Below are 576,716 nucleotides of genomic sequence, written 5' to 3' on the forward strand. Positions count from 1 at the left end.
TCTCCTTTTGCCTATCTAATCATTCCTTCTTAGTCTCCTTTGTTGAATCTGTATCAAGGTCACACCCTCTAACCCTGGGTGTCCAGCTCTGCTTGTCCTACTCTCCCTCCACTTCTCCCTCTATACTAGTTCTTGGTAATCTTGGTAATCTCAACAATTTGTTAATCTCATCAACTCCCATGGATTCAGTTTTCAATCTCTGTGTTAAGGAGGGTTTATGGAAAACTAGCACCTCTGGTGTGAGGGCCTGCCAAGGTATTTTCATGGCTACTCATCTACCTTCAATTTCCCCTGCCACCCAATTCTTACCTGTGGTTCCAAGAAGTTGTAGCATGTCCAGCAGACACATCTTGGTAAATTAAACAGCTAAACCAGATTTAGCAAGTAGAGTAAATCTAATTTAGCAGACAGGCTGAACCAGTTTGAGAATAATCCACAGGCTTCAAACTGACTGGTTTGAATTAGAGGGACGTCAACCCCAAGCACGTGAAGACTTCCCCCAACAGAATGGGCAGAGGAGAAAATTTTATTCTAACAGCCACAAAGGTGGCTGAAGCAAGTTCTGTGGAGTGAATAAAGCTTGGTCAAAAATCGAAGATGCCAAGGATATCCAGTGAATCTCATACCATCATCAACTGTCCTGACTTTTGTCTTGCCACTAGACTTTGATGACTCTGGGAAAAAAAGGATGACTTTGTATAACTCTGCCTCACTTAAATCCAATTCACAAATCAAGACATCATTCTGTGATATCATTGGTCTTCTTCAAAAACAAAGGATAAACAACAACATTTATAATGATTATAATGATTCTCAAATCTATTTATTCAATCTCCCAATTTCTCTGTTAACCTCCAGGATCACACTTCTTTTTTCTAATTTTTTTATTCTCATTTCGTACAAATGTTTTTTTTTACAAATATGCTTGTTTACAAGTAAACAAAATACCCCTCCCCCCATGAATATAGATAGACTTGCTTGGGCGAAAAAGTAAAGGGAAGAGAAAAAAAATTAAAATTAAAACAAAATAACAGTAATAATTGTAGGTATGGCCAGGTGGCTCAATGGACGAAGCACCAGCTCTGGAGCCATGAGCACCTGAGTCCATATCCAGCCTCGTAAACCCAATAATCACCCAGCCATGTGACATGCAAGCCACCCGATCCCCACTGCCCTGCAAAAACCAAAAAGAAGGAAAAAAAAAGACCCAAAATAAAATAAAATAGTAATAATAGTAGGGGTGGCTGGGTGGCAGACAGAGCTTTGGCCCTTGAGCCAGGAGCACCTGGGTCCGAATCCGGCCTCAGACACCCAAAGATCATTCTGCTACGTGGCTCCAGGCAGGCCACCCAGCCCCACTTGCCCTGCACCCTCCCCCAAATAATAATAACAAAAAATGTGCTTCAGTCTTTGTTCCAACACCATCAACTCTGTCGTGAGTGGATCACATTCTTTATGATAAGTCCATCACAAAAGTTACTTCCATATTTTTCCAATGTTGCCATTGCTGATTGCAACTCCCTCCTTTCTTATTTCTCCACTACCATGTACTATATTTTCTCTCTCCTTTCACTCTGACTCTGCTGTAGGGTCACTGAGTGGCACAGCAGACAGATCCCTGGTCCTGGGGCCAAGAAGCCCTGAGCCCCCATACCACCCCTTAAGCCCAGAATCCACCTGGCCCTATGGTCCTGGGCAGGCCTTCCATTCCCAGCCCCTTGCAAGAAGTAAAAAAGAAAATTTGTTATATCTGAACACTGTCCCCCCATGGTACATCCTCTCCTCCTTTATTCACATCCCCACCCTTTCCCCCTGCTCCCCCCCCCTCCTTCTTACTACAGATGTCTATACCCCATTGAGTATATTTGCTGTTTCCTCTCCCAGCCATCTCTGATGAGAGCAAAGGTTCCCTCATTCCCCCTTGGCTCCCCCCTTCCATATCATTGCAATACCTCATTGTAATAAAAAAAAAGTCTTATTATGTGAAATATCTTGGACTATTCCCCCTCTCCTTTTTCTTTCTCCCTTTCCATTTCCCTTTTTTTCCTTATTGACTCCATTTTTACACCATATTTTATCTTCAAATTCAGCTTTCTCCTGTGCTTCAACTATAAAAGCTCCCTCTACCTGCTCTATTAACTGAGATGGTTCATATGAATATTATCAGTATCATTTTTCTATACATGCAGTTCATCCTCATTAAGTCCCTCATATTTCCCCCCTCTCCTCCAATCTCCATGCTTCACCTGAGTCCTGTATCTGAAGATCAAACCTTCTGTTCAGCTCTGGCCATTCCAAAAGGAACCTTTGAAATTCCCCTGGTTCATTGAAAGTCCATCTTTTTCCCTGGAAGAGGACATTCAGCCTTGCTGGGTAGTTCATTCTTGGCTGCATTCTAAGCTCTTTTGCCTTCTGGTATTAGGTATATTGTATTCCAAGCCCTACGAGCTTCCAATGTAGATGCTGCTAAGTCCTGAGTGATCCTGACTGCAGCTCCATATTTGAACTGTGTCCTTCTGGCTGCTTGTAATATTTTCTCTTTGACTTGGGAGTTCTGGAATTTGGCTATAATATTCCTAGGGGTTGGTTTTTTTGGATCTCTTTCTCTGGGGGATCGGTGGATTCTCTCCATTTCTATTTTGCCCTCTGCTTCTAGAATATCAGGGCAATTTTCCTGTAGTAATTCTTTGAAAATGATGTCAAGGCTCTTTTCCTGATCATGACTTTCAGGTATTCCAATAATTTTCAAATTATCTTTCCTAAGTCTGTTTTCCATATCAGTTGTTTTTTCAATGAGATATTTCACATTTTCTTCTAATTTTTCATTTTTTTGGTTTTGAAGTATTGATTCCTGATTTCTGTTAAATTCATCCATCTCCCTGAATTCTATTCTTTGTCTGAAGGATTTGTTCTCCTCAGAGAGTTTTCTTATCTCTTTTTCCATCTGGCCAATTTTGCTTTTTAAAGCATTCTTCCCCTCAATAACTTTTTGAACTGTTTTATCCATTTGACCTAAGCTGGATTTTAGCATGCTATTTTCTTCAGCATTTTTTTGGATTTCCTTGACTAAGCTGCTGACTTCATTTTCATGTTTTTCCTGCATCTCTCTCCTTTCTTTTCCCAGTTTTTATTCCAACTCCCTCATTTGATTTTCAAAGTCTTTTTTGAGTTCTATCATAGCCTGAGCCCAATTTCTGTTTTTCTTGGAGTCTTTAGATGTAGGAGCTTGTGCTTCCACATCTTCAGACTGAGTATTTTGATCCTTCTTGGGTTCATTTGAAAAATATTTCTCAATGGTCTTCCTCTTATTTCTTTGCTTATTCATTTTCCCAGCCCAAGCCTGTTTTTTGGGGGTGTTTTCTGAGCTTTTGGGGCACTCCCACAAGGGTCTCAGTGTGTGAGGTTCTGTCCTCCCTCCTGGTCTGTGAATGAACATAAGCACCCCACTCTGCCACAGGGCCAAGGTGGGGGGGCCCTGTTGTTCTATGGGGGGGCCCTGTTGTTCTATGGGGGGGCCTAGACTGGGATCAGGATCTGAATGTGGTCAGACCCCAGAGTCCTGTTCCAGAGGCAGAGAACAGAGCTTGGCAGTCTCTCTCTCTCTCTTCACTCCCCTCCCTCAGCTCAATGGGCTCATGCCCTGGGGGCTCCTGCTTACTGGCTCCACCTGCTTCTGTTTCCTGGATTTGGGCTGGGGAAAGACCAAGCTGCTGGCAGTGTGCCCTGAGGGCTGGGTTCCACGTGCTTCCTCTGGCAGAGGTCCCCTGCTATTCCCCCACTTTGTGCCGGTGCTCCCCGGGGTGCAGCTCAGGAGACTCCCCGCTGCTGTGAGCCACAGCTCCTAGCGCCCTGGGGCTGCCTCCGGGAGGCTGAGGTTCTTTGGCTCTGGCAGGCCGCCCCTCTGGTGGGCCACCCCTCCGACCCCGGGGAGCAGAGCCTTTCTGCTCTTTTCCAGGTTACCTTGAGTAGGAGAACTGCCTCACTGGGTCCCTTTGTAGGTTCTGTCTCTCGAAAATTTAGTTAGAGTCCTTAGTTTATGAGTTTTTATCAGAGAGCTCCTAAGACTCAATGCCTTCATGTCGCCATCTTGGCTCCGCCCCAGGATCACACTTTTAATTGTCTTTTGGACATTTTAAACCAGACATCTAATAGACATCTTAAACTTAACATGCCCAAAGGTAAACTCATTATCTTCCTTGCCCCTAACCCTCCATTTTTCCTAACTTCCCTATTATTTTCAAAAGTACCAACATCATACAACCACCCAGTTTTGTAACTTAGGTGTCAACCTTGACTTCTCACTCTCTTTCAGTCCTCATTTTAAATTTGTTTCTAAATCCTATCAATTTTACATTGGTTAACATGGGCCAGCTTTTCTCTTCTGAATTGCCACTTTCCTGGGCCAGGTATTTATCACCTCACACCCAGATTATCACAATAGCTTTTGGTTGGACTCCTTGCTTCAAGTCTCCCCCTACTCCCAGTCTATCCTCCACTTAGCTGTAAAAAAGAACATCTTAAAGAGCAGGTCTGATCATGTCATTCCTCTACCCAATAAACTACAGTGGTTCCCTTTCACCTGAAAGATTAGAAACAAAATTTTTGTTTGGCTTTTAAAGCCTTTCATAACCAGCCTCCCTTTCAGTTTACAATTCCCCAAAGCACATATTCAATTCAGTGACATTGGCCTCCTTCCTGTCCTTCAAACAAGACTCTTCATCTCTCGAGTCCAAACATTTTTATTGACTCTTTCTGAGGCCTGGAATGCTATCCCTCCTTGATCTTCACCTCCTGGTATCCATGAAGGCAGTTAAAATCCAAACTACTACAGCATTCCTTTATTGGTTCCCTTTAAATCTAGTTTCTTCCCTTTTTTGATTATTTCAGATTCATCCTATATTTATATAGTTGGTTTCTACATAGTTGCTTTCATACTGTCTCACCCATGACATCCTTTAAAACATGGACTGTCTTGCGTCTGTCTTTGTATCTCTAGTGTTTAGAACAGTGCTGGCATATAGCAGGTGCTTAATAAATATTGATTGACAGACTGAGCTATTATTTTTTATTATTATAGTTTGTTGAGTTTCAGAGGTATATTGCAGCCAATCTGAACCACAAGATTTTGTTCATTTGCCCATAGGGCATACCCTTTGATCTAGGCCTTTAAACCAAAAAGATTTTTAAAATCTTTAAAAAAGGACCTATTTGTGCAAAAATGTTTGAGGCAGGTAAGAACTGAAAATCAAGGGGATGCCCATCAGCTGAACAAACTACGGTATATGATTGTGATGTTTTAAGAAATGACAAGAAAGGTAAATTCAGAAAAACCTAGAAAGATTTACATGAACTGATGCAAAGTTAAATGAGCAGAGTCAGGAGAACATTATACACAGTAACAGAAATACTATGTATTGAAGAACTGTGAATGACAACTCTTCTTAGCAAAAATATGATCTAAGACAATCCCCAAGGACTCATGATGAAGCATACTATCTGCTTTCAGAGAAAGAACTGTTATTGACTGAATGAAGACTCCCACAAAGAGATGAAAGTTTGGAGAAGACAGTTTGAGTTAAAAGATTCATTTTGCTTCTTGCTCTAGACCTTATTTCTTGGTGAGACTTTACTCATCTCAGTACTTTGGATTTAGATAACTTTGAGATGTTCTGGCCTGAATTTTAGCTAATGATTGCTTCTCTTCCCTATTCTAACCTGCACCATTAAACTGAGGATTTCCCTTTTCGTGAGTTTGCTTAATCAACTGCAAATATTGACTGTATCTCAGGCAGGATCTAATAGCCTAGAAATAGTGAGGAAATATGGAAAGGACAGTCAGACTTCTAATGTCCAATGTCTTATTATCTTTTCACTTCTTTAGCTTCTTCCTTTACTGCTACCTCCTTGGGGTCCATTGAAACTGATGACTAAGTTTCATACAAAAACACAATGATATTGATTGGTTGTCCAATTCAATCCTTTTTGCAGGAAGTCTTATCTATTTAAATCTTTAACATTATTGTTAAAAATAGATGAAGGGATATGGGTGGAGAAAGGTTTTACAATTATAATATGCTGCATGCAATTTTAGATGAGATCACTGTATTAGGAGACCTCTCATGAAGTTGAGTTAATTTATAAGTGTGTGTAATATAAAAAATCAATAAAATTTAAAAATTAAAGTATATATAGAATAGATAAATTATATTACTAATTTACAGAAATCTTTTTTAAGATTTACATATTTGTAACAAAGTAAATTTTCCTTATTGTGCTTGGAAATCCTGTCTAAATAGCTCTCGCTCCCTCATCAAGTGAAATGATGCATGTTAAATGAAGTCAAAGTAGTCTAGAATTCTATAAGCAATTAGCTTAAAAGAGTCTTAGAAATTCTAAGCTGGAAGGGAAGTCAAATGAGGCCTGAAATCCCAACCAAGAACAGTGAAAATCTGATGAAAAATTGAAGTATCCAATTTTTAAAAGATTAGAGTGTTGCTAACAGTTATGGAGTGTGAGATAGAAGTTAACTGGTTTATCCAAAGTCTCTCTGGGGCATTGTATTATCAGGAATAAAATCTAACCTCACCCACATTTGGTACCTGATAATTGTTCTGTGTGCATGTATGTGCATATGTAAACACAACTGCATCCATTTAAACTTTGTGTGTTATATGTAAGCCTCATTTTAAAGTATATAATAATTTAATCTTTCCCCAATTCCCTTCCCCCATCTCTGATAAGGCAAGCAATCATATCTAGGTTGTGATGAAGCATGTGAATCATGTGAAGCACTTCTATATTAAGTCATTTCATACATGAATTCTTGAATAAAAAAAGAATGAAAGAAAGAAAATGGAAAATAGTATGTTTCAGTCTGTATTCAAACAATATTAGCTCTTTCTCTGGAGGAGGCAGTAGGCTTTATCATGAATTCTTTGGGATTGTCTTCAACCATTGTATTACTGAGAATAGTTAAGTTATTCACAATCCTTTATCATACAGTATTTCTGTTACTGTGTACAATGTTCTCCTGGCTCTGCTCAATTCATTTTGAATCAGTTCGTGTAAGTCTTTAGTGTTTTTCTGAAATAACCCTGCTTGTAATTTATTAGCATTCTGCTTGCCATTTCTTATGCCTCATTTTTTTAAAAGATCCTATTTCTAATATACTTGAAAGATCTGACTATTTAATATAGAAAACTTCTATAATCTTTAAAATAGCAAAATTCACTGTCTTTATAACTTCAAAAATAACAACAAAGTGACCCTCGAGGAGAAGAATTATAATAATAGGGGGCAGCTAAGTGGCACAGTGCACCACCACAGAGCACTGGCCCTGGAGTTAGGAGGACCTGAGTTTGAATTCTCAAAGCCTCAGACAACTTAATACTTACTTAGCTGTGTGACTTTCAGCAAGTCACTTAACCCCATTGTCTTGCAAAAATAATTTAATAATAAACACAAGGGGAATTAAAATATAAACATAAGATTTTTGCTACCCATCCCTTAGACTAGGGAACTTCCTTTAACCCTGATCTCAGTGTATAGCAATAGGATAATAGATTTAGAACAAAGAGAAACTAGACAGATGGATAGATAAATTGATAGATAGATGTTAAATAGATAAACATTGATTTCTACCTTCAAAGAGTTTACATTCTAAAGGGGGAAGGGGGCGAATCAATCATTACTATTCACTTAGTATTGTGTCACTCACTGTGCTGAGGGTTGGGGATGCAAACAAATCAAAAGACAAACCCTACTCTAAAGGAGTTCATAATCTGATGAGAGGTAAAACATGAAAAAAATATGCAAACATATATCAAGAAACTGCATAATAGATGAAAGGCACTAGTATTAAGGGGCAACAACAAAAAAGACTTCTTGCAAAAGAAAAGTTTAGCAGGGTCTTTAAGGAAGCCAGGGATGTCAAGAGGTGGAAATAAGAAGGGAGAGTATTCTAAGCAGAGGAAACAACCACATAAAATGCCCAGAGCTGAGAGATAGAATACCTTGCTTATAGAGCAGCCAAACCATAGATCAAAAGTACTGATTAAGATATAAGAAGACTGGAAAGGTAGAAGATGGGCTGTTTCATGAACAATTTCGAGTGCCAAATAGAGAATTTTATATCGATGCTGGATATGATAGGTGGAGCTGATTCAAGGGGAGTAAAGGGGTGACATGGCCAGACCTGCTCTTTAGGAAGATCACTTTGACTGCCGAGTGGTGGATAGACTGGATATGAGAGATGCATGAGGCAGATTGATCAATTGACAAGCTATTGCAATTGTCCAGATAAGAGGTAATGATACCTACACCAAGATAATAACAATATCAAAGGAGAGAAAAGGGACATACACAGGAAATATTTGAAGGCAAAATCAATAAGCCTGGACAACCGATTTGAAATGGAGTATTGAGAGAAAGTGAGGAGACAAAAGAAGAGGAAGAGCTAGAAGCAAACAAAATAAGATCCTTTCATAGCCAAGAGTAGTTTCAGGGACAGTGTCCAATGTTTTAGACAGGCAGGAGTCAAAGCGATATATCTAGTCTAATCTTCACATTTGACAGATGAAGAACTGAAATCGAGATAGGCTGGTAACTTATCCAAGGTCATGTAAAATCAAGCACTCTTTCCACTATATCAATATCTATGACAATTTATATGTCATAGAGAGATTTCTGAGGCATACTGAATGATGTTAGTTAGATGACTTGTCCATAGTCACATAGCTTGATCAATGCATACCATGGGAACGATGTAAAAACTAACAAACTGCCTTCTGCGGGGGTGGGGGGGAGGGAAGCAAGATGGAGGAAAACTTATAAAACTCAAAATAAATAAGCCTTTCTAAAATTAAAAAAAAGAAATGAGTCACAGTCTAGAATCTGAATACAAATCTTCATGATTGCAAATATATCTTCTAGTCTCACTCACACAACTCTTCATGATTGCAAATGTATCTTCTAGTCTCATTCACTCACTGTACAGCATTTACAAATATAGAAAGCAATGATTTATTGTAGAATATTCAGAATTGATTGTTCTACCTCTCATATATATATATATATATATATATATATATATATATAGCCTCTATATAGATGTATATAGACTCTATGTCCATTATTCAGAATTGACCATGCAACCTTGTGCATATGTATATTATAAACAGATAATCACACACTCTAGGGAAAATGTAAATACTATACCTTGTTTAAAGCCTTAGTCCCTTAAAAGTAGAGCTTTCTCTTGTTACTCATTTTAAATTTCTGGGACAAAATGATAAAGAATAAGTATTTTTATTGTAAGATGCCTCACAATTTCCTTTGAAATACTGAGAAGGTAGTTTGTGGTCTCAGGTTAAGCACTGAGAAGATCCAAAGACCTCAGGGTGACTAACAGAGCTATATAGTTGAATTTATCACCAAAAACTTAACACACACACACACACACACAGACACACACACACACACAGACACACAGACACACACACAAACACACACACACACACACACACACACACACACACACACACAAACACACACACACCCTGCACTAAAAACAACCATTATGCTTCTAATAAGATGCCTCAGCTTGGAAAGTGTTTTTATTTTTCCTTCTCCCATATCGAATTGTTTTTCTCTTCTGTCTTTGGCATTAATTCATAGTATGATCAACATTTGCTGCCACAAGATACTAATGACACACTAGCTGACAGAGGATCCCATAGCAGGCAGAAGAATGAGGAAATGGTCTGCCATTTTCTCAACCCCTGCACACACTTGCGAATACAATCAGCTATTTTTAACTAGACTGTAAGCAAAGACTCTCCTGTGATTAATTTGACAGTTAAATATGCAGTCAGGATTTAGAGGAAAAATTTTTCCCACCCTTCTTAAACTAAACTAAAAGATCTGAAAACATATTTATAAATAGAAGAATAAATAGATACATATTGGAAGGATGAATATACAAGACATTTTGATACAGTAGAAAGAATGAAAAAATTGGGGAATGAAAAAAACTGGGTTCAAATATTGACTCTGCTGCATGTGATCATGCACAAGCTCTGGATTTCACTTTCCTTGGGAGAAAATGAGTAGTTTGCCCTAAACAATCTTTGAGTCCATGATTCTATAATAACATAATGTTGCTGAGTCATTGTTGTTACGTCCACTTGGTGTAACCCATCTTGGGATTTTCTTGGCAAAGATACTGGAGTAGTTTGTCATTTTTCTCTCCAGTTCATTTTACAGATAAAGAAGTGAGACGAATAGGGTTAAGTGACTTATCCAGGGTCACACAACTAACGTCTGAGACCAGATTTGAACTTAAGAAAATGAGTTTTCCTTCTTCCAAATTCAGCACCATCTAAGCTGCTACCATAGAGAAATCTTCAATCACTTGATTCTAAAATTATCCTTCCATCTAAACCCATTTTTAACTTGTACCTGTGATTTTATTGGTTTAAGGAGATCCAGGTGAGAAACTTTGTCTACTTAAACAGGGCAGCACTTTTAGATCATTTTTAAGACTGAATAATTATCCAACTAAACAAATTACTTCTTAAAGGAGACAACCATCTGACTATTTCTCTAACTAGTAATTATTGGATGATTTTAAAAATGTGTTTCAATTGCATTTTTATCCCTGTAACTTAGATGTTTCTCCCCTAATGCATATGTCTTTTGCCTCATCATGATATGGAAGTTGTTGTGTTAGTGGAACACAAGATCTAAAAAGTACCACTCAGCTGGAACCACTTTGTGGATGAATTAGGTTGTGGACTCTATGCCCATTATTCAAAAATTAAAATGGAAATCTTTAATCTTACCCACAAATCTACTTCTCTTTCCAACTTGCCTATTCTTGTTGAGGGTACCAACATCTTCTCAGTCCACCAGGTTCATAACTTTTGTGTCATTTCTTGACTTCTCCCTGGCACAGACCCCACAAATATAATGTGCTGCCAGATTTATGTTTGCAGTATCTCTCCTCGCTTCTCCCACACTGCCACCCTCCTGGTCCAGGTCCTTATCACCTCCAACCTGAACTGCAGTGGTCTTGTGATTGGTCTGCCTGCTACAAGTCTTTCCTCATTCCATTTCACGCTCCACTCAGCTATCTAAGTGCCCTTTCCTAAAGCATAGGTCTGATCCCCTACTCAAACACCAATAGTTTCCAATATTTTCTGGGATAAAATAGATAATCCTCTGTTTGACACTGAAAATCTTCACAATTGGGTCTCTTCCTATATTTCTAGTCTTAGGCTATACTCTCTTCTCATGGACTCCAAAATTCAGACTTATGATTCCTCATCCAATTCCTGATTCTGTCTTTTCACTGACTTTCCCTCATGCTTGGAATGCTTTTCAGCCTCTCCTCTACCTTGTGACTTCTCTGACCACCTTCAAGACAGCTGAAATCCCATCTTCTATAAGGAGCCATTCCTGATCATCTCAGTTGTTGCTGCCTTTCATTTGAGCTTAGTTTTCATTTATACTGTAGTATATCTTTTATGTACATAGTTACTTACACAATGTTTCTTCCATCAAAATTTAAGTTTTTAGAGGGCAGAGACCTAATTTTTGCCTTTCTTTGTGTCTCAGCAAATGACACAGAAATATGTAATAAGCTAAATTTCCTTACTTCCACACAGACAACAAAGAAAACAACTTACAGAGAAATCAAATATGGTCCTGTTGAAGTGACTGTTGAGTTCATTGAAAAAAAATCCTTTCATGAATTTGACCTGCAAAATGAAATTCTCTTGATCCACAGTCCTAGCTGTCCAGTCCCCTACTTCAACCCCACAGTAAATTTAAGCATAAAACCCCAATGAGGATGGGCTAAGGCCATGTAACAAAGCAAGGCAAGGCCATTAGGGGAGAAAACCAGGGCTCCAATGAGACCAGCCACATTGAAGAAAAATCCAGTCACCCTTCTGAAAACTAAAAAGTTACTTTTTCCCTTTTACTAACTGATTAAATTGTGACTCAACAATTAGATGTGACTAAGCCTGCATCCTCATTTCTAATGAGACTGGAGAGCGGAGGCCAGATGCCTGGTGTAATTCAGACACAAAGCTTTTTAAAAAAAAATTGCTCTTAGCTATTTTGGGTGAGTAAAATGGGAAACACACTGAATTGTAACCCATAGTGAAGGAACCCAGAAAGCACACAAAGGGCATTAATCACTGCAAACACTCCCCACGCAGGAAGAGACAGTGGTGAGAATGATTCAGAGCTACTAGCATCTCCTTCCACCACCACCCCTACGCCCCTCTAATCCACTCGAATGGAGGCAGAAGGGAGGAGAGAAGGAAAAGTACATTAGATGAACCACCTCTCTGCAGGCAAGCAGAGGGTGGGGGAGCTCTGAGTGGGCTGTATCAAACAGAGAGAAGAAAATACTTGCTGTACCATTCTGATATCAGCACATGATGCTGTGTCAGGGTGACACTGTCTTTTTGCATACACATTTCAATGTCAGAGTGCACCTTGGCATTACCCAGTCAGCTTCCTGCACTTGCCCGTCCAAGCTCCAGCTCTGCCTGTCCTCTTTCTGGCATCTAAACCACAGACAAGCTACACAGACATGCTTACTGCATCCCCATTTTGGTGTTATCTCTTGTTGACTTTTTTTAGGTAGGGAAATAGGCAGTCAATAATCACTTATTAAGTTCTTACTAAACACTGGACATCAAAGGAAAGGCAAAAGACAGACCCTGCCCTGTAGGAGCTCAAAGTTCAATGGAAGTGACAGCATGTGAATAACTATGTACAAATAAGCTATCTACAGAGAAACTGGAAATAGTCCACAGAGGGAAGAAACTTGAATTAAAGGGGATTGGGAAAGGCTTCCCATAGAAGATACAATGCTATCAGTGATATGAAAGAAGCCAGCAAAACCAGGGGACACAGTAATGGGGGAGGACCTGTGAAAATGCCCAGAGCTAAGAAATGGGGTGTCTTCTTTGAAGATACAGGAGGCCAGTGTCAGTAAATCACAGATACAGTTCATGTATAGATGAGTAGAGTGTAAGAAGTTAAGAAGACTGAAAAGTTTGGGAAGGACTAAATTTTGAAGGGGTTTTAACTTCAAATATAATTATGATTGTAGGAAGGCAATGGGACAATGGAGAGAAATTGGTCTCATCATCATCAGAAAGGCCTGGGTTTCAGATCTTCCTCTGACACATACTAGCTATGGGACCTTGAATGAATCATTTAACAATTCAGTTGCCTTAGGCAACTCTCTAAAATTAAATAAATTGTGGAGATTAACATCTGTAATATAGTAAAGGGAATTTTCTAGATTACAAGGATATTTCCCCCCAAATAGTTGAATTGGATACAGCGCTAAGGTCTAAAAATCATTTTCACATATATTACCTCATGCCATCCTCACAATTCCATGATATAATACTATCATTTTTTCTCATTTTACAAAAGAGGAAACAGGGGTATTGAACAATATTTGCTCATTGACCACATGACTATGCTGAGTGGAATGCTGAAAACTTTGCAATATTTTTTTAATGTGAAAAATGGAACTGAATATTAGGTACATTTTATCTAAATGGGACAGAAGAGGAAGGAAGAAAGGGAAGAGGGGTGGTGGTGGAGAATAGAAAGCAAACAATGAATCAGCAGTATCACTCTTCAAGGAAAAGATCAAGAGGACTATAGGATGGGATCTTCTTCCTGGATAGTCAAGGTATAACAGGAATGCAAGCCTGGGCAACTTGGGAGAGCAAGACCTGGAGAAGGTTGAGTTGGGACTTAATAATGATGATGCTTCCTCTAGAGTCCAGTGTCAGCTATTTTTTATTTTCTCCAAGGAGAAATAAAGAGAAAAGAAAATTCACATTTATATAAACTCTTGTGCAAAGTATTTTGCTAAAAGCATTAAAAATTATCATCTCAACTGATCATCACAACAACTCTATGAGATAAGTTCTATTATTCCTATTTTACAGTTGAGAGAGACTGATTTCAAAGAGAAGTTAAGTGACTTGCTTAGAGTCAATCACATAGTCAGTAAATGTCTGAGGACAGGCAATAATTTGAACTCAGGAAATAATAAATTATATCTAACATACCTAGCATTTACTAGGTGAGAGGCACTGTGCTAAGAAGTTTAGGATTATTTCATTTGATTCTCATAATAATCCTGAGAGATAAATGTTATTATTATCATCACCATTCTCAGATAAGGAAATAGGCAAACAACAGTTAAGAGACTTGCCCAGGGTCACTTCTCTAGTCAGTCTGAGGTTGGATTTGAATTTAGCCCTTCTTGATGCTAGGTTCAATGCTCTATCTGCTGTGCCACCACTACCTCCACAAAGAGAATTGAATCTGCAGTATGATAAATTAAGCCAAATGTTAGTTTCTTAGCAAGTCACTTACAGATACTGTGAAATTCTTATGTCTTGAAAGTTTTAAAAACCAAATATATTCTCATCCATCTGGGATTATTTAGGCATAAACCTAAAGCCAGAGGGACAATATTTTAAGAATCTTCCTGGATTAACTATGCTTTGGATACATCATAATATTGTCCTAAAAGAATATAGCAGTTGGAGGTCAGGGGGACATGAGTTTTGATTCTAAGCAAGTAATTTAACTTTTGTCTCACCTTCCTTATCAATGAGTATTGTAGTATTTGTTCTACCCACCTCATAAGGGTGTTAAGAACTTTAGAAACCCTTAAGAACTACAGATGCTATGTAAATTTGTAAAACACATAAGAACACATACCTATGTATGGCAGTAAATGTATTAAAAACTGACACTAAAAATGTGTATACAACACATTTTAAGTCTAATCTGCATTAGACTTAAGTCTTAATGTCTTAAATCTATGCATGAAAAAATTGATAAATCAAGCTCTGATTTGGTCGTCTGTCAGTTTCTAGGGTTTAAATGCTCACACTGAAAAATCAAACAATAGGTTCTGATAAGCCAATGCGATTGATTCAAGCAGCCTCTTCATGTACATATGTATGTGTGTATAATATTTTATATATGTAAAAACCCAAGCTTTAAATGTTACCCACTAGAAGGCATTCAAATGCATACACGTATATGTGCATGATATATATATATATATGTACATATATATATATAATTTTTAAAGAATTTGAAATTTTTTCATGATGAAAACTTAAAATTCTCTTCAATTTTTTATACATAGGCAAAACTATTACTAGGTAGGACTATGCCTGGAACTTCATACAAAACAACAAAACATATGTTCACTTAAGATATTCACTCATGTAACATACAAAAAATATTCTTGAGAGTCTAAACAAAATGTCCTCCAGATGTTCCCATTCCCAAATGTTGTTACACTTGCAGCCACTCCCAGAATAAAATAAAATTTCCTCTATGAAATTTACAGCAATATAAAAAAGGACTGATCTAACCATTAACACTGAAAAAACAAAGTAGATAAATCATGCAAATTCTCTAGACTACACAAGGGGATGGTTAATCCAACTCTGTCTGTGGTATGTGTGTGCCTGTGTGCATATGTGTGAGTGTGACTGTATGTGTGCATGTTTACAGTGGGCAGACACAAAAGATGGTCAAGGACCTGAGACCAGAATAATTAAGGAGATTTTTAAGTTTCTGTGCCTGCTGAAACATATATATATATAAATGCTTATTGATTGATCAGTAAATTGAATTATAGAATGTCTCAATCTTGAAAGAATAAAAATTACAGGTAGATCCAAAGGTGATGAAAAGATGAATACTGGGCACACAGGTGCTCAAGGTGCAATGTGTTACCAATAATTGTGCGTGAAAAGTAGGATAATAGACTCCATCAAAGAAATTTATGTCTCCAAAAGAAAGTGTACAGATCACGAAATGAAGAGATTTCTATGATGCTTCATAAATCTATGAGTACAACTTTCTGTCATATATAATTATATAATTTTAACCAAGCATAAACTTAGCATTTTCCTATTTATTTACTTCAAAGAAGATTTGGAATTCACACCTCTAGATAAAGCCCATAATTTGGATATTCTCCATTTATACATATTGATAATATTGAAATCTGAGTAGTTACATATTTTCCTAATACATATTCTCTAGAAATTTTGAAGTCAGGAATCCATGAAGCAATTTCCCCAAAGATACATTTGGAAGACAAAAAATAATCTAAGTTATGGAAGGCTTGCAAATTTATTAATGGCTTTTGCAGTAACTTCTTTTTAAAAGCGCTGGGTCAACACTAACAACAAATTAATTAAAGCTCTTTTTTTACACAAATATTTTTTATTACAAATTTTAATTCTTAAGAAATACACATTTTTTAAAGAAATGGCCTTAGTATTTAAAAAAATTCTTTGTAATCTCCTGGAGAAATAGTGTTTTAGACAGAAAGGTCCATTCTGCTTCCTTGTAAATACAAACCCAGGGCCTCCTTTGGTCAGTGAGAACCACTTTTACAATAGTTCATGAATAACAGAGCAGAATGTGGTCCAAATGTAAAAATGAAGCCATAGGGATTTGATGTAGTTGTTTTCCATATCAGTCTAGAGAATGAGAAATACTCATAAGGTTAAGGCCTTTTATAAGTTTTTTAAATCAAGTCATTCAGTGTGTGATTAGTGTTTAAAACCCTGAAAATATTAAATACAGAATAAAAACAGCAAGCTCAAAGTACATGTTTTACTATATTAAACACAATAGCCATGAACCTGGATTTATCTTTGGCACCATACAATTTTGGTATTTAAGTGAATAATGAAATAAAATTGATGTTTCACATTAAATATTCTACTATTTCATAGCTCAACAAATCTTAAAGGACAATAAATCTGAAAAGAAGAAAACTTATATAAGCTTCATTTTAATAGTGGAACTAGAACCCCAAACCTGATTTGCCTAATTGCTGTCATCTATATAAATTACTAAATATATCTATCTATCTATCTATCTATCTATCTATCTATCTATCTATTTCTGACCACATTTGGACCATTTTTATTCCACAGGAAAGTTGTGTTTTGTTTTTATTTTTTATGTTTTTTTCTGCAAAAGCAGGTGCATAGTACCACACAGAGCAGAGAGATATAAATTTACGCATTTGGTTTTGAAGATATGGCTATTTACTCCTTAATCATATTTGGTAATCCCATAACTTTTTTTACATTACTATTATTTGTACAGGAACAATAAGTACATATCAAAGGACCTACCGTTTTGGAAAAAGCTAGACAGTGGTATAAACAACATTTATATCTGGGAGGGGGCAAAAATGAATCTAAATATAATAAAAAAAAACATGTCAAGGGGGGGTCAAACAGTATTGTCACTGCATACCTCCTAGCACCTCTTGATTTTTCTGACTGAGTTCTGGCTTTACACTCAGTACATTATAGCACATAGATTTGTTCTTTTGTTTTTTCTTAAATAAAAAGTGCCATTTGGTATGTCAAGATTTGAAGCTTATTGTTGTCTTTTTTTCTTCTTCAGCAAGTAGAGGACCAATAAAGCAAGGCGTGTTAGTTATGCAAATTCCTATAAGGCACTTTACTGTTTTCTTATTCGACAACAGTGAGGTACACAGGATATATTTCTAGGGTTCATTGCTGTTAAAAAATGAATAGCACCATATTGTGACGTTAGCTGAGACTGGGAGTCATTATGTTCTTCTCATACAGACTTGGCAGCGGCTAACGTGTGTGCGCAATTCTCCTGCTTTCAAAGTCGATGGAGTAGGCCTCCTGTAATCAAGAAAACAAATAGCCCTCAGAAGTCACTTAACTATCAGGGATTTCAAACACTGGTGAGAATTTAAATTTCTTTAAAACTATAAGGAATTTGGCAACTAGAGTCAGAAAGACTCATCTTCCTGAATTTACACATTTGTAAAACAAGCACTCTAGTAACTTTGTCTAGAAAATCCTAATGGGGTAAATGGGATCACAAAGTGTTGGGATGTAGCACAAGGTACAGTGGTTAGTGCATCAGACCTGGAGTCAGGAAGACATGAGTTCAAATCCAATCTCAGACATTTAGTAGCTCTATGACCCTGAACAAGTCTCTTAACCATAATTGCCTCAAGAAAAGAAAAGGTAAAAGAGTTACACAAAGAGTTAGAAATAACTAAAACTACTGAGAAACAACAAAGTAGTAAGGAATGCAAAATAGATTGTGGTATTGAATGTGAAGTTGGTTGGGTCAAATCCTACTCCAAAGTCTTACTAGCTTCATGACTCTAGCTTAAGAAATTAACCTGTAGAGACCTATCTTCTCATCTGTAAACTAAGGGAGATTGGACTTGATGGGCTCTAAATCCTTTCCAATTTGGCATGGAAATAGCCACTCTTATTTCACGAGACTTGGGTTTAAAATTTTGTTGTTGTTGTTCAGTGTTTCAGTCATATCTGACACTGTGTGATGTCATCAACCATGTTATGCCAATTTCTTGGCAAAGATAGTGAAACAATTGGCCATTTCCCTCTCCAGTTTAAAAACACTCACCCCTTTCAGTCTGGCATTCAAGGAAATCCATAATCTGGCCCAAACCTGCCTTTCCAACTTTACCTCCTACTATTCACCAAAGTTAATTTTCTCTTCTGGCTGTTCTCCTTACAGTCCCTCAGTTCTTCCCCAATATTGACCCTGCTTTTTATATATACATTCTTGGACTACTTCCTAGTTTCCTCTTCACACATCCAAATCATCCTTTGGTCACAGTTCAATCATCTCCATGATGACTTCTCTGAACAACAAGAAATTTTGTTGGTTCTACAATACTTTGAACACTTTTTATTTATTCATAGGGTATCTGGAATGATAAATTGCTTGGCATCATTTCCCTTTTCATAATTATATGACATGTCTCCCCAACTAGACTGAAAGGTAAACTACTTTGGGAGAGGTCTCAATATTATATAATTTTTAGGTAATTTAGGGTTCTACATATTTAGCAAAGAATTAGGAAATGTCTGAATGAAGTAAAAAATAGAAACTCTGAAAATGATTTTGCCTAGACATTTTTAAGTGGTTTAAAGTTTACATGGTTAGTACCATGTGCATCATTCTTGAAATTTCTTTCCCATTTTCATGGCTGAAATTATTTCATACTGGAAACCTGGAAATGGGTTGGGTCAAATTTCATCAAAACAAAAACCTTTATGTAAGTAAAGTGTGGAGTCCTGGAACTTTGATCACCTTGATTCAAGTAATTATTGAGATGGACATGTCATGACATGTGTCGATAGAATCTAAACAATCTGTTGAAGCTCATTGTAATGGGACTTCTCACAAGAAGGATTTTCAATTGAGTTATTGTTTCAAGATTGAAATATCCTAAGTATTTAGTATTTTGTGATTGGAGGTATTCCTTTTCATGATATAAAGCAAAACTCTACTAAAATCTCACTCCAATATATCATCATAGTACAGAAATGAACTTGGCATGGAAATGACTCTCTACCAAAATATGAATCTTCTACTGCTTCATTATGGCATGCAAAGTGGACCCTTCAAGCTTATGCAAGTGCTGCACAAGTTTTGGCAGTTCCTACCAAGATGTAGAAGCTTTGAGTATAAGTCTGAGAGATTTCTTTTGTTGCTGTTATTTGCTGTTGAAGGGTCAGTCTACCTAAATTTGGGGAACCTCATCACCTCATTGCACATGGGGTAATGGATTTTTTTAATCATAACAATTTTCAAAATCAGTTGTTTTAATCTAAAAATTCATATTTTCTGGATCACAAAAAAACGCCTAATTAACATCATAATATGAAATCTTAGCATTGGGGACCCATCAACACGTTTATTGATTTCATAGGATTCTGGCAAATTTCCATCTCAAATTAAGTTGTGCCATTTTTCAAAGTTAAGGCTTTGATATTCCAAAAAAAAAATGCCTCTGGAGACTAAGAATTAGGTCTGGGTGTCAGTAGTTTGTTTCCTGAAGCAGAGTCAGCAGAGTATACTTTACCTTTATGTAAATTCTCTCTGCTCTAAAATGGAAGAAGGCAGAAACATTGCAGATTTCCATAAGGCCTTTATCCCAAAAGCTTTACTTTTGGTAAAGGCAGAAAGACTTGTCTCCAGGGGTGAGAAGTATTTATTTCAGGAATGAACAGTAAGTAATTGTTCAATCTCCCTCAGCCTTCTGCCCCTGCTTCAGCATAGACTGCAGCTGGTGCTAAATTAAGGATAGAGGGTTCATTATATGCTACTGTCCATTAGTGACTGGGCTGTGCTCCAAATTAATTTCAGTGAGGTTATCAGTCACTAGGGAGAGTTGTTGTAGAAGTAAAAATTTTTGGTACTGAAAATAAAAGTTTTTATCTCTGACAAAATGTGGTATATTTGCCCAGAAATTATTTTTATGGTCATGATTTACAAATATTTCTTGCCAAGTCACTCAGATGACACAAAAGAAAAATCAACAAGTTACCCAGGTAATGTAAACCTCCATCAAACATTTTTTGAAATGTGTGTTAGGTTTGACTTCATTTTAAAATCCACAGTATTAGAATATGTTCAAATATTCTAGATCATTCTTAATAGGTTCAACTAGATTAGAGAAATGACATCCTTCTAATTGTAATACCGGAACATTGCTAAGGTAAGTCTACCCAGCTCAGGTCTGTTATAGGATGTGGCTCTGTGAGCTGTTTAAGGAAATGATATCCCACATGATAAAAGAAGCAGCACCCATTTTCATCATTTTACAACTAACTACATTGTTGTGTTGATGTGTTGTATGTGTTGATGATGATGATGTTTGTCTATGCTTGAATAAGACCATGTCATCAGGGACGTGATGTTAAGACAAGCAAGTAAATTGAAATCGAATGAGGTTGACTGTGCTAAGTCACTAGCCTCACTTTCTCCTCCAGAGTCATCTGGGTCCAGTGGCCAGATATGAATTAGAACAGCTGGAGGTGATCTTGGGTGTGAGGAAATCAGGGTCATACAGTTAGTTAGGGTCAAGTGTCTGAGGAAGGATTTGAACTCAGGTCTTCCTCTATCCACTGTGCAACCCAGCTATCCTGTGTCAATAGATCTTTGATGATTAATGGAGAAAGAAATAAAAGGGGAAGTTCAGAATCAAGAAAAGTTCATTTCTACTTACTTGAACATCTCATTTCTTTCTATAGTAGCAAGCCAGAAGCTATAAGCATTTGCATAATAATTGCAAGTCCCACGACCATGGCATTCAATGAAAGGTGCACTTCTAAATTCTTCCAGACAGGAACCGGGAGATGCTAGGGCCTGGCCAGAACCTTCAGCACCAGCACTGGTATGCTGGAAGATAAATTAGAATCATACATCAGAGGATTCCTTCCTAAATGAATATGAGTAATACTATAGTTTAGGAAAGGGGACAGGACAGTTACATCAGGAAATTGGTGACTCTCCTTGTCTCATGTGTTGACTTTCAGACATAAGCTAAGCACGAACATCAAAACAAAGATTTCACAGACTGCCACCTTGGTTTGTCTCCAAGGCTCCAAAGCTGCAAAGTTCAGTATATAAGGAATCTGGGTATACCTTTCTTCGCATAATAAATGCATATGCAAAATTTATGTGAGAATCAGATTTCTATAAATAGAATCACCTCTTCAATACAAAAAAAATTAATAATTTCTTCTCTAGAACAAAAAGTAATCATCTTTTAAAGTTATCTGCTTATTATGTTTGTATTTTTATCTACTTGGCAAAGAAACCAAAATACTAAAAGATAGAAGAGCTGTTTATTTTATTTAAGACAATGTTCTTTGTTCCTTACTCTATCCCATACTTCTTTTCCCCCTCATTTCTTTCATAGAATTTTAGAGCCACAAGAGAACCAAGAGACCATCTAAAATAAACCACTCATCTAACAGGTGATGAATTCAAGTCCCAGAGCTATTAAGTGGATTTGGACTTGAGCTGAGGTCTCTTCACTTACAGTCTAATTCTATAATTCTATTTCCATTACACCCCACTGCACAGGTAAGGTATAGAAATAAAGAAGAATTGGACAATTCATGTCAAAACTACCTTCTAACTCCAAGTTTCCAAGTTCTTAAGACCAGATTCCTGGCTAGGTATGGTATGCTATCATATTTAGTTATCCTTAGGTTTGAAGCAATTTAAGATTAATAGCCACAGAAGTCTGGCATCTGAATGGCATAATACCCTTCCTCACAGCATTGTAAGTGTCTCTTGCAGACTAAGTCATCATTCTGAAATGGGACATTACTAGAGAATGGGTGAAGATGACACTGCCATTATAAATCATGTAGGGTTTTATGGACTAATATTGTGAAATGGTTAGCTCAGAAGGGTAATTTGACTCCCTAGGCAGACTTAGACTTTTGTTCTGTGAGACAAAGACTAGTCAGCCCACACCATTTTGGAATGACTTAGCACAAGGCAAGAGGCTAAGGCTGTCACACTGAGCAGTAATTGCCTGTCATATGGAATGATCTTACAAGGAGTTTATCTCTTCTCTAAATCATTTGTGACTTATTGAGGTCATGCTAGAGATAGCTTCTTTGGCTCAAGGGAACCAATTGCAAAGTTTTCAGTATGTTCATGTTTACCTCATAAATCAGCATATGTTGCAAATCAAATCTTATTTTATTGTTTGGTTGATAAAAAAATGGAGAAGAGGTGGCTAATCCAAATTCAACTTAAAAGTATATCATGAATTCTTGAAGAGCTGCTTGTTAAATATTTACCAGCATACCCCTGCTTAAGATCTGTAAGTCAAAGTTCAAGAGGTGGATCTAATGGAAGTAGTTAAATTGCAAAGTAACAGTTAAATATGAAAATTTTTTCACATCAAGAGAATTATACAAGTATGATGCTTGTCTACAAAACGTACCACAATGCAACTCACTATCAAAAACAGAATGTTGGATTAGATAGATCATGGATCTGGCCCAATATGGCATTTTTAATTTTTTCAATATGTCAGAACAGGAAATTTTTCAGTTTATTATTTTTTGAATTCATTTTATCTCCACAGGATAAATTAAGTTTACCAGAAGAAGTCAGGGTTAGGTTGAATAAGAAAGTATAACATGGTTTTTATTTTTAGTTTATATGACATCTATCATGACAATCAGGAGAATTATATATATATATATATATATATATATATATATATATATAATAAGATTTATATAATATAAGGGGGGGCAGTTAGGTGTTGCAATAGATAGAGTATTGAGCCTTGAGTTAGGAAGATTTATTGTCCTGAGTTCAAATAGGTGTGACCCCAGGCAAGTCACTTAAACTGATTTTTTTTTCAGTTTCCTCATCTATTAAAAGAAAGTTTTCAATATCTTTGTCAAGAAACACCAAATAGGATCACAAACAATAGGATAAGATTGAAAAAAACTGAACAGCACGTGCCATACAGTAGTAAGCATTTTATATATTTTGACTTAATTAATCCTCACAACAATCCTGTGAGGTGTTATTACTATCCTGGTGAGGAAAATGAGGCAAAAAGGTTAAGGGACATGCTCAGGGTCATACAGCTAGTGATTATCAGAGGCTGGACTTGATCTTCTGACTCCAGCACAGAACTCTACCACCATACTTGACAGCCCTTATGTAGAAAACATAGTTTTTAAATTGTCACTTCCAAGATTAGTCTCTTTAGGGTATCCTCCTGATCACATGGTGGATAAGGAGCCATATTATGAACTTTTCTACACAAAGTTAGATGACCACAGAGAGTAACCAGAAGAAATTACAATTGTTCAGATCAGGTAATATTAAAAGCCTACATAAGACCTGGGGAGTTTCAGAGTCCATTATTTTTAATCCTGAAAAAATCAGTGTTTCATTATCATAAATTGCAATTGGTTATATCCCCCTTTGAAAACCCCTACTTGATGACAGCCTAAAGAAAGAATCCTACTTCTCTTTTAAAAAGTGATCTGACCTTGCTTTGAATCCTTTGGACATCCTCTCAGTGGAAGATCATTCTTGTATTTGAGTAATGTGAATATTCTTCACAAACTCCTCATCTACCTTCTAACTGTGACATGTTGAAGTTATTTCACTTTTCAAACCAACTTCATATTCCATACATTGAAAAAGAAATATCTAATGCTTGGCTCTTACTTTTTTGAAGATGACACTAGAGGTAGACACCATTATGCCAACTAAACCTGCAGGCTGGCACACTTCATAGAAATGGTTACTGCTGGTCTGTAACTGTGGTTAAGTCTGTAATAAGGTAAATTGCTGACAGAAATATAGGCTTACTCTGATCTCCTGAACATCATTATCTCTATATGCTTTTGATTTTGGCAATCATGTTTGAAGCCTTTGTGTGAATGGCAAAAGGACAGGGGAGACTAAAATAAATCCTTTTCTGCAATTCTTTGAACCTCACCTCTGCTCACTGAGCTTAATTTTTTTTTTTACATCGACAGATTCCAGTTATTGTAAAACCAAAGTGAAAATTCCAATATTTCATTCAAATGAAAAATTATACTTTTATTTCTTTTTTAGCATCAGAATTCCTCCACAGTCTCTTTTGGAACCTTTAGTTTTCCTCCTTGCCAAAGTTAAGCATTAACATTTTTGAATAAAGAAATATATACTATATTTTTGGCAAGGGTATATTAACCATTATTAAATTAAATCAATTTTAAATTAAATCCCAAGCAATTATATCCTTTAAAAATTCTGATTCTACTATAGTCAAGACATTGAACTCTACTGTTTTCTACCTGGAACAAAAGGCAAAGAGAATTTTTATATTTAATTATTTAGACAACTTCTAAAAAATACTGACAAGGAAAAATAATTAGCATTGAGTTATTTCCTCTTTCAATCTAACAAACACCTGATAAAAGATCTGGGTTCTGTATGGTAATATAATTTCCACAATCTACAAAATGTCACCATAACAGATATGGCAGGAAGAGTTGATTACAAAGGACTCAAGTTAGGAAAGGTATTTGTATGGAAAGTAAATTGTTCATCCCAGCCTTTCAGGAGGAGGTCAGCAAATATCAAAGTAAACGTGGCCTGAAGAATTCAGGTATTTTATAGATTGAGATAAATGTGTTTTGAATTGAAAGTAAAAGAGACTGAAAATAGGAACAACAAAATAAGTGGCACCACAATAAAAAATATTCTCCAATTAGGTTTTTTTAGAAAACAAAAACCAAAAAAGAACTGAAAACAAAATAAAACAGCAACCAAAAATAAACAAGTTAAAACTTAGATGATTCTTAAGAGTACGCCCAAAGAAGGTGGAGTTTCTTGGGGAAAAGATAGTTCCAACTTTCTCTTTGCCTGGTTTGTACCTTACATGAGGCTTGTTAAATGAGTCTGGTAATTTTGTTATTTAAATAGTTAAGGAGAAAAGTCTGTAAGTGATTCCTCATAGTTATAAAATAACAATCAAGGAGAAACTGCACCCACAATAAACCTCAACTGGATGAGCTAAAATTATTTAAAAGTATTTTAGGAGGGTTTTTTCCCTTCTCAGACTTTAAATTAGTAAGTGCTTGAATATTATATTAATCATTATATATCTCTGCATATTCCTTTATCCTCTTTCCCCATGAAAAAAACAAACAGGTTTTTAGGAAAGCTTGTCAAGTTACTTGCACTGGAAACAATTCAAATGAACATCTGAGGACTACAACTGGAAGGTATATAAATGGTCCCTCCATTTTAAAGAAGAGTGTAAAACCTGCCTACTCCAGCCCTGAATCTCCACATGGAAAAGGTAAGTCTTAAGCTCAGTGGCTTCATTATTCTAGCAAACTGATGCCCAAATACAGGGTGAGTAAAAGCCTTCAATGCCCCTGGGAAATATAACTTGCAATGAGGGAAATGAGGAGTGGGTGATTCATTTGTATTTGATTCATTTGTATTCATTTGTGTATCTAGAGACTTCAGTGTCTAAAATCTCACAACAATGAAATCAAAATTGTCATTTTTTTTGTGTATGGATAGTGGGCAAATATATTGGACCCAAAGGAAAGATATGGTTCTTTATACCACTTACCATAACAAAAGAATAGCCAATCCAGAGTGATGACCATCCATTAGGACACGGTGGTATTTGAATTGTCTGACTATGGACTGCCATCACCATGGCAGGAGCCTCACATACAGCACACCTGTGGAAATGAGGCACAAAAAAATTTAGTATAGCTGAGATGAATAGACTCCTGTCTGAAGAATTCCTCACTTATTCTATAACTCAATGGAATTCCACAACTCATCTAGCCCCAAACCTACCCAAAGCTTGAATGATGTCTACAAAATGCAAAAAGTGATTATATTCATTTGAATAATGCAACTACTTTAGAAGAATTCATTACTGGCACTAATTGGGACCTAGCTGTACTAACTAAAGGTCATCTATCCTCCATTTGTAAACCTCTAGAGATGGACATTTCATTATCTCCCATTACTGGAAGCCTTTACTTTTTGCATATTAAATCAAGTTATATCCATCACCGAGTATGCTATGATTATTTTTACAAATACATGTCACTTATTTTTCAAAAATGAAATGAATTTTATTCAGGCAATTTATTACAAATATATGTTTTACACCAGACCCTGATAGTTTGTACAATGTTTCTTCAAGATAGCTAAACCTGAACACCCTCCTGTGATAGAAAAAAAATACCCTAACACCAGGACTCAGGAGGAATATCGTAGCTGAATTAATGTTATAAAGACATGGCCAAAAAGGACAGTGATGGGAAGGGATTAGAGACCAGCTTTTCAAAGCACTGAGAGACTTTAAAAATTTCCAATTTCTTAAACTATACACAGAAATAACTAAAAAGCATATGTGACCCTTGGGTTTGCTCAAATTCACAATACTGTATTTATCCTAAAATATTCTCATTTGGGGAAGTGAAGTACATTTTTAAAGGTGGGCTTTTTAAACATGTTGTTTTTGAAATAAAATTAAATTCCTACAGTAAAGTAATTGCATTCAAGTCACAAATTGAACAAAATGTTAACAAAGCCGATAAATGAATATAAATGCTGTTAATAATTATACCTAGTTGTGCTAGAACATTTGCATGAAAATACATGAAGAGTAGGTGGAAAACTTAAATTAATCATTTGATTTTCAGTGGACTTTTGTGTCTATGTGCCATTTTCCATTTTATTCACAGAAATACAGATGAATTAAAAGGTTTCATGAAATTGGCTTTATACAGCTGCTGCCATCTGCTTGCCAAACAGAAAACAAGAATACTGCAAGGTAGGAATAGTGCCTATATAATATGCCTCCTTCAGTAATAAAGAAGTTGTTAGGGGACCAGTTTTATCAATCCACTGAAACCATAAATCGACCACATTCTAAAAGGTGTCAATCCATGATGCTCCTATGTCAACTAGAAATGCTATTCGATGCTGCCCCTTTTCACTCTGAGTAAAGAACTTTCAATGAACCACTGATACAACACTATAATTTTTCTCAAGAAGCTAATTATCACTTAGAAATGTTTTTTAAAAGGTTGATCATTTTTCCTTTCCTTCAATACCCCTTTACTGACATACTTTTATTTCATTGATATGAAAAAAAAAAAACACAAGTTATTTATGTGTTGTTTGTCCAAACTGATTTATAGGTTTACTGTGAACTCTTACTGGTGCTGAGGTGACATTTAATTTGAAGAAAGGAAAGATGAAAAGATAGTAGGGCTCTGTCTCAGATCCTTTTAATGCAGAATTTCAAATCTGGGAAACTATCACAGATTCTGAAACATATTGCCAAATACCATACTGTGCAATCCTTAAAAGAAAGAACTGAATAGGATATCCTTGTGGAGATTTTTTTTTGAAGATAATTCACTTATGAGAATATGACCTATCAGGCTGAAATAGGTAGTACTCAAGCAATATTCTTTTACTAGATGAAAGAATTAAAAGGAAGCTCTAGAAGGAGAGTTCCAGACAAGAACTTTGTATCAAATTTATCTTCAGAATTTGACTTATGCTGAACAGAAAGATAAGGAGAGAGTAACTCCCAGATAAGGAAATTCCTTCAATCAAGTAAGCTGGTACCTTCTATGAAACTTAAAGCCCAAAAGGATTGCATGAAGCAATAGAAGGTTAAGTGATTTAGCCATGGTCACACAGTTAGTATGTGTCAAAGAAAAGGCTTTTATCTGTAAGTCTCATTCTGCATTCAATATGCTACCATTGCCTCTGTTCTATATTTTATTTATTAAAGATTAAATAGATAAATAAAGAGGTTTGTGGCCAAATAACATGAGTCAACTTTCACACAATGAAATTTTCATAACCAAAAATCTAACACTAAGTAAATCCTGACATATTTGGAAAAACCACAAAGAATTAAGCCCTTTACCAAAGAAAAACGTCTTTTCTGCACCAAGGCAGAGATAAATCTGTGCCTTCATTATTTTCAAACTGAATCAAATATTCTACCCACCTACTAATAAATGACCTAATATTTTCACCAAAAATGGGTGCCATAGACATGGGCATGGGCTCAGGAGTAGACAACCAATAGGAGTAGTCATTTCTTGATGCAAAGTTGCAAACGTTGTTAATATTGCAGAAAAGGAATGGCATAGTACTGAATTTTCGTAGACAGCTTCCAGCCGTACCTAGATGGTCAGGGAAAAACAACATATATTTTTAAAAAAGACATGAAAGAAATGATTAGGCTTGTTTATTTTAAGCTCCTCAGTGAAAAGACTTATATAGATAATGATATGGACCTCTTGTTCTAATGACTAATTCTTAGTGAAAACAGCAAGTTTCTTTTTCTTTCTTTCTTATTTTTTCCCTGTTGTTGGCTTCTGCAAAGACCATATTTTTTATTTTATATTTTTGAGTAAAATACTTAGAAAACTGTAATGCACTTTTACAAAAGCTAATTTCTTATAATGAAGGAAAATAGTTTTTAATTTTTTCAATAATTATTCTATTACTGATATATAACACAGCAAGATAATTATAGTACCCCAGTGTTGCAAAGTTATCTTATGAAAGTACTATGCAAATCTATGTAAATATCAATTATTATTACGATGATGATCATTATTTATCATAGGGTCATCAATTCAGAGCAAGAAGGGAACTTAAATCCTGTGTGATTAAGTTCAATCCCCCTCATTTTATATTTATTTATAGATGAGAAAATTGAAGCTGTGAGAGGTGGAGTGACTTGCCCAGGGTCATGCAGCAAGTCAACAACTGAAGCAAAATTCAAACTCTGGTCTTCCTGCCTCCATATCCAACAATCTATCCAACATATAGCCTAGAGGCCCCTAATCATGTTAGTCATTAAATAGGCAGGAGTCACATTTATGCTGACATGTTGAATTAGTTATCAATCTTTTATGGAGAATCTCTGTTTTTTTTTAATTTGTTTTTCCAGGAACTTTTCTAATATACATAATTTTTAGCTCACATTAAGCTTTAGTATTTCAGGCTTATATCAAACATAGATGAGATAACCTTCTGTCTGTCTGTCTGTCTATCTATCTATCCATCCATCTGTGCCTATAAAACTTTTGCAGGATCAATAGCCAATAAAGAATTCTTTAATAATGAGTGGTGTCTTTTCAACAGCAGTCCAGCTATACCCTCCCTAAACATTTGAAGCAAACTTTTTCAATACATTTACAAATCCATACTCAAAAGGAATTCTGGAACTAGGAAAATAATTGTAAAAATTTATCAATATTAAATTGCTTTTTATTTTTTGGGATATTTTAAATTCTTTGTAAGTATCTTACCCAAATCCTGTCCATGTGCTCGTTCATTCCCCTGTACATAGAGCAAGGAATAACCATTGTAGATTATTTTGGTCCCAGGGGGACACTGTGGATCATCTGTAGTTTGACTATGCCTAGTAACAAGGAATCCATGATCTACAGAAGGGGTACCCGGTGGACCCATTGAACCTGGCAGCCCATCTGGACCTGGTGGACCAGGAAGTCCTTTTGGACCTATAGGAAAGAAACGAACAAAAATATCATTCAATTTTCCTTTTCCTGGCCTTGGGCCAGGAAATATTAGTCCTATTAATCATCAAACATGTCTCTAACACTTAGTCTCTGCTATTATGTACATTGTAAAGAGCAATCTATAAACTTCATTTAATCCTCCTCCCCATAGTATTTTATTTTTCCTTTTAAAATATTCTCCTTAAGTTATTTTTAATAGACTACCCGATATTCCAGTCACCATTCTCTACAAAAACAAATTCTTGTATTTCATCCAAGGGGATCTTGATACCAAGTACCAAAAGTGTCTCTTTTTGGCCAAGGCAAAAAGAGAAAGTGTTGTAGCAGAATGAGTCCTAGACATGGATATTTATGTCCCAACTCTGCCACTTAGTAATCATAAAAGATACTCATATGGCTTTGCCTCTGTAAAGTGTAATTAATAATACCTGAACTCACTACTACCCCCCCCCCAGCATAATCATTTTAAGGAAAATGTTTTGTAAACTATTAAATGATGTAAGAAAATAAGGAGCCTTAGAGCATTAGAGCACAAAGATTACCATTGTCAGTTCTGCTATATAATGGGCAAATCATTTAACTGCACAGAGGCTGCCTCAGTTTTTGGAAGTAACAATATTTGCCATATTTAGTTCCCAAAATGGCTAGTCATATGGAAAGCACTATATAAGTTAGGTTATTAACTGTTATTATTAACTGTTATTAAATGTTATTATTTAGAAAAATTTGCCTAGTACTTCCTGCTCTCATTCCCTCCAGAAATTTGTTCCATAAATTACTCTTTCTCTTTCTTTAAATATTATTGAATCTCCCTATACAGAATTTTTCTTCCTGGCTAAAAGCATCATTTAAAAAAAAACCTTTCATTTCTATGATTTCTTAAACTACTATCCTTTCTCCTTCTATTTCATAGTTCCCAAACACTCTTTAAATTCTTGCAACTGGGTGTATATCCTCTCCAAGTTATTGTGACCATTCTCAAAACCTCTTACTCAGAAATAGACAAAAAACTCTTTTCAGTCTTTATTTTCCATAGTGATTAGTGCTTTAAAATTCTATTTTTTCTTTCATGAAATTGTAAAATCCTAGTCCCCTCCTATCTCTCTTTCCTTCTATCTGTCCCTTTACCAACTACTTTATGTCATTTCTAAATCTAGACATAGCCTAAGAATGTTCTCTACATACTTTCCTGAGATATCATGTTGGTAAAACAAAAGACTCCATTTACCACTTCTACATAAATAACGCCTAAATTCATCCCTCTGCCTGAGTCCTTTCATTCAAGTTTTAGTCCTATACTAACTCCTGGTTATCAAAATCTGGTTTCATTGGCACTTCAAATATAATTTGAACAAAACTCAATTCAATTTCCACCCAACCATTTCCTCCTCAATACTTCCTTATGGCTGCTAATGGTAACATAATTCTCCCTGTAATGGAAGCTTTATTTGTAAAATCAATTATTTGTGAAAGACCTATAATTTATACATTCAACAACTCTCATATTGATTTTCATTCCATTCCTATTGCTGCTATCAAAATCTAGGATTTAATTATCTCTCAACAAGATCAGCCCAAATAGTCCAACACCCTATTCCTAGCCTTCCCCACTCTAATTCATTTTATATAGCAATGAGATATTAAACTAAAACTTCCTAGAGTAGGGATTTGATTTTTTCACTCATTATTCAACAGTCTGCAATGGTTCTTCATTGCTTACAGAAGAAAGACCAGAATCTTCAGCCTAGCTTCCAAAGCCTCCCAAAATATCCCTCATTCAAACTATAATTCTAAGCTTATCACCAACAACCCCATTTAACATAACCTACATTCTAGCCAAACTGAAGCATTCTTATTCTCTGTCCAACCTGGGCTTTGGGGCGGGGGGAAGGCTGGGCTTTTTGTTGTTATTTTTTGTTTTTTGAAAATGCTATTCCCTAATCCTGGGATTCTCTTCCCTCACAATCCTTCTCAAAATCCTACCCACTTTTTAAGAACTCAGATGCTTGCCACAAAGTATGATCTCATTCTCTTCTGAACAACAACAGTCAATTATTTGTATCTCTCTCTCTCATAACACTTAACCATATTCTGATTTGTATTTTAATTTTGTGTACTTTTCTTAAGGATCCTCTTAAACTGTAATATCCATGAGGATTGAACCCAGGTACTCCTGACCCCAGGGCCGGTGCACTATCTCATTCATCTTTATAGCCAGAAACCACCAGTAGACTAAATACTCAATAAAGTTTTTGAATTGAATATTTTCTATCTAGCACAGTCCAATTTGAAGACATGGTAACAGGACAACTGTTATTATCACCTTTGAACGGTAGTCAAATTTTTTGACAGAAGTCTGCCAGATATTACCATCAAAATTAATTTTATTTTTGTTCTATATCTAATTTAAGATCAATATGTATTAAGGTCTCTTTCTTTGTATTTGCACCAGCACGGTATAATTCAGTGTTATTTCTGTTTCCTAAAGAATTCAGATCATGCTTCTAAAATGATTTGAAATGACATTTCAGCTAATTATGACATTAATATTCCTGTTCTCTGTTTTTTTCCCCTTTCTATAATTGAAACAGACTTTTTTTTTAAATAAGGAAAATTTACTGAGAATGCAGAACTCTAGGCATGCTTTTACCTTACAGGGGTTTTGTACTGGGTCATAACACTTTAGCTCTTGCTACTGCTTCCTCTCCCTCAAATATCAACAACTTATGCATTTGAAAAACTTCACAGAAACTAAGAATACTTTTCAAAGGACTTCTAATTTTAAAGACTATATATATCACACAAACACATAGACACAATCACATATGCAAATTTTCTAAAGACACTTTTTTGAATTGTCCATTTCAGTTTTTGTTTCAACTAAGTTTATTTTGTGAGTTTTGGCATATACTGAAATAGATATAACACTGAAATAAAATGTATTAGTGGGAATACAAACAAAGGGATCTTAAGGTTTATTGATCTTAAATAAGAAAAACTAACTCAAAATTGGTTATGAACCTTTCTAGATTCTATAACCAGATTCCTTCTCCCTCTCTCTTAGTCTGCTGCCTTGGAATGACATCTACTCTAAAGCCCTCCTCTCCTAATTGGTGACTCTCCTCCTAGTACCAGAATTTTGGGAAGGACCCCAAATATGTTTCACTTCATTGAACATGTATTTTCTTTCTATATTCCTTCTCCCTACCACTCTGGAAAAACCTCTGCTCTGAGGTCCTACTCACTGATTGGTGGTTCCTTTTCCAAGATGCTCTATATTTTCTTCTCCTTCTAGCCTTCCCTTCAGATTTCCTTTATATATGATCTTCTCCTACTAAAATTTAAGCTCCATCAGAGTAGGGATTATCTTGCTTACTATTCTTTGTATCTTCAGGAGATAGCACCTAATAAGCACATAGTAAACAGTTTTAAATGTTCTATCTATTGTTCTATCAAACTATCAACTACTACGCTATCACCCATATAAATAAACTTTATATTGTAATACATTAGTGCACCTACCAGGAGGACCAAAGGGTCCTGGTTCTCCTTTTTGTCCAGGTGCACCATCAAATCCTGGCTCACCCGGTGCTCCTGGAACACCCATAGATCCTGTGACACCTAAATCAAAGGAGGAAAATATAAGCCCATGACTAAGTCATATACATCTTTCCTTGTCCCAAGTAGTATAGATTATCATTTCATTTCACCCCAGAACTTTCCCTTTTCAGAGTGTTATGCATAAGGTCAAAATTGATTTGAATGTCTATCTTCCAATGTTCCTTTCTGGACAGATTATTTGCTCCAACCAGAGAAGCATAACACCTGATATCCATAAGAGTAACAATAATAATAGCTAGCATTTAAAGTTTATAAAGCACTTAATACATTTTATCCCATTTGATCCACAATACTTCTACACAGAATGATTGGTTCATTCTGAGCTAGCAGAATAACTAAAAGTAAAGGTTTGAAGGAAAGATTTCTAGAGATAGTTAACCTTCCATTTAGGTAGTCCTTAGAAAAATGTCATCATGAAGGTTTGACTTCTCTTGCCTTGGTGTTCAAGAAGAAGGGATGGAAGCAGTCAAGGGACTTTGTTGACTGGGAATGACCCCTCTATTAGCAGAAATTAATAATTCTCTCCCCAAGATTCCTTAAGTTTTCCTTCCTCCCACTTTTGTTTTCTAATTCCTCTATAAATGTCTTTTCTCATGAGAATGTAAATTCCTTGAGGGCAAGGATTGTCTTCTTTGTTCTAGTTCTATTCACAGTGCTCAAAAAGTGCCAGGCACTTAGTGAACACTTAATAAATGTTAAATCATTCTTCCTTTCTCCCTCCCTCCCTCCTTTCCTTCTTTCCTTCCTTCCTTCCTTCCTTCCTTCCTTCCTTCCTTCCTTCCTTCCTTCCTTCCTTCCTTCCCTTTCCTTTTACTTAGCTTGAAATATTATTAGTATACAAAATATACCTTTGAAATGAAATTGAGGAAAGGGTGGCATAAATTCTCTGGGTATAGAATGATGAGGAGCCAGACTCAGATATTGGCATCAAGTCAATATGGCTTCTACATAATATCTTAGGAACACTAATTCCACCTTTGAATAATTTAGTGTATAGTAAAAGAACTCTTGTCTTCTCTCTCTTTTTTTCCTGATCAGAAGGTGGTCAATCTATTCTGGCTTCCCTTTTCCTACTGTTTGCTTAGTCTTGATAGAAATTTTGACTAGAAAAGAAAAGCCCTAACCAACTCATCATTTTGATAGTAAAATAGTTTTCATTTTATAGGAGGAATTTTATTTGGGGAAAGATAAACAAATGTAGACACATATACCACCCCCCCCCGGACAATTCCTCACGCAAACAAAAATTTAGTACCTTGTTGTCCTTTTGGGCCTGGAAGACCTGGAAGACCTTTAAGCCCTGCTGGGCCCTCAGGGCCAGGAACACCTGCTTCTCCTTTGATTAGGGTGTAAGGACCTGGGGGACCAGGTGGTCCTGGAGCACCTGGAAGAATTAATAGTAAAGTGAGAAATGCTTAACTGCAGAGTATAATTACAGAAAGCTAAATATGGACCCTCTTAAACTGTAATATACATGTAAATGGCAAACAACTTCAGTATCTTCACCAAGCTAAATATAGCCCAAATTAATTATTTTTTCAAAACAAAAAAAAATTCTCTTAGGCCTTTGATATTAAGCCTATACTTCCTTCTTCCCTCTAATCTCTATTTTTTGAGCTTGAAATCAAACAGAATTTGGAGAGAATTTTAAAACTAGTCCAAGTTCCCAAAAATAAAAGAACCTCTCCTATAATATCCTTAAAAAGTGGTCATCTTCCTTTTAAGCACTGACAATAGTGAAAAGAAAATTTAAAAGGTAACCCATTCCATGTCTGCACAGACCTAATTTTTACAAAACTCTTCACTGCTATTAAGTTGAAGGTGCTTATTCTCTTACCCTCTTCTAGGTACATATGTTTTCTTTCATTTGACACCAAAATAATTAAAGACACCTATTAGATATCTTCTCAAGTCTTTTTTTCTTTAGGCTAAACATTCCAAATTCCTTCATCTATCCCTCATGAAAACCTTCTAGATTTTTCACTATTCTAATTACCTTTCTCTAAATAGCTCTAATTTGCCAATGCCCTTTTTAACAATGTCACACTCAAAATTGAGCACAATGCTCCAAATGCAAGGGGACTATTATCTATCTTGATTTGGATATGACATTTCTTCTTAATTCAGCCTAAGTTTCAAGTTTGGCTTCTTTTGGTTGCTATGTCATATTGTTGACTTGAAGTCAACTAAAATTAGGTCACTCATGAAATTTTCATATACTTGTGGAGATGATTTTCTAAATTTAAGCATAGAATTTTACATATATTACTATCTAGTTTTATCCTGGTAGTTTGGACTAGGATCCTAGTCTTATCAACATTTTAACCTTCACTTTTTCATTTTATACTAGCCAATCTTCACAACTTTTTGTCAGTTGCAAATTTAACAAATATTTCTTCCGTGTCTCTTTCAAATTATTTATAAAATTGCTGAACGGCACAGATCCAGAAATAGAATCCTACCACATACCACATGGAGATCTGCTGATCAAGTCTTTATAACAGCTTTGTAACTGTTGTTCTCAAGTAATTGCCTTCATTTTTTATTTTATTTTGCTACTCAAATACAAATTCCCTAATAGGAAATGCCTATATCTTCAGTTTCCTTTGTAGACCCACACAATACCCAAAACAGACTCTTATTAAATGTTGAACTCATGACAAATGTCCCTACCTTTTGAACCTGGGAGTCCCTGATCCCCTTGATCTCCTTTGAGCCCCTGAATGCCAGGAGAACCTTTGGTACCTAGAAAACAAATGGAAAATATTAAAGTACAAATGAAAGTCTTTTCTTTCCAACTTTCCAACATGAAAAGGTAATCCTTTCTTCCCTAATACCTTCATGGCATGGCAGGGACTTTGGGGCATCAAAGGAAGGCACAAGCTCTAGTAGGTTTAGGGACCTTAGTGGTCATTGATTTCTACTTAGTTATATTTTAGATGAGGAAACTGAGGCCAAGAACCTTTTAAGGTTTAACCAAGGGTCACATAACTAATCTATGAAAGGAAGAATTAAGATAATGAACTCAGGTCATTTAACCCTAAATCCATTATTCTTTACATTTTACCTTTAGGCTAGCTATTAGGTTAGGATGACTTCTATGATTGGAGATAACAGCGCTATGAACAGCAAAAATAAATAATAAATAATACTATTTGTGCTTTAGGGCATCTAGGTGCCATTAAGAGTTGAACCTGAAGTGAAGAAGACTCATCTTCCTGAGTACAAATCTAGTCTCTGACACTTGCTAGCTCCGAGACTCAGGGTAAATCACTTAACCATGTTTGCCTTGGTTCCTCATCTATAAAAATAACTGGAGAAAAATGGCAAACAACTTCAGTATCTTCAAGAAAATCTTAGATGGGGGCAGAAGAGTCAGATATGATAAACTAACAACATTGTACCCTGAATTTCTAAAAATGAATTTCTGAATTTTATCTTATTTAATATATGAGTTAACTTTATGAAACACTGGAAATTCATTTTTGAGCATGTGCAGAATGAGCATAGTTGAAAATTCTGTTTGATTTTTAAGATGAAAGAAAATTCATTGAACATATTTTTAAAGAAATTACTTTTTAATCTTCACAAACAAAGGAAAATATTATGAATTCTTTGACTTCCATAAAAAAACATTCTTAATTAGACTCAGAAAGTATAATTTTGAAAAGAATTATAATGATTCTAAAATGTTTCTGTCTAATGCAAATATCTTAAACCACACTGAGTTTAAAAAGGTATCGCACTGATTACAAGCAAAGAAATATGATAAATTTTGGCTATCATAACACTTTATCAAGTGAAATAAAACTATTAATGAAATTGTGTGACAAGTTACTTAGTTCTTATACTATAAAGCTGCAGACTTCCTAATTTTACTATAATTAGTAAAATCTGTACAAATTGAAACAGAACATTCTTATTTACCTTGAAATCCTGGAACACCTGGAGGTCCCATATCACCCTTAGAACCAGTGATTCCTGGTGAACCACCAATGCCCTTAGGGAGAATGAAATGGAAGGCTTCATTAGAAGGAATTACTTATCAGAGTTGCAATAGTTTACAGTAGGTTACTTTGACAAATAGAATCAGAAAACTAGGAAACAACTAGTTATATCATTAATTAGTTTTGTCACATTAAAACCATAAATAGAAGCCGAAATGGAAGACAAAAGACAGGGACACCTGAGTTTCCCCAAAACTCCTCCAGAGACTATTTACAAATGCTCTAAAAAATTCTAGAGTGACAGAACCCACAAAAAAGGCAAAATAAAACCATTTTCCAGCCCTAGACAACGTACAAGATTAATAGAAAGGTCTGTCATATGGGATGAAAATAGAATGCAGTCCAATGCAGGGCACACCCGCACAGACCTGGCCCCAGAAAACAAGAAAAGGTCTTGGGAGTGACTGAATCAATAAAAGTAGGGACTGCTTCTAGAGATCTCAGTTCCCAGATAGTAACTTGTCAGAAGATTACAGGGATCTCTGATGGCACAAAATAGGGCAGATCTCTACTGCTTTACTCATACTTGGATCCAGAACATAGTCCTGGGTGGGAATCCTAGGGTCTTGGGAGTGCTAATACACTAGAGCTTGTGGCCACAGCAGAAAAGTGTATTTATGGTCATTCATGGACAAGAGCACAGGCTAGGAGAGTAGTAAAGAAAGCTCTCCTTGGATGATACCACTTTGGAAGATGAAAGCATATAGGTCCCTAGAATCATACCTGAAAACAACTGTACAAAACTCCTGATATTTTGGACAATTATGGGCTCTATCCTAGAAGCAGAGCCCCACCTTAACATAGAATTGAAATTCAAGAATTGATTCAAAGTTCAAAAATATTTTTAATCAAGCAAAAAAGGAAGAGGAAAAACTGGGAGAATAAATGAATGATGCAAGAAAATCATGAAAAAAAGATTAAACAAGGTAGTAAAGGAGGCAAACAAAAAATTTACTGAAAAGCATAACACCTTAAAAACAGAATAGGAAAAGAATTTCTTTAGAAAGTCTTTAAAAAATTGACTAAATGGAAAAGGTGGTACAAAACAGAAAAATAATTCTTTAAAAATTAGAACTGAGCAAGTGGAAGTGAATAGCTCCTTGAGACATCAAGAATCAATAAAACAGGGAGCTAGGTGGCACAGTGGATAGAGCACCAGCCCTGCAGTCAGGAGTACCTGAGTTCAAATCTGACCTCAGACAATTAATAATTACCTAGTTGTGTGCCGTTGGGCAAGCCACTTAACTCCTTTGCCTTGCAAAAACTAAAAATTAAAAAAAATCAATAAAACAAAATTTAAAAAAAAAGAAGACAATGTGAATTATCTCACAAGAAAAGCAAATAACATAGAAAATAGATTTTTAAAAAGTTAATTAAAAATAATTGAACTTCCTGAAAGCCATGATTAAAAGAAATATGTAGACATAAGAAATTATCAAGAAAAAACTGCCCTCTAAGGGTGACTAGGTGTTACAGTGGATAAAGCACCAACCCTGGAGTCAGGGGTACCTGGGTTCAAATCCGGTCTCAGACACTTAATAATTACTTAGCTGTGTGGCCTTGGGCAAGCCACTTAACCCCATCTGCCTTGCAAAAAAAACCCCTAAAAACAAAAACTGCCCCCATTTTCTCAAACCAAAGGGAAAAATGGAACTCAAAATAATCTACCTATTACCTCCTGAAAGATATCCCAATAAAACATCCCAAAAAATATTATAACCAAATTCCAGAGCTTCCAGACCAAGGAGAAAATATTGTTAAGTAGCCAGAAAAAAACAATTCAAATATTTTGGAGCCACAGTCAGTATTATAAAATATTTGGCAGTTTCTATATTAAAAGATCAGAGGGCTTAAAATATGATATTCCAGAGGGCAAGGAAGCTAGGAATATGACAGAAGCAAGAATCACCTACCCAGCAAAACTGAATATCATCCTTCAGTGGGAAAAAAAAAGCATATTCAATGAAATAGAGGACTAGCAAGCATTAAGACCAGAGCTGAACTGAAAATGTGCCTTCCAAATATAAGTCTCAAGAGAAAAATAAAAAGGTAAAAAGAAAAGAGAAATCATAAGGGACTTTAAGGTTAAACTGTCTACATTCTATATGGGAAGATGATACTTGTAATTCTAGAATTTTCTCATCATTAGAGCCATTAAAAGAAGTAATATAGACAGTGGGCACAAATGTGAATAGAATATGATAGAAAGATTATCTTAAAAATAACATTAAAGGGTGAGAAAAAGGAATGCAGAAGAATAGAAAAGAGAGAGATAGAATGGAGTAAATTATGTCATAAAAATAGATAAGAAAGTTTTCACATTGGTGGGGGGAAAAGGGGAGGTGAGAGGGAGTGAGTGAATGTTACTTTCACAAGAATTTAATCAGAGGTAATAATATGCACACTCAATTGTTATAAAAATCCATCTTACACTAAAGTAGATAGGGAAGGGAAAAAGAAAATGGTGATGCTCCTAGAAGGTAGGGTGGATTGGGGAAGCAAATTGTCAGAAGCAAAGTACTTCTGAGGAGGGGCAGGGTAAAATGAGAAAGAATAGAATAGATAGGGGAAATAGGATGGAGAGAAATACACTTAGCAATCATTACTATGACAAAAATTTTGAAGCAAGTTTCTCTGATAAAGACCTCATCTCTCAACTACACACACACACACACACACACACATACACAGAGAGAGAGAGAGAGAGAAAAGGAAATGAGTCAAATTGATCAAAATAAAAGCCATTTCTCAATTGAGAAGTAGTCAAAAGATATGAAGTTTTCAGATGAAGTAATCAAAGGTATCTATAACTATATGAAAAAATATTCTAAACCACTTCTGATTGAAAAAAATAACTTAAAAACATTATAAGTTACTACCTCAAAACTTTTAGAATAGCTAACAGGATAGAAAAGGAAAATGACAAATGATGGATGTGATATGGGAAAATTTAGATACTAATACACTGTTGAGAATTGTGAACTGATTAAACTATCATATAGAATAATTTGGAATTATGCTCAAATATTTATAGCAGCTTTTTTCTGGTGGCAAAGAATTAGAAATTGAGAGAATTTTCATCAACTGGGGAATAAATAGATAATTTGTAGTATATGATTATGCTAGAGTACTATTGTGGTTTAAAAAATAATGAGCTAGATGCTCCCTGAAAAACTGATGCAAACTGAAATGAGTAGAACTAGGAGAACATTCTATACAATAACAGAAAGATGTGAAGTAAGATAATCAACTATGAATGACTGTTCTTAACAATAAAATGATCTGAGACAACTCTGAAGGACTTTAATACTTTCTTTTTTATTTGTTTATTTTTTTTTCACAAGGAATGGGGTTAAGTGACTTGCCCAAGATCACAGAACACAGTATTAAGTGTCTGAGGCTGGATTTGAACTCAGCTCTTCCTGACTCTAGGGTCAGTGCTCTATTCCACCACACCACCTAGCTGCTCCTCTGAAGGGCTTACACAACAAGCTTCTTTTTTTTTACTTCCTTTATTTTTATTTTTATTTTTATTTTTTATTTTTTTGGTTTTTTTGCAAGGCAATGGAGTTAAGTGGCTTTCCCAAGGCCACACAGCTAGGTAATTATTAATTGTCTGAGGCCGGATTTGAACTTAAGTACTCCTGACTCCAAGGCCTGTGCTCTCTCCACTGCACCACCTAGCTGCCCTTTACTTCCTTTATTTTGAGGATGCGTTTATTCTGGTGTATGTTTTCTTTTACAATATGACTAATGTGGGAAAATATTTTGCATGACTACACCTGTATAAACTATCTCAATTTGCTTTTCTTCTCAATGAGGGGTATAAAGGAGAAAAGTTGGAACTCAACATAAAAAACAAATATTGAAAATTGTATTTGTATGTAACTGGAGAAAAATAAAATATTAAATTAAAAAACATTAATCTAGAACTATAAGGGATCTCAATTTATCTAGTTCTGTGGTACCAAATACAAACAGATTTTTACAGCCAATTCTGACTAAGAAAACCATAAATTAACATTATCTTCTTTATGTTCAACTCTTTTGACACTATTTGTGTTTTTGGTTTTTTGGGGGGGGGCAAAGATAAGTAGATTAGTTTGTTATTTCCTTTTCCAGCTCATTTTTATGGCTGAAGAAACTGAGGCAAACAGGGTTAAACTGATTTGTCCAGGATCACAAAGATAATAAGTTCCTGAGGTCAGATTTAAACATATCTTCCTGACTCTAAGGACAGTACTCTGTCCTCTGTACCACCTAGCTGTTGATTAGCATCATTACATTATAATATATATATATATATATATATATATATATATATGTTTTTTATTTTGTTAAACATTCCCCAATTCCCTAATTCATACACAATTAAGTACCATGAATTTTTTTACAACTCTGAAGTAGAAATGTTTTCACTTTACAGATGAGAAAACTGATAAATATCAAGGCCCAGGAATATAATTGTCCAAGGTTTCACAATTAGTAAGCATTAGAGGCAGAATTTGAGACCAAGTCTTCGGACTCCAGAGCAGTTATTTCAACCATGACACTTTTATTGAGTCTAATTTACTTCACTTTAAAATGGAGATAGCATTATGTACTTTAGAGAAGACTACTGCAGAGACCAAATAAGATAATAGAACTGTATTATTACTTTTATGTCATTTTCTTGAATGATATGAGAAAGATGATGACTATATATGCAAAAATTAGAATTTAAACGTATGGATGGTTTTTTATCTTCCTTTTAAATGGAAATTTCCTTCAAAACAGGGACTGATTTATATATTTACATATATATCCACACAGCACACACACAAACATATGTTTATAGTACTTAACACAAGGCTAAATATCAACAAAGTCTTGTGATGAGGATGATGATCATGAAAATATATATGATAGTAGTGTCATAATATTTTTTTAGGTTTTTTTTTTTTGCCAGGCAAATGGGGTTAAGTGGCTTGCCCAAAGCCACACAGCTAGGTAATTATTAAGTGTCTGAGGTAGGATTTGAACTCAGGTACTCCTGACTCTAGGGCTGGTGCTCTATTCCACTGTGCCACCTAGCTGCTCCCATAATATTTCTTAGGAAAGTTTTCTCCAAAATTCAAATTGAGAATTACCTCTAAGACTGAGTTTCAGATATTATTTGAAAAAAAAATGGTGTTTTAGATGAGATGAAGAAAAGAGGATGATATAAAAAAGAGAGTGTCTTTTTAAATGAATATCATGAATTTTAAAATATTGTCTCACTTTCTAGCTACTTTAATATATATTCTATTTCCAGGTCATGGATAATAATGGATGAAAAAATTTATAGCTTCTTACACAGATTTGTTTCTCTACTTTGCCATTATAGAAAATGCCGTAACAAAAATAATATGCAGAAAGATTCCTTAATATCTGTTGTCAGGCTCTACAGGATGGTAATTATATTCACATGTTACAGATAGAAGAAAAGTGGGAATATATGAATAAATGACAAACTGCACACACTTACATCACTGGACAACTGTAATACAACAATAACCAGCCTGAAAATATATTCACACATATTGCAATCTCATAATGCATAATCAACATATAGTGAAAAATATATAAACTTTATGATTAAATGAATGTATTTAAAGTGATTATTGCAATTGCAGAGACCTAGAGCTTCTGAAATGCCCAAATTATTCATAAGACTTTTATATGGTACTAATTCATATCGGGTACTAATTCATTGAGAAAAGGTCAGCATTTTTTGAGTGGGCAGTATATAATGATTAGGAATTATTAATCAATAATTTAACATCTGGCCTCAAAAGATATCTTAATTACATAGGACCTCAAATTTGCTATTGACAAACTAGGTCTAATTATACTTTGTATTTCTTTAATAAATTGAATTGTGTTTATTGTTTAGTATAGCTGGATAGAAGTCTTACTCCAAAATAACTAATTATGGTGTGAAGAAGAACCTGGAATCTTGAAAGTTATGCTATCAAGAAGCAAAAAAAAGTTCAAAGAAGCTGTAAAGATGGTGATTTCAAGCCTGTGTTTTCAGTACAAATAACAACATAAGTATGAAAAAGTTCATTACCTATAGACTGGTCAATAAATATTAAATTCTTTGTTCATAGCAACTTATGAAGCAGATGCAAACTTAAATGAACCTAAATGAAACAAATTTCCCTTTTGACCTCTCTAATATTTACATGTAACCATGTGGATGTGTGTTAATATATATATGTGCCTATTATCTGTAAGCCAATAGTAATAAGATGATCCAGTAAGCCATAGAGTTGAATATACTATCAAAATACATTTCCCATAACCTTCAATTTAAGCAAATGTGATTTTCCAAGGTGTCTGAAAACCATAAATGCTGCCTCTTTCTCTTGAAATGTAGTCTGTCATTATAACAGCCCAAGCAAAGTGTGTAAGATTTAGTGATTTGTGTACTAGTGAATACAAAAATCCTACCACTAGGTACATATTGCCCCTGAGGCATTTCCTTAGAAAGTGTTGTTCAAGTCAGATTTTTGTCTTTTATCCTCTCTCCTATATACCAAACCTTAAAGGAGCTAAATAGAAAATATAAGCTTTATAAAATTAGCTTATATATCTTGTATGTTTTAAATTATATACATGCCATCTCCCTCATTAAAATTTGAGCAAAGGCTGAGTTTTTAACCTTGCTTTGCATTCCAAGTGCTTAGTTAGCACAGTGCCCAGCAATCTAGTTAGAATGTTTGCAAACTAGATGACTGACTTTATAAAGTTAAAAATTATTCTATGGTTGGTTTAATCCACTGAATATGCCAATTGATTCTGTGGTTTTCTTTTTTCCCAGGCATAAAAGAAAATCTTACAGAAATTTAATTTCTATTTTTGCTCCCTCTTAAGAATTACATAGAATCAAATATCAAAATATTTTTTTAAGATTTATCTACTATTTTGTCATAAGTGTGTAGAGAAGTTAAGCAACATAAGAAATATTTTTGCCCAGTAGATAGCATATTAATGAGAGAGAAAGATGCATGAAGAAATCAGAAGAAGAAAAGGAGGATGGTCTAGCCCCAATGTTAATAGGGAGAACCTGTGGAAGATTGAGAAGGAAACCAGTGAAATTTATACTACTGAACTATAAATGGTAAATTAAAAAACTCACAGGCATGCCCTGAAATCCTGGGTCTCCCTTAACTCCTGGAGCACCTGGGGATCCTGGCCAACCTGGATTTCCTTTTTCTCCTTTTGCTCCATCAAGTCCTGGGAGGCCTGGAGGGCCCATGGGTCCAGGAACACCTAAAAAAGGTAAAAAAGCATGTAATCCTCTATAAATTTTATTCAATTTAGTGATGTCAGCAACTGATACATGTATATGATTCCTTTAATGTCATTTCTAATTTCATTCCTGGTTTCACAATGTCTGACCATATCAAAAAAAGTATCACCAAAAATTAGAGTAATAATTGGGCTACGATGGTCTCAGGAAAAACAAAAAAGTCAACTCACAAAATTGCTAATATAAATCTACCACTGTCAAACTGATCTTTCTAAAGAACAGATCTGACCATGTCATCTCCCTAGTCAACAAACTCTTGCTGCTTCCTATTACCTCCAGGATCAAATATAAAATGGATTTTGATCCTTTCCTGGTTTTATAGTCATCTTCTGTCTTACTGCTCTCCAAGTACTCTACAATCCAATTGTTCCTCTCATAAGTAATTACATTTATGGATTTGGTGTTTTTTCATTGGCTGTTCCCCATTTGTGGAATGAACTATCTACTTATCTTGGTTCTTCTGGCTTCCTTCAAGAACTATGTAATTCTCATCTACTAAAAGCCTTTCCCTATCTCCCTTAATGCTAACGCCTTCCTTCTGACATAATCTTAATTAATCCTCTTCTTTGTACAGAGTTGATTGCATATCATCTTCCCACATAGATTATTGGCTCCTTGAGAAAAGGGAAAATTATTATTTTCCTTTCTTTGTATCCTAACATTTTCAATGCCCATAGTTCCAAAATGAACAAAATGTGGTTCCACATCAACTTACCAGGTATGCCAGGTTGACCTTGTGGTCCCCTATCTCCTTTAGGACCTTCCACTGCTCGGCCAGGTAATCCAGGTATTCCCTGTTGCCCAGGGGGCCCTGGAGGACCCATAAATCCTGGTTCTCCTTTGAGTCCAGGAATTCCTGGACTCCCAGCTAATCCTGGGAAGCCCAACTCTCCCTTGGAACCTAAATAATAACAAATATTGTTTATTATTATTTGTTATTTAGTTTATTATTATTATTATTATTATCAGTTATTTATTTTATTATTAAGGATATAATCCAGTACATGAATATTGTCGGGTTCAATTTATTAAATTCTTCATGTATGCTGCCCATGGATGAGCTCAGTGAAGTACCCCACTAAGTAAGCAGATTTTCCCTTTATTTTACATCAAACATTCTAATTTTGTCCCATAATCACCTCTAGAAAACTAACATAGAATAAAAAGAAGTTAGGTATATTCATTTTTATAGTTACATTTCTATCACAAAATTATATATATATATATATGTATATATATATGTATATATATATATATAATTGCATGGATAGATCAATAAAAGTAATACTTCTAGAAGGGAAAACCCTTCAGTGTTTATTTATGAATGCTAATTCCAAGTCTGCCTGCTAAAATTTTGAAATTATTTCAAGTACCTTAGATATTATTTAAAAGCAAAGGAATGAAATACAGAAATTACTTTCAAGCCAAGCCTATTATTTGATCTCTAATCTCAATTAAAGGTAATGAAGGAAAAACATAATACACTATATAGACAATCTATTACAATGTACTGTAATCAGTTGGATTTGTCTTCTGTGTAGCTCTTAGTTCTACCAAAACAATAGCAGGGTGCCTCATTCTTTGCCCTTTCCTGCAATTATTCAATACTTCAATAGCCCTAAGAGGTACCTTCTCCAATGTGGAGTGGACTTGACAATGTGGAGTGGGAAGACAGAGTAATGGACTAAGCCCAAACCCAGGACAGTCTGTCATCCATGGTCTAGAGAATTCACAGGAACAAAATCAATTAGAGTCCCAGACAAAAGGTTTGAACTCATTCTAGTGAGAGTTCACAGAACCAGTTGAGAGTAAATGTTCTCTGGTTCTTGCAACGCTCTTCTTCAAAATGTTACTTAGTTCTCACCTCCATCATGAATATTTCTATATTCATCTATTCTGGTACCAGGCATTTTAATAAATATAGTACTTCATGAAAGGACCCTAGAAAAGTCATCCCACCTCATTGAGCCTCAGTTTTCTCATCTATAAAATGGGGATAACACATGCAGTGCCTTCCTCATTATATGATAGTGAAGCAAGTACCCTATAAGTCAAAGAACATTATATAAATGTGAGTTGTCACTATTACACGAACCCTCCCTCCAGCTCCACAGTTATTTAAAAATCTGTTATTTCACAATTATATCCCTGTATTCAATAGGTGAACATGCTGATCTCTGTGTGTTTTGTCATTTTTTTTTGGCATCTATGAAAATGGTCCTATGGAAAATTTTTTTCCTAACTTTTTCATGTTCAGTTACTTGCACAAAGGAGATCTCGATAAATGTTACTTGTGTAGTAGTGGACTCTCATTTTAAGTTTTGTTTTAACCTGTTTATGATTTAGAATGTTTCTTATATATCGAAATATGCATATAATTCAAAATTCTACATTCATATACTCTGCATTTTATAGAGTTTAGCAGAACCCTAAACCAATAACTTACGATGTTCCAATCTATAAATAAACAACACATGCTTTGAGGGACCTTGAACACTAAGAAAGTATGTATCACTCATGTCCAAGATGCTGCCAATGGAACATAGAAGTACTGGTTGAGTCTTACAGATTTCTTACCTCCAACTTTGCTTTGTTGTTTGTTTGCAGTGGCAATTAGTATAAAAGCAAGAACACATTCTAAAGGGGTTCACATTTAACCACTATTACCTTTTTCTCCTTTGGAACCTGGAAATCCTGGGAGTCCTCTTCCTGGAAGACCTATAAGATAAATATTAAAAAAAGTGAAAATCACAGTTTTATTTTCATTTTTTAAAAAATAATCAATCTGTCCTTACAATAAAGACTGATGAAAATATACAAGCTGAACTCACATGTCACTCATCAATAAACTAATTATAAAGATTTTATTTATTTTGAGTTTTACAATTTTCCCCCTAATCTTACTTCCCTCTCCCCATCCCCCACAATAGGCAATTTGCCAATCTTTATAACATCATTTAACTAATTGCATCTGATGGATAAAATTCCTGATTCTACAACTTATTACAATCTCTTTGATTGTATTTGAAATTAAATAATATTAAATTATTCACAATGTGGAGGGCATGTATGACTAAAAAAGGAGTTGGATCAGTCATGTAGTGAGAAGAGAAATAGCAGAGGGACAGCCTGGCTCCCATAGCCCAGGGCATATCCAGAGAATAAGAAAATCTTCAGTATAATGAATGGAACTTTTAAGGAGAAGTTATGGCCAAGAATAATATAGGATAAAAAAGGAGAGTTTGAGACTATAACTGTAAAAGAATTATCTACCCCAATGTGTGATTAAAATGCCTATGGAATTTGGAACTTTATATTCTTTCATAGGTAATCATCTAACAATATAAAGACCTTTATTATGAATAGCATCAAATCCAACTAAGCTTCACTTATCAAATCAAGAGGTAGCTTAATTTATACGAAAATTGGTGGAGGAGAGAAAGGAAGAACTTTCAGTATAAAAACAGGTCATAGGGAAGAAAAATAGAAATAATAATAGAAAAAATATTGCAATCTAAACCACTATGCCATTTCTTTTGCTTTTGAATTTCCTCCTGAAACCCTGTAAATGTGTATTAAGATTTTAATTTGTGGTCTGGAAATATGTCTCCCTTGAAGTCAGCCAGACTGAGGGCAATAGATTGAATGAACTCAAAAGTAATTCTGGTACTTGAGAGAATACTGGGCAACTATACGTGTCAGAATATATCTCTCAAATAATCACAAAGGAAAAAAAATCAATGAGCTAGGGAACATACCTGGTTCACCCTTCTCACCAGATGATCCTGGAATTCCATCACCACCTGGTTCACCTTTTGGGCCAACTGGACCTGATGGTCCTGGAAGGCCAGGCTGACCTATAAAAGGAAAAGAACTATTTAATAACTCACTCTGAAGTTATAAGATTCTTGGGTAAATATGAGATATTGGGTATATCAGATTCTTTGTGACCTTAGTCTCAAAATAAATTATTTGCCCCAAATCTTAAAAAGGTACAATTCATATTTCTCTTTTGTTATGACTGCATAAAAGGTGTCAAAGTATGTTGCATGATGTCCCCTAAAAATGGAAATATTGACAATATTGTTCCTCCCCCCACTCTTTCTTTATATCACTAAAGTGCAGTATGGAAGGAAGTCTGACAAAATGGATAGAGATTGGGCTTGGAGACTTAAAAATCTGCCATTGGAACATATTAGTTGTGTGATTCTGGGTAAGTCACTTAACCTTTCATTATCTTCATACAACTTCTCTAAGAGTTATGTAAATACTAGAAATCCATAGACTATAGACAAAGTACTGATCTTTATCACTGACAAATATTTCACATCTAGAAGTCTCTCACATCAATGAAATGGTAAGGCAAGACTGAGTGCATCTTTAAAAACATATGAAAACTTTCAAGAATTATGATGCTTCAGAATCCCAACACAAAAGGCATAGAAAAATCAAGAATTGAATAAACAAAGCTGGTAGGCAATATGAGAAAAAGAGAGTAATGTAATTTAGATTTGATCACCAAGAAGTTATGAAATTGATTGTTTCCCCTCTCTTTGCCTCAGTTTCCCTCCTATAAAAGGAGGGAGTTGAATTAGGTGAATCTGAAGTCCTTTCAGATTTTCATTTTTCATGTTCTTTGTGGCTCATTGGATAGAGCACATGCAACATATCAGGAAAACTTTGACTTCAAAACCAGCTTTAGAAACTTACTAGTTCTGGGGCCCTGGATAAATCATTTAATAAATATCTGTTTCATTTTGTTCAACTATAAAATGGAGATAATGATAACACTTTCCTCTCAGATTTGTTGTGAGGATAAAATGAAATTATATTTATAAAGCTCAGAGAAGTGCTTAGCATTCAGTAGGGGCTTATTAAATGTTTGTTTCCTTCCTTCTTTGATTCTAAGTTATTCTTCTGGGAATATGAAGGTGACTAATACAAACCACTGGAAAGCTAACAGAGACATTTATTAATATTGTCAATATTAACTGTATCCCATTTTAGGGGGCATTCTTTCCAAATTTGTCTTTTTTTAAAGTGATTCTCTACCTGCATCTCCTTTAACTCCAGGAACACCATCCAGACCAGGAAGTCCTTTGTCACCCTTATCTCCAGGTATTCCAGGGCTCCCTAAGGAAAATAAGAAGTTCCTTCAGTTTTGTTGACTTCTTGGTCATTTTAATCTCCAGATTCAGAAGAAAGTCCCTCTTCCACTTGCCTGGATAGCCTATATCTCCAGGTGATCCTCCAGGACCTGGAGGACCAGGCATCCCTGGAATCCCAGGGCTTCCTTTTTCTCCCTTCTCTCCAGGTCTTCCTGGAAAGCCTGACGGCCCAGGATCTCCCTGTAAGTAAAAAAAATGCACATAAGTAAATTCACCTTTGAGACTAGGAGCTCCCATGCCAGCATTTGTTTGACCTTTTGTTGAAGATACAACTACAAGACCATAAAGTCTACAAAAACAGATATTGTTGTGAATTTTTCTGAGGTAGTAAACTAGTTTAGTCAATAGAGTGATAGACTTAGGAATATCTAATTCAAATCTTGTCTTAGGAATATATTAGCTGTGTAAGGCCAAGCAAGGTTCATCAAGTTTCATTTTTCTTATCTGTAAAAACCAGAATGAAAAAGCACCTATCTCATGTGGTTTTGAGAATCAAATGAGATGATATATGTGAAATTCTCTACAAACAAGAAAGCAATATAAATATTCTATGTCATTATTCATTACTTTTATTTCTCACATCATTCTATAAATTCTAGATTCTTTTTATTTATTTCTTTTTTTGTAGGGCAATGGGGTCAAGTGACTTGCCCAAATGTCACTTAGCTAGGAGGTCTGAGGTTACATTTGAACTCAGGTCCTCCTGACCCCAGGGCTGGTGCTATAAGAACTATACTAACTAGCTGACCCCATATTCTAGATTCTGAATAAATATTTTTTATTGTCATTGACATCTTAGAGCCTTCTATCCTGAGGATGCTACCTACACTACCCTAGTGCTAGGATCAAATGGGATAAGGTGTCTCAAACATTTAGTGTTACAAAAGTATTCTAAAAATGGCAAATATTGCTGCTTTTATTCTGTATTGGAAAGAGACTAGATTTGGAGTCAGGAGATCTAGGTTCAAATCTTGACTTTGTTACCAGCTGTGTGACCACAAGCAAGTCATTATATATCACTCAGCCCCATCTGTCAAATAGGAAATTGTATTATACTGCCTATCTCAAAGTGGTAGTAAAATGCTTTGTGGGGAAAATGTTTTGTGATTAAGGACTATTATTATCATTATTAAAATCTTCATTATATAATTTTATTTTTAAATGAAAAATCTTCTTGTGATTATGCAAGAGATGCATGTAGTGCCTTATGGAAAAATGACTGAATTCTTCCTACTTTATCTGGCACCTACTCTCTATAGTTTCATTTTACATGATATGTAATTATTTCTTCTGTCTCTAATCAATTATTCTCTACCTAGTCATTAGCTTACTATCAAAACTTCCAAAACTTTTACATGTGGATGAGGGGAAAGTACTATACATTAGAATTAATTTAATATAAGTAAAGGCTAGATATTATACAAAAATTATACCTCATATTACTCTCTGCTCTAGGGAAAAAATAAGTCAAAAGTATCTTTTTGGTATCAATTCTCCCAGTAATTCTAGGTGTCTGTGCCGTCATAGAACACTGTGTTCAAGGGTTTGGATAAAATCTAGAATTATGATTTTACTGATATAGGTAATGATAAGGAATATACATAAAGGATATGATAAGGATATAGAACCCAGATAAAGAAGCTCCCTTTATCAATACATGCTAGCACTTTCTTTGCATCTTAAATTCTTAGAGAGTTTTAGTTATATATGATAATAGAAGAATCAAAATGAAAAGTAATTACTGAAAAACTAATGGTTTCTATGCATAATGGATATAAGTAAGCCATGGCACCAGTTATGATTTACATACATATGATTAGCATAATAAACATTACCAAGAATATATATGAACCAAAAAAAGAGGGAGGTTAGTCATGTAGTAAGATTAAGAGATCGATAGACAGCTTGAGTGCCATACTAGTATCCATGAAGAGCATGATAATGACTTGTACTACACTATTAAATTTAAAGATAGATATGGACAAGTAGGGAAAACATGGAGGGGTATAAATCTACATCAGTAAAGTAAATGTCACTACTAATTTTAAAAAAGTGTTTATCTACCTAAATATCAAAACTAGTATATTAGAATGAGGGATGTGATAGAAGGGAGTGAGCCCTTAAATATAAAATGGCATATACCTTTTCACCAGGAAGTCCAGGAGTCCCAATACCTGGGCGACCAGCTTCTCCTTTCACTCCTTTTTCTCCTTTTAATCCAGGGAAGCCTGGGATACCTTGAGAGCCTGGGATTCCTTGGACTCCTTTTTCTCCAGGTAACCCTAAAAATACAAGCCACCAGATCTTCAATCACTAGTGAACTAGTCCAAGTGTAATTTTTTTAATAAAAAAACAATTTTGCTGTTGAAAATGAAGTAGCAAGATGGTTACATTAATTTCTATTTAGGCTCATTGAAACAAAATAAGATGAGAAATACAGATAAGAAAACTGATCTCAGAGAAGTCAAGGGGCTTCTGAAAAATCACACAGGTATGACAAACCAAAATCAGGTCACTAGGATAAAGTAACAAGACAGAAAGTGTTAAAGATATTCAAGGTCTATATGTCCAAATGGAGTTTTACAGATGTTTATCTATCAACAAGGTTAAGACTCAGAAATTCTATAATTAGAAATATGGTAAACTGAGAGTCTATAAAACAAGTATGGAAAACCAGGAGGCAGTAAAACACCTGAGAAATTTGTTTGTTCTTTGAAATTCAGTCTTTCTAAGGTTTTTCACTTCAGGTATCCTTGCTCAGATTAGAAAATGCTTAGGTTAGAAGTTCAGACAGACACAGAAAACTGAACAATTTTCCTAATACTGTGTCATAGATGAAAGACCTCACCATCCAGACTAGCTACTCTGGACAACTGCTTCTCTCACTAACATCTTTTCAGAGTTCATATCACTGAAGCAACTGATCAATAAAGAAGGACCAATGGCTGATTCTAGGTTGGTTCTGAAGTCTCCATCTGGGTCAAAGATCTATTAGGACTCAAGTGAGAAAGTCAGAAGAGAATGCATTTTTAATGGAAGAGATTACCAGAAAATCTAATACAAGGGGTAATCAATAATCGACAGCTATAAAATAACCAGTTTAATCCTATTTTCCCAGAAAACAATTTTATATGTGACTTATGTTTTATGTCCAATTGTTTTGTTGTCATTGAATTTTCAGAAATTTAGAAATAGAAAAACAGTCTATCACTATACATCAATATATTGTATTGTGAAAAATTCAATTCAATTCCTGAGTGATAGTAGGTACTTAATAAATGTTTGGGGATCAATTATTAAGCATCTACCATGTAAGAAGAATTATGGGTATAAGAGACAAAGAGTCACTCTTGGAGTCAGGAGAAGTTGAGTTTTCAGCCTTGCCTCTACCACAATACAGAAGTGTGACCATCAGCAAGTTAAATCCCCTTCCAGTTCCCAACTATTGAAAACATAAAGTAACATGGCATAATGATATAAAAATGGATTTGTCAGAAAGACATGTACCAGTTTTAGAAAATTAGCTGTGTGATCCTAAGCAAATCATTTCTCCTTGTAATAGCTCACTCAATTCTCTAAATTCTGCAAAATGCACAGACAAGAAAGCATGGCATAGTAGATAGAGCACTGGATTTGTCACTATAATAATCGTAAAAATGTTTTGTATGCACATCAAAGACAGAAAATGCTAGAGAATAATCATGGAGTGTTGAGAATTGAGTGAAATAGTGGCTAACATGATATGAAGGAAAACAATATTAAAAGGCATTAAGTTTAAATTGATTGCGAACTCTTTTCAAAAAATTTTTCTTTTCAACAATTTCTTTGAAAACTTCATTATCCCGTTTAATTTTCTGGTTTCAAGAAACAAAACCCAATGAATTGAGCTATGTTTAAAGTCAAAATGAATGATTGTTGACTTTGTAAACAGGTTGAAATAAATTTATTAATGAAAATACTATATATTTGTGATTGTGTGATCTCTTCCTGCCCAGAATATGCTATATGATGTCCTTTGGCAAGCTGGTCCTGTCACTATTAATTGTGCTGTCATGAACCACAAAGAAGATTCTTTCACAAAGACCCAATTTACCTGGTTTGCCTATTTCACCAGCAGAACCTTTTGGTCCTGGTAGACCTGGAGAGCCTGGAGATCCACCAAGACCTGGATCACCTTTAGGACCTTTAAGAAAAAAGAGGGAGACAAAACAATATCAAATATTTTGTCCAAAGTATTTTTTAGCCACCTTTATATACTACTTTGTCATTAAACTCCAAATACTCATTGGAGCACCATACCTGGATGACCAGGAGTCCCTGCTTGTCCATCCTTTCCAGGTACTCCTGGAGTGCCAGGATCTCCTCTGGCTCCTTTATCTCCAATTGGTCCAATTTGTCCTAAGAATCACAAGTAGTTAAAAAAAGACAGAAATGTAAAAACAGGGACATAGAGTCCAAAACAGAATTTAATATGTATTATCTACCATTTGTAAAGTACTATACAAAGGAAAAAAATAAAACACTAATAATTTAACTAATCTTCTCTAGGCAAGGTTTAAAGACTCTAGGGCAGTGATCTGCATTGATGGGGGTGGTGGGGGGGGGAGGTTTCCTTACCTTAGAGACCCTTCCAAATGAAATTACAGGTCTAGTCCTTCTTTATGATAATTAATTATAAAACTTTTCATTTTGTGATTTTAATTCATTTATTTCAAAATAAAATAAAAGGAGCAAAAGTGGCAAAAACTATATCTTAGCTGTGTTTGCTTTTACTCCAGGTGAAGTATAAATTCTGTTCCAGCTCCTTGCCTTTACTTACTGCTTATAAACTATATATTACTTACTGCTTGTAAACTATATATTATAGGATCCTGTTTTTAATCTGCTGTACTATCTGTTTCTGTTTTAAGGGTAAATTCATTCCATTTACATTCATAGTTATAATTATAGTGTATTTCCTTCCATTTTATTTTCCCATTTATTCTCTCTCTCTCTCTCTCTCTCTCTCTCTCTCTCTCTCTCTCTCTCTCTCTCTCTCTCTCTCTCTCTCTCTCTTGTTTCAACTTGTCTCTACTCACAAATGTTTTGATTCTGACCACTACTTCCCCTACTCTGTCCTCCCTGTTATTACTCTCCCACATTCTTCTTATCCCTTTCCCCTCCTATTTCCCTATTGAGTAGGATAGATTTCTGTACCCAAATGAGTGTATATTCCTTCTTTGAACCAATTCCAGTTGAGAAAAAGATTCAAGTATTCCCTGCCACCATCATTCCCCCATTGTAATAGCTCTTTCAAGCTCCTTTATGTAAGATAGTTTACCCAATTCTAATTCTTCCTTCCCCCTTCTCCTACTACAATCCTCTTTATCACCCATGAATTTTGATTTTTTGTGTATCATCTCAATATTGTCAACTTATACCCATGCCCTTTGTCTTTCTATATTCCTTCTAACTGCCATAAAAGTAACAAAATTCTTGAGTCTTCCTATGTAGGAATGTAAATAGTTTAACCTTATGAATCTCATAAGTTTTCTCTTTCCTGTTTTCTTCTTGAATCTTATATTTTAAATTATAACATCAATTTTTCATTTTAAAAAATAAATAACATTATTCCACATAGTCCTAATTTTCTCAGGTTAAAATTTGAAATATTGAATTTTCTGATATAATAACAGAATTTAAAGAAAATCATTCAATTGAGAAAACATAGTTTGTAGTACTGTTAGAGGAGAAAAATTACATTTGTGCATTCATGTGTTTTGAAGACTTAAATAAAATGAAAATTGATAGCAACATTAGCTAGTTAGGGGAGAAGAGAACCCTAATCTGTATCTTGCAAAGACTGTAGAGAATGGTAAACAATCCTAAAATATCCAGAAACATTTTGTGCTTCTTTGGGATAAAAGCTACTCCTTAACCATACTTTTTTCCAACTCAAAAGGAAAGAAATATTACCTTTTTCTCCTTGATCTCCCTTTTGGCCCTTCATACTGTCCATGTCCACTTTATCCATTGATCCTGGCTGTCCAGGGAGACCAGCATCACCTTTATCACCTTTGAAACCTGGATCACCCCTGGGTCCTGTTGTACCTGGGAAACCTTGGTCACCTACAGAGAAAGAAAAGAACACGGGAGTTAGGCAAAGGATGGCTCTAGTGTTGGAAAGACTCATCTGCAAATGAGTGATGAAATAAGTTTGCATCATGCAACATTTAATTACCAACTGCTGTGTCTATTTCTGATACATTCTTTATAATTCCATTCTTTTCATATTTGCTGATGGCATAGTGATTACCTCACATTCTTAGTTTTAATCAGTGTGTACAAGATTTGGCAAGTCAATATAAATGTTGTCTAAAGACTACCTAAATTCAGAGGGCCTTCTAATCAGAATATTAGCCTTGAATGTTCTGGCTGAAGTAATTCGTAAAGATTGTACAATAAATATATGAGGATGACTGCAACATATATCTGTGGATTAAATTAATATACTGATGAAACTTTGGATTGAATGCGATAACTAAAAAATAACCAGGTTCTATAGTAGAAATTGATCCAATAGAATTTTTTGTTAAATTTAACATTCCACTCATTTATGTAACTTTCCTGAAATATAAGGCATTGATAGAAATAAATTAGTTTATTCTATGCTTTTCTTTCCTTTCCTAAAATATTCATATCATTCATTTCTTCATTGACCTTCTTAAAATTTACTAAATAAAATTTAGGGATCTATTGAAAGAGTATTTTCTGCTACATAAAATATTATTTTCTACTGCCAAAACTACTTTTTTTGGTAATCTTGAAAAACACCTTTCCACTTAAAACTAAATCTCTATTAAGAGACTAAGAAAAATAAAAAATTTTGCTTAAAATTTTTTTTTCAAGAGGCAGGGGGGGAAATCAACTACAAACTTCATAGAAAGCCACAAAATTCCAAGAATTCCTTTCTCACAATTATCAGAATGATCAGAGAACAGAATTGTACATAAATACTCCCAAAAAAACCTTTCTTCTCTTAGAACTGCATGAAAGACTTCAGTTGTTTCTTGTATACTCAGTTTCCATACAAAACTCATAATTGGATTATAAATTATCCCAGACAATTGTTGTGCTTCTTAAATTGTCCCCTTACAACAATTACACACACACACACACACACACACACACACACACACACAAACAAACACACAATTTGCCTCTTGAAATGAAATATTCCTCTTCAGCAAGATATTGTACATAAGATTCTTGTGCTGGGCAGAGGCGTCAGACTTGGGAATCCCCAGTGTCCCTTCAGATTCTGTTACTCTATGAGACTGCAGTTATCATTTCATATTATGGGGGTGAGGGGCATAGTATTCCCTTGACCTGGAAAATCTTTCTAAAGTTTTTTGAACCTCCCTTGTAACCAGAGAAGGAATCTGAATTTTTTTTTCTTTTATGGGGTATTTATAATATCTTACTGTAAAATTTGGGGTTATATTATATTAATATCATTCAATATATTTTATGCATTTTTGAGCTTTTAAACTTTTTCTGTGTCATCTACAATTTTTCCAACCCCCCCATTCCCATATAAGTTATTATACCAGTATCAAAATCACAATTTGGAAAGTTGCAATAGGGAGATAATTGGATATGTTTCAAATTAAAATTTTAATAATTATATACTATTTTTGAAAGTCATTAAGAAACCAAAATTCATTATGATAAAAAATGCTATCCATCCCCAGAGAATTAGCTGATGGTGTCTGAATACAGATTAAACTATACCTTTTTTAACTTTATTTTCCTTGAAGTTTCTTTTGGGGCATGTCTGTTTTCTTTCATAACATGACTATTACATAAATGTTTGGCATGGCTGCACATGTATAACCTATATCAAATTGCTTGCTTTCTCAACAAGGGGGGATGTGGCAGGAGGAGGGGAGAGAATTTGGAACTTAAAGTTTTAAAAATTAATGACAATAACTGTTTTATGTATAACTGGGGAAAATAAAATATTAAATAAATAAATTTCAAAAGAAAAAGAATGATTTGGAATCACAGGTGGGATGCAAAATTCAAAAAGAAGAAATCAAAATCCAGAGCACTGGCAATTTTTATAGCTGTCATTAAGCCTTACCTTTTATCCCTTGGAATCCTGGAGAACCCACTGGTCCAGGAGGGCCTGGCTGACCAGGGGTTCCCATTACTCCCATTTCTCCCTTGCTACCTATGAGTGAAGGAAAAGAAGATCTCATATTAAAAAAGAAAATATTCATGTAAAAATTGCATATAGCAACAGTTCTTCCCTTGATCCCAAACTCTCAAATAAAGTGGCATCATTCCACTTAGTAATTCTTGGGAGGAAGAATAGTTCACAAATATGACTTACCTGGAAAACCAGGAAGTCCAGGAGTCCCTTGTATGCCAGGAGGCCCAGGTAAACCTATTTGGCCTGTTAAGCCAGGAAGACCTGAACTTCCCTTATCTCCTTTAGGTCCTGGCATATCTGATCCTGGGAATCCAGGGTAACCCTTTTCTCCTTTGATTCCAGGAGGACCTGAAATAAGCCAAAATAGCAAATAATCAGCTTGCATAATCAGAAAACAGTCTACCAGACATTTCATTTTTAATTGATGAACTCTATAAGAAAACATATGTGTCCCTATCAAGTATAATTAACTTAAAGTCTACCTCAACTCCAGCAGAGGGAGCTGAGCCAAAACTAATTATCAATAAACAATTATTCATGGATTCCCACCATCCTGCCCCTCTTTGTTGCAAGATTATTGAAGGAGCTAGAAGTTGCTTTTGTTCATGTCATCCCCACTAATTAACATCACCACTAAGGAAAAAATAAAGAGAAATAAATTTCATTTGGTTTCAAAAATATTAAAGATATAATAAATATTTTAGTCATTCTCCTGATGACTTGTATCACAAGCACATGGGAAGGAAGATTAACTTAGATAACCAATCAAACTATTTCTACAAATTGAAATTATTGTCTTAATACATTTTTGGTGAAGCTGAGAAATGATCCAGTCATTCTGGAAAGCAATTAAGAACTATACTCAGAGAGTAACCAAACTTCATAGTCTCTGATTCAACGAAATCACTATCAAGCCTATACCTCAAAGAACTGAAAGAAAGAAGAAAAAGTCCATATGTGACTATAATGATACACTATTGTGCCATATGAAATGATGAAATGGACAATGATAGAGGAGTCCAGAAAGACCTTCATGAACTGAACCAAAGCAAAGGGAGAAGAACCAGGAAAAAATGTATACAATATATTGTTATAAAGAAAAAACTTTGAAAGACTAATAATTCTGATAAAGATAATAATAAACTGCAAAACTAAAAGGTTGAATATGAATCATGCAACTCACCACTTGACAGACAAGTAATATGCTTTAAAATGCAAAGAGACATAGCATTTTTCAACATGTGCCAGACTATGTAGCTGTAGCTATGCATTGAAAGATGTTTTTCTTTTATGTATATATATATATATGTATATTTATATATGTGCATATACATTTTTATTTTTTAATAAAATTAGCAATAAAAATAAGTTTAAAAATTATTTGTTTTCAGGGTTTTTTAAATTTGTTCAATAATATGTGTGGATGTTAAATAAAAATACTTGTTACTTGAAAAATAAAATTTATTTAAAGATTAAAAACAAACTATTTTCAACTCCTATCCCACCAAATATATTAAGTTTATGCCTGTTTCTATTTTAGTGACATTACAGCATCTTTTCCCAACTATTGACAGCACAAGGAACTCCAAATTACCTGCCAATCCTGGTGGCCCCTGCCCTCCAGGAGGTCCCATAACTCCGGGAGGGCCTATTCCTGGAGCACCAGGTGCACCTTTGGGGCCTTGGATTCCTTGGAGCCCTGGGTCCCCTAAAGAGAACAAACAAAAACCATAAATCAATTACCTTGCATTAGGAACCTCCAGCTTCCTACTCATAGGCAATTTGAGGAAAAGAATTAATTTTGATCAACTATTTTCTCTTTGAAAACATTACCTCTGACTCCTTGAAGCCCAGGTGGCCCTACATGTCCATGTTCTCCTGGAATGCCTGGTTCACCAATGTTCCCCTTTTCACCAGGAAGGCCTGGAATCCCTGGAAGACCTGCTGATCCTTTAGGTCCTGGTAGACCCACTCCCGGCTCACCCTTGATATTAAAAAGGAAAAAAAAAAGAATGAAAAGACAAGATCAGTTTATATAATAAATGTAATCAGGTATTCACTCTTCCTAAGATCAGGGAAAAGTTTTGAAAACTGAATATATTCCTGGTAATTTTTGTCCCAAGACTCCTATTTTTCTTCTCTAACTTGATTGTGTCCCAATAAGCTTTTCTGATCTCAGAACTCCTAAAATCTTTACCTTGAACCCAAATAACTGAAAAAATATACAATATCTGCTTTCTGGTTAGTGAACTGATGCTTTTTTAAATTTTGATTTATTTTTTCAATTATGTTTAAAGATAGTTTTCAATATTCATTTTTTGAATAGTTTTCTCCCTCCCACCCTTCTCTCCATTAGCAAGTAATCTGATATAGGCTATATATATATATATATATATATATATATATATATATATATATGCACAATTGTGCTATATGTATTTCCATTTTAGTCATGCTGTTATAGAAGAATGAGATAAATGGGGGGAAATCATAAAAAGGAAAAAAAAGCAAACAAAACATTTTAAAAGGTGAAAATAATATGCTTTGATGTGCATTCCGATTCCATAGTTCCTTTTCTGGATATAGATGGCATTAACCATCACAAGTCTTTTAGAATTGTCTTTGATCACTGTTTCACTGAGAGGAATTGAATCAATCATAGTAGACCATCAAATAATTTTGCTGTTAAAGTGTATAATGTTCTGGTCATTTCACTTAGTAGAACTGATGCCTTCTTAATAAAGGGATATGGTCCAGGATCAAAATAGGATTTCATGCCTAATTAATGTTTTTTTCAGTGTTAATCAGTGCTTAAAAATCATTGTTTAAAAAATTTTTAATTAAAATTTAATATCCAAAGGCATTTAATAAATAATGACAATGAAAAATAAATAAATGAAATCTATAGGAGAAAAAGAAAAATATAATTTGACCTCAAATTATGTATTAGATAGGTACTTGATAAGTTGTATATAAAGCAAAAAAAAGTATTTTGAGTAAGGTACAATAGATTACTGTTCGAAGATCCAAGATTAATTTCCATGGTTTTTACACCCAACACGTACTTTTAAAAATGTCAAAAATAATACCAATCCCTTCAAAGAACAGGTTTCCTGTTTGTACAATCCTGTCCAATTAGGGTCTAAAACATAAGGATAAAAAATAACAGCCCCCATACTCTAGAAACAATTATATTGTAAGAAGAGTCTTCCTTTATAGGAAAGGAATCAGGATGCCTTCTAGTTGAAGCTGTGGAATAAAAATCCAATATTATATGATGATTTATCCCAGATCAATAATGATAATAACAGATAATAGCACTTATATAGGAACATGAGGTTTGCAAAGAGCATTACACATTATCTCAATTGATCTTCACAATAGCCATGGGAGATGGTGGCTATAATTTTTTACACTTAAGGAAACTGAGACAGACAGAAGTTAAATGACTTACCCATGGTCACACAGTTAATCAGTATCTGAGACAGAATTTGAATGCCAGGTTTCTTGTCTTCAAGACCAGTACTCTACCAACTATGCCTTTTAACTTGCTTAAAAGTAAACATAGAAGAAACCAAGGAAAACTAGCAAAATTTATTGTCTTCAGTCACTAATTTTTTCTTCTTGCACCTTATCTGTTGATGTATTGACTGAGCCTTCCCACTCCAGTGGGATACCTCTACCAGGTATCAGCAAACTGATGAAGGGATCCTTCAATCATACATTAAATGTCTGACCTAACACTCAAACATCATGAAATCAAGAGAGGAAAGAAACAAGCATTTATTAAGCACCTACTATTTATGAAACATAGTGCTAAGCTCTTTACAAATATCTCATTTGTTCTTTACAACAATTGTGGGAGGTAGGTGCTACTATTTAACACAACCCTGTTTTACAATTAAGAAAACTGAAGCAAGGGGCAGAGTCAAAATGGCAACAGGAGAAGCCTCTCTTAGGTGTTCTCACCATAACATTTTCCAAAACCATAAAATTATGACTCTAACTAAAATTTTTGAGAGACAGAACCCACAGAGGGTTCCAGACAAAAGAAACCTGGAAAATAAAGGAAAGGCTCCCTTCCACGGGGTTAGAGGGGCGGCCTGCCAAAGTGCAGGAACTTCAGCCTCCAAGAGGCAGCCCCAGGGTGTCTGGGAGCCAGAGCTCACAGCAGCAGGGACAAGTTTCCTGGGGGAGAGTGGTCAGATAAAGCGCATTTTCTTTTTACTTCTTGCAAAGGGCTGGGAGTGGATGACCTGTCCAGGACCACAGGGCCCGGTGGTTGCTGGGTCTAAGTGGTGGTATGTGGACTCAGGGCCTTTTGGCCCCAGGGCCAGTGATCAGTCTGCTGTGGCACTCAGCAATCCTACAACTCATTTAAGAAGTGGGACAGAGTGAAAGGAGAGAGAGAAAATATAGTATATGGTAGTGGGGAGGTATGAATGGAGGGAGTTGTGATCAGCAATGGCAACAGTGGAAAAATATGGAAGTAGGTTTTGTGATGGATATGATCCACCCGCAAAAGAGCTGGTGGTATTGGTATAGACTTAAGCACATTATTTTCTATTTTTATTTTTTTTCTCTTTCCTTTACTTTATTGCTCATGAAAGTCTATTTTTTGGGGGGGAGGGGTATTATGTTTACTCTTAAACAAGAATATTCTAGTAATGTATAAAAAATAATTTGTACAAAAATAAATATATATATATATACATTTTTTAAAAATTAAAAAAGAAAACAGAAGCAGACAGAATTTCTGTTAAAATGACTTGCCCAAGGTCACACATCTGGTAAGTATGTGATTTGATCTCAAAAATTTTTTTTATTTCATGTTCAGTATTCTATTCATTAGCTACCTAAGAAATCAAGGTATTTGAGAATCAGAAGGATAATCTTATACCTAAGTAAGACTAACTTTAGCTGTTTCCTTTAGGGAACCATCAAAAAAAGAGAAAGAAAAAATCATAGACCCTACAGCCAGAAGGGAACTAGGAGATCATCTAGTTCATATCCCAATTTTTTTTATCAGGAAACTGAGGTCTACAGAGATATAGTGAGTTGCCTAAAGTCACAAACATGGCACTTGGCTGGCACTTGAATTCAGGTCCTCTGAAACCAAATCCATTGTTCTTCCACTTGCCCTAAAGTTAATCCTTGGCTACCTGGGATTGCTTTGGAGGTTCCCATTCTGAGCCTGAGCATAATTACCTAACCTAATCCTTCAATGAATTTCTTCTGTTCTCAGACTTTCTGATATCAATTTCATGTTTTTCTTACACATAATATTATTCCAGTATATATATATATATATATATATATATATATATATATATATATATAATATATTTTCCTGTAAGATATGTACTTTTTTTTGAAGTTCTAATGAAACAGCATAGAACTCTAACTTTGGAATAATACAACCTAGATTTGAATCCAATATCTGTCCATTAGTAGCTAAATAACCTTGAGCATGACTTTACCACTCACTTTCTTTATCTGTAAGATGAAGGAATAGGACAAAGTGAACTTCCAGGCTCCTTCTAGTTCTAAAATCCTAGAATCTACTCCAATTTTAATTCTATCCCCTGGTTCTGCAATTTCTAAGGAAATGTATCAGGGATTATGTAATTAAACAATCAAGCTTACAAGTAGTTTCACAAATGAGGAAATTGAAATCAAGAAAGGTTAAATGGGCCAAGGTCATTCAGAAAATTGCTACAAAGATGGAACTATAGGTCAGATTTCCTATCTCTTCAATCAAGTTCATTCATAAGGACACATTCTCTTTCTTAAGAAGAGGAAGTTAAGTGGCTGTTGTTTACAAAATCAAAATATATTTGGGCAATCTGATCCAAAAGTGACTGGCTAGAGTATACTCCTCAATGAAGGAATTAATTCAGAATCACGAAGGTGTTGTTTTTCTTTCTAGTTAAAAAAAAAATGCATGTAGATAAGTCGGCCAGATGGAGAAACTACACTTAAATTGACTGGAAACAAAACAATGAAACTTTAACAAATGAAAAGGTACAAAGTGAAATTGTAGTTACATTATCACTGGCACTTTTCTGTTCTCATGAACACTTTTAAAAACAATAAAAGAAAAAATAATATTACTTACCTTTTGACCTGGAACACCTGGATTTCCTGGTAAACCATCAAATCCTGGACGACCTGGATTTCCAGGCTGACCTATAGCTCCAGGTAAGCCATCAACACCTATGAAATAAAGCAGCTCATTAACAGTGCAATAGCTTTGTGGTCTACAGAACTGAGCCTCAACTTCTCTGAAAGATTAAGCAAAGATCCCATTCTTTGAAAGCAACAAGCATAGATAATTTTTCAGTTGGTTTTACCAAGAGTCAACTTTGTCACCATTATGAGTCCTTTACAACCTATTTCCCAAATCTATCCAATTTTTTTCATTCTTTTCTCTCTCTCTCTCTTTTAGTATGCCCCTTATTTCTACTCTTTTCCCCCAAACCCCATTTTCTTCTACTTTTAACTTAAGCCTGACAGAAGAATGGACAGTAAGATATCAGTTAACTAGTACTACTATGTAATAATGTACCAGTCATTGAGCTGAATATAATTAGTCATAATTCAGCTTCTCTGGTAATACTCAAAGCAAAAACGTTTATCATCCCCTGCTTTAAGAATCTATTAATAATATCACAGGATAGTTTGTAGGTAAAAAGTGGAGTGAAGGAGGGAGGCATTATTTTTTTCCCCTTGATCTAATGGCTAGGAAACCAGGGCAGAGCCTGGTCAAATGATATTCTATTTGTGGGGAGGGAAGGGGTAGTGGAACTGGAACTGGAATTACATTGTTGTTGATAATTTTCCAAGGACAAAATTCTTTCTACTAATGCTGGTCTTGAATGGAACTGATTCATACATATGTAGCCAGGGTTGTGTTTACTAAACAAGTAACTTTAATTACCAAAGAAGACTGACTTTATCCTAAATAGTTACAATTTGAATATAGCAGAAGTTCTCAAAAATAAATAAGGGCCAATCAATGGGAACAAGGCAATAGATAGCTCTCCAGCAGACTAGGAATCTTTTCTCCATAAATAGGTTTCCTAACCCTATATCTATTTGAATCCCCTTTTCTGGTCTCCCCAAAAGATTTTCCTGTAGATTCATAGAATTGCTACCCTGAATCTCTGTATGTTACAGTGGAGAAAGGGTTTTTGTTTGTTGTTTGTTTAGGACAATAGGGAATGTCAAGTTAATAGTGCTTACTTTACTACTTTACATTACATTTCATTTCTTTTCCCAACCCCAAATTCCTCCCTAAACAAAATTATTCTGATGATCAGTAAATATTACTTAAAAAACCATCAACAAAACAACAAAAAAGAAGTTACATTGCCTAAATGTTTGTAACTCATTTTTCTTAAAACCACTAACATCCTACTTTGTAAAGAGTCATCTCATAAGATAACTTCATCTATTTATAAAGAATTTTTGCTAGGTTACAAAGTTATTGCACACTATTTTATTTCTACAGTATCTTCCTGTGGCAAATATTAATTAATTCATTTTACATTCCCAGAATTTTTTTTAGGTTTTTTGCAAGGCAAATGGGGTTGAATGACTTGCCCAATGCCACACCAAGGCCACACACCTAGGTGATTATTGTCTGAGGCTGGATTTGAACTCAGGTACTCCTGACTCCAGGGCCAGTGCTCTATCCACTGCACCACCTAGATGCCCCAACATTCCAAGAAATTGAAAAACATATATAAGATTTCTCAGTTAATAGAATAGCCAATAAAAGAATTCCCTGTCCAATGTTCTTAATTTTAACTAAGCCTTTTTACCATTTAAAACTTTTACCTTTTGGCCCCGGAGGTCCTGGAAACCCTATTCCTGGTTGACCAACAGCACCTTTTTCTCCTGGAGGTCCTTGTCTTCCTGGGCTGCCAGGAAAACCTCTGTCACCTTTAATGAGAATGACCAATGGTCAATCCAAGTTATGTTTGGAAGTTTGTCAAGTTTCAACTTTAAAAGTAATACAAAGTTTTAAAAATACCTTGAGGTCCTGGGAAACCTGGGGCTCCTGGAGCTCCTTCTGCCCCTGGGGGACCAGGTAGAGGAACAACCTTTCCTGCTTCACCCTTAGGACCTGAGAAAAATGAATAAAAACAGAAATAATTGAAAGAGTCTGTATGACAATAATAATGTCTTTGCATCACCTAAAATTTAATTTGATTTATAAAAATTGTAGTGAAGCCTAGTTTGTATTTTCTCCATTTCCTCTGATTAGTTTTCTTAAATCTTTCAGAGAAAGCAGTTTACTTGAAATATACATCCAAAATACATCAAAAACCTCAAAGGTTATAATCAAACTTATTTTATGATTCTGGTTTGTCATAAGAATTCCTAAAAATAAAAAATCACCAAGAAACAAATTCAAGCCTTACTGCCTTACTAGTCCAAATAAATAACCCAGTCAGATATAACTTCTTATTCAAGTAGCTCATATTAGGAAGTTTTGAACACAATTTCAATGGGCTATGTATAGTGTATTGGATAAAGAATTGGCCAGATATTCAGCAAGATATTATATATACATATATATATACCAAACTAGAGATCATATGCCTCTAGACAAATCATCTAAATTCTCAGTGTGTTCTAGGCAATTTTTTAAAACTATCAAAGTTACAGAGAAGTATAAGAAGTTTCCTCAACCAGGAAAATCACAAGTAGATTCCCTATTCCTTAAGTCACCTTACTCAACAATATCATATATCTTTTTTGCTGCATCAGACTGAAAGCTACTTAAGATGAGGGTCTGTATTACATCTATCGCTAGAACCTGGCAAAATAGCTTTCATACAATCAGCATCTCCTAAATGTGTTGCTGAAAGGTAATAAATAGGATGATTATGATGATGATTTATTGTTATTATTCAGTCATTTTAGTCACATTTGACTCTTCATGACCCCATTTTGAGATTTTCTGCAGTGCCTTGCCATTTCTTTCTCCATCTCATTTTACATCTGAGGACCTGAGGCAAAGAGGATTTAAATCACTTGTCTTAGACCAGATTTGAACTCATGAAGATGAGTCTTCCTGATTCCAGGTCCAGCACTCTCTCCACTATACCACCTAATTAACCTAATAATGGAAATAATAATAATAACAATAATAATAAATATATCCCTTGGAATCCTGCTGTGGACTATCTATCGAGTCATAGCTTGGTAATTATTTTAAATTCAATCTTATCTATTCATTTAAGAAATATCAGGGGCTAATGGGATGGCAAATTCCAGGAATGTAATCTTTATGCTTTGACAGTTCATTTTCTTTCTTTCTAACAATGTTTTCTCTTGAATTAATTAAAAACTGCCTATTCTAATTCTTTCAATTTCTTCTCTTATTGCTAAACTTAACGTTTCTATCAAATTCTATCAAATATAGTAGTGATCATGTCTTGTACAAAAACAATAATGGTGATGAATGGGCATCCTTGCTTCACTTGCGACTTATTGGGAAAGCTTCTAGCTTATCCTCACTTCAGATAATGCTTGCTAATGGTTTTCATTAGACAGTTTATTATTTTAAGGAAAGCTCCTTTTATTCCTATGTTTTATAATATTTTTAGGAGGAATGATATTGCATTTTCTCAAAAGCTCTTTCTATTTCTATAGAGATAATCATTTTTTTTTGTTGGTTTTGCTATTGATCTGGTCAATTTTGCTGATAGTCTTCCTTATATTGAACCAGTTCTGAATTTCTGATATAAATCCTATCTGGTAATTGCATATGATCTTAATGATATATTGCTGTAGTATCCTTGTATTTTTTTAGTTTTTTGCATCAAAATTCAGTAGAGAAATTGGTCTACAGTTTTCTTTCTCTGGTTTTGCTTTTCCTGGTTTACCTATCAGCACTATATTTGTGGCACAAAAGGAATTTGGTAGGATTAGTTTGCTTATTTTACTAAATAGTTTACATAGTATTAGAATTGATTGTTTTTACATGTTTCATAGAATTCACCTGTGAATTTGTCTGATGCTGGGAATTTTTTCTTAGGGAGTTGATTGTTGGTTTCTTCAAATTCTGTTTCAAGATAGGGTTATTTAAATATTCTTTTTCCTCTCCTGTTAATCTGGGCAATTTGCAGTTTTGTAAATATTCGTCCATTTCCTTAGATTGAAAAATTTATTGGCATCTGATTGGGCAAAACAGCTACTAATAATTGCTTTAATTTCATCCTCATTGGTGGTGAATTCACCTTTTTCATTAATTTTTGATCTGGTAATTTGGTTTTCTTCTACTTTTTAATCAAATTAACTAATAGTGTATGTATTTTATTGGGGTTTTTTTCATAAAATCAATTTCAAGTTTTATTAGTTTTCCTTTGATTTTTTTTCAGGATTTCTAATTTAGTATTTAACTAGACACTATAAATTGTTCATTTTTCTAATTTTGTTTTAATTACATGCCTAATTGGTTGATCTATTCCTTTTATTGAAGTATTTTAAGTAGATACAGATATAAATTTCCCCTAAGTACTACTTTGGCTGCATAAATTTTTGATATGTTGTCTCATTTTTGTCATTATCTTAAATGAAATTGTTTATTGTTTATGTAATTTGTTCTTTGTCCTACTCATTCTTTAGGATTAGATTATTTAGTTTACAATTAATTTTTAACCTACCTTTCCAAGGTCCTTTAATGAATCCAATTTTATTGCATTATAATTTGAAAATGAAGTATTTAATATATATGTTTTCCTGCAATTTACCGATGTTTTTAATGTTTTAATACAAGGTCCCTTTTTTTATAGGTGCTCAGAGCTGCTGAGGAAAAGAAAGGTACATTCCTTTCTATTCCCATTCAATTTTCTCCAGAAATATACATTATTACACTTTTCTAAAATTCTATTTATGTCCTTAATTTCTTTCCTGTTTACTTTTTGTTACATTTATCTAGATTTGAAGGGGGAAATGTGCGATGCACCACTTGAATAGTTTTACTATTTCATCCTAGAGCTTGTTTAACTTTATCTTTAAGAATTTGGATGCTTGGCTATTTGGCACACACACACACACACACACACACACACACACACACACAGAAGGAGAAGTATATTTCTTTACTGTGAGGATGTCAAAATACTAGTATAGTATAGATTTATATATTTAGTATTGATAAGACCTCATTATCATGGTACCTTTTTACAAAATGTAGTTTCTTTGCTTATTTCTTATAATTAAATCTATTTTTGCTTTTGTTTTGTCTGAGATCCTGTTATTCCCTTATTTAACCTTCTCTCTTTCTTTTCACGCTGATCCTTCTTAGAAGTAATGTTGTATGAGAGTATTTTACACACAATAAAACTTCTTACAGAAATAGTCAATCCTCTAATTGCCACTACTTTGTTGACTGAGTCTGTGATATTCTTTAATATTGTTATGTCTCAGGAAATTGAGAGGTCCAAGGAGAGGGAGAGAAATGAAGGAACAGCTGACTGATGGAGTAATCAGAATACACACATTTATCAATTAAGTTCACCATCTTATGTTGACCCAAAACAATTGCAATAGTAACATCAAAGATCACCACAGCAGATAAGAATAATGAAAAATTTTGAAATATTGGGAGAATTGTAAAAAATGTGACAAAGACTCATGATGTGAGTATATGCTTTTGTAAAAATGGTACTGCAAGTCTTGCTTAACTCAGGAATATCCAAAACTTTCAATTTAAAAATAACATTTTCTATAAATACACATAAATACTTATAGTATTATATATAATATACATATATGGAGGAATTTAAAGAGTTTAATCTTATTGAATTCTTTATGAATTATTTCCTGTTTAACCTTTTTATGCTTCTCTTGAATCTTGTTTTTTGAAAGAATATTTTCTATAATGTTTTCATCAGAAATATTTGAAAGTCCTCTATTTAATTATATATTATTTTTTCCCTAGAACGATTACACAGTTTTGTTGGATAAGGAATTCTTGGATGTAATTCTAATTCCTCTGCCCTCTAGAATATCATAATATAAGACCTCCACTTCTTTAATCTAGAAATTCTTGTATTATACTTTCTGTGGTTTCATGATATTCAAATTGTTTCTTTCTAGCTATTTGCCATACTTTCCCCTTGACCTAGAATCTCTATAATTAGGCTGTAAAATTCCTGGGAGTTTACTTTGGGGTCTTTTTTCTGGAAGGCATCAGTAAATTCTTTCAGTTTCTATTTTTTTCCCTTCATAATGTCTTGAAATGCAATGTCTAAGATCTTTAATTGATCATGGCTTTCAGGTAGTCTAATAATTTTTAAATGATCTTTTCTGGATCTAATTTCCAAGTCAGTTTGGAGCATCAACCATTTCTCTGTTCCCAAGCAAGCCATTCTCAGTTCATTATTTAGAAATTAGAGCAGTTTTTGTCTGTAACATTTCACCTGAAAACCATTTCTTTATCCTTTAATTTTATCAGTTTTCCGTTCCTTTTCACAACCCCATAACTCATAAATTTAAAAAGACAATTCCTTACAGACATACCACACCCCTGAAATAAAGGAACACATGTATAATAGTGAGAGGGAATGTGTTGTTTTTGATTCACTGCTGTAATCATAAAAAGTAAAGTACAAATAACAGTGGTAATGGTGTATTAATATGTTAACAAAATGTAATTTCTCTGATTGAATTGGAAGTACAGGTTGGAGTTAGTTGGCAAAATAATGGTCATGTTCCAGGTGGCTTTCAAAAACCTAAGGCCACCAATTCTCAAGACAGATCAAGGTAGTCAAGAAATTCAAAAAAAGTCTTATAGAGAGACATTGGAGATATAATTCAAGTCAGGGACGGGAACAAAGACACTCACATTTACTAGATATACACTGATAGAGAGGGAACATATTCAAACATCCTGAAAGACAATGACCCTGATTGCAGAGAACATAGTCAACCATGGATTCAAGGGTTTATTAGTCTTGGCATTGGGGACTACATTATAGAGTAGCCTATCCAGGGATTCCAGCTGAGCATCCTTCCCAGTAGAGTAGATGTACTCTGGAGTAGTAAAAAATGGATACTAAAAGAAGAGAAAGTAAACCAGGCTCTATAGTACCAGAAGAGTGACCTGCTTAGGCATATTTGTTTACTGTGAGGATGTCAAAATACTAGTATAGTATGGATTTGTACCCACTGTTCCTATAAAAATTGTGTATATTTGTGGGAGAGTACATCCTAGGTTTTTGGGAATTTTATATTACAGCCACTTTCTTACTATGCCATCTTGGTAAAAGACCTTGTTCTGAGTTAATTGTATCCATTGGCTATTAAAATTCAAAAATATATAGTTTTAAAAGACAGATCCAGAAGGCTTGCCATGTGTACACAAAATAGCAAGTGTTCCTTCTGGAAGGCCCAACCTATGGTTTCTAGTGGTAGAGGGTAGCTTTCTTCAGCTACATAAAGAAAAAAGATTCATAAATTAGAGCTAAAAATGATGTCAAAGATAATTTACTCCTATTCACTAATGTTACAGAGAAGGAAACTGAGAGTTGAAAGTAATCTGTCAAAGTCCTAACAGAAACAGAATTACAAGTACATCCATGTTATAATTCATTGCTCATTTTACTATTCTACTACTCATGTAATTTTGTCTCTTCATCATATTTTCCAACTATTTACCTGTGAGGCCTGGTGACCCAGGGCTTCCTGGAAAACCTGCTTGCCCTTTGTCACCAATTGGACCAGGTAGACCAAATCCTGGTGGGCCAGGGGGACCAATGTCACCACGACTCCCAGGAAATCCAACTCCTCCAGGTGGACCACGGTCTCCTTTTGCTCCTACTGAACCCTTTAATAAAAAAAAATATCCATCATACATATTTACTTCATAATCTTTAGGAGTTTTGGTAAATAAGTATCCTGCATTTATCAGCCTATTTTTTTTCCCTCTGAACCAACACCCTTTACTATTAAGTTTAACTGAGATTAATTTTCTAGGCTACAAGAACTTTTCCTAATTCCAATGAGAAAATGTCCCTAAATGTCTCCAAAAACAATATATCAGTACCTGAAATTTACTAAACTAGTCTAATGCCTCAAAATCCTTCCTGCTCCCCTAAATCATAATTTTTTTGGGACCTCAGCATGTAAGCATCATCAATATCACCATTTTTTCCTTCACAACTGTTATAGATGACACTAACTTTAGCAGGTTTGACACTAACTTTATTCCTGAATACTAAACAAATTATATGCTAAAAATGTATAATTATTCAAATTATAAATCTTTTTATTCATCCTTGCTCTGAATTAAAGTACATAGACTGAAGTATGGAAATAAATATACCGGGGAGCCTTTGGGACCCTGAAGCCCAGGATGGCCATCTCTTCCAGGTGTTCCTGCCCTTCCTGGAGAACCTGGCTGTCCAGGAAAACCTGGCTCTCCCTTGTCACCTTTGAGTTGTGCATCAACATAAATCTCTCCAGGCTCTCCCTTTGCTCCTGGTTCACCCCTCAGTCCTGGCAAGCCTGGAGGCCCCTGTAGTAATAAAACATGAGCATATTACTAAATGCAGCCATTTCTCTAATATCAACTCACCCAGTAATGCTTTTTGTAATGAAATAAGAAATTCTCTCTGAGTAGTAGTTTGGGGAAAAAATCTTCTATGTTACTATGCAACAAAGCCCAGATATTTCTTTTTATTATTTCTCCAAGTATTCCATTTTGTTCCACTGGATATTTCAAAAATAGACAAAAGAAAAAGAGCATGAAATTTTGCACACAGTTCCATGCAGGATATCTTTTCCTTTTCCCTTTCATGTCATAAACAGTCATACTATTTGAATGTGCATTGGCATAGGAGAAGATATCTAGGAAGTCTTTTTTTTTGTGTGTGGTGCCAAATATTTTGGGGAGGGGGCTTTTAGATCCACCATGCAAGAATGCCTGTTTCCCATTTTCAATTGTTATTGGAAACCAGGTATGATCAGACATGTTTTGTTGTTTTTTGTTTTTTTTTTTTTGCTCAGGCTAGTCATTACTGAAACTGTAACGGTTTCCTTTTATGTTTGCACCCTTTGTTGTAGTAGATAAGGACTTCCAGGACTATGTGTGGAAACTGGAAAGCCAACATCCAGCCAGCTCTATAATTAGTCTCTTATAAGCAGTCAGGAGAATAGAATTTACTTTCCCAAGAGACACATATTAGAATACATTTTTCAATTCCTGGAAAGTCACATTTGCTCTGAATGTGCACACCCACAGATGTTTTCTCATCCAGAAGCTTTCAGAACTCATGGTTCTCAAGGAAATCGCAAGTATTTCAAATGACCGAAATAAATCCAAATTACTTGCTCTTTTAGCACTGAGAAACAGCTTCTGCTTTCTAGTTGATTTAGTTTAATTTTGTTAAGTTTAATCTCCGAGGATATTCTAGTACAATATCCAGCTTTAATTCTTCCCCACTCCCACTTCCTTTCCCCAAGGGCCCTCTCTTTGGATATATGGACTTTTCAATGGAAGCATTTGTTTTACAGTGAGCTAGGGCTGTTGTCCTTCCCATGCTAAATGTCTAATTGCTACTTTCCAAGATATATTGATGCTAACAGTCAATTAGTTAGGACATAATTACTAACATGACTCAACTCATTTCCAGGGTCCTGGGAAATATGTAAGCAGCTTCTTCCTTGTTGGGATTGACCCACTAATGTACTGTATTAATGTACTAGAATGTGGGGGTCCAGCAGCTTAGACACCCTGGCTCCCAACACTAGAAGAACACATATGTTTAAAAAATGAACAGTAAGTAGAACTATATAAAACAAAGTGAATGTTCAGGGATGCTGGGAGTAAGTACAAAACAATTCTCTTGGCCAGTTTGTAACAATGTTATCCTAAATTCTTTTTATAAGGATAAGATTCTTATAGGATCTTAGATTTCCTTTTAAAAATTAATATTCATAGAACAACTTATAGAATTCTGCTCATCTGGTACTGAAATATATATATATATAATATATATGTATATATATTATGGTATGCATAATTATCTATCTATAGAACTATAGACATACATATCTAAATAGGAAATATATAATCCATAGAACTACATATTTATAATTAAATAGAACTAGAAATAAAGTTTTCACATTTTAGGATTAAATCAAATTAGTTACTAATTGAAAAGGATTTACAGGGATAATGAGGTGGCACAGTGAATAGATCAACTTGAAGTCAGGAGACCTAAGTTCAAATATGGACTGAGACACTTACTAGCCTTGTGACCCTGAACAAGTGACTCAATATTGATTAATTCCAAAGAACCAAACCAACAAAAGGAGGCTTAGAACAGTATGTATCTAGCACATAAAAAATGCTAGAAAATGTTAATTATTATTATTATTGGTATTTTTCACATAAGCTCCTTTAACCATTATTAGAAGTGGAAATCCCCCAATTCATTAAAGGAAAAAAGAATCTATATTTTTCTGGTCATTATCCTCTTTGACTATTTGGTCACCTTCACCGAATATCATCAGGAAACACTGCTTTTTTTCCCAAAGCAAAATATCTGAGAAAGCTTACTTAGGCATTTAATGAAATCTTAGAATACATATATATATATATATATATATATATATATATATATATATATATATATATATATACATACTAATTTGTAACTTTAAAGCATTACCCAATAGATTTTACTGATCACTTGGTGGTTGTTGTAGTTGCACAAAGACATAGGAGATAATGTTTGTAAAGTTTAACACATAGTAGGCCATAGAAATACTAGCTATTATTACAACTATTGTCATTAACTTCATTATTTCACCAGAATATACAATAATAAAAAAGTAATCATAATCCTTTAGTAGCTAGATAGGTGAATCATGATTTTTCATTAAAGAAGTTTTAAAAATATTGTTTTTTAAATTTTTTGACTATAAGAGCATCAGTCAGACATAAACTCTAATTATAACTTAAAATAGGTCATAATAGAGGAAGTAATAGGAATTGTCTTCAACAATATGTTCCTTGATAATTTGTTTAAGGTTCATTGTCTGACTTTCAGGTAGATTTCTTCTTCCCTCCTTTACCCTTTCCTCTCCTGTTTTTTTCTTTATCCTGTCCTCTCAACCCAAAAGATTCTCTCATTCTCTCACTGTCTCTGTCTCTGTCTCTGTTTCTCCCTTCTCTCCCACCCTTTTCCTCTCCTTCCCCACCTCTATATCTCTCTGTCTCTCTCTCTCTTTCCTCCCTCCCTCCCTCTCTCCCCCTTTCTCTCCCTTTTTCTGTCTCTCCTTGACTCTCTCCCTTTCCTTTCCCCTTTTTACTTTTCTGCTTCTTAAATCAGTTTTTCAAGGGCATCAGGACTGATTTAAAGCCAAATTTTAGGCAGGGAATGTACCACCTGCCTCAGAAGAAAAACAGATAAAAGGAGATGAATTGAGAGTAAAAATCATCCTTTTCACATTCCCTCAAAGTTCCTTTGTCTTTGATATTCACCACAGATTGAACTTCCCAAATTCAGCTGAACTTTTAATTTATTTAGAAACTCTTTAAACAATTGCAACCCCTAGTTTAGCTCCCCAGGCTACAGGATGGTTCTAAAAAGCCAAGAGGAAAAGATTTAACTTCAAAAGGAAACAAATGATTGTTAGCCTCTAGCCTTTTCACTTTCACTAGAGCTGCCCCCCTGCTTTCACCCAAATACACAGAGAAGCTTCCAGCAATCTAAGAAAACACCTGCCCAGTTTACATTCCTTTGGGAAATGCTACTACATCAGAAGAGACTAATGAAAGCGATTTCATTTTTTTCCAAATTAAAGGCAATACAATAAAGAATTACAGATAATAGCTAATGCTTAAACTGAATAGAAGGATCAGCTAAATTGGGAAAACAATATTAAATTTCATTTCATTAGAAAAATAGTACTGATTTTAAGAATAAAATAATCTCTAATACTTTTCCCGTTTCTTGTAAAACACCAGAGACAGAATTGGTCTTGTATTTATCATACAATGATAATTACAGCAAGCAACTCCTGAATAGTAAGTGCGATGGCAAAATTGGCTAGAATATGCTACAACTAACCATAAGGATTTTCCAAAGTACCACAAGATTTTCACAAAGCAACCCAAGTTGATGCAGCATATAATGAAAAAATGAAAACAAAACTATAATAACTCCTTGGAAAAACTACACAGGTTTCCCAGATTTGTACCAAGAAATTATATCACTATATTTACTAGTATATTTTTGGGTTTTCCACTACAATGGTACTGGTTTTGAGAAGGCAAAAGCAATTTGAAAAACCCAAATGACTATTATTGTAATTGCTTAGGAAGGCCACAGGAGGGAACCAGGCTGCACTTTGTTTGCTTTGGGAAAAAAGGTTAAAATTGCAGCAGAAGGTTTCCACCAGAAGATGGTGCAGCAGCCCTCAAATCTATGAACATATAGAAACACCAAGACCAATTCTGTGAAAATGTAAAAAGCAAAGTGACATACCTAGTTCGGTTTCAACAAAGTTGACTTCTCAATTTTGACTGAAATTGAGTGGATCAATATAAGGTAAAATTGATGTGAATGGATCACTCAGAAATACAGCATTTCTCTAATCCAATATGAAGCAAAAGAGCAATAAAAATGCAAACATACAATTTGTCTTAAGAAAGGAAGAAGCATTTATTAGGTACTGACTATGTTCTAGCTACTAGCTAAGTACTTTATAAATAATAATTTCATTTGACGATCATTAACTCATTTGACATCTTCTATGACAGATTCAAGTTGAAAATGGTAAACTTACAGGCATCCCTTCAAGACCATTATGTCCAGGGAATCCTCTGTCTCCCTTAGCACCTGGCTGTCCTGGAAAACCTAAACAAAACGATGGTGGGGGGAACAAAATTAATACATCAAATGACTCAAACATAATATCACATTCTTCCTTCTTTAAAATTCCTAATTCAATGTTTAAAAAAGTTCAAAAGCAGGAACAACTTTATGCAAAGTATATGCTCTGAGAAAAATTTTATAAGAGAAGTCCTTATTGAAAACTAAGAATCTAAGATCATGTAAAATGATTTGGGTGTCAGCTTTTGTAACTTCTTTTTCTGATCAGATATCTTCCTGAGGAAAATTTAATTCATTTTTTTTTGTAAAAACTATTAAAGACTGTCTCTCTCTAAATCACTTTTTTGAGCTAGTTAGATATTAGGACATTCTTTGCTCTAATGAAGTGACAGGATATAATATTATTTTATGTTGTGTGTGGGAAAATCATATCAAAAATTTCTTTTTTTGTTGTTAACTTAAATTATAATAAGCCACAAGTCTGAGAAGTCATAATGGTGATTATTGATCTCTCTGACAAAGGGTGATGCTCCATGAGATGTTATTTCCTATGTCTAAGATATGTCTAAACAAATCACAAAGTTAGTTATCTTACCTATTTCCCCTGGTGGTCCTTGTGGACCTGGAAGTCCAGGTACTCCATCTATATCACAAGTTAGGCAACCTTGACCTTTATCACCTTAAAAATAAAATGTACATATAACATGAGTAGATTATATGTCAAAAATCCTTAGTACACTCTACTAAGAAGATAGAATAAAAGTAAATGTAAATTTTACTATCAAACATATCTAAAATTAGAGTTTCCAAATGATCTTTTTTGTTGTATCAGTTTTCTAATAAGGTATAGAATTGGCACATCTCACTGTATAAGCCTCAATTTTTCTTCTGTAGACAATTAAGATACGTTTTACCCATACTTCTATTCTCTTCTGAATATAATACAAAGTATTTTTGCTTCTAGAAATTCTAAACAAAAGCAACACAAATAAGGAACATCCAAACTCCCAAAACTTAAATAGTATACCTTTATATGATCTATTGTTTGTTTTTCTTGGACTTTTGGGGAGTGGGGATAAACTATTTTATTCCTCACAATTGATACCTGCTGTTAAAAAAACACCTCTAATTTCTTTTTTCTTTGGCTTATTTTGTATATATGAGCTGTATTATGGCAGAGTAATCCAATCATAATAGTTGATCAACAAAATGAAAAAGAACTAGTAGGCCATTATGAAATTAAGGGTTAGTGGAGAAAACAAAATATACCACAACATAGTGATGATAAGAAAACATTTTTTCCCTCTCTGTTCAGAAGTGTTATTCAATCTAAGAAAATGACATTTGATAATTTATATGTACTAATACATGCAATTTTAGATTTTAAGACTGAAATCTTCAATTACCTTGTTTCTAAGCAAAGCGTGGGCATGATGGGGGAAAAGCATACAGAAATAAATTAATAGTGAAGTGTGGAAATGAGGGTTTATTGTTATCCCATTTCATTTATTGGACATTTTTCCCAATCACTTGTTTCATGAAACCTTCCCATTCTCTCCCTAGCCTCCTTATCCCCAGTCCTTTCCTACAGGGTCATTAGTCTTAGTGTACTGTCTTAGTATACTGTAAGCATTCCTTTGAAACTATGAACTAAAAACTGAGGTTTTAGTTAATAGCATCTGACACAATATGGGATCAAAATAATGGAGCAATTACCTCCTCATAGTTTGTTAATAACCATATATGAGTATATTTGAAGGTAGAATTGTTCATAGTTCTCCACATGTGCATATCTAAGGTTACAAAAAGGTCATAAAATCCCCCCCAACTGTTATTCCACCGAATTTAGATGCTACAAGATTAATAGCAAAAATGAGGTTTAGATTTCAAGATTTTTCGTATTGGTTTTTGTAAATTCTTAAAAATTTGGTGAAACACTGGCATTCTTCAGGACATTTTTTTTCTTGAAATTTTAAGTATAAAAGTATGTTGATCTTTCCATTTTGTCCTAAAGTTTGGTCTGATGTGTTTGTCTACATTGAGGGCTACTCACTTAAAATTTTATGGCAATGACAGGGAAACAAGAACAAAAATAATGACCCTGAGAGATGAAGACCTATAACATTTCCCTTTCTGAATGGCATTCTCAATTCAAAAGTCAAAAAGAGACAATATCAAATGAAGCAGCAAAAGACAATTATTCAAGGAATACATCTTGAGAGCATCCCACATACCTATGGTTTATAAATTTAGCATCTTTTGAGAAAATTGAGTTTTAAAAAATCCTCAACTCTTAAAATAAATTACCTTTCTCTCCCATCTCTCCCGTCAATCCTGGTAGACCAGTTCTTCCAGGCAGACCTTGATCACCAGGTGGTCCAGGCTGGCATTCCACTCTTCCATCTAGAAGTTGGGGGGAAAAAAAGGAAAAATTTTGGTTTTGTAAAATCCAGAGTTCCTAGGAGATAACAGTCTACACTCTTCAGTGCTTCACTCTAAACTGCTTCACACTCTACTGGGTAGAACCAATGTACCATGACAAAAAGTGTTTTTATTAAAATTTTAAAGGAACCAAGTACAATGAATTGAAAAATATGACCATACATGTTATTTTAGTTTTTTTTTTTTTTTCTTGCAAGGCAAACGGGGTTAAGTGGTTTGCCCAAAGCCACACAGTTAAGTAATTATTAAGTGTCTGAGACCGGATTTGAACCCAGGTACTCCTGCCTCCAGGGCCGGTGCTTTATCCACTGTGCCACCTAGCCGCCCCATATATATATGCTATTTAAAAATCCATGAAAGGCATATCTTAATTCCTTTGTATTTCTTCAGCGCAAACTTAAAAGTCACTCTTAACCTAAAAGCATCATGACATACAATATCATGACAACATGCTTAACAATTATTGATGTTTAATTTCAAGGATCTTTTATGCAAGATCAGAAGATAAACTACAGCCATATAAACAACATTGGGTAGTATTTGTCAAAGTAGGTGCTAGTTGAGAAGAATAACATTCTATCTGTAGCTAAGCAATGTTTTTTTTCCTTCTCTTTATAAAATAGAACATTTATTCTTCCACTCATTAAAGGAAAAGTGAAAGAACCAATCATTACAGACAATTTTGCTCTTGCTGCTTAGCACATATATCACTTCTGCATCCCAAACATACAATAGAATAACAAAAGATTAACAGCTCATCATGTCCACTTCTTTCTTTAGTCTGTAAAATCTGTATTTGTGATGTTGTAAACAGGACAAAGAGATCTAGATAGGGGGTGATTCTGAAGCCTGATAGGTCATGTTTATTTTGCATGTATTTCTTGGCCCAGCAGTCCTCACATCAACTTTGTTTATGGCCCCTCTGCTCTGGAGTGAAAATCACAAAGAATGCATAGTTGGGAGGCAAGAGTAGGCCAGCTAGTGAACAAATGCCTTTTCTATGGTGGCAAGCAGGCAGAGGCAGATGAGCAAATCTTCCCTTATTTCTACTGAATGCTCCAACAAAATGCCCATCTCATCCTTTCCTTTGAGTCAGAATTAGGCTGTTGAGTATACTCGCATCAAGCAGCATAAGTAACATCTGAAGTAGAAATAGCTATGATAGTTCTTGGTGATTTCTCTTCATTAAAGACCAAGAAGTCAGAAAGCCTAGAAGACAATTACTTCTTTATATTCTTTCTAATCAACCTCAGCTATTGATTTTTTGATATGTGTCTTCCATCTCTGCTAATTTGCATCCTTCTTCATTTTTGCTTTCAACGTAACTAAATGAACAGGTCCTACAGAAAGTAAAAATAAACTAGAAGGCTTCAAAAAAAATCCCAAATTACTTCACTATGAAGAGTATGGTGTTAGTAACTTATCTAATTTTAATAATTGCCTACTACCTAAACCTGATAATAATCATTGGTATGATTGATATAATTACATGTTATGATTATAATATATATGATATATTCATAAGTATAATTTATATCAGAGGTTTGCAAAACAGGGTACATATATTATCTCATCTGGTCCTCATGAGATAGCTACTACAAGTATTCTTAGACTGTCCTTAGAGATATATTGAGTTGAGTTTATAGTTAACACATTTCCCCTTCATTTCTAAGTTAGAGGAAATATTTGAACTGAGGTCTTCCTGATTCTATAACACCACACCATACTGTCATTCTTAAATCCATCTATTGGTCCTACAATGAAAGATGATAGATGGTAAAATAAAGATATTTGACTAGATATCCTCTAAGATCTTTTACAGTTCTTAACCCTACAATATTATGCTTTTGATATGAATAAAATATACATATTTTTCAGAAAACCCTTCCTTCATTCCTCACCTAAAGCGCACCCCTGTGTACTTCTAATGTGAAAGCAATGTAGGGTGAATGGATAAATCACTTATAATGATTCATAACCAAAACAACTTAAATCCCAAATCAAAATTGAAGGAAAGTCTGGCTGACAAGATATAAAAATCATTATTATGATCCATGGTAAACAGTTTCTGTCGATTAAGATTATTTGCAGGCACAGATGGCCTCGAGCTCATTGTAACCATATGGGAAATGAAGACAGTCATAGAATTCAGTAGAAAATTTGAAACAAGACTGTTTCACTTGTGCATGGTTAATGAACCATTAATGTGCCTCAAAGTGGCAATTAGCTTTAAGCTGTCTCTTTGCCTAAGTCATATTGTGTACATAAAACATTCTCATTTATAAATGATCCCTTAATACTTCATGAATTTTGTGCTTATATTTTATAGTCTATAATGGGCTATGGTAGGTTGATGGGCTAATCTAGTGCTTCCTATTCAAATAATAGGATTGAGAAGGTCACATATTTAGCAGAATCATACTTATATATGAAAAATATCATGGTGTAGTGGAGAGAGAACTGTATTTTGAGTTGGACTACATATCATTTAATACCTGTGTGACCTTGGGCAAGTCATTAACAACTTTCTGCCTCAGTCTCATATATAAAATGAGGGGACTGTATTAAATGGCCTTTCTAATGCTATATTATAACCCCATGATTTCAACATTAGAAAAACAAAAAAAATTAAGAGAAATCAATAAATGAAGTTTGTTGTTAAGAGGCAGGGAAACATTGGATCTGAAGTCTGGAAGACCTTAGTTCAAATCTTTCCTCAGTTACTTGCTAGTTTTATCCCTCTATACAAGTTACTTAACTTTTCTGGGTTTCAGTTTCTTCATCTGTAGGGTATTTATGACTTCTCTGAGGACTTTTCCAGTTTTAAATCTATGACTCTAAGACATTATCAACTAATTTAAATAGGCCGATTTTGATATGCACTTATGCATACTTTAGTACATGTAGAATAGTATTAAAGAAACATTCAGAAAGGTAATATATGTGTACTTAGGTCGAATTTTAAAGTCATTACTATTAACATTTAAACAATCATAGAGCTTGAATATATCTCCTTATTCTTTAAACAGTTATCTCTCTAATCAATAGTAATAGTAAATAGCTGTTTGAGTATTTGAGAAGACTGAGACCTTTTTGTCTTTCCCTGATAGTAACAAGTTTAATTTCAGACGAAACAAAATTAAAAGAAACTTACTTGTATGGCCCGGTAAACCAGGAGGTCCAGGAAGCCCAGGAGGTCCTTGGGCTCCTTCTCTTCCACTTGTCCCAGGCAATGATTGTCCTGGAGGACCTGGGTCACCCTTTTCTCCTCTTTCACCAGGAAAGCCAGGAGCGCCAATTGTCCCTGGTTCTGGGAAACCTGAAGTTAGAAAATAACGATTAGTATAGGACATGTTCTAATGCATTTCCTTGCAAAACAATACCAAGGAAATTAAATTACATTGTCTACCTTTTCCTCCTATCCTCAACACATTGAGGTACCTAAAATTTATATACCCCATGTATAGAAAATGACGTTGAACTGAAGAACTGATACTAAACAGATGAATAGTAAGTATATTTTTTCCCCTGGCAATAGGTACATAGGAAGAGACTACAGAGATGTAACATGTTGTACTTGAAGGTATCAAAAAGTTAGAAGATGAGAAATATAGTCTCATGTAGGGCTAAGAAGGAAAAAAATTCTGTTACCAATTGAATTTTTACCTGGAGGACCTGGTGGACCTTGAATACCTGGGTAACCTAGGAAGTAAGCAAAAAAAGGGGCATTATTAGAATCAAACATGTCAAATTTATCACTTGTTTGGTTCAAGTCTGCCATAGTTATAAATACCCATGTCAACAGGGACATGGAAATATATACCAGGAAAAAAAAAGATAAAAGGAGAAGAATTCAACATGACCTTCATGTACTCCCAAAGAATAGAAAAGTCAGTATTGTCTCCTATCTGAATAAATTCAATTTTAACAGTAAATTTAATGAGATTCAATTAAGTTACTAAAAATCACATTAAGCATTGCCCAAAAACCCCCTTCCACATACACAAATTTGAAATTAAAATATAGGCCTATAATATAAACACACATTAAATGTGCCATGTTTTATGGGAGAAGATAAAAATCTCAATCATTATTCTATTCACTATACAATTCTACAATTACATACATTTTCTATAGAAGAATGTGTCAGACTGGAAAGAAATAAAAAAAAAAAAAATAACCTTTTGGACCCGGTTCGCCTTTTAATCCTGGAGCACCTGGATATCCTCTGTCTCCTTTTTCACCCCCTGGTTGAGTGCCTATCACCTATATGAAAGTAGGGAAAAGTGTCCATAAATGTCAGGTTCTACAAATGGCATTATGGGTATGGCTACAAATTGAAGAAAATTATCCTACCTGAAAACCAAGAGATAAACTTGCTTATAGAAAGTAAAAACCATAAGTTTCCCAATAAGCTCATTAAAGCATGTAGAGTAGCTATGAATGTAGAGAACCTGAAATTTCTCAGGCTTCCTTAAAGAAATTTGCCAAGCAGCTTGGCAGATACAAAAGAGTCAATCTCTCTCCTTAAATAAAAAAAGCCCAAGGGATGTCTGAACACACACATATTTTAGCCATAACATAGATTTTGAATTAAAGCAATAGGAAATAAATGAACATTTATAAATTTTCCAAGGTTATACCATATGGGAGATGCTAATGCATTACATTCTAAACAAGACAATGAATGGTAAGGAGATACTAATCTTAAAAAAGGGTTTCTCCTTCAAGGCAGCCTTAAGAGATGGCAGCAAACAGACAGATTGGGAAATAAATTCATGAACTGTATTTATACCTAACATTCTCTAAAATACTAAATTATTGAAGTTCAAGAAAAGCTATGAAAGCAAGTATCTTCATATTAACATCAGTCAACACACACACACACACACACACACACACACACACACACACATTATTGCTGTAATTTTTATATTGTAGCAAATTGTCTTATTTTTGGTGACCTGAAGCTATATGTAAGGAAAAAGAAAGTAACAATCTAAAAAATCAAATAAATTATCCTTTTTTTAAAAGCATATTCTTTTCCCTTTAAAAAATCACATATAGTGTCTTTTTAACTATCAAAAATAAGAGCCTGACTCAAGGGCACTTTACTCATTGTCCAAAAAAGGGCAATAATTAATCATTTCTTCACCTTCAGAGAACCCAAGAGCATACTGCAGCAATATAAACTATCATGGCAACACATGAAATAGAAAAGAACCAAGGCAATGGGGCAAGTAGTACAGGAGAAATTCCTATATAATAATTGAGTCCTTGTACTTGAATTAACAGTTTTTATAGACTTTTACCCTAGAAAAGGCCTTATTCTGACTTCTCAGAAGATTATGGAGGTAATTCTGGATTCTTCAATAATGTATGCAAATTTGCACAGAAGACAGTCAAGCCAGAAAGGCTTGGAAGTTAGCCTTCTTTGAGTTTGGAGATTGTGTGTCTTTCAAGAGACTAACAATGGCTAAGGGAGAAAAGGGTCAAAATGATTGCAGAAAGATATTTTTTTTGTCACAGGGACCATCTACTCTGGTATGTTGCCAGTTAAAATCTACACATCAATCAAAGGAAGACTCCGTAATGAGAAAATAAAAGAACTTGAATCATCAAAATATGGAAATATCCATATAACACTTATTTTACTTACAGAGCCTGGTGGGCCTGGAGGTCCTGCTTGTCCTTTGTCTCCCTACAAAATAAATGAATTCCACATTTATTTTATTACTTTAAAAATATATTGGGTGATGATGCTGATTTTTTTTTATTTTTGGAAAATTGAATTAATATATTATGCATTCAAATTATTTTTAGTTTCACAATATCAAATGATATTATTAAATGAGAAGACATTTGCCTTCCTGGCACAATGCCTGGTCCACTGGTGAACACTGGATTTACTAAAGCAAACAAAATATGAAAATCTTCACAATCTCTAAATATGAACATAGGTTATTCAATTCAAGGAACCTTTCTCATTTCTATTCTTTGACTAGTAAGCCTCCATCCAAGAATAAAAAATAATATTTAATAATGGTTTATGATTTACTTCTCCAGCTCATTTTATAGATATGAAAATTGAGGCAAACAAGGGTAAGTGACTAGCCCAGGGTCACATAACTAGTGCATATCTGAGGCCAGATGTGAACTCAGGGAAGTGATTTCAGGTTTGGCATTCTATTCACAATTGCACCTGGCTGCCCGCAAAGTTTTATATTCCATGAGAAGAGTATGGCATTAATTAATGGGTTAGATTTTTTTCCTTTGGGGACTTCAGCAAACATCAAAATCACATCTCTTGGGACAGCTAGGGGTACAGTGGATAGAACACCAGTCCTGCTGTCAGGAAGACCTGAGTTCAAGTCCAGCCTCAGATATTTGATGTTTATTAGCTGTGGGATCTTGGGCAAATCATTAATCCTGTGACATGACAAAAAAAACAAACAAACAAACAAAGAATTGCATCTCTTTTGTCCTATCTTTTTTTCTCCTCACTTAATTCACTCTTCAATGATCATGATAAAACATGATATTATTTTCTTTTTTTTATCCTGATCTGTGATTTTATGAGGGCCAGGAATTTGTTCTAAAGGAAATTTGCTCTAGTAAAAGAGATTAATAACTGCTCCACAATTTACATTCTCATTTAAATTAACTTGATTCATTGAGAAGTTGTTAGTTGTCCCAAACTAGATGGTCAATATGTTCAACAGGATGGAGTTAACCAGAAGGGGCCCTGACTCAAAGGCCAGTTCTTCATCTATTACTCACAGCTTTCCCTTAAAGAGATGATGAATATTTTTTTTATAATGAGCAATATGAAGAAGTATGGTGGGCCCTGAAATAATAGACACTCTCACTTACAATGGAGAATAAATGTTACTTAACCTTTCCAAGTCTTTCTGCATTTTTAAAAAACAGGATAATTATCACCCATTTCCTACTTCACAAAGTGAGGATCACAACTTAATATGGATATATTGTCCTTGTAAATGTAAATCCCTATACTATTATAAGGTATTATTATTTTTGTCTGTGTTTCTCCTGCTACATACTGCTCTGAATTCTAATAGAGTAAAATATTTAATGTGTTAAAACAAAAAAATAAATGCATGTAAAAATTATGCAGATGATTGGCTCTCCTACTTAAAGTAAATAAAGGATCATTCTGCTTTAATTTTTTCTTACAAACACAGTTTAAGAGATTTTATGCAATGGAAGTAACTTTTAATATCCAAATATAATTTCATGCTCACCTTAGCACCATCTCGACCTGGTAGTCCTGGGACTCCCGGCTCACCTGTAAAACCCTAAAAATAGATAGATCAAACAATTGCAATGATATGTTGTAAAGGTATATGTACATACATTAAGACAAAAGATCTTTGGGAAACTACTTACTGGACTCCCCTTTTCTCCTTTTTCACCATCCTTTCCAGATTTACCCTAGAAAATAGAGAATGAATCATTAGCAAATATAAAATGATAACATGACAGTAAAACCATGATTCAAAATTGAAAAGAAAATACTCAGCCTATCAATTCAATTTATCATATTGTCATATATGTATATACATATACAGGACTTTGTGTAAAATCCCTGAGATACAAAGATGAATAATAATTTTTCTTGCTCTAGGATAATTTATAATTTAGTAATACCAGTCAGCCTTAATATGGTATTTTTAGATTTATGAAGTGTTCTTTTACAATATTGTAGGATAGACCATAAAAAATATCCACAGGTTTTTTTAAAGACAAAGTAATTGAAATTCAGTGAATTAAGAGCATCAGATAAGGTTGAGTTATGTTTTAAATCTAGATCTCTTTACTCCAACTCCAATAGACTATTTACAATAACAAGAATATAGCATACAAGTATATATGTATATATATATATATATATATATATATATATATATATATATATATATAAACAGAGACAAGAGAATGTAAAACTACAATGTCTGAGAAAGAAGAGATTAATTTCAGTTTGGGAATAGGAGATCAGCCTTGAAAAACAGAAATAAGGGTGGTGTTCATTTTAGGATTTCAGGAAGATATGACCAGATGGATGCATACAGGCCAAGATGCAAACAGGTGAGCCCAGGAAAACATCAAGTCTAGGTTGGCAGTATTATGAAGTATGTGGGGAAAATGATGGAGGATGACAAAAAATGTAGACTGGAACCAGATGCAAAGGACCCTGAATGACAGTATATAAGATTTGGTTTTCATTTGAGATATACAGGAGATTATTAAACTATTGCACATTAAGATAATCTTGACATTGCTGTGTTAGGGTACATTAGAAAAAGTGATATTGGAGTAAGAATAACATTGATATAGTCACTTATGAAATGAGCAATGCAAAAAAGTATGGTGGACCCTGAAATAATAAATAGACACTCTCACTTACAGTGGAGAATAAATGTTACAAAACCTTTCCAGGACTGCATTTTTTAAAAATGAGATAATGATTACCCATTTCCTACTTTGCAAAGTGAGGATCACAACTTAATGTCATTAAACCTTCCTTGTAAATGTAAATTTACATTGACTCTCCTACTTAAAAAAAAATAAAGGGCCACTCTGGTTTAATTTTTTTTACAAGCACAGTTCTAAGGGAGTTTATTAAATGGAAGTAACTTTTAATATCCAAATATAATAATATTAAATAGTCCATTTATGAAATAATGAAGATAGATATAGAAGAAAATTTAGGCAATGTATAGAAAAATGGTATCACTAAAAACTACTTTAATGAGCTAATGAAGGCCTAATCTAGAAAATAGAAAAAAAAAGGAAAGGTAAGAAAAAAATACTGAAGAGAAAGACTAGACAGAACTTGGAAGCCAATATGATTGATGGGGGGCTAGTGAAGAAGAGGAAATAGTCAAATGTTAAGACTGACTAGTAGATTGATAGCTTTAGGAGAAATACTGAAGAATATCATTTCTTGGAGATCATTTAAATCTTAATGGTTTTTCCTCTTTTTTTCCCAGAGGCCTTTTCTAGAGACTTTCCATGGGGCATACTAGATGACCCCTTTTAGTTCCATGTTTTGATGACTGTAAAATTCCATGGTTAGTGAAAAAATGTTTGATCTTAGGCAATGATGAAATTCATAGGTGAGTTTAATGAAAGATACTTACTCGAGGCCCTGGTTTACCAGGTTCACCTTTCTGTCCTTCACCAGGTATTCCCTTAAAAAAGAAATGGGAAAAGAATTAGATATGCTATCTTATTCAGATAATTTTTTATAATGATAGCATTTACTTAGAATAAAAATGTCTACAATGTCTATTAATTTTTCATGTAATAAAGAAAACTTGATTTTTCACAAGCAGACATGTTTTAAGAACTAATACTTACAGGTTGTCCAGGTTCTCCTTTTTGACCCTAAAGAATTAAAAACCACACAAAAATATTTTAATAATTTCATCAAATATGTAGACTTTAGAACTAATATCAGATAAAAGATAATTAAAATCACCAAGTGTTTTCTAATATACTTAAAAAAGGAAACACAATGTTTGAGTTTGATTAACTAGTAATTGTGCTATGGTTTCCACAGTGAAGGACAGAGAGTAGAAGAGGACTGTAGCCATAGATGTGGTAAAGAGTTAGTCAGGCATTAACTTCTGTAACTTAACTGCAGGCTCCTGCCAAAAAAAGGCTACTCTCTTTACCTCCATACCAATCCCCAGTTATGGTACACTTTTTATAACAACAGCAATTCAACCCAAGTAAATCTTGGAATGTAGCTGAAGAGGGTAGGGGAAGTACAACAAAAAAAACCCTTCAGGATACATAGAAAAGGGGTTACTAGAGATGAACTGGTAAGGTGAAGGGAAGCTGCTATAGTAAAACTCTGCTGACATTCTAGAATTTAGGTCATTTTATCAGATCATAGCAAATCAATAGAAGTGTCAAAGAAAGTCTTCAGACAACTAGGGATTTAGACTCTTGAGGGACACCCAAGATTAAAAAAATAGAAGATAATTTTGGAAAACAATTTTGACCTATGTTCACTGGGCTTTTTGGGTATATTTTAAAAATATGAAATTAAAATTCATAAAATTTAACATACTTACCTTCTCTCCTTGAGTAGCAAAATCTCCCTTTTTTCCTATTTGAGCTTGTCCTGGTTCACCTGGAGGGCCTCCAACACCTTGCTCACCCTATTGATAAAAAAAAAGTAGAGAGGTGATTGGAAACAGAAATAATTGTATTGAAAGGGAAAATGAGGAGATTCAATATTCTCAGCTGGTACAGTCATGTTTGCAGAAATCTGATCCTCATTTTCACTTTTAAATCATTAAATATCATAAGACATGTGTGTATGTGTGCATGCATGACAAGGCATGAGAGAGACAGAGACAGTGAGGGATTGAATATTGCATTGGTTTATTTATTTATTTGCTTACTTACTTATTTATTAAAGGAACTCCAAGATCATAAACTCCTTCTCCTAATGTAGATTTACAAATTCTTGGCAACTTATAAGCTCTGACAATTGCCTAGAGTATTAAAATTGAGTAACTTTCCTAATTATGTGTCAGAAGCAGGATTTGAATCTAAGTATTCTTGTCTTTTGACACCTCCTCTCTCTTGTGACTCATGTTTCTTTGCATGTGTATTATTATATGTTTGAATATTTTTGTTCGGTCCTTTCAATCATGTATGACTTTTTATGACACTATTTAGAGTTTTCTTGGCAAAAATCCTGTGTGTATCAACTGGATTCCTTAATAGGAATGAAAGTATAGTGGGAGTTTGGCATAAATGTTTCTAAGGTTGCTTGCCTTTCCTAGGTTGTGTATCAATAATGTTTCTTTTATGAATGTCCTGATCTACAGAAAAAAAATGGGAAAAGGGCCCACATATACAAAAATATTTTTGTGGTTGCAAACAATTGGAAATTGAGAGGAAGCCCATCAACTGGGGAATGACTGGACAAGTAGTGGTATGTGATTGCAATAGGGCATTATCGTTCTATAAGAAATGATGGGTGGATTTCAGAAAAAACTTGGAAAGACTAACATGATCTTAATGAAGCAAGCAGAACCAGGAGAATGTTGTACAAAATAACAGCAACATTGTGTGATAGACAACTATGATTGACTTAGCTATTCGTAGCAATACAATGATTAAGGACAATTCTAAAATATGTGATGGAAATGCCATCCACATACAAAGGAAGAACAACGGAGTCTGAATGCTGATTTAAGCATATTATTTTCACTTTTTTTTATTATTTTTTGTTTTTTCTTTCTTGTGGTTTCCCCCTTTTGTTCTGATTCTTCTTTCATAGCAGGAGTAATATGAAATATGTAAAACATGATTGTGTATGTATAACCTGCATCAGATTGTGTGCTGTCTTTGGGAGGGTAAATAGAAGAGATGGAGGAAGCAATTTTTACAAAAATGTATGTTGAAAACTATCTCAATATATAATTGTAAAAGAAGGATAAAATATTAAGATAAAAAGTCGATCTATTACATAAATCCTTTACTGTTATATAATTGATCATAGATTAACTCTTCAAAATAATAGTACACTATTTCAAGGAGAAGGACAATTTCTTACCTTTCTTTGTTTTTCCCCACATCATTTACATGTATTACATGGCCCTATATGATTTAATCACCTAAAACATTACTGTATATTTGACCTATTTTAATTGACCCATTTAATAGCAGAACAATATCCTGTGTATTATATTATTTTATTATACCTTAACTCTTTTAAAAGAGTTAATCTCTTAATTTTTCCTGTACCTAATAACATGGAAAGTGAGATCTTTCTGAATTTTATGGAGAAGGCACCCTAAAATATTTGAATACAATGACAATTAGATATTTATTTGTTGGAGGTTTTTTATATTTTCTTTTTTTCTTAAGAGGATGCAATTTCTTATGCCATGTTAAGGTGAGTGGTTTTTATGTGGACTAATCCCAAGGGGCTTTGAAAAGCCAATGGAATATAAAAATAGATATTTGCTTATAAAACAGTAGTGAGAAAGAAAATACACTACACAAATATACAAATATGTTGCAAACTTAAACCAAGTGATTTGTAATGGAGAGAAAACAGTTGATTAAAATGTGCAAAATCTATCACTGTAAGAAGCTAATTTTCATTCCACCCTCACACCAGTGTATTCTTGGGAAGCAATGAAAGGTCACACCAGTGTATTCTTGGGAAGCTTTCATTGCAAAGAAACCAAAAGGTATGCAGAAAATAAAAATAGATACACAGCAAAGTATGAATATAATAACAACAGTTATAATTTGTCAATTACATTTTCTTATTGTCTGTGTGCTCTCTTGCTGTATTTAGAAACTAAGGAGAAGAGTGAAAATAACTACTGTTTTTAAACATTTTTGAAATGGAAATACTCTGAAATCAAATGTAACTTACCTTGTCACCTTTGGGTCCTTGAAAACTCAAACCCATTTGACCCTGTTGGTTAAAAATTAAAACTATATAAGAGCTTCTATCTCCCAAAATTATACAAAACTCAATAGTTATAAATTACACTAAATGAACTGTATCTTCATTGTAATATTTTGACTGTCTCACAATTTTCACAAATGTCATAACTATAATATATTCATTCTGTGAAAACATTCTTAAAGTCATTAACAGAGAATTTTTTAACAATTGAAAAGTTCTTTTGAATGCTGTAGCTCTCTAACTGAACACAGGACAACTTTACAAACATTTGATGCCCACAGTATTCCAGGAATTGTCTAAGTGAAAAAAAAAACATGAACTGACCCATTCCCACAGTCAAATAATCTATGGAAAACAGATTACATGCTTACAATGTTTCTTAAAATTAAACAGGCAAAAAAGTATATTTTTGAACTATGATAAATTTCTTTATTTAAATTCCCTAAAAGGCAAAAAAAATTATAAAATCTTTACCTTTTCTCCTGGAAATCCTGGAGGACCTGGTGGACCCTATAAAAGAAGACATTTGAATTATGTAGATCTTTTAAAACACATAATAAAGATAGCTCTAAATTCTGGTGGATTTTAAGTGACTTCTCTACTTTAGTGACTATTCTTCCAAGTAGCTATTTATTCTGATCCTAAATATAATTTCATTTTGAACTATATTTTGTATAATACACACACATAGATAGATAGATAGAGAGAGAGAGAGAGAGAGAGAGAGAGAGAGAGAGAGATAAAACTAAAATGAAAACTGTAATATTAAATAAAGAGTTAGGCACTAATTCTTTTAAATAGTAAACTTTTAATCTTTAAGTTTGTGTTTCTATATACTGTCCATAGTATTAAGTAGGTAACATGACTAGATAAATATTTCTTTTAACTTCATATCTATTTAGAGCATAAAATCTTGACATCTACTAGATATTGTTTAGTACCTAGACAATCCTATGTAATTAATGAATAAATTAATTATAAATTAAGATATACACATAAAAATGCAAACACATATACACATTGAATGAGGCTTGTCCTTTGTTCTCGAAGAAGACCATGACATCAGGGAGGTGATGCCATGATAAGCACATGAATTGACTTTGAGTAAAGGGGTGTTGTGCTAAGTAACCAGATACACTTTTTCTTCTGGAGTCATCTGGGTTTAGCAACCAGATATAACTCAGGACAACAGGAGATGGTCCTGGATGCATGGTACTCAATGTCAAGTGACTTGTTCAAGGTCATGCAACTACATAAATGTCAAATGTCTGAAGCTGAATTCAAATTCAAATTCTCCTGAATCCAAGGTCAATGCTTTCTTCACTGGTCCACCTAGCTGCCCCACACATATACATATACATGTTGGGGGGATATAGAAGATTGAAATCTGGCATTGGAGTCAGGAAGACCTGGGGTAAAGTGCCATCTCTAATCTCACTGACTGTGTGACTCTGATCAAGTCATGTAACCTTCAAGTGCTCTTATCAATGTTCTAATCCTATAAACTGTAGAAAAGGGATTGACCTGCATTGGGAGAAGGAGTTTTCTCACCAGAGAGTTCTCTGTACCAGTGAAAACTAAGGTCCATTCCCCCTTTCCTCTTCCTTATAAATATTATAAAATATTATAAATATTTCCTTATAAATATAAATATTCCTTATAAATGCAAATAAATATAAATATAAATAAAATTATATTGAATTTTCTCTCTCCTACAACTGTAGGAATTTTAATTTACTAGTGGGAGAAAATTCAAAGCAAAAGCAATTAAAACATGAATATTTTATAAGAATGACAAAAATAAAAAATAATTTTAGTAACCTGTTTCCTAGTGTCTACCTAACCAAAATTAGCAGACAGTTATATTGATCTAAATACCTTGATGTGAAGTGTTTAAGGATTCTTTAATAGGACTTTATTCTACAATGGATTCTCTTCTCTCCATGTTTTTCCCAAAGAGATTTTACACATACATAGCAGAAAGAATAACTTACAGGTGGTCCCATATAGCCTGGTGGACCATCCATGCCTGGTAACCCTGGACTTCCTCTTGGACCCTGTTTATTAAAAAGAAAAGAGTTACAAAAATCAGGAAAGAAAGAGGGTGTTGTTTTTTATTCATCTTACCCATGCCTTGGAGAGAGAATTTTTATGAAACAAAGTATAGGAATTAAAGATAAAAAGACAACTTTGCATGAAATGAAAAAAAAGGGTTTTGAATAAGCAAAGTCAATGCAATTAGGATAAGAAGGAAACCTATTGATGGGGAAATATACATCAAATATTTCTGATAAAGATCTGATTCAATACATTTAGGGAATTGAAACAAATATATAAAAATAACAGCTTTTCCTAAATGGATAAATGGTGCAAGAATTAAAAACCATTAAAAACCATCTAAATCAGCATCATAAACATAAATCAAAATAACTCTGAGACTCCACTTCACATTCAAGAAATTACAAAGATGACCAAGACCTGAAACAATGTTGGAGGGGCTATGAAAAGACAGATACTGAAATGTATCTGTCCATGGTATTTCAAAATGTTCAAATCATTCTGGAATGCAATTTGAAATGGTGTTTTTTTAAAAACATGACTAAGATATTCATGTTCTTTTACCTAGGGTACCTTGAGAACATTTTCTAGGCATGTAATTCAAGGGTAGTTACAGACAGAAAGAAAAGTCCCAGACATTAAAATATTCATAGGCATACTTTCTGTGGCAACAAAGTAGTAGAAACAATGTAGATATTAATTTTGGAATAGCTGAACAAATGGATAAAATAGAATGCCACTATGTAAGAAAAATCTTCATAAATGTGAAAAGCTCAGAGATGCATAGGGGTTATAAATAAATTGATATGGGATGAAACAAAAAGAACAAGGAAAACAATATATGCAATCATTACAATAATGCAAAGGAAAACATTTAAAAAACTTAACACAGTGTAATTACAATTGCTTAACCCTGAAAAAGAGACATGAAAATGTATTCCCTATAAAAGGCAAAAAGAGAGTACTATGAGAGTGGCTAACTAAAATATTATATTTAGTTAATGATTTAATTTTTCTGAATTATTTGTACATTTTTCTTTTCTACTCATTCTTATAAAGAGTTGTCTGGGTAAAGAAAAGGAGCGAACTATAATATGAGATATTGGTGATATAGAGCATTTTTAAAAATTTAATAAAAAGAAAGAAACTAAAAAATAATGTCAATAAAATGATGCAAATACATTTAGCTAATACCTACTATTGGTCCAGTGGGTCCTGGAAATCCCCTTTCACCTTTTAATGGCATGCCTGGAATTAGACTAAGTATTTCACCTGGGTCTCCCTATAAAAAAACAACAACATATTTTAGCATGATAAGTAAACTAGAAGAAACAACTTAGAATCTATCAAGTAAGAAGGTTTTTTTTATCATAGATGACCAGCTAAAAACTATATCATGAAATAAGCTGAAGCTTAGTTGTTTCATTCATTACATCTATCTTAATGATCAATAATATTTGCCATACAAGTGAAGGCTGTTGAAATGAATGGATCCATGCCACTATTTACTGCTACATTTAGACATCACTTCTGTCTGTCCTTCATTTTTAAAGAGAAACAATGATATAATCAGATAATGAACTGACTTGCAGGTGACTTGGATTCAAGTAAGACAGTAGCACAAATTCATCAGCCTCACTCTCTATCCAGAATCATTGAAGGCCAGTGGGAAAACAAAATTCAAGGGGACATCCAAATGACTGAAATTGCAGACCCTAGTAGAAGGACACCAATACCTTGTTCAGATTACTTAGCTATAAAGGAACAAAATTACCTTTCCTCCATAAAAATAATTCATCAGTGTACATTTATACACATATGTATATATTTACATATGTGTACAGACATATATATATATATATATATATATATGTAGAGATAATAACTATACAATAAATTCAAGGTAGTTAGGAATCAATCAATAAAAATTCATTAAGTGTCTACAATGAGCCAGGTACTATATGCTGGGAATACAAAAAAGAGGCAAAAAATAGTTCCTCTCTTAAAGAAGTTTGCAATCTAATTGGGGGAAAGGCATGGCAAGCAAATAAATATGCGCAAATCAAACTATATACTGGACAAATAGAAGATAATTAGAGAGAAAATACTGGAATCAAGAGGGTTGGGGAAGGCTATCTGTAGAAGGTAGAATTTTAGTTACGACTTAAAGGATAGTCATAGCAAAAGAGGGAGATCATTCTAGGCATGGGAGACAATCAGAGAAAATGCATAGAATGCAGTGATGATGTTTCTTGTTTATATAAAGGCCAAAAGTCTAGTATCACTGGATCAAAGATTACATAACAGGAAGTAAGTTTTAACAGGACTGGGAAGGTAGGGGGGAAGTTAAGTGATAAAGGGCTTTGAATGCCAAAGAAAAGATTTTGTAATTTCATCTTGTAGGCAAGAGGGAGTCATTTGAGTTTACTGAGTAGGGGCTGACATGTTTTGAATTGTGCTTTAGACAAACCACTCTAGTGACTGAATAAAGGATGGTTTGTGGTAGGAAGAGACTTAAGGCAAACAGTCCCAGAAATAGATTATTTCAATAATCAAGGAGTGTAGGGATGAAGTTCTTTACTAAGGTGGTGGAAATGTCAGAGGACAGAAGAAAAGGAGGATATTAGTAGTTGGAGGAACAAGAGTCTTCATATAGAGTATGATACTTGAATACATCTTGAAGGAAGATAGGGTTTAGGCACGGGGATGGCCAGTGCAAAGACATGGAGATAGGAGAGGGGATGCCATGTTAGAGAAACAATGAGAAGGTCAATTTGTCTAGAATGTAGAGTGTGGAAAGGGGAATAATACATAATGCAACTGAGAAGTAGAAAAGTTCTTATTTTATCCTAGAAACTACAGTCATTAGAATTGAGAGAGTATAGGAGTGACATGGTAAAAGCTACACTTGGCAAAAATTATTTTGGAAGTTATACAGAGGGGATAGGTTTGAGAGGGGAGATACTTGAATCATGGAGACTAAATAGAAAATTGTAATATTCAGAGTGATAAGTGATGAAGGCCTTAATGAAATCAGAGTCTGTTGCATAGAAAGTGTCAGATGTAAGAAATGGTTCAGAGATTTAAAAATAGAATCAAAATTTGGCAACTGATTTGATCTGTGGGATGAGGGAAAATGAAGAGTCAAAAACAAATGAGGTTTAAAAATGGGTCAAGGAATACTGATCTATTTGCCAAGGCACTCATGTAGATATTATTCAAAAACCATAATGTAAACAGTGTTGTGTGAAGACTAAACAGCAATTACAAGTATTTATAATGCATCTTTATGAAATTGCTGAGGTAAGGACAAAAATGATTTTATTTATCCCATTTGATTTTTAAACTTTAGACAGATTATCTTTCTCTTTGATCCAACCATTACATAATTCACTCTCGTTTCCCCTTTGCTATAACATTTTTGAAAGTTTGCTAAATGTGAACACTTTGAGAGTAAAACAGTTTGAAGGATCTGTGGATGGTTGTGAAATGATTATCTGGTGCAGTTAAGCAAAAACAGTGAAAGGAAAGCAAGACAATTATTCTACTCAATCATGCTGTGAAGGATAATATCCTCCTCTCAGATAAGAAGGGGAAAATGAGATAAAATGACAGGTGGTCATATCACTTAGCAAAATGATTGTCAGCTTGGTAATGAAATGTAAAAAATATCTGGAAGAAGGCCTCAATATATTGTACATTCCCTCTGTGGAGGGACCTAGGGAAAAATCATCCAGAATGAGAAGATATGAATGCATTATGACTTGTACTGTTGATAAGTAATGTTTGGCTAGGGCAGGCACTTATTAAAGGCTTGTTGATTGGTTAATTTATTAATATATATGAGAACATGGATACTCTAATGAATTTCAGTAATAAAATGACTTAGATCCTTGAATAAAAAGTACTATGATATCAAATATTCATCATTTAATTATATAGGGCCCTGAGTAATCATTGATTCATGGCAGAACTAATCAGCATTTAAGATGAGAAATGGGAAGGATATGCTATTTAAATGATTTTATTCAGGAATATTTAGCCAATAAATGGATAATTCTAGTCCTTTAAATAGATAGCTTTTAAAAAAAAGATACAACATAATCAAATCATATAGGAAAATAACAAATTTTTAATGGATTTAATATTTACCATTTAAAAGTTTCTTGTCACTTTAATCCCTAATAAGGTATCTTGATACTTTGCAAAGCACAACAAAATATTTATTAATTGTATTTAATAAATATTGTATTATTAAAGAATTGAGCATAGATTGGCATAGTTAGAACTTCTTAAAATTAAATTAAATATCATTAAATAAAATGTTTTAATCAGTCCACCTACAATTAACAAATTAATTAACTGATATATATATATATATATATAATATACCTTCATTCCTGGTAATCCAGGGGGACCCTAGAAAAGAAATGCTTTATGTTAGTCTATTTTTAACAAAAAAAAACCATAATCAATATCAGACTATGTAGACTAATGGGGCAGAAGTAGGGAAAAGGGACAAAGACAGAAACATGCCAAGAGATGAAATATGATCAAAGAAAAAATATTTCATTTAAAAATAATATTATACTTACTGCTAGCCCAGAAAATCCAGGCAATCCAGGAGGACCCACTGGACCTCTATCACCCTAAAAATGAATAGAGAAATGTTCCTGATATCATTTATTTATAAAGGAAATGGCAGTATAAAAACTTTCTAGATTCAAGCCTAGAAGTTATAATCACTGAGAAAAACTCTACTAGAGCCTAAAATATATTATCATTTGCTTTTTACCCTTTTCTAAAGAAAGAGTGCTATTTGACAATCTTGTTCTTCTTAAGTTGGTAAGAGATAATAAAAATGAAATAAAATATATAAATGATAGTCTTATCAACACCAAGACAGGGACTACACAGCAAGCAATCTTGTATAATTTAATAAATGATTCAAGAAGTAAAACAGGTGCTTAAAAAGATACTTCAAGATGAAATTGTATGGAATGATTGAACATTTACTGGACTTGAACCAGAAGAAACTTGAGTAGTTCAACCAATAAAGCATCTAGAGAAAGGCAATTTAGGATAGCAAATAGAATTGGTCAGGCTGTATTCTCAGCTCTGTCAGTGACTTGCAAGATAATCTTGAAGAAACAATTTTATTTCTTTGTAATTCATTTTTCTTATCTGTAAAATTAGGATGTTAGAAGAGATTGTTTCTATGGAATACCCTTCCAGTACTATATTCAAGATCTGATGAGTTGAATCACAATCTGACAAAATTTCTATTAACATACTTCAATTTTTTTTATTAATAGTTAAGTTTTAACTTTCAAGAACATAATTCTTTTTGCTGTATCATTTTTTTGTCTGGAGCTGTAATTTTATGAGTACAAATCCAATCAGTACAAAAAAAAATATCTTTGCCAAGAAACATTGTCTGGGACACTCACACACATAGCTAAGGGATCAGAGATTGAATCTGAACACTGGTGTCCCCTACTCTAAGACTGATTATTCACATCATAATAGTGTCTTGCTCTCTCTCTCTCTCTCTCTCTCTCTCTCTCTCTCTCTCATTATTTAAAATTTCACAAAAAAAAGATAAACTTTGGCTCCAACTCCAAACTTACTTTTGTACCATTACATCCTGGGATACCAGGAGGACCAGGTGGACCATCTTGGCCTGGGATACCCTGCAATTAACCAAACAAAGAAGTAACCGATAATGCAATCACCTAATAATGGCATTGTCCAACAGAAATGTTTTTTTTTAATAGTTAAATAGCTTAAACATATACATACAGGAAGTCCAGGGTTTCCAGGATAACCAGATGAGCCTGGTGGCCCCTAAAGTAAGAAAAAGAGAACAGAATTAAGATAATTTGCATCAACAATATTTCCACTCCACTTTATTCAAAATGCTAATATAGTAAAGCCCTCCTGATATTTTAAATATATATTACACATATTCTCTACCTGGGCAGAATGAAACCCTGTTATCAGGGTTTTTCCAGTCCATCTTGATAGATTATCTGTGTTTGCCAGATACAAAAATTAGATTGATCTCACTGATTTTCATGAATGCATTTAGACCTCTAGACTGCTACTCTTTTGTAATTTCTAGTCGAATATGCAGGTATAATTCACACTAAAATCTATAAAGATAGCAATGATATCAATGGAAAAATTATTCAATATTTATAGAGCTCCCTTTCAAAAGCAAAAAAGAACAGTTTTATCCATACTAAATAAATTCATAATTTAGGATTGATTCCCTTACAGAGAATTGGCTCTGTATACTTCAAGAATTCTTGTTCCGAATAACTATTATTTTTATTTATTTTAATATAAATTAAACGCTATCCTAAAAATTTGTAGGTAGTTAGCATCTTATATAAGCCTGGGTTGTTTTAATTATTTTTATTGATATGTATGCATATTATATATATATATATATATATGTATACTATAGAATTGAGGCATGTAGCCATATATCTTAAATGTTTCACTATTTTTAAAAATTCCAAAAAATTGGATAATTTTGATATGATTCAAATATTAGGGAAAACATTTAGGAGTAATAGTTACTTTATTTTTGAAAATGATACTTGGGTTCAGCTAGGTGGTGCAGTAGATAGAGCACCATCCCTGGAATCAAGAGGATCTAAGTTCAAGTCCAGTCTTAGACATTTGAAATATTGCCTAACTCTCAAAGTAACTTTGGGCAAGTCACTTAACTCCATTGCCTTCAATAAATAAAAAAAATTTTAAAAACGATACTCTTAGCAATATATACTCTCACTGAATAATAAATGAGGAACTTTTAATTGACTGATATATCTCCCAAAATCAAAATCAAAATCAAGATTTGTTTATAGGAAATATTTGAGAAAGAGAAAATGGGAGACAAATGAGGATAAGTGAATATACTATATTACTAGACTAGCAACAAGGAATTTCAAAATACTCTTTACCATGGAATTAGAAGAAGGATTAGAAAGCTTTACTACCATCACCCTTGACCACCCCCAAAATAACCTTAATAACAACTCCTCAAATTTATGCCCTGTTTGAGCTTTCTGGGAAAAGGAGAAGGAAGAAGAAAAGGGACACAGGAGGAAATAATAAAAGACTTTTTTTCTGAATACTCATGCAGGAATTAAAAGAGGTACAGAGCAGTTAAAAAAAATTAAAGGAAAAAAAACAACCCTGGAATGATGCCTTCCTCTACACTTGAAGTTTTGCCCTTACCATGTGCAATACATAGTGATTAATAAAATTTAAGAAACTACTATACTCACTCTTGTTCCTTTTGTTCCTGGTAGTCCTGGTTCTCCAGCATCCCCCTGAAAGAATACAATATTTAATCATCAATGTTCTTAATTTCAAATATCTCAGAAACTAATAGTCATTCTATTTATTCTACCTTATTGCCCGGAGGTCCATGTGGACCTTCAGGCCCTTGCATTCCAGGAAATCCAATGACACCTTGTAGTCCTGGAAGACCTCGTTCACCCTGAAAAATTAAAAAAAATACAAGTCAGTCAAGCAGAATACTGATTGGAATAAGTTCTACCTTAAAACTTTTTTTTTCTTTTTTATTGAATATTCTTTAAAATAAAGTTGATGTAGAGTTTCTATTTTAAGGTTACTTTCATTTACTATACCAAATCTATTTACTTGCAAGGCAAGAAAGCACCCTCTTGATATCTCTGGTCCTCTTTGAGAAAGAAAGACCGGCAACAAAATAGTTTAATGGACCAGAAGTTCCTCTGTGGCAGTGTTCTACAGCATTTAATGCAGTTCAATCATTGATATTTAATACATCCTTATGGAACAAATGAATGAATGAAAATATCATATAATGAATGAATGATTGAAAATATATAATATTATTTATAATAACATATATATATATATGCATATACATTTACCAATTGTAAGTTAATTTGGACACATAAATAGTTTGTTGGCTGTTTTGTCCCCTAAAATGACTAATAATATAAGTAATCTGAGAGTAAACTTTGCCATCATTCAATTCTAAGATTTGGAAGAAGGCATCCTCTATGCTATCCTTGGCTTCTAATTATCATTTGACAATGTAGATAAGCATAGAAACCATAGGAAGTTAGCAAACAATTAACATTATGACTAGAAATGTGGATATTTTGTTGTTGTTACTAAAGTAGAGATTGTATATGATCCTATTAATTTTTCTTTATCTAGTGCTTATTATTTCATTGTAATATGCTAGAAAATGTGATTATATACAGACATTTAAGATATAGTCCTGCCTTAATAAGTTTACAATATAGCTCAGGAAGTGAGGTGCACATTAAAGATTTAATTGACAGGTAACATTATAAAGTTAAGACATATAGGGACAATAAACACCATATACAAGAAGGGACAGACCTCAATATAAACTGACTCAGTGAACAGTTCAGGACTTGAAGCTAGACCTTAAAATGTGTAAGAGATGTACATGTGAAAAGGAAGAAGATTGGCATTCCACTTGAGGGACACAGCATAAACAAAGAGATAGAAGTTAAAAGAAGTATGCAAGGTTTGGTACAAAATAGTATCATTTGGATAGTAGTGAGAGATAAAAAAATAGACTGCAGAGTATTATGAAGTTTATATCACTAAAGCTCATGGAACAGGTGAACTGTTGATTTAGGAAGATGAACATATTGTAAGTGGTCAATAGAAAGGCAGCATGTTATAGAGGAAAAAACTCTGAATTTTGAGGTAAAAACCACTGGCTCAAGACCTGGGTGTATTACCTATGTATTTTTTAACAAGTTCCTCAAATTCTCAGTCTTAGTTTCTTTAGTTATAAAATGAAGAGTTTGAATAAGATGGCATCTCAGATGTCTTTCAGATCTATCATTTTATACCTATAAGTTCTCAATAGAAGCATAGACACTAAGACAGCATGACAATGCAGACTTGTCCAGATAAATTATCAATATTAAAATTATGCAAAAAGATCTAACAAAAGGGCCTAGTTTTATATCCTGGCTCTGCTATTCATTAGCTATGAATAATATTATTATGTGATATTATGTTATATTGTCATATTATATCATATATAGTTACTTCATATCCTGTTATGTTATGTCATATTATGTTATATTGGTATATTATATTATATTATATTATATTTATTACTATATTACCTACATTCATTTCTAATTCAACCTTAGACAAATTGCCTAACTTCTCTGGGTTTATTTTCCTGTGTTGTAAGATGAAGACCTAAACTAAATATAAGTTCTTGAGAATGGAATCATGGCAGTTTTTTTCATTCTTTTTTGTCTATATCTCCAGGATCATAAAAGGAGCCCAGCAGTTGTTTGCTGCTTTATTGATGATTTTTTTGATACCCGTTTTAGTGAGTATGAGGCTACTGGATGGTTCAGTTTGATGGAGTCAGGAAGACTCATCTTCCTGAGTTCAAATATGACCTCAGACATTTCCTAGCTGTATGATTTAGCAAGTCAATAGCAAATAAATACCAAGTCACTTAGTGCTGTTTGCCTTAATTTTCTCAACTGTAATATGAGCCATAGAATTTAAGTGCAAACTGCTCCAGTATCTTTGTCAAGAAAACACCAAATGGAGTCATGAAGAGTTGGACATGTCTGAAAAGAACTGAACAACAGCAACCATGCCACACAGGATATAGGAAAGAATGTTAGACTGGAGAAAGAGACCTGAATCCAAATACTAGTACTTAATATTTTGGACAATTATCTGGGATTCAGTTTACTCAATGGAAATATGAGGGTGTTGGATTAGATGACTCAAAAAGTCTCTTCTATCTCTCAACATACTCTCCTATGATTTAAATCTATGGTCTTCTAAAACCTACTAAATGGCAGAATGGCAGGCAGGATTGAATATTATTATTTTTCCCAAGCTTAATTATCTACCAGTTGAAAACAACTACACACACACACACACACACACACACATATCAGAAAATAATTTTCTTCAATGTAGAACACTACCCAGTGTTTTTTAATTCATATTATGTGAATTCAAATAATAATCCATCAGTTACTGAAAACATCCACTCCATTTCCGAAAAACTTTAGCACTTGATAATGAAAAAACTGTTAAAAACCTAAACTTCTTTGATGAATGACTCTGTGGGTCTAAACTGCATCAGTAAGTGGATAGTACTGCAGATTGTTCTTCTCATTGGTTTGGAAGTTTGAAACAGAATTGTAGAAAAGCTTCTGAATAAATAAGGAAGAAATTACCTTACACTCTAGAGAATAAAACTCAATGGCAAATAGAGTAAAGAAAACTAAATTTCACACTTGGGCTTGATTTTTGCAACAGCAGTATAAGGACTTATTTAAGAAGGAACAGATGCTACCCTACTCAGAACAGGATTTTACATTAAATGTTAGATCCTTGACCTTATGACCTTGTAATATCGTAAAGAAAACCATTCATAAACTAGCATGTAATTAAGAACAGAAATGGATATTTGAGTATACAGCTTATTTCTATTCTATATTCTTCTGTTGATCACTTCTCACCTCCCACCCCTCCACCTCCACAATGAGACTAGTAGAAAACTGAAGAAACAGAGGTAGATTTAAAATTGAAATTTTATTTGTCACCAACAATAAGTAAAAATCTGTTGTTCAAGCACTAGAATATAGCCAAATATAGCCAAAATAAATATTCACACAATGAATAGGAATTTATCAAGTGTTAATCATGTGTGGGAATGAAGGAACTTTGAGCTGCCATAATTATTTTATATATGATATATGTAATTATTATAAAAAATATGCCACAATAAGACCAAGTTATATTTTATGTGAGGGAATGTTTAGCACTCGATATCAAAATAGCCTTATGACATGGATTCAGATGAAATCTTATCATTCTCATTTAAACATAAGGAATGTCTGAAGCAATGAGCAAAATTCAATGGCTTGCAAAAGTTTTACACTTAGCACTGATGCCAAGAATTTTAAAAAAAAGCCTTATCATGTCCAGTCAATGCTTTTTCTAGGTCACTAAACCACATCAATTCCCAAGGGAAGATTAAACATCATACCAATATTAATCTAGCCTGAAGAAACATCCCTTTTATGTTCATTTTATGGATAAGGAAATTAAGACTCAGAAGTCACACTGACCTGTCACTTATCCTTTCATGACCTAGTGATATTCTTGGGATTTGGGTCTAGGAATCTGAATTCCCAGTCCCCCAATTAGTTACAAGAACACATTCTTTCCCAAATGTCATTAGAAAACTTAAGAAATTTGTATGTCCCAAGAGTTTTGAAATGAAGTAGCTAAACGGAAGCGACTACTCAGACAGAATAATTTTCTACCCCTCCCTACATATTTTTTTCCTTATTTCCCAAGTCATTTGTACAGACAAAAGCCCACATGAATAATCTAATACCTAATTCCCTATCTAAATTTATCATGGGAACCAGAGTTAGGAGTAAAGACAGGATAAGCATTCATATAACTATACAATAAACTGGCAAACACTATATTTAATTACACTGTCTCAATTATTTCCCCCTAAGACTTTTATGATCTCAAGTGATGATGTACAAAGAACAAAGGGCTGGGCATATTGTGCAAAGATTATATATCTGGTAGTCACTGTATGTCCACAATATACAACTGTAAAAAAAACACAAGAAAAATAAATGAATTAGCTCCTGCTACATTTCTGCTCTATCCATAATTTAACATCAATGGTATAAAGACTTCTTTTAGCATTTTTAAAATGGAAACATAGGCTCCCAAAGAACATGTTGACCACGTACTTCACATGTTAATGAAATGTAAACAATGAACACTGATTTTCATTGATGTAATGAAAAGTGGAAAAAAGAAAAAAATGGAAAATTTCAAATGTTATACAAAATGCTGAGAACATTTTGTGCAGTGAATGCATTGCCAGGTGTCTAATAATCCAAATGGGAAGTTCATGTGTCTTTAAAACAGAAGTGACTTGGCAATATCCCACTTGAAGAAATTCAAAATATGAGTTGGGGGATAGGATTAGGGAGGGGAAAAAATACGTCATCTAGAGGGGAAACATTAAAGAATGAGGCTATAGAGAATGACCTCAGTGAAACTAGTTTTTCTAAATTAGGCATGAAATAGAGTTTCATGCTTGGTATGACTACAAACTTTTGTTCAAAAATGTAGCCAGAAGCAAGAATATATTTCCAAATGTAAATTCAGGTGAAGTGGAAAGTGAAATCTAGAAAAAAAAAGTACAATTTTTTTCTTTCTTTTACAATGACTGAAAGAATACACATTTATAAAGCACTTTCTATGTAACAATTAAACTGAGCTAAGCCTTATGATAAAAATATAAAGTAAAAGCATTGCTCTCAAAGAGATTACTTTCAATTAGAGAGGTTAGTATCTAGAAGGGATTGATGTTGAGGCAGGGGCACTTTGTTTTAGAAAGATGTAGGGGCAGTGGAAGAAATCATCCATATTCTTTCTTAGAGCAATGACAAGAGTTCATTTGATTATGGCTCTAGAATTGAAGAGTTTGGGGAAGGTATGAAGGATATAAGTAACTTCCAAGAATATGGCCAAAGAATGAAGTGAAGCATGTCTAGAGTCAATCTTAGATTTGTAGGTATCTGAGACTCAATCCATCAGGGCAGAAAGAAAACTTCAAAAGGAAGTTTTCAGGGTAGAAAGAACTCTGATATGGATTTTGGTTTATGCCACAAGATAAATATTAAGAGATGGTAGAGTAAATGAGAAAGAAATAACTTCATGAGCCAAGAAATCTTTAAGAAAATATTGAAACTTTCTTCTCTAAATCATTGATTCAAAATGAAATTTAAGTTTCTTTAATGCTATGAACGAATTTGAAGTATCTTCCAACACCATGGCTGATATAGAAACCACCCTCTTCTAACATTCTAACAATCATACCAAATATATTCAGAAGAAAACTATCATTGAAAATATGTTACTTCAGACAATTTACCATTGCATCTACAGTCAGATGATCATGAATTATTTTATAAATAGCATTGTTTTATTCTGAAGGGAAAATTATTATATATCTTCAAAGAAAATAAAAATTTAGACAACATGGTGTTAGATTCCTTTGGAATTTCATTTTATCCCTCCTCTCCTTCACAATATAAAAATAGTATACCTAATCTATATGAAAATCTATCATTTATAAAGCACCTTCCTCACAATAATCCATTAAGCAATTCCTATTTCACATATGAGAAGAACTGAGACTATTGTAGGTTAAGTGGCATCACACAATTAGCAAAGGATTTCAACCAAAATTCTCTGAAATTAAAACCAGAATTCTTGCCAGCTCCAGCTTTATATACATATGTGTATATATATATATATATATATATATATACATATATATATATACTTCTTTATATGTTTCTCTAAGTAGTGTTATAGATGAAAACACTTCTGTTCACCTTGAACAACATTGAAAATCATCTTAATTTGGGAAATAACATTGTACATATTCACATATAAAAAGTATTCAGCCATTTGATAAATGTCTAAATCTATAGGAAATTTAAGTAATTTATATGACATTGTATTTAACTTAGTGAAAGTTAAGGAAAATATATCTATTTTATTTTTCAGTATTCAGCACTACAAATTGGTGTATATAATGTGATCCAAATTTTTCAAACTTTAATAAAATCCTTAATAACCCTTCACAGATGATACCACCAATAAAACCCTACTCACTAAAGAGATATGAATATATATATATATATATATATATATATATATATATCCTACTTCATACATGATAAATTAAGGGGGTTGGAATATAAAAATGACCTCTGAGGTCCTTTGAACCTCCATGATTATTCAGTTTTGCAGTTCATATTACCTGTGGATTCCAGGGACTGTTTTTGATAAACGTTTAGGGTTATCTTTACAAAAGGGAACAGGAAGTATGAATTTTTACTTTTTAAATATATCTGTGGTCCAAATAAAAAATCACTAAGAATAAGATCTCAAATCATTTCAAGATTGGAAATTCTAAGATCTGGAACCAGAGCAAAAGAGTTATGCAGTCATGAGGAAAGTAGTTAAAATGAAGAGATGTAGTCAATGGGGTGACTGAAAACTCAGCCAAAAATTTCGCAAGTCTAATTCCATGAGTCCAATGACAGCTAACCATCTGCAAGGCCATTTCCTGACTGCTGATGTTGCTGGGAAAACTGTAGGAAGACTGATGTCACAAGTTCATGGAAAAGTTTTGTTACTGGTTCTCACTGGGAGTTGTCTTCATGCCATTCTCTTTGACATTATAACAGAAATATTGACATTACCCAAGAGAATATTAGAAATACAACTGACCATTATTATGGAATGTGACAGAACATTCCAATTTTTCCTATCTTTTTTAAGGACTAACTAAATTACTTTCTTTTGTTGCCTCTCTTTTAAATACTTGAATTTGTATTGTTGTCCAGAGAATGTAGACAACTGGATTAATTTTTATGACATGTTTAGTAAATTAAGTTTAATGACAATGGTTTTATCAGATATGTATTGCATAGTATCATTTTTGTCATTTTCCTAGTATTCACAATTTTTAAGAGATTAATTAAAAAAGAGAATGGAAGGTTATAAACTCAGAAAGCACCATCACAGATCCTCATTTAATCATTGTGTCTTTTTTTTCCATTTTTCTACTGACTAATATTTAACCATGGATACAAATATTGAGAGGTACTTTCTTTTAAAACAAAAAAATCCAAGTATGTTCGAACCCAGGATTGAGCTAATCTTTTGATAAGATCATTTTGGCTTCTGGATTTGTGAAAGTACCTACAATTGAAGATACCTTGTCGAGAAGTCTTTCCTATTAACTGGCCATTCTTTATTCCCACATTGATGTATCCCCAACCTAAAAATCTCTGTAGGAAGAGTTTCTACAAAATTTTCAACAAATGCCTAAGGTGTTGAATAATATTAGAGAATACAATAATGTTAGGTAAATATTTCAAAAATCATACTGTATTATGTCAAAATAAAATTTAGTCATTTATAGGAGCAAATGTTTTGTTTAGAGGTGTTGTAGTTTTATTATTTTCCTTTTTTCTTTTAATCCAAGCCTATTACTTCATTAGCACAGAGAAACTCCAAAGTAGTAAGTCTCTCTTGACACAAAGAGGCAAGTTATCTGAAACTCAGAGTTTTAAAGATCTGCTGAATGTATTAAGAGGTCAATGACTTGCCTAGTCAGTATGTCAGAAATAAGATTTGTACCCAGGTCTTTCTGTTTTCCAGGTCAGTCCTCTATCTACTAAACTGCATTACTAGATTCAAATGATACTTTATAAAAAGAATATCCGCTATTAAAAGTGAATATCACAACTAGATTAGCACTTAATATAGTGATAAATAGATATCAATATCAATATCTATATAGATGTCAATATAGATATCCATATCCATATAGATATAGGTATAGATAGATATAGATACAGGTATAAGTATAGGTATAGGTACAGGTATAGGTATAAGTATAGGTATAAGTATAGGTATAGGTATAGGTATAGGTATAAGTATAGGTATAGGTATAGGTATAGGTATAGGTATAAGTATAGGTATAAATATATAGATACAGATACAAATACAGGGATAGGGATAGGGATAGATATAGATATAGATAGATAGAGATAGAGATAGAGATAGAGATAGATGATATAGATAGATATACACATACACATATATAGAAATAGATATATATAGAGAGAGATAGGTGTTCGGGAGGGCATCAAATTTTTTGTTGACTGATTAATATAGGTGATGAAAGAAAGCAGATGAGTGTCTTCTAACCCCACAGAAGCTAACTTAACATTGTACTGATTAGGGAGAAATTAATAGAAAGAGACTGGTTTCTTCAATGCAAGTATAATTAAAAGGAACATATTCTGCTTTAACAATTTGCAAATGCTGCTCCCCACCAAATGGTCTAAAAACAAACAAAGTATCAAACTGTACTAATTCAGTAAACACTTTCTATAAATGATAAAAGTTAATGCTAACAAATTGTTGGCTGCAAAAAGCCTACAATATTTCAAGGGTCTTTGCCTTCTGTTAAAGGTCTGCATTTCCCTAATCAGATTGTTAGGGATCATATGAACTGAAAAACACCTAGTAAGGTAATAAAGGGGTTTTAGAGAAAAATATTTTGTTCCATATGTTTCCTCTGATTTTCTTTTAAAGGATACCAACACTAGCATATGATAATTCTTCAGCAATTCACATTTCATCAAGTAGCAAAATCTCCTTCAAAGATTTTTGTGGATAAATATTTAGAATGCATCCCCTGAAATAGTCAGCTGCCTCCCCACCAGCTAAATAACATGGAAAATATTATGAAAATATTATTTAGACAAGTATGCATTTCTTTATGAAGGGTTTGTATATAAGTATTGCATGGGCTGTTAATCTTTACTCTATAGCTTATTTTTGTTTTAGCATCAGTCCCCAAATAAATAGCTAACTTTGCTTTGTACTGTGGGAAATACTTTGTACTTTTGTGCTCTGCTTTCACAGATTATTAACACATTCACCTTTGAACTGCTGGGTTCAAATAGTTTATACTACATAAAACTCAAGCTAGACCATTTTCTTCCCTATAAAAAGCCCAGGAGACTTGTACTGCACCCTCACTCCCACTCCCACCCAACTTCATAACTATCCAAGATTTGGTTCACATCCTTCCTGCTTTTAATCTCCGGTCTCCCATGATAGACAAAGCATTTACATCATTCGCTTAATGTATACCAAACTTCTTTCCCATACTTGGGGGAGGGATTGTAAGGGAGGGAACATACCTAAATGTGATGGAACTATTGTTTCATTCGTGTCTAACTCTCCATGACCCCATTTTGGGTTTTACTTGGCAAAAATAATGGAGTAGTTTGCCATCTCCTTCTCAAGCTCATTTTACAGATGAGGAAACTGAGGCAAAAGGGTTAAGTGGCTTACTCATGGTCACATAGCTATTAAGAATCTGTGATTGGATTTTAACTGGTCTCTTCCTGATTCTACCATGCCACTAACCGCCCAGAATCCTAAAAAAAATTCACTAAGGCATGGGTTCTTAACTTGCAGTCTTGTGAACTTAAAACAAAATACTGATAACAGAATTTCGATAGACTTGTTTTTTTTTTATAATCCAAAGCATGATATTTTAGCATTTAAAAGATTACTCTGAGAAGAGTCTCATAGAGGCACCAGACTGCCAAAGGGGTCCATGCCACAAAACAAAGGCAAAGACTTCCATGCTAAATCTGCAAAAAGTTATATTATTGTAAGTGTTCTTTTTTTACTATAGGGCAATATCCTTTATTTGGGGTGCCCATTTGATATTTTTGTTAAAGGACACTAGACTAGAATTTAGAAGACGAGATCAAATACAACCACTTTGTGAGCCTGAAGGCATATGATAACTTGCTTTGCCTATTAACTGGCTCAGTATAATGATTAAATGAGTAAATGTATATGGAAATGTTTAAACAATTTAGTATCGTATGAATACATTCTATTATATCATTATGTGACACTGAATCTCAAGAACATTAGTATCTCTAAAGAGGTTTTCACTAGTTCTAGACTAACAGCAGGTAGGCTGCAATATATTACTCACCACGAGGAGGAAGTATGGGTCTATGTATTTTAAACGATTAAGCTAAAATTGACTACTAAGCCATTAAACCATGATTTTTTTTATGCTTAAAAGATTCAGTAACACTGTGCAAATTAAGATGGGTTGATTGGGAGTGCCTTTGAGAAATCATATGAAGCAAATTTCAAGGTACCTGCTGTGTGGTAAGAATTTTAATTAGAATAGAAAACATAACACATACAACTAAATAATCCAAATCTTGAGGCTACAACCTAGAAAAAAGTTTGAAATGACCACTTCATTTTTTATTTTGGAAGATTTCTGGCTACCTTCTCCCTAGGTAATTATTAATTTGATAATGTCTGCAATCTAAGCTTCTTGAGAACAGGATTATGCTCTTTCCCCATTTAATTCTGTCTGTTACCTCTCATTCCTGGAATTTGTTTTCTCCTAGAGCAGAGTGGATCTTAATAAATGCTTACTAATTATAGAATTGGAAAGAGGTTTCAAAATTCTTTAAAAAATAAAAACACTCAAAAAATAATAAAAAATAAAACAAAACACTCAAATGGGTAAGTATATATTTGTGTATAGATAGATAGATAAAAATTTTAAACTAATAAACAGGACTTTGTAATTTCCATATTCTCTAGTAATTTACCTTAACAAATAAAACAAAAGGCAATACATAAGGCATTTTTTAATTGAACACATTATTAGAAATAAAATATAATTGTAATTCTAAAAGGTAATACAATAAGTTGATACATGTCACTGTTTTCTGTTACAATCATATTTACCTTTCCAGGAGAAAAGATAAAGCCTTCTTGTTACCAAATTAATAACAGGTATAACATGTTGCTAAACACCTTCACTGCCAAACAAATAAATCTCCTAAAAGATGAAATGCTTCTACAATGTGATTTTGTTCACCTGATATGCAATTTTAATTCTTCTTCTTCTCAGATTTGAACTTTTGGAAGCAAATTCTCTGTCTTTTCTCTTTCCACTCTGATCTATTCTACATGTTTCTGCCAAAATAATTCTCCTTAAGAACAGAAATGTCCAAGTGACTCCTCATTCCTTCAACTCAAGTGGTTTCCTATTGCCTCTAGAGTGAAGTATACACCCCATCTTTAAAAGCCTTACACAACTTCACCCAAACCTATGCCTCCTATCTCAATGAACATTATTCCCCCTCCTGTACTCTCCTTGTTCCTCACATTTTTCCATATTATCATCATGCTTGCATACTTATCATTCCCCATTCCTCCTCTTTACCTCTGCCTCATATAATCACTCTTTCACTTGAAAGTGCTAAAATTTAACATTACCTTAACCCTTAATTATTTAAAAACATTATTCTGAGGAGTCTACAGTTTCCTCAGAATGCCAATATGGTCTATGACACACACACAAGGTAACGCTGTTCTAAGTCTATGCTTCCATGATTTAAAGTACTCAGGAAAAACCTATCACATAATGAGTTCTATTTATTTAACCCTTCTCATTTTCCGAGAAGGTCTAACTGAGGCACAGCCTTGTTACAACAAAATTCATAGAGGTCTATAAATATATAAAATAGTATTTCTCATCTTCAGATTCTAGTAAACTATGTGAAAAGTTAACTTTTTATCTATTCTACTTCATCAATTGCATTTCAGAACATCATTTATTTCTAAAAATACCACTTAAGCCTGTTTGAACAGTCAGATAGCTAAAAAGTAAGAAAAGCAGAAAACTAAAAAGCAGATACCATAGATTGTCTAAGCTTGCTTTTGTAGAGTCAACCAAATCTCCAACATAAAGAAAGAAATAAAGAACACAGCTCTATTGGGAAGGCTGAATAATTTTCAACATCAAGATAAATATCAGGCACTGCACTATGAATTATAATGAGACTGAACAAAATATTTTCAAGGGGGAAAGCATGGAGAGTGGAAGGTTGGAGAGCAACAATAACTCATAGACTAATTGTGTTTTGTGGTCATATAACTACTGAGAAATATGAGGGAGTTTTCTTTGTCTACAAAGGGTAGTCTTTTTTTATATTTTTTGCAAGACAAATGAGTTAAATGGCTTGCCCAAGGCCACACAGCTAGGTAATTATTAAGTGTCTGAGACCAGATTTGAACCCAGGTACTCCTGACTCCAGGGCCGGTGCTTTATCCACTACACCACCTAGCCACCCCAGAAACCTAGCCACCCCAAGAAAAGAACTTTTTTATTGTCTCTTTATCCCTCCCTTTTATTCTATCTCTCTTTTTTTGTCTCTTGTGTCTGTTTTTCTCTGTTTCAGTCTCTCTCCGTTTTTTTCATTTTCTCCATCTTTGTCTGTTTTGTCTCTGTCTTTCTGTCTCTCTTCTCTCTTATACATCCATCATCAGTTATAGATATGGAAAGTCATAAAAGTCAATTTATTAAGCATAATAGAGTGTGTATAGACATAAACTAGCATTGTCTTCCAAGTAGTTACCTTGAAGCTGGGCAGTAACAAAGGAGTTGAAAGAGGAAAATAAGGAAGTATGTTTATTCAAACCATGTGATCTTATATAAAACATTTTTGGAACTTTGGAGGGAAAGAGCTGGAATTTTTTTTTAAAAGAAAGTCAATGAAAGAGTAAAAGGTCCTATATGTACAAAAATATTTTATAGCAAAGCTCTTTTTCCCTAGTAGCAAGCAACTAAAAGTTAAAGGGCTGTCAATTAATTGGGAAAATAAATTATGAATTTAGTGGAATGTCATTTTTCATGAAAAATGACAAAATGGTTGATTTCAAAAGAACCTGAGACTTGTATGGACTGATGAACTGTATGAACTTGTATGAACAGTGATCAATTTAGCTATAACAAACAATAATTTGAAAGACTTAAGAACTCTGATCAATTCAGTGATCATGCACAATTCCAGAGAAAAACTGATGAAGAATGACATCCACCCCTGATACCTTGGCAGTAAGGTAATGGACTAAGTAGAATAAGACATACATTTTAGACATATCATTATAGAATTTGTTTTCCTCTACAATGTATATTTTAACAAGGATTTTGTTTTTATTCTTTTTTCCTAAGTGGGAAGGAGACAAATGCTTAGTAATTTTTTAAAATCACTCTGTAATAAGAATACCCAAAAAGGATTTTGATAAAGAAATCCCAACACTTAAAGTTCTGCTAGGAAATTCTCTGTCTAAACTTTTCCCAATTTGTATATTTAAGAAATCATGGACTTATAAATTTAGCCACTAGGTGGTGGAGTAGAGAGAGTGCTGGGTTTAGGTAGTTACTTAAAAACCCCATTTGCTTCAGTTTCTTCATCTAAAGTCAGTCAATGAACATTTATTATGTGCATACTAGGTTCAGGCACTGTGCTCAGCTTTAGATTCAGATCTAGAAAGGGACCTAGAGGTCATTTAGTCATTCATTTAAAAAAATGAAGAAATAAGACTCTGAAAGCTTTAAAAAGTTAGTCACTTAAATAGTGAGTAGTAACCTAGAATTTTGGGAATTTGGGATTATTAAACTATTTTATTATTGTTTTCAATATTTTTATGTCTAGCTCTTTATGAGAATATTTAGGGTTTTTCTGGCAAAGATAGTGGAGTGGTTTACTAGTTCCTTCTCCAGATCATTTTACAGATAAGAAAAATTAGGCAAATGGAGTTAAGTGACATGCCCAGGGTCATACAACTAATAAGTATCTGAGGCCAGATTGAAATTCAGGAAGATGAGTCTTCCTGATTCCAGGCAGGCTAGTCACTCTATCTACTGTGCTACATATTATTATATATTTAAAAATATAATATAATTAATTATATTATTAATCATTATTATTATTACCAATAATAATGAACCAGCATGAGCTAGTAAAATAACAAAGGTTCTAGATTCACTCCATCAGTTACTAATCATATAAATTCAGACACATTTAAACCTCTCTCATTTTTCCTCATTTGCTAAAATGAGAATAGTAAGAAATAATTTACCTATGTAATAGAAATGCTGGTAAGTATCAAATAGGCCAACTTAAGTGAAAACTTTTGAAAACTATTTACAGCACTATTAAATATAAGACATTGTTTTTTATTAATTGTACTCATCAGAATACTGTATTAACATCAAAATTTCCATTTAATCACATTTCTAGGTCAAATAGGCACAAAACTTTATCAAGAAAGCCTAGAATATTGGGAGAATGAAAATGCTGTGTCATCTTCTCCCATTCACACAATTCATGATATAAATTATCTCACTGGCTGCTTTTGATAGCTACGTTCAACCCCAGGAACAATTTAACAAGTCTTCTTAGGGTATTTCTAAAGTATGCAAGAATGAATGCCAGGATTCAGTGAACTTTTCCTCTTTCTTATCTTCTGCACCAGACTATTTTTTCCCATGACCCACTATGAGATTAAGTCTTTCCAAGACCAGATCATTATTTCCTTTTCTTCATGTCACTATGATTTTTGCTATGACATAACTACCACTTAAAGAGGTTCTCCTAATCTTGTTAAGGTCAAAAATATCTGATAACACACAGTGCTTCTGATTATTTATTCTCCTTTTATTAATTCTCTGATACATTTGATCACTGATATAAATCCTGTGAGGATGGAGGCTCTTTTTTTTATCTTTGTACCTTTAACACCTTGCCCAGAATGTACAGTTTATAAATACTTCTTAATACTTGAAGATAGACACAACAGTAACAGGAAATCTGACAAACAAGGAAAGAACTTTTGGTAAAAATGAAATTAACAAAATTGTAGGATAATGTGATCATGTTAACTCACTGTTCCCAATTCCCAAAGATTTGGATAGAATATGTAATATCCCAGATCAGAGGTAAGGCTATTTTTTTAATCAAAGACAAAATATGTAGACTGGTCAGAGACTCTAAAAACAAATGTGACTCAAAAGCTAGCAAATTTTAGAACAACAATGATAAGAAGTTTTTAAAAAAGAAAAAGAGACAGAAAAGAGAAAAAATAGAAAGCATCCTTAATCCCAGTGATAAGAAAACTAGATGTTCTCTAAATTGAAGGACTAATGTAGAAAAAAGGAAAAAAAAATTTGTTTGTTAGTTCATTCATTTATTTTATGCTTTGAAAAATGTTAGGGAATTTAGAATATGATTTTGCCTCCTTACTTTGTAAGTTTGTTATTGTTAATAATAGTTTTTATTATTCAATATTTAAAAACACAAAATGGATACACAAAGAATTCTCTAATGATCCTTAATAAGCACAGGCAATAGCAATTTGATCTTGGTCAGAGAACAAGGAATACTTAAATGAAAATTAGTCAAAAATTCCACAGTCTGATCTATTCTACTCCCCCTTCCCTTGATATCAAGTTGACATTGTATAAGAATTCTACTTGGATATTATTGAGAACATCATACCAACCACAAATTATCCATTTATCTCAGCAAAGTGTCTTTTATGGCTCAAGGTTAGTTACAAAGTTAGAAATGTGAAAGATTCCCTTTCCTAGATATGGTTGATGTTCTATGAGCACATTCATACTTGTTTGTAAAAATGCAGCTTCATAGGGACATCTATAAACATATTTTGTCAGGAGGGCTACTTGGTTGGAATGTGACTTTAGAATAAATTACTCATTGAAACAAACCAGAACAGTTGCTCTATGTATTTGTATTTCCAAGATTATATCCATGATCTTTTTAACTGTTCTTTTAAAATTTACTTTCAAAGTCTATCATCACATTTTTAGCTACGTCACCTTCTCCACTGAAATCTATCCTGTATTGATATAATGTAATTGCCATAAATAGGGGAAACCTATGCAAACCTATACAAAACTTTTCAAAACACGGGAAAACATACATATAAACTAGGAGCAATATATACAAGGCTGTAGTATAAATTATATCTTTAATGGATTATAAGGATCCAAAAAAGTGATAGAGGTAGCTATATATGGGATATTGTCATACAAAGATTTGGAGCTGAGGAACCTTAAAGGTCATCTGCTCCAAAAGGTTCATTTACAAATTTTGGGTCTAGAGATATTAAAGGTCTTACCCCTGGTCAGGGACTTTGCAAGGATTGAATTTGAATGTGTCTTGTGAATTTAAAATATAGCATACTTTTTACTGCATTTGTTTATAATTATAGATTGTAATTTTTAAAAAGGATCATCATATTTAAGGGTACATTTATGATATATGTTTATGCTAACTGGTGAGAAGATTAAGATTGATTATATATCTTTATTATAAACTCTACTTACAACTAATTAAATTTGTCTAATAACTGTTTAAATCATGGTTCTTTGTCTCTGAACTTAGTTCAGAATTCAGTAGGCTTATAATAGGTACAGCTAGAAATTCAGCTCTCCCATCATTGATCTGATGACATTGACATAGCACTTTACTTTTGAAAGTTGCTTTATTTAACATTTTCTCATTTTTACCCTCATAAGAACTCTACAATGTAAGTACATGCATGTGGGATATAAGTACTATAGATATTCCCATTTTACAGATGAGAAAAATTGAGGCTCAGAAAAGTTAAATAACATGTTATACAACTCCTAAGTGTCAAAGGCAGGAGTTGAACTAGTTCTTTCTCAGACAGGGGATTATAAATTTAGAACTTATTTTGGAAGTTATTAGATCAGTCTTCTTGTTTTATAGATGATGAAAATAAATCCTAGAGATATTAAGGTCACTTGTCATACAGGTAGTAAGTGGCAGAGATAAAAATTCAAATTGAGGTGATCTGACTGTAAATCCAACTTTGTTTTTATTGCAACACCCCGTCTTCCACAAGGAAGAAAAACTAGAGAGGGGAAAGGAAAGAGAGATATGGCAAAAACTGTGTTTTTTTAAAAAAATTAAATAAAGGTACTATGCTGCAAAAAGACCTATTCATTTGAAAGGAGGGGAAAAGGTAGAGAAAATAAAGGAAAATAACAGGAATGGGAGGAGGCATGAATACTTTGAGAAACAGAGAGACAATAGAGACAGAGACAGAGAGACCAGACAGAGAAAGGATGCATATGCAGCCCATGAAGTCATCATTGTATAATTGTTCTCTCTGACCCCCACTTTAAGCATTGCATTTTCAGAATCCTTCAAAATTGCCCAACCCCTCGTCATGTCAGTAGGCTACATTCCATTTTCAGATAACCTCATGCTTCTGATGTCAACAAGTCCTTGGATACAAGGTAACCCAAAAAGCTGAGCAATATGTGAGTCCAGCTCCATAATACAGATAAGTATTCTAGTATGAAAGAGAAATCAAAATCATGCCCTATTTGCTTAATCCACAAATGAAACTTTAGAATATTTAACTCATGCTATGGGAGGACTTTTTTCAAAGTCCTCTATCACTTCTACTCTGACAGGCAAGAGGACTTGATCAGATGCCTAGTCATTGTATCTTGTAGAGAACTGAGTGCACTACCTACAGAAGCAGAAGGCTAAAGCTAGGGCTGTGACCTAGTAAGACAACTGATGGGTCATAAAAGTCCAAAATGACTCCCATGCCTATCTCAGTGTGTGGTCCAGGAAAGGGATATATGGAGTTATACTCTCTTCTCTCATCCTTACCAGTTAACCCTACTTGTGAACTTAAGAGTTTCCAAAAAAACCAAATCTCATTGTGTTCAAAATTCTTTATCTGGGAAAGAGAATATGATGCTTGTCACCCATATAATAGAAACATTGTGAAGATTTATGATCAAATGCTTTTGGAGTTCTGTAAGTTTAATTGGCCAGTGCCATATGCAAAGTCTCTGTTTCAAATAAAGACATATCACTCCCACTTCCTCCTTGATTAGGAGACATACAGTCTAGAAAGAATAAAGGAAAGTGTTCACCCCACTGCCTACAACTCTTAGCAATGAAATGTTGATTCCATCAATGAGAAGAGGAAAGTTTAATAGAGTCACTGATGAGATATAAGATCCGCTCCTTTCCCTTGCCAAATAACTCTTAAATTCCCATGGAACTATGTTCTTTAGTGTTTTAATATTTATCTTATTTTTGTAGCCCAGATTGGACTGTGCCAAGAAGGAAAGGATTCTGGTATGTCTTCTGGTAGGGACTTAGCCAATACATACCACCACCAAGAATCAAAATTGACAATACAGAAACGGAAAGAGAACTTGAAAAGGTTTTCAACTATGCCTCCCAAGATATACTGAACATTCTCCTTTTCCACCTGCCTTGCTACACCTGGAGAAGAACTCACTCTGAAAACTTGCCTTCTTGATTTTCTAACAAAAAAGAATACAATTTTAGAAGGGACAAGTTAAAATCTATCTTATTCAATTTTTTACTCTCTATATTTCTCTTCACCAAGTATGGTGTTCTCTTAACCTAGCCAATCCCCTTTCACCTCCTCTTTGTGTAACTTTCCTATTAGAATTTAAGCTGTTTGGTGATAAGAATTGTCTTCCTTTATTATCACCAATACTGAGTACAATGCTCAGTAAACAGTAAGTACTTAACAAATATTCATCTATCTATCTACTTTAAGCACTTGCTTAAAAAAAAAACTTTTAGATTTCAATGTGCCCCAGTTAGCTTTGTGAGGTATATATTATAAATATTAACATCCACCACAGACTCTTCACTGGAGAGATGAACTTTAAATCAGACACAGTAAACTTAGATGAATACATAAAGCTTGATCTTGAGGCATGAAAAGTCTCAAGTCATTCAGTAAATGGAAGGAACAAACCTACCCCAAAGGGATTTTGTTAAGACTTCCTGGTTTCAATCTGGGAGGACAAATTTATAGGACTATGCTGTTAAATCTTAAACATTAAAAAGAAAGTCTTGCATGTGTTTCCATAAGGTCCTCAAAGGCATATACATACTCATTCATGACCTGATGCTAACTATGAAGATCTCTGCTTTAGGGACCTTAGGAAGGCACAATCTTACCTAATGTTTTGTGATTTAATGCAATAATTATTACGTCATCATGAAATTTTAGATGTAAATTAAAAAATAAGTTAATATTGATTCACCTTGGGACTAGAGAAATGGCATTATTTTCTACATGACTATCCTTTTTTAGGGTAACTTTTTAAAAAAATTAATGAATTTTGCCAGAGGTAAAGAATAAACAAAGGGGCACCACTTCCCTTACTGTCATCTGGTTTGCTCATTAACTCTGACTAATTCTTCCTTTGTTTAACTGTACATTGTCTTAAACCACTTCACAAGGAGGAAGGTTCTGTGAATATAATTTTTGAGGATGAAATTCTCCACCCATCCTACATATAATTATCAAGCATCATTACGTGCTGTCTGGAAACATTTTTTGAATGTTCCTTGTACTTCATCAAGAAGAGAGCAGGAAACAATGTTTACAGTTTTCATAAGTCAGGGTTTTATGTTAAGCCTTTGATCTCTAATAAAAATTATAATAAATTTTCTACTTTTTTTCCAATTAAGTTGTTTCTTGTCTGTAAGTGTTTGTCAGGATCATATTTACACAAAATAATTTCCATAAATAGCCAAGACACACAAGACTAGTCATTGTATTCTAATAATAAAGTGTTTTAGAATTTAAGAACAATGTCATGTGTATTACATTTGAGAGATTTACTTTTCTACTAGCCTTGCTAAGTAGGGATGTGGGGAAAAGGGGGCATGACAATTCATATTATATTAAGATTTTGGGCAACAACCAGATGCAATTACTTCCCTCTAGGTTTTTATAATTAAACATATTTGAGCATTCAGATCTAATCTATCCTTTTCAGAAACACAAATCAATGGGACATGCTAACCTCCCACTGGAGATAAGGATGAGGGGAGAGATAAAGTACTAGAGAGAAAAATACTGTCCTCTTGACTTTTGAGAAACACTAGCACAGAATATCGTTCAGGGATTCCCCAGGTACATATCATAGACTCTGCATAAGCAAACTGAGGGCAGGAAAAGGTGGGAAAACCATTCATGTCAATTCTCTTAATGAAGTCCATGTCAATTGATATAACTGGAATATATATATAACTGGTGAGGAGGTGGAAAATGCTGGCTATTTTTCTTTGGAATCAGGTATATAAAGACAAATCATTCTGTGCAGTGACAAGATACCAAAAAAGGTTGATTATTGGAAATAAATTATTTTCCCTTTACTTATTCTCATGAACAATGTGCTTGCTATTCTGGAATTAATCCTCAAATATATTAGAAAGACATGCAAAGAGAAATTTCTTGAAAAAGTCTAATAATTAAGTACAACTAGATAAAAAAATAGAAAGGAAATTCTGTCCATCACCTTAAATACCTTACTATTGGAACAAAATTGATTCAAGAAGCATAAGTTAAATTTATTCATGACCATAAATCTGAGCCACAAAGTTCTTTATGAAGAACAATCAGGATTAAAAAAAGAGACAGAGGGCGGCTAGGTGGAGCAGTAGATAGAGCACAGGCCTTGGAGTCAGGAGTACCTGAGTTCAAATCTGGCCTCAGACACTTAATAATTACCTAGCCATGTGGCCTTGGGCAAGCCACTTAACCCCATTTGCCTTGCAAAAATCTAAAAAATAAATAGATAAATAAATAAACAAATAAATAAATAAAAGACAGAGAGATACAATCTTGTTTTGTTATCTTGTTGAGTCATTTCTCATGAACATCTAATTCTTTTCTTGATAAAGATATTGGAGTGATTCTTGATAAAGATTGGAGTGACTATAAGTCTTCAATTTACTTCCCCAGACTTAGTCCTGGAAGTCTTAATCGATTTGGCTTTGCATCAAGTTGTCGCTTGTAAATGATTGTGATATTAAAAGAATCCTTGAATCCCAGAGTGTGAGAATTGAAAAGGATCTCAGTAACCATTTAGTTCAAGTCATACAAGAATAGAATTCTCACTATAACATGTCTAGAAATAATGGCCTCTCTGCCTGAAGACTTCTATGAAAGGGAGACCTACTACTTCCAAAGGCAGCCCACTCCACTTTTGGACTGCTCTCACATTAGAAAGGCGACATCAAGCTTAAATCTACTTCTTTGAAATTTACACCCAATGTTCTTGATTTGACCCTACAGGGTCAAAAGAACAAATCCAATCCCTCTGCCATTTAACAGTGCTTTATTGCTAGAGTTACATCAGTCTTAACCAAAGAGATATTATAGATCCTCATTTGTTAAAATAATAATACTTAGGGTACATCTTCATATCTAGAGCATTTGAAAAGTGTGTTGGGAAGGAACTTATTTACTTTTCTTTATGAATTGTAGTAGCTAACCATGATAAACATTACCAAAGAGGAATGCTGAAAGCTAAAAACCAATCTTTCTCTAATTGCTGAGATTTCACAGAGTAATTACTAATTTACCAAATTTCTATACATGGTGCTATTAAGAAAAATGGAAGCAAAAAATTGTCATTAGATAAAATTTAAAAAATCATTAAATGTTAAAGAAGGAAAATGAGGTGTTGGGCATTTGCAGTAATAGTTAATGTCATTTTTTTATGTTAGATGATTTCTATCAGAAAACAGTTTTGAGTACTTAGCAACAGGAAGAGAACATGTTGGTACAGTGGAAAATGAAGTGGTCAGTTAAGAGCCCTGAAGTTCTGTCACTAGCTAGCTATGTGAACTCATCTTGAGCCCCTTAACCCCTCTAACCCTCATTTTCAACATGATTTCATTTCTAAAGTCTATGAAACATATTTAAAGCTCTGATAAAGAATTCTCAATTCTGCTTATTCCATATGTCTTTTATTGGATTTGTAAAAGTAGGAAAAAGACTTGAAAAAAGAACTGAGATTTCATGCAGAGATGTTACACAAAACTTAATTCACATACTTTTAACTTATCAATAACCTTTGGTTAAAATGCATATTTCTTAATAACTGGATAAATAAAGAGAAGGTCACATTTAAAACATCTGAAAAATAAGCAATGAATACAGTAGTCATTCAACATATATTCTATAAATATTTCTATAAAATATGAAGAATCCAAGACAAATCCTTTGGCCTGAAAAATACCACTTAAGAATTCATTAGAGTGAAAACCAATTCTAAGTTTATATCATGTCAACAGAAATTAACATTACTTCACTTAACTAAAAAGCTCAATTAATTAAATTGACATTTCATTTAAATGAAATGCTCAAAATAATAATATTTTGAGAATATTTTAGAAATTTCCAGAAAATAAATGGGTTACAATTTTTCATTATCTCAATTTATATTCAGGCACTTAACCAAGAAGATTATAAATATCTCTGGCAATAACCTTAATAAAAAGAGAGGCAAGAATGGATGACAAACAGAATCTTAGAGTTAGAAAATCTATACCAGTCCATGTTTTACTATAAATTTTACTATAAATATCTGCTTTTAAAACTTCATGCCTCATAAATAAGCATTAACCTTTGTTGCTATTTTTTAAATACGTAAGATCAGTTCACATATCATCGATTCTATTTAAGAATGCTTATTATTTTGGGTGAGGTGACTCCTCTCTCTCTCTCTCTCTCTCTCTCTCTCTCTCTCTCTCTCTCTCTCTCTCTCTCTCTCTCTCTCTCTCTCTCTGGTAGAAAAGTGGGATTCATACTCAACTCCTGGGCAGATGACTTCTATGATGTCCTCTGGGTCAAAAGTAAAGTAGTTCTTATAATTTATTTTTAACTTGACAACTTAATCCTGAAGTCAAAATTGACACTCCAAAAGAACTAAGTCTGAGAGGTCTGCCTGTATCCACAAAGTAAAGAATGCTTTTTCCTATTCTACCAGCAGTCCTTTCATTCATTTCCATTTTAACACTATGCTTCAGAAAGGTCTGGCTTTCACTGGACTGCAGATAGCTGTCAGAGAGCTACATATGGCATCCATTCAGTTAGAACAGCTACCAACAGGGAAGCTAGGTGGCACAGTGGATAGAGCCTCGGCCCTGCGAGTCAGGAGGACCTGAGTTCAAATCCAACCTCAGACACTTAAAGAACTGTATTAGCTGTGTGACCTTGGGAAAGTCACTTAACCCCATTGTCTTACAAAAAAAAAAAAAATAGCTCCAAACACTCATACAGTGTTTTATTTGACAGCAATTATTTTAAAATCCACACCAAAGATGGACTCTTGCTATCTCATTCACAACAATGACATTCGTAAATTTGAATGAGATTCCTCTAAGTTTGTATGAATATCTATCTATCCCTAGCAAGGCAACCAGGGAAAGAGTTATGTTTAAATGAAATTCTGAAATGTTATCTTTGGAAATTCTGTAGGTAATACCTAGGAGCCGCAAGACATGTAAAGTTCCCAACTAGCTCAATAGCATTTATTATATTAAAAGAAATCAATAACTTGAATAAATTATAGTACGTAAAATTCTCCCAGATTTCTAAAGCCTAAGAGTGAATCATTTCCAGATTGACTAAGACCATTCATCTCTTATCTTTCAGATCAGAAAAGGCACATAGATTAAACAATGACAGTGATATCTTTTATCTGTAATAGCAATGGGATTGCTACTTTAATGACTATTTTATGGGTGAACTGATCTAGCACCTTCATTTAGACTGCCTCTTATCCTGAAATGTACTCTCTCATCATCTCTACTTCTCAGAATTTTTATCTTCCCTCTAGGCTTAGTTCAGATGATAACTTGTATTCCCTCATCTTCTTAGTTAAAAAGACTCTTTTCCCAAATGACCTTTTATTAACTGATCTGTGTACATATTGTATCATCCTAATCTGAAGGCAAGGAATCTCATTTATGTCTTTATTTCTCCAGGGCATTGCACAGGGGAGATGTTAATAAATTTATTTTGAATTTAATTAAATTCTAGTACATGATACAAAGCTTATAGATAGTATTTATTTACTGTGGATAATTATATTTTGACCTAAAGGATACTTTCTGTTTTCTAAAAGATATAGTGGTTTGTGTGTTTGTTTCTTAAAGAGCTATGAAATTGAGATTACTCAGAAAGGCAGTTGTGGTGGAATAAAGAGAGCATTAAAGGAGAAAAAAAGTGTTTTTAAGGGAAAAAACCCTTAAATTCTGAAAATCTAGTCCTCATACCAACTCTCTGAATTTGATAAAGTCATTCTCTATGGTCCTCATTTTTATCATTACTAAAATGAGGAACTGAACTAAATATCTAAGGTCCCATCAAGTCCTAAAATCTTATATGTCATATTTCTTCTGATTTACATACCCAGAGTATAGTGTTTAAACAGAATTGATACTTCATGAATATTTTTTGAAAATATCATTAATTGGTCAAAGGATATGTAAAGGCAATTTATAGACGGGGAAATCAAAGCTATCCATAGTCATATGAAAAACTGCTCTATATCATTACTGATTCGAGAAATGCAAATTAAAGCATTTCTGAGGTACCACCTCACACCTCTCAGATTGGCCAATATGACCAGAAAGGACAATGATCAATGTTGGAAGAGATGTGGGAAGTCTGAGACACTAATACATTGTTGGTGGAGCTGTGAAATATCCAAACTTTCTGGGGAGCAGTTTGGAATTATGCTCAAAAAGCAATAAAAATGTTCATATCTTTGATCCAGCAAAATCTCTACTGGGTCTATATCCTGAAGAGATCATGATAAAATGGATAAAAACATCCCTTGTACAAGAATATTCATAGCAGCTCTGTTTGTGGTGGCAAAGAATTGGAAATCAAGTGAATGTCCATCAATTGGGGAATGGCTGAACAAATTTTGGTATATGTATGCTGTGGAACACTATTGTTCATTAGAAACCAGGAGAGATAGGATTTCAGAGAAGGCTGGAAAGACTTGCATGAACTGAAGCTGAGTGGGATGAACAGAATCAGAAGAACACCATACACTGTAGCAGCAACATGAGGGTGATGATCAACCTTAATGGACTTGTTCATTTCATCAGTGCAATAATCTGGGACAATTTTAGCATATCTGAGATGGAGAATACCATCTGTATCCAAAGAAAGAACTGTGAAGATTAAACAAAGACCAAATACTATTATCTTCAATTTAAAAAAAAAAAAGGTTGTCTTATGTACTTAAACAAATTCGTTTATAAGATACACATGTTAAAAATCAGAATTCCAAGTACAAGAAAAAGCAAATTAAAAGTATTGCATTAAGTTCTTTTCTATTAAATGCAATCAGATCCTTAGATTTTGATGAGTATAATAGAGAAGTCCTTTGAATTTTATTTCTTTCTGCCCTATAGTTCCTTGCATTAGGAAGGCTGAGGCTGATGGATTACTTCAGAGTGGAAGATCTGAGATTCAGGGCTAGGTGATAAAGTGTCACAATAAGTATAGCACCAATACAGTGAACCGCACAGTACCCATAAAGTTGTCAACTTGTTCAGATCAGAAAAAAAGAGAGCAGTTTAAAAATTCTGCCTATCAATACCGGGATCCATCAGTGAGTGGTCACGATATTTAAACCTCAGGGAGATAAGACTCAGTCTCAAAACAAATCAAAGAAGAAAACTGTTGCTTCTTTCTGCTATTAATTTGAAATTAAAAAATCTAAATCTAAAAACTAATTTGAAAAAAGTGATCAATTTACGTTTTGAATATAGATGATGCAAATTTTCTTGGAACATAAAACCCTAAGGATTAGGTATAATTACATGAAGTCACAAAACATGTTGAGTCAATTTTGTGGCTAATTCAAAATGAAGATTTTATATCCAGGTTATTTCTAGTATAATGCTAGTAGTATGCATAAATAGTAGAAACTATTAGAAAATTCATCATTCAGTAAAATCTATTTTTAACAAGATACAAAGAGTAAATTTCCTCAAAATATACGTGTTATTTTTGAGAATGGTGTTCTCCTGGAAGTCTCAAATGGTCTTCAAAAAAATCAGGTTATCAAGAAAATGAGAGCTTAACTTTTGGCTATTGCTGAGCAGGCATGTATTCAAAACCATAATCAGTTTAAACAGATAGCATTCCCACACTGCTGCAGACTCTGAAAGAACACAAAGGCATTGTGTGTAAAGCCAAATTAATTGCTTAAAAGAAAACATCTGAAGATATAAACAGCCATCCAGGGAAGTGGTAAGTAAACAACTTACTTTATTCTAAATTGCTCAATATAGTCTTTATAAAAGCCAGTAAAAGTCTGATATGAGTAAATAGATAATATTAGTATGATGTTTCTTCTGCTTTACTTAATTGTTTGGAAGTTTTAAAAACTCAGGGAGCATTTGACATGCTGAAATTCATTTTTAAAGTTTTAGAAAAAAAATGGAAATAAGAGACTTTATCAATTACATACTTTTTACCCCTTTCTCCCAAAGATAAAATTAAATATGAGTCAGGCTAAGAGATCTTGGCACTAGAGTACAATTTATATTGGAGATATTCCAGTAGAAGAATTTCCCCTGTTAGATTCTATATATGGCCATGCAAATGGTCAATATGTTAAATTGCCTCTCTAATAAGATGCAAAAATTACCTCTTTAATAAGATGCAAATAGTGATATCACAGAATCACAAACTCTTACACTTTTATAAAGGGTATTCTCAGAGAAACTCTAATAAAAGGAATCTTAGAGTTCAGTTGTTCCAATTCTTCATTCCAAGTGTAAATCTTCAGTGTGACATCAGAGATAGGTGATTATCTAGCCTCAGTCTGAAGACTTCTAGAATGAATATCTCACTAGATTTCCGCACTATCTTCTAAGGGTCTGAGGCTGATTTTGAAGTCAGGTTCTCTTGATTTCTAGTCTAGTCCTCTATCCAGAGCAAGGCCATCTACTTCATTGATCATGGTTCTGCTCTCTGGAAAACTTTTTTAAGCAGTCACTCATGAGGGACGAAATCTCAATGAAAACTTCTGATTATATATATATATGTATATATATATATACATATATATATGTATGTATATATATAAACACTTTAGAAAATCAGTTTTATGCAATTTTATTGTGCACTTTATGGAATTTCACTTGATGTAATTTCACTTCAGGCAGGAAAGAACATATTTAAAATGGATAATAGAGGAAATGAGATTTTAAAAGAGAACAAGAAAAAGAACCTATATATATATATATATATATATATATATATGTGTGTGTGTGTGTGTGTGTGTGTGTGTGTGTGTTTAATATCTCTGTTAATAAGACATCTCCAAGGAGTCACAGAATTTTTGCATGCATAGTTCATTGAGCTCAGCCTGGTCAGAAACAAATTCCTGGTTTCCAAAATCTCAGTATTGCAAACAGGGCTGAAAACCATTGAACTCATGATTCTATAGCAATGTATTGTAGGAGAAAAATCCCTACATTTACATTCTGAAAAACTGAAAAAAATTCTGTCATCTAGCTATGTGAATTTAGGAAAAAAATACCTCTGAACTTTGATTTCTCCATTAGTAAGATGAACAGTTTGGACCAGACCATTGGCCTCACTCAGATCTCACATTTGGTTTAAGTTTTTAGCAATTATCTATTTTTAGAACCACAGTCTATTTTTTTTTCTTTTCAGAAAGACTTGTTAATTCAATTACATGTTCCTCTGAACAAAGGGATAATGAACTGGGGCCCCATGCCTTGAAAGAATTACAGACAGGAAAATACAATCATGTTAAGATTTCAAGGTTTGAGAGAATCTTGGACTTGATGATTTTCTCTTATTGCTCTAGAATGCTATAACATGAGACCCACTTGAGAGAAATTATTATTTTATCATTAAAATTATGTATAGATATGTAATGTTTTAATTTTAATGATTAATTATAAAACTAGGATCCAGGCTTTCCTCCTATTTTCTTTCAAGGTCCAGTTCCTGCAAAAGACCAGTCCATTCAAACCCAAAGTACTTATGATTAAGAATATAATCTGCCTGCAGAGAAAGAACAGATGCTGTCTGAATACTATAATCTCAATCCTTCTCAAACTCTCTCAAGCTCTCTCTCTCTCTCTCTCTCTCTCTCTCTCTCTCTCTCTCTCTCTCTCTCTCTCTCAAATCTTCTGACCAATATTAAAATATTTTACATGATTCATATGGATAGCCTTATATCAGATTACTTATCTCAGTAGGAGAGGAGAGGAGGGAGGGATACAAATTGGAACTCAAAATTGTAAAATAAGTTGAAAAATTGCTTTAACATGTAATGGGTGGTAATAATATAGTAAAAAGTTTAGTCCATCTCTGAAGGATATGACTGGTTGATGAGATTATACTTCTAGTCCTCAAGAAACATGCTTTTCAATTTTGATTGGGACCCACCCAATCTGGAGATCTAACATATGTCTGGGTGAAAAGAACTTCTTCCATTAGAGTTTAGGGTGACCCAGATCATGAAAAAAAATCAGCCAGAGAGAGATCTGTCCAGACTGCTGGAGGCTGTTGAGTCTCATGATCATGACATACTCTCATCCAAAGGAGCTGAAGGCCTCAAGTCTACCTCTTAAATGTCCACCAATCAGGGTTGATTTTCACTTGTCAGGAGCATTCCCTTTCCATAAAGGTATTTAAGGCTCTTGGGGTCTCAATAGGAGTTTTTAAACTGACCAAGAGAAACTAGTGATCATCAGTTTATTGATTATTAGTCTCCCTAATTAATAAGTGATTATTCCAGATAGGACAATATTATTAAGATTTCACAAAATTGTAGATTTAGAACTCAGTGGTACCTTAGAGAGAATTTAGTTTACCCTCCATTATTTTACAAATGAAGTTCTGGGGCCCTGAAACTTAAAATGATTTGTACAAGGTCACAAAAATAAGATGGGATTTGGAAACCAGGTCCTCTAATCTGAAATCCATTTATACTGACTCTCAATTTATCAAGTATTAAGATTTAAAACAAACAGATGCCCATGCCAGAGAATGGAAAAGGCTCAACAATGTTGCATTCAGGATGAAAATGAGTTGAATAGTGAAGAATGTGAAAAGACAAATGAGAGGTTATTAGTGTATGTTTCCCCCTGTAAAGCCCTATTCACTGATGTACTGAATATTCCCACCACTCTCTATGTCAATGCATGTGTGTGTTGAGAAGAAAGAACAGGGAAGAAATCCCTAATATGATTTGAATGAAATCCTTTTATTCATTGAAACACATGAGAAACTAAACTGTTTAAATTAACATACAATATTTCAAGATATTCAATGTAAGTGTCAGTACAGATTCTGACTAGTCTTGATCCTGAGCAAGTCACTAAGCCCTCCTAGGTCTCAATTTCCTTGGGTAAATAATATTTGTCTTACACATTTACAAAATTATTTTAAGCCTCAAATATAAAAATATTTTCAAAACTATGAAGTACTTGGGGCAGCTAGGTGGTGCAGTGGATACAGCACTGGCCCTGGAGTCAGGAGGACCTGATTTCAAATCCAACCTCAGACACTTAATAATTATCTAGCTGTGTGGCCTTGGGCAAGCCACTTAACCTCATTACCTTTCAAATAAAATAAAAAGAAAAAAGAAAAACTATCAAGTACTTGACAAATGTAAAATAACATAACTAATAATGACCTAGAATTGGAGTTCTTAACCTTGAGTCCATAAGCTTGATTGAAAAAAAAATTGATTGCTATTTCAATGTACTTGGTTTCCTATGTAATCCTATGTATTTTTATCTATACATTTAAGAACATTCTAATTTATAGGCGTTCATGGTTGCTCAGTTGTAAAATAATAAAAAGGTAATGAATCCCTGATAAAAAAAAATAAATGCATTTCCTGATATGTGACTTCCAAGGTTTTTGTTTTCCTTATTTTGAGAATATTATCAATTGGGCTAGAAGTTAATTTTTTGTGCTATAAAAGGCACTTCTTATATTTTAAAATAATCATGGAGCATGCAAATTTAATAAAGTCCCAAAATCAACAAAATTATTGAAACATAAAGATGAATTAGATTATATGTTAAATTTCTTACAGATTTCATTCATCTAGTGCTATAACAGGTAACAGCAGTAAGAGTAATCATTGATGGGCAAAAACAAACAAAAAAAGGTCTAGTACTTTAACAGCTGATAAAAACACAAAATACTTTTTTGTAAAGTAGAAGTCACTGAATTTTTAAAGGGTCAATTTATGTCTCAGTAAGAACCTTAGTGAGATCAGATCTCAAAATTTGGTTACATAAAACAAGTCAACTCACAACCTGGGCAAAACACAGTCTAATAACCTTTTTTTGTAGGGCATCACCTAGACCTTTGACAAGCATACAATATTTGATCACTAGCAATAGGGTATTGTTCCTCAATGACCCTTCATTTAAATACTTGGCGTCATAATGGAACTCACTGACATTAATTAGGAAGCAACTTTGCCTCTTTCTTGCTTAGTCTCCCATCTATAAAAACCTGAGAGAGTGTCAACTGTTTACAAATTCAATAAGATAAGAGTTGCTTTCCATTACAAAGTAATGTTATCAAAAAATAAAAGCTCCCTCGCATTCTGAAGAATTTTTTTAAAAGAAAAGAAATGATAACCTAAGTGTTGCAAATTAATATCCCCAAAATAAGTTTATAAAAGTTTCTTTCAGGAAAGCCAAATTCTTGAATAATCTTAGTAATAAAATAAATAGAATTTGAGGTGTTTAGCTTTTGGCACATTGGTTTCCTGGAAGAGGAAAAGCAAGAATTCTTTTAAGAAAAACAAATTAAAGATTTGTTTAATTGAAAGTAGTTGTTTTTGGGGGTGCTTGTTTGTCTTTAACTGGGCATGTAACTTCATCAGTATAGAAAGTTGGACATGAAGAATTCACTCTACTATTGCAGACAGTACCTCTTCAAAGTTTAAAATCTTAGAGAATTGTCCAGGAGTCTGAGAGAATCAGTGACATGGTCATACAGTCACTGTTTAAGGCATGCTTTTAAAAGGTAGTAAGGCTACATCCCAGGTTATATTCTTTTTGATTTTAGTTTTCACATTTTGCAAATAATCTATTTCTTAGATGATGAAAATTCAAAAGGAACACTATATATGCACATTTGGAATACTCACCTTTTGACCTTTCACTCCTTGGCAATCACATTTTCCACCACAGCCAGATCCAGAACAACCCTGAAAAAAATTGAAATTATTGAAACATGTTGGAAATTTGAAATTGAAAAACATTCCAATTAAATGCAGTTAATTCTTCTTTTATTTATGATGAAATAGCTAGCTATTCATTTATCATCACCATTCCCATAAGAAATGAAATTTTGCTTTCTATTGTATTGATGATATTTATTTAATTTAATAAATAATGAGAATAAGATATATTTGCTTATATGAAATATAATTTTCATTAATATTTTATATTAATTTCTTAGCCTAAACTGATTTGATCCAATAATATTTTTATGGGAATCAGTCAGGTCATTGCTTAGTTTGATAGCTAGCATCCCCATCCTTTTTATAATCTTTTAATGTCTTCTTAACCTTTAAATTATTTAATAATTTATTTAGAACGTGATTTTTACAATGATAACAGAGTATATGTAACATTTTACATTTGTGTAATATATATTTCTAAATTGTTTACATATATTATGTCATTCAGTCATCACAACAACCCTGTGAAGATAGGTGCTATTATTATTTATATTTTACCCAAAAAGACATTAAGCTGAAAGAGGTTAAGTGACTTTCCCAGGGTTAGTTAGCTATGGTATGTGTAAAGGAAACATCTGAACTCAGATCTTCTTGACTCCAAGTTCAACACTGTAGCTACTATACCACCTAACAATGACCTAGCACCCTCTATTCATAAATGTCTACCAATTTCGGCCTCACTACAAATTAGAAATAAATGAGAACAGCAGAAATTGGGAGAGAATGCTTAAGGGACATCTCTAAACCAACTACAGCTTAATCTTTGAATGCTTTGGCAGTGCCTTGTACAAAATAGGTGCATAATACAAATCTGTTGAATTAGACTGAATTTTATAATATAATGGATCTTTTTAAAATACATAAATATAAAATTAAGCCATACTTCAAAGGAAGAAATAAAAGTTTTAACATAAAGGGGGAAATCAGAAAAGAAAAATATAATTAATTAATTACAAAGCTAATTAAACTTAGACAGAATTCAGTTTTAAAATATAGTTGATAGCTACCAGAGACAGGTTATAAGTAAGTCTAATCTATAAAGTTTTATTTATCCTCAATGGGAGATGTGTTTTAATATTTAGAGAAAAAAATACCTTATTCTTGTATAGGTTTGAACCAAACATCATATTAGTTTCTTGAATGTTATAGCAATACCCTTCAAAACACTGTAGTCACAGAAAAAAAAAAATATTTCTTACAGTAAAGTCAAATATTAGCTCTATTGCCATAGCAATTTACTACTTAAAAAAGAACATCTGTAAATATTTTTTTTTAAATCTGAACAAATGCCTTTAAGACAGTAAGCTGTTCCTAATTTCATATTTTGGAAAGGGGGACAACTGACAATTGGCTAAACAAAGTCCAGAGATAACTAATATATTTCTTACACAAGCTCACGTTTTAAACTACTGAAGAATACACTTTTCTGTTCTATCATGCTAAATCAATTCATATGAAGCAATTGCCATTCATAACACAGCTTTTGATAAATAGTAAAACAACTCAAAATATTTCTACACAAAATTTTTAACCTTTGTGTCAATAACTGTTTTAGAAAAAGATTAAATTTTTCCATCCTGGTGATAAACTTGGAGTGATTAACGTATAACAAAGAACCTAAATTTGAATCTAAGCTCTGCTTAGAAGTTCCAATATAACAATGGTCAGTCAAATCATGTAACTTCTCTGCATCTCAGTTGCCTATTCTGTAAAACAAGGAGATTGGATTGAATTACATGTAGAGTATCTTCCTGATTCAGTACAGTCAACTAATTTAGAGATAATGAAGGATCTTCATCTGATTCATATGGGCTTTATTATAGTAAAAGAATAATTGGTAAAATCCAAAACTCTATAAAAGAATCAATGGATATATGCTTTATATCCATCTCTCCTATCCTAAACTTTCATCATTCCAGATACATTTAATCTTCACCAGTCCAGTCCCAAAAGAGAGTTGTGACCATGTTGCTGCTCAGTCATTTCACTTACATCTGACTCTTCATGAACACATTTTAGGGGTTTTCTTAGCAAAGAACACTATTTCCTTCTTAACTTGGGCAAATAGAATTGACTTAACCAGGGTCACTCAGCTAGTAAATGTCTGGGACCAGATTTGAACTCAGGAAGATGAGTCTTCATGATTCCAGACACAGCACTCTTATCTACAGCATCTCCTTGCTAGCATTGTACCTATTACTAGAGTTTATTTAATTAATATATCTTTTATTTTTTTTGAAACTTAATGTGATAGATGTGCTTCTATAAGAGACCACAGAGGTAGCAAGTCCAAGCCCCTCAAAGTGATTTGTACAAGGTCAGTATCTGAGATGTCCAAGTGACATATTCTCTACACTACCCAACTGCCTTACAAGAATGATCATTACCAATATCATAGTCTCTGCCTTATGTTTGGAGTGACCCAAAAGTTTTCTCAAAGTTCCCATAATAATTAAATTTAGTGCAAATAATGTCAAAATGCATTTCAATTTTCCTCCTAGATATTCAAAACCAAAAATTAAAAAAAAACAATGAAAATGAAATGAACCTTTAGGCAGTATTTTGGCATCTCTCAAATAGCCAGTTAATAACTATGTAGAGAGTTATGCTGTGAAATACCTGCCAATTGCCTAGAGTATTGCTGCTTCACCTAATAAGGAAAATAATTTGACAAGGTCCAGTAGCCGGATGCCTTAGTCACCCTGTTCACTACAGTATCAAAAGGAAATGAGGATGGAATTGTAAGGGGGGGGGGGGGCGGCAGAGAGAGAGAGAGAGAGAGAGAGAGAGAGAGAGAGAGAGAGAGAGAGTCTGTGTGTGTGTGTGTGTGTGTGTGTGTGTGAATACTATCAATTTTCTTCTTATGGTAGTAGTGTATACGAATATATATGAGATGTTTTGGTTTCTTTTAAATTGAGGATGCTTTAAGTTCTATTAACTTTGGTTCCTTAAAGTATGTAAATGTTTTTTCAATATATATTTTGTTTTCTTAGTTTTTCTACTTTTTTATTTTATATATTTATAAACATGATTCTGAGATGGAATTTATAGGCTTCACCAAATTGCTAAAGGGATCTACGGACACTCTCTTTACCCTTAATAAAGCTAGAAGTGTGGTATCTTTAATATGCAGAGTATAGATATTTTCAAGATTATGATTTTATTTTTACACTTAAATGAGACCTGACATCTCTAAATCTTGGTTGCAGAGTAGATGGAACAATTAACCTAGAACCATAAAACCTGAGTATAAATCCAGCTCTGGAAACTTACTTAGCTATGTAACCCTGGCCAAGTCATTTAACTTCTGCCTGCTTAAGTTTCCTCATCTATAAAATGGCATAAGAATAGCGCCTATCTCCCAGGAGATAATATTTAATGACTGAGCAGCATAAATGATAGCTATTGTTATTATTACTGGGGGCTAGAATTTATATGTTTTGCTAATGGCTACTATTATATAATCATTCCATTCATATTCTGGGACACAACTCCACTTTGTGGGAAGAAAAAAAATCACTATTTTAAAGTACAAGCAAAAGAATACAAGGTGACTAGACAACAGCTCATTTGGAGGTGGAGGGGAAACCACAGGGAAAGAACCAAATAAGAGGAGATAATGAATTACAAACTCCATATGAGTCAACAACGTGAAATGGTAGCCAAAACCAATCATAATAATTCTAGAATGAATTCAGTGTCCAGAACATAGTGTCCAGAACAAGGGATCTTGTAATCTGGCTATCCTCCATACTCATCTGACTACATCTGGAGTTTTGTGTTAAATTCTAGCCATCATATTTTAGAGACAACATGTACAATCTGAAGTAGTTCCAGAATAAGGTGACTCGAGTATTAAGATGTATGAACAAAATGGGGATAACTTGCCTGGAAAAGAGAATATTTAGGTGGGACCTAATAATAGTCTTTAAGTAATTGAAAGCATATTGTCATAGGAAGAGAAACAAATAAGACTTGTTTTATTTGATCATTGAGAGTAAAATGGAATAATAGGAAGAATTTGGAAAGACAAGTTTTGGATCCTTCCAAGGAAAAAAGTCCTAACAAGTAGAGACGTTAAAAATTGAACCAGGCCACTACAAGGGAGTGAGCTCTTCTATTACTGAGTGGTGGGATGATTTCTGTTGAGTACTGTCAAGGATACTCCTGATTAAATTCAAGTTATACCAGTTATCTGGCCTTTGTGGTTCCTTCCAATTCTAAGACTTTATTATTCTAGAATATAAAGTCATTGTAGGAGGCATGTGATGAGGTATATAGAATGAAAAACTTAGGGTTGGAAAGACCTGAACTTGAATCCTGTCTTAGACTAAGCAAATTATGCAACCTCTAGTATGATCTATTAGTTTCTACTGAATTTTTTTTAGATTTTTCAAGGCAATGGGGTTAAGTGGCTTTCCCAAGGCCACACGGCTAGGTAATTATTAAGTGTCTGAGGTTGGATTTGAACCAAGGTATTCCTGACTCCAAGGCCGGTGCTTTATCCACTGCGCCACCTAGCCGCCCCTGAATTTTGTCTTCCTTACAATATCTGTTGTACATCATAAACAGATTCTTAATTAATAATCCAAGAATGAATAAATAAATGCTCACAGATGACTCACATGGACTTCTTTGATAGTAGACAATGATGCCTTCTTTTTACCATCAGATTAAAAACTGAAGGAAACATTAAAAAAATGAAAATTTTCCTACTAAAATTGTTAGTCTTTAAGGGGGAGTTTTGGTAACAATTTCCTGGAATCATCCCTTCAATATTCAATAAGTTATTCTTTCATTAGTGGAACTCTAGATTCCAGGTTATGGTGCCATATTTATTCATGTTTGTGTAAGGTGTCTTTTATGCAGTCCCCCTACCTGCCCTTGTATGTCAATCACAAACTTCTGGATGAAATTTATTTTTCTCTTATCATTATTATTCATTGAGCAAGGTAACTCATATCTAATTACATTCTCTTCACCATTACTAAAGTCTGAAGGGTGGTCATCTTTAATATGCAGAGCATAGATATTTTCAGGATTGTGATTTTATTTTTACAATTAAATGTGACCTGACATCTCTAAAGGGACCTCACAAAGATATCATGATCATAATTTATCTTCTATTTTATAACTAGTATCTAGAATTTTATAACTAGTATCTAACATCTTATAACATAGAACAATATGATGTCTGTAGTAGAACAATACTGTACTACCATAAATAAATATTTTTCAGGCAAAGTTTTGTACACTCTAAATAAAACTGACTTTAAATTATTTTAACTGCATGCCTATTTCAAAATACTTGACTTTTATCTCAAGAAGATTCAGAGAATAAATATTTACACCTGAACCAGCATTTAGGGGAAAAAAGTAAAAATTTTTCAGGAAAGAATGTACAGCATGTGTACTTTTAGGTCCTTAAAAATAAATATGAAATAATGAAGAGCAAAATGAAGAAAACCAAGAGAATATTGTATAGAGTAATAGGAATATTGTTTTAAGAACAACTTTGATTGAATAAGTTACTTTCTCTATTATAAATATCCAATTTAACTATAAAGGACAATAATTAATTAAAAGTCTAATAAATTATACATGTACATATGTATGTGTGTATATGACTTATTTGTATCTAACAGTAGTCATCTCCAGGATAGGAAGGGAGAAAAAAAAAGAAATTTTAAAAATTTACATAATAATTTTATTGTATATTTGATAGGAATAGCAAATTGTGCATATTAGACTTGCAGTTTCATATACAATCATTTTATTGCATTCTTATGAAAATGCTTGTTTTATTCTATAATTAAAAAAATGAAAATTTTTCTACTAAAATTGACATAGTTAATACTGATGAATAAATATATCTAAGTTATCAAAGAAATATAAAATTTTAACTTGGTGTAAGAGAGAAATAAAAATGTGCTCTTAGGAAGGGTGCCTCATATGAATTCACAATCTATTTCCATATTTCAAAATGAAATGATAGTCAATTAGTAAGTTCCTAGGGCAGCTAGATGGCACACTGAGTAGACTGATGGTTCTAATGTCAGGAGGACCCATATGCCTGAGTTCAAATCTAGCCTCAGATACTCACTGCCTATGTGATCCTGAGCAAGCTATTTAACCCTGCTTGCCTCAGTTCCTTAAGTGTAAAATGAGCTGGAGAAGGTAATGGCAAACCACTCTAGTATCTTCACGATCTTAGACACAACTGAAAAACAAAGAAAATCATATGCTGGTGCAAGAGAGAAATAAAAACATACTCTTAGGAACAAGGAGTTGCCTCATGAATTAAAAAACTACTTCCAGAATTCCAAATGAAATAATATTCAAATATAGTAAGTGCCTTATAGAAATAAGATATCTTTCCTAGAGGCAGGCAACTTTCCCCCCACCACAGTATTTTATTTATCTCACCACCATGAATAATGGGAAAAACCCAAGACTGACTTTCTTTAACTCATCACAGGAATGTACTAAGAGAAAAAGATTATTTTAATAAAAATGATATTAGTGATTTTCACTTTTATAGGATCTTTCCTTCAAAGATCACATATATTCAAATCTGTCAGATTGAGAAACTGTCAAGGACAAAAAGGACATTTGGAGCTAGATCAGAGATTGAAATCTACAATTTATGTCCATAGGCCAGAGGGACATTTTATTATCCCTACATTTTTTTATCTTTGGTTAGAGAGAGAGAGAAAGAACATTCTTCTAGTGTTATACAAATGCTATTACACAATATTGGATAGCATCCAAGTTTGTGGCTATATTTTAGTTGTGAATGAAGTTGTTCCATTGACAAAATATATATAAATGCTCACTCTGTTCATAACTTTTCCATGAGAAAGAGACATTTTTTGAAACAGTTATGTAAAAGTAAGGACTTTAATGGATACAACTCCTAAATACTCTGTGGGATATTTAATGCACATATACCACCAAGGTGACTCCATATTCATATATTCATTGATGACCGAACATGTTATAGGCTGTGTCAAAAATTTCATGATTTCCTGAGAAATACATTTTGCATTCAGATCTTTCAGCAAAATCAAAAGATGGCTCCCTATTGGCTGCACTTCTAAGGGAGTTTACGAGAGCCATTTATTCTCACAGTCGTCTGGAATATATTGTGCCCCATCAATTCGCTCCCTATGCATCTGTTTCAGATTCTAGGATGGGAAGAACTTGTTCTCTGTGCAAAGTACTTGTACATTTTCTTCTAAACTTTGCCCTTCTCTAGAGACCCAGAATCAAGACTCTTAGCTTGAAAAAAACCCTTAGGATAGCATTTGTACTTTCTGTATTCAATGCACAAACAACAGTTAAATATGAAAGGGACTTATATACACAAATCCCTACACCATTTGGGAAATGATTGACAAAAAGAAGGTCCTGTTGATCTAAATGACAAATAACTTACAGCTCTTAATCTTCTCATAAGAAGAACAAATAACAACAACAGAATTATCCCATACTAAGAGCTAGCATTTTATATTTAGGAAAATATGGGGTGGGAAAAGAACTTCCCTAAATAAATGATTCTTTTTTTTAAACTTTTTTTTAGGCAATGGGGTTAAGTGACTAGCCTAAGGTCACACACCTAGGCAATTATTAAAATTCTGAGGCTGGATTTAAACTCGAGGACCCCTGGGCAGGGGCTTTATCCACTATACCACCTAGCTGTCTCTAAATAAATGATTCTTGAAAAGAATGCTTCTTGAAGAAATTATCATTTGTTCCCTTAAATATATAATGAATCAACCTGGAAGTCGAATGAACCTCTTAGATCTCTTCTTATTAATGCACAAGGGAATCATGTAAGATAACCTGAGATGAAAGTAGAACTATATGTTAATCGTGTCTGTACTGTGTCTTTTCAAGCCTGACAGTCATCATCTTTGCCTAGATATTGTTAACAGCAAGATTGACTTTGAGAACAAATAGAAAAACCAAATTTAGAAGAAATTTAAAATAAAAATTAAAATGTTAACCAAATCAGATTTCTTGGTCCTTCTGCAAGGTGTTTAAACTTTACGGGACACACTTGTCTTTTTAATGAAATTGATGTAGTTAAATTTTCTTTATTGCTAAAGAAGACAGAAAAAAGAAAAAGTCAGATTTGCTAACCCTTAAACATGTTTGAGGAGGGGAGGTGTAACTACTTTTATATAGAAAATGGCTGTTTCCTGTCTCTGTCACTCTGATCTAAGCAAAGATCTCTTATTGACATGGAAGTGATGTGCAATGAGATGTGCATGGAAACGAGAAAAAAGCTCACTAATTCTGGGTTAAAAAGTGCCTCTTTCACAAATTACAGAATCTCGGTGGTTAGTAGGCATTGTACATGGGCCCCTGCAGGCTGCCCATGTCTGCCATATGGCCTCACATACACTGGGGCATTTCTACTGTACTGAGGTACATTTGGAATAAGTTAAGTAGAATGACAGCCTTGATTTCCTTATTTTTTTCTCTCCCTCTCCCCTGGCTTCTGGTTGAAGTCATGCCTTTAACATCACTATATTAACACAGCTTTTATGTGTTTCACATCCCACCAAATAGGGAAATGTGGAGATCTGCCAATTCTAAGCAGCTTATCTCCCAAATTCCTCTTTCACATTCCCTTTGCTGTGCAAAATGTCAGAATCATTCCATGGTTTTATTACTATCAGAGTTGTCTTTCTGGATGTAGCCTTTCCTCAAAAAGTTACTGAAATAATTCTTTGCCCTACAAATGTATATCATAATAGAAAGGTTTATTTTAGAGATAATTGGATTAAATGAAAATGTGTGGAAAAACAAAAATTTCTCATAAAATCAGTTAAGAAAAAATTTTAGATTGAGTAATTAATAACAAGTAATAAAAACCACCTTGTATTTTCAAGCATCTTTCACTTTTCAAACTATTTTTGGATGTATCTCTCCATGGAACTGGTGCAAGGTAGCCATAAATCATGAGAAAAACTGAAAAGAAATCTCCAACTTTGCTCAGCTGAAAGTAATGAAGGGGTCAATGATAACTGAACATTTCTTGTGATTCATTTGATCATAAAAAACTGAAAACACAGAACAGAACAGACTTTTCAAAAGACCTGTCTTCAAATTAAAAAAAAATAAATAATGTGAGTTCCTTTCTGACAAAAGATTAAAACAATCTGTGATCTAAATTAACTCTGAATAAGAAGGAACAATTTGCTTTTCTACAGTATTTCTGTGGGAAATATACACATGTGAGCAACACACATTAATATGTTTCTCATTAGATGCATAGTAAAAATGGAGGAAATGAGAGTGTCTGCTTTGTTACTTTTAATATTAACATGTGATTGCTGTTTTCTCTTTTTTTTTCATCATGAAATTGTTGTTGACTCATTTTCATTCCATTTCTTCTCCTCACACTAATTGGGGGTGGATTTTAAATATTACTGTTCAGGGAACGGGATGAACTAGAGGGAATAGTAATGAAATACAGAGCCTTCTTTCACCTCTAGGTCACTGGTTTACATCCAGCTGTAAACAATGGAGACTAAAATTAGTTGCCATGTGAGAACTCTTCCTGGGATGATAGTATGTGAAATGAGTTGGTGCTCCTCATGTGTTTTCTCCTGAAGATGGAAATATTCTCTAAAAAATTAAGTTGAGAGTCATGAGTCCTGGGCCACCTTCCCAGTTTTTCCACTGACTCATCATGATTACAAGACATAGTGGACCAGGGTAAGAAAAGTCCTCCAAAGAGAAATGATTCCCTACCAAACAACCCTCATTCCCATGTTCTCCAAGTACATTTGTAATTTTCAGTCAGCCATTTAATTTTTGCAACTCTTGCCCTTATGTAAGCTTTTCAGTAGCTTCTAATTGCCTGCTGTATAGAATTTAAAATATTAACTTTAAAGTTTAAAAACTTTAAATCAAATTATCATATCCTAACTTACTATTATCCTTACTTTTGCTTGCTTGCTCTACTTTGAAATTTTTCTGCCAGTTATCTACATTTTATCTATATCTACGCTCTTTTTTCTTTTCTATCTTCTCCCTCATGTGGATATCCATCTAGTAAAATTCCTTCCTTTATTGAAGAAACAGATACCCCCCATTTCAATTCAATAATTCAATTTTCAAGATTTAAGTCCCTTGAGACAATGCCTAGGCAGTAGGAATTCAAAGACCAAAACTCAAACACAACCTATCACATAGTAAGAGCTTAATAAATTTTCATTAATTCTTTCAAAAAGTTATAGTAGTTCTGTTCTGAATAGGTAAACTAAATTGAAATTTTGTGTCAAAAATTTTGATGTTAATTTAAAATGAAATAGTAAAGAAAAAACTTATACTTTTCTCCAAAAGAAAAAAATGCAACTGGAAATATTTCATTATTATATCCTACTTTAGGTGTCTTTATGATAACATTCATGAATTATAAAGTCTCTTCAATAAGAATTACCATTATGGGGGAGCTAGGTGGCACAGTGGATAGAGCACTGGCCCTGGAGTCAGGAGAACCTGAGTTTAAATTCAGCCTTAGACACCTAATAATTGCCTAAATGTGTGACATTGAGCAAGTCACTTAACCCCATTACCTTAAATAAATGAATTTTTTTTAAAAAGACACACACACACACACACACACACACACACACACACACACACGCACACACACAAAAAGAATTTCCATTAAAACCACAACTTTTGATCAAGAAATATTAGCTCTTGGAAAAATAAAAATAAAAAACCAACCAGAAACAACATATGAACAATATAATTATTATAGATGACAATTTTCAAGTTATTCACTTGCATTCCCATCTCTTTTCACTTTCAAATGAACTTCACAGAGAAATGAAACTCATTAAGACTGAACCAGTAAGACCATGAACCAAACACATTGAGCTTGACTTCAGTTCCTCATGTTTAAATTGAAGTGGTCTCTAAGGTTCCTTCTAGCCTTAAATACTCTAATTATATAAGAGACTCCTCCCATGAACCTACTGCTGATACTGATGATACCCTGTCCATTTCTTATTATATAATTCCCTTTCTACTTTCTGATAGTGGTGCCAATCATCAGGGTAAAGGTCTGAATGAATGAAATAAAATTCCATTCATTCCATGGCTGTTAAGTGAAGCCAAAGTATTATAATGCTATTATTTTTAGCATTTTAGTATTTTTAGTACATTTAATATTTTTAGAACAATTTAGGGAACTGATCAAATAAGAATTCTGGCATGAGTAGCAGCTATAATTATTTGACCAATAGAGTCCTTAAAAAGGAAAAAAACACCATTTTAGTAATATTTTTCAATGACCAAAATTCAACTAGAAGTTACTTTTCAAAATATATTTTTTCATTCTAAATCATTCAAAGTGCCCTCAAAGTCACAATTCAAAAATAAAGTGGTAAGATTTACACTTCATTGGAAATATTCAATTTTAAAATATTACTCTCCAAACTCCCTTAATATAAAGGAATCCATTTTTATAACTTACTAGTTACTAAGGCTCATACAGTCTGATGCATAACTTCAAAACTAAGTTTGAAAAAAATACATTTTAAACAGACAATCACAAGAAATAAATTAGTGAATCCTCAAACACCTGCAAGAGATGGAGAGGGAAAACCAGCATGCTTCTGACACATAGCCAAGGATCCATCTGGATGATTTCTTAGTAACATTATTCCAGCTCACATGCACCATTTAGTAGACTTGCAAGAAAATGTTTAAATGACCTCAGCAAGCCCTTATACTCCTAAATATAGATTATAAAATTGTTGGTAGACAAGGAATGACTTTGAAAGTAAGGTATTTGGGTTAAGGAAGACCTAGCCCTCCCCTCCCCCCCCCCACATAAATAAGCAACTAAAATAAATAAATAATATGAAATGTTCATGACTAAAATTGGTATAACCACAGAAGGAAGGTTTATTTCCACTGGTTGAAAACAGTGGTTTTTCAAATGGCATTCTGTGGCTTTTAAATTATGACTCAGGATCCCAAGAGGTTATCACTTAGAGATTATATGAGAGAAAGTGTGGTCATGGTGGACATGCTGAATTTATACATCATCAATCATTTCTAAAACCCATTCCAAAACCATAGTAGGGTACCAAAGTTCTTTTTTTATGTTTTTGTGGGGAAATAGGCTTAAGTGATATGTCCAATGTCACAAAGTCAGTAAGTATCAAGCATCTGAGGTCACATTTGAACTCAGGTCCTCCTCACTCTAGAGTCGGTACTCTTATCCATTATACCACCTACCTGCCTCTTTGAGGTCTTTCAAAGACTTGGATGGTATACCCTCAAAACGTTTGAAAAGCAATGAAGAAATATATCAGTATGTGATAAGTGACTATTAGCAATTGATAAGATGAGGAGAATAAAGAATGATACAGTAGTTTTCTACTAGATTAGGACTCAAAAAAATCTAAATTCAAATCTACTGACTTTGTCACCCTTTTAGCATTATGATATTTCCTCATGCATAAAAATGGGCCTTCTAATACCTGGCTTTTGTCTTAACAGGTTATTGTTATGGTCAAATGGGAAAATTTATTAAAATGGGTTTTAACTGATAAAAGGACAGAGAAATGAAGCTGTTAATTTGTTCAGGAGAGTTTGATCAAACCTGATACCATCCAAAACCAAGATGACATGCAGTTAGTTGAATTTAAATATGTTTTTATATCTCTGAGTGCATAAATTGGTATAAATTATTCCAATATACTAATGTATATCAGTATAATATATATATACATGTATAAATTATTCCAATACACTAATTCAACTGACATTGTATTCAAATGAAAATAATATACAAGCTCATTCAGTGTCTTCCATTGATTAATTTAAAATGTCTTTACTGAATTCCATTCTCTATTCCATAAAATTTCCAAGGAGATGATGATCTGAATTGGAAGAGGGAACTTCCTCCCTTGAATGGACTTCCTTATAATGATGAAATCACAGGTTTGGTACAACCCCTCCATCCAAAGTGACTGCCTATAAAGCACTATGTAAATCTATTATTAAAAAATAATTTTAAAGGTTTACTCAAAGTACTTACAATCCACAGATTTAATTTTTTCTACTGCTAATTAAAAGCCCTAATGGAAGAGACAACGGATGTAAGGGAATGATGACCAAGCCTGGGAAGTCATAGGACTTATCAAGGGAATGACAGAATAAATAGAAAGTCCACACACAATTTTCAGGGGCAATGATGGTACTTAACAAAGCGCCTGCTCATAGTAAGTGCTGTATGGAGTGATAGTTATCATTACTATTCTTGATTTGATCATTGTTCCTAGAATATGACAAAAAAAAAGCACAAAGAGTTGCTAAGAAGATTAGCTCAGATAGGACAAATAGCAAAATGCTTGGGCAGGAATTATAGAGACCCAATATAATGCAAAGCCTCAGCTCCTTAAAAATATATCTTAACCTTTCTTTTCCTGTTTTTGATCTGAGCTTTATTTCTTTTTTTTAAGGTTTTTGCAAGGCAATGGGGTTAAGAGGCTTGCCCAAGTCCACACAGGTAGTTAATTATTAAGTGTCTGAGGCCGGATTTGAACTCAGGTACTCCTGTTTCCAGGGCCAGTGCTCTATCCACTGTGCCACCTAGCTGCCCTGAGCTTTATTTCTTAACATGTCACCTTTGTACTCACAAATTATCTTAGTGATTTAATGCTTTTAATTTCTCATGTCGTGAATTAATATTATTTAATGAAATGATATTTTACACTGAAGTTAAAAACAATAGGGCTTGTCAGATTTATAATGGAAAAAATGGAATGAAATACCATCCTATTAATCACATTTTTAATGTTTTAAGGGTCAGCTAAGTGACACACTAGGCCTGGAGTCAATAGGAATTGAGTTTAAATTTATTCTCATTGGATATGTCACTTCACCTTGTTGGCCTCAATTTCCTCATCTGTAAAAAGAGTTGCGGAAAGAAAAGCATGTATGTTTGCCAAGAAAACAAAGTGTCAGACATGAGTAAAACAAATCAACAAACATCTTTTAAAGTATCTGTTGTTTCCTTTTAAATATTTAGGTAAATGATATGTTAAAGCACTTGAAATTTCTTTATTACTTTTTTTGATGAATTCATGCAAGCTATGATAAACTAGAGCAAGGAAAATTTTTGGAATGTCCTCATTTTTGGAATATGTTTCCCTTGTAAATCTGACAAGTTCTGTTGTTTTTACCTGCAGAGTAAAATACAAGATTAATCATTTAAACTGTGCTACTTAGCGAGTAGTAAAAAGAGGCTTCTGTGTTAGTGATTGATGGCATCACATCCTTTTAGCACATTTGGGGCTCTTTAGCTTCTGTAAATATTTAAAGGAAATAGTGGTATCTTAAAGTTGCAAGAGCTAATACATAAAGACTGAAATTAAATTTGTTCTCAAGACAGATATTGCATCAAGACTAGAAATTCCTTTCCTGACCTTGCACCAAGATATCTTGAGAGAGAGAGAAAAGAATATGACATAACAATTTTCATATTTCCCTGAAAGGTCTATTAAATTATACATTCAATCTTTACAAACACAAGACCACAATTTTTACTTCCAATTCAATACATCAGAATCTTGGTAACTTTAGGTAACTTTAATATTATTTGAAACAAAGGGTCACCCTGCTGTACTGAATATCTACCAAAATAGCTCCCAAAAAAAATACGTAACTTTGGATATTGACTTATCCTAGCAGTTTATCAAGATCCTCAGATGTATTTTCTTTTAAAAGAGTATCCTGGCAGATAGTAGATGATTAATAAATTTGCATTTTATTGTCTTCCTTCAACCATGTGACTTGCTCCATATTAGGAATCAAAGTATTATTTATGATTTTGATTTGCTGTTTGGGGCTCATGCTCAAATAAATAAAAAATACTCCAAAACTATAAAAGTTGTTTTTTATCAAATATTCTAAAACCTATACTCTTACTTAGAAACCACCATTCATTATGGTGACACTGAAGTATTACAAGACTATAAGCTATCCTCTGAACCATAAAACTAAAAATATACTTTAATTATGAATTCATTTACATACTAATTATTTGAAAACTGTTAATTCATGATACACACAATTCCTTCTTATTAGTCAGAATAATTATTACTATTGACAACAATAATAATGTTGACCAACAATTTGTATAGTGCTTTAAGGTTCGCAAATTTCTTTAGATGTTATCTCATTTGATCCTCACAAAACCCCATGAGACAGGTGCTATTATTATTCCCATTTTTATATAAAGAAATGGAGACTGCAAGAAATGAGGTGACTTGCTCAGGATCACACAATAAATTCTGAGACAAGATTTGAATTCAGGAACTCTAGACTTCAAGTTCAACAGCATCTTATTTCTTGATTATCACAGCAAAGATAGATGGCTATATTATATAACTTCTTTAACCTTTAATAAAATGTGTGCATATGATTTTATAATTGTCACAGTTCTAGTTCACATTTTAGTCATTTCCTGCCTATGGCTCCCTAAAAATGGTCCCTTGGCTGACTTTGTCAGGTCACTTCAAATGTTTTTATTACTTGAATACAGTAATTATTTTCTCATCTCCCTTAATTGTAATATTCTACCCTTTGGGGTAAGATAAGTTAATTAATTAATTGATGTATATTTTATTATATATAATAATTAATAATTAATTAATACCTATTATTTCCTCATCTTTAGTACACTTTATCAATGTAAGATTTTAAAAGCTAACTGGCCCCCATTAGGTGGGTCTGTCAATAAGTGAGCACATTATTCCTTTCCTGATTCTAATGCAAGGAAAGCTATTATGTGAAATATTATAAACTGGGAACAAATTTAAAAGTCAAATATTTACAAATATTGGCTAAGATAATGATTTTTAAAAAAAAGTTTACATTCTATTCAATTAGGGTAAAGGGAAAAAAATCATAGGAAATCTTATTTTAGAAGACTATAGCTGCCAGAAGTTTAAGGAAACAAAATTGTCAATCTTCATCCCCTTCTTTCATGATTCTTTGTTGACTAGACAGGAAGTTGGCAGAATTGAACTTTCCCCTTTGAAAACCAGAGCAAATCTTTTATTAAAACAGTTCATTATGTTGGTTCAAGAGAATGTTTCCTAATTCTCTTTGAAAAAGTTACATAGTTTTCTGTTTCCAAAAATGTAAAACAAACTTAAATACATTAGAATGACCAGAAAGATTCTAAATCTATGGAGACTCAAAAGACAGGATAAAGGACGGGCACACCTATAGTTAAGCATCTTCCTTAGATATTAGAATTATGTTCTGTTTATAAGTACACATTTTTGAAGTTCCAGGAAATTCAACTGCATTCTTCATTCAAACTGAGGACAGTGGGTAGAAATGCCAAATTATAGGTTATTGCTTTTAATGTAACAATGCAGCAAAATTAATTTTGAATGTCATTTGCATTCATAAATATGTTATATGTTTATATATGTTGAAGGACAATCCAGACAAATTATAGCTACTTCAATGAGAGCATAAGCCTCTTGTGGGCAGGAATTCTGCCTTCTATTTCTTTGGAATGCAATCCCTCTCACCCACCTACCAACCACTATTCTTACAGAAAGTACACATCAAATATCTGGAACACCATCTGCTTACTTAGACAACATCAAGAGTGAAGCATTTTAAATACAAATTTAACAAACAGAAGAATGATAATCATATAGGAAGTTTATGCAAATGAAACTATTCATAGAAATCCTCTTCTTAAGCAACTGGAAAAGAAAATTTTTTGAAATACTGTCAAAAATGTACATAAGCATCTACTGAAAGTCCTATCTTTTAACAGCAGTTTCTACAGGCCTCTAACATCCTTTCCAGTTGTAAATTTTTATGATCTCAAGTACCCATTGTTCATCTTTCTTTATATATCACTAGGTATATTCTATTGAACTTACAAGTTGCAGATAAGAACTGTAAGTGGAAAAAAATCTGACTCTACATCTGTTCTTGCACATTAGGGATGTAGAAACTTGTCCCAAATTGCCTCATTCATTCAGCACTTTATGTCCTTTTACTCACATTACAAATCAGATTTCCTAAACTGGGATTTGATGGAGAAATGCTTTGCTGTAACACCAGTGATTCTCAGAAATTGCTTTTTCTTATGTCTCCTACCAAAAAAACATTTTATTTTAACCATTTTTACCTAAAAAGAGCATCTGGGTGTGGCTAGGTTGCGCAGTGGATAAAGCACCAGCCCTAGAGTCAGGAGTACCTGGGTTCAAATCCGGTCTCAAACACTTAATAATTACCTAGCCATGTGGCCTTGGGCAAGCCACTTAACCCCATTTGCCTTGCAAAAAAAACCAAAAAAAAATATTTAAAAAAAGAGCATCTGTTATAGAAATAGGCAAAGAAATGGTTATTTTTCTACTGTGACATTTCAATATAGGGCCAGATTATCCTAAATTCCACAAGTAGATTTCCTCTGTGAGTATATTATCTTTTCCCATCACCTAAGCCTCACCAAAAAAAAAGTTTAAAAAAAGTCTTCAGTACTCAAATTCTGGATATTTTGTCAGGCTATACCAAATTTAAGAGGATGATGTAGACAGGGCTTTCTAAGTTACCCTTGGACAGTAATGCTATTTCAGCATTCCAGGAAGGACCCAACAACAGATTACTTAGGAAGTTCTGATATATAATGGGGAATTGCTTCAGGGAGAATTTTAAAGAAACAGATCCGGACAACTGTTAATGAGACTCACCAATGTAAGAGCAATTTTTTATAACTAGATTGAAAAAAAACTCACTAGGTCAAAAAGGACTGTGTTATCATGTCTTATACTATTTCATAAATCAGGATGACCCAAAAAAAGGAGGCAGAGAGAAATCTGGATACTTGGCTAGACATTCCCCAGTGACAATATCCAAGAATTAGTGCTTTATGCTACAGCAGTTGGGAATATGGGAGGACATTCTAACCCTTTGCTGAATAACAACATGCTTCAAAAGCATGGATTAGAAATATTGTGATAAAGTGAAAAATGTCTAGATTTTTGAGTCTTGGGCTTAAATCTTGACTTTTTTAGTGTACTGACCAAGAGTAAGTCATTATTTCCTTGAGCCTCAGTTTCCTCATTTGTAAAATGAGTCACTTCACTTGGGCAACCACTAAGGTTCCTCTCTTTATGGAAGATAATCTACACAGTGCTTTACACACATAAAAGATACTTAATAAATGCTTGCTGAATTGAATAGGAAGGATTTCTACATGCTGAGGTGAGGAAGGGCATCTGAGAACAGGATCAGCAAAGGCCCAGAAACAGGAAAGCAAAGGGTGTGTTCAGGAAATTTTTGAATACTTCAATTTGGCCTGAAAGACAGTGATAGAAGATAAGATGAGGAAAGTACTGTCAGAATATTATAGGTCTTGAAGGTCATTATGATATACTACAATCAACAATCTTATCACTAGAGCTTTCTGGACAAAACAATGAAATGGTCAGAGCTATATTTTAGGAATATTAATGGCAAAAATGAGTGAAATAAGAAAGATAAAGGGAAAAAATTAAAGAGAATTAAAAAAGACCAAATGAAAGGTACTGGAAGTTCGATCTACACTGGTTAGGTGTAGATTAAGAAATAAAAATTGATAAACTAAAGACCCTGGTTGAAGATGGGAAGAGACAAGTAAGTAGAAATAGCTGAAGTTGACTTATAAGATTTGAGATTTGTCTAAAGTAGAGTGAAGTGGTGTCACTTCCCTAGTTCTGGGAAGTCTGGAGGAAGAAGTAGTTTGGAAAGAGAAGCTGATGAGTTCAGTTTAGGGTAGTATTGCCAGTAGGTCACCAGGTAGTTATTCCAGATGTTGAAAAGAATGATCAGAAGGTTGAGTAATAAGACCAGGATTAAATTTGAAGATGTGAGTCAACAGAATAATTGAAGGAAAGGATGAAGTCTCCAAGGAAATCTGTTTAGCAAGGGAAAATAAGGAAGGCAGAAGTTTCACAAACAGCTAATTCCTTATGTCTGGCATCAAGTGAGAGATAGTGGAAATAGAATTAAATAATACAGAAATTTTTTGTTTGTTGTTGATATATATCAACTTTTGAATATTCTCTTTTAGCATCCTTCAATTCTCTCTTCTATCATCTTCTGATCAAGGAAAAAAAATCTTTCATTCATAGGTAAGATTTGGCCCATATTTGTTTTATTTTATTTTCCTAAGTATACTAGTAGAGGAAAAAACTGACACATTCCATTGACACAAAAGGACTGGAGTTCATACAAATGGAAAGGAAAGAATAAACATTACCTTTTAAGGAAAACACATGTCTCCTGATTATGTAGACCTAATTGATTCCTATTACAGGAATTTCCAGGCCAAAGTCTTTTTTGCCAAATCTATTGTGCATTCAATTCAATGCAATTAAATTGTACCCAATAAAACTTTTGCAGCCTACCCTAATGATTTTCCTTCTGATAATGATAGATCTCTTCCTTCTCTTCTTTCTTTTATTTTTTAATTACAGTCTTTCCTAAAAGATTATATTTGCGTTCAAAATTTTACTAAAAATGTTGAAAAGTCCAAACTAACTTTTTTCCCTCTAAAGTAATAGTTCACATATAGAAAACACTTTTAAAACACAATAATCTTTTAAAGTAGCTATTATTAACATCCCCATCTTACAAATGAAGGAACTAAGACTCAAACATAGACACACACACACACACACACACACACACACACACACAAACACACAGAGCTAGTAAGTCACCCAACTAGGAATAGAATTTAGTTCTTAATAAAAATTCAATGTGCTTTCATGGACAATGAATTTTGGGAAGCATAGCTGAAAGGACAGCTAATTCCCTTCCTCCCCTCTTCCTGTAGAGCACTCCCTATAGTCACTTAAAAACTAGTGTAAGGGATGTGGGAGATCTGGGACACTAATACATTGTTGATGGAGCTGTAAACTCATCCAACCTTTCTGAAGAGCAATTTGGAAATATGCCCAAAAGGCCACAAAAATAATTCCATTACTGGGTTTATGCCCTGAAGAGGTTACGAAAAACGGTAAAAGCATCACCTGTACAAGAATGTTCATAGTAGCTCTGTTTGTGGTGGCAAAGAAATGGAAACTGAGAGAACGTCCATCAATTGGAGAATGGCTTAACAAACTGTGGTATATGTATGTGATGGCACACTATTGTTCTATTAGAAACCAGGAGGGATAGGAATTCAGGGAAGCCTGAATTTGTATGAATTTGTATGAACTGATGCTGAGTGAAATGAGCAGACCCAGAAGAACATTGTACACCCAAACAATAACATGGGGGTGATGATCAATCTTAATGGACTTGCTCATACCAACAGGGCAACAATCAGGCACAATTTTGGAATATCTGCAATGGAGAATGACATCTGTATCCTGAGAAAGATTTGTGGAGTTTGAACAAAAAGCAAAGACTATTACCTTTAATTTTATTTTTTTTTAATTTTTTGCAAGGCAATGGGGTTAAGTGGCTTGCCCAAGGCCACATAACTAGGTAATTATTAAGTGTCTGAGTCTGGATTTGAACTCACGTACCCCAGACTCCAAGGCCAGTACTCTATCCACTGTGCAACCTAACTTCCCTACCTTTAATTTTAAAATAAGTTATCATAATATTTAATTCTACTATATCTCTTACTATATGTTTCTTCCTTAAGGATATGATTTCTCTCTCATCACATTCAACTTATATCAATGCATACTATGGGAATGATATAAAGACTAACAATCAGCCTTCTGTGGGGAATGGGGCGGGAGGGAAGCAAGATTGTGGGAAAAACTGTAAAACTCAAAATAAATAAAACCTTTCTAAAATTAAAAAAAAAACTAGTGTAAGGTTTCTTCTATAACAAATCTCAATTCTAAAACTTTAATTTTTAGTCTAAGAAAACCAAACATCTCCCATCACACACCCCATCCTAAGTCTCTCTCCCAAATATACTGGCATCAAGTTAGTCATTGAACCCTCTGTAATTCTGTAAATATTTCTGGCCAACTTCTCAAAGGAGTCGTTTGGTTAAATGGAAGACTAAATATATATCACTTTCTGATACTAGTTGGTATCTTTAAGATACCAGACCAAAGATGTCAAAAATTCTTCATGAATGGTAATATAATGGCCCTAGAAATTTATTCCAGAAGATAACTTCAAGGCCTCATGCCAACACATCCCATTCCACAAATAGGCATGATCCTTTATTTTGCTGTCTTCTTTAGCATAATACTGTTGTTAATTTCTTTCAGTTCTTTGGATGCTCATGAATCTTACTTCAGTTATTAGAATGTGATTCATTTATGTTTAAGATGAACTACCTAAACAGCACAGTGTAGTATACTGAAAATAAGGTTTAGAATAATTGGAATAAAGCCAAACCACCCTGGATTTAAATCTAGATTTTTCCACTTATTTTATTAGTTATATGACCTTGGATAAGTCACATAATATCATTGTAATACTAGTTCCTAATCTATAAAACAAAGAAAAAGGAAATAAACTATACAATGCTAGATATAAAATGACTTACAATTATTATTACCATCCTGTGTGATAAACACAATAAATACCTGGAGATTAGCTTTCAACCAAATAATAGGTCAAAATGATAAGTCAAGGCTCAGAGGGAAACTGATTCAGAGTGTCCATTACAACTTATTAATGTACAGCTTCCTGAAGAAAGGAGAAAATAATCATTTCTGAATGTACGTTGGAGCTTTTTATCAGAGCCAACACATCTGTAAAAGTTATATCAAAAGGAAAAATTCAGAACATCCTCATCCTTATTTTTGTTTGGCAATATTTTAATGTACCAGCTGTATTCCCAATTTGCTCTCTAAAACTAGGCCCATGTCCTCATCAGAATGCTAATGATTGCAGCTGGGAAAAAAAATCAGGAATTAAGCATATGTAGAAAGTGAAGTACATTTTAACCCACACTTTTCATGACTATAGTTAATTATTTTCTCAGGGAAAAAAATGAAGCAGATGCTAGCTCTTTCTCATAAGCCCTAACAGATATGGTTAGACTTAAACTAAATCTAATCTTATAATAGACTAGACATAAACATGTGTGAATTCTACAAATATAAGTAAGTTCTTATCTCCTCATTGGGTCCTTCAATTTCAAAATGAAAATACCAATTATACTGCTTTTTAGAAAGTTCCTCAGATGCAACAGCATCTACTCACAATTTTTTAGAACAGGTTCTTTTCTTTCATTATCCCTCTAACCCAATTAAATACAAATAAATCTTTAAAAAGTTGCAAAAATGTTGTAAGAGATTATGTTAAGAAATATTAGAACTGTTTAGGAGTGAATCATTTCATATGACTTAATTTTTCAGATAACTTAAGCTTATTCCTATAACAACAAAAGTATTATTTATTTAATCATAGTAGATGAAAATCTACTACATAATCTAAAACAGAGACTGATTTGAGGACATAGAAGTCATCTCTGTTATTTTACTGCTGTTTAGACCTATTATAAATGATCCAGGATGACTTCGACGTTTGAGTGTAGTGTGTGTGTATGTGTGTGTGTGTGTGTATGTGTTTATGCTGTAGATTTTTTCTTTCTCTTTCCTCACAAACAGCTGCCCCTTCTTCTAACAAGAAATGTTTGCCTATAACAGCAACCAAGTCCTCATTTGATATGGACTGCAAGATTAAGTATATATACACACATATGTGTCATATATAGATTCAGATACAGATATAGACATATGTGTTTGTGTGTATTACTTAAATGTATTTATGTATGTATAAAACTGTCTGTTAAAAGGATGTCTGAGGTAGGAATAGATTAGTTCTGACATCTAAGTCTAATTTCTAAAGTAACATGCAAAAAATATATTTTGTCAGCTCAGGGATGTTTGTTGCTTCCTTTCTCTTTTCTAGGATATGTTTCAGAGGTCTTAAGAAATCTTTAGATACTTGAGGTTTAACTTTATTTCAATTTAGAAGGACTGAATGGGCAAAAAGGAAAAGAATCAAAAATAAATAAATTTGGGGAAGTATAAAGAGTGACATGGAATCTCTTTTTTTTTTAAAGAACATAATTAGGTTCACAGCCAATCTAATTTTTTTTTAATCCTAACTAAAAGTTTAGATGTAGGGTGATTTTTCAATCAGTCAATGAGCAGGAAATGCAGTTCATTCTAATTAATTTGATATTAAAATTTATCACAAATAAAAAAGGACAAAGGAATGAGCCATAATATTAAGATATGAATCTTAAGTTGATGACATGGGTAGCCCAAATTTTTATGGGTATATTCACTTTGAACAACATAGTTTACATCAAAACTGAATTCTTAGGGTGGCTAGGTGGCATAGTGGATAAAGCATCAGCCTTGGAGTCAGGAGTACCTGGGTTCAAATCCGGCCTCAGACACTTAATAATTACCTAGCTGTGTGGCCTTGGGCAAACCACTTAACCCCATTTGCCTTGCAAAAACCTAAAAAAAATCTGAATTCTTGACATCTCTTTTTCCTAAACACAGATCAGAGAAAATCATGCTCAAACAATATGTAGCAGTTTTATGACTCAGGCCACATGAAGCCTGTTTTGATAAGCAAGACATGCCATAGCCAATAGTCCTAACAAAAGATAATGTGATGGAATATTATAGGTGCTATAATAGAAGTAGGAATTCATTCTCACCTTGACTTTTAGGAAAAGATATTTCTAGAATATATTTAGTTTTAGACTAACTTATATTTATTACCATCCTATCTTAGAACAAACAGATCCTAAATGTTTTTGACTTCAAAACATTCAGTCCTACAAGACTAATTAATGCTACACATAAGGCATTGTTACGTTCCAGAATTATGAAAGCTGAAAAATTATATAGTCTCATAACCTTAATGATGCTTATTAGGGGGAAGCATTGGTATATAAAATAACTCTGAAGCAAGTAGAAAATGATAAAGCACATAGAAGAGGTCAAACATTGAAATGAGAATTTCAAGGAAGAAGATCTCACCTCAGATGTGAGGTGCATGGAGGAAACAGTATCTAGCTGGGTCTTGAAAAAATGAGAAAAAAAGGTTTATTTTTGTTGCTGTTGTGGGGTGGGGGAAGGGAAAAACTGTTTCCCTAAAAGGCAGAAACACCAATGCAAATACTGATGGGCACAGAAAGTCTTATACTGCTCCATTTTTCAGACTTGGACTAGTTTGTTCCTCATCAGATGTTCCTCAGACTGGATTATCCTCTGTTTTAAGGCTGCAACATATTGGTGCTAGTTATAATGTAGACACTTGACAAGCTTTTAGTTCCAATGTAAATCAGAACTCCCTAACTCTCAGTAAATCTATCAACCTCAATCAACATCAGTGACTACAGTGTGCACTACCATACCCAACAAGATGGACTCCAATGGATTGGGATTCCATTCCAGAATAGGGAGTGATGGATATAAGTTACAAAAATATGGGAAAAGAAGGAAAGATGATAATAGAAGTCAGTTCACCTGAAATGTATGAAGGGGTCCAGGGTGAATTAAGTTTTGAGAAGTAGATAGAGACAGATTTTGAATGATAGTTAATGTCAGACTAAAGAGCTTCTATTTTATTTAATAGATATTAGAAAGTTATTGAAGGTTTCTCTGAGCCTGTGAATAATCAGACCTCATTCAGATTACTTTAGTAATGATGAAGGACTGATTATAGAAGAGAATATGTGGATAAAACTAATCAGGAACAGTGTTACAGCAGTTGAACTCGAGGGAATAAAAGCCAGATCTAGTTTGGTGACAATGTTATTGAAAGAAGCATCTTTCTCCTATTTGAAAGGTAATTTTGTATCTGCTCTGTACATTACATATGTATGCGTGTATAGACATACAAATACATTACATATATACACACATATGCATATGCATATACATGTTTGTATAAATGTTATTTATGAATATAAAATGTGTCTATATAAATAATGTATGTATGTTGTTTTCTCTATTAGAATGCAAGTTCTTTCTTCAGTTTTTGTCTTTATATCCCTAGTGAATGACATATAGAGAGATGCATAATAAATATTTGCTGAATAATTGATTGAGCAATGAATGAGGATATTGCAAAAGTAGAATTTAGCCTCCCCTGGCAACTGATTATATGTAGAAAGTGAGGGACTAACGTTTATTTGACTTTAGCTCAGGGGACAAAAGACATAGATTTGTTAGTCAACCACATAGAGGAAATAATTAAAGCTTTGGGAGTGAATGAGTTTGCCAGTGAAGAGTATAAAGAGATAAAACTTTAGTCCCCAAAGACAGCAAATGTAGATAAGATGAGGCACAGCTATTGACCCATGAGAGGCAGAACCTAATAGGCATTGAATGAATCACCTGGCCTCAAGAAAAAAGAAAACCTCATGGTCCAAAAGATGGCAGTTGCCAGGAGAAGGTGAAGTGGCAAGACCTCCTAGATCTAGTCTTTTCATAAAAAGATCTACAACTACAAAGATAAAGAGATAGAAGAGAAACAAAAAATGACACAATTGTGAAGGACCAAACTTGTACTTTGCTCTCGAAGGAGAGTCAGCGGAAAGGGGATTGCTTCTCTAGCAATAAAAACTACATTTACATTTCAGAAAACCCAAACTCTTATGGTATAGCACTGTTAGATCTGAATAACTATACAAGAGTCTAAGAGAGAAAAGGAGTTTGCTGGAAGGAAAAGGGTTTGCTATCTGACAACCCCACATACCTATAGGGAAGTGTCAACCAAAAGCCAGTGCTAAAACCTTCACAAAGAAAGAGAGTATTCACTAACTATGAATAGGTGAGAGGAATTCTTTTTTTTATTTATTCATTTTTTATATAGGGAAATGAAGACTCTTGCACATCTAATATATACTATTAACTAGCTTTCAGGGAAACTAAAAGCCCTTCTATCCATCTATTAGTCATCTAAGCATGCATGACCTATGCATTCATATATTCCCAGAAGAAACTTCGATAGGATCAAAAACAAGTCAAAATTTGAGGTTACTAGAGGAAAAACTAAGTAGGGAAACAAGTACAGTGTGACAGAAACACTAATGAAACATTTATGATATGTTTAGCAATAATAGAGAAGCAAGTAGAAAAATTAAATAGTTCCTATACACAACAATCTTACATTCTAATGGGGAAGACAAGTACATATAAAATTATACAGAACATAAATAAATGTTAACGATATGAATCCAAAGTAGTGGTAGTTTGGGAGGTGTCCTAATAATTGGAAGAACTGGGAAAAAATCAAGGCAGAAGATGGTGTCATGTTGTTGAGTTAAGATATAAAATGCTGGTAAATAATTATAAATCATGAAACATCTAGCAAAAACAATGAATACTGACAGCAAGGTTGAAATTTGGAAGCTACCCATTTAGTCTGGTTGTCCAAAATGCATTAAGTTCCAAGAAAGATGGTGGGTCTGATCATGTTAGCTCAGAAACATTTAGGGTCCATTTTGTGCTATCAAAAATATATTTAGGTGTGACAATCAGTCCAGTTTACCTCTAAGGCATTCCTGAGGACAAGAAATCTGCAAGACCATTATTGTTATACTTCTCATTATCCTGGAAGCTCATATAGCTCAACAGTCAGCAAAGTCCCCCCAAATTATTAAGACAATCTTATATGCTTTAGTTCATGGATATATCTAGCCAATTGGCTATATTCAAGTAGAGTACAAAACAAGCACAATATTATAGACTGCTTTGAGCAGTCAGAACAGAACTATGGACTGATATCCAACCTAAAGAATGAGGTCATGTACCAGCTTGCATCAGGGAAACTAAACACACAGCAAAAGATCTTGATTAGAGATAGAGAGCTCAAAGCAGTTTCTGAAATCAGCAGCTTCAGCAGAATAGTTGGAAAATTAGCTGACATGCTGTGGCTTCCACTGACCAACAACTTGTAGGCAAAGTAGAAGCTTTGGAGACTAACTGCTAAGTACAACTTTCCTTATGATTGTGATACTTAGATCTGTTGAAATGAATTGACCAAGAAAAATCATCAGTATTGCCTATGGGTTATGATCATGAAAAAACAAAGCAAAGAGATCCCACAGTGCAACTAGTATGCCAATTTCGATAAGTTCATCTCATTTCCCCTAAGTTCAGCATGTACAAAGATGAGATAATTCCATCAGCAGGAAAAATAAATGCTAAAAACCATAGGAATATAAGATCACAGATTTAAAGCTAGAGGGGATATTTGAAGTCATTTAGTCTAAACTCCTCATTTTACAGATAAGGAAGATTGCATGATTTAAACTAACCTCACAAAGGTAGTAAACTGCAAAACCAGATTTGAATCCAGTCTTTCTAATTCCAGATTCTATGCTCTTCCTTCTATACAATGCTACCTCTGAGGAAAATAAAATTATGCAGAACAGCAGATTTCTAGGAAACACTAGCTGACCTACCAAAGATAGACTAGTCCTTTTTTGATGGAAAAACGATTAGGCACAAATAGATATTCACAATGTAGGGCCACAGCTGCTTATCAGAGGATTACACTACATAATAAACTCAGTAAATAAAGAATTTTAGGTCATTAAGCCATCCAGAATTTGAAGGATCATCAGTATCACCTGAATACTATAGGAAAAAAAATTAACCTCTCTATCTGCGAAATAAAGATCACCTCCATAAGCAAACATATATGCCAAAAAGTCAAACAAAGTTTTGAAAAGAAGCAGACTTTTCCAGTTGTTATGATTCACAATTAGGAAGAGTTACCTAGGCATCAAACTCTGAAAACCAACACAGCCCCCCCCCAAAAAAAGACAGATTTTGCTATCTTATCTTTATCCAGGATTGCTCAACCACATTTCAATAGCTTCACATAAGTGTTCCCTCAACACAGTTTCTGCAGGCATGAAAATGGAAATCTTAATAAAACTTGTTCAAGCTTCTTTAATCTATCTACTGAGTAATTTTCCTTATTCATCATGATAGCAAATTTTGGATCAATTTCTGGGGAAAAACTATACAATTTTCTGATTCCCTATTTTCATCATGTTGCAAATTACCTAAGTCTGTTTATACAATGAAAAAAATTATCTACAATTTGAGTTTAGGAAGCAATTAAAGTTTAATAGACCTGGAATGGATAAGAGGTACGATAAAATTTGTGTGTATTTTTAACTTAAAAATGTAAACAATGCCCAAGGTCATGGTAGTGTAAAATAATAGGCAGCTGTGTCTGGCACATAATGGTAAGTACTTAATAATGCTTTTTTATTCCTTTCTATTCTATTTCATGTCAAGATTTTAAACTCTTGAAAGGCAGTTGCAAAGTTCTGCCTACCAATACCCTATTTATACAATGATCAGATTTTCAACAATTTCTACCATATTGTATATCTCTAAAATAAAAACTTGTAAGCATTTTAGAAACTCACAATTGTAAAACACATCTACTGGGGCAGCTAGGTGGCGCAGTGGATAAAGCACCGGCCCTGGAGTCAGGAGTACCTGGGTTCAAATCCGATCTCAGACACTTAATAATTACCTAGCTGTGTGGCCTCAGGCAAGCCACTTAACCCCATTTGCCTTGCAAAAAAAAAAAAAAAAAAACTCAAGTAGATGTATAGTCACCATCACATAATCTAGTGATTCTTCTGTTGCATATACAATTAATATTAACAATTCAACAAAAAGTTATTTGGTTTCCTCCAATAACCTTCAGATCTTCCATGCTTATACTAAATTGCATAACAAAAAGAGAATGAAATGTTCAGAATAAATGTTCAGAATATTAGCTATAGACAGCGAGAAGATACAAAAACTGCCAGAAAATAAGAATAGCAACTATAGAACAGAAGTTGGTATGGGAACTATTATCTCCTAACCACTCAATATTTCTTGAGGGATCATCAGATAATATGACATAATTTTTTTCAGTCTATCTTAAGGGGAAAGATTCTATATTTTATTTCAGAAATATTTTTGTGAATGTTATTTTTAATAGTTTCAGTTCCTTAGAAGCTAAGCTTCAGTTACCTAGAAAATTCACATCTCCAGAACACCTCATTTCCCACATTGCAAAATAAATGAGTATTTATTTTGTATCACTCACGGTAATTAGGAGTGATGGGTATAAATAGTTTAAGGATCTACATGGCTCTCTGCTTCCATTAGAGCCAGAGAAAAATCATTCAACTCTCAGGTAGGAAAAATACCCTTGTAACGCAGCTCCAAGATTTCAAATCAAGTTGGGCTCATTGCTATTCTTGTTCTGACTTAACATCTTATATATTAGCTAGATTCTTGCATTGTTCTGGTGACCAAGTTCGAATTTAAGTCTTAGAATGCAGTTCAAATTCAAATTCAACATTGTATTGATTTAGATATGATATACTGATATTCAACTATATATTGATTATATATCTGTGATGTGCAAGCGCCATGTGCTAGGAACTGGGGATACAAAGATAAAAAAAAAATTACAAACCAAAAAAACTCAAGAAGCTTACATCTACTTAAAAATCTAATGAAAGGTTACCAGGTTATCTGTCTTATTTCCTGCCTCTATACACTCTCATGCTAGGTTCCTGGTTTGGTTCTTTGTAGTCTTTCTGGAGACTTTAATCTTATCCTTGGACCCCCTATAACAATTCTCTTTTCTTGCTGCTAGACCCACTTAATGTTGTGTTCTGTCCTGCTCCCCATTTCTCTGAAACTCCCTGTTTCCAACTATCTGATGACTTCTTTACAAAAGACCTGCTAGGAGCTTTCCCTATTACCCGCTCCATGCAAGAGGGTCTATCAAAGTCTCAGTCACCCACAGTCCTACTGTTGCCTATGCCTATATGCAAGATCATGTATTAGATTTTAAAACAACATGATTAATGAAAACAGTTCTGACAAAAAGAACTCTGAATTTGGGGTCAGATGACCAGGTTCCACCTCCACTATTTATTATCTATATAGCCTTAAGAAAGCTGGACTTAGGGGCAGCTAGGTGGCGCAATGGATAGAGCACCAGCCCTGGAGACAGGAGTACCTGAGTTCAAATTTGACCTCAGACACTTAATAATTACCTAGCTGTGTGGCCTTGGGCAAGCCACTTAACTGACCCCATTTACCTTCCAAAAATCTAAAAAAAAAAAAATAGTTAGAATTCAGTTTTCTCAACTTTTAAGTGAAAAAGATGGACTAAGTCAATCAACTATTAAATCATTTTATGTCAGACACGTACTAGAATTGGGGATTTTTTAAGAAGGCAAAATATAATTCTTGCCTTCAACGAATTCACTTTCTAATAAAGAGGACCATAAGTATTACATACATATGTGTATGTGTATGTGTGTATTTGTGTGTAAGAGAGATGGAAAGTGGGGGGGGGGGCAGCTAGGTTGTGCAGTGGATAGAGTACTGGCCTTGGAGTCAAGAGTACCTGAATTCAAATCTGCCCTCAGACACTTAATAATTACCTAGCCGTGTGGCCCTAGGCAAGCCATTTAACCCCATTGCCTTGAAAAAAACTTAAAAAAAAAGATGGAAAGTAATCTGAGAGAGAAAGCACTAGAAGGCAAGGTGGGGAGGGGGGAACTAGAAAAGTCCTTCTTCAGTAAAGGAATCAGGAGACATTAGAAGGATGCTGTGTCTGAAGAACACAGGCCAGTACCATGAGATATTATTAAATAGGAAGGGAGTAAATTTTTAAAACATTAGGAACATAGAAAGAGGCCAATTAATTATGGGTTTCAAATGACAGAAAATTTCATATTTGATCCTAGAGGTACTAGTGCTAGTCACTGGAATTTATTGAAAATGGTTAAGTAATATGGTGAGACCTACAATATAGAAAGATCATTTTAAATGGAGAATGAAAGATGGGGAAAGTTTTAAGACCAGGAGGTAAATCAAAAGGCTATTGAAATTATTCAAATAGTGTCTATGTGGGTGAAAAGAAGGAAACTTCTTCAAGAGATGACAAAGTAGAAACTAGACTATTAGGCAGTCTCTTCAGTTTAGAGCTCTTCTAGCTCCAACTCCTGTGACCACATGAATGACACATAATTAGAGATTTGAAAAAAATAGCACTATCTGGCTATATATTTATCTTACACTATTACCTTATGACAAATTCAGGTGCAACCAAGGAGGGTAAAAAACAGGCTAAAGTATTTGAACAAACTTGATCGAATCTTAACTGAGAAAAAATATCATTGAATAATATCAAATTCATCATAATTTCTGATAAAAATACATTCAAATTCAATAATATCTCAACCACAAATCACACATGGAACACACAGCAGTCCCCAGAGAAAATGTGTATTGGTTCAATTGTGGAGGGTGAAAAGGCAGATTTGAAATCTCCATGCTCAGCTCTATCTGCTGCAGCTGATGGCCTGGAGCATTTCCTAATCAGCCTCACCAGATGACAGTAACCCCGAGGGGCCATTGTGGGAGCTTCTGAAGTGATTACACCAGAAAGGTCAAATTGCATGATCCAAAAATTTCAAACAAAAGCAAAGAACAACTTGAGATTCCACTGCAGGGCAGAAGAATCCTGACAAACATCAGACTGAACTCAACTTGTTTGGCAAAGGGGCCCGTTGGATACCAGAGGCAAGAGGTAAAAGTTCTGAAGACATTAATACATCAATGCCCTGACATGTTAAATGACTATGACCCAATTTTAAGAGCTGCCAAAATAAAACCAGATCTTTTTAAGGACAAAAGTATTCTTCCCTTGCCTACTAACAAAGAGAGACACAGCTGCAATTTTCATTGTGTTTAGAAGTTCTTGACCCAGATCAAACAGATGTTTCCCTGCTTTACCCAGCAAAATTTCAAAGCAGTGACTAAGGTAGACTGAACATGTTTAGGAATAAGAATTAGAGATTGTCCTTTGGACTAAATAAATACACTGTAGAAACAGTAACAATAGACTAATGAATCTACCAGAAGCTAAGTTCTATTTATATTCAATCTGTTTCAACCATTAAGGATATATTGACATACTTCCTCTCCTTTTGATTCTTTTTCCCTCTCATATTTTTCCATAGACTTTAAAAAACAGGGAGTGAAAAAATAATTAAGAAAATTGTTCCAACTTAAAAAACAACAACAATACTAGGATAAACTTGTTTGCAAGTTAATTGGCAAGAATATCAAATAGATAATACATAGAATTTCCTAGCACTAGTCAGCATACAATGGTGGACTGGCACATTGGACAAAATTCTACTATTAGAAAATCATGTTCCAATGTGGGGACAAATCTAAATTTTAGATTCTCATATTACAACAAGTTCCAGCATTTGGGATTACCCTGGACTTGCCCCAAAAGTACTTATTCACTTGACCTGCTAAGCCTCCAGGAGGGCCCCGGAACTAACAATAGGAAATTTAACTGGATTTGCTTTTATTACAATGTAACTCTCCTTTTCCTTGTTAATAGTAATATTTCTTTTTTGTTTGTTTTTGCAAGGCAGTGAGGTTAAGTGACTTACCCAAGGCCACACAGTGAGGTGTCTGAGGCTGCATTTGAACTCAGATCCTCTTGACTTCAGGGCTGGTGCGCTATCCAATTTAACACTTAGCTGCCCCATCTTATACTGCGAATTCACCCTGTTCTCCAAATTCAAGCCTCTTTTCCTTCCTATCCATCCTCCACATGGTTGCCAAAATAATCTTTCTGAATCACATACCTGATAATGTCATTTTTCTTCTAAAAATACAACTTTCACTGGCTCTCTATTGCATACAAGGTAAAGTAAAAACTCCATATCCTGTAATTTAAGACCCTATATGCACTTGTGTTTTGGAAGGAGCTGTGGCTCTGGGTTCAAATATTGCCTCTCACTTGATGACCTTGGCCACATCATTTAAAGTTTCAGCTTTTCTCACTTCCAAAATAGAAGGTTGGACTAATTGGTCTCTGCCATTCATTTCAGCTCGAAAACATATAACCCTATAAGCCTCCAATTGGAGCCAAAGCTGTTTCTCAAACTCAATACATCATCCTCCACCTCCTGACTCCCACATGTCCTTCTCCATGCTTGAAATATCCTCTCTCCTTATACCCACCCCTCATCAACTTTATCTTCCTTCAAGACCCCCTTGATCTTCCAAATTCCTTCCTCAGTTTACAGTGTATTATATATTTTTGTATATATTTGCATATATTTTGTATATATTTGCATTGTACTTTTCACCATTGGAATATAATTTAATTGGAGGAAGAGACTGTTTCATTTGTGCTCTTTGCATTATTCCCATGGTTTTCTGTACACAATAAATATTTTAATAAATTTTGGTTGAAGACAATATCTGTGACCTATGTCATGCTCAACATCAATAAGTGGCAGAGCCTGGAAACCAAGGGCATCTGAATTCCATGTTCTTTTTCCCACTATACAACAATGTTGAGCTATCTTTGTAAATTTATCTCTCTAAAATTTTTCTCACAATTTGGTTGCTAGAAAATATGATCTATATCTGGATTATAATGACACTATTGGTAGGTTTTGTAAAATGTCAAATGAGTCTTATAGAATACAAATGTGATAGGAGTTCAGGAGGAGCTAGTCAAAAAAAAAGAAGTGGGAAATAACTTTTAAAAAAAAGACCTAGAGATTTTCAACACAAATTAAATGCTTCATCTAAAATGAATTAAACAGCCAGAATCAATTCACCAGCAGCAGGGGTATCTCTGTTGCTGGTTCTCATAGATGAACGAATTTCCTTCATGGAAAGGCTTAGCTAATGAGAATCTTGTCCAACTATATGACTCTTGTCATTAACCTCTTGTTATTTTGTATCTATGGTTTCTCTATCCCAGGTGGCCACTGCTGCTCATACTTCTAATGATGGGAACAGCTTTTCTGGGTGCATTTAGCTTTGTTTACTACCTACTAAAGACTTGAGTACATCTAATTCAGGAACATTTCCCTCGGTCACGTATCACTGACATGTAGCTTGTACTACAATAGCATTCTTTGGTAGCATAAATTGTCATGAGTATTCTGATGTTGAAAAATATTATATAAGAAATAGTACTGACAACATTTTCTTTAAATAATATTTAATACAATGAGTCATGATTTATCAAATGTTAATTTTTGTACCTCCCTATGCTATCTTGGCCTATTGGAGCTTTGCTATGCTCCATTTCCAACCTGGACCATTTCATCCCTTAATTAGTTAAGGTAGCCTACTCCTAGGAACTCACCATAGTAAAGTCAAACTTAATGCAGATACATAACCAAACTAGCTTGCCTCAGCCCAGAATTTCTAAACTTGAGGTCCACTAGCCTCAGTCTCTCAGCAGCTGGTGGCACATCAATTGTTATTCATTCTATACTTATTCAAGAGATATAGAAAATTAACACTGACTATGATCATATCAATTTTGACCTTTCTACTTTTCTATTAAATGAAAAAAAAAGGTGATCATTAAATATTTAATGTTTTCAATCTCTGATTTTTTTTATTTGTAACAAAGTTTTATTGCTGGAATTTCATTGTTACTCTATGTTGAGAAATTTTTTGAAAAGGTATTTACACAGGATACTGGAGAAGGAATAATTTGGAATAAACAGAAAAGAGAAATAGGAACTAATATGAATAACATAATCATAGCCATTAGTACCTGTGAATTGTTTTTTTTAAATTAATGAATCTTAGAAAATGAGATGTTATTAGCATTCCAACTGACCTTAAAGGCAATCTCTTTTATGCCAAAGAACTGTCACAATGCCAAAAGATACTCAGAAATTTAAAAATTATTAAATCTAACAAACATAATCAAACTATTAGTTAGGAAGGATAAAACCAACATTATTGCTCCCTTTATTTAGCAGATAACACACATACACACACACACACACACACACACACACACACACACACACACATATATCTGTGACATACATTAAAAGTGAGGAGTCATAATTTTGCTGCCTGTAAAAAAATAAATTTGGTATTGGTAGGGTCTTTGTTTTGATAAGGGAGTGGGAGAGGGTTTGTTTGTTTTAATTTTGCAGAGATTCTTTAATCAATCTAATGGGAAAGGGAAAGGTTTATATTAATCTTATACCATAATCTTGTAGTTCAAATCCATTTAATCTTCTTTTTCATATTACATTTTGTTTTAAAAATATTACAGGGATGCAGGAAGAAAGGAAGGGATACATGGACGAGAAAACTAATTAATATATTATTTTTTACTTGCTTTTTTACAATAACCATAGTAAGGCTGTTTTCTTCTCCTTGTTCTCATACTGAGAATTCTTATTATGAGATCATAGTAACTGACTCAAAAAAATGCTTTATCACTAAATTATCCTTAATTTTTTTTGTTTTCCTATTGGATTGTGTTATAGAGTATAAATAGATTAAGATTAGACCTGTAAATTTCATTAATGCAGAGGTTGCTGTTCATCCTTAATCCTTGAACTTGAAGAAGACTAATGGCATGTCTTGATTTGCTTGTTAATTGAATTGAAGTTTGGCCATTGAGGAAACTCCCTCTACAAACTTAGGTCTACATATTCCTTGCAGTTTATGGTCTCAGAGAGATGCCTAAATCACTAAAAGCTGAAGTGGTTTGCCCAGACAGAGCTACATGAACCTATATCTTCTGTTTCTGAAGCTGGTGCTCTAGCTTTCCCCATTTTCTTGTGGGAAAAATGCTTTCTCAGGAGACAGCTTCAGTGATTAAAATCATGGTAATTGATACTCAGTTCTGCTTTCTTTATTTTGTTAATGTTATCTATCCATCTTCCACCTTGTCTCCACTTAAACAATTGTTTTTTTTCTAGTTAAAGAGGATATTCTCTGCCTCATTTCTTACCTAGCCTTAATCACTGCATGGGCATGTCTCTGTCAAAATGATATTGCTAAAGACCTTATCTTAAAAAGACCCAAGTCTCCCAATGCATCCAAGGCCATTTAAAGTCATCCTAATCTATATCTGGCCACTAGACCCAGATGGCACTAGAGGAGAAAGATTGGTGACTTTGCTCAGTTCTCCTTCACTTAAATCCAATTCATTTGTGTCATGGTATCACCACCCTGATGTTATGGTCCTCTTCAAGAATGAAGGACAATCAACAACAATAACCCGTTTTTAAAAAGACTATCTTATGTTCTTTTTACTCCATAAAACTGTTTTCAGGGGATCCATCTCACACTAATCTCTCACAATGCTAATCACAGTTTTTATTTCAAAAAGAGATTTGTGGTCTTTTATAAGGTTCTGTTAAGTTCAAGGACATAAATATTGCTTAACTAATTAGACTGAGGAACTGCAGCATGGGATAGTGGACAGAGGACTGGTCTCTGAATCTACATAATGATGGTTCAAGATTCATCTCTGACATACATTGGTGTGTGAGACAGCAAGTTGCAGGACAGTTACTAATCTGAATTAAGAGGGGGAAATTTCATTTTGGAGAGCTCTGAACTCATGGAAAATCACAAGTTAGGCCAAGTCCTTCAATGATAAAGACTGAATCAAATAGACAGGCATAGGGTTATAAGTAATACTATCCTTCATCATGACTTTCAGTTTAGTGGAGACCACACATTCAACTGGAAGCTGTGTCAGGATAATCTGACCCAACAGACATTCCTTCCAAACCATGACCACTCATTTTTGTCCTAAGCATTTTGTTCTCCAGTGATTTTTATAGTATGTTGCTCAATACTTTTTAAAGATATGTATGATACCTGAAGGATTCTCATCCTTCAGGTAAGTTTCCCATAATAAACATTAAAAATAAGTAAGCCCTAGATAATTGTTCTTCAATATGCTAGAACAAGAGGTGGTCACAATCTTTTTGTCTTTCTTTTTCAGATTCCTTTAGTGCCCCAGTAACAGGGGCCTAAAAATGTATTCTATTCCAGAATGCTTTGGATGGTAGCCATAGTCTCCCACTCACTCTTCAAGAAAGAAAAGCAAATCTTTCACAGCAATCCTTTGAGTCTACACAGCCATCTGTATATAGAAGGCAGAAAAAGCATCAGACAATATTTCATTCCATGAAATAAAGGCCCTGGATTGTTGAAAGAGAAAAAAAGAGACAGAGACAGAGATATAGAAAGAGACAGAAAGAGAGAGAGAGAGACAGACAGACAGACAGACTCACAGACAGAGACAGAGACGGAGAGAAACAGAAAGTGAAGAGAGAAAAAGACAAAAGAAAAGCCAAACTACTATTCTACTATTTCCTATTGTGTTCTTGTTCTCTCTCTCTCTCTCTCTCTCTCTCTCTCTCTCTCTCTCTCTCTCTCTCTCTCTCTCTCTCTCTCTCATATTCTTTCCTGCTCTCTTCTCACTCTTGCTTTTCCTCACTTTTTCTTGTTCTTGTTCTCACTCTTTCTTATTCTCTTCCCCTCCCTCTCCTTCTCTCTTCTCTTTATTCCCTCCTCCCACTACAATTCATTGTCTTAGAGAGCTTCATAGGGGTACTGAGAGATTGAGTAGCTTGCAAAGCCTCATACAATCAGTATTTATCAGAGGTGGGACTTAAACCAATGAATTCCTATGATGCAATGATTTCTTATTTTATATGTAGGGAAATACTAACTATGGACCCATGACAGAACACTGGTAAAATATGATTTGCACTTTCTAAGTATGAATTCATTCTCTTCTTGAAAAACAATCACTCTATCACTCCATCAGCAACATTATTTGGTCAAATATTAAACTCATAAAACAACTTCTTTACTTGATTGTGGGATTTCAAAGCTAGAAGGACTTTAGAAATCATCTAATCCAACTTCCTCATTTTCCAGATGAGAAAACTCTAGAAAGACCCATTAGACCTTACAATTCAGAAGTATCACAATAACTTAAAATTTTCCATTTTAAAATTTATTATCTTTTTATTAGAAATGACCATCAATAGTTATAACATTATTGGATCATATAAAATGCAAGTATATTGTTAAGTATTTGTTAAGTATTTTATTCAAAAAGCAAGCATATTATTTTTGTATTATTGATTTTTAAACTATACATTTACTTTTTTATTTTAAAATATCATAAGATATGAACTTCCTTTATGCAAAACCATTTATTTTTTAGACTGTTACTTCTGCTTATCTAAAATTCTAAAAAAAATTTTAGTACTTTTGTATTGAGTACAAATGATAAATCATTTGAGCCCTAAATTGTGAAATAGTAGAACAGGACTCAACCCCACATCTGTGGATTTGTTTTTATTATTGACCTAAATGTTCAGTCATTTTTGTTCCAGAAAGTTGTCTCGTCCAATTACTAAAGATGTTGATGAACCCCACACAGATCCCTCAGGAATTCCTACTTTCCTCAAATCTAATTCTCACCATGGCTGCCAAACTATTGCAATTGCTCATTATTCTAACACCCACCCCCAATGTTTTTCAACAGGCTATGTGGTAGCTGTTTAGAAATCCTGGCTTTGGAAGCAAATACAAAGTCAACAATGCATTTTTCAACAATTCCAATTAGCTCACACAAGAGAAAATCAAAAGAATATAGTCAGTAAATAATCATTAAAAATATTAGAGTTGAATTTTAATTATCAACTTACAGGATTAGTGGAAACTGAAATTTAAAATCTTAATTCTACATATCCTCAGTAATTTTTAAGTTTCCATATTATCATTTATATACATATATATGTACATATATAAATTTTTTTAATTTTATTTTTTCTGAAACTTTTTACTGAAAATTTTTACTAAATTAGTTTCCATTATATTGTAATCAAATATCAAGAACAAATGCTGCAAAAAATAACCATTTACAATTTTTTTTTGGTTTTTGCAAGGCAGTAGGATTAAATGACTTGCCCAAGGTCACACAGCTAGGTTATTAAATGTCTGAGAACTCAGTTCCTCCTGATTCCAGGGCCAGGGCTCTGTCCACTGCACCACATAGCTGCCTTACAAATGTCTTAAAGAAAAAAAGAAAAAAAAGAAATTGAACAATCTTTAATGACAATGATCAATCTTGGTCCCAGAAAATAGAAGAGAAGATCAATCTTTATTTGGAGAGATGGGGAATGATTGGAGTATAACGCTTCATTTGCTGTCAGATTCAATTTTTCTGAGTTTTTATCTATTTATTTGTTTATTCTTTTTTATAAGGAACTTGTTGGATGAAAAGGCAGTGGGGAGAGATAGATTCATAAATGAAGGAGACATGAAAGCATATAAATTAAAATTAAAAAATTAATTCCTTAGTTTATACTATTTTGAATATCCACTATCAATTTACTTCAAGAAATATTTAATTAAACATGCCTTCTACTTTTCTTAGCAATTATATCATTTATTTTTCTATTTTCAATGTGTCAAATTCAACTCCCCAGAATGTAGCACAAAGCACAGTACTTAATAAATATTTTGAATATGAATGAATGAATTTCTAAAACAATTCCTACTCTGGTGGCACTGTAGTACAAGTAAAATACAAATGTTTTTGCTTCATACCTTTTTATTTTATTTTATTATGAAATTCCCTTATCATTTTGCACTCCCATAAAATTGTTTGCAACTGAGAATTCTGCATATGGTTATTGATTCATCTCTTTTTTTTCCCACATATTTGACCCCTGAGAGTTCTCACCTATTTTTACTTCATTTTCTTTAGGTCCTTCATATAACACTTTGTTTACTTACCTAAATCCATCTGCATAATATCTCTTTCCATTTGTAGCATCACCTCCTTTTATCTCTCACTTTAAAATCTTTTCAATTCTCTTTCATGTAAGCTATGCTTTTAAAAATTCCCATTATTTTTACTTTTGAAAGGCAGAGACTTTTCCTACAATTTAAAAACTTTTAATAGTTATTGTAAGAATTTCTTTTTTATTATTCAACTGATGGGAGGGAGAAGGGGAGAAAATAAAAGCTTGTCAATGTGGAAAGAGTAATACATTTTTAAAAATTTGTAATATTTTAAGTTATATTGATGTTTGGGGGTTTTATATCACAATCATTCCTGAATATATTAGCTGGTCTGCATACCTCTCTATTCTGTTTTAAACCTTCCCTTATGTAAGGGAAATAATAAGACAAAAATAATACTGGGAGAGTATTTAACATTGTGTGTGGTATTCAAGACTGTCAAAATACTGTTAAAATTTTCATAAATTTTTTTAAGAAATTCTTCATTTAAATATCCTTATATCTCCCCTTCCCCCATATCTGTTAAAATATCACAAAAACTGGATTTGTCATTCTCCATCTGCCTACACTGAAAGCAATAATTTTAATTGCTTATAAGGATCTGATCTTAAATAATAATTTATATAATACATGCTCTGATTTTAAAAAATAAATCCTTATTATTAGTTAAAATAGAAAAAATAGTAAAAATACTATATGAATTGCTTAATACAAAGTATATAAAAGTAGATAGGTAAATGGATTTAAGAACTTTTTGAAGTGGCTATTTCCCCCCAACCAATTCAAGCTCCTCATCCAATAGGAGTCTTATGCACAGATTCTCCATACAAGAGCCTATCAAAAAGCTAGCGGTTTTCCTCTGTTATTTTAATTGGAAATAGAATATAAGACATAATAAAATTTACATGATTAGATAGGCTGTAAGAATTGATATATGTATGGTTTCATTTTATATTCACCTTCCCATAGAATCTTTCTAGCTTGCTTTGTCTGGTTTGGGTAATTTCTTCTATCTCAAAGAATACCTCTAAAATTTTTATGATCCCTTTTTCCCTGCTTATTTCCTTTATGTATTTATTTTTAATTTCTTTCCTTTGCTATCCTATTCCCCAACTTTGATTTTTAATCATTCAAACTATAGATCTATTTGTCAGAAATGTGAAAGTTTTGGTATTGTACTATATCCTTGCTTCACTGTTTTACAAAAACAACTTTCAGTTTCAAAAATGTGACCAGTATTATTATTCATTAATTCATTCATATGTTGATTATATATTAGCTTATTTCAAGTAAGGGTTATGTTTCGGTTTTTTGTTCTGTCACGTGTTGCTTTGTTTTGTTTTTAATCTTCCCTGAGGAATAGGCCAGTAATATGTACCCCATTGTGCTAAACAAATGCTGCTTGGACCCCACAATGTATGCTCACCCAAATACATTTTTTTTAGTTTTTTTGCAAGGAAAATGGGGTTAAGTGGCTTGCCCAAGGCCACACAGCTAGGTAATTATTAAGTGTCTGAGACTAGATTTGAACCCAGGTACTCCTGACTCCAAGGCCGGTGCTTTATCCACTACACCACCTAGCTGCCTCCAAATACATTTTGTACTGCCTGTATATTACTCTGGTCTTATGCTCACCACACATTTTTCTTCTTAGAAGCAAATTATTATTAATGCCCAGAATAGAAATATCAATGGGAATGAATATTTCCATTATACTAATTTGACCTTTATATCCCTTAAACATCTATGCATTCATCATAGGAATGCTAGTTACATGGGTATAGATAGCATTCCTATAATATTTCTAAAACTCAAAGAGTTCCATTTATTTAAATTATCCTAATACCTTCCCTTTCCTCAAATTATAGAGTCATTATTAACTCTTATGATGGGTTAATTAATGCCTCATTAATTAACTAATTAATTAACACCTTAATATAGAGTTCCTTCCTTTGAGCCAGAATTCCCCAGTAGCACTGGTGTCTTTCTCTTACTCCTAAGGTAATTAAATAGCCTGTAATATTTCTTCATTTTTCTGAGGAATTTGGGATCTGGTATGCCTGCTCATCTTTGTGATAAATACCACATAGGTCTCTTAATGTATAGATTCAGGTGATTAGATTATTCTATTCCTCATTTTCTCCTCTTTTTCTTACACATTCTAGTTATCTAATAGAACAACCTACTGTTATTTATTCCCTTTCTGCAAGAAAACTTCTACCAAGGAGCAAGGAAATCTTCATAAAATTTAATGATTAACAAAATCATTCCAGAAATGCTTCTTTTTATTGAAAGCTTGACTGTACCTTCTGCCAGTCAGAGGATTACTTTGATCTGCCTGTGTTCTTTTTTATCTCTTGTATAGGGCTTTTAGGAGAAAATTTCATTTCCTTTACTTCTTACCTACTTTTTTTTCCCTGAATGAAGTTTTCAACAACTGTCTCATTATCTAACTTTTCTTCCAGTTTAACTCTTATTTGTCTTTTATTGTCTTCTAACCACATGTCAATTTGACCTTCTTCTGGAATGTTCTCTCTATTAGTACAGTTTTCTTTTGTGCCAAGTTTCTTTTTCCTAATAAACTGTACAAACACATTTCTTTGGTGCTTAAATCTATCGATATTTTTTTATATGGAATTCTATTTGTTAAATTGTCTTACGTACTAAAAGTCTCATCAAAATCCATGTTACCTGGAGAGAAAGGAGGTCAGATATGACTTTCTTCTACCAGAAACTTTTGGGAAACATATCCAATGCTTAATGTCCATAGCAGCTACCTTTCAATGATTGATTTTCAAGATTATCATCATTCTACCACAATTAATTGCAGGCATCCCAAAGATTCTACCCTATTCTCTCTTTTCTCTTTCTTTAGATTCACTCCTGTAGAGTTCACATGAAAATCCATCTCTATGCATCTCTCCTAAAACCAAATCTATCCCTAATCTTATTTCTAAACTCCAGTTTAATTACAAAATTAATTACAAAATTGTCTATAGTAGATTTCCATTGGGATGCCCCATACTGAGATAGGAAGGTACAGGTAGAAAGAGTATTGTATTTGGAGGTCAAGGACTTGGCTCCAAAGCTCAGCTCTATCATTTATTGCCTATATAATCTCTTGGTCCTCAGTTTCTTCATTTGTAAAATTAAGGAACTAATCTAGATAATCCTTTTAAACTCCATATTTATTGCCCTTTGGCTGTTTCTGCCTTCTATGTTACACTTTGGAGTATCCATCAAATTACTTTGGGGGGGGCACTTTTTATTTCTCTCATTATCAAATTTTGATTTTGGTCAATTGTTCAGTCATGTCCAACTCTTTTTTACCCTATTTGGGGTTTTCTTTGCAAAGATAGTTGAGCAATTTGCCTTTTTCTTCTCAGCTCATTTTACAAATAGGGAAACAGAGGGAGACAGGCCTAAGTGACTTCTGCAGAATCACACAACCATTAAGTGTCTAAGGCTAAATTTGAACACCAGAAGATGAGTCTTCCTGAATTCAGGCCTGGTATTCTATCTTCTGCATCACTAAGTATTGTTTTCTTAAGAGTATAAATCAGCTAAATGCCTACTTTATTTCCTAGAAATTATCTTTTTTTTCCCCTTTGGAGTGTACATGAGAATAAACTAGACATTGCTCACTACATAGCCATGACTAGAAAACTTTCACAAGACTATTCTAGTCTCTACAATCATTTTCTAGTTTTTATACTGTTTATTTTCATTAATTCATTACTATATACACATTTATTATTTTTAATCTTTTCCCTTCTTTTATTTCAGATCTCTTTTATTAACCAAGAAATTCCAAACTAATGACCTTCTTCCTTAAATCTTTGAACATTTAGTGATTTTTATGAGAGGCTCAAAAATAGAAATTGAATATTCTTTAATCTAAGATTAAAATTATGGAAATCAATGTGTTTATAGTTGTATGCAGTATTGTTACATGCTTATCAAATCTTTGTACGTAATGATAAATGTATAGCGCATGTAATCTACAGAAATGGCCATCTTTTAATTTCATATAAAGGTCAAAAGTAAAATAGTTTTCAAAGATCCCACAAAAATCTTAAAGCCACATTCCAAAGTTCCTAACCCTTGAATCCATCACAAAGTCACCATTTATTCTACTGAAAGTGAGGAACAAATACATGCTTGTATTACAAAGAAAAAAGTCACAAAAAAATGAATGAAATAGTAAATTCCAGACCCATAAAAGTTCCTGCTCATGCAAGATAAGTTTATTTTGACCTGGTTTTTATACAGCTTTTGTTGTTGTTTATCCTTAAGTATTATGCCTAAGTAGTAGTAGTGGAAATCAAAAGATTTCAACTCTTGAACAGATACTATAGACAGACTATCTAGCCTTCTCATCTTAAAAATGGTCCCTCTGGCACCCAGAGAGGTCAACTTATTTGTCCAGTGTCACAGAGAAAGTTCAATCTTATCCCTGTGTATGTGAAACTAAGTCTGATATGTTGATCTTAAAAGGATTTCAACTCTTAATTGGGGTTTTCTTTTTTCAGATAATTCAATTAAGCAGGAAAATCCATCATTATTTTACTTTTAAAAGATATTTGTCAAATATGTCATCACATTAGTTGGAAAATCGTTAATGAAAAATAGCAAGTAAATTCAATTATCATTGCTACTCTTTTTTACTTCCTCTTCTCCCCTCATCACAGCAGAAACTGATGGTTCTTTCTCCAAATTTTGTTTTGCACTTATAGTATTAATTTCATACTCATTTGTGTAAAAATCTTAGTTCCCCCATCCAAACATTAGATTAAACTTCTTGAGTGGAAAACCTTTGTGGATTTCTATTTTTGTATTCTTGACAGAATTGATAGTACATTGACCTTAGTGTCAGGAAAAAACCTGAGTTCAAATTCTGCCTTTGATATTTAATATTTGTGTAATTCTGGAAAAATCACTTAATTTTTCTCAATCCCAGCTTACCATCTGTAAAATAGGGACAATAGCACTGCCTCACATGTTTGTTAAGAGGAGCCCAGGATGTAATATATACATTACACTCAGCAAAACTTAAGCACCAAATAAATAGTGACAATTATTATTATGATAATTTTATCCTGTCCCATCATATTACTTTTACCAAATACTAGTGATTTAGTTTTGAATGCAGCATTCCTGATAAAATCACCAACAGCCTCATCGTCATATCTAGTATTTATGTAGTACTATAAGATTGGCAAATTACTTTACAAATATCTCTTTTTTACATTATTGATGACTGTACTTAAATGCGCATTTAGATGTTTTATATTCATCTCTATTCCAAAATGTTTAGCAATATTTGAGTAAAGGACAAATAACTGTGCTTCTAAAATCCCTGGAATTCCATGTAAGACAACAAAATTTCCCATAGACAGCCAATGTGAACCACATTATTGACATTATCACTTGTGTTATCTGGGGTAAAATCTTTCTAAAGAAATAAAAAATAAAAATCAAATGTTATTTTGTTATTTTTTTCTACTTTTTTCTCTAGGGACAACATCTGTGAAGAAGAAGCTATTATATAGTGATAATTCTCAGTCAGTCATTTGTCCTCTTGTATCTACTAAAATTTAAAATCTTATTAGGAAATAACATTAAAACAATAAAAAACTGAACATAAGAAGTATTTTCCGTTCTTGTATTAAAGTGTTCCCCCAGATCCCACACACTGAAATACTGTGTTGCAAGAAAGTTCTGTCAGGGACATTATCTCAAGGCTCTTCATTAACATTTGCTACAAAATTTCTTCCAAGCCCTTAGGAATGACAAAAAAGTATGTAACTTTGTTCCCTTACAAGATTTACAATGGTATGCAGAAAATGTGTCAGTGTTTTTAGAAACTGGAGAAGACAAAGATTTGCCTGTCTTCCAGGATACCAGTAAATAATATTGGAGGAAAATAGTTGTCAAATTTGCCATATCACTGAGTTAAATTTGAAATTTGCACTGAAACTCAAAGAAAAAACTCAATTATCTCAATATGTTTTAGCCTGAGGTAAAAGATAGTTTTCAAAAACTCAGTGTCCACCATCAGAGAGTAAAACCTACACAGCCAAACATGATATTCCTTGATATTTTTAGGTGCTCTCAAAGTAATTTCACAAAGTAGAAAAAAAATCTCTCCTCCCTTTCTAAAAAAGGTAGAAGTATGATTAACTATCTCTATCAATGAGTCCACCATTCTTTCATTCACCCAATCTCATCCATCTTTCTTTTATAGCCACTAATCCCTATTCTTGAAGAGTCTCTCATAGCTGTACCTTCTGATCCATTCCCTGTGCCAGAGACTAACGAAAAAGTATTTACATATTTGATTATAATAACAGGCTTTTGGATGGGCCTCTAGATCTTAGTCTAGCTTTTCCAATCTATCCTGCACATAAATTACTTGATAGATTCATTAAGCCACTTGATGGATTCATCTTAAAAAATTTCTGTATCACATTTATATATCATAACCTCAGCTGTGTCAAACCCAAACTTGCACAGTTTTTACATAATCTCTCCTGAACCTACTTATCCACTCCTTGAAAGAAAGGACTGTATCTATTTTGTCCTTTAAGTATTGACCATTATATAGAAAGCACTTTATAACTGCTTGTTGATTTGAATAAGCCATCCTCCACTAGCACTCTACCTTGGGTCAGACTGGTTCCTAATCATTCCTCTGCCTGGTTTATCTCTACTTTTGCCCACTTAGGTTTCCCTACTCTCTCTCTCTTCAAATATGCAAATTCTATCCATTTATTCAAAGTCTCTCGTTAAGACTCACTAAGTCTCTCACTACATCCAGGGCCATGGCTAGTCCTCAAGACCTTTGTCTTGCCTCTGGACTCAGATGACTGGAGGAGATATTGAGGGTGATGACCTTACAGAGCTTTGACTCACTTAAATTCAGTTCACTTGCAAGTCAAAAACATCACCCTTCTGATGTCATTGATCCTCTTCAAGAATGAGGTATAAACAACTGTCCTGAACTATTCTGGTTTTCATTGACCTCACACTGCTCTGAAATTACGTGTTATAAAATTTAGCATTTGAATATGTATTTATATCTCCTATTGATCGATTCTTTTATCTACTTTTTCATATAATTTAATTTTCATGCATGTTTACTTAAATCTAAATATGATTTTAATATTTTGAGAATAAGAAACATACATATGTATTTTCTGTAATATCCATAATTGCTTTCATGATGCTAGGTTGAGTGTTGAACAATCCACACTGATTAATTAATAACCACAAAAAGGCAATGTGGTGTGATGGAAAGAGTAATGAACATGTGTTATAGAGATGGCTATATGGCCTTGAATAAATCACTCATCTTCTCTGGTCTCAACTTCTTCATGAGTAAAATAACATTAAAATGAACACTAAAATCTCAGCAAGCTCTAAAATTCTAGTACTTTAAATACCAAACTGTATATTGATTAAGTCATACACTTGATTACTATAGAGTAAGAAATAACCAATGTGAACTAGGTAACTCTGAATAGGATGAGTATATATTCCATGGCCACAAAGGGCACTACAACCCTAACTGCCTCCAAAAATGTTTTACTAATCACAAAAGCCAGGAAAAATTCTACAAAGTTTTCCATAGACCATCATTTCCACTGGAAAAATCGGTACAAAGAACAAGTAATGACAATAAGTCATTATCATGTTCTTTGAAAATATAGGAAAGAACAATGTCACTGTAGAGTTGCTAACATAAGGATGCACATATACATGGATATGTGATAGGGACTAGACCTATGACTTCATCGGGTTCAGAAATTGCCAAACAGGGCAACTCCCTCTTCCAATACAAGCCAAGAATATATCTTCCACTTATGCATTGCCTCAGACAAACTGAGACCTGGGAAAGACCTTTGTTTAAAATGCCCAAGGTCTCCCACTGCCTCCAAGGCCATTGCTAATCATCTTGACCTTTGTTCTACCACTGGACTCAGATGACTGGAGGAGACATTGAAGCTGATGACTTTGCACAGCAATGCCTCACTTAAATCCAGTTCATTTGGAAGTCAAAACATCACCCTGTTGATGCTATTATTACTCTTCAAGAATGAAGGACAAACAACAGTCTTACAGAGTTGCCTTGAACACTAAGAACAAATGACATGCCTAGGATGACAGGGCAACCAATAAGTATCAGAGTACAGACTACCCAGATCTCCCAACTTATAAGTACAATTCTCTACCCACTATGTTTTACAGCTCTATGTGTATGGAAATGTAAATGAACATAAATGTGCATAAATATAAATATATGTATTACATAAAAACATGCATTATATATCAATATCAAGATGTACTCAAATGAGGATAATGTTTTTAATAATTTGCAAACATATTCTGGTTACACTTGGGCATTTTCAGTGTCTCACTGACATGGTAATATGCTAATACAAATGATGGTATCTGACATTTACATATAACTTTAAAGTTTTAAGATCAGTTTATATGCTTTCTGTCTTTTGATCCTCACAGTAACCCTGTCAGATGGGTATTATTTATTATATTGTATTTATTATTTATATTCATAAAAAAGATGCTAAGAACAAATGATTTGTCAGAAGGGCTTTGAAGCTGCTCTTCCTGTCTCAAAAATCTAGCACCCTTTTACATTATGCCACTCTGCTCTCCAATAAATGGCTAACATTGGAAGAAGGACAAAATTCTGTCTCTTCAATATTCAGGGAATCAAAAACTAGACCTCTTAACATCCCACTACTAACAACAAATTTAACCACTTAAAATTATACCCAAATTTGTGAGAACAGTCAACATTATTTGGAACCTATGGGATTTCAAACTGATTGTTTTAAACTTCTGAAAATCTAGAACTCTCATCAATGGCAATTTATCCCAGAAATGTTAGTCAGATAGGAAATTATTGCTAGCACTTTATAAAAAGATTAAAAAATATATTAACCAACAGAGAGGTTTCTGACTATTGCAAATTTAGGCAAAAAAGGTTTATAATGAGATGAGCATAAGAAATATGCCCAAAACTTACAAATTCTTAGAGTAGGCAAGTGTCATAACTGTTATACTATTCTATAACCTTATTCAAAAGGCAATAGATCAGAATACAAAATGTTACCACAAAAATTATCATCTCTGACAGTAAGTTAGAGCAAAAGTCCCTGTAACAGAAATGTTGCTCTCCTCCTCCTGCTAATGCAGAAAAGACACTTGTAATATCCCCCAATGGTAGTGCAGTAATATAAGCACTTAATAAATGCTCTTTGATGATACTGATCAAGACAAGGATCTAAAAATAATGGGCTATAATGATATTAAGTAATGCATTTCTATGTCTCCTCTACAAGTTTATCTATTTGGCAGTTTTTCTTTGCACTAGAGTCTGAATTTGAGGGGGAAGGAATTTTCCATTCATTTATCCCCTTTGGCCCCAAGGAGCACATGTTCTCTAGCTGTACAGAGAAGAACTATCTTTTATTCCAGATTCAGCTCATGTTCATCATTTCCTGAGCTAAACTTAAATTTCAATTTAAGCAGCAATAAAACTGTAGCCTCCAGCTCTAAAATTGTTTGGTATGAGGAAAATGATGACAATAAATGCCATAATGAGTTGTATGGCTTGATGACTATGCTCCTGAAGAAATAGCCACTTGGTATAAAAAAGCAGTTCTCAAGGGAAGAAATCTAAGCTATTTTTAAATGCACCAAATCACTAATAACCAGAGAAAAGTACAAGTTAAAGCAACATTTTGGTAGGACCTCAACCTGTCAGATTGGAAAAATTGACAAAAAGGAAAATGACAAATGTTGTATGGTTTATGGGAAAACAGATACACTGATGCACAGGATTGGTAGAAATTATAAATCAATATAACTCTTCAGGAAACAGTTTTGAACTATGCCCCAAAAGTTACCAGACTGATCATACCCTTTGACCCAGTGATATCATTGCTAAACCTATAAGTCATAGAGATCAAAGAAGAGGAAAAGGTCCAATAGGGACAAAAACACTTATAGCAGTTCTTTTTTTGTAGAAGCAAAGAATTAGAAATTATGAAGAATTAGAAAACCCAACAATTAAAAGGCTGACAAATCTCTTGGGTTCAGTATTAATAATGAGCCTTGGAGAATGGGAATGGAGAGTGGTTCTAGGTTTCCTAAGAAGAATGAAACCAGCCCAGGTCAGAAAGAGAGCAAGTCAAAGCTGCTGTACCAATTCATAGTAGTAACAGAGTTAGGCTGCATATCCAACCTCAGTGAGTAGGGAGACCCAGTTTAAAAAAAAAAAGTAGAGCATATTAATGAAATGAAATATTAACATAATATAAAAAATAAAATAAGAGATGATTTCAAAAAGTTCTTGGACAATTTATATGAACTCATACAGAATGGAGTGAGCAGAATTAGAAAAAAATAACATACTATAGCTTCATTCGTATAAAAAATGTATAGTTTTGAACGATTTAAAAATGCTGATTGATACAGCAATCAATCATGATTCCAGGGGACTGATGTAGAAGAGGGCACTCAACTACAAAATACAGAATAAGACACCCATTTTTTGACAAATCAAATTATGAAAATTTGTTTTGCCTATGTTATTTTTTAAAGTATTTTGGGTTTTTTATTATAGAACATTTTTAAATAGAAATATCCTCATAGTATACGAAAGAAGTAACTCTCTATGAAGAAGAAACATAGACCATTTCTTAATTGCAAGTAACATTTACACTCTTGTATCATGAATATTTTCCTTATTAATTACTTCTTCTCTGAGGGTTTTGTAACCAATTTTATATATGTTTATAAGGTTTTATAAACAGGTGATACAGTGGGTAGAGTGGCTATCTTCCTGAGTTTAAATCTGACTTCAGACACTTAAGAGCTGTATGACCCTGGACAACTCATTTGATTCTGTTTGCCTCAGTTTCCTCATCTGTAAAATGAGCTGATAAAGAAAGTGGCACACCAATCCATTCTTTGTAAAGAAGTCCCAAATGAAGTCACAAAGAATCAGACTTGACTAAGATGACAACAAAAAGTTTTTAAAAATTGAAATATGACAAATTGTATCAGTTTCTTTGTCTAGTTTACTTAATCTGCAAATTGTAGAATGATCCACCAAATAATCATTAAGCACTCACTGTATACTGAGAATTATGCTCAGGAAAGAAATCAGATTGAGAAAATACATGGTATCCTCATGAAACTTGTAATTTATATTGGGAAATCTGACATAAATACAGTATAACAGAAAACATTACATAAATACATAAAGGAGTTTCAAAACAAAATATTATGTGAAGTATGAATTGTAAAGTTATTACTAATTAGAAGGATAATGTTCCTCCAAACTGATTCTTATCATTTTTTTCCATTTCTAATGTTTTTTAGATTGACATCTTATTTAAATAATTTAGGTTGCACATGTGATAATTACAGAATCTACTCCTCATTTTTAATTTTTCTTCAGTGCTTTGGTTTGATCTTTTGCTTTTACAGATTGTTGAACTTAGCATATAGGCAGCACCTCCTAATACAATACTTATAGAAAATACTGAAGAGGCACCAGTGAACAGTATTAAGCTTTAGTCACTTTAACTTCTTGAAATCTTTTGTCTGGCAAAATATTCATAGTTCTCCCATACTGCCCATCTTCAAAATGAAGTCTCCAAATATCATGCAATTTGCTGATTTAATTATAAAGTTCTTTTTAATATCTGTCTACTTACTCATCCTTTCCTTGCCGAACCCATAAAGTTCAATAATCTTTATGGAGTGTTTTTTTTTAAATACTTATTGTACATACTTTAATGTTAGATGTTCAAAAGTCCCCTGGAAAATAGTGAAACCCCAAGAAGAACCTGAGACTTCAGCATTTGCACAACTTCTTTTCCAGTTACAATTGAGAATAATTTTCATTTCTGTAAGATTTTGCATTCCACATTTTTCTCCCTCTCCCCCTTCCCTTCCCCTTCCCCAAGATGGCAAGTAATCAGATATATTATACATGTAAAATCATGTCAAATCCCTATCTCACTGAGGTTGGATATGCAGCCTGGACCTGATACTACTACCAACTGGTACAGCACCTTTGACTTGCTCTCTTTCTTAGTCATTGTACAACTTTTTTGAAAGGACAACTCTAACACCTTTTTTTTTCAGTCATATTCTAATGGTTTCTCTTAACATGAAATTGACTTTGAGTACTCAAGGCTATGTCAGTAGAGCTATTTAGGTACATTTGTTTAATTATAATTTCTCTGTCTTTTAATATCATTTATGGCAAGAAAGTAAGCAGGAATATAGTAGTGTATCTACTTATTGGCCACTGGAAAAAAAATTACTCTTAAAAGACCAACTCTTAAATTGATGTGTGATTCTTAGCATTCTTTGCCCTCTTTCTGGAAAATCTCCCACTACATTAGTGGCTACAAGCCACATAAGACCATGGCTCCTTTTCTATTTTTATCTGTATCATGGGTCACCAGGGATTTAAAAAAAATCATTACTTTTAAGTAATGAACCTCTACATAATTAGCTCAGCTGGCTAGTCATCAGTTAATAGAGGACCATACCCTGTTGACTTGCACAAATTTAAAGCCTTTCCACCAAGATAGAAGATGCCAAAAACTGTGTTCTGATGACATAGTTTTGAGGTCCTCATGTCACTTTCATGTCACAAGAAACACTTAAACAAGGACTTTTTTCAAAAAGTGCCAGAATTATCATTTTTAAAAGATACACTCATGCTAATTTTTTGCCTTCTAAAAAACATGGTCTATTAAAAGTACCATATTTCAAGGAGTATAAAGAATAAACTAAATATATTCCTCTACTACTTAAAAAAGGAAAAAGAAACATTTATTCAATAAACTTTGAGCATAGGCAGAGAAAGAATCAATATGGAATATTTAACATTTGGGGACCTGGAAGGGAGCAAAATAAAAAGCAAAGGTAGAAACTTGTCCTAGCTACATCATTCATTGTTTGATAATAGAAAGTTACATTAACTCAATAGGCTTTTATTTTCTCAAAAACTGAAAGAGGGGATAGAACTAGATGATCTGAGATTCCAGCATCAAAGTTCTATGACTCATAAGAATTGATAGGGGGAAACCACTCAAAGAAAGGAGGGGAAACTCACAAATATGAGTTAAATTGATTTAAATAAGGTTACATCTGCAGCTAAGTGAAGAATGGAAAGAATTAAGTCCTTTATGCTTCAATTATCCACGTCATTCAGATGAAAAGTGGTTTGTGATTTTTCAAATAATTACCTCAATTTTTCACTTTACAGATATTATAATGGTCAAAGAAAAGAGAAATACAATTTTTCTACTAAGCATCATATAATGTTTACATCATAAACAAACAAGGAAAAAATAATCAAATTACTTCCCAAAGGCATAACATATATAAAATAAAAGAACAATAACTTTCCATAACTAATGAAAGTTCTTTTAGAGAAGAGCTCTGGAAGAACCACAACTCAGTACAATTCAGGAATGGTATTTGGAAAAATAAAAGATGAGGGTGGGGTTGAACTTGCTGAAATGTTAAGAGTCTGGCTTATTCCTTAGCTCTTGAGACCACCAAGGAAGAGGCTGTTGGGAATTCTGGCACTCCATAATATTGATGATATAAAAGGTCATTTTCATTCAAGGAGGAATTCACTATCACAAACTGTCTGAGGGAAATGACACTCCCATTTATTTTTATTCCATCTTTCAACAATAGTAACAGAATTCCATTAGGCTCATGTGACGTCTGCACCACTGTCCAGACAACACGTGGTACCCAACCTCAAAGGTCAAGGTCTGCCACATCTGATATCTAGTCTAAATTGTTATATGCAGCTGCAAATCTAAACATTCCCTCCAACTTCTCATCCGCAAAAGATCCAGTCCTATTAATACCTGCTTCCTTTCCAAATAACAGATTACTACTTGAGCCAGAGTCCTGTCTTTCAATCTGAATGTGAATTAAACTAATTCAAGTTTACATTTGATATTCTTATTGTATTAGGTGAACTCTGGAAAAATAATGATATGTTAGCTACATGGAAAGTGTACTTTTTAATGACACCCAGAGTAACATGACCATATCTTTCTTCTCTATATACCAAGCCATCTTATTGGCCTTGTCAAAGAAATGTTGGCTGGTGCTCAAGGACATAATTAAAACAGACAATTAAAAATATTTCTATATCAGGATACTCCAGAGTTGCTTAAAAGTAGGAAAGACTTTAATGCAGGTGTTTCCAAGGGAAATTTCCTTTAGAGAAGAGTTTGCAGTGACTACATCAATAAGTCAGGAATCTCAAGAAAATTCTAAAATTGTTAAATAAATACTGAAGCTTATGGTCCTTAAGTATTATAAAAATTGAAATTCATTTTAAATTATGTTGATATAATGCAACAACCTTTTGAAGAGAAAATCCTATTAATGATATTTTAAAGGAATCTATGAGTCAATTAGGTAAAAGTCCCCCCTAAAAATCTTTCAAATGATATAAACATCAATATTATTTCAATGAAACAAAAAAGAAAAAATCTCGTAACTGGAAGTGAATGCATAGATATCTTGTTCAACCTCATTCAACCCTTTCTAAAGTATAAATCCTTTCTACAACAACCTTATGGTAAAAGGATATGAACAGAAATTAAATCTAAAATATCACTAATATCATATGAAAGCATCATTCAAGAAGTCAAAGTTCTGTGATCCACTTCACACTTATCATATTGGCAAAGTTGATAAGAAAAGAAAAATGACAAATGGAGAGAATTGAGGAGATAATAACATTAACGAAGTTCTGATAGAACTGTGAATTAACCTAGCCATTCTAAAAGGCAATTTGGAACTATGCCCCAGAAGTTACTAAACTATATACTTTTTTGACTCAGTGATACCAGTAATTGGCTTCTGTTCCAAAGAGACCAAAGAAAGAAGAAAAGAACCCATATTTGCAAAAGTATATTAGCAGCATATTGTTTACTATCAAAGAACTAAAAATTAAGAGTGTGTTCATCATTATGGAATCACGGAGCAAGTTATACATTATGTGGATATAATGGAATGCTATTGTACCCTAATAAATAGCAAAAGAGATGGTTTCTGAGAAACTTTGAAAGACATAAATGAATTGGTATAGGCTAAAGTGAGGTGAACTAGAAGAACAATTTATACTATAACAATATTGTACAAATGAATTTTTTTTGAAAAACTTGAGAATGATGATAAATGTAATGACCAAGCAAGATTCCAGGAGATCCATGATAAAGAATATCACCTAGACAAGTCACTGAAGCTCTGTAAAAGCACCTACTTCATAAAGGTTGTCTGTAGGGTTGAATCGAAGGATTATTTATAAAGTACTTAGCACAATACCTGCAATCAGAAGATGTTACGTCAAATATTTATTCTTTTCCCTTTCCTCCCTTCCTCAGCTCTTGAAAGACAGATGATGGACTAAACATGGAAAAGCGAGATATACATTCTCTCCATCTAAGATTATAATTCTGTTATGATACTGTATAAACTGTACTATATCAACATTATAGAATATTATTACATTGTACATATGTGTCATGTTGAATAATATATAACAAATACAATATGTAATATTGTTTATGTCAAATATACAAATAATATAAAATAGAATTATTACTAAAAGAATAAGAAAATTACATTTAAATAAGAAAAATAGTAAGAAAAATATTAAATAATATGTAAAAAATAAAATAATTAGAATGGTTTACACATTGACTTTGACTATGTAAAATCCTAAGAGCATCAAAAGTTTTTAAGTAAAAACAAAAAAGGAGAAATTGAATGAGGAAGTAATGGATAAAATTTTATGATTATTATTTTGCTAAATGTTATTTTCCCTTCTATCAAAATTCAAATAGTCCTTAATTACTGGGAATTTTATTTCATTCACTTTTTATTTTGAGAGTCCATATATTTATATTGTCCTCTATAAAAACTGTGTTCATTTTTCAAACAACTTTCACCCTTAAGCACCCTGAAATCAAATTATGGTTTTATTTGGCTCAGAAGACCAAAGAGAATTAAACTGAGGGTATAGTCAAAATGATAATATCTGGAATTGAGTAAGGCTATTAGGCTTAGAAAAGGTATACTAGGCTAAATCAGAAATGCAAGATAAATGATTCAATAAGTGAACAGAGAAAGTTTAGTAACGGTCAGTATATAGGGAATACTCAGGGAGAAGTTGTACTTCATCAAAAACTGAAAAGCTATTTGATCATCTATATCTTAGGAGTAAAATCTTTTGAAACCTAAAAGAATTGGTATAGCAATCTACTCAGTGAGATTAAGTGGGTAGTAGACTTATTTGAACTGGGACCATTTATTTTTCTAGTTTTGTATTTCAACAGAAAAATGTAAATAAATCAATATTCACTGTGCTATCTATGGAAGCTTCAGTTTCTACTAAATAAGATAAATTCTCTTTGCCTTGCCAAGAGTCTTTACTATTTGTTTTACTTTCAACCAGACTGGATTGGAGGTACAGTTTTCATACTCTATCAAAGAATGGAAAAATTGGCTCCAAAGGAAAGGGCTTTCCTAATACAACCAAGTCCATAGGAACCTTCTGGAAGAGATGTGCCAAGTTTCCATAATACCTGTATTTTATTTAGAACATTACACTGAATCATTTTACAAGTTTATGCCCACTTGGCACCCCACCCATTACCTATGACTACCAAATTTCTCCCCTTAATTTATGACTCAGAGCCACTGCCTCCTCAGGGCAGAATCTCTTTCCTTAATTACCTTTTTTTTGGCACAGTCATATTTATCCAGTTTAATCCTATTCTTCCCTTCATTTGCCTTAATCTTTACCTTCTTCTGTACACTTTCTACTGTGCCCTCTGAAACATTCATTCCATTATTAACAAACTTCCATGTCTTGACCTCTATGTCCTCTGCACAATTAATGAAATCTGTCTTGCTCCTGAAGAAGCCCTTACCAATGCTATTTATACCTTCATATTGGTAACTAGGAAGTCTATAAATATATCCCATCCTATCTTATCTTTTATATTTGACTTATATGATCTGTACTCCAATCATGGAACAATTTCCTATTTACCAAATCACATCATTTCCCCAAAACATATGCATTCTTATAAGTATAGAATATTTGTGATGAAAAAAGAACCTAGAGGTTGATTCATATTTCCTCACTTTGCAAATGAGGAAATTGAAGGACAGGAACACCAAGCTATTGATTCAAAAGCATACTGCTAGACAATGAAAGAGCAAGAGTCTCAAACTTGTATCTTATAAACTATTGGTTTAATGTTACTTCTACTATGTATATATCATTTAGGATCATGATGTCTACCTTACAGAGAAGAATCCTAATACACAAAGAAAAGATACTTCATATATACCATAGTGTTGGGAAAATCTTCTATCCTTAAAAATCTAATAAGACAAACCTCTTGGAGCCAACATGGATTGAAGGCCAAAGATCTAGGTTCAAATCCTAGCATTGTCACTTGCTACCTATGTGATTACGCTTAAGTGATTTCATGCCTGTAGGTCTCAGTTTGTTCTGATGTTAAATGAGGGGATCAGACTAAAATAATATCAATGTGGCTTCTAGCTCTAATTATATGATCCTTTGAAACTAAATCAGGATGTTCAGTCAAATGTATTTTCTTGCTATTTCTCATACAGGATATTCCATTTCTTATCTCTCTCTCTCATGTCTGGAATTTATTCCTTTCTCATCTCCTCCTCTTAGAATTCTTAAGTTTCTTTAAGCCTTAGTTCAAACACCATTCTTTACATGAAGTGTTTCCTATTCCCCCTTCAACTGCTTTTGCCCTCCCACCTTGCATTTATTTGAATGCACATACATTTAAATATGTAAGTATGTATGTAAACACTCACATACATACAACTCCTCCCTTTCTTCCAAGTAAACACAATACATATACACATACATATTTACATGTTTTTCTCTTCTAATAGAATATAAGCTCTTTCATGGCAAGGACTTTTTCACTTTGATCTTAGTATCTAGAATAAAGGCAGCCTGTCTGCTAATTGACTAATCAACTGAAGAGATGCCAAGGCTCCTGTATGTTGAGAAGACTGAGGCACAACCATCAGACATGCAGCCAGCATCTGGAATGTAAGAAATAAGTCAACTAAAAGAATGCTTCCCATGCCAAGTAACTCTTGTCACCAAGATTCCAGTAGGAATTCCCTATAGCAATGCTTCATAGTTTGGTTCTGGAACCCTTTTGAGAAAATTATTGAGAGAATTCTCAATAATTTTAAGAATGAAAAGGGTCTTTAAACCAAAAGGTTTGAGAATCATTCTACTATAAAAGTACCCTCCCAAATGGAACCAGAAAGATGGTAATATGTGATGAATACATAAGCTAAATCATCACTAAGCAAAATTCTTCATAGCCTATAATGATTGGTCTGTCCTTCCTATATCATCATCCTCGTTCATTTCTTGGCATATTTTTTTTAGTCATTCCATTTCATTATCTTAAATGGATTTTACATTTTCAAACTCCTCCCTTTCCTCCAAGTAAATTCATAAGCATCAAAGATTTTCCAACACATCCTTTCATTCTTAACATGCCCCCCAATATGCACACAGAAGAAAAAAGTTCCTAAACTATCTGGTAATTCTATGGCCAGAATTATGCTTGGCACTTGACTTTAAAAATAAGTCAATTTTGAAGTGAACAATAAGTATTTCTGCTATGTTAACATTTTAATATGTCAACTATATATAAAAAGTATCCCAAAATCCCAAAATCCATTCTTCAGGAGAGCAAAGACTGGCCTTGATAGTAGCTATTCTTAATCTGGAGTCAATTTCTGGATACTAATGAACTTGAATAAGAAAAAAATATACATTTTAATTTTCATTAATCTTGAATTGAAATTTAAGTATTCAAATACTTAAAAACATTATTCTGAAGAGGGGGGCTACAAAAATTGCTAGATTGTCAAAGGGATCCATAAAACCAAAAAAAGTTAACAGTTCCTATTTTATGCAGTGCCATAATCATTGTGCTTTATACTTCTTGGTGAACAAAAATTGGAAATTCAATGCTTGGTTCAATATCAGGATTATAAATGGTCCAGATCACTCAAGGTACTTCTTTGCATGGTTCCAGAGACTTCCAAATCTCCAGGGTTCCCACATTCACCATCAGTAGTCATTTTCTCAGTCAATAACTTCTCTATCTACTTACCATCCACCATATTGATTCTCCCTCTCTTCCTTCAAGTACCATGGCTCAATAAATAATACACCAGAATTTAATATTAGCCCTGAAATTTTAGGTTTGTATTGAATAGTGGGACATATGAAACAAGAGAGCTATCTAGACTGAGCTTCTAAATAACCCCATGCATAGAATCACTTCCGTAATCTCTAAGGTAGATTCCAGTGGGAGTCATATTTTAATCAAGCAATGTTAATTAACATACAACTAAAGCTTAAAATAGATAGGATTTCAGGTGAGTAAAGATGTTAATAAAAATATGAGTAAGAGCATTTCATTTCTTTAGGCTATGAATGTTCCTTGTTCCTGAATATGTCATTTCTAAGACAGTAAGATGGGTAGAAACTACCACAAATGTACAGTTTTTACATCTTACACTGATTTTTTTAATATTATTGTTACTGATTCAAGGCAGAACTTCCAAGTAAACCCCATCTTTTAAATTTTACAATTTCAAATTCAGGGTCTATGGAATACTAAACAGAGCAGCATTAGGGACATTGAAACTATCTCTTACTTGCTTGTTTCCTATATTCTATGAGTCACAAATGGATTCTGTTCAAGATTTCTAGGCTACAGACCTTATTTAAGATTATATTCTTACACAACAGTGTTTGGAAACATCTAAAAGGCTCTCACAACATTTGATCTTGTCTCTTCCTCATATTCTTAATCCTTTCCACATCTGGAACATATGTTTTACTATATTACATGCCAGGGATCCCTTTTGAAAAAAGATAATTAATTAGAGGATCACTTCTGGGCTTTATTTTTATAAATGTTCTATAACAGTTTATTTCATCAGAAATTTACATTATATCTTTTTTTCTTATTTAGTAATAGTTTTTCAGATTTGTTAAGACAACACACTAGGTGTACTGGAAATTTCTTTGTGAGAAATTATTTGTGAAAAACATTTTGCCAAGGACTTACCTATGCTTTTATTTAGGCCCTTGTGTATTTTCAAGGAAATTAAATCTGTATATTTTGAATTCATTTATATGAATTCATTTATCACAAATTAGCTCTTTTTTGCAAATATGCTAGATGTCCAAAAATAATTGTAAGCATTGGTTATTAGAACCAAAGGCCAGTTTTGCCAGCTACCAATCAGTTTAATACTCACACAAAAAGACTCAAGTTCTACTTGTGACAAATCAGAATCAAATACATGTTAAACCTAGAAAACATTTAAATTTCCTAAACATATCACTTGATACCATAAGGGATCACATGAATAGTCCAGTCATATAGAGGGGGCAGTAATACTACATGCATCATTTGAAACTCAAGTTTCTCTAGGTAGTGTCCTAATGATAAAAGAAACATTAACCATTTACTTTTTTCTTCATTTTTCTGTTACATTTTCTTAAGGACTCTTCATTATAGCTTTCCTTGACTTAAATTCACAAATAAGCCCCCCTCAAAAGATAATTTTTGTATTACTATTGTAACACAATGCTGGAGGATGAATGACAAATGCTTTAGAAATAGGAAGAAAAACATTTTCTTCCATTTGGTATTTTCAAATACAGTGTATTCCTTTATCCATATTAACTAGTTTTTCAAATTATCTGTTTCGTAAAATTCCCTTTATGACCAAACCCAAAAGGTCAAGCCTAATCATTTCATAGCCTAATAATATTTCAACTTTTCAAAGAGCAAAGATGATATCACTCACTAATTTATTTTATTAAAGCAATCTATAAACAGAAGTACAACCCTAATTCCTTAAAAGGAAAATGATTTTCTATTTTGTTCTTTATGACACATTTGAGAAAGGTGATTATTTTAACTGTGTCATTCCCCAACCTGTTTAGAACAGCATTCCATTAAACCATTTCTAATTCAATATATTTATATAGTGAAGATACTTCATAAGAGCTATGATCTCATTGACTGGAGTACTCCATCCAAAGAAGTGGATCACAATCCATTTGCACATTCTAATACTTTGTAAGTAACTCTTAGAAATATCCTGCCATGACTTCTGGCCAAGATGGCAGAGAGAAGACAGGCACAGTTCTAAAATCTTCTGATCTTTCCCCATATATGATATGAAACAAACCTCTTGACAGAAATCAGATCCACAACACACAGAAATAAAAGCCAGCAGAAGGAACATCTACTTCAGCATTTATCTTCCACAATTGTGGTGAGTCCAGACATGGAGGGAAGACTCTGCCAGGAGCATCAACCAGGGAAAGCCTGGGAGCCTGGATTAGATGCAGATTAGCCTGATTAGTGGCAGGGCTGAAGCCTGGGAGCCTGAGGGCCCAAGAACCTGCCCAAGAAACAGACCAGCTTGATCAGCTGTGGGGCTAGAGACTGGTAGACCTTGCGGGCTTGGGTCAACTAGGGAGCAGAGGCATTGGTGTTGGCACTGACCCTCAGGAGCTTGCCAGCAGGGCTAGAAGAAGAGTTCTCGTGCCATAGAGCTGGAGACAACATCCCCAGGATCCTCTGGTCCAGAGGAACTCAGAGTCCACACCTTCATTTCAGCTGAAGCTTCCTCCCAGAACAAAAACAATTACAGACTACCTCTACTCCAGACTAAGGCTGAGTAGCAGAACCACCTTAGCTGACAATAGGGAGAGTGATCATCTCACCCCACGGTATAGCTCACTATTGATCAAAGACAAAAGTATTTAACAGCTTCAATCACTCCTTCCAGGTCAAGGGAGAGGGCCTCAACCAAGGTCACAGACACTCTAGAGAAAGCAACCAGCACCCCTTACTGGGCAGCTGGAGATATAACACTCAGTGATTAAAGCCTCTAGGGATCCCAACGCTAAACCTCTGTGAACCAGCCCCATCCCCAACACAAGGTCTTAGTAAAATGAAGAAAGGCCAGTGGCCAGGAGGCTCCATAGAAAAAATTCTTGGAAGGAAAAGACCCTAACTCAGAGAGACCTAGAACCTCTGAGGAGAATATGATCTGTTCTCCATCACAGAAAAACTTTGTTGAAGAAATAAGGAAGGGAGTTTAAAAATAATGTGGAAAATTAGGGAAAAGAAACCCAAGAGAACATTAACACCTTGCAACAAGAAAACAAATCATTGGAAAATACAATTGGACAAATACAAAATAAGAAAAATTCTCTCAGATCCTCAATTGGGCAAATGCAAAAAGAAAATAATTCTCTCAGAACTGCAATAAGTCAAATTGAAAGCTCTTTCAAAAATAGAACTGACCAATTGGAAAAGGAGTTGCAAAAGGAAAAATGAAGAAAACGATTCTCTAAAAAAAAAAAAAGAATGGAGTCTGTGGAAACTAATGACTTCATGAGACAGCAAGAGCCTGTTAAACAAAACCAAAAAAATATAAAAAATAGAAGAAAATGTAAAATACCTCATCAGCAAAACCACTGACCTTGAGAATAGATCAAGGAGGGACAATCTGAGAATTATAGGTCTTCTTGAAAACACTGAAGAGAAAAAAAAGTCTATACTTAATATTAGAGGATTTAGTGATGGAAAATTGCCCTCATAGCATGGAACCAGAGGGCAAAATAGTTATTGAAAGAATACAGTACTCCCCTCTGGAAAGAGATCCTAAATAAAAACACCAAGGAATGTTTGTGGCCAAATTCCAGAACTATCAGATAAAAGAGAAAATCCTGCAAGCAGTCAGAAAGAAACAATTTAGATGCCAAGGAGCCACAGTAAGGATTACACAGGACCTGGCTGTATCAACATTAAGGGATAAAAGGGCCTGGAATGAGATATTCTGAAGAGCAAGGCATCTTGGAATGTGGCCAAGAATCCACTATCCAGCAAAGCTGAGCCTTCTGTTTCAGGGGAAAAAAGATGGACATTTAATGAAATGCAAGACTTCCAACAATTCCTGATGAAAAAAAAAACAGAGCTAAATAGAAAATTTGGACATCCAGGAGGTTCAAGAGACACATGAAAAGGTTAAAAAAAGGGGAGGGAGTAAAGAAAAAAACAAACTGCTATCCAATAATATGAAATTGGCTATATCCCAGCATGGGGAAAAGAGTCTCATAACTCATAAGAACTCTAACTCTATCAGAGAAAATATACTTAGCCAGAAATGATGGACACTCATGACTTATCCATGAGACTGCTACCCAATGGGAGGAAACTGGCTATATCCCTACTTGGGAGGAAAAACTCTAAAAACTCTCTCAAGAATTGTAACTCTGGGAGTCAAGATGGTGGTGTAAAGGCAGCATTTCCCCAGGAACTCCTATCCCCCAACCTTCAAAAAAACAAACAAATGAGGGCTCTAGCCAAAATTTAGAAGGGCAGAACCCACAGGAAAGACTGAGTGATACATTTTCCCAGGCCAAGATAACTAAGTTCTTCAGAAAAGGTGTGTTTCACCAGGACTGGGGGTTGAGAAAAAAAGCCACAGCTGCAGCACAGTGCAACACAGCCCATCACACACCAGAGATCACTGACAACAGCTTGAAGGGGTGGTGAGAGAACTCTGCTCCACAACCCCAAAGCCTTGGAAGTGCTGTAAATTAGTCTTGGGCTGAGGAAAAGAGTAAACAACAGAAAAAGAAGAATCTGACCATGAGAATTACTTTAGTCCCATGGAAGATCAAAACACATACTCAGATGATGACAAAATTGAAGCTTCTATATCCAAAACCTCCAAGATGAATAGAAAATGGACTCAGACTATGGATGAGCTCAATAAAGACTTTGAAAATCAATTAAGGGAGGTGGAGAAAAAATTGGGAGGGGAATGAGAGAGATGCAGAAAAATCATGAAAACAAAATCAAAAGCTTGGTGAAAGATATACAAAGAATTGTAACTCTGTTAAAGAGAATATACTTAGCCAGAAGTGATGGATACTCAGAATTTTCTATGACTCAGAATGATTTAAAAACACTTCCTCCTTAAAAAGGGGGACAGGAAGGAGATGGGAGGAGGGAGGGAATTGAATGGGGTAAATCTTATTATATTAAAGAGGTACAAAATGTAATAGAGGGGAAGAAGGTCAGAGATGAGAAACACCTGAATCTTCCTCTCATCAGATGTGGCTTAAAGTTAACTTACACTCACACTCAGTTAACTTAAAAAAGTCTTACCTTTCAAGTATTAAAAGAGGGGAAAGGGAAGGGTGGGACAGAGACAGGGAGGGGGAGAACAAAGGGAACTAAAGGAAGGGAAGGAAAAAGGGGAAAAGGGAAAGGGGAAAGAAAGGAGGAGGGTAGATATAAGAGGGCAAACACACTGAAGGGGAGTGGTATTCAGAAACAAAATACTGGGAAATAGGATAAAGGGAAAAAGGTGGGAAATACAAACAGAAGTATGAAGGGCAATAAAGAGTTAGTAAGTATAACTTTGAATGTGAATGGGATGAACTCATGTAAGCAAATAGCAGAGTGGATTACGAACCAGAGTCCTACAATATGCTGCTTACAAGAAACTCATTTGAAGCAGAGAGATACATATAGAGTAAAAGTAAAAAGTTGGAGTAAAATATATTTTGCTTCAGCTGAAGTGAAAAAAGCAGGGGTAGCAATCCTTATCTTAGACAAAGCAGCTGCAAAAATAGATAGTGTTAAAAGACATAAGGAAGGAAACCATAACCTCCTAAAAGGTACCATAGATAATAAAGTGATTTCAACACTGAATATGTATGCACCCAATGGGATTGCATCCAAATTCTTAGAGGAGAAGCTGAAAGAACTACAGGAAGACATAGACAGCAAAACTCTACTTGTGGGAGACCTTAACCTCCCACTCTCAGAGTTAGATAAACCGAATCATAAAATAACCAAGAAAGAAGTTAAGGAGATAAAAATGTTGTTAGAAAACCTAGATATGATAGACATATGGAGGACACTAAATGTGGAATAGAAAGGAACATACCTTCTTTCTCTGTAGTACATAGCACTTATACAAAAATTGATCATGTACTAGGGCATAAAAAAACCTAATAATAAATTGCAGAAAGGAAGAAATAGTGAGTGGAGTGCATCTTTCTCAGATCACAATGCAATAAAAATCATATGCAATATTGGGCCAGGGAGATATAAACCCAGATCTAATTGGAAATAGAAATGCCCTCCCATGATTTCTTCATAGAGGGTACATTCAAGAAAATAATGAAGATCTAACTCTATATGCCTTGATATGGCAATAGAGCTCTCTCCAGATAGAATGTGAGCTTTTTCACAGCAAAGACTATTTCATTTCCTAGTGCCTCCCAAAGTGCCCAGGCACATAGGTGCTACTTAATAAATGCTAGTTAATCGATTGCACACAGTCTATCTGTTGGTTTTTCTTTAGTTCTTGCTCCATGACTAGCCCACCTTCTTTTCCAATCATACATTTTAATAATATAAATTGTGTAAAATATTTTCCATAATTCCATTAAAAATGACAAATAGGGACTGGCCAACAAATACTTCCACATCTATTAAGAATTTCTGTAGATCAAAATATCCATTTCATCAATTTCATCCAGTTTTTTCACATTTCATGAATGCTTATGAATTTTATCCTATTTTCTCCAGTATCTCTCTCCAGACTTTCAACCTTAGGTGAACTATAAGGTGAGTTTACCCATTAAAAGTTCATGTAGTTGAAAAATACAGTCATTTTCTATCATGGAGAATTTTGAAATCTGAGATCTTAAGGTATTGAAGGCATAGACTATCCCATATTAGATCTAACTTGTGATTCATTGTGTTGTGTGTGTGTGTCTGTGTGTGTGCGTGTGTGTGTGCATACACACACATTTAATGATCTCAATGTCATCCATTTATGGGTAACTAGATACATAAATATATTTATAATTGAAATAATAATTAAACACTTGTAGGTGAAATCTTTATTTCTAAATTATAATTCTTAAAATTAAAAAACTATAATTTTGCCTTCCTTCTGAAGGATATAATAATTTTCTAATACCCTGATATCCCATATGAAATATCCCTTTAATCTCCTTTTACTTAAGTACTACCCTAGTTCAGATCTTCAAATTTCAATAAGAAAATTATAATACTCTTTTAATTGGTCTCCCAGCCTCTCCCCTCTGAACTCAATTTTCAAGGAGTTAACAAAACAATCTTCTTAAAAGCATCATTTTACCATTTACCACTTTAAAATTATTACTAATTCCTCTGCCTAACATTTAAGGTTTTCTACAATCTATATTCAGTCTATCATTTCAGTCTTTTCCTGCCCTTTATATTTGTTCACTTTATATACCCAAAACTATACTAGTTTGTTTTTGGTTTGGGGGGGGGGGGTGTGGGGCAATAGGGCTAAATGAACTCACATTTATCTGAGTCTAAGACCAGTGCCCAATCCATCACAACACCTAGGTATCTCCCATATCATTAACTGTTAGGAGAATAATATGGCATGATGGGAAAAATGATAGATTTACTCTGATGACCTGGATTCAGATATCAACTCTGCAATTGCTATCTGGAAAAAATGCTTCAATTCAACCTCTTTAGATTTCCATTTTTGTAAAATGATAACCTTTGAATAGATCCCATTATGATTCCAGATAATGATATCATTATCTGAAACTTATATTCTATTTCCCAATGCCCTGCATGTGCACAACCTGCTCCCTATGCCTGGAATGTACTACATTTTCTACTATAATATTCATCATCTGTCAAAGATGCCATTTTCAGCTACCACCTTCCTTTTTAAAACGTATCACCACATTGGTACTCCTCTTCCTCAAATTGCCAGTTAATAAATTACCTTTGTGCATGGTGCATCCCCCAAAAGAATTTAAGTTCCCTGAAGGCAGAGATAGGTTACTTTTAGTTTTTGTATAAATAAGAGCTACTTTACATAGTGCCTTACAAAGTGATTAATATTTGCTGAATTGTATTTTAACATGATTGATTCAATTTTTTTTACTGAATTAAAGAATTCATTCAATAAGGATGAAAGTATATAAATTTTTAAATGGCTAAAAATATTATCCCCAAACCCTGCATCTTTCAGACTACAAGAGAGGTGAGTGTTCTAAATTTAAAGAAAAGAAAGACTCCCAAATGATTTATATTTTGATAGCATCTTATTAAGCTGAAATTTTATCTTTAAAATTAGATTTCAAGCTCAGTGAAGGCAGAGATCATCTTAATTTTTTATATCTCCTTCAACTTTAATAAAGTTTTGTTGAAAAGATTTTATTACAATGATAGAAAGAAATCTTTATAAGTCTGCCATAAGTCTTTCCAAATTAATGGTAAAATACCTGAGATTCTCATGTCTCTCTTCCAGAGAACAGGACATCACCATTGTTAAAATAAAGCAGTATAAAACATTTAACATTTATTTTCTTTTTCAAGTTTCTTTCTATCATAAATGAGACTCTTTTCATTTTCCATAATGAAACATTCCAAAGTCACTGAAATCAAGACTAATCAAGTTCTACATGATTTTCATATAATTTAATGCAGTGCTATGCACATAGAAACTCAATAAATATTTACCAAATTAATTTAAACTTTTAAGCACTGTGGTAATCATACTATTTATAAACCAATCATGATTTTTCCTCCTTATTAGAAATAGGGTGCATGTAAGAGAGGCAAGGAGATGTCTTTAAAAAGTCATAAGTATCATTTTCACATACTTGAGCTAACAACATCATTTCCAATAATCGAATCTTTAAAAATCATGTGCATAATGAATATGATGCTTTTAATTCCTAAGCTTCTATATACAAATTTTTGGACTAAGTGCAAAACCATCTGGGCAGAGATTCAGTCATACAAAATGCTGGCTTTCATGAGTATCCAAATATCCATTTTACTATTATTTTAGATGAATTATCTTTTACCATGTGAAAATTCTTACCAGAAGGAAAAGTTTAAGAATAACTGTACCTGCCAGAAAATTAGTGAAGATTAACTTTCTCAACAGACCCAAACTTTCTCTATTAAACATTTCATCCTTGCTGGATGTGAGTGGGAGGAACAGGTGAGTTTTTTTTTATCATAGTCTTAATCTTTAAAAAAATTAAAAAGTTGCAATTCATCCCCCCAAAAGATAATATATCTATCTATATATTAGGCTACAGTCTCCTTAAGGGAAGAAGAAATGTCTACTGTAGAGACACCCCACTTTCAAAGTTTCATCAAGAAGAAATCCCACCTGACTTACTTTAATGAACAGATAAGGATCATTTGGAAATGGACTACTGGTTAACCTCTGCTAAATTATTTAAAAACTTTAGAATGTTACCCTAAGTTATGCAAATATTTCCCTGTGATCTAATTTATAGTATTCAAATCAAAGCTATACTATCCATGACCAAGCTTAGCCCTCTGTTTAATTATCTCAAATTCCTTATTAATCAGTCAAATTATCAAATGAATCTCTCAAATGTAATTATATTAGGAATAGTACAGGCTACCTATAAGAACCTTATATCTTCTTATTTCCTGCTTCCATCACTTTCTTAGACCATCATTCATATACTTTAGACATACATTCCCCCCAAAATATATAGGTATGTATATATGTACATGTACACATACATGCCAACTGAATCCTAACAAGATTTTATATATACATTTGTATGTTTATATATAAGTATGCATGTTCATATATATATATATATATATATATATATATATATATTTCAGTTACAATTATTGACATTATAATATCACATTGCTAGAAAAAGTTATCCAAAATGGAATCTGTCCTGGATCTAGTATTAATTATCCTGTGGCAATTCTTTTATGTAAAATATCATGAGTCCATTTCCCTGTTTTTGCAGTTTTTCTCTTAAACAATAAGTACAAGATATTTCCTGAGGATTGCTGACCAAAAGGAAGAAATCACTTTAAACAATCTCCAGCTGGTCATTAGTCCTCAGGAAACATGATCCCTAGAGGTTATTATTATCTTAGCAAACAAAAAAACTAAATCAAAACCCCAAAAATTGTGATTCTAAAGTAAATAATTGGGTGATTTTTTTTAAAGTTATCAAAGATAAATGGCATTATCTTTTCTGTTATCACTTGTCATTCCAGTTTCATTGTATAGTATTGTCTTGTTCAGTGAATTCTCCCAGAACTAACCACTTTTAATGAAATCACCCCATTTAAATTAAAAAAGTTCTCTCATAAGCTGAAACATAAGCCTAAATGAAATCTCACAGATCCAAGATGTCCAAGACACCATATTCAGTGACCTCCCTTATATTCAGAAACGAGAAAACTAAGGCCCTTTGTTATAATGAGAACTAAAGATATTATCTTCCAAATTTTTCCTCAAATCATGTCTTGAAAAATCTATGCCCCTTGCTCAGATGCATCTCCATCCTCTCCCTCAATATTAAGCAAAAAATTATCAATAACACCTGATATTGGGACAGCTAGGTGGCCCAGGGGATTAGAGCACCGGCCCTGGAGTCAGGAGTACCTGAGTTCAAATGCAGCCTCACACATTTAATAATTACCTAGGCGTATGGCCTTGGGCAAGCCACTTAACTCCATTTCCTTGCAAAAATAAAAATAAAAAATAACACCAGGTCTCATAGGTTCATAGGATGTGGGGAGGTACAGCAAGAGAAGCACTTCAATTCAGAGGATCTAAACTCCAATCTTAGCTCTGCTATTTACTAACTGTACAGTCCTAGGCAAGGCACTTAATGTTTCCAGACCTGGGTTTTACACTTATTCCAATACATTGGAATCTATTAAATGCCTATATTTGACAGGTACAGGTGATAAAGCAATAGAGTACTGGGCTTGGAATAAGGAAGAACTGAGTTCAAATTCAACATCAGACACAAATTGTGTGGCCCCAGTCAAGTCACTTAACCTGTTTGCTTCAGATTTCTCATAATAAAATAAGGACTAGAACCTTCTACTATAATATACTATATTAATAGCCTTATACTATGTTAACCAGGGTTATTGTGGAATAATTGGTATAAAACACTTAGCATAGTGTCTGGCACAATGGTAGGTACTCCATAAACATAGCAATGTTATGTTTATACAAGAAGCAGATCTGGAATTAAATAGTAACTGCTTTGCATTTACTGGGTCAACCAGTTGTTGTTGACTACAATTCTAGTTGTACTCTACATAAAAACAGCATTTGTGCTGCTGTCTCCCTTTCTTGATGTCCTCAGCCCTCTCTGTTTCCTCATCTGTACAATGAAGTGGAAGTTTCCTGGCTTAGGGTTAGCCAGTCTAGCCTAATTGTCAGGCAATCTAATATAATTCATCCTTTTTTTTTCTTTAACAAAGGTATTGTTGTACCAGTGTTTTTCACAGGACTAGGACGATTTTTGCTACTTTAAACAATTCTCCTAAAAGTCTGTTAATCAAAAAGTGTTTATATGTTAGATCCTGTGAAAAAGGTTGGAGATAAAAATGACCAAAATATGATCTGCATGAGGAGATCAAGGAGTTTGCTTCTTAATCGGGGAGACAATATGTAAAATAACTACATACATACATACAAGTTATATACAAAATAGATCTAAAATAATCTTAGAGGGAAGCCATGGAGTTATGAAGGAGACCAAGGTAGAAGGTGGGATTTGAGCTTAGCTTTGAAAAAAGGAAAGAAGCTAAGAGATGGAAGTGAGGATGAGCAACTTTCAAGGCTTAGTAGAAGGATATTAATAGAAAGATATGGGGTGCAATGCATAAAGAATAACAACTAGACCAGTGTTGCTGAATGGGAAAAAATGGATGGAGGAGAATGGAGAGTAAGAAATCTGAAAAAAACAAAGGATGAAATAAGGGCTGTAAAAATGCTGTGCTGAGAATTTTATATTTTATCCTGGAGGTCAAATATGATTCAGAGTCTTCTTTAGACATCAATATGATACATGTGTAAAAAATAACTTTGCAAAACAGATGTTCTTGTGCAACATGGAAATAGTATTGTCTCTGATTTCACAAGCTTGGCATCATCTGTTCTTACTGCAAGATCACGGAGAGCAAATCATCTCATGATAAATCTCCCCCTTTGAATTACCTGATATAAATGAGGAAATAAATGACAAATCAATATATTTCTCTCATATGTATACATAGATATAGATATAGATATATCTTGTTGATATTTAGATGTTTTCTTATTATCTCCTCTATTAGACTGTAAGCTCCTTGAAGGCAAGGACTGTCTTTTACCTTTGTTTCCTCAGCACTTAACAGGGTCCCTAGCACATAGTTGTTTATTCATTCATATCTGACTCTTCGTGACCCAATTAGTCATTGCACACCAGCACTGTCCATGGGATTTTCACAGATATTGGACTGCATTGCCATTTCCTTCTCTAGTGGATTACGGCAAACAGAGGTTAAGTGACCTGCTCAGGGTCACACATTTAATAAGTATTTGAAGTCACTGAGTCGCCTAGCTGCCTCCTGACTCATCATAGGTCTAATAAGTGCTATTTAAGAGACTGGTTGATAATATTGAAACCAATATTCATATAATCAGTTTCCTGTAATCAGTGTTGTGTGGGCCAGAAAACAAGTATATATTTCTCAAGCAGCTATATACAGGGTTAAATGCCTGCATCCTATAAAGTGATAACATTTTTCTTTTCTATGAGTACATTAAAAAAATGAGCTGCCTGAAATTATATGTGGAAACAGCTTTGGAATGCTTCAAATTACAATTGGCAAATACTGATTTGTGCACTTAAACAACAAATGAATAAGCTTATTTTCTACAGCAAACCTCTGGTAATATAATTAAGTTTATTTTCATGAAATGTGCAACCACAGAAAAATTGTGTCCAAAAATCTACTTCTGAACTGGCCCATGTTCATGTAATTCAACAGAGCTTAGGAATAGAGGGGTATACAGATATCCCTTCCAAATGTTAATGCATCAGGGACTCTGGAAAAAGAGCAGCTGAAATCAATTTTCATTTTTCTCAGTTCAGAGCAAGGATTTCTGTGATCACAGGACTGAAAGGAAAATTTCCCAGGCTGCATACAAACACTGCATTAGGAATCAAACAAAATTATTCCAAAGTTGCAACTTTTCCCTTATCCACCTCCAACTACCACCACCCCCCAAAAAGATGAAAAAGACAGAATATTTCAAATTGTATTCAAATTTCTCATTTGAAAACAGCAGATATCTCTTACCTTACCACTGATCTCACAATATTTAATAAACATATTTCACATAGCACTATTATTTTATGCATTCTCAAAATTAAACCTAACAAAATTTCACCATCATATTCCCACACCAAGGAATAAACTATTTATATAAAGATTTCTGAGTTGTATATATTCCCAAGTCATGTTTAGTCTATGGTAAAATACCTATTCTAAATACTGAATTCTGGAGAGGAAATTACCTTACTTAAAATGATTACTACTAGAAACTTCTCCCCAAACAAAGTTACACAATATGATGTGGCAAAATTAACTGAGTCATAAAAACCTGTCTTCAAAGCCTCATGAAGCAACTTGAATCAATGGTAGCCAAGTAGCTTTCAGACAAGCTTCATGTAGGGGTCTGGGTAAAACCAATTCAATAAGTAATTACTGAACACTTGGCATGTAACAAAATATAAAAGAAACATAAGATTATTCTCTGCCTTCAAGAAGTTTACAATGTACCTAAAAGATAGTAATAACAAAAATGAAACAGGGAACAATGGCCAACACAAAATGTTGTCACTGTCTCTGAGTACAATACTGGATTCTGAGAAAGAAAAATGAATGTAGGCTCAAGTAGCTGACAAAGGCTTAGCAGGGCTAGTGTTCTAGCTAGGAACTAATTGATGAATAGAATTAGATGCATTAAGAAGGAGGGGAGAAAGGAAAATAACCAAGGCAAGGGAAATAGCCAGGGAGAAAGGAAGCAGCACAACATGTATGAGGACCAGGGAGTAGAGCTGTCTCACTTAATGGGAGCAATCAAAAAAACTGATTGAATAAATAAGATGGACATTGTTGTTGGGACCTGATTGAGCCTTTGAAATCAAAATGTTCAATATGGAGGATTTTTAATAAATCAGACATAATAGATAGGTTATAAGTCAGTTATTAGTCACTATAGTATAGTCTTGGGTGTGAGGATAGATTCTTAAGCTTATATAGTTAGGAAAAAGGCAAACTTATTCCTTTGTTTCCATTAGAGAGTCTTAATTATGAAGGCACAGTGGATAGAGCACTAGGCACTGTCAGGAAGATGTCTTCCTGAGAGCAAATCTAGACTCATACATCTACTTACTAGCGTTATCATCCTGGTCAAGTCACTTATCCCTGTTTGCCTCAATTCTCATATATAAAATGAGCTAGAACAGGAAATGACAAACTACTCTACTATCTTTACCAAGAAAACCTCAAAAAGGAAATCACAAAGAATTGGCCACACTAAAATCATCAGATAATAAAAATTCCTGAGGAATTCTATTAAGGAAACTTTCATCAGGTTTCTTGATAACAATAATCATGAAAATTGATTTGTACCCATCAATAGGTACCCATTCATTCCGTTCACCTTTTTTTAGAAAAAGGGAGGGAAGAGTATTTTACAAAATCTTAATAGTATGCAGAAGTGGAGAAGATCAAGGGAGCCCATGAGGCTTCTATTATAATACTCTATCCATGAGCCTAGGAAGTATGGGAGGTGGAGAAAAAAGGGAAAGAGAAATAAGAATAAGACATTTAAAAGAAATAAAGACTATACTTGCAACAATGTGGTTATGATATAGATCAGGAAAAAAAATCAAAGATTACTCCAAGGTCTACAGCTTGAGTATCTAAAGGAAGACTGGGACAACTGACAAAAATGAGTCAAGTTGCACAGGGGAACTGCTTTAGGGGATAACCTCAGTTTCGGATATGTTTGATGTGAGTTGGTGATTTATGATCTGTAATCATTTGGATGTACAGACCACAATACTGAGTAGAAATCATTAGGAAGAGAGACCTAAGAGTCTTTGGATCCCAAGGGGCTAGGTACAGCAGTGCCTAGCATCATGTCTTTCATATGGTAGACACAATAAATTCTTATTCAATTAAATCAAATTGAATTGATAGTTAAAACTATAAGAATAGATTTCCAATAAAGAGGCTACATAGAAGATTCAAGAACTAAATCTTGGGAGAATTTCTACATTTAAGTGGAATGAGCATTCTGGTAGGTAGAAGGAAAACTAAGTAATTCAGTGTCAGAGGAAAAATGGTCTGTAACTTTAAAAGTCACATTTATTATGGAAATATTCCTTATTCTACATCCCTTTAAATTATCACAGATCATCATAGAATTAGTTCTATTGTGCTATCCTGGAAATGACCATTTTAATCCCATAATATCAGGAAGAATAATGTTACTATGTCAATAACTTTTAAAAGTTTCTATTGTTGCTATGACCTTTCCTATCATCACATCAACTTAAAATCCTCAGTCCTTTGTTAGGAAACATGCATTTTAATGAAGGTATGCTTCATTTAAAGAAGTACTCAGGCATTTCTGGAAAATCTGTGAGTAGAAAAAAGCTATCAACCCAACTCTATCAACCCAAGAGTTTAGCAGTTCTATATTCATGCTATACTCACCTAAATAATGGTTTACATAAGGAAAAATGAAAGACTTCTTGCTTTAAAAGGTAACTCCTTGAGGTTTCATAAAGAAAAAGGATGGGGTAACTTGTTGGGTATACATGGCACAAGTGAGAGGAAAGGTAAGGAAGGAGATAAGGATCTATATAAGTGTCCACAGTATTCCAAATATTGTGCTAATGTACAGTCAATGAATCTGAGTTCAAATCCAGTCTTGGTCATCTGTGTAACCCTGGTCTCATTTAACATGTCTGGGGGTCTGACTTTCCTCATCCATAGATTAAAGACTACATAATCTCTTTATTGTCTCTTCCACACAAAATCTATGATCTTATTAACATTGAAGAAAAATTGCATCAACTCCTAATAGACTATTGAGAAACTGGTAAGCTTTTCTATAATGGCTAAATGACATTTCATCTGTCTTATTGTGATATTTCCAGAAAAAATGGATGCTAACATTTTTAGTATATTTTGATGTTTATTTTTTATTTTATCACTCATATTAAATTTCCTTAATGACATGATTTGAGGTTACCACTAAGAAATTATATAAACTCCATCATCATGTCCATCCTGCAAGCATAAAGAGGAGCTATTTCTTCAAGTGATTATTATTTAAAGAGTATCACTTATGAGCACAATTTGAACTCCTGCTCATCACTAGTCCTTCATTAATATCTGAACTTGTTATTACTAACATTACTAACTATGAGAAGTTTGCTGGCAGTTTTGTTAATGAATAATTTCCAATTGTGTGAATTTCCTTCATGTCCTTGACCAAGGGGGGTTAAATTTTCTAGGTCATTTTCTACATGGAGCTAGCCATCCATGAAGTAAATTTTCCCAACATTCTCTAAAATATGCCCACATGCCTACAGAGGCAATAAAAGTATGAATGTTTAAGGTCTTTACTTATAAATAAGTACTCCCAGGTGCTTGGTATCCTATAGATATATAGCACTTCCCATTGAAGTAGGTGTTATGAAAGGAACTTTTAAAAGCCACCTGATCCAATCCCCTTATCTTACAAAGGAGGAAACAGACTTGGAGAAGGTATGTGACTTGCCCATAACTACAAGAAAGGAGCAGAAGCAGAATTCTGAACCCAGGTTTTCTTGACTCTAAATCCAACATCCAACACTCAAGTCAGTATGCCATATTTATTATTATAGAAGTTTCTAGTGATCCTGGCCCAGTAGCAGATATGAAAAAAATACGATTTTTGAAGTGCAAATTCTTCATTTTTCAATGAGGCCATTTTTGGACTACTGAACAAAATTCATTCTTGCTCAGTGGAGATTAATCTGCAACAACAAAAAAAGAATCAGGGTCCTACCTTCTCAGCACAATACAAAAACATATCCTGTAGCAATTGGTACATACCTTCAGATTTCAGGAATAGAGATCTCTACTATTACTGGACAGATAAATTCAATCTGAGAAAAAAGTTATATAGCCACACCCTTTGCCCAGAGAGTATCAGTAGCAACAGTATCAGAGAATGCCTGTTCTTAGTAACAGAACTCATGGAAGAACTAGAACAAATCATTCAGATCAACATAAATTATACTGTTAAAATTTGAGATTATTGGTAGTGATAAGGCATGAAGTTTTCAGAGCACACATGCTGAGCTTCTTTCTACCATCTAGTACTGCAGGTCTTCCATTTCTAAGATAGCTTCAGAAAGAAAAGTTAGCTTAAAGTAGAAATGAAAAATATTAATGTAGGCATTTTCCCTGCAAACAAGTCTATGTCATTTGCAAAATCCATGATCCTATGAACTTCTGATTAGAATAATATATTTAATTTGATACAATACTATGAAGTAGGATTTATGATCTTCATTTTGAAAAGCAATAAAACTGAGACTGGAAAGAATGTAAATGATTAGCTATGACTAAGGCAGATCTCAAATTTTCTGTCATAGATTTAAAGTTTGTATTCTCTAGCAGTCCCCATACCCCATTGTATCTTGACACCTGACAGTTTGGTCTCTAATGAACAATAGTCAAATGTGGATTCTTAGTAATCATAATAATGATAATATTGTTATATTAATAATAAATATCAACAAGAGAGCCCATAAATAGAATCTGCATTCAGTGATCAGGCACATATTACCTCCCACTATATGCCAAGGACTGGGCTGGCCACAAAGAATACAAAGCCATGCCTTTAAATATCACATAAATTTCAAAAGATCCTGATCATCTAAAATATGTCAATTAAAATTAACTCAGGTTTACTCAGGCGAGCAATCAGAATATCAAAATAAAAATAAATTATTAGAAGTACATTTTCAATTAGAGAGCCTTCTTTGATTTGCTTTAATACTAAGGTAATCTTTAGAATGTAGGCAATCCTTGATATAGCATTCTTGAGTCAGAACTGATACCAATAGATGAGCATTATCCAAAGGAAAAAGTGTCTCTTTCTGCCTCCTTAAAAAACAAGCATTTGAGCTCCATCACTAAAAAATCATGTGGGTACCTAACTGAACCTGATATTAGACTAGAAACTAGATTGGGAAGAACAATCTAACTGTTCAGAAAATTAGTGACTTGGCATGATCATTATTGGCTTCCTTCAGAAGCCAATATGCATCTATAAGCCAGAATGCATATATGTTAGTAATTTACTTTGGGAAGTGATATTTGATAACAGCCAATGACTATAAACAGTTAAATGGTACAGCTAGAAAATGACTTTAGCTTAAAAAGGTAACAGCACCCACCACCCAAAAAACGTAGATAAATGGTATGAGGGGAAAAGATACTGGAGAAGAGGGAGGGGAGGGAGATCTGACAGCTAGTAAAAGTATTTCTAAATTATATGAGAAGAATTTTAAATGTGTTTGTCACTGCACATTCTAAAGGACTCTTTATTTGACTTAGAATACTTGCAAATGGCTAAAGCATTTATTTTCTTTGAAAAAAACCGGGAAGAGGGGAACCATCTCCATATCAGGGGCCTAGCCAGTAGAGGAAGCTTTGATTTTTGCACACTTTACAAAAAAAAAAATCTCCCAAATTCCTTCTAGCCAAGCACATAGCCAGAGGAAATGAAAACTAGGAAAACAATTTGCACATAGAACAATGAGATATGGTTTCACTTTGGTTTCAAGAATAAAAATAAAGTTGGTTCTCCAATGGGAGTGGGGGGTTTAAAAGTTGAGATTACTGTTGGGTATTTTACGATTTTAAATGAACAACTATACGTTTTACTTTTCTGTACTTGAGCGTGCTTCAGCAATAGAAAAGCCGTGGGAAAGCAAAGATACAGCTGTTTCCAGGCAAATGGCCCAGAACTGGTTCCAGCATCAACCACCAGAGTCTCCTGGATAACGAGGGAAACACACGCCCAAGGCGACTCACATGCACATGTGTGTGGGGGGCTGGCTGAGTGTGTGTGGTGTGTGAGTACACCAGGTTACAGCTTGTGAAGGATCCAGGGACTCCATACAGGTGACTAATTCTTCGATACTTTCTGCGCAAAAATGACGTCCCCGTAAAATTCATTTGGCTTCCTAGCCTCACTTTAACCCACCAGAGAAAGGGCGAAGCTACTAGTTGCTTCCTTCCCCTTGGCTCCCACCGTGAACAGATGAGTTCTCTAAACTATCTCCTGCCTAACTAAAACAAAGAACGGTCTGTAATGGATGCACTCGCAGCCTATCGAGCAAATTGGAGCCCAGACAACGGCCCAAAGAAATCCACCTTGCAGGGTGGCATGTTGGCCCAAATGAAGTTCCCGGTTGGGCGATCCGGGGGCTCCCGGCCCAAAATCAACCAAGAGAGGAAAGAGGACAAAGGGACTGGGCGGCAGGGGCCGGGGTGAGCAAGAACAGGGCTTGCGAGGCCAGATGAGGGGATTCCTGTAGAGGACTCACCTTTGCAGCTGCTTTGCTCCGCTCCTCGTTGAGCAGGAGGGCAGCCAGCAGCAGCAGCAGCAGCCAAACAAGCGGCCGTGGACTCATCCTCCTCCACCTCCCGGGCTGGAACCGGTAGCGGACTGGTCAGCTAGGACTCGGCCCCCACCCCCCGCGGGTGAGGCACTGGACCCTAGCCGGGTCTGCCGCGGGGTTCCTGGGCCTGAGGCTGGCGCGGTCACTCTCGGGAAGCCGGTGCGTGCTCACTCGACATCTTCTCAGGCGCTTCTGCTCTGCGCCAGTTCCTCTGGAGTCAGAGACTTAGAGCTGATCGCGTAGCTCCCCTAATTTGTTGGCCCTGTTCCCTCCCCTTTGAGTGCGCGGGCGGCGTTTCAAATGGGAGGACCCGACTTTTGTGCGTGTATGAGAGAGGGGGAGAGAGGAAGGGAGAGAGACGGAGAGAGAGAAAGAGAGAGAGGCTGGTAAGTAAGGAAGCCAGTGTCTATCCTTTGCAAGTTTTCAGCTTCCCTAGCCACCCCAGCGCTCCTGCCCCAGTCTCCGGGCAGAAGTCACAGAGCTGGGTGCTCTGCCTCTCCCCGCTTCTGAAGCCAGGGCTTCGCGGGTAGGGGAGGGACCTCAGGGAACCAAGAGAGGGGAGGCGGAGGAGGGGGGTGGGGAGAAGAGAGTGCACTCCCTGTGTTTGTGTATCTCCGGCTTTTGCCTGCTACTTCCACTTGGAGACTAGGTTCTGGAAAGGGAAATGCTTGCACTCCACAGCCCCAAAGTCCTGACCTGGAAAGGTGAGAGTGGCCCGGCAGAGGGGATCTGGGGTTGTTGAACTCTGGGGATGGAAGAACTAGAGAGGCTTGAGGAAACAGACTGGTGCTGCTCTCTCCGCATTTGGGCTGGGAAGGAGGGTGTAAGGGAGACGAAAGGGAGATTTCTTTGGCTCGACATGAGCCACTACTGCTTAAGAGGACAGGACTTCTCCCTCTACACTGTCGCAGTTTTCACCTAAGGAGGGAACTCCAAGGACCAGTTCCAGGAAAGCCCCTTGCAGGAGGGGATGGAGAGGCTCCCACATTCTGACCTGCCAGCATTACTTCTATTTTTGCTCAAGGGCCGGGTGGGGAAGAGAGAAAAGAAACCGTGATGTCAGCTTCTTGAATGTATATTTTTATTTCTTGGTTTCTACTTCCAGGCTAAAAGGGCTCGCCGTTGCTGAGAGCCCGGGGCTGCTCTGCTGGCCCAGGGATCGGCGTTCCGGGGCTCCCAAGGGCAGTACCTGTTGGAAAAACGGGCTGCAGAATGTACACAACTGCCGGCCTTGCCCTTTGGCGGTAAGATCCTTTCCCCCTGCTCTTTCTTCTCCTTTTGGCTATGTTCATTTTGAAAACCGATTTTCAAAAACTGTTTTTCTCCCACCTTCTCTCATGTAGGTATCCACTGCTTTTCGCGCTGATCATAGTGCTAAATGGGAGGGCACACGCTGTAAGTACTCAGGTCCTCTTTCTCTGCGTTTTAATTGTGGCGCCATAGAGTTATGAACCTCAGGTATCTTTGACAAAAGGCTGCTCAGGGTAGGAGGGGTGCATGTGCTATGTAACTAAGTCTCCCAGCGCTGGCCTAGGAAAGTTTGTTTCTAAGTCTACATTTCAACCTCTCAATTCTTCCCTGCTGGTGTTACCCTGCAACTACCTAGGAAAGAACCCGGCTTTGGCTGTTACACAATAAATAACAAGGAATTAAAAACGTAGCCAAAGGCCATCATTTCTTTTTGGAGCAGGCATGTCCCAAACACTAGCAAGGAGATCTGGGTGTGAGCCACGTGGCTGGGAGCAACAAATAATTGAAGTGAAGAAAAGAGTGCATTCACCTAAATACTTACAGGATGCAGGATAGTGGCTGCTTCCTCTTTAGTTTGCTTTTGTACCTGATTTTAAGGAAAGATTAGAGAGGAACTGAATTCTCTAAAATAAAAAAGAAAATCAAAGAAAATATGAATGCTCCCTCCCAGTTTTTACTCTTATTCTTTGAAAGCTGGTCCTCAGTTCTATTTCTTACCTTAAAAACAGTCACCCAATTTCTTGGGGCCTCAGTTTCCTGTAAGAAAGATACTTTCCATCTTCAAAACTTTGATCCTATGGCTTAGTGATAAAAACAATTTTCATCTTTTGATATTGAACTCAGCCTTAGTTTAGAAATAATTAAGGTGACTGTCTAAGGGAGTTTTTTTTTACTTGTCTGGGCATATCAAATGAAATTCAGTAGACTGAGTGTACATCATTTAAGCAAACCTAAATTATTATTAAGATCTTTTGTCCTTCTCCTCCCCACCATCTATTTTCTTTGTATTTTTTTTCAGAATCTGGTTCACATGTGATGAGTCAAAATACTGCTAGAGAAAATATTTTTTGCTCCTTCTGAATACATGTGTATACAGTGATTTGTAAGAAAACCAGTTCATTCTCATTTCAAATAGTACTAATTTTTTAAATTGGATAGTACTTATTCCTTAAATTGAAAGGAATTGTCTCTCAGTAATTTTCACTCATTGGTCACTTTAACTTCTGAAGTCGCTCAGAATGTCCAACATCTTTTTGATCTTACAGTTCTGGAGGTATTTGAAACAAGTCTCCCTTTTTTCCCTCAATTTATTCCTTTCTCTTAATCACAATGCTCCTGCCATCCAAAATGTCTTTCATGTTAAGATATCTCTTTTCTCTCTTTCCCATTAATTATTATTTTTAAATTTGTATTTATTTAAGGCAGTGGGGGGTTAAGTGACTTGTCCAAGGTCCCACAGCTAGGCAATTAATTTTTTTTTTAGGTTTTTGCAAGGGAATGGGGTTAAGTGGTTTGCCCAAGGCAACACAGCTAGGTAATTATTAAGTGTCTGAGGTAGGATTTGAACTCAGGTCCTCCTGACTCCAGGGCCATTGCACCACCTAGCTGCCCTTCTTTCCCATTAATTATAAAGATTCTCCTGATTTAAGCTTATGATTTGGACTTATTTTTGTACTCTTCCCTACTCCATCTTTGCTTTTTTAAGAAGGTCAGAATCAACTATGCAGAAGTTGAGTCATAATAGTTAGATTTATGGGGAGAGGTTTAAGTGAGAAATTAATATATTTAAGGAGAAAACCTGCATACTTGAAGGAATTTTTGAATCCATTTCTTACAAAAGAGAATGTCTCTTTAGCCTCTTGTAGTAAATATAACATCTCATGCTACTGCAAACCACTAGTTTGGGCTAATTTCTCAATATTTTTACTTCAGCTCTATTTCATATAAGTTTTGGTATCAAAACAAAAAGACAGAAAAGACATTAGAAAGAATTTGGCTAAAAAATAGTTATGGGCTTTTCAATATTGACTAAAATTTTGATGTTAAAGTTCATTCCCCTCTTTCTACTATACTTGAATCTGAGAGCAACTGATTAGTGTCAATAATGAAACCTGTGAAGTGGCTGAATTCACAACTCATATTTCTAGTGTGTTGGAACCAATTACCATATTATACATAATTATTACTTTGGGTATTATAGACCAAAATACATAAAACCATGTCTTGGGATTCATTTTTGGTCTAAACAGGGTCTATCTGTAGAAAGGAATTTGGATTTTTGGCAAACATCCATTGATGGTGCTCTTTATGCTTACATTACACAAAGAAATTGTGCCAAAGATTTATGACTCCCAAAGTAGCTTCAATGTACGATTTCTTTTGGGGTTAAGTGGCTTGCCCAAGGCCACACAGCTTGGTAATCATTAAGTGTCTGAGACTGTATTTGAACCCAGGTACTCCTGACTCCAGGGCCGGTGCTTTATCCACTGCGCCACCTAGCCGCTCCCTTTCAATGTACAATTTCAAAAGAGCTGAATGGAAAAAACAAAAGAAAGGAATTAGGAAGGTCTTTTTCAGATTTTATTTATTTATTTGTTTTTGCCTAAAAAGAAAAATGGAAGAGACTGTTTGAGGACTCTAGGGGGAAAATAGCCAAATTTAATATCATTTAATCATGACCATGAACAATCTAGTAAATTTCTTAAACTAGCTTCATCTGAAAAATGAGAATAGCACTAATTGTTGTTCAGTCATTTTTCAGGCCTTACTAGAAGCCTCATCATGAGACTAGGGTCCATAGCCCTATTTGCATTATAGTTAGTAATAAGCTAGTTCCATGGGAGGAAAGGAACAGTGACTGTAACAATGCCTATTTCATGTAGAACTTTATACTTTACATACATTTTCTCATTTGATTCTGCCAACAACCCAATAGTGAGATTACTAGGGGAATAGAGTGCTAGACTTGGAGTCAGGAAGCTCTAAATTCATCTCTTCCTTGGCATTGACTAATTCTGTGATCCTGGGCAAGTCCTTTTAACTCTGTTGGAACCATCTTTCTTTTCTATAAAGCAAAGGCATTAGATTCAATGACCTATAAGTTCATTTTAGCTCTAATTATATGATCCTATAAGTAAGTTCTGGAGAAGGAAATGGCAAACCCCTCCCAAATCTCAACCAAGAAAACACCAAATCTCACACCAAATCTATGAGGGAGATGCTTCTGTCATCCTTGTGACTATTATTGCCCAGGGTCAAACAACTAGTACATGTGTAAAGTGAGATCCTGACTTTTTAAATGAAATACTTTAACTACTCAACCATTTATCTCTGGTAAGGATTATTTACTCTGACTGAGAATGTAATACTGGTTTGAAACAGTGTAGACCATCAAAGAAAAACAGTGAGGATCTAGGGAAAAAATACAGTCCTAAGAAACAGAAGATTGGGCCATGTTGACCCAAAATATTGAGTAAGACATTTAATCACATTTTCTTTACCAGCTATAATCTAAGAAATAATGTCTTTCTTGGTTACTAGAGAGAAGGAAGCTTTTATTCATAGGGTTGTAAGGACCAGATGTGTAAGTAAAGTTAATAAATTAGAAAAGTGCTTTGGAAATTCTAAACTGCTATTGTAAACTATTATATCAGCCTCTTTTTATAACCATCTACTAGATATAGTAAGCTCATTCTATTTGTGCCCTGAAAAAATGACTAATAATATATAGTTTTACAGTTAAATAAGTTTCCTAAAAACAATCTCATGACATAAATACTACAAAATATTACTGTACACATTTTATAGAGAGGAGAATTGGAATTCAGAAAGGCCAAGTGGCTTGCCTTACATGTGGACTATGCTAAGCAATGGAATTGGAATTCAAATCTAGACCTTCTGATTGAAAGTTTAATCTGTTTAACACAGCATGGTGCTTCTTTCCCATCATTTCTCTGTTACTCTTACCTTAAAGTATGACAGTTCACACTTCTGTGGTTCTCTCACTATCTAGTTGTTAGCTGTTGGTACAGATTCCAAGAATTCAAGTTCATCTCCCAATTTAGTTCACTATTGTGTCTGTTTCCTGATCTCCGAAATGGATACATTAGCATTTTTTATATCAGATGATATTTGGAAAGTATTTTGTGATTGTTAAAGATATATCAGCATGTAATTAGATATATATTTTGTATATGTCACATTCAAAGCTAAGCCAAAGCATCTGTTTGCCCTAGAAAAAGTTTAAAAATACCACTGCCACTAGGTCCACTATTTGAGAATTGTACCATACTGTCTTAAAAGACTTTGAAACTTTGCTATAACTCAATCTGTGATTTACCACAAAAATACTTAAATGAAAATCTTATGGCACTAAAAATAGATGCAGTTATATAAAATGATATTAAAAAAGCATTCCATATGTACCCTGCATACTATATCCAAGTAAGCATCTTACCTTTCTTTCCCTAAAATAGGCTCTGGTTGCAGCTACTTACAATGGGCATTGTATCCTGTTGTATATGTTTTATGAGCATGCTCATTTTAAAGCAAGGAAAGATTTCATTCTTATCATCTACAAATGAAGTAATAATCTCTGTACTTGATATTAGCTACTTGACAGAGATGTGAGGAGCAGGTTATCAGAGACAAAATGATGTAATGAGAACATTGCCTCTTGAGTCAGAGGACCAACTAGACCACTTAGTAGATGGGTGGCCTTGGGAGGTCTCTTAACTTTTGGGTACCTTTGACTCTAAATCTGAAATACAATCTGTTAAAGCATTCAGTAAAGCTTAAAACTTTGTGAGGTATCATGTGTTGAAGGATTCTATACCTCTCCTTGCTTAATTTTCTCTCCATGCCTAAAAATACATATGTGTTTCTCATACTTCTCAGGGATTGACATTCTCTAGTATCTTATAGGAAGAGTAGTCATTCTACTTTGAACAGAGTAGCTTGCAGCTGCAGCAGATGGAAATGGACAAGCCCAGATGTGGGAGAGTAAATGTTTGGCTAACTTCAAGCTACTTTAACAGCAATTTTGTTCTATTCTGGGTCAGATGGCTAATTAAAAGTCAAAATTACAACAGAATGCCCAAAGTTTTCCTTTTGTTTATGACTTACTGCTCTTAATCATAGCAAATTTGAAATGTAGTAAAAGCCCCAACCAATGCCCAGAGTGCAATTCAGTGTTTTCATCCTAATGCCCAATTACTCAGAGTTAAAAAAGGAGAGGGGGGGGAAGGAAGAAGCAGCAGGATCTGATGCCAAAAGGGAGCAGAAATAGAAAACGAAAGGGAATTACCTATTTGGCTTGAGAAAACATGCAACTACAGTCTCTCACTTCTATTTGATCTGATTCCCTTTTCTGAATCTTAATGACCTTAGAAGGTCATTGAGTACATGGATAACATACAGAACTATATAAATGTACAGGAAGCCTACCAGTCAAAGCTACATACACTTACAGTCTCTGCTGCTAGAGGAAGTTGAGACTGAAGGTTCATTTCAAATCAGGAGTTCTGATTTGAAGAAAGACTGAAGTCTATCTACATTGTTCTAGGACAAATATGGTGAGCTCCAGAAGTGGAAGGGCCAGGTTGCTTAAAGAGTAGGGTGGCCAATTTGGAAAAATGAGAGAAAAGGAAGGAAAGAAAAGATGGATGGAAGGAAGGAAGGAAGGAAGGGAGGGAGGGAGGGAAGGAAGGAAGAAAAGGAAGAGAGGAAGGAAGGGTAAATAAAAGAACTGCAGATCTATATATCCTTTGTTGTTCAATCATTTTTCAGTTGTGTTCAACTCTTCCTGACCCTATTTGAGGTCTTTTTGACAAAGATACTAGAACCTTTTGGCATTGCCTTCCCTAGCTCATTTTATAGATGAGGAAATTGAGACAAATAGGGTTGTGACTTGCTCAGTCACACAACTAGTAATTGTCTGAGAGCAGATTTAGACTCTTTTTTTTTACAAAAGGCCTTTGCAGTTCCAACCCCCACTCCCATCCCCAACTTCACTTCATTTCCTCCCTCAAAGATTATCTTTTTCTGACACTGTGTATAACTTGCTGTATATAGTTGTGTGCATAACTAGGAATACCATAGTAATAATGTCTGCATTTGATGGTACTACTTGACTAGGATGTGAGGAACAATTTATTAGAGACAGGATGGTGTATTGGGAACAACACTGCATGTGAAGTCAGAGGACCAGCTCTTAACACTCAGTACCTGGGTGACCTTGGCAAGTCACTTACCTTTTGGGGGACCTTAGCTTTTTCATCTTTAAAATAGACTTGATACCCTTTGAAGTTCCTTTAAACTCAAAGTCTCTAATCCAATCAATGAAAGTACTTTTCAGACCCTAAAAGTCCCCCCCCCAATTAAAATGTGACTTCTTGAGAGCAGAGCCTTTTTCCCTCTTTTTTGTTTTTGGTGCCCCAAGCATTCAAAGAATAATGTCTTATACATAGTAAGGGCTTAGCAAATTTTTCTTGACTGATCAACCAACTCTAGCAGCATCATTTTAATCATTTTTACTCATTTAAGTAGGCCAGGTGGAAAACTTGAAGATCAAGAGACTCAGCTCTGCCTGATTCTGAGAGAAAGGGCATTCCAGAGAACAAAGGCATCTATAAGATCAATGTTTTAACCTGTCAAGCAGACCACCTAATAATCTCAGCTGTGGAGAAGGTGCATAGGAAGACAGGCCTAAAGAGTTTTCTAGGTTGCCATGAACCATCAGCAGGGATGGTGTATACAGCAGGAAATTGGGAATTGTAAGCTGGATTCTGAACTTGAAAGTTTCCAGATGGTCTTCCAGACCAATGATGCCATATCCTCCCCTAAATCAACAAGATTCTCTCCCTTTTATGAGACCAAACAATGAAAAAATTCAAGTCCCAAGACCTTTTTTTTTTTTTAACCTTTTCATTCTGGGTACTACAACTCCATAATTTGGAAGAGATTTGGTGGCCCCCATATATCTGTCCCACTTCATTTAAAGTCCAAAACAATTCCTCCTCAGTACTCCCCAAGAAAAAAAAAATCCATAAAACCCCACCCTTTCAACTGTTTTGTTAATTGAAAAATAAGCATATCTAACACCCTCTGGGGGAATATATTCTGGGAGGGCTTCTTGGGTGGCATTTATGCCAATGTCTCCAGTAAAATGTTAAGAATAAGCATCTGAGATCTAGTGATCTTCAGGTAGAATTAACTGGGAAAAGGGCTATCATACAACAAAGAGTTAAAAAAAAAAAACCTGGCACAATTGGTAGTTTACATTTAGAAACAGATATTTTTTCTAAAAGCAAACCTTAAAAGAAAGAAATGAACTCTAGAATAGAACAAGAGGAAATTAATAAAATAAACAAAAAATTGCTGTTGTGGACAGGAAGTTTGGGATTTAAAAAATAAAACAATAGGAAAAAGCATGGGTAAATGGAAATAGGAGACAAGCCTTCTATATTGTGTACTATTTTATGTGGTTTAAATGTTGCTACAAAGAAAATACAGTAGTTTTGGGAAGACAGGAATAATAGTTTAGTGTAACATTTTAGGATTATAAGGCACTTTGATATACATAATTACATTTGATTTTCACAACAATTCTTTGAAACAAATCATACGTATAGTACTAAAGTCTCCCCAAATTCTATAGATAGTAATACCAAGAGGGCTGGACTCTCAAACCCAAAGTTTTTAGACTAACCTTTCCAGGGTTCCTTTCATTGAACCAGATACTGGAAAGAGGAGAGAGACTTGGAACTATAATTTCTCTCCCAATTTGCTCTTTTCTGAATCTCGTCAGTAAATAATCATGTATTCAATGCTTACTACATATCACAAACTGTGCTGAGCGTGGAGGCTATGTAGGCTCAAAATTTAAGGCAGTGGGGAGGAGCAATATGGAAATAATATATGTACATAATAAAATGTGTACATGCAAATGTAATTTGGAAGTCATCTAGGAGGAAAGCAGAAAGACCTCTTAGAGAAGCTAGAGTCTGACTTGAGTCTTGAAGGAGGGAGAGTATGAGGGATAGTCACAGAAGGCAAAGATGAAGTATCCTGTGCAAAGAAAACAAAGATTCCAAAGTGAGTGGACCAAAGAGGGAGAAGACTACATGATAAGGCAGTAGAAACAAGAACAGAGTCTGAAGTGCTTTAAAAGTCAAACAGGATTTTACATTTAATTCTGGAAGTATTAGACAGTCTCTAAAGTTTGATGATTTAGGTGGGGTGACATTGTAAGACCAGAATTTTATATAGGAAGTTCTCTGGCAGTTGAGGGGATGATGACTGGACTGAGGAGGCCAAATACAGATTTTCTGTCCTTGAGCTTATTGCAGCCATAAATAATACAGTCTATTGATCGGGAGCCCTCATTGTCTCATCTGGCAAACAATGGCTTAGATGTTTGAGAGCAATAAAGTCTAATCCCATCTATGGCCCTAACCTATTATATAACCTCTAAGCAAACTTCTTAAGATACCTATACTGATTTCAATTATTTCCAAAAGATAGGTTGAAGAGTAGCTGCCTAGATAACAACCTGCAGGAGTAATACAAGCATGGAAATGTAAGTCTTGGAGCAGAAAGATAGGAATTCAGAGATGAGGTTGCATTTTCTATCCTACTCTTATGATCTGATGAAAATTAGCTAGCTAATTTTCTCTCCCTATAAAACAGAAATTGGAATGCTTGTCTAGATAGGTCTCTTAGTGTTGGCCTTTCTGTGTTAATTTAAAGAAATATCTTGACTGCCCATGATATGCTCTGTCTACAGTGATGTATCTTTTTTTCCTGAATGAATGAGTACATAAGTATTTTTTAAACACCTATATGTACAAAGGACCATGCTAAATGCTGGAGCTATAAATTGAAAAGCAAGAAAAATAGGGTCTTGTACTCAAATAGCTTATATTTTGGTAGGGGAAGATAAAGGTTTTATCAAAAAGTCAGATGGCAATGCATCTTTTTAATGCTTTTTCCACTGATAAAATCATATCCACTTCTGATCTTGAACCATTTATAATACCAGAGACTAGAATGTTGATCTTTTTGGTTCATGAGTTTGCCTCCTAAGTACATTGTCTCCTTCAAGCTTCATTCCATTTTCAGATGAACCAAGCGAAGGCATTCCATTTATGATTTCATTTCAGTGATATTTATTAATCAGAGTAATTATAAAATTTTAACAGAGATTGTGGGGACTGAGATCAAGATCTAATAATATGATCATTCTTTGTCATCCAGTTTCCTCATAGCTAAAAAAATAAACCTATCTCAAGCCCAGAGTAAAAACAGTTCTCATGCTTTACATTGTCCCCAACTTGATTTCTTTAGCTACAGTCAGTAAGTGCTACTGTTTGTCTTCTGATTACCCATAAAAGAAAGTTAGTATCTTAGAAAGACCAAGTAGATTTCTTAGATTCATACTGATATTAGGCTGGGATAAACTTTGAGAGGAAGTATAGATATTTTCCAACCTGCTTCTTCCTCCTCTAACTTGGGATAACCCTTCATATATTCTTCCTCCTCCTCTCCAGTTTCTAGGGTTGTCCTGGACAAGAGAAAGGAAAGGGAAATGTAGATATGTTCTAGACAGACTGGTGAGTGAGGCTTGAGACAGGGGGGGAAGGGAAACAAACCATTCATTACCTTAATTGCTTTTCATTGATGACCAAACCTAGCCACACACACTCATTCACACAAAGCATACAACATGCATGCACTCACTTAAGGGAGAACACATATGTTCAATCATCCTTCTCCCCACCCAAATTCTTAATTTGTCTCTATTACTTGGAACTGCTAGTGTTAGTCTCTGCCCTAGGCCTCAGAGAAAACTACTAAGGTTTTCAGTTCAGTTTAATTCAATAAACATTAATTAAGCACTTACTATGTGTAAGATACATTGGGACAATCATAAGGGGAATATATTAATGAGCAAATAATTAATACAAGTCTCTAGTTCACCATGAGCTCACAATCCATTTAGTAGCTGGAGAGAAAGGACATCAAGGGGCCAGGCAATTCTTAAATTCATAGATTTTTGAGCTCTAGGAGAAATTAGAGAACAGATAATTCACTGCATTTTAAAAATGATGAAACTGAGGTTTAAGATTATGTAATTTGCCTGTTACACATGGTAGCTCAATCTCACAGAAATGATTTGAGCTTAGTTATTTGACACTAATTATAATGATGATGTTAATAGCTAGCATTTATATAACCCTACTATGTGCAAGCTCTCCACAAATATCTCATTTGATCATTCCAACAACCCTGAGATGCAGTACTAACTCCAGATCCAGCATTGTATCATCAAGATACCTTCAAATTCAATGAAAAAATGTTCAAAAAAATAAATATAAAGCAGAGATTAATATGAAAGATATACAGAGATAACTTTAAGGAAAAAGGGATCCTTAGAGCCTAGAGTTGGGAGGAAATCTCTATTCTAATTTTTAAGCCAGAAACCTATGGAAGATATATTACTGATGTCCCAAGTTGGAATTCAGAATACTTTTCCACAGTAGAATGTTGCTATAGTCAATTATTATTAGTATGCTACATCAGATGCATTACAGTTTAATCGTGTTATAGAATTTGAATCTAAGTAATCTTGATTCCAAATTTAGCATTCTATAATCATCAAAATCCCATTCCATCATTTTACAAATGAGGAAATTCAGGTACAAAGAAGTTAAGTGGTATCTGTAGTTATACTGGTTATGACATTCACAGAACTTTAACTTTTGCCATGTATATAACATGATTTTTCCATGTGGAAAAATATATAGGCATTCTAAGCAATTCGCTTAATTATGAAACAATCTTTTTGATGTTAAATCAGACACACTATATTTTGTTTAGCTGATTGTAAGAAGAAGAAATTGTACCCAATAGAATGTTGTGGGAAATAGGTTGTTACTTTGACACATCTTATTTATTTTCCCATTCCCCTCTTTTCACTGCAGATCCCTGTATTACTAAATCAAAATGTTGATTTTTAACCTTGGTAGAGCTTAGTCACATGTCACCAAAATTAAGACTACCCAGGATTTAACTTGAAAAGAAGTCAGTACCACTGAAGAGACTCTTGAAGATGTCAGCAGTCTTCATGTTTTTCAGACAATTACTGCTTGCTTCCTAACACCCTTGAACCAAGCAAGTTCTGAAAGAATAAAGCTGACAACTGAAAACACTGAAGCACAGATCCATGAAATGGTGTATTTAAAGCAAATCTAACTGGTGAGAATGGAATGCAATCCCTTCAGATCATTCTTTTCTCTATCTAGTTAAGAAAACAAAAGTACTGTTAATTCAACCTTTGACTAGTGCTAATTTTAAAAATACAGCAGAAATGATTCCTAAATTGGATTAAAAGGATTTTTTTAGTCCCTGTTGAATTGGGTGGGGCACCATATGGATAATGGAAAGGAAAAGGTATCTTAAGGAAGTTTCCATACTGCCTTAGATCTCTCTACAGGCCCCCATTAGGACACTACAATGGACTCCCTTTTCTTGATTGGATAGGTCAAATGAGTACACTGTTATGTTTCACAGGCTTGTAGAGGAATGGTAAATTCGCATAAAAGTTTTGCTTCAAGGGAGACATTAAACATTAACATGGGGCACATGCAAGCTTAGTTAATGCTTACACTCTCTCATTGTCATTTCAAGGAACTAAATGACTTTAGGGGTAGAATGCATTCTTCTATCTTTATAGTCTACATAGAGAAGAATGGGGGTCCAGCTAGGTACAATGGTTTTGCTGCTTAGGTCCATAATTCTTTTAGCCCCTAACATCTTACATATCCTTTTTGGATGCCCAGCTCAAATGAGGTAAATGGGGCAAAGGAATAACTATTGGAGCAGTGACCTAAAACATTTTTTTGCTCTTTGCTGCCTTTCTTCCTCCATTGACACAGGCCTTAGTCAAGGAGTTGAGCACCAATGAGCTCCATAAAAAACAATTTCCAGTTAGGAAAGAAGAAAGGATGTTAAAAGCAAAACAACCTCTGGTTTGTTGTCCCTTTCTCCCCAAACACTTGTTTCTATCACCACCTAAATTGTTGACTACCAGGAGAAGTAAGCTGTTAGCACCCTCACGTAGATAGCAAATAGGAGCAAGCAGGGTCAAGTGTAACTTGACTGAATTTTTCCAGGCATAAGTTGATCAAAGATACATGCTCACTTGACTCTGGTTTATATATATAGTATACTCTCCCCCAGAAAACATTTTTGAAAAAAAAGGTTAGATTCTGTTAGTCCTCATGATTCTGAAAGTGACCTTACTCTAGAAAATGCTTTGAACTGTGAATCAGCACACTGTGACTGTGTGACCTTGGGTAAGTAATAAGACCTTTTCACCTCAAACATTATACGGACTTCTAGAAATCTCACAGGCCAGCCAAGGTTCTGACTGATACTCATAGAATTTTAAATTAAGATGAGAAGAGACTTTAGTGGTCAACCAATCACAGATCAAATATTTATTCATCTAAAACAAAATTCAGAGGTCCTCAACCCCCTCATTTTACAGAGAGGAAACTGAAACCCGTAGAGATTAAGTCATTTACCCAAGGTCACACAAATAGTAGTGTGCCTGGTCCAGAATTCAAATCCATATCCTCAATATCAAATCCTTCACTCTATAACCATTAGCTGCTAGGAGTTGAAAATTATACACATCCTGCCTTCACTGCTACTTCTGTCCCTAAAATACATACTTTCCCAATCTTAATAACTTTTCTCTTTATTCCAGAGTTTGAGATATATTGCTATTCACATTCAGAAACTGATCCCTGGTACTTTCTGAGCCCTTAAAATGACTTAACATTTGACAATGGTTGGAGGTCAGGAAATAAATTCAGTGTAAACTTTTAAAAAATATTTTATTTCCATGTGTTGATACCACCCAAGAGAATTAGCTCTGTATTATGATAAAGGGAACAGTGGTTTGCTGGGGAATAGGAGAGGAGAGAGAAGGATACACATTTTTGCTCAGGGATTGTTCCAGCCCCACCCTTAAAATTCCAATTTGTTGTTTTTAAAGTCAAGTATTCCCTACATAAGAAATTCTTTTTCTAAACTACATATAATAATTTTCAAGTACCTATGGATGAGTAATACCATTTTGAGATTTAAGTACTATTTTCCTACAGCTGTTTTTTGTGGAATGAGTCCAGAATTATGAGAACTCAGGATAAAGCCATTGCTAGTTGATTTGATCAAAGACATATACTTACAAGGATACCTCAAAGCCTCTGGTTTATCCATTAAAATGAAATGATGCTGATTAGCAGCTATTATACAATCATTGCAAGCTGGTGCTGAGAAGGAATGGTACAGTAAACATTTGTGCAACTTGGGGCTCAACCAACTAATAGCTGGTACCTATTTACTCCTTCATGCCCTTGATCTCTGTGATGTCACTGGAACCAGATTATGGGAACAAAAATGGTCCTCCCAAACCAAGTGTTAGAAACTACAAGATAAGGGGATCTGTAGCATTTCTTTAGCAATAGAATAGAATGTTACAATGTACACTGGTGAACCTCTTGGCTATGATGGGACTATTTTCTGTAGACTGATATGAATTCTACCTTTTTAGGACCTCCTAAAGATAGATCCTTCAGCTGGTCTATGTTAGCACAATCCTAGATACTTACTTGATTCTGGAATCCCTTGAGCAGACCAATGGAGTCTTAGAGTGATAAATTGAATATTTTTTCTGGGTAATTCTCAAAGAAGTTAAAGAATTGACTAGACCTCCCAAGTGTAAATGTTATCTCTTGTGCCAAGTTCTAAAGATAGATTTATTTGGAAAATAGCTCACAAATTTTCCCTAATGTAGATCTACATCCTCTGGAGACACAGTCTATTTTGATTTTCTAAACTAGTTTTGTGGTTATGCTCAGGACTGAATGAGAGATATATAGTCTCTATTCAAACACAGGATTAGCCAAATGCATATTGGAAAAAACAGTTCTTATATGTTCCTCCTAAAAGAGAAACATACAGAAATTTCAGGTTCCTGAATTCCTAAAAGAAAGCCTGAGAATCCAGAATTATCTAATAATAGTGCAGTTTATCTCTAGCTAGTAGAAATCTTATTTTTCCTAATTTACAAATAGTTATTCTGATACTCATACAGATACAAATCACTTAAATTATTTTAGTTGTATCAATCATCCATCCTCAGCTGACTTTCTTTTCCATTTGCTTTTGCTTAGGTGAAGATTATTTTATAATTTAAAATGCATATGACACTGTATAAAATATATTTGACTATATTATCCATAACTGGAACATCAAGATTTTTCTCTATGACCTTCAATTCAACAAATATTGAGCATTTTCTATGTTCAGAGAATTGTGATAGAAACTGTGGATAGGGCAAAGATAATGAGCCACTTCCTCACATAGAGTGGTATATAATCTAGTAGAGAATATATACTATTTACTCAAATTGCTAAAATAAATATTGAAAGAGAAATGCTAAAAGACTAGAAATTAGAAGAAATTCCTCTTGACTAAAAGACTCAGGGAAAGTTTAATAAAGAAGTGATATTTGTGCTTAGCAAAACTAAAAGAAACTTAAAAGGTCATCACTTTCAATCTCTTTACATACTGAGACCCTATAGCATTATAGAGCATGACTCAGGGTTCACAGTTAGTAAGAAGCAGAATTGGATTTGAACAGAAGAGCATTTTAAGCAAAGAGAGAATGGCACATGCAACAACATGAAAGCGAGAAAACATGGGAAACCCTACACCTTGGCTGAAATTCAGGATACACAAAAGGAAGCGATGGGAGATAAGATTTTCATATAGCTGCCCTGTCAGGTCCTGTTTTTTCGATGATAGGCAAAGACCAGAATTTAGATAATCATGAGGGAGGTTGTGAGTGTTCTGATATGAATGGAAAAGAAATGTGCAAAGCAACATTTTCCAGTGATTTGGGATAATCTATAAAATCATATTACACAATAATTGCATTTTCCTACATTAGTGTAAATGGTCAAAAATTACCTATTTCAAACTTAATAACACTGGCAGTTAACAAATATTTGTTCAGTCCTGAAATAGACTCAATACTATGGTAAACTTTTGGGACAATAGAGGAAAAAATAAGACAAAGCATCATAGGTTTAGAATTGTAAGGGACTAGTTTTGTGGTTATGCTCAGGACTGAATGAAAGATTCATAGTCTCTTTTCAAACACAGGGTTATCCAAATGTATATTAGAACAAACAGCTCCTCTATGTTCCTCCTAAAAGAGAAGCAAATAGAAATTCCAGGTACTTGGGGGTGGCTAGGTGGCTCAGTTGATAAGAGCACCGGCCCTGGAGTCAGGAATACCTGAGTTCAAATCCGGTCTCAGACACTTAATAATTACCTAGCTATGTGGCCTTGGGCAAGCCACTTAACCCCATTGCCTTGCAAAAAACTAAAAAAAAAAAAAGTTAAGAAATTCCAGGTACCTGAATTCCTAAAGGAAAGCCTGAGAAGACAAAATTTATCTAATAGTAGTACAATTTCATTTATTCCAGTCTCCTCATTTTGTAAATGAGAAAATTTAAGGTCAAAGAAGTGAATATAGCTGTATGTTCATAGACATACAACCGGTGAGTGTCAGAAGAAAGATTTAAATCCATTCTTTCTGACTACAAGTCCATCACTATCCACAGTGCCACACTACTTCTTTTGGTCTTTGTTGGTAATAAATTTATATTTGATTTATTGGAGAAACAACTACACTTTAAAACTGACTATATGGCAATAGTTCTAATTTGACTCTGACTCCACTTTTGTGGAAGATAGAATTTTTGCTGAGACTTTAAAGAAGCCAGAGAAGGCAAATGACAGAAGTAAGGAAGGAGAGCATTATGAGTATGAGGGGGCTACCCGAGAAAATGACCACAGATAAGAAATAGTGTCATATTTGAGGAATAGCCATCCAGTAGACTTAGAATATAGAGTACATGGAGTAAATAAAGTACAAGATTGGAAAGGTAGAAGGGAGGAACCACATAAAGCCAATTCAGGAGCCTTGTCAGTAATTATTTTGAAGCTCTCTGACTGTTTTTTGCACATGCTAGGTTTATCTTCCCAGCACGATTTAAGAGGTGGAACCATGTGTCCTATACCTTCTATGTGCTAGCCCTTGGGACACAAAGTAAAGTGTGAATAAACAGTTGATGAGTGTTCTGTAAAAGACAGCTCTTGTTCTTGGCTCCAGTTAATCCTATCTTGAAACAACTTTAGTTATATTTGTTTCCAATTCTAAGAGAGGTTCTTTGATAAATGAAAATCTATGAAGAGTATCTGGGTTTTGAATTCTGCTTCTCCCATATAGAATGGGATAGAATCTTTACCCCCACTTACCAACTGTGTAACTCTGGGCAAGTAGCTAAAACTTTCCTGGCCTTAGTTTTTTCACCTGTAAAATGAATAGATAATCTCAAATTTTCCTTATAAGTTTAAATCTGTATTTCCATTATTTAGAGTGTAGTTAAGTAGAGATAGCAAAGGAGAAAGAAATGTTTCTAACTTTAAAAACAAAAAAGGGTGTGGGGAGAGCTATATTTAAGCCGTACAAAGCTTCAAATATAAACTCATAGAAAGAAGATGGGAAAATCAAGAAAGGTAGTCTATATTAAAAATACAATATTTGACATGAAATCCTCAGTAAATTCCTAATTTGTGAGTGCCCCACAAACTACTATTTTGCTATTTACAGTTAATATAAAAAAATCTTCTTAAGGTAAAACAGATTCTTGAATTGAATCCTATCTGTACCATTCTTTCACTGCTTCCACAAATACCACTACCTTTTAAAAAGTATGTAAAGTTTACTTAAGAAGATTCTCATTGTGTTTATATTACCCTTTTCTTTAAAGATAGCAAAAACTAGCTCTTAGCTCCTGATGTGAAAAGTAAAAATTAGCCATTGGTAATCAGATATCCAAATTATAATAATATCAATGTATTTTTATAACATCATGTCAGAGGAGCAAATATATAACCATACACTGAATATGCTCCACTCTCTTGCTTGCTTGATATATCTGCACATTTGTCTAGGACCACATAGGCTGATCTTTTTTAGCTGAGACAGCTGCCTAAAGTGAATTCCACTTCCATAGAACTAGTCCTCTCCATCTCACCTACCTCCTTAAATAACAACAATATTCAATAGTACTACAGATTACTAAAATACCCTCTAAGTCTTTATTTCACAAATAGAGGAGAGGAAGGAAGGTTGTTGATCCAAAATAATAAAGTGATATGCAGAAAAACATTGATAGATATTCAAACTATAAAATATAACAAAGGGAAATGAGGCTAGGCTTATAATAATCAAATTAAATTAAACTCGCAATAATTGATAGGGCAAGGCAGCAATATCACAAAAGGTAAGAATACTCACTCAGGAAGCCATTAATGATTCCTTGGTGTTTTTCTCACAGATATGAGCTTTATTCTGAGGGTAAAATTTTATTTATCTTCACTCACAGAGGCAAGAAACCCAAAATAGACCTTAGTTTCCCCATAAGAAATTCTTTCTAGTTCTTCAATTGTTGTGTTAAAGCTGTTCCTGACCAGAAATCAAAAATTGGTTGCACAGAAATTGGACTCATGCTGCCTATGCAGAGAATTAAGTCCTAACAGCAATTTACTTTGAGCCTTTATTGCTCCAAAAGGATTGATTCCATGGTAACCTCCAGTCCCATCTAATTAACCAGTCAACAAGCATTTTAAAGTAGCAGCTCTGCACCAGGCATTATGTTTAGCACTAAGAATTCAGATTGAGATGCAAGTCACTACCCTCAAGGAACTTACATAATGTTGTGATAAACAACATTTACTCACATATGTATATAAAAAATTCAAATAAAATGCAAGGACATTTGGAGGGACATCAATAGCTGGGTGGAAGGGGAGAGGAAAGACCTCATACAGGAGGTAACACCTGAGATGAACTTTGAAGCAAGCTGGGAAATGTAACAGAAATGAGAAGAGAGTGAAATTTAAGCAGAAGGGATATCTCAGGTGAGGAACAAAATGAATCGCTAGCATTTTAAGGCTTAGCTCTCATTTTGAAGTAACAGACTATGCCTTTAGAATTTCAAGCACCAACGGGGCAAAGTCTGTAAGGGGAGACTGATGCCAGTCAGACCAACTATTTTGAGAAGTTGTAAACTTCAGGCTATCGGTTTGGATGCATCTTTGTCCTTATTCTTCCAAGGACAAGGGATTTTGAATCTTAGTTATCAAATATATGCTCTATTCCATTCTATATTGGATCTGGAATCAGGAGGACTGATTTTAATTTTAGATGATCTATCTGGGAAGCCTGAGTTTCCTCATCTATAAAATGAGATGAACAGGCTAGATATGTTTTAAGAAACCTTCCCTTCAAAATGTTACCACCTCAGTTCAGTCATCATCATGTTAGGACAATAATTTTCCATTCTGTGAGAAGGGAGGAATTGTAAAGGCTAGGCTTGGCAGTTTAGCCCACAGTAGAGTCTGGTGCTGCTATGATTTCTAAATGCTGTGTCTTTAAATTCTACCTAGACCCCCTGCAGCTTAGTTGAAATTTTACTTATATGACTAAGCTCATTGTATTCTACTTTGTAAGTGGTTTTTCTTCCTCTTATTGTAAGAGCACTTTAGTTATATTTTCCTCACCTGATTGGAATTCAGTGTCCTAGAAATAAATTACTTATTTTACTTAGGAAGGGACAAGTCACGTTCACTGTTGCTTTTAATTTATTGTCCAGAAATTCCTCAATTGGGAAAAAAAAGTTTGTCACTGGAAACAATCCTGATTTCTAGCTAGAAGTACCAGGATTAAGGACTGATCTGAATTGCACTGAAACTTTAAATAAATAGAAAATTTGATTTTCCTTGTATGAAGTTTCACCCTGGGGCTCAGCTCTGTTTTATATTAAAATAGAAAAAGCAAAGCAAAATTATCTTTCTGTTCATTCTACTCTAGGGGGGAAACAGAAAAGCAACATAATTACATAGAGAAAGAAGTAAAAAATTGCCAGTCTGAAAATTTATTTTTTCCTTCTGCTTTTTTGTTGGAAGTAATCATTTCTAATCCGTCTTTTCTTCAACTCTTTCCCCTATATGTATATGTGTTTGTAGATATGTAAATATATAGATATATCTACATATCATTGGTAATGGGAGGAAGGGGGAAGAAGACAATATACAACAATGTCCTAAGCCTGCTCCTGCTTGTATAGTAACATGTTTGTCTCTCTGTCTCTCATGTTTCTTCCCTGGTGGGTTTGATGATGACCAGTATTTCAAGGAATAAATACATTTGGCGAAGGTCTCCTATAGTCCAAATAGTTTTCCTTTCCTAAAGAACTTTGGTAATTAAAATTTCTTTAATCTTAATGCTAAGTAAAGTCACATAAATTAGGAAATTTGAGGTATGTAATACATAAATACCATAGAATTACTAATAGAGTTCAGGATTTCCAGCCACATTAAAAAAATGGGGTTTGTCCAGATTTAGACACACTTGAACACACTACACAAACATAGATTCATTCATATGTAGTCTTAATTGCAGGTCAGGTTTTTTTCTTACTTTTTAGCATGACAGGTTTGCTATATATATTGAGAAGAATAACAATTTCTACTTTTCAGTTATACCTACTGGCCTACTCTTTCCTCCTGGGCCTCCTTTTTGTTTAAAAAAATGTATTAAGGAAGAGAGGTAGGATTTGTTTTCACAGAAATGCAGCCTATGGGTTCCAAAGTAAGGAGAGTGTTTAGCTTTGCAAAAAGCACTCAGATAGGAGGTGTTCTAAACAAAGAAAGGATCTCTGCTTCCAGCATCCTTGCTGATTGAAATTATACTTAAAAGATAGTCAAATTGTGCCCTAGTAAAAATTTGTCTTTGGTGCACTAAGAATGTCAGTCTATTTTTAGATCCTTAGCACTGTCTCTTCCCTTATTTTCAGTTAGCTGACAACTAGGACCAGCTAGGTAACTCACTGAATAGAGCCCTAGAGTCAGAAGGACCTGAGTTCAAATGTGACATTAGAACACTTATTAGCTATGCAACTTTGGGCAAGTTACTTAATCATGTTTGCCTCAGTTTCATCACGTATAGAATGAGTTGTGAATGGGAATGGCAAACCACTCAAATATCTTTATGGAACAAAACTCAAAATGGGGTAACAAAAAGACAATCACAACTTAAACAACAGCTGGCAAAAACTTGAAGGGTTAACCTATATGCTATATGTTAACCTATATGTTCACATTTTAAGAAAAAACTTAAAAACCTAAAGAATGAATTTCTCCTGGTAATATTTCAAATACTTGTTACAGGAAGTTGGGAAAGATCATAGATTTGGATATGGAGGCAACCATGGAGTCCACTTAATCCAATTCTCTTGTTTTATAGAGGAGGAAACTGAGGTTTGAAGAGACTAAAAAATTTGTAGATAGTCACACAGATGGTGTCAGAGGTGTGATCTGATAAAAAAAAAAACAGTCCAGTGGTCCAGAACCAGGCTTTTTAAGAGAAAGAATAGTAGTGTGAGACATTTAAGAGATAGTATTCCAGACTTAAAGCCACAGATTGTGAATATGGAAAATGTGAACAAAAAGACCAACAGGCTGACTTTACTAGAATAAAAGAGGAAATGTAAGCATAGGAAATTAACTCCTAATAATCAACTAAGATTTGGCAATATTGTCATTAATTATTTTGGGTATTGTGAAGATTGCTATAAAAAATCAGATGCCTGATACTTATTTCATTAACTATATTAATTATGATCAAAAGGTGTTTGATCTTTATTTCATAGATACTGACCCACTTGGGGCAACTAGGTGACATAGTAGATAAAGCACTGGTCTTAAGAGTCAGGAGGACAGGAATTCAAATTTGGCCTCAGACACTTGACAAGTGACTAATTGTGTGACCTTGGGCAACTCATTTAACTCTAATCACCTTGAAAATTCAGGGCCAACTTTAGTCATCCTGGTTCATATCTGACCATTGAACCCAGTTGGCTCTTGAGGAGAAAGTGAGGTTGGTGACTTAACATAGCCCTACTCGATCAAATCCAATTCATACTTGTCATGGCATCACTTTCCTGATGTTGTGGTCTTTGAAAATGAAGGACAAATTCTTACCCACTTTAAGCTCATATGTTGAGGTGAATTGGAAAGAGATTTGGGTGACATATTAGCACAATGAAATGAATATTAGCTATGGAGTCAAACAACCTGTGATCACATCCATTTAATAACTGTGTGACTGAGCAAGTTACAACCTTTCTGGGCCTCAGTTTCCTTATCTTTAATAAAAAAGAGTAGGACTGTGAGATGATCTCTTAAGTCCCTTTCTCTATATGTGTTATGATTGGTAGTGATATTCTGTCCCAACCTTCTTTTAGATACTTAATAAAGGATGAAAAGTTCTTCATTTATATTCTAATTTATCACATATATAGTCTGTAACAGCATGATAAAAGCTCCTTGCAGATAGAGGCTGATTTTATATTTAACATAACTGAAGACAAAATGAAGAACAGATTATATTCTCAAAAAACTTGCATCCTTTTGTTACATTATATATTTGTAACTTAGTAGGCATGTAATTATGTCTTTAATTGAATAAAGAATACAGTTTCATCTTTTAAAATAAAAAAATGACAAGGTAGAATAATGTGCTTTTATGTCCACAGCTCTTTTAAGTGTTTAGTTTGGGAAAAAAATGATTCTGATATAAAAATTTGTATCTGACTGAATTTTTAAATCTTTTTCATCATGCATTCTTCACAATAACTATATACTGCAATATATTATATATTATAACAGAATTCTACAAAATTAACTTTGGAGTTAATATCTGTCTCCCATTTTGTATTTTATGTTACCTAAATACATTCTCCTAATTGACCCTTAATTTTGTTTTAGGCCTTTAAAATGTACTCAGATTTTAAAAACAAATGCAGAATTACATGACTGCAGAATTATTACTACATTTTCATAAATATGAGTATCAGTACTTTGTCAGTAGCTCCCTTTCTTTAAAAATGAGAAATGATATAATTTTCCCATACATGGTTTGTGTTATAGTAATCGGGATCAGTTTCATATAAAAATAATATACTTAATTGAAATATTCTACAGGATGTCCATTTCTCCTCTTTTTAAGACTTGAATTACGTCACAGGACAAAGGAGACTACATCCAGAAAGAAAACTTTCACTCTCTAGGATCTCACCTACAGTCTAAGGTCCTTTGATTTAAACCCTAGAACAGGGTCTCAGTGATAGTCATCTTTATAAAGAGTACTAGACTTGAAATCAGAGGACTGTGCTGAAATCCCACCTCTGACATTTAACTAGTTGTGTAAATATGTACAAATTACTCACACTCTCTGAATTTCAGTTTCCTTAACTATAAAGTGAGGTTTACTCTATGCAAGATTTTTCTTTCAGGATAATTATGAGGATGAAATGGAGTTAATATGTAAAGCATCTCACATATGTGTATTTGCACATATGTAACATCTGTCAGGTGTTCAATTTATTCTCTCCCACCTTTTTTCCATATATATATATAATTTTATATATATATATATATATATATATATATATATATATATATATATATACCTCAACTCCTAAAGTAATCATTTAGTACCCCTTCTAGGCTACTTCTTCAACTTGCATTTTCACTTCAGAGTTGGGTACCCAGAATAATAAATACTACCTCAGATGAACTCCTAATACAGGCTCACGAGCACTGATGTCCACTCTATTAACAATCAAATAATAGATTCAATTAGCTCAAAGGGGAAAAAAACATTTACTCAGATGAAATAATGACAATAGTTTTAAACATCTTCCTCATAAACATGGTGCACAATCTACCATAAATAAAGTGTCCATGGAAGAATGAACTCCATCTTAAGAGAACAATGTAATGAGGGACATATACCATCCATAAATGGCAGAAGTAACTAGCAAATTCTGATATTTCAGGACTTGGATAGCAATGCACTCTTTATGCCATTCCAGCATGGCTTCCTGTGATTAGAGCATTTTTCACTGAAGTGAGTTGCTCAGTTGGATTTCTAGGGTCTTCCCCCCATCCCCCCCAATCTGATTCTTTTCTCTGCTTGCAGGAACCAGTCTTTAAAGTTGCTTCCTCCTCCTGATGGCTGTCTCTCTCTGTATATTTCTAGAGTGACTTGATAGATTTAGTGTCTCTTAAAGATCCAGTAGCTTCCGTTCAAAACTACATAGCTAAAGTTGGGAAAGGAGATAAAGAAATTCCTTCCTCCATACCTCCCTCTTTATAAAAGTTTCCTCTACAGGAAGTTCTGGCTTGTAATCTATCCAACATAGGAATTCTTTATATTTATCTTGGACATCAATATTTAAAGCCTCCAGAAATTTGTCCAGCTTATGTGTTCTTTCCCAGACTGCTGTTTATACAAAGGAATTAGAGTATTACATACCATATAACACCATAGAAATCTCACCATATATGACTGCATTCTGCCATTAATTGCATGAGCTAGGGGTAGGCAGCATTAAATCCAGGGAGGATTCACATCCTTCCTTCCTTACTGTAAGATAATTAAAGGAAAATCCCATAGATTTCCCTCTATAAAGCCAATCAGAATTGTCCAGCCTCCTTTTTAGTGTTCTTTGACATGATTTAAATCTATATTCTTCATTTAAACTGCTTTAGATAGCAAATCATTGCCCTAAATACCTGGAGGAAAAACTCAACCTATATTGCTATCTTTATTTTCTGAAGTCTATATTGCTGAATTTAATTCAAGTTTTAGCATGTAAATTTGTCATCCTTTATAAACAAGAATTGTGTTTATCCATTATGACCCACAGATATATTTTGAGATAGTAATTAGTAATGGCAAGCTTATATTACTCTGTGTTCTCTCATGACTATTAACTACATTTGTTACATTTGTAATCATAACTAAATTTGTAAGAAAGCAAACTTGAGCTAAGCATATATACATACTGTGACTATAGTGGTTTATTTTTCTTTAGGAAACAAATCAGCCCATATTAAATTTATATTGAATTTATAATTTATTTTATTTTCTATCATGCTATAACTAAAACTGAACAAACTAGCCCAGAGGCAGAAAGGTATAATAGAAATTACACTGGACTGGGGAATGAGATTGTTTGGGTTCTCATCCTGGCTGTGATATTATCTGTAATATTGAGTGAAAAATCACTTTGGACCTGTATTTTCTTTTTTGTTATTGAGTCATTTCAGTCACATCCCACTCTTTGTGACTGTATTTGGGATTTTCTTGGCAATATTACTCTAGTAGGTCATCATTTCTTCTCCATCTCATTTTGCAGATGAGGAAACTGAGGCAAACAGGGTTAAGTAACTTGCCAAGAGTCACATAGTAAGTGTCTGAGGCCAGGTTTGAATTCAAGAAGATGAGTCTTGCTGACTTCAAATCCCACACTATCCATTGCACTACTTAGCTATCCTCTATAGCATCTGTAAAATGAGGGAATTAATTTTGATATTGTCCTCAAGAGCTGTCTTCTGTTTCTATGATTTTCTCTACTTTTCTGATATGACAAATAAACTCAATCTTCACCACTGAAGATTTTTTCTCTTTATTTTTGGGTTTAGAGCTATTCCAATTCTCAAGGGTACCAGAAACTGGATCTGCAAATAGTTTTTAGCTTTAATGGCGATGGGAAAATATACACTTGTCCAAGTAAATACTAACACTGACAAGGTATATATTTATAACTATACTGCTAAAAACAGTGATGAAAGGTACATTTGTTATTATCCTAAAATCATAGATCTAAAGAAAGAAGGGGTCTTGGAAGCCATCTGATCCAACTTTCTAATTTTTTTATTGAGGTTAGTGAGTTTAGATGACTTGCTCAAGGTCATACATGTAATCAGCATCAGAAGTATCCTGTCAAAGTGTTCATAAGAAGTAAGAGAAGGCATAAAGAGGAAATATGTATAACTGATGAATATGTATCAAAGCACTACATAAAAAGAAAAAAATAAATATAATCTCTACTTCCCTCCTGAAGACTTTAACAATTGAGGCCAAATCAGAATGCTGTTCCTACTGAAAATCATGTTTGTTTTGGCAAAAAAAATTAGAAATTAAAGGAGTGCCTATCAACAGGGAATGGTTGAAGAAGTCATGGAATCAGAATGTGATGTGATATTATCATGTTATAAAAAATAACAAAGGGGTATGGTTTCAGAGAAAGTTGGGAAGACTTATATGGATTGATGCAAAGTGAAGGGAGGAGAATCTGGAGAACAAGTTGTACAATAACAACAATATTTTAAATGCAAAAAAATAAAAAATTAGGAATTCTGATCAACACATTGACCAATCACAATTCCACAAGATACATAAAGAAAAAGCCTAAATTCCTTCAGATAGAGTGATGGTAGACTCAGAGGACAAATTGAGATTGGGGTTGAGGGGCAGGGAAGGAAATTGTTTCTGTATTCTGGAATTGCCAGTCCAAGAATTTAGGCAGCTAGATGGCACAGTGGTAGAGTGTGGGACCTGAAGTCAAGAAGATTCACCTTTCTGAAGTTCAAACCTGATCTCAGATCTTTACTATCTTTGTGATCCTGGGTAAATCACTTAACTGTTTGCTTTGTTTCCCTCATGTGTAAAATGAACTAGAGAAGGAAATAGAAACCCATTTTAGTATATTTTCCAAGAAAACCCCAAATGGGTTCACAAAGAAACAAGCACAATTGAAATGACTCAACAACAAATATGAAGTTTTAATTTGCTTGACTATACTTGCTTGTAGTGTTTTTTTATTTCTCTTGTTTTCTCAATGGGGGGGAGAATGAGAGAGAATGAGAGAGAGAGAGAGAGAGACAGAGAGAAAGAGAGAAAGAGAGAATTTAGTCCTGAAAATAAAATAAAACTAAACTTAAAAAATAGTGCCTTTGATCTAGAGATGACATGATATACAAAACTAGAGTTGAAACAAGAACAAGAGTTAAGTTTTCTGGCATCTTTTGATGATTGTGAAGCCCTTTCCTTGAAAACCCAGTGACATTCTCTAAAATGCTTTTGTTTTATCATTCCCCATAATCACTAGCAGTGATGGAGCCCAGACCCAGGCCCAGGCCCTATACTCAGATCATATGGTCATCGTAAATAGTCAGAAAATAAACAAAAAAAGGAAAATAGAGAGAAAGAAGACAGAAAGGAGAGATGAAAGAGGAGAGATAAAGGATGATAAGAAGTTTGAGTTTTCAGGTTCTAATTGTCTGTTTTTAGTCTGACATATGCAGAATATTGTCTTCACCAATCTCGATCCAGAATTCTTTCATATTCGTAACAGAAAGAAGCAAATGGAGAAAGGTATTTCTCCTGTGAAAACATGTAGCTGAACTAAGCAAGGTACAGTGTCATTCCATTGGAATTCCACTGATGGGGGTGAGGAAACACTTTTCTTGAACAACTTGTGCTCCTCCAGCTATATCTTTGGCTCAACCTTTAATGTTTATTTCCAAACATGGAATATCTTGAGCTTTACACAGGGTTTTCAAATTTCTACTCTCTAAACTTGGTGACTGGAGAGTTTTACAAGGTCCAACCACCTGTGTTGAATGATTTTTTTTGGATGAGGTCAGGAGTCAGGAGACATATAACATTATTATTTTACAAAAAATAAACTGATCATTCTGGTCACGTCATTTTAACTAATTCTAGGGGTTTTTTTCAGATTTTCTTTATGTCACTATTCTTCTAATTGATTTATGTCAGTAAGATAGAACCACCTCATCCCCCCAAAAAGAAGCATTTCTTTTTCCAGAGAAAGGTAATGGGTTAGTTTTCATAGTGTGGTCTTTAGAGATCTCCCCAAGACCTTTTCAAAGTCAAACTCTAGATCTAGAGTCTGATGTAATTTAGAGGTTGGTCACAATGATCAGTTTTTCCAACCTCATCATTTGATATATGGGTAACTTTTATCCTAAAAAGTAACTTGCATTTTCCAATGTCACCTTTGAGGTGATCGGTTTAGTTTTTACAAATAAGGCAACCCTCCAAAAAAATAAGACAACCCCTGTGGAGAGATGGTTTCTTCAAGTAGGCACAGAGGACATATTCTCTGTTCTTTCCTCTAGTACCTAGGAATCCTTGAGAAAGAGAACAGAAGACTGAGTAGGAAGAGAAACAGGATTTAATTGTATACAGAAAGGACTTTTTTTCCCCTTTATTCAAAATCAAAGTTTAAAACTATTAAAATTTTAAAAATTAAAAATATCCAACATTAATGATTCTTCTCATCAGCAAATGATGAAGTCACCCTATGAAACAGAAAGATAAGCTCTGATTATCTAAAGGACAGCTCTTTGTTTTGTCAAGGCAGCCACTTCTCATTGTGGCATTTCATGTCTATAACAGAAGTTAACTTTATGCTAAGATCATATATCTAGGACTTAAAGAAACCTCAGAAGTCAATGAGTTCAAGTCCCTCATTTTGCATAGGATGAAGGACCAAAGGAGAGGCAAAGTGATTTTCACAGGTGGTAAACATCAGAGATAGCATTTGAAACCAGCTCTTTTGATTCCAGAGCCAGTGCTTTAATCACTATACCTCCCTGCCTCTTTCTCATAGTCAGGTCTTCTCACAATCAGTTCTGTGTGCTAAATCATTGTATAGACAGGAAATATTATTATAGGATAGAGATTAACTTATTTGAGAAGTTAACCCAATAAAAAGGGTTCTGGAAAAGATGTCAGGATGGCAAATACCAATCCTTATACAACACTATCCAGCATTCTGAGGGGCCATGGATAGTCTTAACTATTATGCATTTGACTAGAATGATGGATTAGTTTGTACTTTCTGCATTTTTCTTGAGGATTTAGAGTAAGGGGAGGTTATGGACTGTTGCTTCTGGAAACTCTGTTTAATGGTCTAATAGTCATAGGAATTTTGAGTGACCCAGGCATTATCTTCACCACTGTCCTTGGTATCAGTAGGTTAACATTAATCAAACCTGCCCACAGTCACTGTTGACTACCCTCGATCACTTGGGTACTTATTATCTTGTGGTTATTGTGGTGAAAAGATGAGGTTAGAGAGGGAAAAATAAAATTAAAAGGAGAGTGAAAAGTGGATGACCCCTCAACCAGGGCCTCACATAGTGGCCATGCTTTGATGGCATCATCTGGTCTTCAGTTTCTGAAGTTGCATAAGAACTAAATTGTTTGGTCTATCAAAAAAAGTAATCAAATTGAGTGAAGAACTGATTGATGCTAACCAAACTCACAAGCCTGATTTATGAATACAGGATCCATTTATTGACTGTCAGAATATTGATGGCAGTTCAGTATGGATAGAGAACTAGCCTCACAGTAAGCAGTTCTAGGTACAAGTCTTCTTTCTTAAACATATTGGCTTAAAATTCTTTTGTAGTTGTTCAGTTGTTTCAGTCTTGTTCAACTCTTCAAGACCCCATTTAGGGTTTTCTTGGCAAAGATATGGATTGTTGTGTCACTTCCTTCCCCAGTCTTTTTTACAGATGAGGAACTGAGGCAAACAGAGTTGTGACTTGTCCTGGGTCACATAGCTAGCAAATGTCTGAGGCTAGATTTGAAGTTCTGAATTCAGGCCTGACCCTTTCCACTTCATCATCCAGCTGCCCTATAGAAAGCTCTTTAAAATTGTAAACTACAGATGTGTCAATCTGTGTTGGGAGAGGGAATTTCTTCTGTGATTGCCTTTATGAATGCAATCCCATGTCTTGTCCCAATAAAAATGAGAGTATGACTAGTAAATGCACTCTTTTCCCAGCAGAATATACTCATTTTAAAAAAAATTAAAAATCAGTTAATAATAGGTTAATAGTCTAATATAATCCATTTCTGTCATTCCTATATGGCTGCATAATGTTTGTTCTGACATATCGTTTTACAATCATATGATCAAACACTATTACAAATTTAAGAAACTGTATGTAACATCATGCAGCCAGGACAATTTTTCTTGTGGAGTTAATTACCCCTGTAATATTATTTCAGCTAATATTTTGTTTTGCCAAACCAATTAACAAAACTCAGTGTGGAAATGGGCTATGGTGGAAAGATTCCAATGCAGCTAGAAATCAGCAGGCCTGGTTTGACTTCCACCTCTCCTACTAAATGACTTTTAAAAAAATAAATAATATCTAGCTTATGTTGATTTTTAATAGCTTTGGTTTCAATGGCAATATTTTCTGATCATAATGCAAATTCCGAGTCCCTATTTGGGACTTTTAATTCTTCTAGCTCTAAGTTCAATGGTCAATGTACAAGAAGAAGCAAAAGTTCATAAAATTTTGAATGAGGCAGCTAGCAGAGGAAAGTGATGGGGTTGTGGGGGAAAAGATATTTGAAAGAATAATAATGTCTTCCTCTGAAAAAAAGTGGATTGACCAGAGAAGAGGTGTGGAACACTGAGAGTGGCTGTGTGTAGTTGGCTTCCCTGGTGGTTACAGATGCCCATCTGTTAAGTGTAACCTTGGATAAAGTCCAGAAGGGATGATTTTGGAAGACTCCTTCTTATTTATGGCTTGATCTCAGAGTTTTCTAGTGATAGATGCAAGGTATAACTGAGGCCTCCTATATATACTGTCATTGTTCTCTGATGTTAAGAAAATATTACATTATATTTATAGGAAAAAATTTTAATGTCATAGATGAAAGAAAGAATGTTTTCATCTGCTGCTTTTTAGGAGGGTTAAGGAATTTCCTTGACAAAACTTTTTATCTTTTTACATGTGGTACTAAGTGCTTTGGAGTCACATCCTGCTGGAGACAAAATCTGACCCCTAGTGCTGCAAAAATATCCCTGTTAAAAGAGTTAAGTGAACTGGGAAAAACTGATACAATGGCCTATATCATGGGAACATACTCCACTCCAACAATAGATTTCCTTAAAAGGTCTGAATTTATATAGATGACAATACCACACATATATCTTTTTATCTAAGTTTTTGGGTAAAATATATTGGCAGTGTCCTGTATTAAATGTATTTTAAGTAACTTTTCAAAATCATTTATAGAAATTACAAAGTAAAACACACACTTCATTGATAATTCACTTGAAATTTGTTCTTATTTTGAAAATAGGGTGAAGACCCAGTTCTTCCCACTAGATATTTATCTAAGTCATTAACAAAAGTAATTAATGTCTCTTGTGTCACTACACTTTATTTTCCTAATGTTATTCAGTCATGCATTTGACCTCCAGTGATTAAAAACTCTGTCAAACAAGTTTTTTTTGGAAAATTCCATGTAAAACAAGTATAAATCAGAAATATGAGATGACTTAAAGACATCTAAAACACATTGTGTTGTAATAAGAATGTCATCCAAAATTTGTGAAATAAATAAATTTAAGCAATTAATCAGATGACAAGTATAAGGCACAAAAAAACACCAAAAATTGATCTTATACTTCGTGGATTTGTGAGCTTTTTTGGTTATTGTATATCTTGATCCCTTCTTAATAGCAGCAATATCACTGTCATTAGCATTTAATTTTGAGAAACTATAATTTTGTTCAAATGTGCATTTCCATACCATGTGATTTGGGGCATGTCATAAACAGTTAATTACATAGGATGTCATCTAGTCTAACTTCTTCATTTAACAGATAAGGAAACTGAGGTCTGTTGTGGTGAAATGACATGTCCAATGTCACAGAGGTAATATGTAACTGAGCCAAGATTTTAACCCAGGTCCTCTGATGACAGATTCAGGTTCCTTCTCCTTATCATCATCACTATCACAAACATCAACGTTTAGTTTCAATTATTCAAGAATCTGTCATTTTGTTGATGCAAGCACTGCCATCACAGGTACAAAGCAAAACTCATCTGCAAATTAGCAGGTTATTACTTCAGGACAGAAAATGAAAACTAAATATTGGAAGGAAAACAGACCTATTGAACTAATTTTAAAAATAATTGACTATGGGACAGCTAGGTGGGGCAGCAAGATGGCACAGTGGATAGATCACCAGCCTAGTAATCAGGAGAATCTGAGTTCAAATGTGACCTCAGACACATGATAATTGCCTATCTATGTGATCTTGGGCAGGTCACATAAATTAAAAAAAATGATTGACTATTGGTACTTTAACCATCCTAGAGCTATTTACAGTTGAAAATGGGAATGTATATTCACAGAAATGTGCAGTTGATGAGATTTCATTGAAAAAAAAAGTGAAAATTTTCACAAATTGTGGCAGAAGTTATTTTAGTGGGAGAGGGGGGAGAGGGGAAGCCCTGGGACTCTGACCCTGGAGTTACTCCCTTAAAGCTCTTCCTGCTTTGCACAACATCTCCTTTTCCACTTCTGAACCCAGTGATTCTCTAAAAATCCAAGTGTTTCCCACGCTACTGGAAGTAGGATTTCTGGTAGAGATGGAGAAAAGAGAGGTGGGTGGCAACAGCTGTTTTTATATTTGGATTTTGAAAGTGGAAAGATTTTACTAACTCACAATCAGTAATACTTGTGTTGTGAGTTGTTTATCTAGAGGTAAATGTTTGCCCCTCCATTCCCCCTTGCATGTTCCTTCCTGTGACAGAGAAATTCGTTTTTCAAAATGCCCAAGTCCAATTAAAGGTATAGCACAAAGTTAATTGAGTCACATGAGGATTAAACAATCTATTGATTATGTCATTGATCTAGTCAAAATATGCTAAAAATTAATTTTTCCATTCTTTTCTACACTCTGCCATCATTCAGTAAAGTCAAGCAATATAGACCATGAAATTTAAAAACCACACTCTTTAACTCCTATGAAAAAAAAACACATACACACATACACAAAAAAACCTAGATAGAAAAACATTTCAGTCTTTTCTGGTTTTCCACCAAAACATCATAGAAGTTTTGTCTGTTTGGTCACATTATGAGGGCAGGCGACAGGAGTCATTTTTCTCATTTAATATAAGAAAAATAAGAGACTTTAAGGGGCCTTTTAGTTAATTTTGTTTTTTGATAGATCCACAACTAAAAATTTCCATATAGATCTAAGGAAAGTCCTCCTATTTCACTAAACATTCCCCAGTTCATCACTCCATTGGTCTCAGTCTGAAGAAATTCTGCCTTTTCTTTGACCTTGATCATTCAAGTTGCCTCCAGGTTCTATTTTTCTATTTTTTACTCAGTAAATTTGGCAAAATATTAGCAGATCATCTATATATGCATAAAATTCTAAATTTAGACAGCCAGATATTGTCTAGTTTATAAAAACAATAACATTTAGTTCATGTGCATAAAATAACACTTTTAACTGGTTAGCAACTAAATGTATAGTTAAAGATTCCATAAGTGAAATAGAGGAATACAATTATAAAATTCTTTCAATTGGTATCCTGGACCTAAATGTAGTCCATTTATTTATTGTGACCTACATTCTTGCCTGGGCTCTTCGAGGCACTCTATTTTGTGACTTTAGACAAACTATAAAGATCAAAATATTGAGAAATGTAAAAGACCTGATCCAATTCCCTTATTTTACAGATGAGGAAACTGAGATCTAGTATGGTGAGACATATAGTCACATAGGTAAAATTACCACATCAAAATTTCTAACACAACTCCAGTGCATTTTACACTGATTGTTGTCCTTATAATACACCAAAATATTCTGTAATATGGTGACAATGGCCTCTTACTGTTCTTCAGATAAGATATTCTGTTCCATCACCTGAATGAGCATTTTCACTGACTTTCATTCATGCCTGGAATGCTATTTTTCTTCATCTTTTCCTCCTTGATTTAAGTTCCTTAACTTTGCTAAACATTGATTACCCTAATGTATGAAAGAGAAATAATATCTGTCCTACCTCCCTCCTAGTATTATATATGTGAAAGTGTTTTGTAAACTTTAAAAGTTCTACATCTACATCTGTACTTACAAAATTATATGAGCATCTTTTAAGCATAGGAGTTGATTGGGAGAACATTTCAGATCAGGAAGAGATTTGGAATTTAACTCAATCTTTTTTATTTTTACAGATAAAGAAACTGAGTTAAATGTAACTCTTTTCCTTGACTTGTTTCCTTTAGTCCCATATTTACTTCAGTTTATATAGCTTACATTTAAATAATGGTAAAATGAATAAAATCAGCAGACAATGAACATTTATTGCCTGCTTAAAAGCAACTGGCAATAGTGCTAAGTGCTGAGAATAAAAAGAAAGGCAAAAAGTTAGACCCCAGTTTATTGGGGTAGGCATCATGAAAATATTATATGTTTAAGATTAATGAAGACTGGGAAAGGCTTCTTGAAAAAAGATGAGACTTTTTGCAGAGGCTTAAAGGAGTCAGGGAAGCTAGTTGGCAAAGATAAAGAGAGATTGCATTCTAAGCCAGTGAAAATGCTTAGTTAGGAGATGAACTAGAGAATCTTATTTGAGAAACAGTAAGATCATTGTCACTGTATTGCAGAATATATTCCAGAGAATAAGCTGTAAGACCAGAAACATAGGAAGGGAATAGTTTACAAAGAGTGTTAGAAGTCAACTGGAGGGTGGCTAGGTGGTCTAGTGGATAAAGCACCGGCTCTGGAGTCGGGAGTACCTGGGTTCAAATCCAGTCCCATACACTTAATAATTACCTAGCTGTGTGGCCTTGGGCAAGCCACTTAACCCTGTTTGCCTTGCAAGAAACCTAAAAAAAAAAAGTCAACTGGAGAATTTTATATTTGTTCAAGAGGAAATAGGGAGTCAATCAAATTTATTGTTTAGGTTGACATGGTAAGAACTATCTTTTAGAAACATCTTTTGACAGCTGAGCAGAAAATAAATTGGAGAAGGGCAAACTTGAAGCAAGGAGACCAAGTACCAGATTATTTATAATCTGACAAATATATTAATCTCACCAGTGAAGGGCAAAAAGAACCTGAATCAGGATGGGGTAAGTTTCAGAGATAATAGGGAATATAATATATATATATATATATATATATATATATATATATATATATATATATATATATTTATATTTATATACTTATATTTATATATATGTATATATATAAATATATATACATATATACATATATGTATATGTGTGTGTGTGTGTGAGATATTAAGAAGGTAGAAATGATCAGATCTTCCACCTATTTGGATATAGGGTGGGAGCAGGCAAGAGTGAGTAGTCAAGGGGCAGCTAGATGGCACAGTAGATAGATCACCGGCCCTGGAGTCAGGAGTACCTGAGTTCAAATCTGTCCTCAGACACTTAATAATTACCAAGTTGTGTGACCTTGGGTAAGTCACTTAACCCCGTTGCCTTGCAAAAACTAAAAAAAAAGAGTGAATAGTCACCCTTTGTTATGAATGTGAGTGATTGCAAGCACAAAGTGATTTCTTTGACAGAAATAAAGAAGTTAGTAAAAGTGGAGGGAATGGGAGAGAAAAAAAAAATATGAGTTCAGTTTTGAACATGTTAAGTTTAAAATGTCTTATGACATCCACTTCAAAATGTCCAGTAGGCACATTGTTAGGCAGACTGTCCAAATTGTATTGATCTAGTTTATTGGTAGTTTGCACCATTTACTCTTTCATTTTTTTTTCATATTGCCCACCTTGATTATTTGAAGTTTGTCCCTTAGGAGGGTGAGTGGAAAAGGAAGAGGACTTAGATTGAAAACTCACCTTACTTAATTATATTAGAAGAGGGAAAAGGGAGGAGTCATACATTGAATAAGTGAAGTTTCATTGTTATGTGTGGATGTCAGTTATTTAAGCCGTCACCAATTCTCATTTCTACTTGTCTTACCAGAGTTTACTTATTGACTTTTTGCATGAATTCCAGACCACAAAATTAGTTTAAATAATTGTTTTAGTCGAGTTTTTTTCATCCTTAAATCATCACTATTGGTCTCTTATTCTGCATTACAAAGCCTGTATATCCCAGGTATCTTCCTATTGATGCAAGTGGTACTCTAGTATATTTTTCATCACATTTTTAAAAACTTAAAATAAACTAATAATTACATTATTTACTATGTTTATTTCTATCCCAAAATAGCATTTAAATCACCATTAATACTTGATCTTTCTGTACTGGTCCATTATCTAAAAAATGTTATACTCTAAATTTACATTTGTGAATTTTTTTCTCTAAAGAAAAATAAATTCATCATTGCATTGGAATCATTCTTTTCAATAATAACTGTTGAGTTTGTAGTATATGCACTTATAATAAAAAATGCTCTTTTCCATATTCTTGGTATAATTCTAAGGTAATGCTTCTGTAGTATTATAGAATCCTTAAGTGACTCAGAAGGACTCAAACAAGAGGATGATTTTGAAAATTATAGGCTGAGTTTATTATCTTTTTCAAAAGATAAGCAATATCTACATAAAAGAATCATCATTTTATGTATAACTCTCTTATAGAATTAGAAATGTTCATTATATTTGGTGTTTGCTAAGCTTAGAATTAAAAGAATACCTTTTATGTAATTTTTTAATTTAATAATTTTAAAAGAATATTTTAAGGGGCTTTGGAGGTATACCAAGGGCAACTGAATCAGTTCTTTAGAAATAAAGGGGGGGGGCAGCTAGGTGGCACAGTAGATAGAGCACTGGCCCTGGAGTCAGGAGTACCTGGGTTCAAATCCAGCCTCAGAAACTTAATAATTACCTAGCTGTGTGGCCTTGGGCAAGCCACTTAACCCCATTTGCCTTACAAAAAACCTAAAAAACAACAAAAAAAGAAAGAAAGGAAGGAAGGAGCCTGAATAGGCATCTGAGATGAAATGAGCATCTTGTTTGAAGTTAAAAAGAAAAGGAGTTGGAGTTGGGTATTGTAAGGAACTGTTATTCAAAGGATCATAAAGGAAAACCAGATCAGAAGCTAGTTAAACCCCAGAGAGTGAGGTTGGCAACTGACAAATATGTTGAGAATATTTAAGGATTAGATTTCTCTTCCACATAATTTGACAGTTCTAGATGTTGTTTTATTTTACCATTTCCTCCAAGGTTCTAATAAAGTTCTTTGTTGAAACTCCCTAATTTCTGCCTACGGTGGTCTAAGGGTTTTTACATCCCAGTAGAGTCCAGTGTTAATTGGAGTAGCGGCAAAGGGGGGGGGGGGGCTGCTAACTACAACAACAGAATTATTAAAGAAAAGAACCAATTTAAAAAATACTTTCAAGTGAGATTGAATAAAAATCTCTTTTATGAGAACTTGTATAGATGGAGAAAAAAGGATGAAAAGGAATTGAAATATTCACAACTATTTAGCTTGAAATTTTAGGCAAAAACAGTCTTCATCATAAGTTATTTGAGGACAGATTTTGTGTCATATTTAATCTTTTTGTTCCAGGGCCTACCTTAGTGTCCAATTCCTAGAAAGCATTTGATAAATGTTTATTAAATTCAATTGAATTAAGACCAGTTTTCATCTCCTAATGAATAGATTAAGGAATAAAGTATTAGAGAGGGGGTCAGCAGGTAATTTTGTTAATGCAGTTTGGGAGGAATTTGTTCTGTGGGTTTCAATGAGGCATTTCAAGTCTTCTAAGTGACTAAGAAATTGTCTACCCCTGTCCTTGATCCACACCCATACTATTTTACTTTTCAGTACTAACTGGGACACTTTGTCCTCAGTGAAGTTTTAACCCTGGGCAAACTTCATCTTTTAAATGTCAGCTACTGTTTATGTTTCTGTGAGCAGAAACATCTTTGACATTTTTATGGACCACAGTACAAATTAAAATATATTGTCTGGTAGTGAATTAAATTATAAGTGCATGCAAATGAATTCATATATATACAGTAAAACTTCACTAATTTGAATTCCGCTAGATGAGAATTTGCCTTCTGAGCTCCCAAGGAGAAAAAAGATTTACAAAATTAATATATAACCAATGTTGTCAGTGAAATAGACCATTTAAGGGATTTGTTGATTTCTATCCATTTTAAGTATTTAAGAATTATTCATATATATATATATGTATATATATATATATATATATATACATACAGTGTGTAAATTTTTTTAAAAAATAATCTTTCTTACCTATTCTTGGGAGTAATGTCTACTTGGTAGACTTGGTAAAAGCAATAAAATTATGTGTTTTTTAACATTCTATAATTTTAATAGATCTTTTCTTAGTGGGTTCAAATTAGTAAGTCTTCATGTAGATTCACTATAAAGAGTGGCAGTAATGGTTATTTTTGAAAAATGTAATGCAGAAAGCTTTCTCAATGCTTTATATATTTGTAATTTTAAATATAGTGAATTCTTTGTTTTAATTTACTTCACTGCAGAGTTCTTGCTTTTCTTTTTTCATTTTCTTTTTTCTTTTTATTTAAATAATTACTAAATTGGTGTATTTTATAACCTATAAAGCAGCTCCATTAAAATAAAATTGAGATATTAGCATTATTACCTTCATTTTAAGAATAAGAATACTTAGACTTGGTGAAGTTAAATTATTCTCATGGGATCACGTGACTAGTAGGTGACAGAGGCACTCTTTCTACTACAGAATTATATTATGCTTGTGGTTAGTTGAATAAGGTATTTAAATAATCTCAACATTTTTGCTTGAATACTAGTAGGGCAACTATCATGATCATTGAATTAATGTTATCACCCAATGTTATTTATTGAAATATTGTGTTTATTAAATAATTTTCATAAATTTAAATAAATATTTTTAAACAAATTGCATGATAGAGAAGTTTAGCATCCAATGGGGAATGGACAAGCGAGTTAGGATACATGGAAGTACTGAAATATTGCTGGATTATAACATGAAGAATTCACAGAACTATGAGAAGTCTTTTATGTACTGATGGAAGACAGTAAGCAAAATCAGATAAGGAGTGTAGCCAATGACTACCACAATGTAAATGGAAAGAACACTTACAAAAAAGAAAAATAAAAACTTTATGGCATAAAATTACAATGTCCAATATATTTCCAAGGAAAACCCCAATTAACATGATTTTCTACCAAATTGATGCCATGTACATAATGCTTAATTTCAAATCCTCTGAAACAACATTTATCAGGCCTTCTTTCTAGTCAAAGGATAAGTCTGGGGGAAAAACACAGCCTAGAAGACTCAAGGGGTTACAAGTTGATTCATGGGCCACTACAGTTTAATGAAAAGTCACAAAAATTAGAAAGAAATAAAGAACTTGTTGAGAAAAAAATTCAGCTTCAGCTACACAAACCATGAGATCCTGAGGCTAAAGAGATCATAAGTATCTTTATCTTAACAGAAAATATTGCTTTAATAATAACAGTGCCTTAATATTTATGTAGTGCTTACTGTTTCTTCAGGCCACTTTTGGATATATTTCCTTATTTTATTCATGTAACAACTCTGTGAGGTTCTGAGGTCCATCACCCAAGAAGCAATTTATCAACTGTTCTTGTGTCTGACTCTGTATTAATTACTGGGAATTCTAAGACAACAAAATGAACAAATTTCTGACTACTTGGAGTTTACATTCTTGGAAGAAGTATAACTAATACTGATTTAATAAAACATTTATGAATAGTAGTATTTTTCCGTATGTGTCTGAATTCTCTTTTTTTTAAAAAAAAAGTGCTGGCTTTAATTCATATTTTTCCATTTTTTCAAGTAACAAAAACAAATTTCTGAGAAATAAGAACTTGGCTGAAAACTGGGGATTAAAAATAAAGTCAGGACTATGTCCTGGTCCCATTATATTGTTTTTGAAAGCTAGGTATTCTGAAGCTATGTCTTACAAACAGTTGAAAAAATAACATTGATCTAGGTTACTAGAAAACATTTTTCTTTCTGGAAAATTTGTATTGAATTGCTTTTAAAAGCACTGAAGCATTGTGATTTTATCCCTACCAACTTAGATAAATAGCAAGTGGTAGTACTGAAGACTTCCAAACTAGTTATGAACTGAACAAACTGGAAAAGTAATTTTCTTTTGCATGCCCCTTCCACACCTGATTGAATTAAACCATCTAAAGTACAAGAATTTTCAATTTTTCAGTGGCCATAAGAATAAGGAATGATCGTTGGTATGTCAAAGTATAAGATTTTCAGCTGAGCATGGCAAAGTACCATAGTTGTACATTGGTGGTTTCACCAAGGTGAAACCTCTTGAGTTATTGGCAATAGAAGGAAAAAAGCCAACAGAGAGCAGTCGGGGTTGCTATTTTTCACTGACTCTCCTCTGGTTCCCTGTTCAAGATTTCTCCTTGAAATTCCCAATACAGACTACATCCTCATGGCACTCCCTCTGAGAGTTTTTTTTTCCAATTCTGTTGAAGAAATATCTGTATGTCAAATACCAAGTTAGAAAACAAAAAATCTACCTACCCTCATGAAATTTATGCTCTAACTGAAGACAAAAATAGCGATAACTAGAATACACATAATTATATAATAATAATAATCTGTATGAAAAAGATAAAGTGTTACATGAAAATGAGGTAGGGAAAGAAAGATTGGAGAAGTTTACTGAAGGAGAAAATATTTGAATTGATTTGAAAATGGTAGATTGGGGACAGCTAGGTGACACAGTGAATAGAGCACCAGCCCTGAGTCAGGAGGATCTGAGTTCAAATCCAGCCCCAGACACTTAACAATTACCTGTGTGACCTTCGGCAAGTCTTACAAACCTAAACCCCATTTCCTTACAAAAACTAAAAAAATTGGATAGGAATTTTTTAAATTTAAAGTAAAATGAGTTTCCTTTATTTAATTCTTCAAGTTTCCAGTTGTGATTGAAGTCCTCAACTTTTAGAAATGCTTTTAATATCTGAAGAATATTACTTGATTATATTATATAGCGTCCCAGACAGAGGTAGAAAAGTTACTTAAAAGCACATCCAAGTCCAGTTGGCCCTTTCACCTCTGAATTAAAGACCTCCCACTAGATGCTGTTTCTGAGAGCAATTAGTTTCCAAAACAGCAATTAAGAATAGTTTTCCAGCAGCAACTGGCAGCAACTTTGTCTATCTTGACATATTTTGGCTAGCTGTACACTTACTAAATGACTTGGTAACTAAACTGCAGTTTGCTCTGGAATGTTCTCTGCCGAGATTTCTCTATAATATATCTGAGTTCTTTTGATTTTCTATGTCTTGTCTGCTCATAAAGATCTAATTTGGGAGATCTTAGGTTCAGTTATATGTATCCTTTTTTCTTAATATGCAATTTTTAAGAAGTTAAATTTCTTATTATTTCTTTCTTAAAGAAAATCATTTCCCAACCTTACTCTATGGATAATTTTCTTTGGAATGCCACTAACCATGACCCAAAATGGCGTATCACAGAAGTAATTGTTATTTCATTGGCATAGAGAATTTCTAGATGAGAAAATTTCTTCTGCCACTGTACATCACCTACTATTCTGGGCAATAAGAAGTTGTCACTGGATGAGGATCCCACAACTATTAAATTTAAGAAATGAGACTTGAAACCAGGTCTTCTTGACCCAAGCCCAATTCTCTAGCCAGTACATCATCTTAATTAAAATAGATTTAAAAATGCAGGCAGTTTCACTATAGCATGACATACGTGTTCCCAAAAAGCTTGAAACTATGCTAAAAAATCACACAATAAAAATGGCAGAGTTTTTTGAGAGAAGAACCTTAAAATAGTAGCACAACTTTATACATGTTACATAGTTAATAAATATATAAATGCTACCATTAAATAATGCCTACATGTGCAGCTTAGGGCTGTTACTTACTCATGGGCAGCACTTGCAAGTTGGGACAGCCACAATACTGGACTTGAGGAAACCATGGGTTGGGGATAGATTTTCCATTTACAAATCTATTTCACCAGAATTTCTGTAATAAATATGGCACTTTATCTTGATGAAGACCTGAAGTTTGCTTGTGGAAGTGAGTATTGGAAGATTTATAGATTGTAAGATATTGTGAAGTAGAAAATTCCCACAGTTTCTCATGATAAAAAAAAATCACACAGAAGCAAACTCAAAATTCTACTTATGCTCAAAATGTTCCATAATATATCAATCATATTGAAATGAATTCAAATTTTTGAATATGTACTATAGCAGAATCATTTTATAATGAGGAGTAATGGCTGTGTCTGGAGTTGGTGTCAGTTGTCACTTATGTTTTAGATATATCCTGAAAATTTTTACCAAAAAGAAAATGACTATAGAAAGAGTCTTAGTAGTTACAATGCTTACCATATGGAAAAGATCCAACTTTGTATTGCATGATTTGCTTCAGTCATTTTCAATTTTACTCAAAAATTTCTGTGATATGGAAAAGAAGGAAACAATAGCAACTTTCCTTTCCTTTGTCCATCTCAGAAATGATGAAATTATCTTAAAACAGTATCTGTATTATATGCTGTTAATCCACTCTCTAAGACTTTAAACTACAGAAAAGAAGTCAACCTGTATTGATTGAGGGACTTTCCTTATATTGATGAATTCACAAATCCAGCTCCTAACTGGTACTGGCAACCTTCTTTGATTTGGATGACATTGATAAGAGTAAATTTTATAAGTGATTCTCTTTTACAATTCACTTAACCAATAGAGCTGGGGGGGAGGGGAGGATGGGGAGAAAGGGAAAGAGTGGGTGCCCTGGGGAATACAATTACAGACCCCCACCAAGAACATATACCCATTCACAAAATTGAACAGGGCAGAGATAGAAGCATTCCTCCAAAGGTTAATTCAAAGCTTAACCACTGAAAAATTCCTGAAAATTCCATCAATCATTAAACTAAGCCTATAGGTTAAGCATTTCTGCTGTTTCCCAGTAATGGCAAGTTTTAAAATGGATTTTAGAGAACCCCTTTTTTTCTTGCCCAGAACCGTGATTTCACTGGGAGAAGAATTTCACTTATACTTCCCAAATCAGAAAATGTATAATAAACTTCCTCTATCAATACATACCATTAGTTGCTATAGTTTTTGCTTTTAAAATACATAGGACCCTAAGAAATAATGAGATGTTTTCAATGACACATAATTCATCAAGTGTCAAAGACAAAATTTGAATCCATGTCTTCCTTAATCTGAGACCAGAAAGATATCCACTATCCCTCCATATGCATAATGTTTCATACTTTTTCATAGCTGTTCTCCTTTATCAAGCTGAAGGATGAAATGGTTTTATAAACTAAAGTGAAAAGATCTAGTCTACCTTACTAAGTTGCATGTCTAAGTCAGAGTATGAGGGGAAAAGAATTAGGAATCTTACTACAGATAAATCAGAAACAAAGGTATTGTAAGAATCAAAATTGAAATTTTCATTCTTGTTCATTGGATGTGAATATAATGTAGGAAATAGTAAGTGTAATATGTAGGAAATGTCAAAAGGGTAAGCAAGTCACTGAGAAAGCAATAGACATTAAAGGAGTGATGTTTAAGTGATGTTCAACTAAGCTATGCTTGATTGACAAAAAAAGATAAAGACAATCTAAAATAAATAACATTTTCCCACATAGTTGATGCACATATGTGGATGGATTCAAAACAGTTGTAATTGTGCAGAACTTGCCATCACTTTCCCCAAAGGGGTTATATTTCACATAACGATGCCTGAAGTATAATTTATTTGAACTCCATTCTTATAACTCCTAAACCAGCCAATTTTAGGGAGCAATTCTAGATGGCAACTACTGGCTTGCTGGCCTCTCCTATCCCATCTCTCAAAGAAGGATTTCTAATTGGAAAAGAAAATAGGTAACATCTTTTAAAAAAAAAATGAATGTCTTCTATGACCAAGGCACTGGTGTTAGGTTAAAAACACAAAATGCTTACAATCTAGTGGAAGGATACAACACGCACATAAATATAAATAAAGATGACATTTTGAGGAAGGAAAGCATATTGACAACTAGGATAAGATGAGAGGAAAGTTTCATGAAAGAGAAGTCATATGGACTCAATCTTGAAGAGAAATAAAGATTCAGGAAGGGTAGAGAGAAAAGGAATTCCAAGTAGGATCTTGGGAAAGGAAGAGATGGAGATGTCTGTGAAAATTCACAGAAGCACAGGAGAAAATAGGGTTTCACATAGATGAATAGTCCAGTTTGACTTAAACATAGAGAGGTACAATAAGAGATAAGGAGGAAAAAGCCATGGATAGAGTGCTTACAGTCAGAAAGACCTGGTAAAACCTTGCCTAAGGAACTTATTGGCTGATTGGCACTGAACAAGTTATTTAACCTCTCTTTTCAACAGGAATAATTATACATATGGTTCTTATCTCAAGGTTATTGTGAGGATCAAATGATCCTCACAAAGTACTATAAAGTAGTATAGTATATAAAGTACTTTTCAAGCATTCCAGTATTGTGAAAATGCAAGTTATTATTGGTGTCAGCTTGAGGAGTACTTATTACCTGCCAATAGTACAACTAGGTAACCCAGTAGATAGAGCACTGGACTTGGAATTAGAAAATCTAATCTTCCGAATTCAAAATTAACTTCAGACAGTTACTAGCTGTGTGACCCTGAGCGAGTCACTTATATCTCTGTCTCAGTTTCTTCATCTGTTGGAGAAGGAAATTGCAAACTACGCTGGTATCTTTGAATCAGATCACAAAGAGTTGGACAAGACCAAAATGACTGAAAAACAAAAGCAATAGGAAGCCATTGAAAATGTTTGACCAGAGGAAGAACATGGTCATGCTTGCACCTTAGGAATTTTACTTAGGTAGGAGTGGAAGAGAATGAATTCTAGGTGGTTAGGAGAGTTAAAAAGGAAGCTATTACAATAATCCAAGAGTGGTACTACGGACCTGTGAGAAGTGAATGGAGATGTGAATAAAGAGAAGGGAATGGGTGCTAGAGATTTTATCAAGTTAGGATTGACTTGCATGTGGAAGGTGAGAAGAAAGAAAAGTTCTAAGTGGCTCCAATCTTAGCAAAAACTGCCCATAACAGAAATGGAAATGTTAAGAATTGAAGATGGACAGACTCAAAGGGAAAGATGATGAGTTCTGTTTTGACTTTTTGAGTTTGGGACCCAGCTAGGATATCTAAGTGGTAGAAGTCACAAAAAGTAGTTGGTAATATGAATTTGTTTATCATTAAACTTACTCTCAAAGTTAGTACCATTTGAAGTAATTAGCATAGGAGGTAATTTCACAAAAGCAGTAAAGTATGACCAGATTCTTTAGTTTTCATCATGAAGTGGCTGAAAACAACAAGTAAATGTAGAAATAGGCTCTAATGTTCCATTATTCTTTTTTCTGTGCCCTATGAATATTTCTTTAAATTAGGCAAACGATGCTTCAAATTGTTATGGCCAAATGAAAGCACACAATACTTTTTGTTGTTATCAAAGAGATGTTTTGTCCAATCTTGATAATATAATTCTAAGATATATTAAATCCATCATATTTTAGTAGTATTGAAAAGCAATTATAAAAATAATTTTAAATGTTTTTCATCTTAACATCTGTCTACTTCTCCAGAGTATTGCATTATACTGTGCAAAGTAGATAATTTTTCTTTTAATTTAGGAAAATGAATAGTATAAAGCATGTTTGTGATTTCTAAAGATCAAGTAACATTTCCTTTCAAAAAAGTGAAAATTCCATTTTTATCTTGTCTCACAGAAGAAAAACTTGCCTCAAGCTCTAAAATATGTAAACAGTTATAAAACAGAAAGATTTGTTTTTAAAGTTTTATAATTTGTGAAATTTTCTCCCAGACAAGGAGGTGCTGTTGCCTAATGGCTACTCATAGAAAGTATTAGGTATATGATTATTAATTACAAAGACGTTTATTGTTGTGGGTGTATAGAGGAAGCCCATGACTTGCAGATGTAGTACTTTTCTACACTCTACTTTTGAATTAATAGAACTTCAAACTAAAAATCTATTATTCCAAGGTATGTGGGTCTATGAATTAAATGCAGTTCTTAAAAGTTCAGTTTGTTGTGTCTACTTTTCCGGACTCTATGCCGAATTACACTCAATTCACCACAGACTGTTCACCCTTTGTTAAGTCATTCTGGAACAGAAAAAAAAAAAGCATTTCAATGGTTCACATCTCTTTAAGACAAGAAGTCTTGCCTAATGAGTAACCCAAATTCAACCTACTTCAATTTAAGCCATTTCCTCTTGACCTGTTAAAGAATGGCTGGTCCTTTTCATACTTGCTGATAAAGATCTGCTCATATACTTGAAGTGCCTCTGTAGCCTTTGCTTCTTAAATTAAGGAACACTGAACTGTGAAAACAAGAAGTCCTGCAGCTAAATCCTGAACAGGCAGCCACTCACTACAGAAATCTTTAGGGCTACTGGGGTGTGTCTATTCTGACTAGAAGATGTAAACACATTTTTCCATCCACAAAATGGGTAGCTTCCATCTTCCACTACCAATTCTTCTATCTAAAAGTCTCATTCTATTGAAATTGTAAGACGATTCCTATTTCATCACTCCTTTACATTTAAGCAAATATTATGTCAGAAAAACAAGCAAAAAGAAACCTACAATAATAAAGATCTCCATCATCATCGTTATCTTCATCAACATTTCAATGGTTGTCTGGGAAAAGAAAATATATTTTCAGAACATTCTCCTACTTAGTAGGTAAATGGAAGCAACTAGTGGCACAGTGAAAATAGCAAACAGAAGTCACGAAATCTCATCTTCCTGAGTCCAGAAACTGGCCTCATATACTTTCTAGCCATGACCCTAGGCAAGTCACTTAACCCTATTTGCCTCAATTTCCTCAGATATAAAAGGAGCTGGAGAAGGAACTGACAAACCACATCCATATCCTTGCAAAGAAAGCTCCAAATGGTGTCACAAAGAGTCAGATATGACTGAAAAACAACTAAACAATATCTACTCTCTATATGTTTTATACTTTGTTTCACATTTGTTTCCCTCATTAGAAAGTGAACTCTGAAAACATAAATTTGTTTAACCTTTCTTTGTGTCCCCAAGCACTTATCTTAGTTCTTTTCGGACTTGCTGACATAGATTCTAAGTATCAAATCTGGGTTTCCATTCCAGGACTTCAGAAACTAAGTTCCAGTGTTCCTTCCATTCATTATACCATTTTTTTAGGTTTATTTTTTTTGCAAGGCAAATGGGGTTAAGTGCCTTGCCCAAGGCCACACAGCTAGGTAATTATTAAGTGTCTGAGGTCAGATTTGAACTCAGGGCCTCCTGACTCCAGGGCCAGTGCTCTATCCACTGCACCACCTAGTTGCCCCTATACCATTCTTCTTAAAAGAAAAAAAATCACACTATGCATTGTAAAATAAAAAATGAATTACTATTTTGATGACAAGGTAGTTTTAATTATCTGTTCCACAATTTTCCATTTTAATATGGCTAATTGAATTTGGCTGTATTACATATTTTCTTATAAAATCTAGTAAGTTTTTTGGTTAGTGAGTCTGGTTTTATGAGATAACAATAAGCAAATCTTTACTGGTATCCAGGAAACTGAAATGATATAGTCCTGTAAATAATAGTATCATTCATATTTATTTATAAATAGTTATTGAACATTGAAATAAAATTGAAGACTAGCTTTTCATCTATCCAAAAAATTAAATACCTTAGCACACCTCTTTTGTTGTTGTTCAGTCATTTTTCAGTCATATCTGACTCCTATTAGGGAATTTCTTAGCAGAAATACTAGAGGGTTTGACATTTCCTTCTCCAACTCATTTTATAGATAAGGAAACTGAGGCAAACAGGGAAAGTGACTCCTTCAGGTTCACACGGCTAGTAAAGTGCTTGAAGCTGGATTTGAACTCAGGAAGACCAATCTTCCTGAATCCAGACCCAGCTGCTCCATCTGCTGCTATGCCATGTAACTGCCCATACTACTTTACATGGTGTTTACAATATTCTACTTAATAAGAGAATTAAAATGTAGTCTCTATTCAGGCACAATGCATCCTAGCTGCATCTCTATAAAAGTGCATCTCTACAAATTCCTTAAACTGATATGAACAGTAGAGAAAGGGAGTGGCACTTAGAGCTTCAAATGAAATTTGCTTGATCAGTAAAGTTTACTTCCCTCAAAAAAGGAAAATTAGCCCCTTTCTTTTCTTTCTTTTTTTAAAATTTTTTTCAAGGGAATTATGCGGGGGAATTATGGGAGGTGAGACAGAAATCTATATTGGGTGGTGTCACATTTATAAACAACTTGTCTAGAAGCTTTCCTTCCGTAGGATGTTTAAACCTATTCAGTACACAAAGCCTGAACTTTGAGTACCACATGCTTCCTGAAAACTGGGCAGGTCAAGAGCCTTGGCCAGGGCACTGAATACATGTTCTGGATAGGATAGGAAAGACAAGGGAGTGAGCCATCACAAATTAGACATGCCAGTAAATAAGGACAAGAACTGGAGTTGTCATTTCTTTGACATAGAGAACTTCAAAGTGAGCAAACTCCTACTAATCTAAGTCCATCGTCTTCTCATCTTAGAAAATTGCCAATGATTAACTCCCCATTGAATTACTTACTTTCAATTCTGATAATATGTTACTTTCAAAGTTACCATCGAAACTTTGGATGATTTTTTTAACTTACATCTAGTGGACAACAGTCAATAAAATAAGTTTTAATGATGTTATAAAAATATGTTGTTGTTCACTCATTTCAGTCATGCTGACTCTTCATGACCCCATTTGGGATTTTCTTGGAAAAGATATTGCAGGTAGTGTTCCATTTCCTTTTACAGCTCATTTTACAGATGGGGAAACTGAGGCACATAGGATTAAGTGGCATGCCTAGGATCACACAGCTAGTAAGTGTCTGAGGTCAGATTTGAACTCTGAATGATTAGTCTTCCTGACTTAAGACCCAGAACTCTATCCACTATGCCACCTTGCTGTCTAAAAAAAGCATAACAAAGGTAAAGCTAGGTGGAACAATGAATGGACCATTGGCCCTAGAGTTAGGAGAACCCAAGTTTAAATCTGACCTTGTATACTTGAAATAAGTCATTTAACGCCATTGCCTTGGGGGAAAAAATAGAAAAGAATAACATAGAACAACTTTTCATGATATTACATGTTTATATATTTATACATTAAAGTAATATCCTATTTACATATAGGGGGTTCTTGCTATTTTTAAATTTATATTCCAAATGTTTTGCATATGATAAATATTTTTATTCATTCATCCATTTGCTGTGGATATGCAAAATTTAGGAGCATAAAATGAAATAAAAGAAAAACATAAAATACACATCTATTCTCTCGTGAGCCATGCCATTAGGATTAAAAGATGCAATTCTGTGTTCTTGCTGTAGGCTTAAAATTAATTAGTATAAAAGGAAGGCAAAATAATAACAATTATTTACAATAATGAACGTAAAGCACTCTAGAATCTCAAAAGCTCCATCAAAGAAAGATTAAAAGTTGCAATATATAGTTCAATTGTATATTCTTTTATGTGTTAATTCTTTGAGAATTGATCTCTTTATATTTTGTATTCAATCAAAAATAGTTCCTAATTCTTATATGCAAAGTGCAATATATTATCTTTGATTTTTGTTGTAGTAAGAAACTTTTCCTAAAAACAAAGTTCAGAAAGTTTTCTTTCTTTATTCACCTTTCCCAATAGATTATAACTTCTTAACTTTAAAATGAGTCCTTTAATGTAGCCTGGAGTAGCCTAACACATGTGTTCTATACACTTCATTATATTTGAGGGCGTTCAGAACATTTAAAAATTATCATTCAGGGGCAGCTAGATGGTACAGTGGATAGAGCACTGGTCCTGGAGTAGGGAGGACCTGAGTTCAAATTTTATCTCAAACACATAATAATTACCTAGCTGTGTGACCTTGGGGAAGTCACTTAACCACACTATCTTTAAAAAAGAACTAAAAATATATATAATTCATAGCACTTTAAGTTTTATAACTGCTTTAAATATACCATTTCATTTGAACCTTACAACAATCCAGTAAGGTAGGTATTATTATTATCCCCATTTTATACATGGGGAAGCTGAGGTCGCAGGATCACACAACTAATATCTGAGGCAATATTTAAAAACAGATCTTCCTAACTCCAAGTCTAACACATTCCATTTTGTCCCTGTTTGCTTCTCCAGAACTTTTTAAAGAACACTCTAGAACAACATCCACTTTTCAAAATTATGAAAGATGCTAAAAATGTAATACTGACCCTTCACATTTCTGTTCTGGTTTTCCTTTCCTCTTTTCTTGATCCTATAATTAACCAGGTCAACATTTTACTATCTTCTACTTTTGAAACACAACAGCTAGGTGGCATACAGGTTTGGAGTAAGGAAGATTACTCTTTCTGAGTTCAAATCTGACCTGAGATAGTAGCTATGTGACCCTAGATAAGTCACTTAACTCTATTTGCCTCAGCTTCCTCATCTGTAAAATGATTTGAAGAAGAAAATGACAAGTCATTCTAGTATCTTTGGCGAGAAAACTCCAAATGGGGTCACAAGTTACAATTAAAAAAGAATTAAACCACAAAACTCTTGAATACCTTGCCAGCTTATATCCAGAACATGTAATTTAATGGCTTGGCCAAGGCTCATGCCTTTCCAACTTCAGATCTGGATTATTTCTATTCATTATCAGTTCTGAACAGTGCTATAGGAAGTCACTCAACCATATTAGCTGAGTCTACTACAAATGTATACTCTACTGTCATACATTTATATTTATATATAAATACACACACATGTTTATACATATACCTACACATCTTGTTAATACACATATTTGTATATGTATGAATACATGTTATTTTGTACATATATGAATTTATGTGCAAATATACAGAGAGATTGCTAGACCTGGAACATGAAGATTTAAATTGAAATTCTGCCTCAGACACTAATCGTGTGCTCCTGGCAAGTCACATAACTGCTGTCTACCTCAGTCTCCTCCTTTATAAAATAATTGTATCTCCTTCCTAGGGTTATTGTGAGAATAAAATGAATACTATTATAAAGTACCATGTAAATGCAAAGGGAAAGAGAGAGTTTCCAAAGTTATATTCTGAAATCACGTCAGATCATTCCATTCACTGCTCAATTAGCTCTAGTAACTTTATTTCTAGTATCAAATACAAACTTTACTTTTTTCATTTAAAGTACATTATAATTAGACTCCAAACTATTTTTCCAGGCATATTCCAAACTGTTTTCTTCATTTATTCCCCACTGCTATTTCATTCATATATTATTTAATCTCTGCCCTTCATGTCTTTGCCTTTACTATTTCCCCAATGCCTAGAATGCACTCCTTTATTTTGCTTCTTTGAATCCCTAATTCTATTCAAAGCTCAGCTTAAGTGATATCCCCAACATGAGGCCTTCCATTAATCTCTCCAGCTTTCAGTACCTTCTCTCAAAATTCCTTACATGCTTGCACCTTATTTTGCTTAATTAAAATATCCCTTCTGGATATACTGTTTCCTCTTTCTATCACCAACACCTTGCAGAATATTTAACAAATAGTGGATACTTAATAAATAATGATTATAGGTTCATGGACTTAGAACTAGAAGGGACATTAGAAGATGAGTTCAACACCCCAGTTTTACAGATGAGGAAACTAATTAACAGAAAGTATAAACAACTTGCCTAGGTTCCACACTTTGTAAATTGGGGTGAAGAGGTGGTAGGGGTGGCTAGAGGGAGCCATTACTCTGATCTCAGGTCTGACTCCAAGTCTAATGTTCTGTTCCCTAGATCACATTGCCAAAGGGTAAGTATGTTAAGTAAGAGAACCCAAAGACCTGAACAGTAACAGGTCAAGAATCATAACTGTGGCATTCTAGAAGCAACTGAGTGTATTTTCTCTTCCAACTGATAATCAATAGTTGAATAAGCAAGAGATTTTATTATTGGGTGAGGGTGGTGAGGGGGAGGATATTGAAGAGTATCCAAAGAAATAATATCCTTTTTCGCAGCTGGGAAAGGAATGATTTGTTTTCCAGTGCAGAGAGTCCAAGTATTGCTAGAGGAAGGATGACTGGGTTTGCAACCAATGCCCTAAAGACTTATTTGGCAGCTTCCTTCTCCCTTTCGCTTGCTTTTTGGCTCCATCAGTTAGGAAATCCTGGCTGCCTTACTGTAGCTACTAGGTCACACTGCATTCCATTTTAAAAACAAGTTCATACACACATTACATACATGCAAGCACACATAGTGAAATGGGAGGCTTTTTGTTGGTGGTGTTTTATATCCCATAAAAGGAAGAAATTGGTGATATTGGATTGAAGTCAATTATTTGTGAATATCATTTGTATGAATTTCCCTACAATCCTGTAGGTCAGCAACTTGTTGCATCATTTGTGGAGAGGGTTAAGCCATTTATTTAAAGCATTTTATCATTTTAATCCTTTGGAAAAGATTTGTTATGAGACAAATTAATTTACTGGGTCTTTAAAAGATTCGTCATTAATTGCTCTTTTCTCCAATTTTTTGCAGTAAAGAAAATGATCATAGACTAGAAATAACATGAAAGCAATCTAGTTCAGCCCAATATTACAGGGGAATGGAGGAATACACATAAAGGGTGGGGTTTGAACCCAGCTTCTTGATTCAAGTCAAAATATTCACTGCCTGTTATTCAGACATTTTCAAATATCTTCACTCTTTGTGACCCCATTTGGGATTTTCTTGGCAGAGAACTGGTTTGTCATTTCCTTCTCCAGCTTATTTTACAGATGAAGAATTAAAGCAAACAGGATTATATGACTTTCCCAAGGTCACCTAGCTAGTAAGTTTCTCAGGCCAAATTCAAATTCAGAAAGATGAACATTCCTAACTTCAGGGCTGGCACTCTATCCACTGTACCACCTAGCCACTCCTGTAAAATCATATTTAACTGACTATGAAGGCAAGAAGAAATTGAAACAGTTGAATAGTAGTACCTGAAGGTTAGGTTCACTGAAATTTATCAAGTAAAGAAAAAAAGAATCTTTCCAGGGGTGTTCTATTCTCATTTTGAAGGATTTAACCCTGAGCAAGTCACCTAATTTCCCTCCAGGCTCGGTGCCATAGCCTGGCTCCCTTTCCACAGCTCCAGGGGATTCCCAGAGAGGTGGGAAACTTGGCCAGCTACTGAGTTATAGTCTCAGCACACACACACACACACACACACACACACACACACACAAACACACACACACACCCAATGCCAGAACTCCAGGCCTAGAAAATCTTTCAGGGTTTTAAAGATCATAAGAATCTTTCACTTTACAGAAAAGGAAACTGAGGTCCATAAAGGTAAAATGACTTACCCTGTCAGGTGGGTAGTAACTGGCATGATTGGGATTCCAAACCAAGTTCATTTTTTCTCTATTTATTGTGCTATAAGAAATGATGAAAGGGATGATTTCAGAGACACTTGAGAAAACTTATATGAATTGATTCAGAGTGCTATGAACAGTCACAAGAGAATAATTTATATAATAACTACACTGTAAAATCAACACTTCTGAAAGATTTAAGAACTCTGATAAACACATTGTTCATCCATGATCTTGACGGAGCTATAGGAAAGCATGTTGTTTACTTCCTGACAAAGAGTAGTAGACTCAGGGTACAGAATGAAACTTTTTTTATATGAACAATGTAGAACTTTTATTTTGCTGAGTTTTGGATTTATCTTACAGGGATTTTTTTTTTATTCCAATGGGGAGATGAGATGAGAGAACTTCAATTTTTATCCATTGAAAAATAAAATTAAATATTTTTAATAGAAATATTGAAGTTAAAGATTTCCTGTTTCAGCACATTTCCAGGATTCTTCTGGAACTGAATCACTCAGGCAACCTTTCTAGCCAATTGATAGGAAGGAGTCCATCAAACCTAAACCAGGCTTAAATGAACCTCTCCCTAAAGTGTCCAGTGGGTATTCATATTCTGCACTCTCCAAAAGATAGTTTGTGATATAAGGACAACATTTTTAAGGGGGATAGGGATAATCTTATAAGGTATAGTGGGTCACTGATTTTCATTGACAAATGGCCCAAGTATGTTCATTGTCTGGCCTCTAACATATTGACTGGTAGCTAACTGTAGCCACATTTTTCTTATTATATTCCCTGCTAATTTACTGAAGGATAGCTCTGATTCTGACTGAATTCTAAACCCAGTCCTTTCCTAAGACCAATTAAGGGTATTTTGCTAGGAGCTACCAAGAGAAAAAGAAATATTATCTATGGAGGAAATTTTCATGAAGTAGAGGATGGAAATTCTGATCAGTTTGTGTAAATTTAAATTATAATTCTTGGTGGCATAATGCTTTGGAGTGTAGTTAATGAGGTGAAAAGTAGAATTTGAAAAACAGCATGATCAAATTTCATGTTTAATTATAGCTGGACCAATCTACATGTACCATTTTTAAATGGAAAAACAAAATTTGAGAATTATTTCAAATAGACAGACTCCCATTGTTCATGAAAACTTTCAAATTAATCTTTATTATCATATTTTACTCAATAGATTTCAGTCTGTTATCAATATTGTGCTAATAGGACAAGTTTCCTCATTTCACATTTGATTAATGTTCATTAATGTAGTTGGGAAATTTCATCTTCCATTGAGAATCTCTTAAAATTATCTTTCTCTCCATGCCCCTACTTTATTTCTGGTCATTCTAAGAAATCCCAGTTTTTAATGTTGTTCCCTCGTGCTAAATCCAATTGCCAATTAAATTACTTTGACTCATTTGTAAAATTGCGTTTATCATGTACCTATATAGCACCTAGTAATTTATCTGATTTAAGCAATACAGAAAATTTTAGGTCAACATCTCTACTCTGATTTGTCTGTCTATAGTGATTAAATTTTACTAAATAATACATTTACTTGAATGTTTTTTGATCAGAAAACAATAAATATTCTTTCTACCACCTTCTCTGTAGGATGATTATAATGCATTAAGGTGCTGGTCTTAAGTATGTTAAATTAAATTGCTACACTGAAGTTCATTTATTCATTCTAAATCTATGAGTGTCTGTACTTTGTCAGTTTCTACATGTTTCCATGTTTGTCTTATTGCCAAAGCATGAACATTTCCTGGCTTTTGTTATCCTAAGGAGCACACTCTGTTTTGAAAGGACAGGAGCATAATAAAACGGATATGAAAGAAGGGCCAGATGACATCACGTAGAATATTTGAGGAAGTCAACTATTTGGATGTTTATAATCTCAGCATGTTAGTTGTTTGTGCTGTGATAAGAGAATTTTTACTGTGTAGAGAAAGACCCTAAGCCCTGTTACTCAGAAAGTGTTTAAGTTTTTATCTTGGAATTGAAGCTAAGAACAGACAACCAAAAGTCTTAGAATCCTGAGTCAGCCTGATTCTGTAGATAACCCTAGCTCAGAAGGGCTAAGCTAGACATGCACTGAAGGTTAAATACTATTTTAATATAAGTGAAGCTAATGTCTTTAAGCTTGATAGAATGTCATATCTAAAATCAGGAAGTTGTTGTTTAGTCATATCCAAATTTCTGTGAACACATTTGGGGTTTTCTTGGCAAAGATAGTGTTTGCCGTTTTCTTTTCCAACTAATTTTATAGTTGAAGAAATGGAGGCCAACAGGGTTAAGTGACTTGCTCAGGATCACCAGCTAACAAGTATCAGACCAGATTTTTAAATCAGAGTCTTCCTGAGTTCATCCCAGTCCTCTAACCACTGTGCCACTTATTTGACCTAGAGTCAGGAATACTACAGTTGAAATCCAGTCTCAGACACTTATTAGCTGTTTTCCTGCCTATTTTCCCATCTGTAATATGATTATAACAATAGTATTATCCTTTCAGGATTGTCATAAGAGTAAATTGAAAAAATGCTGGTAAAGCACTTTGTAAACCTTAAAATTATATTTATTATTATTATGGAATTGGATGAATTATTCTGAAGATATTTAGCACTGAGATTTGGGGTACATAGAATTTATTGAAAAGCTTATACTTCAAAGTTGAGTATCATGAACTTAATAGATACTGAATAAAAGAATAATTAAATTCTAACTGATACATAGTAAGGATGAAATCAAAGGCTTCAATTAAAGACAAAACAAAAAACTCATCATAGTAATTATAAATATCCCCTTTATTCATGGAAAAACCAAAACCTTTCCCCGGGATGTATATTGTGGGACTGTAGTAGGTTAAGGGTTAAAATGATATCATTGGTAAGTAAGTTTAATCTTTGAAAAGCAATCTGAAGTCTGAAGTCACTGTGAAATTCCAGAAAGATTCTGTTTTCTCACGAACACCTAGCATTAAGTAAAATAGAAAAATAATATTATATGTAGGTAAAATAAAATATGTAGCAATACTGTTGGCAATAATAATAAATTTGTAACATTTACAAGGAACTTTACTCAAAACATTACTATTAAGTAAAAGATGTATTTTTTGCCTGTTTTAATAATAGAAAATTAAAACTCAGAGATTTGCTCCACATCCAGGAGCAAAGCTAAGATTCAAAGACCTTGATTTAACTCCAAGATCAATGTTCTTTCTGGCGCATCACAAAGTATAATGCCATGAATTTTGGTTCAGCTAAACAGAGAAAGCCTGGTTCATTGCAAACAATCAGAGGTCCTATATTCAGAGGTCTAATGCCTCTAATTGACAGCTGTATAACCTTAGTCAAATTCCTTAACCTCTTTTGTTCCAGGTGGATTCATTTGTGAACATGAGGGTATTTAACTAGATGATCTCTAAGGTTCCCTTACAATCTCTTAATATCTTATTTAAAAAATACACATATATAGGTAGCTAAGTGGCACAGTGGATAGAGCACAGGTCCTGGGGTCAGGAGTACCTGAGTTCAAATCCATCATTAGACACTTAATTAAGGGAACAGCTAGGTGGCGCAGTGGATAGAGAACAGGCCCTGGAGTCAGGAGTACCCGAGTTCAAATCTGTCTTCAGACACTTAGTAATTACCTAGTTGTGTGGTCTTGGGCAAGACACAACTCCATTTGTTGCAAAAACCTAAAAAAAGCTCAAAAAAACAAAAAACAGACAATTACCTAGCTAAAGGACCTTAGGCAAGTCACTTAACCCTGTGGGCTTATAAAAAATAAAAATAGTCACATATCCCCATATATAAAGTTCCGAAACTCCTTTGTAATGTATTTCTGCTAGAAACTATATTTTCTTAGTGATTTAACGGTATTAGGTAGGATACCATTTTATACAAAAACCTCAAAATAATATAACATTGGTTTTGGATTCTCCATCACCAAAGGAAAGCATAAAATAATTCATGTTTCCCTTTTTAAAAATTTTCCAATGAATTTGTCTACTAGTCCAATAGTAAAATTAGTCTGTGTTCTATGGACACACATCAATTTACAATAGGACCAACCCAATAACTTTCTAGGTGATGGAATGAAGTCTGGACTTTAAAATATTCTATGGATATAGATAAACAGATGGCATATAAAGCAGAAGCAATAAAATAGCTTTTCCTAATTAATTGGCCAGGATAATGGATTTCTCCTGGGGAGCACACTGCTATTGCCCTATTTCTAATCAGGGAGCCTTAGTATATTTCTAATATGTTGCTAAATACTAAAATGGGTTTCCTTCTAAAAACTGTCTGGCATAGTCGATTGTAACTCCTATACAACTTGACTTCCAGGGTTGACACAAAAGAAACTGAGGCATAGGAATAAAGAAAAACTCAACCAGGAACCAGTCAGCAAGTATCTAAACACATGGCTCTAGCCCTTGAACTGTATTTGCAGTAAAGACCCCATTCTTTCATTGGTTCTCAAATACCCACGTGGTCTCAGCCTAAAGAAATTTCTGATCTACTGTAAAGCTATCCATCTCTAAAACTGTGCTTGTCTAGACATAACCAATCTTATTTCTCACTTGCCAATATGAATGAACACTATCTTTGCCCAGACTGGTTTGAAAGGAACCAAAACCAGAAGTTTTAACTGTATTATTTAAAAGTTTGTTAATAGGTCTTCTTCCCAGGACTTTGTACACTCAACAGTTTCTCAAATTCAGAGGAGGAAAGTATAGGTTTATTTTCAACTTTTCAACTGGATCAGCTTTTCTTGTACCATTAGATATTCTTCCCCTCCCCAAAGAATCCACTTTAAAATGAATAATAATTTCTATCCCACAGTCATATGCCAACAATAATCATGAACACATTTTTATAGCCATAGGGTACCAAGAACTGACATGTAGTAGAAATAATTAAAAGTTGTATAGAAAGTATGTGAGGTAATGTGTGCATTAAATTGTCTGATATTTTTGCCAGTTAAAAGAAATTGCATAGAGGAATTAATAAACATTTGTTCTAAACATAACATATGAGATCATAGAAAATATTCTGGAAAGCTGAAAATTGGAATGGACCTTAAACAATTATAATAGCTTACATTTATTTACAGTTACAAAATATTTTATGTACATTGTCGCATTTAATACTCAGAACAGCCCTATAAGATAGAGGAAATATGATCCCCACTTTACAAAACAGAAAAATGAAGACCTACTCTATTTGTCCCAGGTCACAGAAATTACCATGGAAAAGCTAAGATCTGAATCCAGGTATTCCAATTTCTCACCACCTGACATCACTGGAATAAGCCTAAAGAAGCCTGTCCTTCACCACTACCCACACTGTTTTTTCCTTGACATACTTATTAATCCATGGCTGGTTCCCCAAAGAACACCTGTTCAGTCATTCCAACATCTGAGCAAGTAAGCTCCTACCTTCCCCACTATTGACTAAACTAAGCTGACAAAAAAAAAACCACTTAAGTCAATTGACACCAGCACCTTTCCTTTGACGTAGGAATCTATCTCTGGTTCTTGTGTAAATTGGACTGATGGACCAAAATCTCACCTCCTGGATCCATGAAAACTGAAAATTATGTGCTATTTTTTTCAAATGCATAAACATATAGCATTGTTAACATATTCCTCTTCTTCTCCCCCTCATTAAGGCCATTTTTACACAATTTTATTTGTTTACTAATATTTTATTTTTCCCAATTACATGTAAAACAATTTTTGTTTTGTTTTGTTTTGGCTAGGGAATGGGGTTAAGTGACTTGCCCAAAGTCACACAGTTAAGTAATTATTAAATGTCTGAGGCTGGATTTGAACTCAGGTCCTTCTGACTCCAGGGCCACTTCTCTATCCACTGCGCCACCTAGCTGTCCCTAAAACATTTTAATATTACTTTTTTTTAAAGTTTGAACTCCAAATTCTCTACTCTGTCCCTTTCCCTTTCTCTCTCCCTGCAACAGGAAGCAATTTCATATAGGTTATACATATGTTACTTAATGTTTCATCATACTACCCAACTTGAGATTTACAGTAGTTTTCTGTTGCCTAACTTACCAAGTCTAGATACCATATCTGACTATTGAGGTCTTAAATGATTTTCTTCCTCCCCTTCCTGCTGACTTCTTGCTCACCTTTTCATTTACATAGCTACCTTTGTCTAGCCAAATTCTGACCTACAGCTGACCATAAACTACTTGCTAGTTCTATCCTTTTTGTCTTATTTTAAATAAATCTGAAATTGAGCCTTCTTAGAAAATAACTAAATTCCTACTTTTACTTACAATCTTTTGATGAGTTTTCACCAAATTTCTCCCAGATGTTCCAATTGTTGGTCCAATTAAAAAATATTGCTTTGTAGTACTCATATATGTATATATACATATATGAGTGTGCAACATATATTCAGAAATCCCTTATATTTGCAGAATTTCTAAAAGACCTTGTGAGTTTGGGAAGCTGGGAGTATCTGTTTCTACTAGAGGTGTAGAAGTGGGAAGCTTGCCAAAGCTGGAGCCTGACCCCTTTTTCCATAGGACAGGAATACATTCTAGAGTTCATTCTCTGTCATGAAAGGCAGCAGCTTTCAAATTTGGGATAAAGGAAAATAGAACATGAAGCATTGGGCTGAAGCAACTGGATGAGCACTGTTTAACAGAACAAATTCTAATAACAGTTCTGATAAGTTACTGGGATACTTTGCAGAATTGTAAAGTAGACATAGTTCTTCCTTGAGTGGATAAAAAGCATTTCTCAAGTTCTTTGTGCTCAGCCCTGGGGATACAAATGGCAAAAGGTGGAAATCCTTTATCTTTTTCCAGCACCCAAAGACCCCATCTTACCAGCCTCTGGGGACCAAAGTTCTTCCTCTAATTGCCCTTTGTTCCAAAATTCCCCACTCAGTTTTGACAAAGATGATGATTTAATTAAAGTATTTACATTAAAGTGTGAATGACACTTCTGCCCTCTCTGGAATTTTTTTTTCATCCTGAAAAGAGAACTTATTTCTCTAAATGTATCTCCAGTTGATAGAACAAGTGTGGAAGACAGTTTTAAGGGGCCTTATATGGTACCGCTTCCTTACTCAGGTATCCTCTGTCTCCCAAACTACTTCATTAGAACTAAATTCTATCTATCCTGACCTTTACCTTTTCTGGTCATATTATACTCCCTGGAATTCAATAAAAGTAGAGTACTTTATAGGAGAAGCTATGATTGATCATAATGAATGTTGAGAGTTTGAGAGAATTCTCAGTATATGAAAGATCCCATATGTTTATGAGCACGCATATAAGAAATATTCACTAACAGTTGTGAAAAGCAGTTGTGAAAAGCAGTTTTGGCTAAGTATTCATGGTACTTGTGTTACACAGCTTTAACTCACTTTAAAGCTATTTTAGGAGAAATGGAACTAAAATAAGACTTACCCAATTACTCAGGAATTTTATGAATTATATTCTCAACCTTTTGTGGAATTCAATCAATTCTTGAAAGAAAACAAAAGATGGACAGAACCAGATTCCTCAATCTCCATTTAGATGAGGAGGGAAAGAGCAGATCTCCTGTTTCCCTTAAATGATAGGGGGAAGAAGACAGGTCAGGAGGGGTGAAGGATGATTCATGAGAAAAATGTCATCAAAGCCAGACTTTTTTTATTCATTTTCAAGCCAGTCATTAGGTCATAGGCTGCACCAGACTATACTTCAAAACCATCTGTTTCAGCCTCCTCTCTTCATTCAGGTGAATGTAATGTTGTTAACACCAAAGGCATTTTTATTAAGCAATTACTTAATAAAATTTTGGCTGTGTTACACAATGTAGAAAGAGAATTACATGGGCCAGATCTCTGTTGTCTAGGAGTATGTTATCCTTGACAGATACACTGATGTGGTCATACATATAAAAGTTATAGAGATTATGCAACTGAAATATTAACATGATTACTTGAATAAACAGTAAGAAGCAGCATTCTATCTAAATCATTTAAGTATAGCCATCAGAGTAAAAGAAAGGGTAAGTACCTGTGAGAATCCCACAGCTACTGAATAAAGTCCAAATATGATTATTTAAAGGAGTTTAAATAATGTTATCTCCCTCTATTCTCTATGCACACACTCATGTTTTAGTCAAATGATTTCTTGCTATTTATTCTTGCTATGTATTAATAAGCATGTATATTGTGACAACTCCTCCTCTCTTTTGTAGTGAAGAGACTAAAGAGACCTGGATTCAAATCCCCAGGTCTGGTATTTAGTTTAGATTTGTTAAGTGTCATTTTTCTCATATGTAAAATGGGAATAAAAATATTAGTTTAAGTTTCTTTAAAGGAAAAGTTTTTGGAGAGTGGCTAGGTTGGCACAGTGGATAGAAAGAGCACTGGCCCCAGAGTCAGGGAGTCCCTGAGTTCAAATCTGACCTAAGACACTTAATAATTACCTAGCTGTGTGGCCTTGGGCAAGTCACTTAACCCCATTGCCTTGGAAAAAAAACTTTAAAAGGGGGGGGAGGGGAGTTGTTGGGAAGAAAGTTCTTTATAAACTCTTATAGTGATATATAAACATAAGTTACTGTTTGCTCAGAGCAGGATTCTCTTCTACCAAATTCCACTTGTTAAAAATATGTGCATCATTAATGACATCTTCCTTGAGTAGTTCAGATAAAAGTGATCTCCCTGAATTAGCATCTTTTTTTATTTCTTTTGGAGTGTTTATTGCTTTCTACAATGAATTTCTAGAATTTATCATATCTCCTCTACTACATTATAAGTGTTTTGTGGACTGGAAAAGTCAACTGTTCAACTTGTTGTCCTCTATATCCTCTATATCTTCTAAATCAATGTCTTTCCTTTAGTTGTGACTTGGTTGGTTGCTTGCTTGCCCTTCATTCCCAAAGAGGAGCAAATGACAACACTTTATTAGAGTCAAGTTACAAAGTATCTGACTGTGGTTAATCAGACTAACAAAATGATCTACCATAGATTGGGCACAAATAGTCCATGTAAACATTTTGGGGAGGATTCTCTAAATTTGTGCATCTCAAGTTTTGGTGGGTTTTTTTTTTTGAGCTACTTCAATTCTGCTTTGCTTATAGAACCCCATGCTAGTATCTCCCATTCCAAAGTTAAGAGAAATCTTTAGAGTGTCCTTATATCACCTCTGACCACCACATAAGTGTTTGCCTTGTGTGGCAGTGTAATTAAAAAAAGGACCTCAATATCTACTACCTTATCCTACCAGGTAGTCTTCAAAATCTTCCTAAGACAATTCAAATGTCTTAGGAAGCTTTGTGGAGCAAGTGAATCTTTTAATTTTTCTAGTTTATTTTTTATTTTGAACTTAATCATTAAGAAGCACATATTTTCATATAAAAATAATAATTAGCATGTACAATCTGTAAAGCGCTTTACAAATGTGAGTTAATTTGATCTTCACAACAATCATTGGAAATAAGTGTTATTATTAACCTTACAGATAAGATGACTGAGATAGATTAAATGACTTTCACAGGTCACAAGCTATCTAAGGAAGGATTTATACTCAGATCTTCCTGACTGCAGGTCTAGCACTCTATCCACTGCCATAGGAACTATGAATTTTTCCACTAGATTTAGATTTTTAAGTGTATATTAAATTTAATAAATTAATGGATCTCCTTTTGAGCATTTTTCTCTTGTGTATTTTTAAAGTTTTATTGATATTCTTTTATGCATCATGATTCCTATTCATTAACTTACCCTAGAAGCTTCTCACCCTAGATCTCCAATTTAAAAAAAATATAAGCTGAGTCCAACAAAATAACATAATGGTCATCTCTGAAATTATGTCTCATTCAAGAAAGTAAAATATGAGGAGTCATTTGAATTAGAAAAGAGTAAAAAGATTTCTCCATTACTATGGTGATACATTGAAGAAGGTTCAGAGGTAGAATGTTATAACCAATGAAATAGACTTAGGAGTAGATTCTACTGAAATCCATCAATGAGTGGGTGGAATGAACTGAGATGTAAGAGAGAGAGAGAGAAACTAAAAAAAACTGAATAATAAAGTCTCTCTAGAAAAAATATCAAATTAAGATCCTGGGACTGAATCACTAAAGCAGTAATAGTCATGCCATTCAACAACAGAGTTACTGATGAAGAAATTAATTATTTGTTATAGTATGAATTGGAAGTGAACATAAGAGAGAGAGAGAGAGAAAGACTGGGGAGTGGGGTGGTGGTGGTAAGGGGATGGATCAAAGGAAGAAATGCATACAGAAAGTTCTCTCAAGAAATAAGTACCAAAATTTTGGAACCCAGTAAAAGGGAGGATCAGGACTCAATCTAAAATGGAGGAATTTTCATGCACAGCTGAATTTAAGATTTCAAAACATTTGGAAAGAAAAAGAATTAGTTCTCACTTGGGATTCACAAAGACCATGTTTTAATTCCAACTCAAGGCCTTGGGAATCCCAAGCAGGAACTAATTCAAGAACAACTTTAGGACAAAGAGAAAAACCCATTCAAAATAGAATTTGATTATCAAAATATATATTCATATAAATACATATATAACCATGTCTAGGTGAGATATAGGTTGTTTTAAATAGACATATGTATAAATATATATGCACATATACATATATATATGTATATTTATTAAACACTATCTGAGTTTGAGATGACTTGAAAGCTGGTATTCTTTTTATAATAGGCATCCAAGGAACATATGTCTAGAGCAATGCAGTAGGTGAGGAATTAGGCAAGCAGTAAGGACAGCAAGTACAAGGCACCACTATAAATGAATCCTTGAAACTTGAGGCAGCTGGCATTTCAGACAGGAAGTATGTTAAATGCTTAAAGGTTTAAAAGTTGCCACTCGTTTTTATAGTCAGCTTGTGTCTGGTGCCTAGTATCTGCCATTCTGATAAGTTGCCTAGTTTCGACCTGCCACCTGTGCACTTCCCAGTTTATCGCTTCCCAGTTTCTGACCTATTTTCTCACCTTTGGTGTAGAATTCATTATGCATAGCACTTACACAGATTGATATTTTTACTGGCAGGATGGTGTTTTTCAATTAATGAATTACCTTATTAAAAATCGGGAAATATGCCATTCATTATATGTCACATATATGTAAGTTTATATATTGGTAAATATATATTTTACATAAACATATATAAATCTATATATTCATACTTAAAATGATGATGGTTTCAATTCACCAGTTTGCCACCAACTTGCAATGATCCTGACCTCCATAAACATTTGACAAAATCTGGTTTTTTTCTTATAATGGCAGGGAAATTATTTCTTCTTTCATTAATAATAAAATAATTCTTGCAGATTGTTTTTCTATAAGAAAAGTTTTGAATTAAATATTTAAAGATAGGACCAGGACAGAGAATGTGTCTCAACTCCTTTTGGGTTTATTTACGTCTCCACAAATTGATTAGACATATGCATTGATCTTCTATCTTTGAAAGTTATAAAAGATCATTCTTAGTTCCATTGCTCCTAAACCTATAATCCAGACCTTTATCTATGTTCTGAATGTTTATTTCTGAGACTCTTTGGTTTAGATTCTTGATCGCTTGTCACTATCCTGGCTTTGTTTTCCTTTCTAGTTTTAAGTTCCTGATTTCTGTTAACTAGCTTCTCTGAAATATTGGTAAGGTTTATATAGAATCATCAATGCCTGACTGTTCCTCTATCTTCACTAAAAATTTAATTGTTCATTTGCCTAACTGACTTGCAATTTCTATCTACCTGTACACACCCTGTCTAACCAGTCTCTTTTCTACAGTTTTCCTAGACAGTTCTTTTCTGCTACAGCACAGATTCTTAGTGTGACGATTAATGTTTTTATAGAAATATGTTTTTCTTTATCAGTTTGGAATTTGGAAAGCACCACTATTCCCTGCCTCAGGTTGCCCAAAGAATTGAAGATAGTGAAGTTAACCAGCAGTTACTTGTTAAAAAAAAATTTAAATATGGAATTATAAAAATATGCATCTTATTTCTCATGACTCAAATGAGATATATGAGAACACCTCAAACATAATGCCTCCTAGTTATGTCTGTTGCTATGGTGAGCCAGGAGGAGTGTGTTTCCACAAGTATTCACCTGACTAAAATAAATTAATTCTTACAGAACACAAAATATCCTGAAAATTTTTATTTATCTCAAAGGAGTAAACACTTTTCTTCCAGGAGATGTTTTATACACTCTAATGAATATATTTATTTTAGGATCTCCTTTACAGTCATTGCTGAAATAGCCACAGATTTTATCAGGAAGAGCATATTGCTGTGTGGAATGACAAAGATATGCATTTCCTCCTATATATACTTTGTATTATTAATACCATGTTTGAATTATTTCCTTCATTTTTAAAGCTAAGTGTGAGGAAATGGCTTATATTTCCTGTTTTGATAAACTAATAGAATTCTGCTGGGTACCTTGTTCCCAGCTTGGCATTTTCTTCTATTATTTGGATTAAAGTTGATAATTCTAGAAGTTATGACTTCCCTGGACATGTAGGGAAGTCAATGGGGTGTGTGGATCTTTTTTACATTAAACAGGAAAAAATGCTCACAGTCTTTTTTTTTTAAGTTTACCTCATATATCAACTAGAATGGACTATTTAACTTTACTATTTATAGGAACTTTGGGTTAGGAAGCTATGGGGAAGTTCCTATGTCAAAATCTGTAAAACCTCTTTAGATAATTGCCTTTTGTTGGCTAGAGGTGTATTGGCATAAAAAAGACTGCCTTGGGACAAGAAGTTTCTTGGAATTAATGGAGGACAGAATATTCTTTGTTTCAGGACAGATGAGTTTTGTTCTTGTATTCTCATATAAATTTGATTATGTTACACTCATTTTTATCCATGAAATGCAGAGCTATCACTAGCCATTTTTTTCATTCACTCATTCATTAGTTAAATATGCATTTTAAACTATATCAGCATTGGCAGGAAAGTCTAACATCAATGGGTTCATTCTCCTCTGTATTATAAATGTATAATTCCAATTGACATTAATAGGAATTAGCATCCAGAAAGGAAATACATGTTAGTGTTGTTTACTGACCTGGAAACTATTACTTTGGCTTTTATTATAATTCCATAAACTTACAGGATAAGATTTGGAAGAACTTTGACAGAACATTTTTCTGTATTTTGGGATGGAAAGCAAGATGTCAGACTCTTAGAGAGTTACTCCACAGCTTTTCACAGCAGAAAAGAGTTCCAAAAGAAAAAAAATGGCATCTCTTTCTCTGTATGACAATATAGCATGGCTATACCATGGCAATATGAAACTGTGTTGGATTTATGAAAGGAATAAGGGCCAACAGCATATGTGAGGAGATACCCTCCTAGTTTTGCAGCTGCTACCACTGATCCCTACTTTGGCATGTTATGTGGTCCCACATTTAAATTAAAGTGGCATAGCAAAGCTGTTTTGCTGACAGTCATAGAGGCCATGGGACCTAGGGAAGTAATTCTCCTTTGGAATGAGTTTTATGCCAAATTCATGTGCAAATTCAAAGTGATGGTGTCAAAGGGGGCAGATGGGAAATCTTCTTCCCCAGTATACTTAGAAGAGCAGATGTGTTCTATTCTCTTAAGAATGGAAAATAAAAGAAATCATGCCAACGATCCAAATTCTAAAGTCTAAAATGACTTTAAGATCTGTGTGAAGATATGTATTTTACTCTTTTAATTTCTTATGCCAAGATTCAGTTAGAGCTCCAGGGGTAGGATTCCCACAGAGACATTCAACTAAAAAGTCCTTTGTCCAATTGATCCCAGGTTGCACCTGGGAGCAAATGGCTTCTACAAGCTAGTCAAGCAAGAAATCATCATATATTTATAGCAAATATAACTTATATAGGAAGTTGCCAGTTGGCTCTGAAGGTATCCAAGTCACATCTCATCCTTGATATATTTAAAAAGCTCAGTAACACTGGTTTACTAGCTCAAAACAGGAATAAATACTATTTAGGAGGAATAGAATGAGGAAGTGTTTAAAAGAAGCAAATATCATAGAATCATAGATTTAGAAATGGGAAGTATACCAGGAGCCAATCTAGTCTAACCCTCACCTTTTGTTGTCGTTCAGTTGTTTCAGTCATGTCTGAATCCATTTGGGGTTTCCTTAACCAAAACTACTAAAGTGGTTTGCTATTTCCCTCTCCAGCTCATTTTACATATGAAGAAACTAAGGCAAACAGAATTAAGTAATTTGTCTAGAGTCACACAACTAGTGTCTGAGGTCAGATTTGAGTTTCCTGTCTTCAGACCCAGCACTGTTATCTACTGTGCTACCTATAGCTAAACTGATGCACAAATTGACTTGTCTAAAGTCACACAGATAATAAGAGACAGAGGTACTTTCTGAACCCTGGTACTATGACTAGAAATCTAATGCTCACAGCATTGCATCATATTCCCCCTACACCATTTTCTACAATATGACTTGAAGTCTTTATTAATCATTGGAATTGATTGACAGGCTCACAGACTGCAAACGCAATAGCTTCAATTTGATGCCCCTGAACTAGTCTGAACTCACAGTAAAGAAACAACCTTCATGCAGATAGACAATTCACACACCTGAGACTCTTCAAGGACTAAACATAAAATGATGAACTTGGATTAGCCCTAGACATGTAACTCACTACACAGATATGTGAAATGTTATATTTTTACTTCTTTAAAAGGGATTATTTTTTCTCCAGACAATTTTGTCACTGGAATTAGTCCCTTCTCCACAGCAACTGCCACCAAATAATTTAATCCCCAAATAATTGAAATATTGATTACCAGAGTAGACTCCTAACTATTTTCCCCACCACTGCCTCTCAGATTATTCTTCTCAAATTACTTACCTCAATCCTTTATCATCTAAGCTTCCCCTCAGATAAAATACGTAAAACCCTGGATTACTCCTACCATCCAACTCCCCTGCTACTACACATGGGCTGCTGAATGGATCTAGAGGAAATCATAACCCTATTTAATGGAAGCGATATCAGTTCACTACAGCAAGGCAATCCTTTTATTTTTCCCCTACATTTTTACCTAACGTTGCACAATAGTTTTTCTTAATTTTATTTCATCAAGCCCAGCACTTTATCCACTTTGCCACCTAGATACTAAGTGGGTCCTAAACTTGTTTTTTAAGATGTTATCAGAAACTCTTCCCTGATTCTAATAGAAAAAATGATGGTTTATTTTCTCGTGGTTCTTCTGAAATGTATCCAGTTTTATTTGGTTATGATGAATCATAATTTTTTTCCTTGAAATGTAAATCACTTCAATTTAATTTATAAAAGTATCAGTTAAGTGTCTTCAATGTGTAAGAACTGGGTCTTGGCCAGTGTTAAATTGGCCAGGGTTTCCCACTCCAATGGAGCAATTGATCTGGAAAGATTCCAGCTGCATGCAACAAAAGGAAATACAAAAATATAGGCAGCTGGCATCAGGAATATCCAGCAATAAGCAACAGGCATCTGGTCTTGGCAAGCAGATGGATGAAAGTTGAGCACATTGTAGGGAGAATATGACAGAAGACAGTAGGCGAATATCAAGTCAACCAGACAGGGACACCTGGTAGCAAGTAGCAAGGCTCCAGCCATGAAGATTAAAGGACTGTGAGTCAAAGTTCCAAGAGGACTGATAAGGCCCTTCTCACTTTGTCTCTTGAAATTCTGCCCACCTTTTTAGAACAAATGGAAGTGCTACCTCATCAGTGAAACCTTGACTGAGCCAATGCCCTTTTACTTCATTAAGACATAAACTTTTCCATTCTTGAATGTTTAATAGTAATAGTAATTTAATATCCATTTTTGTTATGTTTAATATCACATTAAAGCAAAATGTATAGGACAAGCTCCAATGTGTAAAAGGGCTGGGAGGGGGGGTCATCTAGTAACAACCCCACTGACTTAACCATCACCCTTTAGCCTACTGTTTGATCTGTTCCCATATTTTATTTCATTGTTCCAGGTATGGTTAGCTATTTTCTAATAATTACAATGACACAATCTTTCTCAAATAATCAAGATTGTCAGAAGGCAGATCACTACAAAAATGATATAATTGTGTCCTTAAAAGATGAGGTCTTCATAATTATTCTTAAATTGATTATTATTTTTAAATTAATTAATCAATAATATTTAATTATTAATTAAGTTTTCTTTGTTGTGATTTACTCACACCTACTTTCTTTCATTTGTGGCTAAATACATTAAGATATAATAAAAAACCATCTGTGACCTATATAACTCTCAAGTGGCAAGGATTAAGAAGGAAACTTAGCAGAACCCCCAAATGATATCACCTCTTTAATCATAGAGGCAAAGGTTATGAGAACAGAGAAAAATGTTTTGTGGTAACCCTAGGCCAAATAAGAAGGCAAGACCTCAAGAATCAGATGCTATAGAGAAGAAGGAACAGGAAGTAAACTTAATATATTCTGTTTCTGAGGAGGAGGAGGAGGAAGAGGAGGAGGAGGAGGAGGATGAAATCTCCAAGGACCATTATTTCTTTACCCAACCAAGGATATTTAATTGAAACCAAATGGAAATAGGAATCCCTCTAGCAATGAAGGGAAAAGATCCCACAGGAAAAATTAGATGAATAGCTCAAGAAAAATAGTTTTGTCAGCTGTACATTCTAAAGATATAAGAAGGCTTGAGAATGTTAAATAACAACTCCTTAAGGATTCAGTATCAATATCCATAAATAAGATAGCTCTTCAAAATGAAATCTCCCCTACAAACTGGAAAAGAGGAAAATTGCATGAGAAAAAATATGGATTATTAGACAGATTGTGATTTCCCAGAAACCAATTTTTCTCTTAAGAAACTCACAAGCACAGAAATACAGATGAAAATTGCTAAAATTGATTAAAGCTTTACTTTGTGTAAATTGTCTAGAACTCAACTACTATCACAAAGTAGTTAAATTTCTATTGACCAGGAATGTCACAGTAGCTGATGGACTAAGACTTTCCAGACACACCATACTTCAAGCCTGAAATATGACCCCTCTCATTCTTTCCAACCCCCAGTGAAATCCTTCTCTTCCTTCAAGTCCCAATGCAAATGCCAACTCCTCCATAAAGCTTCTCAGGACCCAGGTCCTCAATAAAGCCTTCCCAGGACCCCTCAATTGAAAACAATATTTCCCTCTTTTAATTTAAATTCTCCTTTTCCTCGACACATTTTATGTTCTATGTAACTTAACAGGTTGTTTATTTGGGTTTTATTTTAAATCTTCATATTGTCAACTCCTATCACATAAGTATATGTTTAATAAATATATATCAATTAGATAATCAGCAAACATGTAAAAAGTTACTAAGTGCTAAATGCTGGGGATAAAATGAAGGTCAAAACTATTATGAGGACTGTAGAGATTGGGTACCCCATTGTAACTTCTAGAAACCCACTTGTAAAGGGAAAAAATACTCTGTGATGGACTGAAATACAAGCTACCCAGAAGCAGTATCACTGGCCTCCATTGTTGCCCAGAGAATACCAAAACTCATAAGTATATTTTAATTTTTTATTTTAGTTTTTCATCTGAAATCCTGACTCTAATAATACAACCCCCCCCAAAAAAAAACAAGGTAGTGCCCATGGAAATTCAAAGGGTCTAAGTATCTCAAGACTACAGTTTATCCACTTCAATGCTTCCAGCAGGTAGAAAGATTTGATTGTGGCTTGATTCTATTTCACAAATATAGATTTTCTGTCTTCTATATGTAAGACTATGACATACTCTTAAGATGAAACTTTGGAATGAATGATTAAAATAGGGATAAGCATCTCAGTAAATGAAATACATTAGCTCATATGCCATTTCCAATTAGTGAAGTGTCCTGGGAATTAATAGTCTTCCTAGCATCTCATGATTTGTACAAAAAAAAGAGAAGTCCTTTCATTCTAATCAGAGAAGCCTAAGAAACAAATTTTGGAGATTAAAGAACCATAGTGGTGAATTAACAATTTCCAAGGTGTCCCAAAAGCCTTAGTGCAATGGTATGCTATTAAAGCTCTAGAATACCCAGAAAAGCTTAACTGAATGAATGATATATTTTAGAGCAAAAACTCTTTGTAAAAGTCACACATAAGTCAGAAATTCCTTTATGATTAAAAAAATCACTGTTATTTTCTGTGTTTTCTATATACAACTGCATATATACATACTTTACATATTTAAATTCCCTTAGTATGTGCCATATTGGCATATATGATTTATTGATAATTATCATATTATCTTTGTAGTTTGTTTCTTTCACCTGTAGATCACCTTGTGCATATTTGATAACTTTTAACTAGACCACTTCATTGGTGGTGAATTTTTATAAAACATTTTAATAAACAATTTCTTATATCAGTATATTAGCTAAAAATTGCAAACCTACAACTAGTTTCTAATTAATTAACTAGTTTCTAATTAATTTATTAATAAAGTATCACTCAGAAAAATTTCATTTAAGAGGATTAGACATTTTATTCTCAAATCATAGGAGTGTTTTTTCTAGCTCTTGCAAAATAATTCCCTTGTTTTCATTGATATTTATGTAAATAATTTGCAGTTATTCATGTAGCAAGTTAGACTTTGGAAAATCATTCTCTGTCCCACTTCAGTTTCATTCTAGCCCTGTAGTTAAGTCTTAAATTTATAATTATATATTAATGTCTATCATTTGTATGTCATTTCTTATTATATTACCCTCTTCTCAGTAACTCATTTAAAACTTAATTGTAAAATATGTAAAATTTCAGGATTATTTTTTATCCTCATGACCCCTTTTTTCAATTAGGAGAACGGTATAGAACAAAAAAATGTGACTAGCCTGTTGAGGACTAGCATAACCTTGTACATACATGTGTGGCAAGTTTAACTGCTCTGTTTAAAAGAATAGAAACGTCAAGATTTGAGGGAAAATGGCAGACACATTGGATCTTTATCATGGAAAAGCAGAAATATTAGAGGGAAACTGGAAAATTAACTTAAATAATTAAAGCATAAACATAAACAAGAAGTCATGTTATTTACTTAATCAGGAAAGTCAGGAAAAATTGTTGGAAAGATGGTCAACAGTTTCTACAATCATGTTCTCTCACCACCATTCTCCAGGATACCAATTACCAACTAGGTCATAAAAGTTTGTTAAAGGAACCTCTTTACCAGTGAGTGTTTGATTAGAGATGCCATTTTCCACTGGCAGATCAGAGGAATTCTTTTACCACATGATTACTATATGTTTATTATGACAGTCATTTAGGCTGCAACCCAAGTAATGCCTACTCCTCCCAGCAGTCCATTGCTCCTTGACCATGGGTAACTTGTGTTCCCAGGAAGGGCAGAATTTTTCTGGTTGAGAATTTATTATTAAAAGTGAAAACCCAGGAACATGAGGACTTTCTCACATTTATTACTGCAAATAATTTGTTTCATATGACAAAATTATTTCCTGTGTTCATCATAAGGTATATAGAAGAAACCCAGAATTTAAATTAAACAGCTAGTGACACAATTTCCCATAGAAGTGCCTTCTGGGATATTTAAGGTAGATTAGTGGAAGATGCCATTATTATCTCATTGTAATGGCAAGATGGAGGATGCCTAGAAAACTCTGAATAAAATCAATTTGACTCTTTAATTCCTTAAAAAGTCATAGAATCATAAGATGCTGGAGCTTAAAAGGGACCATAGAGATCAGTCAATAGAATACCAGCCTATTTTCCAAGGCTGACAAGAAATCATCTGTCCTGTACTGGACAAGTTATATTTATCCACTAAAATTAGATTCAGTACAAAAGAAGACAAATCGTTCTTGTTTTTCAGAAGTAATTATTCCCACATTGGTAACAGATCTTGGAGGTTATTTAGATATATTTAGAGCCCTATTCTCTTAGTTCTCCATTTAGTGTTCATTCTGTGACAACACATATACTATTGCAGCAGAGGAAGCATTATAAGATCCTACTCTGAGTTTATTTTTTAGAGAAAAGATCAGATTTTGAAGAAGTCATAGACTTCTGGTTGGTTCACTCCTAGAGGAATGCAAAATCAAAATGTTCCAAGAATCTTTCACTATGTGGGCTTGACTTTCTAGAAGGATATGGTCTTAAGAATGATTTAAAGGCAATGAGACCATTATCAGACTGTGTGTGTGTGTGTGTGTGTGTGTGTGTGTGTGTGTGTGTGTGTGTTAGTGGTGTTGGAACTTCAGTCTAATTAGATGCATAGAGGCTAATCACCAAAAATTTGTCCAAGTAATGGAGCTATTACAATATGCAGCACTAGAGTATGCACATCAGTGAAATCACTCTTTCAAAGGTATACAAGAATAAAATAGTTTGCAATCCTACATTGTTTGTAAAATAGTGGTATTTCCTTTTTAATATCCTGTTAATGTTTTACCCTTGTGCCTGGAAAACTCATTTGTTTTTTTTAAAGACTGATAAATAACTTATTAAGTGAACTAGAGTTATTTGCCGCAGAATATGTACATAACATATTTGGAATGGTATACCTTGGGAGGTAAGAGGTTCTCCTACACCAGAGTCTTCAAGCAAAAGTCAAATGACTACTTGTATGGAAGTTTTAGAGAAGGCTTTTGATCTGGGTGGGTCTCCGACTCCTAGCTATGAGAATACCTAGACTATCTCATGTGTTGATGTGAAACAGAAACCTTAATTCAGTTTAAAGTGAAAAATCCCTATGTAGATTTACAGAAGGAAGGCATTTAGTTTACAATATATAAGATGTTTAAGGAGGGGGAAGAGGGAGCTGGGAATAAGTAAGTCTTTTGGGGAAAGATTGAATCTGTCATAAAATGACAAATATCTATAAACAATAACCAAATCAGATCACATAGCTGCATATTACTAGGTTTGTTCTACTTCTTGGAATTAAAGCCATCCTCATTTGAAAAGCCTTGGGCTTTCCAAAATTTTTCATGAGAACATTTGATATATCAGATCCTGGAGTAGATGCAGTGTTATTATAAGAAAAGGAAAATACAAAACATCCTGTGAGGTATCTAAGCAGAAAACTGTTACCAAAGGAAAGGAATCTGTCATCTCTGCAAAAATTTTGAACTATTATTTGGACCTTAGATAAACTAAGGCCATATGTTTTTGGCCAAAAGTTTATTGGCCATCAAGCTGTGATGTAGATAGAGACAATACAAAACACAAATTGTTGTGGAAACTACAGAACTCCCAGACATTCAACAGATGCCTGGGAGTAAAACTATCCTGGCATGCACGCAATCATGAAAAACAGACAGAAGATTTTAACCATGGAACCCATGAGAGGCAATATGGAGAAATGGAAGGAACCCTGAATTTGAAGTGAATAGAACTGAATTTGAGCACGTCTCAACTTCTTGAGTCTCAATTTTCTTATCTACTATAGGGGATCATAACTGTGCCTTTATACTGCTATGGGATCATAATTATACTGGGGCTATTGGGCAATATATAAAGTATCCTATAAATATGAATAATTAGTTGAATGTTGTGTCAGTGAATTTAAAAAAAAAATTACAAGGAAAAAAATCAGAATAATGAAGATTTGAATACCTGCAACCACTTCTCTAGATTCATTGTTTGAACTAATCAGGACCTTAGCTGTGATGATAACACAGAGCTCCTATGCTATAGGATGATTGTGAGGATTATGCATTTATTTATTCATAAAATAAACATGTAATATGTTAGGCATTGTGTTAAGCCTTGGGAGATATAAAAAAGTTACAAATGACTATCCCTACCCTCAAGGAGCTTACAATCTAATGGGAGGAAAGACAATAGAAATAAATATATACAAAGCAAGCTAGGTACAAGGTAAATAGAAAATAATTAAAAGAGAGAACGTACTGGAATTAAGGGTGGGGGGTTGGGAAAAGTCTTCCTGTAGAAGATGAGATTTTAGTTGAGACTTGAAGGGCAATATATATATATATATATATATATATATATATATATATATATATGTTATATTGCAAACCTTTAAGCATTATACATGTCCCCAAAGGCTTAGTTCCATTTTAAATGTTAGTAGCTAATAAGGTATTGGTACTATTGATATTATTATTATCATTATTAGTAATGTTAGTTTTAAATCTTTACGGGTCATCATATATAACTGTAAGTTATTATTAATGGTCTATTAGTTTCCTAGTCTCTCAATGTCCTCAGCTCCTATGACCACCACCTCCACAGTACCTCATTCACTCACAGGAATTAGTCATTCTTTAAACTTCAGTGTTCCCATGTTTGACCTCCTCATTCCTGAACACTGAAATCTTCCAATCTTATAACAGGCTTTGTCATTCCACCTCTCCTCATGAATCACATCTCCTAAACTGGCTCCTTGCACATCTGAAATAGCAATTACTTACAGCTACATCCTCAATAATGCCTCCAAGTTTCATAAATGGAGCTGGAGGGCACTGGGAAAACATTATATTCAAAACCCCATTTTATAAGGGAGGAAAGTGAAATTCAGGGAGTTTGGGGGGCCTTACTTACCACATCACGCACCTGAGTCACACAGCTGACAGGTGCCTCAGGCAGGATTTGAGCCAGCATCTTCCTGACTCCAAGACCCATGATAACACATCAAGGTGCTACTCATGATCCTGGCTCCTGGGCAAATTGGCCTTTGTATTTATGTATTCCTAGAGAGGACTGAATTCTTCTAGTTAAAGTCTGTGTTCATTGGTTATTAAGAGGGATAACCTAGGATTTAGGTTAGAGGATTGCCATTCTTACTACTTTATTGAAATTCTATCTCCAAGGTCACCAGGGACCATTTAATTACCAAACCTATTGGTCTTTTCTCAGTCCTTATCTGCCTTGACCTTCTAGCAGTATTTGTTGCTCAACTTCATTTTCTTGTTTTACATACTTGGCTTTTATGACCCTGGTTTGCTTAGCTAACCTCTCTTCAATCTCTTTTGCTCTGCATTCCTTAAGAATAAATATCCCAAAGGCACTAATTTGCTGTCCTCTCTTTTTTTTTCATCTTATCCCATCTCAATCTCATATCTTCCCTTAACTTCAATGGTCATCCATGTCTAGATGACTTGGAGATAAAATGGTAGAGTAAAAAAGATTGGATTCAGAGTTAGAAAGACCTGTATTTATGTCCCATATGAAATTCTTCCTATTTATATAACCTAGAATTTGTAATTCAAAACAAATCCCTTAAGCTCTTGAGGGTCTCAACTTCCTCCTCTAAAAAATGAGAGGGTGGGACCAAATGAGTTAAAAGTTCCCTTTCAGTTCTAAATCTATGATGCTATAATTCCTAACTGGGTAGGTAAATGATGCAGTGGATAAAGTGATAGTTCTGGAGAGAGGAGGATCTGAGCTAAAATTCCACTTCAAACACTTACCAGCTGTGTGGCCCTAGACAAGTTAAATGACATTCCCTGTTTGCCTCAGTTTCCTCATCTGTAAAATGAACTAGAGAAAAAAATGGCAAACCTCTCCAGTATCTGCCAAGGAAATACCAAAAAGTCAGACATGATTGAAATGACTGAAAACAACAACATAATTTCTAAGCTCACATATGTAGATCTGAGTTTTAGTGCCAGATTTCTAATCCCCTGCTAGCTATCCGCTTAGACATTAAGCTGGCCCATCAAACTCAAAATGTCCTAATTTGAACCCAAGGATCTCCTCTTGACTTCTTAATTTTTTTGGATAGCAGTCACTCAGACTTAAAACCTCAGTATCCTATTTGAATCTTCATTCTCTCTCAATCTTCTTAGACTTTGAGTTGCAAAGTCCTATTGCCTGTACCTGGTAAGAGCTTCCATATCTGTGGTTCCCCCCACCCTCACTATTCCTTCATTCTACTGCCATTGAAAGAGTTTTCCAATTGTTTTTCTTCTGTGCAATACATCTTTAATGATGTCCCCAAATAATTGCCTTGATGTTCAGGTGTTATCATGCTATTTCCTCAAAATAATGAGTAAATACCCTTCATTGGCTCTCCATATTGACTCTAGGATAAAATGTAACTTCCTTAGCCTGCCATTTAAGACCCTTTCTCAGTTCGGCTCTAAACATCTATTCAGTCTTATTTTATTCTAGCTGTTCTTTGATTTCGTTCTGTCTTCTATTGTGTAAGATTTAGGCAGGTGGTTCCCATGTCTGAAATGCATTCCCCTTACCTTCCTCTCAGGTTTAAACTTTTGAAATCCTTCTCTCATTATACTTCTATGAGTCTCAGTTTCCTCATCTATAAAGTTAAGGAGTGAAATAAATTCACTGATGCCTTAAGTCCCTTCTAACTCCAAATCTATAATTCTGTCACTTCCTCCAAGAATCTAAATGCCGATTCCTTACCAACCTTTCCTTTCTCTCCTCCAATCCCATCATTCTTTCCGTGTGCCTCTTTTTTACCTCTATATACCTTGTAGCATTTTCTTCAATGTAAATATTTTGCTTATTTGATTTTAAATTTCAAAAAGGCAGAAATAGTGTCATTTTTATTTTTATATCTCCAGTATTGAGTACAAGAGGGTAGCTTAATAAATATGTATTGAATTTAATAATTTTGCAATTTTCTGTGTTCCTGAATTGTAATAGTATCTGTTAATTATATGATTCTCAAATTCATTTTTGATGAAAGTTTTAGAAAATCATAATGAAATGGTCATACCAAGCTTTTCAAATAATAATAACAATCTATCAGAGTTTCAGAAATTTATTATTTTTATAATCTTATACTACTGTCCTGTTAAATTTTCTAAAATAAAAAATCGTCTCTAGCATTATAGTATAATAGTAATATAATACAACAAATGCAACAAACATTTATTAAATGCCTCACATATGCAGAACATTGTCTTGGGTCCTAGAGATCATATAAAGTCAATCAAATTTAGAAGGAATCAAGGTAAGCTTCATTGAAAAAGCAATTGTGTGACCTTGGTCAAATCACTTCACCTATGTGCCTCAATTTTCTCATCTAAATAAAGGGGGCAATAATAACACCTTCCTCCCAAGGTTGCTATGAGGATTAAATGAGATAATGTCTATAAAGCACTTAACACTTTCTGAGGCAGAGTAGGTACTTAAATGCTCCCCCCCCCATTCTTCTTTCATTGCTTCCTTCTTTCCTTTTGTCATTAGATGTTTACACCCTTCAAGAAAACTATTACTAAAAAAATAACTTTATAAATCACACCCCTCTCCCATTTCCAAGTAAGTTCTATATGTATAGCATAATATGTATATGGAACGAGCAAAGTATACCAAGTCCACCTATACTTGATTATTTGATGTATTTTTTCTTCATTAGACCTTTGATATTAATTATACTTATATTAATAATTGTAGTTGAAATTACTTAACTATTTTCTTTTCTTCTTTTGTTTTCTCAGGGTGTGAAAAAATATGATGTTCCCTGTGGTGGAAGAGACTGCAGTGGAGGTTGTCAATGCTACCCTGAGAAAGGAGCCCGGGTAAATATACAAATATCTTTTTTTGTTTAAAAATACAAGTTAGGAATTCATTAAAGATATCAAAAAAAGATTTTTAAAGCAAAGATTCTGTTACCTGATTGTCTCAAATTATTCCTATACTTCCTTGGAAGGTAAGTTCTTCTGAATGACTTATTCTCCACCCAAGATGTTTAAAGAAGACTTTTCCTGAATATATGAATAAACAACAATCTACTTTTCCAAATAAATTTATTTTACACCAGTTGAAAGACATTAAATTAAAACCGTGATTATGTTATCATGCATTGCTATTTGTTTCTCTTGTTTAGTATCATATATATGCATTTATACAGATATCACAAGTATTTGTTGTAAACAAATTTAAACAAATTTATAACAATAATATTTATAAATTTTAAGATAATGCATAACTCAAAATCAAGATACCCTGAATTGTGCAGCATAGAAAGTAAGATCCTAGTACTTTTTTAGGGTCAAAATTCATCAAATTATGACATAAAAGAGTTGATTGTCCTTTAATGACTTCTCTTTTTTTTATTTACTTCATTTCAAAGGCAGTTGTCCCAGATTTATATATTATCTACCCAAAGTTAGTGTGCTTAAAAGGAAAGGGTTATATTTTTTAATGATGAAAAAAAAGCTTTACATTTAAAATATGGCCTCAGCTCCTAAATGGTTTGTGTTATAAGAAAATGTCTGCAACCTTGTCTTTTAAAATAAAAAAGTTCTGTTTTACCTATTTTCTTGCCCATGAGAGACAATTAAAAATGTCTATTGAGGTGATTTACCTAAATATCCAGCTAGTAAAATAATTTCCTGAATGCCTATTGAGATGAGAAATCGATAGAATATTAGAGAAAAGCCTGGCAAAAGGATAACTTGCCTAAATGAAGAAAATTAAACTTTAAATTAAACTTTAAAATTAAACTTAAACTTGAGAGCAGAAGCTTTATATTATCTTTTCTTTTGTATATCTCTTCGTTATTAGCACAATGTTTTAAGTGTGGCATTCATTTATTGAATTTGCAGATATTTCAGTTTATCTTTTGCCTCATATCAACTGGTTCTGATATAATTCATTCTTTAAGGATCATCAAAGGCAGAAGGAAAAAGATAATTAAATCATGTATCACAAGACTCAAAATGTTAAAATGATCGATTCTGTCATTTAGTCATTTGTTATCTATTTATACAAATTTGCAAATACTGATGCCTTTGTGAATCCTAATTATTTAAAAGGAGGGACTGAATATATTAAGATCAAATAAAGGCAAATCAAATTTATTTAAAAATATTTGAGTTAATCTGATCACCATCAAACACCACTAAAAATAACAAAAGCCTCTAAGTGCTTTCCCTTTATTCTGCTTTTGGCAGGGAGGGAGACAGGAGAGGGTATTGGGAGTATTTCTAATTAAGATCTTATTTGTGAATTTAGTAATCAAAAAAAATAGGAGTGGGCTTTTGGAAAGTATAATGTTTACTTAAAATATTCAACCTTTCTCTGTCCCCTGTAATACAGACTACTAAAAGTTGGCACTATGAACAGAAAATATTGCTTTCTTTCACTGAGACCAACTGGACTTAATTTGTTGGAGTTTTTTTCCCCCTGTAGCATATTTTTCTGAATTTTTATCTGTGTTTCATTTGTTGTCTCTAATTCTGTCAGGGCTTTTTGCCTTTGAGTCATATATCCTCTTTAGGAATTATGTGTTCTTTTCCACATTCATTTGAAACATGCCACTGTTCTCATAGACAACTGAGAATTCCTTCCAGGAGTGACCTGTTCTTGTTTGAAAAATAAGTTAGAGTAAACTTAAGGTGCCCTAGCTTATTTTATGTATATATACATATACGTATGTATAATACATATATATATATATATATATGCATGTGAATGTAGTGGTTTAGAAGATCAGTTCTTATGCCAATTACTTGATAGAGAATAAAAATATGGAGTGTTGAATATAAATTTTGGAGGCATTGAATACAGATCAAAATAGATTTTGACTAATTTGCTATGAAAAACTTAGAGACCAACTATATGTAGTGTTTCAGGAGTAATTAAATATAATCCCATCAACATTTAATATTTGATATTTTAATGAATTCAAGATTTCATCAAATTCATCCAAACCATATCATTCTGTTCCATTCTAATGATAAATTTTAAAATTATATTGTAATATTTGATAAGATTAAATTGCTTGACAATAACAATATTTTAGTATGGATGCACTCTAGCCTATATCATTCTTCAATTACATTCTTTTAGATAATATTAAAAAAACCCTCAATGTAATATTATTAATTCCACTTTAATACCATAATTTATTGACATTTTCTATAATATCTTGACAGTGATTTAATTCTATTAAACTAACATTTTTAAGTGCCTATCTCATGCAAGTTTAAGAATCAATGGCAAAAAACAAAGAATCCCTGTCTTCAAATAGCTTATAGCATCTTTGTTATTATAACAGAAAATATGCAATTATAGAGTCAGATAACTAAAGAAAATTAAGTTAAATTTCTAAAATGTTCATGGTTTTCTTCTAAATTAATCAATAATTTTTCTTGTTTGGGGTAACCTTAGGTTTTAGCTGGGCCTGGAGTTCAGGAAGTTTCTTCTTCCTGAGTTTAAGTCTAGTCTCAGATACTTGCTAGGTATAACTCAAGAAAGTCACTTTAATCTGTTTACCTTAGTTTCTGAACTGTCAAATGAGCCAGAAAAGGAAATGGCAAACCACTCCAGAGTCTTTGCCAAGAAAACCCCAAATGGGGTCATGAAGAATTGGACATGACTGAACACAACAAGTGAATCAATTAAATGTGGCATTTATTAAATTTTTGCTGTATGTAAAACATTGTACTAAGAACTGGGAATAGAAATACAAAGAAAAAGAAAGGCAAGTGAGTGCCCTCAAGGAGCTTACATTCTAATGGGGGGATAGCAGTGCATAAAAGAGCTGGAAAGTAAGGAGAAGGAGGAAGAGAAGATAATCCCTGGGTACAAAATGAAAAAGGAATCTGTAAAGTCAGAAGCTGAGTCAGGTTGAGATGAATTTGGCATGGGAATTTCTTCAAATGGCGGTTCAAAAGAACTCTGCAAGGAAACTGCTCAAGGAATAGATGCATCTCAAATATGAAAAGATTGATGGAGCAAAAGTAGACCTTTAGTTTGGGGAAGTCAGCAACAGGGTTAGAAGTGATCTTATTGGCTTAGTGATTACTTGGTTTTATAACTATTTGTTACACAGCCACAAGAATGTCTCTTCTAGGGGTGGCTAGGTGGCACAGTGGATAGAACACCAGCCCTGGAGTCAGGAGTACCTGAGTTCAAATCTAGCCTCAGACATTTAATCATTACCTAGCTGTGTGGCCATGGGCAAGCCACTTAACCCCATGTGCCTTGCAAAAAAATCTCTTCTATGAATATTCACAACTTTATCTGGCAGAATGTCTTTACTTCAAGTTTTAGTGATTGATCCTTAGTTTGAGGTTACAGATGTAGCTATAGGAACAATCTTAACCTAGTTGTCAAGCTAAAAAAGATTTATGAGAATAGGTAGAATTCATGTTCATGATCTAACAAGAAAAGACCCTAGAAGCCAAAAATAACTATCTCCCTTACCCATTTGTCCAATTGTTTCCACCAACAGAGAACCTTTAGGTTCCTCTCCCTTTCATCTTTTTTTTTTAATTATCCCCCTGCTATCCAGGACAAAACATGAAAGTGATTAGTGTAATAAAGGTCTTGGTATAATGTAAGGTATTAATGGCATATCAAAGGCTCTCATTCTTACTGGATAAGCAACAAATAAACACCTTGAGTTTGGAAGTCAGAATTTCTTCAAAATGTTAGTGAAAGGAAAAGGAAAAGATTCAAATTCTATTTCTCTAGTTGATAATTTTTCTTAGGGCTGGCCTTTTATATTTTCAGAATGATTAATTTTTTGGAGAAAATGTATACTTTGGAGAGAAGGTGATGAGATTAAAGTTTTTACCTGCCTCAGTACTATAAACCTCATAAGGGTACAATAAATATTTGTTAGTTGAGTGGTTGGTTTACTACTAATTCAGCCAGAATTGTGATCTGCTGTATGAGGAGGTATCCTGCTCTACGTTTGAATTCAAACTTTTTTAAGTAATGTAATGTATAAAAATAGCAGTTGGCCAAATTCTGCTATTTCAAAAGATGTGTGCAGAGTCTGTTCTTTCCCACACATTTCCCTGGAGTCATTTGCTATATATTTTCCCCACAATGCTACCGTAACAGACACTAAAATGCCTGGCTGCAGACCTCTTGGCTAAGAAGGGGTTTCTAATCCCTGAACACTTTGCTAAATCAACCATAAATGGTAAAGAGTAAATTTTTCCCTTGCCATGGTGACAGCCAGAATCAGAATGTGTATATTACAAGACAAACTTTTTGGCCCTTTTGAAAAATCATAAAGTATTATACAAATTACAATTTCCAAATGGAACCTCGTGTTTCCAAATAAATTAGTTCAAATTCTTTCAATTGTGTCCAATCCTTTGTGACTCCATTTGGAGTTTTCTTAATACTGAAGTGGTTTGTCATCATTTTACAGAAAAAGAAACTGATGTAAACAGGGTTAAGTGACTTGCCCAAAGTCATACACCTAGTAAATGTCTGGGGTCATCAGGAAGATGGGTCTTGACTCTACTTCCAACACTCCTAACTGCCCTTCCAAATGAATGGGGTTTGTTCAAAATCATTGAAATTGATTCTCTCCTTTTTTGTTTTGTTTTGTTTTGGGGTTTTGGTTTTTTTTTTTTTTGGTTTTTGCAAAGCAATGGGGTTAAGGGACTTGCCCAAGGCCACACAGCTAGGTAATTATTAAGTGTCTGAGGTCAGATTTGAACTCAGGTACTCCTGACTCCAGGGTCAGTGGTCTATCCACTGCGCCACCTAGCCGCCTGATTCTCCCCTTTTTAGAGGAGAGCATGTACTGTTTTTACAGGGACAATCAAGGCTAATGGTAACATCCAATGATGTCCAAAGATAGAGTTGTGATTAATCCTTTGGCAATAGTTATTGTAATTCCCCAGAAGTAACAGGTTTTTCCCAATTCTGACAAACGATAATAAAAGACTATTATTTTTGGTGGTTTCTCTTTTTTGCTATATGTTAGACTGAAAAAAGAATAAGGATAAAGGACTCTATATCCTAAAATACTTAAAAACCTTATAAGTATGTACAAAGGTTAATTAATCTGTTGCTTGGGTTCTAGCTTCTTCCCAGCCATCTCTTTAGTATTTCTGATTTAGTTTTAAAGAATTTAACATTTTCCATCCTATGATTTGAGCTTCTATAGTTGAAATATTCGTTCCAAATTATATAAAAAATTATAGATTAAAATCTTGATTCAATAACAACATATAGTATACTCATTTTGTCTGTACTAATGGGTAATAGAATTGGTAGTCAGTTCTATACTTGTCCTGTTTTTATTTTTCTTTGAATGAATGAAGAAGCATTTATTGATGTGCCTTGAGCACTGGATAGAAATAGAAAAGCAAGACATTCTCTGCTCTCAATGATCTCACATTCTAATATGGAGAAAGAGCATGTATTCAGCTATAAGTCAGATGAAAGGGTCCCCTTGGTCCTTAAAGGACAGCAGGAAAGCAGGTGGTAAGGTATCTTCTTAAATGCCATTTCCAGTGGGAAAATCATATCTGTTTCTTATATTTGATAGTACCAATGTCAAAGAATTTCCTTTCCTGGATCTACAGTCACTGTGACTGCTGAGGAAGCAATGATTGGCACATATACAGAGACCATTGCCAGTTCATATCTCTAAGGGATGATGACTGAGGAAGAATGGCTGGAAGTCCCCCTAGGAAGTCTTTCCTAATTCTGACTTTATAATATTTCAGTGTTTCACCAGTTATACTAATGAAGTCATGAAGTTATCAAAAAAATAATTAATCATAGTTCAAACTAACTGAAATCAGTTTGCTAAGTAGGAAGAGGTTGAGGGAGGAAGAATAGAGGAAGGGTAAGGCAAAAGATTTTTTAAAAATAAAAATTAATAAGATGTATCATTCCCAAAAGTTTAGAAATCATTGCCCCCAGAAAAATCTCCAAAAGGAAGACTACAGTTCATAAAAAAGGAACACTCATACAGGCTAGCCAGACTTTCAGAGAATTCATAGAATCTTGAAGGCAGTCCAGCTCCCTCACTTTAGAGATAGAAAGATGCTTTATATGATTTATATGACTTTCCCAAGGTCACACAGTCAAATGACAGACTCTAGATAAGAATTTAGGTTTTTTCCTTTCCCATCTAGTGTTTCACACAGATAAGAGAAACTAAGAAACAAAACTAGAAAATAGGAATTCCTTCTCATTATGGGGTGACTAGTTTTGTTTTACTGTTAGATTTGTCATATAGACAAAACTTTCTCATGACTTTAAGATCCCTCCCTGAAACTCAAAGCAAATAACTCCTAGAATCCCAATATTTTTTCAAATGCAAACAGTGAACCTGACAGAAAAAGAAAGAAAGAAAAAGAGCTCTAAGTGATAGAAAACTGAAGCAAGAACTATCTTAGAGATAGTTGCAGGAGAATTATTCTTGCCATGTAAGAATTGTTGTATCTACTTTGAAGAAATAGATTGGGATCAAAATAGCATATATGAGTTTAAAGCTGGAAAATATCCTAAATGTCATTCTGTCCAATTGTGTCATTTTATCAATGGGTAAGTTGAAACCCTAATGTACTTAGAGATTTATCCAGAATTATACAAATAGCAAGTAGCAGAGTTGGAATTCAAACCCAAGCACTGTGAGAAAATACAACATTCTTTCCATCATACATTGGATCTGGGATAAGGACAGAGGTATATTTTCATTAATATAAGGAATTTCCAGGGGAAGAAACTTCCTCTTCCAATGTAGGTCAGCAATTTCCCTGTGACTTATATTCTTAATGCATTGTCTAGTACACTGACAAACTAAATGACTTCCTGAAGATCACATTTAAAATGTCAGTGATCATCTTGACTTCAAGGACAGCTCTCTAGCTATTAAACCAGGTGGCGAAGTGGTTAGAGCCCTGCCCCTAAAGTCAGGAGGACCCAAGTTCAAATATGGACTCAGACACTTAATAATTACCTAGCTGTGTGCCCTTGAACAAGTCCCTTAACCCCACCGCTTTGTAAAAACTAAATATTTTATTTTTTCCAATTACATCTTAAAACAATTTTTAACATTTTTTAAAAGTTTGGATTCCAGGGGCGGCTAGGTGGTGCAGTGGATAAAGCACTGGCCCTGGAGTCAGGAGTACCTGGGTTCAAATCCAGTCTCAGATACTTGATAATTACCTAGCTGTGTGGCCTTGGGCAAGCCACTTAACCCCATTTGCCTTGCAAAAACCTAAAAAAAAAGTTTGGATTCCCTTGCTCTCTCTCCTCCTCTTTCCCTGAGACTGTAAGCAATCAATATAATTTAGGTAGTTCATGCAGTCTCTTGATAGTCTTAGGGAAAGGCAATATAGAGTGAAATAGAATAACAGTCCAGCAAAATAATTGGGACCTGAATTGTCATGAGGTAGGATGGCCACCGATTCTTGAGATGAATTCCCATAAAGTTTGATTTGTAGTTGTTCACACAAACACACACACACACACACACACACACACACACACACACACACACACACACAAACCCTTAAGATGTCACCCACTTTGTTCAAATAGGAGTGCAATTTTTGATGAAGTAAAAATAAAATAAATATTCCTATGACCCATCAAATCATATTACCATAGTAAAGAGACCAAAATCCATTACTTATGTAAAGTGAAAAATTCCCATTGGCACCCATAAATGTTGTGACCATTTTGCCCAGATAATTTGAAGATTAAAAGTGGAAGGGGAAAATGAGAAAGAAGGGGAAGCAATTGCAATCAATTCCTTACACAAGCTCTTGCTACAGACATAAGGGTAATAACCATTCAAATGTTTTTTCCAAATGCTTTGCCATTTCCAACCAGTGGGCATTTACTGGCATGTCCATGTAGCAATCTTTGCAGAAATTATCCCCATAACTTTTATTAGCTGTCACAAAGTCTAGAGGGAGTAAAGGATTAACTATCCAAATATATTGACAAACAGGCCAAATTTAATGTTCTCTGAACCCATATCTACATTTAACTTTCACTCACTTTCAAAAGCATGCTATTATTTTTAGTGTACTTTTGAAACTAGCAAGTCCTTACTTCCTTGATGATGATGCCAGCTGCAGCATTTCTACAACTTTATTATTTTCCTGAGGAAAAATTGTTTTTTGCATAGGGTAACCATTATCTTAAAACCTAATCATCTGAGTTTAAATAATGAGAATTTTACATCCTTTATATGCTATCCTAAACTTCAGTTGTACTTTTTATGCTTCTGAAATGAGAGTAGAAAGGATTTCCCTTAATTTTGAGTTCCCTAATTCCTACATCTGAAATTTTTATGAAATAAAAATAATCTCTCCTTATTGATTAGCATTCAACAACTTTTTATAATCAGATTAATGGACATAGACCAACACTGTGCAACAGAAAATATGAATATTTTTGTTGTATCAGACAACATGTAAGCAGCAATATGCTGGTGAATGTTTAACAACAATTTCTCTGAAGAAAAAAATGTACTCATAAGACACTTCTAAACTTAATCTATGTTGTTAACATTTTTGGCATCACTTTAAGTTTAAAAATCAACAAAAACAATAAATCAAAACCTTATTTTGTAGTTGTTGATTTCTGAAGTGCAAATTCTCACACTGAATAATTAACAGTCAACTCTGAGACTGTTTGAACAGGCTCTAGTGTAATCCTGCATAAAAGCATGTTCTTTAAGTCGAACTTTAAAGAAAATTGATAGAAATGAGCTATACTATGCCAGTGAGAAGAAAGTTACAGGGTCTGTGACTATGAAAATTGTAACAACAAAAAGTAATTTAATATACACCAGAATCTAGACAATATTAGGGGGTAATATGATTTACAATAAGTATACCACATGGGTCATTTATTAAAATACTGAAAAGGTCATTATAATGTCAGTATCGCAGAATGAACTCCCCCGGGAGTATTATAGCAAAGAACTAATAATAGGTTTTTAAGAGAAAATTCATTTCAATTCTTATAACTTGTCAAGGGAGGAAGCATCTAGAAATCTGGAAAATTATTGGTTTTATGCTATAATTCTGTGTTGTCATATCAGCAAAATGTCACATTAAGAAGAAAGCATAAATCCCCTCTCTGAAAACTAATTGCAGGGCTCTAGTCATGAAATAATCAGTCTATGCTGAAACCACTAACAATGCACATCACTGTATGGTCAGCTAAGCAAATATTGGTCAAATGATATAGTCAACTTGGCACATCATTTTCTGTGGTTTATTTCCACAAATAAATGAACTCTTGACTTCTTGGATCTTTTAGTTTCTGAGTAAAGGACAAGGAATTCGTTATCTAGGTGGGAAAAGCTCTAGATTTGAGGGTAAGAGAACCTCGGACTTACTAATAGTAGCTTTGGGCAATCATTCTGAAGCTTGATTTTGTCATCTCTCTAGGAGACATCTGAAAGTTTTTTCAGTTCCGAATCTATAATCCATGAGTTCTATTTCTATTATTTTTACGCAGTCTATCCCAATGATCAGTATAAAGTAGTGGCTATGCTTTTTTTAGGGGTAGCCAATACTTTTCTTCTGATTCCATCTGCTGATTTAAGATTGCAATTTCAATATTTTAAAGTTTTAACAATGAGTAGTTTATTGAACTATGATCTTGGAAATAAGACAGATTTTCCAGTTTTTCTCTTTTACTTTATCCATTGTCTATACCTTCATCACTTTTAGAATAGAACAGCAGGGTGGCTAGGTGTTGCAGTGCATGAGCACCAGCCCTGGAGTCAGGAGTACCTGAGTTCAAATTCGGCCTCAGACACTTAATAATTACCCAGCTGTGTGGCCTTGGGCAAGTCACTTAACCCGTTTGCCTTGCAAAAACCTAAAAAAAAATAATAGAACAGCAATTGTCAAAGGGTGTGCCATGAATTGGATAGAAATTACACTTGCAAACATATGAGCTTATGTAGGGTGCTATAGTTCCTCAAGGCAAAAAACATCACTGTGAATGGGGGAAAATTAAGAACTACTGAAGTAGAGTCATATTATGATCCTCTAGGTATTGGTTGAGAGGTTCCCTCTTACCTTTTTATCTTTGGTCACATTCTCTATTACCTCTCTTGCATCAAGAGTCTTATTGAATGCACATTAAAATAATGAAATTAAAATAATAAAGTAGAAAGGAAAGGATACAAGATGATAGGGAAGATAAAAATATCTAATTTTTCATGTAAAAATATCTAAGCAGATTTGTTTCTGACTTACAGTCCACCACCTTTTCAAACATTATAACTATTTCCACTAACTGCCTTCAAGGCAATTTTTAGAAAACTAGGATTAAAATATGTATTGTAATGAAAGTATTGATTTTGCAGGAACTTGAGAACAAATGAAATGAAGGTTTTCCTCTAGTAGAGGCAAACCAGAAGAATGAAAGCTATCACAGGACCTTACAATGAATTCCTCTGGTATATAGTCTAGTCAGTAGTGATTACTTCTAGGATTGCAAAACACTGATTAAGCTAATTCTAAATGTTTTGAAATAAAAAATACTTTGGGAAAATGATATTATTTTCATCTCTTTGCAGAAATCATGTCTATAACTTAACTATCTCTCATTTTTATAATACTTTCACAAACTGAGGATGGTTACAATAACCTGGATTGGAAAGTTTCAAGTCTTTGCTGCTTCTGTGTGTTAGCTGAAACATCAGTTTTTTTAAGTCCTGTTTGATTGAACATTTTGACATCTTTGGCAAAAAGTCATTTTTTTTTTCCTTTAGGGAATAAATGCCAATCTTCAAAGTATTTAACTTTGTTTTATGTATTTCCAGTCCATTCTTAGTAAACAATTACAGGATTTTTGAAAGAGCATGGCTCAAATCGATAATAATCTACTCTAAGCTTTCTAAAAGTTTTGCTAAAAATAGAAATTTTTCTATGAATTTGCATTCAAATATTAGAGAAATTTAATTTTTGCATAATAAATAACTTCTGCTTAAATCATTTTGATGACTTGATGAAAATTCCATTGTATTTGTGAAGTTTTAAAACTATATAATGTTGGCTTCCATTAAGAAATATTTCCCCCTCAAAACACTTATAGGTAGTATAGATAAAACATAGACTATTTTTTAAAGTACATATTATTCAGTGAGGTTTCTTATAGCTAAAAATGTAGATATTATTCCAGGAGTATGAGTTAGCCTAGGAAGATCTGGGCTTTTCCTCTTCAACAAAATAGAGATAATTTCTCTTTATTGTATAGATATTGTATAATTTTAGCTCTCTGCTTCATAAATTATTGGTATTGCTTCAATAAGAAAAATTCATTGTTTTGCAGTATCTTGTACAGTTGTTTCAGTTGTGTCCCACTTTTCATGACTCCATTTCTGGTTTTCTTGGCAAAGATAGCATATTTGCTATTTGATTCTGCAGCTAATTTTACAGGTGAGGAAAGTGAGGCAAATGGAGCTTTCACAAAGCCAGTAAGTATCTGAGACCAGGTCTGAAATCAAGAAGTTGAGTCATCCTGACTTCAGATCCAGAAGTCTTTCCATTTTTCTACTTAGCTAAGACAGAGAGAGACACACACACACACACACACACACACACACAGAGAGAAAGAGAGAGAGAGAGAGAGAGAGAGAGAGAGAGAGAGAGAGAGAGAGAGAGAGAGAGAGAGTTTGACTGTGTCCATTTCTTTATGATCCCATTTAGGGTTTTCTTAGCAAAGATACTGGAGTGGTTTGCCATTCCCTTCTCTACCCCTTTTTACAGATGAAGAAATTGCCAAAAAAATAGGTTTAAGTGACTTGCCCAGGGGTCACACAGTTATTAAGGATCTGATGTTAGATTTGAACTCAGGTCTTCCTTACTCTAGGCCTAACACTCTAGCCACTTGCCACCTAGTTGACCCTCTTTACAGTCAGAATTCAAATATTCTCAAGATTCTCTGAGATTCTGTCTGAATAAGGAAACATTCTGAACAGTCTAACCAAAAAGGGCTCACTTTGGAACTACATTTGCAATTGAGCCCAATAACAAACAGTGACCAAAAGTAGTTCAAGTTAGACTGTTAGGCTGTCTGACTCATATGAAGTCAGACTACAAAGCAAAGCTTCAAAAGGGCATGGGTTCTCTCATTACTTGGAAAGATCAAAATGTCTCTGTTGCTTTCCTTTTCTATCCAACCTAAAAGCTTAACATCTACATAGGTTAAAAATTGAAAGAGGCTTTGCTTCCCAAGTTACCTGATTCATTTATGGTGATGACAAAAATACTCCCAATAGCAGAAACAGGAGCAATTATATCAGATGGAGGTTTGCAACCAAAAAAGAATCTGGGAGGAATTAATTCTAGACAAATAATCACCATAGACTAATAAATACACATCGATGTTGTTGGTATTGATGTTTTCTATTATTTCTTTGCCTTTGTAAAATGTTGTGACTGTGATCCAAACCTCAAGTCTGTTTTAAATTTTAAAAATAAAACAGCAGGTCAAATGAATTCTGCAGTGAAGCTGGTCTTTAAGAACAACAAAGTGCTACAGTTTCTTATTTAAGAACTAATATAATTTAACATCACCCATTAAGACTTCCTTCTAAGTACATAAGATTTCAGAAATGGTTATGGCATAATTAAGCAATTAAAGCATAATAGAGCTATAGTTAGGCAAGTCATATATTGGCAACCGCTTTTGCAATGCACCCATCTCTGCTGTAGGCTAGCTGTCACAGAATCATCAGTTTAGAACCAGAAGGCTCTTTAGAGTACAAGCCCTCTCATTTTATAGATAAGGAAACTGAGACCCAAAGAAGTTGAGGGAGTTGCCCAGTGATAGAGATAGTGACAAATGAACCCAGGTCCTTTGATGCCCACACCAATGATTTTTTTCTTGTAGAATGTGGCAGAGCTAGGATCCAAATCCCTGTCCTCTGACTTTAAATCCATTATTTTTTTCCCAATGTACTACAACAGATGTAAAAGTGCTTTCATATTGAACTACTTCTGAATTATGGAGGCTAGAATTAGTAACCTAAAGTGTGATCAAAGAAAAAGCAAAGAACATCTATTAGAGAAATAACAAGTACATACAAATTTAGAACAAAATTTTCAGGATTCCTGGAGGGTGGAAAACTATTAAGAAAAATCAGAAAAAAAAGAATAATAAATGAAGAACCAATACCTAAGATGCAGAAAATCAAATAACTGAAGGGAGACTTCTTTGGGTTCAGTGAAGTGGGATCATTGGCTTGTATGCCTACTACAACAAAGACACAATGTGAGGATCAAGTGTCCTGATGGAGTGGAAAGAGCACTAGACTGGAATTCAAGAGCTTTGCATTCTGTTCCCAGGTTCACCTCTAATCAACCATGAGCTATCAGGCAGGTCTCCTAATTATCTGGTCCTCAGTTTCCTCATCTGTAACATTAAGGTGTTGATATCTCTAAAGTCTTCCTAAATTGATATGGTTTTCAGATAAAAGGAAGGTCTCAACTGGAGGATACAAAATAGGCTAATTTTAAATAGAAAACATTGCATGTAAGGAATAATGGGAATGTAATGAGAGTTTTCATCTCAGCAAATGAAATTTTCCTTTTTGCTCACCTAATTCTTGCCATACTATTCCACTCATATTGAGGTGCTGCTACAGTTCAGCTTGCTGGCAGGCAGTGAAAATAAATAACAATCTAATACAAAATTCATAAATCTTTGATAGGTCCGAATAGGAAGATATAACATTAAATTTTATCTATGCAACCAAAGTAGAGCACTAAATGATTCATGTAATTCTAATGTAAAAATCAAGACCAGAGGGGCAGCTAGGTGGTGCAGTGGAAAGAGCACTGGCCCTGGAGTCAGGAGTACCTGAGTTCAAATCCGACCTCAGACACTTAATAATTACCTAGCTGTGTGGCCTTGGGCAAGCCACTTAACCCCATTTGCCTTGCAAAAAAAAAAAACCTAGAAAAAATCATGACCAGGAAACCAAACTTTCCACACACTGTGCCCTTAAAGTGAACTTCTCCAAAGTTATCTTTTGAGACCTGATTTAAAAGATGTTTAATTTATTAATGTGATACTTTAAATGTCATACAGTCCCAGATCAATGAGTATCTATTTTATAATTAGAGATAGCCAGGAAAAGCAAACCAAACATTACTAAAAATGAACAAAGAAAATGTAAATGATAGGAATAGGTAGCTTACTTTTGTGAATATATGCTCAAATAAATCATTATTTCAGGGTGGAGCTCACAATCCTCCCATGCTCACTTAGCTGTAATATTAACAGTTTAAAAGTTGCAATTGAAATGTTAAAATCAAAACTTTTCTCTGAGAATTACATGGTTAATTTCAACATTTCAATTAAAGGAATTCCAAAGAAATAACATTATCAAGGAATAAGTCTATATTTAATAGAATATTTATCTTTCACTTTAACTAGAATGATCTCTCCTCCAGACCAGCATTTTTCATTAGTTTGTCCAAAGGTCAGTGTTCTCGCTGTTGGTGGCAAGATAAAAAAGAGCTAGTGCATTCCTCTGATTCAATCACTCCTCTTTTTGAAAACCTTAGGTGGCTCTTCATTGCCTACCAAATAATATGTATAAACTCCTGAATACTAGCATTAAAGTTTCTCTCACTTTTCTAATGTTCTTACATTACTCTCATATATTCTGTCCCAGTGAAAAGTGACTGCTCTCTATGCTTTATTTTCCTATTGCTCTCTTCCCATCTCACAGATTTTCATCAGGTCTATAAAGCACTTCTCACCTGATTCCAGTTAAAGATTTGCTCTTTCTTCAAAGCTTAATGGCTTCAAGGCCACCTTTTTAAAAGCTTTCAATGATATTTCTTTATCTCATGTTCCCCAGATAAAAAAATTCCCTTTTCACACTCAAACTTTTTGAATTATTTTTCTTACATCTTTCATCAGTCTCCTTTGCATCACAGTTATTTGTGACCATATCTTCTACTCTCATTTGATAATAAAAACCTTTAGAATTGGTACCCACGACCCCAGAGTTGTAAATACTTTTTTTTTTTAAAATGTTGAATTGTTTATATTGAAATAGTTTTGGAACGTGTAAGTTTAAAATCCAATGAGATGCAAATAATATTAGTCTTCAATAAACAAGCATTTGTGAAGCTCATACTTTGTGCTAGGGACTATTTACAAGTTAGATTTCAAAGACATAATTAGACATGGGTTTTTAATTCATTATTGTAGTGAAAATATAGTTTTCAACATGGAGTCATGTTGTGACAGACTTCTAACTCTTCAATTTATAGACCTTTTTTTTTGAGGCAATGGGGTTAAGTGACTTGCCCAAAGCCCCACAGTTAGACCATTATTAAGTGTATGAATCAGGATTTGAACTCCAGTCCTCTTCTGACCTACTTTCCCTCCAGTTCTCTCAATGTATCTCATGCTCTATAAAAACTTTCAATGATGAAGCAGCGAGATGGTGCAGTGGACAAAGCACCAACCTTGGAGTCAGAATGAACTGAGTTCAAATTCAGCCTCAGATACTTATTACCTAGCTTTGTAACCTAGGGTAAGTCACTTAACCCCATTGCCTTGCAAAAAACAAACAAACAAAAACAAGTTTTCAATGATCTCACAAGGATGATAAAACTAAAACAAGACTGAAGTGTTACTGATTTTAGATGATCTTACTCCAAGTGATATTTGTTGCTGGGTTTTTTTTTTTATAAAGGGGCTTATCACACAAGATAAATCTCTAATTTGTAGAGTGGTGGAGAAGAAATTGAATTTTCTGAAGGGAAGCTTCCTTGAATATTTCTCATCTAATCTGAACTCCCAACATTGCTGTATTTTCTTCCTTCCAAAAGAGTGAATTCCTTGTTTAGCTACTTAAATTTCTTGTCTAAAAAAATCTCTGAAATGCACAGATAGCTTCTTTTTAAACATAACTAGTACAAAAAAACCCACTACTTTTTCAAGGCAGTTCTTTTCTATTTTAGGATCACTCTAGTTGTCAGAAATTTCTCCCTTCTCCTGAACCAAAAACTGTCATTCTGAAATTTCCACTAATTTTTCCTAGATGTCCTTGGAACTACGTGGAATAATTCTAATATTTCTTCTACAAAACAAGTTTTCAAAAAATTGAAATAATCATATTCTCCTAAATCTTCCATTAATAGCACCTGCCTCACTGAATTGCTTTTTTAAGATCAGATAAAACAATGTATTTTGTAATAAAAAGTAGTATAAAGGTGAATTCTGAATTTTCTAGGCTAAACATCTTCATTTTTTCTATCATTTCTGATGTGTCATGATTTCTAAGCTACTCACTATTGGCCTATTTAGGAGCAAATTCTTGTTTTCAACCTCTGTTCTAAAACTTCCTACAATGTCCTAAAAATGATCTGATCAATATACAGTTTAATGGACTACTTTTACTACTTTAATGAAGATTAAAATTATGTTTTCTTTTTCAGCCTACTGTTGCTCTATGCTGTCTCATTGCTGACATATTGATCTTAAGGATCACTAAAAAAGCCACAGGTCTTTTTCACTTGAACAACTCCCATCTATACATGTCTCTCCCGGTCTAATTAGTGCATTTGGTTTTCAAACCTAAACTTTGACCTTCACAGTATTTCCTTGCATTTCCAGAAGCCAGGGAATCAAGTTTCTTTTACAGAAGCACAATAAACATATTATTTTCTACATTTTTCCTTCCACTTGTTCTAATAATGCTTGAGACAATATCCTCAAATAGAGACACTACATGAAGATGACAATGACTAAGTCAATTTATAAATGTTAATTGACGCTGATATTTTTAGAAATTTATTTTCAAAGTAGCATTTATGAAAAGGGATATCTTTTCATACCCTTAAGTAGAGGGGAACAAGCAAAAAAATTATACAAAAAGTACTTTGTGAATAAAAATGAAGAACTCTTTAATTCCAAAAGATTAAAAAAGGGCTTCTTCAAGCTGATGCAGGAAATTAAATTCAACAAAAGGAAGGCCTTTCAAAAAATGTCAGCTATCTTGGTAGAGAAGATGAGTAATGGAAACCCCAAACTCATCACAAAGATGAATAAGATTAGTCAGTTTAAACTGGCATTCAGTCAAGAAGAAACTGTACCACCATTCCTCCAATCTCTGCTTTACTTTTTAAAAATATCATGCTAAAAACAAGAGAAATTTATTTGATTTAAATCAGTGTCCTGTGATGTAGATCAAGTGATGTGTTTCTACTATTTAGACCTCAGAAGAATTATTTAAAATTACTCTAAAGCGTAATAGAATATTCTGCTTGCTATGGTTCAACCTGGGATCATAGTCTGTAAACACATAGATTAAAACTTAATAGGTCAAGACGTAACCTTTAATGCACTGAAGATTTTATTATAGTGTTTGATTTTTTTTATGACACCTATCACAAATATATCTAAGAAAACCAAAGAGGATACTTTTAAAACATATTACATTTGGGAGGTTTTTCAGCATTTCCTTTCCCTGCTTTTTAGGAAATATTACAAGGTATTGCACAGTAATAACAATTAATTTTGGGAATCTGGACTCCAAACTATTATGCCTAAAAACCTTATCTTACACTTTTTCCTTTAGTTCACCGAGGCCACTAGACAACACAATGAAAACAGTTCTCTATCTGGATTCAGGAAGACAACTGAATATAAATTTAGCCTCAGTCACTTAGTAGCTGTGTGATCCTGGTCAAGTCATTTAACCTGTCTAGGTTTTCTCAATAAAATTATCATAAAGATCAAATGAAATTTATAAGGCATGTAGCACAGTGTCTGATACATAGTAGTTACTTAATAATTGATTGTTCACTCCCTCTCATTCTGGCATTCCCCAACAATTTTTGCTTTCTTGTTTTACTATGATTCAGTAGGAAACTTTTAAATAAACAGAAACAAAGAATGGAGACCTGACTGGGGAAGAATACAAAGTCAGGATACCACATTCCCATCCTGTATAACTAGGGAAATTCCCACATTTTTTGAATGAGTTTGGTTATCTCTTCTTATTTTTCTGGTTATTTTGAAATAGAATTAAAAACTTATGTACAGTTGGATCCCTGAAGTCATTATTGACAAAGATACCATTCACTCCAGTCAATCTCATAGCCACAAGCCAAATTTACCCACGGTTATTACAGTTTCTATGTAAGAGAACACACAGAGATTTGAATAGGGTTTCTAAGGACAGAACAGACTTTCCCAAAACCCAAACCCTTTTAAGACATTTTTTTTTGGATTTTTTTTTCAATCCCATGAGACCAAGTAAAATTGACCCATTTTTTCCCTTCATGTTATTTGAGGACTATTTAAGGATCTCTCCAGTCTGACCCTAACTGATCAGGAATGTGGAAATAGGAAGACTGTCTTCATATACAGTACTCCAAAATTAAACTAATCTTTTTTGTAACTCCAAAAATTAGTTTTCTGCCATAGGCTTAGCATGAGAGAAGACCTCAATTTCTTTTTATTTAATGTCTTAATTTGATAGTCCTTTTTAACCTCACAGAATCTTCCCATGTGACAATTAAGAAAAATAATCAAGTAAAAACATCTACAAGAAAAACCATACAACTCATACAACTATTCCATCCTGGAAGGTCCCACTTCACTCCCATTAGGAAAATTACATATATCTCATTATTTCTTCTCCAGCATCATCACTGATTTTCCCATTACTCAGAATTCAACTTCTTTTTAGTGATCTTTTTCCTTTATGTTATTTCATTTATAAATCTCACATTTTTCCAAATTCCTTCTATTCATCATTTCTTGCTTCCCAATAAAATTCCTCTCCATTCCTGTATCACTTTTAGCCATTCTCCAGTTACTGGATACCCACTTTGTTTCAAGGACTTTACAACCACAAAGAATACTGCTAGGAATATTGTATATGTCACATTGTATATGTCATATTTTTGTTTCTACCCTTGAAGTATTTGCCTACTTGTGGAATTCTACTCATTTTCTTCCTGAGTGTATTTTTGTTATTGTTTTTAATTTCTGGGAACCAACTGAGCTTATTTCTATGGAATAGGATTTGTTTTAATTCTTTTTTTGTGATCCATGCAATGCAATAATTCTGGAAAGATAGGAAATTTCCCATTGGTTTTAATACTGTAGAAATTCTTGATTTACATTAATCATTTTATATCATGCTTCAAACTAATTCTCTTGTGAACAAACTTGCCTACAATGAAGCACAAATTATTTTTACTTTGTCATATGAAATAGTAATTAGTATCTTATTCTATTTAAAATGAACAGCAGGTGTTTCCTTCACCTTATTGATAGGTCTTGTCTTTCCTTTGTTTCAGCTTCTTGAATGGTTCTAGCACAATGCTGATTGCAGAAAGATCTTTTGTTCTTTTTTATCTCAATATCACCTAATTTTATTCCCAAACTTTGAAATAAAGATATTGCTTGTATATTACCAGCTGTAACTTTACCCAATCCAATTCTTGATAGGCATGTGGTTTTGTTATTAAGTCATTTTCTTTATTTTACTCAAAATCCCTAGTCTTTTTAAAAAGGCAAAATCTAGTCAATTTGCCTTCACAAAAGAATCAGTCTGTAAGGGGAAGATCTTCAGTTTCTCTTCATAACAGAAATTGCTATTTACTTTGAATTCTCAAAAACCAAAACAATGTGCAAGTGAATGACAAAGAAGAGTCAGAAAGGAGGCTGAGAATAATCGTCATATGAGTATGAGAAGAGGGCAGTATCAAGAAAACCCAGAGACAATACCTTGGGAGAGAGAAGCAAGGCCAGAAAGCAGGGGGAAAATTTAAGAGTGTGACAGAAACTTGTAAAAGTAGTGCCAGAAGGACTAGAGCTCAAACTGATGTGGAGCTAAGGACAACAAAGTTTGTTTAGTATATTGGGAGGCAAAAGAGATGAGACAAGGGATAGGCTCTTTGCTTGAGGTGATTAGAATGATGATGACACCAAGGATGGTACTGAGTGTGTCAGGACTTACTTATCTCCTAACAAACAGAATAACTTTTACATTGAAAATGACTGAACAAAAATGACAAAAGGGAAGTTGATATCTAAGGTAGTAAGAGAGCTAATAGATGACCTTAACAAATTCAAGTCACCTGATTCAGATAAACTACTTTCTTGACAAATAGGATTTCTGAGCCATGATCAGTGCTATATGAAAAATCAGGACCACGAAGAGGATCCAAAGATCAGAAGAGGAAAATTTTTGGACTTTAAAAAAAAGGAGAAGAAAAATTATAGTGGGTTGATTTTCACCCACTATTGGGAGTTCAAGGTTCCTTACTTAGTTATGAACCTGTCTACTGGGTGTCTGATTTTACATGTCTGAGAGACACTTAAAAACTTTCCATCTATAATTTCATATATTTCATAACAGTGAACTGAAAACTTACAATCAAATTTTTAATTTGACAGTTTGGAGAACTTCATGTCTTATCTATACACAATCTGTAGACCGAATATATATATGAATGTGTGTATGTGTGCTGTGTTGAGATATATATATATATATATATATATATATATAGAGAGAGAGAGAGAGAGAGAGAGAGAGAGAGAGAAGAAATTCAAAACTATTGAATTTTAAACTATTTTTTCTCAATGTTATAACCATACTATAAGCTGTTCTAAGTGAGGTAACAAGAACCTAAAAAAAATCACAAAGTCAAATTTTTATGATTAATATTCATCATTTTCTAAATGATGTTTTTATCTATTTATGACATGGATCACTTTCCCCCCCCCAATCTTACTTCCTGCCCCCAGGGAAAGCAATCTGTCAGTCTTTACTTTGTTTCCCTGTTGTACATTGATCCAAATTCAGTGTGATGAGAGAGAAATCATATCCTTAAGGAAGACACAAGAAGTCAAGGACTATTCCCTTTAGTTTAGGGGGGGAAAAAAACAGATATCTTATTGTCTGATCTTGTTACCTCTTAGACTTCTTGTCTCTTCCTTTAGTGAACTTTTAGTGGACATTGGAGGTTGGGGATGGGGACCACTAGAGTAGCGTTTCAAATCTTTATAATGGATGTTGCTATTTCTTTAATATGTCCTGCCTCACTAGACTCATTATATGTTCTGCCTTTCTTTAATGCCTCAGTGTAATAGAGTGGATTTCAATTTATCACATATTTTACCTGCTCCAACTTGTCAATGCTAAAAATAAAGACTGGAATATCTTCTAAAATGTCATCATTTTTAGAACATATTTATCTCTCTCTCATATATCTCATATATCTCTCTCTCTCATTTTCACTCAAAAGGACCCCGCACTCAATAAAATCTCAAGTCAGTACAAAAATAAAAGGATAAACTATTCACTCACTGCATTAAGTATCTTGTACTTTTCTATGTAACAACTTCAGATAACATTTTCTTACATTTATTGATATGTCACACTCTAAACTGATCTACAATGTCCTACCATTAAACAAGTTTACTCTCCTGTTTAAACTTCAATTTTTAAAGGATTCATGATTCTCTAGTATGTGCAACTTCTCTATGTGCAAATGGCAACTCTTCTACAATTAGTAGAGTAGTTTGAGTTGCTATAATCCAAACATTCATCCCTCTGTAGCCAACCCAGGTGTAATGTACTGCTCCAGGCTTACATCCCTATGCATTGATACGAATTTCTAGAGTGTATTCCTATTGCAAAGCCTTTAAGAAATACTATGCCTATGAGGAGGGCAACTGGATGGCACAATGAATAGAGTGCAGGGCTTGGAGTCAGGAAGGATCACTGTCCTGAGTTCAAATATGACCTCAGATCCTTACAAACTGTATGACTTAAGTCCTTTAATTCTGTTGACCTGTTTTTCATCTGTCAATGAACGGAAGAAGGAAATTGCAAATCACTTCAGTGTCTGTCAAAAAAATCCCAAATGAGTCATGAAAAGTTGGATATGAGTGAAAAACAACTCAATGAATTATCAGAAAATCTTACAATGTTACTTCCATTAGGAGGCAATCAAGGGGTCTATTTTCTCATGTTTCTTACTAAATCCTACTGTTTCTGCTGACTTTCATGTTTTATCTCTTCTTTTCTTAGAAAATGGGTCCTATTCCAGGTATGCTTTTCTTTTTTTTTTTAGGTTTACTTTTCTAATCAGTTTTTTTGTCCATATTTATAATTTCATGATCAATTTTAATCTTCAGAGAATACACGAATAAACAGTACATATTGTTTACTACCCTTTTTATTTAAAAAAATATTTGCAAAATTTTTTTAATTTGCCTTGGTAGAACAAAAGGTAGCCTTAAAGACTTTCCTCTACTAAGGAATACTACATATATCTGTAATTTATGATAACTAGGACAGAATGCAGATCAATGAGAAATTTCTTATAGAAAAAAGGAAGGTTCCAGATTATCCTACTTACAACTTGTTTTGATTTCATATATAGCAGAAATAAAATGGAGTGCACTTGGAAAATGGAGTAGTGCTTTCATAGACCCCCAAACATATCTCTAAAATACCCAAAATTTAAAATTGTGAGTCACCAGTGGAGAGATGTATGAGTTTAAATAGTTCATGGTATTCATCCAATTACAAATTGCTCACCCAAAATGGCATAAAATTATAATTAAAAAAGAGATGCACTGAAAAGTAGCTGAACTAGATTATACAGCAATATCTAGAGATGAAATGAACAGCCAAGGTACAATGAGAGACAGATAGACAAAGAGAGAGAGAGAGAGAGAGAGAGAGAGAGAGAGAGAGAGAGAGAGAGAGAGAGAGAGAAAGAAGAAAGGTAGGAAGGACGGACAGAAGGAAGGAAGGAAGGAAGGAAGGAAGGAAGGAAGGAAGGAAGGAAGGAAGGAAGGAAGGAAGGAAGGAAGGAGGCAAGTTAAAGGCCCATTCCACCCACCCCTTGATGTTGGGTGGATGCCCTGTGGAGGTCATGGGTGATACAAGGTATCAATAAGTTGTGATCTCTTGGAGAGAATAGAACCATAAGTCACAGACCTATTGCTTGAAATATTATTCCAGTAGATAAATGTTACAGGCTAGAATATAATGAGGGAGGAAAAAAACTCAGACAAGCAATGGGAAATTTTGAGCAAGGAGAGCTCATTTTTTGCACACCTAGAGTGGATCAAAGGCTTAATGTTCTTACCAAAGTGAATAAGACATTTCTCTTTTCAAGAGCTGTTCTGTATGTCTTTAATTAGCTTTGGATTGTTTTTGTTGGGATGAAACATCTGTTATCTGGTCATCACCAGCTGTCTTTCATCCCTTTTGAAGCTCTTGCTTCCCTTTAGAACACAAAGATCTGCAATGACCTTGTGATTATCTATGTCATCCAATTATTTTACTATTTTTTGGCTCTGCTTGGTTCATTATATTTAGGTAGCTAGAATGGTCAGGGGCACATTTCAGTAAGCACAGCCATTTGCCACAGAATTCATTTTCTTAACTCAAATTGTGCATTCTCCTTCCTGCTATCAGTAAATACAATAAGTACTCAGCAAGGGACTATCATTTTTTAAATGAACTTTTAAAAGTTGAATTCTACAGCAAATTGCATATTGCCAAACCAAAAGAAAAGAAAGTTCTTTCTTTAGAAAGAATTTCCTCCAATTCTGCCTCTGGAAATTTTATATATATATATATGTATATATATATATATATATATATATATATATATATACATATATATATGTATATATATACACATATATATACATATATATGTATATATATACACATATATATGTATATATAATATATACATATATATACAATTACAAATATACACATATGTATTACATATAATTACATTATATATATGTGTATATATATATATATATATATATATATATATATATATATATATATATCCAGATATAGGTGAGAGCGCCAATCTGTGAATTGTAACTTTGTGCATAATTTGAAAAATACCTAAAAGATCCTAGATTAAGAGATGGAAGGGATTTTTAGAGGTCATTGAATTCAATTCCATGTTACAAATGAGGAAACTGAGACCCAAAAAAATTAAGTGAGTTTTCTTGGGTCCTACAATTAGTGTTGCAGGAAGACTTTAAACCCATGACTTATTCAAGACCTTTAGTCCAGAGATGGAGCCAAGATGGCAGTGTGAAGACAGACTTTCCCAGGAACTCTCTTCCAAAATATTCCAACTATCTTAAAATTATGACTCTAACAAAATTTTCAAGAGACAACCCACAGAAAGACCTCCGTGAGGCAATTCTCCAGCTGAAGGTAACCTGGAAGACTGGAAAGTTCTGTTCCACAGGGTTGAAGTGGTGTGGCAGTGCAGCCAGGATCACTGGGCAGGAGCAAAGGGGCTTCAGCCTTCTGGGAATAGCCCACAGGGCACCTGCGTCCCTGGAGGCACGAGCTCATGGCAGCAGAAGCAGTTTCCAGATATGCCAACTCAGGCAACACCAAGTACAACTTGGAAGATCAGCAGGAAACCTCTGTCAGAGTGAGCATGGAGCCCAGACCAGTGTGGCCCTTATCACAGCTGTGGTCCTTGGTGCAGCTCAAATCCTGGGAAATAGAACCAAGTCTGCAAAGCTGCCCAGCAGGGAACTGCCTGGTAGCTGCTTCCAGAGCACTCAGTCCATGGAAGGTAAAGGGGTTAGGGGAGACTGTCTAGCTCTGTCCCTAGGACAGGACTCCTGTGCTCTGTTCATATCAGACCCTGGTCTGCCCCCTACCATTGCCATGGAGCAGGGACTCCTCACAGCTCCAGGGCAGAGGGAGTACATGTGGTCATCCATAGATCAGAACACAGGCAAGAGAACAGTCAGAGCCTTTCAAAAGATCTTGAAGAAACTGAGGTCCTTGCAGGGGTATCCCAATAACAACTCAAAAGCTCCAGAAGCATCTCAAAAACCAGGGCACAGGCTGGGGAAATGAGTCAACAGAATAAAGGAACCTGACCATAAACAATTACTTTGGTCCCATGGAGGATCAAAACACCCACTCAGAAGATAACAAAGTCCAAGCTTCTGTATCCAAAGCCTCCAAGAAAATTAGGAATTGTGCTCAAGCTATGACAGAACTCAAAAAAATTTTTAAAATCAATTAAGGGATGTAGATGAAAAATTGGGAAGAGAAATGAGAGAGATGCAAAAAAACATGAAAACCAAGTCAGCAGCTTAGTGAAAGGAATACCAAAAAATAATGAAGAAAACAATATGTTAAAAACCCTTTCAGGTAGATGGGAAAAGCAGTCCAAAAAGTTAATAAGGAGAATACCTTACAAAGCAAAATTGGCCAGATGGAAAAGGAAATAAGAAAGCTCTCTGAGGAAAATTACTCCTTCAAATGTAGAATGGAGCTAAAGGAAGCTGGTCATTTTGTGAGAAATCAGTAATAAATCATGAAATATCTCACTGGAAAAACAACTGAGCTGAAGAACAGATCTGAGAGAGGCAATTTAAAAATCATTGAGCTGCCTGTAATTCATGATCAAGAAAAGAACCTTGACTTCATTTTTAAAGAATTTCTACAGGAAAATTGCCCTGATATCCTGGAAACAGAGGACAAAATAGAAATTGAGAGAATCCACCAATTTCCTACCAAAAGAGATCCAAAATAAAATAATTCCCAGGATTATTATAGACAAATTTCAGAACTCTCAAGTCAAAGAAAAATATTACAAGCAGCCAGAGGGAAATAATTCAAATATCATGGAACTATGTTCAGGATCACACAGGAGTTAGCAGCATCCACATTAAGGGCTTGTAGGCTTGGAATATAATATTCTAGAAGGCAAAGGAGCTTGGAATGCAACCAAGAATCAACCCCTCAGCAACACTGAACATCCTCTTCCAGGGGAAGAGATGGACATTCCTGTTAAACATTTCTGTTAAAACAGAGCTAAACAGAAAGCTTGATCTTCAAGTACAAGATTCAGTGAAGCATAGAGAGGGTGGATAGGAAGGGCAAATTATGAGGGATTTAATGATTTGAATTGCATGTATTTCTGCATGGGAAGATGATATTGATGATGATCATATGAACCTTCTCATTTAATAGAGCTGTTAGAAGGAGCATATTTAGACCTGGCACAGGAGAAAGCTGAATATGAAGGCATAATATATTGTAAAGATGGAGTCAATGGGCAAAAAAGGGAATGTAATGGGAGATGGGAAAAAGATATAGAATGAGCTAAGATATTTTATGGAAAGAATCAAGCGGGGTGGCTAGGTTGTACAGTGGATAGAGCACCAGCCCTGGAGTCAGGAATACCTGAGTTTAAATTTGGCCTCAGACACTTAATAATTACCTAGCTGTGTGGCCTTTGGCAAGTCACTTAACCCCATTTGCCTTGCAAAAACCTAAAAAAAAAAAGAAAGAAAAAGAAAAGAGTCAAGAAAAAGCTTTTGCAATAGAGTGGAAGGGGGAAGGTGAGGGGGTGGTGGTGAGAGATCCTTCCTTCTCATCAGAAATGTCTCAGAGAGGAAACAACATAGGGTATAGAAATTTCTCACCCCAGAGGAAAAAGGAGAGGAAAGGGATGGGACAAAAGGAACAGGGGGAGGGGATGTGGAATGTGGGTGATAAAGGAGAGCATAGATGGTGGGAGAAGGTAGTCAGATACAACACTTTTTTTTGTTTTTTGCAAGGTGATGAGGTTGGGTGTCCTACCTGGGACCACTTGACTGGGTGGTTGCTGAGTGTCTGGGCTGGAATTTGGGCTTGGGGATCTCTGGCCAATGCTGTGTTCCCTGCACCACTGGACTGCCCCATAGCATAGAGGGATGGAGTGAAAGGAGAGAAAGAAATAGAGTAAATGGAAGTGGGGAGGAATGGATGAAGAGAATTACAATCAGCAATAGCAACTGTGGGGAAAATATGGAAATAACTTCTCTGATGGACTTACGATAAGGATTGCGATCCACCTCAGAGATACAGCTGATGGCATCTGAACACAGACTGAAGCACATTTTTTTTCTCTTTCATTCACTTTATTTCTCGTGAGGTTTTTTTTTTTAATGGGGGGGGAGGTTTATGTTTACTCTTTACAACAAGACTATTTTTGTAATATGTAAATAAATAAAAATGTAAATATATCTACTACACATCATATCACCTCTTTTAAAAAGTCACATAAATATTTAAAATATTTGTATAATTATCTTCATTTACAAAATTATTCCAAAGGTATCTTTAAGATAGCATGAGCCTATTTCAGATAAGGTATCTCCTCCTTTTAAGGAAAATCTTTCTTGTCATTTTTATTTAATAGTTTTAAATTTTTCTCCTAGCTATCAGAATCCAGTTTTGGCAGTGAAAGCATTTTGCTCTAAAGGACAAACTAATCTTATGAGAATTCAGCTGGGTATAAAAGCACATCTTGTAACAATGTTACAAGAGCAAGCATATTTTACACGAATCTGGCAAAAGGAATAACACAGGTGTTTTGAATCAAAATCTATAGTTAACTAAAGAATTTCAATAGGCTTGATCAAAAGATCAAGCTTTGTGCACTCTGGATAGCAAGAAATTTTCCTTTGATGAAAATGAACCCTATTAATCTTTCCTTTAATTATAGTTCTATATAGAAATCCTGGTGGGGGGGGGTCATTTCCCTCCAGGAGTTGTGGATCAGTAATTTATCCCTCACCCATCAGTTAATAGAATAATGCCCAGATAGGCATCACAGAATTAGTTTATTATTGACAGACAAATCCACAGATTTAGATAAGATATAAAAATTGTTACCCAAAACATGAATGAAAAATTTGCTAGGACCTTCCCCAAACTGTAAGCAATTTTTAAATTATGTGGAAGTCAGACCACTTTGGATTTAAAAACAGTGCCCATGGGAAGTCAAAACAAGAGGCAATTGATTTTGGGTGGTAAAAATAATCATTATAGATCATAATTTTTATTTATAGTTGTACCCATTGCAAATTTTAATTCTTGAACTTTTCTATATAGTTCAATATAGTTAGATACTATAGACACCTTCTTTCACATGTAGTTGACTAGAACTTAAAAGATAATTTTTAATATGGAAAAAATAATGTTAATGTAATTAGTCATACCTTAAGTAAGGCATTTAATCTTTTGCTATATTTCTCTACTAACAGAGTACAAATAAAACTGCATATTCCACTTGGTTGCTAAGAAAACATGTTTATCAGCGATCAACATTGTGGAAGAAAAACTATATACAGAGGACAAAACTCCTAATGTTCAACCAAATTTGTGTTGCTCCCAGCTGTTTGGTAATAGGAGATGAAAGTATTTACTAGGCAGCACTTGACTCACAGTTGCTCCTTGGCATTGATTTGCCCATGGTCTATTTATTCCATAGGTAGACAAAGACTTTCTGTTCCAGCCCTTACTGCATGGAGTAGGCATTAGAAACCCTGTGCCAAAATTTCCATGGACAGATGGTTATCTTTTGCACGTCACTGAGGTGTTTATCAGCAAGAGAGCCCTAAATTGGAAAAATCTGGGCCAGGTGCCCTCCTACTTTCCCTTAATCTTAGGTAATTATTTGCTCCACCTCTTAATTCTATCATACGATATTCTCTGCCTGTTCAAAATCTTAGGGGTCCCACCATTAGTTGGTATTCCCTTTCCCGAAGTACTCTGTTTCAGAGTCACTTCTATCTCCTCTCTAAATCAAAGGCACCATTTTTTTCAGTGGGACTATCTGCACTGTGAAACTTTACTCTTTCATTCAAAATTGAGATTCTTCCTTCAGTTTCCTCTGACCTGACTCTACCCTATGATGATCTCCTGTTACTTAAAACATCTAATGACATTTATTGTCCCTATCACTCTTTTAATGTTTAAGCTGTAATATCTTTTACTATTTCATCTACAATGTGAAACTCTACTCTTCTTTCAAAGCTTCATTCGAAGTTGAGATCTTTTCTTTAGTCTCTCCTGACCTGATTCTGCCCAATGATGATCTCTTGTTCCTTACATCTAAAGACATTTATTGTCCCTATCATTCTTTTAGTGCTCAAGTTATAGGATCTTTTACTAGTTTTGCCTAGTGCCTGCATTGTGGGGCTTGTCCTTGGCTCTGTTTTATGCCACCTCATACCTCATTAAATCCTCTCTCCTCTAAACTTTTGATTGACTGATTAAATCAGTTTATACTAAATTATGTTATGTTTATGCTTAGCCTTTCAAGAGTTTACTTATATTTTAAAAGAGCTTGTTAATCCTGAAAAATGAGAATTAAGAAAGGATTTTTTTGAGCTGTAGTCTTCTGGTCTGAGTCAGGGAGGGTCTGAGTCAGGCAAGGATCAAGTCAGTAATGAAAAGATCAGAGACTATCCAGAAGACCAAAGGTCTGAGATGTCAGAAGAAATGAATCAAATTTGTTTCTTTATTTAGTTTTTTAAAATTTATTTAGTTCTTTAAATGAAAAATCACATTTCTTCTGATTCCTGTCTGACTTTCCCTTCCTTACCACTGCTCTTTCCTTATTTGCTTACTACCTTTCTACTCTTTCTTTGCCTCTTTTCCTACTTCCTCTTCCTACCTCTTCACTTGCAAAATTTTGAAACACTCTTCAAAGTTCCATTTCAGCTCTTCTTTGTTTCCTCTCTCTTTCTCCCTTGGTAGTCAACCATTCCCAAAGCTTCTAAGATTACTTCTATTTAGGTGACTCTCAAATGTTACTCTTAGCTGCCATCTCTCATTTAGCTTCATTTCCATGTGAATTCTAAATGTTTCTACTTGGGTAACCTCTTATTTGCTAATGTCCCTCCAAAACAGGACTTCCCTATTACTTTAAGCATGCAAATATAATTATGCTAGTAAGATAGAAAACTGAAAATATTAAATGGGCTTTGTTTTTTATCTTTGTAGTGCTATCACATAATAGTTACTTTTAACAACGGTTTTCAGAATTGAATAAAAAAGGAATTAATTGATGCTTTGGAATGTAGCATTTTGTTAGCAATACACCTTTTTCATTAAAACATCATCATCATTCTTTGTGGGGTCCCCTAAACATGTCCCTCAATGAAGTTCCTGAAGTACAAACCTACCAGGTATTTTCAGCTTGTTGCTTACTTTTCTGCAAAGTTGTTTCCTTCACCTCTGACCCATTCTCATTCTGACAGTGTTGGCTAACAGTATCAAGAGTTTTAGAAGTCAGTGATTCTTAGCAGTTGATATTCTTTCCCCAAATTATTTTACTGTCATTGTGATTTTACATAATCATATATTATTTCATTGTTTAAGATTTTTATATTAAATTATTTGGATTATTGAGGTGCCCCCATGCTCATAGAAAAGACTAGATGTGGGAATGTCTACCTAGCACTCCTGTTGAACTCCTGTTGTTAAACTCTTGCATTCCTAAGTTAAGAACAGATCTGCAATGGTAACATTATTTAAAAGAGATGATACCTGCTAAATCATGTGTTAAAATTATCTTAAGATCCTAAGTATATACATATATATATATATATAAATTATATCAATTGTAGCTAATGAGGCAATTATAATGCCACAGAATGATTTGTGCTGCCATTTAGCAAACAACTGTGATGCATTCCCACACCCAGTTTGTTGATTATCCAAATAGAATAAATTCTTTCCACACTTCATTTAAAAGGACTTAATGCAAAAGTCAGAGATTGTGTTTTTCATAGTACAATATGTGCCCATCATTACCAGCCCTCCCCAGGGAGAAAAATATGAATCACAGCATTGCAAATGAATGAGATTATCAAAACAGGTGCTATAAACTGAGGGACATGAATCATCATTTTTCTTAAATTTTTCTCAAAGAAAACAACATTCTCTCCAAAGCATCATGTGAGTCACATATGAACTCTGCAAAATGCAATCACATAACAGTCTAAGAAGATAAGAATGAAAAATGCATTTCCATAATTAGAAAATAAATTGAGCACATAGTAATCATTCTAAATTACTTTCTATAGAAATAAAAGCCAGTATAAAAGAAATAAAGAATAAAGGAAGTTTCCTCTTCTAGATTCCAAGTAAATGGAAATCAGTCTGCATATATTAATGTATAGCTAGATCATTTCTCAAGAAAAAATTTAAGGAAAGGTAATTCAAGAATAGTTAAGGATTTTTTTCCCATTAAAATGAATGGATAGGTGCAGCTAAGTGGTGCAATGGATAGAGCGCCTGCCCTGGAGTCAGGAGGACCTGAGTTCAAATCCATCCTCAGACACTTAATAATTACCTAGCTGTATGACCTTGGGCATGTCACTCAACCCCACTGCCTTGCAAAAACCAAAAAATATAAAATGAATTTATAATACCCTTATTTTCCCTGTAAAGCTTTAAGTATAGTTTAATAGTAAAACAAAAATTAGTTTTTAAAAAAATTCTAGCTTCAAGAGAAAAAGTCAGCATTATACTTTTAGGAATTTCATTGGAAACTATGAGAATTATCCCAGATAAAAATTCATACAAAATTAATCATATCAAGACATGATATAAAGACAGAGAATCAATATAACTAAACCTAATAAACACTTATTATTAATTTCTTCAAACATGGGATTATCATGCTACATTATTCATGTTTTCTAGTCATGAAAGATGAAGACCGAAAATAAACAAGCATGAAAACACGTTAACTGACTATTTTCTTACTACCTTATTTGATTTGCCACATTACTTAAAATACAAGGAAAAATATATAAAAACATTTTCTTCAATTTGTGCTAGATTCATCTTTTTTTAATAAAACTCAAAGAAAAAATCAACTTTTACATTCTAGGGAGAATTATTTAGAATTACCAAATTTTAGGTGGAAAAAATTCAGGATGTGGAGTCTGAGGAATTGTGCCTGAACCCTGACTATCATTTACATGTGACTTTCAGTTAGTCATATGACCTTGCTGGTTTCTCTTATAAAATAATTCATTTGGACGTGATGACCTAAAAACAATTATGATGCTATTATCTCCATGGGCCCTATATTTGACTAGTTTGAATTTTATCAGGAAGGAGGTGGGTAAAATAGTAAATAACATTAAAAGAAAAGGATATGTTACAAGTTATAAAATATTTTTCTGGATTTATTGGGTCATAAGCTCTAATTACAAAATAAAAGTAATCCTACTCTTTCTTAGCTTTATCTTCCTGGTTTTCTAACAAATTCTCAGATATTAGATATTAGAGATGGTATCTGGAGGGTGTGGAGCATAAAGTCAATTTGCACACCTTCAAGAAGCATTCTCATTGATCCTGCCACCTTTTTAAGTACTAGGGCCAATAGGACTATTCCTCCAGGCTGTGACAGGATTCCAGACTCATCCTTTTTACTTGCCTATTACTATTTGATATGTAAGTCTTCCAGAATCTCCTTCCTCAACCCTGGTATAAAAATCCCTCTATCTCTCATCAATAAGCAAGCAAGGTTGATTTATCACACCATTACTAATACTTTTTTTTTGAATAGTCTTAATTTTGCTAATTATGTTCAGCCAAAGTGTTAGTAGTGTATAATTTTAGGAACACAAGCATCTAACATAGTTATATGTATATGCTGATTTTCATGCAGAAAGATTGAAGTAAGAGATCAAGGCTTTAATAAAAATAGCCCCAAAATCTTTGCACACTGCATACTTGGGAAGTTATTATTTATGTTCATATCATAATGCTTATGAAGTAAGACAGCTAGTTGGTGCAGTGAGTAAGGGTGCTTGACATGGAATCAGGGAGATGTGAGGTCAAATCCTACCTCAGATGTATATTATCTGTGTAACCCTGTTTTTTTTTCCCCTAAGTTGCAAAATGAATGCAATGATAGCACCCACATCACAGGATTGTTATGAGGTTCAAATGAGATAACATATGTAAAGTGCTCTGCAGAAACTTAGAGTAAAATATTTGTGCTAGCTATTATTATTATTATTATTATTATTATTATCATATTATAGAGGTTAAAAAAGCAAAGAAAACTGGGCCCTTGTGTGACAGATTTTTATTTTAGGAGAGTTTTATTTCAGTGTATCTGCATAATAATATCCTGTGATAATCAAGAGTTTTGAGGCCTCTTTACTTCTTGACAAGGTATGATCTTAACAGACTCATTTATCTGACTTCACAAAATCTCTTTGGAGAAGAATGCAGCAATGTGACATCTTCTTCCATAGCTCATTATACTTTCTAGAATTTATGATTTACTGCAACTAAAGGTACTATCTTTTCAAAAAAATTTAAAAATAAAAAAGTGAGTAAATCTTAAAAAGATCATTATCTATCTTTGTAATTGAATTTTGCCCCCCCACATAAATATATGGTATATCATGTATTTTGTTCATATCTGAACATCCCGTTTGAAAAGGCTCACTTGCAAAATAATGCATTTTCAGAAGAAAGTGGTCATGAAAATGAAGTATGGAGGCAACTTGGAATTATTGTTCATCCTTTCTTAGAAGGGATCATTGACTTAAGCAGAGTGATATCTTGACTTGCAAGTGAATTGGATTTAAATGACTTAGAGCTATGCAGACATCAGCCTCACTCTCTCCTCCAGAATCATCAAAGTCCAGTGGCAAGACATAGGTCAAGATGACTTGTGATGGCCTCAGATGCAATTAGAGAACTTGAGCTTTTTAAACTAAGGTCTTTCCCAGCTATCAGTTTATCTTTGACAATGCCTGATCAGTAGTTAAAAATTAGGAAAGAATAGCAGCAAAAGATAGTCTAGTTTGCCTTCACAATCTGGGAGGGAAAGACCCCTCTGAGTTTCTCACTGGAACAGAAACAATTGGAAGTTCTCTGAAGCCAACATGCTATGGGCTATAGTTAGATTTAAAGTCTACTGTCTTGGCTTTGAATCTGTGCTGCTTATTATGTGATCTGGGGCAACTTAATTAAGCATCTTAAAACTCAATCTTCTGACTTGTAAGATGAATGGATTAAACTATACTACTTTTAAGTTTTCCTTCTTTCTCAGAATCCATGATCTTTTGAAGCTGCCATTTAGTCTGAGGAGAAAAAAGAGGAGACATAACTGTTATCATCAATTATTTGAAGGACTTTAATGTGAAAGAAGGATTAGACTTTTTTTTCCTAAGAGTAAAGCTCAAAAACAGATTTCAGTTTAAAATAAGTAAGACCTTCTTAATGATTATGTTAGTAAGCTATTGCTATTGCAAAAAGTGTTTAAGCAAAGGCTAAATGACATTCTGTCAAAAATATAGTCTATAGAAGTGTTTTCTTAGGGGAGGGATAGAAGAAGGTAGGTTTGACTACTGAGTTGACTGCTGTAAATAGAAAAGTTTGTGAGTCAATGGTGGAAAGAGAGCAGAGACTCTGTGTCTAAATCCTGCCTTTGATGTCTTCTAAGAAACAGTGTAACCTTCAGGAAGTTATTTGAATCTCCCAGAGTTTCAGTACCTTCATCTACAAAATGAAGGAATCAGATTTGAGGATCTCTAAGTACCCTTTCATCTCGAGATCTATGATTCTACTGCCATTAATAGTGAAAAAGTATTATTCAGGCATGTTGACAGCAATATGTTTTATGGAATTTGAAAAGCACAATATTTTCAAAATACCCTTGAATTTTAGCGAATCTTCCTCATTATTTTTACATTAAAAGAATTTTAAAAAGAATATCAAATAATGACCAAATAGTTTATGATAATAATATATATATAGTTTCATTTCCAAGTTGCTAGGTTGGCATTGTTTCGAAAGAGAAACAGGATATAATCACACATTACATAGAAAATGATTTTGTTATATTTTTATTGAAAATATCGACCACTGCAAAGAAATACACATTTTTTAAATAAGGGAAAGTCAATATTCTAGCCCAGTTTCCATAATTGATTCACAAATTGATTCAAGATCTAAAGCACATTTTAAAAATTTTAACCCTATTAATTACTATAAGTAATGAATCTGAACAAAATGATGAGAAGTGATTATCTGTTTATGTGTGCAATTCACAACAAAAAAAATTGAGAAGTAAAAGTCAGGTTATCCTAAAAAAACAAAAAGCATTAAAAACTGTATTGTAAGGTTACAGATTTAGGAAGAGTGGGTGTATTTGCATTAAAATTCCCTTCTTCTAACATGAGAAACAGCGTGGGATGGTGGAAAGATGACTGGAATTGGTAATTGCAAAACATGGGTTTGAGTCCCTGGACTGTCATTAACAATATGATCTTTGGACAAGTCCCTTAAATATTTTCCTCTATAAAATTAGAATTGAATTAAATGCTCTTTAAGTCCCCTCTCTGGATTGAAAATTCTACAATTCAGCATCCAGCAACACATCACTTATCTGGCAGTTGCATATCTGGCAAACTCAGTTGTCTAGAACCTTAGAGAAGAAGCAAAAAGGGCCTTAAGATAATCTAAGAAATTTGGAAAGACTCTCTTTGATAGCTACTTTGGTTTTTTTAACTCTTAGTTTAAGGACAATTTTATCAAAATTATTTACATTTTTCTTTACCAACAAAAAAGACAAGAAGAAGTCAATTACAATGGAGAGGGGATCTTGGGAAATGGATATACTGAAAGGCAAGAAACAACATCATGGCAAAAAAGAAGACAAAAATAATTAAAGGGGAATATACAATTTAAAAATACAGATGGTAGAAATGCAATGGTGTAGGATCAAATAACATAATATACTTCAATAACCCCTGAAAAAACCTCTGCATACTTATTAAAATAATTGTCCTAATTCATTAAAAGACCATTAAATTATTTCTAATATAATTGAGGGAGACAATAGTTCTAATAAAGAGAGAGTGCCAACTTTCTCAGCAACTTAGAATTTCAAAGATTTTCCTTGAGCACTGAGAGGTTAAATGATTTGCCCAGGGTGAAGCAAACATTGTATCTGTGTCTCAGTGTTTGCTGTATATACCTTTGTATAACATGTTACACATAAAATGAAAACTTACACTAGAACTTAAATATGAGTTCCCTATAATGAATTCACAAAATGAGTCTAGTTTACATAGATAAAGATAAGTATAGATTACATAGATATAGATACAGCTATAGAAAGGACAGACAAATGATAGGTACATGATAGATAATTGATAGAGTATAAAGATATATGTCTGTATCTGAGCATATAGATGAACATATATATACACACACATACTAGAATGTAATCCAACAATTCCTATGTATTAAATGATTAATTTTATAGACTTCTATATTTAAATTAATTTCTTCTGAGGAGGTAATATTCTTAATAAACTTTAAACCCAGAACTTCCAACTATAGAGTCCTTTTCAGGACTCCCTTATCCTTTCCCCAGGCGAGCTTTGGAGGGGCGGAAGACAAGGAAGACAAGTTCTCCCTTTGTACACCAAAGTCTCCATTCATTTACCAAAATACAAGTGCTTAAATATCCTCCCCAGTCTCTAATACACTCCCACTCCTGGGGCACTTAGTAAAATAAAGCTCTGGTACTCAAGAACACCAGGTGATGAAGGTTCACAGCACTCCCACACACAACAGTCCCTAACATCCAACCTTTTAATTCCCAGAACTTTCCTAGCAGTCTCCTAAATGAAACTTTAATGGTCTTTTATTTTTTCTAATGTCCCTAAAATAAGGGATAAAAAAAAATAAGAGACTTAGAAGAGAAAGCAATTGGCTATCCTTTGTTCTTGTTTCCAATTGGTTTTTCATTTCTTTCTCTCCTACTCAGCCTCCAGTTTTATCTAAGATTTTTAATTGTGGCAAGAGTCTCTAAGAATCAACAAACATTCTTGCCAATGTAATGGAAAGTAGGGAGACTAAATGTTATAATATCTGGGTAAGTCTTAGTTCTGACTCTTAATGGTGTTATAGTCTTGAGCAAGTAACTTAAATTCAGAACCTCAGTTTCCTCATTCATAAAAGGTACTATAACCTCACAAGGATGTTGTAAAGAAACCAAACTTTAGGGGCGGCTATGTGGCATAGTGGATAAAGCACCGGCCTTGGAGTCAAGAGTACCTGGGTTCAAATCCAGCCTCAGACACTTAATAATTACCTAGCTGTGTGGCCTTGGGCAAGCCACTTAACCCCATTTGCCTTGCAAAAACCTTAAATAAAAGAAGAAACCAAACTTTAAAGCAATATATAAATGTACTATTATTAGTAGATGGCAAGATAGATAGATAGATGATATAGATAGATCATCTCAATCCAGCTTCTATCTCTTTCATAGGACTATGACAGTAATTTTGCTGTTGCTATTAAGTTATGTAGTTGTGTGCAATTTTTTATGACTCCATGGACCATTGCACATCAGACTTTTCTGTGCTGCACTATCTTCCAAAGTCTACCCAAGGTTGTGTTCATTGCTTCCATGAAACTATCTATGCTTCACATCCTTTGTCATCCCCTTTTCTTTTTCCCTTCAATCTTTCTCAACAATCAGTCTTTTCCAATGAATCCTGTCTTCTCACAATGTGATCAAAGTATTTAAAATTAAATTTCAGAATTTAATTCTGAATAGTCTGAATTTATTTCTCTTTTTAAAATTTTCATTCATTTATTTTTAATTTATCGAATGAAAAAGCATTTCTTCAATATAGTATAATAAAAAGATGATATAATTAAATCTGTTAATCTACTTTGTACAACTTGATATCACTTTTAAAAATATAAAGTTATGATATAAATTTAAAATAGAGTACCAAACTGAAGTCTGAAGATCTGTTTGAATGCTAGCTGCAAAGCTAGCTATTTGATTACAGAGAAGTCGCTTAATCTCTCACTTAACAACATATTCCTATGTAAAACAGCAACAAAAATACTTCAAAGGATCAAAAGAGATGTAAAGGTCAAAAGAAATAATGGATGCAAAATGCTGAATTGTCAGCTATTAATGATAGTAACAATGCATTTTAGAAAGTTATTCATTCCAAGTATCCAAATAAACAAAGGTTCAGTACATAAAAGGGTTAAATTTCAGTATTGGAAAATTCACTTATATGGAAAACTTATTCCTTAATAGAACTGGATAAATAAGGCATTACCATGTCATGTATTTTTAAAAGATGACAAATCAGCCTCCCTGGGTAGCAAAAAATAGAGCTATTTAGGCTCTCAGGAGTGCAGAGTAAGCAAACCTGGTAGGGAAAGCAGTTGTAATCAGTGTTGGGCTATGTTTGTTCTTTCAGTCACACTGTTCTCAGACATCAGAGGAGCTGCTGAAAGGTATAGGAAAAACATATAGACTGATAGGAGAAAGTCTTTGCCAGGCTGAGTCACCACAACTGTCTATTTAGGAGCTAGAACTAGGTTTGCATTTGGGCTGCAGATGACAGAGAGGGAGAAAGGAAAGTTTTGAGTACCACCCAGATAGAATTCTTTTCTGGCTTCTAAATATAAAGGCTTCCTGTATTTCATTTTTGCTGCTCTGACTATACCTCAGTCCTTGAGGGTAAGGGGGTAAGGAGACAAATAAAGAGTCCAATAATGATTTCTATTTTCACAAAGTAACCCTATGATGTTTCTCTTTTTTTCTCTGCTCCTTCCCACCACCCAAAAAAAAGCCCATCAACTTCTTGATGCTAGATATGCAGACCCCACTATGTGCATTCTCCTGTTGGTCTTTCTATAGAATCTGTTGCTCAGTTTTTTGTTTTGTTTTTAGCATCAGTTAAGTATCTCAAGGAATGTAAGTTGGTGTAGTGATAGAGTATTGGTTCAATAAGACTCCTCTTCCTGAGACAAATTTTACTAGCTTTGGGATTCTAAGCAAGTCACTTAACCTATTTGCCTCAGTTTCCTCATCTGGAAATGGGCTAGAAAAGGAAATGACAAACCATTTCAGTACCTCTACCAAGAAAACCCAAATGGGATTTTGAAGAGTCAGACATGACTGAAACAACTGAACAACAAAACACTCAAACAGAATTTGAGTTTGGTAGAGTAGAGGACTGGCTTTGAGTTAGGAAGACCTAGGTTCAAGAACTGTCTCTGACACATCCTGACTGTGACCCTCAGTAGGTCACTTCATTTCTCAGAGTTCTAGGTAACTCTAAAAGTCTAAATGAATCCATTGCAGAGAAGATTCTCACCTACATCAAAAAAAAATTTCCTCCTCATGGAGTTGTCTTCTTTATTCACTGTGTCTAGGGAAGTACAGTCCAAAAGTGAGCCAAGTAAAGGGAAATTTCAAGTTTGAGAGGGTTTTTATTCTTCCTCTATCTACCCATACATAAATTTAAAGTATATTTGCTTCTCTTAGTTAAAATTTCTATATTATATAGACAAACAAAATTAGTCATCTGTCAGATCCCAAATGTCTCTCTTGCTGAGAAAAACCTGAAAAATCTAATCTCTATGTGAAATATTTTTTAAATCCAAGTGGGTAACTAAAGGGCACTCAAAGACTAATTTAAATCTGACAAATAGAATTCCTGCAAATATATCTAGTGTGTGTTAAACCCAGGTCACTAACAAATATGAAACTTTAGAACAAGACTTTATAATGTGAAAGGTCTAGCCAAAGTTTTAGATATATCTGGGCCAGCATTTGCTAGGATGCTAGATTTATCTTGACCAGTATATTCTCCTAAGTCAGCTGGCTATTTGCAAAAGTATTCATCCAGGAAAAGGCAGTAGCAACTTTGTTTAATGTTCCCTGGCATTTCTGATGGCCCGGGTGGTTTGTGGTGCACTAGATACTACTAGAAAAGGGAAGGTTTCTGGGGTTCCTGGCACCAGGTCCTTGCTGCAGCACAAGAAGCATGATTTATTTTTACTTGCTGAATGGGAATGAAAATGGAGCCCTGAGCTCTGTCATGTTTCACACTGTTGCCCCATTTTTAGATCACTGAGCCAGATGAAGGCTTTTGGAAAGAATGTGTTTATAAAAGAATAATTTTTATCCATCAAAGAGCAGTTTTTTTTCCCCTTTAAAACATGGAATACTCTGACAAAGCTGACTGTGTGATGTGTCAGCAGAATTTTGTTTTGTTCCATACATAAATGAGGGTTTTAATTCATTTACTGCATATTGCTAGTATGAGGAGCAGGGCCCATTTCTAATAGGACATGAATGAAGACTATGATGTCATCATGCTGGGAAATAACGTACTATTTTAAGTCAAATTTCAAAGATCTGTTTTCCATAGTTTTCTGAATCTCCATAATACCCAACAGAACAGATTATCTGGATTATTCTCCTAGCTTAACTGCTATATGCAATCTCTTGTTTTTTCTGCTAAATTTGAATTAGCTTCACTTTCAAAAGTACTATGTGGACATTAATAATTGAATATGTGATTGTCCCCTTAACATCATACCTCTTAACATCTATTCTTCTCTGGATATTCTCCTTGTTTAAACTGTTTAAAAATAATGATATTTTATCTTGATAAAATTTCAATTTATCTCAGGATAAAATATCTCACTTAACTTAAGTCCAGGGGAATTTGTTTTTTTATTCCATTTCTGTATCCAAATCAACATTTCTATATCTCAGGTTGAGTTTCAACCTTATTTCACAATTGGTTTCTTCAAGGAAGCCCTCTCCAAGACATGAGAAACTGAACAGTCAGTGCAATAAGGCAAAAAGAATCTTAGACTTAGGGTTACCAGGAACCAGAGAAGCTAGCTAATCCAATTCCACACTTTACAGATAAAGAAGCTGAAACTCAGGAATGTTGCATAACCAGCCCAAGGTTTCCATGAGATTTCCCTTCTTTCCCTGGCCCCTACCTAAATACCATTGACACCTGGATGCCAGATATGTAGGCACAACTGTGTGTATTCTACTGATTGTATTTCTGCAGAACCTAGAACCTTCCATTTACTTTTTTCAGAATCAGTTAAGCAACTGAAGCAGAAGTAGCTTAATGTGGTCTCACAGTAGTGTCAGAGGAAAAATTTGAAAAATGAAGTCCTCAGACTGCAAGGACAGTATTCTGGTCACAGTCAGATAATCTACAATGAAATAAATAGTGACGCTCCCTTCAAATTAATTTTTTAACGGGAGAAAGATAGACAATTACTTTGTTGCTGTTTAGTCATGTGCATCTCTTCATGATCCTATTTGGGATTTTCTTGGAAGAGATACTGGAGTGGTTTGCCCTTTCAAGGAAAGGAAGCTGAGGCAAACAGGGTTAAGTGAGTCATCTAGTATCACAAACCTAGTAAGCATCTGAGATTAGATTTTCAGTCAGGAATATGGGTCTTACTGATTTAGGGTTAGACCTTCTATCCACTATGCTATCTAGCTGCCGAGGCAATTATTGGCCTCATTTTATAGGCTAGAGCACATAATTTATATTCTTTAGGCCAATTAATTCATATCATCATATTATAACTGCTAATTATATTCCAAGAAATTGTCAACTGCCTCTCTTTTTTCTACATACATATAAAAGGAATTATAGAGTAAATTTACCTTTTGATATTTAGTATAAACCAAATAGCAAGAAGCAATAATCAGAAGAGAAAGTTACATATTTGAAGCACTGAAGGACAAATAATTGTTTACCCACAGGAGGGGAACTCAAGGCATTGTTTCTCAACTATGTTGAGATTTGCCTGGTCTCTTTCAGGTTTCTAAAAAAATCCTATTTTGAAAGACGGTGAAGACAGCTGATTCAAATATTATGGCACTCTTTCCCCAATAATACACTGTCATGATAACTAAAAATTCATGAAGTACTAGTCCTGGTGATTTCTGGATTCAAACTCAAAGGGTGCTGGCTGCAGGAGGGTGTGTCCAATCTGAGAATTCCTTTAAAATTCCCTTCTATACACAGATTTGTTATTTTGATCTTTAGGGCAAAGGAAAAGAGGTTATTTATGGACAAAGATCTTTGTGAAAACTATACTTTTTGAAACATTTGAAAAATTAATATCTTTCTCCAATCTTCCACTTTCTACCAAATTTTATATTCACATATATACATGTATATGTATGTATATAATATGTATAAGTATATATATATATATATAAAGAAAAAATTATCTCATGAATCCAAGTTTTCAATAGTGAATATCACTCGTTCATTTAAGCTGTGCCTAAAATTGTAGTGCAAACAAAAGAATTGGGAATGATATCTTACAAGTCTTTTGAGACAAACGCAAATTCAAATTAGACCCTTGAATTACAAAACTGACAAGTGCTTTTTCCTCCAAAATGATCTTGTTGCAGTATCCCATAATAGTAGCCAAACAAAATTCCTTGTTTAAAAATAAATGTCCTGGGCATCTAGGTGGTTCAGTAAATAGAGCACTGGCCCTGAAGGCAGGAGGACCTGAGTTCAAATGTGTCCTAGATACATAATTCTTACCTAGCTTTGTGACCTTAAGCAAGTCACTTTAATCCCATTGCCTTGCAAAAAAAGGAAAAAAAAGAAAAAAGTGGGGTTGCAGCTAGGTGGCACAGTAGATAGAGCACTGACTCTGGAGTCAAGAAGACCTGAATTCAAATATAGCTTCAGACACTTAATAAATGCCTAACTCTGTGATCTTGGGCAAGTCATTTAACCCCATTCCCTTACCTAAATAAATAAATAAATAAGCAAATAAATAAATAAATAAATAAGATAAAGGCCCACATTGCAAAAGTTGGCAAATAACTCTATCTTCCCTTCCCCTCACCTTTGTCCAAATTTAATTTCCAAATTTAAAATAATAAAAAGAGAGATTATCTCAAATAAGAGAAATGTAATAAATATGTTACAGTATATTACTTAAACCAGTACCTAAGAGCTAGTATAAGATTAAGGTTTGAACTAGTGAATTTGAAATAGTTGACATGGGAAAGTTGATTTCGTAGATTGAAATATTTGTGGTTGTTCAGTCATTCATGTCCAACTCTTCATGACCCTATTTGGGATTTTCTTGGCAAAGATACCTGAGGAATTTTTATTTTCTTCTCCAGTAGATTAAGGCAAACAGATCAAATGACTTGCCCAGAGTCATACATGTCTAAGGTCAGATTTGAACTCAAATCTTCCTGGCACTAGGCCTGGTTTTCTACCCACTGAACCATGTAGATGCCTCCAGTCTGAAATATATGTTATATGTACAAGTAAAATATTCTATTATAAATAAATATCATTATTTATATTCAATTATACATTGAGTAAATAAATATTGTTATAAATAACATTTAAATGTTTTATATATAATATTCTATCATACATAAATATAATTTATTATATTCATTTATACATTACTTGAATAAATAGATATTGCTATAAATGACATTTGGATGTTTTATATATAAATTTCTAATATACATAGACTGTAGACTATATAATATAAATATATGCTATATATAGACATAATGCACATACATGGATATGTGTTGCTACAAACTATATATGTAAATAATGCACTGTGTACTAGAGACTATATTTTGCACACATCCTATGCATACATATATATAAAAATAATGTTTATATTATCTATGTGAAATTATAGACATAATATTAATTTATATTTATATTTCATAATCTGTCATCTATTTTATATATGTTAATATATTTAGGACAGGATTTGTGGTCTCACTCAAATAGGGGATTCTCACTACCAGTACAAATCAGCTCATACTCTCCTGCTTATAGTCTTAGAGCATAGTCCAGAGCAGAGAGATCTTAAGTGATTTCTTTTGGCTCACAAAGCAGAATGGGCCAGAAGTGAGATTTGAACACAGATCTTATTGACTCCAGGGAGCCATGTAAAGCTATATGTTCATACACATACATACATACATACATACACACACACACACACACACACACACACACACACACAGAGACACACACAAACTCACCCAAACACTATTAATCTAATAAATTCAAAGTACTTTGAAACACAAGATTCTATATCTGAAATAGCCTCAACGGACTTTTGTGAAAGGGCCTAGTTCTTCATTTTTACAGTAAATTCAGTAGTTAAGCATATACTCAACTTCCCCGACCCCTAATATTTATACATCTATTTCCCTATAATTTATGTAAGTTAGTATTTTGGTGTAGGGGATCAAGAAGATTCATCTTCCTGCATTCAAATCTGACCTCAGACACTTCCTAGCTATGAGATCCTGAGTGAGTCATTTAACCCTGTTTGACTCAATTTACTCCTCCACAAAATGAGCTGGAGAAGGAAATGGCAAACACTCCAGTATCTTTGCCCAAAAAGAACCCAAATGGGGTCTCCAAAGAGTCAAACACAACAAAAAATGACTGAACAATAACAGTAGTATTATTCAAAGTTAGTAGGCATATATATCATTGTATTATCATGTTTAGAGTTATAAAAGACTTTAAAAGTCATCTAGACCAGCTCTCTCAATTTACATATGAGAAAACTAAATTTAAATGACTTATCTGTGGTCACAGAATTAGCAAATATAAAAGGTGAGGTTGGCACCCTTATCTCTCTGATTCCAAGTCCAGCAGCATTTCCACTAGAATCTGCTACCTCCTTGTGGCCACATTTGATGGAAAGAACCATGTCATTATCGTGTGTAGTCTCAAATGACATTCAATAAGAGAAATTAAAATTTTTCATCGCTATGGATTGTCCACTAAAGATACCTGAAACTCAGAACCCAAAAATTATCTCTGATAGAACCCTTTCAAAATCTTTAACTATGCTTTGTTTTGTTCACACCTGGAAAAAGAAATCATCAACTGATAAATAAACCTTTACCAATCACCTTCAATGTTCCCCAGACTATGTTAGATATAAAGATTATAAATACAAATGAAATCATCCTGACTTTTGAGGGAACTACATTCTAACATTTGGATATCTGGGAAGTGGCATTTATAAATGCTTACTCAAAATAACTTCATTCAGAATATTTTCCTTCTTTGAGATACTTAAGCAACCCTTGATCAACCTTCCCTGATTCCCACATCTCATATGACTTTTTTTAACTTTCTAATGCACCTATCATGTATTATAATTATCTGTGTTTGTGCCCTATCATTGAGGGTAGTAACCCCCCCTTCAGGAGAGTAAGGATTGTAGCTTAATCTAAATTTTGTGTTTTCTCCAGAATCACAGCATTCTGCATGCAATAGGCATAATTGAATGAATGAATGGGCCATCTTTCCAAAAGTATTGATGAGAATATACAAAAAGCACTTGGTTTGGAATTGGAGGTTATCATTAACCTTAGATCAATTCTTCATGACCCTGTGAACCATATCATACCACTGCTGTACATGGAGTTTTCTTAGCAAATATATTGGCAGGAAGATAAAGTAGTAGTATGGATTGAAAATAAAATAAATTTTTAAAAATTAAAAAAAATTTAATTAAAAAAAACAAAGCAGTTTGCCATTTTTCTTCTCCTGTGGATGCATATAACTAATAAATGTCTGAAGCTTAATTTGAACTCAGGTCTTCCAAACTCTTGACTCAGCACTCTATCCGTTGAGTCACTACTACCCATAAGACCTTCAGTAAATCACTTCAGTTCTCTGGTTCTCCGTTTTCACATATATAAATATGAAGGTTTTGGATTAGATGAACTCTGAGATTCCTTCAAACTTGTGATTTTATCAGATGTGTTGAGATCTACCATAATAATCATGCATTCATGAGGCAAGTAGTGTATTTTCACTGTCCTATAGATTAAATTGACTTTTGTGAGTTAGCATGAAAATCTAATTAGTGGTTTTGGGGGGAAATGCAATCTCAATTTCAAAATAACTATCTTGCAATTCTTTAGAACAGATTCCATTCATAGATTAGAGCTGCCATGTTCATTGTGAATTAGAAAAGGCTTAGATCATCCCACTTAAAATAAACTCATCATGAAAATAAATAACTTTTGCTTTAGAATGTCTTATACCTTTATCACCAACTATATACCTACCACCATAGCACAATTCCATGTTTTAACCTCAGGCAGTAGCACAATGTAGAATCTTGCTTTGGACAGCAGATAGAACATTCTCATGCCCTTTGACTTCATTGATTTTCATTCTCAATGACACATTCTTGGAATGCTTTCAGAAGGACTCCATGTAACAGGGATGTGTGTAAGCATGTGAAACAGTGGGTTAGTTTGTTTGACTAGAATGATTAATTCCTTATTCCTAATAATGTCATAGTTTATAAACCTCCATTCCCATATTGACTTGAAATTTTTTAAGTTTCCAACTTCTTAAATTATAATTGATAATAGAGTTCAAACTGTCACTTTATTTAAAGGAAAAAATTATTTCCGAGGCATCCGCATATTTGTATAAATAGGATAGATGTAACCTCAGCATCAACAAATATAATGAATTATACTTTGAAGAAGAGTTGAATAGCAACTGAAATATAACAACAGAGAAGAGAAAAAGAATAAGCAGGCACTGTGCTAAGAACTTTTACAAATATTGTCTCATTTGAGATTTGAGACTTAATCAACTAAGGAATTAAAAGTGACTAATGCCACTGGTTTTTCGTGTAAATATTATTATTAAACATTTAATAGTTCCCAGCATTGCTGGGGTATTTCAGTTTATATGGGGGTAAAAATGAGATAATTATTGCTGTCTTGGGATCTGAGATAGAATTTTAGTGGATAGAGTTTTAAATTTAGAATCAGAAGAAATAAGTTCAAAACCTATGCCAAGACACTTAGTAGTTTTGTGGCTATGAGCAAATCACTTTATCTTTTAAAGTCTCAGTTTTCTCATCTATAAAATGGGGGTATAAATTATCATGCTACCTTGTCAAAGGCTATTGCAAGGAAACCAGGGAAATGAACTGTTGCTGTGATTTATGAGGTTTTCCCTATCAAGGATTTTTACAAAAGAACAAGCATGTTCTTTTCAATTTAACATTTGAATCCTCAAACATGATCCTGTAGAACAAATTGAAGACAAGTTATTATGTAGGCAGTCTTCCATTGATTATTACAAATGTGAAAACAAGTCTGACACATGATGTAAAATAATTGCCTAATTTCTCTGGACAGTCAAATTTCCCAAGAAGTTCCTAGAATTAAGGGCTACTGTTGATATCAAATAATTTTGTGATGTCATTGAATATAGAAGTGTAATAATCTATGTTCTCTGCAATTCTTTATCTCTTCATGATACACACCTGCCCTGCTATATTCTTCAATATTCTTATTTTCTTGCTTCTTGTAGCTGATAATCCTAACAGCTTCACGCTGGAATTTTATCAGCAGTGTGGAGTGATGGCTCTACACTGAGAAGATAGCCTCTGATGTTAAGTCATCACTTTGGTAATAATGATAGGCTACTTTAAAATCTATGACAGTCTCTAACCCATTCAATTTTTGTGCATTCAATTTAATGCTTTGCATTAAACAGGTAGTATAAAGTTCTTCAGGGACATTATCCATTCTTTATGATGTTAATTATGCCCTTATTTAAAAATCTTGAGAAAACAGAATTTGGAAGGAATTGTAGCAATCAAAACCTTGATAAAACTCATTAGTGGTATGGATGATGGAACTGAGACTTTGAGAAAGAGACTCACAAAGAGACTCAGCATATCAAGGATTTTATTTTTGTTCTTCTCACTCCAGACCCAATACATTTTGCTCCTTTGTCACAAATGTAAGTGGATTTTTTTTGGTTGCTATATCTTTACATATTCTCTACCCTTAATTAATTCTTGTCTTTGATCATAGCATGAATATATATATATGTATACATATATATATATATATATATATATGTTGGGGGATTCTCCAACATTTGGAAGATCAGAACTCCTTGGTCCTTAGCATGCATGACCCTCTACAATCTACAATCCATTCATGACTTCCCTCCTCCCACATATTTCACTTAACCTTCACTAATTATTTTCCAAATACACCCTGCCCATTCCTACTTTGCTTACACCATTTCCCATGCTCTAAGGAATTCTCTGCCTCCTTTCTACTGCCTAAGCCCTGCTGCCCTTTCTTTCAAGAACTCCTTCACAATTTGCTTCTTCATCAAAGCCATCTTTGGTCATACCAGACCTTGACGAAATCCTAAATGCATTTCATCCATGTAAAGTCATCATTTCCAACCTGGAAGAAAGTCTTTATCTCAATTAGTCCAACCCCTTTACTTTACAGAAGAAGATGAAATCCAAAAAACTGATTAGTTGATAAGCCCCTTCTCTCTACCATCTGGTAAAATGACTTACAGAAAGATCAAAAAAGTATATAATGTAAAAGTAGACAAAATCAGAAGACCTGAGGTCAGTCCCTGGCTCTGACAATTACTAGTTGAGCAATCCATGACCCCTCTCTAAGCTTTGGTTTCCTCATCTATAAAAGGAGAAAGGTGGAAGCTCAATCCTTCCAGTTAGAACCTTTCAGTTCTAACATTTGACTTTATTGTTAAAAAATGACAGAGTTGACACCCTATATGGTAGAATATGAAGGTCTTTTGACTCTCTTCAGGCAAAGAAATCTTAATTTAAAATTCCTGTAATCTTTCATCTCTTTGACCTTTGCACCCAACCACTTCTTGTGAATTCTTTTAGCTATTTCTGCCAGAACCTGCCCAACCCAAACTCTGCATACCTCACTCCACTTCAGTCAGAATTGGAAGGAAAAGAAATAAAGGAATGATCCAAGAGTTTAGTAGAGTTTAGAAGGAGAGAGAAGAAAAATGAATTCTACTTCATTAATCTGATTAGAAGAATAATTCAAATAGTCAGTAGAAAATTCAGATTAAATATAGAGAAATTTTAGAATCAGGAAAGGAATAAGTAGAAAAATCACCCACAACTTTGTTCTTTCTTCCTACTCACTCCTTTGACAACTGGGACCAACCTCTATGCAGATAATTCTCAAATCACTAAATTCAACTTTGATGTCTCTCCTGAACTCCAATCCTATATGTCCAACTGCTTCCTGATCATCTCCACTCTGATTCCTCAGACCATTCAAATCTGAACTCATCACTTCTGTGTCCCACAAATGAATCCTTTCTTTCCCTTTCTCTCCTTTCATAAATATCCTTAGAATATTTTGTCTAGCTTTCTTTTTTTCCATTATCTCATCCTGCTATGTGTTATACTTATTTGTACATGTCATCATCTCCCTTTTAGATGATAGATATTTAGAGAGATAAATAAGCTATGTAAGGGATTTCATCAGTTCCTAGAACATGATCTTACACAAAGTAATTACTAAATGAATACTTGTTCAATCCAATTGTTGAAGTAACTTTTTTTAAAAGGTAGTTTGCTTTAGTGGAAAGGACACTTCATTGGAAGTCTAGAGATTTTATTCTGATTCCAGTCTGTGTGATTTTAACTCAGTTAATGTCCCTGAGACTATTTCCTTATTTACAAAATAAGTTACCTAAGTTATTCTCTGAGGCTCTCCCCAGCCCTTAAAGTTCCTTTCCTAGTAGGCACTAGCAAGGTTAGAGAAGGAAAAATAAAAGATGCACGAGAAATTTAATCAGGCAAATCATTTCTTTACAGGATGAAAAGGATAGGTTTCAAAATGGAATGAAGCAAAAAAATCCCAGGGACTAAAAGATTTGGGACGAAGGAGTGAGAAAGAATTCAGTGGGAGTAAGAACAAATAGGAGTAGAGAGGGTCAGGGAGAAGGTCATAGGTCTGTAGCAATCTTCTGGGCCTTCTCCATGTGCATTCACTTAGCATGTGAAAAATGTGTGTGAATTTTTCACCAAAAAAAAATGTATTGTGCAACTAATGTCCCCTATCCTTTTCAAAAGAAATACACAGACACACAGACACACATTAACCATATTTGTAAAAGATGTGATGACTAATTCCATTTTTCCTCATGGGATGCCTGAGAATTCTCTACTCGAGAGTCCCCAGTAGTCTTCATTTTCTCTCTCTCTCTCTCTCTCTCTCTCTCTCTCTCTCTCTCTCTCTCTCTCTCTCTCTCTCTCTCTCTGTCTCTCTCTCTCTGTCTCTCTCTCTCTCTCTCTGTCTCTCTCTCTCTCTCTCTCTCTCTCTCTCTCTGTCTCTCTCTCTCTGTCTCCCTCTCTCCCTGCACCCTCCCTCTCTCCCTCTCTCCTTTTCTCTCCCTCTCCCTCTCTTTCTCCCTCTCTCCCTCTCCCCCCCCATCTCTTCCTAATGGAAGTGGGGGACTTCCCACTATTCCCTTCCCTAAATATCATTCAGGACTGTACAGAAGCTGTTCTACCTTCTCCATTCATTAAATCTTGTGAGAAAAAGCTAAGAACTTCCAAAGCTAGAAGTAAGAAGCAAGGAACATTTTTAAGAGTCAGTATCATAGGTTTATTTCTGGAAGGGACCTTCAAGATCATCTAGTTCTTTTGTCTTCTCTATGCACATGTGTGCACAAGCACACACACACAACAGACTCATACATATATCTTCATATAAGTTCATGTTTTAAGATGAAGAAACAGCCCAGAGGAAAGTGATTTACCCAAAATCATGTGAATGTTAAACAAATCCCCTGTTCAAATATTATATCCAATACTCTTTATATTTCAGAAATGCATAAAACATTGCTTAACTGAAGATGATGTTGTTTTCTGTCTCCCATGTTAAAGAATGGGAGGCCAGAAGGTTTAAAATACTTAGCCATAAGAAAAATGGTTATATTATATATTAGATACTAGCACAAATTACTGAAAGACATTGGGAAATTTCCTTCCCAAATGACCAGAGTAGACTGTTATCCATCTGGAAAGTTTTACATTATGGTTCTGCTAAAGGCAGAGATTATAACTTATTTACCTCAGATTTCTTCTTAGCCCTAGGGTTCTATGAAAACACAAAGTTCATCTGTCATGTTTTTTCTTACTTCTGTAATGTAAAAATTGCCTTTGGAGATTAAAAAATAAAACATTTTAAGGAATGCTCTAGGGACTGGTCCTTAAATTTATTTTCTATCATACATCTCTTTGCCAATCCAGAAAAACCTTATAAGAATAAAATTTTTAAATGCATAAAATAAAGTATATAGTACTACAAAAGAAATCAATTATATTAAAACACAATTATCCATTTTTTAAAGTTCATGGACCCTAGACTAACAGCCCTTGATCTAAGGAAAAGTAAAATTAAAATTTCAAACAATACCTTTCTTTATTTAGTTATCAGTGTTAAATTATTTCTCTATTGATGATTTTGAAATACATTTGTTTTTAAGAAATGTTCATCTATAGGAATTATCTAAGGATAACTATAAATATAATTTAGCATAATGTAAAACTAATTAAAAATTACTCATATCTGTTGAAATATGTTTTACTCCTTTCCATATAAGAGTTTTTAAAAGTATTTTAATTACTTAATTTTCAAAAGAGTTTTATCTCCGTGGTGCTGTACTTTTAAACAATCTTAATGAAATCTCTTTATGATTTATTGTGACATATCCAGATTTTATGTTTTTAAATGTTGGTCCAGAGGTGTGATTTTATCAATGTAGGAAACATCTAGTTCTATAATAGTAGAGATGTGCAAATCATGTGAAACCTACAGAGAGCCTCCTGGAGGCACTGATAAGAAAAATTGACCTGCTCATGGTCATACAGCTAGATGTATGGCATAGGAGGAATCTGTATTCAGATCTTCCTGGGTCCAAGTATGATTCTCTATCCAGTACATCATACTGCCTCTCTTAGCTTCTTTTACTATACCATAGATAAAATAACTTCTCCTACAACAGAAGTACATTTAGTAAGCATCCTAAACTTCCAAAAGCATTATTTTGAATTTCCATATTATGAAAGAAAATTAACATTGTTTTCCTACCATATCTAAACCCCAGTTTGATTGAGTTTCTTTGGAAGAAATAGGGATACATTAAAGTGATACAATAGTCAGATGACAAAATCAACAGAAGAGTGACAAGAAAACATGAAGGAATTCCAAGGGATGGGTACAAGGACATAGGTTTATTTTCTAAGAGTAAGAATTCAACTAAATTAGATTCAGAGGACACTGAAGATAACCTGGCTAGTTTAAAAATTTGTATTCAATTAGCAAACATTCAATAAGCATTTATGATGTACTAATCATCAGGGGTTCACACAGAAATAGATATATGAATCTTATTCTCTAGCAAGCATCTTAAAAACCTGAGAATTTATTGCTGTTGAGTCATTTTCAGTTTTGATCTTACTCTTTTTGAATCCATTTGGGATTTTCTTGGCAGAGGTACACTGGAATGGTGTGACATTTCCTTCTCCAGCTCATTTTACAGATGAGGAAACTGAGACAAACAGGGTTAAGTGACTTGCCCAAGATCACACAGCTAGTGTCAGAGGTCAGATTTGAAATGAGGATGTGAATCTTCCTGATTCCTGACCCAGTGCTCTATCTACTGCACCATGTAATTGCCCTCACAAAAAAAATTTGAGTCTTAATGAAGAAATTATAGGTCTTAGCAAAAAATGGGTGCAATTTTTTTTAGATGTGATATACTGAAGCCACAAAAGTAGGGGAAGTTTATTGGAATGATGGAGAGAAAAGCAGATTTATGATTGAAACCTTGAGTCTCAACTCAATTAGTAGATGACTCAAATCAATACTAAACTGTTTTACAATGGAAATTAAGGGACAATACACACACAGAACTCCCCTCTTCAAATTCCTCATCTGTAAAAGGGGGATAATAATAACTATTATTCTTCAGAAATGTTTTATGATTCAATTAAGATTATGTAAAATTCTTTGAAAAATCATACAACATTAGGAGCTGTTAATGCTATTATTATGATTAATAAGATGGGGGTCTTTTTCTATACTAGATAGATCCGTTTATTTTTAGCCTACCTAGTGTTCAACATAGACTGATTCGCATACTAGAGTTACTGATGTATATTTTGACATATTCAGTGCTATAAAACAGTGCTTTGCTGTTTATCATTCTAAAATCAAGTCTCTACATTTTAATTATACATGAATATTCAATTATTCTCTCCTTACATATTGATTCTTGGTTTTTTCCTAGGATTCTCCTAGATTCTCTTTCCTAGAATTCTCTTTCCTTAAAGAACTGATAAATAACTTATTTTTGTTATCATTGCTAGTCTTGACATATTTGCAATTATGCAATATATCTATACATCCACTGTGAGCTTTTTTTGCTTATCCAGTACTTGGGTCACAAGCCTGTGAGCAACTTCTAATTCTTTCTCGGTCCCTAATACATTTTTAGGTCACTGCATTCTTTCTGACATAGCTTCAATTTTCAATTCATAATTAATTCAAACAACAGAAAATGATTTACTCAGTGAATCTGCTGACACACCTCAAATTACTCAGTCCATGTCAACTACAACATATAAAATTATCCTTTATGGGGTTAGCAAAATAGAAGGGTCATTTGCATCTTCTAATTTTCTTCTATTTCTATAGACTTATTTCCTGTTTCCTGATGAATAATTAATTTCCTGTTTACTTTTTTGTTCATAAAAGTTTGTTTTATTAATTTTAATACATACATATCTATGCTTTATCTATTTTTGCATGTGCATGTGTGTGTATATTGATTGACTGTCATGATTGAGTGTCTAAAGCTTAAAAACAAATCAAAGAAATTAGGCAGTGAGCCAAAACAATATTAAATACAGTATTCTACTCCTTTCTATCTGTTCTTTTTATTTTGATGAAGTATTGGTCTTCAGTGAATTGTGGATAACTAAAATTCTTAAGATTTTGACTGTAGCCAGATTTATATGGTGTGTTTGTCCCATGATATAGGAAGTAATAGAGATTGTTGAAAATAACTCAAAAATAGATGATTGAATGGATAAGAGTGAGTCCAGTGGAAGCTGTACAGATTAAAAGGAATTTTATTGGCTAAGTCATTTGAAATAAGCATTTTTAAAGCTATATCATATTAATAGAATTGTTGTTCAGTCAGTTTCAATTCTTCATGACTCCATTTGTGGTTTTCTTGGCAAAGATGCTGGAATGGATTGCTATTTCCTTCTCCTGCTTATTTGTCAGATGAGGAAACTGAGGCAAATAGGATTAATGACTTGTCCAGTGACACAGCTAGTAAGTATCTGAGTCTGGATTTCCACTTGCTGGCACACTATCCAATTGTACCCTAGTTGCTCAAAAAAAGAGGATAATTCTAATTCTCTCTCTCTCTCTCTCTCCAATATATTTTTGAGCTGGTAATACATATATTTAGTGCCAGTTTCTTACATGGCTCCATGCCCTTTCAGAGTTTATCTCAATATGGAGCTACAATTGACTTCAAAGGGAGTTCCATGCTTGGAAAAGTTCCAAAAGGGTAATAGAATTTAGCCAATGGAGAATTAGTTCTATGGATTATAGTCCTTTTTTTGGAGAGAACACATTTTTATGACTCTTGTTCAAATACTGAGAATTAAAAGTTTTCAAAATTATGTCACCTCAAAAGACTAATATTCTGATTTTATAACTAAATTTCATAGTCCCCTAAAATTTTCTTTTTTTAGTGTCTTATAGAGTCTCTTTTTTTAAGGGTTTTTTTTTGCAAGGCAATGGGGTTAAGTGGCTTTCCCCAAGGTCACTCAGCTAGGTAATCATTAAGTGTCTGAAGCCGAATTTGAATTCAGGTACTCCTGACTCCAGGGCCAATGCTCTATCCGCTGCACCACCTAGCCACCCCCATAGTGCCCTAAAATTAAGTAATGGAAATTTTCATGACAGAAATATTATTTAATTTAGTTGTGAAGACTAAATACAGTGTTCAATTTCTATAGAACTGGTTACTATAAATAACTAAAATGTTCCATCTGCCTTGTGAATTTTTGCTATTGTCTCACATAGCATTCAGATACCTATAATTGAATTAAAAGAAACCAAAAAAAATGAGGAAAAAACTTCCATCAAGAAAGACTATATGAAAACCAAGATTTTTTTTATCCAACCAATCTTTAATTTATTATATAGCTTCTAATACAACATTTCACAGACAGGACTCTTGAGTTTATCCTCAGCCTTACCATCCATGGTCATAACATTGCTCAGAGGTTCTGAGCAGTCCTGCCAAGACCACAATGTAGTCCTGTTAATATTACATGACAGCTTGATATTTTTTTGGAAAACTCCTCTGGCAGACTGTTTATACACCCACGTTGATGTTTGTCTGAAGATAAGTTTTACAGTGCAAAGTACATCATGCGAAATGCCAGGCCAGATGAATCAAAAGCTGGAATTAAGGTTGCCGGGAGAAATATCAACAATCTCAGATATGCAGACAATACCACTCTGATGGCAGAAACTGAAGAGGAATTAAGAAGCCTCTTGATGAGAATAAAAGAGGAAAGTGTAAAAGCTGGCTTGAAGTTTAACATCAAAAAAACTAATATCTTGGCAACTGTTCTCATCTCTTCCAAGCAAATAGAGGAGGAAGAAATGGAAGCAATGTCAGATTTTATTTTCTTGAGCTCAATGATCTCTGCATTCAGTAACGACAAACATGGCATTAAAAGATGCTTGCTCTTTGGAAGGAAAGCAATGGCAAATCTAATCAGCAAAAGAGAGATAATCACCTTGCTGACAAAAAAAAAGTTCCTACTATACAGAAAGCTGAGTGACCAGAATCAATGCTTTAGAATTGTGGTACTGGAGAAAACTTTTGAGTCAACAAAGTCAGATCAGTCAATACATAAAGAAATCAATTTAGGCTATTCATTAGATTGAAGGTCAAATATTAAAGCTGAAGCTTAAATACTTTGATTAAATAGCAAGAAGATGGGGCACATTGGAAAAAGCCTTGATGTTGGGAATGATTGAAAGCAAAAGGAAAAAGACGTGGCAGATGATGAGATAGATAGATAGCATCATGGAAACAATTAACTTGGACTTGGACAGATTTCAAGAGAGTGGAGGACAGAAGGACCTGGCATGCTATGGTTTATAGGGCCACAAAGAGTTGGACATGACTGAACAACAAAAAGTTTTGCACTCTATTTATTTATAAATGCATCAGGAAAGGTTTGTGTTTCTTTATGGTTTTTCTGCCAAAGTTCAAACAAAAATATGACTGTGCAGAAAGCTAGTCTATGGGTGAAATAACTGGCTTGTATGTTAACAATTCTTTCCAAGTATAAGAACATATTCCCCTCCCACACATCTTCAAAAAATATTTTTGATACTGGGTCCCTTATCCAGGACTTGATGCAGAACCCTGAAACACCAAACTAAATTGTAAAGTGTGATTTAGTCCATGTCTTCCTTTAGGCTATAATTGTTGAGTGTAATTAGAGGTTATCAAAATTTATTTGATTTAATTAGGGGGAAAACTACAGAAGGTGAATTTTAATGTTTTAAGAGTGTTTTTCAAATTTTCCACCCATTGGTGAAAATGAGAAGCAAGGATTCATATTTTCATGTCAATGAGATTGCTAGGAAAATTATCATATTTATGAATATTTTTATTGTTTGGACCTTTAAAGCCCTGGTGACATTGTAAAGGTTTTTTGGAATATATTGAAGATAGACCAGAAGTTTTGATTTAAATACTATTGCCACTTGTAAGTAATTTTGCAAAAGGAATAAAGGAGTATGTGAACCATGACAAAAAAAATGATCTGGGAGAATTATATTAACTAGTGTGAATGAATAGTCTTTTGTAGGAGTAAGGAAGAAGGAGTAGATTGGTATGGTGTAGGAGAAACAATCAGTTCTGTATTTGAAAGACTGTGATGGTGGAAAAAGCTTAGGGATGTATTCCTTCCAACTTGCTTTTTTCCTTTTTATATTCACTAGTTTGTTTTATTTCAGTGCTACTTTTTATTCAGAGGAGGAAGACATAAAGTTACAATTTAACAATTCATCCTAAAAGTCATGATTTCAAATGATAAGGCCCTAACATTCACATGTAAGCAGCTGTGTCATGTCTGAATTAAATAAATATGGTCCACCTAGGAAAACAAGTAAAATAAAAACAAGTTAAAATCATTTTAATCATTCAAGTACTATATGGGATTTATGTCATTTCTTCATAAGGAAAGCACTGAAAAGAAAGAACTTCATGTTTTTCTTTTTCATTTTTAAATTTCCATGTTTGCTTATGACCATTGTGGTTATTGTTGCTATTGTCATTGTCAACATCATTGTCATCATTGTTGTTCAACATTTTCAATCAAGGCAGCTAGGTAGTGAAGTGCACTGGTAGTGCATAGAGTACTGATCAGGACAGGAATTTGAATCCAGCCTCAGATTGCTTGGCATCAAGGGCCATTTCGAGTCATCCTGATTCATATCTGGTCACTGGATCCAGGTGATTCTAGAGGACAAAGTAAGGTCAGTGACTTAACACAGCACCCCCTCATTCAAATCCAATTCAAGTACTTGTCATGGCATCATCTTCCTGGTGTTATGGTCTTCTTCAAGAATGAAAAAAAAATCATCATCATCAAGTCCAATTCTTAGTAACAGAGATACTGGAGCAGTTTGCTGTTTCCTTCTCCAGTTCATTTTACAGGTGAGAAAACTGAGACAAACAGGGTTAAATGACTTGTCCATGGTCACACAGCTAGTAAGTGTCTGAGATCACATTTTAACTCAAGACAATGTGTCTTTCAGACTCTAGATCTGGCATTCTAATAACCTTGCCACCTAGACACAACTGAACAACCCCAAAAGTTTAGATCATTTAATCAGCCAAATATTGTAGGGTCTTTTATGTCATTTCTTGAAAAAGCATGCATTGGAAAAGAAGTTGGCATATGTAATGTATCTATTTTATGTTCCTTCTTCCTACTCATTCTTACCTTTCATTATTTGTTTATAACCATAAAGGAATCTAAATGAAAACTCTTGTCAGTTTTTATTTGTTAGTGGCAAAATAAACAAATAAAGATAATTAGTATTGGAGATTGTATTCAAACCTCAGTATTTATTAAGTGCTTACTATGTAACTATATAGTGATACAGAATGAGTAATAGAAGACTTCTCATTCTCAAGGAGTCCACCATTTTCTTTTTGACAGAAAAATGAATAAAAAACTATGAAATAACATCATTAAATTATTCAGTTATAGATTATATAATTTAGAAAAAGAAAATATTATTGTGAAATAAATCAGGGAACTAAATACCTGATGTAATATACATTCACATTATAATTATCCTCACTAGGGATACCACCAGTGAGATTCTACTGTATATCACAGCCACTTATGCTGCCTGTATTGAACATCCTGTTTCCTTTATTAGTGTAGTTGTCAAAACTTCCTGCCCACACCACAAGAGTGACTCCAGTGCATCAAACTCCAGTGCATCCAATCTGCTCTTCCACACACATTACAAAATCTTCAAAAGAGAAAAGAAATGGGACGGCTAGGTGGTGCAGTGGATAGAGCACCAGTCCTGGAGTCAAGAGTACCTGAGTCCAAATTCGGCCTCAGACACTTAATAATTACCTAGCTCTGTGGACTTGGGCAAGCCACTAAACCCCATTGCCTTGCAGAAAAACCTAGAGAGAGAGAGAGAGAGAGAGAGAGAGAGAGAGAGAGAGAGAGAGAGAGAGAGAGAGAGAAAAGAAATCCCAGAGAAGTTATTGGCAGGGAGGCATTCTATCTTAATTTGATCTTAATTAATTTGAAAGAAAAAAAGACAAAGGGATACTCAGCACAGTCTTACTTGTATATCTATTGTAAAGCTAATCAGCAGGCCATATAAATTATTTTCAGGGTTTGATTTTATTTTATACCAAAAGTTTTATAGCCCTGGCCTAAGAATTCTCATGGGTTTTTATTTATACTTAAATTAATTCCAGGGTAACAGAATTTGCCCAGTTTTTTCTTTCCACAAAAGAAAATCTCTCATCTTTCAATATGAGCTGAAATATTATTCTTATAAAAACATTTATTCTACAGCTATCAATTATTTCAGACTGAAACAGGGATTTTTTTCCTTACATGAGATCACTGGCTCCATCATAACTAATTTAGTTTATCCTATATTAGCTTATGCGGAAGGGCAGCTAAGTGGTAAATAAAGCACCTTCTATAATCAAAAAGATCTGAGCTCAAATTCAGCCTCAGACACTATCTATATGACTATGGGCAAGTCATTTAACCCTGTTTGCCTCAGTTTCCTCATCCTTAAATGAGCTGGACAAGTAAGTGGAAAACCCTTTTAGTATCTTTTCCAAGAAAATCCCAAATGGGGCCACAAAGAGTCAGACATGACTGAATTTTTATGTATTTGATATAATCACATATATAAGTGCAAATTCCTCCCCCCACAAAAAAAAACTCCCTAATTCTTTTCAATCTGCAAAACACATATATTTCATTGTAAAAGAAAAGTGAATTTTTGATGAGACTTTTTTTTGCTCATTGCCTTCTCTAGTTAGATAACAGTACAACAGCCTTCTGTAAGCTGCTTGATTAAAATTCTTCATGACTAAAGTCATCTCCATAAGATTATGAGAATCTCAGGTTCCTGAATTTGTTCCATATTCACAATGTATCCAGTATCCATGTGTAGAAATAAGACAGAATCTCCAAAACATCTAGCCAGCTGGATTTCTAAAATTTTAACAAGGTTTTTTTTTGGGGGTGGGGGGTGGGGAGGGAGGTTCTTTTTTCTTTTTTTTTTTAAATAGAGGCTTTTGCAACCTCCTGTTGCATTAACCAGCTAGCAGAGTGAGAACTACCATTTTTATTGTTCAAAAATACTGTGTGTTGTAGAAATCTAATCTTATGTTACTACTTTGAAGAATATATGGTTAAGGGGTGGCTAGGTGGCATAGTGGATAAAGCACCAGCCCTGGAGTCAGGAGTACCTGGGTTCAAATCCAGTCTCAGACACTTAATAATTACCTAGCTGTGTGGCCTTGGGCAAGCCACTTAAACCTGTTTGCCTTGCAAAAACCTAAAAAAAAAGAATATATGGTTTAAAAAAAAACAGGAAAAGGGATGGCTAGGTGGTACAGTGGATAGAGCACAGGCCTTGGAGTCAGGAATACCTGGGTTCAAATCTGACCTCAGACACTTAATAATTACTAGTCACTCATGTAGCCTTGAGCAAGCCGCTTAATCCCATTGCCTTGAAAAAATCTAAAAAAAAAAAAAAAAAGGAAAATATTAACTAGTTCAGGAGCTTAAATGAGATTTAAAATGCTTTTTATAGCTCATTTCACCACTTCAAGATTTTTCAAAATTTTAAAAATTGGATCTATTTTTCTCCCAATGTTATTCAAAATGTGAATGTAGAAAAAAAATCATAGACCTTTGATATTTCAAATGTAGAATAATGGAAAGAAAAGACATTAAAAAAATTCCTGTCTCATTTGTTTTCATTCTTTTCCCATCCTCCTCAAAAGATATTTTAACAAATGTGCATGTGGCTAAATTTGATATCTGCTACCTCAATTAAAACACTCATTTGAACTATTCAGCTTTGTTGAATAAATATTGAGAAAATTTTGGACTAAGCTATATGAATGTTCTTATTTTAAAAAATAGAAAATAAGGTGATCTGAATGCTTGCATTGCTATATTTATAATAGTTTCTTTTAGAAAATCAGTTGCACTATTTAGATAATTGATGAAACTTCCAATAAGGGTTTTCATTTCATGTATATTCAAAATAGGTTACTTGTGAAATTTCATGAACTTAGAAACTTAGCCAGCATTACATTTTGAAATTTTCAGGAGAGAATAATTTAATGGGAAATAATGTTCTCACAAATGAAATTATATCTAACAAAAAAAAAAAAACCAGATGTAGCCATTGGTGCTTCCAACCCCTGTTAACAGAAAACATCTGTTAAACTTCCTGAACTTTTTTTAGGATCTTGAGAAAACACCCACACATTACTCCACCCCCCATCATTAAAAAAATCCAACATTTAAAAACAATTGGTCTGGCAGATTTCTCTTCACTTTTTAACTGTATATTCCAATCCAAACAGGTGTTCATTGTTCTTTACCATAACTCTACTTAGGAGTTGTAGTTATGCTAAATTTTCAAAGTAAAATATTTATTGATTTAATGTTGGCTTAGATTTTTAAAAAATATTTGATTATTAGTATGTTGTTTCCTTCAGAATGATAAATTCAAATGAAATATCATAATGAGATTAACAATGAGGGTGTTGAACATATCAATTACCTTTGAATGGAAGGAATTAATTTGTTTTGAAAACTGCTTATTATTAAAAACAAGATTCAAAATCAGTTTTCCCAAAGCATTCTCAAAGTTCACATTCCTTTTGAGAAAACATTTTATTTCTTTCCTTCTAGGAAAAAAATGGTGGGTATTTTGCAAACTGATCTACCTTTCATTCTTTTCATTAAGTTGATTTAGTTTGACAAACTCCTAGAAAACAGGAGGGGGTGTGTCTTTACCTAAAGGACATTGCAATCAGTGTATATGATGGCTAAAGATCAAAACCTGGATAATATTAACAATGAGGGAAGAATATTTTGGTATAGGGAAAAGGAAGTATGGATTCAGAGCAACTGAATTTAAACTTCACTTCTAACACCTACTACTTGTGTGACCTCCTGGCACTTCCAACTTTCTCATATGCAAAATGAAAGGATTGTGTTGGAGGGCCATCTTATGATTTGATATTGAATTGTATTTTGGTTTAGATATTTATTGCCAAGGCTAATGGTTACTTAAGTAAAGCCTTCTGATTATAGGTATATGAGGATATTTCCAGTAGTATTGATAGTCCCAAGAACCATAAAATATAAATGGCACTTCAGACTGGCTACCCAAGTTCATAAAATGAAAGAATTGGACTGAATGAACACTGAAGTTTCCTCTGATCCTAAATCTTTGATTTTATAATTTGCAAGGGAGAGAAATGTTGTGAATATAATGGTAGGATATGGCACAAAATCTGGAAGTCCTAGGAACTGTCTTATGACTCATGCCTCAACCTTCTTCATATCCCATGATCAGCAGAGACTTTTTTCCTGTGTTCTGTCCTCTGCTAATTCACCCCTGACATTCATTTAGATTATCATCTTTCTGAAGAGAATTTCAAATCAACACTCTTCAGGGCAATTAGGTGGCAAAGTGGATGGAGTTCTGGGTCTGAAGTCAGAAAGACTCATTTTCCCGAATTCAAATTTGGTCTTAGTTAGCTTACTTATTAGCTGTGGGGACTGTGGCTAAATCACTCAACTTTCTTTGCCTGTTTCTTCATCTGTAAGATGAACTGGAGAAACAAACGACAAACCACTCCACATTGCCAAGAAAATTTCAAACGGGGTCACAAAGAGTCAGACATGACTGAAAAGTTTCTGACCTAAATGACTTTATAATTAACAAGTCATGGATAAGCTAATTTTTTAATAACACTGATATTTCAATGACTCTGACTGGTAGATGCCATCTTAAGGTAGACTTGAAGACATGCCAAAATAAACCAAACCAATTTAGTGAATCACAGTAAAATCTGGATAATCTTATTTAGTCATCTTGATGTTCATTGCCTGCTGAATACTTAAATGGCATGTTCATTTTATAGTTTCCCAAGGAGTGATACTGTTTTGTATTATAAAGAGTTATATTTAACTTTAAAAGATTTCTCCTGAGTTTATTAATCCAGTGGATTCTATTATCAGCATTTATTGTGAATCATCATTTTCATATGTAAACAGAATAAATTCTCATTTACAAATGGAAACATTAGATAGAAATAATAGAAAATGGAAAAAATCATATTAAACTAAAAAGGTGAGAATAGTATATAGCTATAAAGGCTTTATAGCTTCAGCCTTCATACAGGATTCATCAAATGAGAAAAAAACTCACTAAGATATTCCAAAGATAGTATCAATAAGAAATTGAGAATTAGATGTGGTAAAGTTTTAGTAGAATGTCATGAATCTACCAATTAATAAAATATATTTAAACATATTAGATATATTGCTCAATAATTTTTGATGAATGATTAGTACATTTATATAGAACTTCTCAGTTCTCTGATCATCTATGATAGGAAGTTATTTTAGATCAAATACTATGAGAAAAGACATGAAGAATAAGATTTACTATGGAAATTAAGAACAGTAGTATTTTTTTTCTTTTTCTAGACTTCATAAAAGGGTTGTGTCTTTCAAAGCCTGAATAAAAACTGTCCTTTAAGAATGACTTTTATGAAGATTGAGTGTTTGTTGTTTTTCCTAGTCAGAACTGTGTGCAAGCTGAGTCACTCCTCTGGAATTGATGTTAAGGTCATTTGGTTTCCGCTAGCAAAGGATTCTGGGTTTCATGTCTGAACAAATGAACAGCATATTATCATCATTCTACCAGAATGAAATAAGATCAATTTCCTCAGTTTTTTCTTTTTTACTTATTAAAATTGTTTGTCTGCTAAACAATCACAAATAATAATAGGGTAACTTTAGGAGGGAAATTCAAGAATAAAAATGACCATCTGCAGACTTGCATATAATTTTAAAATTTATAAAAGGCAGACTTTCCCCTTCAAAACTGTTAATATATTTCATAACAGAGTATATCCCTAGTTGTCAATCTACAAAATTATAATGTTGCTCTGATCATAAATTATTTGAACTATTATTATGAATAAATTTTGTAACTTTTAGCACTATATTTAAAAATTTAGTACTTTTAGCTCTATATTTAGAAAATGAGGATGACTAAATCAGAGTCCTGAGATACAACATAAATTTTTAAACTTCATTTCTATTGGCAGCATGATTAAAGAGCATCGAACTGAGAAATAGCTTTGTCATTAAGTAATTTTATCCTTCACCAAGTCAATTAACCTATAAAGGTCTCCATTTTCACAAATAGAAAGTAAGAAAATTCAACTCTTAACTACTTGGTCAGAAAAAGGAAAGTTTGGGAAAGGGATGGATTGGGGGAGAGGAAGATGAGTTTTGTTTTAGACATTAAAACTTTTGATATCTTTGGGATTTCCATTTTGAAATATCCAATAGATAATTCATTCTGTTGAGAAGGAGATATTGAAAAAGAGATGGAAATGGGATGATAATAGGAGCTATATGTTGATGGAGACTAGAGATCATGAATCAAGAATATATGTTAAATGTTTAGCCTTGGAGAATGAGCACCTCTTTATCAGAAAATGGAATAAAGAGAAAAGGGGTAAGAGACGATGTCAAGGACTTTTAAGATAAGAAAGAGAGAAGGAAGAACTCTAGAATAATGTTCTTAAGTGTTTAGTAAACTATTAGGTGAAGATCTCAATTGAGAAGGGTGCTGTGGAAAACCTGAGGATATAAAGAGGTTTGGAATAGTCATTTATAGGGTGTATAATAGAGAACCAATGAAAGAGGGATATAAGTATTCTTTGATGCATTGAGAAGACCTTTGAAATAGAGAATGAAAATTTGAAATGAACACAGTCAACATGGTTCCATTACTTTTAACAGCTCCAAACATCAGCATTTACCAGGAGTGAAGGAGGCAGGTAGTGAACTTAATACTCAATTAGATCTGGCAAAATGTGAGCAATCAAAGGATAAGACAGCAAGGGATTTGAGACTGAAGGATAGTGTAGAGTTGATGTAGTTCATGAAGAACTCACAATTAAGAAGGGAGGAGAGTGGTCAGAGCAGGGATAATGACCTGACAAAGTACTATAGGAAAAAGAGATTTCAGGTCATGCCAAAGATGAAAAGGAGGTCTGCAGTGACTAAGGCTCAAGGAGAAATGAAGTTTTAGGACATGTAAGATAAAGGAAATTCAGAGTTAATAAATTCTCAAAATACTTGTGAGTGTTGGCAAGATAAAAAGTGTGGTCATCTCTGCTGTAACTGATCCAGAGTAAATCATACAGGATATACAGATTTGAGGAACCAGGAGGTTAAGATATTTGAAGGAACATCAACATGTATGCTTCAGTGCCTACTGTAGAAAGGAAATCAGTAACCTCACATCAAGAGCTACGGCAGTAGACTAGGATGATGGTCTGAATTTGCAAGTTATGTCCTATTCTCCCTGAAATACTTAGCCAAGAAGCTCTCTAGACCAACTATGGTCTAGATTCTAAGCCAAAAATCTACAAATGATATTGAAGACCATAGAGGCAAAATAGAGTCACATAGCTAATATTTATCACTTCTATGATTTGTAACAAGTTACTTATCTCCTCTGAACCTCTGTTTATCTATAAAATTAAGAAACTGTAATAGATTAATTCTTAACCTGGCATCCTAACCTAGATTTAAGGTAGTCTTTGAACTTGGATGAGGAAAAAATTTATATTTTTCCCCATTTAACCAGCACTTAACACAGGGTCTGGTACATAGTAGAAACATAATAAATGTTTGCTGGGTGACTGGTTAACCTCTAATTGAAATTTAGCATTTACTTCATTGATGATTTTTTAAAAACACATTAATAGGAGAAGGAACTCATAGTTTTCACTACACTACTGTTTCCCATGACACTAAGAACACCTGGATTAGATGATGTTTTAGGTCCCTTACAGCTCTGAAATCATAGGAAACTCATAATTGAAGGAACCAGGAATTTTGAACATCTTTACTTAAACCACACAGTATCTCATACAATCAATTCTCAGATCACCATGATAATGGTGAATTTTGAAAAGCATAGCTAGCTAAGTTGTTACCAAGTAATCCATATACTTAAAACATACATATTCTAACCAGTGACAACCTTTACTCAATAAAATTTGTAAAACACTTTTCAAACTTTAAAGTGATATATAATTGTTATTTATTATTATTATTAATTATTATTATTACCATAATTACATCCCTTATATCAGGGCTACTAAAAAATTACAGAGCTTGAATTTCACCTTCTTTTCCTCCCCCTCCTTCAGTCTCTAGTAAAGGCATTAATGAGCCATAAAATGACAGGAATGTGGGCAGCAGAGCAAAAAAGATTGCAATATCTAGCTCCTCAAATGTTGTAGGTTAGTTGCATAAAGATTCCACAAATATTTGTATGTAAACATTTTTACACCTTGTCTTAACTTGACTGCAAGTTTACTAAAAGCATCGATTCACTCTCTTCACTTTCTATAAATCCCTACTGGTCTCTAGAATAATATCAGGTAACTAGTAGACAGGCAGATATCTGCTTAAAGCAACAATCCCTTTGGATTTGACCTGGCAAAGAGCCTGTATGAAAACTTTGATAGTGTTTGCATTGTCTTCAGTCAAAAAAGGGTCCTAGTGCTGGAGTTCTCTCACTTATTTTATCATTGGAGTCCATTGTTATAACTTTTCATATTGGTCGACTCCCACTTAATACTAAACTATTTTCTGACTCAAAGAAACTTTTCCTCAGGGCTTCCATCTCTCAGGATGTCAAGTTTTAACTCTTTAAAAAATATTTACCCTGTATATAGGTCAGAGAAAAGGAATTAAGAAATGAATTTACTGACTGAAGGAGAAGAATCTGATATGATTCATGCCCACTATTTGATCTCAGTTTTCTAATATTAGAAAGCTTTATTTATGTTTTCCAATGTTAAAAAGTTTTATTCTAATATTAAAAAGTTTCATTTAAGTATTTTACATACATATCATCTTTTTGTTCTTATAATGTCCTTGTTGAGCCAGGCAATAGTATATATTATTCTTCTCATTTTACAGATAAGAGAAAACAAGACTCACAGAGTTTTCCCTTTTCCTCAGTCTTCCCTCAAGTCTTAACTGAAATCCCACCTTCTGCAAGAAAACCTTTCCTAATTCCCCTTAATGCTAATGCCCTCTCTGTGTTGATTATCTACCATTTAGCCTGTGTCTGTTTCTTGTTTGTATATATTCGTTTACATATTATCTCTCCTTCAGATCAGGGACTGTTTATCTTTGCCTTTCTTTGGATTCCCAGATCTTAGCATAGAGTCCCATGTACAATATTGCTGGTTTTGTTCATTCATTTCAGACATGTCTAACTCTTTGTGACTCCATTTGGGGTTTTCTTTGCAAAGATACTAAAAGGCATTGCCTTTTCCTTCTCCATCTCATCTTCTAGATGAGGAAACCAAGGCAAACAGGTTTGACTGACTTGCCCCAAAATCACACATTAAGTCTTCCTGACTCCAAGCCCAATGCTCTATTCACTCTGCTATCTAGTTGCCCTAAGTACACAGTAGAAGTTTAATAAAGAAGAAAGAAGAAGAAGAAGAGGAATAAAAGAGCTGACATTTATAAGATTTAAAAGTTTCCAAAGTATTTTCCATTTATCTCATTTTATTCTCCACATTTTATGGAAAGGATAGTTGACTCAGAGAGGTTAGATAATCTGCTATGATCTGAACTCCTGTTTTTTGGGAGCAAGTTCAGCCCACTATCTATTATGCCACATAGCTGTCTCCTATAAACTGAATTATACGAATCTAAGGTACTTTCTAACCTCAAATGGACTTAAATACTACTTTTATCACTATTAAATTTTATTTAACTATCACACTTTATGATTTTTTGGAATCCCTATCTTCCCAACCAACAATTAAAATTTACTCCCATGAGATTCTAGAGGCAAAAACTTGGAGGCAGAACAGACTTTAGAAATCTAAAGTCAACCCCCTTCTTCAGAGGATGAGGAAATGAAGTCCCACATAGTTTAGCATCCCATTTACTTTTGTGCTAGAGTCAGCTCAAACTAGATTTCAAAAACCATTTGTAGAATTGTCAGTGTCATCCTTATGCCTCAAAAATCAGCAGCAGCTACAAATTGGCACTTGATTTATTGTTTTATTGATTGTCTAGGCTTTTTTTAAAAAAATGGAAGGAGATAAGATTAATAATTCAGGTTAAACTTAAAAGTATTTCTGTAGAACCAATTGTTGAGCATTTGCCAGCACACCGCCTGGCCCTGTGCCAAATGGGTAATCTCTCTCTTCTACTTTTTGAAAGTGGATCACAACTTTGATCATTTGAAGATGGCTGCCATGTGAAAGACTGTTGGATTCAGCCAACAGTGTGTCTATAGTTGTCTTCTGTTGAAAGAGCACAAACGACTACCATCTAGTGTTCATGAGATGAATTGATGTTCCTTACAATAAAAATTTCCAAGATATAAACCTGGAAGACATGTGGTCTGATGATAACAGGGATAACAACTAAACCTGTCATTCCATTGAGATGAAGTGCCTCACTCTAACAATGTTCATCAGTTCCTTCACTGGAACTTAGTTTTAGGGAATTGCCAAAAGCACTGAAATATTTGATGACAGCCAGGATGTGTCAGAGACGAAATTTGATGCCAGATCTTCCTAGCCAGATTTTTATCAATTGCTTCCCATGAAAGAGACATTAGATCTCTAAGCTGAAAGTCAGTAAAGTCAATAAATGCTGTTTTTCCTTTCATGGATTCTTTACACAGGCTGCTATTAACAAATATATCCGGTTTCCTAATAGCCTGCTTTCCAATAGAGTTTTAATAAATTTGTAGAGCATATTTGGTTTATCACTGACAGTTATAATCTGCAAAGCAACTTTGTTCAAATCTCTCCAAGCTAAACTTCCAACAGGCAAGAATCTTGGCATTCCCCCCTTCCTTAACATTCTCCGAGTCATTGTAAAGATCTTCCTAATTTTAAGGTCTTCTGCTAGCTCTCCAATTATAGCACACCTTGTCTAATTTACAGAAAATTTTATTAGCTAAGTTTCTAAATGTCACTACCCCTTACCCACACAAGAAAAATATCCAGGTAGTCTTTTCATACAACTCCAGTTTTCTGAATCCTATATGTATTCTTGAATGTTGGGATCTGTTCTTATATCCCAAAATTTGCTAGCAGAATCTGAAGTGAGGAATAATGCCATCTTCTCCATCACCTTCCACCAGTTTTGTAGTGAGGCATTGCTAAAACTATCTTGCAGACTATTTGGGAAATGGTAATGTGCTATATGTTGTCTGACTGACTAAACTGATGCCAATAAATGAAAAACATAATTGAGAAGATGAATGTGTATGTGTATTAGAGAGAGGAGCTGGAAGACATTACATTGAAGTTTAACCTATTGAGTAGAGGATGCATAACCCATTAGTTAGATTAGTATTTCATTGAGAAAGTTATCACATAATGAAATAGAAAGTACTTTCATTTTGATCCTGGAAAAGTTAGGTTCAAATCTGCCTGCTGGTAATTATGTTGTTAAATTCTATATACTCATACACGCAACGCTTCTGCATTCTTAGCAATTAGTCATGCTTTTTTATTTAAGATAACTATATTGTTAGCTACCATGTGGACATACAAAGAATGCTTGAGTATAATTATACAAACACAGAGCAGTTGATACATAGAAAGCAACTATATTGTTACTGTATATATAACAAATGTGTTAGTATGTAAAATAATTTTATTGTTTACAATGTGTATATATCAAAAATACATGATACTGAGAAGCTACTTTACATACATATAGACAAATACAACTGAAGTAACTCCTGATCTACAGAGAGAGAGAGAGAGAGAGAGAGAGAGAGAGAGAGAGAGAGAGAGAGAGAGAGAGAGAGAGAAGAGTTTTGGTTCAGCAATTGTGTTTCTGTGATCCACTAAGAAGCTACAAAAATAAAAAGAAAGAGTCTGATGGTAGAGCTTCCAGATTCGTCTTATATGGTGCTATATAGCATCACCGGTTTTCATTAGTCCAGAACATATTAATTTTAGCTTTCCTTTTCCAGTAGTTGGGATCCTTGGTCTAAAGACCTTTATTTTTTGGAATTATCTTAGACATAAGAAAGCACAAAATCTGCTCAAGAAATTTGCTATTTCTTTTGAAGTCTATTCAGGGTACATCTAACTGAATAATGGTTTATCATTTAGCCAAAAATCTTTATTGGACTCTGCAACATTGCACCACTACCTCTCCACTACCACTGCAAAAAAAAAAAAAAAAAAAAAAAAAAAAAAAAAAAAAAAAAAAAAAAAAACAACTTCAAGAATTCTGGGGCTAGGAATTCCCCAAGACTACTAAAAATTTCCACAAGGAACCCCAGGCTATAAATATATCCAGAACTTAATTGTGTCTGAGACATAACAAAACAAGGCTTTGCTAGTTGACCAAGAACAATATGAGTTTTATACACAATTATAGTTCTATGCTCACATTCAAAATAGACTGACTTTAATTCTTAAGAAAAAAGACTATAGACTTAAATCTGGAAGGAACATTACAGCTCATTTAGTCTAACTCTTATTTTACAGATGAGGAAACTGAGACTTAGAGAGACAAAAGGACTTACCCAGTTGTACTTATAGCAAATAACAGAAGCATGGTTTAAACTCTACACCTTTGACTCCAAATCCAGCACTTTCTACTGCCCCATGCTGCAATTTTCTTGTTGAGATGTTCACTTGGTTAACAGGTTGTGCATACTCCAGCCCTAAAACTGACATCAACAGTAATGTAATTTGTGCCAAAATGAATGAAAAAAGTATATTGTCTAGATTATGACATGCAGTTGAATGAACATTCTATCAAATTAGTCCTTATAATATATGTATAAAAGACAAGCATCACTTTTGAAATATATATTTTTGGACCACCATTTCCTTAAATGTGACAGGACCAAAAATTTTTTTTTGCCAACCTAAAAAAAGGAATTGCTTTCATTTGAGTAGTGTTTAGTCTAAATCAAATATAGATATAATTCTTGGTACTATTCCTAGTCTACAATACAGCTCTGAAATAATCCCCAGTCAGTGATTAACTGGTATTTTTCAACAGAGAAATAAAAAACTGAATGGCTCTGCAGATGAACATTTCCTCTGTTGCTAGGAGGCTGTCAGTCAAGAATAGTTACTGAGTTCATTAAGTGTCCGTTGCATTAGGTTATAAAACTGCATTCTATATGTTGAGAATAATTTTTAAAAATTAAGTTATATAGGCCCCTGACCTTCAAAAGAATATCCAACGACACTTAAAAATCACTTATGAACATTTGTGAAGTATCATACTGGCTTGTACTAAATCAATATCTTGCAACTTAACATAGATATATTTATCTATGGATAACATTCTTTAAATAATCGTGTAGTTTTTCATCTTTTAATTTAGCTACTGTCTTAGTATCTTTAAAATCAGTATATACATTACTTTAGTACTAAACTTAAATATAATATATAATAACTTTCACATTATAAGCATATATAATCCTTTGAAAAATATGAATTCAACTACCAAAACAGATTGTTGCCCCACCACATTTCATGAGTTTTATACTGTCTCAAAAATTCATTATTTTGTAGATAACCAATCTTTAGATAGTCTTAACTGTACATTAACATAGACTGATTCTGACAGTCTGCTTGAAATAACTAGTCCTTTTTCATTTCGTAATGACAGTGATGACATGATATTAATATTATTGCTTCAGTTAAAATTCTACAAGCATGCCCCATCAGAAAATGACTTTGTATTTCCAAAAACTACTGTAGCAGAACATAAGCTCTGCAGTTCTTGCTGATTAAAAAACCTGCAATAGATCTGCTAAATTCAGAGAGATTCAGTGTCAGAGATTTTATTTATGATATTTGATTCAGCAAACATACATTAAATATGAGGCAAGCATGATAAATACTGTAGATATTTCAAAGACAACTGAAACAATCTAGCATCGCAAGGAGTTTACATTTCATTTGGGAAAAATTGATTTTTTTGGCTACAGTAGTTCCTTAAAATATTGAGGTATGAAGACATTGTGTTCTACATCTATGAGGGAATGTCCTATGGTATCAATTGAGGTATTGAAGTGTTATATTTTGCTTGTTAGCACAAGTCTTAAGATATAGAATTACATACTTATTGAGACTTGAATTGCAAATTATTTTCTTCTAATCTTTTTTCCCAACCTGTCACTGGACTCTGAATAACTCTAGCTATATAATAACTGGAATCCACAATTAAAAATTTTTAAGTCTCCAAAGTCTCCATGCCCCATCCTTACTTGGAAATACAAGTACATCTATTGGGTAGTTCCTCCCTCTCCTTAAAAATGAGGAATCCAGGACTGAACTTAATACTTTACATATGACCCAACAACGGCAGACTATAATAGAACCATTACCTCCCTTTTTTCCAAACATTAAGCTTCTCAATTCAGCCTTGACTAATGATAACTAGTTCATTTTGATTTTCATATCACTCTCCCTACTGAACTTGCACTTCACAAATGTGCCATTATCTTTCACCCATCCTATATAGGATGAAGTTGAATTTTAGTCTAAATGTATAAACTTCATAACTATTCCTGGTACATTTCTTCTTAAGTCAGACTATTGGTCTAGTCTACTGAATTCTTTTTGTATCCAGACTCTGTTATCCAATGTTATATAGCATTCTATACAAGCCCAGGGTATATCAATTGCCAGTTTGATAACCATAACATCTATGCTTTCATTAGAGTCACTGTTTTTTTCATTGTGTGCTCAGGACTAAGCATAAGTGCTATCTCTTCAGGGAAGTGATATTTAATAAAAGTTTGGATAGAAATAAATCTTATTTTCAAATCATACATATAAAACCTTTGAATCTAGCATTTAGAGAGAACATAGATAAAGCAATTTACAGACCTTAGAGAACTATATGAATCTTAATTATTATTATTATTATTATTATTATTATCTTAAGCAGAAAGTGTGAGAAAAGGTCATCGATATCTAAAACTTGTGACTATCTTCAGTGCTCCCTAATTTTAGTATGATCTGAAAATAATTCTCCAATTCCAAATTTAGTTGTTCGAAATAAATTAATGATCATCCTCTCCAATCTAAGAAATGGAAGGTATTTAAAATATAAGTAAGAGAACAACTATGGTATCCATGCTTGAGTAGTTAGAAATTAAGAACATTCTTAGCTGAGGAGATGTTTTAAAGTAGTCCTTTCTACTTATTTTGCTTTTTTTGCTTTCTTTTGCTTTTTGCTTTTGCTAAAGTCTCTTTAAGTGTATCCTGTCTTCATTCCTGGTATTTAAGCAATGTGTACTTAAGTATGAACATATACCTTTGGGGATGTTCTACCCCAAATTGACTCATTCTCTCCCATACATATTCTAGCAACCTTTCTACTTCTTTTACTCTACTGCTTTTGCAGCTGATGACAAATAGCTCCCAAAATCAGCCCAAGGAGGAAATTCCTGTGGAAGTATTGTACAATAGATTAAAAACCCCAGGTGCCTATTTGGAAGCCTTATTTGCTTCAATGCAATTTAATTCAGCAAACATCTATTTAATACCTATTATGTACAAGACATATAACACTAGGAGAACTAGTCCTAGGAAAGCAAAAATAAAGACACAGATACTGTGCTAAAAGTTCTTCATCTGTAAAATAATGAAGTTTGATGATCTCTAAGGTTCTTCTCAGATCTAGAGCTAGGAAACATAATACAGTGAAAATACATATGTGAATTACTATAACACTAAACTATGTGTGAGTGCAAAGAGAGATGCAGAAATGGTGCTAAGAAATGAGAAGAGAAGCCTTTTTACCTACATATAAGGATTGAAGGAAAGAATAAGAGAATCTTGAGTTGAACCTTAAAGGAAGGGAGAAAATTTTGCAATCAGAGGGTGGTATAATGAGAGGCTTAGAAGTAGAAAAGACCAGCATAAAAGCAGAAAATGTGGATAATGACAGTTATGCAGAAACACATAGTATGTGAAGGATTTGGAGAACAGTACGAAATAATATTGGAAAGGCACACTGGATCTAGGCCTGTGTTCATTATTCAATGGGGACCTCCTCAGGATTCCAGAAAAATGTCAAAGATCAGAGTGATATATCAAGATTCCCTTGGAGGCAGAGTAAAACAATAGGTTGAATTAAGAATCAACTGGAGTGGGAAAGACCAGCTAGGAGGCTCTTATAGTTTTCCAGAGGTGAGGTTTTAAGAGCCTTGTCTAGAGATGCTGCAGTGAGAGTAGAAAAGAGGAGGATTTAAGTGAAATTTGTTTATTCTTCCTTTAGAGATATAAGATTAACAAAATTTAGGTAGAAATAGTCACTCATTTGTGTGACGTATCAGAGAAACTAACAGTTTCTAAGTGTGAACTGAATTTTTCCTGAACACTCTGAAATCAATTTATCCATTTTAAGCCTCCAGTTGCATAATTGTTCTGCATGTGAACATTATTAATTACATGAGGATTTTGACCTCTTCCACAGGAATGAGATTTAAAATCCTCAAAACCTTAGTAAAAATGTCTCAGGATGGGGGTGGCTAGGTTGCACAGTGGATAGAGCACCAGCCCTGGAGTCAGGAGTACCTGAGTTCAAATCCAGCCTCAGACACAATAATTACCTAGCTGTGTGGCCTTGGGCAAGCTACTTAACCCCACTGCCTTGCAAAAACTAAAAAAAATGTCCCAGGACTTTAAGTGTATCCTATCTTCATTCCTGGTATTTAAGCAATGTGTACTTAAGTCTAAACATATACCTTTGGGGCTGTTCTACCCCAAATTGACTCATTCTCTCCCATACATATTCTAGTAACCTTTACAATGTATAAAAATTCACCATGATGTTTATTTTTCCCTGATTAAAGTTGAAGCTTTCTAGTAGAAAACATTTGAATTTAATAAGAAAAATAAATTTAATGGGAAAAGAATAAAAAGTGCTATACTTTCCTTTCTTTTTCTCTCCCTTTCTCTCAGCCTTTCCATTTGACAAAGCTGAATGAAATATTCTCCAAGGTCCCCTGCATCTCTAAAAATTTATGAATCTTTGTGGGCCAGTTGCTTTCTGGAAGAAGTCAAGAAAAAAATTATCTTTGAATCAAGTTTATCCTGAATATGTTTCTCTGAGAGAAATATTTTTATTTGGGGAATGATTTATCTTCACACATTGCATTTGCCATATTATACAATTATAATCCTGATGGTATCACTACACATATATTAGGTTGACTGAAAGAGATGCTATATGATCCTATACTGGGTACTTGCATGCTTGCCATTATAATGATGATTTTTATAGCTCTTTTAAGGTTTACAAAGATTTTATAAATATTATCTTACTTGATTATCACAATAATCCTGGGAGATAGGTAATATTATTACCTTCATTTTGCAAATGAGAATATTAAGGCAGGCAGAGGTCACATGACTTGCCCAGGGTTACACAACTTTTAAGTATATGAGACTGGATTGAAACTCAGATATTCCTGATTCCAGTCCCAGTGCTTTGTCCACATGTCCACTATTTTGGAAATGTTATTTTCTTTTTTTTTCTAATTTTATTCATTTTTTAAGGCAATGGGGTTATGTGAATTGCCCCAAGGTCACACAGCTAGGAAATTATTAAGTGTTTGAGTTCAAATTTGAACACAGGTCCTCCTGACTCCAAGGCCAGTACTCTATCCACTGTGCCACCTGGCTGCCCGGAAATGTTATTTTCAAGCATGTCCCTGAAATTTCCAGTCAGAAAGCTAGGTGCTTCCTCAATCCATGCAAATAAATTAAACTAGTCTGCCAGTCTTTGTCTTTATTTTTAAAACAAGTTAATACAAAAGGAAAGGGAAAGGGGGAAGTAAATTTCCAGTCCATGCCTAGACTAAGGATGGAAGTTGTCTGCACTGATGATGATTAACACTAAGGAAAATCCCTTCCCTTAACCTGATCATTCCAGATGTACTTTATTGGCAAATAAATGGCAGGATATCCTATGGAAAGCCTAGTTACCCTACAACTTAAACATTTAAAGTCATCATATCCTTTGGTATTGAAGTGCAGTTACACTGATTAAATTAAAACTCCTTTAGCTTAGTCAGAATAATGAAATATTGAGAGTATAGAGAGTTGATGTGAGTTGTGATTCTCAGGTACACCTCACATTACTGTTTCTCCTTGGGCTTACTCCTGGACCTTCTGAAAGCAAACACTGTCTAGACTCAGATCTTTATGTGCACAGTTCCATCCAGTTAGAAGCTCACAATGGGCTGTGCTGAAATGATATCCTCCATCAAAATAGGAACATCCAGAACTGTATTTCAGATATTTGTCTTCCCATCCAAGGGCTGTAAAAAAGAAAACTTTGATCTTCAGAGTTTTACTGACAATGCAAGGACGATGAATAAATGATGTAGTCACTTATCATAAAACAAAAATTGCCCAGAAAAGGGCAATGTAAACTGAACAGAATTGTGTTTTTTTCATATTTAGACTATAAATATTCCATTTGGATTAATGAAGGATTTGTTTCCTTCTGGTCCAGCTTATAGAAGCCTTACATAGGTAGAAATGTCATTAAGAAGAAGATCAGAAATATTGGGGAAATTGTTTTCCTAAAAGCATTTACAAGGAATGCTATGTGGTATGCATGTCATTTCTCTGTGAGCTCCTTGAGTGAAAGAAGTGTCTTTTTATCCCAGTTTCCTGCCTGCCTGACTGTCTTTACAAATTACAAGCTTGTAAGAGGATCCCAAAAGTCTTAATGCAGTTTTTAAGGTCCTATATCTTTAAAATACATTAGGACTTTTGGGACACTACATCATTATGGTATTACATTGGAGGGGAAAAATGAGGATTGATTTTATAGTACTTGACAGTTTCTAAAACACTTTCTCATATAATGATGTATTATTATATTTGGACCTTGAGACAACCATGGGGGTAGATAAAATAGATATTATTATTCCCATTTTATTGAAGAAGTAAAATTTCAAACATGTTAGGTGATTTGCAAATGGAATGGTAGTATTTGTTCCATGAGGCATACAACTTTATTTCTTAACCCAATATCATTTTTCGTATCTTAGGATAATTCTTTATTTTATTCTGAAATATTCTCCTGGGGACTATGCTGAGTGCACAGCAGATATTACAAAATATTGGAGCTAGCACATCACACCTCCTAAATAGTCTCTTTATCTAAGTAATGAAAGATTATTACTTCAAATTAAATCACTAATGAATAAGCTTGTTCATTGTGATCCATTATGTAAATAATCCTGTATTTCTCTGGGTTTTTTCAGGGTCAACCAGGACCAGTTGGTCCACAAGGATATAATGGACCACCTGGACTACAAGGGATTCCTGGATTGCAAGGACGCAAAGGTGATAAAGGTGAACGGGGAGCTCCAGGAATAACAGGACCCAAAGGAGACGTGGTATGTTTATTATTGATATTTCATCTGCCTTTATGAATCATGATCAAAACTTCTATCTCAAGTTCAATTTCTTTCTTTTTTAGGGACAAAGAGGTGTTTCTGGATTTCCTGGTGCTGATGGAATACCTGTAAGCAATAGATTCCCTGAAATATTTTAAATCATTCTGTTCTGATAGGATAAAGTCATTCAAATTCAAATTTCCTCCTCTCTTTTTTCTTATTTCTACATTAAAATTCTTAGGAAATGAATAAAAAATACTTTTTTTTGCACTCTTTCTAATTTCCCAGTGAAGTGTTTGCTGAATTAACAAATTAATTAATTATTTTATAATTTGGGGTTCAAAATAATTTTTGGATTTAAAGACATTTCCCTGAAATTTGAATATTTTCTAAAAGTAAAAGCTACAATTCTAATTAGAAATCCCCTGAGAAAAGATAAAATATAATAATTTTTATATAAGCTTCACAGATATAGATAAATCAATAGATCATTAGATATAGATATATATACATAGATGATACATAGATATATGTCTTCTATTATATTATTAAGACTATCAGTCTAAAAAGTCATCTGTGAAATTTTGCATGAAATATAAAGGTGTCTCTAAGACATCTATACATAGTAAATCACCCCTAATATTTGTGGGTTTTTCATGTTTTGATGTGAGTTTTTCATGTTTTCTGAGGTAAACACACATAAAAAAGGGGGGGAAAAGAAAAGGCATGCTTTGTTCATGGGAAAATCTCAAAATGTAATAAAATGTGTTTTTCTAACCTAGTTTATTTTACTTCTTGTGGCACAGAAAAATAAACAAAACAGCCTGACTCACAGCCTTCTTCACAGGAATCCCTGAACAGATTTCCCAGGCCTGGTTTCCTGACCAGTGCTCTGACATCAAGGTCTCTGTTTATCACATACTCCCATCCTCCTCTTATCCTGGCATGTCTTTAATTTTAAGACATCTGATTCATCCTTGTCCAGAGTCCCAGATTATCTTGCTGTCACCCAGTTATTCCTATTCCTATTCATATTCTCTTTCTGTGTCTGTCTGTCTGTCTGTCTGTCTCTCTCTCTCTCTCTCACACACACACACACACACACACACGGTGTCTCTCTCTCTCTCATTTCACTCACATCAACATCTTTTCTATTCCTCTCTTAGTTCAAAGACTCCCTTCCATAGTAAGATGACTTATTTGTGGGAACTAAGAAAGAAGGAATCATCATTTTAATATTTCATCTCTTCAAATCACAATTTCCACACTTAAAGTTCAAGTTTCACAACAGTTGAAGAAAATAATAAAAGATTGAAGATTATGTTTGGCCAAACCTGACACATGATGATCCCAAGAGTTCACGTGAAGGGTGGACTGTTACAATTGGAATAAACACCTCAATTAAATTGTGCTATTATCAACTTGTCAAGAAATAACTGGCATCAGAGTATTTAAGAATCTGACAACATCCAGCTTCTTATCTTATGGGAGGGAGGGAGGGAGGGAGGGAGAGAGAGAGAGAGAGAGAGAGAATGACTAAATTTCTGATCATCAAAAAAATCATCAGGAAAAATTTTTTGAATCAAAAACTTGGTAGACAACTCAGTAATCACTTCTATAACATTCCAGACTGGTTGGAAGTCATCTAACCTTCTACAGTAAATGAAGTGAAACTGATTTAGTTCTTTTAAAATATAAGCTTTTAAGGGCAGAAATGGACTAGCTTCAGTATTTTTATTCTGAGTTTCAAGCACAGCAACTGGAACATAGTAGGCACTTAAGTAATGCTTGATTTTTATCCCTAAATCTGAGTTGAAGCATCAGCTTAAAAGTACCTGTGGATGACAGGAGTATTTTCTCAAGTTTAAAGGTTCACTTAAAACAAGACATAACAATTCCCCAAGCCAGGAAGAAAATAATTAGCACCAAGAGCTACAAAGTGCCAAAGGGATAAAAGTGGCCCATGATCTAATGCCTCTGGGTGATGCTTGAGATGGCCAGCCTGCTTCAGCTACAGTAATCTGATACATACAATTAAATCTATGTAACTTTACTAGCTCCTTTGGATCATAACCACATGCTATGGCTGGATACCTAAGAAAAGTTGAGACTGGGGTAATTGAAACTGTTTAGGAGTTATATACTAAGAAGTGATACACAAAGGAATTCTGGAATCAGATCAGAGAAATGTGTTTGAAGAATTAGAGGTGGACTTGAAGTTCAAAAACATTTGAAAGTCTTGTTTAGAACACTAACTTAAACCAAGGGCAAACTGGGATTCCATTTCAAGTTATATAGCCCAACAACAAGAACAGATGCATACAATTCAAATCCAGAAGACATTCAGAAATGTTGTGGTTCTTTCTGAACGATTTAGAGGAGAATAAACACCCAAGATACAGAATCATAAACACTGACGAACTTTACAAATTTGCTTGATTTCAAACCATATCCTAGTCTTTAAAGAGTACTAAATAAAAAAGACAATGTTGGTCACATATCAACATTTTAATCTTTTATTATAAATACATTCACACACAGAGCAGCTATTATCAGTAACATTCCTATGGAAAACACTAAGAAAATGAGAAGCAACAAAGTTGTCAGTAAGGAAAAAAATGAGGTAGAAATAACTCACCAAAAAATTCTACAACCTAGTTTCTGATAGATAAAGAAAAACAAGAAATTAACAATGTTCAACATTTTAGACAATCCTTGTAGTTCACTTTGAGAAATGTCAGACCCTTGTATAGAGTCAAACATACTGAAGCATCAAACTTCACAGACTGAATACCAATATCTAGAATTTTTCTGAATCTATTAAAAATGCTAATTTTTTAAAAGTCTAACATGCTCTTTGACATTATGTTAAAGTGAATTTTGAATATGCAAGTTACTAATGATCAAAGATTTAAAAATAAAAATAGTAAAATTTTAATAATAATACTTTAAATTATTTTAAAACATTCTTTATGGGAAATAAGTCATCATATTTCCAAAAATAAATACAAATATCTAAAATCACTCCAGAATGTATATATTTGCTTCATTATCCTGATAACTAAAGCTAAGAAAAAGCTATGAAGATTAGTCCCTCTGATATCTAATAATTTAAAAACAAAGTGGTTTCAAAAGCAAATAAAATAAACAATTGTAAAATAAAAGCAGAAGTTTGAATTTTGAAACATAAGATCACTTACTGATACTTCTTCAATTTCCATGAAACTGAATGAATTTAGTTAGGATGAAAAGCAAATTAGTCTGACTCCAGTTACCCAAAGATCTCTGTCCCTCCCAAAAAAAGAACCAGATTCAAAAGATTGCATAGCAATGGATGCTTCCCCCTTAAGAATAAAATATAATATTTTTTAACTAAAGATGGAATCAAAGCCACCTCCCTAATTGATATCATGCCATGATTGTATCCATGTTGTGGTTAAGAAATTTCTTTACTTGTTTAAAATCTAGAAGCTTTAGATGCTCCACACTGACCATCTTCATTCAATCCAGGTAATATCAGTTATGCTGTGTAGACATGAACAAGAAATTTGTACCATCCCTTACAAGGAGCTTAGGACATTTTTTCCAATGATTTTTTTAAAGAGCAGTTCTCCTAGATCCTTCTAATCTCAAGGGTATTTGGAAAACCCTTGCTACATTTTTCTCTTTTAAAAGTTTAACCAAAACATAGCTCTACTAATTTGCCCTAAAGACCTTTTCATGATACTGTTTTCTGTGTCTGAGGCATCTGATTACAGCTGTATCTGTGCTTAAATAAAGTATTCTTTTCTTCTTTTGAACACTGGTTTCCCGTGGATTCAAGCCTGGGACTCCTTGTGTGAATGTTGAAAAAATATATTGGGGCAGGAAAATGAAAATTAGAAACAGATGGTATTAACATTGGGTTTTTTTTTTCCTTTCAAGGGTCATCCAGGTCAAGGTGGACCCCGGGGAAGACCAGGCAATGATGGTTGCAATGGAACCACTGGAGATGCTGGTACACAGGGACCCCCAGGTTCTGGAGGTTTACCTGGACTTCCTGTAAGTGATTAGAACAAATAATGCAGGCTTCAAGTAATTGTTGAAAAGTAGTGGACTTTGAATATATAACATTTGATAGATCATTGCTTGGAATAACTGTGGTACAATAGAAGGAGTAATAGATTTGGAATCAAGAAGACCTGGAGGCAATTCCTGTCTCTGGATCTGAATCAACTCTAGAAGTCACTTGACCCCTGTTGATGTCAATTTCATCATCTATAAAATAGTGAGTTTGGGCTTGATAATCTTTGAGGTTCCTTCTAAGCTAAAAAATCTATAATCTTAACTCTGGACATTTTCCTGCAACATTATGAATTAATTAAGATCAGAAACCAATTACAACAAATTCTATGAGATTTTTATTAACATTCCATATATATAGACATATATATATATTAGCCAAAGATATTGATGCATCAGTTTATCCTAGGAAAAAAATATGTCCTCAATAGTGGTGGCTATATATTCCCTTTTAAAGTGACTATCTTTAGTATATTTCTTCAAAGTATTTTATCCTTGTTTCTAACATTTTGAGACAATTTAAATTGCTTCAGTTTTCCCCTAGAATAGAAATAGAGAGAGAATCACTCATAACTGCCTCTCCTCTAACTTTTTTAACCTAGAGCTATTCTCCTATCTATGATAGCTACTATCTTTCCCTTCAAAATATGGAGTAGCATATTTGAGTTTAAGGAAAAGTCAAAATCCAAGTTCCTAGGTCAAAATCAAAGTTCTTTTTTTTTCCTTCCTTAAAAATAATTAAGGAGGGCAGCTAGGTGGCGCAGTGGATAGAACACCAGAGGACTTGAGTTCAAATTCAGCCTTGGCCACTTAATAGTTACCTAGCTGTGTGACCTTAGGTAGGTCACTTAATCCCATTGCCTTAAAAAAAACAAAATGATGATGATGATGATGATGATGATGATGATGATGATGATAGAGCAAATATTTTCTGTCAGTTTTTATACTGGAGTTTATGCCCTGAGAGTAAATATGTCTTCTCATATTTTCATATTTTACTCTACTTTGGCTGCCAAAGATACTGAAATTGATAAGACTGGGAAGGTTTTTAAGCACATTGTGAAACTCTTAATTATTTTAGTCCTTTTAGTCACTATCTTCTTTAAACATTATATCTTTGGGATGAGCAGGGTTAATTTTTCCACAATGCCCATGATAGCCCAGTGAATTTTCCTTTAATCTTGTATGTGGCACTTCAAGTACAAAATAATCAGTTATCCATCCTCTATTTTTTTCCAGTGGGTCATTATAGTTTGATGGTGACCCATGGTGTTCTTGATTGTTTTTATGCTTTTATACTACAAATTCTGACTAATCTTACCAAGCTAAGAAAACTTTGAGAATTACCTTGGGTAACAGTAAGAGTGTTTGTTGTCTAAGGACCAACCTAACCAAGCTTGAAGAGATTTATGACCAGAAAGTGGGCCACTAAGTAATGAATTTTTATTTTTTTTTTTGCCAACATTTCATGGAAATGATTTACTAATTGCAAAATGGGGATAGTCTGTATTATTGAGGAGAATGCTGACACTGATGGAATCCTAAATCTTTGGAAGTATTAGGATTTAAATTTTATTTAAAGCATATTCATAAAGTACTCTATTAATGTTTCAACATACTTCCATCTCATGTTCCCCTTTCCCATTTTGTAAAACATAATTAATGATTGAATTTCCTGCACGCGCGCCCACAAAAACAGCCCTATACACCTCCTTATATAGATTGTATTGGCAGGAAATATTATCTTTGAAATAATAACTCAGATTCTTCCCCATGAGTAAGAGGCTTAGAATATACTATTAATTCTTCTAGACCATTAGGAGATCAACTAAGAAGAGCCCTTAATCTTTTTTAAAAAGAAATGTGATTGATTTTCTACATTTACTAAGAGACTAATATTCAGAAAATTCATATAGCTAGATATTGTCTACAGAAGTGGAAACTGAAGATTTTAGGTTCATGAAAGTAAAAAAAAAAAACATTACTATCTGTTTTTATGCACATTTGTTTTTAGCGTGGTTGTATGCTTTATTTTTTATCTTATTTGATGATTTATCTATTTGCTTATTTAGGGACCACAAGGACCCAAAGGTCAAAAAGGTGAACCTTATGCATTTTCTCAGGCTGAACGAGATAAATACAGGGTAAGTATACAATCAATACTGTATGAAGCTTAACACAAGACCCATTGCATTGAATTAAATAGCCAATTACTATAGTTTATATTACATAGTGGGAAAAGACAGTGGTGAAAGAATCTAAAGAGGAAATAATCAAAACATATTTCCATTTGGAATGCATTGCTATACTCATATTTGAATATGGGATATATGCTGGGAATTCATAGCACTCCAAAGAAAGTAGAAAGGCAATCCTATGATGATCAGACTGGGGAAAACATAAAAAGCTTCTTTTTCTTTCATGCTTATACTATATGTCAGACTGAGATTGAATAGCATTACCAGAGTCTCAGATTGATGCAAAGCACAGTTGTAGACAAAGCTATTGTATTTCCCTAAGTTTCTTGTTTCTCTAGATCCTACCTTAGGATGAATTCAAATAAAGAGAAAAATCAAATTTAATAGTTTCACTCAAAAGTGTTCATGAAATTGACTATCGATACAAAGAAATTTATTTGACTTTCTCAAACATCCTTCCTTGGTAGCTTCTACTAGATTATGTGAAGAACTGCTTCAACTACTTTTTTCATCCACTCATGCATAATTCTTAAAATGCTTAATGAATTACATTAGAAGGATTAACCTTAACTTGATTTCTACATTTGCTCATCCCATCCTCCTTATTCCTACTACCACCATGTTAGTACAGACCTTCATTACCACCTTCCATGTCAGTTATTGCAGTAGTCTCTTAGCCTATCACCCCACTTCTGCTCTAAATAATCCTTCATAGGGTAACAGTGGTCTAAGCACAAACCCTGGAGTCAGGAGGACCTGAGTTCAATCCAGCCTCAGACATTTAATACTTAATTAGCTGTGTGACCTTTGGCAAGTCACTTAATCCCATTACCTGGCAAAAACCAAAACAAACAAACAAACAATCAAATAAATAAATGATAAATAAATAAATAATCCTTCATACTACCATGGAAATTATATATCGTTCTCTATTCAAAATCTTTGCAGTGATTTTCTTTAGAATACTAAGCACAGTTGACAGTCCTTTATCTATAATTAAAGGCCTTGAGTCACTGCCTTCCCACTCCTTTCTGCATCCTTTACACCCCATTTTCCAGACAATTTTGCATCTAAACAATTATAGCATTCTAATTACCCATACAGAGCTTCACACTTGGCCTGTTTTTGTGTCTTGGTTCATATTGCTTCCCATTCCTAGAATTCCCTGATTCTCTTTCTATTAATCCCCTGCCTTTTTTGCAAAGCAATGGGATTAAATGATTTGCCTTAAGGTCATACAATAATTATTAAGTGTCTGAGGCTGGCTTTGAACTTAGGTCCTCCTTTCTCCAGAGCAAGTGCCTTATCCACTGTGCCACCTAGCTATCCCTTAACCCCCTGTTATTTAAAATTCATCTCATATTCCATCTTTTTCCAGAAGCACTCCCTTATGCCCCAAGAAAATGCTATTTTCTCCCTGGGATTTTCCCTCCCTCCAGTAGTATTTTGTTTAATATGTAATGTAATACTAATTCTTTTATTATTTTCTACCCTGGTTATTATTCCTCCTCTTACAGTCATATCTTCCACTAAATTACAAAATCCATGAGAACAAGGGCCATGATCCTATCAGAACTTGTATCTCACTCATCCTTAACACAAAGTTGTAGTGTGTTGAAACAGGCACTAAATAAACATTTCTTGAGTTTGTCTAATTAAAGCCCCTGTGCATAATTTCCATCAAGAATAATCCTGTCGGGGCAGCTAGGTGGCACAGTGGATAAAGCACCGGCCTTGGAGTCAGGAGTACCTGGGTTCAAATCCGGTCTCAGACACTTAATAATTACCTAGCTGTGTGGCCTTGGGCAAGCCACTTAACCCCATTTGCCTTGCAACCCCCCCCCAAAAAAAGAATAATCCTGTTACCAAAAATAACATTAGAAATATATATACCATCAAAAAAGAATATATTAGATATTTTTACTTGAGGGCAGCAAGATGGTACAGTGGATAGAATACCAGGTCTGGAATCAGAAAGACTCATCTTCCTGAATTCAAATATAGCCTCAGGGGCAGCTTGGTGGCACAGTGGATAGAGTACCAGCCCTGGAGTCAGGAGGACCTGAGTTCAAATCCGGTCTCAGACACTTAATTAACTAGTTTTATGGACTTGGGCAAGTCACTTAACCCCATTGCCTTGCAAAAAAAAAAAAACCAAATGGGGGTCAAAGAGTCAGACACATCTGAAATGACGGAACAAAAGCATTATGACTTTCGATCTTTTTTTGTGACAGCTTTGAGAAGGAAGCTGTTTTTGATAGTATTTGGGGCTTTTGTGCATTATAAATTGGGCATCTACACATAATACCACCCACCAGTGTAATATGCAATTTTATTTCTTAAAAAATTCTTGAACTCAACATGCTTTGGGAGATCTTATATAACGAATCAGTTTTGGAAAAAAAAAAAGAAAGTCTGAGCCCATTATGAAATCTATCACATTTAAGTTATATCTGAACAAATAGAATCAGGTTGATTGGATTAAGGAGCATTCAACAGGAATTATGGATAAGTATATGTAGGTCTGCCCTTGATAAATTCAGGAGCATATTTGAAGTATTGATGCATCAAAATATTTTTAAGAGATCAGGATCAAGCATCACAAAAATTGTTTTGAAAGCTATTCAAAGGTAGGATTAAAAGGAGGAAAGACTATAGAAAGAGAGACCAGTTGGGTGGCTATTGTAATAGTACCGAGAAGAGATAATGATGATATGAACTGTGCTTATATCACAAAGAGAGTAGGAAGGGAAAGAAAGCTGTGCAAAGTATTTTAAAAAATCAAACCCAATAGACTTGACAACTGATTGAATATGGACATGTAGGGGAAACAATAAATCAAAGATAATTGAAGTTTCATGCCAATATGATTAGGAGAATAGTAGTGTCATTAAAAGAAACCAGGAAGTCAGGAATAGAAAAATTTTGAGGGGAAGAGCAGATGTTAAATTTGAGATATACTGAGTGAGAGGTTGGGGTGGAATATCCAAGTGGAGATGGTTTCTATTTTTGGATGATTAGAATTGTTTCCATGATTCTTAATGCATTTGCCCAAGAATTGCCACTTTATTCTTTGTTTATTCATAATGGCACTCCTTGTTGGGGATAACTGTCCAATTAATCATGCAGAACTAGAAGTCTTGCTACAGTCCTTTATTCAGAACAAATATTGCAATAATCTCTGCCTAGAGAATAAGAAATAATGTGTTTTAAACATTTGTAAACCATATGAAGTGAGAATAAGTAGTATTTAAAAAATCATGAATTGATAAATGAATATTTGTACTTGATTGCAAGGCTGAATTAAGTTGCAATATATATTTGGGGCAGCTCAATGACACAGTGGATAGAGCGCCAGTCCTGGAGTTAGGACTTGAGTTCAAATTTGACTTCAGATATTTATCTAGCTGCTTGACCTTGGGCAAGTCACTTAACCACATTGCCTTGCAAAAAACAAACTTAAAAAATTGCAATATGTTTGTCATGTATTCTATCTCATAATTTTAAATATTAACATCAATATAGAATGATATTTTAAATAGTCATACTCTGCATCTTATTTATTTTATCTTCATTAGGGTGATCTGGGCGAACCTGGTTTCATCGGTTTACCAGTAAGTTTCATTTTTTAAGAAGTCATACTATGACTATTTTTTAATAACTACATTCTTCAAAATAATATTCTTTGTCTTTTAAAATATTCTTTTGTTACATTTATGTAGGGACCTCCAGGTTATCCTGGCAGTCCAGGAAAAATAGGTCCTGTTGGAGCCCCAGGACGACCGGTAAGTCAAATTAATTCACTGATTCAGTTTTCTCTTTTGTTCCCGTTTACACAGCCCTCTACCTATATAGCAACACATATTTTATTATAAAACCTCCTGTCATTGAAGAAAATAGCAAGGCCAAAAATAAATAAACTAAAAACTGAATCCATTTCTAACTGTAATTTTGACCAAAGAAGATTTTGAGTAGGGCTTGAAATTAAGTCACCAAATCACTGTAGGGATAACAAATTTTGTTTGGTGGCAGGTGGCTACTTTAACAGATATGTGAAAAGCAATACTTGACTAGCACTACTTACCTGTTGTGTACTGTGCCTTAAACAAGATCCTGGTATTTTTGGAGAAAGAAAGCTCGAGTTTTTTGAAGCAAACTTTGACAATGGCAAGGCCATTTTGGAGAAAGGAGATTGGATATCATTTGGTGGAGTGGTAGTCCAGTAGTGTGGACCATCTTGTTAGTAGTGGTATGGTGAGATGTGATGAGGCTTGTTACTAAAGTCATACAAGGGAGAAGGTTAGGAACAAGAAAATTATTTGCCTTTACACAGAAGGCACCCTACTTGACTTAATCCCTGGGACCACACACTTGATTGACTAATCAACCTGACTAGACATCAATCCTAAATGTTTTGAGGACTGGTCTTTTTCTGGATCTCAGGTATTCCAGAGTGTCAAACAAGAGAAACTAGATTTAAACTCTAACAGGAGACTTAAATTAAATCAGATTAAGAAGCATTGTTAAATACTGAAACAAGATATGAAGATGAGTTAGAGTCCATTCAGATTATCTTGTCTGATGTCTGCCTGATAATAAGAAGGGTTTGGAACTTGTTTTCTAAGTAGTTGTCACATTGTAGTAATAATCTAATATTCAACCATCAGCTGTGAAATTAAATAGCTGAAGTTCTTAATGGCACTAGTCCAAGAATATCAGGTAGTGGCTCACCTTCCAAATACATAATCTGGTACATATACAGTCAGCCACACACAAAGAATAGGCTATGGATTGAAGGTGAAATTTAATGTCTCTGTTTCATATAAGAAGTCAGATGGATGTTTTTATTCATAATTTTCAGCTATTTTAATAGGAGATTCTGGAAGTTTTGACTAAAGTTTTGACTTTCCTTCTAGAAACCCAATACAGCCATCCTTTCCATTTCTTTATATTCCAGTGTATTTAAAATGCTACTACTTAGATAATGCAATATTTATCCAATATGCTTTACAAAATGACACTTTACACTCTGACTGACGAATGACCCACCCTTCAGAATTATGGTCAGGAATACTTATTGTTGTGAACAATTACAATGGATATTTAGATCAATGTATACTGTGAAAACCATGTAAAGACTAACAGACTGCCTTCTGTGGGGACTGGTGGGAGGGAAGCAAGATTAAGGGGAAAATTGTAAAACTCAAAAATAAATAAGATCTTTCTTTTAAAAAAAAAATTACAATGGATTTTAAAGGATCTGGTCCTTTTTCTGGAGGAGCTTACCATCAAATGCTGGGGACAGAGCAAGCAAATACAGTTAGTTGGTGAACTCAGATGGAAAAACAAATAGGAATAGAAACCAAACTGAAAACTGCCGTTCAAGGTTAGAAAGGACATCTGTGTCATTTGGATGACCCTACTCATTACTTCTACTCAGATATCTGTCCATACATAAATAAATGTGATATATACTTCTATGGATGCTGCAATCTATTTTGAATATGTAGCTGAATTATTTTTCTATCATATCTCAATACATTTTGTCAAGGTCCTTTCTATAGGAAATTTAATTAACAAATTATCTTTTACTTTCTCTAGGGACCTCCTGGGCCTCCAGGACCAAAAGGACAGCAAGTAAGTGTCTCTGTCTCTGTCTCTGCCTCTGTCTCTGTCTTTGCCTCTATCTTTCTTGTTTCCTTCATTTAAAGTTACTTAACTTCTGCCTGCTTTCATTTCCTCAGCTGTAAAATGAGGGTAAGAACAACACCTACTTCACAAGGTTGTTGTAAGAATAAAATGAGATATTTATAAAGTATTAAGTAGAACCTGGAATGTATTAGGCACTGGATTGCTGCTTATTCTCCTTTCTCCCTCATTTATTTTAATGGTTTTTTTTTTAAATCAGAGAACCATCCTGCTGACATATTTTTTTAGTTGTAAAGGATGCTTCTTTTCTAAGTTTTTAAAACTTCATGTTACATATCACAAATGTCACAACTGTAATGCAGAATGAAATGCAGAAATATTTTATACATATATGTTAGTGGTAATTTGAACAAACAGAAATTTTTCTTTGAAGGACCACTGAAATTCTCATTTTCTGATCACAATTATGGCTCTACTGTGGTTGTTCCATAACAGACTAGGGTCTCAATCTTTTTATCACTGGATCACTTCCTCCTAGAGAGGAAAAAACTCACTTCAGTATCATCATCTATAAAAATGAGATGGTTGGACCTCTGAAATCTCACTCAACTCTTAATATTCTATGAGTCCATGATGATGGAGTGCATAAGAAAGGTCAGGCTAGGAGATTTGGTTAGAACTTTGGTAGTTATACTGACTTAAACATAACTGTGGTGTAGTGAATTGGACTTGGAGTCAAGAAACTCCAGTAGCTATGTGACACTGGACTGGATTGTCCCTTCCTGCTGTAAATCTGGGCTCCTCTGATTAGTTAAATAAATCTCTAACAGATCTCTAACAGAATGTGTTCCATTAATGAATATATTAGCAAAGGTTCCGGAAAAGTGAGAATTATTGTATTATTGTTGTCGTTTATTCTTCATTTTTTTAAAAAAGGCTGATGACATCACAGGGTGATGCTAGGATTACAAAACATTTAAGTGACTTTATGGCTTATATATTCATGTACCATCACATGGAGATTTCTTCAAGACTTGGATCTCTAAATATGTCAAGCTTCCTCTAAAAAAAACTTCCCATTTATATGGTCAATTCATGACTGATGCTACCCTCAATGAATTGAATAGAAGTTTAATATAACTCCAAGCTTTGGCTGTTGGACAATCCCCATGGAGCAGCAAGCTTGAGGAGGATGGGAAATTACCAGAGCCAAGAGCAGCGGATGTAGGACAGGACAACCTTGGCCAAGAAAGCGGCCCCCAAGCCCCCAAGCTTAACCCCAGAGCTTCAGATCTCCCTTTTCTTCTTCAAATACAAACAGCTCTCCTCACCTCCTGACACTGTCATTTCCTGGTTGCTCCTAAGGCCAGATGATGAAGCAAGAAAAGAGAGAAAGAGGGAGGGAGGGAGGGTGAGAGAGAGGAAACAGAGAAGATGCAAAGATCTGAAATCCATCCAACTCCAAGCTAGGCTGGTTTCATTTGTTTGCTTTGATCTAAGTTTCTAACCAGGTGGGAAAGACAGTGAAAGCAAAAATTAATGAAAAGATTTGTTTATAATCTTCATTAAACACATGGATCTGGGAGAAATCATGGATTGAAAAGACAAAGATCAGATGGGATCTTGTGAGAAACATTAATTTAGGGGAGCAAAAGAAAAGAAAAGGGATTTGGGGGGGAGAAAGAATGATCTTTCCATTTAATGCATACAATTGTATTTTTCTCTTTTTGCCCCTCTGGGGTATTACAAATGAGATATGGCTAAATATATACAAATACATGTATAATATATACATATGTACATATGTATAATATACACATGTATATGCAATTCAATGAATAGCAAAATCATAAAAACCTTGATGGAATTCTTTCCTTATATTAGAACTGATTAAATAGCCTAAGTAATATAGTAATATAGACATGAAAAAGTTGTAGAAAGTCCATGCATATGAAAGGGGAAAAAAGTGGGAAGAATAAGAACATTAGTCCTATGAGATGTTGGGGAAAAGGAAAACTGGCTAAGAGGAGAACAAATAATGAATAGTCCAAGATAGATGACAGTTCATCCTGTAAATAGTTCAAGCTGTTCTCAAGCTCCCTGGAGGAATATATAAAAGGAAATAGGTTTATATTGTATGAAGAGTAATTTAGAGAGAATAAAGAACTTTCTAACTCTAAAGTTCTTTTAAATACTAACTTTCAAAAGAAAATTATAGAATCTTCTTAAAGATTGCCAGTGAAATGATAAATTCTCTTCTGAGCTGAGTGGTGGCAGTTTTCGTGGTAGTAGGAACTATCTGACCATTTAGCTATGATGCTATTTTTCTAAACTGTCTAATTTCAGTCCTCCATCTTTAGAGCATACTTTATCCTTGCCTGATTTTTTGTGGCTCTTTGTTCCTGAATAAGTTATGTGTAATAATTTGTACTTATACACTGATGTTGTATAGATGAGTATTTGTGGAAATAATCAGAAACTCTCTTCTGGCTATCGGTTTTATTGAAATAAAGCCAAAATATTCTGTAACTTCAGTTTTCCCTCCAGTAATGTTTCAGAGAATTAGAACTTTAGTGAACATTCCTCAAAGCTTACCTTTGTTCAGTGTTACCTACCTACTAAAAATTATTTCTCTTTTCAGGGCAACAGAGGCCTTGGTTTTTATGGCGAAAAGGGTGAAAAGGTAAAGGACCATGACAAATTAAAGTGCTAACTGAAAGTAAATTATTTATGTTTAACATTCAAAAAGCAATTCTTTTCATTGCTGATTATTCCTTTATTACGTGTTGATGAAAATACATACATTTGAGTCAATTTACCTAAAATGAGGACCCTGATTCTTCACTGTAACAGAGAAGAAACCTATATCGGACACTTAATAATTACCTAGCTGTGTGACCTTGGGCAAGTCACTTAACCCCATTGCCTTACCAAAAAAAGCTATTACTTCAAGGAAGCTAGGTGGTGCAGTGAATATATCACCAGCCCTGGAGTCAGGAGCACCTGAATTCAAATGTGACCTCAAATGCTTAATACTTACTTATCTGTGTGACCTTGGGCAAGTCACTTAACCCCATTGCCTTGAAAAAAAAATTTTTTTAAAGCTATTACTTCCACTGCTAAATTGTTCTTTATCATTGCCTAACAGGGTGATATTGGACGGCCAGGACCCACTGGACTTCCATCAGAAATTGACCAATCTATTGGTACCGAAAACATAGTGTACCCAGAACAATATAAGGTAAAGGTGCTGCATTGAAATTCAGTAAATAATCTGAAGTAAGTAACCTTTTGAAATTGTAATCTTTTGTGTCCTTGAGCAAGGGCACATAGTGTTCAGCAAAAAGAATTTCAACAACAAAAGAGCAAATGTTCTTTCCTCTAAAGAAACAGTAGATCTTCTAAGAGGGGACCAAATAGACATTGATGATAGGGAAATTGGTGGTAGCCCCATAAAGACTAGAGTTCTTTTGAAGTGAAAAACTCACAGACTAGCCCTGGAGGTAGAAAAGCTCAAGATTTTTATTTTACAAGCCTGCAATATTCACAGATTAAACCTTTTTTTTCTGGAGAGACAATAAGCTGCTTTGAGGACAAAGCTCTAGGTCAGAGTACCTGAGGAAAAGAGAGAAAGGAAGCCAGCTATAAGAGCTGACTGGGCTTAGATTAGAATGAGTCTGGCCACCTTGAGCTGAGCCCATATTTCTCCAGTGGCATAAAAAGGGGAGCATATGGTTCTAGCTTAGAGAGAGAAAGTGACCAACCTGCAAAGAAGAGAGGAAAAAAAAGAGAGAGCTCCACTCCAGAAGACCTTGCTTAAATGTATTTCTATACTGCTTAGCACCTGGTTCCAGGTATTCTCCTGGAATACAAATGCCACAAGGACAACAATCCAAGGAGCTAAGACAGTACTCATTGTACATTGGTGGCCTTCAATGCACTAGTCTTTCTTGTCCCAAAGGGTGTGATCTTCAAGTCCAACATGGCTAGTTTTGGGGCCCTGTTTCAATATTACACCACTGAATTACTGTATTGACATCAAACATTCCTGCTACTCTGATATGGTATGGAAATTTTGTTAAATTCAAGGCAATATGACATTTCAATTCCCTAACAATTATTCTTAGAATTCTGGTTGTGCCATAGGAAAATGATCACTATGATTACAACAAAAATTCTAAGCCTAATTTATAAGAATTGAACAAATTTAGTTTTTCCTAAAGACAGGAGAAAATGGGCTTCAAGGATAGAGGTTTTAAGGATCTAAGTGGGTTTTTTTTGTGAAAAACTAACCAATCTCTGAATCAGAAAAGTAAGAAAGGCTTGGACTTTAATTCACAAGTTACTGCAAAAGTTCACAGGTTACTACAAAAAGTCTACAAACTACTACGCAAGTTCACAAGTGGGGTCCTTTTGAGAAGCAGGTAGATAGTGAGTTTCTTAAAGGAGATAGTAGTTTTCAAGTAGATAGTAATTTCTAAAAAGATAATAAAATTAAGCAAAAAGATATAGTTTTGAAAGAATAACAAAGAGGACAGTCATTTTAAAGGGATAGTAACAAGTGAGGAAAGAAGATGGGTAAAAAAGTAAAGCTAAAGGAGATAGATGAGGGGATAGTCAAGTTAAAGGGGGGGGGGGGAGAAAGGAAAGGAAACTTAGATCAACATAGAACCAGTCACATAGAACTGGGACCATGGGGTCAGAACACATGGATCCAGTTTAGAGAAAGGAAGAGGAGAAGAAACCAGAGCAACCCATCCAGGAGGTAAAAAGAGGCCCAGTCTGGGGCCATTTCTGTGGTGGGAGGAACAAGGGTGATGCTTTATGAGTGGTTTAGTACTTGATTTCAGGTAATCTCCAATGCACATGGCACAAAGATAGCCCCCAAGGAGTGATTAATGCACTCATGGAGCATGAACAGCATTACTGAGCATGCTCCTATCCTAAAGGGTGTAACCAAGGTCAGCCTTACTGACAAAGTCCAAAGAAGCTTAGGAAATGAAGTTCACATGGAAGATCCAACATGGAATATAGAACACTGTCCCACTCCCCCCAAGTACAGAAAAGTTTCCAATGCAAAAAGATTCCAATATTTCTCTACATCCAGAGTTCTTCATTATTATAGTGAAAAATTGAATTCTGTAAGATGAAGTCAAACTATTTTCTCAATGTTATCTATGGAACAATAATTTTTCACTGAGTCAGTTAAATTCACTTCACCCAATCTTTAGAGTTCTTAATAATAACATATTGTAATAAGAATCTTTTGGAGATCTGAAATAAAATTAACATGTTCAGATCAAACCTTTTATAAGACATACAGGTGTACTGTAAAAGTACAAAGTTTTTTCATTAAAGAAGTGTATTCAGGTTCACGATTGTATTATCATAATTAGAATTAGCATTTTTTTTATTCTGGCCATTTTGAGAATTATCAAGTGAATTTTGGAGATAACCATTTAACTCTTGGTCTGCCTACAGACATTAAGACATTAAAAAGTAACTGCATAGAGAATATATGAGTTAATGAATTAGTATTTATGAAGCTCTTCAATTGCCATTATATCAAAACATTTCTTTATGCCTGAGAAGTAATTACTGGTCAATTTCAATTTACTTCAACAGAGCTGTTAGAAAAAAAACTAAATTTTGAAATTTTAGTTAAAAAACACCAACAACTATGAAATCAATATTCCAAATTTGCATTATATTAAAGTGATAAAGTACTAATGTTGGAGAATGAAAGATCTGAGTTAAAATTCTACTTTAGATAGTTACTAGCATTGTATGACCCTGGGCAAGTCATTAAACCTGAGTACCCACATCTGTAAAGTGGGAATAATAAAAGAATTATTATGAGGATTATTTAGATATTATATGTAAATAATTTTGAACAACTTTAAAATGCTACATTAATATTCATTATTATTTTTACAATATCATTATGCAGATTAAATCTATTTTTGTTTTTTTCTGAAGGATAGAGAATCCTCATGAAAGAGAATAATAATCCTCAAATTTCACTTATCCCCACTAATGGAGAACAAGGACAAGAATAATTTCAAACAGAAGCTAATCTTAAAGTTCTTATATTCAGGGTAGCGAATTTATGTCTTTGCATCAAATTAACTTTTCAAAAATTAAATTTTAATTATAATAATTATAATTTAAGATTTCTCTTGAGTATATAGCTTCCACAATGATTCAAATATAGATGCAGTAGAGCATAAGATGACTAATATTAACATTTTACCATAGATATGCTTTAAATAGTTCATCAAATTTTATAATTTTGGATATATCAGATATTTTACAAAGACACCCAAACAAATTTTTTAATTTTATTAACATAAACTCATAAAGTTCATAAATCACATGCCCATGACTCCTAATTATAAATTATTACAGTCTTTTTCAGTTCATGTTATTATTCAAGTTAACAATTTCCCCAAAATAATCATTTTCTTAAGTACATGGCATTTCATACAATAAAATCTGACATATTTTGAAATATTTTAGTTGTTGGTTTATTCATTGTCTTACTTTTTGCATGTTTTTTATAGGGTGAAAGAGGAAGCCAAGGAGACCCAGGCAGGAAAGTAAGTTAGCTGTAAAATATCTTTATACATAGCTTACTATTTAAAAATTCTGTTATTTGAGTTTTTCTTAATTAAAATATTGAAATATCTAGAAGTCATGAACACAAGCAAGTGTCAAATGTCTGAGATCAATGTAATGGTTTTTAATGAATTAATTTAACTTGTATTTATTATGTACTGTGTACCAAGGTCTATTCTAGGCACTCGGGTCATAAAACCCATCTTCAATGGGTTTATATGTTCTACCGGAAAGTCTCAATAACTTCTAATTCTAGTCTAAAACATGTCACATTATAGGAGAATTATAGTAATAGATCAACAAGCATTTATGAAGCTCATTTTATTTTCCTAGTACAAGCAGAAAAATTATATGCTCACAAGGAATTTACCTTCTAATGGAAAAGCCAACATAGAAAAAGAAAGCTGAAAAGGTGATGGTGGTGGGAGATAAAAGCATTCAGTACACAGGCATTGTAAGAGAAAGTCTAGGATGTTCCCACCTGAAACTCCTCCTTAAAATGAACTTTCTGGGTGGAATAAGTCAGAGCAAGAGATTACTGGGATGGAGGATATTTCCAAAGGGTGAGTGAGATTTGGGGTGGAGTGAACATCCAGGTGAAGAGATTTCTGGGGTATTGTAAAGAAAAACCAGGGGGAATTGATTCAGCCTAGAGATTCTATGAAGGTTAAATTGGTAACACTTGCAGTTAAAAAAAAAATATATTGAAGGCTTCTGGAAAAGTGAAGGATCAATCACACCACCAATTAGTCTTCTATTTGCTAGATCATATACTAATTCATCTATATTCTTATTCCCCTAGGGAATTTCAGGAAAAGGTGAAGAAGGTATAATGGGTTTTCCAGGACCACGGGTAAATCAGTCACTTTATAAATATGTATATTTTAAAAATCTAATTTTAGTGGCATATGGAAGTAAAAGACAGAAGTGTTTTACTGATTTTCTAGCTTTGCAATCAAAAAACAAAAATTCAAGACATTTTTGAGCTATGGGGTCTCTCCACTGACCCCCATGTAAGGGTAGATTATATGAGAAAGTTTGTTCCTAAAGTAAACAAAATTCTAAAAGAATAAATGGAGTCTTTCATTTTTGTAGTCTGTATATTTCTATAATCAATTTTCCTCCATGCTCTTGTATCACACTAATTATACTATGTGCCTAACTCCATAATTTGGGAGAATTGACCTCAATAGTTTTTTACTCTTCTTTGAGAACTCTACAGAAATTTGATCCAGAAGTTTTTCAGGTATTCTTAGAATATTTTTTTCTAATTGAATATATCTGGCAGGTTGCTAAGAAATAATTCACATGAAAGGAAACCTGAATAATTATTTTATTCCTACAGAAGTTATAATGTTTCTTTCTCAGAAAAAACTTTGGCACACTGAAGAATATTCTTAGCATTTAGAGCAATACTATATTTGTATCCTAATTTGAATGTGCATATTGTCTTCCAATATATAAAGAATCTCTGCAGAATAATTCTCCTAACCACTGATTCCCACACTTCTGTTATCATATAGGTTAAGATAATTGCAATGGGAATATATAACTTTGTACTGGGTTTCCTTCCAAGTTGAAGAGACTAGAACAAAAGAATGAGATATGTTTTTGGAGGAAATAAATGAAAAGGCTAACCAAGATATTAGCTATAAAACTAACAAAAAATTTTTAATTCAGTAAAACTAAAGATTCTTTGACACATGTCCTTTTCTTCAAAAATGAAATGATTTCCAAGATACATCCACTAGTCTGATATTAAAATATACAGGATATGAAATAAGTTTCATCTATCCCTCCAGGTGTAAATGGGATATCTTCACCAAAATGGAAGTTCACACAGACACCTATGGTGTGGTTCTCTGATACCTTCTTGCTGTGTTTCACACCCAGTAGTTCATTGGCATTTATTTCTCACCACACAGAACTAGTTTTATACTGAACATATCATGTTTTGAAGCTGTTATCTTTTTTAAAGTTAAAGGCCATTTAAAAGTTTAGATTTTTGAGAGGAGAGGAAAAGAGTGTCCTATAATAGTGTCTGACATAATATATTGTCTTTCCTGGTGACAAATTTGGGACCATTACTGATAATATTATTTTGCCAATTCAGGGTCCACCAGGCTTCAATGGTGAAACTGGAGAACAAGGAGAAAATGTAAGTGTGGGTCACCAAAATGAGTCTTTTCTGTATCTTTGCACACACATACACACACACACACATACACATAAATGGGAAACATTTAAAACACTATTCAAGTGTTCAATACTGTTAGCTCTCTTTTCTCTTCAGTCCCTTTCAGAATGATGTGGATCAAGACATCCTTCATTTGTTTACTTCCATAAAATTTAAGTCATTTAAGTTGTTCCATTGTTCTCTTTGCTTCTTCATTTCCTAACTTTCTGAGCTCAGCTTCAAAGTTCTACATCTTTTAGCCATAGATGGATAACCAAGGTTATTATAGGAATAGCTCAGCTCACTTCTTCTAGCTCACTCATTGATTATCAAATTGTCCTATCTCTTTAATATGTAAATCCATTGGCCCATTTCCAAGGGAAAGTTAGATTAATGAAATTTCTTGCAGACTGAATCTGATTTTTAATACTGCATCCCATAATATCACCAAAATAAAATGCAACCTACTATTTCTTTATATTTAATCCATACATTAATAATACCCATTTTAATGTTTGCTGTTTTTTGTTTTAAATTAGACAAACATGTTAAAATGTGTTCTTTAGACAGATTTTTGACCATTCTAAGAAAAAAAGTATTATATATATCTAGCCCTCATGTAAAGTCTTTTTTTAAATGAAATATAGTTTACTTATAATTTATTTTCTTTTAAATTACATAGAAGCCAGTATGAAAAACTGATTCATTTTGCAAGGAATATTTTAGTTACTCATCCCTTCATGGCACTAATCACATGAGTGGTAGTGACAATAGAAGTCTATCTAGAAATGACTTTGATATTTAAAAAATACACTATTATAACTAATAATAATAATAATATATCCATAAACATATTTCTGTGATCCCATTTGGACTAACAGTATGAATTTATAAAAACAGCTGAATGGGGCTGAGAACTGAGTTTATGATCACAGAGCATAGCAATAATACTTCTTCTGTATATAAATTGAATCCATGATTTCAGTAGGAAGGTACTCTAATCAAACATAAACATAACTCTGAAAGGCATTTCAGAGTCTTTTTTACATTAGATCCTCAATTCTCCATGCTAACAGAAAGGAGCACAAACACAGAGAATTGACATCCACATGTAATCACTTTAATCTAGTTTAGTAATGTAGACTTCTTCTGTCCCTTCTTGTTCTACCTTGTTACTTAGAAAATGTTTCATTGGAGACAAGGATATAGTTTAATCAAGGAGTATAGTACCAAGGGAAAGGAATTGCCATGAGGTACAGTCTCAATTTGAGCTCTTTTCAAGCAACTTTAAAAGACCTAGGAAAGAAGTATAAGTCCCTTCCTGGAGATCATTCTGGGCATTGACTTCCAAGACAAATTAAGAACCATGTCAATAAACCACTGGAAGATAACTAGAAATTAATGATATACCAAAAACTAATTTCATGTTAGGATCCTTATTTCCATCCTGTAATTATAAGGCTAATACAACTGGCATTTTTTGAGTTATTCTTCAAGGCTCATCCTTCACCTGCTTCTAATGGATTCTGATACCACACAATGGTTATGGTCTATAACTTAGGAATCTTGGTTTTATTAACTCTTATGTCTTCTCACTTGGTTTTTATCATAAGTGGATTCCATGATATAATACCTTTGGATTCCTACTTACTGGTTCCTATACACATTCTCCAAACCTATGCTGAGGCACTGATATTGCTTCAAAGGTCCACAACACCTAATTATTAATTATTGATGGAATTCTGAAAAAAAAAAAATATATATATATATGTATCATAGAGGAATAATAACATAAGGATGGAGACAAAAGTTGGTATTCCTCTCCCAATCCATAATTTAAAACATAGAGAAGGTCTCAGAATTACAGGATTACAGTTGAAAAGGACCCAGAAGTTAGTGAATCCTACAATTAAACTAAAATTTCCAACAGGTGGTCATCCAGACTTTGCTTGAAGACCTCTAGTATCAACAAATACACTGCCTCTGTAGGCAATCCATTCCACTTTTAAACAACCATAATTATGAGGGGTTTTTATCCCTCTTAAATCAAATCAAAATTTGTCTATCTGCAATTTCCACACATTGTTCCTAGTCTTTCCTCTGAGACCAAGCAGGACAAGTTTCATCCATCTTCCATTCAAATGTTTAAATACTTGAAAATGTCTGCCATGTCTCAGAGTTTTCTCTTCCCAAGGCTAAATATCCCCACTTCCTTCAACTGATTTTAATTTCTTATATTTTACTGGTCTGTCACCTTCTTGGTCACACAGTCATCTGACAAACTGGTCAGTTTCCTTTGTTTTCAAGTTTTTGCAAGGAAAATGGTGTTAAGTGGTTTGCCCAAGGCCACACAGCTAGGTAATTATTAAGTGTCTGAGGCCGGATTTGAACTCAGGTCCTCCTGACTCCAGGGCAGGTGCTCTATCCACTATGTCCCTTAACTGCCCCTGGTCAGTTTTCTTTTAAAAAGATCATGCCCCAGGAGGTAGCTAGGTGGCACAGTGGATAGAGCACTCGCCCTGGAGTCAGGAGGACCTGAGTTCAAATAAGACTTCAAACATTTAATAATTACCTAACTGTGTGACCTTGGGCAAGCCACTTAACCCCATTGCCTTAAATAAATTTAAAAGAAAAAAAAAAGATTATGCCCCAAACTGAAATCAATAGTTAAATTTGGGCCAGGGGTAGATTTTCATTCTGAACATCATACCTTTGTTATTGCAGCTTTAGATATATTATCTTTTTTTGGATTCTGTGGTTGTCGAATCTTTGAGTGCATAGTTCACTGAAACTGTCCAGATCAATATATTTATCGCTAGTCTTTGGTTCTGGTCACTCAACAATTTCCTAATCCCCCTAAATTATACTTTCATCTAGGCTGCACCAAATGTCCAATGACTTAACTGAAATTTAGGCATAAAAAAAGGTTATTTCCTTTGACCTAGTAACCTAATTCTAGGAACCTTCTCTAAAAAGGAAATGTGATTAGTTTATCAGAAACCATGCTGATTCCATGATGGCTCTTCATCATTAGTTTCCCTTTCTGAGTATTGTAAACCATCCCCTTTAATATATTAAAGAATTTTTCCATGAATCAAATCAACTTTATTGGTCTACATCCAAAGGATTTCACCTCCTTTTGTTCAGTTTCAGTCCAGTGCCTTCTTACCTGAGTTCCATGGCTCCTCAAAAACCATCCAAGATGGCTTTATGAGAAGTACTGTCTAATGTCACAGATTCCTACTGAGTGAATTTACCATATGTATCAGGCAGATGCTCCAACCACATGGTATCATTGTTTCTTTTGGAATTTTGTGAAGCCTGGCCCAGATGTTCATTTCTGGCTAATTTAATATAGCTCTTCTCTTTTGGAACAGCTTGGGAAACAATAGATACTTTCTGTCAAATGGGACTCTTTCAGTTGCTAAGAAGACATGCTTTATTTGATAAGGGAGTGGAGGGGAGGGGAAATGGGAAATAGTCCGGGCCCATACAAATAACTCTATCATTCTACTATATAACATTATGAAATATGACAGCCACTTCTACCATGTACTTCTTTCTTGCCAAGTTGTGTTACCTCCTGCTGTCTGTTCAGCTGTGTTCAGACATTTAATATTATAAAATGTAACTAGAAACCAGTTGCAGCTTCAGGGGATCTATTGTAAACAACAATTTTTAAAGCTACATTTATAAAGCATAGAAAAGAAAACTTATTCCCAGAAATATATTTTGGCTTCTATCATTAATATGCACGTCCCTCTCTTCCTATAAACTTATAGAAGTTCTACAAGACGTACCCTTTCGAAAAGTAAATGATTAAACTTTTTTTGAATTCAATATTCTTTTCCTTTAAAAATAAATATTATTGATCAAGTTTCCAGAAGACCAAATTCTTCATTTTTCCTCTAATCTATTCCAGATAATCATTTAAAATGGAAAGGCACTTGTGACTTGATCCAGAAAACCCCACAAACTCATATAATTCAAGAAATTCAAATCTGTGTCCACTTCAGAAAAAACTCATTAACTTCCCAACCTGTCGAGAACATGCCCTATCTGAAAAGCTACCAAGTATTTGAAAGATCTTACATTAAAGAAACAATTAAAACTCCTTTCCATTGATTAAGTGAAAGAGTTGGCATATGTGCCCCACAAGTTTGGATACAGGACCATCAATTCCAAATTGGTACTGAGTTCTTATGGCAAATGCTTGAAACTGCAGAGAAAAAAATCAGAATTTAGTGTCTTAATTTTTCATCATTGAGCATATAAGTCAAGAAGGCTTACAAAATGTCCAATCATATATAGAGCACTCATGGTGATATCAATCTATTCATGAGTTTTCCAGCCATATGAAATAATATTTTTTGAAAAGGAACACATTGTTCCTAAGCCATTGGAAAAGATTAGTCAAAAGGAAGGGGGAAAAAATCCCCAAAAAAATTTAAGAGAAAAAATATCTAATTGCACAAGTGTAATTGTGACATTAACAAACAAATAAAAAATTAGCAACTTTTAAAAAAATTAAATATCATAATCCTTTCTTTTGCTAGAATAGGAACATGTTTCTTAGCTGCAGCTGACTTCAAAATAAGCAAGAGTTATGGAAATATTTTAATTGATATTTAACTACAATTGTTCTTTACAAGTCTTCATTTGAGAACTTAATGTCCTTTGGGAACATTGGACCCACAAGTAGGGTTCTACTAATCATTCCTTCACGCATCCTTCAGATAAGCACGATTAAACCCCAGCATGAAGCAAAAGGAACTGATCTTACATTTATATGTGGTTATTGAGTTAAATGAGTTTCATATGTACTATTACAAGATTCAATAAAGGAATTTTAAAGTTATTAATGAATATTCTGAGGTGGAGACTGATAGTTTTCAGTTCAGATTTCACATTAAAACCAACATTCATGTTAAACTATTTCTTCAGCCTGCAAATTTGACAAGTGTCATCTATGCCTTTTATTTGAGTTATTGATAAAAATGTTGAACAGCATAGGACAGATTTCTATAGTTTTCACTAGGTACTTTTCATCCAAGTTGACAAGAAGTCATTATTGTCTAATTGGGTCTGATCATTCAACCAGTTCCAAATTCACTAGATCTGTATCATCAACCAGCTCATATTCCATCCTCTTGTTTATGTGAAATCAAGTAGTTTAGTCAAATGCTTTGCTGAAATTTAAGTATACTATATCTAAAACATTCCCCTGATATACCAGTCCAGTTACCCTATCAGAAAAGGAAGAAAATTCTGGCAAGACTTCTCTTCTTAATGAAACTGATTAGCTTTTAGTGATCATTGCATAAGAATTCCCCTTTATAAATATGTCCTAGTATTTTGCCAGGAATGGCGTCAAGCTTGATTATGTATAACTTGCAGCCTATACCCTCTTTCCTTTTTAAAAACTAGGACAAGATTTGTTCTTCTGCAGTTCTACAACACTTCTATTATCCACAAAGTTCATAGGTGGAAGGGCTGACTTAGATTTTCATACATCGTTAAATATAAATTGATTGAACAAATAAATCTAAGTTATTCTCAGTGGGATTCTAAACAAAAGTTCCTCTTCACAGAACCATTTCTTCAGATCATCCTCCAGAGCCATCCTGGTGTTGTCACCCAGTTTACTCTACTTGGAGTGTCCCAGTACTCCCTCTCCCTACCAGTTCCCATTGGTTTAACTATAGTTGGTACTACTCCCTGAAGAGTCTCCACATTGTCAGTTGTTACAAGATGGATCCTCTATATGATTTTCAAATTACTGAAAAACTTAAAAGTATTACTGCTGCTCTGAGACCCAGTTCAAAGGAGGAGTACTTAAGTGTAATCTTTTAAAACTTTAAAGTCTTTCTTAGTTATTCACAATACTCAATTATACAAAACAGCTTGATCCCTACTCCATACACTATAGGAGAGTTCACTGTCTTCCCAGAAAGAAAAACAACTTCTTTGAGCCTTTTCCTTTTGATGTCCATATCATGAGTCGTCATGATTACTTGACAGCTTGATGCATTTATGATGATGGTGGTGGTAGTGGTGGTGAATTTATTGTCATAGCATGATTAAGTCTAATAATTATGGCTATATCTATGTGATACAACATAGCATAGGTATTTGGTGCTTTCTACTTTATTTGATCTAGACACACACTTCCAATTAAATGATTATGAGCAGAAATCTAAGCCTCATTAGAGTTATGCTGTTTGTGTGATACTTGGAAAGACAAGGTAAAATGTTCTGTCTTCACAAAGAAAAATAAAGAATGGACTCTGCTTATCAAAGAAATCAATCAAAATGTTTCTAAGTTAAATTTCCTAGAATTAAAGATTTTAAATTACCAAGATTTGTCTTGTCCTTTTGATTTTATTAAAGAATAATAGCTAGCTATATTTAATACACACACACACACACACACATATATATATATATATATATATATATATATATATATATATCAAAATGCTCTGATCATCATTGATTTTTTTTTAAACCTGAAGCTGATTAAATTAGGTTGATATTTTAGTCTATGTGATTCTATGGACTATATTGATAAACCATTTCCAGATTTCCACTTCAATTTTTTTTTGCAGATACAGTCTATAACAAATTCTTTTTTATCTCTGTGTCAGTTATTAGGTATGCTGAAGAGCAAAACAAATAGGAAAACTTGGAAAATTCTGCCTTCTCTTTTAAATCTTAAGCTCCACCTAGTGTCAAAGAGAATTAAAACCAAAATCAAAACCTTGCTCAAACTTTTAAAAGTCACAAATTAAATTAATTTCAGTTTAATCAAATTGAAACTTGTAATTTAAAGCATATATCCCTAGACAAATAGATGACTTAGTTTTTCAAATGTGTATTAGCCAAATAATTGACAATTTATCTCACTGATAATGGAGTCTTATTTGTTTGGAGTTCTTGCTATATCTGACTTTGGCAAGACAAATTAAATTCCTAGACTGAAAAAAAAACCTCACATTTCTTCACATACACATCTATAAAGGAAAACTTAACTATTTCAAAAAAAGTACTGAATAATTGCCCCCAAGGGAATTAGAAATCCTTTTAAACACATTGCCATAAAAATTTGAAAAATATTTAAGGAAAAATGCCTAGATGAATAGGTATATATAGAATCTATAATGAATAGATTCATTTTTTATCTTGTACCTTTTTTCCTCCCTTAGGGAATAAGAGGAGCTACTGGATTTCCTGGAAATGATGGCTTTAAAGGACCACAGGTAATATATCTTTATAACAAGTATCAAAATATTTTGTTCGTCTTTGATCAAAGTATTTTAATTCATTTTTCTTGTGTTTGATTAGAATCTGAGAAGAATCATGATGCTTGATAACTAACTATACACCAGAAATACTTTGTTCATATCACACCTCTAATACTGTTGTGATCCTGGACTAACATTTAATTTCTCAGCACTCCAAGCCAACTTGTTGCACATACAGTTAGCAACCAGAATAAAATGCAATTGAGAAATATTTTTTAAAATAAATAAGAATACAATAAAACATGGATAACATCACATTTAAAAAATAATTCAAGAGGTGGAAACTTCCTCCCCATTCTACTTGCTCTATGAAACTCTCTAAGACCCCATTTTATAGAAATGGTGCCAGTGAGTTTTCATATCTTTCCTGTATCAATTAAATCACAGATTCCATTCCTATCCCTATCCCCATGATTAGATTACAATTCCATCAGTTTGTTCCTCACCTTAGTATTGTAAGTCTGAGCATTCTTTGATGGCATGAATAAACTGCATTCAACCCAGGCATTTTAAAAGTTTTATGTGCCACTTGTACAAAAATATCCGTAGCAGCTCTGTTTGTGGTAGCAAAGAATTGGAAATTGAGTGAATGTCCATCAATTGGGGAATGGCTGAACAAGTTGTGGTATATGTACCTAATGGAACACTATTGTTCTATTAGAAACCAGGAGGGATGGGAATTCAGAGAAGTATGGAAAGATTTGCATGAACTGATGCTGAGAGAGATGAGCAGAACCAGAAGAACAATGTACACCCTAACAGCAACATGGGGGGTGATGATCAATCTTAATGGACTTTCTCATTCCATCAGTGCAGCAATCAGGGACAATTTGGGGGTATCTGTGATGGAGAATACTATCTCTATCCAGAGAAAGAATTGTGGAGTTTGGACAAAGACCAAAGACTATTAACTTTAATTTTAAAAAATATCTTATTATGTAATTTTGCTATCTCTTATATTTTATTTTTTTCCTTAAGGATATGATATCTCTCTCAACACATACAATTTAGATCAATGTATAGAATGGAGACAATGTAAAGACTAACAGACTGCCTTCTGCAGAGGGTGGGGAGAAGGAAGCAAGATAGGGGAAAAATTGTAAAATTCAAAAATAAATTAATAATTTTAAAAAGTTAGCTGTATAAATAGAAAATAACTACCCATGATGGTGGGCTGTTAACAATAATTACTACCCCTTCCTATTTATTTCTGAAAACCTGTAGATAGGAAAAGTTCCTATACTTCTTTTACTAACTTGCTTGATACTAGAGTTGGGGATTGGGGAAAGAAATGATCTGCACCAAGAAATTGTCTCTTCATCATAAAAAGAATGAGGAGGAAAGATAGATAAAGATGAGAGCTAGCATTGAAAACTGAAGCTAAGAATTAGTTTGATAACTGTGTTGAAAGAAAGCTTGTTCCTACTTGTATACTGCTGCCAAGGAACCTAAAACCCTGAGTAAAGGTTATTAATGAAAGAAGTATGCTTTTATCTGTATATTATCTACATTATTTGTCCATCACAGAACATATGCCACAGCTGGAATTACAAAATGATAAATAATTTGACAGCAACTGTAGTGATTAGTGAGGCAAGGTCAAAAGAATTTATATAGGTATTGGTCAAAAGATAATAATTAGAAGAAACACTAATAAATTTACAATAATTTGAAGGATCTAAGTGCCAAAGAGAAAGAAAGAAATAAGCAGAGAAGTAAAATTAGAAAAAATATGGGGAAAATAAATATTGTAGACTTGAGATTGAATTTAGAGGATAATTTAGATATTTAGGGAATTAGTTCCTTAGATACATAATAATGAGAGTGTCATACCGTGCATCACGTATTAATAGCTTTATGACAGCAAGAAATTTTGCCCTATTTAAATAACATATAAGTTCAATTTTGTTCTTTGGAAGTATTTTTGCAAATACTTTAAAAGATTTTCTTCTAAATAAGTAATTATCTTTTTTCTATCTTTAGGGAGACAGAGGTGACCAAGGTCCCCCTGGGAAACCTGTATATTCGCCCCACCCCTCTGTAATTAAAGGTATTTATGTCATTTTTGCTAATCTTATTCTATATAAAAGGGGATAGGAGGATTGAATATGGAAAAAATAAAGGCTTGTTAAGGATTTTCATAAATAACCTTCTAGCAGATTAAGATTATTTGGGATTTTTTAACCTTAGAAAATTTGTATGTTCACCTTCTACATCTTCATAAAGAGATTTTTAAAAATTGACTCTTCAAATCCCCCCTTGCAGGCTGGCTTTCATCTCCATTTCTTGATTGAAACTACTTTCTCTGAGGTTACATATTATCCCTTTTTTAAAAAAAAAATTATTTATTCAGGTCAATGGGGTCAACTGACAGTTAGGCAATTATTAAGTGTCTGAGGTCACATTTGAACTCACGTCTTCCTGACTCCAGAGCCAGTGCTCTATCCACTATACCACCTAGATGCCCCAGCATATTATCTCTTGTTTTGTCTTTTTTCAGATGAACTTTTATGACATTAATTATTCAACCAATTCTTTAAGTTGATCTACATGCAGAAAAGGATTGTTATTTTAGTTCATGGATCTATTTAAATAAGTTTGTTAACTAAAATCTGGATTGGGATATTTTCAATTAGGCTGCTTAATTTGGAAGGAAGGAAGGAAAAGACAAAATGAGGTATATCAGCAACTATTTCCCTACTTGTCTCTTAATTGTTAAAACCAATTGTCTTTCTTAGTCTTCATTCTCCTTGACCTCACTAAAGCATTTGATATTCAACTGCACCACCTTCTTGAATGCACTCTTTTCCCATGATTTTTGTGATATTGCTGTCTCTTGCTTTCTTTCCTACCTGTCTAATGATTCCTAAGTCTTCTTTTCCTAGGCCTTCTCTTTTCTTTCTCTACCTACCCCCTGTACCTTTCTATATTCTCAATACATCTGAATTAAGTCTCATATTAACAACTGCCTGATAAACATCTCCATATACACACACATATAGTAGGTATCACTACATAAAAAATAGATATCCTCTCTTTGATAACTGCCCCATTTTTGTTGATTCTAGTTACTCAGGTTCACAACTTTGGAGTCAACCTTCTCTCTCTCTCTCATATCCAATTAATTATTTAGTCTCATTGATTCTACCTTCTATATCATCTCCCCCACCAACTATCCCCCCCTTCTTTTTATTCATACAACCTTTGCCCTCATTCAGACCCTAATAACTTCTGACCTAAATTATTATTATTTGGTCAATCAGCCTAAAGTTTCTGCCTCCTCCAAGTTATTCTCTATACAACTTTCCCAAGATACCATCTCATATCATCCAACTGACTTTTGGACATCTTGAAATAAATATCTCATAGGTATTTCAAATTGGAGCAGTTAGGTAATTCAAAGGATAGAGTGCAGGCCTGAAGTCAGAACGATTCATCTGTATGAATTCAAATCTAACCTCAAATACTTACTAGCTCTGTGAAGGAAAGTCATTTAACCCTGCTGCCTCAGTTTTCACATCTATAAAATGAGTTAACACTAGAGTGGCAAACCACTCTATTATCTTCACCAAGAAAATCCTCAAAGGGATCACAAAGAATGAGACCACAAGTATAAACAACTGAAAAACATCAAAAATAGAAATCTCAAATTCAGCATATCATTACTTTTCTCTACAAGTTCATCCCTTCTATCCACCTCTAGTCTTTATTACTTTTGAAGGTACCGACATCCTTCCAAACACCCAGACTCACAGCCTCTATATCTTACTCAACTTCTCAATCATACTCTATGAATCCAATATGCGTAATTTATTTCTCCTTTCACAAGATTTCTTACATATGTCTCCTTCCTGTCACTCACACAAACACCCCTGAAATAAGTTTTTATCACCTCTCCTAGACTAGTGCAATAATTACCTAATTGATGTCTTTGCCTCAACTGTCTTATGAACTCAGCAGTCAGAGTGATCTTCCTGAATCAAAGGACTGATCATGTCATTCCACCCCTAGTTTACTAAATTCCAGGTGTTCACTATTAATTTACTATGAAGTCTTCTATCATCTAATGTTCTTCACTTATGTCCACTACCTACCTTTCCTGTCTTCTTATACTTCCCTCTTTCTCTCCTCCCATACTGCCAAGGCCTTCCTTCTGAGATTATGTACCCTCTACTACATATATATCCTACATGTACATAGTTATTTATATATTGATTTGTTATCAATATTTATATTTTGTCATTAGTCATAAGAATTGTTTTTGCCCTTCTTAGCATCACCAATATTTAGTTACATGTCCATCACGTAATAAGCACTTAAATACTTAATGACTTACTGACAGTCCACTGAACACTACATTTCTATTAATCTTTCAGAATTGCACCTACTATGGGGGGGGTGTTGCAAGGTAGTGGGGTTAAGTGACTTGCCCAAGGTCACACAGATAATTACTAAATGTCTGAGACCAGATTTGAACTCGGGTCCTCCTTACTCCAGGGTTGGTGCTCTATCCACTGCCTACCTAGCTGCCCCTGCATCTACTTTTTTAGAAGCTCCATTATATTAGGCTTCCAGATTTTTTTTTCTCATAAAATAATGCCTACCTTAAGGCTGACTTTTAAGTTTGAGGGCCTGAGTTCAAGTTTGATTTCTTCCATTATCTGTGTGATTAGGGTCAAATCTCTTTTTTTTTAAAAAGCCCTGTTAAGATAATCTGTAAAGCCCCCCTTAAAACTCTAATTTAATGATCTTTTAATTCAGTGACCCCCCCCATTTTGCTCTTGCACAGTTGGTCTTTTGAACCTCAATATAGATTATATCTTGTTAGTTTCATTTCTGGATGGTAGTCTATAGGATTAATTTACCTTCTTTTATATAAATTTCATAAGCATGCCTTCTTTTTATTTTAGCAAATCTTTCATGAAATTGTATAATGAGAAGCTCAGAAAAGAACCTTATAGTACTCTACTATAGAATTGTTGGCATTAATTGAATAATAAGATAGAGATTTGAAACTCAATGATACCTTAGAGATAATCTTGTTCAACTGTTTCAATTAACAGATTAGGAAACTGATAGTGAACACTGAATCACTACTCTTGACTATAACTCAACTTGTATTTTATCTCTCCTGGAGGCTATCATGAAAGACATTATTATCAAATGTGTTATGGAAATCAAAATATACTAAACTTGATCTACTAAACTTTCTAATGAAAATAAAATTAAATTACTTCTACATTACTTTATTCCATTTTAAAAAAATCCTCTCAGATCTTAGTTGCCATTTTTATCTTGTAGGCTTTGGGAAAAGAATTTTTTTTAATGTTTATTAATGATCTATTATATTTTCCTAAAACATTCCATTACTCTTACTTTTAAGAATAAAATGTAAGCAATACCTATTTTTAACCACAATACATTTCTTTAATCTTTACCAATTTGAAGAGTTCTTTAGGGTGGAAAAGAAAATCTTTTTTTTTTCCTTCTGAAAGATAAGATTCTGAAATGAAACAGTGGCCAGGTCTTTTGATTCTAACTGATGTGACCTTAGATAAGTCATTTAAATTCTCTGGGTCTCAATTTTCTCACTCGTAAAGAAAGAATATTGAATCAGATGATCTCTAAAATCTCTTCTACATCCACCAGTTGGTCAGTTTAAAAAAAAAAAACTTTCACTGGGTAGAAAGCCTTGCTTCTACTTTGACCACTAGATGGTAGTACTATGTCATCAATAAGGCATAATGTCATTTTTTTTTTTTTAAGATTAGTTTTTCTTGAGGCCTGACAGAAATGGAAGAATAAGCCTCAGTAGAAAAATTTACCTCAGTAAAGAGGGAAATATATGTCTTTATTCAGCAGCATTCATACAGACATAGAGTTTGAATGTTGGAAGGAACTTCAAAATTAAATTTTTTTCAATCTAGTACTCACACCTTTAATTCAATATATAACATCCTTGACAAATGCTTATACAGTCATTGTTTAAACATATCTAGGAAGAGGTAACTCACTACCCATCAAGCTGAACATTCCATTTTTAGGCAATTATAATTGTGAAGAAGGTTTTGTTTTTGTTTTTTTGCTGAAATAAACTTCCCTCTAACCTCTATCAGTGGCTCCTAGTTCTAGCTTCCAGGCCCAGAAAGAACAGGTTTAATCTCTTTTGCACATGGCAGTTGTAGGAATCTATTGGTGAACTAAAATATCTAAAAATATTCCAAGAATACATAGTTTCATGAGTTACTTTTAAAAAGAAAATTGAGAGGGTGGCTAGGTGTCACAGTGGATAAAGCACTGGCCCTGGAGTCAGGAGTACCTGGGTTCAAATCCGGTCTCAAACATTTAATAATTACCTAACCGTGTGGCCTTGGGCAAGCCACTTAACCCCACTGCCTTGCAAAAACCTTAAAAAAAAAAAAAAAGAAAATTGATCTCTTGCTGACAAAACTTATATAGGGAAAAATAAGTAAATGTACATACACACAAATTCATTAGAAATGTGCATTTATAATATACATATATGCATATTTACATTGATACAAAATCCATTTCACATTATATGAATGAACTAAGTAGAATTTCATTCCTGTTTGGAAGATTTCTATGTTGTGGTTTGTATCAGTATGACATGTACTTAATAATTGGAATAGCAATCTTATTATTGTTCTGTGGGATGTTTTAGGTATAAGAGGTGATCCAGGAGATTCAGGGTTTCCTGGTCCTGATGGAAGTCAAGGTGAACAAGGAGACCCTGGCCCACCAGGTCTCCAGGGTCCACCAGGAGGAGATGGAGGTAACAGAAATTCACTTTAATGAAAACACTATAACTCTAAAAATTCAATACCAAAATTGCATATGGCATTTTAATTTTTTTTTTTAATTTTTAAATAAGAACTAAAATTCTAGGACATTGGTTTTATTTTTGTTTATTTAGGATTTTTTTTTTTGTAAAATTGTTGACAGAATTTCAAGGCACACAGACACATAGATTCATCAACTAAAATTAGTCCATGGTGATAGTATGGTCTAATGAGAAAAGTACCAGATTTAGAGACAGAAAACTTAGGTTTGACTCCTATGTTGATATCATAAATTAATAAGCGAATAAATAATAAAACTTTCTAGGGCTGAATTTAGGATTTCTTTGGAACTAGTAACTCATATACAAATGTTTTTTTTTATGGAAGAGAATTTTTTATTTTTTGAGAATAGACCTCTTTGTCTCACCCAGACTGAAAATACAATAGTCACAGACATAATCTCAAGCTTTAACTCAATCTACTTCTCTGACCCGGGCCAGTGTGCTCGTCCCTAGGCAGCCTAGCTGTCCTCTGTTCTCAGCACCTACCATATTCTTGCCAAACTTAGTGTTTTAGTCCTACTTCAGCTCTAGACTCAAGTCTACCAGCCTTTAGTCTTTCCCATTAGAAAGGATTATAACATGCACCACCATGCCTCACTAGGAGCACAATTTTAAATACAAATATTAATGTTCTGAAACAATTTTAAAGTTATGGTGTTGTCTGTTTGTGTTTAATGGAATTCAGATGAAGGAAGAGGCCTTCCAGGTGAAATGGGAGCCAAAGGTTTCATAGGTGATCCAGGTTTTCCAGCTCTTTACCCAGGACCTCCAGGTACAGATGGAAAACCAGGACCTCCAGGACTCCCTGGACCTCCTGGTCCACCAGGACAAGCTGGTAAGTGGAGAAATAATGAAAAGCAAGTTTGTTGTCCTGAGAATAAAATATTTCATTAACTAGATTTTTACTAAGATACTTTGTATTTTAAAACACATTCATTACTGACCCCTGAACTACTGCAAAATTCTTTTTTGCAAGTCTTTCCATGACCATTCTTTCCCTTTTTAATTCATATCCCTTTCATCTAAATCCTTTATCATTTCTACATATTTCATGAGTTAGTTATCTTACAAACTGAGATTTCTCGGGTTTCATCTTTTTGCTAAAATGTTGCAACAAATATACTTCATATTTCAGAACTATCCTAAAAGCCATATTTACTGCTTTAAAGTCTTTAGCTATGGGAAGCTAAGTTCCTATAAGAGCTAGGTTTCCTAAGTAAATGGTGCTAGTTGAGTCCATTATTTGTTGGCAGTGATGCATGGCAAATTGAAATAAGAAAAAAAGAATGTAGAATATAGAATTATGTCTTTTAAAAGCTCAAAATTGAAAGTTAACTTTGCCTTTATTTCAGAACCTCAATTTAAGTATGATAAAGGCATAAAGCATTCCATCTTGCCATGCTTTATGATTTGCTAACTTAACTGGTTTGCAAACAGAAATTAAATTACTTGTGTTCCCTATTGGATACTGATGAGGGAATTTGTAAAATAGATGGAATGCTATCAGATGACTTTCACCAAATAAAGTAAAAAAAGAGCATTCAACATAAGTTTTCGTCCCAAGACATTTTTCCCTCACTGAAACATATTTATTTCTCAAAAATATTTTTAAGCCATCACATTGTACAAAGAACAGTCAACCTTAATGGACTCCTTAATATTTCTGCTCTTATAAGACCTTAACTATCCCCTAAAATAGAATAATTCTGTTTATAATAGGCACTTTTTTCAGAGTTCAATATCTTCTGGAATAAAATCATTGAATTTTTTTTCTTGATAACTAGATTTCAACCTACTTTGCATGTTTTGATGAATAAAGCTGTAGTTTTCACCATTTTGCAATGCCAGTGCAGTCCTGTCTAGGTAAAACAGTTTTCTTTTTAGTTTAGAAAATTTTGCTTGCTTAAAAGTCTGAGTCACATTTTTCTAAGCCAATGATAGGGAGTAACCCACAAATCAACTCCATTTTGTTTTTGATTAAGTTAAAATGTTTCTTGGTTTGTTGCTGTCCTTTGCACTCTTCTTACTAGAAACTTTGAGAAACTGTAAGAAATCCAACATTATTTTGCAACAGTTGACTTGGAAAGTGCAACTGCTGAGAGGAAAATCAACTGTAGATGAACTGTTTATACCTATATAAACTTACATGATTTAAAACAAGTATCCTTTGGAAGTCTTGTGAAACCTCTGGACTCCTCAGAATAATATTTTGAAATAAATATAATTAACTGGTGGCACAGTAGATAGATTAATGGCCCTGGTATCAGGAAGACTTGAGTTCAAATTTGATCTCAGACACTTGATACTTCCAAGCTATGTGACCTTGGGCAAATCACTTAACCCCATTGCCCCACAAAAACTAAAAAATAATAAAAATAGATAAACTGTATTGGATTACAAAGGAAAACAAAATTTAGTGAAAATAAAGATGTATTTTTCCCCATCCAAGTCCATGGACTCTGTTAAAATAGAATCAAGATCCTTTTGATGGCCCTCAGAATAAGAACCCCTGACTTAAATTGATCCATGGAGTGACAATGCAAAAATTATAAAGCTACTTGCTCAGGAACATCTAAAGAGGTAGTGCCTTGTATTTCACACTCTGTCCCTAAGCTAAAAATCTCTGAACCAACTAAATTATGTGGAGAAATATTAGTTTTAATGTCATTGGCTTTATCTTTCCTTCTTGCTTCCCTAACTAAATCTTTAATATAATTACTCACTTTTAGCATTGAAACAGAAAGGTATATACAGTATTTTTACCTAGAATTTTCCATTTTCTTACTGGGATATTTACTTTCTAGAACAAACTCATAGGTGTAACATATTTGATGAGATATAAACTATGGATGGAATATGGCAATTAGCTGATATACCTTATTGAAGAGGAAAAAATTAGATAAAAAGAATGGTAGACCAGTGTCATATCTCAAGAAGATATACTTCTGTATGGAACCAGAATGGAGAAATGACATGCAAAGCATTTAGGAGAGGTCCTAGAAAGGAAAAAAACACAGATACTAGGGAAGAAATATATTGCTAACCACCCAGCCAAAATGAAGAACTGGTTGAATTCCAGAAGCAAATCTCAACACTGGCACAGAAACAAGATATAATAGTGATAAAGAACATCAAATATCTAGACATCTGTTCAACATTGCTCACTCTCTCTATCTCTCCACTAAAGACAAAGCAGCCAAGAAATGGTAATTTCATCCTTCAGAATGAAGACTGGGGTTCGGATGGGGAGGTATCAAGAGGAAATATATTTAAAATGACCAATGTGAAGAAATCAGATACTAAAGTAGAAATAACTGCAAAATTAAGAATCAATGATCATGTTGTTATAGAGTTCATAATCAATAAGATGGAATGGTGAATATTGGCTAGGCTTGGTAGCCAAGTGGATTATATTTAAAGAGTCCAAAGAAAGTATAGGAAAGACTATAAAAATAAACTCAAGTCCCAATGGAAAAAAATTTAATTGAAAAATTAAATGAATAAAGAATTATTCCAAGACTGAACAGAAAAATTGATCAACCAATTCAAAGCTTTTAAAAAATGGAAGTACAGAAGAGGGAATCAAGGCAAGATAACTGAAGGTAAATGAAAAAAAGGAATATTGTCCTAAAAGAATAATGCTAGGAATGCTAAAGCCCAGAATAACTAAGGCATATGAAGATTGTCAAAGATGATTTAAAGAAATATATTGATTTTCATCTGGGTGGGTAAAAAGAGAAAGCTCAAATAAGAACTACAATGGCTTATTGAAGGCAGATAAAATTATGAAAAAAGCAGATAAAGAGAAGGCAAAGGTGCTTCATCTATTTTGCTTCTCTTCTAATACAGAATGTGATTCTTAAATTGGAAAATATACATCCAAAATTATCAATAGTAACTTAAAATCCAAGATAAATAAATTAAAATCACAGGACTTTAGTGAAATACATATATATACATATATATATATATATATATATATATATATACACACACACACACCATCACACCATGGTATTGTAGCCACTGGCTACTTGAGTTCAGTTCTGGCTATGAGGAATCATTATTCAGACTCAGGAAAGCAAGGGTGGAAATAAAACAAAAACTTATTAAAAGAAGTTACAATACATAGGAAGAGAGAGAGAGAGAGAGAGAGAGAGAGAGAGAGAGAGAGAGAGAGAGAGAGAGAGAGAGAGAGAGAGAGAGAGAGAGAGAGAGAGAGCTGTACTTGCAAGGTGAAGATAGGGTCAAGAAGAGACAGACCAGTGCTTCACTTCCAGACTTAAATGCACTTCTGTAGTGGATTGGGGAGTGGTCTAGCACCTAGCTCAGGTAATCTTCAATGGGCAAGCTATGTACTGGTCCTTCTGTCCCAAGGGGCATGACTTCTAAGTCAAACATGTCATTTCCTGTTACACCAGTATACACTTGACCCATCAAGAAAACAGTACAAATTTTACATTTAACAATGGAACAATAGGAGTCATTTTACATACCAGGAACAGATAACATTTTGCATTTTTACAAAATTTAACAATATAAAGGATTACAAAATTTGTTTCTAATTACAAATTTTCTAAATTCATAATTCCCTGCATCAATATGATGCCATAGTCACTGAAATGCTTTTTTTTTTAATAACAATCCTGCATTTCCAAATTCCTAAATTTTTCTGTGGCATCTACTAACTTTAGTGTGTCATCTATAGCTTCCACAAATTTCTCCATAAATTCCCATTTAATTTCTTATGCTGACCCACAATATATCAAAACTGCTATGGAGGAAGTCAAGATGGGGAAGGGATAACTATCCAATTTTTTTCAGAACTTCCATGAAACCAGCAGCACTATTTCTACCAGGAGATGGCAGTTTACTAGAAAATGAAATCAACTGCTTAGTGGTATCTTAAAATTCATGTGCTACCCCTGCATAGTTCTACTACCTTCTCCTAAATTTTCCTATCTGCAATATTAGAGTCACATCAGACTTTGGGAATAAATGACCTAATCTTTCCTCAAAGGGTTGGAGAAAATTAGAGACTATTTGCCATCATGTGAAACAACTGGGTGTCTAAAATCCAAGGGAGCTTGTGCATTCTAATGTACAGGGGTAGTCTAAAAGTTGGATTCAGTATCAAGAAATTTATCTTCTTTGTCTTGTGTGTTATTGTTGCTGGGATTGTTGTTTACTTGGATTTGGGGGGAGGATGTATCTTTATTTCAGTCCTATCATAAGAGAATTTAGTAGTTGCTACTTTTTTTTTCTTTTAAAGTAGCACTCATTTAGACAAGTAGATGGCAGCAGGAATACAACAAAACCTTTTCTTTTTTAAAGCAGAATTTAGTCATGTGGGTTCTCAAAAAGAATTAAATTCACAGTCACTTTTGTTTTAGCCCTGAACTAGAATCTCATTACAATGTAAACTTGTTCACCCCTTTTATTATAATCTATGCTTTTCAATGGATTACCCTGAAACATTAAGGTAAAGAAAAAGCAACAGTCCTTCCTCTCAAGGAGATCACAATCTAATGGAAAAGACAACAGAAAAACAGCTATCTACAAATGTCCTATATATACACAGAATTGATTGGAAATAATTAACAAAGGAAAAAACACTAGAATTAAGAAGGATCAGAATAGACTTTTTGCAGAAGGTAGAATCTAAAAGAGGCAGAAATGAAGTGAGAGAACATTTCAGGCATGAAGTAAAAATAGTGAGAGTGAGGCAGTAGTGTCTGATTTTAGGACATTTTAATGTCTTTAGATTACAAAGTAAAAGTGTAAGAAAAGTAGGAATGTGGGTGGTGGGAAAGGTCATAAAGAGCTTTTAATGCCAAACAAAATTTTACATTTGATTTTAGAAGTGATTAGAAGCCACTGGAGTTTATTGAGTATGTAGGAATGATGTGAAACATCTTGTACTTTATGAAGATCATTTGGCAATGTATTAATAGATGGAGTGGAGAGAGAGAGACTTATGGCAGAGAGACCAACCAACAGCCATTGCAACAGCTAACATTATTTTGTCATTATCCAATGTATTAATAATACTGTTCTTTTTTGTGTGTTTCTTTTTTATAATAGGGTTTCATTTTGGACTTAAGGGAGCAACAGGAAGGATGGGAGTCCCAGGTGCTTCAGGGTTCCCAGGGACAAGAGGACAAAAAGGGTGGAAAGGTAAGCTCTCTCTAATATAGAATAGTGGTATAGACAGGAGCTATAGTGTGGCTACAGTCTTAATAAGCTGAATTCATATTTTGCCTTTGATGCATATGTCACTTATGCTCTCACTGTACCACAGGCAATTGAGAGAAACTACAAAGTGCCTAACAGGTACAGCTCTATTTTGGTAAAGGAATTTCTTCATTGGAAAGTTTTCTATGTTGTTGTTGAAATGATGTCTGGATTCTTAAAATATATATCAAAAATTATTCTGACCCCTTGGTATTAAAGCAACCCTATAAAAAATGGTAACATACTGGACAAGAGGTTATCTTAAGAATGAGGAATATTTAGGTTCTGGTCCTTTGTCTATTATATACTGGCTCTATGACTCCAGATAAGTCACTTGAACCCAAACAATTCTCTAAACTTTAGGTTAAGACATTTACCAATCTGCATTGATGGGAAAATTTTCCATATTACAAATTCCCTTCTTCTATGCACTTGCAGATCAAGAGCAATAAATAAAATAAAAGGTGGGGGCATTTTAGCCTAAATATCTTTTTCTTAAATATTCCATCCTCTCACATAGAAATTATACTGATAACACAAAGGAGGAGTCAACCTTCATTCCTACATTCTCAGCATAAATCTGCTTGACCTAAATCTTTTAGAATCTGGGCTCTGACTTTCAGGGAAGTTGTTACCTACAATATATATATTTTTCATATACAAATGAAGAGAAATAATGCCTGTTCTCCTGGGTTAATATGATCTTAATACACATATATATGTGCATACACAAATGTATACATGTGTTTAATATCTGTACATCCACATGCACATATATAATATGGCTGCTATCACCTCAGAGGCATAGGCATATATTCATATATAAATATATAAAATACATGTATAAAAATATATAAAACATTGCTACTATTACTTCAAAGGCTATACTGTGAGAACTATCTTCACTTCCCTATCTCACCTGATTCTCACCAGGCCCCCATGAGTAAAGTATGATAGGTAGTTTTTGCTCCTTTTGCAGATGAAAAAATTAAGAAGTCACCTAATATTACACAAGCAGTTCATGATAGAGATAAGATCAGAACTCAGGTCTTCTGATATTAAGTTTTGTGAGTTGTTTTTTTTTTTTTCCCACTACATCATTCCCTGTCCCTTCTCATCCCTGATCCTATTGTAAGTTGTAAGTTTTTGGCTAACCATTTATGCTCAAATCAAGTCTTTTTATCTCCATGAATTCTAGCTGTTCAACTTCTCTCAATATTGAACTCTCCTCCCTGGAAATTCATTTTTGATTGATCTAAACCACAATTTATTGCAATAATTAATATATATATGTCCTTATAAAGGATCATATGTATTTATAATGGGGTTTTTGTTTTTCTTGTCTAGTGAGGTTCTTTTGCCATAATGGTCTGAGAGAAAGAATGTAAATCTTTCTGGAAATAAAATACAATACAATTTTAAAATTATTTAATCTAGGTGTATCCTGATTGTTTTTCTCTTTGAACTTGAAATCTAAGGAGTTGTCTTAGAGTCTGAAACATAGTAGATGCTTAATAATTGCTAATTGATTCTCCTCCTAGTGAAACTATAAACTGCTTGAAGGCAGAAATTCAATGTGAGGCATGCTCCTTTTGTATCCTTTCTAAGACTGAGTGCATAATTTAATAAATAATTTTGGGGTTAAATTGTCTTAGTTTATCTTTTCTCTCCTCCTTGCTTTGATAGGTGACCCTGGAGACTGTAAATGTGATATTTCCAGGGGGCTTCCTGGTCCGCCAGGACCCATTGGTCGTCCTGGTGCAAATGGAGAACCTGGAAGGAAAGGTGAAATTGGTGATCCAGGCCCTCATGGTATTCCTGGATTCTCTGGCTTCAAGGTAAAAACAGGGGGTTATCAAGTATGGAACCAGATACTCACAAACTTGTCTCTCATCCAGATATTAAATATTTATTGCATCCTTGTTATGCCTTTCAAATGATTAATATAATTTTGTTCTAGTAACACCCTTGTGCCCCTGTGGACACTAAAATATACAACACAGTCAAGTGAAACAAGGTTGGAAATGCCATGTTAAATTTGAACTAAACAAATAAACAAAAAAAGCCTATTACAAAGTGGAAAATTTAAACTGTATGTTACAGCTTTTAGATTCATATGAAATTTTTAAAATTATTTTCATTTATTTTGTAAAATGTCCCAACTATATGTGATAAAAAAAACTTTTAACCATTTTTAAAAAGTTTTAAGTTCCAAATTTTCTCCTTCCTTTCTACCCCACTTGAGAATACAATCAATTTGAAATCAGTTATTATGTAAAGTCATATAAGATATAGCCATATTACAAAATAAAACAATAAAAATAAAGTTTTAAAAAATGCTTCATTATGCATCAGAGTTCCTCAATTCCCTCTGTGGAGGTAGATAACATTTTTCATCATGAGTCATCTGGAATTGTCTTGAATCATTGTTGGTCAGAGTAGCTAAATCTTTCACAATTGATCATCCCTACAATATTGCTGTTACTGCATATAATCTTCTCCTGGCTTTACTCACGTCATTTTGTTTTTGCCCATGTAGACTGTCCTGGGTTTTTCTGCAACCATCCTATTTGTCATATTCTATCGTATAAAATTATTTTTTCAATTTTCCTTTACATATTGAAATATTCAGTCAGTCAGCTATTATTTATTAAGCTCTCTTTTTTTTTCATACCAGGCACTATATCAAGTGCTAGAAAAGCAAAAATAGTGCCTTTGCTCAAGAACTTCACATTGTAACATGGGAGACAATATATGTGTTTTTTAATATACATATATAGAGTAGGTAGAAGGTCATCTAGGATTTCTATTGACATTGATTGAAGGCAAGGTTTTTTGGGTACTCTACTGGACTCCTCTTCATGCCTGCTCTATTGGTATTTACCCTCTCCCCCTCCTTTTTTCAACTTCTCACATTTCCTTTTTTATATTGGCTACATCCATTAAAATGTAAACTCCTTGAGGGTAGGGCTTATTCCCTTCTTCTTTATAACCCAGTGTTTAGCATAGTGTCTGGAATATTGACTGTCTGAACCACCTTCATTATTGTGTCCCTAAGGAATAATTTTTAGATACCATTTGAATCTGGCTAAAATTGATGAGTGTTTTATAAAGAAAGCTCCCTTTCATGTCTCACATGCAAAACTTCAAAAGAAAGTTCAAGTCCAATAATGCATGAAATTTCTTCCCTTTGGCTTTCCTGTACCTATCAGTCTTTAAAAGCTTCTTGAAAAAGAAATTTCTGCACCAGGATGTTTTTAATTTACTTATGACTCAAATGTCATTTTAAATGTTAGGCACAGGAACTGCTTCTTTTCCCCCCTACTTTAAAGGGAACAACAAAAGACTAACAAAATGAAATTGTATTTTACATATTCTGAAAAATCAAAATAAATTTTAAGAGTACAAGCCAGTAACCAATTGGTTTCACTTCATGTTGTAGGAGAACTTCAGCAAAAGATATAATTCAAGATTACTGTATACTCATAATTGCTTTGTGGCACAAGGGTATTCTGAAAGAAAATTAAATTCACTACCTTATAGACTCTATGCCCCTAAATTTCTAAGAAAAGAAACAAGCCAGTCAAGTACAAAATACTAAGTGCTATACTTTTATTTCAGTAAAAAACAATTTTGCTCTAAATCCAGACTTTTTGAGGTAAAAGTGGTTGATGAATTCAAGAACACTGTAGGTGCTGGGAAATATGTGTTATTTTGGCAAAGGTAAGGAGTTCTTTTAATTAAAAGTTGCCAGAAAACTAAATGTTTTCTATTTTACAGTCAATTATTCATGACATACTCATGGCTTATAAAATATTTTTCTCTAGTCTGCAAAGAACTGTATCAGTCAAAAAAATTGAAATCTCTTTTTTAACAAATATATTTCAGTAAATCTGCATAAAGAAACTGTCATAATTTGCTACAAAGTAATATAACCAAAACATTGGGAGAGAATGATCATACATCATGAATCTCTTCATTTCTAGTCATTGTCTCACTTAGATGTTATGGCTTCAAGCTTGAGTTCTCTGATGTTTTATAATAAGATTTATCTTGGTACGGCTAAATGGCACAGTGGATAGAGCACCAGCCCTGGAGTCAGGAGTACCTGAGTTCAAATTCGGCCTCAGACACATAATAATTACCTAGCTGTGTGGCCTTGAGCAAGCTACTTAACCCCATTGCCTTGCAAAAAAAAAAAAAAATAATAATAAGATTTATCTCTAAAACATTTTCTGCCTTGGGGGGGTAGTGCTAAAGTTCTCTTCTGCCTTCAGTTTATAGGAGTAGTTAGCAATTAAGTCAATTTCATTGGTTCTCTTAGATTATTATATTAATTTGTCCTTAGTGCTTAAAGCTTTTGACTGCTTGAACCACTAGTTTGTTTGGTCTAACCATAAAAATAATTTTGTTTCCATAGGGTAATCCTGGAAATCCTGGATTACCTGGGCCTAAAGGACAGAAAGGAGACTCTAGAGCAATTACAACAAAAGGTCTGTATGGTATTGACTAAACTATTTTTAAAAATCACTTATCCTTTTGATGTACTCATTTTGAAAATGATTTCCATGCTTTAAAAAAAACTTTTTAGGTAGCAAAGGTGATCAAGGCAATGCTGGTATACCTGGTTTACAAGGTGAAGATGGCTTTCCAGGACAAGATGGGCTAGATGGTTTTCCAGGTCTTCCAGGTCTCCCTGTAAGTCTCTATGGTTTTTCTAAACTATTGAACTGGCTTGGAGAAATCTGTATTCTAATTCAGCCCTTTTAGTTCCTATGAATCCTGTCTCTTAAGTACAAAAGTAGGAACAAATGATATAGGTGGTATCATTAAAGTTATTGAACATAAGTTATGTCCAGGTTAATATAATAAGTAGAGAACAATTGATTTAGGGCACAAAGCAAGAACTTTTCAGGAGCCAATGAGTATTTAAAAACCCTATCTATTCCTCTGTTTATACATAATACTACATAAACTGAGATAGATTTAATGTGTTGATTTTTCTTAAAGGAATATTGAAGCTTTCTTTTTTTAATTAAAAATCATGGTTTCTTTCTTCACTTTTTCTATGAATGAAAAGCAAGAACTAATTGTGGATAGGAAGCAACAGACTATTTTCCTGAGTCACTAGTGACATTCACCATTTTTTCCCCTAAGACAATATTTCCTTCATCTTTTATCACTTTTCTCCTGCCCTTGAACTGGATACTCTTTCATAGAATTTTGTGATTTTTATTTATTCTTTGCTTTCACCTTCAGAGAACTTGTTCCATTGGATGTTCTTTGCTTATTATGAATTCCTTTACTGCAACTTTTATATATTAATCTTTTGTTCTCCTCTTTTCTGTGGTTCATGATTATATGTTTCTTCCCAATTTCACAACCCCTAGAGGCTCCCTATTGCCTCTGAGCTTGGCATCTAAGACCTTCACAATCATTCAACGGTCTATTTTTTCAGTTGTATTATTTAACACCACTCCCCTTCTACTTATTATTATTAGAGATTTTTAAGCTTTCTTCAAGTCTTAATTAAATTACTACCTTCTCTTAGAAGTCCTTTGCAATCTCCTAGCTGTTAGCATTCCCTCCTTACTAAAATCCTATCTTTTGGATGTCATTTTAAAATGTTGTCCCTGTCCACTAAAATGTAATTTTCTTAAAGAGAGGATTTTTTTCCATTTTATCTTTGCATGTCTAGGACCTAGCAGGGAATCAATACATGCATATTGAAACTATAACTTCTATTTTTGCTGATATGGTCATTGTTCAGCCATTTTTTTAATCATGTCCAATTCTCCATGACCCCCTTTGGGGTTTTCTTGGCAAAGATACTGAAGTAATTTCCCAAAACTTATACTTAAAGTACCTTCTCCTTCCCTTACCTTATTGATTCCTTTTTATTTATATATGGGGTTTTTTGATACATCTTTTTTAACAAAATAATTTTCCCAACAAAGATTCAAACAAAGCCCAGTCACAGAATATATTTTCCCACAATAGTCAAGTAAAAATTGCTAATGATGATGATTGATAATGTCACTTTGTATATCTGTGATTTACCAGTTGTTAACAGGAAGGATTTATGCTTTAACTTAGGTAATTTAAAGTAATACTTTTTTAAGTTCACAATACTAGAATTTTTCTAGATTGCTGACAGATCTTGTCTCCACCTTCTTCATGATGACTTCAAAAAGAGTTTTTAAAACTCAATGTATCAGCACAATTATATTATCACCTTTTCTGAAAGTACCTTCTTTTCCTCCTAGTCATAACCTTCTTCCTTTTTTGGCTTCTCGATATTAGAGCATTTACTAAAGACTTAGACATGTTCCAGGCAAAGTCCTAAGATCTGGGGATACAAAGACAAAAGCAAAATAATTCCTGCTCTCAAGGGGCTTATATTCTAATGAGGAAAATTAGCATGCTACATGTGCAACAACAAAACAATTTACAAAATTAATACAAGGTATTTTGGGGGAAGGAAGGTATTAACAACTCAAAGGATCAATAAAGGCTTCAAGTACAAATGCCATTTGATCTGAACTTTTAAGAAAACCATAGGTTCCAAAACAGTGGAAGTGAGGAGGGCAAGCACTCTAAGAATGTAGGACAGCCAAGGCAAACACATAGGCAGAATAAGGAGGCTCACAGTGTGAAATCATCAAGTATGGCAGGCAGTGTGGCTACGTCCCTATCAACACATACATTTATTGGCAGCAAATAATGAACCTTCCCCCAAAAATACAATTTTCCATTACCATAATGCTATTTTATATGGTGCTTTATATTTTTCAAAGCACATTCAAATTCATTATGACGTTCATTTAGAATAACTGACATTTATGTAGTGTTTTGCGGTTTCTAAGCACTTTACATTTATTGTCTCATTTAATTCGCATAACAAACCTGTTAAGGTAGGTTAATATTATTACCTCAATTTGATTTTTTAACTCTTTAAGATCTGTTATTTCATCAATATATGTATTTCTTCTGACAGTGAAGATCGCAACTATTAGGTAATCTTCAAGAATGAGTGAAAAATTGTGTAAGTGCTTACAATGTAATAAAGCATAGGAATTACAAAGAAAGGCAAAAACAAAATCCACCTTCAGGAAATTTACATTCTATATTATATTATTATGAAGTCTTTGACTCCTAAAATTCATCACTTGGCAGTCAATCTTTTGTTTATGATAATTTAAGTCAAGATCCTACTTTTCTGAGCACCCCAGTTTTCATTTTCTTATGATTCATTAAGAAAATCCAGGGGCAGCTAGGTGGCGCAGTGGAAAGAGCACTGGCCCTGGAGTCAGAAGTACCTGAGTTCAAATCTGGCCTCAGACACTTAATAATTACCTAGCTGTGTGGCCTTGGGCAAGTCACTTAACCCAATTGCCTTGCAAAAAAAAAGAACTGAAAAAAAAAAGAAAAAAAAAGAAAGTCCAAAGCCATCTTCTTCTATAGCTCCATTTGCCTCTTCAGTTTTCCTCGGGTTCAGATTATATATTTAATCACTTTTTTCACTTAATAGAACATTACCAAATATTTCTATCAATCTTTTCTTTCTTTGAATCAATTTATCTTCTCTTACTTTTAAACAGATGATTTTTTATGTGACATCCAAGTGAATAACATTAAATTTTATATATATATATATATATGTGTGTGTGTGTGTGTGTGTGTGTGTGTGTGTATGTCTGTGTGTGTGTGTCTGTGTGTGTATGTATCTCCATGTACCATATGAGGGCAGATAGTCCACTTGTCCCGAAAATGAATCCTGTACCAGCCTCTGACACTTGCTGTGTGACCCCTCACACTGTTTGCCTCAATTTCCTCAACTTTAAAATGAGCTGGAGAAAGAAATGGTGTGCCAAGAAAATACCAACCCAAAGAGTCAGATATGACTAATAAACAAGAGAATTGTTCATAGGCAGCAATGACTTGAGTTTTCTCCAAGCATTCAAAATATCTCAAAACTCCAAATAACTCTGTTTAGATGTGGACCTTGATTTTTGTTTCTAATGCCTGTTTGAAGATATTGTCAGCCAACTAGTTAAAGTCTATAGTATCATGTTATCCCAATGTTATAGATAGATAGATAGATAGTCTTCCTTTGATATAATAGCTGACATCTTTAGTTGTGTTCAAAAAAAAGAAAAATAAAAGGAATCAAGTAACAATAACAATACTTTTTAAAAAGAATGCTTATTCCTGCCCATCTAAAATGGACATTCTCTTTAATAACAGGGGTTCATTTCAGTTGATTAGTAGAATGCAAATTTTATAAGGACAGGAGTTGGACTTTATCTAAGCTTTCTTTCATAGTACCTAGCAGAATGCTTTGCAAAAAATAGGATTTAATTCAGGTTACTTGTTAGTTATAATATATATTCCAAGAGCTACAACTTTAGCTGTATGTATTATTAAACTCCTATTATGTACACTATGCTAGCTGAGTTGCTGGTACACAAAGTTTAAACAATATACTCTCCTCAACCTCAAAGAGCTTACTACTTTGGTAGTGATCTGAAAGCACCTGGTTCCTACATTCATGGTCATTAAAGGAAGCACAGAATAAAGATAAAGATCTCTACTAGACCATTGTCAAAATCAAAACCCCTGTGGGCTTCATCTTGACTTTGTTTAGTCATTGTTTAGTTATTTTCATTTTCTTGGTAAAGATATTGGTTTGTCATTTCCCTTTCCAATGTATTTTTACAGTTCCAGAAAGAGAGACAAACAGTGTTAAGGAAGATGAATTTTCCTAACTCCAGGCTCAGACTCTAAACACTGCACCCCTTTTTGCCTAATATGTGCCTAGCATATTGACTCAGGAAAGAAAAATTAATATTATCTATATTGTATTATATTTTATTTATTAAATATCTCTCAATTACATTTTGGGACTACAACTCACTGGCCATTGATTTGACACTTCTAAATAAGACTCTACTATATTATACTATACTATATAAATACATGGTATATAATATATAATAAGAAGCATGGGTTTAAATACAGGATTTAAGAATCTTTTTGTGTATACTAGATCTCTTCTCCAAAAATGTTTTTAAATGCATAAAATAAAATAAATGGAATTATTAAGGAAATCAGTTATGTTGAAATGAAAGGAGTTTTTGCCATCCAGTTAAGAGATTTTATGAAATCTAACTACAGGTGTCTGGTGTTCATAGGACACATATCCTAGAAGTCAGGATAATCTAGATGTCGAACCCAGCAAGTCCCTTAATTTCCCTGTGTTCCAGGCAACTATCTGAGATTACAAATTTCATGCTTTGGTAGAGGGAATTTCTTGATTTGGAACTCCCTATTCATGGAATCACAGTTCCCCTACCCAAAAAAAGCGTGTTAGTGCATGACTGTGTGTGTTTGGGGTGGGAGGGAGTGGGAGGAAGGATTGAAGGGAGGGAGGGAGGGAGGGAGGAGAGGGTGAAGGGAAAAAGAGGAGAGAGGGAGAGAAGGGAGGAAAGGAAGAAGAGGAGGAAAATATTTATAAATGGGCTTTCTAGTATACTCTTCTTAGCACCACAGAATTAGAAGGGAGCTTATGAATGACTTGCTACTCTTCTTCATTTTGCATATGATAAAACCAAGGCTTAAAAGCATTAAGGACTTTTCCAAGGACATAAAAATAGATAGTTAAAAAGAGCACTATTTCTGTGATTGAAACCCTAGCTTAATGAGTATGTTTAAAAACTGTCAAGGTATGATTAGATTGGAAAGAGAGGTAGAGAAGAGATTGGGGAAGGTTGTCTTTCATGTTAAAGACATATAAACATACATGTATGTGTGTATATGTATATATATATATTTATATGTATATATTAAAAGGGCAATTTGATTTCACACAGGGTGATGGTATCAAAGGCCTTTCAGGAGATCCAGGTTTCCCAGGAGTTGCTGGTTTAAAGGGCATTCCAGGAGAAAGCGGTCCTCCTGGTCTAGGTCTTCCAGGACCAAAAGGTCAACGAGGTTTCCCTGGTGACCCTGGATTAAGTGGAAGCCCTGGCTTCCCAGGCTCTCCAGGACCCCCAGGAACTCCAGGCCAAACAGGTAGAGTTGAGTTCTCTTTTTTAATTAAAAAAAAAAAGATGTTATACTATACTATAGTGGAGACATTTGACCAACAATATTTCTCAATTATTCAACTGCTGACTCTACTTCAATCTCACAAAAATTTCCCATGCATATGTCATAATTGTGTTTGTTCCTCCACAATTTAATAGAGGAGAAAAATAATCAAATGTTGTTTTCCTAATCACTTTATTGTTTCATTGTATCGCATTCTCAGATTGTGATGGAGGTGTGAAAGAACCCATTGGCCAGGAAATAGTCCAACCAGGTACTGTTAATTTTATTTATTCTCAGAACCATTTTAAGTTTTTGGTTTTATATAATAGATGATCTACCAGCAGGTTTTTATTGAATGTCCATAATGTGTATGGTTCATTAAATACTATAAGAATACAAAAAAAGTATTAGTGCATCCCTGTATGTGAAAGGAAAGAAGGAGGGAAAGAGGGAAGAAAGGAAGGAAGGAAGGAGTGAGGGAGGCAGGGAGGGAGGGAGGGAAGGAAGAAGGAAGTAAAAGATATGAATATGAAAGGAGGGAAGGAAGGAAATACATATAAATGGGCCTTTCAGTATGTTTACAGAGTTTTAAGAAGACAATATACTTGTCCTTGAGTTGCAAAAAGCAAAAGAAGATATTCAGAATCTTAAATAATATTATCAAATAAAAAGCACAAATACATAGATAGATAAATTCATATCTCTTTAAATATTTTAATGCATCCATATCATGTAGGAACATAGGATTTAGAGCTGGAAGAACATTTAGTCCTGTAATTTCTTATTTCATAATGAGGCAACTGAAGTCCATGGAGGGAGAATGACTTGCCCAAACTTAAATAGAGAGTACATAGCAGACTCTGAATTCAAACTCAGACCTGACTTTTACATGAGTGAAAACAGTATCTGGATGGCTTTGTTTCTAGCAGGAAAACTTAATGTAGGAAATCCAAATTCAGTTACAAATTAAAGGATAGCTGGGGATATTAAGGTGGGGGGGGGGGTAGGGATTATATAAGGCATATGGGAGTTCCTATATTTATTACCCATGGAGATCTTTCAGCACATGTTAAATGACCACTTGTTGAGAAGGTAAGATTCCTGCTCAGCTGTGGGTTAGAAGAGATAAAGCCTGTGACACCCTTTCCAAGTTTTAGATTATGTGATTCTCTGCAATCTCATGGTTGTTTTCCAGTGATTCATTTGCATCTACTATTAGTCCATTATTGCTTCATTATAATTAGCCTAAGGCTTTCAAGTTTTTAGATAATAATTTCCTTTATTTCAAAGGGAACTATCTAATTTATCTCTGTATCTCTAATGCCTTAGTCTTTCACACATTATTGTACAAATTTGGCACTTAAAAAGTTTTGTTGCCTGCATAAATCTTTGTGCATCCTACAATTGTTAAATAGCTAAGTAATGTGGAACCCATAGCTGTTTTCTTTTATAGCTGAAAATAAAAAATACTCATCTCACCTGATTTTGTTTTTAATTGGAATGAAACTGCAAATTACAGATTTTGGGGGTAATTATGTATGACTCAAGTTATTTTGGTAAATAATACATTCAATTCTGTAAGCATTTTAAGCATGAATTGTGAAGATCTCCTGGGAAGGGAAAGATAAAATGAGACGTATTTTCTGCCCTTAAGGAGCTTACAATCTAATGGAAGAGTTTAGACTTATAACAGGACCTATCTTTTTAATAGAAAGAGAATAGAAATATGAAGTGGAATCCTAAGCAGAGAGATAGTGACAAATGGGAAAAGGAAAGGATCACTGAAAGGGACTGAAAAAAAGACTTTATAGAGGAAATGTCCACTTAACTGGGTCTTGAAACTAGGAAATGATTTCCAGACATGGAGATTGGCAGGTGTTTTAGAATGACAAGTCAGCTAAAAAACTGAAAATAGTCATGAGAAATGACCCAAAAATGTTTGTACTGTATTTTCAAGAATGACATATATGTTAAACATGTGACATATGCATCACATTTTAGAGGGTAAATTCCCAATAAGCAATAAACCTATCACTTATGTTATGATAGCATTTTTACAGTAGTGTTCGGATTTGTTGTTGTTCAGTTGTTTTAAAATCATGACCCCCTTTTGAGGTTTTCTTGGGAAAAAACTGGAAGGGTTTGCTATTGCCTTATCCATCTCATTTTGTAGATGAGGAAGCTGAAGCAAACAGGGCTAAGTGACTTGTCCAGAGTCAAAGTCTGAGGCCAGATTTGAACCTGGGATGACATGTCACCTTGACTTCAAGCAGGCACTCTATCCAGTGCCTGGTGCTCAAACTAGTCTCATTTTGAACAGATGTCATGTAAAGGAAGCTACAAAGAAGAGATCACCCATAGATTCTAAGCCAGTGTACAAATGGCTTGTATACAACTAGTAAAGCAGGCTAAATCTTTTTTCCAGATTTATTAGGTTATTAGGCTTGGCAAAAAGGATAAGCCTGATCTATCAGGAAAAATTCCCAAGCAAAAGGAAATAAGATAGATGAAAAGCAGTATTGTCTTTTACAAAATGGGCTTTCTTAGAACAAACAGAAACAACCAACACACATGCCCCTTCTCAAATTTAGCCATCCTCATTAACTTCACCAGGGAGGGTCTTAATCCTTATTTGGTCTTACTCTACATGAAGAGGTTACTTTGTTTTTGTTCATTTTAAAGGTACTTGAAGTCACAAAAGAGAAGTAATTTTTTTTAGTTGTAGGATGGCTACATCCTGAGATAAAACTCCAACACAAAGAAAATGCAGAGGCTACATCATTCTGTGAACAGTTTTAATTTGTAGTCAGAAGGAGGCATTGGTTCATATTGTGACTTTTCTACCTGTATGATCATGAGAAATTCATTTAATTCCCTTGGAGTCTCAGTTTCCTCATCTATAAAACCTGGAAGTTGGACTAGATTACCTCTAAGAAGAAATCTTGGGGCAGCTAGTTGTCAAAAAGGATAAGGGTGCTAGACCCTGAGCCAAAAAGATTTCTTAAAAGCAGAATTGGGTACCAAACTAACCTGAGTGAACTGAGCAAGTTACTTTGACCTCTGACTGCCTCACCTGTAAAAGGCAGTTGGGGGGCGGAGGTAATAAGCATCTACCTCTCAGAGTTGTGAGAATCAAATGGAATGAATATTTGTGAAGCATTTTTCATACCTAAAAGCTCTTCAAATAAATGCTAGCTATTATTATCTTTAATCCTTTAATTGGTATGCACTTTCATTCAGTAGGAATTCACTCATTTATCTCAATATATAATGAATGTTATTCCAAAAATAAGGAAATGAATGAGTCATTTGCCCATGCACTCACTGTTTTGGTTCTTTTTTGGGTATATTTACTTAATTTGTATTTTATAGAAATTAATATTTCTATTTCATTGCATAATGAAATTAAGCATGTACTTGTATCAAAAAAGCCAAGATCATTAAACAATTAAATTGCTCTAATAATATAGCAGTAACCACTTTTAATATTAGTTCTTTTGATATTGTTTCAACTCATCTTTTTTCTTCCTCGTTTTAGGTTGTGTAAGAGCACCTAAAGGATCCCCAGGGCTGCCTGGACTGCCAGGATCTCCAGGTAAAAATTTTCAATAAATGTTGAAATGTTGCCATCCTTTCCCCGTCCCCCAGTCACTAATCCTTAACTTTGAACTGTAATTTTTTTTTTTGCTTTTTCCTTCTTCCTTTCTCCCTCCTCCTCTTACTTCTGGTCTCCCACCATAAATAACATTCTTAGTTTTTAGGGGTTCATTTACTCTTGCTTTAGAAGTCAATCTACTCTTATTGTATCTTAAACACAAACTACTATAGAGATCTAGTTTCATTTATTTCTTTTTTTTGCTGTTCAAAATGTGTCACAATCAAAGTGCGTCACAATCACTGAAAGCCAAACTGAGAGAGAAGGTCCAGGACACAACAAGCTTACTCAAGAAGTAAAAAGAGGTGTTATAAACTGTCATAGATACCCCTGATATATAGATATACATATAGATATGTATATATATACACACATACATTCACACACACACACACACACACACACACACACACACACACACACACACACACACTTATTCATCCAAGACCTCTCCAAGCTCAGGACATTCCTCTGTAAAAGAAGAAAGGAAGATCAGACCTTTGTTTATTTCTGATCTTTCCCTTTATCCCCTTAAAAAAAATGAAAAGCACATAGAGGAGAATATTTCTTTTCTTTGAGTTTGACTAGAGAAAAAACAGGGGGGGGATAGGATTAAAGAAGTTTTATCCCTAAAAATCCATATTTTTGTTCATAGGATTGACTGAACACACTGTCCAAAGCCCTAATGACAAATCCATATGAATACATGATCCTTTGAAACACATCTCAACTTCTGGCCAACTCAGCTGCTAACTCAGTGGCGTGGTTTTTCCATTGCTTAGAGAAGAAGGACCCAGGTGGCCACAGCTGTTGCAGCATGGGCCACCATCCAGTGACTTTAGCCCTTCAATAAGGTGCCATGCTTTAAATGAATAGCTGGCAGTACAAAGCAGAGAACACTTCCAGACATGCCCTTAATCAATGTGGGCAGGAGATAGAATTTAAGCCCTGGGAGCTCTTTATGGAAGGAACTAATGTTATTAGTGTCACACCAGAAACCAAGATTCCTCTGGCTGCATTCAGAGCTTAACTGAAAGAGTATATTATATTTTTTTCATCAACAGTATTAAGGTTGAGGGGGGGAAAGGGGGAAATGCCATGGACTAGTTAATCTCTAGGTTGTACATTCTTCCTGACCCACTATAGAGATCATTTCCTCAAAGTGGTAACTCCCTTAGATTAGGAAATGGAAAAATTAGGTAGATATTTGCTAAGGTTTAAAAGCAACTCTGAGGTATAATCTCATGGGAACAGTGAGATAAAAATATAAAAGAACTATTTGCATCATTAAAATTAAATTTTGAAAGTACACTAAGTTTTTAAAAAGCAAGCCTTTATCTTTCTCAAGCATTTCTAGGAGAGCATCATAGTTCAATGAAGAGAGTACTGGATTTGCCATTAGAGGCTATAGGTTTAAACCTTCATTCTGTTACTTATTATCTGTGACATGGGGCATGTTAACTTATACTCTCTAAGCAACAACTTCCTCATCTGTTAAATGAGGAAGGTGAAAGTAGATGATTGTTGAGGTCCCTTCTAGCTCTATATTTTTTTGCTTATTTTTTCCAATATATAAACTCCAACAAATCATAAATGTTAGTCTGGTATTTATTCCAATGTTTCTTAGACTGATCATATAACTCCGTTTTTTAAGGAGAAACTCTTGGGAAAGGTGGCAGAGAGTGGAGCTATGGGACTTTTAAGAGTTGTTTGGTAAAGACAGAAACTGCTCAGTATGAAATAAAATTGTAGAACATACAAAATTTTAAGGAACTCACAAGATTTTATCTCACAAGATTTTGAGAAGCAGTTATGTAAATTAATATATATATGTGTAACAACTATATGTAGCAACTTCTGTTAAAATTGGTTTAATATTTTTCTCATGTTCTATTAAGCTGAAATACAGACAAATTTATGTCATTTTAACAGTGGGTAATACGTTCCAAACTCTTGAAAAAAAGTAGACCTGGAAAACAAATATGTTTGCTTTCTGTTAAATAATAATTTGAAATCAGAATTCCAGCACCCTTCTTCCTCCCTGCCAAAAAGCTCTAAGATTAGGGACCAACATAAACTAATTGTTTTCAAAACTGCAAGTGCCATTAATATAAAAACCTTCTTCTACATTTAGTGTTTCTGTTCAATAATAATTATGGTGACATTCCTCAAGTCCCTGGAAAATTCAACAACATTTTCAAATTTTTAAATTTCTTCCTATCTCATACAAGTGTAGATTTCTTAATTCCTGTCCTCTGTACAACTGTTGATGAACTTAGATATATTCATCCCCTTAATTAATCCCTCAAAAAGTCTCAAATTCCTAATTCTAACTCAGGAAGAATGTCTTCTGTTAGGACTTAAATTTTAGAAAAGTAAGTTTCATTTTTATATCAGAAACTTTGAAAATTTCTGAGTCAGATTCAAAAAAAATCAAACCTCTACCATCTCATAAAACTATCATCAGGTTTTTCTGTGTATGCTAATATCACAAAATCATGAATTCAGTTTTGAAATAAGATAATAGGTTTAAGAGGCAAAGCATTGGTGCAATTTGTCCTATTTTCAGTTTTAATAAAAATTCTCATAGCCTGATTCCTTTAATCTGGCCTTTTTTTCCTTTCAGGCCCTGGAGCAGTGGAAGTGGGCCAATGTACATGTCTGTTTCCCAACCAATACATCTGTTGTTCAGATTTCCTTTGAAAATAGTCTTATGTCCTCGAACATTGTTTTAGGCTTATACTTTCATGTATGTTTGTTTTATAAATAGATTTTTCTCCTAAACAGTTATATGGGAACAAAAATCTGCTTTCTTATCAAACTTCAGAGTAGATTAAGATCTTCATTTATGGTTCATCTTTAGTTGGCAATGACTCCTAACTATCTTCAAGTTAAAATTATTTGCAGATGTGTTCACAACTGGGTCATAATCTCTTTTTTTAATTACTTGAATATAGTATACTACACAAAGTCTTTCACAAATCTTATTAGAGATTGAAAACTCAAAATAATCACTCCCTACTTTACCTATTTTACATACCCCCTTCACCCAACAACATACGAAATTTTCTAAACCCCTCACATTGTGTGACCCGGGAAACTTGAAGTCATTTGTCTATAAAAAGATTCATTTCTGTTCTATTATTAGTTAGAAAGACTCTTTCCCAGGCCGCACAATGTGAGGGATTAGAAACAGAAATTACTGCATTATTTCCAGACTTTATACTATCCACAGGGGGATCTAAAGGGAGGGTTTTCAAAGAATGCAAAAGATTCAAGTTTTGAACCTTAGGCCTCACTGACCCACAGCAACCTTTCTGAAGTTATTAGCTCCACCCACCTCTTAAGGCCAATTCAGGTGCTTTGTCTTTTATCTTTTTTCTTGCTCATTACTTACTTTCCTGACTCTCACTCAAAATCCCCATTTATAATCATTATTTTACTTAAAGATAATTTAAATCAACTTAAGGGATTCTTTTTATAGAATCTAACTAATTGAATAGAACATGTACTTATCTGCAAGGGAAAGGAAAGGTTTTCTGTGATTTCTAAAAATCCTAAAGAGATAAGATTTTGTCATTTATACCAGACCACCAGAAGATCCCAGAGAAGTGGGTTCATTATCTGTTGACCATGGAAAGAAGTTTGCATCTCAAACTTGATTAATTTAAGAGTTATTTACATTTGGCCCTTTTTAAATTTTTTCAGAGGAATAACATTTCTATCCCAAATTCATCCCTTACTAATGGAACCAATATTGATTAGTAGTTGCATTGGTTAGTAAAAAACAAAGGATAGCATAAGCTTTTTGAATAAATTTTTCCACAATTAAAAAATCCTTATTTTCTTAGTGTTTACAGGATACAATGTTTATGTTTATGTTTATGTTGAAAATTATCTATAATCATAGAATTCTAGAGATAGAAAAGGACTGATATCTTGTCTCATCCTCTCATTTTATAGATGAAACAACTGAGACTTCAAGATATTCCTTTGCCGATAGTAAACAGATCATTTTAGTTAGTTTTCTAAATAGAGTCTAGAGAAATTAGCAGAGAAGCAAAGATTTATCTGCTTTTATGTTGCTTACTTTCATTATAAGAGTAGTACTGCCCCAGAGAGATCAATAACAACCATGCATACCCAAAGCCCTTTCAGTTCCTCATTCCTATTGAGTTGGCTCCACAGTGTAAATACCAGTTGCCTCCAGGTACACATGGAGGCTTGAGATTTAGGGCCTTTGTTGATCTGTGTAATTATTTCTGTACAAAGAGATTTCCATTGTACTCTCTCTCTTCCCTTTCTCCCTGTGATTCAGTTAAAGAAGCCAAGCATAGTATAATTGAATTAGGATTCTGGTATTCCATATTTCTCCATTGCTTAATAGAATTCACCTGGACCTGGTCAGGGAGACCCTCATAAGTGATCAATACCCTTTTATGTCCTGTTCTTTTGTTTGTTTGTTTGTTTGTTTTTAGATTTTTCAAGGCAATGGGGTTAAGTGGCTTGCCCAAGGCCACACAGCTAGGTAATTATTAAGTGTCTGAGGTCTGATTTGAACCCAGGTACTCCTGACTCCAAAGCTGGTGCTCTATTCACTGCACCACCTAGCGGCCCCTTTATGTCCTGTTCTTAAATTTAACTCCAATTGATTTTAGGAAATTGTAGTAAAAGTCAGTGCACATAACCCTGCAAGGATTGAAATGTCTAAGTGCTTTGAGGTCTCTTATTTTGAGGATCAGTTTTTATTCAAAGAGTGAAGAGACAAGATAAGAAGGAAGGTCTAATGGATAAAAGGAACAGATGAGGATGTGAGAAAGGGCTCAAAAGTGCAAAACTAGATTATATTGGCCAGAATTCACTACACAAACACAACTTTCAGAAACAAAATAATAAACTCTTGCTATTGGACAGCATGTTTATTTTGCTCTTAAAGGTGTAATCTTGTAGACAGAAGCCCAAAGTGACTTTTTTCATTGAAAAGTTGATAAATAGGGGTGGCTAGGTGGTGCAGTGGATAGAGCACCAGCCCTGGAGTCAGGAGTACCTGGGTTCAAATTCGACCTCAGACACTTAATAATTACCTAGCTGTGTGGTCTTGGGCAAGCCACTTAACCTCATTTACCTTGAAAAAACCTAAAAAAACCAAACAAACCAACAAAAATAGTTGATAAATACAAATAAACAGGTGGAATTGCATTGAGTTTTTAAAAATGTTTGATTGCTGGGGCAGCTAGGTGGCGTAGTGGATAAAGCACCGGCCCAGGAGTCAGGAGTACTTGGGTTCAAATCCGGTCTCAGACACTGAATAATTACCTAGCTGTGTGGCCTTGGACAAGCTACTTAACCCTGTTTGTCTTGTAAAAACCTAAAAAAAATTTTTTTGATTGCTATTTTTTGCATTTACATCACCTTCATTCCTAAATTTATTGCCCCCTTTGCTACCAAGAATAAAAAAGAAAAAAAAAGCAGTTAAGCAAAAACAACCAAAGCATCAAACAAATCTGAATTCCCCATATACAAAATCCTCCACCAAAGAAGAAAACCAGGTGTATTTTTGAGATTATATTTTCTAACTTAAACTAGGAAAAGAAAAATGAATACACTGATTACAAATAAAATACACCCCCAAATTGATTATTGTAATAATTAAAGCTGTGGGAAAAGTTTGCTGCCAAAAATTGCCACACTGGCATAATCCTCTGAAGTAGGAGAATAAAAAATAATACATTTTGGAGGACAGCTAGTTGACACAGTAGAGTGCTAGGCCTGGGGTCAGGAAGACTTCTTGAGGTCAGATCTGGTCTCAGATACTTTCTTAACCATGGGCAAGTCTTAATGCTATTTGCCTCAGTTTCCTCATTTGTAAAAATCTAGAAAGGGAAATGGCAAACCACTCCAGTAATACATTTGAAAGGTGATTTTGCATTTTTAAAATCTCTGAAGTTATTACAAGTTGATAAGAATATGCCATAAAGTACATTTATTTTCAGTTAATAATGAAAGTTGCTATTTCTGTTATATACCTGGGGAACCCTAAAAAGTCACCAATGTGTACAATCCAACTGAAAGTACAGTGAATACCTAGAAAACTATAGTTCAAAATAATGCATAATATATTAAAGAAATACAAAACAAAATCTTGTGTAATATCCAAAGTGAGGAAAATTCTTTTACTAACAAAGGAGATTAGATGAAACTTCATGGGGGAATGTCAAATGATTTGGGTTTCTTAAAGGATTTAATGAAGCCAAGTGGAAAATGGAGAATGTTAGGTTTAGGGAACAGAGGTAGGAAAGTTCAACATACATTCAGAAAGAATGAAAAGTAAGTCAGATGGGCTGAAACATAGAATATGTGATATGAAATACTGAGATAAGGCTGAAAGAGGAGGAGCTAATAGTTTTGCATCTCAGTCAAAGAAATTTGACCCTTAATTAGTAGAGTGTGACTCTTACAGTTAATCTGTTGGTTTAGCCTTCTTTGCTTGTTTTATAATATGAAAGTCAGTCTGATTTGTGTCAAGAGAGTATTCTTTGTTCTGTTTTTAATTACTATTGGATAAAATGTTCTAAGAGGTTCAGTTTTTTTTCCCATTTTTCATAATCATCATTGAATTTGAAATATAAATCTTGAACCCTGCAACATTCTTCCTTGCTTTAATTAAGGTCATTATCTTCATTATAAACAATGATATCACCTGCATCATGGTCCAGAAATTATGATGAAAAATCTTTGCAACCAGTCACATGTAGGGGTCTATTGCTTTTGTTTCTTCTAATATTAGCCATGCATCTAACTAATGAATTTATTTTTACTAAAATACAGGGAGAATACACAATAGAATGAATTTTGTTTATATAACTGTTTCTTGTTTTGGGGAATTTTTTTCCAGTCTTGAGGAAATTTTCCTCTGTGTTTCAAATCACTCTTAAAACATCCAACCCTTAATTATTCTAACAGCTAGTAATGTATACATGTAAATAAGAAGGTTCCAGATTATTTTATCATTGGTTGAGGCTGTCAACCAATTATCCTTTTTTTTGTCAAATCTGTCAGAAATCCAAGTAGAACTGTGTTCCCTTTGTCACAGAAATCATTAAAGCATCTATCATCATCCCTATGGCACAGGAGGGTCCCTGAAAGTGTCTGAGGGTCAGTGAGTAAGCTGAGGAAGAGTTTATCACACCTGAAACTGGACTCTGAATGTGATTGCTCCAGAATGAAGTCACTCACATGCATGTGTATAAAATGATGCATAGTGTTATTGTAGACCTATTTCTGGATCTAGTCTTTCTTTAGACAAAGGGGGTCAACCCACACACACATCAGCATCCCCAGTGAAAAAAATGTTTAATTTTCCCCTCCCCTTTTCTCTCTCTCCCTTATTAGGAAAGGAACCAAATAATGGAATGCTCTTCCATAGTTTCCCATGACTGAACCAATGGTAATCTGATCAGAATAACTGCTTTTCAATATAAAAAATAATACCCGAACCCAGGAAGTGAGCCCCTTGCTTCTTCTCTGGGGATTTTCGGCAACTCCTACCCTTAATACAACCCACCTACTGAGGATGTAAATCTTGGAGGTTGTCTCCTATCCATACTATTTCTGCTTTGGCATGCAGTAGGTTGCACCCCAGGTCCTGGCACTGCCACCCACTTAGCACCTGTTTGCTGAACCTGAGCTGGGCAGTTGATGAACAGGGTAATTATTTTGAAGGTCATGGTTGTGAATCTTATATTTGTGTTTGGGTATTAGTCTTATTAGGGTCTTTATAGATAACTGTCTTTCTGTATGCTGGAAACTCTTTTTAAAATCCAGGAGTTTTTTATGCTACTTTGAGAGAACTAGGTATTACAATGGATAGTGCCAGACTTGGAGTCAGGAAAACTCATCTTCATGAATTCAAGTCTTACCAGAGATACTTGGTAACTGTATGGCCCTTGACAAGTCATTTAAGCCTGCTTGCCTCACTTTCCTCATCTTTTAAATGAACTGGAGAAGGAAATGGCAAACCACTCCAATGTCTTTGCCAAGAAAATCCCAAACAGTGTCACAAATTACTGGTAAACTACTGAACAACAAACATCTTGTTGTCTTCTCCATTCTAGGATTATTTAAGATCCTAGGCTTAAAACTCATTTTAAAAAAACCCTTAGACCTAGCCTAATCCCCTTATTTTACAGATGAGTAAACTGGAGGGCCCAAAGATCTCTTCAAATTTATATAGGTAACAAGTAGAAAAGCCAAGTTTCAAACCCTGGTCCTCTAAAACTAATCCAGTGCTCTTTACACTAGATCATATTGCTGCTAATATAGAAATATTATTATGTTAAGTATCATAAATGTAACTACATTTTGTCCTGTCCCTTCCCAAATCTGCCATTGTGGCTTTCCTTACACAAGTCTGATTTGTTGTTTCCTTCTGTCTTTTAGGTGCTAAAGGTCAAAGAGGGATTCCAGGATTCCCAGGGGCCGATGGATTTGTCGGACTCAAAGGGTTTCAAGGAGATGCAGGTCGTGAAGGATTTCCAGGTCCACCAGGTAACAAGAAACCCATTGTTCTCCAAAAATGATTTCTAGTTTTATTTACAGTAAACATATCTCCATTTTTCCTTTACTATTTCTGTTTCTTTTGACTATCTTCTTTTTACTATTTTTCTATTGAGTAGACATGGTTGACTCCATGGAATAAGCTCAGCTCTTGACTCATATGTAAAGTTTTGCTTTGCCTAGCTCTGAATTTTCATGGAAAATAGAGTTCCTCTAGTTAATTTAAACTTTTTAACAAAAACATAAATCTCCTCTCAGTGTTCATTAATATTAATGGTACACACAGTCCTTTCATCACTTTGAATGGTGCCAAGCCTCATGACAGACACTACTTTAAAAAGGTCTGTATTTTGTTACCACAGAAATCCACTTAATTGCCAATTTCCAGAAAAAACACTCTTGCATAAGTTTGCATTTCACTATCCCAGTGTTGTGGGATTGGAATCTAATGGTATATCGAGTTTTCTATATTGTACAATCCCAAAAAAATCAGCTTCTCAAGAATTACATAAGGGAAGCATTAGCAGTTTACCAGAGAATGATCTCAGAGTTATCAGTGAACTAACCACAAGTTCAATATGAATCAAAGTTGTGATATGCAAAACAATAAAGTAAATGTAGTCTGAGGATACATTAGAGAAGGAAGGAAGGAAGGAAGGAAGGAAGGAAGGAAGGAAGGAAGGAAGGAAGGAAGGAAGGAAGGAAGGAAGGAAGGAAGGAGAGAGGGAGGGAGGGAGGGAGGGAAGGAGGGAGGAAGGAAGGGGAGGAAGGAAGGAAGGAAGGAAGGAAGGAAGGAAGGAAGGAAGGAAGGAAGAGTCTGTACTGGAGAGAGCCTTCCTTACTACCTAAGAAACACACCCATTTTTTCCTTATCATCAAAAAAAGTCCTCATTTGATCTATATCCTTCCCCATTAGTTGTTTTCCTATAACTCACCCCTCTTTTGTGGCTAGATTCCTTGAGAAGGTCTTGTACAATTTGGTGCTTCCATTCTTTTCTCTCTTCCATTCACTCTAGCTTTCAGACCTCACCATTCAACCAAAACTACTCTCTTGAAAACTGCAAGTGATTCCTGAATTGCCAAATCTAATGCCATTTTCTTCAGTCCTCATACTTCTTGACTACTCCGCAACTTGTGACACTACTGATCAACTTCTCCCTGATATTCTCTTCTTTTTAAGTTTTAGTGATTCTGCTGTCTCCTGATTCTCCTCCTTATTTGAGCCCTCCTTTTCAGTTTCCTTTCCTAAATCTTCATCACAGTCCCACTCTCTAATCATAGGTGCCTTCCAGTGCTTTGTTCTGGACTACATTTATTTGGTGACCTCATAAGCTTCGATAAATTCAACTATTACCACAGATAATTCTGTGATCCTTATGCACATGATCAATCTTTTTCCTTGACCTCCTTTCTCAAATCTTTGACTGTTTCAAATTAGATGTCTCATAAGAATCCTAAACTCAATATGTCCAAATATGACCCAAATTCTCTTCCTTTCTTGTGACTAATGTACCACCATCCTCCCAGTCACTAAGACTTGCCATCTAGATGTCATTCTTATTTCTCACTCTCACCTTCCTTTCCCTCCTTCCCCCAACTTTCCTTATCTAATAAGTGCCAAGTCCTGTTGACTTTTCTCTCTCTGTCATTTCTCCCATATACCTCTTTCTTTTCTAAGACACTGTCTTCTCATTGGCATAGGCCCTTGTCATCTCACACCTAAGATGATTGCAGTAGTCTGCTACCTTGGTCCCCCCTTCACAAGTTTCTCCTCACTCCAGTACATCCTCTATTCAATTGACAGTTTGAACTTACAAAAATTTAAGTCTGACTGTCACTCTCCTATTCAATATACTCCATTGACTCCCTGTTATTTCCAATATCAAATATAAAATTTTCTTTATAATTTGTAAAGCTCCCTTTAACTTGACCTCTTCTATCTCTTCAGTCTTTCTAAACCTTATTTCTCTACACATAGTCTATGATCTGGTGACACTGACCTTCTTGCTGTTCCTCTTACAAGACACCCTTATCCCCCATGTCTGGGCATTTTCATCAGCTGTCTCTCATGCCTAAAAGCTACTTCCTTCTCATCTCTGTCTCTTAACTTTCTTTATTTCCTCTGTATCTTGAAATCATTCCCAAAGAATTATTAAATTACCTATACTCTTTGACCCAGAATACCACTACTTGGTCTATTTCCAAAGATGAGTAGGGGAAAAAGGAAAAGAACCTATATGTTCTAAAATGTTTATAGCAGCTCTCTTTGTGGTGGCAAAGAACTGGAGATTATAGGGATGCCCAGCAATCAGAAAGTAGCTGAACAACTTGTGGTATATGATTGTGATGAAATACTGCTAAGCTATTAAAAAATGATGAGCTCTATGATCTTGGAAAAACATGGATAGATTTGCATGAAATAATTAAGATCAAAATGAGCAAAACAAAGTTCTGCCTTTTTCAAGAAACCTTTATTTAGTCCTCCTTCACCTTAGTGCCTTCCATCAGAAATTACCTCCAACTTATCCTATCTATGTCTTACTTGTAAATATTTGTTTTCATATTATCTGCCCATTGCAATGTGAACTCCTTGAGAACCAAGGAATGGGGATTGTTGGCTCTCCCCAAAACTTAGTACAATGATTGCTCATGATGGGTACTTACTAAAAGGCTTGTTGACTTGACTTGACTTGACCTGATAGTTCTAATGTACTATACATAGTCACATCACATCTAGAGTATTATTTTGCTCCAGTTCTGGGCACACTCACACTCTTTAAAAATAACATCCATCGCTACAGCTGAGTTCCTACAGAATGGAACAACCATGATGGGTTAGAAGGTTATGCCATACAAAGTTATGCCATATCCATTAGCCCAAAGGACAGAAAACAGGCATGATAGAGTTTAGCTATCCTCAAGAATTTAAAGGATTATCATGGGAAAAGAAAGCACAGGTTGAAGTTTTTTGTTTTTATTTTAATGTGACCAATATAGGAATTTATCATGCTCACCTATACATCTTTGTAACAAGGACTTTGTGTTCTTGCTTCTCAAAGTGGGAGGGGAACAGGTGGAAAGAAGAGAAGATGGATTTTCATTTATTAAAAAATAAAATTTGATATAAACATTTTAATTTAAAAAAAACAAATACTTGAATGGCAAGTTTACTGAGTCAAAGACATGATGTGGCAACCTATATATTTTCCATGAGTTTCCCTTCACTCTTGTTACATGACCAGCCCACTTCCTTTCCCCAGCATATATCTGTTTATCTTTTGTTATCCTTCTCTGAAAACTTGGAAATTAAACCTAAGCATAAATCTATGTTGACATGAGTTAAGAGTTCATGGATTATTCTGCCAAAGTGAAATAGAGTTTGGAGCCTTTAGTCTAAACTAGTTTTAACAATGTTGGAGAAAATCAGATCCAGATATATAAGGCAAACAAAAGGTAATGTAGATATTGGTTTAAATCCCCCATTTTCCCATCTTACTAGATTCTTATAAAGAATGGAGAAGATATGATTTCTTTCATCATGCAAGTGAATCATTTCAATAAAACTTTTAAAAATAGGAGACAGTTTAACTAATGCTCAATTAAATGTAATTTTTTTACTCTACTTTCACTCATCCCTATTGGTCTAGTGGTTAATTCACCATCTAGCTGCCAATTACACTACAATAATGTGATCCTGAGAAAATTCTCAAACATTGTGCATTACATATTTATTTTTAGAAATGGGGACAAAATATTGTATGCTCTTCATATTTGTCTTATTGGTATTTAATAATTTCCTACTAAATATTTTCACATTACAAAATTTCTGACGTGATTATGAGATGCCACAGAGCAGTTAGTAATGACCAAAAAAAGATCTTTTCTCTTGTTAAATATTTCGCCATCAGCATTCAGATACTACATTCCATTGGAGGTCAATCAGCATTCAGACATTAAGAAAAGAGTAATGTGATGGAGTAATTTGATCCACTGGTAGCAGTAAATTGCATAACCACTCCAGTATATGATATCCAATGCTTCTCCATGTAAGTGCATCATAGCTGACCTTTTTTAACAGTAAATTCCACATAAGAGAGCAGTGATTAATTCTTTATTGAAAAAAGGTCTCCAAAAAACTGTCTTGTCTCAGTAAGAATTTTTTTTGCAAAACAGAAATCTATAACCCAAGACATTTTAGCTCTAAGTTCTATTATCATTCTTATCTATATTTAAATTTATATTGAAAAATTTTATAGCAAGCACATTCACATAAAACAAGACAGTTCATACATAGTTTTTAATCTTTTTGTTTAAAAAGTAGAAATGTGCATAATATATTTATATTTCCAAAATTCAGATAGTTTTTTTTAGTTTCCATCTCCTTCAAATGTTAGAATTACAACCAGAAAAAGAAGGAAGAAGAGGCCCTGAGGACAGAATACTCATATTTTATGGGAAATATGTTTCATTCAAAGTGACTATAGGAGACCCAAAGATAGATCAAGGGGAAAGGTGACTAGTATTGACAGGCTCTTTGGGGGGGGGGGGGGGGGGTTTGGCTTGTTTAACAAAGAACAAATATAATTAGAATTTCCATATAAAAAGCAGAAAGATAATGTACATTGTATATGAAATTATAAATCTCTCATTCAACTTTCTTTTCCTTTGAAGTATATAAAACTATAATAATATGTTACTTTCAAAGCTGTCCCATTTTGTATTTCCTACTGAATTCTGCTCATTCACTCTACATCAGATCTTAAAACTGGGCTTCCCTGAAACTAGCCCTTTCATCACTTCTTAGGGCCTAGTAAAATTTCATTACATTCCTATACTATAATTTGACCATTCATTTTCTTTTTTTTCTTTGTTTTTAAAAGTTTTTTTGCAAGGCAATAGAGTTAAGTGGCTTGCCCAAGGCTGCACAGCTAGGTAATTAAGTGTCTGAGGTCAGATTTGAACTCAGGTACTCCTGAGTCCAGGGCTGGGCTCTATCCACTGTACCACCTAGCCACCCTAATTCATTTTCTAACTGATGAGCAGTACCAGTTCTTTGTATAACCTCCAAAGTTGCTACAAATATTTTTGTACATGTGGGTCCTTTTCTTCTTTCTTTGACCTCTTTGGGGGGACAGTATAGTATATTTGAATCAAAGGACATAAACAGTTTAATAACTTTGGGGGCATAGTTTCAATTGCTTTCCAGAATGGTTGAACCAATTCACAACTCCACCAAGAGGTATATGCCCTTTGTAAATCTGTTCCATTTCAATCACATTTCTGATTTATTTTTTAGATTGTTTTATTCATGACCACTAGCTACAGTGGTTATCTATTTTTTTCCTTTTAGGATTTGTTGGACCCAGAGGTTCCAAAGGCGCAACAGGGCTCCCTGGGCTGGATGGAAGCCCAGGTTCTACAGGACTACCAGGTTCTGTAGGACCAGCAGGACTAAAAGGATTACCTGGAGAAGTATTAGGGGCACAGACTGGTCTCCCAGGAGATTCTGGATTACCTGGCATCCCAGGGCTGAAAGGAGAGCAAGGAAATCCAGGACTTCAAGGATTTAGAGGTAAATCTCCTTTTCAGCAAATCTAAGTTTGGAGGGTAAAAGTAATAATTGTCCTTTAATACTAGTAACATTAATAGGACCTCAAACCTAATGAGTTTCTTGAACTTCCTTATGTTAAATATACTAAGACAATATAATGTATTATTATATTACAAAATATATTACATAGGTAGTATGGTGAAATAAAAGGAGTAACAAGATACATTAGCTCAGCTTCTATCTTGAGTGCTATATATGTTTTATGTGAATATATAAAACTATATAGTAAATACATAATTTTATATGAATATATAAATAGTCTTAGTGAGGTTAAGGAAATTGTCTATCATTATTCATGGTTAGGAATGTGTGTATGTGTGGGAGAGTGTAGGAATTGGGGCATAGAGGTTAGAGGGGGAATGACTGTGTATGTATGTCTGTGTGTGAACTTATATAACTATGGGCAAGTTTCTTAACCTCACTGAAACCATTTTCTCATCAATAAAATGGGAGTGGTGATAATACCTATAGGACTTACCTTAGAGGGATTCTGTAAAAATCAAATGAGATATTGTATGTTAAGTGATTTGTAAAACTTAAAGTATTATGTTGCTATCCACTATGATTCCAAATACACAGGAAAGAATACTACAGTGTTGTCTGAGTTCTACCATAATGAGTTCCTCTATTTAGTTTCAGAGTTCATCTGAAATATTTTTATGATGGTGATAATGTTGTCTGTTTGCATCCTCTAGTTCAATGTGATCCATTTTTTTAAAAAAATTAAAGGTAAAGGAGGCAAAAAAGGAGCTTTGTCCTCCTGGTTATACAGTAACTAAAAGAGCTTTGGACAACTAGGTAATGCAACTCTGGGACTCAAGTCAAAAAGATCTGAGTTCAAATGTGACAAGACTTACTATTTCTATGATCCTGGGCAAATCACTTAACCCTGATTGCCTAGTTTCTTCATCTATAAAATGAGTTGGAGAAGGAAATGGCAAGCCCACTCCAATATCCTTGGCATGAAAATGCTAAATGGGAGCACAAAGAGTCATATTTGACTAAAACTACCAAACAATAACAAAAAGCTTTGAGTTTTGGGCCAGACCAGAGTTCAAATTCTGATCCTACCATGTCCTACATGTGTGACTGTAATTAAATTCCTTCTCATCTTTGGGCCTCAATTGCCTTATCTTTAAAATAAGGGAGTTAGAGTAGATCTAGCTGTGAAAACTTAATAACGGTGTTTGACTCAGGCGATAAGAATGTTAGAATGATAGAGAATTCAGAGATTTATACCACAAGGTAAGGGACAGGCTATAAATAATTAGAAATGAATTTCAAATAAATTACTTTTAAAAACCATTATGTGTTCATTATGTATAGTGTTATTAATATGGGTTTGACAAGTTAGCTTGCATTAACTGTATTTGATAATCTTTGAATCTGGGGTCAATTTAAGAATGCAAATGTATACTAAATTGGAATTTAGATTGAAAAACCCTAGCACTTAATAAAGGACTGAATTATAATGACTAAGCATCCACCATCATTTGGTTCATATGAAAATGAACATACAAATGACATCCTCTGACTAGAGAGGATATAAGGTGCCAGGTGACTGTCCCTATCATAGACAGAGTGGTAGCTTTCATTTGAGTTTTAACTGGAAGGAAACAAATGATACACCCCTTAGTTCCCTCATCACATCAAATGGTTTGGCTGATGTATCTGACATTTCTCCTAGCAAAGTTAAATGTTATCTAGAAGAACACATTTATCCATTAACACTGAAGTACAAAATAACTTTTTGCCATTCACAAAGCAAAATTCTGAGGAAATGAGACAGTACAAGCAAGTTTTGATTGAGGAGCTCAAGGGTTCCCAAGTTCAGATGATGGTGTAACGCTAAAGTGGGTCATCACAGTGGGATCCTCCAAGGAAGCTACTCTTCAGAGTAACTTGAGAACATTTTGCTATCCAGAAGACTGAAGATGGGGAACAAGAGGAAAATCTTAGAAAATACAGAGGCCGGGGTGGCTAGGTGGCGCACTGGATAAAGCACCGGCCTTGGAGTCAGGAGTACCTGGGTTCAAATCCGGTTTCAGCCACTTAATAATTACCTAGCTGTGTAGCCTTGGGCAAGCCACTTAACCCCATTTGCCTTGTAAAAACCTAAAAAAAAATAGAGAGTCCACAAAAAACTATGAGGACATAGCTTACCTCGTTTTTCAACCTAAGATCTGCTTGACCCTATTTTTTAGAACTTTTGATTTTGTTTTGGATTTGGAGGGTTTTTTTTTTAACTAAACTTCTAATTTCATGGGAATAAGAGATTCTTCAGGTAGAGAGCTCCCATCAACACATATCAACACCTCTCCTAGGCTTAGAGAGTCTCCAGGATACTGAAAATTTAAGTGAGTTATCCAGAAGCATGTGGTTTTGTGTCAAAACAAACACTTGAACATAGACAAAGTTTCTATGACTTATTCTCTATCCACTTGGCCATGCCACCTCTGTGACTAGCCCTCACTGTAACCTAAGTTCATTAGAGAAAGAGACTAATTACTAAAGTTTCACTTCTTAGCCTTCATCATCTTGTCAGTCACAGTCAATTAAAAAGAGAACCAATTAAGGAAATGGCAATCATGAAATAAATGCCCAATATTGTGAAAGATGTCATGGGATCTCTTTTAAAAAAAAAGTGAAAATTGCAAATTCTCAAGAAAAGCAGAACAGGGCAAACATGTCAGCATTCCCCTAATCAATCTATCTCTCAACCCTCTTAGAAAATCATGCCCCTAAGTAGTTGTTGTTTTCAATTTAAATATTTCATGTAGAAATGATCTTCAGCTCCTAGGTGCCACCTTTTTTTGGCCAGTTTTATAAGCCTTGTGTAGACAGTGAGCTTACTATTTGTTTTAGGTTTGGTTGGGGTTTTTTTGTTTTGTTTTGTTTTGTTTTGCAAGGCAATGGGATTAAGTGGCTTGCCTAAGGCCACACAGCTAGGTAATTATTAAGTGTCTGAGGCCCGATTTGAACTCAGGTACTCCTGACTCCAGGGCCTGTGCTCTATCCACTGCGCCACCTAGCCACCTCTACTTTTTCTTTTTTTAAATCAAACTTCAACACATCAAAGCTTACAATATCGAGACTGTGTGTGATCATAAGGAAGTTCATCAGTGCTATAGGAACATAGCTTTTCTTAGCACAAGTTGTATCTACAGGATTCCTGCCTCTGGTGTGATGGATTATTAGTTGAGCATTAATTTAAAATATAAAGTATACATATACTCTATTTGCTCTCTCTCCATATACATATATATATATATGATAATTTCCTTCCAGTTCTAGATTATGAACAGTTAAGTGGCACAGTGGATAGAGTGCCAGGTCTGGAGTAAGGAAGTCATCTTCCTGAATTCAAATCTGGCCTCAGGTAATTACATGTATGACCATGGCCAAATCATTTTACTCTGTTTGCCTCCATTTCTTCATCTGTAAATTGAGCTGGAAAAGAATATGGCAAACCACTCCAGCATATCTTTGTCAAGAAAATCCCAAATGAGGTCAGAAAGTGTTGGACGTGACTGAAACAAGTGAACAACAATAAGTGTGTATGTGTACACATACACATCTGTGTCTGTACAAATATACACACACATCCAAACTGCATTCTTAGATTCAGCACTAACCATTCTGCACCTAGGTAAAGATGGTTATATCTCAATGTTGTGTTAGGTAAAACAGAAAGAAAAAAAGAAAACAGATATTCTGAGTGAAGCCAGTTTGAACCAACTTTCAAGAGCAGATTGTTAAATTTTCAGGGTGAATATTTTCACCTCAGATATTAGCAACTGCTAAAATCAGAGTTTATTTTACTGTATTCTTGATTGTCTAGAATGAACAAAGAGATGAAAAGACTATCAGTAATGCAGATTATATACATAAAGGCATACTGTGAATTTAGCCTTACCCTCTCCAAGCCAGTTTTTAAACATTTACCAGGACATCCATAAAGCTATTTGTTTTGCTAGCCACTTAAATGCTTATTAACAGATATTTCTTTAGAGATAGATGTCCAACCTTTTAGCTCTTCTGGGATGCATCACCCAATAAAAACTTGTCAAGGGTCACATATAGAATATAATCTTTATTTATGACTACAATGTAACCCATATAGCCAATGAGTATAATAATAAAATGTCATAATGCTATATGAATGAGCTTTGAGGACTGCATGCAGCCCATGGTTGCAGGTTATTCATACCTGCTATAAAGGATCATGGGAATCATAATCTAGAACTGGAAGTAAATTATCACCAAAAATATTTTAATAGTAAAACAATAATAGTAGCAATAAATGCAAAGTGAAAAACATTCTGGTTTTGATTTTTAATATAAATAGACTTTTCTGCCAGCATAATGGTATCAAAAAATATAGTTATCAAAGGTATAATCTGTTGTTCAGAGTCCATCTCATGATAGTTCCACGTGTGTGTGTGTGTGTGTGTGTGTGTGAGAGAGAGAGAAAGAGAGAGAGAGAGAGAGAGAGAGAGAGAGAGAGAGAGAGAGATAGAAAGAGACAGAAACAGAGAAGAAAATCTTTACAAATGGGAGGTGGTCTTCTACTACCACCTCCACCATCTTCCACAAAACTCTGCCTTTCTTTCTTTCTTAGACCCCTTAGACCATACTCTGAATGTTACTTGCATAAGTTGATCCATCAATCTTTACTCTATAGGCTTTCTGGAGGAAGCAAATATCTGCAATGGGGACCTTGGTTTTAACCTCTTGATTTCATAGTCCATAACACAGCTTACTTTTGCAAGTCATTTAACAGTCTGTAAACATCCCTTTTCATCTTCTCTGTCTTGCCAAATATCAACTCAGAAGTCAAAGGGTAGCTCTGCCCTTAACAACAGAATTATGCTACAGTTACATGAATTCTGCTCATAATTCCATTATTACTATTAATTTAAATAGTAACAAATAACTCAAATTTTATAGCACATTAAAGTTTCTAAATTTCTTTATATTCACTAATCTTTGAGCTTCCTAATAAACTCATGTCATAACTACCTAAATTTTTATCCTTTGGGTGATGACATGGGTCAGTATGTCCAATCCAGGACTCAGTGTCAAGGAGGCTGGATTCTAGGTTCATGTGTTCTTTTTAGTCAATGTTGTCTTAATTCTTTTAAAAATTTTTTGTTCTCTTTTGCTTTCCCAATAGTTCCCCCTCCTGCCCTCTGACCCCAATATGAAGATTCTGTCTTCTAAAAAAGAAGTATATTTAATCAAAATAAATAAGTGCATTAGTTATTATTGCTCAATCATGTCCAACTTTTCATTTGGGATTTTCATTTGGAATGTTCTAGGCAAAGATGCTAGAGTGGTTTGCCATATCCTTCTCCAGCTCATTTTACAGATGAGAAAACTGAGCAAACAGGGTTAAGTGACTTATCCAAGATTATACAGTTAGTAAGGAGGTCAGATTTGAACCAAGAAGAAGAGTCTTCCTAACTTCAGAATTGGCACTCTATCTGTTGCACCACCTAGCTGCCCCAAATAAGAGCATTAGCCATTTCCAAAATTCTTTACTTCATCCATTTCTCCTCTAAGAGGAGGGAAGCATTCTTCTCCATCAGAGTCCTGAAATTTCAATTTAACATTTTAATTCCATTGATTAATTTTGTGTGTGTGTTTTGGTCTGTCTCTCTGATTCCACTGGTGTAGGGAACCATACAGATCAGCAAGTTGAGGTTGTATAGTACAAGTGTAACTTAAAGTCTTTGAAAGTTCCTCAAGGCCCTAAGAGGTTAAGTGAATTAGTATGCATCAAAGGTAGGATTTAACTCCAAGATTTCAAGATTGACCCTATAGCCACTACACCAATTGTACTCTTACCTCATGCTTCATTTTTCCAATTGGCAAAATTGCAATTACATTCTTGGTCACATAGCTTCTGCAAATAGCTACTATGGGGTCAATATGTTTATATCTGTTAAATGTGCTAACATTAGATGAAAAAATTATCTTATTAATATTAATATAGTAGGATATGGATATGTAAACTCATTTTTCTTATTTTCTGTAGGAAGCCCAGGTATGCCCGGAATGCCTGGGTTGAAGGGGCAGCCTGGATTCCCAGGGCCTTCTGGTCAACCTGGACTACCAGGGTCTCCTGGAATACATGGCTTTCCAGGACCTCAAGGCCAAGAAGGACCACCAGGTCTTCCAGGCCCTTCAGGATTTATAGGTAGGTAACAATCTGTTCTCTAGTCTCTATGTTCATCCAAGAAAGTAATCAGCTCTACATTTTGGAATTCTGCATTGGTTTCTCAAGATAAGCTGGAAATTTATGAAGCCTCTTATTTTGGATCTGGAATTGTCAGAATCCTGTAGGAACTCCTGTACTTGAAGACATTATGGTAGCACTATTTCTCTGGGCTCTTCTGTACCCTACCCTCAAGACACCCCACAACTTGTCTCCTCATCCCTACTTGTTCTTCCTTCCCTCCTGCCCTCTTTAGCAGATATACTTTTTCAACTTGACCTTCTTCAAAACACTTCATACCAATCAATATCTCTTCTGGTATTATTACCACTCCAAAGCCAAACATTCAAGGTATAGTCTATGGATTTTTTTCCAAGGAATGTTTCTCTGTCAGTAGACATTATGGAAAATGAAATCTTGGGGAATTTTTTATTTGGTTGTGCTCACTATGTAGTCTAAAGCAAGGATTCTTAACATTTTTGTGGTCATGGATCCCTTTGGCATTCTGGAAAACTCTTTTCAGAGTAATGTTTTTAAATGCAGAACATAAAATTTGTGACTCGTTCAGTTGTTTTAAGTCATGACTAACTCTTCATGACTCCACGGACCTCTCTCCATAGAGTTTTCTTGGGAAATAATAGAATGGTTTACCATTTTCTTCTTCAAGAACATAAAATAGAATTATAAAGAGAAAAATACATGTTGAAACAAATTTATCATTAAACAATGGTTAAGGATCCTGGGTTAAGAAACCCTGTTCTAAATATAAAGGCACTTTGGTGCCTCCAGCTGACAAAGTCCCCTATAAGTGTATTTTCCAAAGTATAAGAATACAGGAGAACAGTTTCTACAAGAAGTCCTCTGAACAAGTATCCATTTGGGAAGGTTCCTGAGCCAAAGAGTTGATCCTTTCTCATTAATGTTTCCTGGTCTATTTTCAAGTGATTAAAGTTCTTATTTCTATCAAATGCTGCCCTTCATTATTACAAGTGAAAAAAACAGAGCCAAGAAAGCAATATAAACAATGACTTCAACAATGTAAAATGGAAAGAACAACCTGAAAAGGAAGGTTGCAACATTATTAAAGAATAATCTTGACCCCAGTGAATTGATAAGACCTCTGCCCATTCATTTACAGAGGTAGAGGACAGTCCCTGGTTCTGACACATGTAATATATTGTCATTTTTAAAAGACAGTGACAGTTTTGCTAGTCCCCCCCCCTTTATTCCTTTTTTCTATGTACAATTGTGTTTAACATATTTCCATATTAGGCATGTTGTGAACGAAGAATTAGAATTTCAAGGGGGAAAAATTCATGATACAGAAAGAAACAGCATAAAAGAAGTTTTAAAAAGTGAACATAGTATGTTTTGCTCATTCAGACCTCATAAATTTTCCCCTGGAACATTCTTTTTTGTAATTATATGTATTATATTTTAGGAGGGGGAAAGGATACAGAGGGATATTTTGGCAATTGAAAAATCAAAAGTTCAAAAAAATTTATTTGAAAAAATAAATCCTATCACAGTCTAGCACCTGCCTGCCTTTCCACTGCACACAGGAAAGTATGTACACTAAAAATGTTGAATAACAATGCAAGATAATATTGAAACAGGCCAAATAAATGCCAAATAAGTACTCTAAGAGATCAGGGAAGGAAGTTGTCACTGAGAATTATAGTAATTTACAAAGATTGTATTAATGAGGAATGCACTGGCTTTGTAGTGTGTTCCTAGATTCAAATTTCAGCTCTGGCCATCATACTTGTGTGGTCAGAGGAGATCAACTAATCTTTTGGGGTTTCCATTTCTTCTTCCTTGTAAAATGAAGGAATTAAAATAAAAGATAAGTATGAAGTCCTTTCCAATACAAAATCTGTGATTGAACATTGAATTAAACTTTGTTCAAATTAGGAGTAAAACGATTTAGCTAGACACAGAGGAGAAAGAAAAAAGTCAGTCAAGGGAGCAAACCCACTGGGCAATCAAAAAAAGTCAACACACATACTTAAGGAGTATTCAATAGCTTGACCAGAATAGAAGACTGTTTAGAGTAGAATAAGTGACAGGAATGAGAAGGTTAGGCGTTGAATCCAAATTTAAAAGTTTGAAACTTGGGGCAGCTAGGTGGCGCAGTAGATAAAGTACCGGCCCTGGAGTCAGCAGTACCTGGGTTCAAATCTGGTCTCAGACACTTAATAATTACCTAGCTGTGTGACCTTGGGCAAGCCAATTAACCCCATTTTCCTTGCAAAAGCCTAAAAAAAAAATAAAAGTTTGAAACTTATTCTGTATAAGGTAGATCTTTTAAAGGTTTTGAGAAGGGAAAGTACATGATCAATATGATGTCTCAGAAAGATTATTTTGACGTGAGAGGGCCAGAAGAATTACTTTAGAAAGAGACTAGAGGAAGGAGAAACCAATTTTGGAACTCCTGAGAGAGTTCAGGCATGAGGAAATAAGGATTTGAATTAAGGAGGTAACTTTAGAAATGGAAAAAGCACTGAATCACCTCTAATATTTCCTCTGAACACCATCAACAAATATAAGAAATGGAAGATAAAAAGGAAGGGAAAGACAGCCAGAAGATAAGGTACCATCCACCAACCTAACCTGACTAGTAGGCAAAGTGGGCCGCAACCCCAATCCCACCCCATCCATGTATATTAATCCCTACATTGAGGAGCCTCTATTTTAATATCATTGAAGGCTTTTTTGGTCTTTAAGTTATATGTGAATGAGAACTGAATTTCTATGTGGAAGAAAAGATGGTATGAGAACGTAAAAGTAAATTGATAGGGGAGGTAGAATTATACCCTAGAATAAACCCCATTGGCTTCATAATTTTGTCCTAGGACTGTCTCCAGCCACACCACATACCAACTCTAAAAAATATAAAATAAATATAAAAAAATATAAAATCTTAGAAATTTTTTATTTCAGCAATATGTCCATAATTTTCTATCTTACTTCTTAGAAGTTTTCCCTTTGGAAAGCCCTCATTCCTTGACTTTTGCTTTTCCCATTCATTTTTTCCATTATTACTTATGGTAATTTGTATACATATCCTTTTCTCTCTCCTGGAGTCACTGACAGAAAGCTTCCTAATCACAGGTGTACACGTCTGTGTCTGTGTGTGTGTATGTGTGTGTGTGTGTGTGTGTGTGTCTTGTGTCTTGTATCTGTGTGTCTGTGTGACTGTCTGTGTATCTGTGTGAATCATCTTCTCTATAATTGCCTCTACAACTAGCATGTGATTTTCACACATAGTAAACCATTTATTGCAACCTGTTGAATTAAATTGAAAAATGTTAAGCTAGTTCTGTGAAGACCATCATAAAAAGACTTTGCTCTCCGTGAATATATTTTTGAAATCTTTTTTAATCTGCCTTTTTTAATAGGTCTACCTGGTGACAGAGGTGATCGAGGTGACATAGGAGTCCCTGGCCCTGTGGGAATGAAAGGTCTGATTGGTGATAGAGGTGATACTGGTTTTATAGGAGAACAAGGCAGAAGAGGAGATCCTGGACAACAAGGGATGCCTGGATTGCCTGGCATCCCAGGAACAAAAGGTACCTCCAAGAATATATTTACTAGAATAACATTTATAGAGATGATGATCTAGATAAACCAGGTCTTAGAGCTATTGAATCTTGATGGGCTCATTAGCAGCCCAGAATCTTATTCCCTCAGCTCAGTAAGTCTGATATCCTGGGGGAGACATCTACTATTTCTAAAAAACACTGAGAAGTTGATTTTTATCAGCATTACAATTTTAAAATTTGAAATCAGAAATAACCCTGACCCAAGAATTGGGATAAGTTGCTTAGATACATCAGTCATTCCTTTCCTATTTCTTTTCAGAAGACTGAATATTAATTATAGGTCAAAAGTAATTTAATAAATATCAAAACAAAATGCAAAAATAAATGGACTCTTCAACTCTAAAGATATGTGTGTGTAAACAGGCATATATTTTATCTGGAATCAGAGTACACCATCCCTTAAACAATTCAATGTTGACATAATGGTAATTCTTTCTTTCCATTTCTCAGTTCTGTGAGTGTTATATTGTTAATATTCCATTAATTTCTAATGTCAGTTCTTTATTATCTTCTGACAGGTTTTTGAGTTTATGTTAATTTTGCTTAAAACTAATTCTTTTTTTTCTGTGACTATTATGGTTGCAACTAGACATGCCATCTTTTCACTATAAGTTGGTAAATTAAGAAAGCTATAAAAGGAAAGAAGCAAAGAAGGGAGGGAGGGAGGAAGGGTGGGTAGGAGAAAGAAAGAAAAAAGAAAGGAAGGAAGGAAGGAAGGAAGGAAGGAAGGAAGGAAGGAAGGAAGGAAGGAAGGAAGGAAGGAAGGAAGGAAGGAAGAAAACTAGCACACCTCAGGAAATCTCCTTTCTGGGTAGAATTGTATTAGAGCAAAGACTGGAATTCTTCATGAACAAACTTACACTGCATAATTCTCAAATAATTTGAAAGATTATCTTCAATAGTTGAAAAAGATATTCTTCATGAAGACCTCTTGGAATTGTGTATTGACTGACCATTAGTATTGACTAACCTAGTGTTTCAATTCTTTTCACCAAGGTTTCAAAGGATCTCCTGGTATGGAAGGTTTCAAGGGCATGTTGGGAATCAAAGGAAGATCAGGAATCATTGGATATAAAGGAGAGGTTGGCAATTTTGGAATTCCTGGTTTGAAAGGTCTAACTGGTGAACCAGGCTTGAAAGGTATGTTCACTTACCATCAAACCAATGTTATATTCTTTCATAGTGGCATGATATGATATTCATAGATGAACCAGGATCACTATATATTGTGTACCCTTCACATACAGAACACTACTACTAGTAACTCCAAAGAATTACCAACCAAGAATTCTCTGCTTCAAGGCACTTAAAGTCAAATTAGGAAAGCATATAAGTTGACAAAATATACAAAAATGTACAAATGATTTAAATCTTATTTAACCAACATGTATATATTTAGAGATACATACATATATAAGTAGTATATCTATGTACACACACACACACACACACACACACACACACATATATATATATATATATATATATATATATATAGAGAGAGAGAGAGAGAGAGAGAGAGAGAGAGAGAGAAAATTTCTGTAAGTGTTAAGAGAAATTGCTAGGATGATTATAATAACCAAAACAAACCAGATGAAATCAGTCTGAAATGTGAAGTATAAGCAAAATTTTGTAGGAGCAAAGAAATACAATTTGACTAAAAGAATTGAGAAATGTATTCCTGGTAGGAATGTGTCATATGAGTAGAGAAAGGGATATATCTGTATTAGAATGAATCTATCTCAAAGAACCAATTCAGCAATTAAATTCAAGAAACAATTTTCAAGTCCAAACACTGGCATTTAAGGAATTACTATAAAGACTGAGAGCCTTTGGACTTTGATTGTACATTTCCTCATTGATAAGAAGCATATTAATAACTTCATTAAGACTATATTATGGGGCAGCTAAGTGGCACAGTGGATAAAGCACCCTGGAGTCAGGAGGACCTGAGTCCAAATCAGACCTCAGACACTTAATAATTGCCTAGCTGTGTGACCTTGGGCAAGTCACTCAATCCCATTGCCTTAAATTAAAAAAAATGTTTTTAAGAGGGAATGAAGACTATATTGTTACAAATATACCACACTAGCAACTACAAACTTAACAATTTTCCAAAATTTTAAAATGGGACCCCCAAATCTGATAGTCTAGTCCAGACCATTTTAAGACTTAGTATTACAAATTTAGAGCCAGAAGGGTTCCTAGAGGACATCTTTGTGTTCTCTCTCATTTTATAAATAGGGAAACTGAATCTCAGAGATATTACATGTTTTGCTCATGATCATTCAGGTGGCAGAATCAGAATTTGAACCCAAAACTCTTAGGGAAGTTTTAATTCTTAAAATAAATAAATTGTATATTTTTCTTTTCATTATAAAATTAAACATCAAAAAATTTGAACCATTGAAGAATTGTAAGTGACACTGTAAACTCCAATGATATAGTTTATTTTGAGGGTATATTCAGATTAGCACAATATTAAAAACCTGACCTATTTGACTCTGTCCTCTTCCTTCTGTATTTTATTAAATGTTTCATTGAATCTTTCTTTTTTTCTGCATCACAATTACTACTCCTACAATTCTTCTTTTCTTCCTGCTCCTTCTTCTTGTCTTCTTCCTTCTCCCTCTTCTTCTCTTCCACCTCTTTCTCATTCTCCTCAAAACGTGCATCTCATTCTTTATCTGTAGTCAATCAAATCTCATCCAAGAAGTGAGAATCATGTTTCACTAGCTTTCTGGAGACATGATTAATCATTTTATTTGATCAGACTTCTTAGATCTTTCAAATAGTGTTGTCATTTACATTATTGTATTAATTGTCCAAATCATTCTCCTGGTTTTGCTCACTTCACCATGTAAAATAAATATTTCCAAATAATTTTGTGTCAAACTGCTATGTTTTACACATTTATCTTGAATATAGTTTATAAATTGAGTGATATAAAAATGGTTGAGGCTAGATTTATCTTTTCAGAGTTTGGGCATCTTCATACACCAAAATATCAACCAAGTACTTTCAAAAGTGCAATCTATGACCTTAGTATATAATTCAATAGTGACTTACCCATAGCTTCCTTCTTCCATATGCTTTTCAGTTGACTGAGTTCTTGGAAGTTCTTTTCATGCTAAAAAAAAAAAAAAAAAAAAAAGAGCACCTTCTTGTCCCTTTCTATCAGTTCAACACACTCAGCCCAAAATAGCTGAAATCTCAATGACTCATGTACATTAAATGGGTATAAAAGCATTTCCCCCACCAAACCTACTTGTTGAAGGATAAAAGGAGCATAAATAAATAAATATTTATATATATATATATATATATATATATACATATATATATATATATATATGTATATATATATATATATACACACACACACACTTGGGGCATCTAGGTGGCTAATGGATAAAGCACTGGCCCTGGAGTCAGGAAAACCTGAGTTCAAATCCAGTCTCAGACACTTAATAATTGCCTAGCTGTGTGGCCTTGGACAAGTTGTAAACACACACACACACACACACACACACACACACACACACACACACAAACAAACAAGACATACAATAGAACATGCATGATAACATGGCCAATCTCAGTTGAAGTTCCCTTCCCCTTTGTTATTACACAGGTGGAATTACATGGTCATCTCTTGGCAGGCTTGGATCTTGCTGACCTTTTAAATTTTTCTGTAACATTTAGCTTTTCACTAAGAATACTTATAAAATACTTATAAATATTTAACAATGGTCACAAGAGGCTGGCTACAGGAGTAGTTTAGAGGATCACCTTATCTCCCAATGTAGCTGCCTCTCCTATTTCTATGCCTCCTTCCACTTTTGTGGACTGATGTTTGTCCTTCATTTTCGAAGAAGTCCATGACATCAGGAGGTGATGCCATGAAAAGTACATGAATTAGATTTGAGTGAGGGGGTGCTGTGCTAAATCACCAGCCTCACTTCCTTCTCCAGCATCATCTGAGTCTACTCCAGAAGAACTGGAGATGGCCCTGGGCATGAGACAGAGTTAAGTGACTTGCCCAAGGTCACACAGTTAATGAGTCAAGTGTGAGGCCAAATTAGAACTCCCATCCTCCCAACTCCAAGGCCGGTGCTCTATCCACTGTATCACCCAGCTGTCCTACTTCTATAAATTAATTTAGAAATAGTCTCTGTAGTTACCTTTTTTTGGTTCTTTATTCCCAGCTGCCCTCCACTCCTACCTACTCCTTTTCTCAGTTCCAGTCATTTAGCTCAAACACTATATAGTTCTCTGCCAAATTGATCATTCCTTTTACTTCAACTATGTCACTATCCTCATTAAGGTCTGCCAGTGGCAAGCACCCTGTCCCTAAACAAGAAAACTAAGCTGCTCCCTTTGGACTTCATAGTCTGCATTAAATCTGGACCAAACTGATCCCTGGTACAATCTCCTCTCATTTTCTTTAATCAAGTTGATTAAATTTATTCTCATTTGGTTTTCTCAATTTCTGCATCTTCCAATACTAAGACTTCCTATACTTGACAAAACATCCTTCTATGATAAAAGTGAATGGAATGGAACATCACTGTACCATAATAAATGATACGTGTGTGAAGTGATGTGTGAAGTGATGGAGATATGTGTGAACTGATGGAGAGCAGAAAAACAAGAACAATTTGTATTGTAACAAAAATGCTATAAAAACAAAGTTGAAGGGACAGCTAGGTGGCACAGTGGATAAAGCACCAGCCTTGGAGTCAGGAGTACCTGGGTTCAAATCCAGCCTCAGACACTTAATAATTACCTAGCTGTGTGGCCTTGGGCAAGCCACTTAACCCCATTTGCCTTGCAAAAACCTAAAAAAAGGTTGAAAAACTTAAGAATTCTGATTGTTGCAATGATCAAACATAATTCCAGTTAACTGATGATGAAGAATTCTTTCCAACCTGTTATAGAAAGATATCATTCAAGGTGTAAAATGAAACCTATAATTTCTGAATCTAGTTAATGTGGGAATTTGTTTTGATTGATTATAGATATTTATTATAAGAAATCTTTTTTTTCTATTACCAAGAGGAAAGAAAAATCAGTTTTTGTTCATTTGAAAAAATAAAATTTAATTTGTGAAAAAGACAGAAGCATTAAAATGGCTGTGTTTTATTCATATTAAGGTAGCCGTGGAGAGCCAGGGCCTCCAGGAGAACCTCCAAAATTTCTGCCAGGAATGAAAGACTTCAAAGGGGAAAAAGGAGATGAAGGACCGGTTGGTGGTAAAGGATATTTGGGCACAAAAGGTAAGGTGCTGTCAGTATCATTGAGTTAGCTTCTCTTCTGTACTTTTAAGGCCAGGGAAGAAATTAATTTCCTCTTTTATCTCTCCTTTGTTTCTTGAATAAGGAATATCAAAATAAAGAGAATTTTGTTTTGTACTTTTGACATAGAAGAGGAAATGTTCAATCTCTTTTAGAAAAGTACTCTCATTTCATTATTATATTTCAATTATCCCTATTTCTTCTTCTGACATGCATAAATTCTCAAAATCTCAAAATCAGTTATCCATAGGATGATTTTACTGTTAAGCAGACTCATTTTCCCATTTACATATCATTCTTCAGCAACAGAACTATGCTATCAAATTGAAAACTTTATGATAGCAGCACTCTCATTTGTCACCAGAGTTTTATATTGAAGTCTTCTTGCAGGTGGACAAGGAATGCCAGGCATTCCTGGACAGAGAGGAATTCCTGGGTTACCTGGGAAACCTGGGTATGTCAAAGGGCTCAAAGGTGAAATCGGTTTTCCTGGAGTGCCCGGTTTGCAAGGATTCCCCGGTATACCTGGACCTCCTGGTATTCCAGGTTTTCCTGGATTCGTAGGTCAACGGGTAAGTCAATATCCTTTGCATTTTCCTGTTGCTTTATGGTTTGGGGATTTAGTTTGTGGGATTTCTGATTTTTTTATTTTTCAAAACTGGGTCTCCCCACCTTACCAGGACAGAAGTGCAGGAACCATTCCTCAGTCAACAATACTGCCATAAACCACTGAAGCACTGGTCTAATCCTTTTCTGACTTGGACTGGTTGACCCCTTCCTTAGGAAGCCTGATCTCCTCCTGCTCTCACCATTTTGGTGCCAGATTTAGTACAGACATTGGATCACCCTAACCATATTACAGATACCCAGTCTTAAGTGCTCTATCAACCTTAGCCTTTCTGGGAGCAGGGATCCTATAGACTTACTGTACTTAAAATATATAAATATATATATATATATATATGTATATATAGCAATGTTCTTTAATTTTTTAATTGTTTTGCCCTGCATTATTTTTAATTTTATTACTGTCTTTTGAGTTTTATATCACCTTTCCCCCCCCCAAGTAATCTACACCCTCTGGCAAAGGTGTTTTGTTTTGCTTTTTCTAAAAAGGAAGGGGAAAACAAGTCCAGTAAAACCAACCAACTTCAGTAAGTCTAATAATATCTGCAGTGTTCCGTGTTCTGTAAAAAGTGCTGCAAATGTTCTCAACACTGGTCTAGGCTCAACTTTGAACTTATTCTTAATAACAAGATTCCATTCCTTTTTGATAAAAGTTTTAACCCAAGACCTAACCTATTCTGAGTTCATTAAGACAGAAATAGTAAAAATAAGAAGTTCTGGATCAAAGGCATTTGCCTTCAATAAATTCATTAATAAGAATCAGAAACTGGTTTACTTGTGCCAGGATCTGAAAGTGATTTAAATGTCAGCATGTCTACATCATAGCCAGGTCCTACTCATGTGGTTTTATTGAATAAAGCACTTCAGAATAAGATTGGCTGATGTTTTGGGAAAATATATGCTTTTGTAATCATTAAGGACCCCTAGGATTTCTTGAAATCACAGCTGTTATGGGACCCCATGTTACCTCATTACTTAAAAATCATCTGGGACAGGACAACCCATCTTTATTAAAGGTCATTTCACCTCACAGGATTGAGCAATAGTCTTTCATGTTATTGCTGAATTAAATAGAAAAATATAGCACCTTTTACAATTATGACTGATTTTATAACAGCAACATGGGGGTGATGATCAACCTTAATGGACTTGCTCATTTCATCAGTGCAATAATCAGGGACAATTTTAGGGTATCTGCAATAGAGAATACCATCGGTATCTAAAGAAAGAATTGTGGAGTTTAAACAAAGACCAAAGACTATTACCTTTAATTTTTTAAAAAAGGTTATCTTATGTAATTTTGGTATCTCTCCTATTTTATTTTTTCTTTAAGGATATGATTTTTCTCTCAATTCAATTTTGATCAATGTACAGCATAGAAGCAATGTAAAGACTAGGGGAGGGAAGCAAGATTGGGGGGGAAAATTGTAAAATTTTTAAAAAATTAAAAAAAATAAGAATGACTAGTGTTGCAATCTTATCATTAGGCTTCAGCCATCTGTTCAACCGTTTTTGTTGTGCAGACCACCATTACCCCCCCAAGTTGAGTTTCATAAGCTTTCTTGAATTTATAGAAGGATCAAAGTAATATTACCATTCTATTAACTATATTTTAAGAAAACTCCGTATGTAATCTTTGCCTAGGGTGACAAGGGTATGCCTGGACGAGAAGGTTTTTTTGGTGAGACTGGAGGTATAGGAGATTCTGGTGAGTATTCTTCTAGATACATATTGGTGAAAGTACATATAAAATATCAAGTAAATAAATAGAAATCAATCTTTATTCATAATTTTTTGTGTATAAAACAGGTGATGAGGGAGACACCATAAACTTACCAGGAAGGCCAGGGTTGAAGGGAGAACTGGGCATATCTGGAATTGAAGGTATGTATTTTATTCTAAAAATATCATTAAAAAGTTTATGTTCATTCACCACTTCATTCATAAAATAAAAGCTTATGAAGTGCCTACTGTATTCAGTGCAATGTACTAGGGTCTAGGGGGAAGATTTGAGAAATTTAAGATAGAAATCCCAACTCTTAATGATCTACAAGCCTATCATTTCCTAGTGTGGAAATATGTTCTACTGTATAATAAATGCTGAAGAGCTACATATAATGAAAGGTGGAGAGGACATCTTTTCCAGTTGCAGGGACCAGAGATCACTTTAGGGAGGAGTGGGCACTTGATTTGAGACTTTTGAAGAATGACTAGAATATCAACAGATTGAAGAGTTCTAGTTTCATTCAAAGGTTAGTTCAAATATTTACTTCCCACAGGAGGCTTTTCCAGATATCTCCAATTACTAATTAACCATTCCACTTATAATTATTACCATGTGAGTGTGGGTATGTGGGTATGTGTGTGTAGATCCACGAAGAGAATAATGTTTTGTCTTTGTAGCCTCACAGCCAACAACAGTTCCTAACATATAGTAGGTATTCAGTATGCTAATAAATTCTTGTTTATTTGAAACAGGGGTAAGAGGGATAATGGAAGTATAGGGAACAGTATGAGCAAAGTCATGGAGATAAGAAGTCTGGTTTATATGTGAACCGAGTATATGAAAGGAAAAGACAGGCTCAGATTGTGCCTTGTTTCTTTTTGGTCCTTGTGATTTCATTGACCTAAGAACTCCCACTGGGGAAATTTCCTCCTCCTCTACAGATTGGTAACTATTCTTTAACATGCCCTCTTAAGATGTCATTATCTCCTCTCTGAGATATGAGTTATATAAATGTGGTAAGGGTTAATAAATAAACTCTTACCCTGAGCAGAGACCAAAGTGAATTTTTTTTAATCCAGTGATTCACTAGATATAAGGAAGGCAATGAGGGAACATGAGAGTGATGGACTGTTTTTAGCAAGAACTTCAGTCACTGTTTGTGCTTGCAAGAAGAAAAATAAAACAACTTTTGATAATGAATTTAAAAATGAAAAATATTGTTTGTAGTAGATTCTAAATATTGTTAAAATCAATAAGAAACAGGAAAATTTTCTCAACTGATTTTTTCCATAGTTCCATAGTATTTTTTTCTGAATATTGAATGAGTTTTTGAGTTTAAGGAAGTTCTTTTAAAAATTATTTTGTAAAGCATGAAGAAGAACATAAGGATAGTGTATGTAATAAGTACATATATGAACCAGAACACTCAACAATTTGTCTATTTTCACAAATGTGAAAGAAAGAGAGAAAAGATAAACTATAAAAATAAGTTAAGGGAAGGAGTTTGTTGTTAGAAATTGATATCTGGTTTTTTTACCTCAAATTTTAGTAAGAGAGGAGAGAGCTTAGAAGTGTGGTCTGGAACTAGAAGGATTCCATTTGTGAGTTGTTGCATCATTTCGGTCATGGTCAATTCTTCATGACCCCATTTGAGATTTTCTTGAGAAAAATACAGGAATGGTTTACACTTCCTTCTCACCTCATTGCAGATGAGGAAACTGAGGCAATCAGGGTTAAGTGACTTGCCCAGAATCACACAACTAGGAAGTCACTGAGTCCAAATTGGACCTCAGGAAGATGAGTTTCTCTAACATCAGACCAGTACTCTATCCACTTCACCACCAAGCTATATTTGTATAAATACTTCCAAGTGATGAACCTCCTTTCACTAATGCAGACTAAAACTCAACCGCATTTGTTGAGTTTAAGTACTGAAGATTAAAAAAAGAAAAAATTAGTCTCTGCTCTCCCAGATTTCACATTCTAATGTGAAATTCTAATGGAGGAGACATTATGTAAATAACTATGTACATATAAGATAAGCTACAATATAAATGGAAGGTAATCTTATAAGGAAGCCAGAAGGCAGAATTTGGATTCAGAATTTCTTGACCTTGTATCCACTGCAACTGCTAACAAATACAAACTTTCATATACTTTTAGTCAGGAAAATATGAGAATTTTGTTTTTATTATCAATTTATATTTGTCATAAAGTCTTTGTTTTTCTTTTTTTTCTTTTAAGTTATTCTTTGAAGTGGGAGAGAAAGAAAGTAAATGCTTTTTTTAAAAAAAATAAAATGAGAAAGTTTTTCTAAGTCCTCAAAAGATGTAGAAAACAGTTGCACATTTAAACTAGTCACTCAACAGAACATTCAAAAAGCACAGAAGCCCATCTGCCTCTCTACCACCTAGTTGCCCTCTCCTACTGACCCCAGGTCCCAAGAAAGGTAAGAACTTTTTTAAAGAAAATCTTTTGTTGCAGGTGAAAAGGGATTCTCTGGAGAAAAAGGCACAGCAGGAGACTTTGGTTTCACAGGATTGATGGGTATCAAAGGATCTCAAGGTCTTCTTGGACTGAAAGGACAGACAGGTAACTCACCTTTGCTTAGTGGGAAATATTTAATTGTACCTTAACATATAGATATTACCTGTCTATCTATACTGACTATATGATCCTGATTCATATGTTTAAAATAATACATATGCATACCCATATGAGTGTTTTTGGAACTTTCAAAGGTTCTAGCAAAAAAAGTGATTAATTCTTTTTTCCTGTATGCTGCTAATTTGCCAACAGGGGACTAAAGGAAAAGTGACTCAGAAAAAAACTACAGGGTGACAGGAAAAGCTTAAAAAATATTAAAGACTTTTTGTGTCCAAGCAAGCATTTCCCATATCTAAATTAATAATGTGATTTTTGAATAGATTGCTTTTGCAGAAACTAATTTATGCTGTTACCTAAGGCAAATAAGATGAATTAGATTGTCCTTTTTCACACCTAAGAACTTTTGAACAAAAAAGAATATAATAGTCAGAATCCTTTGGGAGCCCTATGGTGTTCTCAGAAAGCCTTTTTCTTGCATATTGAGCAGAGAAATGGTATAAAGTGTTTTCTTCTCCAGAAGGTAGAAAAAAATAAGGTAATCTTGATAAAAGCAGAATTTTTGCTTATGAGACATTTGAGTTTTCCAGATTTCAATTAGGGCTAATAATTCTCTACCACCTCCCCATATTTTCAATTTTCAATAAGACTCCTTGTTCATTTTGTCTATAATATTTCCATTTTCAGCACAAAAAGACAATAAATTTTAGCTTCAGAGCATGATCTAATATAAGGGTTCAAAACCTAGAAAAGAATTCAAAAGGTTCCTGAACTTAAATGTGAAAAAATATTTACTTTTTTTTCTTTATTTTCATTAACCTTTCATTTAAATTTAGCATTTCCTTCAACTATCTAAAACCATTATTTTGGAAAAGAGTCTGTAGACTTCACTAGAAAATCAAAAGTATCCATGGCACAAAATATATTTAAGAACCTCTAATCTAATGTAAGGGTGATTATTCTATTACTTTTCCCTCTGTGTAGTTAGAATTAATGTTGTATTTGTCTCACAGGTTTCCCAGGACTGACTGGATTCCCAGGACCCCAAGGAGACCCAGGTCTTGCTGGACCTCCTGGTGAAAAGGGAGATTCGGGATGGCCAGGGCTTCCAGGCATTAGAGGTAAAACACACATACACACACACACACACACACACACACACACACACACACACACACACACACACACACACACTTTAAATATTTAAAGTTATTGTTAAAGGAGAATAAGAGGAAACCAATACAAACCATTAGCTGTGGGGTTTTTTTCCATTCTTCCCTCTTAATTTAAAATATATATATCTTCTGCTTTTATATTACCTTTCTTTCTGAATATACACTGCCTTCACCCCCTTCCTCTACTCACCAGCAAGCCATCCCTTGCAACAAATAATAAAAAAGAAAGAGTGAGGGAAGAGAATGGGGGAGAAGCAGTCCACCATATCTAACCAACAAATCCCTTGAATCTGGCAATCTTCATAGTCACCCACCTGTACTAGGTAAAGGTATGTGCATTCTAGTCTCTCTTTAGAAGCTACTTTATTGGACTTCTTATGAGTTGTAAACAGTGACATTATGTGAACTATTTCCAGTTTTCTGGACTAATGAAAATTATTTCAACAGTAATTTGCAATGCAGAATTTTCTCCCCATATAAAAAGGAAATATCAATTGTTGAAATAATTAGTTATTGAACATCACAAGAACAGAAGATGTGAGCTAAGTATGCCTGCTTGTTCATCTCTCCTGATATCATATTCCATGCTAAGGACATATGACAAGTCAGACTTTTTTCCCTTACTGAGAAAAGAATTTGAAAGCTTCATAGTGAATTGAATTCAATAAACATTAAGCACATATTAAGGATAATTCACTGGCACTGGGCTCTATGGATACCAAGACAAGTGTTTCCCATCACCTACTTCTTTATGATGACCAAGCCACACTCTTATCTTGACACACCTTTCATATCACAGTCTAAGCCAGTAGATTCAATAAAGTCATTTGTTCACATTGTCAGCCACCACAATCATTGGAAGAATTGCACTTTTCCATTTCCCTAGTTTGGAAATCTTGCAAATCCCAAAGAATGAGATATACTATGAGGCTATTTATTTTTGCATAGTATAATTTTAGTGATTCATATACATTTTCATTTTTTAATAAAAGTTTAGAAAAACAGCAATTTTATACACCAAGATAAATGGCATGACAGCTGTAATTGCAATAAAGATCAATGCATTGCTATTTCAGTTCAAATATTTTAAGTGATTTCTACTCATTGGAAACATAATTCACATTTCTGGAAATGGAATAATTGTGGGTGAATTCCAACAGGTGCCCAAGGCATCAGAGGAATCAATGGACTACATGGCTTACCAGGCACTAAAGGCTTATCCGGATCTCCAGGTATTCTCCTGCTGCATTCAGCAATCTCATTTTACATAGACACAGTAGTAGAGTTAGTCTGGGAATTGTATTGAAAATTTTATAATAACTGTAAGGGATCATAGATTTTTTTCATATTTAAGTATTTGACTTGATTGAAATATATAAGGCAAATTGTTGTCATTACTGAATTGGTTAATGTTTGTGGGTGTGAGCAGTGATGTCTTTTCTTAGCCTGCAGAACCTGGGCCTTCTAGAGATCTAGATGTTATTTTTAAATAAGCCCATCAGTCTCAGAATTCTAAAAAAATTCAGTGACTTAGGAAGCAAAGACAAGACCTTCTCAGTGTTCCTTGCATGAAAAATCTTTTTTTAAGAAAAAATAAAAATAAATGTTTTTTAAAAAAATTATTTTTATGTTCAATTTAATGGTTTTGTACAATGCAGTTGTCAAAAAAAAAATTGACTTCTTCCAAAGTTGTCTGATTCTTTAAAAAAAAAAAATAAGATGTAGTAAAGTATTGGTGTCCAATCTTTTTGGCATTCTGAAAAAATGATTGTAACATTAAAAGATCTTTAAGAGTCAGGTCTCAAAAAATACTACTGCTTTTCATAGCACTCCTTTGCTACATTTTGAAAGTATCAGTGCATATTTATTACTGAAAATGATGCAAGGCTCCATTGTTTCTAAAGGCAGATATAATAGAATAAAATTTGCATCATGTTAGTTCCTTCTGGGACACCACAATGCCATTCCTTGTGTTGCATTTATTCCTAGAAAGGGAGTCATTTCTTATACCATGGAATGCTGCCATCCACCTTCTCTCTTCCTGAGAAATTATTATTGCTAAAAAATTTCTGCATGAATACAGTATTAGAAGACTGAAGAGATTCTTGGAGGGAAAAAAACCTTCCTCCTTTGAAAATTTCATTTCTTTTCTAATTACCATCCTTTACCATTTGACTAGTTGACTAATTTTCTGAAACAAAATATATGGGACTGGATCAAGAGTATATTACTAACTAGCATTTCAGTTACAGGTCAGAAAGTCAGGAACAATTGATATCAGACTGTTACAACATGACTCAAATTTATATTGATAAATTTTCAGATAATGTTATTTTTTCTATATTTATTAGTATTATTTATCTATTATTGTTATTATTTCTATATTTATCTATTATTATATCATTTATCAATATTATCTATAACTGATAAAGTTTCAAATAATATTTTATTTTCTCTTTTCTTAAATAATAACTGGCATTTATGCAGCAAAATGCTTTACATATAAAAAATTGTATTTGATCTTCACAACAATCCTTTGAAATAAGTACAAGTATTATTATTCCCACTTTAGAGATAAGGAAACTGAGGCTCAATGAAGACTTACCAGTGGTCACAATACTAAAGTGAAAAAAAGAGATGTTATTCAACCCCAAGTTTCTTCTGACTCAAATTCCTGAGTTCTTTCTATTATGTCAAGCTACTTCTACTTATAAACTGGCAATCAAGTATGGTGGAAAGAACACTAGAATATGAATTCTAGGTTTAGGGAAAGATCTACTTTTAAGTTCTGACTGCTATGAGTTACTGTGAGGACTTGGTTCATTTCAACCCCTTGAGTTTCAGTTTCTTCAAATGCAAAATTAAGGGAATGAACTTGTTCAGAATTTACTCACCTTAGACCTCATTATATTCTTCTGCTTTTAGCTGCAATGCATAGTCTTGGTTTTATTTGATTTAAGAAAATTAATATTTTTCTGCTTGTAATACATCATCATCATCTGGTTTCTCTCTTAACTTCACTATAGGTGCAGATGGCTATGGGAATCCTGGCCTCCCTGGTTCCTTTGGTGAAAAAGGAGAAAGAGGAGAACCTAACATGATTCCAGGTCCCCTGGGAGCACCAGGACAGAAGGGAGAGAGGGGAAACCAAGGTGAGACATTGAATTTGTTAAAAGATAGGGTTGTTCCTAATTATAAATTGAATTCAAGAAAAGAAGCCCATGTGCCTTTCAGATGAATACAAGTCAAAGGAGAAATGTGGGAAGGTCCTACTTACTCAACTGTAGGATTCCCCAAGCAATAGTCCTGTTACAACTTCTGAACTAAATCAAATTTAGCAGGAATTTAATATATGAATAAAAGATTGATCAGGAACACTTAATAGGAGTCCTGGCAATTGAGAGATAAAACCTCACACATGCACAAGTGCTCATCTGCAAACTGTTCTTCATCACTAACTAGATCCTTTGTGGGAGTTAGGAATGTTTACTCAAGGACAGGAGACAAGGAAAGACTAGATTAGAGAGGATGAGATGCTAGATTACTGTCTTCAGGTATTTGGAGGATTAGAGTATAACAGAAAGATTGAAATTATTCTGTGGGGACTCAGAGAGTAGGAGAACTGGAACCAATGTTTAGAAGCAACAAGAAGACAGAGTTTGCCTCAATCATTTGAATAATAAAATGAGCTACTTCATGATTTAAGGGCATTTTTAAAATGCTATAAAATGACTCTTTCTGGAGATGTTGTAAAGGAGATTTGTGCTTTAGGTGTGGGTTTGATAAGAACCCCTAATGGTTCTTTCAACTCTAAGGTTCTATTGATTTTAGATATTTCCCCAGTATTTTAATAGTGAATAGAGTGCCTGGACCTGGAGTCAGGGAGACTTGTCTTCCAAATCTGGCATCACTTACTAGCTTTATGATTCTATACGAGTCACTTAATTCTGTTTTCCTCAGTTTTTCATCTTTCAAATGAGCTGGGGAAGAAAATCACAAACCACTCCAATATTGTCACCAAGAAAACTCCAGATGGAGTCACAATGATTCAGATATGACCAAAAGCAATAAGAAGTATTCCATCAGATATTTTCTTTCTGAACTTTCAAATGTCTATAACCCCTATACTTGCAATCATTAGCCTAATAAGAATTTACACACACACACACACACACACACACACACACACACACACACACAAGCGTGTGTACACACACTGCTACCTGCTATTTCAAGAAAGTAGCTAATAAGAAGATACACTGACTGACCAGTTCAGAGATTTAGTATCTTAAGACATCAAGAGAGAATATTCTCTATGATGGGTTTCCTCACTACCCCAATCCTCTTAATTCCTTAGATTACAGAACTAAATGACCCAGTTAATATCTGGAAAGATCGTCTCTTTATACATTTGAAATTTACATTAATCTGTATTGAGACATCTGTGTGACCATGGGCAAGTGACTTAACCATTTTTTGTCTTAATTCCTCATCTATAAAATGATCTGGAGAAGAAAATGGCAAACCATTCTAGTATCTTTGCCAAGAATACCTCAAAAGGGACATCTAAAAAAAATGACTAAACAGCAACGACAAAAGATTATGGAAGTACCAAAAGTAAAATAAAATAAAATAAAATAGGGGCAACTAGGTGGCACAGTGGATAGAGCACCATCCCTAGAATCAGGAGGACCTGAGTTCAAATCCAGCCTCAGACTCTTGACATTTGCTAGCTCTGTGTGATTTGGGGCAAGTCACTTAATCCTGTGGCCCCACAAAAACAATAAATAAACAAACAAACAAACAAATAAATAAATAAAAGATTCTGAAAGTATTATATATCTGAATCCAATTCACTCCATTGAGCTTTTTTACATTGCTATACTTCATTTCTGGTATTTTATCTCTTATTATAATCTCGTACAGTGCTTTTGCTTAAATTTAAGTTTCAGTTGGATGGTTAAGCTTTGGACTTTGCCAATGACTTCTTGTTGGATTCTCCTTTAATTCACAGCATCATGTTCTAGAGATGAAAGGAACTTTTGAAATCATTTCATCCAATCCCAAATCTCCATTATACATATAAGGAAACTGAAGCTCATGAAAGTTTAGTAACTTGCCCAAGATCACATAGATAATATTTCTCAGATGTGGAATTTGAACCCAGATTCTCCTACTTCATATCATTGTGCTACATTCCCATTCAATATTAAGTTTTTTCTTGCTAAAAATGTCAGATATTTCCTTAATACCTGATCTCCTTTTAATTGTTGCCTGAGATTTTCAGTATAGGCTTACTATCCGTTGTCAGTTTTTCTTATTTCCATAGATAAGAAAATCTGTAAGAGAATTCTTGAGAAAATTTCCTTGTTTTCCTGTTAATTCCAACCAAATGACTCATGATTGCTAAATACTCTTATTAACAGAGACTTAATTAAATTAAACTAATTAAATTAAAAAACAGTTAATTCTGCTTTTTAAATTAAAAAAAAGTCAACCTGGAAGGTAAGCAACTTGCATTTATTAAGCACTAACCAATCTAGAGATGTCATGAGATCCTCCCACTCAAAGTTTTCCATTATTTTCTGAAGCTTAAAAAAAATCTGTTTTTGTTACATTTTACTTTCCTTGAAGGCAGTACTTGCTGCTCCATTGCTGTCCCCATTACTAACATTTTACCTGTCACATAATAAAGGAATAATAAATACTCATTGACTGACTCACTTTGTCCTAAATAAGTTCAATAATTGTCATTTTCCATACAGCACAGTCAATGATGATTTAATACATTTAGGTTCAATATTTTCAACTACTTTTTGTTCATAATTAATAGTATTTAGTAGATATTTGTAATGTTTCTCCTATTTTGTATATTTCCTTCCTGCTATAAAACATACATGAAAAGAAACATTTCCCTGTTTTTTTTCAAAAGTCTCCCAATTTTGAATGTCTGGTAATTCTACTGTGATAGATATTAGCATATCATAAAGACAAACAGAAAAAAAACTTATCAAATTGATTTTCAAGGATTCAGAATTCAAAATTTCACATACATTCTATGTGCTGTGTCAATGTCCTCTCTTCCCCTCACAATAGGCAGATTATCATTTGGTCATTTTTTCAGTTGTGTCTGATTGTTCATGACCCCATTTGAGATTTTCTTGGCAAAGATACTGGAGTGGTTTGTCATTTTCTCCTCCAACTAATTTTACAGATGAATAAACTGAGGCAAACAAGGTTAAGTGACTTACTCATGGTCACATTGCCACTGGTTCTGGATTTGAACCCATAAAAATGAATTTTCCTGATTGCAAAGCCAGTGCTCTATCATCATACCACCTAGTAGAGCTGTATTAGAAAATGACCTTCAGTGAGAATTTTTATTTTAACCTATAAGCAATGGGGAGCCTGTGAAGTTTGTTGAAGAGGGAGTGGCATTGTCAGATCAGTACATTGGTGAGATTATTTTTGGCAGCAATAGTATGACAGTCTCAATGAAAAATGATGACAGCCTAAACTAAGGCTATGACAGTGTTCGTGTTGAGAAAGAGAATATGAGAGATGCTATAAAGATAGAACTGACGGAACATAGTTCAAATAATCTGAGTTTTTTCCGATTGTGTTTGAAAACCATATTTTTTATCCTCAGGGCAACAAGGGCCAATTGGTATCCCAGGATTTCAAGGACTTCCAGGATTCACAGCACCATCCAATATTTCTGGGTTACCAGGTGACAAAGGAGCACCAGGTCTATTTGGACTACAGGGTATGCTATATATTTTGTATTTATGCTTTGAAATCTTTAGTTAGTTATTAGCTAACCAATCTAATGTAGGTTTGAAATTTTCACACTTTTCATTCTTACACCATTTTCTGACCATTGTCAAAAAAGTGTGACTCAAAAAAACATAACACTTGTCATTTTCTTTCTTCCTAACCACATTTATCTTTGAGGATATTAAGAAAGACCTTACACCAACTTGTTATGCATTTAGAAAACAAAAGTCATTCCTTAATCATGTTTTAATAGTTCATTGACCTGCCAGCTATTGTGATGACAGTATCTCATGACCTCTTTTGTCATAGTCAACTTTGTATTATTTCTACCAGGAGCAGATACTTCCCAAAATCATGGACTTTGAAATAGACTGTAGAATAGTAAATCTAGTAAATCTGCCTTCCTAATTAAGAATTTATCTAAACTAATGTTTAAAAAGTAGTCTGAATTTCTTGAGCACTATTATCAGCTCAATAGCAAGATGTGAAATGTGTTAGGTAGCAAAAGGAAATCAACCTAGAATCAAAGATTTATCATAAACAAGGGTGACTTTTGTACTCCTATAAATGTATCTTTGGGTCTCCCAGAACAATGGAGAATTTTATTGGGCTATTTTCTCATTTCTAACTACTGATGTCTAGGTTACCGAGGTCCCCCAGGAGCACCTGGGCCATCATCTTCCCCTGGGATCAAAGGAGAAATAGGAAGTCCAGGATTTACAGGAGAAAGAGGACCCAAAGGATGGGCAGGAGATCCTGGACCTCAAGGCAGACCTGGAGTGTATGGACTCCCGGGAGAAAAAGGTAATTTTCCCCAAACTGATGAATATCTTATCTAGGTACCAATTGGGGGGTTGGAGGGATATGAAGGAACAGATGCAGAGGGAGGATTATACCAGAGCAAATCTTACTTAACGTTATAAGTATAAAGGCATTTAATTCAACTAAGTAAATAATTATTATGTATTGATTAAAGTTAAAGCACTAATCTGGGTATGGGGGATAGTAGACAGGGTCTGGACTTGCAATCTTATTGGCAAAGAGAAAGGATGGCAAGGAACTTCCTCTCTCAGTATAGGTGAGCATCTTCTCTGAAATCTATAGACTTTTTTTTTAAATGAAGCTCTAGGTATTGTTGTTGTACAGTCATTTTAGTTATGTCCAACTCTGCATTCCCCATTTAGGGTTTTCTTGGCAAAGATACTAGAGTAGTTTCTCATTTCCTTCTTCAGCTTTATTTTACAGATGAGGAAACTGAGGCAAACAGGGTTAAATGACTTGTACAGGTTATACAGCTAGTTAAGCGGCTGAGGACAGATTTAAGCTCAGGAAGAGGAGTCTTCCTGACTCTGGGCCTGTTGTGCTATCCACTACACCTGTAAACTTGAAGAATTTCCTAAAGCACTGAGAGCTTAAATTACTTAGCACAGGGTTACACACTAGTCTGTGTCAGAGGTAGGACCTATGGCCATGTCTTCCTGGCTCTGAGGTCAGAGAGAAGCTCATACCTCTCTGAATACTATACAGTAATAAAAATGAAACCAATCCATGCCCTCATGGAGCTTACATTCTTTCTAATTTATACTAATTTATGTCCCAGACAAAAGCCACAAAATTGAAAGAGAGACAAAACCCAAACAAATAAAGGAATTAGGAAAGGGTTCCTGTAGGAGCAGACACCTGAGGGGAGCCCTTGAAGGAAGATGGAAGTTCTAAGAGGCAGAGATGTGGTTGGGAATGCAATCCAAACATGGAAGAAGGGATTGTCTATGATGGTACAGGAGTAGGAGCTTCAAGGCGCTGTTTGGCTGGAGTGGAAGGTACTTGTAGGGGAATAATGTAAAATAAGTCTTAAAAGGTAGGCAGAAGCTAGCATGTGACCAGCATGTGCAGAACTCTAAAAGTCAAGTTGAGGGGCTTGTATTGTGTCTTTGAGGCAATAGAAAGCCACAAAATTCTTGAATTGAGAAGTAACACGTAGGAACTGTATTTTAAGAAGACTGTTTTTGCAATGGGGTTGGGAATGTGTTGAAGAGGAGAAAGATACTAAAAGTAAGAAGACTAGTTAGAAGTTATAATGGGGGGGGGGGGGGTGGAGTCAAAACAATGGCTTGGTGGATAGAGCACCGGCCCTGGAGTCAGGAGTACCTGAGTTCAGATCCAGCCTCAAACATTTAATAATTACCTAGCTGTGTGGCCTTGGGCAAGCCACTTAACCCCATTTGCCTTGCAAAATCCTAAAAAAAAAAAAAAAAAAAAACACAATGGCTTGAAGTCAGGATTTCCTGGAAACTCATTCCCCAAAAAACTCTAATAGCTGTCAAATTAAGACTCTAGCCAAAATTTAGAGGGGCAGAGCCCACAGAAAGACTGAGTGATACAATCTCCCAGTCCAAGACAACTTAGAAGTTCTGCAGGAAAGGTGTGTTTCACTGGGACCGGAAATTGGATAGAAATGTAGCTCAACCTCAATGCAGCTGCAGCATAGCCAGGCCAGAGCAAACCAGCTCCAGTCTTCCAGGAACAGCCCTGGGACAACTGGGTCCTTGGCAGAGGGGGCAAATTCCAGACCTCTTGGTCCAGGAATTGCCAGGGAAAGCTTGAAGAGGGGGGGTGAGAGAACTGTGCCACACCAAAGTGAGCGCAGAGAACACCAGACTCAGAGCAGCCCTGTAGTGAGAATCTGCAGTGGGAATCAGTGATGTCACCCAGCATTTCCAGTGTGCCCATCCCACAGATGGTAAGGGGATCAAGGGAAACAGCAGAGGTCTCTCTCTGCTCTCCCTGGGGCAGGACTCAACTGTTTACCCAGTTTACCCTGTTTACCCAGTCAGATCCAGGTTGCAGTCTGGACCCACAACACTACCATAACTGAGCAGGAACCATCCTCACAGCTCCAGGGCAGGAAGGAGGGCCTGAACACAAGTGAGAAAGCAATCAGAGCCTCTTACAAGACCTTGGAGGAATTAAGGTGCCTGTGGGGTGTCCCAAAAAAGCCCCCAAAGCCTTGGAAATGTGGTAAATCAATCATAGGTTTAGGAAATGAGAAAAGAGAAAAAGAAGAATCTAATAGAAAATTACGTTGGTCCCATGAAGGATCAAAATACATTCTCAGAAGATGACAAAGTCAAAGCCTCTGTATCCAAAACCTCCAAGAGAAATAGAAAATGGACTCAGGCTATGGTTGACCTCAAAAAAGCCTTTGAAAAGCAATTAAGGGAGGTACAGGAAAATTGGAAAGAGAAATGGGAGAAAGGCAGGAAAAATATGAAAATCAATCAGCAACTTGATGAAAGAAATAAAAAAAAGTACTGAAGAAAATAACATGTTAAAAACCAGTTTAGGCCAAATGAAAAAATAGCCAAAAAGACAAATGAGGAGAACAATGCCTTAAAAAGCAGAATTGGCCAGCTGCAAAAGGAGATAAAAACACTCTCTGAAGAAAATAACTCCTTCTTATGTAGAATGAAACTAAAGGAAGCTGATTATTTTGCAAGAACTCAGGAAGAAATAAAACAATACCAAGATCCAAAAATTAGAAGAAAATGTGAAATATCTCATTGGAAAAATCAACTGATCTTGAAAACAGATCCAGAAGAGATAATTTTAAAATTATTGGGATACCTGAAAGCCATGACCAGGAAAAGAGTCTAGACTTCATTTTTCAAGAAATAATACAGCAGAATTGACCTGAGATTCCAGAAGCAGAGGGTAAAACAGAAATTGAGGGATTTCACTGATCACCACCTGAAAGAGATACCAAAAGAAAAACTCCCAGGGACATTGTAGCTAAATTCCAAAATTCCCAAGTCAAAGAGAAAATACTAAAAGCTGCCAGAAAAAAACAATTCAACTACTATAGCCCTACAGTCAGGATCACACAGCATCTACATTAAGGGCTCATAGGGTTTGGAATATAATATTCCTGAAAGCAAAAGATCTTGGATTACAACCAAGAATCAACTACCCAGCAAAACTGAACATCTTCATTCAGGGGAAAAATTGGATTTTCAATGAAACAGGGGACTTTCAGACTTTCCTATTGAAACAACCAGAGCTGAACAGAAAGTTTGATCTCCAAGTACAGGACTCAGGTGAACCATAGAGAGGATGGATGAGAAGGACTAACTATGAGGAACTTAATGATGTTGAACTCTTTGAATTTGTGCATGTGAAGAAGATATTGATAACTCATATGAACTTTCTCATTTATAAGAGCTGTTAGAAGGAGCATAAATAGACAAGGCACAGGAAGGAGCTGAATATAATGGCATAATATAATAAAAAATGGAGTCAATGGGTGATAAAGGAAAGTACTGGGAGGAAGGGAAAGGAGAAGGAGAAGGGGCTAAGATGTTTCACATAAAAGAGTCAAGAAAAAGCTTTTTGCAGTGGAGCGGAATGGGGGAAGGTGAGGAGAAATGGAAATGAGTGAGCTTTCATTCTCCCTTCATTCTCATCAGAAATGGCTCAGAGAAGAAACAACATACACACTTAATAGGGTATAGAAATCTATCTTACCCTAGGAAAAAATGAGAGGAAAAGGATGAGATAAGGGGGGAAGGGGGGAGGGGGGAGTAGGTGATAGAAGAGAAGGAAGATCATGGGAGAGGAAACTCAGACACAACACACTTCTGAACAGGGACAGGATAAAAGGAGAGAGAGAATGGAATAAATGAGAGTGGGGATGAATACAGTAGAGGGAAATACAGATAGTAATAGCAAATGGGAAAAATATTGAAGCAACTTCTCCAGTGGACTTATGATTAAAAAAAAAAAAAAAAGGTAACTCATCCCAGAGGCAGAGCCATTGGAATCTGAACAGAGAATGAAGTATACTTTTTTCTCTATCAAAAAAAATATGATCAAATAATCCACTGGAGAGATAATGAGGTCCTTTTCTAGGGTGATGGCAATATAGTTGGAAGAAAAAGGGAATGGGGGCAGCTAGGTGGCGCAGTGGATAAAGCACCGGCCCTGGAGTCAGGAGTACCTGGGTTCAAATCCGGTCTCAGACACTTAATAATTACCTAGCTGTGTGGCCTTGGGCAAGCCACTTAACCCCATTTGCCCTGCAAAATCCTAAAAAAAAAGGGGGGGGATCAGGTGCATGAAATGTTATGGAAATAGAATTGACAAGGTTTAGTAACAAATTGGATATGGGAAGTAAGGATTTTTCTGAGAGTACCAAAATGCATCATTGGAAGAACAGAAAGTGGTCATTTTGAAATGGCAGATTTAAAGATGTTGAATTTGAATATACAGGTGAATTTTCCATCAAGTAAATAGTGATACAGATCTGATGAGAATAATTAGATCTGGATACATAGATCTGGACATTATCCGTACAGATATGACTTGAATACAAAGGAACATATGAGATAGTGAAAGAGGGGAAGAAGAAAACAGATGCCAGCACAGTGTTGGGACATACCAGTGGTCGGGGCAAAGGAAACTAAGAAAGAACAATCAGATATATAAAGAGAACCAGTGGAAATCTTAAAAGGCAAAGGAAGCAAGGGAGATTAGGGGGAGGGTCATCAGTATCATCAAAAACCAAAAACAGATCAGAAAGATGAGAACAGACAAAAAGCCAATACTGTTGCTGAATTCAATTTAGAATGGATAAGAGATCATCACAAACTTTGGAAAGAGCAGTTTCAATCAAATGCTGGTTTTGAAAACAAAATTACCTGTGTTTGAAAAGTGAATGAAAATTGAAGGGTGTGGAAACAATAAATATAAGAGATATTGTCTCAGAGGTCATCTGAGGAAAAATATAGGAAGAACATTTGAAGAGATTGGCAAGGTCAAATGAAACTTTTAAAGAATGAAGTATACAAATATGTTTGGAGGGACCAGGGAAGATAAGGATAATTTGAAGGTGAGAGTGGGAGAAAAAATGATTGACAGGACAAATACCTGGATGATATAGAATGTTTTTGAATTGTAGAGTATAAATTGAAGGAGATTGCTCACAATAAACTATCCCTGTTTTCTTAGTCAAGATACAGGTCCTCTGTTTAGAAAGAATGGTGTACAAAGTTTGAGGTAAAAATAGTTCTGGAGTAGATACTGAGAAGAATGTACTAGAGCTAGAGGATCATTTAGGGATAAATAAAAGTATTGTTGACTAGCAGTAATAAATATATAATAAAAAAAATTGTAGTGGATCTATTTGACATGGTTGTATCACTTCCTCCAAAAGCTTTGAAAGGGTTCTGAGAAGGAAAAGAGAAAGCAAATGGTAGGAGAAATCCAACTTCAGGATTGGGCAAGCACAGCAATCTGTCCAAAGAACAAGTAATTTACAAAATAAAAAAAAAGTTGTATAGCTTAACTGGTTAAATATAGGGTCCTGATTTTGAAGGGTGGAAACTGGGACCTGGGTAGGGGTGATAAACCAGAAAAATAGGGAAAGAAAGAGTAACTGGAGATAACATTGAGATTTTAAAAAGTATATTTAATAATGGAGCCACTAGGTGGCAAAATGAATAGAGCTCTGGGCTTAGAATCTTGAAGACTCATCTTCACGAGTTCAAATCTGAACTCAGACCTTACTGACTGGGTTCCTGGGCAAGTCATTTAATCCTATTGACCTCAATTCCTCATCTGTAAAATGAAGATGAAATGAAGATGAAAATGCAAACCAGTCTAGTATCTTTGCCAGGAAAACGCCAAATGGGCCCATAAAGGATCAGACATGACTGAAATGACTGAAGAACAACAAAGAATGGGGCAGAGGGGAGATGGAAGGACAGAAGCTTATGACCAAATAGAGGAATGTCATAATTCTCAATCATAGAAACAGAATAGGTACAGCTGATAGTGAAATCAAAAGCATGGTTATATTTGAGATTGATGAACTGAGCTATCATACATAACATAAATGTGCCATTTATATTGAAGGACCTAAAGGACAACAAGGGGTGATGGGATATCATGGGATGCCAGGAAATATTGGTGAAAGAGGCCCCAAGGGACCTAAAGGAGACAGAGGATTCCCTGGTAAGTATGTATATTCAGTGCTATAACCAATAATTTCTCTAGTGTCACTGAAAGTGAATTTACTATGTGAGTTTCCTCTAGGGAACCTACTGGGAGAAATTAAGTAATTTAAGGTATCCTTGTGTATCTGCTGAGCTCTCAATTGTTCCTCATTTCAATTCAATAACCTTTATTTAATGTTTACAATGTGCCAGGCAACGTACTAGATTATAAGGATAGAAAAGACCCCCTTCCAAAAAAAAAAAAAAAAAAAAAAAAAAAACTACCTCAGAAAATTTACATTCTTTTGAGGGGCAACAAAAGTACACTTATAAGTATATGCAGAATATTCACAGAACAAATACAGTGTTATTTAGATGTTGGGTGTTGCAGATGGAGACCAGAGAAGACTCCCTGTTACAGAAGTCTGGAAACCAAGAATCTGTTGATGGTCTACTCTGATACCAATGAGGATAGCTATAAAAGGAGATAAATAATGTCTCATCCTGAAAGGACAAATATTAATACTATGGAAGATATCACATTTGGATTGCACTCTAGAATCATATGTAGTTCACAGACACTTAATAAAGATTTGATTTAAAATAAAAGGAAGCAAAGGTGAAACTGTTGAAATTAATTGCTGTAGATAAAAGCATGCTATTATTACCTCTGGGAACCTGATTAACAACAAAAGTGAGACTTGCCCAGCTTTTGCTTCAGAAGCCATTTCCTTTTAACTGTGCATTCTTAAACAAAATACATTTGGTACATTGATGCCTAGTAATATTGTTTTCTCAACTTGTGAAGGAAATTCCTGATCGTATTTGATAAAGGTTCATATATTCTGTTTGCTAAGTTATGGCTCAGATAAAGAGAGTTCTTATATTTTTTTCCTGAGTAGGCTTTGAAATCTGCTTTTAGCAGCTACCAATGAACTTAGGCTACAGTTTAGATCAATAGTTAATATTTCTTATTTCCTCTTTTCCCTCTTCCTAGGCATTCACGGTGCTAAGGGATCTCCTGGGATTCCAGGAGTCCCCTTGAGGATTGCCACAGAACCTGGGGTGGCAGGTCCCCAAGGAAGGAGAGGGCCCCAGGGAGCTCAAGGAGAAATAGGTCCCCAGGGCCCTCCAGGTGATCCAGGTAGGACTATGAACTATGTTCAAGTGAACATTGAATAAAAATGTTTATCTTTTAAAAATGCATTTCTATGAGAATTTCACACACACACACATACTTAGCAGAATTATTTGCTTTCCACTGATTCTTTGATACTAAACTTGGTGGCATTTCCAGGTTTACGAGGACTACCTGGAAATCCAGGAGTCCAAGGAAGAGGTGGCATATCGGCCCTTCCAGGATTCAGAGGTGACCAAGGTCCTATGGGTCTTCAAGGGCCAGTAGGCCAAGAAGGTAAGCAATGAACCAATCATGAGAAAAGAAAGTTTCTCCTTTGTCAACCTTGTTCAACTTTGTTTTCAAAGAGTCCCTAAGCAAATGGACTGATTACTTCTTCATTTCCAGGTGAACCAGGACGACCAGGAAATCCTGGGCTACCTGGAATGCCGGGCCGTAGTGTTAGCATTGGTTATCTCCTGGTGAAACACAGTCAGACTGAACAAGAACCAATGTGTCCAGTTGGCATGAATAAACTCTGGAGTGGGTACAGTCTACTGTACTTTGAAGGGCAGGAAAAAGCACACAACCAAGACCTTGGTAGGTAGCATCTGGAGCTATCCAGGCTCCATAGTCTCTGTAATGTCTTCTATTAAGTCCTGATCTGTTCAACTATTTGGCACTAAAAGGGCTGCAAGTCAGAGACTTGAATGAGATCCTTTCATCACTTGTCATTGCATCATGGATAATTGCAAACACCTGTAGATCAAGATAACATTAATAATAATATAAAATAAAACAAAACAATAAATAAGCTAACTGATCTTGAAGATAATTAAATCTTTCAAACAACCTAAATTTCACAGCAATGATAATAAGATATAAAATAATTCCCTTCCCTTTTAATACCATGGTCCTCTTCTGTGAGTCCATCAGTGACCTAGTGGCCCCTCTATGCCTTTCTTTACTTTTGAAGTTTGCCATTTACATTTTTCATCTCAATTTTTGTCCCATGAACCAGAAATGAGTTATGAGTAACAGGAGAAGCAGTTTTCATTATCACAAATTTCCCTCAGGGGAAATGACTTTACCCTTTGTGTACCCTTTCAGGTATAAGGGAAAAGAAGTCTATAAATTAAATGGTAATCTTCTTTTCATGTTGACTGTCCTGCTACATAAAGTTAAGAGAGCTTGATTTGAACAGGAATGACAACCTTCCCTCAACACAAGGGAAGACCTATCAAGTATAATTGGAGTTGCAGGGAATGCCAGTCTGGCCAACTCATTTAGTCAGCTCAGCTAAATGCGCTTAAGGCCCCCCACCACCATAGAAAGTCGACTCTTTGAGAGCAATGACTTTTGTTTTTGAGTCCTGTTCCCAGAATTCCAAATAAATTCTCTGTCAATTTTCCAGGTAGATAAATTGAATTTACTGTTTGCTTTCTGTTTTTATCCTGTTTAATGGAGAGGGATCCTAGCATAGGATCTGGTGCTTAATCAATGCCAGCTGATTGATTGCTCCAGTTGCCCCTCCTTTTCCACTGGTGTGGCATAGTAGCCTGAAGGAGGGTATGTTAGCTATATCAGCTAACCTGAGATCATAAACAAAGACCTTTAACTATCAAAGGACCAGTTAGGTCATTGAGAGAGACTAGAATTCCAAAAACTAAAAAAATTATATTACAAAAATTACAATAAATAAAATGTCATATGAGGGCATAGTAATTTTCTATTGCATGGATAGCTGTTAACCATCCTAGTGGTGTGATGTGCTCAGCTTGGGTCTCATACATTGTTCTAGAGAAAGTTTCTTTCAAAGTGTCACCTTAACCTAAGTGTTATACTCAACATCCAGTGGGTGTGCTTATTGACTCACCAGAGGATTTCGATTATCTTCCTTCTTACTCCATTCTTGTTCTCTATCAGACAATGTCCCTTCTGCCTAAGAAGTAGAACAGTCTCTCCTAAACAACCTTATAAATAAGCACTTCCCTGATACCATTTGGAGAGTAGGAAGCAAGGCTAATGAATAAGGCATTAGTATACCATGAATCATTTTTTAAAAATAATCCATCAAGTAATTTTTACTTAATTCTTTAAGCTTGTGATTGTTGTCTCTTAGTTACAGCCATGAATTAGATAAAACTAATAGTATCCAAACAGAAAGCCAATGTCTCTTAAAAAATGGGGAATTTCTATTAAATAAAGATACCTTTTAATGATTAAATTTTTCTAAGAATATAAATGCTGTTTTGAGCAACAAAAATAAAAAATAATAAAATAAAATAATCTGTCTCTATTCTTTTGTTTGGGGTTTTATATATGCTTACCAGGAAACTATTTTCTATAGACCTGTTGATATAGGGAGCCAGAGAATAAGATGGCATGGTAGGGAGAGATAAATTTTAGTTGGAACATATACAAATTTAAAGAAGATTGGCAGATAGAGGCTGAATATTTTTTAGGGAGAACTGCTATGTCTCTCTAATCATGTTGGAAATTTGGAACAAGGGAGAGTAGTGAGTCCTAGCTTCCAAATATTGTCATGGCTGAAAAGAACTTTTTCCAAACCAGAATGGGTTATTTGAATTCTCATTCTGGCTTTGTTTTGACAGGACTGGCTGGATCGTGCTTGGCTCGTTTCAGTACCATGCCTTTCCTATACTGCAACCCTGGGGATGTCTGCCATTATGCCAGCCGGAATGACAAGTCCTACTGGCTCTCAACAACTGCACCCCTGCCCATGATGCCTGTAGCAGAAGAGGAAATAAGGCCCTATATCAGCCGCTGCTCTGTCTGTGAAGCCCCTGCTGTGGCCATTGCTGTCCATAGCCAAGATATCACCATCCCCCACTGTCCTGCAGGGTGGCGCAGCCTGTGGATCGGCTACTCCTTTCTCATGGTAGGTGGTGCTTTTCCAGGTTTTTTCTTGTATAGGAGAGAAACAAACAGGAACTTGCCCTCTAGGCAGCTGTTTGAATAGAGACTTGGGTAAGCATCTGAAAAAGCCTCCTGGGTTGTTTGGCAAGAGCATGTTATAATGCCAGAATACTGGAATTGGAATCCAATCTGTGTTTGAGCTTCAGTTCCCCTATTTAATCTTGGACAGAGCACTTAAACTTTCTCCATTTTTCTCATCTCTAAAATGTAAGACTTAAACTAGATAATTCAAGAGGTTTCTTTTTACTCTGATATTCTGTGATTCTGTTATCTTGTACTCTGCCTTAGCAAATATGGAACTGAAATATGAATTGGCAGAATTAGATTATGGACAAATATTCATATGGTCTTCTTGGCATTTTTTTAAGCGATAGAGTAAATACAGGATTGCAGGCTTAACGACCTTAGAATTTACTGAATCCAACTCTTTTATTTTACAAATGTGGAAACTGAGGCCCAGACAAAGTTTAGTGACTTGTCCACTTAATGGTCACAGGGAAGATCTGAAACCACTTTGTTTTATTCCAAATCTAGCCCTATTTCCCCCTGTATAACAGTGTATTGAAACAGCTTACCCAGTGAGGGCATCATACCTTTGGTCCCTACAAACCTTTCAGCTTTGGTAGTTTTTATCCTATTTAAAGGAGCGGGAATAGACTGATGAAATTTATTTTATTCCTAAAATTATATAATTAAACCAAAAGTGAATGGAGAAACAGATTAGAGGAAAGAAATACATTTTTTCCTAGTGCTATTAGAAGTGTTGCTTGAGAATTCCAAATCTTTTTTATTGGCAAAAATACATAAAATTTGAAGTGGGCCTCAATCTACTCAAAACTAGAGAAGGATGGAGGTTAAGTTCAGGGAGCAAATAAAAATGTGAGTGTCCAAGTCTTGATAGTCTTATGTCACAGATACATTATGATTCAAAACAATTAGTATGCAAAGTTCCTCCTCTCAAGGAGATTCTCATTAATCTCAAAGAATTCCAAAAACAATTTATCTTTCATTTGGTATCAGTCTTTGTAGTTCCTCTATGAAAGAGGTAAGCAAGCAAGTTTGGGGTTTTTTTTAATTCCCATTTTAAACTTTTAAAATCAAATGAGCTTCCTCCCTTCTGAAAGACTAATTACATATTATCCTAAGAAAGGTCAGAGCAGCCCCTTTTCTCATTAGCAATTACATTTCAAATTAATGTCATTAGAGAAGATTAATAGGATTTGCACATTTTATCTTCTGCTTACACATCCCAATAACATGAGTTGGTCTGAGTGTTCTTTTCCACAAACAGCATGAGCGATAAGACATGACAGAGATCACAAAGTCCTCTGATAACATGCTCAGGATGGGGATTGCTACATGTTATATGAGGTCTGGAATCCTAAATTTCCCAGAACTCCAAATAAATTCTCTGTCAACCTTCCAGGTAGATAAATTGAGTTTACTGTTTGCTCTGTGTGTCTCTGTTTGCCTGACTTTGTGGTAGGGTCTTAAATACTAAAATTGTCAATAGTTTTGTCTGTGCGCTATCCACCCAGTGATCTTGTCTGTCCTTGATCAAATGTAGTTTATTGTTGCATATGAATGACTGTTGGCAGTGTAGACTGATAACATAGCAGAGATGAACCGACAAAGGGAAGATAGAGAAGAGGAAAATGACCCTAAAAACACTGCCCAACTGGACAGTTGCCAGCTAATTGGTGGAATGGAATTAAATTCAGAAGCTTGCTCACTTCACTTCACTCCCAGGTCCAATGACTGTATATCTAGCCCTGTTTCTCCTTCATTATGCAGGGAAATAGAAACAAAGGGAAACATACCTTTAAAATCCCCATTTTTCTCTTTGGAGACCCTGAGTTTTATCGGCATCCATTTGTCTAGTAACACCAGGTGGCCTAATGAGATCTGCAGCTTCAGGGAACTCAATAACTAACTTAAGGAGGGCCACCACTCCCCAACATGTTTGTTCAGTCATATCCCAGGGGGGATGTGAAGAAACTCCAGTTACTATTTACAGTGTCCATCATGCAGTCAGTAAGACACAAGTGTTCTACTTTGCCATATTCTAGAGCTTAGTAATCTGTGGACCCCCAAGAGAATCATGAATAAATTGTACATGAACTTAGATCAGGAAAACAAATCTTTATTTATTATTTTTACAATCCTATGTATTGTATATTTTAAAACACTATATCAATAAAGGATCTATGAGCTTCATCAGACTGACCAGGCCAGGGAGTGGGGAGAGAGAGGGAGGAATCTACGACACAGGAAAGGTTACAAAATCTCACTTTAGTGATTGGAACCAGACCTGTTTAGCTTCTCTAAGAAAGATAACAATGCTATAGTGGGACTTTCCCAATTTCATACTGGTCAGCAGACAAAAGACCATTTTACTTTGCTTCCAAGTTGCTGAAACCTAGCATCTACAAGTGGCCAGAAAATATATCCTGTCAATCAACATAAATGAAAAGAAATTGGCATCAAGACAATAAACTCTTTGTGGACAGGCACTGTCTTTTTATCCCTGGAAAATAGTACAATCATTAGTATATAAGAGGAGTTTAATAAGTGCTTGTTGAAAGCAGGATAGTTTATATACTTTTTAAAAAGCAAGTTGTGGGGCAGCTAGGTGGCGTAGTGGATAAAGTACCAGCCCTGGAGTCAGGAGTACCTGGGTTCAAATCCGGTCTCAGACACTTAATAATTACCTAGCTGTGTGGCCTTGGGCAAGCCACTTAACTCCATTGCCTTGCAAAAAAAAAAAAAACCTAAAAAAAAAAAAAGCAAGTTGTACATATTTCATAGTTTCATGAAATATAATCTTCTTTTCCTATTTTACTTTGTTTATGGGAACATTCTCTTTTTTTTTAGTGTTCATTCAGAAAAAATTAAATATGTTCAGAAAAAAATTAATTCATTTTATTTCATTAAATTCAGGAGACAAAATTCTTTGAAATGTTTGCTGCCTGAAAAAGAATAGTACAAAAAACAAGGCCCTTTATAAAGTTACATTTGAAGAACAGAAATAGCCCCCTAACCTTCCTAGCTAATCATGTCTTTTTTAAGCTTTTACAGAAAACTAAATGAGGCAATAAATGAATCATATATCAAAGCATCAGTATTTTATAAACCCTATTTACATTTCAGCTGTTATTATAATTATGTTGTTCTATCCTTAATATATTTGAATCCAATCGGAAGAAGCTGATGAAATTTTGCTGTAAATCCTAAAATTATTCTAAAATATAAATCTTTTCTTCCTCTGAGATTCATGGTACTTTTACAAACATTTCTTTTTGTTACCATGGATTATTATTCTAAAATTAATAGATTTATTTCTACTATCCTTGTTCCAAAGGGGTGAAGATTTATAGGTAGATATTTCAATTATATTGCTAAATATTGGAAGAAGAAATTTTAGGTTATTAGTTTATTCATGTATATGCACTTAATGACAATTCGGCAAAAGTAACCAATGCATGAAAAAGAAATCTGACATTATGCAGTATTCTGAGCCCAAAATCTGTCTCCTCTATTAAAAAAAAAAGCAAGTGAGACTCCTTTGGTATGATCTATTTTTATAATTCTTACTGAATTACCAGAATGTTCTAAAAATGTGGTCACACTAAAAGATAATAGAAAACCTGTTTCCCAGATGTCTTGCTAACATAGAATTTTATCATTTTAAGCTTTTTTTCTAATAAGTAATCAATGGCACTAAAACTTTTATAATCATTTATCTGATTATTGGAGCTTAAATAAATTTTAAATAATTATTGAAGTTTCCTCTTTTTAAAATTGTTTATATCTTTGAACAAAGGGCATTATTTTTGTTTTAACAAGCAAAACATTTAATCAGTTGATTAATATAAGCACTATGGTGCCTGTTTTCAAGGAATTTATGATAGATTGAGATTGTTTGAGGTTAATATCATCTAACTTCCCTGGGCATCCACTTCTCTCTATAAAATGATAAATCAGAATTTAAACTTTTGTGTCATGAAGCCATTTTGGATTATGGCAAAACCTATAGGTCTCTTCTCAGAATAATGTTGTTATTTTTTTATTTCAATTTAATACTTAGTTTAGCATTCATTTTTAATTCCTCCCTCAGCCCCTCCTCTACCCATTGAGAAGGCAATTAATCAGTTATACATAATAAATCATGCAATATATTTCCATATTTGATTCTCCTTCCCAAAAGAAAAGAAAGCAAGCAAGAAAAATAAAGTGGAAAAAATATGACTCATTCTGTACTCAGAATTCATCAGTTGTCTTTGTGGAGCTTGTTAGCATTTTTTATTATTGGTTACTTTGGAACTGTCTTGAATCCTCATATCAATGAGAGTAGCTAAGTCTTTCACAGTTGATCATCATTACATACTGCTATTACTGTGTACAACTTACTTCATCAGTTCATATATGTCTTATCAGGTTTTTCTGAAATCATCCCCCCTCATCTTTTCTTAAAGCACAATTGTAAAGTACTATTTTTAAAAGCATAAAATAACATATCTAGGAAACCAATTATATAGTAATAAATTTTTCCCAGCAAAATTCAAGGACTTCCTTGAAATCTATCCTCTGATCTCTTGGTAGGCTAAGACACTAAATGATTTCCAGGGTCTCTATTATTCGCTAATCTCTTCTGGTGAGTAGATGATGAAATTGAAGAATGCCAAATAGTATCTGAATAGTCAGAATTAATTGACCTTTGAAGTGATTCACAAGATAATAGATTTAGAGCTAGAAGGGACCCTCAAGGTCATATAATCCAAACTCTACATTTTAAAATGAAGAAAAATGAAGTCCAGCTGAAGTTTAATAAATGACCTGCCTAAAGTCTCAAAGATAGTCAGTGGCAGAGCTTAAGAGATGAATTCCTGACTCTTAATCCAGTATTCTTCCTCTTTTCATTTATTAGACTGTATCATTTCTCTCTCTGTTTAAGTCATCTATTTCCTGTTTTGTTAGTTTTGGATATTTTATATTTTTATGTATTCTTATTTATTTAAGTTTACAGGATAGCATGAAATAATATATATTAATTTATGATCATTTTCTTCTTTTTATATTCATTGTGACATCTTCTTGTTAATTTCTAATTTTGGTCATATTAGTTTTTTCTTTCTCTTCCTTGATCAATTTTGCTAATTGTTAATTAATTTGTTGATATTTTTTAATGTTTTCTTTCCTTATGTCCTTTGTTCTTTTATACTCCATTTAATAATATACTAATTAATCTATTGCTTGGTTCCTGATTGCTCTAAATGAAGACTCAACTCCTTGTTGTTCTCATTATTAAACTCAAGCCACCACATGCCTAGATGAGGTTAGAAATTTTTAAATGATTTTTCTCAGACTATAATCATTTTTTTCAGAAGATAGTAGATTTCTTGAGAGGGGCATTTTGACTTCTGTGAGAAGTACATCATGGGAAAAGACATATATCCACAGAAGCAGAGTTCAAATGTCCTGATTGGTAGTCTACAATTCCATAAATACCCATCTTTATCTGCCTCCAAAATACTCCTTCCTTATTCTTAGCAGCTCTTTTTTATGGTGACAAAGAATTGGAAATTAGAGGATATCCAACAATTGGAGGATGGCTGATCAAATTGTGGTTTAAGAATATAATGGAATACTACTGTGCTATAAGAAATGATGAGTAGGCAGATTTTAGAAAAATCTTAAAAGACTTACATGAACTGGTATATGAGTGAAGTGACCAGAATCAGGAGAACACTGGACACATTAACAGAAACATTATGGGACAATCAAATACAATATGTTTAGCTCTTCTCAGCAATAAGTGATCAAAAACAATTCTAAAAGACTTGTGATGGAAAATACCATCCACATCCAGAGAAAAAACTATGGAATCTAAATGCATATCAAAATATAATATTTTAACTTTTTAACTTTTTGTTTTGTTTTTTCCTCTCATCATTTTTCCCTTTTCATCTGAATCTTCTTTCACAGCATGACTAATATGGAAACAAATGTAATATGATTGTACATTTATAACCTACATCAGCTTACTTGTTATTTTAGGGTGGGGGGAGAAAAGAATGGGAGGATGAAAACATTACAAAAATGAATGTGGAAAACTATACTTACATATATTTGGAAAAATCAATTAATTGAAAAAACAAACAAACAAAAATGCTCCTTCCATATGGCACCTCTAAATGTCAGTGTCAGAGAACCCTGAGAAGACTTGGATAAACTGAAACAAAATTAAATGAGCAAAACTAGGATAATAATTCACATAATGATACTACACTCCATTCAAAAGAGGTTTACATAATGATATTACACCATTAAAGTATTGCTCATATAACTACTTTTGGAAATTCTTTCCTAATTTTCAAAATTGGCACAGAGTTTCTTACTACTTTTTGCTTTCAGATCAAAGTGAAATTTATAACATTTTTAGAGCAAACAGGAACACTTGTAATGGAACATTAGGAACATAGGAACAAAATATATTTAGGAATTAATTGAAAATTGAAAAATAAGTTTTATTATGAATCTTTGTCAGATGATATCACAGAATAAGAGTTAAATTTGGCTAAATTTTGTCTAAAATTTTCATGTTCCATGTTCTGAGAATCTTTCCATAATTTCCAGCTTGCTTGACCAAGATTAATGGCAGGAATTTTTGGTCACTTTTGAGATAACAAGAATTTTACATTCTGGTCTCCAATGCATTTACTTAGGGGAAAAAAGTTGTGACCAGGATTAGATGACATCCACTATCCCTTCTACTAGGGATATAATAGTAAATGTTTAATGACCAACCTTCTGGGAGAAAGCATACATACATACAAATATATATATATATATATATATATATATATATATATATATATATATATATATATGAAAAAAAGTCTTTAAACATTCATTTCTTAAAATTTTGAGTTCCAAATTCTCTCCCTCACCTTTAGTTCAACTCTCCTTCAGAAGGCAAGAAATTTGATATAGATTATATATGTTCAGTAATACAAAATATATTTTCATATTAGCCATGTTGCAAAAGAAAACATAGACAAAAACCAAAGAAAAATAAAGAAAGGTAAAATAGTCAGCTTCAATCAGTATTCAGACCCCCATCAGTTCTTTGTCTGGAGATAGATAGAATTTTTCATCATGTCCTTCAGAATTGTCTTGGATCACTGTATTTTTCGAGAATATTAAACAGTTGATCATAGAACAATATTGCTATTTCTCTGTATGATATTCTGGTTCTGATCAATTCACTTTGCATCATTTCATATAAATCTTTTCAGGTTTTTCTGAGTAGCTTACTCATCAGTTCTTATAGCATAATATTATTACGTAACAATCATATACGACAACTTACTCAGCCATGCTCCAATTGATAAACATCCCCTCGATTTCCAGTTCTTTGCCATCACAAAAAAAAGTTGTTATAAATATTTTTGTACATATACGTCCTTTTCTTTTTTAAAAAAAATCTATTTAGGATATAGATTACTGGTAATATTTCTGGTTCACACACTATCTTATATCCCTTTGGGCATAGTTCCAAATTCCTCCCCAGAATGGTTGGATCATTTCACAATTCCACCAGCAGTATATTAGCAGGACACACATTTAAATTTTAACTGTCTCATTAGTATTTTATTCCATTGTTTTCTTAAGGCTAGACAATAAGCAAAAGAACAAATCAAGTCCTGATTTGTCATATTTGTCGATTTCTGAAATGCAAAATGTTGACTCTGAAAATTAGCAATCAACTCTTAGGAGCCAGTTTAAGAGGGCTACACCATGAAGGGCTAAAATGATGCCAGATGACCTCGTTTCTTCCAACTTTAGCAAAATATTCTCTCATTTTCCATCTTATGAAGCTAATTTTTTTGATTTTTTTGTTTTTTGTTTTTTTTGCTTTTTCATCTCCTTCTTCTAGCACACCGCAGCTGGGGATGAGGGAGGTGGACAGTCCCTGGTATCTCCTGGCAGCTGTCTAGAGGACTTCAGGGCCACCCCTTTCATCGAATGCAATGGCGGCCGAGGAACCTGCCACTACTATGCCAACAAGTATAGCTTTTGGCTCACCACCATTCCAGAGCAGAGCTTCCAGGCCACCCCCTCTGCAGACACCCTCAAGGCAGGACTCATCCGAACTCACATCAGTCGTTGCCAGGTCTGCATGAAGAACTTATAACCCTTTCCCAGGAGGAGAAAGAAGCAATGCCTTTGCTTTGACATTACCAAAGAGAGTCAAATTTTGGTGCTTAACTTATTACCTCAGATGCTGACCAGGTTGATTTTTTTTAAACTAACACAATTTGGCACCAGTCACTTCTCTAATATTTAATAAACCTTTGCCTGTCTAGCTTTATCCCTATTTTAAAATGAACCCTCATCTTTTTTTCTAACACTTTTGTCCCTTCAAACCAAATAACCACTAATAGATGAACTACTACCAAATATGTCACACTGGGTAAGCAAATAACACTATGTTTAGATATGTCAGTAATGTGTTTTCTATACATATATGTACATACATCATACTTTCCATTGCAGCCAAATGTTATCAGAGTTTTGATCAATTAATGGAATCATGGAAGTTGGGGGCATGAATCTGAAAATACATGATCTGAATTGATAGAAAATCCCAGGAAGAAATAGTCTATCCCCACCCCACCCTACCCCCACATAATACAATCTGACCATTGCAATGATCAGGAGACCTGTGATCTTACTTTTTGACCTTTAGGACTGAAAAAATCGCACTGTGCACTAGACAATGTGATTGCTTTATAAAAATATATCTCTTTATACTCAAATAGTAAATACATTCTCTTCACATAGAAAATATTTGAGTATGTGCCTGTACCAGGGTGAACAGTGCTTTTTAAAATTTTTTTGTCTATTTTCATATAACCTGTTAACAGTTAGTTCTTCTTGTCACTTAAATAGAAAATTGGGCAATAGAAAATCAAGAACTACAAAATTAAAAGAGACATCTTACTCTCATTTGGTTTAACTCATTTATTTCACATATGTGAAAACTGAGGTTTTCAGAGGGAAACTTTTTCCAAAGACACACAACAGAGGCCAGAGGGAAGATTTCTTTTTCCAAGGCCATACAATAGAGCTGGGTTTTGAATCTAGGGCTATAACTAACATTTCAGTAGTCTTCCAATCCATGCTGTCTTCTTTTTGAGATGTCTTTATTACCAACAAACTCTTTTGGAAGGATGAATTTCTAAAAATATAATTTGTGTCTTCCATTACCACAAGTTAGGTTTCATTCCTTTAGGGCTTTTTATGAATGTTCTACCATGGCTGTAACTATAACAAAATAAAAGTGTTCCTGATTTATTTTCTAAACCTAAATTGTTGACTGTGTTTTATTTTCTGATATTTGTAGATCAAAAAATTTACATAAATACACAAGACAAACTATATTTGATATTTTAAGAGATTGGTGAGTTTATAAACAGGCTCCTATACTGAATAAGTTACTAAAAATACTTTTTTTATCTCTAATATTTTAATTCTAAATCTCTGCTTTTTCCTGCCCAATATCCACACAAGCCTAGACTGTATTCTATACCTCTTGGTCACATCTGCCTTTCACCTTTTGAAGATTCTTATCGATTTTATTCTAGTGCCATTCACAAGAGTGTCGGGTTTGTGTCTGTGTGTGTGTGTGTGTGTGTGTGTGTGAGAGAGAGAGAGAGAGAGAGAGAGAGAGAGAAACAGATCGAGTGACAGACAGACAGACAGAGAGAACTTCAGACAAACTGAGATTAAGAAAGATTGAAAGATTGAGACAGAAACTGAAAAACAAACTGAAAAAGCTATAGAGCTACTGAGAGACAGAAAAAAACAAGAATGAGAGACAAAAACAGTGAGAGACATAGAAAGACTGAGGTAGATTGAGAAAGATAAAGAAATTGAAAGAGAGGGAGGAAAATTGAGTCAAAGAGAAATTGATAGAGACAAAGAGAAAGGAGAGGGTTTGTAAAAGTTAATTAAAATTTGTTGCTTATTAGAATTTCTGAGAAATGCTCTAATCATTACCATTGTAAATTTTTTAGGGGGAAAAAAAGCACATATTACTTCCAAACTAGTTAAATTGACACCAGAATTCTTTCCTATTCATAGCTCTGGCCTAGAAAATGGAAGGTCATTAATTAGTCCCCTTACCATACACATGGAATTAATGGAAATTTAAAATCAGATTACATCAATATATTCATTATGGGGAATAAAAGAGTATGGAAAGGTATAAAGAGAATTGTTTCTACAAAGAACATTGTGACAAGTTTTTCCTTTTATTAAGTTTTAAGTGAAGCATTACTGCTGTTTTTTAATATTGCTTCTTTCATCATATCTCCTACTAATCCAAGGGGGGAGGGGGGGAAAGAGTCTTCCCTAAGTAATGTTTTCATCAAAATACTCACTCAAGCACACAATTCTAATGATAACCCCTTTTGTCTTGATGCTTTGAAATAATTTCAAAGAACATTATCTTCAGTCTCCAAAAGAAAACTTTATGTTAAATCTCTTCAAAGAAGAAATCTATTTGGTGAAATAAATAAGGGAATTTACTGAGCTACATTGCCATTATATTCATAATATAGTAGATGGAGCAACTCTCCAAGGGATCCTGTCAAAAACAATATTTGCTTCTAGTTTCCCCTTAAGCTAAAAAAAATCTAGTTGAAAATTTTTCTGGTTGAAAATTTTTATCCAGCTGGTTCTTGGATTTCTGGTATCTGTTTGTGGTCCAGTTATTAGCATTTCCAGTACATCTTAGGTACTCAAGAAATGGTTTTATTTTGACTTGGTTCACAGTGAATGGGAATAGTGTTCCACTCAAAATAGCAGTCTTAGGCTTAAAACTTGAGTAGATAAGATCAGAAGCACAAGATCAAGATTGTGCTTCAGCTTCTAATTAGATAAAGAGTTAAGATAAAGATAAAAAATAATATAGGTATATAAAAACCATAAAATGTAAACTTAAAACAATAAGATCTCACTGACCCTGTTACAAATTTATGCATCTTATTTATGCAAATTTAAAGTAACTGTTAGGTCAGAGGTTCTTGACTTTTTTGGTCAATTTGGCAAAGCCTATGGACCCTCAGATTAATTTTATAAATGCATAGGGTTTTAAATGCAAGGAAATTATTTTGAAATATAGTAGGTAGATGGCACAATGAATAGAGTGCTGGGCCTGGAGTCAGAAAAACTCATCTTCCTAAATTCAAATCTGGCCTCATACACTTAATAGCCAGACCAGTCACTTTTTTGCCTGTTTTCTCATCTGTAAAATAAGTTGGAGGGGAAAAGAGCAAATCACTCCGGTATCTCTGCCAAGAAAAATCCAAATGGAGTCACAGTCAGACAAAACTAAACAACAACTTAGTTGTCAAAATATTTTTAAAAAGAAAACAAGATCATAATCCCCAGATAAAGAACCTTTGAGTTAGAGGATTAATGGTCCTATTAAAAATTTTGTAAGCTCTGAATCTGACCATCCAAAAGACAAGTCTTTATGATTCCCTACATTTTTGAGTATATGAAGTTTTGCTAGAATAGCATTTCAACACCCAGGAAAAGCCCTGAGAGTGATAGTTCATCCTGATTAGGTGATTTGTGGCATGTTTTCCAGGGAATAGATTCACTAAGATTAGAATCAGCTCAGTCTCCCATTAAACCACCAATGAAGTCCTCTTACTTAATACTGAACAGTATTGCAACAGTAGTAAATATGTAGTAAATATGCCAAATGATGGAATAGCAGATACACAAAAGAAGGTACTTACCAAAAAAGAGGACAGTTTTGAAAGTTGCATCTTATAAAATCTATTATACTTGTAAAGCATTTTGTAGATAAGATGTCAGCCAGGTGGTGCAAAGGGATAAAGTCCTGGATCTGGGGTAAGGAAGACTCATCTTCCTAAATTCAAATCTTGTCTCAGACATTTAAGATGAATCTTTCTGACTTCAGGTCCAGTACTCTATCCTCTGTACCACCTACCTGCCTTTACTGGCTCAGAGTGGGCACTTCATAAATGCTTATTGACTTGATCTATCAAACCAATTGCTTATTTGTCATTCAGAAGATTTAAAATAAGTGGGGGGGGGGAGACTGGAGTACTGATTTCTTGGTAGTGAATGATGAAATAAATTTATTTTAAAAGAGGAAAGGCCACAGAAATATTAGAAAGAATGAGAAGGTAAATTTCTCAGGATCATAGACATAATGGGAAGGTATCTTCTAGTTGAAAATCTTCATTTTACAGGTGAGGTAACTGAGACTTAGAGTTGTAAGCAACAGAGCTGACATGTGACCCCAGTGCATCTGATTCCAGATTCAGTGTCTTCCATGCTCCCTGAATTGGAGGAATGCAAAGTCTTCATTCCAGGCAAGTGGTCTGGTGAGAATTCTTAGGGAAACAGTCATTTCTCTCTCCACAGACACCTATACAACAATAGGGAGTTCTCAGCTTGGTTCCAGTAGGAAAGAATTAGGAAAACTGCAAGCTAAAAATATCCAGCATAAACAATCAATTAGAAGCAAAGGTTATATAGACAGCGTGATGCTGAAGGGAAAAGAGCTCATCTGAACATGATTTACAGAGTAATAATATATTGTCAGAGGAGCACAACAATGATGGAGTCTTCCCTTCTGGTCCTTTTTTTAAAAGAGGGAAATTTTTTAGAAGGCATGGAAGAGAGGGAGAAAAAAGATATTGGAGTAGTTTGCCATTTCCTTCTCCTCATTTTACAGATGAGGAAACTGAGGCAATCATGCCACAATCAAGCCACATAGGAGCTTAATAAATGTTGAATGTTGATTGACTAGAACAGTTGCTTCCTGCCCTCCAGAACTCAATCTGGAGACATAACCTAGAGTGAATGGAGATGGTGAGGATTTTTTTAAATTATTCAGATGAAAAGAAATGCTTTTAGGTTGACTAAAAGCTCAAATACAATAGTCAAATCATTTGTTGCTTTTTCTCCAAAGCTTTTCCAGAGAAGTTTTGTTTTTGCTTTTTTTTTTAGCTCCAGTCTCTTCAAAAAAAACGATCTTTTGTCTAAGTCTAACTGTCCAGTGACATTAAGCATTCTGCTCACCTATGTCATTCAGTGAGGCTCACAAAAAGCCAGCCGGTGTTGGAGGGGATGGTAGTAAATAACTTCTCTAAATACAGAAAATAGACTTTACTGCCAAATGCAGGAAAACCCATTACAATCCTCTTGGGAACCTGAAGCAATGACCTCTGCTGGAGTGGAACGACCCTCTCCAGGTTAAATGCTCTCTCATAGTGTACTTAGAGTGGCTCCCCTTTTTGTTTGACTTTTATGAAGAACCTTGCTTACCAGAGCTGAAACCTGGCCTTTCTCCAGTTTAGAATCACCTTTTAGTGACACTTCTGGACTACTACATGAGGACAGTGCTTTGAGATGTCACCTATCACATTTAAATGCATTAAAGTAATACATGGGTGCCTGTCCAGAGGGAGAGACACAGAAACAGACAGAGAGACAGAGACAGAACAGGGATGGTAAGTCTTTTTATGACATCAATTTCTCTATCACTCCATTGAAACCCATGGATTACATATGATTTACAAATAAATCATATTTATTGAAATTATCAAAATCCCAGATTATCCCAGATTAAGAACTCTTGATATACAATGTCCCTAAAGGATTTAATAAAGTTTTAATAGAACTATTAAATAATAGCTATTAAATAATAGATTATTAGTGTCTATCAAATAATATACTGTTAAGTAGTCTACTAAATAATATCTATGAAAATTAAAATAGTATATATTAAAACTTTTTAAGACTTAAGGAACATTTTATATAGATAAAACTATATATTAGTATGTGTCACACATATATGTAAGATATTTGTGCATTTATTGTTTGTGAGGGATAGTTTGTTATAGACATGACTATAAAGAAATCATGATGTGTAAACTCTGTCCACAGATGCAAATTTGTATAATAAAGTCTCTGAGAGTTCCCTGGGACACTGAGGGTCACAGAATTAAGGTGTCAGTCAGAACTTGTACCAAAGTCTTCTTGGAATATATGTGCATACATGAGGCAGTTAGGTGCTGCAATGGATAAACCACTGCATATGGATTTAAATCTGACCTCAGATACTTATTATGTACAATCCGGAGCATATCACTTAACCACTGTCTGACTCAGTTTCCTTATCTGTAAAATAGAGATAATAGCACTTAACTCCCAGAGTTGTAAGGATAAAATGAAATGTTATATATCAAACCTTAAAGCATTCTATAAATGTATTATTTGTACAGTCATTGTTGTACAGTTTGTATGTATTGTCTGTAGGTTTGTATAGCCTGTATGTGGTACCCATTTGAATTGAAGGCATTCAAATATAAGCAATTTTTTATATGGCTATCCAGGAAGTTTTGCTAAAGAATAATCCTCAGTGACTAGGACAGCACCTGGCACCTGGCACCTGATATATCAGAAAATCTTTATTCCAGTGTCAGGCACCTGAATATAAATACAGGATGAATTGGAAATAATCAAAAGAAGGAAAGCACCAGAATTAGGAGAGATCAAAAAAGGCTTCCTCTAAAAGACAGGATTTTAACTAGGACTTGAAGACTAGCAGGGAAGTCAGAAAGCAAAGATAAGGAGGGAGAATCAATGAAAGTCAATAAAAATGCTTCTATCTCCAAAGTCAGCCCACTGCAACATACCTGTGTAGGCAGAAAGGCATCATTCTATTTTTTCAATGAATATATTGCATACACAGATACATATAAACACATACAGATGTGTGTATACATATATATTTATATTTATATATGCAACCTCCACTTAGATTCTATTTAGATGACCTAATTGTAGCAAAAAAAAAATAATCCCATGTGTTTTGTTTCTGGTTTTGTTTCTCTCTTTCATAGAAATTTATTCTGTTAATCTTTTAAGCAGATGCCACCTAATGAAGGGTGGGCCAGGCTACACACATCTGTAATTTCCTTTTTAAAAAAAAGTACTTTGCAGGACAATCTTTTTAAATATCTCTTTAAAATATTTCATGGGAAATGGGAAAGGTTAGAAGCCACCCCTCTCCCTTTGCACACAGAGTTCTATGCTTTGGTCTCTCCTCTACTTCCTCTCTTCTTCTACTCATCCAAGAGCACTAGTACAGGAGCTGTACAGAACATCTGAAGATCATATTTATAAAACTACCTAGGTTTTTCAGGTAAAAACTGAAATAAAGAAAAAGAAAAAACAAAATCAGAACCCAGATGGGAAAGGTCTCTTCAGACAAACAAAAGAAGCCAATTTCATTCCTTCCTTTCTCTCACCCATTAGTGCCTGCTTGAGCAATATAGAAAACATCACAACCCTTCTGACATCAAGAAGATACCCTAGGTTCTTAAAGACAATTCCAATAAACCCCAGCTTTGGCAGTTTTCACCAAGGCAGGCCTGATAACTAACTAACTAAAGTACATTCAGATGACCATAAAAGGATGGCATCTATAGCCAAAAGAAGACCATCTACCAAGATGCAGAGAGGAGTCCTCTAAACCAACAGAAAGGGGCATTCATATGGAAAAGAAGAGCTCCCATATATGAATCCAAAGAGAGTGTTGTCCACCCCCACCCCCAGCTCTATCTCCCACTCAGATTAATTTATCCGCTTCCCAGCAAATGAGTCTCTAGAGGAGATAAAGTGTGAAACAAAGAATCTTTCACAGGAGATAATTAGTTTGACATTAGCCTTGAAAAAAATTCTTAAGTAAATGAAAGAGGAAGAGGGGGAAAAAATTAATCTCTGATCTCACTTAACCACCAACCTTCAGTTTTGAGTGAAATCCTTCATTGTTAGGAGTGCCCGTGGAATCTCTGACCTATGAATGCCATTTTGCAATAAGTTTGAAGAGCAAACCCCTTATGGTCTTAGAGAGTGGAATGTGAGGAGTTGTATTTGAAAAGCTGACAGGATCATGAAGAGCTGTAAAGGACCCTAAAGGTCAGCACAGCTAGCTAGTCCCTTCATTTTGCAGATAAGAAGTCGTATGATTAATATTTATCTAAGGCAAGAATTGCCTAAGTCAGGTCTATCCTGACTCCAAATCCAACACCCTAACTCATTACTATAGTTTTCAGTACATGTCTCATTTTGTGAGAGGAACTGGATTATAAAAAAGAGAGAGTGACCTTGGAGAGGAGGTCTTGGTTCAAAATTGACCTCTGAAGTATCCTGACCACTCAGTGACCCAGGCAACCTTGAGAGGGAGCTCTTTCATTAGGAGATGGAGTCACAGGTAAAAAACAAAATCGAGATACAAAACCCCCCAAAAATGTCCCATTCAAGGGTAGCTAGGTAGCGCAGTGGATACAATACCGGCCCTGGACTCAGGAGGACCTGCATTCAAATTTGACCTCAGACAGCTAATAATTACCTAGCTTTGTGACCTTGGGCAAGTCACTTAATCCCACTATCTTAAATAAAAATTGAAAGAAAAATGTCTCATTCAGTAACTTGTATGCATGTTCATATATGTTATGAGGGAGCCATGTCTCAGAGTAATTAATCATCTCTCCAACCTCACCTGACAACACCCATTTCCCAGAAAGCTGAGGGACCTTTTCGCTAAGGTGGTGCGCATACAAGACAGTTCTGTTGTCACAGTTTTGTTTGTCCTTTGAAACTCTGTCCCTGCCCAAAAGAAACAGAGTGTCTGAGCAGAAGTTGGAAATAACCACTTCTCCAAACAGCCCAGCTGAACCTCAGGGAAGTAGTCTCAGGTTTCTAAATGGGATGGGGTTTCTTCACTGATCCTTAATAGGAACTTATAAATGCTTGCTTGGTTAGTTATATAAAGAGACAAGTTAAGCAAGATTGAGAGCTAAAAGGGACTCCTTTTCATATCTGGTCTCCTTTGGAAGTCTAGTGAAACCTGTGGTGCCCTTTTCAAAATAATATTTTTAAACACCTAAAAATACATAGAATTACTAAAGAAATCAATAATATTGAAATAAATTTCAAATTCATTTTATACAAAATTCATGGATCCCCCAATTAAAAATTCCTAATCTAGCCCAATCTCTTTGTTTTACAGATGAGAAAACCAAGATTGATATAGATCAATCTAGGGTCAAGAGAGGTTTAATAGATAATACAAGATATGGATAGAATTCAGGAAGGAAGATCTGAGTTAAAATCCCACCTCCAACATTTGTTAGCTCAATAATGCTTCATTGTGCTTCAGTTTTCTTATTTGTAAAATGAGGGGGTTGAATCTGATAGTCTCTAAGGTCCCTTCCAGCTTTGATCCCATCAACCTAATATAACTGGCAAGGAGCAGAACCAGAATTTGAAGTCAAAATCACTCACTGAGGATTTCAGAGGACAAGGGAAGATGGTTCACTTCTACCCTGAAGCCCCAGTCAGTCCCATACCCACCTTCTTTTTCAGTCACTAACTTAATTAAAAGTCGTATATTAGTAATGCTTCCCCTAGGATTATATGATATTTTCACAGTTAAACTAGACATGAACCATCCTTCTTCTTAAAAATAGGAGTATTCACAGTTTCTTTCCAGGTCAGAAGGTTCAAATTCTCCCACCACAGCATGCCAATGAAATTACCTTCAGTCTAAAATCTATAGCAGGACACAGACAATAAAAAGCAATTAATTGATATATAGGAATTTATAGTGATCTCTTCAGCTCTATAGATATTAACTTTGGTTCAAGTTTGGAAAGAGAGCTGTATTTTATCTGAGGAGGAAAAAAAGATGCAATGTGGAGATTTGTCTTTTCAGGTTCTCATAAAGTTTTGTTTTTTGTTTTTGTTTTTGACATGTCTCTCATTTCAGAGTCACCTGACCTAACAAAACACCAGCAAAGCTATTTTTCCCTTGGGCAGGCAATTGTGTCTCCTTCAACCCCAATGATGTCTCTTCTTTTTTGGTGGGAATTTTTTTAGTGGCCCTAGGATATCCCATAAGTCAGCCACCTCTTTCTCCCCATTCCTCCCCCTAACACACAAATCAGTTATCAAGAAAAACTGCTTTCCAAAACACCTCATGGTTCCCTCCTTCCTCAAGTGACTAGATTAAGCTAATTTGATTGATGAATTCCTGATAATAGGAAAATGTGGGCAGAATCTCCCCTGACTCCCCTCCACCACCATTACTACCCTGCTCAGGTGTTATGCTCTTACCTAAAAATATGATTCAGAGTGAGTATTTAAGGTCAAATGTGAGGAAAGCATGGCAACAAGGTGGGCAGGAAAGAGAGGCTGACTCAGTCAGGTGAGTCTTACTCAAGTCCTCCAATTTCCACCAAATAGGCAGAGTTTGAGGTTGTGCTTGTGCCTATAATGGGTCTTTATTTCCCTCCAGTCTTCCTACATTCCCAACATTTGATCTAGCTACAACTGATATAACTTCAGAAAGATGGAAGTAATCCAAAATGATAGTGGCAGACGATGAACCCAGAGGAGAAAAAAAGGACATTTCCACTTGATTTCAAGACTATTTGATATCCAAAAGTAAACCGGGGAGGGGAAGTTGATGGGGTGGAATGACCTAGAACCTTTCCAAATCAGTTCACTAAGTGAAGTCCTCTGGTCTTAAAATTCCTACAAAGGTGAATTGTAAAACTTGACTATTAAAGAGGTGGAGAGGAGTCAATAGTTAAAGATTCCATCCAGAAAATACAAAGCAGAAGCCCAACTCTCACCAACAGCCAAGTCAAACAGGATACTAATCGGGAGGGGAGGGGAGAAAGGGGTAAGACAGAAAACTTGATCCTATGACAATAGGGAGAAGGATGTGGACTAGATTTGCAATTTCAATGATTTAGGAAATTCCCTCTCTCTGTGCAGCTCAGTACTTTCTCTGCAACTTATATAATAGTCTTAAGTCTGCCCAGACCAGAGGTATCAAATCTCTCTCTCTCATGCACCTGCAAATGGGTCTGAACTAGATTAAAATTTAATTAATTGATATCTAACAAAATAAATCAAAAAATATGCCATAGAAAATAAACATTTGTAATTTTCTAAGTTAGTATGTGGCCTACAGGGATCCATTTCCTTTTGAGTTTGACAGATCTGGCCTAGGGCAATGTGAGATCAATTGACTTACTCATACTTACACAGATTCAGGTCTTCTTGGTTTGGAGGCTGGCTCTCTTAAGCATCACACTGCCAACTGCTTAGTAATAAGGACAGGAAGAAATCGTAAGAACTTGTGAAATACTGACTATCATTGCTAAACTCCTGCCTAAACCAAGGGAAGGTTTGTAAAGTAGAGAAGAGGAGAGTGTCAGCATCAACTTCCACTGAATATTTCTTTTCTCCTTCTCTTTTGAGTATTCTAGGTCCCTCGGAGGCCACCTTGCCATGCCTCTGGTATTGACCCTTTCTGTATCTTGTGGATTCCAGTGGGATTAGCTGTTTGCAGGTCAGCCCTCTGTGTCCCAGAAAATCCACAAGGGAACAATTAAGAGTGTGAACACGTGCACAGAGTTCATGTTAAAGTTAAAAAGCCTGTTAGGGAGGTTTCAGCCAAATACAAGAATATTATGAAGATCCTCATAACCAGGGTCCATGACCAAAAGCATTATATTTCTATGATCAATATTGAGAAAGTTTGAGCTTCAGACCCCAGCCAGGATAATGGGACTTACAACAAAATCATGCAAGAAACACAAAATTTCTCAAACTTGAGATCCATGGTAACCACATAGATGAAGCCCAGGGCTTTATCACCATAATGGACTGTGCCTTAAAGAAATAACATTGCACACAGGGGTATCCTGGAATGCACTTGACAGGTAAGTAGATAATTAAATTTTCCATGAGATCATTTATGCCTCAGAAAAGTTAAAAGCTACAAATTGGGCTTGGTTTATTTTTTTTAATTGTCTAAACAAGAAAGCAAGAGAGGAAATGTTAATAATGCAGATTAAATTGAAAAGTGTGTGTGTGTTGTGTGTGTGTGTGTGTGTGTGTGTGTGTACTGGCACAAATATGTGTGCTAGGTGTTAGACATCTACTAGTATACTATTGTCTTCTGGTCAAGTGAAGATGTAGGAGAAATACAACTGATACATATAGATATAGATATATATATATATAATATATATATATATATATATATATATATATATATATATATATATATATATATATATAGTTTAGTTTTTGGTTTATGAAGCTCACCACCAGGAACACTGCCCAGCTGTGTCACCCTGAACAAGTCACCTAACCTCTACTTTTCTCAGTTTCCTCATTGGTAAAATGACATAATAATTATATACTTCCCATGGTTTCTGGCATATAGTAGAAGCTGCATAAATGTTAGTTACTACTGTTATTAATACTGGAAAACAAGAAAATAGCACTTACTTAGGAGACTCTGCTGTTATGAGATTAATAGATTAAAAATTATATTTGCAATAATTCAATAATGATACTTGGGGGTGCCATTGGTAAAATGTGCAGTTGAGGGCTCAGTGGCAGATTAGTAGCATTTTTATCATGTTTTAGGTCAAAGGAATTCTTTTCCTTCCTGAAAGCATCATGCTGAAACCCTAACTGGTTGTGACTAATTGCTATTGAGTTGAATTAATTCCATTAGTCCCTCAACCCTCCAATCATAAAGGATGTGTGATGAAGTTCACAGTCATGGATTTAGAACTGGAAGGAATCCATGCAGGCCACCCAATTTAGATGTTTCACAAATGAGGAAACTGAGTCTCAGAGAAGTTAAATGACCTGTCAGAGAAAGATGTTCATCAACCTTTCCCAAGAGACTATTCCAGAGGATATATATATATATATATATATAATCAATAAAGATGTTTTGAGGAAAACAAGCTTTAGCTTGTGTAAGAGGCAAGATTTTAACCCAGGTCTGTCCTAACTCCCAAATATGGGGAAATATGCACTCTACCATGCTGGGTTTCTTTTCAGAATCCAACATTGTCAAGAACTGAGAAAGGGGAGCTTATTCAAAAATAGATTTCACACTTCATATTTTGTAAGGGAAGTCAATCCCTGGGAAAAATACTTGAGCAGAATGAAGTTGATGGAAAATATGACACCTTGAGGGGACCCAGAGCATGATAATATACTTAGAATCAGTGTGTGAGTTAATCTGAACCATGGAAAGGAGTATGGAATCACAGATTTAGATCTGGAAAGGTTGTTAAAGTCTATCAGGTGTAGCCCCTTCATTTTATAGGTAGCCTTGAGAAACCATCTCATGCTACCTTCTGCCTTTAAACTCTCCACTTTCCATTTACTTGATTGGGACCCCAGGGAACATGATCCCCTCCCCAGAAGAAATACCTGCTTAGGACCCCAGGAGCTTTCCTCAGAAAGCTCATAGTCATGTTGATTAAATCAGCTTTGGATACTTCTGGATACCTTCTCAATCCTTATTTGTCTCCTCTTCCCTCTGATTAGTGCACTACAGGATGAGGAACTATACTCTTCCTAAAGTTTTCCCTTATATCTGTACTTTCCTAACCAATATTCCACTCTACAATTGCACAATGCTTGGTTTGGACTTCAAAGAACATGATGCCCACCTTAGGGGGTATCCCATTGTGATTCGCTTTCACTACTTTCTTGTGTGTGTTGTCTTCCCCCTTTAGATTAGTCTCTCCATGAGAGACTCTCTCAAGTTGTTTATCCTTCATTCTCTGAAAGGACTATGACTTTAGGGATATTATGCCATGACATGCAAGTGAATTGGATTTAGGGACTATGCAAAGTTACCAGCCTCCCTTTCTCCTCCTGAACCATTTTAGATGCTTAACAAATGTTTACTGAATTCTTGAACAAGTCTCTAATTAAATCATTGCATGCAATTAATTTCTTAATCCTTTCAGAGAAAGATGTTCATCAACCTTTCCCAAGAGACTATTCCAGAGGATATATATATATATCATCAATATATATATATATATATATATATATATCATCAATAAAGGTGTTTTGAGGAAAACAAGCTTTAGCCTCTTCCAAATGAAACCAAATCCATAAAATAAAATAAAAAATCAGAACCATCTCAAAGTAAAAACTGTTGTACCAGAATTCCCACTTTTCACTTGGTTGCTTTTAGGAAACAGCTTTAGCCTGAGAAACTAAGATCACACGTTAGCTATGGTATATCTTTATTCAGGAGTGTCAATGATAAACAGACCTTGGATCACAGTTGCCTCTTAAAATCACATCTTCCCTTAAAGAACAGTTTAACAAAAACTGATCCAATTGCTCAGAAACTTGTATCTGAGTGTGCTTCCACATGGAATTTCCATGAAAATAGGAACTTTTATTTATTTCTTTCTCCTTTTTTTGCAGATATCCTCATGGCATTATTTGGGAATCAAAGGGTATATCTGGTTCTTAAGATAGCAGGACCAGGATGTCTCAGTGGGCCATAGACAAGTAGAATCACTTTTGCAATTTATAAAAAGTGCTTATACGAAATAGCAGGAAAAGGCCTAAATTAAGTTGTAGGGAGAATAAATGTTTAAAAACAATATGTATATATATATATATATATATATATATATATATATATATATGACTTGATAGAAACAGAAGATTCAAGGACTATTCACATGCTATGGCATGAGATTTGCATTTGTGTAAGAATAGGGAGAAATCTCAGAGTTAGTTTAGGAAAGAAGTGTTGTATCTAATTGCCCAATACTGCAAATCAATTATCACAAATAATTCTTTATAGATTTCTACTTGATAACCCACCAAAGACAAGAGTTCATATCCTTGATGACTTTGTTTTACCTTAATGAATAGCTGTCTCTCCATGGAGCTCTTACCTAAACATGATTCTAAATACCAGTTTCATGATTTCTCCCATGTTTATTTTTTCTTACCCAAAACAATTAATTTCACTGGAAACTTTCTTTGAAAGTCTAAAAGGAATAAATTTTATGGTTCATACACAACATCTAGATTGGGTCTGTTTTGTTGGTTTATAATTAGTGATATCCACAGTCTGTGAAGGTTCCTCAGCTCTCTGGCGCAAAATTACAGGTACTACCATATCAAATAGTGTTTCAAACACATAGTCCACATTGTAACCTGTCTTTGCACTAGTCTCAAAGCACATCTTTTCAGCAGCTGGCACCTCCTTTTCATCTAACATTTTGTATTTTAGAATCTTCTTATAAAGAGCCATGGCATCATCCAGGCGAACTCGATTTGGCGTTCTGACTGAGTCATGGCTACTGATGGACTTTCCAGGGTCATTCAGGTCTTCTGCACGATTCTCCACATCGACGTCATCAATGAGATCGATCTTGTTTCCCACAATAGCAAAGAGACAGTCCGTGCTGGCTGTGTCTGTCAGAGATAAGAACCTGTCTTCCAGTTCAATGAGGCTCTGCAAGTGGTTCACATCATAGGTGAGGATGATAGCAGCAGCTCCTCGGCAGTACATGGAGCCAAGGCCATGGAACTGCTCCCTTCCTGGCAGAGGGAAAAAAAGGTTGGAAAAAGAAAAGATACACTCAGTTATAACCCAAGAATACCCAGGAGATACTACTGTGAAAAAGAAATCCTTCTGGGGAAGGGAAGATAAATGGACACATTTCTCTTCGTGGAGGCAACCCTTACACATATTCAAGAGCCCAAGGAAGGACTTTTAAATATTTTCTCCACAAATCAGTGAGATTGAATAAGCAACCATAGATTTTAATAAAAGAAGACTTTACATTAAATGACCTATTTCATCATAGATCTTGAAGACCCCAATCACATCTAACTCATAACATTTATCAAATGCTAAAATAGGTGTTTACATCTCCTTTTCTCATTCTCTTCTCATTATTAGGACCTCATTATTCAATAGAAAATGCTCTCTCCAAGTTCACTGTTTTGCAAAATTCAATAGCCTTTTCTCAAACCTCATCCTGCTTGTCCTCTCAAGGTCAACTCAATCACCCTCTTCTCCTTGATATTCCCTTCTTTTTTAGGTTTTTCATTATACTGTTCTCTCCTTATTCTCCTCCCATCTATCTGATGGCTCTTTCTTTGTCTCCTTTGCTGTATCTTCAGGTCATGCCCACTAACAAATAAAACTTTAAAAGTGTGCCCTGTATAATGTTTTTTTTTCTTTCTGAGAGCTAATTGTTAAATATTTGCCAGCACATTGCTAGATATCTCCTCAAGGTTTTGTCCTGGACTCATTTTTCTTTTTTCTGTGTCACTTGGTGATCTTTGTTTCAATGCTAAACTCTATGCAGATGATTCTCAGATCTACTCATCAGTATTAAATCTTCCCCCAATCTCCAGTCTCATATATCCAATTGTCTATTAGACATCTCAGTCTAGAGGTTCCTCATTTAAACTCATGTCTAAAGCCAAACCCAAACTCTTTTCCCCAAAAATTTCTCCTCTTCCTAACTTCGCCATTATTACCCTCATCCTCCCACTTACTCAGGCTTGCAATCTAGTACATCCTAGACTCCTCACTTTCATCCTCAATAAGTAATCAGTTGACAATTCCTGTCATTTCTACCTTTTTTCTATCCCTCATTTCTCTGCTCTGACACTTCCATCACCCTAAGACTCTTATCATCTTATACTTGAACTACTTAAATAGTCTATTTGTTGGTCTCCCTGAGCTAAGTCTCAGCCCACTCCACCTATCCCCAGACAAGAGTCAAACTGATTAATTCATAAAGCTCAGGTCTGACCCTGTCACCTTTACTCCCATTCAATGAACTCCAGTGATTCCCTATTGCCTCTAGGATCAAATTTTAGAGTCCTTCATAACCTAGCCACTTCCTACCTTTCAATAAAGAAACTGCCACAGTCTCCTAACTTCCAGCAACCACTACCTTGATCAATCAGCAGCCAGCAACTTTGGAGGAGTTTCCACCATCAAAAATTATGACTTGCTGAAGGTTCAGAAGATTATTAGCATTTATTTAAAAATAAAGTACTTTAATTAAGATTTTTAAAATCACAATACTTACATACTTAATAGATACTATAAACATAACTTTTAGAAGCACAGAGAAACCAAAAAGATTCATGTGACTCATTTTATTCTGGTTGTCCAAAAACAAACCCTCTATGTCTTCATCAATTTCACCTGTATATTTTGGATACTTGACACCTGTCAGAAATAACTGGTGTAAAATATTTCGCTCAATCAACATTTTCCTATCACCCTGACTGCATTAATTTTATTCATGCAAACAGCTTTTCAATTTCAATTATTTTTCTTTTTTATTTTTCTATGAGGTCCTATTGGGTAAAGAACTTTCATCCTAAGGACATGAGGGGGCAGAGCCAAGATGACAGCATGAAGGCAGGAATTCCCAGAAACTCATTCCCCAAAAAACTCCAAAAGCCATCAAATTATGACTCTAGCCAAAATTTAGAGGGGCAGAACCCACAGAAAGACCGAGTGATACAATTTCCTATTTCAAGACGACTTAGAAGTTCTGCAGGCAAGTTCTGTTTCACTTGAACCAGGGGTTGGAAAAAGCTGCAGCTGCAACTGCAGCTGCAACTGCAGCACAGCACAGTCAGGCCAGGCACCTGGGTCTGTGGCCGAGGGGATGGTTTTCAGATCTCTTGGCCCAGGGATCATCAGGGACTGCCAGAAGGGGTAGTGAGAGAACTCTGCCACACCAGATTGAGTATGGAATGGAGCTCTGGACTCAGAGAAGCCCTGTGGTGAGAACCTGCTGCAGAAGTTGGAAGAGCCACCCAGCATGTCCAGAGCTCTCAGCCCATAGATGGTAAGGGGGTCAGGGAGACTGCAGAAGTCTCTCTGCTGTCCCTGGGGAAGGACTCAACTGTTTGCCCACACTCAAATCCAAGTTGCAGTCTGGACCCCTACAACACCACCATAGCCAGGTACAGATCCTCCTCACAGCTCCAGGGCAGAGAGGAGGGCCTGAACACAGGCAAGAGAGCAACCAGAGCCTCTCACAAGAACTTGGAGGAATAAAGGGCCTTGTGGGTTGTCCCAAACAAAACCCCCAAAGACTTAGAAGTGCAGTAAATAAGCAATAGGCTTAGGAAATGAGCAAATAACAGAAAAAGAAGAATCTGACCATAGAAAATTACTTTGGTCCCACAGAAGATCAAAATACATACTCAGATGATGACAAAATCAAAGTTTCTGTATCCAAAACCTCCAAGAGAATTAGAAAATGGGCTCAGGCTATGGATGACCACAAAAAAGACTTTGAAAAGCAATTAAAGGAGATACAGGAAAAAATTGGGAGGAGAAATGAGAGAATGCAGATAAATCATGAAAACCAAATCAGCAGCTTAGTGAAAGAAATAAAAAAAAAAATACTGAAGAAAATAACATATTAAAAACCAGTTTAGGCCAAATGGAAAAAGCGACCCAAAAGGCAAATGAGAAGAAGAATGGCTTAAAAAGTAGAATTGGCCAGCTGGAAAAGGATTATCTCTCAGATGAAAACAACTCCTTCAAATGCAGAATAGAACTAAAGGAAGCTGATTACTTTGCAAGAACTCAGGAAGAAATAAATAAAAATAAAATAAAATAAAATAAAATAAATAAAACTAAAACACAAAAATTAGAAGAAAATGTGAAATATCTCATTGGAAAAGCAACTGATCTCAAAAACAGATACAGAAGAGATAATTTTAAAATTATTGGGCTACCTGAAAGTCATGACCAGGAAAAGAGCCTAGACTTCATTTTTCAAGAAATAATACAACAAAATTTCCCTGAGATCCTAGGAAACAGAGGGTAAAATAGAAATTGAGGGAATTCACTGATCACGTCCTGAAAGAGATCCCAAAAGAAAAACTCCCAGGGATATTATAGCCAAACTCCAAAACTCCCAAGTCAAAGTTTTCTGAAAAAAGCAATTCAGCTACCATGGCTCTGCAGTCAGGATCACACAGGATCTGGCAGCATTTATATTAAGGGCTCACAGGGCTTGGAATATGATATTCCTGAAGGCAAAAGATCTTGGATTACAACCGATTACAACAAAACTGAACATCCTTTTTCAGGGGAAAAATTGGACTTTCAATGAAACAAGGGACTTTCAGACTTTCCTATTGAAACAACCAGAGCTGAACACAAAGTTTGATCTCCAATTACAGGACTTAGGTGAACCATAAAGGGGGTGGATGAGAAGGGTTAACTATGAGGAACCTAATGATGTGGAACTGTTTGTATTCATGCATGTAAAGAAGATCCTGATAACTCATATGAACTTTCTCATTTATAAGAGCAGTTAGAAGAAGTATATATAGACAAGGCATAGGAAGGAGCTGAATGTAATAGTATAATATAGTAAAAAGATGGAGTCAATGGGTGATAAAGGAAAATACCTGGAGGAAGAGAAAGGAGAGGAAGAAGGGGCTAAGATATTTCATATAAGAGTCAAGAAAAAACTTTTACAATGGAGTGGAATGGGGAAAGACAAAGGGGAATGAGTGAGCCTTCATTCTCATCAGAAATGGCTCAGAGAGGAAATAGCATACACACTTAATAGGGTATAAAAATCTATCTTACCCTAGAGAAAAATGAGAGGAAAGGGATGGAATAAAGGGGAATGGGAAAGGAGGGAGTAGGTGATAGAAGAGTGAGGAAAAACATGGGAGAGGATGCTCAGATACAATACACTTCTGAACAGGGATAGGATGAAAGGAGAGAGAGAATGGAATAGATGAAAATGGGGAGGAATAGAGTGGAGGGAAATACAGCTAGTGATAGCAAATGTGGGAAAAATATTGAAGCAACTTCTCTGGTGGCTGTGATGGGGAAGGCAACTCATTCCAGAGACAGAGCCATTGGAATCTGAAAATAGACTGAAGTACATTTCTCTCTCTCTCTCTCTCTCTCTCTCACTATTCTTGAGGTTTCTCTTTGTGAGGAGGGGGATTTATGATTACTCTCACAAGAAGATTATTGTAATAATATAAAAATAAATAAACAAAAACAAAAAAGGAAAAAAGAATTTTCCTAGCCAAAACCATGAAATCTGATCTATTCTTCTAAATTTGAAAAAAAATTTCAAAGTTACTATAGGAAATGATATAAAGGGTTGATCTAAACCTAATTATCATCAAATATATTTCCAAGTTTCCTAGAAGGTTTGTCAAATAGGGAGGTCTTGCTTCAATTAATTTGTGTTTTACCATTTACCAAACACTTGGTTACCAAATTCAATTATTTTTATACAATTTATCAAATAGAGATGATCACTGCTTTCTAACCTAATTTGAGGTCAAGAAGTACAATTCTTGGGATCCTATATGGAAAGAGTTTCACAAGTGATCACAAGTGTGTTCCTAAGCTTTTTTTCATTTTTATCTTGAAATTCCAGACCTTTTTGTTTGTCCAAATTTACACAAAATTGATGGTGTATACTATTTTTAAAAAACATTTGTGGCATTTTGTATTTATCTTTATACATTTGTATCTCCCAATAGCTTGGAAACTTCTTAAAGAGCTGTTGCTTCTTTTTGCAACCCCAGCACTTAGCCCAGTGAATAATACAAATGTTTGTTGAAATGAATTGACTCAGAAAAGAGCATATTGGAATATTAAGCAGAAGTTAGAAAAAAGATTTAAATTTAAAAAATTTTAATTTGAAAAAATAAAAATGAAGTGGATGGTAAATTCTTAGAGGTTAGGGAATCTTATGTTATAGTTTGAATTGTGACTGTGCCTAGGACAATTCATTGCAAGTCCAATCATTCCAACTCTAGCATTATCAAATATATTAATTTTCTTTTCAAATGTTTACTTTCTTCAACTAAATCAGTTTTCCCATATAGAACTTCTCAAGAGTAGTTCTGTTAACTGTGCATACCTTTTGACCCAGAAACAACAACCGTAAGTCTATATCCCAAAGAGATTTTTTTAAGGGAAAAGGACTACATAAACAAAAATATTTATAGTAAATCTTTTTTGTTGTGCAAAGAACTGGATATTAAGGGGATGTCCATCAACTAAAGAATGACTGAACATGTTGTAGTACATGATTGTGATGGAATATTATTGTGCTATAAATCATGATGAGCATAGGGAGCAGCTAGGTGGCACAGTGGATAGAGCACCAGCTCTGGGGTCAGGAGGACCTGAGTTCAAATTTGACCTCAGACACTTAACAATTAGCTAGCTAGCTGTGTGACCTTGGGCAAGTCACTTAACCCAATGCCATAAATAAGAAAAAAAAAGAAATGATGAGCATAATGCCTTCAGAAAAACCTGGCCATATATGAATAAATGCAAAATGAAGTGAGCAGAACCAGGATAACATTGTACACAGTAACAGCAATATTGTACAGTGATCCACTGTGAATGAGCTAGCAATACAGTGATCTAAGACAATTCCAAAGGACTCATGATGAAAAATACTATTCACTTCTAGAGACAGAAAGAAAAGATGGAATTTGCATGCAGAATAAAACATACTATTGTTTATTTTCTTTATATTTCTTGATGATTTTGGAGGAAATTATGTCTGTTTTCTTTCACAACATGACTAATATGGAAATATGTTTTGCATAACTGTACAGGTATAATATATCAAATTGTTTGCCTTCTCAATTGGGGGGTGGGGAGGAAAATGGGAGAGAAGTTGGAACTCAATTTTCTTAAATGAATATTTGTTTCTTTGTATAACTGGAAAAAATTAAAGCTGGAAAAGTAATTTTGTCCCCTCCATAAAATCCTAGTTAGGGTTTTACATGTAATAATCAGGCAACTGATATTTACTAAGCATCTACTCCATTTCAAGCGCTATGCTAAATACTGAAACTCTAAAGAAAAGACAAAAAAAAATGAGTCCCTGCTCACAGGCAGCATTCTTATAAAGGAGAAAGCCTATTAACCAACTATGTATAGTAAACATCTTTATAGGACAAATTGGGAGGAGTCTCAGAAAGAAGATATTAAGATGAAGGAGGGCTGGTGGGAAGTTAGCTAAGGTTTGAAGAAAGCCAGGAAAGTCAGGAGATAGCAATGGGGAAGGAGAGAGTTCCAGACATCAGGGGCAGACAGTTAAAAATGAACTGAGTTGAGAGATGAATGATTGTGTGGCAGGATCAGTAAGGAAGCCAGTGATTTAAGTACATGGAGGAAAATAAGATTTAAGAAGGTGGAAAATTAGGAAGGGGTCATGATATAAAAAGCTTTAAAGAGGATTTTATATTTGATCCTGGAGGTAACAAGAGAGTCACTGGAGTTTATTAATTGGGTGTTGGGGGTGACGGGATTGAAAAAGGGAGCTCAAACTTTTTGCCTAACTTCTCTCTGAGAAGATTCATTTATCCAACTAAAACAAAGAGATCTATATACTATCCCTTGACAAGCTACAGAATGTTTCAGAAACACTTTTTCATTAGATCATTAATTTCACAGCACACACCAGAACAAAGTCAATAAATCCTGGCAAGTCAGGAACATCATGAACATCTGCCTAATTCCCGTGGCTAGTCCAGGAAAGGCAAGATAAGTAATAATGATTGTACTATGTGCTCCCCTACCCCTTCTGAAGATCTCAAAGTACTTTTGATTATATCAGAATTTCCACAAAAGCAAAAAAGGAATATAACTATTTCTAGTTTTTACTTAGGGAAATGACCAATGGAGAAGTGATAACCATTAAAAAACTGAACAAGAAACTTCTTCAAAGTCACTCAAAAGATCATGAAAAAGGGTAAAAACATCCCTTGTACAAAAATATTCATAGCAGCCCTGTTTGTGGTGGCAAAGAATTGGAAAATGAGTGAATGTTCTTCAATTGGGGAATGTCCTTCAACTGTGGTATGTGTGTGTCATGGAACACTATTGTGTGATTAGAAACCAGGAGGGATGGGAATTCAGGGAAGCCTGGAGGGATTTGCATGAACTGATGCTGAGTGAGATGAGCAGAACCAGAAGAACACTGTACACTCTAACAGCAACATGGGGGTGATGATCAATTTTAATGGACTTGCTCATTCCACCAGTGCAACAATCAGGTACAATTCTGTGGTAACTGCAAGGGAGAATACCATATGTATCCAGAGAAAGAATTGTGGAATTTAAACAAAGACCAAAGACTATTACCTTTAAAAAAAAAAACTTATCTTATTATGTAATTTTTCTATCTCTTATCCATTTTTTCCTTAAGGATATGATTTCTCTCCATCACATTCAACTTAGATTAATGTATACCATGGGAATAATGTAAAGACTAAAAGACTGCCTTCATTGGGGGGTGGGGGGAGGAAAGCAAGATGGGGGGGATTATAAAATTCAAAAATAAATAAATAATTTTTAAAAATTTAAAAAAAACACAAAGTCACACAAAAATAGAAAATTGGATCTAGGCTACATAAGCCATGATACTTATTTAAATGTTCCATTTTAACCACTACTCCAGAGGACTCATGCTGAAACCTACTACCCCACCTCCTGAGAAAAGTGATGAAATAAGTGCAAATTGAGATATATTTTTGAGGGAAAAGTCAATGTGGGAATTTGTTTACCATGACTATATGGGTTTGTAAAAGGGAGTTTTGTTTTTCTTGCTTTCACTCTTAAAAAAAATAAGATTTAATTCTGATTTAAAAAGAGAGAATAAAGACATGTTCTTTAAAGAAATGAAATTTCCAGGAAATAAATGCAGAAGATAACTCTGTGCATATCAATCAAGATTGAAACCTTACAAAGAGACAATGTTGGTATTTGCACATATTATATGCACATCCATGTTTGACTAACAAACTATACTGTACTGCAGAACTCAATCCACCAAGTGCCACTATGCTTCACCAAGGCCACCAGCCCACTGCAAACTGAAAATTTAATGAAGTTTAGATGAGAATGATTTCTGACCTAGTTCAGCAACTTATGACCTGCTGAATAGAGGTCTACTCAAAAAGCATTTTAAATGAATTTTTTCCATTTAAAAATTCATTTTCTTTTCCTGCCTTTAACACTCTGTCTCACATTGAAAAAAGAAAATAAAAATAAAACCTTTGTAATAAATGTGTATAGCCAAGTAAAACAAAATCTGTCACGGCTATATCTAAAAGAAATATATCCCATTCTGTATCCTGAACATATTACCCCTCCTATCCTGAACATATTACCCCTCTGTCAGGACATGGGTAAATTTTTTTCATCATGGGTCTTCTGAAATCATTAGTCATTGTGTTGCTCAGAATTTTTAAGTAGAAACCATACCCTTTAATGATATCAAATTAGAGTTGTGACAAGTTTTACTAAAAACATGAATATTCCAAATCACAGTATAAAGTCTACTATATAAACATGCAGAGTAATGACATTTTCAGTTGAATGAATCATTGAGGCTGGATCCATTGCAAGCAGGAAAATAAACTCCCAAGTTGATAATAGTAGGAGGTTTTGGACTCGGTGTTTTAACTCCTGGTCGGATGAATAATGTAACAGTGAATTATTACTTAAGGGACATATATTCTAAAAATGAGGGTCCACTATGATCACTTTTACAAGATCCACCAGACTTTGCAAGATCATCAGCTGAATTGGAGCAACACCAAATATCAAAAGTCAAACATTGGTTCTGTAGTTCTCAAGAGAGTTGCCTGGGGGATATAAAAGTTAAGTAATTTGTCACACTGTCAGTCCATATCAGAAAAAAGACTTGAATCCAGATCTTTCAGACTCTCAGGCCAACTCTCAGTTCACTCTCAGGTTATAGCCCACCAGCCAAATTGCAAAGGAAGGACCAATTTATAAGAGAAGAAGAAGTCTAGGGTAACTCCCTGCACTAATGAAGTCAAAGATTTTAAAAAACAATAAGAAATATGGTTAAGAGTCAGCAAAGGGTGATACTCTTTTTATGTTTCATTTTTCTCTTTAATGTCCAGAAGCAACATAACCTGTGCCAAATAGAAGCACTTGGATATCAGTCCCTCCTTTATTTAGTTGTGAATACCTAGCCTCCAACAAACTGGTACAAACTGTAAGTCTATGCATCAAAAGAAATAATAATAGCTTGCTATGTGCATTTTATAATTATTTGGTTACTATTGCAATCATTTGATACTCACAATAACCCTGGGGAAATAAATGCTATTGTTATCCACATTTTACAGATGAGGAAACTGAGGCAAAAGAGGTTAAATGACTTGCTTAAGGTCACCCAGCTAGTAAATTTGAGACTTGATTTGAACTGACTTCAGACTCAGGGTCCTATCTAATACACCACCTGTAAAAATCTAGTCAGAATGGGTTAGATTTTAATCCCACTTCTTGTATTTGCTACTATGATCTAATGTCTATGAAGTACTTTATAAAATGTAAAGTACTACATAAATGAGGATGATAATGCTTAATGTTATTGGAGTTGAATGAAGTGAATCATCAATCCACCCATCAACCTTCAGTTTTCTCCTCTATAAAAGCAGAGGAATTGAAACTGAGAGTTCTTTTTACTGTACTGAAAACTATGAATACTTTCTAAAAGCAAATCTCTCCTTAGCCAGCATCTTAAATTCCCTTCTCTCCATCCAAACCAAAAAGCATTGAACTGTAAATATTGTACTACTCTTATGCTGTCTTACTTCTTCCCTACAGTTTCTCTTTATACCTTTTTTGTGCTCTTGTGACAATATGATCTTATCATTAATAGACTGAGTGATAGGAATAATAATTGAAGAGAGTGGGGAATTAGGAATGGAGGTTGGGGTGGTATTACTTCTTTAAACATACAAAGTAAAAAGTGCCTTAAAGCATTGCAACTACATGAAAGAAGCATGGAAAAATAACACCTATGTTATCACACTGTTTTTGGATTGTAAAATTTCAATAGAGCTATATTTGAGGATCATGCATATAAAAATCAACTATCAATTTCAACCAAACAAATCAGGAAACACAAACAAAAAAAAAATCCTGAAAGCCAGTCATGTCCAAAGTCAATCTGTCTGTTTGTCCTTAAAAACAGGTAGCTTATCCAGTAGTAGATAGGTGTTGCACAATCTAAACATCCTTTCTTCTCCACCTATTCCTCTTATCCCCACTGATGATAAAAATTTCTAACATTTTTGTTCCTCAGAGTTTACCATAAAAGAAAATATGAAATGTTTTTACAATATTTGAGTAGACCAGGAGAGAGAGAGAGGAAGAAGGAAAAAGGAAAATGAGGAAGATAGAGCCTGACCCCTCACCAAGTATACAAGCATGCACAAGACAGTAATTCTAAAGTTTAAAATTGTCTTGGAAGAGGGTCAGAGATCACAAGGATCACCTTCCACTTTTGCAGGCTGGCTAGCCAAAGTTCAAGACTACACATTCCTGCTCTGTTGATTGCTTATTACCTTCCACTTCTTAAATATTAAAAGGCAAAGTTTCTAATCTAGTTACAATATGCTACAAGTCACTTGTACTCTGAGTAAGCATTCAGATACTATGTAGTATACTTTAGTTCTATCATCTACTATTTACTATCATTTATGAAGGAAAGAGATGGTAAAAATGACAGAATTTAGGATTGGATGGTACTGTAGAGATCATAGAGCCCAACTCTTCCATTTTATAGATAGATCAAAAAGTGGAAATTACTTGGATTAAGGTCACAAAGTTCCTTTAATTCACAGGGTTGGAATTTGTATCCAAGTCACCTGACTTCAATACCAGTGTTCCTTCTTTTGAGAAGGAAATTTAAGCAGAACTCTTGGAAAATTTAATCTCACAAAAATAATGACTTTTTTCCTATTTTTTCCTTTTTTATGTATGAATAAGAAGTGGTATTTGTAATGAATTATAATGGGAACTGGGTTTATATAACTAGGTTAACTAAAAATAACAAAATAAAGTTATTTTAACACATGCAAAAAAAGAGGTTCAGGTCAGTGACATAGTGGATAAAATGCCAGCTCTGAAGTCAGGAGGCTTTAAGTTCAAATCCAGCCTCAGAAGTTTGACATTTACTAGATATGTCACCCTGGGCAAGTCACTTAATCCTGATTGCCTTGCCAAACCACAAAACTGGTTAGCTATTAGCTTAAAGCAATTAGTTTTTAGTCAAGTTAAGAATCAAGAGGCTTTCCAAGAACTAAAAATATTTTCAGTTCCTAAATGCCATGTCACAATGAAGTAACAGATTGATCAATATGCCAATCCCACATAAAAAAATATTGTGCAATGTTATACTGTTACTTATTTTTCATAAGGCAAAAGAGGAACTGTGTCCATAGTTCTCTTTCTTAAATAAAATTGTTTTCTATTTAAAAAAAGAAGAAGAAAATAGGAGGTGGTAGGGAAAAAGGGCATGCCAATTACAAGAAGCAGAAACCTAAGATCCTTAGCTGACAGACAGGAAGTTGAGGCAATAAGAATTAGTATTTGATTCTAGAAAGTTCCTCTACACTAATCAAAACAACAGGAATAACCAAGAAATTATAACTTACCCTTCAAAATTCCTGCAATTTTCCTATATAAAAGTTAATGATTCAGTAAGTAGTTTTTATATTCCAAGGTTCTCATAGGTTTAAAAATTTGCACTAAAATAAGACATTTTGGAGAAAAATAGAGAAGGAAATAGCAAACTACTTCAGTATCTTTTGCCAAGAAAACCTCAAATGGGATTGTAAAGAGTCAAACACAATAGAAATGACTGAACAACAACAACAATAAAAATATTTTTCTAGTTCAAATTTGTATTGTACTTATAGTAAACTTGATACAACAGCTCTCCCAAACCACACTGGCTCTGAATTGCTTTCCAAATCAGTTTTTCTTCCCCATTTTCATCTTAGTTTTGATAAAATTCCTCCTTCTTTTCATTTTTTAACATAATTTCAAATTGCTTCTAGAATTGTTGGACCAATTCACAGTGGTTCTAAAAACACAATTTCCATATCTAAAAAAATCTGCTCCCAGCAGCACTATGAAGTCTTTATATTCATACATCACTCATATTCATTATTTCTATATTTTGAAATGCTAGCATCATGTAAACCCCTGCTCATTCAAATAAAAAATGACACTGTCATTTCCACTTAATTAAAGATTCTTTTAGGGGTAAGAAATACATTAATGGCTTATTCCCAATATGAAATGGGTTGCCTTGAAAGGCAGTGGGGTCCTTATTTCTGGAGATCAAACAAAGGCTAAATGAGTGCATACTGGGTAAACTACAGAGGGGATCCTTCTTCAGGTAGACAAAATAACCATTAAATTTCCTTCAAATTCCAATATTCTTTGACATAATGATTTCACTTTTCCTACATAATCCTCACAGGCTACATAAAACCCCTATAAAAATATCATGCACTTAAGATTTTGATATCCTCTATATCTGGATATAGATAAAATAATATTGGACCAGGAGTGAGAAGACCTAGGTAAAATTGGGACTAGCTGTGTGACCTTCTAGCTGTGGTTCAGTTATGTCTGACTCTTTGTGACCACATTTGAGGTTTTCGTGGCAGAGATACATTGGAATATTTGTTGTTTCTTTCTCCAACTCTCTTTTCAAAAGAGAAAACTGAGGCAAACATGATAAAGTGACTTACCCAGGATCACATGGGTAATAAGCATCTGAGATCAGATTTGAATTTGGAAAGATAAGTCTTCTTAACTTCAGGTCCAGCACTCTAATCACTACACCATCAATCTGCCTTCCAGTGAGAAAGTAAAATCTCTCTGAGTCTCAGTTTCCTTATCAGTAAAATGAAACAACTGCTGCCTGCTTCACAGGAATGTAATAAAGATCAAACAGAACTCCATGGAACAGAATTGAGCCCTATGCCATAAATAAACAAATCAACAAGCATTCATTAAGTGCTTACCAAGTAGAGAGTATTGTATTGATGATGGCATCTTTAAAACCCTCTTAAAATAATTTCTGATATTCCATCAAAATCTTGTTCTGATGCCTCATTGTAGTATGGTAGTATGTCTGGGAATTCAAAGGCCATCCAGTGAAGTGCCAGACTTCCTGGTCCTACTAATATGAAATCAATATTAGATTATATGCCTATTGCTTCAGAACTACTCTAGATAAAGTGGGAGAAACTCCTCATCAAAAGAATGGTTATGGTAACTCTCATCAGTGGAGGTATTCAAGGTTGGTAGAGGGTGGATCCAAATCAGTGAAATCAGAGCAATCCCCCAAAGTGAAAATAGGCATATCTCATTTTATTGCATTTCATAGATAATGTGGATAAATTTTTTGTTTTTGTTTTTGTTTTACAAATAGAAAGCTTGTGGTAACCCTGAGGAAATAAAGTCTAAAACCATATCATGTTGTTTTCCCAAAAGCATATGCTCACATTTCGGCAATTTTTGTAATATTTTAAACTTTTTCCTTATTATTATATTTATTATGTTGATCTCTGATCAGTGACCTTTCATGTTACTATAATAACTGTTTTGGGATGCAACAAACCATCCCATTATAAGATGGCAAACTTCATCAAAAAATGTTTATGGTGTGTTGCTCACCTAGCAACTGATCCCCTGTCTCTCTCCCTTTTCTCAGGTCTCCCTAATAACCCCCTGACACACAACAATATTAAAATTAGGTCAATTAATATTAAAATGGTCTCTAAGTTTCTGAGTGAAAGAAAAAGTCAATTGCTACAGCAAATTTCATTGCTATCTTATTTTAAGAAATTGCCACAGTTACTCCAGTCTTCAGCAATCACTTCCCTAGGTCAGAAACCATCAATATCAAAGAAAGACTTTCCACCAACAAAAAGATTATGAATTACTGAAGATTTTGATGATGGTTAGCATGTTTTAATAATAAAAATATTTTTTAAATTTTATTTGTTGCATTTTAAGTTCCAAAGTGTCTCCTTCCCCCTTCTCCAAACCACATCAGAGAAGGCTATCATTACACACACACACACACACACACAGAGAAATATGTAGAAAACCATACTATGCATATTTCTATTTATTAGTTCTTTCTTTGGAGGTGTATGGCATCTTTACTCATAGGTCCTTTGCATTTAGAATACTTAGAAAAACTTAGTCATTCAGTTATCCTTCAAACAATATTGCTATTATTAATACATATTCTCTTGGTTCTATTCATTTCACTCTTCATTATTTATACAAATCTATCCTTTTTTCTAAAAGCATTGAGTTCACCATTTCTAATATTATAGCAGTATTCCATCACAATCATATACCACAACTCAGTCAGTTATTCCCCAACTGATAGGCATCCCCACAGTTTCCAGTCCTTTGCCACCATAAAGAGGACTGCTATAAATATTTTGAAACATATAGGTTCTTTTCCATTTTCCCTGATCACCTTGGGAAAGAGAACTAATAGCGGTATTGCTGCGTCAAAGGGTATATAGCTTTATAATTCTTTAGGATTAATACTAGCTTGCTCTCTAAAATGGTTGAATAAGTTCATAGAAATAAAGAATTTTTTAATTGAGGTATGGACATTGTTCTGGTTTGGGTTTTTTAGATATAATACTATTGCACACTTAATGGACTATAGTGTGATGTGAACATAACTTTTATATGCACTGGGAAACTGAAAAAAATATTGTGAGTTGCTTTATTGCAATATTCATTTTATTGCATTGGACTAGAACTGAACTCACAATATCTCCAGGATATACCTATATGCTTTTAGGTTGGACCAAGAGCAGTACAGTGTCAAGGATGATGATATATCTGTTCTCTTCCACCCTGTTTTACACATATCTGAGGTAAAACACATTTTAGGAAGGGCATTGAGACGAGACTGAATGTATTCACAGAGCATGACTGGGGTTATGGCAAGCTAAAATTATGTGATATAAAGATCAGTTAAAGGAACTGAGGAAGATTAACCTGGAAAAAAGAAAATGTAGACAGAACATAAGGGTTTGAAGGGCTATTGCATAGGAAAGGGGCTAAACTTTTTTTTTTTGGCAGAGGTAAGAACTAGGGGCAACAACAGATAAATGCAAAGGGATAAATTTAACTGATAAAGGGAGAAAGTTCTTAAAGTACACCATTCAAAAAAGAAATAGGTTGCCTTATGAAGTAGTGGATTAAACAGTTCAAAAGATATGTTCACAACACATTGTGCCATATCCTAGAATTGTCATTTTGTCTACATCTGGGATTTCATCTCTCTAAAGTACTCCCCAATGCAGAAATACAATTGCTTTACAACTTACTCTTAAGAGAGTTACCTGGGACCACTGAGACATTAAGTGACTTGCATGTGGTCACACAACCACTATGTTTAAACAGTCAAGACTTAAATCCAGGCAATCCTGAAACCATGCTGCTCATGTGGCATAAAAGGCCAAAATACAATGACAAATGAAATGACAATACAATGACAAAATGAAAAGAGTTCCTGTTTTTAAGGAATTTACTTGGGTTTTTAGTAGTCTTCAAGTGGGATTTTGTTGGGTTTCCTGACTTGAAATCTTTAAAGGGGGTCAGTTGATTAGTTGTCAGAGAAACTGAGGAAGGAAGTCCCTCTGGGTGCCCTCTAGGATTACTTGTAAGTCTGAGATTCCATGATTCTATAAGCCTCGAAATGCTTAAATCGCATTTGAAATTCACTGGAAATAATTATTCAGGTCCACAAAATCTTTTCTAGCCATCAAACTACATTATTTAATAATTATGACGATAATTGACATTTAAATAGTGCTTATTATGTACTGTGCTAAGTGCTTTACAATTATTTCATTTGATCCTCACAATGACCCTAGGAGGTATGTACTATCCTCATTTTATAGATGATTGAACTGAGGCAAATAGAGGTTAAATAACTTGATCAGGGTCAGAGTTAGTAAATGTGTGAGGTCAAATTTGAACTCAGGTCTTCTTGATTTCAAGTCTGGGACTCTATCCTCTATGTCATCTAGACTCCCATTTTAGAATTAGGAAATTGAGGCAAAAAGAAGTTAATTGACTTGCCCAGATGTTTTCTTGTCAAAAATAAACAAAAAATCTTTGAAGTTGAATTCTTTGTTTACTTTAATAAAAATATATGAATATATGTTGGTGAGATTTTAAAAATTTCTGTTATTTGTATTGCATGGGGTCGGACAATTTTCTGATCCAAATTTCCATAATGCCAGACTACTATGAAAAATTTCCTAAGTCTGACAGGTCACTGTTGTTCTGGTTTTTTTTGTTTGTTTGTTTGTTTGTTTTTGTCTTTAGAAAAGAGAATGACAGCAGGTCAGTCCAGAGTCAGCTAATAAAACTGGTTGCCCTTTGACCAACTTTGATAATATGTCAATTCAATTTTGGTTCTATGCCATGACCAATGTGATCTCTCCCTGCTACTTTTTAAAAGCCTCAGAGGCTTTTTCCTCAAAGGAAAATAGAGAGGGTCGCTCCTTCTTTGTCTTTGAGGGACCTGGGGACAAGCCTGGGTGAATAAGTGAAATACAAGATTTTTAAGTGGTTACCCCTACTATATAAAATACTTTCCTTTTTTCCCCTTGTATTCTGTTTGTATCAAGGCTTTTTGTATAAATGAAGGCAAGAACTCATCAAGCCCAGACTAGCTAGCACTGTAAATGAGGAATTTTAAATTATTCAAGGTATTTGAGGATGGATGAAAAAGACCAGAATGCCTCCAGAATTCCCATTATAGCTTCATCAAGGCAACTGACAAATAGAAAAACAAACTTGAGTTTTATCATTATGGATGTGCTCAAGAGCAAGGAAATGGACAAAAAGTCTAGTGCAAAGGAAAAGGAAGAGAAACCATGAACCTTCATGATCCACATATAGGATAATAAACCTCTGGGTAAATGAGACTTGATTCATTATGGGATAAGATATGATATAGTATAGTATGGTATGGCATGCCCATGGCTCAATATTAGAACTTAATACTAACAGAACTCTTTTTTTACTAATATTTCACAAAAATTTGCTTTTCTTTTTCTCATTTGGAATCTATAATTTCCCCCAAGGAAGTAAACCAGTTGTCATAAAGCTCTTTCATATCAACAAACCCATCTAGTGAAAAGAGCAGTAACAAAGAAATGTATGAGGTAAAGGATTCTTTATTTCAAGCTGAATTTTAAAAAATTATACCTAGAAGCTAGATGTATAACTGGAAAGGACACCAGAGACCAACCCCCCTCATTTTGCAGTTGAAAAAACTGAGATGTAAGGTAGTTCAGTGACTTACCCAAGATCACATAAGTAGCTTTCAGAAATAGAATTTAAACTAATCATAGATCTAAAGTTGAAAGGAATCTCAAGAACCATTTAGACCAATTCCCTTGTTTTATTTTATTTTTGTAAATAGCATTTTATTTTTTCCAATAACATGTAAAGATGGTTTTAAACATTCATTTTTGTAAGATTCTGAATTCCTTATTTTTCTCCCTCTCTCTCACATCCTCAAGATGATAAGCAATCTGATAAAGGTTATATCTATGCAATCATATTAAACATAGTTTCACATTAATCATATTGTAAAAGAAGAAACCAAACAAAAGGGGAAAATCATGAAAAAAAAATAGTGAAAATAGGATGCCTTAATCTGTATTTAGACTCCATAATTCTTTCTCTGGATGTGGTTATATTTTCTATTATGAGTCTTTTGGAATTATCTTACAATTCTCTTGTTTTATAGATAAGAAAACTTTCTAATTCGTATTTGCTAAAAGTAACTATTTCTAAACAAAGTTAAGAGCTATGGATAATTAACAATTTTTTAAGATTCCCAATTTTTAAAAAATCCCTACCTTGCAAATATAAGTAAAAATGTATTTATTATCTGACCAGTTGAAAAAAAAGAATTTCTCATTTTAGTTTATACATCTAGATATTTCTAATGTGAATTGATAATGATCCCATTTTCTATGAGCAAATAAGAGAAACTTGGACTTATTTCATCTGAACAAGCATAGTAAATAAACTTGTTTTGTAATAGTACTTTGAAACAAACCCTTAAACCTGAAAATGTTATTACATTTTTGCTATTAGATGAAGAGTTTAGCAAAGTAATATATTCAAATCTGTATTACTGATTCATAACATTTTATTTGTGTGAAATCAATTTTTCTGATGTTATAAAGGCCAAATATTGATTTCAATTAGTGGTTAAAAATAAGAGTACCCATATTATAGTAATAGTATTATGTTTTGAGAAATTCAGTGCTGAAAACAATCCCAATCATATTAAATTTTACTGTCATGGTTATAAGCATGAAAAATTAAGGTTGTAGTAATAAATATCTGCATTATATATTGATTTGTATGCTTTTTGTGTTATAAAAGTTGTAATTTACTCTTAATTTTATTTGAATAAAATGCAAGATAAGAAATTTATTTAAAGATTGCTTAATGACAAGGAAGGGTGACAATATTTTTGTTTTAAAATGACTATATGAAATTCCATTTCTATAACTTTGCTCATCATGACTTTTCCCCCTCTTGTCCATCAACATTGTGCCATGGAATGAGTGATAGAATAGAAGTCATTAGACTTCTTGGTTTAAATTGCAGATCTTATGACTTTAGGGACATGGAGCAAAGTCATTCAACTCGTCTGGATTTCAATTTCTTTGTGTCAATTGAGGGAACTGTGCTACCATTCTACAAAATCTTATAACCTAAACCTTCCTCTAAAAATTCCTGAAGCCTATCTCTGAGAATCCTGTCCACTATCAATCAGTCCTCCTTCTGAATGCTAGTACTATTCACTGTTAGTTCCATTAATTTAACTCTTAATGTATGATTATATGTTATTAATTTTCATAAATACAGTTTATCTCTTCCACCATGCTGTAAACATTTTGAGGATTAATGAGATTTCTTACCCTTTCTTGTACCACACTACCTAGGACTCTCTTTATATAGCTGTTCAGTATATATGTTTGGTAGATGAATTGAATCCCCTAACTCAACAATATAGATGAGAAAATTAGTATCCCCCAAAGCCTTGGGGGGAGAGGCAATGGATGGAGTACCAGCCTCAATGCCAAGAAGACCTGGAAGTGGTGGGGGGAGATGAAATTCAGTGGTTTTTCAATGAACCCTTGTGACATGTGATGCAAAGATTAGCTAAGGGAAGAAATTAAAGAATAACAATGAAGTCAAATCTTCCTCCAACAAACAAAGGGTCATGCATGAATGCTTGCATCTCAAACCAATCTTTAGCATAACAGCCAATTTCCTAAAGGGGGGGGTAGGGCAGCCATAAATTATATAGATCTGCTGATTTTGACAGCAACATCTAAAATTGTTTTACCAGCTGGATCTCAGCCTGGTGCTTTCTTTAAAGAGAGACTTTCCACCTCTAATCTGATTCCCAAGATAAGAAATGGAATCATCCAGTTCCACCCTGTTGCAGTTGCCTTTCTTGAGAAATATAAGTTGTAAAAAGTAGTTACCACAGAGAAAGATATTAGGCATAATCTAAGGATAAATAAGCCAGAGGTCGAGAAATTAAGCCATTATGAGGCTGATATGGGCAAGGCGGGGGCGGGGGGGAGGTAAGCATTAGGAGTATCTGGATTGACAGATAAGCTTCAGAAAGACTGTAACTTGGTCTCAAGCTCAGAAGACCAATTCTACATAAATGCCGTCTGGCATAAAAGCATATGCTCTAGCAACAGATGTTTGTTTTTCTAATGTGACTTTATGATTTCAATAGCCCTGGTCAATCAATCAAGAGCACAGATATGCAATAAAATAAATCATATAAAGCTGCAACATACTCAAACCAAACCAAGTAGAAATGATTTTTTCTGATTACCTGTTTTCAATTCTCTATTGCTTTGAATGACCCAAGCCTTTGATGTCCACAATCAAAATTGTATTGCATTCACACTATAATGAATATTTTACAAAAGACTATTGTTAAAACAAATTTCTAAAATATAAAGAAAAGCCCAGGCCTCCTATGGAGATACAGTGAGTAAAATCTTGACCTTTCCCCTGCAGCAATAAAAATGTGTTGTCTCTACTCCCTTAGTGCTGCAACTTGATGGACCAGAAGTAAAACTTCCTTAATAAGATCTTTGACCTCAAAGAATCATACAGTAAATACATTCCATTATAATTGGAAGATGACAGTGAAAATGATTATACTGAGGAAAATCTATAAGCTGACATCAATATATATTCAAGAAATAAGATCACAGATTTAAAGCAGAAAAGGATCTTCTGAGGTCATCTACTTCAAGGTTCCCATTAGTAAGCATTGGATTTTCTTAAAGGAACCTGCACAAGGATATTGCTGAGTTTTTTGAGTCAATTGGTATGAGCAATGTTTATTTCTGATAGATTATGCAATTATATCATTCCTTTATTGAGGCAGTATGTTTGTGAAGAGGGAGAGAGAGTCAGAAAGACAGGGAGACCAGAGACAGAAACAAAGAGAGAGAGAGAGAGAGAGAGAGAGAGAGAGAGAGAGAGAGAGAGAACGAACGAGAACGAACTGGAGAGAAGTGAAGACATGAGTGCAGATTCTAGGCAAGTCACAGTGTCCTCATCTGCAAAATGAGAATAACCACACCTATCTCTCAGGGGTGTTGTAAAAATCAGTTCTCTTTATTTTTTATAAAATATGTCTCTTTTAGACAGTGTTTTCTTCTGGGCATAGAAGTGAAATAGAAATTCATTGAAATGAAGAAAACATATAAACTAAAGCAATTAACTCTTGGAATTATTCACAAGGCTGTTTAAAACTTCCCTTTGCCTTTACTGGAATCCATTTATTCCAATAAGTCTATGCCCTCCTGGATTACTGCCTTGACTCCCTGGAAAAGCTTCTGGAACACAATGAAACTATAAGCTATGCTCTGCTGGATTAACCAAGATGGACAGGTCATAAGAGTTTTGACAAAAGTGACCCATTGGGGAAGGAAATGACAAACAATTTCAATATCTTTGCCAAGACTCATGGACAGTTTGGACAAAAGAAGTTTCTAGCATGCTATAGTTCACAGGGTCATTAAGAGTCAAAAACAACTGAATGACCCAACAAGAATAATGTCAACATCAGCAAATGGCCAGGAAAAATCACTATAGAGATGTTTTATAGATCTAAAATTGAGGCTTGGAGTTCTTTTGCATTCATTACAAGACGAAAGTCAATCAATCAATTAGTACACATTTATTTTTATTTTATGGCAAATTTCATCCAAGGTAAGATGTTGTGTTTGGAATGAAATCTGAACTTGGAATTCAGCATACCTGGGTTCAAAACTCAGTTGTTTCCTAGTCATGTAACCTTAAGCAAGTCATTTTATTTCTTTGAGGTCATTTTTTTATCTGCAAAATAGTGGTGGCAAGATTTGTACACATACTTTTGAACAAAATGTTTTAGAAACCTTGAAGCACTATATAAATGCAAGTTATTTTTAACTAGGTCAGTTGGGCAAGATGAAAAACTATAGCTGTAAACCTGAGCCTATAAAATAGGAATTATAGGGGCTTATGAGAAGCTACTAAAAATCCAAAGCATAAACTTTCATCTACCTATTTTCATTGTTGGCAGCACAGAGTAAAGTAAAGAATTTGGGATATAGATCCATAAACAATTTAGAAATTTTCCAAGATATTATTGCTAAAAATCAACTTAAGTAAATGTCATTTATGTTTATTATTTTGAAGTCTTGAAGATTCAAAAAGTATCATATGCTACAAGAATCGTTCAAAGGCTCACAGGTCTAAAGTTGGGAGGGATCCTCTAGTCCAATCCTCTCCTATGAATTTTATAAATGTGACAACTGAAGCCCAAGGAGATAATTATCTTACTCAAGGTAAGGAAGGAAGGAAGGAAGGAAGCATCAAAGGGGGTAATTGAAATTATATCCAATAACTCCAGGGTCAGGATTTCCCAATGTACCACATGACCCCCTATGTATCGACAAACACACTACATAATTCATGAAATGTAAACTTCTTGAGACTACAGACTTTTATTTTTGTATCTGTAGTATCCTACCACAATACCTGATTCTATTTCATCTTGGTCGTCCCTATGTTTTCATTGATGGAAAGAAATCTCTCTTTTCCAATATTAGTTTAATATCTTCTCTGCAGTTCAGTCTTAGTAAATTGTTACAATTCTAGAATGAAATGACCTGCACCAGAGTCATTAGCTACTATGCATAACTGAATCCCTAGGGACTATCCACTTGCATTTGAGACATTAATTTTAGAATATACTACATTCACAAATACATTATATAGAATCTATTTAAACAAATCCTTAAATCAACTAAGCTTTGTTCTGGCCATCAATTTTCTAAGAAAGCAGAAAATCACAGGAAAACAAATTTATTTTAAGAATGCTTCAGGGGTGGCTAGATTGTGCAGTACAGCCCTGGAGTCAGGAGAACCTGAGTTCAAATTCGGCCTCAGACACTTAATAATTACCTAGCTGTGTGACCTTGGGCAAGCCACTTAACCCTATTTTGCCTTGCAAAAACCTAAATAAAATAAAATAAAATAAAAAAGAATGCTTCAATTCTATAATGACCTGAGGTTATATTGATGTGATTATATATACCTCTAGGAAGACACATCCAAACTCTTTTATGCCTCACTAGGAGGTCTTTGAGAGTTTCTATGATCTATTTATTACTCTGTATGCCCTCAATCTGATGATAACTTTCTTCAACTCTTGTAAGTTTTAGATGACAGGAATCTGATCCATCACTGGGTACTAAGTTTTTCCACCTTGGTTGAACCTGCCTTCAGGCAGGTTAGGAAACCAGAATCATCTCAACACCACAATGAGGCACCAAAGTATAATTTTAATGAAGGACATTAAAATTTGATGATAAATATACATTAGCCCAATTTTTTATACTTTTATCTACATTAATGGCATGAATTCCTTTGTATTAAACCTCTTAGGCACTAAAAGAACCTATAAAGATTCATTTTTGTGCAAAATATCTATGATATTAAAGCTAGAGATTTTCTACACAAGATTTGAGCCACAAAGGAATTTCTAACTGAAACATTCAGTTGTCCAAAATAGCAAAATTTGTTTGTTTTTCCTTTAGAGTTTTCTGAGAAACATTCAAGAGGAATCATGAACCTTCTATTCAATGCTTTTTCTCCCAAGCCCCCTTCAATCATCAATAAGAAAAACATTTACAGCATATATTACTGTACTTGTATTATAAGAAAAGCAGGAATTCAACCAAAGTTCATATTTTAGACATTGGAATGTATAGCTATCCATTGCTTATGTTCTAATTCATCCTGCTAGAAGAAATTTGTATATAATATATATGGATATAATATGGAAGAAGCTTTTATAGATAGTAACAATATTAAAATTACTATAAAAAAGACATTATACTTCCTCAGAGTTATAAAATTAAAATGCCATTCTGAAAGCAGAGCCAGTACACCACCAGACACAATAACTGCAATATAAAGAAAGGATAATAATCACAAAAGAAGCAAAATTAAATATTGAAAAATTGTAAAAATCATGTTTGGCCACAGAGATGAAATGCAGGATATTTCCCTCCTCTTTCTTTTAAGAAGTGAGAAGTTCATAAGTACCATTACATATAATAACAGATTTTTTTAATATAATGTGTGATTTTACCTCTTCTTTTTCTTTAAAAATCTGTATAATAAAGAATGACTATGAGAAGGGAAGGTGAGTCATAGGGAGAATTTTTGGTGGATATAAAACAAAAGGTATCAATAAAAATCTATTAAAGCACTATGTTGAAAATATTAAAATATTATAGAATATCAGCAAATAATACCATGGCAATGTGAGGCACTTTGGTGCTTTGAAAGAGAGACAAATTGAGAATCAAATGACCTGCTTCTGATTATGTTACCTTTGGCAAAATGATTTAATTTCTCTGGGTTTCATTTCCTAAACTATAAAATGAAAAATTTGAATTAGATGGTCTCAGAGGTCCCAGCTAGCTCGGAAAGGTATAGAAGGACTAATTGGTAATGAGGAAGTGGTTAGACAAAGACTAAAGATCAGAAATTTGCCACCAAAGATCATTATCATGGTGGTGACAGAGTCATGGGTGCTAGTAGAATCTAAATAGAAACTAAGGTGTCAAATTCAAAATAGAAAAAAAGGACAATATATATATATATATATATATACATAAGTATCTCTGCAGGATATATATATATATATATATATATATATATATATATATATATATACTTTGTAAATGTTATGTTATTTATGTTTCAATTATAGGTTTATTTATTTTGTTAAATATTTTCCAATTACCTTTCAATCAGACTGACCGTTCTTGGGAGTATTGCTAACTATAACTAAACTAATATGTATTCATCAGTCCTACCAGTGACAAGGCAGAATGACCATGAATGTTATGAAAATAGAAGTCAGTTGGGGCAGCTAGGTGGTGCAGTGGATAAAGCCCCGGCCTTGGAGTCAGGAGTACCTGGGTTCAAATCCGGTCTCAGACACTTAATAATTACCTAGCTGTGTGGCCTTGGGCAAGCCACTTAAGCCCATTTGCCTTGCAAAAACCTAAAAAAAAAAAAAAAATAGAAGTCAGTGAATTGGGAGTCCAGAGAATTTAAGGTGGGAGTCCTTAATCTTTTTTCTACATCATGGACCTCTCTCCTCCTGAGAATAATATTTTAAATGCAAAAGATAAAATATATAGGATTGTATAGTAACTCACCTATATTGAATTAAAGACGTAATTTTTGCCTAAATACCCTAACTCTCTTGAAATCTATCTCCTGGGTTGAGGCCCTGACAAAAAAGAAACATCAATATTGAAGTTACTATATCTGAGGAAGTTGGAGTAAAAAAAAAAACAACAACCCATTGGTGGGGTAAAAAAAAAAAACCAACCTGTAGTGAGCAGTATCCAACTATTGTAAAACTTGAATAATTCAGATGTAGAATTAATCTATCTTTAATTTTGATCTGTGGTTAGGTAAGAAAGAAAACTGACAGAATTCAGAGTGAAAGATTAACTAAAAGAACAAATGCTTTTCAAATATTTCAAAGTTAGCCATTGCCACAAAAACAAGGTGAACCCAATAGCACTCTGGTTAGGGAAAGTTTTGAAGTACCAAGTACAAATCATTCTTATTTATCCAATTAAAAAGCATTCTAGTGACTATATGTAATGGGGAAAGTAACATTATTTTAGCACAATAGAAGTCAGACTCTTTTGCTCATAAGACGTTTCAGTTATATCAGACTCTTCATGACCCCATTTGGGATTTTCTTGGCAAAGATACTGAAGTGGTTTACCATTTCCTTCTCTAGTTCATTTTACAGATGAGAAAACTGAGGGCAACAAGGTTAAGGAACTTGTCTAGGGTCACACGGGTACTAAGTGTCTAGGACCAGATTTGAACTCAGGAAGATGAGTCACCCTGACTCCAGCCCTGGCATTCTACATATTGCACCTAGCAGGTTTTTTATCCACATACTGAATTAGTCTGAGTTAGTGTATTTTTTTAAAATATCCACCAAATAATAAAAAGAAAAGCAGACATTTTATATCAGATTAAGAGCACCAAGAGACCTTTAGAGATCATCTAGTCTAATACCTTTTCCCTCATTTTACACATGAAAAAAATAAGACCCAGAGAGATTATTTGAGTTTTCCATGGTCACAAAAGTAATAGATGGTAGTGGAAGGATGTGACTTCAAGTCATCTAACTCCAAAATCAAGTCTTCGTGCCTCATTTGATTAGTTTGGCTTTCTAACTTAAAGATCCTTTAACCAAGATTGGTGGAAAGGCTTTTCCATCACTATTAATCCATGAAAAGCAATGTATATTGAGCCTAGAAAGGATTGGTCAAATACAGGAGAAATACTAGGTACTCTAAACAGGGTAAGCAGCAGAGATCAAGGCAATGAGACCAAATGGCAGAATAGAAGTTTAAATTTGAGATGCTTTTACATGAATTTTTTAAAAACAATTTCATCTTTACTGTTAGCTCTCTTTTAGCTCTCTGACATGGATGCTGCCCAAAAAGTAAAAGGTCTTCATTAATGGTCCAAAGTGAGTTGATGGTCTGCTTTCATCACAGTTCCATTTCAATGAGTGTTGACTTTCTGGGACTTAATAAACTCATGTGACAGACAAATTAATGTAGAGAACAGAAATCAAAGGGCAAACAAAGTCTGAACTATTCTAGGATAGTGCCTAACAAGAATGAAAGACAAGGAAGCTTTCATGTCTGAAAATTCTACAGAGAATATCACAATTATGATTTGCTTAACACATTAATCACTTTCAATCTTCAAAGTCTGGTAGTAAAGGGCAACAATTTTTATTCATCTACTTGTCATAGGATTCAGAAAACCTTTAGCATAATGATGCAATTATTCATTCATTTATTAATTGGTGTAAATATTACATTTATGCTGTGCTCATAACAACACAATCATAGAATTTTACAGCTCAAGAGAAACTTTAGAAGATGCTAGTACTAAAATCAAGAGATTAGGATTGAAATCTTAGCTTCAACAACTCCTATCCATTAAAGTGTTAGAGTCTAAGATAGGAATATCAATACTCATGCCTCACATGAGTCATCTAATCTAACCATCCCATGTTATTATCAAAAAATGAGGTCCTCTGAGCTAAGCCTTATATAAAATATAAATATATAATATATATTACATAAATATAAATATATAAAATATAAAGTTGGTGACAAATCTTTCCCTAGCTCTCCAAAGAGACATCAGAAGTTCCACAAATAAACATTAACAACATATGAAAAAGGGACATATAACCAATAATAAAATACATATGCACATAAATGTTAAGGGGAGCTTTCTCACAAACTCCCTATTTTAACTACAGGACTTTAATGACTTATAGGTGGTAGACAGGTACAGAAGTGTAATGCAAGTTATACATAGAGAGGTACAATGGAAGGTACCTGACTTGAATTTGAAACACCTGGCTTTGCTGCTTCCTAGCTATAAAATCTCTGGAAAGTCAATTAACCACTAAGGAAGGGCCAATATTAGACTGGTAAAGTATTGCTTAGCATTTACTCTGATGGCAAGAATTGTTCTAAGTTCTAAGAATAAAAATACAAATTCCTAACCTCAAGAAAACCAAAAAGGGAGAGAGGCAGGAGGAAGTATAAAAGTCCACAGGGAAGGAGGGAGAGTCAGGAATTGAGCCCCAGTGGAAGTGAGCATGGGTGATCTGAACTCTTCTTCAATTGGAGACTCTGAATGGAAGATGGCCAACCCACCTCAAGTATCTCTATCAAGAAAAGATAGGGCAAAGTGGATAAAGTTGAGAGAATGAGTTGGGTTATTGGATAAAGATTCTTCTGTAAAAACAAGGTGGGGATGGATTATAAGATAATATACCTTCCGATATGTAAAGGAAATTCTCAGATGAAGAAATTAAAGCTATTTATAGTCATATAAAAAATGCTTCGAATCATTATTGGTTAGAGAAATGCAAATTAAAATATCTCACACCTATCAGATTGGCCGATATGACTAAAAAGGAAAAATGATCAATGTTGGAGGGGATGTGGGAAAACTGGAACACTAATGCATTGTTGGTGAAGCTGTGAAATGATTCAACCTTTCTGGAGAAAAATTTGGAATTATGTCCAAAGAGCAATCAAACTGTGCATACCCCTTGATCCAGCAATACCACTACTAGGTCTGTAACCTGAAGCAATTACAAAAAATGGTAAAAATCCCACATATATAAAAACATTCATAGCAGTTCTTTTTGTAGTAGCAAAGAACTGAATATTGAGGACATGTCCATCAATTGGGGAATGATTGAACAAATTATAGTATTTGCATGTGATGAAGTACTATTGTTCTATAAGAAATCTTGAGGGAAGGGATTTCAGAAAAGCCTGGAAAGTCTTGCCTGAGTTGATGCTGAGTGAAATAAGCAGAACCATAAGAACATTATACACCCTGACAACAAGATGTGGTGATGATCAACCATGATGGATCTGTTCATTTTGACAGTACAATAATCAAAGACAATTTTAAAAGACTTGTGATGGAAAGTAACATCTACATTTAGAGAAGGAGCTATGGAGTTTAAATGAAGACCAAGGTTTTCTACCTACAATTTTTAAAAGTTGTCTTGGGGCGGGGTGGCTAGGTGGTGCAGTGGATAGAGCACTGGTCTTGGAGTCAGGAGTACCTGAGTTCAAATCTGGCCTCAGACACTTAATAATTACCTAGCTGTGTGGCCTTGGGCAAGCCACTTAACCCCATTTGCCTTGCAAAAACCTAAAAAAAAAAAGTTGTCTTATGTATTATGTCATTTTTTCCTCTCTAATGTTTTTTTCTTCCATTTAGATTAGATTCTTCTTTCGCAATATGATTAATATGGATCTGTGTTTTTAACATTGTTATAAATGTAGAGCCTATATTAGATTTTTTTCTTTGAGGGGGGAGGGAAAAGAGAGAGGGAGAAAAACATAAAACTCAAAACCTTGAAAAAAATAATTAGTAAGGAACTACTGTTGTATGTAGTTGGAAAAATAAACATCAAATATTTAAATTTCAAAAAAAAGATAAATAATTTCCAATTTTCATATTCTTTAATTCTTTTTCTCTCACTTTCCAGTTTTTTTGCTAAATTCTTGAAATAATAAGTTGAATATAACAAGATGAAATTTAATAAGGACAAAAATCAATTTATCTTGAATGCAAAATACAGAATAAGGAAGATATGATTCAAAACAGTCCAGGTGGAAAATATTGCAGTAGCTTACAAACTCATGGTGGAGCTATGAATTGATCTAGCTACTCTGATAAACAGTTTAAACCTATATTCCTCCCAATTGTGCAGACTCTGATCTGATAATACCAGGACTACATCTATATACCCCCTCCCCGAAAAGAAAGAAAAAACCCATATGTACAAAAACATTTGTAGCAGCACTTTTTGTAGCATTAAAGACTAGGATACTAATATGATATCCATTAATTGAGGAAAGGCCAAAAAATTATGTTATATGAATATAATGAAATACTGTTGTGCCATGAAGAAATAATATGGTAGAGACAAAGAAAGCAAGGAAGATTTATGAGAAATGATACAGGGTTAAGAAAGTAGATCCAAGAGAACAATTTATACAATAGCTACCATGTTATTTAAAAAATCTCTGAGAGTAAAGCCAAGATGGTGGCGTGGAGGCAAGAATTCCCAGAAGCTCTCCCCAAGACCACTCCAAATATCTTTAAATATTGACTGTAACCAAATAGCAGAGTGTCAGAATCTACAGAAAGGCTGAGTGAAACAATTTCCCAGACTTGGGGAAGATACACCAGGGTTAGAAAGGTCTGCAGCACAGCCTGGACAACACAGTCCACACCAAGCTCACCTGTTCCAGCTATCCAGGAACATCCCTTGGGGCATCCAAGACCCTGGGGACAGGAAGAGGGCAGTTTCCAGACATCTCAGTCCAAGGATTCCCAAGGACAAGGAAAGACAATGGAAAAACTGCTGTACCAGAGTGAGTGTAGAGCCAAGTCCAGTACAGGCCTCTACATAGACTCAGCCCAGGGAACCAGGAAGAGGCCGGGGAGCCACCAAGCCCAGCAACTGCTTCCAGAGTGTCTAATCCACAGATAGTAAAGGGGTCAGGGAGACTGTAGAGGTCTCTCTGCTCTCTATCCCTGAGGCAAGATTTTGTGACTTTTCCTATGCTCAGATCTAGGCTATAGTCTAGGTTCCAGTCTCGGGAAAAGAGTTTTACTGCCATAGTGGACCAGAGAACATCCTCACAGCTCCAGAGCAGAGGGGAATACTTGTGGTCATCCACAGACCAGAGCACAGGCCGGGAGGGCAGTTAGAGCCTCTCATAAGACCTTGGAGGAATTGAGGTCTCTGGGGAGGCGTCCTTGCTCAAAAGCTTGGGACTGTGGATCCTCCACCTTAGGAGCAGAATCCCACCTTAACAAAGGCTTAAAATCAAGTCCTAGGCTGGGGAAATGAACAAATAACAGAAGAAAAATATCTGAACATAGACAATTACTTTGGTCCTATGGCAAATCAAAATACACACTTGGAAAATAACAAGGTCAAAGATTCTGTATCCAAAGACTCCAAGAAAAATATGAATTGACCTCAGGGAATGGGAGAGCTTAAAAAAAGATTTTGAAATTCAAATAAGGTAGGTAAAATGGAAAGAGAAATGAGAGTGATGTGAGAAAATCATAAAAAGCAAGTCAGCAGCTTGATGAAGGAGATACAAAAAAAATGCTGAAGAAAATATTTTAAAAAACCAGTTTGAGTTAAAGGGGAAAAAAAGTACAAATGGTCAAGGATGAGAAGAATGCCATTAAAAGCAGAACTGGTCAGATGGAAAAGAAATACAGATGGAGAAGAAAATAATTCCTTCAAATGTAGAATGGAGCTAAGGGAAGCTGATGATTTTGTGAGAAATTAAGAAACAATAAACAAAATCAAAAGAATGAAAAACTAGAAGAAAATGTGAAATATTTGATTAAAACAACTGACCTGAAAAACAGATTCAGAAGAGACAATTTTAAAATTACTGGGCTACCTGAAAGTCATGACCAGTAAAAGAGCCTTAACTTCATTTTTCAAGAAATAAGCCATTAAATTGCCCTGTGATCCTAGAAGCAGAGGGTAAAATAGAAATTGAGGTAATCCACTGATCAACTGCTGAAAGAAAACCCAAAATGAAAACTGACAATATTATAGCCAAATTCTAGAACTCCCAAATCAAGGAGAAAAATGTTACAAACAGCCAGAAAGAAACAATTCAAATATGATAGTCAGGATAACACAAGATTTAGCAGTTTCTACATTAAGGGCTTGTAGAGCTTAGAATATGATATTTTGGGAAGGCAAAGAGCTTGGATTACAATCAAGAATCAACTACCCAGCAAAACTGAATGTACTGGGGTGGCTAGGTGGCACAGTGGATAAAAGCACTGGTTCTGGAGTCAGGAATACCTGGATTCAAATCCGGTCTCAGACACTTAATAATTACCTAGCTGTGTGGCCTTGGGCAAGCCACTTAACCCCGTTTGCCTTGCAAAAACCTAAAAAAAAATAAAATCTGAATGTACTTTTCCAGGAAAAAAGATAGACATTCAGTCAAATAGGGGACTTTCAAACTTTCCTGTTGAAACAACAAGAACTGAAAGTTTGATCTCCAAGTTACAGGACTCAGGTGAAGCACTGAGAGGGTGAATGGGAAGAGCAAATTATGAGGGACTTAATGATGCTTGTATTCCTGATACTGAGGATGCATATGAACCTTCTTATTTATTAGGGCAGTTAGAAGGAGCATATATAGACAAGGCACAGGAGGGAGCTGAATATGAAGGTATAACATATTATAAAGATGGAGTTAATAGCCAAGAAAGAAATGTCCTGGCAGAAAGGGAAAGGAGAGGTTGAATGATCTACGTTATTTCACATCAAAGAGGCAAGAAAAAGCTTTTGCAATGGATTACAAGGAGGGAAGATGGGGGGAGTGAGCCTTCACTCTCATTGTAAGTGGCTCAGAGAGGAAATAACATGTACTTGAAATCTAGCTAATCCTTAGAGGAAAATAGGACAGGAAAGGGATGGGAGTAAAGAGACAGGGAGAGTGGAGGGGGTGTAGGTGATAAAAGAGTGGGAATATCATAAGTGAGGCTAATAAAATACAATATACTTTTGAAGAAGGACAGGTGGAAAGGGGAGAAAGAGAATAAATGGGAGTGGAGAGGAATAGGATGGAGGGAAGTACTGCTAACAATAACAGCAATAGGAAAAATATTGAAGCTCCTTCTCTGATGGACTTATGATAAAGAATCCTATCCATCCCAAAGATAGAATTGAAGGTATCTGAATACAGATTGAAGCACATTCTTTTTTCTCTCACTTTATTTTTCTTGAGATTTCTCTTTCTTAATAGAGGAGAGTTATGTTTACTTTTATAACATGACTTATAATAATGTGAAAAATTTTTAAACTGAAAAAAAACTCTGAAAGATTTAAAAATTTTGATCAATCCAGAGAACCCATGATGAAGCATTTTCAGCTGACAAAGAAATGGAAATGCTAAGAGGAGAAAAACTAAGATATTTTCAGACATTACCAAAGCATAGGTTTATTTTTCTTGTCTAAAATTATTTGTTACAAGAGAGTACTCCTGCCTCCAGTGGTGAGAAACAATGGGGTCAAGATAGGGAAGTAATGATAGAGATGCTAAAAAAAAGAAAAGAAGATCATTGATGCATTTTTTTAAATGTACAGAAGAGGACATAAAGAGATTCATAAGGAGACGAGTAGAACAACTTTAAAATTGTGTCAATTGGGTATTTTCAGCAATACAAGGATCCAAAACAACTTTGAAGGAATTATGATGAAAAATGCTATCCATCCCAGAGAAAGAACTAATGATGTCTAAATACAGATTGAAGCATAATTTTTATTTTCTTTATTTTCCTTGAGAATATATATGTGTGTATATATATATATATATAAAATGCAAGTGGAAAAAACAACTACCACAAAATAATCAAAAATAAATGTGACTGGAAACAATGTAAAGACTAATAGAATGCCTTCTGTAGGGGGGTGGAGGAGGGAAGCAAGCATGGGGAAAATTGTAAAACTCAAAATAAATAAAATCTTTCTTAAAAAATAAATGTTGGGAAAGTATAATGAAAGTATAATGAATAATTTTGACTCACAAAGGAGATAAAAGACATTTCTTTTGTAATAGAAGGAATGGAGAGGGGAATCTACAAGTGTAAAGTCAGATTTTTTTGATGTGATTGATTTTGCATTTTTTAATTTAATTTTTTGTTACAAATGATGACTGAGTGAAAGGGTCAAGAGAAATAGGATAAAGTGAAAAAAATCTTATTAATATAAAAAATCTATATAAATCTATTTTTAAAATGTGTGGTCACTTTCTTGTTGCAAATTGAAGTTAACATTTCAGAAGTAAATATGTGTAGAATTCCCTTTTTAAGAGAAAATATGTTTCATAAACAGGTAGTATTTAGTCTATGATTGATATTAATCCCTAAATCTGAGCCCCCTAAATTATTCCTGTCTTCTAAGAACTGGTTAGAGATTTATGCTGAGTTTTTCAAACCACTAGAGAACATTTTTACAGCTCATAATACTTAGTAAAAGAATTGTCTTTATTTCATGTTAGTGCTGAAAAAATACTATTATTTTATTAGGAAAGAAAATCATTTTCGCAGAAGCCTTTTTTCACTTTCATTCTTTATAAAGTCTCCATGAAGTGAAGGCTATTGAAAGGAGAAATACTAAATCTTATCCTCATTACTAAATTACTTTCTCTCAAAGAATGACTTTGAAGTTTTGATTTTAAACTATAAAAGTCAAACACACACAAAAAAAGTCAAACACAGCTGAGGACTTTTAGTCATAAAGAGACTGTAATAAACTGTACTTCCAATGGCCAAGGAAACATGGGGAAAGCTAAAGTACCTAGCAGAATGGTGAAAAGCAATTACTGTGTCTTACATTCCACAGGATCTTGTATGACAACTTCTTTTTTAAAGAAAAATAGCCAGAGTAACATTGCCAAAAGACAAACAAAAGCATAGCATTTTAAAAAGTTAAGTGGAAGAGAGAATGAAGGATGAGTGTGGCAGTGCTTTCAAAGGGTCTGTATATAAGGGAGAATGCTCCCATTCCCCGCCCCGACTCCCTCAAGTTCCCAAACTCCATCACCATTTCAATCACTATCTACAGAGAAAGATAAATAAGCCAGTCAAGGAAGGAAAGATCTTCTATTTCTCAGACAAAGAAACCAATGTATATATTTTCTTCCTTCAACACAGAATCAATGTTCTATCAACATGAAATGAATTTTGGCTGAATGTGCTCAACTGGTCCTGGCATTTTTAGAGATATACTGTGGTAATTCAAGTGAACTTTTCTCCATTAAAGATTGCAATTCATTCTAACTACTATGATCAATGAATCAATCTCCCTCTCTCTCTGACTGACTCTCTCTCTCTCTCTCTCTCTCTCTCTCTCTCTCTCCCTAACTAGTATAGGAACCACTTGGATAGTGTTTCATGGTGAAGTAAAAAAAATGAAGATTTTGTATTATGGACCATGGTTGAGGTTTGCAAACATTAAATCAAAATGGGCTTCTGACCCAGATCTCCTTCCAAATGGTATATGAGATTAAGCTTGTTTGAATATGATGGTTCCTATTTGTGCCTTCTCTCTAGACAAATCCTGAGTGCACCCAACAAAAAGATGCTCAATGACTATTAAACTAGGTGACTTCTAATCTATTATTTGAAGCAAAAATACAATAGAAAGTTCCAATAAAGTCAGGTCATCAGCAAATATTTTATTAAAACACTAGATGTCAGACACTATTCTAAGTGCCTGAAATACAAAGAAAGGTAGTAATAATGATGATGATGATACAAATAAAGGCAAAATATCCATTTACATTCAATTATGAGAGATAACATGCAAGTAACGATGTACATACAAGATGTGTAAACAGTATAAATTAGAGTTAGTATCAAAGAAAAGACTAGTCAAGAGGTGGAATGGGGTAGAACAAAGTCTTCTGTAGAACAGATATTAACTAAGACTTGAAGAAAGCTAGGTAAATCAATTGGGGAATGGCTTAACAAACTGTGTTATATGTATGTGATAGAACACTATTGTTCTATTAAAACCAAGAAGGGATGGGAATTCAGGGAAGCCTGGAAGGATTTGCATTAACTGATGCTGAGCAAGATGAGCAGAATCAGAAGAACATTGTACACCCTAACAGCAACATGGGGGTGATGATCAACCTTAATAGACTTGATCATACCAGCAGGGCAACACTCAGGCACAATTTTGGGGTATCTGTGAAAGAGAATGCCATCTGTATCCTGAGGAAGATTTGTGGAGTTTGAACAAAGACCAAGGACCTTTAATTTTTTTAAATGTTGTCTTATTATGTAATTCTGCTATATCTCATACTATATGTTTCTTCCTTAAGGATATGATTTCTCTCTCATCACATTCAACTTAGATCAATGCATACTATGAGAATGCTGTAAAGACTAATAAACTGCATTCTGTGGGGGTGGAGGGTGGGAAGTGGCATTGGGGGAAAAATTGTAAAACTCAAAATAATTAAAACCTTTCTAAAATTAAAAAAAAATTAAAAAAGAAAAAAAAAGGAAAAAAAGGAAGCGAGGTAAGCCAGAAGGAAGTGAGAAAGGAAAGTTTCCTAGGCATGATGGTCAGTAAGTGAACAAGTCAGGAGCCAGAGTTGGAATACTAGATGACTGGAAAGATAGGAAGGGTTATAAAGGTTCTTAAATGCCAGGCAGAATATTTGACATTTGGTGCTGGAGATGATGATGATGATGATGATGATGATGATGATGATGATGATGATGTTTTTCCTTCGTTCTCAAAGAAGACCATGACATCAGGGAGGCAATACCATGACAAGTACAGGAATTGGATTTGAGGGGAGGATGCTGTGCTAAGTCACAAAACTCACTTTCTCCTCCAGAGTCATCTAGGTCCAGTGGCCAGATGTGAATCAGGACAACTGGATTGCAAGCATTAAGTGACTTGCCCAAGGTCACACAGCTAGTAAGTGGTAAATATCTGAGGCTGGATTCAAACTTCAGTCCTTCTGACTCCAAGACCAGTGCTCTATCCACTACACTACCTAGCTATTCTATTGGAGATAGTAGTGAACAAGAGTAGTTTATTGAATGGGGCTGGGGAGTGTGACATGGTCACTCATTTTAATCACATTTATCAGGTGATAAGAGGATGGAATGGGTGGAGGAGAAAGGCCAGCAGATCAACCAGAAGACCACTTCAAAAGTTCAAATTTGAAGTAATGAGGAATTAAGAATTAGGGAAATCTTCCTACAGAAGGTGGGACTACTTGTGATTGATCAAGGAGGTCAATAATCAGAGTAGGGGACAGTCAGAAAAAATACTAGCAACTGAGGAATGAAGTATCTTATTTGTGGAACACCCAGGAGATCAGTGTCACTGACTTGAACAGTACATGTTGTGGAATGAGGTGTAAGAGGACTGGAAAGGTAGGAGAGGGTTAGATTAAGGAGGGGTTTGAATACCAAAAGAGAATTTTGCAGTTGCTCTTGTACATCACCTTTCTGAATCTTTGGATTTCCTCATAAGATGAAGGGTATATTAAATAATGTGTTCTAAAATACAATTTATCCTGTATATATCTTGTTTATAAATAGTTATTTGAAAATTATTTCCTCTACTACAATTTGAGCTCTTTGAACACAAGGAGACTAGGTTTTGTCCTTTTTTTAAACCCTGCTCCCCCCATGTGTTTAATAAGTGCTTATTGATTTGACAATAATTTCTATGAAATAAATGCCTATAAGTTTCTGGAGAGAATAGCATAAGAGCTTACTAAAATTAGTCAGAGAAAGATATTGTGAAGGAAAGAGTTCAGGGTTTTGTTTTTCTTTAATGTTTTAATGATATCCTTTGTCCTTTTCAATACTCTTTCAGTCTTTTTCCCACACTTTCCAGATCAAATTTTTCTTTGTGATAAAGAAAAACAATTAAGGAAAAAAACACTCTGATACAGAAACTTATTTCTGTCCTAAACTAATTACTTCTACTTTGCTAAGTGGTACAGTGGATAGGCTTGGTAGCCTGGAGTCAAGAAGACCTGATTTCAAATCCAGCCTCAGACATTTATTACCTGTATGACTCGGAGCAAATCACTTAAACTCTGATTGCAAATCTATAAATTGAGGATAAGAAGAGCATTTACCTCCCAGGGTCATTAAGGTGATCAAATGAGATAATAATTTTAGTCAAGTGCTTCACAAACAGTAAGTGCTATATAAACGTTAACTATTACAATTATTTGTGCTATTATCTCTTCCTCAGAACCTTCAATTTTTCCTTCATTTCTCAAAGTATACAGCCCTTTTAATGATATTTTCATTTACATTATTGTAAATATGATTATTGTGCATACTGGTTTCTGGGTTATTTATACATCTCAAGAGGATAAAGTTCAGTTTTGAAATGATGGCAATCAGAAACTGATATCTAGAGATCAGTTCTGGGGCAACATTGTTTCCTCACCTACTCCCATAAAACCTGGAACTATCAGAGTTGCCAAGTGAAATAAATAATTTACTCGGAAATAATCTTTCCCTCCTGGGGCTTCAAATAGTATCACATTCTATCTTTTATTGTGGTCACACACACACACACACACACACACAAGGTCACATACATATGATCCCATACTCTGTAAGAGAATAGTGCTAGGAACAATTATTCTTTACAATAATCTAATTTAGAAGATAATCCATAGACCAATCTAGACTAACCTATTCCAAATCTAACCAAGAAGCCTTCTACAATGTACACCAAAGGGACCACCATCCAGTCACTTCATAAAGAATTACAAGAAGATAGAATCCACTGCCTCTCAAGGTAACCTATCTCACTTTTTTATAATTTCAGTTATCAGAAATATTTTATTTTCATCAAGCAGGATAGAATGGTGGAAAGAGTAATGAATTTGGGTTTGAATACCAATCCTGCCACTTATTATCTTGGACAATTCAATTAACCTCTCTGGGTTTTAGCTTCATTATCTCTAAAATTAAAGGGTTGTTATCCTTATCCAAAACATGTTCCCAATTGTCCTTCATGTATCTACAGATGGTTAATCATGTTTAAGTTTTTGCTTCTCTAACCTAAAAACTGTCCCAGGATTTTCCAGTCTTATCATAATCCTGATCTTCTCTTCTGTTCATGCTCCAATATGTTTGTATTCTCTAAAATATGGTATCTAGAACAGAGTATAATATTTCAACAGTATGATGACAAGGTAGAAGAATATAATAAAGCCATTACCCTCATTCTGGACATCATATCTCCCTTAATGAAGCGTAGGCTATTACTGTTGGGTATTAGCTTAAAGTAGGGAAGACAAGGGCAGCTAGGTGATCTAGGGGATAAAGTACTGTCGTTGGAATCAAGATGATTAATTTTTATGATTCAAATCTGGTCTCAAATACCTTACTAGCTGTGCCACCCTGAATAAGTCCCTTAATCTTGTGTGCCTCAATTTCTCTGAAGAAGGAAATGGCAAACTACTCTAGTATGTGCCAAGAAAATCTCAAATGGGGTCATGAAGAGTCTGACACATGACTCAACAACAAAGGGAAGACAGGGTCAAAAACTACCTCTGACAAATTATTAGATGTAGAAACATAAGAAAATCTCTTAAACTTTTCTCAACCTGTTTCCTTAATAACTAGCTAAGTGCTTTACATTAATTTTCTCATTTGCTCTTTACAACAACCCTGTAAAATAACTGCTATTCTAATCCCCATTTTACAGATAAGAAACTGAAGCAAACAGTGATTTTCCCAGTATCACACAACTAATAAGCATCTTAGGCCAGATTTGAACTCAGGTTTTCCTGACTCCCATACAGCACTCTATCTACTATGTCAGTTCTCTATAAAATAGGAGTCATGAGACTTAAATGAAAAAAAATTATTTAAAATGGTTTACAGACTTTAAAGTCACATGTGTTCATGACTGTCATCACTATTATTATTGATATTATTAGCACCATGTCACACTGTTGACTCACATTGAGCTTTCAAACCACTAAAAAAAGGATATTTTAAATGTGTCTTGGTCATGCCTCTCTCATTTCTATATTTCGATACTTGATCTTCTTAACCTGATGATAGCACTTAAAATTTGTCCCTATTAAATTTCACCTTACTTCAGTTTTCCCATTATTTTAGCTTATTGAGATCTTTTAAAACTGAATTAGTTGAATGAACATCATTTTCTATTTATCCTGGGTGAATAAGCAAGCAACCATTTTCAAGGTTATTCTTGAATTAACTGTCTAAATATTATACTCTCCAAATTGGGGTTATTAAAATAGGCTCATCAAATACTCTGATGAAAGTAGATTAAAAAGAAAAACTTTTCAGAAAATATTGTTTGGGTTGAAAAATGTTTATTACATTAACATGACAATAACATTTTAATGAATGCAAAAACTCTGATAATTGATCATTTAAAAATTTTTATATTATTATTAATAATGTTAAGAATATAATAAAGCATTTACTCAAGTAAAATTAATTCATTTAGGATAAGGAAAGAATCAATGAATGGGGGAAAATCTTTGTAAGAAATACCTCTGATCAGGATCTAGTATTCAAGACATAGGCAACTGACAGAAATATAGAGGAAAATGAACATTTCTCAAAAAAATTATAAGCTATTAATGACTATATGAAAGAATTATCTAAATCACTAATAATAAGGAAAAGGAAAATCAAAACAAATTCTAAGATTTCAGCTTAAATAAATTATCAAATTGGCTAAGATGGAAAAAAAAGATGGGAGGAGATGGTCTTGGAGGGATTGTGGAAAGACAGGTGCATTAATGAATTGCTAGTGAATCCATAGATCTATAAAGCCATAAATCATTTTGGAATTCGAGAAGAAAATGACAAAAGTACATATCCTCTGGACTAGAGATTTCACCGCTACAGGTATGTGGCACAAACATATAAATGACAAAAAGAAAAGTTCCATATACAATAAAATATTTATAATAGTATTTTTCATGGCAACAAAGAACTAGAAACAAAATAAATGCCTTTCGGTTGGGAATGACTAAATCAATTGTGGTATGAGAATGGAATGGAATATTACTGAACTGCAAGTAATAATGAACATGATAAATAGAGAGAAGCATGGAAAGATTTAATTATAATAATAATTGTTCTTCATATTTAAAAAGGACCACATCAACCAAGTTAATGGTGGCGTGACTTGCACATTATTTTTAATATAATGAGAGGTATGTTGTACAAAGACATCTTTCTCTTTTGCCTTTTTCAGAACTATTTCACTATGGCTTGATTTGATAGGAAACATGACTTCTGGTTACTATCTGGATACTGTAGGAATCCTTGATCTTTCAGTATGATTACTCCTCTCCTAACAATAAGGCACCTCCACTTCCCAACAACACCAAGCAAAGTGCCCATAGGTGATCTCTAGTGACTAAATAGAGACACATAGCATATCTCTGCCTATCTTTTGATGGACAAATCATCAGTAGGGGTTTTCCTCGAATATCAAGACAATCTTCTTAATCCACCAGGCTACAACAGCACAGCACATCCAAAGTTGTCTCATGGTGGACTTATCATCAGCCTGGCCTTTTCCTCTCAGGCCTGCAACCATACCCTCCCCCAGAACCTAAAGACTTTGGTTTCCAGGAAGCTTCTCAGCTGGTCAAGAGAATAATGCTGCCCTTTGTTTATGGTCAAAAACTACAACAGTATCTGATGGCCTTTGTACCGCAACTTTCATTCTTAACTAATCAAAACATTCTTGGCAAATGCTTTCACTCTTGTCTATTTTGTGCCAGTCCAAGAATTTCACCTCTAGTGTTATTTCCCCTGACCACCTCTCTTAATCATGGCCCCAGTTCCTAAAATGAATGAAATAGAAATAGGTCCTATTCCATTATTCCTAGCTAAGCATCTAGCCTAGCAACTATTTTGAACAGACTAATTTTTTTTCAAAGTAGCAGGGAAGGGTGAAGTGAGCAGAGACAAGTGAGGCAAATGGAAAACAAATAACAATGAAGCAATAGAAACTAAGTGTTGCAAAATTATAATGGAAAGTTGGACCCTAAAAAAGATATGAAAAGATACCTCCTTGGTTCCTTTTCATGAGTGGGAAAGTACATGAAAATGGAAAAATGCAAAAAAAAAAGTCAGAGCAGTTAGATATGTTAATTAGATTTGCTGAAACTTTTTTCCTCTTTTTTATTCTTTATTTTAAGTAATGACTCATTAGAAGACAAGGAAGAAATACAAGGGAAATAGAGATGTAACAACAAAATACATCATTAAAAATTTTTTTAAAGTATAATTTGTAGAATAAGCAAAAAAAAAACAAATCAATTGTCTCCGAGTATGAAGAAGTCCTTTGTGATTCACATTTTGAAAAATAAGTTTTTATTATGTGATAAATAGTCATGTATTCACATTGCTCATACATGCTCTATAATACATTTTAATGACATTGATACTAAAACAAATCAGTCACTAAAATGCCAGTTTTATAAAACAACCATGTAATATGGACTACAGCCCCAGTTTTGTTTACCATAAATACATCATTATGTGCTAATATATGAGCAGTTTTGCAAGATTCACTGCAATACTACTTTCGACATTAATTTCAATGTGCACCATGAATATGAAATTTGACACATTATCTAAAACAGTAAGGCAACTAATTCATATGCTCCTTTTCCTAATGTTATAAACAGTTTTATTCAATAAATATCTGAGAGCCAAAAAAGGACAAAGCACTACTGTATACTAAGAATTATGGGAAAATAAAACTCATCCTGCATTCTACAAATTCCATGAAAGAGCATGGAGCTCTTTAATTTTTTTCCTATCTCTACTACAGTATATTTGACTAAAATAGAGAATAATAGACTTGAAGACAAGTTTGAATCCTAATTTAGACAATTATCTCTATGTAACCACGGAGAAGGCAGCTGAAGTCTTTAAAAGTCTTAGTTTTTTTTTATCTGTAAAATGAAAGTAATAATATTTATTATTTACTATGTAAAATCTCATGAGGTTTTACAGACCTGAAAATATTTAACATCATAGTTCAAGTGCCAGACTTGAATTCTGAAAGAACTAGGTTCAAATCTGGCCTTTGATAACTATGGGCAAGTCATTTAACCTCTATGAGCCCCAGTTTCCACATATATAAAAAAGGAGACGATAAAATCTACAGTACCTACTTCGCAAATAAGATAAAGTAGGTAAAGTGCTTTGTAATTTTTTTAAAAACTATAAAATGTCAGTAGACATCTTGGTTGGACCTTACTAAATGCCTGTTGAATTTGAATCTTAGTCTAATGGGAGATATGCTATATTTTGTTACTTTGATCATAACAATGGAAGGCAGCATGTAATAAGTGTCATAAGAGAGATACAAAGTGAAAGAGTTTAGAGGACAAACTGGGATGAATACCACTAAATTAATGACATTGAAACTCATCTTTGAAAGTCAGTACAGGATTGAAACAAACAAATGGGAGGGAGGCTATTTCAAGTTCAATGAGCTTGATTATAAGGTCCAGTAAAAGTGGATAGAAAGGTTAGAAAGAGCTTGAAAAAACCTAAGAAAGCTAGACCTTACTCAATAAGCTAGAGGGAATCAGAATAAATGTTTAGTAAGGGAGTGACAAGAAATTAATTTGGCTGTGAGGTACTCCTTCCATTAAAGTATTCTTGTGACATTGCTTCATAGAAGTAGATGAGCCTGGATTTGCAAAGGCTAAGTCAGTAAAGGATAAATTCTGTAAAACTTTAAGTACCAGCCTAGGGACAACCTCTACTAAGGGGTTCATAGTGGTTTATCAACAAGTGATGATTTTTACTTTTTTTCTGTGTATATCTACTCACAGACTAAAATATATTAATGAAAGAAAAGTACCCATTTCAATTTAATCACAAATCAAAGTAAATACAAGATATATTAGGTAGGGTAGAGGATCATTAGAGACAGGAATTTCACAAAGGAAAATTATTTCAACAGTCTAGTCAAAAAAGAGTTGACTGAACTGGTGTCAGTGGGAATGAAAGTAATAATTTTCAATTTGACACTGAAATTTTACTCTAAGTACTAGTAGGAATGAAAAAAGCATGAATCATCCCTTGTCATACCCAATGACTTTGCCCATTTTGTTTCTACCGTTCATTTGATGAGATAGTAGGAGCAAGTTCAAACTCGAAAGTCAATCAACATGTATCCTAATGCTTAAATTTCCAGGGTGAGCTTTTTAAAAAGTCTAATGAAGTATGAAATTGTCTTCTCAAGTGCATTAAATGAAATCCAGGTATGAGGTAATAATCAACATACTTGACCTTAATTAGTTGTTCCTCATGAATCAACAGTATGCTGAGTTTTAACAATTCTTCCTAGCTATGGAATGCCTAAGGTGACCAGGAGTGACAGATCAACCAAAGATTTTACAGAGTTTTTCTGGTTGTGACTCTTTCCTCTGAAATTAGCCAGACTTTTTGAACTACTGATGTTCTATACAACAAGAGCAGTGTTTGACTATAGATTCTTACTCCAGCAATAATTGAAATAAGAGGATTATTGGTCATCACTGAGAAATTAGCAATGACCTAAAAAAGCCATAAAGCATGGGGGTCCCATTCAGAGTCCCAAATATCATTATTCAATTAACAGTGTAAGGAATCACCATAAGTAAATTACTTTTACCTACAATATTCAAAAGCTATGTCTAACTTCTAGCACTGAAGCTCCCTTAGAATTCATCCTGCACTCCCTAAAACAAAGCTAATTCAAAGGCTTTTTATAATTATGGAAAAGATTGAATAATGAGAGGAGTGGGAAGTAGAAAAGAAGAGTCAGTATGGAAAATTTTACTCACTCAAGACATAAGGAAAAAATAATTAAAAGTAATTTGATTTAGAATGTGAAATTTTAATTCAAGCCTTAATATTAAAAAAATCACCTTCTAAGTGCCAGGTCCTATTAATTAATTTGGCTGTGATGTACTTCTTCCAACAGCAAGCTGCAACAGCAAGCCAAAAGAGTCTTGACCTGAAGCTTGAAAACTTGAGTTCCAGGTTTTTCAATTACTTGCTGGGTAATCAAGGGTAAGTCATGTGAACTCTATGATGCTCATCTTTCTCATCTATAAAATGGAGAAGTAGGATGGCACTGTAGGTAGCACAACCTGGGTTCAAATTCTGCTCCTCTGACACATATTCTCTGTGACCTTGGTCAATTCATTTAACTTTCAGTGTACCAGGAACTCTCTGAGGCTCTAATTGCAGAGAATCCATCAATCTGCATAAGGACTGGAATTTCTTTATATTAATAAAATCACAAGTGCAAATTAAAGAGAGACAGGATGATAATCAATGCTTTCATGATCTTGTTTTGAGGCAAGTTCTTTGTAAAGTACTAAAAAATGAATAGAGTTGGTCTAGTTCAACCCCATCATTTCTAGTTGAGGAAACTGAAGTTCAAATAGATTAAGAAATTTAGCCCAGAGCATAATTAATGGTAGCCCTGTGCTCATTTTATTTTTTTAGTTGGCTGTAATTAAATTGGCACTGAGAATTCCCAGTGATGAAACACTCTCCACCAATGCATACCAGCACTTATTGTTCCATTTTTTAATATAAGAAAGATGGTGAGGTCAATAAAAATTTCAGTATGTGTCAGAAACAGAACTTGAATTCAGGTTGTCCTAATTCTGTTATTGCTCTAAATATTACCACATGAGTTTTCTCTTCATCTAGTGCTCTTTCAGACATGGTACAACTGGCACTGAAGTCAATGGAATCAGTGGGTATATAGCTAGTCTCTAATGTTTATTACCTGCAAGACTTTGGGTAAGACTGAATTTCCCTGGACCTCAGTTTCCCCATCTATAAAAAGAAGTGGTTGGACTAAGATAAGTTTTCAGCTCTAGATCCATGATTCTATGTTTCCCAAACATCAAACTCTTAAAAGTTACCACCACAGTTTCACCTAGTAAAGGCCTCCCTCCTAAGCTCCACCATATTATATCTCAGTTCTATATTCTACACTGACTCTATACAGGCTTCCACTGACTTCCAAAGAAGTCATTATTATTATAGTTATAGTAATTTCTGTATGGGTCTTAGCTCCCCTTATTTTATAGGGAAGAAATAGAGTCTTAGCTCTTTTTTTCTATCTGTGGCTATTGAGAAGCAGCAAGATGGAGTTGATTGAAAGTTGGCCTTGGAATCAAGAATATCCAGGTTCCGGTTCCTCCTCATACCCAACCTGGCTGGGTGACCCTGTAGGTCTGACAGCAATAGTGGATTTACTTAGAGGGTGAATCTGTTTAGGAAGAGGGGATTATTCCAACCAGGAGCTAGTGACACAAATGAAATCATAAGTCCAGTCCCCTTCCTCCTCCAAGTGGCTATGATTTGCATTTCCAGAAATGCTTAAAAATGTTTGTGAAATTAATGAAATAAGAAAAGTCTCTATCAGATCCATCCACTCACTCAAGATCACCAAGTTCAGACAAATTCAAATCTCATTTAGGACAGAACCATCTATTTCACTCCCTCAATCTAGTATGAAAGAATTCTGTCACCATTTTTGGTGAGTTTGGTTGTGGAAGTTTGGTTTGGAGGATACTCCAAAGCACATCTAATGATTTGTCCCAAGTGGATATTGTATAGGTAATTCATCCATTTGCTGTCTCTTTCCTAGGCCTCCCATTTACAAAATAAGCCACAAATGATCTATCTTCCAGGACAACACCTAGTCCATGGGTCAGAGAATGCCTGCACATATACAGGTGGCAGCAGCAGTAGTTAAGGCTTTTGAGCTGTTCTTAACAGACTGCCAGAAATCACATTTTTTTTTTCCTTTCCCAGATCAGTCTTGGTAGTTCACCTGAGGTTACTGGAAGCAAAGAAGGATTTCTTAGCCTAAAGCTGTAGCTTATTAAATATAGTATCCTCTTATAGAATGCAAATAGAAAGTCCCTTAAAAAAAGAAGCTAAAGCAATCCAAATTCTGAGTGAACTCCAAGCCTGGGAGCAATTCAGAAGTAAAATTTTAAGACTGGGTCAAATCTTGGGACAAACCTATCTCCTCTTTACAGGTCCAGGTTTGGGTTAGAAGAAGACTTCCCAGACTTACAACAAGTAATATAGCCTCTGGCATTAAGTCCAGAAAGCCTTTATTTCTTTGTCAATTCTAGAGTTGAGAATTCAATTCAAAGTACAATTTTTAAGCCTCATTCCCCCCCCCCCAACCCCTCATCCATAAAGTTCTGTGTTGGCTAGAGGGTGAGGGTAAAGGTTAAAAATCTTGGTCTCCTGGCCTGAAAGAGCTAACAATCTACTAAATAAGACAGTAGTTCTTAATCTTTTTTTGAGTCGTAAACTCTCTGACAATCTAGTTAAATTCATAAATTAATATACATAAGATTACAAAGGAAAATAATTATATTAAAGTTCAATTATCAAATTGTATTTTTTTTATTTTTTGCAAGGCAAATGGGGTTAAGTAGCTTGCCCAAGGCCACACAGCTAGGTAATTATTAAGTGTCTGAGGTCAGATTTGAACTCAGGTACTCCTGACTCCAGGACCGGTGCCCTATCCACTGCGCCACCTAGCCACCTCTACAAATTGTAATTTTTAAGATCATGAACCCCAATTGAAAATTTCTATGTGAAGGGGTATAAGTAGGTAGCTAAACAAAATAAAAATTAGAGTATGATGAGACCAGTGGTGATCCCGAAAAAAAAAACTGATCTGAGAAAATTTAGGAGATAAAGTACTTTCTGTGGGAAACAAAGAACCCTCATAATATAGAGCTGGAAGTAGAGCTAAGTAGTAAATATATTCCAGGTAAAGGGCATGGTTGACCAGTCATTTCAATTCAAGACTAGCAGGTCATTTCAATTCATCTCAACCAAAAAAAAAAAATTAGTGTTTATAATGCACAGGAACTGGGGTACCTCTGGAGATACAAAGACCAAAACCAATAAACCAAAAAAAAAACAGCCTCTGATCTCAAGGTGCTTACATTCTAATGAGATGAAATGTGTAAAACACTTAGAAGGCATTTAATGAGTGTTTATTATAGATAGACAGACAGATATATATCAGTATAAAGTAATTTGAGGGAAGTGAGAAAGCACTAATAACTGAGAGAGGTGAGGAAAGGTCTTTTTTAGAAAGTAGAACTTGAACTGAGCCTTTAAAAATTTGGAAGTCCAAAAGACAGGGGTAAAAAAGAGAAGAATGTTTCAGGCATAGGAAACAATGTAAACAAAGACAGAAAGTGCAATGTCATAAGTCAGGAAATAACAAATAGGTCAGTTTAGCTGCAGTTTAGAGTAGATAGGCAGAGGATAATGTTAATCAATCCAGGTAGACTGGAGTCAGAAAATAAAGGGTTTAAAATACAAAACAAACCTGCAGGCAGTAATGCACTACTGTACATAATTGAGCAAGAGTGTCATGGTCAGATCTATGATTCAGAATAGTAAGGGATAGAAAGGAGACAGGGCAACAGTAGTAGGCTGTTACAGTAATCCAGTCTAGAGGTGATAAAGATGGTAAGTACCTTTTCCATCCATGTCCTTGCATAAATTCTCCACAGGAGAAACACCCAACATTCTGGGAGCTGGATGCTGCATGAATGTCATGAGTCTCCTGAACTAACTGGTTGTCCCTCACGTTACTTGAGGGAACCATCTTTTTTCCTCAGGAGTCATACATTTTCCCCTAATATTTACACAATTTCTCCTACGTAATTACTCTTTTATAATGTGATGCATCCTGTTCACATTAACCATCCATCCCCCTTTCCATTGGCTTTGAGTAAGCCTCAACTTCAAGACTTCAGATCTGTGATTTATGAGTACACACAACCATACAACCTTGCCATAAGACCCCTGGTATTAAAAAGATGGGTCTTTGGATCAATACATACAAATCCCAAACTATATTATAAAGAAGTTTTCCTAATTTAGTACAGGGGCAGCAAGGTGACACAGTGTATAGAGTACTGGCCCTGGAGTCAAGAAGATCTGAATTCAAATCCCTCCTCAGTTATATTACCTTGGGCAAGTAAGTCACTTAACCCTATTGCCTTGCAAAAAAAAAACAAAAAACACACAAAACTATTTGCTACTGATTAATTTTAAAATAGATCAATGGAACAGATTAGACAAGAAAGATTCAAGAGGGTCTGAAATCAGATCAAAATTTATAAATGCTGGGAATACTAGAAAAAAGTCTGGAAGAAATTAAATTTAGACTATCATAATACATAGCAGAATAAACTCAGGTGGATATGCAACCTGAATATTAAAAATCATACCATTGGGGGGGCACTTAGGTGGCTCAGTGGATAGAGCACCAGCCTTGGAGTTAGGAAGACCTGAGTTCAAATCCACCCTCAGATACTTAATAGTTACCTAGCTATGTGACCTTGAACAAGTCACTTTAACCCCATTACCTTTCAAAAACCAAAAAAACAATCATACCATTAAAAAATTGATGATAAGCAGATCAATTAGATCAATTAGATTTCACACCTATGTGTAGGAGAGGCATTGTTAACCCAACAAATTATAGAGGCCATTATGAGAGGGAGAGAGGGAGAGGGGGGAGAGAGGGGGAGAGAGAGAGAGAGAGAGAGAGATCATTCTGACTTCATAAAATTGAAAAATTTTTGCACACAAAATAAATTAATGAATCTAGGGTAAGAAGGCAAGTGATGGGGAAAAAGTTGCATCAGATTTCTCAGATAAAGATTTGCTAACCAAGATATGAAAACAACTACCAGAAATATCTAAGACTTTCCAATAGATAAATGGTCAAAGACTATAAGTAAGTACTTTCAAAGTACTTGGGTAGCTTGTGGCACAACACAGAACCTGAAGTCTGGAAGACCTGAATTAAAAATCTGGCTTTAACCCTATTTGCCTCAATTTCCCTAAGTATGAAATGGTTTTTGTGAGGATCAAATGAGATAATAATTATAAAGCGCTTAGCCCTATATAAATATTAGTTATTATTCTCAAAACAAAAATTGCAAATTATTGTCATCCATATAATGTTCCAAATCACTTATAATAAGAAAAATACACATTAAAATAATTCCCCCCAAAAAATTGTCAAAGGTGATAAAAGAAAAGAATAGTCAGTATTGAGGGGGGTTATTGAAAGATGAGCACACTAATACACTAGTGGTGGTCCTGCAAATTAGTACAATAATTCCGTAAGTCATTTAGAGTTATGCCATGAAAATGATTAACATATCTTTACCCTTTAACTTGGAGATTCCATTTCCAAGCATATGCCCCAAGTAGTTCAATGATAAAGAAGATTCCCTATACACCAAAATTATTATAAATATTTTTGTAATAGCAAAGGAACAAAATAGATACCTAATAACTAGGGAATGGCCAAACAAGCTGTGGAACATTAATTAATGCTTCCCATTATTATACTGTAAAAAAAATTATTATTATGAATATAGAAAGGCACAGGAAAATGTGTATCAATTGATGCAAAAGAGAAACAAGAAACTAGAACAAAGAAAATGATACATTCAATGACTGCTACAATGTAAATTAAAAAAATTAACATATAGATAATAAAAACCAAATGCAGTAAAATAATTAACAAGTATCTTTTCCTACTTCTTTATAGAGATTAAAAGATATGGATGTAGAACACACAATCTAGTATCAGTCTTTTTTCAGTGTGTTTGTTAGTTTTGCTAAGGTTTTCCCCCTCCTTTTATTAGAGATTGTTCTCCAGGAGGGGAAGGGAATTATTGGGAAATTTAAGTGATATAAAATGATATCAGTAGCCAAGGAAAGAAAGTACATGTCTGTAATCCTTATTTCTGAGGAATGCAGATTGCCTGAACTGGGGAATTTTGAGCTTCAGTAGACTAATATGATCATGTATCCTCACTAAGTATAGCATCAGCGTATGCCCCTACTCTAGATACAGAAAGGAGAGAGAGAGGAGAGAGAGAGAGAGAGAGAGAGAGAGAGAGAGAGAGAGAGAGAGAGAGAGAGAGAGAGAAATGTTCTTTTTTAAGTGGATTTTTGTTTCAATGAGAAGTTCATAATCATTAAAAGAACATAATAATTTTCTAAAGACAAGCTCACTTCTGTTCAGCTTTGGAAACATTTCATTGTTTACTTGTACTGTGTACTGATGGAGAAGTTCTAAAGATTGACTAACCAACTGCATATCATCAACTTAAAAACTATCCTTTATTCACTTGGGGTGTTTTTGTGTGTGTGGCAATTAGACAAAACTCTTTTCAGTAATTGTGAATATCTTTTCAGAGGATCTACAATGTTCTTGGTCTTGAGACAACCACCAAAATGTTATCAAACAAGACCATTTCAAGTACTTCACCATCTAAGAAATAAATCTTTGCTAGGTCTCTTCTATGATTATGCTTTAGCAAATTTAGTAAAGCATGTATCTTTCTGTATTTTTCCTTTAATATTATTAAACAGACTATTATTGGAGAAACATTTTTATTGTTCCATCTTTCAAGGTATCTTGTATGATACTGACATGCTTAAGAAGACATCTTGTGGAAGAGATATCTTAAAGTGCCTTAGGGGTGTGTGTGTGTGTGTGTGTGTGTGTGTGTGTGTGTGTGTGTGTGTGTGTACTCACACATACAATTTGACTCAAAGTGATTAGAAATAGTAATTGTTTCTATTTTTGGTCAGAAATCCTAAAGGTCTTTCCCTCCCAGACTGATTTTCTTTTCTTTTCTTTTTTATTTTTCTACATTTTTCTAGGTAAATAGAGATATTTTTTGCTTCATTTCTTTCTTTCTTCCCTGGGCTTAATCACCAAATGGCCATTGTCTCAATGGAACTGAAACCTGTTAAAGACTTTAGCTTAACAAGGTCAAGATTTCCCACTGCATCCAAGGCCATCTCCAGTTGACTTATCCATATCTGGCCACTGGACTCATATGATTCCAGAGTAGAAAGTGAGACTGATGACTTTGCACAGCCCTCTCTCAGTTAAATCCAAATCACTTGCATGTCATGGTATCATCTCCCTGATGGTCATGGACCTCTTTGAGAACAAAGGATAAACAACAGTACAAATTTATGTATATTATGATTATATATATATATATATATATATATATATATATATATATATGATTAGATCTAGATTATAAAAAGTACAATTAGGATTGTGTCCTCTACATATTTTAGTCAATTATGTGATGGTAAAGATATGGTCTACTGAGGAATGTCATCTAAAAGAACCAGCAGAACAATTTATACAACATCACTGAAAAGGCATACAATATTGAAAGACTTAGTAATTATGTCAGCTACAATTCCAGAGAAACTAATAATGAACCATGCCACCCACTCCTGATGAAGAGGTCAGGGATTCAGGATGAAAGCTGATATATAGATAGTCCCAATGAGCAAATTAGTTTTGCTTGACTATGCATATTTGTTACAAGGATTTTCTTGTCTTTTTGTTATAATTAAGAAGAGGGGAAATAGGACAGAGAAAAAATAAATTTTTGTTCATTGAAAAGAATGAAAGTAAATTTTTAAAAAAGATCACCTGCAAGCTTAACTATTCTTTTCTAATACTTTCATCATGCATGTCTTCGAAGTACATGTAGATTACTGTCAAAAACATTTTATATAAAGAAGAAAGCTATCTTAAAGGTTGGTGGTTACTAATAGTCTCTCAGTTATTTGGCAACAACTGAGATTGTTCCTCTTGCTTCTGGTAATCAAGACCCAATGCCCTCCAAATGGTGTCACCTCCATCATAGAATTGAGCTAATCCAGCTGTTTTTCTCATTTTGTTTTCTTTGGTGCTATTTCCACTTCCTCATACAACCCATCAGGCTCTATAATATATTCTAGTTCAAATGTGTTGGCTCCATTTTCCTTGATGATAAAGAGTCTGTTATATAAAGATTCTTTTAAAATTTTTCATCTATTTGTTGTTCCCTTTCAAGTCCAACCTTAAATGCTCTTGGAATAAATTTGTTTAGCTGAGTCTCCTGACAAGCTTTCTGTAAAATTGTTTTTCTCTCCATTGCTTCTTAGTGTTTATGGAGCAATACTGCTCACAAGCTTTATCTTAATGCAGACTTAAGAAGGTTCAGTGCAAGGAAACATGGAGGTCCAATAAGGTAGATTTAAGTAGAGCAGGACAGTTTTATTGAGAGGAGATAATAATTGGAGGTGGTCAGGGATGAAGGACACAATGGGATACTGAATAAAGTTAGGCAACCTGGTGGGATATTAAAAGAAAAGGGGTTAACCAGTTAAAGTTTTTTGGTTTTCATAAGGTTCTCTTCTGGGACCAATAGGACAAGGCTTTGGGGAAAAGAAATAAGAACTGAGGACTGGTACTGATTTATGCTAGTTGGGGAAAAAAAGGACTCTTGGGGAATTGCTGACTAGTAGCTTCTCAAAATCCCCCACAGGAAGAGTCTTTGAGCTATTCTTCTGGTAATATTCAGTTAGACTGACTCATTGATTTTGAGCCTCTAAACCAAGGCTTTTTATTTATAGGGTAAGAATGCTATTGTTATCCTTCTTTATAATATTTGACAAATGAATTTATAGTCTAATCCCAAGTTATCCTTGGTTGTCACATCTCTCAGTTTGCTAAGGAGATTGAGTGTTGGCCAAGTTGCTTGGTCTTCCCTTTCTTTTATATTGAATTTATATTTATGATTTATATTAGATGAGGTTCTGTTTGAAAAAAAATTTTTAGGTTCATGAAGACCAATAATAAATTGCAATTCCAGGACAACTGTACCCGGTAGAAGGGGAATTTCAAAAGCCTCTCCTGGATTTATTAACAGAATAACTTCTGATATCCATCTGACTGCAAGGAATAAGTCTTGGAATGAGATTTACTTGGCATCTTTTACCAAACACCAGAATAAAAGAGCAGCACTTTTAGAGGATCTAAGAAGTCAAAATTATTTTTACAATACTAAAATATTTTAAAAGGTAAAATATCAAATGATATAACCACATTAAAAAGTTAATATTTAAGTGCACAAAGGATTTATTTAGACCAAAAAGTTTGTAAACCATTGTTATTGAGGATCCTAAACTTGGGAGACAGGAAGATTTTTTGTTGCAAGCCTCTGTTACCCTGGATAAATCACCTAACTTCTCTGTGTGTCAATTTCCTCATTTGCAAAATAAAGGCATTGAACTTGATGACCTGAGTTCACTTCTAGTGTTAGAGCTATGACCCTATAACCTTAAGGTGTTTCTTAAGGGAAAAAATGGGACTATTCACTCCTTTGAACTCCACTTGTTTTCCTCCTAACTTTCTAAATCAAAAATTAGCCTTCTCTCATTATCATTGCCCATATCTATTTTTTCTTTCATTAAAATATAAGCTCTTTGAGGGAAGAAATTGTTTTCTTTCTGTATTCTATCCCCAGAATTTAACACAAAATATATGCTGATTAAATTATTTTCATTCATTAATTCATTGACCTTGTAGTGATGACCTTCAAACTCAACTATGCTATTTCTCAAGCAACAGAGAGATACCTGTACCTGAAGTCTCAATTTTATAAAACCTGTCAGAACTTGTGCTCTACTGATATAACCTTCAAGAAATCAGGGTCACTTCAGAAACAAAAGTGTTTCTAAATTCAGGAAATCAGTGATGTGGAAAGAGGAAAACTTTACTCACACTAGGTTTCCTCAGTGCTCCTCCCAATACCCCTAAATACAAACACTTGGCATTCCCCAAACAATAAAGAAGAAGCAAATCATCCAGGAAATCTAAGTATGTTTGTAGCAGAAAACTGCAAAAATATCTAGGGAATCACTCAGCAGTATTTCAAAATTCTCTAGTGATTAATATACCTGCTATAGATGTCCTTGGTTCTGATGAAGAAAATGCAAAAAGTAGTACTGAAATAAATACAAATGTTACTCCATACACTCTCTCAAGTTCAGTATTACATTACAGAAGCTTTATACTAGCCTCTGAGGAGGTCCTGTTCTCCAACACCAGACCACAAAAGGGACGCCACTAAACAAATCTTTTTCAACCACCATCACTACCACTTCTTCCCAAGTAAAAAGTAAGTTCCTTGAGGGCAGGGAATATTTTCATATTTTGTATTTAACTCTCAAGGCTTGCACTTAATATGGTTTTCAATTGTTTCAGTATACCTGAATTTTCATGATCCCATTTGGGATTTTCTTGGCAAAGTTATCGAAGTAGTTTGCCATTTCCTTCTCCAGCTTGTTTTACAGGGGGAGAAAATGGAGGCAAAAAAAGGTTAAGTGACTTTCCCAGGGTCACACAGCTATTAAGAGTCCTAGGCCAGATTTGAACTGAGGAAGATGAGTCTTCCTGACTCAAGGTCAGGCACCTGGCTACCCCTTGAACATAGTAGGTGCTTTCATAAATGCAATTTGCTTTGGATTGGAATTTTACACCATTCCCAGTAATAAGACAACTGAAGATCAATCAGTTAAGACTAAATATTAAAGAAAAGACTCAATGAGTTTGTGCCTAAAGCAAAAGTGTATGTCATATCTTGAAACTTCATGGGGGGTGGTGAGTTTTTATATGGGTGAGTTTAGTTTCAAAGGATGGTTATGAAAACTGTCTCCTCATTTTAGTCAGAACCTCATAAACAAAAGAAAGACAAATACAGCATGATCCTGAACTTCATTAATTCAAATTCATTTGGTTTAACCAACTTAAAATACAGAATTAATTAAAAATCATGTTTACTCAGCAGAATTAGGGGCACACAGTTGGCAATTTAAAATCTTGGGCAGGATCCCTATGTACTTGTCACTCTTTAAAGTGTTAACATCAGAGAAGCTATATTTTAAACCTTCAGTCACACACACACACACACACACACACACACACACACACACACACACACACACACACAGTGGTACATTATTTCTTCACTTACTGGTTTCATTCTTTTCTTAGGGAATGGGCAATTATCAGTTCCACTCCGGAGATTTCACAAATTGAGACCTAGGTTTAGACTCTAATAGTTACATCTAAAAAAATGTCATAAATCCAACCAAAAAAAAAAAAAAGAAAATCTCTCTCTCCCTCTCTCTCTCTCTCTCTCTCTCTCTCTCTCTCTCTGTGTCTCTCTGTCTCTGTCTTTTCTCTCTTTCTTTCTCTGTCTCTCTTTTTTCTCTGTCTTCCTTTCTGTCTCTCCCTATCTCTGTCTGTCTCTCCCTCTCCCCACCACTCTCCATTCCCATACCTAAAGAAAAGGAAAACTTCAAATAGTCTCTTAACTTACTTTATGAATGGCAATATAAACAAACAAATAAATAAGGCCATACTTAGCACTGTTATATACCATGAGAATATTATTACAATTCAAGTTCAAGGACTATATGTCCTGGGTAACCTCCAGCTAAGGTCCAAAGGGAATCCCCAAGACAATCTCAAATGAAATTATTACTTTAAACGAGTACCTTGACTAAGCAATCCTTTATCATGGTTGATCTTTCCCCTCTTCTGAGGTGTAAAGAAACTGAAGGAAAGAAAACTGTAGAAAAGTGCGATTGAGAGGACAAAAAGGATTAGGATTAACTAGGAGACAGACAGTAAGGACTATGCTAATAGGAAGCCTGGTGCAATGAAAAGAGCTGTAGATTAGAACAGCCTAATTCAAACCAGATTCTGCTACCTGTATGAGGTTGGGCAATCAACTCCATGCAACAGACTTCAGGTTGCACTTCTTTAAAACAACGGGGCTGAAACTAGACATACAGTAGACCTCTTAGCAGCTCTAAATCCTATGATTTCTCTGCAAAGATCCTTTTCTGTCTTTAAGATCCCTTTCTGATGGAAGTCTCTCTCTCCCAGATTTCTATAGGAATTGGTATTCTTTCTCCCAGAAGCGAGAGAAGCTGTATTGGTGCGGAATCAAATCAGTCAACATTTTTGAGTCAGACACTGAGGATTCAAGGAAAAAGCGAAAATAATCTTTGCCCTCAAAGAGCTTGTGTTCTGAAGCTCTAGGGGTGGAGTAGGTAGGGACAAGCCCGGCTGAGTAAACTTCGCCTTTGCGACCCTCGGGATTTGGACCAGCTGACTGACCTCTGAGGTCTTTTCCAGATTCTAAAGTTTTCGCCGGAAAAGAGAGAGTTCCCGGGGAGAAGCCCGCAGCGAGCCAGTTACCTGCAGTGTCCCAGATGGAAATGTTGTAGGACCGCCACTGCTTCAGGTAGAAGGCTCCCCCGACCGTGCTGACCGTGTCCTGGAAGCGCCTTTCCATGTACCTGTGTAGCAGCGAGGTCTTGCCCACGTTCATGTCCCCCAGCAGGACGATCTTCACGTCCGGCTTCCTCATTTCCCTGAACTGAGCCTGGGGCCAGGAGACGACCCGAGGAAGCCTCTGCCAGCCTCCGCCGCCCGCAGTCCGACTCCCCTGGGCAGCAGCTGGTCTAGAGGACCCCAGAGTCCGACCTCGCTTTCTGGAGCCGCTCCAGCTTCTTGGGGGCAACTTTTCCCCCCGAGCTGGCAGCACTCCAACTCCCGGAATGTCACCGCCTGGGGGGCAACCCAAAAGGGAGACTCTCCCTACAAGTCGCACTCTGAGGAGGACAAGTTCCCCTGCTCGGACTTCACCTCTGAGCTCTTGGGGGGGGGGGGGGGGCGGAAGAGGAAGCGCGTTTCTACGCAAAAAGGGGGCAGGAGCCGGGGGAGATCCAGCCCCGATGCCCACGTGGGGGGCCCAAATCCACCCCCGCCGCAGCCCTCTGTTCCCTGATCACCTCTCTAGGAGCTTCATCCCCTTCTCCTTTCCCTATATTCAAGCAGAGTCCACACTCCAGTCGGCCTCCAGGCTGGGCTCCTCCTTCCCCAGCTGAGGCTGCCACAGCAGCGGCCCCTGGGGACTTCAGAGAGCGGCACGATGTCTCCTCCACCCTTGAACCCTAACTCCCCTGACCTCCCCTTCCCCACTTCCCACTCCCCCACACACACACCCAACCCCACGTCTACAGTTGGCTTTCTCCAAAGTCTGTGTAAAGACAGCCTAGATAGAGGGGTGAAGAATTGTTTGGGGTTTTTTTTGGGGGGGGGGGGTTAAGGGTTGACCAGCATCTGAGGGGTTCCAAAAAACGCAAATAACCTAGATTGTAAACTGCTTGAAGGCAGCGACTCATTGGCTTTCATCTTTGCATCCTCAGAGTCTGGCAAATCGTAGGTGCTTACTATATGCTTAATGGTCGCTTGGTTTCATGGACACAGTGGAATGGGGGCCGGGAGTCTTAAATCGTGAAGGATCTCAACTACCCTGGATTAAGCTACTAAAGGATGCAAATCGAATCCCCGGGATGTCAGAATTTGTGAAAGAAGATTCCTTCCACGCAGACACATGGGACCCCCCTCCCTGGACAAGCTGATGGGCACACCATGACAAACTAGGAAGAGTTGTGATCCACGTGGTGGGAAGATGTTCAGATGACTGAGAATTTAAACCTAATCAAGCCAACAAGCATTTTAAGGGTTAATAGGCCAGCAACTGACTGAAAAGATGGGCAGCCTCAGCCCTAAAGGACTTTATTTTCAAAATTTATTTTTTAAAAAAAGAAAAAAAAGGTGAAAAGGGAGAGAAGGAAGGGAGATGAAGATACCAGATCCGGATTCTGATAAAAAAAAAAAACTTAAGAGTCGGGAGTGCAGCCTGGAGAAGAAAGAACACATGACTAGCCTGGACCTCCTTAAACTCCAGGTCCTGGACAAAGCCAGCCAGAGAGAGAGAGAGAAGATATAGAAGGTGGATGCTTCCAATGTGCCAAGTCCAAAGGTGAATTGAGTTTCCAAGATGAAAAACTTCCTACTATGTGGTAGAGAGAGACTGGAAATATTTGAGACAGTACAAAGATGTCCAACTACAGTTAATTTAGCCTCTCCTTATACCAAAAAACAAAAAAATGATCTAATTGGGTTAGCAATTCAGTCCTAGTCTGTTTTGAAATTTTGTTTCCTTCTGTATTATGGAGAAATATGAGTAATACAAGCAGACCTAAATCCAGAAATGGAGTATCCCCAGTGGAATGATAGAATAAACATTACTTTTCTCTTATCTTGGCCTTTTTTCCCAGGGCCATTTTTCATTCTGTCCTTTCAGATTCATGAAGTTCACTTGGTTTGCTTGTATTTTTAAACTTTTGGGGAAGACAACAGGGGCACAGTGAATAGAATGCCATACCTCATCTTCCTGAGCTCAAATCTAGTCTCAGACACTTGCATTTTCCCAAAAATAAGACCAAGTCTCATATTAATTTTTGCCTATTTTTCAGGGGATATCTGGGAATCATGATTTGATCTATCCTCTCTGCAAGATATTCCCAGACTAGCAGACCTCTTTGACCACCTCGCAAAACAGGTGACAACACTAAATCCACCAACTTCCTTATAACTACTTGTGTATACCAAGCTTTTTTTGGTTTAAACACATAAAGCCTGAAACATGTTCAATCTCATATTTCTTGCCCTTAGTGATGATTAGAGGTGGGGCTTTCTTTCCATCCAGATGTTATCAAGTTCTCACATCATTCCTGTGACGGGTCTATATTACCATCTGTCTTTTGGTAATAAGTTTTGAGTTCATCTCTTTATGTAGGCATTTACTTGGTTATTTAAAAATATTTAAGTATAATTTATATTATCACTTAAGTATTAATATCAACAATATTTATTTTTATTTAATTATATAATAATAGTATTGTTTTATAATCAATATATTCAATCGTATGTTGCAAGGAACATACTAAATGCATCTATCTGGCTGATGATCTTAATTGGGGTTAATTTGGGGGGTAGGGCTTATATTAGGAGCAGCCTGAAAAAAAATCATACTGGGGGGGTGGCTAGGTAGATAAAGCACCAGCCCTGGAGTCAGGTGTACCTGAGTTCAAATCCAGCCTCAGACACTTAATAATCACCTAGTTGTGTGGCCTTGGACAAGCCACTTAACCCCATTGCCTTGCAATAACATTAAAAAAAAAATCATGCTAGGGCTTATTTTCCAGTTAGGTCTTATTTTCTAGAAAATACAGTATTAATGGTGTAACCCTTGGCAAATCATTTAACACTGTCTGCTTTCATTTCCTCATCTGTAAAATGAGCTGAAGAGGGAAATGGCAAACCACTTCAGTGTGTTTGCCAGGAAAACCCCAAATAAGATCACAAAGACTCAGTCTCCACTGAACTACAACAAAATTTTTTAAACTTTAAACTGTATTCATAGTATCATAGATTTTGACCTGGAAATATCCTCACAGTCCATATAATCCAGTGGTCTCAGGAAGTGACCCGTCTTTCCTAGGTACACCTAGTTTCAGGATGATGCTTAATACAATTCCCCTCACTCAACAACCGATGATCTTTCCACTGTTGTCAACCCAATATTGACCATTATTTGATTTGCCTAGCCATTTGAAAACATTTAACCTTCACAGCAGGTTTATTGTAAAAGAAACTAGCAATTGTAATGCTTATTGTCATTCACATTTATATAGAGGTTTTATGATTTAGAAAACAAAGCAAACCAAGTATTATACCCACTTTAAGGGAAACAGTATTTCCTATAAAATACTAGTGAAATGAGAAAGGGACTAGACCTACCCTGAAGACTAATACTATTTCTGTTCCTAACTTTGACAAGTCATTTGGGCCTTAGTTGCCATCAACTGGACAAAACATTACTAAGACTTTCTAGTTTTAAAAGTGCTGTCATTTTATGCTTTAGTATATAATTATTTTTAGAAAGGTTTAGAAGAAAGGAGAAGAGGAATTTTCTATTCTTTTTGAAAACATTATTTCTTTTTTATGTATAACTTTATAACATCTCATCCCTTGAAAGCAATCAATATGGATCCTGATAGCTACTTCAAAAAAAGATAATTTATCTTTGTTTTTCTAGAAGTAACTAGGAAACTATTTTTTTTTACTATGGAGCAATTATAAAAATATTTTTATCTAAGTTTTCAATGAGGGCTGACTACTTTTCAAAGTTCTGCTTCACTGAAGTCCAATTCACACTCAAGTCTAGACATCACTCTTGTGATGTCATTAGTGCACTTTGAAAATGAAGGGCAACAACAACAACTTATTGAGAATAAAGATTTTGCTCAAATAACCTGACTGGTTTTTAAAGCAAGTTTACAAACCCTATAGCAAAATACTCTCAAGCATAAGCCAAGTCATAAGGCATTTATGAAGTCCTGGACATTGAAGATACAAATCAAATCAAAAACAAACTCCTGTCTGCAGGGAGCTCACATTCTAATGAGAGAGATACTATGCAAATAGCTGTGTACAAACAAGATATTTATAAGACAAATTGGAGATAATATCAGAGGGAAGACACATGGATTAAAGGGGATCTGGAAGGAATTTTGTAATTGGAAAACAAGATGTTTTCTAAGGAAGCTGATGTAGGAAGATGCCCCCTTGGGAAAGTTCACTTCTCTAGGTCTTAGTTTTCTCATCTGGAAAACAGGAATACTCTTTCCTGTCCCCACAAAATCATGCTGAAATCCCAATGAGATATGTTTTTCAAAACACTTTTTATGATAGTAAAAGTCATATGTACAAAAATAGAGAATAGTTTTTTTGTGATAGCAAAGAACCAAAAGCTAAGAGGATAGCATCAATTGAATAAATTACAATGTGAATAAATTACAAATGAATAAATTATGGTTTGTAAATGTAACAATACTATTGTGCAGTAAAAAAAACTGAAAGTGATCATTTTGAAGAACTCTAGGAAGACTTGAAATTGAATTGATGCAGAGTGGAGTATACAGAAACCAGAGACCAATTTATACAATAAACCACTGTAAAGACAAAGAACTTTGAAAAACTTAATTATATAATTATAATTAGAGGAAAATGAAAAAATGCTACCACAGAGAGGTGATGGATTTAATATACAGAATGAGCTATATTTGGGGGAATTTATATTGCTTGCCCATTCATATTTGTTATGCAGTTTGGATCTTGGTTTTCCCTAGGAGATGGAACAAGTTGTAGGAAGAAAAAATAGATTTTTGTTCATTAAAAAACTAATTTAACTTAGAAATGTTGATGTTTAATTTTTTTCTAAATTCTAAATTTAACAAACATCAAATAAAATGCCCATTTCCATATATGAAGTAGAACAGAAAATGATTAAATATGAAACTATGAATATCTATTACACACAAATTGTTTTTCCTCTTAGAGATAATAAATTAAGTGTGTAGCTTTCAAATATAATTACTTCTATATGTATTATTCTATCTTTCCTACTATTCTGTTCAATGCATTTTTAAGTGCTTCAGTGAAGTTTTAGGAACTATGGCCTACACAATGATTACTCAGAATTCCAAAGAAATTCCAGACAAAAAGGTGATAAACCTAATTCAGATTGAGACATATGGCTAATGGGAAAATTTATTTTGCTTTCCTATGCATGTTTGTAACAGGGAATTTTGTTTTTCTTACTTTATTTGAGGGTATAGTGGTGGGGAGAAAAAACAGATCTTCATTAAAGGAAATATTTCTATGATCTATCTTTTTTTCTCTTCATTTTTTTAACAATTATCTATGATACTCTTCCTCACAGAAAAAAAAAACAAAACAAACTCTTTGCAACAAATATGCATTGTCAAGCAAAAAGTTCCCACATTAATTGTGTCCAAAAATGGTTCATATACTTTAGCAATCTAAGATATTAATACCTAAGCCCTTTGGGACCATAGTAAGAATGAAAATTTTTCAGTTTTATTCCCTACATTAATCAGGGAATATAACATTGAACTAAGAGTCAAAAGACCTAGGTTTAATTACCATCCCTGCTACTAACTGGTTGACCATGGGCAAGACACTTGCCTCTAATCCACAATTTCCTCCCCAATAAACTGAGAGGACTTGAAGGTACTTACAACTGTAAAAGTCTGTTCATCTAAATACTTCTCTCTGAACTCCTGCCTGATCAGCCTCATCTGTCCCTTCCTTTGGACAGAACAAAATATTTTTCCAAGAAGAAAGGAATGATCTTAGCATAAAAAAGTACATTTTTTTTCATTTTAAGAGGTAAATGAAGTTATGATACTGCTGAGAATGACGTAAATTACAGGTGTCAAGACCTGTAGTGATAATAGAAAAAAATGTTCAAAACAAGTTGTTCCCTCAGCACAAAATTACCTGGGAAAAAAATTATACTGTTGAAAGTCTTGAAAACTGTGATTTTTTTTTTGTTACCAGGGAAGGGTGAGGGATTCCTGGAAAAGTGACTGCAATGTAAAAAGAAAAAAGAAAATATCAATAAAACATTTGAAAAGAAAATGCATTAAAAGAGATTCCTTTGGCATTTTAATAAGTTTAATTTCCACTCTATTTGAAAAAAAATAACATTGACCTATTACATGCTACTCTACCTAACTGCCCTGATATCTTCTTCCATATTTTCTCAGCCATACATGTCATAGAGTTCCTACATGTCCTATCTCCATTTCCCCCACACCAGCTTCCTCCTTAATCCTAGGTATTCTAGCTTTACACCTTTACAGAATCTATAAACCAAAAGGGACCTCAGAATACAAGTCATCTTATAAGAATCCCACTTACATCCTTCTTGACAAGCGGTCATCAATTCTCCATTTGAAATTTTCCAATAGAGAAAAGCCTCTAAATTGCACTTTGGGATAGCTCTAATTAGTTCAGAGTTTTCTGTATACTGAATTGATATCCACCTCTGGGGTCAAGCAGGTCAAGTCTCATCACCTTCATTTGAGATGTCTGATTTGGAGTCTCTCTGTCCTGATTAATGGTAGTCTCAGTGCCTAGTATGGCCAGGCAGGGTTTCAATCAATTTTCACTTTATTCTCAGGTCAATTCCTGGCTAGCCACCATGTGGCCTAAAATATGCCCCTCCCCTCTCTTTTGAATTCTGGAATTAAAATCAAATCAAATTGATCACTGTAAAGGGTGTGTCCCATTCCTCCTTTTTGTCCTCACTCATCATCAGGTTTACAAAATAAAATATCTTTTTTTTCATTTTGATAGTATTTTATTTTTCCTTATTAAATGTAAAGACAATTTTTAACATTCATTTTTTATAAAATTCTGAGTTCCAAATTTTCTCCCCCTCTCCATCCTCCCCCCCTTTCCCTAAGATGGTAAGATATTTGATATAGGTTACAATTTAAAGCAAAATATCTTTCTGTGGCTACCATTTTCATTTGTTGTTCAGTTTTCTTCAGATGTTTGACTTTTCATGGCCCTATTTGGAGTTTTCTTGGTAGAGATACAGGAGTGATTTTCCATTTCTTTCTCCAGCTCTTTTTCCAGATGAGAAAACTGAGGCAAACAGGGTTAAGTGACTTGCCCAGGTTCACATCACTACTAAGTGTCTAAAACTAGATTTGAACTGAGGAAGATGAGTCTTTCTGATTCCAAGTCCAGGGCTATCCACTGGGTCACCTAGCTGGCCTTGTTTTTTTGTATTATATCCTAAAAACAGTACACTTCCTGGAGCATTAAAAAAAAAATAAACGAATGTCTTTTCATTCACTTTTTCTTTCATTCCTTACAATCATCTTTATGATTAAAAAAATGAAAATACCAAGTCCACCCAAATATATTCCAGCGGCACCTGTAGTCATACATACGGTGATTCTATTGAGAAAAGAAATGTGTTACACATACTTTATTTTCTCTAGCAAAATTTGGTCATTGTAAATCTTGAGTCTAATGTTCTTTTAACAATGTTTTCTTTTAGTTTATAGTCATCATTCAATCCCTTTTTCTTAGGGTTGCACTTCATATCCTTGAAGGGAGCTGTCATGCTACTCCTAAATCTTCTCTGCTCCAAAAAAAAGAACCCATTCTTAGTTCTTTTAACTGATTTTTGTAGGCCTCATCTTCTTCACCACCCATTCTCTCTGTCTCTCTGTCTCTCTCTGTCTCTCTCTCTCTGTCTCTCTCTCTCTCTGTCTCTCTCTCTATATATTTCCTCTGATTTCCCCTGAGGTCAATATTTACCTTAGAGTAAAGACAGCTGCTACAATTCCTTACTCTGCTTAGGGCAGGAAATACAAAAAAGAAGTAAAAGATACCCTCTAGGAGTTCACAATCTAATGGGGAAGACATCAAACAAATATTTCAAAACAATCTATATACAGAATAAACAGGAAACAAGAGAAGAAAGTCACTAGAATTAAGAAAAGAGTTGAGAAAGGCTTCTAGTAGATGAGATTCTAGTTGGGAATTGAAGAAACTGGAGAAGCCAATTGAGGAGAGAGCATTCCAAGTCCAGGGCATGGCCAGAGAAAATTCTCAAGGGGAGAAATAGAGCTTCTTGTATGTGGAATTAGCCAGCAAAGACCCAGTATCATTTCATTCAAAATTTCAGATGGAGCATAAGGTTAAGATGACTGGAGAGATATTTGGGAAGAGCTAGTTATGAAGAACTTTGAATGCCTGTGGATTTCATATTTAGAGGTGATAGGGGGACATTGGAGGTTATAGAATATCATCACCCTATTGGACCTGAGCTTTAGGAAAATCATTTTGGAGGTTGAATGGAGGATGGGTTGGAGCGGAAAGAAACCTGAATTAGGCAGATATACTCACAAGCTATTGTAATGGTTTTATCATCTAACAAGGCTGATAAGGGCCTGAAACCAGTGTAGTGGCAGTGTATGAATCCTGAGAGGTCTTTCCTTTAAACAGATCAGTCACTGACATTCAATTAAAATTCAGCTAAAATATTTACTGAAAATAGAAAATAGAAACTTGGAGGAAGAAATAAAACATTGATTAAGAACCTAATATGTGCTAGACTCTGAACTGAGTGCTTTACAAATATTATTCCATTTAATCCTACCCACAACTCTGTGAGATAGGTGCAATTATCATTCCCATTTTACAGTTGAAGAAACTGAGGCAGATAGAAGTTAAGTGAACAGGGTCACACAGTAAATGTCTGAGTTTGAACTTTGAACTTAGGTCTTCCTCATATCAAGCCTTGAGCTTTATCTCCTGTGCCAACTAGCTACCAAATACATGATATCTTTACAACATTCTATCCCTAAACCTGGGTCACATTCTCCCACCAAGGTACAGAAAATGAGTACACACATGAAGTCTCAGAGTAATTAAGAATGTATAAAGAATACATGTGACCAAGGCAAGGTACAACTTTGGAATTATAAACTTCAGTACTGCTATTTTCTGTTTCAGGAATTACATCTAAAAAATTGCTTCTACAGATTCCACATGACTTTTAGGAAAAAGTAGGAGTCCTTATCCTAAATCGGAGTAAAGCTCTCCTATTTGACAAGATGCTTTTTCTTAAGCAAATGAAACTTTGAAATACAAAACATTGAAGCTCATTTTTATCAGGATTCACTTCAAAGTCCTGTATATGATCTGTCATTTGTAAATAAGCAACTGCTATCTCAGAACACTGAAGCAGACAACTCAGCAACTGTTTTCTCATAACCTTGAAGCAGACTTATGAGTCAAACAAGTAAACCACATACCATAGCTTCTGAACATCCTGTTCACTTTCATCTAGATGACATCTTATCAGTGTCCTTCCTAAAATGTGGTTTCCAGAGTTGGACAAACTAGGATAGTACACTATAAATCACCTCCTTCAGTTCTGGATACTATACTAATAAAGCCAGTCTAATAAAGCTGATCTTTACATGCTATTTGACCAATATTTCTGAACCTCAATTTCCTCATCCATAAAATAGGATAACACCTTAAGTATCTGCCTAGTCAAAATGACCTGATAATTAAATGAAATAAGATATGTTTGAAATCTTTCAAACTGACAGTTATGATTATTCTAAGTTCTGACTTCATCTCAGAAGTATAGAGGGAACCTGAATATAAAGAAAAATCCACAGAACTATCTCTAGTAAAAAAAAAACTCCTTGACCTGCATGAGAGACATTTAAAAGGTTATTCTCATAGCTCGAGCTTTTGGTGATAAATGTTTTAACTAAATGAATTTTAGCTATAATTTTATATCAATAATCTGCAGAAAAAATATTTCTTAGGTTTAATTTTTGTTCTTAGCTAAGCCTCCTTTTTCCTTTTCTGTCTTGCTCATATTTCTATTCAAAAGGGCAGAGGTTATCTCTGCTCTTAAAAGTAATCTGTAGAATATTTATATTTCCAAGAATAGAACAGAATATGATGAAAAAATACCGAAGTATGGATTTGCAGTGAAATAACTTATTTAAACAAGTCAAAAAGGAATGAGGTGGTATCCTCTAAGGAAGGGAAAAAATGGATCAAGCCAACATCCCTTCATGCTTACATTAAAGATCATCAACTCCTCAAGCAATGAACTCCAGAATAGTCTTTGACTCATCCCTATCCTTCATTTCACATAAACTAGTCTATGAACAAGACCTGTGATTTCTTCCTTTACAGTATTGCCCATACACATTTATTTTCTCCCAAGAGAGCTAAGTTCTGATCAGCTCACACAAAGATTATTGAAAAGCCCTTTCCTAGCAAATTCCTGAAACTAAGACCAGACCTACTCAGTTCAACACTTAGAAATATGGAATATTAGAAATAGAAGATGAAAAGACTTACATATACCAGTGCCAAGTGAAATAAGCAGAACCAGGAGAAAAATGTATACAGTAACAGCAATATTGTATTTTGATCAACTGTGAATGACTTGACTATTCTCAGCAATGAAATAATCCAAGACAGTTCTGAAGGATTTATGATGAAAACTGTTGTCCATCTCTAAAGAAAGAATTGATGGAGTCTGACTGCAGATTGAAGCACATTTTTATCTTTACTTAATTTTCTTTGGCAATTTTTTGTCTGTGTTTTCTTTCACATCGTGACTAATATGGAAATATGTCTTGCATGACTGCATACATAAAACCTATATCAAATTATTTTCTTTCTCAATGGGGGGAGAGGAAGGAGAGAGAAAAATCTGAATTCAAAAAAAAATTTTAAAGAAATTATTTTACATGTAATGGGGAAGATTTTGAAAAAAAGAAATGGAAAGACCTTGGGATATTTAGCATAACCTCAGGGCTTTACAAATGAGGAAACTCAGGCCTAGAGAATATATGTAACACAGCTCAACTACTTAGTGGCAAGTTAGAATCCATACTTCTAACTTCTAGTCTAATACTCTTTTCTCTGTTAATTCTCTTTGTCCACTACCAAAACTGTCATAAGATTCCTAGCTATACAACTGGAAGAATCCTTAGAGAACATCTAAAGAGGACATCTCTTTCTACCCTAAATCTGACATATTTTCTTCTCAGGAAAATCTTTTTATCCTTGTGATAGCTGTACTAGTTTTTCTGTATTATTAAGGTATGAGAATGCCTTATCTACATTATATTTCCCCCAGTGCCTACAAAATAATGCCTACATATTGTAGACATTAAATGTTTGGGGAACTGAATCATATGTCTCAAGCTTAAACATTTACATAAAACTTTCCTTGTTGGTGAAGAAGTTTCCCTACTTGTGTGAGGGGCAGAGTTGGTGAGATCTTGGGAGAGGAGAGCTCTTGGCCTTATGACAAGTGGGTCAGTCTCATTACCCTAATCTCTTGATCCCTTTTGGATAGCAATCAAAGTCTTACTTAGAGAGAGGCTGAGAAGACTCCAAAGATATCCATTCTTGACTCCCTATGAGACAAATTTAGACAAGCCCACAAGGATATAGATAACCAGTATGGGTAACACATACATCTTACAAATACAAGTTTATCAGTTTGCATTTTCCTGTATTTTCCTTAGGTAAAGAGAAAGTTTGTTATATTGTGATTAAAAAATATGGGATACCCCCAAAATTGTTCATGAAATCAATATATATTGATTGATCAATACTGATTGAATGAAAATGAGCCAAAATTTCAGAATAATTCACTTATTTTAATTTCAATAAAGTTTTATTGTACTTTAAAATATAAAAAAACATTCTCAGCTCACAGTCAAAAAATTTAAAAAAACAGGCTACATTTGACCCTCAGTAGTAGTTTGAAAGGAAGTTAGGTGGCATTGTGGATAGATCATTGATCTATCTGAGTTCACATCTGGCCTCAGGTACTTACTAGCTGTGTAACCCTGGGCAAGTTACTTAATCACTATCTAGCTCAGTTCCTCATCTGTAAAATGGGGACATACTGGAGAAGGGATATAACAGATCATTTCAGTATCTTTGCCAAGACAATGTAGATTCAGATATGACTGAATGATTGAACAAAGAAAAGAAGCAGGTTATAAACTCTTGGACTAGAATATCCAAGTGAGTCAGTCTCAATTTGGGGAATGGGAAGTGGGTTGAGAAAGGAATAAAAGGATCTTGGGCTAAGAGAAAACATTCTCTTCCAGGAATAAGAGCAATCTAAGCATAATGGAATGAAATTCTGGTACTAGAGAGGGTCTTAAAATAAGCTAGGAAACTGTAATTAACTAAAACTAGGTAGATTTATTTTTTTCCACTTCTAAATACCTTATCCTAGCATATTATTGATGGATAAATAGATAATAGATATTATTTTTATATCTATATCATATATGGATATGTGGGTATTGGAACAAAATGAAACACACAGACCATCTAACAGTTACCAAGAGTTTATTGGCTTAGTTACAGAATAGAAAGGGTATTCCTCACAGATATGTCACATGTCACATTTCAACTCCATATGGAAAAAATGTCTGGTCATCAAGATGTCTTATGCATGGTGATTTGCATAGCATTAGGGCTTCTACCAAATCACTGACTCTTCATGGATTAGCCTTTTATGTCCTAAGTGTCTGGGAAACTGCATCAGGCTCAAACCTGGACCCTTGGATCAATCAATTCTTAGAGAAACCGTTCCATCCTAGATAGCAAGGCTGTAAGCAACCAGGAAACAGTTTCAATGGTTTGAACCTTTGCACCATGAATCAATCAAGTCTCAGGGATAGCTTTCTTGTCTTTTAAGGAAACAGTCTTACTGACATGGCAGAGATTATTCCAACCATATTATGAGATTGACAGACCAGATGGGATTGAAAAGTTAGCACCTCCATCCCTAGGAGTTTGTGAACCCCAGAGGTCACTGGAGAGTGTATGAGTACTAGAAGAAAGAAATGTGTTGAATTGGGAAGTGAGAAAGGGTCAGCATACCCCACAATGAGCAAGGGAGCTGGCAATAAGAGAGCAGATGATACAGTAGGAAGGAACACTAGCCTTGAGATTCTCAGCATTGGACTTTCAGAACAGAAACTGAGTAGGTAAATCATGCATAAGAGTTTTTCAGGGTTAATGGTATTCAAAAATTCCCAATAGAAGACGCAAGGAAGCTCCATTTTCCTATCTCTTCTTCCTCTCTCCTTGGAGGATATTTATTTCCTAAAATTTTATCTCTAGGTTTTTCCCCCCAGAGTTTAGATTTGCTTTTTTAAGTAGTTATTATGAACATGGATAACTATCACATTGCTAATTTATTTGTCTCATTGTACAAATGCAGTGGAAAGGGTCCATTAGGAGGCATCTAGAAGGGGAAAGACAGAGAGATTTACATTTGTGGTATTTGCCAGGTTGGGGGTGGAAGGCAGGGAGAGGAGCAGGAAGGAAGTGCAGTTGGATAGCTGAGGGTTTAGCACAGAAGAAAAAAAAAGAAAGAATAATTGATTCCATTTTTAACAGATTAATGTGTGCCCACAAAAGAAAGAAGGTCATTCCTGGTTCTTTCTGCCTCATCAAAATAAAACGCCTCTAACTGTTCCATACCTACAAAATGGGAGCTTAATGAGAGATAACTAGTAATCAGAATCTAGAAAATATCTTGTTGTTAAGAAATCATGAAAAAGTCCTTGACTTGACTGAGCAGGAGGAATGGGAATTTGTAACTAGAACTAATTTAATCATGTCCTTCAGAATTACTTGGTTTCTTTTGTCAAAAGTCTGATAAGTGTTCTGCGTAATATAAGTAGATACCAGAACACAGATTAAGAACTGGAAAGGTGCCAAGATGGCGGAGAGAAGACAGGCACAGTTCTAAAGTCTCCTGATCTCTTCCCCATCTATCACATGAAACAAACCTCTTAAAAGAATTGTGAACCAGGAAACCCAGAAAGAAAAGCCAGGAGAGGAAAATCTACCTCAGGATTTGTCTCCCGCAGCAGCCTTGGCTGAGTACCGGCAGGTGAGTCTGGGCTCCGAGGGAAGATCAGCCTGGGATCAGCCAGATTGACAGCTGAATTGGAACCAGGAGTCTGAGGGCCCTAGAGCCAGACCTGCTGGATCAGCTGTGGGGCTGTACGAGGGGGGGGCTTGGGTCCATGGGGAAGCAGAGGCACTGGTGTTGGTGCTGTCCCCCTGGAGCTTGGGGAAGGGGCTACGGGGAGAGATCTGGTGCAGGAGAACTGCAGACACCATCCCTGGGCTCCTCAGGTCTGAGAAACTCTGAGTCCACGCCTCCATTGCACTGAGGCCTCCTCCCAAACAAATGCAAACTAATTCTGCCTCAGGCCCAGGTGTGTGAGCAGAAGAACCAGCCCAGCTGAGGAATCACCTCAGGCCAGGGTAAAGCCCACCATTGATTGAAGGCAAAAGAATTCAATAGTTCCAACTCCACCCTTTGGGCAAAGGGAGAAGACCTCCCAACCAAGGTCACAGACACTCTAGAGAGGGCAACCAGCACCTCCTACTGGCCAGCCAGAGAAACTGCACTCAGTAAAGCCTTCAGCAATCCCAAGCCCAGGTGAACCAGCCCCACCCAACTGAAGGTCTTAGCATAATGAAGAAGGGTCAGTGGAAAGGTGGATCCATAGAAAAATTCCTGGAAGGGAAAGACCCCAACTCAGAGAGACCTGGAACCTCTGAGGAGAATACAATCTGGTCTCCAGCACAGAAAGACTTCCTTGAAGAAATAAAGAAGGAGCTTAAAATTTGGGAGACAATTAATACCTTGCAACAAGGAAAAAAAACCTTAGAAAGTACAATTGGACAAACACAAAAGGAGAATAAAGCTCTCAGATCCTCAAATGAGCAAATGCAAAAAGAAATTAATTCTCTCAAAACCTCAATTGGTCAAATGGAAAGCTCTTTCAACAGTGGAATTGACCAATTGGAAAAGGAGTTGCAAAAGGTTAATGAAGAAAACTCCTCCCTCACAAAATAAATGGAGTCTACAGAAACTAATGACTCCATCAGACAGCAAGAGTCAGCTAAACAAAATCAAAAAATAGAAAAAATAGAAGCAAATGTAAAATACCTCATCAACAAAACTACTGACCTCAAGAATAGATCGAGGAGGGGAAACCTGAAAATTATAGGACTTCCTGAAAACACTGAAGAGAAAAAAAGCCGGGACTTAATATTACAGGATCTAGTGATGGAAAACTGCCCTGATATCAGGGAATCAGAGGGCAAAGTAGTTATTGAAAGAGTACATCGATCCCCACCAGAGAAAGATCCTAAAATGAAAACACCAAGGAATGTTGTGGCCAAACTGCAGAACTATCAGATAAAAGAGAAAATCCTGCAAGCAGCCAGAAAGAAGTAATTTAAATATCAAGGAGCCACAGTAAGGATCACGCAGGACCTGGCTGCATAAACTTTAAGGGATCGAAGGGCCTGGAACGAGATATTTCAAAGAGCACAGGAGCTTGGAATGCAGCCAAGAATGTACTTTCCTGCAAAGCTGAGCCTTCTCTTCCAGGGAAAAAGATGTAAATTTAACGAAATGGAAGAGTTCCAAAAATTTCTGATGAAAAGACCAGAACTAAAAAGAAAATTTGGATAACAAACAGGAGGTTCAAGAGACACATGAAAAGGTAAAAAAAAAAAAAGGGGGGGGGATCGGTAAAAGGAAAAAAATGCAATCCAGTAAGTTGAAACTGGCTATATCCCAGCATGGGGGGGACACTCTCATAAATCCTGAGAAATGTAACTCTAACAGAGAGAATACACCTAGCCAGAAATGATGGACATCCATGACCTATCCATGAGACTGCTATCTAATAGGATGTAACTGGCTTTAACCCCACTTGGGAGAAAGACTCTAATATTAAACTCTCAGGAATTTTGACTCTATCCAATAGAATATACCAAACTAGAAGGGACAGACACTCAGAATTTTCTATGACCTAGATAGAATGATCTAAAAAAAAAAATACACTACCTCCCTAAAAAGGGGAAGAGGAAAGAGACAGGAGGAGGGAGGAGATTGAATGGGACAAATTTCATTACACTAAGAGGTACAAAAAAACCTATGGTAATAGAGGGGAAGAAGGGAGCAGAGGAGAAACACCTGAATCTTCTTCTCATCAGACTTGGCTTAAAGTCAACCTACACATACACAGTTAACATAAAACATCTAACCTTTCAAGTATTAAAAGGGGAAAAGGGGAGGGGGGACTGAGAAAGGGAAGGGGAGTGGGGGAAATAACAAAAGGAAGGTAAGGGAAAAGGGAAAAAGGGAAAGGGGATAGAAAGGGGAGGGTGTGATATAGGAGGACAAACATACTGAAGGGGGTGGTATTCAAAAACAAAGTACTGGGGAATATGGATAAAAGCGGGGGGGGGGGGAATACAAACAGAGGGAAGATAGCACAGAGGGCAATAAAGAATTAGTAATCATAGCCTTGAATGTGAATGGGATGAACTCTCCCATAAAACATAAGCAAATAGCAGAGTGGATTAAAAACCAGAATCCTACAATATGCTGCTTACAAGAAACTCAATTGAAGCACAGAGATACATATAGAGTAAAGGTAAAAGGTTGGAGCAAAATATATTTTGCTTCAGCTGAAGTAAAAAAAGCAGGGGTAGCAATCCTTATCTCAGACAAAGCAGCAGCAAAAATAGATAGCGTTAAAAGAGATAAGGAAGGAAACTTTATCCTCCTAAAAGGTACCATAGACAAAAAAGTCATTTCAATATTGAATGTATATGCACCCAGTGGGACAGCACCCAAATTCTTAGAGGAGAAGCTGAAAGAATTACAGGAAGACATAGACAGCAAAACTCTACTAGTAGGAGACCTCAACCTCCTGCTATCAGATCTAGATAAATCAAATCATAAAACTAGATAAATCAAATCATAAAACAAACAAGAAAGAAATTAGGGAGGTAAATAGATTGTTAGCAAAATTAGATATGGTAGACTTATGGAGGAAACTGAATGGGGATAGAAAGGAATATACCTTTCTCTTTGCAGTACATGGAACTTGTACAAAAATTGACCATGTACTAGGACATAAAAACCTAATGATCAACTGCAGAAAGGCAGAAATAGTGAATACATCTTTCTCAGATCACAATGCAATAAAAGTCATATGAAATACTGGGCCAAGGAGATATAGACCCAGAGCAAATTGGAAACTGAATAACCTCATTTTAAAAAATGAGTGGGCCAAAAAACAAATTATAGAAAGAATTAACCATTTTATCCTAGATAATGATAATTATGAAACAACATACCAAAACCTATGGGATTCATTCAAAGCAACTCTCAGGGGATATATTATAGCTCTAAATGCTTATATGAATAAATTGGAGAAAGAGGAAATCAATGAACTAAACATGCAACTAAAAAAAATAGTGAAAGAACAAATCAAAAATCCCCAATCAAATACCAAATTAGAAATTTTAAAAATTAAAGGAGAAATTAATAAAATCGAAAGCAAAAAAACTATTGAATTAATAAATAAAACCAAAAGTTGGTATTATGAAAAAACCAATAAAATTGATAAACCTCTGGTCAATTTGATTAAAAAAAAGAAAGAAGAAAATCAAATTGCTAGTATTATAAATGAAAAAAGGTGAACTCACCACCAATGAGGGGGAAATTAAAGTAATAATTTGAAATTATTTTGCCCAACTCTATGCCAATAAATTTGATAATCTAAGTGAAATGCATGAGTATTTACAAAAATATAAGTTGCCCAGGTTAAATGGAGAAGAGATTAAATACCTAACCAACCCTATCTCAGAAAAAGAAATTCAACAAGCCATTATTGAACTCGCTAAAAAAAATTCTCCAGGGCCTAATGGATTCACAAGTGAATTCTACCAAACATTTAAGGAACAATTGGTTCCAATCCTATATAAACTCTTTGGAAAAACAGGGAAAGATGGAACTCTGCCTAACTCTTTCTATGAAACCAATATGGTACTGTTACCTAAACCAAGAAGAGTTAAAACAGAGGAAAGAAAATTTTACACCTATTTCCCTGATGAATACAGATGCAAAAATCCCAAATAAAATCTTAGCAAAACGACTACAACAAGTCATCACTAGGATAATACATTATGATCAAGTAGGATTTATTCCAGGAATGCAGGGTTGGTTCAATATTAGGAAAACTGTTAGTATACTCAATTATATCAATAACAAACCTATCAGAAATCATATGATCATATCAATAGATGCTGAAAAAGCTTTTGACAAAATACAGCATCCATTCCTATTAAAAACACTAGAGAATGTAGGAATAAATGAACTGTTCCTTAAAATAATTAGCAGTATCTATCTGAAACCATCAACAAGCATTATATTCAATGGGGAGAGGCTAGTGGCATTCCCAATAAGATCAGGGGTCAAACAAGGGTGCCCATTATCACCACTACTATTCAATATTGTATTAGAAATGTTAGCATCAGCAATTAGAGAAGAAAAAGAAATTGAAGGAATTAGAACTGGGAAGGAAGAGACAAAACTCTCACTCGTCGCAGATGACATGATGGTCTACCTAGAGAATCCCAAGAAATCATCTAAAAAACTAATGGAAACAATTAGCAATTTTAGCAAAGTTGCAGGTTATAAAATAAACCCACATAAATCCTCAACTTTTCTATATATGTCTAGCAAGAAACAGCAGGAAGAGCTAGAAAGAGAAATCCCATTAAAAGTAACCTCAGACAGTGTCTGCCAAGACAGACTCAGAATCTTTTTGAAAACAATTATAAAACACTTCTCACACAAATTAAATCAGATTTAAGTAACTGGGCAAATATCAACTGCTCATGGATAGGGAGAGCTAATATAATAAAAATGACAATTCTACCAAAACTAAGCTATCTGTTTAGTGCCCTACCAATCAAAATTCCAAAAAAATACTTTAATGAGTTAGAAAAAATTGTAAGTAAATTTATATGGAGAAATAAAAAGTCAAGAATTGCCAGGAGCTTAATGAAAAAAAATGCAAATGAAGGTAGCTTAGCACTACCCGATCTAAAATTATATTATAAAGCATCAGTCATCAAAACTGTTTGGTATTGGCTAAGAAATAGAGTGGTGGACCAGTGGAATAGACTAGGTGTAAAAGAAGGAGAAGAATATAGTAATCTGATGTTTGATAAACCCAAAAAGTCTGGCCACTGGGATAAAAACTCCCTCTTTGATAAAAACTGCTGGGATAATTGGAAGTTAGTATGGAAGAAACTTAGATTAGACCAACACCTCACACCCTTTACCAAGATAAGATCCAAATGTTTACAGGACATAGACCATAAAAAACAATACTATAAGCAAATTAGAAGATCAAGGACTAGTCTACCTGTCAGATCTATGGAAAGGGGAACAGTTTATGACTAAGGAAAAGTTGGAGAACATCACTAAAAACCAATTAGATGATTTCGATTACATTAGGCTTTTGCACAGATAAAACCAATGTAATCAAGATCAAAAGAAAAGTAGTAAATTGGGAAACAATCTTTACAATTAATGATTCTGACAAAGGACTCATTTCTAAAATATACAGAGAACTGAGTCATATTTTTAAAACAAAAAGCCATTCCCCAATTGACAAATGGTCAAAGGATATGCAAAGGCAATTTACAGATGAGGAGATCAAATCAATCCATAGCCATATGAAAAAATGCTCTAAATCATTAATTATTAGAGAAATTCAAATTAAATCTTCTCTGAGGTACCACCTCACACCTCTCAGATTGGCCAGTATGACCAGGAAGGATAATGATCATTGTTGGAAGGGATGTGGGAAATCTGGGACACTATTACACTGTTGGTGGAGCTGTGAACTCATCCAGCCCTTCTGGAGAGCTATTTGGAACTATGCCCAAAGGACAACAAAAATGTGCATACCCTTTGACCCAGCAATACCACTACTGGGTCTATACCCTGAAGAGATGAGGAAAAAGGGTAAAAATATTACTTGTACAAAAATATTTATAGCAGCCCTGTTTGTGGTGGCAAAGAATTGGAAATCCAGTAAATGTCCTTCAATTGGGGAATGGCTTAGCAAACTGTGGTATATGTATGTTATGGAACACTATTGTTCTATTAGAAACCAGGAGGGACAGGATTTCAGGGAAACCTGGAGGCGTTTGCATGAACTGATGCTGAGTGAGATGAACAGAACCAGAAAAACACTGTACACCCTAACAGCAACATGGGAGAGATGTTCAGCCCTGAAGGACTTGCTCATTCCATCAGTGCAACAATTGGGAACAATTTTGGGCTGTCTGCAAAGGAGAGTACCATCTGTATCCAGATAAGGAGCTGTGGAGTTTAAACAAAGTACAAGGACTATTCCCCTTAATTTGGGGGAAAAAAAACCAGATATCTTATTGTCTGATCTTGTTACCTCTGAGAATTCTGTTCTCTTTAAGGATATGATTTCTCTCTCATCACACCCAATTTGGATCAAGGTACAACATGGAAACAAAGTAAAGACTGACGGAGTGCTATCTGAGGGGTGGGGGTGGGGGGAGGGAAGCAAGATTGGGAGAAAATTGTAAAACTCAAATAATATCTTTAATAAAAAAAAAAAAAGAAAAAAAAAGAACTGGAAAGGATTGGGGCAGCTAGGTGGCACAGTGAATAGAACACCAGCCCTGGAGTCAGGAGTACCTGAGTTCAAATCCAACCTCAAGCATTTAACAATTAACTACCCAGCTATGTGGCCCTGGGAAAGCCACTTAACCCCATTGCCTTACAAATTTAAAAAAATTAAAAAAAAAAAAAAGAACTGGAAAGGCCAAGTCCAACCTCCTTCATTTTACAGATGAGGAAAATAAAGCATTGAGATAAGTGATTTATCCAAGCAAGGGATGAGGTGGGATTTGACCTTGGGCCCTCCAGTACAAATTCTGCATCCTTTCTTCTATACCATGAAGCTTAGTTACTACTACTTTAAATGAACTGGATTCATTAGGTTTAATTAGGTTGGTTTAATTTTGATGGGTCCAGGGGGTAGCTAGGTGACACAGTGGATAGAGCACCAGCCCTGGAGTCGGGAGGACGCAAGTTCAAATGTGACCTCCGACACATAATAATTGCCTAGCTATGTGACCTTGGGCAAGTCAATAATCCCATTGCCTTAAATAAATAAAATTTTAAAAAATGATAACAATATTGATGAATCTAAATGTTTTCTCAATAGAATTTGAGGTTTAAAAGGTCAGAACAACAAGGATTGTTAATGCAAG

The 576,716-nt window shown here is 34.5% G+C and overlaps 3 protein-coding genes across 5 annotated transcripts; 1 reads left to right on the top strand and 2 right to left on the bottom strand.

The window, feature by feature from the left end:
* Positions 1–16,989: 16,989 nt before the first annotated feature.
* Positions 16,990–264,999, bottom strand: COL4A1 (collagen type IV alpha 1 chain). 2 transcript variants are annotated; one of them, XM_074192027.1, is made up of 52 exons: positions 264,934–264,999; positions 132,766–132,825; positions 101,587–101,676; positions 101,462–101,506; positions 99,963–100,007; positions 99,791–99,853; positions 98,756–98,809; positions 98,553–98,579; positions 95,359–95,442; positions 94,097–94,159; positions 92,577–92,612; positions 92,067–92,108; positions 89,737–89,823; positions 89,015–89,041; positions 88,795–88,845; positions 87,041–87,085; positions 86,896–86,949; positions 85,290–85,331; positions 83,812–83,896; positions 83,297–83,332; positions 82,785–82,949; positions 79,496–79,591; positions 77,784–77,867; positions 77,142–77,212; positions 72,670–72,861; positions 72,003–72,171; positions 66,364–66,456; positions 66,168–66,272; positions 64,444–64,541; positions 60,159–60,309; positions 59,920–60,033; positions 58,506–58,673; positions 58,254–58,343; positions 56,084–56,236; positions 54,428–54,526; positions 54,222–54,311; positions 52,271–52,410; positions 50,182–50,308; positions 50,013–50,093; positions 48,719–48,817; positions 47,628–47,678; positions 45,676–45,861; positions 44,787–44,920; positions 37,545–37,617; positions 36,291–36,362; positions 34,873–35,001; positions 33,519–33,617; positions 29,766–29,978; positions 28,451–28,628; positions 26,030–26,144; positions 21,131–21,303; positions 16,990–17,756 (listed from the first exon to the last, which is right to left on the bottom strand). In XM_074192027.1, the coding sequence occupies exons 1-52, from the start codon at positions 264,982–264,984 to the stop codon at positions 17,675–17,677; spliced, it is 4,977 nt and encodes a 1,658-aa protein (XP_074048128.1). In that variant the 5' UTR covers positions 264,985–264,999; the 3' UTR covers positions 16,990–17,674. The 2 variants fall into 2 exon arrangements, with proteins under 2 accessions (XP_074048128.1, XP_074048127.1); XM_074192026.1 differs by lacking the exon at positions 264,934–264,999 and adding an exon at positions 211,297–211,892.
* On the top strand, positions 211,573–485,013 carry COL4A2 (collagen type IV alpha 2 chain). 2 transcript variants are annotated; one of them, XM_074192025.1, is made up of 48 exons: positions 211,573–211,757; positions 212,477–212,615; positions 212,715–212,766; positions 290,382–290,462; positions 367,407–367,541; positions 367,625–367,669; positions 371,466–371,582; positions 373,676–373,747; positions 377,380–377,415; positions 377,524–377,586; positions 379,403–379,438; positions 382,092–382,133; positions 382,599–382,691; positions 386,014–386,049; positions 386,871–386,921; positions 388,182–388,226; positions 395,450–395,503; positions 397,532–397,598; positions 402,234–402,344; positions 403,099–403,248; positions 408,498–408,590; positions 410,334–410,485; positions 413,068–413,140; positions 413,239–413,345; positions 418,520–418,721; positions 418,960–419,010; positions 422,278–422,334; positions 430,834–430,941; positions 436,301–436,522; positions 442,602–442,763; positions 446,183–446,353; positions 447,383–447,526; positions 451,543–451,665; positions 452,074–452,255; positions 453,955–454,018; positions 454,120–454,194; positions 456,521–456,628; positions 457,654–457,761; positions 458,976–459,047; positions 460,842–460,967; positions 464,465–464,581; positions 465,235–465,396; positions 471,502–471,600; positions 472,579–472,725; positions 472,879–472,995; positions 473,107–473,298; positions 475,314–475,600; positions 483,578–485,013. In XM_074192025.1, the coding sequence occupies exons 2-48, from the start codon at positions 212,584–212,586 to the stop codon at positions 483,833–483,835; spliced, it is 5,097 nt and encodes a 1,698-aa protein (XP_074048126.1). In that variant the 5' UTR covers positions 211,573–211,757; positions 212,477–212,583; the 3' UTR covers positions 483,836–485,013. The 2 variants fall into 2 exon arrangements, with proteins under 2 accessions (XP_074048126.1, XP_074048125.1); XM_074192024.1 differs by lacking the exon at positions 211,573–211,757 and adding an exon at positions 211,968–212,075.
* A 12,810-nt stretch (positions 485,014–497,823) lies between these two features.
* Positions 497,824–555,936, bottom strand: RAB20 (RAB20, member RAS oncogene family). The gene is made up of 2 exons (XM_074192028.1): positions 555,447–555,936; positions 497,824–499,161 (listed from the first exon to the last, which is right to left on the bottom strand). Exons 1-2 carry the CDS (start codon positions 555,616–555,618, stop codon positions 498,629–498,631), a joined length of 705 nt encoding a protein of 234 aa, XP_074048129.1. The 5' UTR covers positions 555,619–555,936; the 3' UTR covers positions 497,824–498,628.
* Between the last annotated feature and the right edge of the window lie 20,780 nt (positions 555,937–576,716).

This window comes from Macrotis lagotis, chromosome 6 (assembly GCF_037893015.1).
Source record: "Macrotis lagotis isolate mMagLag1 chromosome 6, bilby.v1.9.chrom.fasta, whole genome shotgun sequence".
NCBI classification, from domain to species: domain Eukaryota; kingdom Metazoa; phylum Chordata; class Mammalia; order Peramelemorphia; family Peramelidae; genus Macrotis; species Macrotis lagotis.

Excerpts from the sequence above, each read along its gene's own strand:
- COL4A2 (XM_074192025.1), top strand. The coding sequence starts at position 212,584 with ATGTACACAACTGCCGGCCTTGCCCTTTGGCG. Across the intron at positions 408,591-410,333 it reads AGGACAAAAAGGGTGGAAAG|GTGACCCTGGAGACTGTAAA; the intron begins GTAAGCTCTCTC and ends TTGCTTTGATAG. Across the intron at positions 475,601-483,577 it reads TCGGCTACTCCTTTCTCATG|CACACCGCAGCTGGGGATGA; the intron begins GTAGGTGGTGCT and ends TCCTTCTTCTAG.
- RAB20 (XM_074192028.1), bottom strand. The coding sequence starts at position 555,618 with ATGAGGAAGCCGGACGTGAAGATCGTCCTGCTGGGGGACATGAACGTG. Across the intron at positions 499,162-555,446 it reads TTCCATCTGGGACACTGCAG|GAAGGGAGCAGTTCCATGGC; the intron begins GTAACTGGCTCG and ends TCCCTCTGCCAG.
- COL4A1 (XM_074192026.1), bottom strand. The coding sequence starts at position 211,383 with ATGAGTCCACGGCCGCTTGTTTGGCTGCTGCTGCTGCTGCTGGCTGCC. Across the intron at positions 36,363-37,544 it reads AGGTGTTCCAGGATTTCAAG|GTACCAAAGGTTCTCCTGGC; the intron begins GTAAATAAGAAT and ends TTTGTTTTCTAG. Across the intron at positions 29,979-33,518 it reads AGGACCCTTTGGTCCTCCTG|GTCCAAAAGGACTTCCTGGT; the intron begins GTAGGTGCACTA and ends TCTTTCCTATAG.